At 37.2% G+C, this 576,716-nt stretch overlaps 9 protein-coding genes, 1 long non-coding RNA gene and 1 other non-coding gene across 41 annotated transcripts in view; 6 read left to right on the top strand and 5 right to left on the bottom strand.

Moving 5' to 3' along the window:
• The window catches only part of syne1a (spectrin repeat containing, nuclear envelope 1a), a 182,778-nt gene extending 116,683 nt beyond the window's left edge, over positions 1-66,095 (top strand). For 4 of the 18 annotated variants that reach the window (XM_041252397.1, XM_041252398.1, XM_041252405.1 and 1 more), the window contains 58 exons: positions 188-331; positions 1,724-1,921; positions 2,742-2,882; positions 5,735-5,902; positions 6,373-6,534; positions 9,317-9,511; positions 11,641-11,814; positions 13,361-13,552; positions 13,922-13,966; positions 15,255-15,389; positions 15,836-15,936; positions 16,669-16,825; positions 17,306-17,437; positions 17,528-17,683; positions 17,863-18,072; positions 18,597-18,698; positions 19,048-19,167; positions 19,574-19,774; positions 22,039-22,212; positions 22,544-22,675; positions 23,034-23,230; positions 23,603-23,735; positions 24,152-24,334; positions 24,730-24,879; positions 25,046-25,222; positions 25,563-25,718; positions 26,028-26,183; positions 26,466-26,636; positions 27,338-27,471; positions 28,001-28,205; positions 28,843-29,025; positions 29,363-29,509; positions 29,681-29,835; positions 29,991-30,138; positions 30,573-30,667; positions 30,986-31,220; positions 31,788-31,982; positions 33,610-33,735; positions 34,736-34,891; positions 37,038-37,196; positions 37,731-37,897; positions 42,479-42,641; positions 43,339-43,526; positions 44,197-44,347; positions 44,927-45,109; positions 45,376-45,513; positions 45,956-46,147; positions 47,485-47,830; positions 48,207-48,275; positions 49,729-49,871; positions 50,710-50,836; positions 52,395-52,606; positions 53,804-54,004; positions 54,334-54,462; positions 54,814-55,026; positions 55,186-55,278; positions 57,056-57,114; positions 65,126-66,095. In XM_041252397.1, coding sequence (XP_041108331.1) covers positions 188-331; positions 1,724-1,921; positions 2,742-2,882; positions 5,735-5,902; positions 6,373-6,534; positions 9,317-9,511; positions 11,641-11,814; positions 13,361-13,552; positions 13,922-13,966; positions 15,255-15,389; positions 15,836-15,936; positions 16,669-16,825; positions 17,306-17,437; positions 17,528-17,683; positions 17,863-18,072; positions 18,597-18,698; positions 19,048-19,167; positions 19,574-19,774; positions 22,039-22,212; positions 22,544-22,675; positions 23,034-23,230; positions 23,603-23,735; positions 24,152-24,334; positions 24,730-24,879; positions 25,046-25,222; positions 25,563-25,718; positions 26,028-26,183; positions 26,466-26,636; positions 27,338-27,471; positions 28,001-28,205; positions 28,843-29,025; positions 29,363-29,509; positions 29,681-29,835; positions 29,991-30,138; positions 30,573-30,667; positions 30,986-31,220; positions 31,788-31,982; positions 33,610-33,735; positions 34,736-34,891; positions 37,038-37,196; positions 37,731-37,897; positions 42,479-42,641; positions 43,339-43,526; positions 44,197-44,347; positions 44,927-45,109; positions 45,376-45,513; positions 45,956-46,147; positions 47,485-47,830; positions 48,207-48,275; positions 49,729-49,871; positions 50,710-50,836; positions 52,395-52,606; positions 53,804-54,004; positions 54,334-54,462; positions 54,814-55,026; positions 55,186-55,278; positions 57,056-57,114; positions 65,126-65,369 — 9,318 coding nt within the window. In that variant the 3' untranslated portion in view covers positions 65,370-66,095. Of the gene's footprint in view, positions 1-187; positions 332-1,723; positions 1,922-2,741; positions 2,883-5,734; positions 5,903-6,372; positions 6,535-9,316; positions 9,512-11,640; positions 11,815-13,360; positions 13,553-13,921; positions 13,967-15,254; positions 15,390-15,835; positions 15,937-16,668; positions 16,826-17,305; positions 17,438-17,527; positions 17,684-17,862; positions 18,073-18,596; positions 18,699-19,047; positions 19,168-19,573; positions 19,775-22,038; positions 22,213-22,543; positions 22,676-23,033; positions 23,231-23,602; positions 23,736-24,151; positions 24,335-24,729; positions 24,880-25,045; positions 25,223-25,562; positions 25,719-26,027; positions 26,184-26,465; positions 26,637-27,337; positions 27,472-28,000; positions 28,206-28,842; positions 29,026-29,362; positions 29,510-29,680; positions 29,836-29,990; positions 30,139-30,572; positions 30,668-30,985; positions 31,221-31,787; positions 31,983-33,609; positions 33,736-34,735; positions 34,892-37,037; positions 37,197-37,730; positions 37,898-40,271; positions 40,441-42,478; positions 42,642-43,338; positions 43,527-44,196; positions 44,348-44,926; positions 45,110-45,375; positions 45,514-45,955; positions 46,148-47,484; positions 47,831-48,206; positions 48,276-49,728; positions 49,872-50,709; positions 50,837-52,394; positions 52,607-53,803; positions 54,005-54,333; positions 54,463-54,813; positions 55,027-55,185; positions 55,279-57,055; positions 57,115-65,125 lie in introns of those variants that run through there. The other 14 variants (XM_041252411.1, XM_041252395.1, XM_041252413.1 and 11 more) reach the window with 11 other exon arrangements.
• Positions 66,096-66,196: 101 nt separating this feature from the next.
• esr1 (estrogen receptor 1) lies at positions 66,197-99,496 on the bottom strand. 2 transcript variants are annotated; one of them, XM_041252414.1, is made up of 10 exons: positions 99,229-99,496; positions 98,375-99,030; positions 95,924-96,123; positions 91,812-91,928; positions 88,391-88,717; positions 76,214-76,352; positions 74,177-74,310; positions 73,206-73,238; positions 70,500-70,683; positions 66,197-70,231 (listed from the first exon to the last, which is right to left on the bottom strand). In XM_041252414.1, exons 2-10 carry the CDS (start codon positions 98,824-98,826, stop codon positions 70,090-70,092), a joined length of 1,728 nt encoding a protein of 575 aa, XP_041108348.1. In that variant the 5' UTR covers positions 98,827-99,030; positions 99,229-99,496; the 3' UTR covers positions 66,197-70,089. The 2 variants fall into 2 exon arrangements, with proteins under 2 accessions (XP_041108348.1, XP_041108349.1); XM_041252415.1 differs by lacking the exon at positions 99,229-99,496 and having other exon boundaries at positions 98,375-99,048.
• An 8,709-nt stretch (positions 99,497-108,205) lies between these two features.
• LOC121316519 lies at positions 108,206-110,780 on the bottom strand. The gene is made up of 3 exons (XR_005950407.1): positions 110,608-110,780; positions 109,283-109,310; positions 108,206-108,613 (listed from the first exon to the last, which is right to left on the bottom strand). It is a non-coding gene; the product is annotated as an uncharacterized LOC121316519 (long non-coding RNA).
• Positions 110,781-112,077: 1,297 nt separating this feature from the next.
• Positions 112,078-117,048, bottom strand: armt1 (acidic residue methyltransferase 1). Of its 3 annotated transcripts, none has more exons than XM_041252391.1 (5): positions 116,983-117,048; positions 116,061-116,166; positions 114,570-114,811; positions 113,928-114,093; positions 112,078-113,654 (listed from the first exon to the last, which is right to left on the bottom strand). In XM_041252391.1, the coding sequence occupies exons 1-5, from the start codon at positions 117,039-117,041 to the stop codon at positions 112,878-112,880; spliced, it is 1,350 nt and encodes a 449-aa protein (XP_041108325.1). In that variant the 5' UTR covers positions 117,042-117,048; the 3' UTR covers positions 112,078-112,877. The 3 variants fall into 3 exon arrangements, with proteins under 3 accessions (XP_041108325.1, XP_041108327.1, XP_041108326.1); XM_041252393.1 differs by lacking the exon at positions 116,983-117,048 and adding an exon at positions 115,176-115,290 and having other exon boundaries at positions 116,061-116,147; XM_041252392.1 differs by lacking the exons at positions 116,061-116,166; positions 116,983-117,048 and adding an exon at positions 115,169-115,666.
• A 71-nt stretch (positions 117,049-117,119) lies between these two features.
• Positions 117,120-130,219, top strand: LOC121316961 (required for meiotic nuclear division protein 1 homolog). 2 transcript variants are annotated; one of them, XM_041252389.1, is made up of 12 exons: positions 117,120-117,237; positions 118,031-118,529; positions 119,089-119,197; positions 119,553-119,628; positions 119,767-119,806; positions 120,413-120,513; positions 120,985-121,091; positions 122,680-122,744; positions 123,518-123,594; positions 127,748-127,868; positions 128,149-128,265; positions 129,610-130,219. In XM_041252389.1, exons 2-12 carry the CDS (start codon positions 118,038-118,040, stop codon positions 129,640-129,642), a joined length of 1,338 nt encoding a protein of 445 aa, XP_041108323.1. In that variant the 5' UTR covers positions 117,120-117,237; positions 118,031-118,037; the 3' UTR covers positions 129,643-130,219. The 2 variants fall into 2 exon arrangements, with proteins under 2 accessions (XP_041108323.1, XP_041108324.1); XM_041252390.1 differs by lacking the exons at positions 128,149-128,265; positions 129,610-130,219 and having other exon boundaries at positions 123,518-123,614; positions 127,748-127,836.
• Positions 130,220-133,011: 2,792 nt separating this feature from the next.
• On the top strand, positions 133,012-139,096 carry zbtb2b (zinc finger and BTB domain containing 2b). Its single transcript, XM_041252388.1, has 3 exons — positions 133,012-133,459; positions 134,975-135,154; positions 135,560-139,096. Exons 2-3 carry the CDS (start codon positions 134,982-134,984, stop codon positions 136,872-136,874), a joined length of 1,488 nt encoding a protein of 495 aa, XP_041108322.1. The 5' UTR covers positions 133,012-133,459; positions 134,975-134,981; the 3' UTR covers positions 136,875-139,096.
• A 2,006-nt stretch (positions 139,097-141,102) lies between these two features.
• akap12b (A kinase (PRKA) anchor protein 12b) lies at positions 141,103-194,891 on the bottom strand. 4 transcript variants are annotated; one of them, XM_041252386.1, is made up of 5 exons: positions 194,422-194,891; positions 168,308-168,425; positions 146,371-152,118; positions 145,569-146,190; positions 141,103-144,112 (listed from the first exon to the last, which is right to left on the bottom strand). In XM_041252386.1, the coding sequence occupies exons 1-4, from the start codon at positions 194,518-194,520 to the stop codon at positions 145,580-145,582; spliced, it is 6,576 nt and encodes a 2,191-aa protein (XP_041108320.1). In that variant the 5' UTR covers positions 194,521-194,891; the 3' UTR covers positions 141,103-144,112; positions 145,569-145,579. The 4 variants fall into 4 exon arrangements, with proteins under 4 accessions (XP_041108320.1, XP_041108319.1, XP_041108318.1 ...); XM_041252385.1 differs by having other exon boundaries at positions 145,569-146,227; positions 146,318-152,118; positions 194,422-194,890; XM_041252384.1 differs by having other exon boundaries at positions 145,569-152,118; positions 194,422-194,889.
• A 4,000-nt stretch (positions 194,892-198,891) lies between these two features.
• Positions 198,892-297,372, bottom strand: mthfd1l (methylenetetrahydrofolate dehydrogenase (NADP+ dependent) 1 like). 2 transcript variants are annotated; one of them, XM_041252382.1, is made up of 28 exons: positions 296,932-297,372; positions 294,221-294,305; positions 293,873-293,923; positions 293,724-293,777; positions 292,502-292,626; positions 289,204-289,295; positions 288,146-288,282; positions 286,683-286,785; positions 284,668-284,750; positions 283,701-283,798; positions 282,897-283,070; positions 277,126-277,262; positions 276,784-276,830; positions 276,091-276,198; positions 275,065-275,139; positions 272,866-272,968; positions 272,266-272,342; positions 269,562-269,702; positions 262,980-263,048; positions 256,454-256,565; positions 244,592-244,731; positions 244,012-244,053; positions 241,989-242,089; positions 240,978-241,155; positions 228,414-228,521; positions 228,028-228,180; positions 208,827-208,944; positions 198,892-199,210 (listed from the first exon to the last, which is right to left on the bottom strand). In XM_041252382.1, the coding sequence occupies exons 1-27, from the start codon at positions 297,336-297,338 to the stop codon at positions 208,855-208,857; spliced, it is 3,090 nt and encodes a 1,029-aa protein (XP_041108316.1). In that variant the 5' UTR covers positions 297,339-297,372; the 3' UTR covers positions 198,892-199,210; positions 208,827-208,854. The 2 variants fall into 2 exon arrangements, with proteins under 2 accessions (XP_041108316.1, XP_041108315.1); XM_041252381.1 differs by lacking the exon at positions 198,892-199,210 and adding an exon at positions 205,325-205,675.
• An 8,510-nt stretch (positions 297,373-305,882) lies between these two features.
• Positions 305,883-313,942, top strand: LOC121316957 (syntaxin-11-like). Of its 2 annotated transcripts, none has more exons than XM_041252380.1 (2): positions 305,883-306,036; positions 311,822-313,942. In XM_041252380.1, exon 2 carries the CDS (start codon positions 311,828-311,830, stop codon positions 312,695-312,697), a length of 870 nt encoding a protein of 289 aa, XP_041108314.1. In that variant the 5' UTR covers positions 305,883-306,036; positions 311,822-311,827; the 3' UTR covers positions 312,698-313,942. The 2 variants fall into 2 exon arrangements, with proteins under 2 accessions (XP_041108314.1, XP_041108313.1); XM_041252379.1 differs by lacking the exon at positions 305,883-306,036 and adding an exon at positions 310,399-310,534.
• Positions 313,943-322,519: 8,577 nt separating this feature from the next.
• trnal-uaa lies at positions 322,520-322,602 on the top strand. The gene has a single exon. It is a non-coding gene; the product is annotated as a tRNA-Leu (tRNA).
• Positions 322,603-330,839: 8,237 nt separating this feature from the next.
• On the top strand, positions 330,840-555,357 carry LOC121316956 (utrophin-like). Of its 5 annotated transcripts, XM_041252374.1 has the most exons (80): positions 330,840-331,177; positions 332,065-332,163; positions 369,735-369,796; positions 371,705-371,797; positions 372,357-372,434; positions 374,229-374,321; positions 375,145-375,317; positions 376,367-376,482; positions 376,730-376,893; positions 378,689-378,892; positions 381,212-381,393; positions 382,464-382,614; positions 384,066-384,185; positions 384,346-384,447; positions 385,388-385,495; positions 387,992-388,171; positions 388,353-388,522; positions 388,756-388,879; positions 389,178-389,265; positions 390,439-390,680; positions 391,214-391,394; positions 394,197-394,342; positions 397,234-397,446; positions 398,132-398,245; positions 398,607-398,762; positions 399,929-400,099; positions 400,653-400,832; positions 401,067-401,201; positions 401,522-401,671; positions 402,350-402,511; positions 402,728-402,859; positions 403,244-403,417; positions 403,653-403,808; positions 404,607-404,777; positions 405,588-405,767; positions 406,085-406,213; positions 406,306-406,476; positions 406,687-406,863; positions 407,277-407,414; positions 407,906-408,058; positions 408,454-408,627; positions 409,854-410,027; positions 410,595-410,767; positions 412,405-412,537; positions 412,882-413,057; positions 413,525-413,660; positions 414,059-414,208; positions 414,819-414,980; positions 415,495-415,596; positions 415,999-416,113; positions 416,267-416,475; positions 416,768-416,885; positions 417,686-417,891; positions 419,079-419,233; positions 421,129-421,318; positions 489,259-489,431; positions 489,790-489,946; positions 504,670-504,799; positions 507,019-507,287; positions 510,028-510,174; positions 511,313-511,391; positions 512,407-512,467; positions 517,200-517,261; positions 518,369-518,443; positions 521,581-521,782; positions 522,646-522,731; positions 524,403-524,560; positions 525,683-525,849; positions 527,271-527,382; positions 533,013-533,149; positions 536,963-537,001; positions 537,229-537,294; positions 542,581-542,646; positions 545,237-545,395; positions 547,964-548,210; positions 550,278-550,386; positions 550,806-550,892; positions 553,037-553,065; positions 553,966-554,018; positions 554,773-555,357. In XM_041252374.1, the coding sequence occupies exons 2-79, from the start codon at positions 332,082-332,084 to the stop codon at positions 554,008-554,010; spliced, it is 10,956 nt and encodes a 3,651-aa protein (XP_041108308.1). In that variant the 5' UTR covers positions 330,840-331,177; positions 332,065-332,081; the 3' UTR covers positions 554,011-554,018; positions 554,773-555,357. The 5 variants fall into 5 exon arrangements, with proteins under 5 accessions (XP_041108308.1, XP_041108309.1, XP_041108310.1 ...); XM_041252375.1 differs by lacking the exon at positions 536,963-537,001; XM_041252376.1 differs by lacking the exons at positions 536,963-537,001; positions 537,229-537,294.
• The last annotated feature ends 21,359 nt before the right edge of the window (positions 555,358-576,716 follow it).

The following is a 576,716-nucleotide window of genomic DNA, read 5'->3' as shown; positions in this document are numbered from 1 at the left end:
TCAAAGACAGTAACATTGATTAGGATGTATGATTTATTTTGTCCTGCAAAAGAAATAGACCCTTTTTTGGACTCTTAAGATAATGCATTGTGTTTAATATCATATTCTCTTCACAAGCGGGCAGATTGACCAGAAGGGCTTAGGGAGGGAAGCGTGTTTGAATTCTTCTCTAATGTTCCCACTGCAGGAGGCGTTGGTGCAGTATGACCAATATGAGCAGGAGGTGAAGCATTTGCAGCGGCTGATTGAAGAAGCTCACCGGGTCATCCAGGACAGACCCGTTTCAACCAGTAACATCAAGGAGCTGCAGGCTCAGATCTCACACCATGAGGTAAACACATTCTGATGTAATTATTTTAGGAAAGGGTTTTTTTGTTCCAAAGGCTTTGCCCCTGGTAGCTTGAATCTCATTTTCATTTTCTAATAGAATTTGAACTGCTTTGGTCCATGTTGAACCAGTCCTATGTTAACTCTGTACCAGGATCTTTTTCCGTTTGCATAGTTCTGATACGCAAGTTATACAAGCTTTACTGTAAACATGCCGATTCTATAAGATTGTTCAGACCAAGAACCCACAAAATGAACGAGAGAAATTGTCAGTTGCATCATAAAAACCTCATTAAGATTCATACGTTTGACCATTCAGATGATTTCACTGTTTTACACCTTGGTAGTTTATGTCTGTGCAATGAAGTGTGATTGTTTTTGTTCGTTCAAGCAAAATGCAGTAATAGGAGAAGTCTGCTTTTTAAAATTGTTTTACAAACAGGCTATTTAGTTTCTACGAAATTGCAACCAATTTTAAGGTCAGTTTTATCACCCCACTAGCTTTCAGAATGTGTAAAAGTACGAACTTTGGAATTGTGTTGCATACTCACAATAGTGTATACATGTTAAAGTATAATAAAACAGTGACTGTTTTAGTCACAGAATAAATTTATACAGCTGTACTCCATTTAAAAGCATTTGGATGATATTGCCAGATTGAACAAAAACACTGTGTTCTGTTAGAATAATAATTCCACGGTCCATTCCAGTCTTTATTTAAAGGAATATAATTTTACTTCTTAAAGGAATCATGTGTTATAAAATGTCTAAATGAATTAAACATCGTCACTGTTTTTAACAACCCTTATTCTGGGATACACTGTTTGTGTGGCTCACTGGTATTTAGTCTTCAGGGAGCTATGCAGTGCATTTTTTACAGTTTCTCATCACATGACCTAATTATCATGATATTGGCCATCTGGAGGGGGGCAGGGGGAGGGGTTGGGCCTAACTCCATTTAGAAGCAGGGAGTTAGCTGTGTTGATTTTAGCTTTGACAGAGCAGCTTTTGAGTTTTGATTTTCCGCCCCTTTGTTCAGAAGAATATGTTGTAACAGGAGAGGACAGGGTTTGTTGAAGCTCACTTCCTGTGGATGTGCTGTTTCTTTGCTGTGCGGTTTCTCACCGCCAAAAACATCCTGTCTGCAGCTGAAAATCAGCAGTGCTGATGGTGATGTAGTATTTCTGCCAGCGCCCAAGCTGGGGCCTCACTGGTCTGCTGCTCTGACGGAGGGGCAAGGCTTCTGCTTTCTCGGAAACAGCAAGATGAACTCCTCCTCATAGCACTCTTGATCTGTGGTATACTATTTTAACTAGCTTTTTTCACATTTATTTGTTTCGGTCACTGTCGTTGCTGCTTGGTTGTTCTGAAGACTGACATGGAAATGTTTTCGTAGGCACTGGCCCAGAAGATTAAAGGTTACCAGGAGCAGATTGCCTCACTGAACTCCAAGTGCAAGATGCTGACAATGAAAGCAAAACATGCCACTATGCTGCTGACTGTAACAGAGGTGGAAGGGCTCTCAGAAGGGCTGGACGAGTTTGATGCCGAGCTCCTTCCCACACATTCTCCTGCTCATCCCTCTGTGGTGATGGTAAGCTCCCCAGCTGCTACTGCTGCTAAAAGTACTCGTACAGCATTTCCTCAGCTCTAACTGACTTTGCCCTCTGCTTGCCTGATTTTAGTACATTGCACTGCTGTAACAAGCAACTGCAAAGCAGCTGCCCTTTCATGAGAACTGCCACTGACATGGAGTATTATTTACTTTAAATCACTGCTTGTATGCATAATCAGGTTAGTCTTTTCAGAGAGCTGATGTGATTGCATACTCTTTCTGAATACATGCTGAATGGAAATACAGTAATACATGTTTTCAGTTACTTTTAGAAGGATCCATGTATTTCAAAACACAAGTGACATGCAAGGCAATCTCACTGCTTCCATATAGTAAATGCAGCACAGTGCATTATAACAATCCCAGCATGTATAGCCTATCAGATATGATATAGAGGCAACTGTAGTTCGTAAAAGCATCACCAAATAGGTTTTGCTATCAAACTTGATTTTATTCACAAGAATCTGTACTTTAAAGGTGTAACAATCCATGAAGAAAAACATTTTCCTGAAATTAGAATTTATTCATAAACCAAAAATGTAGTGGCATAATGCAAATAACTAAAAAATAATATGTTGCATAGTGTTGCTGCCTGAATACAGTGTTGTCAGGAGTTAATAACACTTTAGTCCTGTTCACAAATGAATTGGTATTAGTCTATTATTCCACCTTTTAAACAGCTCATTATTGCTCGATTATCTTAATGATTATGCTATACGTCTCCCTCTTTTGATTTTGTCTGCTCTTTTCCAACCTGCAATCTTCTTGCCTGTGGGGGCGACTTGCTTCTTTGTGTCAGATGACCGCTGGTCGCTGTCACACTCTTCTCTCACCTGTCACTGAGGAGTCTGGGGAGGAGGGGACCAACAGTGAGATTTCCTCCCCACCTACCTGTCGTTCCCCCTCACCTGTGCCTAACACTGACGCTTCTGTTAACCAGGTACCACCTACTGGACTTTTATGTCATCCTGCCTGCAGGCTTTTGCATGGGACAGGCCGGCAGTGTTGAAGCTCAAGCCTTAAGACCATTGCATCACTAATCCCTGCCCAGATTATAAATTAATAGGCAAGAGCAGCTGTTAAAGAGCTTTTGCCAGAAAGTTTTGTCAAGGCCAGTCAGTGCCCCTCTACATGGCAGCACAACAAGAATAGGCATCTTTTAACAGTGCCCCTTCTAGAAGCCTATATTGATATGAGAAGGAATGTTTATTATGTCAACTGACTGAAAGAGGAATATACAAATCTCTATTTATTTTAAGCAATGCCAGTGGGATTTGTTTTGATGTAAGGTTGGCATTACCAGAATTGATAAAATTATAAAACACAAAAATCATATAAATTTATAAAAAAAAAATAAAAAAAAAAAAGTTTTACTAAACAATGCATGAGTTCAGTTTGTTGACATTTAGGCATGTTGACAGGAAATGTACTTTACATGTACTCTACCTAACTATGAAAGGACCCTTCACTTATTTACAACTCTCAATATTTCAAATTATTTTCTGAGTTTAAAAAAACTCCTTATCATTTTCATTTAAAAAAAATGCCTAATTGTATGATTATTTAATAAAGGCTTGAACACTTGACTTTGGAAAGCATGTCTCATGCACAACTCTGCTGATGGTAACACGCTGTAACAATTAAAAAGTGTAAGCGTGTACTACACGAGTCACTGGAAAACCTTTTGCATTTAGAGTACCCTCTTACAACAATGCCTTTCAGCAGTCCTAATATATCCAGCTAACACAGCATTCATCACACTAAAGGGGCTTCATTGATGTATGCAGCACTTTCTTTGAACAAGGCACAATATTTATTGTGAGGTTCCAATGCCCCCCCCCCCCCCCCCCAACAGGTATATCAAAATGTTTAGACCAACAACACTGTACAGCTATGGCCAAAAGTTCAGCAGCAGCCTATAGAATTAACACATTTTGCTCTGTTGCTCCATTTTATTACGTTAATATATTGAATTGCATACCCCGCTTTGCAGTTTTCTATATACTTAACGAAAAATTGTGATATCATGTTGTAGTTTCTTTCATTACATGATGTAAATAAAATATCTAAATTCTGTTCATATAGCTTTTTTTTCTCAATCTTAAAATTGTAGGTGATGCAAAACCTTTGGCCATAGCTGTACACAACATTACTATGCTTGTTAGAAATCTACATTTACCTACATTTTAAAATGACATTAACTATGACTTACTAGAGGTGTGTATCTCAGCCTTGACATCTGTTATACCAAGTTTGTATATCTGAATTTGAACAAAAAACAAACAATGGATATCGATTCAGCAGAATATTTCTCCTTCAACTAGTAGTACTACTTGTGACATTCAAGTTATGTGCAGGAAGGGAAGCTTGAGAGATTTCAAATATTTTTCAAAGATTAAATCAGCTTCCCTTGAGATCTTTTGGGTTGTTATAGTCTTTTGGGTTGTTATAGTCACTTAAAGGGTACAAAATGATATTTTTATTTTATTGTGTTACATGTAACCATGTGTTGCTACAAATGTTTACGTAAGGTGTGGGTATTATTATTTATTATTATTATTATTATTATTATTATTATTATTATTATTATTATTATTATTTGTTTTTGTTTACATTTTGAACACTTTCTTAAACTTTTAAATTGTATTACCTGCCTCAAGGTGGCTTCCCATGTACCCGCATGGACCTTTCAGAACTACATTTCCCATCATCCTCCTGCTCCATGGTAAATCCATCTCAGTTACATATCTGAGGAGGAGGATGATGGGAAATGTAGTGCTGAGAGGTCCATGCAGGTACATGGGAGGCCATCTTGAGGCAGGGAATACAATTTAAAAGTTTAAAAAAGTGTTCAAAATGCAAACAAAAACAATAATAATAATAATAATTAAAACGATACACACACCTTACGTAAACAGTTAGGAACACATGGGAACATGTAACACAATAAAATAAAAAGGTCCTTATGTGCCCTTTAAGGTCTTTCGTGCTAACCAGTGTATGTCTGAACTGTTGGATGGTTTACACATTCCTGACCTTTTTGTAGCTGGTAATGTTTTTTGGCATGGAATTTCACAGCAGGAATGCACGTGATCATCTACTAGAAGTCTTTCTTATATAAGGACGTTTGGAGAATCTAGTTATTTCATTCTACTGATAAGAAAGTTAACCATAGTGACTGTACTGTATGTTATTTGAAAATCATTACAAACCTTATGCAGCTAGCTAATTTAACCCTTTTCTAATGTTGACTGGTTTAGTTTCCTGAATACTTGAAAAATAGTCTGACCAATGTTATATGACTTGGTCATTCCAGAAAAAAACAGTTAATATACCATATCTGTGACAAATTTTACAGCTGTGTTCTGTAATTGATTTGACTTCCTCAGCACGCAATGACACATTTCATACCTGCCATTGTAGTTCTGTTTTTATTCTGAGATGGTAAGACACTAGACATGCCTCAGTATGTCCAAATACCATATATTAAATCGAAATAATAAAAGTATGCAAGTATTTCAAGTTCAGCTACTAGACAGTAAGGGCATAGCCAACAACTGTACTGCAATTTCAGAGTTTAAAAAATTCCTGTGGTTCAGTCATGGTCAGCGTATGAAAAAAGTTGAACTGGATTCCCTTGCCTCAAATTTCTCTTCTCTTCTGTTCTCTTCTCTGAGAAACCTTAACTGTTCCAATTATTCTTGCTGTAATAAGAAAAAGATTTGGATTATTTGATTAAATGTCTCCATTCCAGTTCCTTTGAAAGTGCTATACTGTGCTTCATGCTTATAGGACATTGCTTATTACCAAGCCTTATCTGCCGAACAGTTGCAGACAGCAGCTGCTGAGATTCAGCCCAGCACATCACCAGCTCAGGAACTCTGTGAGTCTGGACTGGAGTCCGCTGCTGTCGCCAAACTTGACGACCTACAGCGCTCTTGGGAGACGCTGAAGAATGTGGTGAGTCTCACAAAGCAACATGGAGCATGCAGGAAAACTTTGTAACAACACACAGCCGGTGGTGCATTCCTTTTGTTCATAAGTTACTGAGTACTTTGTTAATATCTTTGAAGAATTAGCATGGCATCCTAGCTACAAGACAACTCAACAGTACAGTGTGTCTTTAGTTGTTGTATTGAAATCACCAGTCGGTATGCTATTGTAGAAATCTGTTTGAAGTCTAAAGCATATGTGCCTTTTGTTTTCAAACCTAGTAACTATTATATTTACGAATTCACTGTTATTTTAATATTTTAACTCTTTTTACAGAGGATCAAAACTGATTTTAAAATATTACTTTAATTTTATATATAATATATATATATATATATATAACAGGAGAAATTCAAAAGTTAGTTTTTGTTATTTTTTTATTTTTGTTATTTTTATTCTGACTGATCACAAACAGGGTGTTCAATCGTTTTTTTCAGATCAGTGAAAAACAGAGAACTTTGTATGAAGCCCTCGAACGCCAGCAGAAGTTTCAGGACTCACTTCAGTCGATATCCGCAAAGATGGAGTCTATCGAAACCAAACTGAATGGAGCTTTGGAAGCCAACAGGACTCCTGAGAGCCAGATGGCAGCACACCAGGTGAGATGTTGTTTTTTTTTTCCTAAGATTTGTTGTTATTTTACTGACATATTGAAACAGTGGAATCCCATATATATTTCTCTGTTAAGGTTAGAATTAGGTTACAAGAAGAATGATCCATTTGTACTATAATGCGTTTGCACTGGCACAAGCACTCTGTTATAAGGCAGAACGCACATAGCATGATTTCTTAAGCGTTAAGTGTCAGAGATATAAAGGAGGATTGCTGTGTAGATACTGTATATAAAATCAGCATCTGGGAAACTGCTGAGAAATTTAATTGCTGTATCACTACAGTTGTTTTTCTTGTTGGTTGTGGTCTGTAATTTCCTGAATTTTTTTTTTCCTAATAGTTGAAACCTTTTGAGTACATAAAAAAAAAAAACACACACACACACACACACACACATATATATATATATATATATATATATATATATGTGTGTGTGTGTGTGTGTGTGTGTGTGTGTGTGTGTGTGTGTGTGTGTGTAATGAAGAAGAAAAGTAATTGATAAACTGAAAACTCAATATTTAAATAATTAGCTGCAAAGTTCCATCTTCCGATGATCGAGTATCCTGTTGGATCCTGATTCTCCTAGGATATAGAGCTGTTTGCTGTTTTTGAATTCTCTCTTTTAACATTAAGGATTGATTGTGCTTCTACCAGACTAGATCACTTGCGCATTTTTGGGTAAAAAAAAGAAATCTTGGAACCACATGACAGCTGTGTTACATCTTGACACAACATTTAACCAGTCAGAGAGCTGAAGGGGTGGGTTTTCTGCATTAAGCACTTTGAGAGGTTAAAACGTTGAAATGACTGCTAAAAAAGATAACTGGTTATTTTCAAATAAAAAATAGTGACAGTGAATGCAGGGTTTTCAAAATAAGTCCACCGCCTAATACTATATTTGCGCCGGCTACTTTATTAAAAATATATTAAGATTATTCTCGGGTATTATCATTTGGCCAATTTTTTGTTGTATTATTGTACTGTAAGGTTATATATACTACAAAAGCTATACATAAATATACAAGCTATACATATGCCCCCCCCCAAAAAAAAAAAAAGCGAATTCCTTTTGATATCATAAAAAAATATGTATTCAGGTGCTTGTGAGAGCTATTAGGGATTCAGTATAGAGGCTGTATGCCTTTAAGAAGAAGGGCGTGATGGGATAGCAGCTGAACACTATTCACATTATTCAAGTTCTTTGTCGTGTTACATATTTAAGGTAAGGCAAGTTTATTTTTCTGTTAAAAGTGCTCCCGGCTATAGTGTTCTGCTGCCCGGCTGTACAGAATTCCTGGGGAGAACCCTGATATATATATGTTAGGACCCCAACCCGAAATATGTCCTCATCTAGATCGGGTCAACCCCATTGGGTTAGGGTTAATTAAAATTTTTAGAACCCCAAAATCTTTTTTCTTGTTCACGGTGGGGTTGTCTTGCGAGTGACCCCATCGCGATGCAGAAAATTCACTGAACCCGAACCCGATCTGAAGAAGATCATCCGAAGACACAACCTAAATCAAGCAGTGAACAGCAACATCCCAGTGCGAGTCGGTCTTCCAGTTAAAGCTACAACACCACATTAGCTGTGCAGTACACAACATAGTGCCATCATTTTTGCTGTATTTAGAATAAAATAACACATTAAATAGCAACCTAATATTCTACATGTGTTTAATTCTAGCATGTAATAACATTAATACAATAATCAGAATGGTGCAACAATTGTATATTGTTGGAATGTATTATCTATTTTGGCCAGGTTACAATATTTCAGTTCAATCAATCAATCAATCAATCAATTGAGTATTAGTGGAGAAACTCCAACCTCCCCGAGTGACACACCTGTCAAGGGAACAGCCAGCATCTCTGAGCTTGAAGAGCACAGCTGACATGTAGGGGTGCAACACCTGATGCAGACACACTATGTATCGAAACGCATTTAGTTTGTTTTTGGTTTTCTTTCATATAATAAAACGTTTTTTAAAACAAAATATAAGAGGTATCTGATGCATAATATTAGCGGTTAAGTCTCATGGCTGGTCGCACACATACGCCATTGCTGTTAACTTTTTTTTTTAAACTCTGCAGAGACATTAATATCTATATCTGTCTGTTTATCTATCTATCCATCTATCTATCAAGGGTTTCTGTGACGTCATAAATTACAAGCCCGAAGGTCGAGTAATTTTATAAACTGTCACAGAAACCTGAGATGGAATTGTTTTCCTGTAACTCACTGAAGAGGCCCATCTGTTATTTTTTATAATACATGGATACCCTTGTGATGCTAATATTAAAGAAGACGAGATTCAGCAGTACAGTTTAGTTTTTTTAAACGTAGTGTTTCACTACTGTGCAAGGTCGTTTCTCCAGTCTCTCTGAGATATGACTGTACCAACTTTACATCTTTTTTTTTTTTTAACGTATTCTCATTTTGTTGATTATTAATGAACATTTCTGTACTGTGGGTGTTGTTGATTGAAAACGAGACATTTTGTGTTTAAATTGAAAGTGATGGTCTCGAGGAGTCGAATGGGTCAACGCTGAAGTATATTTTCCTTATCACTTTTTGATGTCACTGCTGTGGTATTATGCCTTTTTTTCTGAATGGCTCAGGATGCAAATATAGCCTTTATCCATATATACACACATATATACACTGTAGCTGTTTTTCATTTTGCCTTAAGTTTTCCAAGCACGCAACCAGTGTGCCTGATTATCCTTTGTTGTATTCTGTATAAACCTGCTGTTCTTGGCCCTGCTCAGGCCCTGATGGACGAGATCCTGATGCTGCAGGATGAGATCAATGAGCTGCAGACTTCCTTTGCAGAGGAGCTGGTGTCTGACACCCTGGACACTGACACTGCCGACCAGCTGGCCATGCAGTCCACGCTGATAGTCCTGGCAGAGAGGATGGCCACCATCAGAATGAAGGCCTCTGGGAAACGACAGCTTCTTGAGGTGAAAACAGAAGGCTTTTCTAGCTGCTTGCTGCATCCTCCTTCCATTGCATTTCCTAATTTCAAGCTTTTATTCACTTTCAATTCTGTTTTTTTTCTTTCAGTTATTTTAAGGTCTTCCCCCTGCACTGGCTAAAGCCCCTTACAGTGTAAGAACTCTAGGTCAGGATACTGTCCCAGTGGTTTAAACTTACCAGGTAGAATGTGAATCAGGATACTTTCTAGAACCAGTGCGCGCATTTTACTTAATATGGAAGAGAAAAAAGAACGGTTAAGGACATACCTAAACAATGTGACAACAACACATGTATTGGCACATCTACAAATCAATGCAGGATTTATAAACCATGGTTCAATAGGTAGAGGATTCCTTTTCAGGAGCTAGTACTGTGACAGGGGAAATCGCTAAGGGTTTGCAATTCTAATCTAGTGACACCCTAACTTGAAATAGTTATTAAAATGATGCACATCACATGTTTGATAGTAAGTAATAGCAGGGACAACCTGTGTAGCGTGTACCTGTACTGTAGGAGACGTGACCACAGGCGTTTCCTGGGGATAGATACAAAAATGTATAGCCACACAAATCCATTCCATGACACGTTTGTTTTTTTTAAGCTACTGCACAGTTCTTTCCCTGTTAAAAAGGGTGCTGCAGCATGGCCACTTCAGCAAAGTTCTGAGCTTTCTGCTGGTCTTCTCTTTGAGCATTGTAAGTTATGTTCTACAGTGGGCTTTTTCTATCTGCAATTGCAACTTGTAGTAGGGAGAGCTAAGCCCATTACTGAAAAATAGTGACATTGCATCCACTAATAACTAGGTGAGATATATATATATATATATATATATATATATATATATATATATATATATATATATATATATATATATATATATATATGATGTAGTGCATCACTAGCAGTAATAACTCAAGACAAGCCAAGCTGTCTTGAGCAATCATATTAAAGACCTCCTTGAACATGAAGTGTTCAGCATGCAATTGCAGATTTCATCGTGTTTTATTATACCACATGTTTAGTTGTCTAGTGCTTGCGTCTGACATTTAGAATATATGGGCAATGTAGTATTTGTAACAATGCATTATAAACGTAATACACTACAGTATAAATGTCTAGAAAGACTGTTAATGCAAAGATCAGTCCAAGACAGCTTGTGAAAAAAAATTTGATTCATTATTAACTAGACAGGTAATAGAAGGAATTACAAATCTCTGCTTCCCCACACAATAATATTGATTCCAAAGCTTTAATGTCACAATTTCCTTGTGACATACTAGTATAGTAAGTAGCTACCCTTGAAAAAGATATGTTGTTGTATTCAAGAGAGTTGTTCATTTGATTAATTTACATACAAATTATGCTAAGCCTGTAGCCTGTAGTTTTATTTGCCCATATGTTTTTGAATAAGTCTGGTTTATCACTCTCCATATGAAATGTATGCACGTAATGTGGTAAAGGGAGTTACATATATAAATACAGGACACTTCAAGTGTACAAGGTCTTATGAGTGAATACAATCTGAGATGGAATTGAAACACTGAAGTGCTGCTTTCCTGTATTCAGTGCTGCTATAAATGCAGTGACCTCGCAATGTGTTGACTCAGCAGCTGTGGGGAAGAGTTAAGGAAATGAGTCAAAACATCCTGGAAGTCACTGCAGCAGAACAGAGCAGTCTACTATTGATTAAGAATCTGTTTTTAGTGTGTGTATGTATTGGTTTGTACAGACATCTGCAGTGTTGTATACTGGATAATAAACAGAAAACACTATATTCAGGAAGTTGCTAGATCCCATATTTCATATAAAGTATCAGTTACTGTAACAGGAGTGTAATTAATTGGCATTTTTGTGTCTGTTCATCAGTTTTATATCTGGCAGGGAGAGAGAGGTTAAATAGAATCTGTTTCATACTTATATCAATGTAAAAACTTTAGCTTTCTTCAGTTTTGCCTCTTCAACTAGCTACCATTTGGACAGTGCATATATACCTGCTTGTAGCCCCCTTTTCCTCAATGACAGCAGCATGTTCTCAACTTGCCCACCTGACATGTGCACCTGCAGTGTGGTAAGGTGTGTTAGGCCAACCTGACTGTATGTACTGTCCCTGCAGGAGAAGCTGAATGACCAGCTGGAAGAGCAGCGTCAGGAGCAGGCCCTGCAGAGGTACCACAGCGAGGCTGACGAGCTCGACCACTGGCTCCTCAGCACCAAGGCCACCCTGAAGACAGCGCTGCAGCCCGCCGAGGAGCACATGCACATGGAGGAGCAGCTCAACGACTGCCAGGTACTGCAGCTCGGCCAAGGAGCCCTCATACTTCACAATGTGGAGGTGTGATGCAGAAACAATGGATAGAGCTCTGCTGCGTGCTGGATTCTAAATAAGAAAAGGGTCTATTTTAATGGTCTAAACAGCCTTGAATACTGATACTCTTTTTATATGAATCTGCCCCGGGGGGGATGTATTATTAAAGGTTAAGAGTACATACCAGTTTTGTAAGCCATTTACTGTAAAGTCAGTCAAAATGTACTTTACTGATTAATATCAAATTCTAATGTATTCTCTCTCTTTATAAAGTTATATCTACTAACCCAGATCAACTAAAGGTAAACTGTTCATTCGTCTTTGTAGATAAAGTATTAACATTGTTTTGAAACTAAATAAATACAAGGTACTATTAAATATAATTTATTGGCTTTCAAAAAACTTGACCTATTGCTTCAATCATAGATATTAATGTACAATGTATAAGAGACACACAAATATTTAGTCTTGTGTCTTTATCAGTGTAAAAATCTTTAACAGCTGTAGTTTTTAAGCAAAAGGTATCTGAGTAAGATAATCCAATTGCAATTTTAGTAAATAAAGGTTATTTAATAACTTATTTCATAAAGTTTAAAAAAAAAGTGTTTTGTTCCTCAGGAAAGGTTTCCCTTATTTTCTCCCTTTTCCCTGATTTTGCACTGGTGTCTGACACATTTCTTTCACAGAGCCAAGCTTTGTGCACGACAAAATAGTTGCCAAGGGAAATTGAACTGCTTTCTGAGCAAATCAGCTGCATGACACAAGAGGGAAGATCACTAGAATTGTGTGCTATATCTGTTCGTTCTGTGCATCATCACATAAACAAACTTATTAGCTGTTCTAAACAAGCCATACAGTAGCTTGGCTCTTAAGCTCCTGTGTGTTAAGAAGATTATACAAATGTCTTTGGATTTCTGAGGGCTATTCAGCAGCAGTGGGTCGCTGGGAGTTACAGCATTAGCTGATCAATAGTCAGTGGGTTGTGAGTTGAAGGAGGAGGGGAAAGGGAAGCCTCATTGCATATACAAGAAGTCAGGCTTAGAAGCAGTAAAGCAGCAGCAATACTAGCGGGCCTGTGAGTGATCTATTCAGAGGCATTGTCTGAGGACGTCATGGTCCGGCCCTGAAAGAAAGAAGCATTGGGGTCAGGAATCCTCTGAGCAGCAGTTGGCACTGAAGTACAACAGGGCCTGCTAAACTGGTTTAAACTTTGTAATCTATTTTTCTTTCTTTTTTTAATACAAGTCCTGTTTGCTGTTCCAATTTAGAAAATCATTTTAAATGTTTCTTTTTCTCAGTGTGGAAAACTTAGCAGTGGACGCTACCAGAGCGTTAATGGTGTAGGAGAAAGTGTACACAGCCCTATGATGGGAAGACCTCGGTGCTTTGTGAATTTGGCTGGGGGCGAGGTAGGCCCCAGGCTCCCTTGCCGTTGAAGCTGCCTCAAGCAGTGTGTGTAACAGCCAGAGGCAGGAGCAGCAGCAGCAGCAGCATGTTTGAGTTTGCTTCTCTGTTCCTGCTGCTACAGAACATGCTGCTGGAGATTGAGCTGAAGGTGGTGTCCCTTTCGGAGCTCTCAGTGCACAGTGAGACCCTGCTGATGGAGGGGAAGGTGCACACCCGGGAGGAGGCTGAGCAGCTCACACACAAGCTGCGCACACTCAAGGGCAGCCTGTTGGAACTCCAGAGAATGTTGCAGAATAAGCAGATCAACATCCAAGTAAGCTTGCCCCCCATTCTTCATTCACTGCCCTCTGTGCCAGCTACTAAATAGTGTATGAGGTTTTGAGTTTATGAGTAAGGTTACAGTGTGGTACAAATTATAAGTAAAGTAAATGTTTCAGCTAGTACCTTCATCAAGTAAAATCAATGAAGCAAAAATAGTTACAATATTTAGTTCAATAATGAAGGCTAAATTAGAGTTACATGTAAACCAGTGAGTAAATATCAACATCCTGTGTTTCTTAATGTATTTTAAACACCATAGATACTGTATATTTGCTTTTATATTGCTGGACTTGAGGCCATTCATTCATGTTCTGTCTGAGTGAGATAGATCCTTGTTGACAGTTCCCTATTTGTTCTCCAGGCGACACTTGCATGGGAAGAGCTGAAAGCACCTCAGAGACAGCATGTAATAGTCTTGGTTTATGCTTTGTTTGATAGACCTCTTTTTGTTGTGTTTCACTGTCTTCCTAGGGTTGCCGTGCAAATCAATGTTTGTGATTGAACACAAAGACCACCTAGAGGTGATCACACTGAGACAGAGTACCTCTGGTAGACTGATGGAATAGCCATTACATCTGAATGCTGTCTACTGTACAGCATGTCAGTACTGTCTGCTGTGTAAAAAATAAAAAGCAATTTGGCCACTGGGTGTGACTGTGTTCTATGTAAAAAAAAAAAAAAAAAAAAAGCATTTAAAACGTGATTATCGACACTATTAAACAAGAAATCACTGTTTATCATATATTCAATTACCATTTCATATGAGAAAAATGTTTTAAAACAACAGCTGCAAATATTCTGAACTTTAACATATAATAGTTATGTCTTCTAGGTCAAGTTTTCTGTGTAGCATTTTGACATACGATTCAAAGCGAATCTGTTTCAGACCATTTTAATGGCAGCTATCAATCACAGCTGTCTTCTGCTGTAATTAGATTATAAACTTTTTTTTCCACTTTGAATCTAGGTACTTTGTTTAAGAATTTAATTGAACCGCTACCACAGTATGTTTATACATCTTCAAATTATACATTAAGTCAAATTTACTGCACCCAAAATGACAATTGTTTAATGAATCTGAATTAAATTGAAATGAAAAAAACAAACAAAAACTGCACAGTGCTGTTTGGCTGCAATTTACAATACCAGTGACTTCAAATAGCAGTTTATTATACAGATACTAACTAGGATTATAGTACCAGCCTCTACAGTGATTGTGTTCTGGGTGTGCTTTTTTTAGCTTTGTAATCAAACAGTGTTATGTTGATTTTTATTTCTACTATTAAATGTGATATCCCTGTAATTCTGCCAATCAGATAAGGAAAAGTGGAACGATCTACAGCAGGATTATTCACAAAACGTTAAGGACTGCTTTAGGAATGTATTTTTTAGAAGTTTGATGAACATTCTCTTGGGGCAAACGGTGCTTTTAAAAAATAGAGTAATTGCAAACTTGATTTTTCTTAATTAAAATAGGCATAAAAAACGGTCCGTAACAAAACATTCCTAAGAACAACAAAGTAAAACACTTGTGTGCAGTCACATACATTTTGACCATGATTCTCTTTTCTCCAAAAATCAGTTTTTATTCCACTTACCTGAGCACTTGCGCAAATTGAGAGGCATACTGCATGTTTTTGCCTCTCTGTGTCAGGTGAACAAAGCTCTTTCCTAACACCACTTTGCTATCCCAGCAGGGCACTCTGCAGGAGAAGGAGGACGGCGAGCCGGGCTCTGCCATCTGTCCCAGCCCCAGCATCCAGGAGTGGCTGGCCCAGGCTAGGACAACAAGGTCTCAACAGCATCAGGACAGCTTGCAGAGACGGAGGGTATGGGGGATTCAACCATATACAGAGCGAGCTGCAGATCAATAAGTGAATGAGTACAGCTGCATATCAGTGCTTTAGAAATACTGTAGGTACCAGTTTATGGAGAAGGTACTACCATTTGCAAATACTGGGTCCTTCAGAGGGCAGGTGTCTGTGTTCTTTTTTGTCCATTTGTAAGGTCTTGGTGAAAAAGTCAGTAGATAATTAGAGAGCTCATTAAAAAGCTCAATCACAAGACGTACAGTATAGCCCTGTTGACTATCTGCGTCACACATCAAAATTATCTGATTTAATTTTGCTTAAAGACACCTGAAAGAACTAGAGATGCAACTGCTATTTAAAATTACGCCAGCAGTATGAAGGCTGACCTGTGGGACACCCTGCAGTTAGGGGTTTCATTCAGTGCATGTTTTCACCTGCACCTTTGTGCTGATTCTTTGCTGTAGGAGCTGGAGGAGCAGCTAGCGGAGCAGAAAAAGCTTCTGCAGTCAGTAGCAAGCCGTGGAGAAGAGCTTCTAACCCAACAGACTGCTACGAAGAGTTTGAGGTAAGCACAGCCACCCTGCATCAAATGACTATAGTTATATAGGTCTACCTTAATGGAAGACAACAGCAGTACTGTTTATGTCAGTGACATGCACGTTTAAGTGGAGCATTAAAGCAGTGTGGTAGCTGTAGGATACAGGATGGAATTCAGTTCGCAGTATTTCTCATTATTTCACTGGTATAGGACACAAGAACTCTCACAGACAATAGCAACTTATTTGATGGCATAATTGGATTTGAATATATCACATGAAGTTTAAGAGGAAGGACTGCCCCCTATACAATTTACATCATCCAATTGTGGCCTCGCAAAATAGAGTGACTGACCCTTCTCTTACGTGTGATTTATTCGCATCCCTTCGCCTTCCCCAACTACACCCTTGTGTACTCTTTTTATGGGGGGTGGGGGTCTTCTGCCAAGTGGTACATTTCTGTACATAGCATAAGTATCAATATTGTAAATTTCTGTGTTATGGGGAGTTTGTCCTGATCTGCTGAATTGTAGTTAATGCTTAACATCAAACTTACTTAACAACCCATCCCCACTACCCCCTTTAATTACCCCCAGTGAGTCTAAAAACCAAGAACAGAGGATGTAGCTGGAAATTAATTGACTGACTCAAAGGGTAGGATATACACATAGTGGTGACTGTATGGACAAGGTTACCTAACCCTGTTGTTGAATTACATGAATTTTTTCATGTTATTATGTTATCTTATTTTCTCTCCTCAGTGAAAATCCTGCTTCAGTCCCGCGGGAGTTAGATTTGGAAGGACAGAAGCTAGCAGCACAGGAGCAGATGAGACAAAAATGGGAAAGTCTAAACAAAGAGTTCATCACCAAGCAGCAGCTTCTACAGAACACACTCCAACAAGATCACAGTCAACCGGTACTTTAACATTGTTTTAAAATGCGTTTTCAAGGAATGACACTTACATGACAAACTGTTTTCTTAATACTGAAGTTTTAAAATGAAATAAACTGAACTGGTAGATATTTTTTTATTTATTTTTTGTCCTAACATTATTGTGTTAATATTTATGAACATAAAGGGGTTCATATGCAAAAACAGTGCATGTTACTAGCAGTGGATTTTAGCCAGACTACAGCTGTGTTGTTACCGCTAATGCTGTTCTACACTGTAAATGTAATTAGAGATTTCTACTATATATCAGCAAGCAGCATTTTAAGTTAAACGGTTGCAAAATATAATTGCATTGTAGTTATACCAGTTTACTCCTCTGTTGCTGCATTTTAACTGCATTGGAGTAAGAAGTGGCTATAGGCTTTAATTTTTTATAAATAGACAGCGACTTTGTTTAGAAATACTATTTATAAAACATGTGTGTTTTAAACACTGTTTGAACAGGTCTATAGCAGAGCCATCAGAGTCTCTTCCACAGCACCTCTGTTCAAAGGAGAACTTCCACTGCAGGATAAGTCATCCGTTAGGACTTTATTTAGCAGTTTCAAGCAGGCCTTTGAAGACGTCTCCTCTCAGGTACAGTGACGTTTATTGATTTATTTATTTACTGTAGAATTTTTGGAGCAGATGTCTGTGATGTGTTTGTGTGTATTGATCTGCCCCCAGGCTGGAGGTATGGAGAAGCAAGGCCTTGACTTGGAGCAGAGACTGTATAGCGCTGTCTGTGCCTCGTCCAGCTGGCTGGATGGGGTTGAAAACAGCCTGTTTGCTGGCCCCGCGCTCCTTGCTGAAGATGCAGAAACCCAACTCTGTAACCAAGAAGTAAGTGAAACATGTATTTATGTATGTGTCAATGTAGATATTTGATTATTAATGCTTTTTTGTGGCTAATTTAGCCAAGACAGCTGATAGGTGCTTGTCAATGATAAAAAAAAAAAAAAAAAAAAAAACAGGTAGTCTGTCCTGAGCACTGTGTTTGGTGTTTTTTCTTCTTGCGGCAGGTTCTTGGTGAGGATATTAGAGAAGTGACAGAAGATGTGGACAAGAACAGGGACCTATTTCTGCAAGCGGCTCAGCAGTGCAGGGAGAACCAGGATGTGATTGATGAGACCCTGTGCTGTCTGCAGGAGCGGCTTGGTGCCCTTGACTCAGTGGTGAACCAGCGCTGTGAGCACATGAAGACCAGGCTCCAGGAACTCACACAGTTTCAGGCAAGGCAGTGTTACCACTACCTTATCACGAAACATGGGGCCCCCACCAATCTTTAGAGAATGTTTTATGAGTGTTTTATAAAGATAATGAGAATAAGCGAATGAACCATCTCTAAAACTGTTTTTAATGAACTACGAGCTTGAAAAAATAAAAATGTGATTTGAAAAAAAAGGTTCCTTAACAAAACATTTCTTACAACGGTCCTTAAAGTTTTGTGAATAGGGCCCATATGTTCCTTTGATTGTCCACTGTATATAATATTATACAGTTGTCAGGCATCATAGAAAAAAAGATACACTGTATTTTGGGGTTATAGTATGTTTTGGTTAAAGTATGTTTTCTCTGTACACTGTAAAAAACATATACACATGTTTTTACTCTTACTATTAATCAGCTGACTTTTGCCATATTCACTCAATTATTTAGTTAATGTAATTATTCTGTTATAATGTGCTGAAGAAACTTGCAGTAATAATACCTTGAGCTTGTGCAACTGAATTGCAATTTTTTTATCCTGATGCAGGCTGAACTGAAGATGCTGTTTACTGCCCTGGCTGACAGTAAATACCTAATTCTCCACAAACTGGCTGAGGCAATGGAGCGACCTGCTGCAAAGCAAATGGAGGTAAAAAAAAAAGTGATATTCATTCCTGTTCCACATCTACTTGCAGTAAGAATGGTATTGTTTATAAGGTTTTTTGTATTAAATGTAGTGATATCTGTTGTTTTGTGCTCAGGCATGTGTGCATATTTAGCTATATAGCTAACTCAGAGCAAAAGATAACCTAGCATTAAATGCCATTTGCAGTTTTTTTTCCCCACCAATATACATTTTACTTTGCCAGGCTTTTGATCTGCAATTCAAGTCATGTTCACCAACCAGATGATGATGATGATGATGATGATTATTATTATTTGTGAATCAGGCCCTACTTATGAATTGAATGGTTAAAACAGTCAAAATTGTTTTACAGGCAATTCTAGAGTCAGAAGAGAGCCTGAAAGAATTTGAACAAAAAATCAACGAGTTGAAAACCCACGGACAAGAGCTGCAACCAGACCAGCCTGCCATTCAAGAACTCCTGAAACTTCAGGTCGCTAACATGTTCTAGCAAGGAGACATGCTTCTCCTATTGTTTTGTGGTTACAATGTAAACCAGGGATGTGCAAAAAAGTGCAATAAAATGTCCTCCTTTAACAATTATTTATCTCCACTTCTGGTGGATTTTTACCACATCATTTTAATAGATTTAAAGTGAAATATATTTTATCATTTCTGTGTATCATTTCTGTTACATTGATAGGTCTATTAAACATTCATATAGTGATTGTAATTGAGTTGTGGTTTCTTTCTTTGCATTGTACAGTACACAGTGCCACCCAAAGGGAAGTTACATTGTGAAATGTAAACTGTTAAAACTCAGCAGGTTAGAGACCACCAGCAAAATATATGAATAGCTTTTGATTGTAATCATTATGTGTGTGTTGTGTTGGGTACAGGACACCTATGAGGAGCTGGTGTTGACAGTTGGCTCACGCCGCAGTGGGCTGAACCAAAGCTTGGCTCTGAAAGGCCAGTATGAGCGAGCCCTGCAGGACCTGGCCGACCTGGTAGACACCGCACAGGACAAGACAGCTGCCGACCAAAAAACAATAGCAAGCTCCAAAGAGGAAGTGCAGAACCTTCTGGACAAGCACAAGGTAGTTCGTCCACAAAGTTAAACAGCCAATTGCAAATGCCGAGGAAATGTAAGAAAAGAGGTCAAGTAAAGAAACATTTTGGGCCAGATTTATCTGTACTCCAGTTTGCAGTTTGCAAAGGAAAGTCGAGCAGCATGCATGCCAATGTTTGGAAACTGTTTAGCGGGACGCTCGTCTCCGGGGGGGGGGGGGGGGGGGGGGGGGGGGGCATACGCATCATACACATAGGAGGAGTCATACGCAAAAATCATTTGTTATATAATAGACATATCCCTCACAACTTGACACGACAGTAAAAATAGACATAATGAAGCTTTCTTACCTTTGTATAAGTTAGTGATCAGCAGATGTGTCAGCCGCACGAAGAGCACAGCATGTGGTTTTCACTAAATGTATTGTGCAAAATAAATGATTTTTTTTTTCTATGGGTAAATATTGGGACTTTCTTCCCATGTATCGGGATGCGGACATTTGCTAGGAAGTGGGGACTGTTCCGACAATATACGGACTGTTGGCATGTATGGAACAGTATTGCAAAACTATAACAATCAGCTGAGAAGGTTCATTTAAAGAGCAAGTAGCGAGATTCTGAAACATATAGCGTAATATGTCCTCATATGTTACTACAAATGTTTAAATTACGTACCTGCAATTTTTCTTTTCGTTGTCAAAATCCTGACAAGATTTTACACTTAGAAATTTAAACTCTCTCTCAAAGTTATTTTCAAGATGGCTGCTTAGTAGACTTGGGTTTGAGATCAGAGGTGTGTCCTCTCTCTGATCACTGACAAGAGGCAATTTTTTTTTCCTACCCTTAATCCTGAAGCTTCTTTGGGGCGTGTCTCTTCAGGAATACTGGCAGTGATCAGAGAGAGGAGACATATCTGATCTCAAACCCGTGCTCTATGCAGACATCTTGAAAATACCTTTGAGAGAGAGAGTTTAAATGTATAAGTGTAAAAACTCAGGATGTTAACAACAAACAGAAAAGTTGCAGGTATGTTATTTAAATAGTTGTAGCAACACATGGGGATGTAAAACGCTATGCTTTTCAGAACCCTGCTTCTTAATCTTTAAGGAGGTTCAATTGTATCACTAAGGCGTCTTTACCAGTTTTGTAACGGTGACAGTTTTAGTTTTCATTTACAAATGGTGCAAAATTCATTATGGTGTAAAGACCTTGATACAGTCAATCAATCAATTAATCTTTATTTTAAAATGAGCATCAAAAGAAACTTATCACTATTATAACAAATTTATTTTCAGAAAAAAAGGTATATAAATCATGGACATTGACAAAATGTTTTTTTGGTTTCTTTTTAATCACTCAATCATTCATCTTTGACTATGACTGAAGCATATGCACTTAATCACCTAATTAGTGAGACAGCTGATTGGACACTGGATATGGAGTGATTTAATCTGTTGAATTGCAAGCTTAAATAAAAGCGATAAAGAAAATCACAGAAAATAAAACAATATGCCATGTCTGTCGAGAGCAGCACCTTCGTGCAATCAGCATGTTGGAGGCTGGACTAGGGCAGCGTACTGTGGCTCGCCGTCTTGGTTGCTCACAGCCTTCAATTTCAAACCTGGCAAGACGGTATAACCAGAAACATGCTGTCAATGACAGGCCACGAACTGGGAGACCAAGAGTCACAGCACCTGTCCAAGATCGACAGATCATTTTGCAGCATCTTCGTGATATTAATTGTTAATCAGCATGATAAAAAGTCATTGAACCTGCTCTAAAACAGAGTGTCATTTTTCAATCACATCTAGTGAATTTTATCGAAATATAAGTGATACGTCTTTTGATGCTCCCATATAAGTGATAAGTTTATTTTGATGCTCAGTATATATAGCCTTTCATAGTGGACCACCATCACAAAGCTCTTTACAAGATAGTGAGGAGCAATGCATAATATATTAAATACAATGAAATGCAGGGCATAGTAGATTAAATACAAACAGTAAAAAACAATGCAAATACATTAAATCCAGGCCCTTTGTCCTACACCAATGAAGACATTAGCCAAAACAATGGCTAGACAAAATAAAGGGAAGCTAACTGTAGATGACTTGGTGTGCAGACAGTATGTAAAAAAAAAAAAAAAAAAAAAAGAAACGGATAGTACTTTGTGTTTTTAGATGTATTTATGTAACATTTAATGGGTTTCATGTACTGTAGATATGCTACACTTACCATACTTACACAAACATATAGGTAAATATAACATTTCTTCACTTGTGATTTTCCTTAGGAATTTTTCCAGGGGTTGGAATCCCACATGATCCTGACCGAAACATTCTTCCGAAAAATCTGCAGTTTTGCATTACCAAGAGAGTGTCAGTCTCACGATGAGATAATGGCACAGGCAGCAACAGTGCTGAAGCAGGCCCACAAAAGAGGTGTGGAGCTGGAGTACATTCTCGAGGTAAGTGTTTCCATGGTTAACTGTGTTACTAGACCTTGAATCCAACAAGAACGAACAAAAAATGTATGGTACAGCACCTGTGTAATAAAAAATAAATAAGATTAAAAAAAAATTAATAAATGAAGCATATGAAACTGAAACTCAGTAACTGGTCACAATAACTACAGTATTGAAATGGTGGCTAAGAAAAGGTAGATAGGTAGGTTATCTATATGCCTTATAAATAAATACTTTCAAGCTGTTGTTAAGAGGAGTGTCAACTAAGTAAGCCTAACAACCAGGAAACTTAATCATGCAGTTTCAAAATAACCCTTTGCTGCTTGTTTTGTAGACATGGACCAATCTGGAAGAAGACTATCAATCCCTGTACAGACAACTGGAGGCAGTAGAGAGCAGCATCCCCAGTGTGGGGCTGGTGGAAGAGACTGAGGAAAGGCTCACAGAAAGAATTGCACTTTATCAGGTATGTCTGTGTCGATTAACCAGTGAATCCTAGCCATGACCTGAAGAGATCCATCCAGTATACCCAACCAGAAAATACCTTGTGTTAGGTTTTCACTGAGCCCTAATCAAAACCTCCTGGCTAACTGGCTGTTCATGTCACTGATGTTGCTGTTGTACCCAGCTCTCCAAAATAGTTACATAACCAGCATAACTACTGCATGAAAGACACTTTCAATCACTGTTGATAAAGTTGGGGGCAAAAATCCCAATACATTTTTGTAATTAGTTTGCATTAAGGCGTTTTAAAATTGCTTTGTGCATATAACCTAACCTACTGTGGTGTTATTGATGAACCCTATTATTGGTTCTGTTAACAGCGACTGAAGGCGAGCTTGACAGAACGCCAGCACCAGCTGTACCAGGTGCTGGATGACGGGAAGAGGCTCCTGATATCTGTCTGCTGTTCAGATCTGGAAAACCAGCTCACTCAACTGGGAGAGCACTGGCTCAACACCACCACCAGAGTCAACAAGGAGCTCCAAAGGCTGGACACCATACTGGAACACTGGACAAGGTCTGAGTCCATATTATTTTAGTAAGCAATTGCTGATGCTGTGTGGAAAATTACAGTAACTGCACTACTGTTTGTTAAAATTATTTCAGTCTTTTTATTTTTTTTTTTATAAATTCCAGTGATAGACTATCTGAATATTCTGCATCCCAGTCCTCACTGTACTTACATACTTTTACCCAGACTGTTACAGCATATTGTTTGATTGTTTATATACTGCTGATGTCCAACAGAGATAAACCCTGCTAGGAGGTGGTCCTTACCAGCTGTGTAATTATATTTGAAGGAAGAACATAACGCAAAATATTTCTGTGTCCCTGCCATGATATTTTTTTAGATATCTATGGGTTCAAGTTTGTTGTCTGTGCTGCACAGGTACCAAAATGAATCTGCTGAGCTGGGTCAGTGGCTCCAAACTGCACTTGATCGCCTGGAGTTCTGGTCCACACAGTCAGTGACTGTTCTACAAGAGCTGGAGACCGTCAGTGACCATCTCAATGCATTCCTGGTGAGTGGGTTTCAACGTAGTGCGTACAATTGGGTCTTATTTAACCCAGCTCATTAAATCAGAGCTCAGAGTGTCGTGCCAGGGTTGGTTCGCATCAACATATCACCCCCTTGTGTTTAGAGGGAGCAATTGGTGCAGTGCTCAACCTATGAGACTGCTATTATTAGAGATTATAATTTGGCATGTTGTGTTATTGAAGTTATCCAAGATTGATTTGTGGCTCACTAGCAATTAAGCATTACATGACTATGATGCTTTTCATGCAGCATGAGAGTTTTTGAGTTATTCTGAGGGTATATGGAGGCTGTCCGTTTTTACAGCCATGACGTGTATCTATGTATGTATGTCGTTCACTTTCATTGTTTTATTATATTTTCTAGTGGTACTTTAGTCATGTCCCATTCTTTCTCTTGCAGGAATTCTCTAAAGAAGTGGATGCCAAGTCCTCTCTGAAGTCTTCCGTGGTGAGCATAGGGAACCAGCTGCTGCATCTGAAGAAGGTGGACACGGCAGGGCTGCGCTCAGGACTGGCTCAGACTGACAATCAGTGGGTTGAACTGCTCACACGCATCCCGGTGGTGCAGGAGAAACTACACCAGGTACAGATATACACTACAGACACTGAGCCATACTCTGTACTAACACCTCCAATCACAAATGCTGTAAGGCTGTTTGATGCATTTCACCAATATGGGTAGAATGTGATTGCACTGTAATAGATTCATGCATATATAGTGCATTCAACCAAATAAGCAAAAGCCTGTCCTTAGTCTTGCTACTCATAAGACAGAATACTTTAGATAAACTAGTTTGTGACCCAGTTCAAAACAATACCATCCATTTGTATCAATAACAATACCATTTATATTAGGTAGCCATTCACAACTAGAGTGGGAATCCATTAAGTGTCCTAGTGTAATCGAAGAGCACAGGCAAAGGTGTACAGTCTGTGCCCTATTGTTTAAATGGTGTTCTATTTTAATTGTTTTGGCAGCTCCAAATGGAGAAGCTGCCTTCTCGCCACGCTATCACAGAACTGATGAGTTGGATCACACTGATGGAAAATATCATTGAAGAAGATGAAGAGAGGATCAAAGGTGTAGTTGGATCACAGGGCATACAAGAATACCTGCAAAAATATAAGGTACCTGCATATAGAAAATTCTCTTGTGATCTGTATGACAAAAAAAATAGTGCATTGACTGTCTGTGGAAACCACTGGCTTCTTTAAATGAAGTCGGCATAGGACATCACAGTGAATTTGATTGTTTGTTCCATAACTGTATATTAAATAGCATTCTCTTTTCTAGGGTTTTAAGATTGATGTGAACTGTAAACAGCTGACTGTGGATTTTGTGAACCAGTCAGTCCTTCAGATCAGCAGCCAGGATGTGGAAAGCAAGCGCAGTGATAAGACAGATTTTGCAGAAAGGCTTGGCGCAATGAACAGGCGATGGCAGATCTTACAGAGCCTCATAACTGAGAAGGTAGTCTAAAGCATGTATTCACAACCGGGACACTAGTTGAGTTTTAATCTAGAACATACCTGGAGAAACGGGTTATTATTGTTAAAGTTCTGATGCCACCTTTGAATGTAAACGTTAAACTCTAGTTTCTACTTTCACCTGAAGAAGAAACTTATGAGATCTTAAAAGCTTGTGATTAATTATTGTTTAGCTAGTGCAATAAAAGGTTTCACCTTCCTTCTGTTTATATACACGTTAAAAGTAATAAACTTGGGCAAGAGAATAGATCTTTAACACTGTTTCATGTTGTTTATTCTCGCTAATGCATATCTGTCCCTTTTGTCCTCTTGGAACTGATCAGATCCAGCTGCTAGATGGCTTACTAGGCTCTTGGCTGGATTACGAGAGCAGTGTGCAGAGCTTAAAGACCTGGTTTAGTGCCCAGCAAGAAAGGCTGAAGAAGCAATATAGGATTGAAGATCGGGCTTCTGTTCAGAATGCCTTGAAAGATTGCCAGGTATGGGACTCTGCATTCCTACTACATCTGCAGTGCCACTTATAATAGTAAAATCAGCTCATTTTGAAAGATTGATCGAAACTTAGAAATGCATATTGTCATACTGTACCCTAAGGACCATATGCACATTAGTGGATTTATGCCACAGTGGTGAGATTTGTGTTATATAAGCTGATTCACTACTTTCTGTTTGATCAAACATGTCTTATCATCTCAGTATTACAAATGTTATAACATCAATATTCAATTTGCAAAGTGACCCTAGGTAGTTCGATAGGTACTTACTGCTGGTTTATCCCTTTCTGACAGGAACTGGAGGACGTGATTAATGTGAAGGAAAGGGACATTGAGAAAGTGGAGGAGCGTGGATGCTCTCTGATACAGAATAAGAAAGATGAAGCATGTGCCGTGGTCATGGAGACACTCCAGGGACTCAACCACAGCTGGGCTAACCTGGACCACCTGGTATTATTATTATTATTATTATTAGTAGTAGTAGTAGTAGTATCCTAGACATTTGCAATTTTAAATGTATCATTTTGCTTATTTAACACAGTTGGGATTAAAAATGTGATATACTAATTATTTTATTTAGTGCTTCTAATGGGTATAATAATTCAATGTTTTAGCAAAACCATGTGAGGCTGCATGTTCAGTCCTGGTTTCTGATTACAATACAGACCTCCATCTACACTTGAAAGTTTGACATGAAGCCAACAGTTCATCTCTTTTAAACAACATTTTTAGATTGGGCAGCTGAAGACTAGTCTGAAGTCAGTGCTGGATCAGTGGAACGTGTACAAGAAGGCCTCAGAGGAGATCAATGGGTACCTGATGGAAGGGAGGTACTCCCTGTCTCGCTTCCGCCTGCTGACTGGCTCTCTAGAGGCAGTCAAAGTGCAGGTGGACAACCTTCAGGTACAAGCATGGCAACATCCACCAAATACAGCTTCATCAATAATAAAACACCAACTTGCAAAACGTATTGGGAAATACTGGAGGCTTTCTTTGTCAACTGATTATATCAAGACTGACATCTATATATATATATATATATATATATATTATATATATTATATATATATATATATATAGATATATCTATTATCTATTATCTATTATCTATAAATCTAGTATTATAGACTTATCTATTTATTTAACATTATGTAATGAAAGAAACAAAAAAATGATATCGCAAAAGTCTACCGGAAGCCATAATAGTAGTACAGGATTTCATGTTAGATTTTGTAATGTCATATTTTTCCATGTTTGTCATTTTTCTGTTAAGTGTATGGAAAACTACACTGGTATGTAATTCAATGTTAAAGTAACACTATTAGTTAATTCTATAGGGTGATGCTAATCTGTATAATAGCACCTTGGAAATGAACATTCATTGCAACAGTAGTTTAACGGCACTAAAACTGTGACTACAATTCCGATAAACATTGTATGTAAATGGTAGTACTAAAATACCATATTGTAATTAATTTCAATGCATTTCAAAGGCAGTTCTGTTTCATATGGGTTCATCGAGTCCTAACATATCATGTAGATGGACTGACATTTATCTGATCTGATATTGAAAAACGATGTGTCTGTTGTCTCGGATACTGCAGAATCTTCAGGATGAACTGGAAAAGCAGGAAAGCAGCCTAAGGAAGTTTGGCGCAGTGACCCACCAGCTGCTGAAGGACTGTCACCCGTCTGTTTCAGACACTCTCAACAGTGCATTGAAGGATGTGAACATGAGGTGAGCACAAAGCTGTCACAACTGTTTTCTAGTCAAGTACAAACAAGCATGTCTAGCAATTCAGAAGCTAGGAGCAAGGCATCAGTTGGGTATTTGTTTAAAATAAACCTCTGAATAGCTGAAAAAGATCAAATGAAAAAGAAACAAACTGTAATAGGTATTGGCAAAATGACTTGCTTGTAGTTTTAATGCCAAGGAATGTCCTGGAGATATAATGTAATACCCATTTAAACTTCATGGGTGTGTGCTCCTATGTAAGGCTCTTTACTGGTAACTTATATTTAAATTTGAAAGAGGTGCAAATAAATATAACATTTTCATTGAATTTACTATCCTTCTGAGGTGCTGCATGCAGTTATTCTAATGTAAATTTTACACAGTGAATATTTTAATGGCCCAGTTTAAAAGTCAATGATTTACAATTTACAATCATTCATACACACAAACGACATGAATAATAAGAAATTATAAAGTGTAAGGCCATTTGTTTTTTTGGCAGCTGCTCATGCCTGTGGTTGTTTTTCCTTAGATGGAACTGTCTGCTTGAGGAGATAGTGGAGCAACTTCACTCTAGCAAGGCCCTGCTTCATCTCTGGCAGAGATACAAGGAGTATTACAGCCAGTGCTCCTCTGCGGTGCTGCGTCAAGAGGAACACACAAACGAGCTGCTGAAAACAGCCACCAGCAAGGACATCGCAGACAACGAGGTCTCCGCCTGGATTCAGGACTGCAGTGTGAGTTTCCAGTAATGCTAGATATATACTTTTTGCTTATATAAATCGTATAAATTTTCGTAGAATAAGGTTAAAAATTACTTTTTAGAAAAAGGGATTCATAATTTATTTGCTTTTTGTGAAGAGACCCTTCTTCTCTCCGCATGGCTGCAGTACATGGACCATATGGAATAAGTGTGATAATGTGGAGATAGTGTGCAGCCTTTCTGGAGCCCATGTTTAAGATAGTATTATCAAGAACGATTCTCTCTAATTTTGTTAAAAATTAAATAAATTAAAAAGTAAATAAGGACAACCTTGCAATGTCTCTTTCTCTGACTCCCTCCAGAATTCTTTCAATACTCAGATACCTCAGTTGCCATTTAATGGGTAATCTTTCCTGCCCCAGTGTTATTTTTTGCATAACATTTTAATATAAGATATCCACTTCTTTCAATTGAACCAGTGCTTTTCACGGTAGATAAAAATGGGTAAACTATTTAAACATTAAATAAATGACTAATAATAATAATAATAATAATAATAATAATAATAATAATAATAATAATAATAATAATAATAATAATAATGATAATGGTGATGATGATGATGATGTGGTGCAGTGTTTTACCCTGTGCTGCAATGTGATTGGCTGCAGGACTTGCTGAGGGCCCAGAAGGCAGTGCAGGACTCCCTGTTTGTGCTTCATGAGCTTGGGGAGCAGCTCCACCAGCAGGTCGACTCCTCAGCAGTGGCAGCCATTCAGTCAGACCGCATCTCCATGAGCCAGCGCCTGAAAGTGCTGGAGCAGGCTCTCACCAGACAGCAGGGAATACTACAGGTATGAGCTCTACCCCCGAAGAGAAGAGCGTGAACTCTAGACAAGGCGGTATAGCAAAACATTCACGGTAGAATTGTGTAGTATCAGGGTGTTTTACAGTAAATGGTGTATTGCAGTAAAATATGTTCCTTATTTGTATTGTGCTGTACAGATGCACTGGTAAATACCTACCATTCTACTAAAATAAAGATTGGGAATATTCTTTTATTGATGTGTCCGGTGTTCACTATATCTAGTAAAATATCTCTATGTAAATCAAGTCAGTTTAAAAAGGTTACTGTAGATATGTTTATATCTATCTAAAGTGAACTAATCTGTGCTTCTGTGTGTTGGGCAGGCTGGAGTTCAGGACTATGAGACCTTCAGCAGGCAGCTGGAATACCTGGAGGGGTGGATTGTGGAGGCAGAGGATGTTCTGAAAGGGCAGGACCCCAACCGCTCATCTGATCTCTCCATCATTCAGAACAGGATGGAGGAACTGAAGGTATAAACGTTTAAAAACCTGGCCGTTTGCATTTGCCCCATGGAGGCATCTGCCACTGGGTACTGTAAAACCTTGTGTCAGTAACATAGTATGGCCGTGCTCCTTACAGCTAAAAGAAAACAGTATACAAAGATATGTACAAATATTATTGTTAAATTGGATTTCTTTCAGAGGCAGATGCTGATGTTTAGCAGCATGGCCCCTGACCTGGAGCATTTGAACGAACTTGGATACAGGTTACCTCTGAACGACAAGGAGATCAAAGGCATGCAAACCCTCAACAGGAACTGGTCTGCGATCTCTTCCCAGACCACTGAGCGATTCAGGTAAGGAAGCCCAGAAGGAAACATTCCTGAGTGTCCTTCTGTTAGGGTTATTAACTGGAAAGATGAAAGATTCCCAGAACATGACGAGAGAAAGGTTTAGTTTTTTTCTGCTTCTTGTCACATGTCTTTAAAGCTATACCTCTCCCTGCCCACAGCAAGCTCCAAGCATTCCTGCTACAGCACCAGACATTCCTGGAGAAGTGTGAGACGTGGATGGAGTTCCTGGTGCAGACGGAAGAGAAACTTGCAGTGGAGATTTCGGGCAACTACCAGAGCCTGCTGGAGCAGCAGAGAGCACATGAGGTGAAGAGGAGATTAGCGAACCCAACATGTCTAAGCCCTTTCATCCCTGTGGAAAATGCAGTCCCATGCCAATGCAACACATAAACCCTGCCAACTTTCCTTCCACAACTCACAGGCTGTAGGTCCCCAGGCTCGAATGTCAACTCACGCCCTACTGCCTTTACAGAGTGAGCCACTAGGGGCCCAGCTAGTGAGCTATATGAGAAGACAGCTAGTGCCTAACCAAGCTTCCTATTCACTTCCCAATTTTCCTAATAAACAGTGTTAACAATTAACCTATTAAACATAAAATAAATTGGTTGAGAATAGAACAGCTGGGAGTTAACCTCATTTGCACAATTTCTATATTTAACAGATCCAGTCCCCAGGTGGCACTGGAGCACAGCATAAAGAAAATATTCTACTGTTCTCTTATCTATATTCTATTCCTGCAGTTGTTCCAGGCCGAGATGTTTAGTCGGCAACAGATCCTGCACTCTATCATCACTGACGGACAGCACCTCCTGGAACAGGGGCAAGTGGATGACAGGTAAAATACTTCTTATACTATCAGAAAATCATATAAAGTGTTATAAAGCATAGTCAAATCATAGCAAGTGCATTATATAACCACATAAAAACCATGATATGTGCCAAAAACAACCAAGCAGTCACTAAGGGGAGATTTTGAGTCATTATAAATTGACTGATGAACTGCCACATTTGTGGTACTGTTTTAGTTCCATTAGGTGTGAAAAGATGTTTACTAACTCAAAAGGGGAACACTTGAATAAATAGCCCCGAATGTTTTAAATGATATACAGATGTCTTGATAGATGAGAGCTTTCGTTTTGTCTGTTTTGTTCAGGGACGAGTTTAACCTGAAGCTGGCCCTGCTGAGTAACCAGTGGCAAGGTGTGATCCGCCGGGCACAGCAGAGGAGGGGGATCATCGACAGCCTGATCCGCCAGTGGCAGCGCTACAGGGAGATGGCAGAGAAGCTGCGCAAGTGGCTGGTTGAGGTGTCACATCAGGGAGGGGGTGAGCGGGACGGAGTGCCAGTACCACTGCAGCAGGCCAGGGCAATGCTGGACGAGGTTCAGGTAAACGGCAGTACCCCATTGCTGGCTTCTGTTTAACCTTCTTGCACTTTATGTTTCATTTATAACCTGTGTGGATGTGACATGGGAAAGCATATCAGTGTTGCATAGGTTTTAGAGCTAACTGTTCAACCTACTATATATTATTGTAATATATGCACATACACATACTGTATGTCTCTTTTTTTTTCATTTGCTTATATTTGTGCATTACAGTTTTAAAAGTTTTAATTTCTTACATAGTCATATATTTAATATTTTATGTTCACCTGACTCCAGAAAAATCTATAATAAATTAGTAATAAGTTTATATGCAGAACCCAATGCTAATATGGTCCCCTGCTAAGCAGAAGCAACAATAGCAAATAATATACCCATAAATTAATATTAATCAGTGTGGATGATATAAAGTTTAAGATGGACTTGTACAAATACAGATATTAATAGTGGAGGAGCATTAAGCTATAATTATTACTTTTTTTTCTTTTGTTTATTCCTATTTGATAAAAATGTAAAACCTACCTGCATTTCCAGAAACTGACAGGGTCCTAACGTTGTGGTGTTTTGTAGCTGAAAGAGAAGGTCCTCCAGCGGCAGCAGGGCAGCTACGTCCTGACGGTGGAGGCTGGGAAGCTGCTGCTGGTGTCAGCAGACAGTGAAGCGGAGGCAGCGCTGCAGGCCGAGCTCACTGAGATCCAGGAGCGCTGGAAAGCAGCCCACATCCACCTGGACGAGCACAAGAGAGAGCTGGCAGCCTTACTCAGGGTAGGTTATCTAAACCCTGAAAAATGTTTTTACCAAAGTCTTTTTAAAAGTCATTTTTAAAAACTAAACCCATTTTTTTTGTAACATTATTTTATGTGACGTCTTCAATAAAAAAATAAAGTCAGCCACTATTTCAGTGTTATTATGGAGGCTGTTTTTAAGGTAACCCAGTGTGGTGTTGTGCACATTGTAAACTTTTTATATTACATACTGTGGATCTTTTCCATCACATGTTATTTTGCAGGTCTTTTTGTTTATATATATATATATATATATATATATATATATATATATATATATATATATATATATATATATGTGATTATGATTGAAGAGATAAATTTGCAGTCCACATGAAAAAGTGTCAAATTAGCATTGATAGGCTCTTAGAGTCAAAAGGACTTGATCTACTAAATAATCAGAGACCAGACATTCATTGTTAATTCCCCTGGCACAACTGTAGGTGATGCTTTTGGAGATGTGGCTTTAATTAGAGCACACATTATAAACCAAAAAGGGCTGGATTACTAACACCTGGATTATTAACCAGTGTAAATCCTTTTCTCCTGCATTCACATCCAAACAGTCTGTACCTGCCTGGTTATTATCAATGTACCCCTACCCCCACCCCCCCATTATAGCAGTTTGGTTAACTGCAGAATAACTATCTACCTTTACCGTGGTACCAAAGCCATACCCCTCACACACAAGCCTCATTGAAGTACTTTTCTGACTATTCCCATACCTGCATGCTGAGTTTCCATGGTGAATAGTTTTCTTTCCCACAAAGATTTAGGAGCGGTGGCCTATGAACCCTGTGCTGCTCATTTCATTGAGCTTGTGTCAGCGCTGTGCAGCATTCAGTGCCAACTTCTTGTAGTATCAGGCATCAGGCTGAATGCTAATTTCTGTCTTTATATGCTAATCCCTTTTGGAATATATGCTAAATATGTGAGTGTATGTTACCACTCCTTATAAAGCCATTTTTACACATAATGTGTCATTCAGTTTCAAGATATAGCACTTTTGTGTACTTTAAGTACAGGTAAAAAACAAAAAAAATAACATGAAGGACAATAGGCAGATTTCCATTGAAGTGAGGTCCTAAACCAGACAATTGATGTATATCATACATGGTGGATAACATACAGTAGTAGGTCAGTAGGGTTGAACTTGATGAATCTTTTTTTAACTATTCCAAGCAGCTTCTAAAGAATACAGTTTAATAAGTACTAATACTCCTTTATGCCTTTACATTTAAAGCTATCACTTGGCTATATGGTACAGTGATAATATGTTTTGGCTTCTTCATTTGCTTGTTACAAGTAATGTGCCCTGAAAGCAAACTCTGAAGAGCTGTGTATTGTGCTGCTGGCTTCCTGCTAAAGTATTTATTGCTGAGTCCTACATATTCTCTCCGAGCAACCTTTTGAAGCAGCAGCAAGACAGCTTTAGATATATATCTTGCTGCCGCACTGCCTCATGAATACTAGATACAGAATCTGGGTGGACTCAGTGAGAAATATTGAGGTAAGCCTTTGCTTCTAGTGTTGGGACTGAAAGTGCACATTTTAAGCTGGGATGCGGTGGAAGTCATGCTAACAGTGGCTGTTTGCTGTGTTGTTAGGACTGGGAGAGATGTGAGAATGGGATCGGAGACTCGCAGGAGAAGCTGAGAGCCTTCAAGAGGAAGCTTTCCCAGCCCCTGCCAGACCACCACGATGAGCTGCACACTGAACAGATCCGCTGCAAGGTAAAGCTAAGTGTCATTCATTGCAGTTTTCTTTCTTTCTTTATTTATTTTTTTTCTAATGAATTAACAGCAGATTTTATGGTTAAAAACATGTCCCCTTAAAGCCCTCAAGATATTGTTATTTTTTGTTCTAATAACTTAAACATAGTGGCACTGGGTTGTTAAATATAGTAGTCATGCTATTATTTTCCAAAGAATTTCAGCGTTTATTATCTGTAACACAATGAGTTTGTGTAAATAGTGATTAAGCATGACACTTATGAGAGTAGTTTTGGTGTTGTCTAGGCACTCACAGTACAAAGTCCCCCAGGGTATGCTTATAAGAAAGAATATTTTTGCCTATGTGTCTGAAAAATTGTGTTTCAGTGTCTAGTGACCTAGATTGAGTCCAGTAGATGTAATGCCAATGGCTAGAAAACCAAACAAGATGGATATAATGCTTCTTGTATCTTTGCCAGTCCACTGAGTCACCAAGCTTTTTCCCATTCCTCAGCAGTATAAAAAAAAAAAAAAAACATTTTACAGAGGTAGCCTTAGGCAATGTTGCATAATCATGTTGTGCTTGTTCTCAGTTTGTGACTGTCAAGTATAATAAAATAATTGTGTTTAACACAGCATGCTGGGTCAAAAAATGAAGTTGAGGCTGTATTTATTTATATGCTAGTATATGTATAGTGAGTAATCGAGTCATATAGGATTGTTTTTATACTGCAAGGGGAAAATTTGGAAAACCGTAAAATTAGCTACTTTAGATATGTTAGAAAAGTAAAAGTACTTATTTTAGGTCTGGTATTTCAATTGCATGTATGATTATATGTATTTTTATTTTAATAGCAAGTTAACATATACAAGAAACAATTTACCACCTGCAGACTTTGCCAAATTGTATTTTACACTTGACAGAGTTGTTTTAAAAAAGGCAGCAGTAAAAATACCAGATGGAAGTATGTTTAGCATATTTATAACTTGCTGTTGTTTGTTTCTTGTTTTGTGTATGTAGGAGTTAGAGAACACCTATGACGGCTGGACGGAGGACCTCGCTCACCTCTCCCTGCTGAAGGAGTCCCTGTCAAGCAATATCAGTGCTGATGACCTGTCAGTGCTACAGGAGCGCATTGAGCTGCTGCACAGACAGTGGGAGGAGCTCTGCCATCAGGTAACATCAGGGCTTGCGAAGCATGCCATTGAAAGATGTTTTCTAGCGCAATTTCAGCCAGCAGCACAATGTAAAATGGCAAGGTAAACTCACTAGCCTAGACAAAATGTATTAATTAAATCCAAAATGGCTGTATTCCATCCCCCATGTGTTTTGACTTGAGGTTGGGTATGTCTTACCTGCAAATACTTGCAAAAACTTATGCTAAAGCAACCCAAACACAAAAAAGCATTTGAACCAGAGATATTTACAAAATTTGAACTCAAATGTCCATAGCACCCAGCAGTTGGCATAAGCTTTGCAAACCATTAGAAAAAAATCTGTTGGCATTTGTATAAACCACAAGACATGTCTTCAGTATATTCTGTAACAATATGAAAATTCTAGTCAACAGAACTTTGCAGTTTTCTATAGAATGGTGCAGTCTATAGAATTTTAAAGTTTATATATTTTTAAAGATTTGTATAGCTTTTTCTGGTCTTATGTATATAAAACCTACAATATTCTGAAAAATTAACGGGTTTGGTAATTTAACCAGTTATAAACAAACTGATCAACTGTAAGATATAAATAGTGGTGGAAAATAAATCTTTATGCAAATAAATGTAAGCTTGTAAGAGCAACACTATTTTGGTTATACATGATGTGAGTGACTCCGGTAAACCACAGGAAGCCTGCAGATACTTTGTTACTGTGAAAGGATCAGAGCAGGTACAAGCATCCCTAGGTACAACATCCTCTCTTCACACACAATAAGTCAAAAAAACAAAAACCTGCAGTACCCGTTCCGGCCTGAGTCCAGGCAGCACTAGGGATCCCACTTCTGGACACCACGTGTGACAGGGATGGCAGAGTGGTGACGTCGGGCCAGAAGCAGGAACAAAAACAAAGGAAAAATACTGCGGTGCGAAGGCGCTGTGGTGCCGTTTATTTTCAAACCATAAATAAAATAAAAGGTTGAAACAAAAACATACTGCTCACAAACAAAAACACACTGCCCACAGAGCAAAATAAAAGTTTTAACTAAAAAAACACAAACACAAAATGAATAGGTCAGGCTGGGTGAATTGCTGTCACTGGCCCTATTCCTTTAGTTTCACTTTCGGTTTCCCCCTTATTTGCTCTGGTTCGCTCCACTGAAGCAGCAGGCTTTTATGCAGGTGACCATCTCCCAATTCACAGTAAATTAAACAATTATTTAATAGGGAGATGGCCACCTTCTGCACAAGGTTTTTTAATTGTGGATGGGGCTTCCCATCCACACTAACAAACAAAAACACCCATGGTTCTTCACTGTCATATTTAATAAAATAATAACAAAAAGCATCGCTTTCACTGTCATGTGCATAATAAATAATAATAATAATAATAATAATAATAATAATAATAATAATAATAATAATAATAATAAAACAAATATACTTTATAGGAGCAGGGCTTTACACTGTCCCATTCTTCTGAACAGGGCTCCTGGCCCTGTTACAGGCTTCATATTTATAGGGGAACAAAACAAACATAAATGATCATGATTTTCATTTATATGTTGTGCCACTGTTTGCTTGTCATCTCTGCATTTGTTATGCTTTTTCATCCTAGTCACTACCATAAATCTTAATGCTGAACTAACATTATCTATACTCAGTAGAATACATTCTTATACAAACAGCAGCTGTTAAGTTTAATAAAATGGTTCAGCTTCTGGAACATGCTGCCAGCTGTGATTAGGTAATGTGCTAACTCTAACATGCACTTCCAAATCTTGGGGGTTGTGTTGATCCATGTTGTGTTTTATTCTTGTTTTTATTAAAAAGTATATAAATAAAAACAATTTAAACTGGCCTTTAGTACTGTATAAATAAGTTCAATATTATATATATATATACACACTAAACATAGTAGTGAGTCATGCATGCATTTTTATTGAACATGAAATACTAAGGTAAATGTACTCGCAGACGTAAAAGTAGCAATCATTTAATACATTTGGATTCACAAAGTACTTGACATGCGTCAACACACTGGGTGGAGTGAAATTACCCATGGGTAATGTGTTTATGTGGAACTGTACATTTTGTACTGAGTTGTGAGTACTGGTGCATGGAGCTGACTGTATCTGATCCTGTCTTGTGTGCTTTGTCTGCTCCAGCTCTCCTTACGCAGGCAACAAGTGAGTGAGAAGCTGAACGAGTGGGGGGTGTTCAATGAGAAGAACAAGGAACTGTGCGAGTGGCTGACTCAGATGGAGAGCAAGGTTTCTCAAAATGGAGACATCAGCATTGAGGAGATGATCGAAAAACTCAGGAAGGTAACCAAAGCGTGCCCTGTCACACTCCTTTCCCTGTCATTTCCCACTGCATTGCTTTAGGATTTACGCTGCAAGTATATATCCCTTAAGTTTAGTATAATGGATTTAGTCATATTAACCAATTTTGACAAGTTCTGTGATAGCATGAGATGTCTGTTTTCATAATTTCACTGCATTTGAATCTCCCGCTATTACATTTAAAAGAAAGATTTTTGTGTTTTGTATTTGTATTTTACAAAATCTGAAAAAAAGCAATTGTTTTCTCTGCTCCCGTTTATAAACACAACATCAAATGTTTAGAAGAGGGTGGATTTGATGACGTTACCAAAAAGGGCAGAACTCCAAAACTACTGGAGCCATTTAACAGATTTAACTGAAAATAAAAGTATCTTTAAGTGGTTATGAACAATACAGATATAATATATATATTTTTTTATTTCTGTACAGTATATTTATTTAGAGTGTCCTGCCTGTAAAAAAAAATGGAACTTAATAACAAGCTTTGCCCCTAAGCATTTCTTGCTTGTCCTGCAGGACTATCAAGAGGAGATCTCTGTGGCCCAGGAAAACAAGATCCAGCTGCAGCAGATGGGTGAGAGGCTTGCTACGGCCAGCCATGAGAGCAAAGCAGCTGAGATTGAGTACAAACTCAGCAAGGTCAATGACCGCTGGCAGCATCTTCTGGACCTCATTGGAGCCAGGTGAGAATGCAGGCTCTCTAGGAATATAACCAATGTATGCCAGCTTGTCTCTAAAACATACATTTTTGGATTCTGGTTCGGCCGCTAAGCACATTAATCAGGGCAGGAGGTTGTAGGGAGAGTGCAAATATTATCATAATCTATGGAAAGAGAGTAGAGACCTCTCTCCTCTATGGGCTCAACCAAAGCTCCAGAGTGATATTTGGGTGTTCTTGGTTGTTTTATTCCTTAAAATAATTAGTGATAAAAAACTTTATAAACAAAGAAAGACCAAAGCGCATGTCTTGTAATAGCTATAATTACAGCCCACACATAATGGACTTTTAATGAATTGTATTAGCTCAGTAAACACTGTAGTTATTGCTTAGGTAGGTTCCTTACATAAAGGAAACAGTGCTGCAATCCTGGGTTGTTGAGGTGTAGTACAATACAAAGTATCTTTAATACCTTGCCACATCATAGGATTCCTCAGTGCATTACCAATTTGGGATTTTTTTAATTCACTGACAGATCCTAAATTCTATACAAAATTTACACTGATGAAGGCTCTAGCTGAAATATTTGTCTATGACACAAAGCAGCTTGGTAAGGCAACCTCCTGGTAGAGGAAGGACTGGAGCAGCTGCAGGCACCTCCAGCTGAAACTGGTTTAGCAGTGTTCCCCCTGTCTGACCTACCCATTCAGAGGAAACCCATCAAACCAATATAATTAGGATTTAGACACCTGACATATTCTCGTCATTATTATTTCAGCTGCAGAGCATGGCCATACTGGCATGCCACTGGCAGAAAATACCTCCCACTTTCTCCTGTTTGTTTTTGGAGGACTTCAGGTGGCAAAATAGGTGAAGACAGGAATTAAACATGCGATTCCCAAGGCACTGGAGATTTTATTGGATGGCTTAACAGTAGAACCTATCATAGACGACCCTGTAAGATATGATACTCTCTATTAACCAATAGACCTCTGAACAGAACAGATTGATCAATGCACATTTTATTGTGTGTCTAAAACAGTAAATTCAGCTCTTAGCAGGACAAGAATAGATTCAGTTCCATATAAAAACCAAGCACTAAAAAGATGAGAGGGGTATTGCTGCAGACCCAGAGGCAGTTGAAAAGAGTTTAGGAATGCAATTTCACGTAAAAACAAAAAAGTGAGGGATTCATAGAATTACTGTACTTAATTAAAAAGCTGATCAACCTTTAAAAGTAGTTTGTGTTTTTTTCATTTTTTTTTTAACATACTCACTTTCTGTGAAAGAATAAGTAAATAAACTATTGGATTACCTTGGCGTGGAGTGAGAAAGTAATGTAAGAACTGTTTTTGGATTGCTGTTTTGTAAATGGCCTAGTGCTTACAGTGCCTTTGTTTTTGATTGCAGTCATTTTTACTGATTTATCTTTTTGTAGTATATGAGTCGTACTGTACTTTGGTGTTTTAGACACACTGCTGTACCTGAATTTGTTAATTTAGAGTGTCCAAACGTTAATAAAGGAACTACAATGAAGTACACCAACTCCCTCTGAGATATGATATTCTCTCATAACCGATGGACCCACGGAACCAATTAAATTGCATATGGCAGGTTCTACTGTATATGAATGTGTTAATCCCATGTACAGTACTGCATCCTTTCAGTGGCCTGGCATGTGCAACTCATACTGTACGTGCTTGGGATTTTACCTTTTTTTATTTTATTTTTAAATTTTACTGACCAAAAAGTGTTGTCAAAATGTTTTATTTGTCTTTTTATATTATGACTTTTAAATTTTTAATATTTTGGAATTATTCAGACTTCCCATTAAAAATATATAGTAGCATAGACAACTTTATCATTAAAAGAACTTTGTGTAAACCTTGCTTTTTCCCTGACAGAGGGAGCACTTTGTCAACACCACAGTGCTAATAATCAATGAGGCCTGCTATTACAGCACTGTTTTTCTCCTGTTGCTGTGAGTGGAAAGTGAGCTAACTAAGACAGCTGCACTCTTGGCTGTTGCGTTTACTATCACTGCCCTCCCTTTCCAGATTAAGAAACTGAAGGCATTCCTACAGCCAGAGGACAGGAATTTTGCTGAGATAAAATTCAGAAAGGACAGCATTTTATACTTCGTAGTAGTTATTCAGGAGTCCCTAGACATTTTGTTTGCCATCTTTTTGTTTTTGGAACATATATCTTACTCCTTTTATTGGGAGCTTTATCTCTCCGCCCACTTTTCACTCTGACATTCCAGGAAGGCCAGCTCGCCAGCACATGCTGATGAATGTAAGTTTTATTTAGAAACATGAACACTTGTCACTCGCAGGCTGTCTCCAATAACATTTGTTTAGAGTGCAGTTGACAAGTCAGTGTGGAAGTTGTCCCTGACTGCCTTGCCTTGTGGAAATAATTCGCTCAACTGCCTGCGGGTCCAAAAGTTTGCAGAGATTTCAGTTCTCTTAAGCTGAGCTCCATGGTGGTGCATTTAAGAACAGAAACAATGGCAGGTTGCCGTGATGCAGACTCAGATCTTCCAGACTGCGACTGCGATGTGTCCAGGCAGGCTATGCTTTTTATACCCTCTTTCTTTTTTTTATTGACAGTGGGTGTTTTGAGTCAGCCTACACTAAGGCTGTGTTTTCTATTGCTAGTGGGATGCAGTACATTATGGCATGCCTCACGGGTTCATTTTAAAGTGGATGCAGTATCTATTATGTTGTTGCAAAAAGAGTAAACTGCCCTACTGTTGGAACATCTTGTTTTTCTTTTACTTAAGAACATGCAGCCATAGAGTAGATATAGCAGTTAGTGTTGTGCTGTTTTGTGTTGAAATGTATTTACGGGACTGACTCAAAAAAACAACACCAAAAAATAATGAATAGCATGGTTTAATTTAAAGTAACATGTTAACCAGAGCAACGATGTCAGTGAAAGTAAGGACAGTCTGCTTGTTTGATGTTGTGGATATAGTATGAGAACAATGGCTTACTTGTTTCCATTCTTTTTAGCCTTTGACAGTAACATAAGCACTATGTGCCTTGCAGCAGACTTTCTAAATTAGCACACATCAAGCAGTACTTGCACGTTTGAATTAATTAGAAGTCCAAGAGACACTGTACTGTGCGTGTGCTTACATTCCTGAAACTGTACATTCTGTAGATAAAAAATAATTTGCAAACATTGTCATGTACATTTATTTTCTGATCATTTGCTGATCAGAAGCTTGTCATCCAGTCATTAAAAAAACAAAATCCCATTCACAGGGATACTGTTCATGGATGGGAGGGAGGTCTTGGTGAATGTGTCTGTACTGGTATTCAAAAGCCCCATTTATTAGCTCTCAATAGGCTATGCTAACACACACACACACACACACACACACACACACACACACACACACACACACACATATATATATATATATATATATATATATATATATATATATATATATATATATATATATATATATATATAGTGTGATTAACTAAAAAAACAGGTAAAGGGAACCAAACGTTTTTAGTCTGTGATGGGGGTTTTAAACAATTAAACAGCTATAACTTGGGAAATACTAAAAATTTAAAAACATGAATAAATTGCAGTTTAATTAGTAAGCAGTATTTTAAGTGCAACTCTTTTATATTTTGAAGTGTCCTTCACTTGGTGCTCTCAGTACAGAAAGCTTGAGATCAAGTTCAGCCAGTAACAGATATCATGACAGGCTTTAACCATTGCTCCTGGCTATTGATTGTATAATTGATACCATATGCACTTAGCCTTAAACAGTACTTCTCTTCATCTGTTTTTTGTTGCTACTGTTGTACAATAGTAGTGACTTCATGGAATACTGTACATCCGATAGGGATTAAATAAAATGAACTACAGAGCAGATTACAGTTATTCTAATCACAGTGACATAAGATAAGACAATTCGAATGACACTTGTCGGATTTTTTTTAAGATTCAGTGTGCTGCTGTTTTTAAACCATGATTTCAGGCACAGTATTTAAAGTATGTTTGTTCATTGAGTTATCAGACTTGTTTACAAGAGTACCCCCTTTTTGTTCTGAATTGATATAATACATGCCAATTGCTATCTATGGTTTGTATGGTTTGTACTTGATTTTTACTGCATATTATAAGTGTTAATACTATTAGCTGCTTGTTTTTTCTTATGCAACCATAATTAATATGGGCAGCTGTTGACAAAAACACATCATATTATGGCAGGTTGGACTACTTTAGGGTCTGTTGAATGAGAAAATGTCAGTGGTTTCTTAATGCTTCTGCAGGAAATGAATGTGGTCATATTGCCATGAACAGTGCCCATTTATAGCCAATAAAAACATTTTACAACAACAACTTGATCAGTTTGTATAGCTGCTCACACCTACATTACATTTACAAAAAATGTTATGTGACATTGTCATTGCATCTATACTGGGCTTTATAAATTGCATGTACACTGGTTAAATCCACATTGCTTTTCTAAACTATCCTTGCTAAATTACGGGTAGTTATTATTGAGTTCTTGTCATGCTACTGTGAAGGTCGTACGCTAGCATATAAACATCTCCCCTTCTTACCCTCATTGCAGGGTGAAGAAGCTGAGGGAGACCCTGGTTGCTGTACAGCAGCTGGATAAGAATATGAGCAATCTGAAATCGTGGCTGGCTCACATTGAAACAGAGCTTTCCAAACCCATTGTCTATGAGACGAGCGATGCTAACGAGATACAGAGGAAACTCAAAGAACAGCAGGTAAGAAACTCACAAAACAAACAGATACAAATCTAATACAGTCCAGAACCTACATCCTGACCATTACACTTGACAACGTGTTGCATGTATTATTCCACAATGTAAAATAAAATTACATTGAAATACAGACGGCCCTAAAGATGGTAACTTCTGTCAATTTGTCTTTATTTTATAACAGTGTACCTACTTAATTCATCATTAATTAGTAATTTAGTAGACATTTTTATCCAAAGCAACTTACAGAGACCCAGGGTTGAACTATGCATCAACAACTGCTGCTGCAGAGTCACTTACAATAGGACCTCGTTTTACATCTCTACTTGTACCTGAGTCATTACCTCATATAATGAACATCCAGCACATCAGTTAAGATTGTGAAAAGTATTTCTCTTGTTACAATGTCTTACATAACATGTTAGTTTCCTTCTTTGCTAATGTATAATGAAAAAAAAAAACACAGAAACAAAAAACAGTACCACATGAGAAAAGCAGAAAGAGTTGCATAGTCTCTTTCTGTAACTTTTTTATTAAAAAGCACTGAAACTATTTATTTTTTGCATTAGGTATTTTGATACTCAAGTTATTCTAAGTTAAATATCGATATTTGCATAACACACAACAAGAATAGTTCATATAAAATTCAGATGCTGAGGCGCTGATATAGACCAGTGAATGAGATTATTTTTCTTTTCTTCAGGATCTCCAGAGAGATATAGAGAAGCACAGCACTGGTGTGGCCTCAGTGCTGAACCTGTGTGAGGTTCTCCTGCATGACTGTGACGCCTGTGCCACCGACACTGAGTGTGACTCCATCCAGCAAGCTACCCGCAGCCTAGACAGGAGGTGGAGAAACATCTGCGCCATGTCCATGGAGAGAAGACTCAAGTAAATCAAAGTGCTTTAAGTTATCCCTCTCTAAACAGAATTGTCCAAACATACCATTGCACAAATTCATGAAGGCTGAGACAAATACCAACTGTGTACACCAGATCAGAACCCTGCAGGTTATAGAAATCAGAGTTAAAATTTAAATTTAAGAAAATTGCACAGCTTGGAAAACAATAGGGAAACCAGTTCAGCTACAGACGCTACATGGTGAGACTTGCTGATGGCAGACGCATTGAAAACATGAGTTTTTGGTGTTTTGCAAAGTTTTTGTTCAGTGGCAAGGGTAGTCTCTGATTAACCTTCAAGTAATTTACTAAGTTACTAACTTATTTGATCAAGAAGTGAATGGTTTAGTGGAAGTCCTCAGTTTAGTTTATGTTACAACAGGACTCTTGTTTGCTGTAGACCCATTGAATCTCTGTATTTGCAGATGCTGCCGCAGTTCAGACTAACAGCTGGGATCAAGTTTAACAAACATCAGCAGTTGCTCAGTGCTGTTATGCTTTGGGCACATAGCAGATAATGCATTACAATAACTGGGCCAGTCACCTAAAGCATTTCCTGCAGGGGGCAGTGGTGGGTTGCCTTAAAAAAAACAGTGATGCAATTCCAAATGCATTGCTTTGAGATTTCATTTTGTTTTGTTATTTTTTTTTTTTTAAATTAGGATTGAAGAGACGTGGAGGCTTTGGCAGAAGTTCTTGGATGACTTTTCTCGCTTTGAAGACTGGCTGAAAATGTCAGAGAGAACAGCTGCCATCCCCAACTCCGCTGGAGTGCTGTACACTGTAGCCAAGGAGGAGCTGAAGAAGTTTGAGGTACATCAGGAAACCTAATGCCACCAGATTGGGTTACCAAAACCAGTTGGTGCTGGTCTACACCACATACCTCAGACAGATGCAACGTCATTCTAGTACATTAGGAGAACTGGTTGCTAGAGAATAGTTTTCACTGAACCTTTTCTGTGTGTTAGATTTTAACAGTATTTAGAAAATTACTCTATATGATTTTCAATAAACTTCAGCCCTTTTCAGCTTTAGGGCAGTGACTTTTGTCAAAATTAAAAGAACACAGTGGGAGGCAGATTCCCTTGAATAGAAAAGCAGTTGCAAAAAAGTAGTTACATGGTTACATGGCATTAGGAATCAGCTGTGGCCTCATGAGAGCTTTGAAATGCAGACCCTTTGATGGGACTGTTACTGACCCCACATTACAAACTCCATTTCTCCATTTCTGACCTTGGCTGCTGGGGTGTCAGGCAAGGTTTATATAATACCCGTGGTGCCTCATCATGTTAAAAGTAGTAGTGATTGATAATGACTACAAAGACCAACCCCTCTCCTTAGCGTATTGCAATGGATTAAAGCAGTCTGACTGGTTCTTTTTTGCTGTTGCAGGCATTCCAGCGGCAGGTCCACGAGAGCTTGACCCAGCTGGAGCTGATCAACAAGCAGTACCGTCGCCTGGCCCGGGAGAACCGCACCGACTCCTCCTGCAGGCTGAAGCAGATGGTCCATGACGGCAATCAGAGATGGGACAATTTGCAGAAGAGAGTGGCCTCCATTCTGCGTAGACTAAAGGTACTCCAGACTAGCCTTACCCCTATGATGAAATACAATACTGCTGTTGTGCAAAGCCTTAGAATACTTCATACTGAATAACTCATTTTGTAAACTGTAGTATATATGGATATACTTACAGTACACAGTGGTAATGTCGTTAGAACAGCTGTATGGAATCAGCTTTCCTTAGCTTGGACAAATTGGTTCAAATTTTGAAACTATGAAGAAAATTCAACAGACTAGGTTTGTATGACATAATAAAATATGCCTGCTCTTTGTTACAGCACTTTATTTGCCAGCGGGAGGAGTTTGAGACAGCCAGGGACAGCATACTGGTCTGGCTTACAGAGATGGACCTTCAGCTAACAAACATTGAGCATTTCTCTGAGTGCGACGTTCAGGCAAAGATAAAGCAGCTCAGGGTAAGAGATCTTTCTGCTCAGCAGCAGCATCACACTCAAGCTAACTGCATGGTAGTAACACTGGATTGATTTAGATAGTAGTAGCAGGATATGTTGAAACATACAAAAGCCATGCTTTTGCTCAAATATACAGTATTTGCTATTTATATTATACTATAACATTATACATTAAGATGCTATGCAGCATGACATACAATAGTTTGTATGGTTTAAACTGTAGCAGCTGGCTTACTATTTCCAGTGTTGATTCTGTTTCTTCAGAAGGATTTATCCACCCACCAATTTTACTGTTACTTTTTTTTACATTATAAAATCTATTTTTGCAGTTACCCTGTATTTTAATTTAAGTGTGTATGGTTTTCACTTCCTGGAGAAAGCGTGACTGGCATTTTGAGTATTGAATGGGCCACGTTCTTTGTGTGTTCCTGTACTCCCCGAACAGGCATTCCAGCAGGAGATCTCTCTGAACACTGGGAAGATTGAGCAGATTTTCCAGCAGGGTGAGCTGCTGATCGAGAAGAGCGAGCCCCTGGACGCGGCCGTCATCGAGGAAGAGCTGGAAGAGCTGCAGCGGTACTGCCAGGAGGTGTTCGGCCGGGTCGAGCGCTACTACAAGAAACTCATCCGCCTGCCGGTATGCCTACCACTCACAGCAAAGAACAAGCACAAGAAATAGCAAACTGTAATGCAAATCAGTGGCAAACAATGTTTGGTCAGGAAATATCCTGTTGAAGAGCTCTGTTTTTATACCTCTTAGAAAACCAAGCTTACTGCCTTGATTTTTATATTCAAACTGAGTAGGCTCCCTTGCACTTTTTAGGTAGTTGAAATAGGATTTTACTTTTAAGCTGGTTATATTTATGGGATTGATATTTGTAGGTATTTGTAATATTTGGTCCTATTGACAAATGGGATACATCTCTTGACGTTAATCAAGTTGAAGAGCGAATCTAGACAACGCGAAATACCGAATTCCTTTGAATTTAAGAATAGACTGCGTCTTAAATTAGAGTACAGTATAGTGATGTGTATATTAAAATCACCAACAAAAGACGTGACTATAAGGCTTCCAAGTGGCGCATCTGGTAAAGGCTCTCCGCGTGGAGTGTAAGGGTCGGCCAGGGCTAATCAGCTAGTCCTCGGCTCATCAGCGACCCCTGTAGACTGGCCGGGCACCTGCGGGCTTGCCTTTAAACTAGCCAGAACTGTCCTCCGACACTGTAGCTCTGGGTTGGCTGCATAGCGGGCCTGCAGAGTTAAAAGAAGCAGTCAGCTGACAGCATACGCTTCGGAGGTCAGCTTATGTTCGTCTTCGGCTGTCCCGAGTCAGCGCAGGGGTGGTAGCGGTGATCTGGACGTTTCAAATTGGGAGAAAATTAATTGCTGACTACTAAATAAAAAAAAAAATCTTTATCCGAGTACACAAACAGCAGCGTGGCTTACTGCTGAGCAAAGACAACAAAGTCTGCACGATTTCAAATCATCCATGTTGTACAAGCAGCCATTTACAAAGAAGCATCATTAGCTTCCTCAGGAATACCAAGAGAAGCTTTTACAATTTCATCGTTTCTAACAAACAGTACCAGCTTGGACATCGGAAATGCTGATCAGACCCCTGTATTTTTCCGACATGCCAAGTAATAGGTACTGATTGTTGTGTTTGCTGCAATGCGGTCAACGTTGTTGTGGTTGCTGGGTTACATGTTACCTGATGTCATGGTTACTTTTGCTGGGTTGCATGATGCCGTAAGTGAGTGAGTGGTATGTGTACGACAGAGACATCATCTTAAGTATTATACAGTACTCAGCACAATAAACAAGCTCCGTGGTTGATCTACAACAACACTGTTTCATGTCAGTTTTGTACAATATATCAGCGTAACTGAGGTAGTATCTTTGTAAATGTGTATTTATTTGATGTTTTATTTTTGAATAGCTGTTGACCACACTTGCTTATCTCCGTTAACCTAGCTGACTGACGACGAGCATGATGTGTCAGACCAGGAGCTAGACTTGGAGGATGTGGTGGAGCTGTCCAGCCTGAACTGGAATGACAAGTCAGTGGACAGCGTGCTCTCCCCACACCCCTCCTCCAGCCGCTCCACCTCCATGGCCCCACCTGTGCGGGCTGAGCGCTCGGGAAGGGACACCCCAGCCAGCGTGGACTCCATCCCCCTGGAGTGGGACCATGACTATGACCTGAGCCGCGGCCTGGAGACCATGAGCGGCGTGCAGCGGGCCCTCGCCTCCGACGATGACGAGGACGCCCAGGAAGATGACAAGGAGTTCTACCTGAGAGGAGCCTCAGCCGTCACAGGTCAGTCTGCGTTACTAAGTTCACAGTTGGTGCAGTTAATTTGCAACCTGGGGCCATCTACTTTAGAGATTTTCCTGTTTTCTGCAAATACCTATTGTTTCCACCCTGTCTGTTTTACTGTATGCAGAAGTAAGCTTTGAATAATTCCGACTTGCTCATTTATAGCCATCTGGCCCTGCACTGAGGCGGTTGTGAAGCATCAACAAACTCTGCTGCACTATTTTGCAAACCAGCAAGTAACATTCCACACTACCAGTATACTGTTCATACAGGTTGTAAATGTGTTTTTGCAGAACTGACTTGCCCTCTGTTAGAGCAAAATATCGGAGGTGTTCCTTTTAGCTGTCCAAATGTTGCTTGTATTTCTTTTTTCCAGATGTAGTGATCCCTGAGAGCCCAGAGGCCTATGTTAAACTGACAGAAAATACTTTGAGATCAACCTCTGGTAGGCACTCCTAGCCAAAGCATGCCCCAAATAAGGGAATTTAGCATCCATCGGTACCAGCCTGAGCTAACGTTCACTTGCTCACGATAACTCACCTTCACGACCTCACTTACTGCATTCTTACAAAAAAAAAAACTAACCAGCACACTCTCTGTTTAACCATAATAACACCATCAAGCACTTACAGACATGCATACTGTTCCCTGTATGTTCCCTGTATGTTCCCTGGTTTGCATCTCATATCTGAGTTCTACACACCATAACAGTCAACAGTCATGTGCTCGTGTGTGTTTGTAATAGTTAAGCTTTTACTGTATTATCACCTTGCATCCATCACTGGTTAGGGATTGTCTTATTTTATAGTTTGTGAACTAATCCACTACCACTGCGATAGACAGCTGTGTTAAATTGTCTATCTCTGTTGGTCTTTCTTTTAAAAACCTAAAGGGTAAGTTTGATCCTTTGTTCAGTAACACCTCACGGGAAATACAATATGCAAATTCAAAAGAAGATATTTGAATTGATTGTGTTTTTTCCTATGTTTATATAGGGGGGAGTTGTTCAGATAAGTAAAGTGTAATTTAAACTAATTAGTGAGGTCCCTTTATAAAGATATATTATTTAGAAAGTTACAGAGAAGCACCATTTCTGCATTGTTTTATGATGAAAATCAAAGCATCAGATTTTTTAGCAGTAATAAGAAAATGATGGTGCTGCGGTTCTCAAAAAGATTTGTCAGAACTATCCCAGATTCTAGACTGCAACTTTTGGTGTATACATTTTACATACTATTAATCAAAGCAAAATGCCACTATAGACAATATTTACAACATGTGCCTTTATTGTGCCTGTCTTTTAGTCTTTAGTACCCTTATAGATAGATTATCATGTTCTTAAACACCTTAAGTTGTCAGACTATTAGTGCTTTAGATTAGAAGACTGTATTTAAACCCAAAGAATAAGTGTGTGGGATGTGAACTTAGTAACGCCCATTATAGCCAGTGGGCATTTACTATGCAGTGATAAAATGGATATATACAGTGATGAAAATGGATATATACAGTTTATACAAGGACTGAAAACAGAGTTTGATAGCAGCTATTTTGCAACCAGGACTGGCTATCTGTCTTTCTATATCAAGCTCAATAGGGTGTGCTTTCCTCTATGGGTTTAACTTAAATTTGCACAGCAACGAGTAAGATTGCACTGTAGATTTTGTTAAGTATGTTAGAGTGACTCAGCTGTAAGCACTTCCTGTGTATTCTGAAGCCCATAAAACATTAAGCAACTTTCAGTCAATGTTTTCTGGCAACTGCTATTGTTCTATTATTCTTTACATGGCAAACTTTGTTCTGAAATGTCTAACTGTAACAAGTTGCTGAAACAGTTAATAAAAGGAAAAGGAAAAAAGTAGATATCGTTTCTAATTCTGATAATTCTTACTTCTTCACAGGCGGGCCGGATTCCCTAGAAACTCATATCTGGCAGCTTGACAAAGCCCTGGACACCAGCCGCTTCCATTTGCAGCAGACTGAAAACGTCATCCGCAGCAGGACGCCTACAGGGCCAGAGCTGAATTCTGCCTACAGTGGATATGTGAGTAACACTGGTGGATGACCTGTAGACTGCCAGCCCCCCCTTACATGAAGCTGCACAACTGCTAGTGCTTGTTTTTTGAGCTACTGAGTGTTGCTGCTGTGTGTAGCCTAGTAGATTTATTTGGGACCCATGCAAGTGATACGCTGCAGGTTTAAATTCTGTTCACTCTTCAAGGGTCTAAACATAGGGCCCAAAGTTGCACAGTTTAACAGTGACATCGGGTGGGTAAAAAATGACTGTCTAAGACATCTCAATCTCCTGCAGTACAATGGACACATGTACACTATGAGACTGAATTATCAATGGGCGTAACTTGCATAAACAATCCCTGTACTCCATGATATATCATACTTATCTGCATGGCATATCCAAAAATCGCCATGGTGATTCTAGCCATTGCCCAGTGAGTTTCTTCCAAGTTCACTTTGTAATGCAATTTAGTGAGCTTTGTAAACTTTGATAATGCAACTGGGAAAAGAAGATTTGAAGATTAAAGATTAATGGACTAATTGCCAATGGTGACCCAGATACATTGTCTGTATTTGCTGATATGGCCTGGAATTAACCTAATTGGCTGTCTTGCTGAGCATTACTCTCTATGGAAAGGGGCAGAGCTACTGACTCAGAATGACAATGTGGTTTCCTTTCTATTCACCCTGGACAGATTTTCCTCTAGGCAACCAGCCAAACTTTACTAGATTTTAATAGGCAAAGGCAACCCCAGCCACGAACCGAACCCTCACCCAAAACCACTCACATTACCAAATACTGAGCCAGTGGGTTGTGAAATGCAAACATGCGGTACGTAGTGTAAGTTGCTGCTTTCCTCTTCCAGATGAGGCTGTTGTCCGAGTGCCGTGGTAGCATTGATACATTGAAGCGTGTTGGATACGAACTGAAAGAGGAGGAAGACAAACTGTCTGGACTCATTGACCTAAACAGCACTGAAACGCAGAGTTCAGGTGAGGTGCACAGCTCTGTGATGGAACACTGCTGTACCACAAATAGTATACAATTTAATAGGGTTTAAGCAAGTCTTACCACAATGTATATATATATATTATATCTATATTATATATATATATATATATATATATATATATATATATATATATATATAAATCGTCGTAATAAACGATAGCAGCCTTTTTGCTGTGGGCGGAAAACGGACCAAAAATGTATTTTGCAAATGTCATCACAATTCTCTAATTTGTTAGACTTTACACAATCATCTTTTATAGAAAATAATATAGAAGTGTGGTATATATATATATATATATATATATATATATATATATATATATATATATATATATATATATATATATATATATATATATATTATATATATATATATATATATATATATATGATTGAAGAGATAAATTTGCAGTCCACATGAAAAAGCATCAAATTAGCATTGATAGGCTCTTAGAGTCAAAATGACTTGATCTACTAAATAATCAGAGACCAGACATTCATTGTTAAGTCCCCTGGCACAATGTAGGTGATGCTTGTGGAGATGTAGCTTTAATTAGAGCACACATTATAAGCCAAATATGTGTGTGTGTGTGTGTGTGTCAGCATAGCCTATTGAGAGCTAATAAATGGGGCTTTTGAATACCAGTACAGACACATTCACCAAGCCCTCCCTTCCATCCATGAACAGTATCCCTGTGAATGGGATTTTTTTTTTTTTTTAATGTTTTTAATTACCCCGCTCGCTTTAATGTAATATTGACTTGTGCACAGATGGCCATATGCTACCATTACGGCAAAGGTCTTAAAGCCAAGGTCTGCACACCCTACTTAATAATAAGTATAGTGATGTGTATATTAAAATCACCAACAAAAGACGTGACTATAAGGCTTCCAAGTGGCGCATCTGGTAAAGGCTCTCCGCGTGGAGTGCAAGGGTCGGCCAGGGCTAATCAGCTAGTCCTCGGCTCATCAGCGACCCCTGTAGACTGGCCGGGCACCTGCGGGCTTGCCTTTAAACTAGCCAGAACTGTCCTCCGACACTGTAGCTCTGGGTTGGCTGCATAGCGGGCCTGCAGAGTAAAAAGAAGCAGTCAGCTGACAGCATACGCTTCGGAGGTCAGCTTATGTTCGTCTTCGGCTGTCCCGAGTCAGCGCAGGGGTGGTAGCGGTGATCTGAGCCTCAATACAACTGGACGTTTCAAATTGGGAGAAAATTAATTGCTGACTACTAAATAAAAAAAAAATCTTTATCCGAGTACACAAACAGCAGCGTGGCTTACTGCAGAGCAAAGACAACAAAGTCTGCACGATTTCAAATCATCCATGTTGTACAAGCAGCCATTTACAAAGAAGCGTCATTAGCTTCCTCAGGAATACCAAGAGAAGCTTTTACAATTTCATCGTTTCTAACAAACAGTACCAGCTTGGACATCGGAAATGCTGATCAGACCCCTGATAATAATAATAATAATAATAATAATAATAATAATAATAAATAATAATAATAATAATAATAATAATGTCGGTTTTGTTGAACAGGTGTGATTGAACGTTGGGAGCTGATCCAGGCCCAGGCCCTCAACAAGGAGCTGCGAATGAAGCAGAACCTCCAGCAGTGGCAGCAGTTCAACTCTGACCTGGACAACATCTGGGTCTGGCTGGGGGAGACAGAGGCAGAGCTGGAGCAGCTGCGACACCTGGACCTCAGCACCGACATCCACACCATCGAGCTCCGGATCAAGAAGCTCAAGGTACAGTACCTGCCTATATGCCTGCCTGCCTAGCTACTGCCACAGGCACCAAGACAGCACAAGGAGGGTGATAGCCTTCACAGGCATACAAGATGTTTTGCATCTTATTGACAAGAGTGATGATAAATCACAATAAATCAATTTCATTGCAAGATTGGTTGTATATCAGTTACTGCATAATAATGTAGACTTAGCATTCCTCTTAACATGTCAGTGTCAATGAAAATCTTCAGGATCAATAATTGTTTAAACCCCCATTTTAATTAAAGGCAAAGTGAATTTAGCATAAATACGATTAATGGATATTCAGTGTTTGCTATGCATGTGCAACATGTAGCTAAGAAACAGTTCTCGTTATTTCTTTATTGCTTTAGACCGCTATAAAAAGTTACTGGAATTAGAGGAGCCATGGTGACCTTCAAGTAACCCTGAACAGGATCCTTAAATAGATAGCTGTCATCTTAATACAAGCTATTCATTCCTTTTAGCTGTCTTTCAGCAAGCATCGGATACCTTTTTTACACTCTCACTGTGTACTCACTTGAGTTGGCTGCACTGCAAAAAAAGAATTGCCTCGCACTATATCAGTGAAAGAACCAATGTTTAATCATTGGAATCTTTCATTAGTTTTACTCAGGCTAAAAATCCCAGTTATAAAAAAGTCAGACATGGTCGGCACCTTATAAACTATTACCCATAGAGATTATTATTAAACATCAGCATTATTTGCTGTGGAAGTACTTATATTTTCAGTGGGGGGAAAATGGACCAAACATGTATTACCAGTATAAAACATTTCCAGTAGTGTTAAGAGATTAAACTATATGAATGTTCGGTAGAAAAGATAGAAGTATGGTAAACATGGCATTGTCATAGACATGCCATGGCAACCGTGACAGTGTTTTTTCAGGGACACTCCCAGCTATTACATGTACTCTGCTTTTGCTTGTGCATCTTTCCTAAGTGTTACCTTGAAGGCATACCTCCTTTCTTACCATGAACACTAAATTAAACACCCAATTCTTGACCCAGGTATTTGAATTTATTTTGAGCAGTTAAATAGGGAATACTAATTAATCTCCCACTTTAGGTAGCTTAATATACCAGCCTTAATGCCTGTCCCATTATTACAAGTAGCTGGGTTTGACTGTGTTATACAGGAACTCCACAATATAGCGCATGTTGTTTTGTTTTTAGGAGCTTCAAAAAGCCGTTGACAAACGCAAAGCCATCGTCCTGTCAATCAACCTGTGTAGCGCAGAGTTTGTGCAGTCAGAGACTGCTGAGGCGCAGGAGCTGCGAGCGAGACTGGGTCAGATGAACAAGCGCTGGGACCATGTGGGCAGCCTGATCGAAGACTGGCGCCACTCACTGCAGGATGCACTTATGCAGTGCCATGTAAGTCACAGTGTTTGCTGTTTATGTGGTGCCATGTAAGCCACATGGGTATAACAGCAATGGTGGCCTACAACATATTTATTTAATCCTATCTCATCCCCAGACAAATGTCCTTCCGACCCACCTCTTTAAAAGCAAGCTCCCATTAGTGCTTCCGGATTCTTTAACTCTGTTGGGCTGAACGGGGTATATAACATAAAGAAAGAAACCAACAAAAACAAAAAAAAACCAGTGCAACAGATGTTCAGACATGCTACAGTAAATCTTCTTTGGGATACGAGACAATGTATTCCTTAGCAACCTCGCATAGTCTCTTTGTTCTTCTATAGGATTTCCATGAGATGAGTCATGGTCTGCTGCTGTGGCTGGAAAACATTGACAGAAGAAGGAATGAAATTGTTCCTATTGACCCCAACCTTGACTCAGACACCCTCCATGACCACCACAAAACTCTGATGGTAAGCGCAGACAGGCTGATCAGGCTGGACACTGATGTCATCAATTATATAGGATTGTGTTGTAGGATGCAATAATACTGTTTACAGTTACATAGATGAATTAATTAAAGATCTTAAAGTTCAGAATTAAGCCTCTTGCTGATGGTTGGTCAGAAAGCGAGTAAGGGAGTGAAATCCTCTTCAACATTGGCTGTGCATTTCTGTGAATTTTCAGTGAAGGATGAAGGACAGCATGTTATTACAGTCAGCATATTGTTATAGACTTGGGGGGGGGGGGTTACTGGTTGGTAATCCTTTTGTCCATATTAAATGATTCTGTTGATAGTGAAGTGTTCTTCCCTTGACCTCCAGCAAATCAGGCGGGAGTTATTGGAGTCCCAGTTGAAGGTGGCCTCTCTGCAGGACATGTCCAGCCAGCTGCTGGTGAACACGCAGGGCACAGACTGCCTCGAGGCCAAGGAGAAGGTGCATGTCATTGGAAACCGTCTAAAGCTCCTTCTGAAGGAGGTCACACGAGACCTTAGAGAGCTGGAAAGGATGCTCGCCATCACAAGCAGCCAGCTGGTGAGTCAACACAAAGCTCACATGTTTAGAGAAGGTGCTAAAGATTAGGGGTTTGTGCAGTTATTTCTATGGTTGCAAGATTTTCAAATTAAGAAATAACTGTTTACTTCTCACTGCTTCCTGTACATATCTAATCTTAATCTCTATTGTGCAATCCAGGACCTGTCATCCTGGTCTTCAGCTGACGAACTGGACACCTCTGGGTCCCTGAGCCCCATCTCTGGCAGAAGCACTCCAAGTCGCCGCCGATCGGTAACGTATAATCCTGCGTTTCTAACGTGTCTCAATGTGTAGGGGGTGTTCAATTTTGAGATGTATCAGACAAGCAGGCCCTGAATGCCAGAGCAAACCCAGCGTGAACCAACCACACAAGGTCGCCCACAGTGCTTCTCCCACCCTACCTACACCCCCCCTCCCCCATCTCCCTCCTTGCATGGAATCTTACGCAGGACAAATATATCGGGCCGGAGATTATTTTTTTTATTATCCCTTTTTCAAGTTCTGTTGATTAATTTGATTCAGTTTTCCTTATTTCCTAAATATATTGTTTTAGTTACCTGTTTAAACATCTGCAATTTATGTCTAATTAAACTACAGTATATTTTTTTAATTAATTTTGCTACATTAACTAGTTTCTTTTAGAATCTTGTAGCGAAATTCACAACAAATACTGGCTTTTCAAGTTGATAAACGTACGCAACTGACACAAAACTGACACAAATACTTGCTGACAATTTTGCTAATTAGAAAATCTAGGACAAAACTAGAATCAATTCATACCACTAACTAAATACTACATTCTTATCATATATCAAAAAACAGTTTTACTGTTAATTCAATGCTAACCTTACTACAGGAACATTTTGGTATCTGTAAAATATTAAATGAAGTAGCAATCGGCCAGACAGATATCAAATAACTGTTTCATTGCTAATTACACATTCTGTTAATTCAGAGTTAAAATAAATACAAATCCTGTCAATATTAAAGTAGCATTTAAATAATCAAGTTGCTGTACTACTCTAGTGACATAAATCATTGCAGAAGGTTAAAAGATAGCATTTGTATGTACTTTGGATAATGAGGATTACATACAAAATAAAAAAGAGCAAATTCTAGAAATTACAATTACTGCAATAAACAGAGATTTTCTTTAATTATGTTTCCTTTGGAAAGCAGTCAGTATGAAAACATGTGGAATTACTGAACTAACCCAAGTGATTTATAATAGACACATACAATGCTTACATTGTTATAATAACATATTATTTTTCTGCTTTTTTTATATATATAGAAACATTTAACTGATAAATAAGCTTTAACCTCTTACATCATATAAAGAGGAACAGTTATTCCTGCTGGTAAATGCATGAAAATAGGATGAATTCTTACTGTAACAAAGGCTTACTTTATAACAATTTAAATCCAACACAAACAAAAAAAAAACACACACTCATTAAAACAAAAACATTTTTCTTTATAACAACAATAATACACAATCCAGATGGCATTGTTTACTTGATAACTAGAGGATCTAGAACTAAAGCTCTCTGTGGGCTTTCTGTCTGCCTTTTGACAAAAATGGTTCACTATTTAATAAGAATGTGGTCAAAAAAACACAGAAGGCCCTGTTTATTAACACTGTAAGTACAAGGGCAAATTCTCCAGTGGTATAAAACTAGCAAACAAAAAAAAAACAACCGGCATATACAAAAACCATGCTGAATGCAGGTCCATCAGTTTATATATTTTAAATCTTCTATCCTCGCAGTTGAGAAGCTTAACTATAGTGGTTAATTTGGTAACAAGTACTCTCTAATGGGTTGTGTAATATTGCTATACGAACCAATTATTTATTTATTTATTTGCTTAAATAATTATGAAAAGCCAGTATCCTTGTTCTCATGGTTTATCTTTCACCTTCATTTGATTCTTTTGCTGCACTTTTTTGATTTCTTTCATCAGTAGCTTGTCTTTATTTGCCTGGACTGAACATTCTCTTTCTTTACCCCTTGTTCATTGCAAACAGCCACGGGGCAAATGTAGTCTCTCACAGCCTGGACCCTCTGTCAACAGTCCACACAGCAGGTACCTTATTCTCCTGGTTTCTAGAACTCTGGGAAGATAATGGAATTCAGCTTGCCAAGGTCAAAGTGTCTGTGATGTCATTCACAGTTATCTATCTACCTGGACAATCTAAGTTTGATAAAGATTGATACAAATTTGGCTTGATAATTTAATTTTTTAACTTTTCTGTCTTACAATATAAAATCGCTGTTCATGTTTTTAAACTTGAACTACTGTAAACATCACAGATTGTGTGTAACAACCACAGAAGCTTGTGGCAATGGATTCCATCGTCTTCTATCATTCTAGACGCTACCTAGAGGCTAGGTAATAGATGGGTTTCTTTCTACTAAATAGAGTCTTTCTCTCTTCAAATAGGCTTTCTCTGCTTCCATTGTCCTTGGCTGCTTTGTATTGCTGTCTTTCAAAATGCTGCTTCAAAAACTTGTATCTGTCAATCTAAATTTCGAAAAAAATAATCAACTTTCCTTCAGTGCTGTATTAATCCACTAGAGGGCACCCATAGTGTCCTAATGCTACCTTTCATTAACTACTCCCCCCCCCCCCCCCCCCCCGTAGCAATGCCAGCTGCGTCTGCAATGAACAATGTAACAGCAGAAACCATGCACGTGTTGCTTCCCTTCTTCTGTCACTAACAATGCTTCATCTTCTTTTTAAAGCTGCAAAGTTGGGCCACACCACTAAGTTACTACCATTTTAAAAACAAGCGCTGTGGTGTACTTTGGTGCTAAATTCCAACCGTTCCCTAAAATTAATAAAGCAACAAGGAAAGAATTGAATCCCAAACATGCATTGTAGGTTGGATTGAAGTGTGTCAGGTTGTAAAATAAGCAGCCAGCAAGGATACAGGCTAAAATGCAATAAGGTATCCATTCTGCAGGGGAAACCAAACCCAAGACTCCCCCACCCCAAATAACCCCAAAAAACACTGAATGTGCACTGACAAGTCCTGTATTAATATTGTGACGCAGAAACAGAATTACTACAATGTAATAGTATATATTGTCTTAAAAATGTGAAACCTAAAGATCCTTTTCATGCATACGCAACCCAAAAACAGGAATGAGAAGCTGGCTTTCTTTTATTTCTAAATTGGGAACGCACTCAAGACTTACTCTAAACTCATAAGGCTTTGATAAGTCTTAAGCACATGATGCTGCCAAGTAGGTACAGTACTGTGAAAATACATACGTTTTTATCTAGTAAGCGTCAACTTACAATAAGTTTTGCCAAAGTTGATTGGTATTTATAAATTACAGCATTGGAAAGTCAAACAAGTTCTAAAGAAATGTGTGGGTAAAAAAATATGATTAATTTGCACTTAGAACTACCACGTAGCCTTCCAAGACCTGACCACTGTTGACCTCCGTATCTCCTCCAGTAATAAATAACCAATGTGGTAGCCCTACTAAAACCGTCTTTAAGAAATATGATTCTGCTTTTCTTTTAACTTTTGCCTATTTTTTACTGGCAGCCCTCCCAGACCAATAAAACACAGTGTAAAGCAATAAAATAATGATTTTAAGGCTAATGCACTTGCATGCAGAGTACAACCAGGATTCAGTAGGCTTGCCAGACTATAATCTGTTTTAAATTCAGGCCATTTCAATGAATGTTTCCATTATGTGCAGTAAAAACACCTTGAATTTTATAGGGACACTAAGAACAGTTTTTGAGAACAGCAAACATGCAGTTAAATGCATTCAGCAATAAACATTATATTTAAATGATCCATTTAAAAACCTGTTTTTAGCACCAAATCTGTTAACACCAAGTTATCCCAAGATTTGTTGCTGATGACACTGAAACCATTAACAAAACCTTCAATTCCAAGGGCGCTTCTAACTTTTACAGCAAACATGCTTTGGGTCTGCACTAAACAAATATGTAATACACAGTTGTGCTTGAATGTTCTGTATGGTTAAGCCTCTATCAGCTGTTTGCAGCTTGCATTTCCCCACGCAATCTTTAACGCTGGCACCACGGCACATACTTCAAGGCCTGTCAACACTCTTATTAATATGTATGTTCTCAATGAAGTACAATATTGCATTCTTTATTCTGACAAGCATGGAATAAAGATTAGCTTTTACTTAATAGAAACATCTGTCAAATATACAAGCCAGATAGTTTGTGGTTTTATAAGTGGCATTTATCATGGATTTTTGATCTAAGGCATTACTATTTTGTTGTTTTTATTAATTTTTTTATACAATCGTGTGATCAGAGTGGGTTGTGTTTGATCTTGCACTGGAACAGCAAACATTGTTGGAACACAGTGCCTAGGCAAAAGATTGAAAAAAAACTTCAAATATGATGGAGCATTTATTGGAAACTATTCCTATTATCTTCTAATGTAAAGCATATACAGCAAAGGGAAGATGAGGGGTTCCCGCAGGGATTATTAGAGAGATTACGAATTTGTTTTCCATTACTAGCATAATCAGTTTTGCATTAAATTAGAACTGAATCTGAACTGGTAACAAAGTGTACCAGTAGTTGCTTTTAGATTAGGAGACTACATGGATCAGCCTGCTACCAGGGTAGTCTCTATCTAGACAGCTGTACATTGAGATCTGCTTTGTCACACTGACATTCTGTCTGCGTGTTAAGTAAATCCTAATTGGCTAGGAAATAAGAACTAAATAAAGTGATATCTCCATAGAGACCAAAGTTAGCTACTGGGTCCCATGCTCCTGAAGAGACACCACCTATGGTGTAAGCCTGTGCTAATTCAGAATGCAACACAAACAGATAAGGAGAGATATGGACATTGATATACAGGGAGTTTCAGAGTCTGGAATCACAGGTTTATGTTTTTTTAAGAAAAGGAAAATGGGATTCAAAGAGCCCACCATGATCCTGTGTTTGTGAATAACAAGATGTTTCCTTATTTGGTTTCAGGTAATGAAAGCGAAAATATACAGCGCACTTTAAACTATAATGCTTTATTGATAAACAATGTCGAAACAGAAATAAATGCTGTTTAAGCAGCTTTTCTTTATTCCCGGTCTGTGATCATTTAAACAGGGGGTCTTTACAGGGAAGGGCCAAACAAAAATATCACCAACAACACCAACAGGATCTTTGCGAGTCGTCATGTATTTGATAAGGAAACCAGGCGCAGGTAGCGTCACATCGGAATTCTTTCCGAGCTCACTCGGCAGGTTCTGGAACAATCCCGAAGTAGCTCCCATTTCCATAGCTACCAGTCAGGCACTGTCATTAAACCAAAAATGGTTAGTTTCCTCTCCTGACCTCCCTCAATCACACATTACCCTTATATACAACAAACCCCACCCATTTGATCAGTCCTGCACCTATCCCTAGGGAACAGGTGTAGTTAATAAGACAATGGCTCATCAACGCAGTGTTTTGAAGCACATGTGCAGTTTTTACCTCTCCCAAGATGGCCTCCCCAACCAGACAGTAGACTTAAGGTGCATGCTATCTTGGAGAGGGTGGAAGTTAGCGCAAACCGCGCCTCCCCTGGTCGAAAGGCCATACTTCACCTCCTGAACAAGGGAGAATACTTTACTGTGCCACATATCTACCCTTTCAGAGTGGAGCAGTAGCTATACTCAGAACTTACCACAGCCCCGCTTCTCAAGAAGAAATCAGCATTGGCATGAAGTTTACCAGCCCTATTACGAATCTCGAAAGAGAACGGCTGCAGAACCAAGTACCACCCGGTAACTGTTGAATTCAAGTCTTTTACTGTGTAAGGGTAAAGGTTCTACCTGACAGGTAATAACAGAGTGTGTCCACAGCCCACTTTACTGCCACTCTTTCTTGATCACGGCAAACCGTATTTCCCTGGGCAGTAATTTCCAGCTGATAAAAAAGACCAGATATTCCACTCCATCTACCTCCTGCAATAAGATGGCCCCTACCTCAGAGGCATCCATCTGTAACACAAAAGGTTTAGTGAAGTCTGGACTTACTAGTGCCGGAGTCTGGCTCAAGCACTGTTTAATGGCGTCAAAAGCCTTCTGGTAGTCATCAGTCCAATTTACCTAAATCGAATTGTGTTTTTTTAAATCAGTGCGAGGAGCCGCCACTGTACAAAAAGCTGGTATAAACCGACTGTAATATCTGCCGAGTCCAAACACTGATTTCACCTGCATTTTGTTTTCGGTGCTTCTACCAGTGATTCAATTTTGTCACTAATTGGTTTCACCTTACCGAGCCCCAGTACAACCCCAAGTAGTTGGTTTCCTCCTTTCCGAATGCACATTTGTTTAAGTTGGCTGTGAGCCCAGCTTCCATTATGGACAAGAGTACTGCTCTCAACCTACCCACGTTTTCTTTACATGAGCTGCTATAGATGACATACGCCGCCGCATATTGCTGGTGAGGTTGGAGTATCTTGTCTATAAGACTTTGAAACGTGGCTGGTGCTCCATGCAACCCAAATGGCATCCTGCAAAATTTGAAGAGACCATCAGGTGTTGAAAAGGCGCTTTTTCTCCCGTGAAGCCTGTGTCAGTGGGATTTGCCAATAGCACTTGGTTTCCTATGCGAATATTTATTTTAGTGGTAGGTTAGTTCTTGACATCTCCGTGAATGCACAAGATGGACACTGAGCCGGTTGGCTGACAAGTCCTATCACCCAAGAGCGTGGTTTCAATTAAAGTCTGCCTAGACCCAGAGTGCACTAAAGCGTGGGTGCTCTTTTGACCGACCTGTACATGAATGAGGTAAGGGTTCTCTCGACACACACCCATAGGGTTACTTGCCTGCTTGCTCTTCCAGGACTCGGCCAAGTCGTACTCCATCCTGGGAGAATTAGCTCGTATGTGGCCTGGTTCATGGCACCTGTAACACACTATGGGAGGGAGCGGCACCGGGGGAACACTTCTGTCCCGCAGACTTTTCATCGGCAGCCAGGGGTTCTTTTCTGTTACCCACCGCTGAGCCACACCAGCATGGTGAAGCCTTTCAAGGACCCTTACCCCTACCAGTTCCCGACACAAGGTTCGCTCCGCTCGCCGCTCCAATTCATATGTCATTTTAATCAACGTGGGTTGAATGGCAAACATCCTTGCTATGGCTGTTTCGGGGTTGGCTGATGGGTAAAGATCTGCGTTAGCTGTTCCTGTCGATTTGAATTCTCGCTCTTCCAGCTCCCAGGAGTGTATTTTCATCCATCAGGGCACCTGACACCACATGTGGGTGATGGAGACAACGTACACAAACTGGAAGTTCAAACAAAAATAAATGCTGTTTAAGCAGCTTTCCTTTATTCCTGGTCTGTGATCATTTAAACAGGGGGTCTTTAGAGGGAAGGGCCAAACAAAAATATGACCAACATAAAGGTCACTTGTGTCTATATCTTCTGTACAGACACTTTTGATATTTTTCTAGGATCTTTGCGAGCCGTCCTGCCTTTGATAAGGAAACCAGGAAACCAGGTAGCCTTGTATCTGAATTCTCTCTGAGCTCACTCGACAGGTTCCGGAACAGTCCCGAAGTAGCTCCCGTTTCCATAGCTACCAGTCAGGCACTGTCGTTAAACCAAAAAAGGTTAATTTCCACGTTATATATTACTATTTTTATAGACTCTGGGCTCCAGGCTCCTCTCTCCTGACCTTCACAGTATGACTAACTCCCTCAACCACACATTCCCCTTATATACAACAAAACTCCACCCACTGAATCAGTCCTTCACCTATCCCTATGGAACAGGTGTAGTTAATAAGACAATGCCTCATCAACACGGTGTTTGAATTACATGTGCGGTTTTTACCTTTCTCAAGATGGCCGCCCCAACCGGACGGTAGACTTAAGGTCCGTGCCGTCTTGGAGAGGGTGGGAGTTGGTGCACACCACGCCAACCTGGTCGAGAAACCACACTTCACCCCTGAACAAGGGACAGTACCTTACCCTGCCACACCAAGCCTGTCTATGGCAAGGGTGTAATCATTCCGGATCATCCAACCAGGGACTTAAAAAGATCACAGACTGCATTGTGACATTCACTTACAGTACACTGTAAAGCAGTACAATTATAAAATGTACATTTTGGACCTGGCTGAAAAAAAAAGGACAGGAATGGCTCACCAGCAGTTTGACATCCATGATTTCTATGGGTCAATGTATAAATATTAAAGAACTGTGGCTGGAAGGGATAAAAAATAACAAACTGAAGTCCTGGCATAAACAAAGAGTAGTTGCAATAAAGTGCAAAACATTCCTTCATTCTGAGCACCTCCTGTAAGAACACTGCCTATCTGATGTGAAGGAAGGCTGCCTCTTTAATGTGTAATTAAAACACTTTGCGTTCTTCTTGTTCCTGGCTATACCTCATTAACTCCCAGAAGAGTGGTGCTGTTGAACTTTTGCACAGAACACTTTGATGCTGTTAAATGTGCCATGCCCTTTCAATACTGACTGAATTATCTTTTCTTTTTTTTTTTTAATTTGTGGGGTAAACCACATCACTAAGCATACCAACAAAATGTTTGCTTTGATAAATATATTTAGGTGGGTTACCCAGGTCCTCTGGAATAGGTCACATTTGACAGCACTTTCAAATAATTACATCATTGGGAACCAGAATTCTGCACAGTATTTTATGGAATCCCTATCAGAGGTTCCCAGTCCTGGTCCTGGGGACCCCCTGTGTCTGCTGGTTTTCATTCCAACAGAGTTCTCAGTTATTTAACTAGACTCTTAATTGAACTGATAATTTGCTTAATTAGGCCTTTTTGATTGTTTTCAATTTTTAAACAGTTGCAAAGTTCGAGTTACTTTTTAAAATGGTATAGCTAATTGAACTATGCAACAGTTAAGAACTGAAAACAGTTAACAAGATTTAATTCAGCAAATTGTCAATTCAATTAAGAGTTTTGTTAAGTAATTGAGAGCTCAGGTGGAATAAAAACCAGCACACACAGTGGGTCCCCAGGACCAGTTTGGGAACCACTGCCCTATATTAACTAAAACCGGTCACTGAAGTGGCTTCTGGACTAGCAATGACATTTTATAGACTAATGGAGATGAACAACCTTAAACCTAATCTATACAGTTTAGCTGGGAACAAATAGCCTTTTGGTTCTACTATGCAGTTTTGTAATACAATAGTGTGAACTAGTTCCAGTGACATTTTAATTACAAATGGTGCATCAGTGTATAACAGTGCTCAGTGAGGGACCTGGCTGGAAGGTTAAAACAGGACAGGAATGGCTCACCAGCAGTTTGATGTCCCTGATTTCTATGGGTAGTGTTCATAACCAGTTCAGCTTAATTTTCAGTTGACTTTCAAGGTCAATATATACATATTAAAGAACTGTGGCTGGAAGGGATAAACTGAAGTTCTGACAAACAAAGTTCAGTGCAAGATCACACAACACTGCATTTATAAATACGACTCTAATAGTTTGTATCAACTTAGACACTTAAACACCACAGTGAAATATCATTCATGGTTTAATATAGATTAGACATATTTTATCATTGGGATGTAGTTCTTTGACCAAGAAACATTTTGTGTGTTCAAAATTCAGTCTTGAAAATTCCCTATAGCATGTAGAGTATGTATTGAAAATGTACTCTAGTTTGAAAGTGTAAAAACCAGGTATTCTTGAAGCCTCATCCGTCAACAGAATTTTGAGATGCACTCGTGTCTTTTATTTAAAAAATAATGCTAGATCAGAACACTTTAAGTGACACGATATTACACTGTAATTACACATGAAATTGTAAATTACAGTGTAACTATGTCATGTGTTACTCCCAGATACTAAGGGTTCAGGCCCTTGTCCAGGTGCAGGTTGGTCACTGTAAGTTCAATCCAAGCCTATGCCTCATGTTTTGTATAGCATAGACTAAGATCTGAACTTAGACTTAATTCCTCAGGATTTGAGACTAAACATGTTTAGCAGGTCAGGGATAGACACCAGACATTGCTTTTACCAGTTAATAACCTTAACAACAAGCGTTGTTTGCTCAGAAATGCTTCTAAATATGGATGCACTCTCTTGTTTTGACTTTTTTTTTTTTTAAATAGGTCTCACAGAAGAGGTGGATCAGGTTCTTCCCATTCTGAGGTGCAGCGCACTCGGCGTTCCCAGTCCTTCTTCCTTCGGGTGCTCAGAGCAGCTCTGCCGCTCCAGCTGCTGCTTCTCTTACTGATTGGCTTAGCCTGCCTGGTGCCAATGACAGAGGAGGACTACAGCTGCACCCTGTCCAATAACTTTGCCAGGTCCTTTCACCCAATGTTGAGATACACCAACGGCCCCCCTCCAATATGAAATGCTGATTAAAAATTGACGTTTTTTTTTTTTTTATTAACAAGAACCACTAAGTTGGTGTCAATTTCAGTGGAGTGTATCTAAGTATGATGACATACTATTCATCATTACTTGATCTGCATAGTACAGTAAATGTGGCGCACTACACTGGCACAGAACAGGACAGTGGTAAATCAAAGAAAGTAGTCCTGTGACTGGCAGGGGGGAAATGAAATACCTGTTACCAAAAAATGATTGGTCTATTTACAGTTTAATAATACTGACGGTCTTTCAGTGCAAAGTACCACACTGGATTTACACTAGCTATTTTTGGTTACATTTTTATTTCTTTTTTTCAGCCAGTGCGTCAAGTACATTATTGTTACAACAGTATCCTAACAAGAAACAGTAAACTGTATTTGCAAATAAAAATTGGATTGTGTGTAATATAACATTTTAAATAGCTTATATAGCAATTTTTTTACATTATTTTTTTTTTGGCATGTCACTATAATCCTTGCTTTTAAACCAATCGTTGATAGTCGAATGCACAATGTGTAAATGTGACAGCAATTTCTATTGATGCTGATAACTGGATGTAAGAAATGAAATCACTGGTTGTGTAATGAAATGATTATTTGATGTAAAGCAAACAAATGTAAACAAGTTATTTATGTTTGTACAGTTTGCTATGGCTAACTTTTTTTAACTGTTTATTTGCCTTTAATATATTCATTCTAAAATCTACAAAATTGGTTGTGTTGATTTCTATCATGGAATATTTCTTCTCACATTCTTACCAAATTCAAGAGCCCAATGAGACACAGTATGCAAAGGGTGGGGCAAGTATTGTGGACTGAATATGGGGCTGTTTTGGCCGGGGCAACGTCCTGGGCAGGGGGACGGAGTGTAACTAGGTGCGAACTGGCAACCATGTGCACCACGATGCATTAACTCGTCTGCATTCTTGTTTATAGAGCTTTTAACCTCCTCTCATCTCACCGACAGGAGACGGGAAAGAATCTGTAATGGCACTGTATCACACAACACTGCCCACTACAGGAGCGTTGACCCCCCCTCAGAAGGGTGATGCCGCTGGAATGGATAAAAGAACTTCAGGACAATACTGTATTTAAGCAGTAGTTTAACCAGTTGTGATAACGAAGGGAGAATGTAAGAAACACAGATTGCCTTCAAGATATATATAAAGGTCAGTGTAAAAAGAACACACATCTTTTACTTTTGGCTGCAGTGACACTGGAAGAGAGCAGAGAGAGAGATCCAATACATTACTAATTTTGCATCTCCCATTTGCCCATTGAAGCAAGCATGAACACACTTGTTTATTGTGTTTTCAGAGACCTTGAGCTAAATCTCAACTAGCGTAGTTAGTCTAGCTAAGCCCGTATCTATCCCAGCAGAGGGAGCCATGTCTTTGGAACAATTTGCATTCATCTGCGTCATCTTTTTGTAAAACCATAGAAATGTAATTTTCTTTTTCAGTACACAAAGAAGGATTTCTCATGGTAAATACTATAATGGATGATGTGTTACCCCTGTGTAGTTATACACTGTAAATCTTAAATGTTGTGCAGGCAATACATACAATAGGCTCTTCCATTTTAAGCCACTTCCATTTGGAGTTAATTTCAACTTCACCAATTGGAAATAACAAGGCTGAAAATTATTTTGCAACTTTTATTTTTTCCACTTTAGTTCATCAATTTAAAACACGTTAAAATCTACATGCTATACCTGTTCTTTAAAATTGAGGTCGTTTTCTTTTACAAAGATGCCAAGAACACAGTTTTCCCCAGCAAATTTAGCACAAAGCAAAAAACTGCTGTTTCACACCAAAGTGCACTAGCAATAAAAAAGAATATCACAATATCTTTCATACTTTTTAAAGAGGTTGTGCACAACAATAGATAGTGCATTGTATAAGGTAAGAAAGCAGTGTAATACAACTAGGTAGTTAGGTAGTATTAATACTCAGTAGTGAGCACAAGACTTGCATTTTGTACAACACTTAAGCTAATTAAGGCATGATTCCATGTATTGATCGGCTTTATCGTTATTATCTGCTTACAGCTGTGACAGCAGCTTCTAATTGTTGACGAAGCAAAAGCAAGGTCTTAGGACACATTTTGTTTTAGGTTTTAACCTTCATGAGTCACCAGTGGCATCATACAGTTCTAGAAAACACAGGCTTTATTTGTCCACAACATATTCAGGGATTTGATTACAGTTCCTACTGTATAAAAAAGACAGATAGAAAGTTACAGGTTTTAATCATTTTCTGATGATCTACTAACATCCTGTTGTAAACTACACCAGCAGCTGGCTTACTCATAATCAGCCACTCTTTAACTAGCATACCAGTTCTGACCAACTTCCTTTCCACTGTTGCCCACTTATGGTATTCTATATCTGTTGCTTAGAGTCTTCTGGTTAACACCAAAGGGCTCCACAGCACTTTTCAATGCTTTATTTCCTCACCCTATACATTTCAATATTATGTTCTACTCCAGAACAAGCAAAGCAACCTGATTAGAAATGGATTACTCTGAAAACCGTGCAATATTGATCATACTATACCTCTACCTATATGCACAGATTTCTTAGGCAGAACATTTGCCTCACTGAGCTATGATCCTTATACAAGAATGTGTATTGTAATCACTAGTTGAGAAAAACTGTAATAGCCAGAAAAAAATGTTAATTAATTCCAAGTTGTTACATATAATTTTTTGCTAAAGGACACGCTGACAACACTAAGCCTTTTTGTCAAAAAAAAGTTGAAAATGTAGCAATAATGCAAATTCATACGAAGAACGGGGAGGTTAAATACAGTAGGGCAGCTTTCCATTTTTTAAAACATAATAAAGAAAAGATTATTGAAAAATACATAAGTGGCTCATGGTACAACATCATTGTGAATAACACAATATAAATGTGGTTATTTGTCTTGACATTTTAGATGCACTTAATTAGGTATTCTTTTGTTTCCTCTACATTATTTCACATAATAAATCTATTTGTTAGCTAGTTAAATTCCTACACCTTTTTCTAATGCCAATTTTAATATTAATATTTCATATTTCACGAAAAAGAATAAAGGCACTTTTCAAGAGCCCAGGTCTGTCTGTAATTGGAGCCTGATTGATTATGGGTTATTAATCTCACCAATGTAAACTATGTCTGAATAGTGTACAGAAATCTAGGTAGTCTAAGACTTAAAAACTTTTTCATTGGTTAGCAAATTAGCAAAAAAATATATATTTAGCTGTCTATTTACAGGTGACCAATACAATTTAACAGTAAGGTGCATAACATTATTGGGTATACAATTCTTATCAGAAGCAAATCAAAAGGCCCATGAAATATTTAATATTGAATGTGGTCAAAACCAGAAGGGGGGTGATATGCGTTTTGACAGGAGCCGACCTTAGAGCCTTTTTGTTATAAACTGTAATGGTAGTTTATAATCATTTCTTGTATATATTACCTTAATTTGGTAGCAATTCGCCATTGGAATTTACTGAAGTCATTACCATGGTTTAATATGTATGCTCTTTAAAGTGTCACCTTTTTAATGGTCCCATCATTTAAAACAGAAAGATCAGTTGCAATTCTATTCATTATTAAGTGAGTAATGCAATTTCAGGGGCATCCCTACAACATTTATATATTTTAAAAATTATTTGGTTTTGTTTGTCTTAAATGCTGGTCATTTTCCAAGAGTACTCATCCAATCAAAGCTTTACAGTAGAGGTGCACAGCTCCAGTCCTTCCACAACAGGTGTCAGTGGTTATCGATTAAATAATCAAGGGTTTAATACAGAGTGAAATAATTAAGGGTATGGATGTAGCAAAAATCTAGGCTAGAATGCCGTCCTAGATGGGCAGCACTGCTTTCCAGCATGTTATTGTCATAGAGATTATGAGATAACTATCCAGTGTCATAAATGTGGGAGAAGTGGAAAAACTAGCAATACCCCAATAATTTTATTTTCTTTTGTTTATATCGGTGGGCCTGTCTATCCATGATAATGTTATCCCTGCAAATTACAAATGAACATTTCACATTGAAATGTAGACTCTATCATCAATTTATTTATGACTGTAATTCCAATGTTCTCATAGTTATGTCCTAAAGTTGTTAATATGTTACTAAAATGTAGAGATTCCCTTTGAATGTATTGATAAATGGAAAACAGCCAGTCACCAAGTAAACTCTATGGTGCCCAAGGTAAACTGCTCCTGGTGCAAAAGTGGCTATAGAGCCTAAATCCCTTTCTGGTTTGCATCATATTCTATGCACTAATAATGCACTTTACTAAAAGTGTGAACTAGCAGTTGCAATGACCACATTGGTTGTCATACTTGGGTCTGATTTTCTTAATGAGCAAGTATTCCATTTCCTAAACGCAGCACTGCTAGCCTAAAATTCCAGTTAATTGAAATTAAATATAGGATCCAGACTTCCATTAAAGAAGCTGATCTTTGCAAAACCCTCATTGATTCAAAGGCATTGGTTGTGAATCTGAAACACTAACACAAAAGGACCATGAGCCATTTTTTGTCGAGAGACAATTTTGCCAGTTTAAGTGCCAAAGTGTGCTTATTCCAGTGATGATAAGGCTAAAGAAATGCGGGCCCCTGCTGTGAGAGTAGGTAGCATGCTGTTGAGGTTCAAGCCTGCAATTCTCATAGATATGTGTGCAAATTCATCCCGTGGTCACTTGTCAACTTGTTGCTTTTCTGGCTCACTGTTCCCTGGGCAATGAAGTCGGTGCGCATCCAGCATCTCCAGCAGCAAATCATAGGGAGGGACTATGTTCTTGCACTTCATGGTGTACAGGTGCTCCATGCCTTTGATGCTGTTACAAAAAGTCAACATTAAAAAACAACTTAATTTTAATAAATAAAACCAAGCCTGGGCTTAGATACAATACATTAATTTAAGTGTCTTGAACTTCCTAGCCCTCATAAAACACTGTATGACAGGCTCTTGAAACAAAGTGGCTAAAAATTGCAGCAACTAATGCAAAACAACTCAAAACAGCTGCTCCTATTTGTAACTCAGTATGTACCGCATGGGATTGGTGATGTCTCATAGAGGAAGTGCTGTTAGTTTCGTATGCTCACCTCATGTGGCGGACGTGTGAGAGAAGAAGGAGGAGCTGGGCTTGTCTTCTGGACTGTTGTTGTGGAGGTAGGCCTGATTTGGCGATGACATGGATAAGAGCATCTGTGATTTTATCCAGTAATTGCTGAATGGTCTGGCTGTCATTCAGAGTCTCCATGGAGCTGGAGATAAAGGGAAAGGCACCTGGAAATTTGAAACAGGAAAGAAAATTTATTTTCTAGCACTTGTTACACTGTGGAAGTTCAAAAGAAAGCTTTCAAGACTGACTTGTAAGACTTGTTTGTAAAAACCTCTTCTCTGCATCACAAACTAACACAAGGAAACAAGCTATGCCTAGTTGACTCACTATTTACAATTCATTATATTATCAAGCAACAAACTGTAAAACTGCAACATGAGATTTTAAATCACTAAATCAATGTAGGTAAAAAATATAAAGTGCTCACTAGTCTCAGTGTGGTACTTTCTCAATCAAAGATTGATACAGTAGACATTAGACATATAAAATCCTCAAATCTATTTTGTAACCAATTCCAACAGATCTTCTAGAATAGAACACCAGCGAAGAAGTGTCATAAAATTTAATAATTAGTCAGGTAACAGGCAGTAATGCAAAAAATAGCCACATTTGGGGGACAGCTCAAGGACCAGTGCTCTGAAGTAAAAAGACATAGTAAAAGTGTGTCCCCATTGGTGTTGAAAGGGTTAATCTGCAAAGCAGGGTGAGCTTACACTCAGTGGCATGCGGGACAGAATGTGGGGGGCATCCCTTGGTTAGGGAGGGGGAGTTATAATGGGCATTGTTGGTTATTGGTGTGGCTAGGCTGTGGTCAGCTGTAGGAGACACAGGGGTCGGTGTACTAAAGTGTTGTGCCTGTCGCAATACTCGCAAACTAATTGCAAACGAGTCGGAAGCCTATTGAGAAATTTACTAAACAAGCACAATGCTATTAGCTACTTTTTAGGGAATGCTTTGCAGCAACAGTTTTTATTAGCCCCTATCCATGGCCACTGTGATTCCAAGAAGGAGACATCACCTTCAGCAAGAACAGGCGATTTGTGGGATGAGAAGAGAAAGGGTATTTCTTACCCGCATTACCCTCCTCGATTTAAATGAAGACCAAATGAACCAGAAGTACAGGCTCATCAGGCACAAAATTTTTGAGCTGCTGTCTGATTTCAAAGAGGACCTGGAGCCTGTCACCAGAGAAGCCATGCTATCCCTGCAGTGGTCAAACTATTGTCCACCCTGCACTACCTTGCCTCTGGGTCCTTTTAGGGGACCGTGGCAGCTGTTGTTGGCATTTCCCAGTCCTCTTCCACTCATGTGCTGCCAGTTGTGCATTTTTTAGACAAACACCCAAATACCTGTTTTTCCTAAAAGCCAGGTGTACTTACAAACCTTTTAAACAAATTTATATTCCCCAATGTGTTGGGAGAAATAGATTGCACACATGTGCCGCTAACCCCTCCAGCTCATTCTGAGCATCTGTATAAAAATAGGAAACACGTCTATTCTATTAAGTGCAAGGTGGTTTGTAATTGTGCACAATTTAGAACTGTACCACTGACTAACTTATATAAAAACTGACAGTATACATTTGGCTTATAGGCTACTCGCGATAATACGAATTAGTGGTATAATGCAAAATGTGTTGCTGGTCCCTTGAAATTCGTATTAACGAGAATTGACTGTCCTCCTGCAAGTTTCAAAACTTGTCAGTCTGACATCATGATCTATTTTGTGTTAATTGTAGGATGAAAATAATAATTATTTTATTTTGTGTTACCAGTAGCCTACTGCAAGCTAAAGTAAAAACAAAGTGCGCTAGGTATTAATTTTATTGTACTACTGCACTGTATACAGTGTGGGCCTACTGTACAGATTTGTATTTTTTACATAATGCCATGTGTAGCCTTAGCCTACCCAAAACACATTAATGTAACTTCAGGACAATTTATTTATTTATACATTTAAAATACATTGATCACTGTAGATGTATGTGTGTGATTATGAAATGTTTTTTGATAGAAATACATTTTTTATTTGGGGGTTGAAGGTGGGGGTCCCCACTATAGACTCTGACAACATGTATACTTTATGAACTGTCGCAATGAAAATGCTAATTGTGGTATGTTTTTGTTGCAACTGGCCCATCTTAGTACATCTACGCCACAGTTTTTCTGTATTGGAGCGTTAAAAGCTAAATAGTTCATTGCAATTTTGAAAATAGAAATGTGGTCCCAATTTTTATTCACAGACAACCCTGTTGCTTCAATATGGATAACCATGCCATTGTACAGTAAACCGTTGTGTAAAATAATTTCCCAGTCATTTATTATTTCTATAATAGGAACACGAGGCTCAGAAGCCGATCGCTTTTTTGCATTTTGTTTAAGATTATTTGTTAAATTACTAGAAATTGTGTATTTTTCTTTTTGTTTTATTAAAAAAATGGTTAACTAAATGCCTGTCCTTAATCGGTTATCTGTGATATAATAAGCTAGGCTGCCAATACTTTTGTCTGTGGCTGTAAGTTATATATAAAGCTGCCAATATTTATGCTTTGGTTTACATTTTGAACAATTTCTGGTGCCATGTCAAGAGCTGCCATTTGATTAATGATTATTATCGTATTATTAATATTATTAATAATGCATTATTTCATTATTGTACTTTTTCTCAATTTTAAAGTATGACTCACTTGACTGATGCCCACTTGAATCGATCTTCAAAACTGCAAAACATTAAATGATAACTGTTACGTTTACTCAGTTGTGAAGCTGGAAATTCATCATCTACCAAAACCAAATGATCTCAATACTCTGCACTAAAAACAGCTAGACTGATTACATTTGAGTCACAGAGTAAAAGAGTTCTCTGCGGGCAGACAGACAGTAATTTTGTTTTGCTAAAACATCTCATAAGCATGGTGGCCTTGGTGCTGCAGACAGACTGTCGCCATGGTATGCAAAGACGATTTAGAAGTTATAAAGGTAACAAAATATATTGAATCCTAGAGCCACTAATATGCTACACAATGGTTGTTTTCTTTGAACAGTTTTCTATATATTTCAGGCATCTCTCAAGTGTAGGCAATGTGTTAAATTCTGACTTTTAGTTAATTGTCTATGTATTGTATTTTTTTTATTTTTTTTTATTGCCAGCTTGGCATGATTCCTGGTAAATTGTCCACTAAGACAAGAACTGTTATAAAAAATATCTGAAGTTCTTGGTCAAACAACAGTTACAATAATGGTTCTCTCTCTCTCTCTCTCTCTCTCTCTCTCTCTCTCTCTCTCTCTCTCTCTCTCGCTCTCTCGCTCTCTCTCTGTATTTTTGTACTGTAAGTTTTATCTGTAATATACTACTATATATAACTTTCTATTCTATTCCTGCATAACTGCTTGATGAGCAATCAGGATAAAATAAAACATTGTTCTAGTACAGGCTATGATATTTCTTTTCCCTAGGTTCAATAGCATGTTATAGCATATCGAATAAAAATTAAATTTAACTGCACAAACTGTTCTCATTTTTGAAACCTGAGATTTTAATTTTTTTTTTTTTTTTTTTTAATTTGATCACAAAGAAGAACATGATTTTCTCATTACTGTCTAACATCTGACAAATTGTATGTCTTTGGTAATATGCCTTAGCACTTAATAACCTCACCAGAGTTTAACAGGATGATAGCCTTGAGGCACATGTATTCTTCATTTTTGAGTTTCAGAGTAAAAAAACGAGACGTGGTGGCGATGAGCATGTCGAACATCTCCATCATTCCTTCCACACAGCTTCCTTCATTTCTTTAGAAAAGAGGGGAGAAATTATTATCATCTACTCAAACTAACATCCTTTAAAATTCCCAGGATATGTGTTAATCAGCAACAGTGGTTTTTACAAAGTAAATAAGCAAACAACACCACATTGTGTGTCACCACTTCTTCCGTACACTAGGCAGGTGAATAAATCAGCTTATATAATTGATGTAATTGTTGATTGCCCAACTAATCAATGACCCAGTTTCCTCTATTCCTATCACATTCTCACATCGCTGCAATGAAGTGGATCAGAGAGACCATTTTCCATAATTTATTTACCAAGCATCATCATAATAAGATGTGTGCTTTTGAAGGTACAAATGTTATCATTTGGACAGCCAATCAGTTCACTACATGTCATGAAAATAGACAGACCAATTTCCAAAAATATCGCATCATTATCACAACCAACATAAGTAGGTCACCATGATCTACTATAGATTCTAATACTCGCAAGAACTAAATCCATCAAGGACAGTTAATGGATGTCCATATCAAGTATAATTACAATTGGATGACTGATTCACTATACATCATATATATATATATATATATATATATAATCCCCCAAAGGACAGTACTAAAATGCATTAAGGAAAAATGAGAAAAATGAGAATCAGACAATGAATGAATATCTAAATACATACAAAAAAAAAAGCAAAAATCCCAAATGCATGGTAGCCACAGTACAGTATAAATAAAAGAACCTCATCAGCTGTTCTTCTCAAAAGTCATGGACATGGATCAGAATCTAGTGTTTACTGAGGAGATGAGAGGCACAGAGAGTGCAGTACAGACTGTACCTGCACAACGTATATATTATTCAGAGATATGATTCATTCAATCATATCCTCCTCCAAGGTTTTTTTTTTAAAACACTCCTGGGAGCAAACCTAACCTTTTAGTTTGCAGAGAAAGAAACTAGTTTAATTAAATAATACAGAGCGGCTGACATTGCCAGTTTGAAAAAAAGGTGTTCTACTGTATTTCTTATACTCCATACATCTAATCTATTTCATTGGTCTAATTATACCTTAGTTAGAAAACATTAAAAACAAATACAGTGCTGTAAACCTTAAACATTAAAAATGGAACATACTATACTATATAAAGTAATTACTTTGTATTAAAGAGCTAAGACATTCACAGTTCCCAGTATTTATTATGTAGTTTGTTCTCCCCTTCCTATGAATGCACTCTCTACCATCAGCTACTATTTGTTCAGTAGCCAGATCTTCTCGCTCCACATCATTCTAAATAATATTTGTAACAGAGCTTTACATAAGAAAAAAATATGCAAATTAGATTTAGATTCGATATGTTGAGGCAACTGCAGTGCACCAAATCATTGTAGGTTAAAGGGTTAAATGTTTTATAATTTTGTTGGAGAAAGTAAACACACACCTCCCTTATGTTGGCATAATTCAAGGAACAACAAACAAACTCTTTAAGCTGAGCAAAGTGTAACAGTGTTGTCAGGAACAGATTTGTCTGGCAAAAAAGCTATCTGGGAATGGCAAATAGGACAAATGCAATTACTGTAACTATTCAGTAAATAGAGAATATTTAGTGTGAACAGCATGTTAGAGACAGCTTGATCATTACAAAGGTTTGGATGCTGTATATTCAAGAAGGGGGTTATATATCCCATTATACAATGGTATTATATTGTCTTGGGGAGGTAAAAAGTAAAATTGCTTCCCCAACCCCATTCATACCAACAGGGCTAGCATGCTAAATTGAATGCTACTTCTCGTCAGATCTTGGTAGCAATCCCTGAATGTTTTATCTGCTTTGTTTTCATGCACTGTCTGTTTGCTAGGTCTGTTTTTTTTTATTTATTATAGATGTTTAGTCAAATTATTTTAACTGTGTAACATTTACCAACCTGTCAAAGGCCAGGTCTGGGGCGAAAATTAACTTCCCAGGGGATTCCACAGAGCGCCAGACAAGACCGATCATTAGGATTTCTAACCAAGAGCATTCCAGCAGCTGTACCTGGTCATGGAGCGACAAATCCACAAACCCTGAAAAACACAACAGCAAAACATTAAGAAAGACACGGAGCACAGGAAAATATGCACAGAAGAAAAAATAAATGAGTTGAAGTCATTGGGCCCTCAGCTTAATTTGGTTAAACAGTCATTGACTAAAGGATTGATGTATAGTACACTCATTTCACATAAGAAGAGAACACAAAAACATAATAAGAAAATGTACAAATAAGAGGAGGCCAATCAGCCCATTCGGCCAATCAATCCTTGTCTGGTTCCTAGTAGTTGATTGAGCAGGTACAATGACTCATAAATCAGGTCAGGCCTTCTTATACAGCATTGCAAATGTATCAATTTTCAATCAATTTTACTTTTATATTGTGCTTTTCCTGTAAAACATCTCAAAGCGCTGACCTTGCAGACTCTAAGCAGGAAAATGGAGATTCAAGTTAATAATGTTAAGTTAAAATAGTATGTGCTTGTTATTGTTTTGGTTTTGGAATTAATTTGGTCTCCATTGTAGCAAAATGTAAAAAAGTTCATAATAGCTCATGGATGGAGTCCAGCTATGGAATGCTAAAACAGAAAGCTTACCTTTCTGTCAACAGACTTTCATGAAAGTAGTAGTTCAACTTTCCACAAAACTAAACAGGAAAGGACCTGTACATGAAGCAGGTTTTGTTTTTTGGGTTTGGGTAAAATCCCTGTGGGTACCCAGCCAAGAGCCACAACTTGCCACAAGCAAGATTTCTTTTTGAAAAGCACAAACAGATTTTAATAAAATAGAAAATGGCCAAGATCAAACATACTTCATGAGGCTTCAGGAGACAACTGGGATACCAACAGTGATCAATCATTGCATACGTATTTGTCATGATCACAAATAGGTCTCTTATAAATTTAAAACATATTTCATACATTGTAATAAAATTACCCCTGGGAAGTACATTTTTTATTTTCACAAATAAGTGATGGCTCTGTCTACAGTGTACATTTAATCAACCATTTCCAGGAAAACTGCAAAGCATGAAGAATTAAAGCAAACAATAATTACCAGGCTAACTGATGACCCAGAAACACAGCATTTTCAGTTATACTATTTAGCATTTATTCTACTAAAATATTGGTACACAGCTTCTAATAAGCATTGGCATAAAAACAATATTGGGTATGCCTCTGCTCCAGCGCAAACATAAAATAACAGATGTTTCATAAAGAGAAAAAAACAACCAAGGTGCTTGAAGCCCTTATACAGCAATGGCCTCCTTGCTTGACGGCATAGGCATAATGCATGGAATGTACAACCTAGCTGGATATGCTATATGCTCAAAGCAGGAAATTCACATGGGCTAAATTCTCAATGCTATCCAAATCATCGTTACCACTTTTTTTTTTTTTTTTTTCCAGAGAAGAGACTTGCACCCAATAAAGTTACCAAACCAGAGATAAACAACTAAGACTTTTAACTCAGGAACTTGTTTTAGAATTAGTTTTATAATTGTATTGGTGTTTATTTCCTTTCATATACAAATTATGCTAATGACGATTTGAAGTAAATAACTTTAAGAATTGAGACAATTGTCTAAACGAGAAAAAAAGTGTGTTAAAGATTCAAAATAAACAACTCTACAATTTACTTTAAGAGATCTTATTTTTTCCTAGCCTAGGTTGTTCATTTCTAATTTTGTAACTGTAACTGTTTTTTACTTTTTTTAAAAGGTAGTAATGAAAATAATGTAAAAGCATTATATAATAACTGTATCAATATATAAAAACTGAAGAGTGCCAAGTTTTCTCAAAATTGGAAATAAGTGTTTCAAGGCCGCCACACAATGTCCTTGTCTTTAAATCACAGTGCAATAAGCCTACGGTTTACAACTCTACAAGGCTGTCTGTCGCCATAGGAAACTTAAAAGTCTTCTTTGTTTCAGGCAGGTCTTCCTTTTCCAGCATCAGTTAAATGGCAAGACTGAGTAGTCGTATGAATACAATCTCTTTGAAGTACATTCTGCTGTTTAACATTAGTTTTAATGCTATGTAGCTGGGCATTTCATTAGGTGTTCCTTACAGCATGTATAACTTTTAAATGTTTGTAACAGGACGTGCTTGAATTATTTTCATTCTGGACTCGTCGTGCCATGCAGCAACTATGGGCTTCCAGAACTTAAGCTGTGTTTTATCTACAAATGATATGGTAGATCAGAATTTATGAAGCCTGTGGTATCTAAATTATTTTCTCATCCTGCTGGAATTAAAATTCCTTGGCAATTATTATAGCTGCTAGAACTCGAACTCCCTCCTATGAAGCAGTATGCCAAAAATGTAACATGTGTTGATTAGTGGATTCTTTGATCAATGTTTTGGGATTGTATCTGTTAAAATGTCCCATTATCTCATGGAGATATTTCCATAGAAAAAAACTCATCAAATCCCAAACCATTGACTTTCTATTACAAAGTCTGATTTCACAGATGAAGCAAAACATTTAAGAATCAATGAATCAATGAACATTTAAGAATTATTTCCAGTTTAGTTTTCCTCAAGGAGGGGTGGATCCACACCCTACAGACATCAATAACTTTCCTCCTTTCACCAAAAATGTTAACTCATAATTACCAACAAGCTCAATTTACCATAAACTGTCTTCTGCTCCCTAATTCTAAGAAATAAATGATCCAGTTCTCTTCCTAGTAACCAATACACTGTAAGGGAGAGAGAGGTATTTCCTCTGAGTATAGATTAACCCCAATGTGCCAGTTTTCATGGTTCACTTAAAAAATGTCATATAGAAGAAATAATATAGATTTAATTCATTGGCTCTCATTTCATTTTCAGTGATCTGACTGGCCAAATTAGTAAGTGTAATAATTAGAATTACAACGCATGCTAAAGTGAAATTAGAACGTGTACTAAATATTTGAAACATGTACTAAATAATGTGTTTTTGACCCAGGTGGCCCTCCATAGTATTTTGAAGTATAACACGATAAGACAGAGAGAAGACTTGACTGTACGTACACCACATTACAGTACCATGAAAAAGTATTTGCACTCTGTCTGATTTTATGCATTTTTTGCATATTGTTGACATTGAATGTTATCAGATCTTCAACCAAAATCTAATATTATTTTGATACTTATTTCATTTATTTATTAAAAACCAAGTTATGCAACACCCAATGCCCCCGTGTGAAAAAGTAATCTCCCCCTTAGACTCAATAACTGGTTATGCCACACTTAGCAACAATAAGTGCAATAAACACTTCCTGTAGTTATTGATTAGTCTCTCACAGCACCTTGAAGGAATTTTGGCCCATTCCTTCATGCAGAACTGCTTCAGCTCAGTGACATTTGCAGGTTTGAGCATAAACTTCTCGTTTCAGGTCTTGCCACAATATCTCAATGGAGTTTAGGTCTGGACTTTGACTAGGCCATTCCAAAACTTTAAATTTCTTGTTCTTCAACCATTCTGATGTAGACTTGCTTGTGTGTTTCGGATCATTGTCTTGCTGTATGACCTAGCTGCACTTCAGCTTCAACTCACGGATGGATGGCCTGACATTCTCCTGTAAAATTCTCTGATACAGAGCAGAATTCATGGTTCCTTCAATAATGGCACGAGCATTCACGTTCTTCTTAGTGAGTAGTGGTTTCCATCTTGCTACACTGCCATGAATCCCATTTTTGCCCAGTGTCTTTCTCATGGTGGAGTTATGAACACTGACCTTCGCCAAGGCAAGAAAGGCCTGCAGATCCCTGGATGTTGTTCTAGGGTTCTTTGTTACTTCCTGGATGATTTTATGCCTTGCGCTTAGAGATTTTGGCAGGATGGCCACTCCTGGGAAGATTCACTACTGCCCCAAACTTTTTCCATTTGGACAATACGGCTCCAACTGTGGTTTGGTGGAGCCCCAGAACCTTAGAAATGGCTTTGACCCTTTCCAGACTGATAGCATCAACAATTTTTTTCTGGTGCTTCTAGAACCTGTGTGCTGACAACTTCACTCTGATGGTAAGGGCCAAAGTTAATTAGATTTATATTGGGCAGGGCTGGCTCAAATCATGCCTGATTGTTATCCAAAATATTGCAAAAGTTAACCCTAATTATCTCTTTATTTGGGTTGAGTTAACTAGGTGGGCAATAACTTTTTCAAACTTGAACACCTTGCACACCAAACAAATGAAAGAAGCACTAAACTTTGGTGTAATTTTTTTTTTCTCAGACTCCTTCTATATACTACTACAACTCACAAAAAGATCTGACCAAATTCAATGTGAAAAAAGAAAATCAGACAGGGCAAATACTTTTTCATGGTACTGTATTTATTTATGTATTTATTTATTTGTTTGTTTGCTTGATTACAGTGGTGGCCAGATGTATTGCATCACTCTATTATTTTTACGATTACCAGTACTGCTTTGTCATCATATAGTTTGTTTTTCTATACACTTTTTACTGTGTTATTATTGATTTGCTATATTGAATTCTATAATATTTGTATACAAATAGGATTTTCTCTTCATTATACAATATTATTGAAAGTCAGGAAATATACAGTACATTATGTTTATTTGTAAAAAATGAAATGCATTTATTTATTTATTTATTACAGTGGTGGCTACATTTATTGCAGTACCCAAATATAGTTTGCTTTACAGCTATATCACCATCTATAGTTTGTTTTTCTATAGACTTTTTTGTTTTTTTACTGTTGATTTGCTATTCACATTATATTGAATGGCATAACATTTGCATATAAATATGATTCTCTTCATAATACAAAATTATTGAATATTTAATAAAAACAAGTGCATTTTTGACTTGTGCAAAATAGATTATATCATTGGAAACAGCTGCTTAAGGCCTTTCTGTGGATACATTGGGTTTTAATTTATGGTTGCCAAACACAAAGGGGTCATATTCATGCCCATATATGGTCATTCTATTTAGACAGGAAAGGGTTAAGGTGAGTGTGGTGAAGTAAGTTAAACAGTTGTCAATTACACCGTGAAATTCATTGAAAGGTCAAGCAACCATCTATCTCTTTGTGTTGGCCACCATTAAGGCTGCCACCAGCACGCTAGATAAGCTACGTACTGTTTTTATGCATTTAATTTAATGCGTAAAGAATATGCATAGCAATTTTGCTGCACAGCTTGGGTTCGCATGTCATCAAGCTTTTTTGTACTTTGTTGGTTCCTCGCATTTCAATGCTCAGTTGTGAATATACTGAATGCGGTAGCTAGAGAATGGAAATGCCAGGACAGTTAATTGTAGCCTGCCTTAGAATTGTCAGAAGCACCAATAAGTGGTGCGTATGTTCCCCATAGAATTCAATGTCCACTGCTCCTTGTGCACATGTGCAGGGCTATCTTTTTCTAGTCACTACACATGCTCTGCTAATTTTGTCAAAGCAGGTTCACGACGATTCAGCAGTTCTTGCAGTAATGCACAGCTCCTGTGGTAAAGCATGGAAGTTGAAGTGTTCTATTCCACACACAAAGGAAAAAAAATATTTTCAAACGCTGACACGCTATCATGATAAACAAGCAAGGAAATCTAAACTCCACACACCAGCCTCTGTGCATCCATTTGGCCGGAAGTTCTATCCTGTCAGGTGCACTGTGGCCATTGTAGTTTCTTAACAATTGCTTGTATACCAGTGCTGACACTAGTCCTGTATACAAAAATTTGGCAATTCAGTGATTTTCCAACAGATGGCAATGATGAGTTTGCTGCAATGTGGAAATGCAGGAGCGTTAACCAACCAATAAGGATGTAATTAAGCAATAACGATCAAGGCACAGGGCATTTCCTGGGGATTATTAACCATTAATTCGAGATGGACGCCTTTCTCCTGGACATTATTGCTATTATAAGCCATCTATAGGTAAAATACTTTTAATTGTGTGTTTCACAAGCTCTCGCTAATCTTTATTATACAGTAAGTGTGAGGTAGGCTAAATGTTTTGTGATGTAAATGTTTTGTGCTGTGTAGGGCATTTCTAGAGAATTATATCCTTAGACTCTACGATTACTACTACTGCAATAAACTGATGTAAAGAGGTTTACTTGTGCTGTAAAGGAGACTACTGTCTTCTTGCCAATCACGCTACAATAGTTCATGGATTTTTCTAAATGTTTATTACTAGTGAACTAAACTGAGGCGTTACACATTTAAAAGCAGGCATCCTTATACCATTCAATCATAGCTCTATGTTCTGTCCGCAATGAGCCACTAATATTATAGACAGAATAGAAAAGCACTTGCGATGGTGTCATTGTGACAATGACCTATCCCTTTAAAACTATCCTATCAATTTAAACCTTTTTAACATGAATGGCGCATGAAGAAACAACATCTCTTCATATGAACTAAGCACAAAGGAGGGTGGTAATGGAGGCTTTGGACCACACTAACAGCAGTTGCTCGGAAAACCAACTAAACGCTCAAAAATAAACTAAAATTAAATAACAAATGTTTCCACTAGAAGTCTTTTTCAATATCTTGTCTTCAATGGTATTTTGACTTTCACTCACTTGATCCTGTTTACTAGCAATGAAATTTCCCTGTGATCCTACTTTTTAAGTCTTAACTACCTGACCTGGAGAAAAACTACTGAGTCTATAGTGTCTCCATGATCTTGTTCTGTTTTCTCTGTACCAGGAGTTTCATTTGTAGAGTAGCAGCATACCATTAGAGATTGAGGTGCTATAACATTTTCAACACCAAACAATGCAAGTTTTAGTTCCTGCAATTTTAATGACATCTACTTCTTCACAAAAATTCTTGATGAGCTAATGAGTAGCACTCAAGTAACACTACTTGTATTACCAATCCAAGAGTTAGCAAACTCCCTGACCTGCAATTAAAATGTGCATGTTACATCTGGTGCTATCAAAGTGTACAGTTTAATTTTATTACGGTTCTAAAAATAACTCTAAACATGTCAACAAATTTTAATAAAACACAAAAGGTCAGAATTACAAACTTTTTATTTAGCTCCCCTTATGAAAGTTTACTATGATAAACAGTGTGGTAAAAGCATATACAACCGTAGTAAAGCATAATAAAAGCTCAATGAAAGCGCGGTAAAGCACAGGCAAGCATGGGAAATCACTGTAAATTATGGAAAAGCATGGTAAAAACAATGGTTATTCATCTAAAATCACAATAATTGCATAATACAAGCACGAGAAATTCATGGATGAATGCAAACTCACTGTACAACTATACCATAGTAACCTTTTTTTCACGTAACTCATTCTATAGGGTGTGCTGAAGACCACATCACATTGTGTACATCTTTACAAATGTATTGACTGCAAATATTACATAAAATATACCAATTCTCCTTTTGTAACATACTTGCCAATTTGTATTACTTCAATATATTAAACCTGTACTGTAACATTGAAACTGAAATATTATAGTTATGAAGCCATAGTATGCAGTATACTGTTTAAAAAATACATTCCCTCTTCTGCCCTGTGGCAGCAAAAGTGGTCATGTCACTGGGTTTTCACAACACACAAGAACTAAACAGGCCTAAAAAGGACATGTTTATGCTGAGCTGCATGTACTAGTGTATTGTCTGGCTAAATTCAATTTAAACCCACAAGCATTTACCAACAATAAAGAAAACAAATATATACGAAAAAGGACCATGGTTTTTCATTCATTAAAGAAATGGCAGGGAAGGCAAAATTATGACCATTAGCTGTCAAATCCAATAGCATTTTGTATTTTTCATACGCGTCCTTTGAGCCAAAGCCAGTTTTGTAAAAACATGCCTCTAAAAGCTTAGCTTTAGATTAAAGAAGAGGACATAGGAATTAATTGCAGCAATTTCTTTCAACATGTCCTTGAAGGATACTATGTAGGAGCAGTGGGTCAGGAGGAACAAATGAATACTGATATTCTTTTCAAACTCGTTGTGAAAGGATGCAAACAGGGTCAAAAGTACCATGCACTCCAGAGCCATTCCGCCACCCCAATATATCCAGACTGTTGCGGCTTGCTGACTTAGTGATACATTTTGGTACTGACACAGAACAAGCCATGGCATCACAATGACATCATAACAAATGGTTGAATAGGCCCCTGTGGCAGTGTGCACCGCTCCTGTGTGTATTTTGTGTTATATGTTGCGTGTGGTGTGTTAATGTTGATGTATAGATATTGCTGAACAGGATATAAATGGGTCCGTGTAGCACAAGTGATTTGAAATATATAGTTGTATTTAGGCATGGGGATTGCACAAATTAGTTCACATGCTGGGATTCAAGTGTATAACTAATTAGCAATTGAATCCCAGCACAACAGTGTATATAGATGACGATTCACTCACTCAGGGTTGTGTGTTCAGGGCGAAAGAACAGGAGAGAGTGAGGAGACTTAAAATAAAAAGGTAAAGAAAATAATAATACTTACAGCCATTGCTATGTCTTGCTGGAGGACCAGCACAATACTTGTTTGTTTAGTGTTCGTCCCTTTTGGTTAAGTGTCTGTTAGTTTTGTTTGTCTATTTATTTTGGCCCAAAGTGCTATGTTCTGTTTTGTTCAGCATTTTTATTTTCTGTGTGTTATTAAACAGAACATATAATGGCTGAATACCAACAATGGTAGGTCAGAATGTTGCTGCTTCACAGAGAAAGGTTACAGAAAAGAAACACTTGGAAATATGTATCAAACAAAAGATTCCCATAACAAGCTGTATATGCGGCAAACACCTAGAGTCCCGCATCAGAAACCCTGCTTTAGCTAACTAAAGTCTATATGTTTCATTGGTCACAGGTTACTTTTTATGCAAAGAATGATCATTCAGGTTTATATTTAACACTCAATCAAACCTATCTGACAGGCTGTCCAAAACAAGCTACATAAGAATTCAGGAATCCACTTCACATTCTACCATAGGCTCCAACAGAGCACTAACAGCTGATTCCAATTAGTTTCCAGCTTCATCTGTAACACACATCACATGACAGGCATCATTATGATTGATTGTCCACTTGATTGTACCTGTACTACACTGCTCTCTTGTAATTTCTACATTGTGAATAAATGATTTTCACTGCTTCTTGAGCATGCACTTCTCTAAAGATATCAACAAGTGAGCATAGATCACAAGAACATAAAAAACACTCAGCAGGAAGATGCCACGCCAACACTTCAGATACAAAAAATAAATAAACCACAGGCTAGATTCCAACCTGCTGGATGGCACTGGCATAATGCAGATAATGTACAACCTAACTGCAATATAGGCTCAAAGGGGGAAATTCACATTTACTCATTAGCACAACTATTGTCATTAGCGCAATTAAGGTACAAACACTATTTACGTTTCTATAACAAGTAATAAACAGTTAAGACTCACAAGTCTTAAATAAAAGGCCTTGTTTATTTCTGATTTGCAGCTTTATTGGGTGGGTTTTTGCTATCTGAAAAAAGAAAAAAAAAAACATGCTGATAATGATTTGGTGTAAATAGAATCTGGCCCTATATGTAAAATAATAATAATAATAATAATGTTCCTTGATCAGCTGGCATTAATGCAGATCATAATCACAATGATCAGAGGAAATTGTGTGTTATTTTATTCCACACTATTTTTGGTTTTCACTGTGTGCTTTTCCTTTTAGCCTCATTGGTGGCTATGAGATCATTGCTTTGAAATATAAAGTATGTCTGACTAGAATAAATAAATGTCTGAAATATTCTGTGTCCCCAGAACCCTCTATGTATCTACTTAGTGGTTTAAAAGTACTGGCCATTAGTTTAACTTTTTTTCCCAATCAGATTTAGATAGCAATAGTTCAGCCTATCCACACGTACATAAATACTTAAAAAGTACACAGCCTGAAATCCTTCTCCAGTGTCCTGCTCCCTCTGTTCTCATTAACTGCTCTAATGATTAATTATAGCCTAGACTCTGACCTTAATTCAAAATACATAATCACTCACATCAACAGTACTTACTATTGTTAGTCTCTGAACATTTTAGTTCGGGTTATTTTATTTTTTTTTCCATTTACCTCTAAATCTGTCCTTGGATGTGCCACTAAGGGCAGTTTTCAAAAACTAAGAGGAATTTGAGTGCATTCCTTAATTTTGATCAGTTGCATTGCAAATGCATGCACAACATGTGATATATTTAATTTGACAATTTAAGCAAAGAAGTTACCAAACTTTACACACTATGTCACACTTACATTTCTATACACATTTTGGGGGTATGTGGAGGTAAAGGACAATACCTAACCTTAGTATAGGGTTTCAGACTCGACTGGTGTAGATATGCATCAACCCCCAGGGAGCACGCTGTCAAGTTAAAAATTGTGAGTTTACTAAATGGGTGTTTATGTTATGTTACTGGTTTACGGTTTCTGTCACTTTAGGCTGGGTACAGTAGAGTTAGTAAGATGGAGAATACGACTGATATGGAATCCTGTCAGTCACAAAACGGGGGACTACAGATAAATACTGGTGGAGGGACTGGTGGAGGGACTGGGGAAGGCCAGAGCGACGACAGCAGGTTCAACTAGCTCAGGTGCGCCAAGATAGAACATTAGAGAGAACTCAGCCTTTGTGAGGATAGTGGATAATACCTCAGATTAATCCCTGCATGGAATTTAGGGTGTAAAGCTATTGTCAGTGTGTGCTTAGAGGACAACCACACTGTGATTAACCTCCCCAGTCAAGACCACAATTTGTCCTCTAGAGATACTCTTATTATCAATAGTCACAATGAGTATGAGATTATGAAGGTGTTTCATTTGTCCAAACCTAATGATTTTTGGGGATAAATGTGTGTCATGCAACTGGCAGAATTATGATTAAAACACACCTACGAGCCCTAAAACACTCCTCACAAGTCAGTGTAACCACTTAATAAGAGTGACCATCAGTTTTTTTCTATAAATGTGAAATTAATTGAACATGCAAAAAAAGTCCCCATATTGTTCCTTGTACAACATTCCCAATATGCTAATCAAATTTGTCACTGTTTTGGTGGAGAAATATGGTGGTAATTTACGACAGTTTTCTATCCTTCTCAGTTTGGAAAAATAAACTAAAACACATAAATAATAAGAACACTGAGTTGCCTATTTTGTCAGTTCACAAAACATTAGTGCCAACAATTTTCTTTCCCTGAAAGGTTTATGAACCATAAAATGAGAACACAATGCTAAGTCAATTTTAGGGTTGATAGGTAAGCATGGCTAATGTAGCATTTTCAAAATGTCTAAACAAGGCAGCTATTGCAATACAAAAGTAAATCATTAGCAGCAGCCATTAGCATGTCTCTACATTTACTATAACCCCCACCCCTACAGTGCACTGATGTAAAGATAATATATCACTGAAATTACTGAAGTTTTCCAAGTTATTCCTAGTGCATTCACATTGGTGTGATAGAGCCCAAAGAACAGATGGGCTTTTACTTTGTAATAGTACAGCAGCTCCATATTTCAATCTTGACAAGGATCAACTGTGCCTATTAACCTAACCTATATAAGGCTTATGTTTCATGTTTTACCTGTTTAATATATTATTATGTGTGACAGTGATATAAAAAAGAGGTTCACATTAATTAATTAATGTGTTGAAAATCGTTGTTTGTTTGTTTTTATAATCATGTTGTTAAATTAATAAACAGATTTTTTTGAAGAAAATCTAATGTCAATACAAATATGTCAGTTCAAATGGGGTTAATGTGTTTTTTGGTGGATACAATTTAGATAATGGCAGTGGTCTTGGGTAGCTGAGTCTTCAGTAACATGATGGGTATTAAGGAAAGCAACCTATAGCAAGTATTTCAACCATAAACCTGTGCTTAGCAAAATTAAAAGCCAGCCAGTAGTCTCTAGATGAGTCGAATTCAACGATTTCAAGTCAAACCAGCAAAAACAAAGTAGGTTCATCATAATGTAAAATGTTACCAAGAAAGTTTTTAAAATAAATGTACTGCATCAATGACATGTAAAAAAAAAAGTGACAAATTTGAAATAAAAAAATAAACTAATACAAATGATAAGATGCTAACAATCCACCTTCACTTACCTGGTATCTTTTTTGCCCATGCTATCATGTGTACCAGTTCCTTGTCAGCCAAACTGGTAAGTATATGTATCATAGAAGCCTCAGTGTATGGTGTGTTGTGGTTCTGTCTTGAGTACTGTGTTGGAGGTTCTGCTTCTAACAAATGGAAGAGGACCTGATCCACCGATAGACCCAGTGCGCTGTTCTTCTTCCCATTGTTGACAGGTGTGGGCTCGAGGGTCAGAGTTAGCCTTCTGTTATGGCCATTGACATGCCTCTTCTCATCCTGCTCACTTGCTTTGCGCTTCACTTTCAGCATATGTCGCCCCCTATGGTCTTTACGCACTCCTGTAGAAAACACACAGACCTATTAGTGATTTTAGCAGTAGTAATAGCAGCAGTAACAGTCATAGTACAATATTATACACACTTCATAACTGTGTTTACTAATCCAGCTATATTAAGCATTGTTGTTGCAGCTTCTCCTCAAACTGAGACTGACTAATGTTCTTAATTCATGTTTATTATTATTATTATTATTATTATTATTACTACTGAATTAATGAACGATGCAAAATTATTTTTAACCTTCCTGGGAAATGTCTGTTTCTCTGACTTTTGGCTTGATTACAACTCTACGCTCCCTATGCCTTCAGTGAGTATGTTGGTTTACAGGAGTGAAGGGACATTCAAATTGAGGAGAAAATGGGGACACATTCCTAGATGTGAAATTCATAAAAACTTGAAAAGTCCCAATTTCAATAAAATTGTAAGCACACTGATAAAAAACAGATAAATGGCATTTACTTTCCATAAGTCATAGTCTAAATCAGCTGGGAAATAAAACTAAATAACAACACATCTTCAATAATCTGTTAAAAACAAGACTGCCAAGTTTCTCTCAGTAAGATGGTATTGTTCTAGTGCCTTAAATCATGAAGCAAAGCAACACTGATTCAGCACTGGTGTCATCCACTCATTGAACCTGAGTACACATTGCTGGCAGCTTCTAACTCAAATGTGGCACTTTATTAAAGGCCTATCTTTATGTAAGTAATTTTCTATTGTGTTATCATGTATTATAACAAATCAAATACACCAATACTGCATATCAGACTGCAATCTCTTCTCTGTGTTTAGTTGACAAAACATTTGAGTTTTACTCTAGTTGGATCTAATTAAGTTAAATATTTCAAGATTTAAAAGCAACAACAACAAATATTTTAAAAGGTTGTGTACAAAAGGACCCAAAAGTCCCTAGCACTATTCATTAAACAATCTGCAAATCCAGTTACTAAAATGTTTATATTAAATTGTATATATATATATATTATATATATATATATATTCTATATATATATATATATATATGGATGTAATGCATTACGTGTTGTTTTTCCAGTTCTTAATATATTGCTCTTGAACTTCTTGTTCTCTAGCTAAATACAGAAATGTTTGCAGGCTGCTTAGCAACCAGAAATCTTGCTATGTTTGCTATGGGTACCGGAGACACTGAGAGAGACACACAGAAAAGACGAACTGGAGACCAAATCAATTACAGAGGATAAGCAAAATGTGGTTTCAAAAGAAAATCTATAATTAGATATTGATGGATGTGTACTTCTTTATGTTATCATAGGTGACTTTTTACTTATTTATGATTTTATAAACTAAGCGACATAACAAAGTGATAAGACTAGAACATGTGGCTAGAATACATGGTTCAGTGCTGTAGCCATCTGATTAACTGCTTTGCTTTAATTCAAGTTAAATGAGTTAAAGGAGATGCCTGTGGTATATAGTTCCCTTCTCCTTTCAAATACTTCCTGATCCCCAAGAAATCAAATAATGTGATAATCTTTTAACTCTGTTGGCTTCAATTGCTTTATACTATACTACAGACCTGTGGGATTAGCAAAGTTTGCATTGTCCACTACATTATGTACATTTTTTATAAATCAGAAAGTACTCAAAAGGTATCAGGTGGATTCTGATATAGAGAAAAATGATTACAAGTCAATACTGTAGCATCAGGACTGATGGTGAAAAAACTAAATAGAGGCTCCTGAATGACCAATCGGTTTTTATTCACTGCAAGAGGGTGTCCCAGTAAATCACAAGACCAGACTGGATTCATTTCAAACCCTGTTTATGGTCTCTTTGCCACTGTTTTTTTTTTTTTTATAGAACCTTGAGCTCAGTCTATTGATTTGCAGCCTTTCTATTGTTTCCTATCGTGACCAGTATTAATGAAGGTACCACAGGCTGTTCGCATAAACCGGATGCAGGCCTTTCTTGACTAAACTAAACTAAATTAGTCCAAAACAACAATATAAATTTGAAATAATTTCAGACATTTTAAAGTTGTTATAAAACGAGTGCCGGTTGCATTATTGTTTGAACTACTGAAGCACTGAAGGCATAATTACCAATTTTGGAGACAACAGTGCAGCAGTCTTCTCTTCTTCCTCTGGTCTAACTAAAGAGCTAAATAAGACTTTTTTATACCTAACCTGTGCTTATATGTTTCTTCAACAATTCGTTCTTTTTGTAACAGATCCCGTACCTTTTCTCTCTTGGTGCTTCTAATTTCAGAATATAAAAATACTCACAATCCATGCATTTGACATGCACACATCCTGCTAATAAAATATATTACTGCAAGAGATTACAAGACACAGACATTGGTACAGAAGAGTACAAGTCACCTACAACCAGCGTCATAACCAGAGCTGGCATTCTACCAAGGTCAAACTTAGGTTTCAAGCTATAGCTGGCAGTATTTATATGACTGCTTGGTATTGACTATTCAACCTGCAAATCTATGTTACACAGCAAACCAACAAAGAAAATGTGGGAGTCTTTTGTACTTTACCAGAATTTTTACATGACCATCAGCATTGATGATGCAAAAAAAACAACCAAGGACACGACCCCTGCGTCCTCATAGCTAGTTACGGCCATGCCTACAACTTCCATATATCATACCCAAATGAGGAATGTGTCCTTTTTCAGTAACTTTGAGTAAGTTTGCCTTTTCATTGAGTTAAATAAAATACACATGCAAATCACAGCAACGTCTAAAAAAGAAAATAACACAAAACAACAGAATAACAAAGCCTCATGTTATAACAAGCAAAACACAAAATGCATGTGTAAGTATATAAGGTAATTATCCATTATCTACTTGATATTATACGTACGGTTTTATGCCACAGTGAAGCTATAATTTAAAAATAAATTAAAAATACATGTTATTCCTTGCAGAATCCACAAGTTATAAACAGTCTACAGTTTGTCTGCTCTATTGTAAAAAAAAAAAAAGTTTATTCTTCTCATTACAGTAACGATATGATTGATTTACCTCAATTATAGCCCTGACACAAGACAGCGGTGCATGAAGCAGAGAGAAATAGCTGGGTGCAAATGATAAGTTACATACCGCCTTTCATCATCCCGACTTCATAGCACTTGCGCAGCCGACACGCCTGGCAGCTCTTTCTCCGGTTCTTGTCGATGGTGCACTGGTTTGTAGCTGGGCACATGTAGTCATTGTGTCCTACAAAGGAAAGAAGGCTTAAAGAAGCGTTCAAAATCTATAGCAAATGCCCATCACCAGCATTTCGATGAATCCTGTTGAGGATAGAGGTATTAAAGAATATATTGTTTTGTACCATCTTTACCTTGAGTTGTCTTTCATTATTAATCCCACTTAGCCCTTTTGATCTTGTGACATGCTTTACAAGTAGCATGCTGTTCTAAGTTTCTCATGCTATTATCTATCATGAGAATGGATTTCAATGATATATCTATAGTAGGAACACTTTTCATTAAAAACACTGAAATTCTGTCGATGGCCTTCGTAATTTGTCTAATATGAAAAAACTCTAAGAAATTTAGTTGGAGCTTAATTGTTTTCAGCTCTAAATAGTTGCAGATTTTAAGTTAGCTATAACATTTTATAAGCAAGTTGAACTCTGCAACATTTTAGTTGAGAAAAATTAAAAAGGTCAAATTAAGCAAATAATTAGTTTAATTAAGGGTCTAGTTAAGTAATTGAGAAGACACATAGTGACATAGGAAGAGAAAATGCAGACAGTGTCTTTCTCGTGGGAGTGAGCAAGACTCAAAACAGCATACAGCACTAAGAAGCAGCAGTTCACCATCTCTTAATAAAGTGTTTAAAAATATATATATATATATATATATATATATATATATATATATATATATATATATATATATATATATATATATATATATTTCTTGTGACATTGTAAAAAATCTGCAAATCTACTGCTAAAAAGTAGAACAATATGAATAAGACCAAAAAAATATTTTCAAAATTCTGTCTACTCGTGATATTCTCTAAATGAGGGAAAATGAGTGTATTTCTGATGAAATGGTGGAACATTTCTTGAATTATATGAATGATAAGCAGGCATTGTTGGAAATTACATTATGTTCCAGGCTCCTAGCAGGCAGCCTAAATGTGTAGATTCTTCAAACATAACACCCTCTTCTAATTGTGGCTCCTGAGCTTGATCAAAATTGCCTTATTATATGATTCAGCAGACTCCCCTCAATGTTACAGGCACAGCATGTCTGGTACAATAACCACTCCTCCCTTCCCAAGTCAAGGTCAGTTTAACAGCACATCGCTGAAATTACAACCAAGGGCTCCACAGCTCAGTCTCCTTCAACTTCCTTTTATTATGACTCCTAAGAAACAAGGCAGGAAAAAGGGTTGTTGGCCATCACTTCAAACCTGCTTTACAGTGGGGGATCTTTAAATGTAACTGCAACAGTTGCAGCAGAGTACTTGACTTGAGTACAACTTTGTATAAGATAATGGAGTCTGTGGTGTCTGTGTATGATTCTTCCTTTCTCTGACAGAGCACTAGTGCTCAGACATGCTGCAAAAACTGCACATTGGTCATTTAGTGAGTCCTTGTGTATGTATACATTGGTGTTGTGGGGGATTTAGTGTATTAAATGCTAATACTTGAGGTAATTAAGTCTGCAGTATCCCTTGTAAATATGTCTGGGAATCTGTGATGAGTGCTGAGTGCATGTTAAAGATTTGCTGCAGACATAAAAGGAAGGGTTGAAACCCTGATCAATACAAAGCGATATGAGCACTGACAATAAAGTGTTTGTCTAGTGTCAGAAAACACTTTTAATTTCGAAAACTTGAACCAAACTGTCTGTTTTCGATGTATTAATAATAATAATAATAATAATAATAATAATAATAATAATAATATAATTTAGAAAGTGCGTTTCATCACAAGTCATCACAAACCGCTGTACATAAGAACACAAAATAAAAATAAACAATCAGAAAATTATCAAAACATTTGATCTAAAAAAATAATAATAATAATTACTAAAAGCCCAGTCTTGTTTAACTGCCTGTGTGAGCACATTTTATTTAGTTAATATCTGTGTTTCTTTCCATTTTATAATAAAATACATAAAATTGAGCACCAAGAGTTTAAACACACATTTCCTTATTTGCATTAGGCTTAGTTGGTCTTTTCTTTCATCCATTTATTTTTTACAACAGTGAACCTAGTCTGCTCATAGCTAACTGCACCATGGCAACTATAGCAAGCCAAATGATCATTTAGAGATACAGTATCTCAAATTAATGTATAGAATAGATCTCTTTAAATATTTGAATATATCTCTAAATCATTTCCAGATATCTCAGAATGATTTCCAGATATCTTTAAATTAAGCTTTAAATAACACATGCATTTTCAGATATCTTTAAAACATTTTATTTTAAATAGATACTTGTTTTAGATATTTCAAGATATCTTCAAAAGGGTTTAGTTACAGATACCTCATACATATTTAAAGATATCTGCAAATGATTTATAGATATTTCTTCAAGATATCTTAAAAAGCAATTTGAGATACATCTAAATGATCTGAATCTGCTATGATACCAAACTCGGAAACAAGCAAACACATACATTTGGAAAAGGTCTACAATACTCAGGTTTCTGTGCATTGCAGGAAATTGATCTCATAAATGTCAGCCTTTTTATTATGTGTTAGTGTTTTTCCTTTTTGTTTTTAATGACTAAAAGAAGGAAATCCAATTTTCATTTTTTGTAACAATTGTAAGTCTCAATTATTTAATCAAACTCTTAACTGAACTAATAATGTGCTTAATTAGACATTTTTAATTATACAATTAACTTGAAATCTCCAACTGTTTGAAAGTTGAAAAGTTGGATTGGGAAACTCTGCTATGGAGGGGTGTGTGTGTGTGTGTGTGTGTGTGTGTGTGTGTGTGTGTGTGTGTGTGTGTGTGTGTTTGTGTGTGTGTGTGTGTGTGTGAGAGAGAGAGAGAGAGAGAGAGAGAGAGAGAGAGAGAGAGAGAGAGAGAGAGAGAGAGAGAGAGAGAGAGAGAGAAATTGGGAAAACTGGCTGTAAGCATGAATTACAGCTTTGGAAACTGTTAAGTGTTTTGTTACAGGAAAATGGTCAGGAGTAGGAAACCTTGCTATGGAAGAGTATGTGTGTGTGACAGAGAGAGAGAGAGAGAGAGAGAGAGAGAGAGAGAGAGAGAGAGAGAACAAACCATTATTGTAACTGTTATTCTGTACTATTTAAATTGGAAAAACTGTCTGTAAGCGTGATTTACAACTTTGGAATCTGTGAAGTGTCTTGTTACAGGAAAATGGCAGTCCTGTTGCTAGCTAGGGACAGCTAACTACTGTGTAGTAAGTGCTTCAGGTGAAGTTAGGTGTTTTTTGTTTATTTGTTTTGTGTCTTTGAAGAACAATAATAAAAAAATCCTGTTGTTTGAACTGTAAACAAAGTCTCCAGATTAATAATTGTCTATTATCACCCTGCATCTACCACGCTACCACATCACATGTACTGGTATGTAAAATTTGTGGACTGGTTTGCACTTTACTGGGTTGTAATTCTGGTACACATGCTTATGTAAGTGGTTACAATGAACAACACTTCTTACATGTTATACTATACAGTCTGTGTGTATCAAACACATTTGAAAAAGGTCTGCAACATACAGGTTGAGGAATCAAAGCCATTATAATGCTGAACATACAAAAAATGTCATAATATATGTAAGCAATCTTCACTTTTCAACAGCCTCAGGCCTGCCCTTAGTTAAAGTCCTTCATTGCCTACAGTACATTGTTTGGCAGACAGTTGGTTATCCCTCTATAAAGACTGTTGCTATGAAAGTACGTTAAATTGGAACAGATAGTTAAAGAATGTTTGATTAGTGGTTACCCTGTATATTTGCAGTTTTCAGTATTTTTAGCATGGTTAACCTCATTTGTTTTTACAACGTTTTACCTTTTGCAATTACGTTAATTTTATGTGACCATGCTTAATCGCATTGTTCACTGATTTCACTATACTTTAATACATTTTCCATGAGTTTCTACCATGGTATATATCGATAAGGCTAGCTGTAATCTACTCTGTAACTACAATTAAAGAGCAATATACTATATGGACAGGCAAGACATTATGCAGCTCCTGTAATAAACACACTTTTACCTTGGATGCTTCTCTTAAAGAAGGCCTTGCAGCCTTCACAGGACCAGACTCCATAATGGTAGCCGGAGGCATAGTCACTGCACACAGCACAGAACCTCATCTCCTTGCTCAATTTGGACGGACCGCTGGATGGACTGCCTTTCTGCTCCATGTCTGAGAGCTGTTCTCTGACAACCTGATATCTGCCTCCCATATTTGGCCTGCAACATCACAAAAATGTCACACTTTATAAGTACCTTTAACAGTTTTACTGAGAGAGAGAGAGAGAGAGAGAGAGAGAGAGAGAGAGAGAGAGAGAGAGAGAGAGAGAGAGAGAGAGATCAGCATGGGTACCCGAAAAAATGCAGAAAACATGACAATGCAGTTGTAAGCACAGGCCTCTGGTCAGCATAATAAATACAAAGTAAATCGTCAACAAAATATAACAGGGCTCTACAGTGGGACTTATGTGGTCGCATATGAGACTAAAAATTTGTTTGTGCAAAAGTACATTTTAATTTAGGCACATGTGTGCGAGAGAAATTCCTAAAGCTTGACGTAAAAAAACAAATGTGTCTTTTTTTTTAGCTGACAGTATAAAACATTTAAAAAACTCTGTGAATGTAGTTTATTGGTGTCCACCGCCCTCTGTTAATCACACATTATAAACTACAAATCCTATACCTGCCAATTTCACAGATTTATTAGTGCGATGTCACTCGTTTCCAGACAGTTTGAAAACTTATCAAATCAAGATGAGGAAAATAACAAATTATTTTCATGTGATTGGAGAAGTTTGAAAAGAAAACCTCAATGAACAAAATTCAGATATGTCAGCGTCTTTAAATGTAGTGAGCAATGAAGACATTTATTTATTTATTTATGTATTATTATTATTTATTATTATTATTATTATTATTATTATAGGGAGAAATGTATGTGTAATATTACAGACACATGATATATATATATATATATATATATATATATATATATATATATATATATATATAATATAATATAATAACAACGACACAACACACATTTTTTTAAAAAAATTACCCGTAAACCGATCCTGTGCTGACCTATTAATATATATATATATATATATATATATATATATATATATATATATATATATAATATATATATATATATATATATCGGCCAGGCCAAATGCTGTTTTTTCATGCAGTTTTAAACAGTATCTCAAACACATTTTTTGCATCTTAGCAACAACAGTATTAAATTCCACCGTTCCCTTTGTGTTATATGTATTCAGTGGTTTGCAATATTATTTGTGTTGGTTTTTTTTATAAGACATAATTCAAATTTGTATTTTTCTAAACAACTAGGCATTTAGTTAGTGGAATATACAATTCAATTCAATATTTCCTGAGTGGCTTGCAGGTTTCCAAGTATATGGAGTAGATTTAGGTAGAGTACTGTTTTCTCTTTTTTAAAAAGGACACAAGTCAACAGTTGAAGTACAGAAAGGTAGCAGATACAGAGATGTTAAGAACAGAAGTCTACACCAGTTGTATTGGTAACTGGAGACAGCAGACTTGAGCAATGGATACATATTCTGGACTGGTAAAAACTATCTGGCATCCAAAAATAAATAAATCAACACACATTTTTTGTTTGGTAAAAGCTGCTGATGACAATCTAGGGTAAAGAGCTTAAACATATGCCTTCCTTTTATATTCTGTTTCATAATTGCACATTGGTTTTAAATTGAAACTAAAGCAGACCACTCTTGATAAAAATAGTGATGAATAATTATTTGCAAAATCTATTTATCCCCACTCCTACACAGATTCACCAAATGTAATTTAGTTTATTACCAGTGAGGATTGAAAGGTGTAGTACAGGTGAGAAAAAAAAGCTGAATCGAGTGGGATAATATCAGAATATCTTTGAACCAGAGTTTTATATCCTAAACATGCTCGATGCTTTAAGATTCATGCCCCATACATTTCCTTTCGTTTATTAATGTATCTGTCTTCTTGTCAGTCTATTTATCTTGATCAGCTGGTAATTGTAAAAACTATTTAAGTATATAAACTATTTAACTACATTTCATTCCCAAAAGGAAGAAATCCTACTTTTTTTTATTTGGTTTTATTTAGCAGACTTTCGGTTTATCTTACAATAGCCACATGGTACTAACAACAATCAATTTGTTTTTTGTTTTTTTTAAATCATATAATGCAGTACTAAGAATAGATGAGGAAAATAATGAAAGCGGTTGACTCAAGCTGTCTTCCTCCCACTTTCAATGGAGTGCTTTGTATCACATCCTGAAAAAAGTAATGGCAATTAATATGTCTGTCTGTTATCACAACTGTTGTTTTTTTTTTGTTTCTTTTTTTTTTTCCTTGGCATAAAAACTCATATTAATGTGCAAGACACTAAGCACAAAACAAATAGCCCAACAGCAATTAAAGCAAATCTAAATCTAGACCTTACCTGAAAATAGGTTCAGGGGTGGCTTCCCTCAGCCGGTAGTTGCCCTGGTCATTCTCCAGGTAGTAGGGTACCTGTCGGCTGTGATGGTGGTGATGCTGAATGAAAGGGGAAAGCTGTGGGTTCGATGGCAGGAACACAAGGGGGCTCGTTGGTACGTTGCCCTGGGAATGCAAGTTTCCTTCGGGGGCTGAGCTGTGGGATTCCAGGGGAGCAGAGTGATACACCAGGTTGGAGGGGCTGTAGAGAGGGGCAGCAGCAGCCGTAGCAAACTCATACGTGTTATCCAGATAGGTGACAGCAGCACCCGTCCTGTTCTCTTCCAAGTACATCTCGCTCAGGGCTCTGTCAGGGGGCAGCTTGTTGGGTGAGCTGCTGAATGCTTCCAACTCTCTCACTTCAATCTTGAGTTGCAGCGGTACTCCTGGGGTGTTGCTGTATGGTGGCCTGGCCATGATTAGAACAAACAGATAAGTGCCATGGGTTGTTTTTTTTTTGGTTTGTTTTTTTTTCTTTCCTCCCCGTTTCCACCTAGTGGCTCAGGAAAATATGATCCTTCCCCCACAAAAAAACTGAAAGCTGTGTACACAGCCAGAGTAGACAAAGATCATTTATTTTGCACACTTGTGGCTAACAATGTTCTTCTGAGCCAGGTTTCTCTGTGAAAGGAGGAAATGAGAAAGCAGAGGGTGAGTCTTAAAAAAAAAAAATTTTTTTTACTTGAAATACTCCTCATCTGAGAAGCTATATCTGAAAACAAATTTGTGCACCAGGTCTGTTGTGACTATTATATAAGTTATTAAACAGCTGTTCTAATTTCACTCTTGTTGAGACTGAACTAAATTGATTCTACTTACATCATCCCATTTGAAATATCAGTCAGTTTTTCAAATCCATGCCTAGCAGTCCCTAACACAAACAATGGATACTTTTGAATGGTGTATTTTGTTATGTCCACTTTCTGGTATGCATTGGCTGTGTTAAAAGTTTTTTTTTTTTTTTTTTTTTTTTTGAAATACTACAGCCCAGAACTACTGCCTCTCTTAAAAGTAATAAAAGCAACAAACTGTTAATAAACGAAACTGCATAACACATTGCAAAATAAGAGAGATTTCTAACTCCCGTTCAAACTGAATCAGCTGTACTGTGAATTGAATCCACAAAATCCTGGCTTTAATATCTTTTATAATAAAGACTGTTTTGGCTCATTATCAGAAATGAACACAAAATAAAAGCTGCTGTAATGGTCCGGGCACAGAATCATTTTCTGTCACTTGGATTGGTGTCAGCTCTAAGAGACCTTGATAAAGAGACACTCCCATCTGTTAATCAGTAGTTCTTTCATAACAATGGCATCCAATATACAAAATAAGTGCTGTTTTCATTCTCCCAACAAGCTATGCTGCTGGTTCACAGTTTAAGAAAAAGCATTATGCCAAAACTTGAGTGTTTAAAAATGCATTACAAAATAAAAGCTGTCATTTTCCACAAAACACCCACTAACTGCCAACTTATGGATGGTGTAATTGATGTTATTTCTCCTTGCGGTTACTCAAACTGTCAAAACCCTTGCATGGAATTGTTGTTTTTCCTTTTTATGACATGTTTTCATAGCACCCTAACATCCTTGGCGTCAAGCTCCAAGCATGCTTCACAACTAATCCCAATCATCCACATGTGCATCGCTGCTGAGAGACCCCAAGTAGCCCCAGTTAGAAACCAAACACTACTGAATCCAGCTCACAGGACAGCATTTCTTTAAGGAGCTTGTACAGCCACCATTGTGTGCCAGTAGAAGCCTGAGCAGTCAATGGCTATGGATTTTCATTAGTGTTATTATCAGAAGCTCTGGACATCAAACTACTGATGCATCTTCAGGGTCAAAACTCAACCAATGCTGAAGCAAGGTGTCAGTCTGATGTTGGAGGTGCACTCTTTTGGTTGTTAAAAGGTCTGCATATGGAAATCAAAGATAGAGTGTTAATACAGCCATTAGATCTGTAAATACCACTAAAAGGTCAAATAATCTGGCACTGCTAAATCTTGAATGCACTTTGCATATCCTTTACAAAATGTATTATCATCCATGTTCAGAATTATATAGTAATTAAAATAGAAACTGGACTGTGCTACAACTGTTTACGTAAGATGTGTTTATTGCTTTAATGTATTTATTTATTTATTTATTTACATTTTGACTACTTTTTTTAAACCGTTCAGAACTATATTTCCCATCATCCTCTTGCTCACATATGTAACTGAGAACCATGATTTGACAATACATAGTACACATGAAGTAAACAGCAAGAGAACAGAGTAACAAAAAAACCCCAAAAAACACCATTGTTTTCACTTTATTAAAATGGATTCTGTGTTTATCGGTTGTCTGGGCTTTGCTAGTTCTTCCACAGTTAGTTTTGAGTTGCAGCATGTTCCAGCGCAAAGCCCTTGTATCAAAGAAGGGCCCACGTTGGCAATAATAGTACAGGTAAATAAAAGAACATCTGGTAAGGTTTGATTATGTATATACAGACAGTCCCAGAAAAAGGTCATTGTAACACTAATATGCTGCAAATAAATGAGGTCAATGCAAGCCCTGGCAACTAACATAAGCACACATTTCGATGAGATTTTCTGACTCTGCAACGTTTCATGACATGATCCACTCCATTCAAAGGTTATTCATACAAAAACCTTTGCACCCTGAAACCTCCATTCAACTTGTAGCAGGATTTGATTGTCAAAGTTTAACTCGTCATTAGCAGGGTTTGCTCAGAAACCAAAAAGTTGTGTAACTGAAAATAATAATTCGCTTTTCTATGTCAGACTATTTTTTTTCTATGTGCTGGGTAACTCAGCCAATATTAAACTTGCACACCACTGATTTCTCAGAAGAATTTAAACCATAGCCTGCTAAATGGGAAGTCTTTTCTTTGTAAAAAAAAAAAAAAAAAAAAAAAAAAAAGGTCCATCTCCCTTTTCTCCATCATTTCTAGCCCCTCGTTTAAAGTTCCATGCACCTTATAATGCTGGTGGAACTGATTTGTGGTCACTTTAGACCTTCATGTATTTTTCCCCTTTGCTTTCATGTTTCTTATTAAAAGTTCTCTGGACCCATAAACAAACATTTTTTGTTAATATGCATAGGAATGAATTACGCATTAAGGAACAAAGAATGAATACATGAAGGAATGGATAAAATGAAGCCAGCTGTCAGTTTAAAAAAAAAACAAAAAAAAACACCTTGATGCTGACCAAATGAAATGGAAAATTAATATAATCTTGTTTCACTTGTCCTGGTAAATACATTTTTATTTGTGTTTGATCTCATTATTCAAATTCATGATCAGATGCTGCCTTTGAAGCTTTTTGCATTTCTCACTCTATGGGGAAGGAGACAGTTGATTTTGCGAAAGGTGTTGAATTGGCAGTATGGCACTGCAGTTCTGTATTTATCGATAAAGCATGGGTTGCACAAGTAGTGGCAATATGCAATTCCCACCAACCTTGAGATTTCAGTTTCTGCAGAGCCAGCCTGACATCAGCTAATAAACCGCTGGTAGCATCATTTCTTGGGCTGCATAATTATTAACACCAAAGCATAAGACAGTTCTAAAAAAAAAAAAAAAAAAAAACGTAGAAAGGACTCTAAACATTGCAAAAAACTGTACGAATATTTAAAGTAGCATTTTTTATTTGCTTTAAAATTGGCTTCCAAAATACACTCGTCTCGACAATTATACACTCCTACCTACCCCTGACCTTGAAATTTCTGTAGTGAGATCAAATAATTTCACTGCTTCCCATCCAGAAGGGCTTCAGGAAATGAAGGAAGGAGGATGTATTATTTCAAGGAAACCAAAGCAGTAAGAAACCTATTAATGTAACATCCGGAAAAGCCACACAACAATCAATTTCAATATTAAGAAAAGGAAATTGATTAAAAATATATTTGAAATAGGTGTGTCTTTATTTGTTCAGTTCAGAGTTCCATAATATTTCTTGCTTTACAGTTCATATTTGTAAGTTTAACTTAATATATAGTTTATGGGCACATTATTATGTTTGAATTAATGTCACAACTTGTATGAAACTGTAGGGCCCTACACACAAACCTTAACAAAATAATTCCTCAAAGTTTTGTGGATAAGGCCCTGCAATACATTTGTAAATTGTCCTTTTTTCATACATTAAACATTAACATTGCATTACATAAATGATGAGACAAATGATTTTTATTGTTTTTCAAAGAAATCACCCAGTACTAAATATACACAGTGCCTATAGAAAGTCTACACCCCCTTGAACTTTTTTTCACATTTTGTTGTGTCAGTGCCTCAGAGTTTCATGCACTTAAATGAGGATTTTTTCCACTTATCTACACACCATACTACACACTGTTAAGAGGAAAAAAGTTCTATATAAGAACATAAGAACATAAGAACATAAGAAAGTTTACAAACGAGAGGAGGCCATTTGGCCCATCTTGCTCGTTTGGTTGTTAGTAGCTTATTGATCCCAAAATCTCATCAAGCAGCTTCTTGAAGGATCCCAGGGTGTCAGCTTCAACAACATTACTGGGGAGTTGATTCCAGACCCTCACAATTCTCTGTGTAAAAAAGTGCCTCCTATTTTCTGTTCTGAATGCCCCTTTGTCTAATCTCCATTTGTGACCCCTGGTCCTTGTTTCTTTTTTCAGGCTGAAAATGTCCCTTGGGTCAACACTGTCAATACCTTTTAGAATTTTGAATGCTTGAATTAGGTCGCCACGTAGTCTTCTTTGTTCAAGACTGAACAGATTCGATTCTTTTAGCCTGTCTGCATATGACATGCCTTTTAAGCCCAGAATAATTCTGGTCGCTCTTCTTTGCACTCTTTCTAGAGCAGCAATATCTTTTTTATAGCGAGGTGACCAGAACTGCACACAATATTCAAGATGAGGTCTTACTAGTGCATTGTACAGTTTTAACATTACTTCCTTTGATTTAAATTCAACACTTATAAAAAGTACAAAACTGAAAGATCATTGGATAAGTCTCCACCCCCCTGAGCTAATACTTGATGGAAGCACCTTTGGCAGCAAGTACAGCTGTAAGTCTGTCGGGATAGGTCTCGACCAACTTTGCACACCTAGATTTGACAATATTTGACCATTTTTCTTTATAAAACTGTTCAAGCTCTGTCAAGTTCCTTGGGGAGCATTGATGGACAGCAATCTTCAAGTCATGCCACAAATTTTCAATTGGATTTAGGCCGGGGCTCTGATTGGGCCACTCAAGGACATTTACCTTTTTGTTCCTTAGCCATTGTTCCATTTTAGTTTCATCAGACCACAAAACTTTTTGCCACATGGCTACAGAATCTCATGGCTACAGTATTTTTTTTTGCATAATTCAAACAGGATTCAAGGTGGGCTTTCTTGAGTAATGGCTTCCTTCTTGCCACCCTACCATACAGGCCAGATTTGTGGAGTGCTTGGGATATTGTTATCACAGGCACACTTTCACCAGTATTGGCCTGTGACAGGAAACAGCATTGAGGTGACCCAGACCAGAAGAAAGCACAACAAAAACAGAAGGTACGATGCAGTGGCGCGTGCGCCATTTTATTAAAGAACAAAAAAATAAATAAAATATTTGAACAAAAATAAATACTTGCTCGCAGAGCAGAAATAAAACAATTAAACAAAATAAATCACGACCACAAATAAACTAAGGTCCGGCTGGGCAGTAGCCTTCACGGATCCTTATTTTCTTTTTAACTATCTCGCCTCTCGCTCTCACGTTCTCCACTTCTGAACACCAATAATAAACAAATACAAAATAACACAGGGGCAGAGGGGGAGACCCTGTTCTAAAATAAACACTGTACAGGGCTGCTGTCCGTGCTCCAAGGGATATTCAAGGCCTTTGATACTGTTTTATACCCATCCCCTGATCTGTGCCTTTCATCAACTTTGTCCTGGAGTTCTTTTGAAAGTGCCTTGGTGCTCATGGTTGAGTCTTTGCTTTGAAATGCACTACCCAGCAGAGGGAACCTACAGAAACTGCTGAATTTTCCAGAAATCAAGTGAATCACTACAATTTAACACAGGTGGAGGCCACTTAACTTGGTGTGTGATTTTGAAGGCGATTGGTTACACCTGAGCTAATTTAGGATTGCTATTACAATGGACACTTATCGAACTAAGCTATTTCAGTTTTTATTTTTTTATTGATTTTCTACAATTTCTAGAATATTTGTTTCACTTGGAAGTTGTGGGGTAGAATGTGTAAATAAATGATTTTTTTTTTTTTTTTTTTTTTTTTTTTTTTTTATTTTTTAATTCCAGGCTATAAGGCAACAAAGGTGAAATTTTTGAAAGGGGGTGTAGACTTTCGATAGGCACTGTATATACACATATACACAGTCGGCTCCGGGACGCTGATAATCGGGATTGCTGCTTACATGGAATACAACTCTGGGAGACAGTTGTTCCCAGTGCAATTTACATCATTTAATTGGGACACAGTATTTTCAGATGATGAACAGAGATCGCTTTTCAGAGCAAGACAGGTTTGAGTACTACATTGCAGTATACGTGATTACACTGTGACTTGCGTAAATTGCCAATTTGAACTCCTGAAGGAGCTGCAGTCTCCTGTGGTTTCTCAGGCTGCTGCTACAAAGAAAGTTGGCATATAGACATTGCACTTGCCTCGCCTTGTGATAAGATGTGATTTCATTATTTATCGTTTCATGTAGAAATAAAAAACAGCGATTCATTTTGTTTAGGATTCACGGGGTGTCTGCTGGGGCGGAAGGATATGGCAGAGGAAACAGAAATGAGCTGTTAGTAAGACAGGCCGTGCGAGTGATGCTCGGCCAAGGATAGAAGTTTGATCCCGTAGCTTGGCTTAGGTGGGCTTAGAGGGGCCCCGCTTAAATTAGGATAGAGAAATCTCAACCGATGAGCTCTCCTTTTGCCGAGGATTGAGCTTGGGCGAAGGTAGCGTTCCTGAGTATCTGAAAACATATCAAAGTTGTTCTGCTCAGCATAGGCACATCTCCGGGCAATAGGAATAGCTCGATCATAGCGCTGAAAGGAGAATAGTAAAGGATTCCTTGACTGGTGTGGTGCTGCCCTTGCATGAAGTGAGGTGAGGCCTCCGAAGCCAGGAAAATGCTCCTGCAGAGAATTTACAACAGAGAGATGGGTTAGTCTGGGACTGGGCATTGAGAGTGTAAAGCGGGCCACGTCCCTAGCGAAGGAAGGAAAGCACCACACATGATGAGGTAGAAAAGCACATGAGCTGCGAAAGTATAGTGTGGCCAGGGGTCTCCTCAATCAGAGAGAACCCCCCTAGAGCGAGGACGAGGTATCGTGGTGACATGAGGTTGCGGGAGTGAATCTGCACTTACCCCCCCAAAAGATGGACCCCCAGCTCCCCGCAGAGACCCTCACCGTGAGACAAACAATAGAGTTGCGTCAGTACATAACATAAAAGAAACAGCTTGAAAAGATGGGAAAGGAAGAGACATATGAGACAAAACTGGAGAGGTTAAAATAGTGTTAGTGTGGTATGGTTATATGATTACCTGCCGCTCAGTGGAGAGGAAAGAAACCCTTCCTAGAAGGGGAAAACCTCTGGTAGCCCCGATTCCGGGCATGCTACCTAGTCTTTGATGGCTATTGCTATGTCGGTAGGGGATGAACGGATGTATGAATTGACTGCAGAGGACCAGCACCCCACTTTTTTGATTAGATGGAGATAGATGTTGATTTTTCCTGTGGAAGTAGCTGCTCGATCCGAAATGATTGGGGAGAAAGCTGGTTCTGGAGACAAGAGTGGTGAGACCATCCTATGTGTTACTTAATACTGGATCGATCAGTGGTTTGCTACTATCATGTTTGCTTGGAATGGAAAAGGTAAACTCACATTCAAAGATTTGGTTTTCATAATTCCAGTCATTCTCCTAATAGTGGAATTCCTTAACTCATAATCAAGACAGATTTCCAGTCTCTTACCACATCTTTCACCATGTATTAATGTTTGTAGTATCTGAAAGGATGAGTTGACATACAACTAAATTGGTGAGGAAGTCAAGTGGAAATGGCTGCCACGATCTGAGTATTGGAAGCAAGCCGGAGTGCTGGAAGCTCTGAAGGAGGGTAGATGCAGATTTAAACGGTAAACTAAAGCAACTTTTGCCTGCTACAACAGTGGGCAGATCTGAAAAGGATAGACTACCATCGGCAGTGTGCAATGGCATGCTGTACAGCGTAGGGTCTTTGAGTGTTAAAGCAGTTTAGATGGAGCCGAAGATAGGGCTGGCTTCGGCGGGCTCAGATGAAGAATGCAAAGATCTGAGGCTGCTGTGAAACCTATTTATTTGATCAGGAGCAGTCTATGAGTGTGAGATTGAGGTTTAAATAGAGGTTAATAATGATGATAGCTTTAATTAATGATGTAACTGCTGCCCAGCTACTGGCCCATGAATTCTGCCTTAAGGCTAACATATAAAAAAAAAATTGGCTTGTATTTTAAATGATGTATTTAACATTTAATCATAATGTGATGTGGTTTCAATGTTTTTCTTTTCATTTAGAAACAAAAACGTGTGACTAAGGTCATCTCAAATGCATCTCATTATTCAAGGTCATCTCTTATTCACGATAAAGTGGTGCTGACTATATATATATAACCAGCTAGAAAGATGTACTGGCAGCCTGTTGGACACAGTAGATAAAACCAGGTAAGGGAGTTGTTTATTATTGTTTACTAGTTGCATGTTTTATGTAAAATGTTTTCTTTTCCTTCGCAGTGATCTTTAAAAAAATAAGCGCTTGTTCACTATATATCAAGGTTTGTGATAGGGTTTGATATTAATTAGTGTGTAATGCATTCATTATTTGATCGTTTGATTTATAAATCAATGTTTAATTCACTTAATTGAATTGTATGTTTATTCATACACAAGTTAAACTTCATTATTAACACAAACAACAATGTTGAAGTTAAAGATCTGCACTACAACTAATTTACAAATGTAAGGTTGGTGGGATAAGGACTTGTTTAGATCAAGTTCCCTGTTTAGGACATACTTGGGTTCCAATCATATAAGTGTGCAAGACTGGATATTTGTAAACTCACAACCATATCAACTACCAGGAGGAGTCACTTTTGGCAATTATGTGATTATAGCCAACCCAGGATGACAAAATACCTTTTGGCACTTAATATCACCCTTCTTTTAATAATATAAAATACTGTTTTTATACTACAGTACAAGCATTACAGTGACCACCTTCCAGATTTCTCATACTACTTTGCTGAAAAAAAAAAAAAATATATATATATATATATATATATATATATATATATATATATATATATATATATATATATACACACACACAGCTCTGGAAAAAATTAAGAGACCACTGCAAAATTATCAGTTTCTCTGGTTTTACTATTTATAGGTATGTGTTTGGGTAAAATGAACATTTTTGTTTTATTCCATAAACTACTGACAACATTTCTCCCAAATTCCAAATAAAAATATTGTCATTTAGAGCATTTATTTGCAGAAAATGACAACTGGTCAAAATAACAAAAAAGATGCAGTGTTGTCAGACCTCGAATAATGCAAAGAAAATAAGCTCATATTCATTTTTAAACAACACAATACTAATGTTTTAACTTACGAAGAGTTCAGAAATCAGTATTTGGTGGAATAACCCTGATTTTCAAGCACAGCTTTCATGCATCTTGGCATGCTCTCCACCAATCTTTCACATTGATGTTGGGTGACTTTATGCCACTCCTGGCGCAAAAATTCAAGCAGCTCGGCTTTGTTTGATGGCTTGTGACCATCCATCTTCCTCTTGATCACATTCCAGAGGTTTTCAATGGGTATACATAGGGTTTGAGTCTGCCATCCATAACACAACACAATAACATCTTATTGTCCAGATTGTTAAATAAAAAACAGTATAAAATGCTTTAATTAAACAACCTAACTATAAAAAGAATATGTTGTTAAAAGAATTAGACAGCAATTGAAACCAAAGCATGAGCCTCTGGTGCCCTCAGGTGGCTGCACTGTGAAATGTGTCAGCAGCAGAAGCTGCTGTCAGAGTTCGCCTGGCATGGTTGTATCTGGCTGTGAAGTCCTGGTTGACTTGCTCCCGGGAGTTATCCAGGCAAGACAGGCCACGGCATGGGAGTGGTGGCCCTGGATCAGCTTCTCCAGCGAAACCTGGAGAGTAAGTGATTGTTTGAAATGATCATAACACTATTGAGGATTTGCAAGAGAAAAATAATATGTAAACTCAACAGTGCAACTTTGCAAAAAGAATTTCTATATATATATATATATATATATATATAATGATATATATATATATATATATATATATATATATATACTATGTATTTCTAAGACTTCTACGTATGTACAGAACTCTAGAGACACACCTATGTTCATTTTGTGTTTGAACCTAAGGACCGTTCGAGTTTTATTGTACGTTTGTTGTTCTAAGGAAAGCTTTTGAATACACAGCATATGTTATCACAGCAAACATGATTCAATGTCAAGCAGTGGACTTTAATGTTGCTGAACCTGTAATAAAAATGTATCTTCTATTTCAATTTTAGATTTGGATCAGATTTTAGGAGATCGTCACTAATTTTGATCTACACAATATTACCATATAAGGTGAGGTAGTCCAAGATTAGTCATAATCAGTCTGTGAAACCAGACAGTTTTTTGTTATAGCTGATTTCTCAATTAAATTCACTACTTATTAAGAAAGATGACACAGAGCTGTAGAGCAGTAGGTTCCTTTAAAAAATTTCTCCTGGTGGGGAGCGGTTTAGGGGTGCATATTTAATTTGCAAAAACCCATCCTGTAAACAGCACACTTACCTTTTGATAATCAGGTTTACTTGCATTTCTAGAAAAACAAAAAACAAACAAAAAAACATGTATATTAAAAACTTATTAAGGAACTGCATATGCAGAATTATGGAACTTGATAACATCTGTAAAAATCATATTTTCTATAGTGCAAAGCATACAAACTTTTGAAGTGTACACTTTTTTTCTGGGTGTCGTGGTACAGTGTTAAACAGAAGGACCCAGTGCAACCCAAGAATAATTTTTACCACCAGACAGAGAAGTGTCATGCCACACACATCCTATGGAGTGCAAACTAATGTTATGATGCTAGGTCAATACAAATTTGCAACTACTGTAGTGGACCCTATTTATTTATTAAATCTGTGAACATCTTTTTTCAGTAGGGCACTTTACAATGAGTTTTAATTTTTTTTTCCTAAATGCAAATAACTGCCTGTCGTAACAGCCAATATTAGTTCTTATTAAGCTGATCTTGAAGCTAAAAACACATAACTGTAACTTCAATATCCATTTTATTACACAGTATAAAGCTTACAGTTCGCAAAAGGGAAGAGACGAAGATAACAAAAAGTTTGACTGGTGCTTGGCTAATCCTAAAGCAATTCCCTGTTAATGTTTGGATTTTCAAACAGATCTTTCAAAGACAGGTACAGTCCATTATCATAGGTATAGGTTGATCAAATTAACCCCTTAACGTCAACCATACTGTATACTGCTTGGTGCTGTGGGTTACATCAATGCTAGTGTCTAAAGTCCCTGTTTCTCAGCAATAAAGCATTGATAGGGACAAGCCTACTTTACTTTTTTGAACAGCCCTTGTTGCTAATACTTTTAGTAAGTGCACTAGATAAGCTTAAATAAAAGGTAGTATGAACTGGGTCACATTGTAAACCGTAAAGGAAAAGTTCATTTGATATGCAAATACGTTCAAAGATCATTAATGAATTGCATTATCATTATTTATTAATATTATTAACACGTCAGTACATTGTATTTGGAATAGGTTTTAAGTATCACTATAATGAACTGTTTTTTTTGCTGCTGGGTGTTTTGCCATTAAGGTCAAGGTGGTTAAAAAAAAAGGTTTTATCAGAAGGTATGTATTATTTTTTTAATTAATTATTCGTATACAGCTGTGAACATCGTAAATGTATGTTTTTTAGTTTGCAGAAAAAACATAGCGTTTCTGTTGCCCACGTTGTTAATGAAGGCTGAGAAGAAAACAATACAATTACAAAAACAATTATATGGGTAAACTTTACTTTATGAAATCATGACTAAATTAGTAAATTAAACTACGACCAGTGTTTAAGAAAACTCATCTCATTTACAGCTCTGTTGCTTGATGACGTCGGGGAGATGTCATGCTCGAAATGCATCGTTTCTGCCAACATCGATCCGTTTTGATGCTGAATCTTGCCGATGGTTACTCATTGTTGTATGTTTAACTAGCTTCATCACTGTTGTTAAGATCTGATATTCTCAGAAAAGCCCAAGTTTTCTACTGTAGAATCTACTAGTGTGCCAGCAGCGCTGCCGGGTTAGAGCCAGTTCCTAAGCAACACGTAAACAGGAATATTGAATAGGTTATTTAGGGTGGAGCCAAAGAGCTTTGATCCTTTTCACTGTGCTTTAAAAATGGTATTGCTTTTTCACCACATTGCACAATGAATGCATGATACCCCGTTTATGAGTACTACAGATTATCTGGGTCAGATATCCGAAAGCACTTCACTGGTTGCTGCCCAGTGTGTGCTGACAGCATGTAACAAATCCTATACAACTTGTTACATCCTGCAGACTTGAGGTTACTACTTCATATCGACATCCATCCTGAGGGATCCACTGTAATTTGTAGATACAAATGTGATCAAAGGATTTAATATTGATCAAAGAGCTTAAGCTGGTTTTTTTTTTTTTTTACTGTGACATTATAAAGCCACATGATTCCTGTCAACACTGCTGAATAATAATAATAATAATAATAATAATAATAATAATAATAATAATTTTAATCTTTACACCTTTTTATAAACCTGCTGGGTAGCTGGAAATCAGTTAAAAAAAAAAAAAAAAAAACACTTGCAACTTTTTCTGGATTTTTTAGCAGGGGACAAACTTGTTCCACAGGTAAAAAGATGAGAATTGTTTTAATTAATTTGTTAAATCAAAATTATTATATCAAGAAATTCATTTTCTCAGGATTGGACCTACTCCTTATTCATCGTTTCAATTGACATGTAGAGTATGGACCTTAACATAGATGTCTGATTTATACATGACAAAATGACATCAAACTTTTATTTTTGCATCCACTCCTACCAAAAGAGGGTGACAGTTCTTATAAGCCCTGTAAATGGTAGTCATTTATTTAATATTTCCAGGCTTAGAGAGAGTATCCCATGATGTCTTCATTTAATTCATTTCAGGACTGGGTTCCAAAGATACATAACCATGTTATGAATGTGAGTGTAGCTTGTCAAAGTGTGTTTTTAACAGTTAGGTGTATGTAAAATATAAAGACTGTAATACATTCGACCTTAAGTGTGGTTCTTTAAATGCTCCATTGTTTCCTTTACATATCACCAACAGCAGTAAAATTGAAGTGCCTTTATTTTGCTTGTGAAAATTAAAACATACATTTCGCTATTTCCTCCTAGTAAAATGGCAAAGTTGCACCAAAAATAAATGTGTTAAATTTGTACTACAATTAAAATAACCCACATGTAACCCTTCACAGATGACTTCAAACTAAATAGAAGTTGATAGAAACATGACAGATTAAACACCAAGGGGCAGCATTTTAATAACCTGTAAACATTTAATAATGCATGCACCTGTGCGTTTACATGCAACTGATAAAACCAATACATGCTCATCCAGATACAGAACTTGTTTTAGGACGAATGCAGCTGTACAGATTATCACCTGTGTTTACGCAGGTGAATTGTCTTTAATGAGAAAAACTGTATACTTAGAACAAGTTAAGAATGTCTTCCAGTACAATATTGGAGTTAACAGTTTATTTTAATAAATCAACTGTAGCAGCAACTATCCCCTGGTTATCAGAAGGAATAACCCTAGGAATCTTAAGATCTGCCAGTAAATTAAGACATATGTAAAAGCTTTAAGTGTTAGTTACTAGGGCTGTAAGGTTTAAAAAATATATACCTTGGTTTTCCATTGCATTATTTTAGTCTGTCAATTATGAACTGAACATTTAATTTAAATTTAAACTTTAGAATCTATCACTGACTAGTCACCGCTTACTTAACTATTCCTTGGGTTTGCAGCATGCAGCTTCCCCCCTATAAGCAAGAACATTTTAATCTGAGATCCATGTTTCAGAGGTAACAGTTAATTAATGCAGAGGCCAAATGAAGTTTAGGAAGCTTTGGCGAGTAATGAGTGGACCCTTAAACATAACAATTGACCTTTTAATGCTCAATCAAAAAATAATTGATCAGAATAAAGGAGCTACAGAAAACTGAGAATTATTTCTGAAACTTACAGCCAAATCACGTTATTACCACTTTGTAATACCAATGACAAATTGCCAATACCTCTTAGTAAACAATAAGCAACTCTCAATTAAAATAAACTATTCCTTGTAAGGACTGCTGAACTGGATTACTGAATATTTTCCACTGGTCATCCAGTCAGGATCTGTAGCAGCCAGCTTTTCACCCTGCCCAGGCCTGAGACCCACTTGAACATCTGCTTTCAATGTTCTCAAACTGCAAAGCGGTGCTGGTTGAAACCCTCGCAAAGCTTTATCAAAAGAGACTGTATAATCCCACCTTCTGTCACCTGTCAATTTTCTATAGTTCAGATCACCCTTGAAAAATATTAAATCAGACTTCTGGAGCTTGGCATATAGATCAGGAGCATCTTTAGACATGTCACAAAACTCATGAGGAAGAGTCCAGAAAGGATGATCGTGGTACACCCAGGTACCTTGCTTCATGTAGCCTTGCCACTGAAAGCCACACTTGGACATCCATTTATGATTGGCTGACTGGACCTGTCTCATCGTCCACTCAAAATCCTTTCTCGTAGTGTCGGAGACAAACCAAGGTATGCACTTCCCATGGAAGTGGACTTCCGAAGCAAGTTTGGAAGACAGCAGAAAGTCGGCCAGGACCAGGTCTGTGACGAGTTCGAAGCCAGCATTGTCGAGGACGATGTCCACTCTTGCTACGGGTTTCACAGGACCGCCTGCCGCCCTGCTGTTCATTAGTACTGACCAAACCAATCTTGAATCATCTACCAAGATCATATGTTTCAGAGTCTCTAGGGAATCTATTGGACTGGACCTTTGGGAGTTGTCCTGCCCAGCAGAAATGGAAAGGTCACACTTGTTTCCCCACAAGGACACCTGACAATAATAATTACAAAGCAGGAAAAGTGAGTCTGAAGTTTCTGAATGAAAAGGACACAGATGTTCTACTGTTCTATTAAAACACAGACATACATAAATACCTTCCTTTTTGCTAGACAAAATGTAAGCATCACAATTATTAAATACTACTTTATAAATTAATATCTTATTTTTCGATGCAATTCATTTGATCCCTATCCAATATGGTTATAAGTTATTTTTAAATAGTGCTCTGCATTAAAGACACAACAGGGAACTTAATGCACATACCTGCACCAGTTTCAGAAATTGCTCCAACAGCTGCTCCTCGGACAGATCTTCCATGTTTTTATGCAGACCTTGTAGATAAGTGCAAATCGCCATTATGGCCTGTTGAGACTCAAAAAAGCTTTGAGTTTTCCCTTCCTCAAACACATCAAAGTCACAAATCGGCGGACTGAAATCAGAAAAAATAACATCAGTCTTTAAAAATAATCCTAATTTATTCCCGCAAAAGTAACTGAGATTTAGCAGATTCTCTTTAGGAAACATGTTTTGAAAAGATCAATAGCCAGCATGTGTACAGTTACTACTCAAATACATTTAAATTTTTATGACAATACATGTTTTTACCATCAGTCCATAATTAAAATAAACAACAATATGTTCAGTAAAGAAAGTTCTTGATCCAAGAACCAACAACCGTTTAACTTATTATCACATGAACTTCTCATACAACATACAAGCTTTTGGCAGAGGACTTGGGGATATCATTTGCCACTTTTCAATGTAATACTGCTTTTGTTTTTCGAACCTCTTCAACTCAAATAGAAAAATGCTTGACTGGATTCAGAACTGGAAACAGTTGAGGCAAAGCACATTCGACAAATTATACTGCAGTCGACTCGTAAAACATCTGTGAAGTATACTTACTTAAGTTTCACAGATTCCTCAATTCTTCTGTACATGTAGCACTCCACGTACAGCCAAGGTGACTTGAACCAGCTGGGGGCCTCGTCCACATCCAGTAATGCCTGCTGCCTCTCTACATACTGGTTCCACTGCTCCATGTCCGGGAGCCCATCACTCAGAAGAAGTACTGGCTTGTCTGTCTGTAGCTCGTTTCGTAACTTGGAAAGGAGGGAAATTGCTCTCTTTTCAGCCTCCACACCCTCCTACAAAAAGCAACTGCAGTGAGTTGGCAAATATTAAAACACACAAAGAACTCCTATAGAATCGTTTTTTTTTGGCATACACACATATTTAACTTTAAAGGGGATTACATTCAGACTCTAGTCAACTGCAGCAAGTTACTGGAAGTATCAAAATATCAAAAACAAGACTTTGCATTCTTCTACTGATTATTTTATGTTGCAAATACATTCTCAGACTTCATGAAAAAAATACAAATTAACAAAGATAAATAATAAAAAATGACCATTATACATTATATTGCATACATCCAAATGAAGTTTTGAAAAACTGAGAAAATTACAAGTCTACAGTATCTTTACAACAAGTTTAAAGTTAACCTGTTACTTTGTTTTTACGGAGTGGGTGTGATCAAAACATAGTTTCCCTTGCAACCATGGAGGTTGCTGATTGATAGGTAAATTGAAAATTGTTGCAGATGCTGCTGTTTTCAGAGGTCCAGCTTAAAAAATATAAGAATAACAATTACAATAAGAAGCAGATGTAACACATATGATATATGGATTAGGTATTTACATGGATAAGAATATATCTAAAGAGAGATGTAAGTATCATGTTATTCTGTAAAAATCTGAAACGTTAACAGATCTCTGCTGTAGTGTAAGACCACTATAATAAACCTTGCTGATTTTGTTCATTTTGGATTCTAAGACGACTGTTTTTGTGATCCCTGTTTAAAGGCAACACTGCCTGTCAAAGGGCAGTATACAATACTGTCTCTTAAGCATCAAAGGAAACTTACCATTATTATAACACATTTATTTTTGAAAAAAATAATGTATATAAATGATGGACATTGACAAACTGTTTTTGGTTTCTTTTTAATCACTTGATCATTCATCCTTGACCATGACATGCTTGAGTGACTATAACTGAAGCATATGCTCTTAATCACCTAATTAGTGAGACAGTTGATTGGACACTGGCTATGGAGTGATTTCAGACACCAGACACACTCGGGCAACGACAGGCCACGAACTGAGAGACCAAATCACAACACCTGCCCAAGATCGACAGATCATTTTGCAGCATCTTTGTGGATTTCAGTTGTTAATCAGCACAATAAAGTCACTGCACCTGCTCTAAAACAGAATTTGTCATTTTTCAGTAGTGAATTTTATACAAATAAAAGTGATAAGTTTCTTTTGGTGCTCAAATATAAGTGATATGTTTCTTTTGATGCTCAGTATATATTAAAAAAAGATTCCTTACCTCTCCATGCTCTTCAAAGAACTTGTTTTTATTTCGATGGATTGTATCAATAACCTTTGTCAGAATCGTTGGCAGTCTGTCTCTGATGGTTAAATATGCAAAGGTTCTATAATAAATAATAATAAACAAATTATTAATTTTCTGGTGTCTTGATTATCTTCTGAGAAAAAAAGTAGACGGTTTTGGTTAAAACTCTGTTTTAAAGCAACTGACTGTTGAAAGTTTAATAGCATCCAAACTGTTTTCTTAGCACTTGCTACAAACTTAAAGAGCTTCGGGTAATAGATTCCTTCCGACGCTGATGCTGGTGCTCTGATATGGGCTGGTACGGTAGTAATACCATGACTTTGCTGGTGTCTTTATGGTAAGGGAAAGGCCAATATTAGTACTAAATCAGGGTCCTTGAACCAATCGGTGGTTTATTTTGTTTGTAACTGGATTGAGATTACTTCATGCCTACATCAAACCTAAATCTGAACCCGTATACGAGCCAGGGCAAGCCTCAATGTATACGCTGTACGTTATCTTGAATGATAAACGACAAATTATATAAACTGTACTGACTACCACGACTCTTGTCTTGGCCTGTGGGTCAAATCACGTTACAAATATTATTTGTTACTGATACGATTACTAACATTACTGGTCTGCAAGAGTTACTAGTTTTCTTTGCTTTTTTTCTGTATAGTTTATGACAGTTAAACTGTACAATGCAACAAAGGAATACGTAGCAAAATCGTGACTAGCAATACAACCACCACTAGGAATTATACATAAAAACACAATATCCAGCCGTTGAGTTACTGACCCCTCCAGCCACCTGACTGAACGAAATATGCATGGATTGAGCATCGCTTTAGAAATTAGATACCGTACAAGCCATTTAGCAAACATATACAATCCAAGCATTTAGTAAACAGACCCTTTATATTTAGCAGAAAGAGAGTCGGGAACCGCTTGCTGCACAACCTGAGAAGCCATCTTTACAACCAGGAAGTGAAAAACTAAATATTTCAATAAAACTTTATTGATAATAATATAAGCGCAGAATACGGAAAAAGCAAGTACAGGAGTAACAGACTGCTAGTGAACTGGGAATGCAAACTGCGAAACATCATTCATGGGGCTTTGACAGATGTGGTCAGCAAATAACTTACTTTATCAAGGACAAAAACAGGTACCGATGCCATTACTCAGTTCTATAATATTAACTGGGCTATGCAGAGTCCTTTACTGTAGTTCTTTATATTGTATTACACTGATCATTCTCATCGCAGCAGTTATAACATGCGAAGATTAACGTGGTTAACGTAAACTAATAGTGATTAACGTAAACTAATAGTGACTAAAGCAAATCATAATGTATCTTTTAAAATACATGTACCGTATATAGAGAAACTCCAAAATAATGTGTAAGAAATAATGTCAAGGTCAAAATAGATCCAACCTCTGTATGATGTATTATAAACTTAGACAGCTTGTGTTGTGTAAATTAACTACTGGATCTTTCCAGGCAGTTGCATCATATACCAAATGACACTGTGTATATGGTAATAACCATGCTTATTTAATGCAATGTACACAGATCACTTGACCTGGAAAATGTACCCCCACATTTCAGTGAGTGACCTTGACCTGTCTGCTCTGGAGCAACACTCTTCAGTAATAATTAATACAAACTATTTGGCTAGCGCCAAAGCAAACCCATCAAAGAGAATTCTTTTATTATAATTTTTCTTTCAACTTTAGTTAATATGTAGAACGCATTGAATAATGTAGGTATGGTAACTTTTTATTAAAGTGTACTTTTTCAGCTCATCACAGTTCAGTGCATGTTAAACGATCATGTGTATTTATATTCAAGTAACCTAAATACTTCTACAATTTCAGTAAGAATGGACTTTGTGCAAGTTTACATAGTTGCAGTTGACAGTATTCATTTATAATATTTTACGTCCCCACCACTGCAGGTAAACGATGGCTGTTCGAATACCAGTCCTCCGAACGTGTTTTCAACACTTCCCTGTTAAAACAGCCTTCATTAGACTATTCACTGAGGGTCCAGCCAGGAGCAAGCAGACTTTTTGTAGACAGCAGAAGGCTCAACAATGGAACCTCACCCAGCCTTCCTTGTGTCCTGCAGTACATTTAACACAGAGAAACACATCACAGTTACACAAAGTGAAGAGGTATTTTTCACAACCCAGCATCAAGCAACGGTATTTCAACGCATTCACTGGCACTCTCCAGAAAGATACTCATGGGGGCTTTTCAGCTAGTTTGTCGGATAAATGGCAAACATGCATCCATTCCACAAGGCACCAAGGATTACTGGAGCGGTTTTACTCAACACCCACAGGGACCAGGCTGGTTACGAAACAGGCAGGGCTGCCAGGGAAGAGACTACCAAAGGGACCAAGGACCAAGCAGCCATCCAGAGCCAACCAACCCCCTCTAGAAATAACAGAGGTACATGACTGCAGTATAAAGAGTCTTGCAAGGGTGGAGCCAAGCTCTCCAGAATTCACCGCATAATTCAGTGCAATAAGTAGCAGCCTTTAACCAGCTGACAACTCCCTGTGTAAACATATGTTTTTGCTGACAAATAACTTAAAACACAATCATCCTGCAACCAAATGCATGATCACAACTACTTACCTGCATTTGTGCACAAAAGTACTGTTGTATGTTTTATTATTTGTTTTTGACCTACTGCTTGTCTCCATGTATTGGAAGGCTAGACTTTGATCTGATAAATTACCAAATAAAAAAAAAGCAATCAATGGTAGTATATGTTGTAATACAATACTAAAAGAAACCGTTAAAACTCTTTGACAGATGTTTCCACTAGAAAGAATTTAAGTTTATTTTAACGTTAATACAAAATGAACTGTGCCTATTACTGACCAGACCCATTATTTACTTGTACAATACTAAGTACTCACTTTTTTCAAATCAATTATTATTTCAACAAAATAATGATCTGTACCATTGGATTATTACTTTTCTTGACTGAATATTTGTACAGGACATGATGCAGTGCATAGCTTACGCAACAGCAGATCAGTATCACCTGGCAACATTGTGCCATGATCTGGTGGCCAGTGGATTTTATCAAATTACAGACCTGCCCAGAGGTAAGTTTAGTGTAGTAATAGCTTTCATAATGGTCAAGTTTACAATGCTCTTCTGTCATTAGCAGGCTGCCAGTGCTAGAAGACAATATTTAAAGAGAGAACAGTACCATGCTGCAGAAATCCGCACATCTAGTCAACATAATGAAGGAGAAACACTTTCTGTTTAAATGCAAGTGTATGGATAAAAACCTCTATGTCACAACAGTCAGCACAATTGCTGAAGTTGAGTGTCTCCACAGACCTTATGTGCTGATGGTTTTTCACTTACTGGTACCTATTTCAGATGCAGTAATGTGTTGTCATTTCTTAAAGGAAATGTGTTGAGTTATGTTAAGTTTGTGTGTGTTAATTCCAGATGCTGCAAATGTTCTTGTTGTCTGTACTGAAATGGCTTCAAAACCAAACGATCATGGAATAATCTTCTTTTTCAGGTAGGTTGAATCTTTTTATTAAAAAGGTTTATCAAAGAGGTTACCACTCCACCAAGTGATTAACCACCCAGGTACAACCACTTTCTTTGTAACATATTCACAAAACTTTGTTAATAATGTTTTTCTTTACTGACACAGGGAGGGGTCTGTTGTGTTCTGGAATGTGGAAGATAAAACAGTATGTATAACAGAGATTTATTTTGTGGCTGTTTTAAAACAGTGATTGATGGAATGTAATTAACAGTGACAGAATTATGCAGTACTGTAGAGGTAATTATGTAGTTTGTTTGTTGTTTGTGGCCCAAACGATCCAACCCAATAGCAAGACATCAAATTAAATTAATGAAATGCAGTGCAATGACACAAAGATTATTTGAAAGTTAGGTCCCTGAGGTATGTATTTTCTGATTCAGCCTGTTGTCATAATACTGTTTTGATTTTTCACTTTTACTGGAAGGCGCGAGAAAGATGTAAATGATTGAATGTACTATATATTGTGCTAAGTGTGCAGCCTATTATATGGCAAGTGTTTTGTTCTTTCCTTTTTTTAATAAACAAATGTAATTAAGAAAAAGTCAGTTACGTTCTTCATCCAAATCAGTCATTGCTCTGTTGTGCTGTCTAGGGGAGCCTTTTGGACAGTCCTGTGTGGACTGTATATCATAGGTTATATAGATTTGAAAAGTCAAAGGCAGAGAGAATCCCTTGTCAACTTTTGCCAGAGCAGTGTGTCCCTGAAATGTGACTTCCTGTTTTTAGTTCTTTTTTTTTTTTTTTTTTTTAGACAAAACATGTGATGCGAATCTTGGAAAAGCATGAGATCCAGCCCTATGAAGTTGCTCTTGTTCACTGGGAGAATGAAGAAATAAACTACAGAGTAGGAGAGTAAGTTATTGTGACTTCCCATTCTCCTCTGATAACGTTTCCACTTCAGCAAGAAAACAAATTAAACACAGAGCAGGTAAATGGAAGTGTACATACAGGCAACATTTAGAACCCTCTACTGTTCAAATCTGTGGTAGACCTATGTTGTCATATTGCAGTATATTACATATTGCAATATTGTAATGTTTTGCTCCTAATCATTCTGTAAGAGTCTCTACAGGAATAGATTCCTTGTTTAAAATGGCTATTCTAAATAACTTACATTCAGACTTGCACTTTTGAAAAGTGTGCAGAGGGGACCTCTTGAGGAAATTCTAGGAACAGTCCGTGCACTTGTATTTGTGCACCTCCCATTTACTTTACCATGCACGTGCTCCGAAATATATTAAATGAGAAATAAAGTCGCCTTGATGGACAATATTATGATGACAGCAGGTATATCTCAAAAACTAAGGTGGTATTTCATTCCAGAGGAAACTCAAAGTTGCATCGCGGAGATATTCTACTGAACTCGGAGCTAGAACCTGACCAGGCAGTGCTGGAGAAGTTTGCCTTCTCAAATGCACTCTCACTGTCAGGTGTGTTTATCTCTTCTGAGTATTAAAACACCAGAGCTGGGGTCAGTTATAATAATAATTAAAATGGCAATTACAGCAGAATTATTTGCTGAAATTAGTGTTTCAATGCTATTTTGTTCACTTACAAATATAGTTACAATTATGCTAAAAGTTATTATAATTACAAATATACTAAAAAGTAACATAAACAACTGCCCACATTAACATGATTATTGTATTTATCCTAAATAGATAGGATAGACAGGTAGACAGGTGTTTCTCAGTTTGATGCATTGTAAGTGTTACCTCATAAGCTGTGATTGAGAGATGAATAAAACTGCAGTATACCTTTTTCATCTTTTGCATCAACTGCAATTGGCAGTGAAATTGAGGCTGAACAACACTGTAGATACTGGATTGCCTCAGCAGATTACCTGGTTGCATGTTTGGTTGTAAAAAAAATGTAGGTTATTATTTGACCACCTCCTTTTGCTCATATGGTTGTATTTGAATTGCAAGGGAAATGCACAAAGCTTACAGCTGTAGGCTGTGTATAAGCGTGTTTACACACATGGATGTGCACTGGTACTACTCAGAATTAGACATAACACTGGGAGACTAAACCATTATGTTCTCAAGGAATCTGATGATAGTCAGTACTGTGGTAACCATGGAGATGATAAGTCTTTGTATTACAGCAATGCAGTAACAGCAGCCCTGGAGGAAACAGAACATTTGAAATTAGTCAGTTTGGCCACTGCTCAGGGCTTGGAAAAGTGTCACACAACTGTGCATGGTATTTGATAAAGATATGTTTATTCATTATGTTTTAAAACTTTATCATACAGTACAATATTCAGTTACTTCAGTAAGAAATTATTTATTTTAATGTATTTTAATTAAGGTTTTAGATCACTACCAGCTATTAAAAAGTAAACATTGAGATAATGAGCATCATGTTATATTTTAATTTTCTCAGCATCAGCAGATCTCCATACAGCTGACCTACAAACTCATACCTGCTCTATCACAGAACTTTCTCTCCACCATTTTAACGGATAATAAAAAATAACCTTGAATGTTGGTATGATAGCAAATTTTAGGGCACAGTATTAAGATCTGCCCCACACATAGATACCATTCTCATTTGTATAGTTCTGTATGTGTGGGCAGAGAAAGAGAGTTAAACTGTCCTTACATAGGTAAACGGTCAGTCAAAATATACATATCAAACAGCAAAACCCACTTCAGATACTGTATGGAGTTTATTTGAAGCTTGGAAATGGCTCACTACTAACATCTTGTTATTTCATTAGTCCTAACATATTGTAATCAGTACATCTCTAACATATCTGTAGGTAGTATCTGCCAGAACTTGTTCCCTGGCTTTACAGTAATCCACAGGAATGACAAGCGTGACTTCTCAAGCTTAGTATAGTTGAGATTAGGAAAAATGCTTTTCTTCCCGTAATAGTCATACATCCCCATGAACTCTACATAGTTATTTATCCTCGTGCTTAAGCTTTCCTATTCAAGTTGGTTCTGTTTTGTTTTGCAGTAAAAATCCCAACTTTTAACTGCTGTTTACTATTTCTGGTCTGTTTTCTAGTGAAGTTAGCAATCTGGGAGGTGTCGCTTGATAACTTTGTGGAGTCTATTCAGTCAATTCCTGAGGTAAGACCAGGGACACACAACAAAGCTACTGCCTGCAGGAGAGGTCTTTCTTCATCAAAAACAACTGCTTAAACAACCTGCAATTAATACAGAATGTATTCAGGGCTTCTTTACCTATGTCTTTGTGAGGAATTTTTATTAAGTACTGAGAAAGAAGTACATACTGTGCTGTGCTGAAAGCTGCCACAGAAGGTGGGGATAATTGTTTTGTTTTTTTTGGTTTGGAAAAGAAAATCACCATGGGAACCAAAATTGGTTGCTAGGCTCCAGTGCTCTCCAACTGCTCCAAGGCTAGGAGCACCTCCAGCAGTACAACCAGCTGATGATTGTATGATCCCAGTATAGGCTGCTACATAGTGATTTACACTTATCAACAGCTAATCTTGTTTGTGAGAGTACATTTTATTTTTTTATTTAAATGGAATTTGTGGTGTGCCATAATTTTTTTTTTTTTTTTTTTTTTTGCATACACAATGTCAACTGCTTTTCATACATTTAAAGATAAACATGGTTTAGCTTTGCTAAAGTGAGTACAAGTATTCATGCACTGCATATACTGTATGCGAGTAAAGGTCTGGAGATCAAGGCCTACAGTAAACAAACCCTAACTTTTTTTAATAGATTGGATCGTATCTTATTTAGCTGCTTTAGAACAGGCTCAAAGTGATGTAATGTCATGCAGGTTTTAAGGGAGAGAGTGTTATTATTTATTATTGGTGTAATTTGCTAATTTTATGTGTGATGGTTTAATTTTCTTTCCTTTTTCTTTTAAGATGCTGAAATCAGGAAAAAGAGTAAAGCTGACCCGGGCAGAAGTTATGCAAAAGATTGGTGAACTCTTTGCACTAAGGTCAAATTAAAATGATCAATGTAATTTCTTATTATGTATGCTGCCCTCAAAACAATGTCTCTTTCTCTCTGTCTCCCGCTTTCATACACGCACGCACGCACGCACGCACCCACGCTGTTTATCCGTGCACCGGGGGGGGGATATAGGTGAAGAAATCCACTGATAAATGAGATGCCATTGCATGTGTCTAAAATGCATGAATAAAATACAGAAACTGGTAATGTAAACCAAATTAGCGTTTACTGGAGATGTATGCAATACAATACATTGCAAAGACAGAAGAATGTTTTCAAATTTACTTGACAGTGATACCTAGCAAAATCTTTTCAAAATGCGTTACACCTCCAACCCCATTTCCCTAGCTTTTTCTGTTATACCAAATAAATAAATATAAATATAAAAAATATTTTATGTACTGCAAAAATAATACTACAAAGCTACAAGTTCATAAGACATTTTATGACGGGAATAAGCTATTCAGCCCATCAGAGCTCACAATTCTCCTGTAAACTAAGTCATGTGGCTATCAGCTAGAAATATCACAAGGTATTATCACTAATTTATTCCACACATTAATATTAAATAATGGTAGCTAAATGTTGCTAGTTTTCTATATAAAATTATAAAATTGTTATATTATAAAATTGTTTTTTTGTTTATTTTTTTTACTTTGAAACTAAATAAACAAGCCTGCTGTGTAATTTAAACTTGTCTTACGTTTCAACAAATACCTACCAACAGAAGTGTTTTGCATTTTTTTTGTAACAGCTTTTTTAAACAATTCACTGCTGCAAGTGTTTCTTTTGAACCTTGGCAAAGTCCATCATAGTCTTGTGTTTCAGTGAGGCAAAATATGTTTGCCAGGCTTAAGTAACTGCCTCAGGAGAACTTATTTTACAGAATCCTTTTGCTGTCTTGCCATCGACTCCACAGGTTAGACTGACGCATGCATCTTTATGTGTATGTGTTCTGTTTGTGTGTGGACTGCGGCAATAATGTGCTGAATTTCAGAGATAAAACTTGTTGGGGAGCCAGGGATGAACAGGGTGTGGATATATGAGTTTCTTTAATTATTAAAATAGAGTTTTCAGTTTATCAATTTGATATATATATATATATATATATATATATATAAGTATATATTAATATATATATATATATATAATATATATATAATCATAATATATATAAGTAAATATGGACTGGAGAGGATTTCCCACTGTGAGTCAAGGTCTGCAGTCCATATTTCTTTCATGAATTAGTCAAGAAAGTAAGTGAGGCAAGGTTGTGTACAAAATATGATTTTTATATATTTTGTTTAAATATAGCTGTTACAGAACAAATAAATAACTTTCTCACTGCAGCATAGAATTCTCGGAAGAGTCAGTTGAGTTTGTGAACGTCATATAGTTAGTTGCATAGTTCAGTGGTTCCCAACCTTTTTCAATGTAGGGACCACCTTGTTGTTTGGATTTTTCCCACGGATCGCTTCCCACGCAATTTTTCATAACAGCATTTTGAAACTAATGTGTATGTGTATCTGTGTAAGTACATGCAGAATGTAAAGTATTTATATAATGTACCTAACTTGATGAGATTCCTGGGCTTGAATCTTCACTACGGTCAGCAAGAAATGTTGTCATTTTACGTTTTGAAAGTTGCTGATGGCAAAGTGCCTGTTTCTTTTGTTTAAATTTTTTTTTTCTTCTTTTTTTTTTTTTTTTTTTTTAACATTCTGAATGCTTTGTAGATACATGGCGTCTCAATTTTGCCGGTTTAAGAGTTTTGTTTGACAAAACCTTCTGACAAATAATGTACTGGGGCTTGGGTCCAGTAAAAGTAAATATGTGGTGGTCCCCGTAATCGTTATCTCATGTAGCAAATTAATCTGTCCATTTCTAACACAATTTATTGCACTCAGTGATCGCCAACTTCGCTCGATGTACATGTAAAAAACACCAGAATACAAAGGAAGTGGGTGGGAAGCAATTTGAAAAATTAAACAAGAATGTTACATACCACTTCTGGTTGGCTGCGATGTGTAAATTAAACGGGATTGGTGGCACACAGTCGACAGGATTTAAAGCAATTTGGTTAAAAATGACGGCATCAAGAACAGACTGTACACATTATTTTCAGAAATAGTGTTAAAAGAATTTCCTTTAGCATTTAGTCATGTGGGATATTAAACCTGGCTGAATAAACCTATATAATAGCATAAAGCTGAAATTGATCATTCACACTATGGTATAGTTCACAATACAAATATAGCCTCTTTTTGTTTCACATTAACTTCTGTTACTATATGTAGCTAACCTCTCCAAAAACGTATTGAATTAATTGTATATTCCTAAACCCCTGGCAAGACTGTGGCACATAGATTGACAATAACAAGTACTAAAACTGTGGTTTTAATGTTTTTTATTTATTTATTTGTATTTAGTTATTCAAACTGAGTTAGGAATATTCAATGCAGCGCGCTACTTTTATGCAGAGCGAAAAGGCTGGGACAGCCAAATTACATTTTTTTCTGAAGTTCAATGAGCACAAGCAACAAAGTGAGCACAGATTAGAATGCAGTGCATTCAATGCATGCTAGATGTAGATTTTTTTTTTTTTTTTTTTTTTTTTTTTTTAAATAATGCTGGCAAAAAAAAAGAAATGCTTCAGTTAATGGCTGCTTTGTAGGCGATGCTTGGTATTGCCCGTTATAAACACATCCATAATAAAAGAAAACAGATAAAGGGGAAAATGCAGACTATATACTATCTTGTCATTTTTATATCACGTGGTTAAAGCTATTTGTTGTGTTGCTTAGTAATTTTAGTAGCACAATGTGTGATTGTGTAGAAATTTTTGCAAGAATTGTGTAACTGAATTTTGGGAGTTGTTTGCGGACCACAGGTTGGGAGCCACTGGTCTAATTGGATTTGTTTGAATTTTAGGCAGTCAGAAAACACTGAAAGCAAAGTTTTATAATGATTTTAGTGTTTTGCAGCATTTTTGTTTTGTAGTATATTTTGTGATTAATTTTCTGTAACATCAAAAAATCACAGTCCAGCGAGATGTGGGTACAATATAACGGGTCATTTTTGTAAAACTATATTATCTGACTGAAGAGTCAGGAACGTAACCCCAATTTATAACATTGTTCCTATGGGAAAATGTGTTTTGACGTTTTGACGCTTCGACTTACAACAAGACTTTCAGGAACCAATTGTGTCCTAAGTGCGAGGACTGCCTTTAGCTAGGTAGACTGATGTCTGTTATTTAACTTTGCTAAAGTTTGATACTGGTATGTATGCTGTAGTAGTAATTGTAGTAGAATCTGGGCAGTAGTAAAAGCTGTAGAACATTTGCAATTCAAAGGAGAATTTCATTTGTTTATTATTTTATACAAAATATTTACCAAGAAAGGCCCCAGGAGCCCTGTTTGCCAGGGTTTCCTGGAAACCACATACAAAAGAGATACAAAGTTAAAGTAACAACGTAAAATAATGTGGATAGAAAAGCCGGATATAAACAAAACATCAACTGGTGTATGTTAGTACAAATAAAACACTAAGGACCGTATTTTGAAAGATTTTACTGAAGTCGTTTGCTCGCTCGCTGACTGCCGAGTTTCTTTTTTCTAGGGGCTCTCGAGTGGCACATCCGGTAAAGGCGCTCCGCATGGAGTGCAGGATGTGTCCTATAGCCTGGAGGTCTGATTCGAGTCCAGGCTATTCCACTGTTGACCGTACATGGGAGTTCCCAGGGGGCGGCGCAAAATTGGGAGGAGGGCTTAGGTCGGCCAGGGTGTCCTCGGCTCACCGCACACTAGCGACCCCTGTAGACTGGCAAGGTGCCTGCGGGCTTGCCTGTAAGCTGCCCAAAGCTGCGTTGTCCTCCTCCGCTGTAGCTCTGGGTTGGCTGCATGGCGGGCCTGCAGAGTGAAAAGAAGCGGTCGGCTGATGGCACTCGTTTCGGGGGACAGCGTGTGTTCGTCTTCGCCTCTCCTCTGTGCAGGGGGTGGTAGCGGTGAGCTGAGCCTAAATACAATTGGTCATTTCAAATTGGAAGAAAAATTGAAAAAAAAGGTTATTTCTTCAGTGTAGGTGTGATGATGTGATGTTTTTGTCCTCCTGTGTTGATGGGACTTGCTGTTTTGCAGGCACTGTATAAACCTGAGCTCCGACCTGCTGATTACCCCTGACTTCTACTGGGACCGAGAAAACTTGGAACAGCTCTATGACAAAACCTGTCAATTCCTGAGCATCAACCGCAGAGTTAAGGTAAACATAAGGAAGGTGCTCCCAAGTGGACACTACAATCTGGAAATTACTGTCTAGGTCACTTAAATGGCCAATGCAGTGGGGTGTGCAATTCTGGTCCTGTATTTCTAAAGTACTTAATTGAACCAGTTTAACAGTACATAATCATGTGAGACAGATTTATCAGGACTTTGTGTGAAATGTGAAATTGCTTGTTTCCGTTGTTTTCATTTGAAGCTCACCAGTAGATTGTGGGGGCTGTAGTGTTGTGTCTAGTTACACTGTTGTATTCACTCCTCAGGTGATGAATGAAAAGCTCCAGCACTGCACGGAGCTGACTGACCTGATGCGGAACCACCTGAGTGAGAAGCATGGCCTGCGGCTGGAGTGGATGATTGTAATACTGATTACTATTGAGGTGAGCCCTACAACTTGCCTGCATGCCATGTTTTCACATTACAGGTGTACATGCATAGTACGAGTCTGAGAAATTAAATGGACAATTGGAATTATCTTCCGTGTCTGTGTTATAAGCAGGAACAGTTGTGTATGTATATATAGTAAATATGGACTGGAGAGGAGGGCTATTGTGAAAAATTATCGAAAAAAGGGCAGCAGATTATACGAGAGAGGGTACACAGGTTGTAGATTTGTTGTTTTTCTTGATTTTATAGCTATTGAATGTTTGAAATACATTTGTTAATCAGGTTCTTAGAAAAGAAAAAGACCAATAAATGGAATAACATGGTTAAATAATACTTTCAATCTTCAATCTTTATTTTTTTTATATTGCGCCTTTCATAGTGGACCACCATCACAAAGCACTTTAAGATACGAGACTAGGGTGTGTGAACTATGCATCAGCTGCAGAGTCACTTATAACAACGTCTCACTTTGTGTGTGATGTTTGCCTACTAGACTAACAATGATTGGTATGTATAGGGTTTGTTGTATCTTAATACAAAATAAACTTGATTATACTGCGTTTGTATTTTTACAGGTATTAGCAATAAAAAGTATGTCTCTGCACGCGTACGTGACTTTTTTATTATCCCATGATATCACGATATGGAAATTATTATCGATATCGGAGGGAGCATGGCTGGATACAGTGATGTTAATAAAACAAATCTTTCTTTGTCAGACACTCTAGCGTGAAAGCTAAGAATTGTTTACATCTTTATTCCCCATCTGATTTTTGGTCCATGCTGTGTAAATAAAAATATGAAAGTAATTGTGATTGTGTTTAAAATATGCTATTGTCCAGCAGATACAGCAAAAATAAAGCAATGCATTCAGTGTAAACTCTACAGGGGCATTTTACACGTCATAAATTATCTCAACCAATTGGATTAGATGTGTCATTATCCCACTAGTACTGATGCTCATTGAGCCTAAAATATTGGCGCTCACTTTAAAAGCAGCTTAATTTCAGGCAATCCAGTAGTTCATGCAGTCCATATATACAGCAATAATAATTAACACTGTGGGTATTTCCTGCTGGATAAAAGAAACTGACCATTCTCTAGTCTTTAAGCACCAGGCTCTGGACATAACTTTTAAATCTTTGAACAGGTAAAAAATACAAAGTGTATCCCTATTCAACTTAAAGTCCTTTGGTATTCTAAAAACACTGTTGTGCTGTTTATAGATGGTGTCTGGATTCTTGAGCTCAGTCTTTCATAACATATGACAAACAGTAAAAAGCATCGGAACATGCAGGAAAAGGCCTTATACTAACATTGAGTGTTTCTTGTTCTAGGTGATGTTTGAACTTGCGAGAGTACTCTTCTGAGTAGAAGTGAAGTGTACATGTTAATGAAAGACTGGACAAAGAAGTGGAATAAGTAACTTCTGTGCTTTCAGAGGTCAACATAGTTTTACTCAGAGTGCTTTGGAATTGTGATGTTATGTCTTTAACGTATTGATTAAAATGAAAAAACTTAAAAGTAAATAATGTTTGGGGTAATATGCAGTATTTTTTTGCTAAAATTGACTAACAGCTAGAATAATCTAAAATGTACTCTAAAATTATTACCCCCACTGAGTATGCATTACTCAGTGGGGATAATAATTTGTGACTGGCATAACATAGTGTTACTCATCTGTACAGCTTCCCAGTTTACATTTTTAACATCATCTTGGGAACAGGTTGTCAGGTTTTAGTGAGCATGTGCATGGGCACCTACAATGTGTTATTATATCCTAAACACTATATTCTATGTATGTTACACATACTATACAAGTTCAGTTTCTGTACTTTTATCAGGTCTGTCATGCAAGCAATGCTCTGTTTTACTATTATAGAATTAAAACCATCAAATAGAATTTTTATAAATTGTGTTATTCACAGAAAAGAATGGACACCAGGAGGCCGTGCATTTTATTTAAATATATATATATATATATATATATATATAATATATATATAATATACACACAACACAACACACACACACACAATTATATATATTATATATATATATATATTATATATATATCTATATATATATATATATATATTTGTACACGGAACCGTTTCATAAGTATCTGGGGACTGAACCAAGCGTATAATACTATGACTACCATGTTTACCATGTGACTTTAAGACAAGGACACATTTTTTTTTTTAAAACACTTAAACTCAAAATCAGTTATTGTAAGGTGACATTGGTTTTATGTTGGGAAATATTTTTAAGAAAAATAAAAACTGAAATATCTTGCTTGCATAAGTATTCAACCCCTACACATTAATATTTGGTAGAGCCACCTTTCACTGCAATAACAGTTTTAAGTCTTTTGGGGTAAGTATGTACCAGCTTTGCACACAGTGTCAGAGTGATTTTAGCCCATTCTTCTTGGCAGATTTGCTCCAGGTTCTTCAGGTTGGTTGGACGACACTTGCGGACCGCAATTTTCAAATTGTGCCACAGATTCTCAGTGGGATTGAGATCAGGACTTTGACTGGGCCACTGTAGGACATTCACCTCTTTGATCTTGAGCCACTCCAGTGTTGCTTTGGCCTTGTGCTTGGGATCATTGTCCTGCTGAAAGGTGAATTTCCTCCCAAGCTTCAGTTTTTTAGCGGACTGAAGCAGATTCTCCTGCAGTATTTTCTTGTATTTTGCTCCATCCATTCTTCCTTCAATTGTAACAGGATGCCCAGTCCCTGCTGATGAAAAGCATCCCCATAGCATGATGCTGCCACCACCATACTTCACTGTAGGGATGGTGTGTCTTGAGGCAAGGGCAGTATTAGGTTTGCGCCACACATAGCGCTTTGAGTTTTGCCCAAAAAGCTCTATCTTGGTCTCAACTGACCACAAAACCTTTTCCCACATCGCAGCTGGGTCACTCTCATGCTTTCTGGCAAACTCCAGACGCGCCTTCAGATGGTACTTTTTGAGTAACGGCTTCTTTCTTGCCACCCTCCCATACAGGCCAATGTTATGCAGAGCTCTTGATATGGTTGACTGGTGCACCATTACTCCACTCCCAGCCACTGAACTCTGTAGCTCCTTCAAAGTGATTGTTGGCCTCTCTGTGGCTTCTCTCACAAGTCTTCTTCTTGTTTGAGCGCTGAGTTTTGAGGGATGGCCTTTTCTTGGCAGGGGTCTGAATACTTTTGCAAGCCACTGTATATATATTTTTTTTTTTTTTTTTTGTTATCTTTTAATAGATTTTAATCAATGTTGTTATGGAATTGTAAGTGTAGTTGTGTCTTTCTTGACATAGTATATATACATACAGAAACACAAGTCTTCTCATTATTATTATTCATTTATTTATTAGCAAACGCCCTTATCCAGGGTGACTTAGGGTTGTTACAAAGTATCACATTACAAATTACCTTGCAAGTTATCAATTTAAAGAATATCACATTACTGATAAAAACTGTAGTAAAGTACAATAGTCAAATTCCAATAAGAGCAAAATAAAGAATACAGTAGATAATTACATTTAAGAGCGAGTTCAACTAAGAGCAGTTAACTTACAGTAAAAAAATATTTGCTTATATGAGTAACGTCCAGTAAGAGCAAGTGGCATGTACGACAAATGGCTGAGAATTATTTAAAATAAGAGTAATTGCAAAGAGTGTGAATATGGATACCTATAGGAGTCAAATCAGATACAAGATACAGGGACTAGTTATAATTAGGAGCAGTAGTAGAATGAGGCCAGGTATGGAGCAGCTCAGTGCAAGTACAAGCTGATGCAAGTACTATTCTCATGCTGGTATATACTCCTGATATTTTGGTGATGACAACATAATTCAGGATAGATCGACAATGATAAAGTTGCAGATTTTAAGTTAGCTATAACATTGTATAAGTAACTTGAACTCTGCAGCTTTTTAGGAGCTGAGAACATTTAAAAAGGTCTAATTCAGCCAATTATTACTTCAATTAAGGGACAGTTGGAATGAAAACCAGAGGACAGATGGGGTCCCCAGGACCTTAAAACTTTAACCTTGGTATACCATGAATATAAACGTTGTCTTTTGTATCCATTTTAAGATATTAAAGAGATCCACCATTTGAAGCTGTTTTGTGTCCAATCTCTGATTAACAATAACCGTTTTAATTTAAGGTTTTATTATATTTCAAATGTAAATAAATAAACAGACACATTTTTGTTTAAAATAATAGGCTAGCTAGGTTTATATTAAAAAAAATAGACAATTACATAAATATTGCACAATAAAATACTCAGTAAAAAAAGAAGTCAGTAAAATTACTTTTAACAATACACATTATTACATGGCTATGCCTTTGGTTTTCTAGAGACGATTGTGGAGGGTAACGGTGAAGCTAAAAGACAGTACATTATAACAGAACTTACAGAACGGTAGGCTGAACAGACTGAATCAAAATACAAGACCCGGTGGTGTTGACAGTGTATTTGTATAAAAATACTTCAGACACCTGAGTAAACCTGAAACGAAGAAAGCGCAATTCATACATAAATTGGGTAACAAAAAGGTTCACAAGGAAATTACTTGGGATTGTTCCAGAATGTAGACTTTATACTATTATCTATTATATTGTTTTGTAACACATCTAAGTTGAGTTCGTATTTATTTATTTATTTATTTTGAAAAAATAAAGTTTTTTTGTTTTTTTCTGTTTGCTTTTTTAACTGACTAGTTTAGGACGATAAAATAAAATGTACTTGGCACGGAAGAAACACCACAAATCGTTTTATGTTTTACAAACCAAATAGGCATCTTGCGAAATTTGCACCTAACACAGTTTTAAAATCGGGGCATACAGTGTTACATTGCAGATTAAATTATATTTAGTCTGAGTATAAAACACCCGCGCAGTCGTAGCATATGAAACAAAAGTATTACAAACGGAAAACAAATGAGTATTGAGTCGAGGGTAGTGGGATTTAACAAATGTGTGTGTGTGTGTGTGTTTTTTTTTTCTTCTTCTTCTTCAATGCTTTGGAGACGGTCATGTGATTGTAACGTAACCCGACCGGAAAACACCGACCATAGCCGCCAATGCTACGTTTAGAGGAACAGAGCAGCTGTAAACTCAACGGACAAGTCCCCGGTAACAAACAACAACAAAGCACAAAATTAGAGCAGCTACACAAAGCACAAGGTAGGTAACCATACATGTTTTCTCTTTTGGACGCATGAGTGTGTAAACCGAGTAGATTTTAAAAGCTTTAGACATTTCAAATACTTTTAAAGTTAAAATCTTGCTCGGTGACCACCTCCTCCTGCTTTTCCGAGTGTGTCCATTTCGTGAAGCTTCGTTAATGTTTCGCGTCACCCTGCCGCTGGACCTCTGCTAGAGCAGGCGGATCAGCAACGCAAACTGTAAAATCACAATCTCTAAGAGTTCGGGGAATAAGGTTAGCTTCGGTATATTACCACGTTGTACACGGTGCAAAGTTTTACGAAGGGTTTATTAAGGTGAAGCAAGCATGTTTAATTTTAGGGAGTTTATTTTGGTTTTGATGAAAGCGCACTGCGGAAGTGGTTTTGCTCTCTCCGGGCCACGTGTCTCTTGATGGGCGGTACTATCTCAACTGTCTGTATTCAGTCTTTTCTGCGATCTGCGAATGTGACTGCTCATTTAAAACAAATAAATGCATTGAAGTGCAACGCTTGTTCCCTACTGTATTTCTCCAAGACGCGTACTTTATGTGACTGTACACATCACAAAACAGATGACTAGCCCAAAGCTTTAATGTAAATGGAGAAAGGAATTGAGTGTTTTTGTACTTTTACATAACATCTCTCTTTAAGAAATGACTTGATCTTGTTGATATGCAGCTTTCATAATGCAGAACAAATGTTTCTGAAAATTAATTGAAAACATTACACTAATGACAGGAATTTCCCATACTATAACATTACATTTTTACTTTATTCCTGTTCTAGAGATTGTAAGCTTGCTTGGTTGCACACAGCAGTGTTTGCCTCTTACTGAAGAAGCTGACGTTTTGTGGTTGTTTTTCCTGTTGGCTGCATTTTTTGTTTGTTTACACAGCTTCAAGGGGCCTCTTAAAAAAAAAAAAAAAAAAAAGTAAAACCCACATCCATTCCTAGTGTACCACAATGTGACCCTTATGTTCTGCTTTTTATTAAACATTAATGTAAACCAATACTAACTTAGACTGTTGTCTTTAAAATGTGTTTCCTTTAATTGGTGTTGTCAAATTGTTCAAATTTCAGTCCCTATTCCTAAAACACTGACACCAAAACTACCTTCCTAAATAATGTAATAAAATTAAGTTACCAAACTATACCAGTTTTAGTGTTGCATTATGTTTATCATTTAATGCTGATGATTAACTGTTTTAATTGTTTTCATATTATTCAATTTATACAATTGCTATAGAACTCACAATTGGAAAAAAAAAAGACTGTACATTTCTGATAAAATAGAAACATAAGGAAAATAAGCCTAGTTTAAATCTGTACCTTGAACATCAAGTATCTGAAATAATTACATTAGGCAGGGTTTAATTGAATACTTCATTTCCTTGGCCTTCAGTATTGAAAGAGTTTTACATTCATGAACTGTATTGCAGGTGGTGTTTGTTTCAAACAGTAAGAGATCCCTCAGTGAAACATTTTAATTGCATATAACTTGTGCATTTTATAGGTAAAGTATGGAGCTGGCCAACCATGGTCTCATCCTCCTACAGCAGCTGAATGCTCAGAGGGAGTTTGGTTTCCTGTGTGATTGCACTGTGGCTATTGGTGATGTCTTCTTCAAGGCTCACAAATCTGTTCTTGCAGCCTTCTCCAACTACTTCAGAATGCTCTTCATTCACCAGGACAGGTAATTGGCTTTTAAATTAGAACTACCCTCCATTCTTTTTTGTGATGAAAATGATTTTGGTTCCACGCTTGTTTTTGTTTTAGTATGTTCAGATAGATATACCTATGATTGCTGGCATTAATGATTTTAGATTTGAGCTATAACACAGGAGGTGATGGGATCGATAAGAAGCAGTAACTTCATCTATAACAGTGTATTTGAAATATCTTCATATCCCAATTTAAGTAATTAAAAACAAGAACCAAACTTATTTTAACACAAGAAAAGGGAGCACAGTGCTTTTTTGCTTGATGTGCACTGCTTTTAAATAAAACTCCTTAAAAACACTAATAACATTGTTCATATTAAAGAAACACAGTACTGTAACTGTATATGACAGATTTGTTTTCATTTCTGTTTTTGCAGTGACTGTGTCCGACTAAAGCCAGCAGACATACAGCCTGATATCTTTAGCTACCTCCTGAATCTGATGTACACAGGAAAGCTGGCTCCTCAGCTCATTGACCCAGTCCGGCTGGAGCAGGGTGTGAAATTTCTGCATGCCTATCCATTATTACAAGAGGCCAGCCTGGCTGGACAAGGTGTATTTCCACACCCTGAACAGCTTTTTCCGTTGGCCACTTCTCTTTATGGCATTCAGATTTCAGATAAACAGGCCGGCCTTCCCAGCAGACTAAGTGCGCCTAAAGCACTTTCCACAGCCTGTGACCAGGAACAGCTTTTGGAGGGTAACCAGGGTAACCAGCTTGCCTCTGAATCCAGACAAGTCCTGGCCATTCAGGAAGCAGATGCTTCTAGTGCTAATCCTTCCACAGAAGAGGTGCAGGGCTTGGATACACCTGTTGTCGACGAAAATCCTGCCGCAAACACCATTCTCCACGTCAAGCCCAGTATTATGAAGAGAAACTCTTCTTTCCGCAAACATTATTCATGTCATCTTTGCAGCAGACGTTTCAACCAGCGGAGCTCCCTGCGGGAACACCTTCTGCTTCACTCTCAGTTGCTGTTTCCATCAGCAACCAGCCTAGCTGAGGCAAGCGTGTCCCCAATGCTGAGCAGCAGCGCTCCAGAACCATCTGGCGAGCCAGACGACACCCCCAAGGGAGGAGGTGACATCATTAGCGACGGGGAGCATCAGCCGCCCACTGATTCCCCAAGAATGGAGGGTCTGCAGCCCCAGGCAGAGACGCCACCTCCTTCGGACATTGCTGACATCGACAACCTGGAGAGCGTGGACCTGGAGCGAGAGGTCAAGAGGCGGAAATATGAATGCTCCACATGTGGCCGCAAGTTTATTCAGAAGAGTCACTGGCGGGAGCACATGTACATTCACACTGGCAAACCTTACAAGTGCAGTGCCTGCGGCAAAAGCTTCTGCCGGGCGAACCAAGCTGCCAGACATATGTGCCTTAACCAGAGCGCTGAATCATATACAGTGGTGGATAAGGAGAGCATGGAACTCTGTTCCAATGAAGAAGGCAGCCAAATGGATGCTATATTCCTCCCGTCCAGCAGGCCATACAAGTGTAACGTATGTGACATGACGTTCGTCAGCCCCAACGAGGTTATCAAGCATCTGTGCTTCGCCCAAAACGCTCAGGTTTTCTCAATGTTGGATAACCAGCCGACACTGCAAAACGAAGAGCCTCCTAAAGAAGAGGGTTCAGATTCTGGACATTTAATTACTTCTATCAAAACTGAGGACATTTTTGTAGAGTAATAATGAGGTATTTTTATATTTGTATATAAATGTATATGGTCTTTTATATATTAATTGTGGTGTTTGCATACAGTAATCTCAGTAGTTAGCAACACACATTGTGTGTTTGTGTCGGTATAGTTCATGGGTGCTTATCAGTGTTTTTCTATGGGAAAAAAATGTAGGCTTCATTAAGGCTGTGTCACCTGTAACGTTGTTAATCTGGTTAGTTCAAGGCTCAGTGAGGAAGAGGTAGGATAGAAAAGCATTCACAATGCAGGCTGATTGGGCACACAAGGCAAGAGTCATAAAGATAGCATAGTGCACGCTACCTCGACATATAGCTACCCATACACCATACGTTAATTCCTTTCCAGAGCACCAGTTTCAGGAAAGTAACACTAGCAATGCAAGCACAGTTTCAGGCTATGGTTTGAGGGCTGTTTAGGCCTAAAATGTCATACTGCAGCAGATCCTCTCTGTGGAGTAAGAAAAAGGAACTACTCTTCTCAGTTAAAAGGTTGTTTTGAAAGTTGTCTTTCACTCTGATGTTACTGCTATGGGATATGCAGGCTGCCATCACAAGTTGTATGTTTAGGAAAGTAAAGCTACAGCTCCCATAGTGCCTTGAGCTCCACATCCTGGTCCTTGTGTAAAATCAGGGCCAGCCGTAAATGTTTTAATGAAGCCTCCATCCTTCTGAAAAACATGTGTTGATAAAATCATGATTAATGTAACGTGCCAATAATAATGTAAAGGAGAAAAGTTTTTTTTCCGTGCCACTTTCTCTTGTCCGATAAGTGCCACCACAGTGTAATCCATGGAAAACACTGGGTGTTTAATGGTGATAGGACTGTGATCAAAACAAAACCCTCCTTTCCTTGACCCTAAATATAAGAAATGTGGTTTTAAGTTTTGAGCACACAAATATGTTTATACTGTAAGACCCCATACTTTTAGCCAATCTATTTCTCTTGAACATGTTTTAAAATACCTTCTTTTTTAATTTAGTAAACCTTTATGACTTCATATAATGTTCTATATAGTAAAATATTTTATATTGCAGAAACTTATATAGTTTCTTTTAGGAACAAATTGTCTGCTCTGTCTGTGTTGATGTTAGTATTTACACTTTTATTGTTTTTGTTTCTTTTTTTTTCAAATTTTTGTTTTATCAAATAGTGGCTTTGGGGCCGTTGTGGTGGGATTATAAATCAACATTTTAACTATAAGAAGTAATGCAATAAGGCTGAATTTGAAGTTTGCTTTTATTTTCCCTGATGTGGAATTCCATGGCATCTCAACATTGGTTTAATTTTCAGCAGGTGTCTGCAGTGCAAGTACAAAAACCTTAGAAAGAGCAGACGTAAGGGCAAATGTTTCCAGACAGAAGGGTGTAGAGTATATGTATGAAGTTGCAACTAAAAAGCATTAAATATGCATGGGCTATTTAACGTACACTGAAACCCGATGTATTGCATTCGATCTTCGTGATTTATAGTCATGGAATGATGGTCAAATGCAACAGATTAAGTACTTGAAGACGTTAGGGTATTTTTATATTTTGATACATTGGTAAAACTTTGTTTTTGGCTACACATATTGAAACAGCATTCAATATAGCAAAAATATAAAGATATTGGTATGTACTGAAAGTACATACAAATATAGGTGATGACAAGGGGAAATTATTTTTGAGTATTTGTGATTATGTATGGAAATATATTAAAAGTTATTAAAATGTTACATTTAAGAAAAAAACATATCGTTTCAATTGGTTAAGAGCCTGCAATAACAAAGATAAGTTTAAAGTAATTCCCAGAAATAAAGCTACTGAATGTCTATAACTTGGCAGGGGCGTGTAAGCATTATACTTTGTGCTATATTGCCAGGTGTGTGAAAGTTTCTGTTGTCGCGGTAGATTTTAGTTTTCTTTTTTACAGTAATCTGTAGTTTTAACCCAAGATAACAGATACTTTTATTTTTTTACAGTTGATGTCATATTTATGTATTCTGCTACATTAACTGTAGTATTTGAATAAGGAGCAAATTGACTGCTGTTTCAAGCAGGTTTGGAATGAAACCAGAACACCATGCGAAACAAAATGAGTATTGTGATCTCTGTAAAGTTCTCAGGAATTTAAGCGTTATACTTCCAACGTCTTCTGAAATGAGGGTTGTGATGAGCCCAGTGTGAATTTTCACTGACTTTACTCAAATAAAAGTTTTATTGTAAAAAAAAAGGAACTGCTTTTATTTAACCTTCCTTGACTCTAACCTCTGAAGTTAAAAGATAATTTGCCCCACACACTGAAAATAGCAGAATGTCAATTCAAATTCTGACCTTCCAGCACAAATGGTTTGAGGTTAGTTTGTGATAATGTTGTTAGGCAAGCTTGGGGAGGGTGTGAGGTGTCTGCTTTTTATCAAACAGTTCCTCTAGCCATATGGCTTAAACCTCTTAATAGCATACACCCATTCTAACAAGTTTTTCTGTTCTTTTTTAATATTATGTATGAAAGAGTCATGCAGCAAATCCAGTGGTGATGGCAAAGTTCCATAAATGTCACAATAGGACTGTTGAACTGCAGGCCTTTTCTTAAACAAGCACACAAATAATCAAACTTAAAAGTGTTTATTATCTTTGTTGATTATTATTGGTTTGCAAAGTTCAACCAGTTGTAGCCGTTTCTTTATCCACACATTCTTTCACAGATTGAATCAGAAAGGCAGTCAATTATTCCATCCTTCAGGCACATGGAAAAACTGCTTGCTTTTGATTAAATCCAACAGGAACAAAACATCTCTGATTGGCAAAGGTTTATCCTTATTTAAAGTTAATGGCATTTAGAGGAACAACATAAGCAGCAGCTTTTAAACAACAGATCTCAAGTCAAAAGGATTTATCTGTCTCCCCAGTTCAGCCCCTTTCAAACAAACACACTTCTGTGTCATTTTCTTTGTTCCCCTGCCCCACCCAAACACCAATTAAAAATCCCACTAGGGATAATAGTTAAATTTTCCAATTAACACATATTTAGCATTAACCATATAATTAATGACATCCTCCCTTGTGTTAATTGTGTGGAACTAAAACAAACTATTAATTTTGTATAGCCTTTAAAACACATGTATGTAGATTACGTTTTCCAAAATGCTGGAGGTTTGATTGAAGTAGTTTACTTTCCCTGCTGATTTACTGTTCTTGCAGGTAACACAAGTAGGAAAATTGAGTACAAATATCAAATGTGTGATAATTGTCATATGTTAAGGTGCTTTAACCTGATTTTAGCATGTCTTAAGTTTAGTTGAGGTATTTATTTTAGAAATAAGAGCCAGCATCATCTAGTGAAAAGATCATTTGGTATTGCTGGTAATATACAGCTGTGCTTTAGATAGTGCTGGCGCTTATTAATATCAAGACCCTTTTGCTGTTCTAGTCTATGTTATATCTGTGATGGCCAATTAGAACTGAAGAGCAGCTGCTGAGTTCACAATCAAAGCATTTTAACACACAATATGAAATCCTTCTATAACAACATGGTTTTACAAGAGGAAAGCTAAGTTAAAAAAGACAACCTCCTGTTCTACATGCTGTTGATTTCCATTACATGAGAGTAGATGTTAAAACTTCATGCTGATTTGAACTCGGCTCTCGCCAAGGTAAGCACCAACTAAGACTTAGCTTTACTGTAAATTAATGTGATCCATCTGCATCTCCATCCATTTGCATTTCTTTCCATCTGATGATGTAGATATCCTTCTGCCTGCTGTTGATGGCTGAAGTGTAATGCTGGCTCCAGGGATCAGCTTATTTTGCCTCCCCAGCGCATCAGCACACACAACGGCTGCGATGCTGGCTCCGGGGATCAACAACAGTGCAGTCTCTCCAGCGGATCAGCATGACAACCATCTGGATTAAGCTAAGTAGGGTACATCTCTGGGGTCTTCAAGTGGGCACCTCACACCTGAATAACATTTTAACCTGAGGTAACACCCTACACAAAATGTATTTTGCAGCCGAGGAAAACAGCAAGGATTGCTGAACGGATCCTGTGGAGTGCACTGATCTGCAATCCAGAGAATGAAAGTTTAGAACAATGCTCAGGCTGTTTTTTTTTTGTTTTTTGTTTTTTTTTAAATAAATAAAAATAACACAAACATGGTCTGATCAACAAGCACCAAGCATTTTCAGTAGCATTTGTCTAACAAGATTGGAAATAATTTTCAGACTGTAAGGAGAGAAGTGTTAGATTAACATGAACAACATGTTTATTGAATGTTTTGTAAAAATAGATAAACATAAAAATGAACTATTACTCTATGACATGTATTTGCATTCACTACAGCAAAACATTGCAGATTTTACGTTTATTCATGTTCCAAAAGATGTTTAATAAACTTATGTCTACACTATGCTGCTATAGGAATATGGTACTACCAAATTGTCTTTTATCTTCTTTAGAACCAGATAAGCTTTAATTCTGTTGACTCTACCTTCTCTGTCATGTATCATTGTATAGTACAGCAATGTAAAGTAAATGGAACCAACATAGTTGAACGGTGACAGCCTCACATGCGTTTCTGGATTGGTGATATAAAAGACGTGGGTTGGCGACAGAACACAGAACCAAACATTTAATTATGAGACGTCTTTGACAAGTAAAGCAGTCATTACACCACCAGGGGGAGATAACAAACTACAGACTTTTCAGTGCTTCTTTCATGGTTCATCTCTTTAAATAGTTTAATCCCACTCTGAAAAAAAAAGTGTCACACTTGTTTCAAAACAAAGGCCCAATCTGTTTACGAGAGTTCTATAAGTTTTGCAGTGATATGAAATAGTCACTAATTTGAACCTCTGTGTTTGTCTATAACAGAAATGCAGTACTCATTGCAAGGGTTTCTGATTTATTTTTTAGAAAAGGCAACAGTAGAATGGGCTTCAAGCGTCTGAAGCAATTTTCAAAATATAGTAATACAAAAATAATATTCTAACCATGGTTTCCCATGGAAGTATAGTCAGAGGAAAAACCTGGCAATGGCCACTGGTATAGCATCTAGTTGTTTGAGGCTTTCTGGTTTCCAGATGGTTATGCTGCTTTAGGACTTTGATGTTGGTTGAGGATCTGGTTAAGCTGGTTCAAGAAATGCTTTAAAATAATCTATCTTCTTGCATGGGGTATTTTATATCCCTGCTGCGTGCACAGTAGCTGCCCAGTACATATGTAGTCATTTACTTCTTGAATTTCCAGCATTGTACAGCAACTCTGTTGCTCTGCTATGTGTTAAATATATGTTAAAGGGAGGCTTATCCGCACACTGAGTGAACCGAGGATTGGAAAAGGATATCAGATTTTAACAGCTAAAATAATTTGATGTTACCTGACCTGTGGTTTAAGGGATTGCTAGCACTGTGGGTGAGCCACCTTTTATTTATTTATTTAGCAGTAGTGTATTTCTTTAGGTTATTATTACACTGATTAAGTGTTGTTATATCATGTTTTTCAATGCACCACAAATTAGTTAGCACAGCAGGCAAGTTTTGTAAAGCTAGTTTAATTTAAACAAAATTTAGACAAGAATTTGTTTTCTATTATCAATAGCTCAGAACCTACAAGATAGAATCAAATCCATGCTACGGTTATTATAAGTTTATTTCTATTTTTGGAAGATATGTGTTATGTATTATTACAACTTGATTTAAGGCACATACTGTAGGTATACAATTTGTATAGCTGATACCAAGTTCACATTCAGGTTATGATATAAAAAGCACAAGGGAACTAATGCAAGCAGCCTAAATCTCTAGAGTTGTTAGTGGTTGTTCAAATGTCTCCTGTAAGCCAACGTTAGAGAATGGAGCTGCCATCTTTAAACAGTGCATCCCAGTTATAAATAACTTAATGTAAATACTGAAGATGGGTTTTGAAGTGTCACAGAGGTCCTGCAAATTAAACAGCTCTGCTTCCCATCCTTTATTCAGCTACGTTTCCATTGCACAGTGTTCTTGTTGAGCACCATGCTCATTGGGCCCAGTTAAAGGAAAATGTTCCACCTGCATGAAGCACAGACCTGTTTTTAAGTAGAATCCTGCACTCCTGGGCTGGTAACCTAAGACATTGACCCTGTGTATTGATGCTGTATTTTACTGTATGCAATAGATTTTGGTCCAATTCACTGTGTAATTGTTTCAGTAAGGCAGGGTCATTTTCATCTATGAAAGGGTTAATATATCTCTACATACTTGTTTTTCATGCCGCATATTGAATCTGTATGTGGAATAGCAGGCGTCATCATAGCAATTCAAAAGCAATGGTTGAACACTTACAGTTTAATATTTCAGACAGGCCCATTTTTAGAATTACGTGAGCATAGAACACTTTTTAAATCATTTTTATTCTTTGCAGAGGAGGTACATTAGTTAAAATGTAGAATATGCGGGGATCACCATGTCATTTAAAAAGCCAGCTCACAGTGCCAGGGAGTAACCAACTGTTGACAAAAAAACAACTTTTAATTAGAAAAATTACCGATGGACTCACAGAATTAGTGTAAAGTTTCATCTACGCAAAATAAAAATTAATTTGTTGTCCCCAGGCTGTCAAAACTGAAAAGTGGATTCACAAAATCAGATGACCACTTGATGGCAACTGTGTGTTTGTATGAAAAAAAAACAATTAGTTGTCTGTTACCAAACATAGAAGCTTTACAGTTACTCGAAACTGGCCTTTAACAGGGCACTAGTACCATGTTCATGTAATACAATAAAGCCTGAAATAACAGCATACACCAAAGACAGGGATAAAGAGCATCCCTGTATCTTTATGCTTGCACAAAATTAATATAAATACAAAAAGGACTCATTTTAGATACATACAATATACAAGGAAATACACACTGAGTACTTTCTAAAACAAAGGACCGTACAAGTCTGCCACAGTCCCTTCCAGGTTATACTAATGGAGGAGCAGAAGGTCAGCAAACAGACATCACATTAATTACAAGCTCATCAGACTAAAAGCATTGAAACTTGTTAGGTCACAGCTGTGAAGAATGGTGGATAAAGCTCCCGGTTGTGTCCCAGGGTTGTCTTTCTGACAGAAATGATGCTGCAGGTAAGTAGGTAGTTAAGTAGGTACGTCACATCCCTCGTGCACTCGCACGTTATGAGAGCTCTTCCTGTGTGCATTCAGGAGTTTTCTTTTCCTGCTTTCAGATTGTGGATTCCACAGATAGTATCTGCTTACTTCATAGACCTGTATAGAGAAGATTACAGAACTGTTAGAATGTTAGTTTCTGTGACACATGTACGCGCATAGTTTACCTTTATAATAATGTGATGTACTACGTTATTGTTTTTTTTTTTTTTTTACTGATTACCCCAATGGTTCTCTGTGTTCTATTTTCCAGGGACAGTGTACAACTAAAATTGTATTGTTACTGTCTGCTACATTTCAAGGGTTAATCTTTATTTCCGTGTTATTATTTACATGGTATTAAAAGAGCATTCTGTGTAAAGGGCTGTATGTTTCCCAAACTAATGAGTTTTTGGTCTGGGTGTCGGTGTTTCTGTATATGTATATGCATGTACATATCTGCTGATTAAACACTCAGCTGGGTACTCCCTTTTCCCAACAAAGACTGTATCTCAACTCTAAGACTTTCAGGGAAAGTAGACCTTATATATGTGATTTTGCATAACCATCATAAAAAAAATAAATGTGGCAATTTTTCATATGCATACCCTTAAAATAATTCGTTAAAAAAAAAAAAAAAAAAACAATAACAAATGTTTAGTGAATGTTAGTTTTACACAGCAGAATTAGGCTAATAGACAAATCATTTGTTTGGGGAGGTAATTCCTGTTTTTCAAGTTATTTTTTGTTAAGTTAATAAAGTAAACCTTGTAAAATGGTATCTTTTTTAATACTGTGTAGTTATGACAACAGGCAACAGTAGCAGTTTACACAATGCACCTTGCTGGGGATTTTTTGCTATACAGTTGGAAAAGCAAGACTTTTTGTCTTACTTGATTAAACACTTAACACATGTAAAAGCCAATCATGTCTTTCTACTGAGTAGGCAAGGTCATTTATTGTATTATTTATTTGAAAAAAAAGGACCATGGTAACTTGTGTTTAAAACCTTTTTTACATTTAATCTGTTCCCACTTCTATGTGAATCACCTCTTTGCATCCAATAGCTTGATAGAAGATATCAGAAAGCTACTGGCCACTGCTGGACAAAAGCCAGCTCTTTTTAATATATTTTCAAAAGTTCTGTGTTATATTTTGGTTATTTACTGAATAAAAATAAAGTATAAATACATCTACTGCTGCTTTACATTTCAACTTCCTGGATTTTCTGGCTTACTTTGCAAGAGTAAACAGAAGCCGTGGCTCTGTTCTGACATGATTCCATGGCTTTGAATCTGATTTCAGATAATTCTGGCAGGAAACATTCTCTTCTTTGGGCTATATAAATCTAATAGCTCTGATAACAAGTACAGTGTGTCTATAACTTGTCAACCCATTCTTGAACCTCTTCCAACCTCTTGTATTTGCTAATTTTAATAAAAGGGTCTATAAATCACCCTTGGGGGAAGGATCATTAACGTACAGTAAATGGCATGGCTGTTTAAATCAACAAAAGACCCCAATATTTTTTATAATTTTACTACAATAATTAAAATCTAAAGAAAAAATAACATACCAGCTTGTGCCTCAAGATGTTGCAGTTTGTTCTGAAAGGCCCTGGCTGTGCAACTCTTCACTCACTGCTTCTTGGCTTTCTTCTTCTTTTCCCACTATCTGATCTTCTTTTTTGATCTCTGGTGTCTCACTTTCTATTTTGTCATCTACTGGTGTCTTGCTTTCAAGATCTTCTAAAACAGATTCTTTGCTCTGATCAGGCACTTCTGTGCCAGGTGTGTGTCTTTGTACATCATCTTCAGCCACTGTCGGGTCTTGTTCTTCTTCCTTGACCTCTGTCACTGTTTGGCATTCCACTTCCTCTGTTGCTTGTTCTTCCACAACTAATGTCTGGCTTTCTGTAACTTCCTTGACATCTTTTGCCACTGATTCCTGGCAAAGTGTGTTTTCTATCAATACTTCCTGGCTTAGCACATCTTCCTTCACTTCTTTTTGGCTCTGCAGAACTACCACTGGTATCTCGCTTTGCAGAACTGATTCCACTGGTGCTTTTTCTACAACAACTGTTTCAACTGTGACATCTTCCACTATTCCTGTTACACTTGTAGCATCTACTGGCACTACTGTTTCTCCTACCACTACTTGGCTCTTTACTTCTGCAACTGGTTCCAAGCTTAAGGTATCTTCTTTAACTAATATTTCACTTGGTACATCTTCTACCACTGTTGTCTTGCTTTGTACCTCTTCCACTGCTGTTTCTTGACTGTGTACACCTTCTTTAACTAATATTTCACTTGTTACATCTTTTACCACTGTTGTCTTGCTTTGTACCTCTTCCACTGCTGTTTCTTGACTGTGTACACCTTCTTTAACTAATATTTCACTCTGTACATCTTCTACCACTGTTGTCTTGCTTTGTACCTCTTCCACTGCTGTTTCTTGACTGTGTACACCTTCTTTAACTAATATTTCACTCGGTACATCTTCTACCACTGTTGTCTTGCTTTGTACCTCTTCCACTGCTGTTTCTTGACTGTGTACATCTTCTTTAACTAATTTTTCACTTGGTACATCTTCTACCAGTGTTGTCTTGCTTTGTACCTCTTCCACTGCTGTTTCTTGACTGTGTACACCTTCTTTAACTAATATTTCACTTGTTACATCTTCTACCACTGTTGTCTTGCTTTGTACCTCTTCCACTGCTGTTTCTTGACTGTGTACATCTTCTTTAACTAATATTTCACTTGGTACATCTTCTACCACTGTTGTTTCTTGACTGTGTATATCTTCTTTAACTGGTTCTTGGTGCTCTCTCTCTTTTGCCACTAGTGTTTCCCTTGGTGTCTCTGTCACCACTTGTGTCTCGCATTCTTTATCTTCAACCATTGGTTCTTGACTCTGTACTTCTACAACAGGCTCCTGACTCACTTCCTCTTTTACCACTGGTGTTTCGCTTGATACATCATCTGCCACTATTAGCTCACTTGGTACCTCCTCTTCCATGGTTTCCTGTTTATTTGCATCCTCCTCCTCCTCAGTTTTTGTTAGTAGAATTTCTACAGCTGTAGTTTCACTTAAGAGATCTTCTACCACTGGTAGTTGGTGCTGAACCTCCACTTCCTGACTCTCAGCACCTTCTCCCACTGCCTGAATCTTTACTTCAATAACTGTCTGGACCATTACTTCTTCTACAACTTCCTGTGTTTCTTCCTCATTCAGTTGGCTCTCAACTTCAGCCACCACTTCTTGGCTCTTCACGTCCTCCACTTCTTGACTTTTGATCACTTCGTCTGTCTCTTGGCTGTTTATACCGTCTTCATTATCTTTGACTTTGTCTTCCTGGCTCTTATGTTTCTTTTCCACCTCCTGCCTCTTTATTTCCTGAACTTCTTTAGTCACTAATTTGCTTTCAATTTCCTCTACCACTTCTTGGATCTTTACTTCTTTAACTGGAAGGCTTTCTACCTCCTTGCCTGTCTGGCTCAGAGCTTCTTCAGTAACTGCCTGGCACTCTTCTTCAAACACAGTTGGGACTTGTACTTCTTCCAGCCCTGCACTGTTCTCAGTCTTGTCCTGGACTTCATCCTCTGTGTGTGCCTCTAACAATGCTGGACAATGTGTGACCATGCAAGTTGCTTCTACATGCTCAGTTGTTTCTTCTTCCTTTGTTTCCATCTGCTCAGGTAATACTGTTTCTGTTACGTCTGTTGAAGAAATAGGTTCAGCATTTTTTTCCACCAAAGCATCATGGTCTTCTGTGACCTTTTCAGCTTCCTCTATTACTGTGGGTTGTGTCTCAGTGTTTTCCACACATGTTGTGGAAATTATTTCCTCTTCAAGCTGTGGTTCAGATGTCTGAATCTCAGGGTCAGATAATGCAATTTCTGGAACTGCTAGCTGTATTTCAGGAGCATCCGGTACTCCTGGGACAGCAATCTCAATGGATTCACTTGCCTTCTCTGAAACATTTTCAAAAATATTCTGGATAATTTCCTGAACAATCACTGAGCTCTGTTTTTCAATGGCTTCTGTCTGAATGGCATCTTCTTTCTCTACTGCTTGAGTTTTAGTATCCAATGTTTCAAAATGTTCTTGAATCACATTTTCATCAGTCACTCCACTGGTAGCAGCTTCAATTGCAGCTTCAATGATTGCAGCTGCAGTCTCAGCTACTGTGTGTTCAACCATAGTTGTGCTTTCAAGCTCATCTTTAAACTTTACTGACAGAGCCTTTCCTAAGTCTGTGGTCACCTTTATCATATCCGGCTTTACAGTTTCTGATGATGGCTCAATAATGCTGACAGTTTCTTTAACAAGATGCTCTTCAACTACAGCTGCTGTTACAGCAACTTGAGCTTCCTGGGCTTCTAAAAACTCACTTGCAGGAGCTTCAGTCATTGAGGTTACTTCCTGTGGCACAGAATGGATGACTTCTTCAGCTGGAGCCTGGTGGACATCAACAACCTCTTGAACACTTGCAAGTTCATGTAATTGTTCTTCAATGGCTGGCTTTTCAGTTACTTCTACATGGTGGGTGCAAATAAGCTCCTCGACTGTGTGTTCAGCTGGAGCTTCTGCTTCCAGAAATGATGTATTTGCTAGAATCGGTTGTTCAAGTTCAGCTTGCACTCCATTAAGCTCCACTTGTTGTACTAAATTAAGTTCTGTTATCTCCTCAGATGGTTCAGTTTCTGGTTCTGGGATCTCTGCTTGTTTTTGTCCTCCAATAGCTTCTTTCAGAACAACACTGGTTGCTTCAGGTTCTGATTCAGCTTTGTCTTGCACTGATTCAATATCTTTCTTTATCTCTGTTTCCACAATTTGTGAGGCTTCATCCACTACTTTTTCTACAAGGGGCGCCTCTGATGTCTCAAAGATCTGTTCTACTGCTTTGGTTATTTGAGATTCTGGCTCTCCTTTCATCTCAGCCACTTCAACTTTTGTTTCAATCTCCTTAACTGCCTCTGCTACCTCAGTCTTGACTTGCTCTGCTACCTCCTGTTTAATAGAAATTTCAGTTGCTTGTAGTGGCAATGATTCAGGCTTCTCTTCAGCAATTACTTCTGTGGAGATTGCCTCTATGACAGTAATTACCTCCACTGTGGTTTTTGGAAGACTTTTCTCAACTGCTTCCAATTCTTGTGTGGACAGGCCTGTGCAATATGCAACTGCTTCTGCTTCTTTCTGTTCCACATCAACTTTCACATCTGTTTTTGCAGCCGACTCCACCAGCTGCACTGCTGTTGCTACAGCAGCCTCTTCTGTTGTTGTAGCTGCCTCAGTGACAGAAAAGGCAACTGGAGTCAACTTCACCCTTTCAACAACTTCCAGCAATATATCCTCTTTTTTTTTAACTTCATGTTCTTCGGTAACCAGTACAGGTGTGGTATTTCCTGATGTTGCCGCAGACTCATTTAGCTGGGAAACTGCTGACACCATTTCAGTTGTCTCCTCAGCAAAGGATTCTTCGTGCACCTGTTCGAATACTGTCACTGCCTCTGAGGTCAGCTCTACTATATCTTCAGCAATAGTGTCATCCTGAATGACCTGAGCTGACACTTCCGCAGCTGAGACAGTGTCTTCCACCAGCACTTCAGCTATGTCACTGAGCTGCTCGTGTGTGCTTATACTTTCAATTCTCTGTGCAACTATTTTTTCAGTAACTATTGCTGCTATCCAGGATGCTGATCTTTCTTCAACTGTTTCAATTTTCTCAGCAACAGGTTTTCCTTCCTCAGATACTGCTTGTGCCTCTTGGATGATCGCATCAGCTGCTGGTTTAGCCTCTTCAGTTATAATCTGAGCTTCTGATAATTGCTTTACTTCTGCTGTAGTCTCCTCTTTCAGCACAACCTCAACTTGTTCTGGCTCTGCAGTATCATATTCTGACAAGGGAACAACAGCTGGAGTATCGGAGTCCTCTTCACCAGTGTCTTTTTCCACAGCCTCTTTTCTGGCTTCCTCTAGTGGGGTATGCTCTTGCTTGGCATCAGACTTCTTCTTTTTGCGGCCTGGGATTAGTTTCTTTAAAGAAAATGAGGATTCCTCTTTTCCAGCTTCGCCATCTGAAGGAACTTGTTCAGTAGCAGGAGTTGCAACTGATTCTTCTGGTTTGTCTTCCATCTTGGACTTTCTTCTCGGGGTAACTAGCCTCTTAAATGATTCCCAAGTAGACACCCCTTCTCCATCAGAGGGACTTCCAGCTTGCTCTGGCGATGAACATGCTTGCTCATGGCCTGCTTCTTGAGAGCTTGTTATTGGAGATTCTGCTTTTGCATCCTTACTTTTTTCAGATTCCTCAACTGATTTCTCCACTTCCGGTGTTAACTTTGGAGATTCATCATCTGAGTCTGATGTCTTCCTTGTCCGCTTTTTGGACGACCCTACACAAATCAGAGCTTCCCAGGACACAGACGAGTCAACTTTCTTTTTGGGCTCTTCAGTGCTCTGTTCAAAATTCAGTTCCTCCTCATTGGCTTTTGGCACTTCCTGTTTCTCAGCCGATGTTGAACTCTCTGTTGAAGACATAGTTGCGCTTTTAGGCTTTTCAGTTGACTCGTCTTCTTTGTCACTCTCAGAAAGTCTTTTGACTCGCTTCTTTGGCGTGACCATCTTTTTGAATGAAGCCCAGGGTGTAATGCCATCCTTTTTCCTCTCTCCATCAGAAGTAGCCCCATCCCCTTCTGTTTCGAGACCAGTGGTCTCTAGCTGGGATACTTCTGCAACAACATTCTCAGCAGATTCTTTAGGTGAAGAGGGTAAGCTCTCTACTTTTTGTCCTTCTGCAGATTCAGTGGAAGATTGCAGCTGCTCAGTCCCATTTTCACATGATTCAGTAAGCTTTGATTCTTCCTCTTTCTTGCCTCTGTGTTTCTTTCCAGACAGTTTTTTCAAGCCAGTCCCATTAAACAGCTTTTTAAGGGGGCTTCCTTGTAACTTGGCTTTTTCCTGCGAAGACAACAGTTCAGCCTCAGTTGTGACACTTTGTGGCAGTTTGGTTGTGGACGAGTCCTCTTGAATTGTTTGTTCTACAGCATCTTGCACTGTTTCTGTTGTGGGTTTGTATTCATCTGCAGGTTCATCCTGCTGAACCTCCTCTTTCATTACTTTGTCTTGCTCTGCTTCACTTTTCACCTCTGGAACCTCTGCTTCTGTTTTATTTTCTGGAACACAGCTTTGCAGGTCTGCCAACTTTTCCTCCACAATCTCAGGAACAGCATCCACACCCTCTGTGTTCTGCTCTGCTGCTCCTTCTGGTTCTTTCTCTGTGGGTTCTGATACTTCATTTGTTGCTTCAGTGACTTCTTGTGTTGCAGGCTGTTCTGGCTTAGGTACTGTGACTGCCTCTTCTATTTCTTTCTCAACCTCTGTTGGAGCCGTCTCCTCTTTTACCTCTGGTTCCTTTGTTTCTCCCTCAGCCACAGCTTCAGTCTTTTCAACAGCTGGCTGTTCTTCTTCTTTAGGCTTTTTAAAACTGGTCTTTTTTCTCAAGCTGGAAAACAACCCTTGAGAGAAAAACCTCTTAAGAGGGGATTGTGTCTCCTGTAGTGTAGGGCTGGTTGGAGACTCTGTTGGTTTCTCTGGTTCTTTAACTGTTTCTACTGCCCCTGCTGCCTCTACTGCTGCTTCTGGCTTTTCACTGGTTTCCACATTGATCTTTTCTGAAGGAACCTCAACAGCAACAGTCTTAGTTGTAGTTTCAGCCACATATTTCTCTTCGGTTGCACCTCCTTCCTCAGATGGTTTGGTTTCCTCTGTCACAGCCTCTGCCTTTGATTCCTCAATGACTTCTGAGCTGCTCGCTTCACCGTCCTCATTTTTTACAGTCAGCAGTTGGACAGGCTCAGTCTTTTCATTCTTATCTTTCTTTAATGTAAATTTAAAGCCTACAAATTTGAAGACCTTTTTAAATCCCACTTCGTTTGTCTCAGGCTCACTGGGCTTCTCCTTCTCTGTCTTTTCCTCAGTTGGAGACTCGTTATTCTCAGCCGGTGATTCCTTTTCTTTTTCCTTCTCCCCGTTCACCTGAGACATGACTTCTTCACGTACTGTTTCCATCTTCTCAGACGCTTCCTCTTTCTGGGACACAGCAGCTGTGTCGCTTTGCCCAACTGCAAATAAAAAATAATAGACATTTTCATAAAGATGTTGAAATCTTTGTACTTTAGTTAAAAATTTGCAATTTGTTCAAGTCTCTTTGGTTTTCTGTGGTAATTCTAATTAGTGCGATGAATCCTGCTATATAAGCAATAAAGCTACAATTGTATGTTGTCACTTTATATATTTCAGATAATAAGATTCTTCATGGATCAATTTTTTTGTGAATTAACATTTGTGTTAAATCTGTTGTATGTTTCTTTATAACATACTAGAACAGTGGTTCTCAATCTGTGTTCCGCTTGCTCCTTTCAGGTGGTCCGTGGAAAGGTTACATAATTACGGAAAGGATGCAGCAGGATAGTTTATAGATCCCATTGCAAATTAAAAATTGAAAGTTTAAAAAAAAAAAAGTTACAGGTGCAGGAAGACAATGCATACAAGGAGAATATCTCCAAGTAAAAGAAAATGTCTAAACTCTCTGTCATATATAGTTTTCAACGTTTCCAAAGACAAATTTCACTATCCTTGCATTACTATCGCTGACCTGGATTAGCTAAAAGAAAAATACATAATTGGCATTTTTAAAAGCTTGGTCACTAACACTCTTGCTGTCATTATGGTTTATGTCGGCACTGTTTACAGAGCGATTTAGACGAGCAGCACGGAGGCTAACATAACAAAACTGAGTACCCTTGACCAGCCGAATTACGCACTGAAGCATAGATTTATCGTAGCAGACCGTTAGATTTTCAAGACAAACTTTTTTAAGTCGATTACCATTTCTTAACGATTCACCAAATCAATAAAAACACCAGATGCCCAAGCATTTCTGTTTTCTTTGATCTTTGAATTTATTCTGCCGCGCACTGTACTACTTTGCATGGTAAAAAAATCCTCAACAACCAATCAGCGTGCAGCTTCCAAACAGTCTGTTTTATGAATAAAGATTATAGCTAGAGACTGTGCTGATACCTCATGGGTGTACTGAAACTTCACAGATAATTAATTCACATAAATCAATTTCTGCTGTAATTATCTATAAACTCTGTTTACTGCTAGGTGTTGTTTTGTTCTGGCCCATTGTAGACTGAATAACAGCTATATTAGTTGTCAGCCAAAACGAAAATACACAGATCTTAGTATCTGCATTGCAGTCCTCTGTGAGAATTCAATTGGACCATAAGTCTCAATATTTACAATCATTTTCACTTTGACTAGTCAAGGCATGCACCCTGTCAGAATTAATCATGAGCTGTGTGAGATTCTATCTATAGTGACAGATATTCTCCTAGCTGGGGATCTGTACTATTAAAGCAAAACAAAATACTTTAAAAAAATAAAAAGATTGCACATTGCACCATTGAATATTGAGTTTTCTTTTCTTTGGAAAATTCTGCAAACTAAATGAAGTAATGTTAAGGCAGATATAAGACTAGTAATAACTGGGCTATATGTTTTGAATTGGAACAAACCAAACAAACCTAAATATTAGTACTAACTTTTTAGTGTATTTATTTTAATCCTCATCCAGCACTAATATAATCTGATAATGTGTACTGAGCATGAGAATCCTCTGAGGGACACTGAGAAGTCAATGCCCATGCTCTTTCACTGAAGGGGGAGGTAAATTACTGGAATTTTTAGCAGATGTGGAAAGGATGTCAATAATGTCAAGGGTTAGGAAACGTGCCTCACGGTCTGCTCTTGCAGATTTCCTGTACAGTATTTGACCTGAAAGGGAAAAACTGCTATTGAGGGCACACAACAGTCACGATTACTAAATAGTTTCACTACTATTATTATTAGGCTTCCCATCCAAAGACTGGGAAGCCTATTGTTATTGTTAAAGTTTTTTGGTTTTTTTTTCTTCCCAAAAACTTAAACTGCTGCTGCTTCGAAGCTGTGTGACTGATTAGGTTCTGACTTGGAAGTTAACAAGCTGTTTATATTGGCTGTCAGATGCTGAAAAAATTTTGCAGCTTGCGTCCTTGCAATTGGCGCCGTGACGCATTTTTCAATAAAACCTTTCGAAATCTTCTTCTTGGGAACCGGTGAAGTGATTGATCTGAAACTTGGCATATATCATCAGCATCCAAACCCGCATCGAGTTTGCGAAGCAGAAGTTGCTGTGATGAATTTTCATGTCAAAATGGCTGCCACAAATCTTATCGAAACTCAACCCTAACAACAAATTGCTACTGTTTGATAACCGTTTGTCCAAGAAACTCCAAACTTGGTAGTTATCGTCCCAGTAACAATGGAATACAAATATGTGAAAATGGTGATGTTTTATAAAACAAGATGGTCACCACTTATATATTTATATTTGAAATTCAAACCTGATTCAGTTGTCAAACGATTTAATTGACTAACTCCAAACCCCACAAGCATCTTTCCTAATACTGTATCAATATAACTGACTTTTAAAAAATTGTATTGACCGGAAACGAAAATGGCCGTTTGATGCATTTTTTTTAGAAACCTTTTGAAATCTTCTTCCTGGGAACCAGTGAAGCCATTGATCTGACACTTAGCATATAGCATCAGCATCCAAACCTGCATTAATTTTGCGAAGCAGAAGTTTCTGTGATAAATTTTAATGTCGAAATGGCTGCCACAAACTTTAAAGAAACGCGCCCTTAACAGCAAGCTGCTGCTATTGAACACCATTTCACCAACAAACTCCAAACTTGGTAGTTATTGTCCCAGTAACAATGGAATACAAATATGTCAAAATGGTTATGTTTTATAAAACAAGATGGCCACCATATGTACGTTTATGTTTGAAATTTAAAACTGCTTCAGTTGAGAAACGGTTTACTTGACTAACTCGAAACTTCACAAGCATCATCCTTGACACGGTAGCAATACAACTGACTTTTAAGAAACTCGCGTTAAACAAGATGGCTGCCTGATGCATTTTTGAAAAAAAAAAAACTTTCAAAATATTCTTCTGTGGAACTGTTGAAGTTGCTGATTTTAAACTTGGCACATTGAGAACTAAACACACTTAGACGGGTACTGATACTGGGGCTTGTGAGCCATAAAACTGCCTGGCAGGTCTAGTTATTATTAGTAGTAGTATTCGTAGTAGTATTCTCCACATGTTTGATATTAAATTCCAATCAGTAGCATTTGGGAGAAACTACAACACATAGATATTGGCAGATAGCATCCAGGAAATTGTTTTTGTCTAAGATTACAATAACTATATGAATAGACAGCTTTGCAATGTCTGGCTTAGGCGCACTTTTGTTCAATGAGAAGCACTTGTACATAACTGAAATAACTTCCTCAGCATCTCATCTTCAGATGCAAATACTCCAGGATGTTATGTTTCCTCTTAATAGTGTACTGGAGTTGAAGTGAACGCGAGATATCATGAAATATGCTCTAATTAAATTAAAATAGCTTTTTTCGCAGGCAATACTACATTTACCTGTAGCAAGTTTGCTAAAACATATAGCAGTTTAGTTTCTAAGACCTTAACTACATTTAAAAGTGTAGCTGAAACTAAATCAAACCCATAAAATTTAACTTTGTGTTGAAAGACTACTCCAGCTAGTAAAACAGTAAAACATCCTATGGTGATTTCAAATTATAAAGATGTTCTTAGTCATGCAGAGAATTATTCAGCATTTTAGTAATACATAATTAATCCTTATTTCCTCTCTTTTTTTCATCCCCAGTTGACCACTGGGAACTGAAGCTAAGTAAGTAAAATAAATTATGTGTGCTGACATTGGCAGTGGTATCGTTGGAATGCACAGCTGTTGGTAAACTGAGAAGGGTGTTACAAGGTTTCAACACAGGCACCCCTTTATTTTATAACATCCTTAATCAAAACACAGACCTCCACCTCACTTCACAACATATGACAACCGCTCCCCTTTCAGAATGTCAACCTGTCTCACTTATTTCTTGTAACAAGAGTAACATCCATCACCCTGTTATAAAAAAAAAAAAAAAGCCATTAATAACCAGATGGGAGATATGAACGACTCAAGCAAATGGACAAATACCCTCTCCACACAACGGAAGTAATGCAGGATCAACACACACTAAAATCATGTCATTTTCATTTACTTTATAGTTTAGTTACTATTCCTATAAAAGTAAATCAATTCCATTACCACAGGTATAGGTTCTATATTTACACATGTCTAAGCCTGTGGTTATAACTTTTAAATGCTGATTCATGATATTCATTTAAAAGATATGATTCTGTACATCTAATGAATACAGGTACTTAATGTAGTTAAGATGTTTGAATACCCTAGACTTATTAATATTATTAATTTATATTCTGACATGTGAAAGATTTATTTTACATATTAAGGTTTCAATGATATGCTTTCTGCTCTCAGACAAAAATCTCCAGGCTTTCAACCAGAAGCAAATTGATTACAGTGGCAACCAGAAAACTTTCTTTTTTATCATCAGCTTTTTCTTTCTCATCCAGAAATAAATATGTTGGTTTTTTTGGTAGATGGAGGTTTATAAATGTCTCAAGTTGCAGTGGTTGAGTCTGAGGCCCACCTCCAAATCTTTGAGGAAAAAAGAAATGTGGACATGTGGAGCTGATTGAGAGCTCTCCGGGATCTAAAGTCTTGACTTGACCACTTTCCAAAAAAATCCCCACACACTGAACTCATCAAATATCCCCAACACACCCAAATCCAAATCCTGAATTAGTGTTAAAAAAAAATAGAGGAACCGCGAGAATTTCATCTCAATAGAGGGACGGGGGGGCAGTGATAATGCTATTAAATTCAATAACAGGTAATAAAACAAGCTTGCTTATCACTCTTTTAAATGCTACAATGAGGGGAACTCCAGTCAAGCTCAGGGCAGGCCAGTATTCAATGGAGTTCAAGTAGAAATGTGACACCACAGTGGTTGGGACAAATTTATACAGCACCTACTAGAAAGGCTTAGTATTCCCTTGAAACCACAGGGCCTTTAATAGCTATTCTATTGGAGTCCATTGACTATGTGGCCAGGATGTTCATATCCTTATATGAACATCCTGGCCACATAGTCAATGGACTCCAATAGAATAGCTATTAAAGTAACAGGAAGAATGCATTCATACAAATGCTATCCTAACATAATTCACTGGATATAATTAAACCTTTTCAAGAATATGGATAGTGTTTAAAGTTCATACTTAATAATGTTGTCATTTGGTGTTAGATACTGTATTTTCAAAGCAATGTTTGTACATGGCACAGGTCCTGACCTCGCACCATGTACTGTAATTCCTGCATCTGGTGGTCTGCTACTGCTTACATAAAGATGACCAGTTCATTTGAGCAATACAACAACAAAGATGCTGTTCTTTTAATAGATATTTTGTAGGTTCCTAGCGAAAGAATGGGTGAGTTGTAAATGCCCACCATCCACCTTAATACAAACAGTCTGAGCAGCTGAAATAAGTAATGTTAGCTCATGTAAGTTACACAGGGGTCTTAACAGCAACAGCTGTAGCTTTGGCATTCTTCACCCCCTGCTAAGGTTCTGTTTAGGTGATAGACGTGTACATGTTCCACTGACACAGCCAAGATAATACATGAACACCAGGGAATTGACTCTGTCACATACTTGTCATTGTTCAGGGAGGTTTTGTAGTGTTAAGACCGTTGGTCTTGTCATTGTTAAGTAAATTAATGGAAAAGGAGGAAAAGAGGGTAGTGTAGCCATCCTGAAAAATGAACATTACATTTTCTGAAGTTTTCTAAAAAGCTTAAATGAAATATTTTGAATTTACAAAAGACGCCTTATAATTATTTAGGATTTCATTTCATGAAAATGAAGGAATAAATGTAAATACCAGTTATCATGCAGATGTCCCAACTGAAGGATAATCAATAAAGAGAATATGCTGGGTTATATATGAACATGCCAATATAATCTAGCACAGTCAACACTAGACCTTTCTAGTTAAAATTCTAGTCTTTATTAACCCTGATTGTGAGTAAACATATTACAGGGGTGTGTGTAACTCACTGCTCTCCTCCATGGCACTAAATTTGAGATTGGTATTTTAAAAGGATTTACCCCACTCGATATTATCAATAAATACATTTTTCATTAAACTTTCAACATTGCAAATTAAAAATAAATAAATAAATACTAGCAAACATGTAAGTAAAGCAAACCTGTTCTTTTCTGTTTAACACTAAAAGCATAGTAGTCCCAGTACACATTTCATAGCAACTGTAATAAACCTTGTTGGGTATTGTATTTCAAATCCTCAATGCATTATCCAGGGATATAATGCATGTGTGTTGAATGATGCAGGGTTAAACTACTAGATCAGTTGTTAATGCTTCTCCGAGTTAGTTTTTGTCCTTAAACATACAAATATATTGCCTATCTCAGACAAATAAACTCACAGCATGTAGCTAGCTATTAAGCTTATCACCCTCCTCACCCCTGTGCTTTGCAGCTATAAATCGTCTCTATTACACAATGTTGCTTTTAGAGTCACTTAGGGAAGAGAAGTTTCTCTCTTTTACACATCACACAAACTTCTCAAGGGTCCTTGCTTATACAATCTGGTAAAAACAACCATGTGGTACCCACATAAAATACAACACACTGTGCTTGGAACAGCTGTAATGTCACAACTGGGCTTTGCACACTTCTTTTCAATTTCTTTTAAATAAATATGTATTGCATGTGAAAGTATATCAACTCAGGTAGCACAATGTTATGGTGTTACATGTTTTTAAGGTTTCTAATTTTAGAAATTCAGATGGCTAATAAGATTTCATTGTACTGAATTATAAATTCTTCTTTTTTAATAGTAGGACCTTAAAGCAATTACATCATACAAATGTTTTAAACTGTAAGCTAATGGATAACAAAAAAAGAAAGTCGGTATCATGTTTGCATATAAACCTGTGTTTTTATATATATATATATACACACACACACACTGTTGGAAATACAGTAGCTATATAACAGCATAATGATAAAATCCTCAGAAAGACAAGGCTTACAACAAGCATAGAACACCTTAACCACACCCTAAATTAGATGCACATAGATATCCGATATTATTAATATAGAAGCATTTAGAATTGGTACAGTACCATAAAAGTACCTCAAAAGGGAAAAAACGGAATATAAAACTCTTAGATAGAAGACTAAATCAATGCTGAAGTGTTCAAAATGATTTATTTCAGTTCCTTACCTGTGAGAGTTATTGTCCCCAGCATTTTCAAAGTTTGTTTTCAAATTCCTTTTTAAAAATGAGTGTATTTATCTTTCTGTTCAGTTAGTGTTGAATATTTCTCCTTGTGTTCCTTATTTCATTTGGTCCTTTTAAGTTCTGAGTTTACCAAGCAAGCTTCTCTAAGTAATGCTCAACCTCTTCCCCTTCTAGTTAACAAGAACACACTGCCTCAAAAGTACTTTGCAGTTTGAAGAGAAAAGCAGACTTTATGTGCATTTCAACAGACGTGCTACTTGACAGACATCCCTTTGTGGTACCCCCTACAGCTGTTCTCAGTATGAAATAAGAGCAAGCTTCCTCAGTCCTCTCCCTCCCTCTTAAAGCTTCTATGGGGCTGGTCCACTGTAGGATGACAAAGCTTGTCATGTGATAAATTTAGGGAATGTCATCCCACCCCTTATGTAATCCCATTGTTTCAGCCCAGACCCCTTACTGTTAGGTAGGTACTTGGGTTAAAATGTTTGATAAAAGTTTTTTAAAGTTACCCTAACTCAAATAAAACACAGTTTTATCACTCTGATATCAAGGCGGTAGTTATTTCTGCTCTTACATTCCCACAGCTAATATCTTTGCTGGTTTGGATGCTCAGAATGACAAAATGATCAATGCAAGGCTAGGGAAAATATATGGAATAAAACAGTTCCAGAGTTTCAGTCACACACACTCACACATGAGTCCTTCATCTGCTTTTTTTTTTTTAAATTTAGTCGTTGCCAATTATTTCTTACTATTTTCTCCAAATTTGAAATGCCCGATTATTATTTAGGCTCAGCTCACCGCTCCCACCCCTACGCTGACTCGGGAGCGGCGAAGATGAACACACGTTTCTTTGCACACTGCAAATTCACCATGCAGCCACCCAGGAGCTACAGCGTTGGAGGACAACGCAGCTCCCTGGCAGCTAGCGCCAACTCCTAGGAACTACCGTCCACAGCCGGCTGTGGAATAGCCCAGACTCAAAATCTGCTTGTTTTTAAGAATTAATTTTTTATTAATTAATTAATTTAAGCCAAGTGGGGCTTAAAAACAAATAACTCACTGGACTCCATGGTATTTTATCTGATGAAGGACTCTTACGTCCAAAACGTCCTGATTTCTTGTGTATTTATGTTGTACTTTGCGCACATTTACTAGCAAAAGCTTAACAATTAGCAATAAATGAATGGGTGGAAAAATAAGACCATCTACACCAGCTATGCATATGTAAAGCTAATTATTTTTTCCAGACAGGGCCTGATCCATCTGATGCCACTTAGCACCTTCGTTTGTGATTATACCCCAAAGTGTTAGTTTCATTTAGCACCTTCTATTATTTGAAATTGGATCAACAAGTGAAGAATGAAAATGCTTAAGCAAACAAAAAAGGCCTCAACATTGTTAGATAAATATAGTAACCATGGCCACAGATTTAAATAATGACACAACATTTTACAGACTTAATTTGTAATACTGTTCATAACAGTCGAGTCAGGGTTACGTTCAAGTCCCTTAAAGACTAGATTTGAGCTCTAAGGCTCCATTATGTTTTTAAAACTAACTTTCCACTAGCAGCACAGTTTCTCTTGTTAATCACTTCCTCTTTACAGCTCTTTGTATTCATTCACAAGGGACTGTTATGATTCCCAATATCATCCCATGGAGAACTATGGCGTAGGGGAACACAGGCCTCACCCTCAGCATTATCATTATTTTTTTTTTAATTATAACTAGGGGTCTGGATTAACAGTAAAAGACTGCAGTTTGTGAAGGAATTTGCGGTAATTCTTTAAATGTGTCATCTCAGATATGCTAAAAATCTCAACCAGAGGCAGGGGGAGCAACATTTAGAATACTTGAACAAGTCAAGGAATAGTTGGGGTTCTTTTTTTTTTTTTTTTTTTTTTTTTTATATATTGAAAAAATTGCTTTTTTAAACAAAATACATATATTTGAAAGTACTATAGTGGATTAAGTATTTTTAAATGAAAAAAAAAAAACAACCAAAATAACTTAAAACTAGCAACTATTTTATGAATATGTAACAAAATCTGTATGATTTAAGAAATGTATACTTGCAGCAATGCATTACAGAAAACAAACGTTCCTTTAAGTGGTAGCTAAAAACTCTTAACAAAGGCCTTCATAAATAGGAGTTTCAAAACAAGGGGTTGTATCTCCTCCTTCCCCACCTTTCCTATCAGGGGGTATTGTCGCATACCCCTCCCCCCCCACAAAAAAAAATAAAAATGGTAAGCAGCTCTTCAGTAAATCCCTTTAGTTTATCACCTAGCAGTCTGCCACATTTTGGATTTTTACTTTAAAATTCAATAGAACCACATGGGTTAAATGAAATCTGTAACACTTATCTGTAACAGATATACTCTGTCATCATTAATTAAGAATTGAATTGGATTATAGATTAAGTAAATATAGCTGATGATATGTTTATCTATAGGCGTGTTTAATGCATAAATGAATGTTCCGGTGCATACGACTACTGATAATGTGTATTGTTCATATATTGGGTATTGTTGCTAACGGCAGTATTCCGTTTTTATATTGATGGCTGTACGCTACACATGATTAATGGACTATATAAATGACAAGTTGTCTTTTGAAGCTTGGGATAAATAACCTGTTAATATCACATTTTGTCTCACCAAATAATATTATACTCTTCTTAAGGGTTATTTAATTGTTTCATGAAATTTAAATAATATACATAAGAGAAGTGCTTGTCTATTTGCAAAATCTGTAATTGCTTAAATTAGAGAACTGGTTCAAGTTCAATTAATTCGTCAACATTGAAATTGTTGATTGATGTTTTAGATTTAGAGTTTATATATATAAAATGATTATTCAACGTTTTATTGATTAAATACATTATCTAATTGACACAGACATAAGATATTAAAGTAACTGTTAACATAATTGGTGTAAATGTAAAGCAGACTTTCAATTCACAATTAAAGTATGTAGAAACAGCACTCCAAATACTCTATTTTACCTAAACATAAACCTCATAACATTAAAACAGCTAAGAGTCTTGTTATGTTTCAATTTCACTACCTAACCAAAGGTGCTGAAATGTTAATTACCCCTACTCTTACAGTATGCAGTCTGGACTTTGTTTTAGGAAAATAATGTATCATATGAAAAATATCTTGGCAGAATAAAGCTATGCCAATTACCAAAGTTGAAAAGAAGAAACTCCATCCAAGACAGTGATGCTACACACAGGCTGAGTAGCGCAGCAGGAGAGGCTGCCTCAGTGCAGTCATTCAGAATTGCGTCAGGATTAAATCAATACATAAGGAACTAAACCCACTAACTTTCATTCCAAAGGCTTCCATCTACCTCAAACACATTTGGTCTGTTGGGGGACTTATAAGAACGATTCCTGTAACAAACTCCAAGTCAGCTGGAACTAAAATTGTATTATCAGATAATCTTTGCCTTCTCCATCAAATTAGAAGTTAATTATTAGCGCATGCGTATGACTACACGTACTAAAGGTCCTGTTTCCTCAAGACTGTAGTTCTGCTGAGATGTGTATCAAGCGTGGTGGCTGGATCCAAAGACCGAAGATGAAATTATAAGCATTAGCATATCACATGTCGTTTCATAATTTCTAATTCAGATGTTTTACACAGCAGTTTTTAGTGTAATTGAATATAGCCAAAAGTATAAATCTAAGCAGGTTATGATGGAGTTGTATAATGCACTGGTTAGACCACATTTAGAGTAGTGTCCAATTCTGGTGACCACAGTACCAAAGGGACACTGTGGCCCTGGAGGAAGTCCAACGAAGATTAACCAGAGGCTAGACTGAAATAGTTGACTATTTAGAACAAAGAAGAATTAGAGGTGACATGAGTCTTTAAAATCTTAAAAGGAGTTGACACAGTTAACCCTAAGCAATACTTGAAGTGCAGTTCATAAACTAGGACCACAGGACAGTTTGAAATGAAATTAACATAGACTTAGGAAAGAGGGAAGGAGACACTTCTTCAAAATGGGTTACTGTGGCAAAGTGGTTAGTAGTGTTCAAACAACAACAACATTGTTCACGGTCCAAACAGTTCCTTTAATTGTTGTCACGGTTTGGCACAGTCAAATAACAATGCTGGCAACTACATAGCAATGTGTAACTGCATAGTTAAGCAAAGCAGGGTTTCAGTCCTGAAATAATAATACAATAATACAAGCAAGGCTCCTTGTCTTTTCTCGTGGTGCTCCAGTGCTGGTGGTGAATACACAATTATTAGTGACTAGAGCAGTATTTGTAATCCGGGTTTAATGCTGGCTGGAACGGCGACAGCTCCCGGTTATTAGCCGTCTACTAAATACAAATAAACAGTGATTAACAAAATGATTACAAACACTCACAGTTTAATTTTTACTCCTTCCTGGTCCTTTCGTAAAAACCATAGCAAAGGAACAGATTGCATCGTCACATCCCCTAAAGTACCCTTAGTCACATCCCCTCCGATAGCTAGTTCAATCGTGTCTCCTCCAATGCGTGACTGACACATCATTTACCGTTTAGGGCCATGACCTCTGGTATTGTGACTCCTCCCCCTTCCTGGATGTCTGGCTTCCGACTGACCCTGGAATGAACTGCCGAACCACCCAGTACGAAGCACACTGGATCTCTGGGAGGGAGATTATTGACTAGGATTCATTCGCTCTCTGTCACAGTTACCTAGTCATGTTATTGAGGCAGAATCACTTGGATCATTTGATACGCAACTGGACAAAGTTTTCAGATATTCTGATACTAGTAACCAGACAAGCTTAGATAGGCTGAATGGCCTCCTGTGGTAATGCTATACATGTGCATTAAAACATTTTGCAATGAAAATATAGGAGGATGCTAATATTATACTACATACAAAATAGATGTATGCCATTTCTAATATGAATTCAGAGTAAAATAGATATAGGAATAGGGAATTCCTTGTAAATTAAACTTGCTCTAAAAAGCTGTGTCACAACTTTACACCTCACAGGTTTAACAACCCTCAGTAGCTCCCAACCTACCGTAATGCTAACACAAACACAAATACAACAGTTATTTGTTGAAGAAGTTATTGCGCTTTTATTTACCATCTTCACTACAAAGCTAATTACTGGATACATTGAGGGATTGAACAGTAAAAGAAAACCCATTAGTGACAAGTGGGGAATCAAGCAAACTCTGAGGTTTCTATGGTGTGCTTTACTCACAGCAACTCTAAAAACAAACAGTACCCAAGAACCAGGAAGACCCATCATTTCAAACACTCGAGAAACTTAACAATACTAGCTGACACTGTTTATGATGAAGATTTTATCAACCACTCTGAATTTTTGTGCTTCAGTACTAGTTTTGCCCATACTAAAGTGGCTGTAAAAGCAAGGAAACTTGATGGGTGGGACATGTCTGTCTGCATCACATCCAATAGCCAATACCATGTGTTAAGCAATAAATGAAACAGTATGACTCTTACCGTGAAATTGGAAAAGGATGTTCTTTGGCTAATGGTTGCATTGTAGCAGAGCCCTATATAACCAAGCTCGCTCATAAAATCCTTTCATTTGATTTTATGACTTGTCCCTGATCTCATACCTTACCTCAACTGATTAGTGATACTATAAACTGTTTTTATATGTTTGCTGTGTAGAGATGAACAGTAGAGATGCCTTTACAGTATAAAAGATCCAAGTGTGAATAAAATACAATTTACTACATTTTATTTACTTCAGTACAATTTGAATTTAACACAATAGGGTAATCAAGGATTATGACCCATATTCATAAAACTTACCGTCTCCTTTATTGTGTCAGTAATCATGTTTAACATGACAAAGCTTCACTCATCGTGACGTTAGAATAGCATGCCCTTAGAGACCAATTTTCTCATTTCTGATTCATAAATCTGTTTTGAGTCATTAATTGACCCTTACTGACTTCATAATTAACACGGGCCTCAGACCAGGCAAAGAATGAGATGTGTCTTAATGGCATAATTTCCTAGCATAATTTCTGCATTTAGGAACATGTATTTAAACCAATAGTAATAACCCTTAAAACATCTATGTTTAATTATTCAATAATTGCAAATTTGAAGTATTTTGTTATTTGCAACGCATACACTGAATTGCATTGTTAACTCGTCTGAACAGGACAGGCTGCTTACTGGTTAGAAAACATAAAACACGTTTGTAGCCTGTTCATTGCTCTAAGAAAATGGCAGGCTTCGGTGTGCTTGTGTGGACTGTGCATCAAGAGGAGGGAGAGATCTTTGAACATGATCCTCCCAGAAGAGTGAGAAGACCCTGCAGATTTGTGCTGCGACTTGCTCTGTATTACTCTGATGATGTGATTCGTAGCAGGTATTCCATTTAACAGGAGCACAATTATTCACCTTTTTGGAGAATTAACATGTACTGAAGAGTCAAACTGCTAGAAACAAGGCTGTCCTCATATTAATGTGTTAATTCATTAATTACTAACTCAGTTCATGATTTGGATTCTGATGTTGGCGAGTTTTATTTTTCGATGGTCAATTTCATTTTTTGTTCCTACAGTATATTCGTCACTGCAGTACACATAAAGTTAGTAGGATTGTTCATAGCATTCCATCTACCAATAGAGGCAGCTCAAGTCATTTTAGAGTCAATTATATTTTATTATAACCCCCAACACTATACAGCTATGCCAAAATGTTTTGCATCACCCTAGAATGAACTGATTTTGTTTCATAAAGTCGAATGAAACCTGCTGAATAATGTTACATTAACATATTGAATTATATACCACTCTTTTTGTAGTTTTCCATATACTTAATGAAAAACTGACAAATTGAACAATGTGACATTTTTTAATCTAAAGCCCCTTTCACACTGGCATGACCTACCCGGGTCAGAACCCGGTGTCATGTGGGTCGTTTTAGCAATTTCACACTGCTTTTGATAAAGCCGGGTTGACTTGGCTAACAGACACAAGTTAACAATAAGTGTATCAATACCCCGGGAGCAGCTTGTTACAGACAGCACTATCCAAGTTCTCTGGACTGAACCTTCGTTACAAATGTTGATTAGAGCAAATGTTGATTAGAGCAAATGTTGATTAGAGCAAATGTTTCTTCATCCCTAGTGCAATCTGGCTCACAGTGTATCTCAAGCAACACAAATGTGGCTAAACAGAATGAACAGAAATGTTCCTTGCGGAAGTGAATCCTTCATGCAGGCGCGGCTGTTTGTTATTGCGTCGGCTCACGAACGGCCGTCAAGAATTTTGTCAAGCTCAACCCGGGTCAAAGTGTGTAGACCCACATCCTGAGGTGGGTCGCCAGACCCAGGTAGGAGTATAATTACTGTACTAATATTATGGCTGCCTGTAGACTTCTGTGATATCATTTTGTAGTTTCTTTAATTACACAATGTTAAATAAAAGTTTCATATCAATTATGTTCATATCGATTTTTTTAATTGTCTCAATGCTAAACTTCCAGGTGATGCAAAACTTTTGGCAATAGCTGTATAATGAAATTATATTATAGCTGGGTATCATCAGCATAGCAATGGAAGTTCACTCCGTGTCTGCGCATAATGACACCTAACATTAGCATATATAATAAAAAACAGCAGGGGACCTAGAATGGAGCCCTGTGGAACACCACAGACAACTTCCGATAACACAGATTTTACCTCCCCAATTGAGACAAACTGAAATCAGAAAGATAAGATTTGAACCAGGATAGGACAAGGCCAGACAGTCCTGCTGTGCTTTCAAGATGATTCAGTAGGATGGAATGGTCTACAGTATCAAAGACAGCACTTAGATCTTGAAGAACTAATACTGATGGAACGCCAGAGTCAGCGCTTATCAGCAGATTGTTCACAGCTCTGACAAGGGCAGGCTCGGTGCTATGTGCAGCATGAAAAGCAGACTGAAACTTCTCGAATGTGCCATTAAGAGTTAGAAATTTTTGTAACTGAATTGCAACAACTCTCCTTAGAACCTTATCTAAGAATGATAGGTTGGAGATTGGCCTATAGTTATTGAGGATTTTAGGGTCCAAATTGTATTTCTTAAGCACAGGCTTTACCACAGAGAGACCTTAAGAGCTGCAGAAACTGTACCAGAGGAAAGTGAACCATTTATACATTTTTAAAATGTGGGTATTAATAACACCAAGAATATCTTTTAATAGTTTTATAGGAATAGGATCAAGAGAGCATGTAGTAGCTCTCATATGTTGAATTAGCTCTGTCAGTTCCTGTAAGGTAATCAAAGAAAAAGCTCCTATAGCAGCCTTACTAGGTGTAGTTTGTAAACTTGTGCCAGAGTCCTTCTTAACAGAAGGTGTCTGTGGAATTTCATTTCTGATGTCTAGTATTTCATTTTTAAAGAAATGTAAGAAGTCACTGCAGCTATTAGGGGAATAATTAATTAATTATCTAGAGTAGCAAAAATAAATCTAGGATTATTTTTATTTGTTTCAATTAACTTAGAATAATATGAACTAGCCAACACCAGAGCCCTCCTATATTTAAGCAGGTGGCCCTTCTATATACCTATACTGTATATAACTTTAAGCACATGTCAAACTGAATGTACGTCATAAACACAAATTAGTAAAGATAATTCTATTAGATTTACAAATGATATTAACAAAAAGGTGCAGTGTCCCAAACAGCTTCTACATATTCAACATGTTGAACATATCAGTTGTTTCTTGTAAACTGATGGTCTCTCACAATGTCTGCTTTCAAATACAGTAAAATTAACAGGTTGAGGTCAAACTAGAATGTGAGAGAAAGATGGCAAGGAATTTTTTTTTTCTGATGCACAATTGAACCTGAATGTGGGGCACTCTAGGGTTAAATTTAGCCCCCAGAGAAGTTATTTTACACTGATATCTGGAGGATAGTGTGGGGGTGGGTCGGTTGTGGGAGGGGGTGGGAGTGCTGACAATCCTGTTTCTCACCATCTCCAGGGGCCTGCTCCTCCTTCTGTCCATTTATCTGTTCTGTCTTTCCATTGAGTTCCACCTGGTCTTCCGGTTTCTCATGCAGACTGGAAATCTGGCCGTTTTTCTGTAAAAGCTACACACAAAGAGGGTCCATTTTTAATACTGGGTTAGAATATTTCTGTTACCTCTTCTCACTTCAGTGGAGGCACACTCATAAATCAAGTACCATTTCCCAGATTTTGAGACTTTTGATTCATGTTCTAAAACTCTCTGCTATAAGTTAGTTTTTTTGGGCAGTTATGTTTGATTGACTAACCATTTAGTAATACAGAAAAGAGCAGAACATAATTAATATTATGCTTGGTTTTACTAATTTCAGTAGTGGGATGATAATGGTTTAAGAATACAGTGCTAGGTTATATATATAGTAGACCTTGTGGGGTTTCAGTTTTTATGTGGTTGTTTTATTTCTAAAAAAAAAAACAAGCAGAGCTTAGCGCCTCATCGTGCTTCAGCTGTTCTTATTTCTACACATGATCCGCAGGCACATATTCTCACTAGGTTTGCACTGGAGGCTAACTGCTAATTAATCACAGAATCCTCAGCTAGGTGCCAGCTCCCAAACAAAACTAACGAATGTGATAAAAAAGGATCCAAAAGACGAGTCTATCCAAAATCCTAGAGCTGGTTCTGAGCCACTATAAACAACCTTTAATCTAGCAGGCCTGGAATTATGCATACCATATTTTATTACTGCATACTGCATTGCAGAAAGACATGAAACATACCAGTTGTGTGTTATTTTCTTTAATTGGTACTAGAAAGCAAGAGAGATGTGCAAAGGTTGAACAGTGTTTACTCTCCTATTAATCCATAAGGGATTTTTCCTTTAGATAGATAACAAAAGCCCCTTTCACACTGGTACTTCTACCCAGGTCCGGACCCAGGTTCTGACTACCTGGGTCACAATACGTCGTAGTGTGAAATCACGTACCTGGGTCGTACCCGGGTTAAGTCGGGTCCCAGCGACCCACCTCAGGATGTGGGTTGACACGCTCTGACCCGGGTTGAGCGAGACAAAATGCATGACAGTTGACAAAATAACAAACAGCTAAGCCTGCACAAAGGTTTCAGTTCTGCAAGGAACATTTTTGTTTATTCTGTTTAGTCATATTTTTGTTGTGTGAGACACACCATGAGCCAGACTGGAAGCTTGGATGGAAACGTTTGTAACAAGCTGCTTCTGGGGCATTGATACGCATATTGTTGACTTGGGTCTGTCACCCAGGTCAGCCATGCTTTATCAAAAGCAGGGTGAAATCCTGTAGCCAACCTGCATGACACTGGGTCCTGACCCAGGTAGGTTCTGACCCAGGTAGAGCTCGCCAGTGTGAAAGGGGCTAAATATACAATTAGATTGCTGAGAAAGTCAAGTGTAGGGGGAAGGGGGAGAAAACTCTGCACACCTCTAGTAATCCATTTCCTAAAACAAGACATAACTGGAGCACACACATTATCAATATATAGCATCTGGAAGCATTTTGCTTTCTTTCTGATCCATGCATTGGTCCTCTATGTTTCTTGGGACAGTGAGCAAAACTTAAAACGAGGCCAGCAGAATAACTAGAGAGTTTTACATGAGCAAATATCAGAAACATGGAACATAATTTAGATCTTTTATTGAACATCATGTAATCAAAGAAACTACGAAATGATACCGCAGAAGTCCACCGGAAGATATAATAGTAGTACAGTATTGTATATGTGTTTCATAGATTTCGAAATGTCAATTTGTCAGTTTTTTTTCAATCTGTTGAGTATACTACTACTAATTGTATAAAGCAGTATGTAATTCAATAAGTTCACGTAACATTATTCAGTAGGTTTCATTCAACTGTATGATGCGAAATTTATTAATTCTATAGGGTGATGCAAAACTTTTGGCCACAGCTGTAGGTGTTTTGGGACAAATCCTAAAAAATGTATTAATCGCTAAATCAATATAGAACAATAAAGGCAGTGTCAGTTGGTCAAGCTTTATCACCTCCTCACCTCAGTCTAATTAGAATTAAGAGTAAAATCACGACATGTAATTTTAAAGTAACTGGTGGAACAAGAGTTGAAATAAACAAAAAAAAAGACTAAATGTCATCATTTCTTATTGAACTGTCAACAAAATACAAATCAGCGCAATTTTAAATTAAGGGCAATTATTCACTAAAATGTGATACAAATTCATTCAGAGCAAAAACAATTAACTAGGCCAAATGCCACAAAGTGACATTATTGATTACGAAGTCAAAATAATAAAACACATTCTGAAAAGGATGCTTTCTATAATTCAAGCTTCAAGCATATTATTTTGTGGGAGCGACTATCCTAGTTAATCAGCTTGGGCACCTTAATGAGTTATGCATCAATATTAACGCTTCATTTTACATACATTGAATATGACATAACTAGGAGAAAATATGTTAGATCATATGTTACTAAATATGAATCTTAACATGTTTTAAAGGAGATTTCCTTGGATTTAAAAAAAAATGCTAAAAAAGCTAGCGACTAAAGTTACTGCATTGTGAAATGCATTAATGCTGACAATAAACTTGGGAGTTTCATATTGCAGTGTTTTCACATTTCATGAAAATAATTTTAGCTGAAATTATGTGAAAATTATGTGAAAAATGCAGTGAAATTGCATGAAAGACAAGCAGAGTTTAATTTACTGATGTCTATACAGATAACACAGCTGGATTCCTGATGCATGGGGTGCTGTGTTCTCACAGCAGTTAAAGAGATTATTTAACAAAACATAAGAGGTTATATGAGAACGTGCTGAGGGCATTGGAGGGCTGTTGGAGCATTTGTGAGCTGTTTCCCACCAAAGGTATACTTGTTATTGTTTAATCATGTACATCAAACTGCTTCGCTGTAGCTGCCACAAACAATGCCCTGCTTCCTCAAAGGAGGGAGAAACTGGAACAAGCCGATACAAGAATGAAAAGCATAACTACTGTAAATATATCAGTGCAAAGACTTTGATAAGGTTTGTTGCATGTGTAAAACACCCTCACATTATAGAAAAAAAATGATATAATGTGTTTGTCCTAGACTTGTGTATAGGACAGTCATTCCAAATGCTGCTTAATCCTTTCACAGAGACCCACACCAAAGACTAAGTAAATTACAATCAGCAGGAATCCAGGGAAGAACATGTAATTGGATACAGATCTGGTTAAAAAACAGAAAGCTGAGAGTAATTGTGAGAGGTGTCAAATCAGATTGGGGAGTACTTAGTGGGGTACTACAAGGGTCTGTTCTTGGACCCCTACTGTTCCTCATGTATATAAATGTTTTGGACCAAAATCCAGATTGCAAGATTGCAAATTTGAAGGTGATACTAAAAGTGGGGGAGTAGTGGACTCTGAATCCGCAGCCCAGCTAATTCAAAGGAATTTTGACCTTCTCTGTAACTGGGCAAACTTGTAGCAAATTAATTGTAATGTTAATAAATGTAAAGTATTGCCTATTGGGAGTAAAAACCCATGTTATAAGTATAAAATGAACGGGATGGAAATAGGGCATGAAAACTTTGAAAAGGATCTTGGGGTTATAATGGAGTCATCATTAAAAGTATCTCACCAATGTGGTGAAGCAACGAAAAAGGCAATTAGAATATTAGGCTATATAGCAAAAAAAGCACGGAATACAAGTCTAGATCGGTTATGTTAAGATAATACAATGCCCTAGTTAGACCCTACCTAGAATGCTGTGTGCAGTTTTGGACACCTCAGTACAAAAAATACATCATTGCACTAGAGAAGGTACAGAGAAGGGCAGCTAGGCTGATCCCAGGACTTAATGACATGAACTATGAGAACAGGTTAAAATAATTAAATCTCTTCAGCCTAGAAAAAAAGAAGAGAAAGAGCAGACTTGATTGTCTTTAAAATCATAAATGGTATACATAAAGTTAACCCAAGACACGACTTCACATTTAGCACCGAGAGAAGAACAAGAGGGCAGAAGAGGAAGTTGAGTAAAGGTATGTTTACAACAGTGAGTTTTAAATGCACAGAATAGCCTACCAGGTGAAGTAGTTTAGTAGGATCTAAAACACTGGGAAGATTTAAAAAAAGACTAGATTCTGTGCTTTCAAATTAGTTCCCCCCCCCCCCAGTAGGGGAAAATGGTGTGCAAACAATGGACAAGCCTCTTTCTCAAACTTTTCTTATGTTCTTAAGTTTTTCAAAACCTTCAACATTGAGCACTGTCTTCTTTGTAATTACCTAGAACTTTGCTTTCTTCTCCTGTTTTTAAGGGAATGGCAACGCCAGCGAAAGCAGCAGCACAATGGTTGCTTGAGCTATTGTCCCAACAGGCTGAATAGACAGGATAACAGCTAAGCAGTGTGGGTTTAATTAAGCAAATGGGTAGATCTAATTTCTTAATCTGACCTCGAAAACAGCCTGAAAGCCTGCCCTTTAAAACCTTTTCTTTAGCCTGCACAAAGGGGAGGGGGCACAAGAGCTAGGATTAGGGTTCAAAATCTCTGGGTTTGGTCTGGTGCTTCTAATCTGCAAGTGGATAAGTCATTTACTTTAAATAGAGTTTTTATAAAAGGGCCTCTTCCTCACTAACACTGTTAGTATGTTTGAAATCGGGGTTTAAAAGGTCACTGTGGTAAGTAGGGAAACATCAATGAATCCCTAATTCTTGGCTCTATGTTGAAAACCATTGTTCTGAACACAGTAGGCTTGGAGTGTACTGACTGACCATTAAATAAGCAGATCTTAAAAAGTCCCCATCTTACAAAACATTCTAAGGCTTGATGCTAAAATAAAGTCTTGTCCTGTATATGCATACTTCTGGTTGTGTTATGGTTTTATACATATAGAAATTGGATCCAAAGATCATCATGAATAGACATATGTCATATATAACCTACAATATGCTCATTCGACAGAGGGCAGGCACAGTGTAACATCTATGTCTATGAATTCAAGCCATACCCACTGCTCTCTCTGCCAAATAAGAAAGCCACAATGGGGAACAATCAATTGATTAGATGTTTTGTTCTCAACAGTACATTCTTCTTTCAGGTAGAATTATCCAGTTGAATTACACTACACACTCAATCCATTGTTAGGAAAACAATTGTCTGTCAGTTGCTGATTTGCACAATAACTTCTTCAGTGTAGCTAAAGCGCATCTAATACAGTTAATGAGCTGGGGTGAGAACATGAAAAATGTGTCCTCTAAACCCCCCTACATGACCACCATCCTCATCCCATGACTTTCATTCCCAACATTCCTCATACTGAGCCCATACCCATTCCCAGAATTCCTCATACCAGAACAAAATCCCCAAGCTTGCATCTAATTGTCTCAGCCTTTTTTGACTCTTACATTGGCTTGTTATTTTAAAATAGTTCAGATTGAATTCCTCATACTGTACAGTAGTTGCATCGTGTCAAGTTGGGCAAAATGAAGACATACAGTACATCTCCACTGTATTTTAGATAATGAAAGAACCAACTTTTACCTTGTTCAGTTTCTAAAAGTATGTGCAGTGAAGCAAAATTTGAATGGGTTTAATGTGCTTCACTAAAATCCTGGGGTTTAATGAATTGATCCAAAAAATGGTACGTCATCATTAACACCACTTTTTAGATTATCTAAAGAGAGTCCTATGAGTTCCAAGTTTATGTCTCTGTCTTAATAAACGGTGGACTGCATTTACAAATATTTCAATAGAATTAGATGATCCAGTGTAATTTAGGATTGCACTGCACATTTCATGTAACAGTTGGTGAAGATCTACTCACAAATGCCTAGGACGTGAGTTCCAGTATTTAGGAGGCAAGTAACAAAACTCTCTACATGCTGATTTTAACCTGGAACAGATGACGTGGTACAGTTTGCAAAAAGACATTAAGAATCAATTTAGGATGAAACTGGAAGCCAGTACAAAGCCACAGGACTGGGGTGATATGTTCATTAGCTCTTATACAAGTAAGCAGACAGGCAACATCAGGAATTGAGGGACTGGTGATCCCTGCAAATGAGGGAAAGGCAGTTGTCTAGTCTAGGCTAAATAAAAGTCACGAGTCAAGAGTTAGGCATCCTATTGAGAAATATATACCTGCCAATTATCTATTTATAATGACGGCTTGGTAAGTGTAAGAATAAAAGCAGCAAAGGGCACATCTTGGTTAGAAAAATCACATCAATATTCCTGACAGAGGACAATTCTGTCTGGGTAAAAGTCAGATTGCTGAAATGAAAACGTATTGAACTGCAACACAGTAGACTCTAATTTTATGAATATCCCTCTCTGACTAAAACCATTGTCCAGGACATATAAAGCAAGGCATTTAGGTAATGACGTGAGGAAAACATGTAAATGATGTAGTGATCACATAAATATACAGCTGTACATACAGAATTTTAGGGTAGAGGATGTTGTATTTTCTTTCCATTCTAAAGAAAGCTTCACTTTAACTGATCGTGTTCATGTTTTCCTATTAAACGCATAACAAACGTTCATTAGCAATGATTCATTAGTGTGCTTGAATCTTGACAGGGGTGGCCTTGCAGTTAAGCACTGACTTTTGATATTGTTTAATGTCCTGCAACGCACCTGCAATACTACTTGCTACTAAACTCCAGCTTTCAACTGGAGATTCTGAAAAATAAACACAAATAATACAATTTGTATTTCGAGGATCTCTGAATGTCCCTTCCATGACAGTCACAACTCTGTGACATCAACAGATTATTGTTCACAATCCAGTCTTTATCAAGTACACTATCTCAATCTCTAACTTCGACTTCTACTGGCTGTTTCTAACAGCTCACTGCTTGTTCAATCGTGGGGCGGCCCTTTTATTAAACAGTTTTCAAGAGGGCTTTGAAAGGGGAAATCATTTCCCATAATGTTACTTGTGAACCTCAATGCTCTTAATGCCAGAAGCTTCATGCCGCTGATACAACCATGTAACCCAAAGGCTTTTATCTTTATGGCATTCAGCAGATACCCCAAAGCATCCACCTTCTTGACTGGGCTGGGGTTTTACAGTTAGGTGTAATGTGAGGCCTGCCTTTTGAAATTGCACGCCATTTCTGCCACCAGGCTGCAGTTGTTTAAACAGCAAATGTATACATGTTTAAAACAGCTGTTGTTTACACTGTGTATAGTTTACACTTTAGTGTGGCTATAGGGACTGCCTGCTTCTCAGTTGCTGTGTTCCTCAGTCACACTCAAGTCACACGATGGTGCACACTGAGGCACACGTTACTTTATGCTGGAATTCCCATGAAGTCCATTCGGACAGTGCTAAATTATTTATTCATAATGCGTCACATAACATTAGCTGTAGCATAACAAAGCTTCTAGCAAAACAGATCTCCTCTTTCCCTGTTTTTTTCTTTTTGAAGACACAAGGAAACACCAGATTGGCCCCTTCTAAAAACGTGTAGAAATCCGAAAATTTAACATAGTATAGCAAGTTTTTATAGTATAGTTATTATGTGTTTTGGTTTACATTATCATTTTTAATACTGCAGTGTCAAAGAAATATATTCAGTTTTACATTAAAATATATCTGTTGACTACATACAGCATAGCTTTTTGTGCACTCTGCTTTACAAGAAAGCACACCTTCAAGTTTGTTTGCAATTCGCAAATGTAGTTTTTGTTACTGTATGCAGCAGAATGTATTTCCTGATGGTGCTTTTTTAATGCATGTAATTCTATCACCCGGTATTAATTATATTAAATGCACACAGATCCAACAGATGTTGCACAGTCACAGTGAAAGTATTTAGAGGAGAAATGTGTTGCATCAATCAGACGGCTCTTTTACGTACAATAGTTTAATCACTTCAGTAAAAGAAACTAAAGACCGTGAAGAGGTAGGGGGGTGGGGTATGAAAGCCTTTATCATTGTAAATCTACTTGCAGTTCATTGTTTCACTGTCGGTAATTCACCTGCACCCAAACAGTATGGCCTGTGCTATTCTAATGCTGCAGTACCAGGGTGTTGCAGCACTGTCTCGGCAGCTAATTGATTAACACACTGCTGCAAAATGAGAGGCTGTCTTCCAGCTGTCATCCTATCTCGCTGGTTTCACAAATTAACTTGCTTTGGCACCTGACGGTAGACTGCACTAAACTACCCTCTAAACTACCCTGTCATTTTTCCCCCTAGAAAAATGACATCCAGACATATACAGTATATTACAGTGCATTTGAGACCCGTATATTCTATTAAATACTGAGCAGGTATGGTAACAGACACCTCTGTGTGTCTCAAACCTGCACTGTAGGCATCTCCCCTAAGTGAGTGAGTAGAAGTTCAGTTTCCATGTGGATACCAGACTGCAAACTGGTTGGACAAGACGAATGCCTCCTCTCACATGGCTTTATTGCCCTGTTTAATACCTTGTTCCATCTAGGGGCATCCCAAGTTCCAATGTCTTTTGATGGGAGTGGAGAAGATAAGTACTCAAGCCTTGCCTTCACATGTCATTGCGTAGTCCTGGTATGGCTGTAACAATACTGAGGCTCTGACCAAGTTAAGGATTAACCTAAATTATGAGTGGTACCCAGACAAGCTTTAACATTTCTGGACACTGGGCTACACCAACATTATATAACAACAGATACATGCATTAGTCCAAATCCAAATTAACTGCAGAGCTAAGGCAAGCAATCTTTTTTTCAGCACATCTCTGTATATATCAATTATGCCTAGCTAAGTCAACCTGGCATGAAGTATCTGCTCATGGGGAGCCAGTGCTGTCAACAGGCTTGAAACAAAATGGGCTCAGTACTACAGGAATTAATGAGCAACAGGCAAACTCACTTTAAAGTCATGTGTGCGAAATCTGCATTTTTTTTGTCTTTCATCCAGCACTGGGGTGGTCACTATGCAAAAACAAGATCCAATCTAAGTGGAAGTTATTAGTGTAAATATGCACACGTCCTTTAGTCACTAATGGTCTGTCTCAGGTTTGCAGCTGTCTGTGTCCCCAGGATGCGCATCTGTGCATCTGACACGGGCAGCCCCACCATGTATTATTTTGTATTATTTTGTAATTTTTTAATCATGCTGGTAATAATGCAGTTGTGTGATGTGCAAGTTTCAGAATGTTGGTGGCCTCTTACTTTGTGTTGAGTACATTAGTGGAGAACTAGAAAACATGGACCCAGGGAGTACGTCTTGGATTGGAGCGGACTGAAGGACTGAACAATACTGAGGAGCTGACAGCGGAGCACACACAGTTTGCAATATTAGCAAGTTGGAATTTTGGTTTTGTGGATTCTATTGCTATGCTGTTTTGTTCTTCGTTCTTTTAGACAGATCAAATGTTCTGGCTTTTAATGTTTTTTTTTTTCTTGTTATTGTTAAAAATGTGTTAAAACTTTAATGAATTAAGAAAATAAAAAGACTTGTTTACCACAACATTAAGACTTTGTACTTTATTCGGACCCCCAAAATGTTCTCTGGGACCCTCCGTTTTTTTAGTTAGACTCTCAGTGGGAAAAAGTTTTGGAAAGCCCTCATTATATTTACATGTCTTACTGTACAGCTTTTAAAAAATGGATTCAGTGGATTAGATGGTGTTTTTTTCTTTGGTTGTTTATGATCTCATATATTACTGTGGCAAATGTCACAAATAAAATCTGTTTATATTTTCACAAATACAATAACATTTCAAGATTAAAAGTACATTTACATATTTAAGTTTTTTGTTTCACCTTTGGTCCTCTCCATGAGGGAATATATAGTACTTAAATTAGTACTGCATAGCTTAGCCCTTCTCAGTGAAAGGACCTGCTGGGTTTCATTCTGAGGGAAAACAATTAAAAACCTATGCACTGATATGTTTACAGTAAACTGTTCACTGCAATAATTGTCCACTTTACCATTCATTTGCATATGTACTCATGTTTTACTACACATTTGCTATAATTTCATTCAATTGGCATTGCATAACAGATTTTCTGTGTTAACTTAAATGGATACTTTATCCAACCTACATTTTAATAACATATTTGTAAATGTATTATACACTTTGTACAAAACATTAGGAACACCTTCCTAATATTGAGTTTCACCCCCTTTTGCCCTCAGAACAGCCTCAATTCGTCGGGCATGGACTCTACAAGGTGTGGAAAGCGTTCCACAGGGATGCTGGCCCATGTTGACTCCAATGCTTCCCATGTGTCAAGTTGGCTAGTAATGGATCTCTACTCCGAATAGCTCATTCCATCTCATCCCACAGATGCTCAATTGAATTGAGATCTGGTGACTGGGCAGGCCACTGCAGTAAGCTGAATTCACTGTCATGTTCGTGGAACCATTCCTGGACAATCCTAGCCTTGTGGCACGGGGCATTATCCTGCTGAAAAAATCTATTAGCAGATGGATACACTGCTGCCATGAAGGGATGCACCTGATTGGCAATGATGTTCAGATATCCTGTGGCATTCAAACGTTGCTCCACTTTTATCAAGGGGCCCAACGTGTACCATGAAAGCACACCCCCACACCATCACACCACCACCAACAGCCTGCAATGTTGACACGCGGCATGATGGATGCATGTAATCATGTGGTTTTCTCCATACCCTAGTCAACCTATCAGCGTGAAACAGCAGGAAACGAGCTTCATCAGACCAGGCAATGTTTTTCCAATCCTCCAGTGTCCAGTGTTTTCGTTCCTTAGCCCACTGCAACCGCAGTTTCTTGTGTTTTGCTGAAAAAAGTGGAACTCTGTTAGGTCGTCAGCTGCCGTACCCATTTCGTGTCAAGGTACGACGAGTTGTGCATTCTTTTATGGGTCTTTCGGCACCAATATTGTACTGGACTGTCAGTTGACTAACTGTAGCCCGTCTGTTGCTCTGCACAATTTGTATCAGCCTCCTTTGGCCTCTTTAATCATTGAGCCGTTTTTGACCACTGGCCTGCCGTTGGCTGGATGTCCTTTGGGTGGTGGACCATCCTTGATACACACGGGAAACTGCTGAGCATGAAAAACCCAGCAGCGTTGCAGTTCTTGACACACTCAAACCGGCGCGCCTGGCACTTACTACCATACCCGTTCAAAGGCTCTTAAATCTTTTGTCTTGCTCATTTACTCTCTGAATGGCACACATACACAACCCGTGTCTCAACTGTGTCAAGGCTTAAAAATCCTTCTTTAACCTATCTCTCCTTCATCTACACTGATTGAAGTGGATTTAACAGGTTACATCAATAAGGGATCATAGCTTTCACATCGATTCACCTCGTCAGTCGATTTTATTGAAGAGCAGGTGTTCCTAATGTTTTGTACGCTTAGTGTATATGTCTTTAATCATTATTTATTACTGCTTCAGTACTCATGGGTATTCGCCATGCTTGATAAAGTCACTTGCATATTAACCCTTTTGGACAGTCTGAACAAGCCTAAGCAAGATGGAATGTCCACTGGTTTCATTGCAGTCCAAATCCTGTTTACGTGTACTGTTGTTGTATGTTGATATCTTATCATTATCAAAATGTACAGAGAAAAAAAATACTTATACAGTTTCTAGTTTTCAAAAATAACAATAACATATTTTTGAGGGTGCTAGAATTCCCACTACAGTAGTCCCTCACTAATACAGACACCATTAGGCTGTACATTCAGATATGCTGGACGCAACATATGTCCCCCGGAAATATCTAGTTAAGTGTGACACTAGGTCACTGTGAATTGCATGATCCAAAGAGACACTAAAGACAGGCCTAAAATATATACATAAGAACAGATTAAGTTCATGATTAAAAGAGGGCATATAAACTCATACTCTAAGGAATTTAAACTAACTGCAATCGATTGGTTGGAAAAGGGAGAAAGGCTTTCAGAAATACTGATGGACCACAGTGGTTCCAAATGCAAGAATACAATAATACAACTTTTGAATTTTAAGTCTTTATTTGCTTTTGAAAAGAAAGTCTGACTCATACCAACAGAAAATAAAAGTAGCACATAGGTTGATTTATACATTTAAAATAAACTGAGTACTCTAAATGTGTATGTGTGCTTTTTAAAAACAAAAAACATTAAACCAAACAGCTCGCTATTTCAGACAACCTGTCTGTCTCCTGACATGTCAGGTTTAGCGAGAGACTACTGTATAAAAACTATTACAACAAAAAAGTAGCATTTCCATTATGCTTGTAGAAAAATTAGCATTTGATTCTTGGACTGATTTAAAAAAAATGAGTAAGTGTACTGTGCTTCAATGTAGTATTACTAATATTGATGTTGTTCCCATGGTCTCCAGTCACCTGATTTCACAGGACCTAAACATGAAGCACAAACACAATCTCGTATTTCCAGCAAGAAGTCCAAACAGGTTTTTACATGATTGTACCACCCACAACCTGCTGATATGAAACCTAAACAGCTCCTCATGGCTTTCTAAAAACTGCCAACACAAAACTCTTATGTCCTTAGGGATTACAAGGGTATTTAAAAAAAGAGTACAAAAGCTGCTTTCATATCACAGAGAATAAGTCTTCTATGGGAAAACTTACTTCAAAAACGTCCTTTAAAACAAAAAAGCAAAGAAAAAAGTGAAGGCAATTCTTTATTATATATAATATGAACAGCTGAATGGCAAACTGTCGTCACAGAATCTTCTTTAGAGGAAGAGTAGAATTATCAGATTTAAAGTGGAAGCAAAAAGAAAAATAGCAGAAAAAGAGACTTCTCTATTGTGCTAGAATGCATCGAAGCCACTTAAAGTGAGATTAATCTCTTCTTTCTTTCAGTGATCATTCATAGGAGACTCAATTTACAATTCCAGAATATAATAAAGGTGGTAACAGATAAAATACATAAGATGGATCCACATGGGTAGATTTTCAATAGCTCACATAGTGTACAGCTGGAGTAAATCTGACCTTATAAGAATTATCTTACATTGATGTTTTGTTGAGTTTAGTGAAGAAGCTCACATGTACCTTTCCTGACTTCAGCCAGTGAAATTTGGACTATGATCAAAGGCTTTAGCGAATCCTCTCAAAAATGCATTCCACCACAGGAAAACAACACCTTCACTTAAAGTTGCAAGAGAACATACAGGTGTTTCACCAGTAAGAATAAACACAATCCTCAAGAAAAAATTGTCAGTATAAAAAGCACTTACTTTCCCTGACACAGTCCCTGCTCCAATTGGCTAAGTCTACACTGCAGGATAAGAGGAACACCCCCCCCAAGAATAAAGTCTCTTTCCCACTCCTCCCATGTCCAAGGCCTTGGCTCTGCAAACATGCTTTCAGCTAACATTCTGCAGGACACCCCCACCCCCCCACCCAACCCCGCTCAGCTCTGGAGCCCGACTGCTTCCAAACACCCCCCTGGTAGATAAAGGAAGTCCTCGGCAATGCTTGATTGCAATTCTGCAGGAAAATAAGCCCCTCTCCCTCCCCTTCATTTGAGCTTTCTCACTGATGATATTGAACCTTCAACAACAAGACTCTGAGAAAGAATGTTTGCCTTAGCTCATAAGAAGCCTGTGAGTCAACGGTAATGTTATTCTGATATACTCGAGAAAGGGTTTGCTAGCTGGCGATGAGTCAACACCAAACTTCTCTTTGTAAGTGCTGTGCAAGTACTGTGAAAAAGCTGGAGGCCCAAATGAGAGTTTATTTAAAAAACACCCAAGAATAGAAAAACATCTACATCACACTATTGTCAAGACAAGTCTGCAAAGCGTTTTACCTAATGACATCTGCATTTTTTAATCCCCATTTCAGGCATTTGATGCTATATGTAAAGCTGGCCATCTAGTAGAAAAATCGAATTTATTTGATAAAATTGGGTTTTCATATATACTATAACCTGAATTGTATTAATACATGTGTCTACAATACTATTTTCTTTCAATTCCAGTCATATCCAATATAGAATAGTGAATAATAGTATGACATTTTACTAAAACCTAACAAATATGGAAATTGATTGTATAAGGGGAACATTTTTCTCAATTAAAAGTTAAACAATTACTTTACTAACATTTACTTTTTTATATAATAGTTATACCAAATACATACCATACTAATACTAAAACAAATGCATCTGACAACCCACTTAACAATTAACAGGTTGCATAGTAACACAGCAGTTCTCTTTACTTTAAAACTAGTTTACAATATTTCAGCTGTGAATTAAAAAAAAAAAAAAACATTTGGTGATATGTCATACACTAGTTATTAATTGTCAATTAACAAAATAGTGTCTTAGCAAAGCAAAACAATTTTAACACCAAGTGGTGAGTTAAATTTTGCTATCAGGGTCTCAGGGACCCACCTTCCAACAGCTGCAGTAGAAAGTGCCTCCAGGAAAGCGAGGATCCATTCTATTGCTTCCTTTCTGCTGGGATTTGAGCTCTTGGGTCAAAGGAGCTTAGGCAGCAAGTACAGAGATACAAATTCACAGCGAGGGCAACTCAAGCTTTATGCACATCTGCTGTATATAGTGTAGTCTTCAGTTGATGCACAAGAATACACAATTCCCTTTTAGGCAGATTTAGCTAAAGTCATCATTTTTCGTAGGCTGTGTGTGGAATGAGAAACATTTTCCAAAGACTAAAATGACGCAAATGCTACTGCACAGCAAATCCAATTGAGCAGAACTGGCCTTGAAACAAATTATCTTGAAAAATAGACTAGAAACATGCCTCTTTCAACCACACAACTGCTTGGTTATGGGAGCCTTTAAAGTTACAAAACTATTGTATACAATAACCAGATCATCATTCTTCTAACCTGCCTAAATAATCATAATGCCTCATAATCATTTGAGTTTAGAAAATAAGTGCATTACGAGCACTGCACAGTTTCTCCACAGGTCAGACTACAGCAGATTCTCTGTTTCCGGTCAAGTCACTGCCCTGTTCCTCTTGATAGAGTAAGTAAGAGGAGAGTCCTCAGGGATGCGGTGCTGCAGTGACTGCATTCTCCTGCCAGAATGCTGAAGAAGTGTCTGTCTGCCCTGCTGGCAATGCAGCTTTCTGCTGACTCAGGAAAGCTAACTTAATTGCTTTTGCATAGCTGGACTGCAGAAGTGCCGTGCATCATAACAGATATCTGTCTACCTGGCTGAAAATATAGAAATATTCCCTGCCGCAATGCTGGTATTAGTTTACCACAGAAAAATCAGCTCTCAGGTTTTAAAAGATGAAGGAAGGGGTGCGTGCCCCAAAAAGTTTGAGAACCACTAATCTAGTATACCGTGTGATCCTCTTTGCCTCCAGCGCTGACCACACTGCAATGTTACTTTGTTGGCAGGAACCAAAGATATTAGAGCCTGATTAAATATTTTTGTCCTGGACTAAAACCAGATGTGTTTAATATACTGTCCCTGCAATGCCATAGATACAGTAAACCGTTTCATTTAGGTATCCGAAATATCCAGCAAAAGACTGCTGAATGATAATCTACAGACCAGGAGCATAACGCTAAATGATTCAACTAGTAGATCAGACTCATAATCTAGAGTTATTCAAATGCATTTACTAAAAAAAAAAAAAAAAGTCATCCTGTCTTTTAACAGGTACAGTGTTTGATTGATTCAGAAAAGCATGGTCCTGCTTAAAAACATCATTGTAACACATTCAAATATGCATAACCCATATTTTCTAAAGGCAATAGAGCTAACTAACAGTGTTTACCACTTAAACATATTTTAATGAGGCATACTATATAATACTATTAGTATTATTTATTTATTCTAATACATAATAATAATAACTTGAAGCATTTTAGAAGACATAATCCAGTAGATTTATTTTTTCTTGTTAATACAATCATCATGACCCAGACTCACTTTAACCAAAGTTAACCAAAAACCACCATCTTAGTATGGCCTAGTTTTTTAGATTCACTCACAACTTCCCTCATAGCCCTTACTAATCAATATCGCACTTTGCGTTACAGCTGTGACATGAGGGTTTTTTGTAATGTGCGTTAGATTACAAATGTACAGTCGATTTATTGAATGATACGCAGAAGTTTTGTATTTCATATTCTCACAGTTTTATCAGTTTTATATAGCAATTTATGTGTATATATAGTAGATGTGTTTAACAGAAGAACATGTAAAAATGTTAAAACTGGTATTAACAGGCTTAATGTTTAGGTGAGGGAATGAAGACAAGTACAGCATCCCACATCGCAGAAGAATTTTATGGTAATTATGTAAATCTATAAGCCTGCTATTTAGTAAGATTTATGTGTAAGGGTGGATGGATTTCTGGTCAATACAGTTAACCCAGCAGCCCTTCTAGGAAGAGTCTGTCTTGTAGATCCACTACACACTGTGCAGTTTGCATAGAAAGGGGCTTTACTAATGTTGACTATGCAAAAATGGCCTGGAAACTACAATGCCCTATGAGAATGTACATGTAACTGGTAGCAGTATCATTCAAAGAACAGGAAAAAATTGGGGTCAAAATGGTTTAATCTCCTTATACTTCCAGCAACCTCAAGAACAGCATTGCCAATCAGAAATAGATTCAACTGAAAGGTAATCCATAGATCTTATGAAGTTGCAATAGAAAATGTTTTAAATCGAACTTCTGTTGTTTTTCATAATACATACTTTCTTTTCTGGCAACATAACTTACAATGTCTTTAAACATGTGTTAGGGCAACCTCTTTTTGTTTGTTTTCAGCACTTTTAAAAATTGCCATGTGACAAGTATAAAGATACACTTTCTGCAGCTCAAACCCAACCATCACCCAACCATTCATGTGTATATTCTGCTCTGTTATCACAAAAAACAGCACCCAGCATGGGGAGGTTTTGTACACATAGCCACATGGTTTCCTTAGACAGCTGTGCAAAACACGAGAGGCATGGGGGAGAAGGAAGCTTCCGTGTTGACAAATGTATTGCTTGTTTCCAGAACAGCTCAGTGTGCATGGTCCTTTTGTCAGGATCTGAAGAAAGGTTAAGTCCAGGCAAGCAGCTTTATAGCAAAGATAAAACCTTACTAGAAAACCATCAGCCCACATGCATTTTACACAGTTCCAGCAAAAAAAAACTTCCACTGCAACAATGCGTCTTTAAATCTGCCTCTTTTAGGTTCCTATAGATCTCCGAGCTGGAACGCAATGAATTCAATGCACAACTCTGTCTTTTTAAACATACTCTCATTTTCCTTTGATTTGGCAATGTGCCTTTTTAATTTCTTCTTTGGCACAGTAAACTTTGGCCATTAATGGTGCTTGAGCATATCGCTTTACACAGCTGTTTGTTAGTATAGGGGGGTATTTATTTCAGCTAGATCTGCACATGCATGAACTGACAACAGCTTTTACCCAACAAACAACAGATTGCATCATGACTGGTTTAGTTACGCTGTATTTCCCACCTGTCCCAGTCCAGAGGCATGACAATATGAAGAGTGACAAGTAAGAGTTGTAAACCTGCTTGACCTCACTGATGAAGCCCATTGAAGTGGAAAAGAATATCAATTAAAATGGTTTGAAACGTCTAATTATCACTGAGAGAATGAAACAGCTACAAGGGCTCTTGTTGCAGATGCTGTTGACAGTGTTTCTCCACTGGTTTTATACAGTGTTAGTGGCCGTTCAAGATGTGTCTCTGTTAATTAAGTCAAGTCTTACACTGCAGACTGCAGACTGCAAAGACTGACTTACTGAATTAATAAATTACTGCACTGCAAAGAGACCAAAACTCTAGACTGTGCCCTGACTCCAGACTATGACAAAATATAACAGAAATTTGGGAGAAAAAAACGGTATTAACAGGCTTCATTAACCAGCCCCTGTGGTCTCTTACTGCCAATAAATGACTATGTAGAATCATCCAAATCTACATTCTTATTCTTTGTGACAAGAGCTGTTGCTGTCCTGTTTCAATAGAGGTTATTGTATTCACCCTGATATTCTACTAAAGTGAAGTCTGAAACATGACATTAGCCAGAAGTTCTTTTTTTAATGACTTGCTGTTAATGTAATTTCACATCATGATTATAACTTAATTAACAGCAGTCTTCACAACATAACAACAGTAGTTGTATTAGCCAACTATAAGTAACCATGTGTTAGAAGAGCCCACCCCGTCAGCTGGACAATGTGGTCAACCCCATATATTAAGGTAGGTAATTTATTCATACACGTCAGTTTAATGGTGCTGGAGACATGCCCATCATGTGAAGGAGTGAGGAGTCCAGCAGGTTAATGGCAATCCAGTCCCACACACATTTGCTTATTTGTTGGCAGGAATGCCACAATCTTCTATCACTGCAGTGTGGTCCTCAGCCAAGGAGGCACCCTTTGACCTTGCAGAGTTTTGGTTGGAATTATGTTACAATTTAAGATATCCCTGTAAAGCCTTCATAAGCAACCAATTAAAGATAATCCCTAATTGCAAATTTCTCTATGGAGAATTTCCGTTTCTTTCCCTTTAATGCAAATGCTGTACTGGTAATAAAGATTTATTGGTACTAGTTCAATTTCACCCTTTCTCCAGCCTGGTTACAGGAGTTCAGAATAGCTTCTACTCTGAATATGACCAGTAGTAACTCACTGCTGTAAATTAACTGCTTTACTTTATTGCACAGAAATATCTAATTAAAACAGCCAATGGCTTTTCTAATCTTTGTTTGGCTCTGATGATTTGAGAGACAGCTATTCCGTTTCCCAAGGGTGCATAGGGTTTCTTTTGGCTGCAGTTATTGAGTGTGTCCACTTAAAATGAAGGGCAAACAAGAAATGGAAAATGAATGCAGCTCCTTTTCCAAACAAACAGACCCTTTGTTTTCAACTAGAAGACTGGCAGCCATTCAAGAGGCACTGCTATGTGAAACGCATTTCTAGTCCTGCAACCCACACCCACGAGGCATGGTTCAAGAACCACTAATCTTCAATTTTACTGATAGAAAAAGCCTGCCTAACCTCCACCTGATCGGAAATAACTACCTGTGATCTGAACCTTGATGGGAACTTTCAATATTCAAAGCACCTTCACACTTTGCACCCCAGTCCTAAAAGCCCATATGCTAATGTTGAAAATATCAGGTCTTTACGTTTCCGGTAAAACGTTTTTAGTGTGAAAATATTATTGGGTAAAAAATAAAAATAAAAAAACCTTTTACAACAGTGCACTGTTTGAATATGCCATTTTTAACCCCGTACTTGCTGTGAATACAAAGGCATGACGACAGGCAGGCTTCAAGGATAGAGCAAGCTTGTATCAGAGTTACCTTTACAGAATGTAATCAAGCTGCTCAGAAAGGTCTGATAGCTGAAAAGTGTCATGCACAGAACACTGAAGTATGAAAGACACAAAACAGGCACTAAAGAATTTGTATTTTAGAATTTAAATAAACATGTTTATGGAGAAATTTTAGAGGACATGTGGAAGGGTTGAAGCCCTGCACATGTAAATCATGTTTTTGTATTTTTGGTTCTTTTTAATATTGTAAATACAGTTTGTTAAAATGTCAGTTTGGATTAAATATGGCAGGGTTGGGGCCAGAGTCTCCTTCCTGCTAACATGGTAAGTGTGGAATGTGGCCATTCTCAAACTAGTTAATTAATTATACCCTAGTAGGAGGTCGGATAGTTTAGAAGGGCTGACAGCAGCCACTGATGACCTTGGATGCTGCTAATACTGACGAGAGTGAAAGGAACAAAGAACAGTAAAAGGAGGTGGTGAATGCCTATAGATTGATTAATAGATTTTAATACATAAAAAAAACCTAGAATTAAGAGTACTGTTTCTGTTTGATTCTTCTAATTGTAATGCACCTAGCTCCGGAATTAAAGTCTGGCTGAATTGCTTCCTTTTTATTAAATAGACACGTTTCATATGTAAATAACGGTATATCTTTTTTTTTTTTTGGTCATTTATTAAGTTTAGCAAATGAAGCCGATTGGACGTGTTTTTCCTGCTTTAACAACTTCGTTTTGAAAATATTTTATGCAAAGTATATTAAAGTGACATACTCACGAAATCTAAATGCTGTATTCATGTTTTATGCTGTGCATTTTTAAACATAAGCTGGCAGTGTGTAACAGTTAAGTTAATTAAAATAAACTATGATAGGCTACTGTTTTCTTTTTTTCTGCTGGCTAGTGGAGAAAATGCATTTAACAGTCGATATATCTGCTCTAAGTTCATACAAAGCAAGCCTTTTCAATAATTCCCATGAGACTTTATTTCTTCCATGTAAAATGCTTGACCTTGAAGAGCAAACCCCTGGCCAATAGACAAAACCCACAACTGAAAACATTGTAATATACTATAATGGCATCCCTTTTTTTTCGGTAACATAGGCAGTGTGTTGCAAAAATATGTTATAAATTAATAATTGGTAGAAGCTTAACCAGACAGCAACTGAAGAGAATTTTGGGGGAAAACAGAGCAGGGCTTATAGTATAACCAGGCCCAAAAGACTTATATTCTGACAAATACAAAAACTTATGAATTAATACATGATCTAGACTGGTATTATTGGAAGGAGGGCAAGCCAAGAAAAAGACTTGTCATGGTTTTCTTCCAGTTAATTAATCTAGTCAAAGTCAAAACAAGCAGCAGGAATGTATTTTTCTTTTGAACAGTTCTTCTAAAATAAACGCTGCAAATGTGAAACTTGTGTGAGTGGAATTCACATAAACAGTAATACTGAAATTATACAAGAACCACAAACTGGTCACAAGACAAAGAGCCTACATTAGTCAAGTAAAAAAAAAAATACATACTTCTATTAAAGCTCTATGTTTACACGGTTTAATGGCGAAAATAAATATAACTCTTAAGCCAGGGTCACACTGCCCAATAGCGACGCGATTTTTCAGTCGCATAGTGTGTTATGCTGTGCGATGCAATTTTACAGGGTCGGCCGATCGATTTCAATCGGCTTGCAAAGTTTAAACATGTTTAATATTTTGCGATGCGATTCCCTCGCATCGGGAAATGTGTCATACCCACTCGCTAGTCTCAATTTCAGCAAACAATGAGTTCACCGCGTTCATCGCTTGATTGGAGTCAGACATGCATGCATTCTCTCTATTAACACACACACACACACACAAGGTATTTCATTGGTTTGTATATGATGTATACTATGATGTTAACTATTACACAAAATAGTTACAGAATCGTACTTAAAAACGGGTGCTATAAGCATGAATTATTTATTATTAAATAGTGTTTCAATTAAATTATATGAAATAACATTTTTATTTACAATGAAGAGAAAACATAATACATGTTTTCATTATAAGCATTTGTTCGACACGGTATGTTCCCTACATTGTAAATAAAAACGCGATTAGGTATAATTTAATTAAAACACTATTAATATTAAAAGAATCATGGTTGTAGCAGCATTTGTAAGTGCTGTGTAAATATTTCGTCTAATAGTCAAAAAGAACAATGCTTATGGGGCTGTCAGGGTTTGTTTTCAAAAGAAGTGGGCACAGACATTATATACAAACCAATTGAATACCTTGTGTATGTATGTATGGATGGATATTAATAGAGAGAATATGCATGTCTCCAGTCATGTGGTTTTCACCATCATGCTACCATCTAGAAAAAAAAAAACTATATAGTACTGTCTTAGCTTTATGTTTCTGCCTATTGTCATTGATTTGCCCAATTGCTGTGTACTTTATGCGTCCGGGGCAGGTCAAACGTAAAAAAAAAAAAAAAAAATCACAAACTGTGTGTCCCTTCCTGCGATTTTAACCGGAAGTGTGTGATGCCCGCTCTCTGGGGTGTGTTTTTTACGCCACCTCTGACAGAGAGATGAGACGATCGCATGGGGCATCGGCCCAAAAGACTTAAATTCTGACAAACTCAAAAATCTATGAATTAATACATGATCTAGATTGGTATTATTGGAAGCGGGGCAAAACAAGAACAAAAAAACTTGTCATGGTTTTCCCCCAGTTAATTAATCTAGGCAAAGTCAAAACAAGCAGCAGGAATGTATTTTTCTTTTGAACAGTTCTTCTAAAATAAACGCTGCAAATGTAGAACTCGTGTGAGTGGAATGCACATAAACAGTAATACTGAAATTATATAAGAACCACAAATTGGTCACAAGACAAAGAGCCTACATTAGTCAAGTAAAAAAAAATGGACACATACTTCTATTCAGCTCTATGTTTACATGGTTTAATGGCGAATATAAATATAACTTAGTTTAAATATCAGTAGGACCATTTTGTCTGGTGCATCTCAATGGTTTCAAATGAGGACTGAAAGACAAGAAACTTTGACAATATATTTTTTAAAATGTATATCTATTACTGAACACAGACAGGCAAATGTACCCAGTCTGGCACATGTTTTGTGTGTAAGTTTTCAGTATGCATTCTAAAAGAAAATCAATTGAATTCCTCCATATAATGGTATCACAAGAATCTGTTCCTCTCAATAAACTATCACAACTGGATAAGCGTTTTTGTATAAATATGTCAAAAGTCTCTGTAATATGGTTACCTTTTACTGCTGTAGAAGTTGGCATACCACTTACATTAAATCAAAAAATAAAATTTCACAGACCATAAAACATGTAACACCATGGGTGAGAAGTATACTGAGGATCAGGTGCAGAAAGTAAGACTTTGATGCAGAAACTAAATTTAAACTTCATATTGTTATAATACCAGTGTAAGGCAACACATTTGAAACACAAAATGGTATTAACATGGTACCATAATACCATAATGTATAATGTGTTGCCATGCTATGTACTTTTATTGAAGGTCACTCAGGAAGGGGACAGCAATGTAAACAGGTTTATCCCCATCTTACCCCTAAATAGTATGGGAAAATTATACCACAAAATACAACACAACACACCACCAGAGAAGATTGCCTTTAAAACCAGCATGATTTATATCTAAATGTATCTTCTTTATATGGAAAGGAAATGCCTCAGTCTGGAATACTTAAATGAATACATTACATACAGTAAGTGCACATGGAACATTCTGATGTTCAGTGAATGTGGCTAAGTACAATTCACCCCCACCCCCTGAAAAACCACCTCAACCTCATCACAAACACACACCCCTCCCATGTAAACCAATTAACAAATACAGTAGTACTTCAACAGGCAGAGCACCAAAGCAGCATACATAATGGCTTCCACTGCATGTCTAAGGGTTGTATTCTAATAAACACAAAAGCCTGGAGAGAAAACTTAAACACACTGTGTTGTGGGATACAGATTATGTGCTGCATTTGTTAAGTCAAACACACTGACATAAAACACAGAGCATGAACACTGTAATGTCTAGCTAGCAGCAACTGATATATATTCAGTCTGACTCTGCTTTGTCCGCAATGTCTGTCTATCCCAAAACAAAAAGCACTCTGCTTTCAAGACAGAAAGTATACCATGGTAAAGACAAAGCATAGTAAAGAATTTCATGGGGGCCGAGTAAAGCACAGGCAAGCACCAGGAGGTATGGTAATGTAAATACATGACTGACCACAGGAAATGCAAAGGCATTGCGAACAGTTGGCAACATTTGGATTTTAAAGAACTTATCAATAAAACACAATACAAGGAGCTTCCAGGTTCACAAAGTTCACCACACGAATTCAAAAGTTTTTATAACCAAAAAAGAAAAAAAAAAAAGTCAACTTAAACTCTGGATGTAATTTTGTCAGTGTTTGACAAACACTTTAAGACCCAGAATGTCTGAAGACACAGGTTATACTGCTACAGCTCTTGCTGGATCTTATAAACTTGTTATCACTCTTTAGACTATAGACTGACAGGTGAAGGTTTACCAGATGGGTAAACCTTTCCATTAACTTTTTACATTGGAAATAAGTACTGCAGAACCACAATTGCTCCATTATGGCATATACTTTTACTATCCCAGTTGAAATGTACAGATCCGTACAAGGTGGGGCGGGGTAACACAGGTGTATCAAGATCCTTTGACTGGAACAAAAAGGAACAGTAACGTGAATAACCTTCATGTCTGTACATCCAGTGCATTAAAAGTACATAGGGACACTATTGTAACCAAACTGTGAGCTACAGTATAGTGGGCAAGATTTGAAGGACTGGAGTTTTCAGATACATTCAGTACTTAGATAGAATGTTCTTATCTGTGGGATCTGTCAGGGGGAGGGGCTGAATTCTTAAAGGTACACAATAAACCTTTTCAGTCCTGAGCAGTGGTGGGGTTGCATTACCCCAACTCCACAGTCAGCTGCCAGCCTTCCAGTGGAAGCAGCAGACTATTTCTTTAGGTTTTAAAGTCAAACATGCCTGAGGAAGTACGTGCACTTCCTCATAACTACCAGCCCCTGGGAATAGGGTTTATTGCAAACTGCAGAACAAGGGCAATACTTCAGACTGCACCGTTAATACAGTCTGGCATATCTAACTAGGTTGTGGTACTGTAAACATCACATTTATTTCACAAGTGTCTTATTAACCCTTAAAATGTGGCATAGCATGGTAAAATCACATGAAAAGTTGGAAAGCAAATATGTATATTTAACATTGAAGCACAGAAAGGCATATGGTAAACCACAAAGGCATATGGTAAAGCATGGTATACAAAACAAGCACAGTACTAATGCAGCACAGTAAACTGACAAATGTACGTGGTAAAAGTTTGTAGGAAATTGTTACTGTATTTTCACTACTGTACACTTAACATCTGCCTAAGTTGACAAATGATGTATTTATTTATTTAACAGATGCCTTTATTAAAGGAGAGAAATAATTTTCTTGTTTTTTTTGTTTTGTTTATTATGGCCATTATTTTAGCCAAAATAAGGCAAAGATTTATGACATCAAATACAATGCATGCTAAAACATGTTTCAAGTAATAAAAGGATGTTGCCTTTATTAGACTTGTCCTGTTGGTTTTACATGTTTGGAATTATAAAATTACAAACATGTACAAACAGGACCAGTACAGCTCGATAGGGCTGGTAAAATAAATTAATTAAATAAATAAATAAATAAACCACAAACAAATGTTCTGCCTGGTTTTCTAATGGTAGGCTCCAAAGTTGTATAAGCCCTGCTGGGAAAATATAAGGCAAAAGATAATGTAATCAGCCCTTATGTTGGCTGGAAAGGATTTCATCTGGCTGCTATTTATTTTAAGTTGCTTCCCAAGGATTTTTTAAAACGTGTTTTTAATGTTGTACACTCGCATTGTGCACAGTCCCGATTTCCTAGCAAATGTCCCGATGCATACATAGGAAGAAAGTCCCGATATTTACCCATAGAAAACAATTAATTTATTCTCCACAGTAGAGATAGTGAAAACCACACGCTGTTATATTCGTGCGGCTGACACATTTGTTGATCACTAACTTCTACAAAGGTAAGAACGCTTCATTATGTCTATTTTCACTGTTATGATGGTCGTGTGGTGTTGAGTTGGGGGGGGTATATGATAATACCATGGCGTTTTTTTTGTGTATGGCCCCTCCTATGTGTATGATCTCACAACTGATGCTTGATCTTCTACAGCAGGAATAAATATAGTACAATATAGGGAAGGAAGTTGCTAAGAAAATACATTCATATATTACATGTGCTACAATTTCAAATTGTAACACAAATCCAATATATTTAGGGTTTTTCTTAAATTTTTAGTCCTTCTTTATATTTTCTACTGTAATACTGTATCAATTCGAATGCTGAGCAATTGAAACACCTAATTTTCCCCCTAGCACTACTAAACAAATTATATATATATATATATACATTACACGTCTATTGATGAACGTCCACAGAACATGTATCTACAAATACAATAATAATAATAGTAAAATAACAGTCTTTTTTTAAAACGATATTAGTGCTGTAGACCTATATAAAAAGTGCACAAGTTATTTATAAACTAACTGACGCTGAAGCAGTGTTTCAGAAGGTGGGGACATTCCTTGTCTCTGCCTAATTTTTCTGTGGGAATTACTATACTATTACTTCCCCAGAGATGGCCCTTCTGCGCCAATCTACGTGATTACCTAGGCTGCAGATTTTATAGCTAAGAAAACACGCGTTAATTAATTAACTGATAAATTAGACAGATAGAGCGAGTCAACTATTTTACCTTGGCATCAGCATCCTCTCCTTGAATCTCGTCATTCACCGCTTCAATCTGCTCTTTTTGACTCTCTTCAGACCGCTCTGCAGATGTTGCCGTTCCCATAGCTCAAACACCGTATTTTTCCTCCCGTTGGAAAAAAACAAAACAAAACAAAACAAAAACAAACCCAACAATAACAAACACTATCTGCAAACTCCTTCTGGGTAGTCAGACTCTCAAGTAATGGAATCGGGATCCCTGAAAACTCTTTTAGAAAATCGCCTCCCCTTCTCTATCACATGAACAGAGATCAGTCACGCCTTGCAGCATCAGATAATGAAAAAATGTCCATGAAAGGTTGCTGGTGACTAGTGGCCCCCTTCTGTGCACCCAACAAGCAACTGCATTGATGCAATTTTAAATGTTATAGGATCTGAGGAACCTAGACTGTAATCAAATTAGAACGTCTATCTAAATGTACTTAATCAGGTGAGGTACAGTGATGGAACCCTCCTTTTCAGTTTGTTCCAGATGCTGACGCAGCAGTTTCAGAATAACATAAGGGCAAGTTCCAGTGTGACCGGGTGTAGAGCAAATCACTATGTAACACAATTTTTGTTCCTGGGTAGTTAGTGTTATTTCCTAATTGCTTATGCCTCAGAAGTATAGAAAATGGCTATTTTTCCCCACAAACTTTGCTTTTGTAACCGGGACAGTGATATTTCAAAATATCACTATTTCCAATGGAAAAACGGGCAAATGTGTCTTTTCGTTCACATAAAGTCAGAAAAAAACAACATATGAATCCAAAGTAACATGTATTTATACTAAAGTAATACAAAGATGACTACAAAAGATTTAGAAGTGAGTAATTTTTCGAGATTTACAATTATACTGTAAATAACCAGGAACAAAACATTTTTTTTTTTTTTTTTTGTTACAGTGTTATTTATTATCAAAAAAGTTAAATCAAATTTTTAAAAACTACTTACTGTGGATATATCAGTATGAGTCAGAACATTTCCGATCCATTAATTTTACTTGAGCATTGCGTTATACTGAAAAATATATTTTTTTACAGTACAACAAAATGCCTTAATGCAAACCTTGAGGGCCCTAGACACTGCAGTGGAACACTCGAATCAGCAATGAGGATGCCCTGTCACAATGATTCAGAAAACAAAAAAAACAGACAAACAAACAAAATAACAAATACAGTTACAGTTCACATGGGTTTAATTACCCATCAGATATGCATTGTATTACAATTCAAAGCTGAAATAGTTTTTAAACGTTTCAGTGCTGCGCGTTACATATTGTATAGAGGTTTTGATGCTTTCGTTGCTTCTAAGAACACGTATTCCAAGTACGCTATTACGTATTGGCTACTGCTGAAACGCAGGAAGGGCGCGCAGCATCACAGTCGCTGGCGGTTTTTTTCAAGGCAATATTTATTTATTTATTTTTACTCTTCCCTTGAATTTACACACCCAGCAGCAGGTAACAAGCGATGTATTAAACAACAGGAAACCGTTTTACAAGTACTCAGTAAACCCCCATCGAGATTTAGTGACAATGTAATACCTGAACAGGAGCCCAAAGCAAACCCCAGTTTTATCTGGTAGTTTTTCATATGGCATGCTAAGAAACATTCGTTGGAATTCATGTTTATTCCTGCTGGTAAATCTTTTTTTAGCATTGTGCAATTTCTTTCTTTTTTCTTTTTATTTATTTATTTATTTATTACTGTATTTCATGTATTATGCTTTTTAGTTTTTACTGTAGTAATTTGTAAATCACTTTGTGATGGTGGTCCACTATGAAAGGGGCTTATAAAATAAAGATTGATTGATTTTGGTCAGAGTACACTCATATAACACAGGGTACAGGGATATGTGCAAATGTAAAATATTGAAATGTTTCTCTATGGTCAATATGTACAGTGAACTTGAAATTACCACAATTTTGCAATGTGTACACTGCATTTACAGTGCTTCACTATAGTTTGCCTTGGCTTTCCTCTGATTGACTGTTACTTGTTTATGTGATATATCTTACAATTTTAAAAAGGGTTACAAAAAAGCCATAGCTACTCTTTTTGCAATATATTTTTTTTCTGTTACAATTGCTGGTATTGTAGCATCACAAATAGTGTTGTAGTTCTGAAGGGGAAAGTAAGAAATGTGTCTGCTTACAGAACACGTAATGCAGGTTTCTTTACTTTGCAATATATTTAAATAGGTAAAGCATAAATATAAGAGACTAACAATACAGCACAAGTGCTAGGAAGGTTTTGTAACACACTTGCAACACACTATTTTGTAACTGAGACCTGTTGTGTATTCTATTTGTACACCATGACACTTTTAATGGTTTGATGGATTATGTTTAAAAATGTTGGGTAGAAATGGCTAAAAAATGCAGATGGCGTTATAAGGGTTAGAGCACTTTTAAAGCACCATAGTAAAAAAAAAAAAAAGGTCACTAATATATTGGAGGTTATATGTAACATACCTCCGTAACTTGCTGTTTAAAATCAAATTAAATTAGTACACCCCCAACCCAAGGCAACCTAGTATTGGTTATTGTAAAAAGCATTGTCTTGTTACAGCCATTCTTTGATGAGTTTTTATTTTTTTCCCCAATTAGTTTGTGTGCATTAATTGAAAGGTACAGCACGTCTATATGCTATACCATTTTATCATTAGGTATTTAGAGAGATGTGTGGCGTAACAATGTATTTTAAGCTTTTACCTATTGCACTAGTTGGACCGGGGAATTGGCTACAGACATACTCATTAGAATCAAGCTTTTCTGCCTTACCGTAGAGTTCGAACCTTATGGGATATTAGTGTATATCCTAAGGAATCCGAAGCAGAACCATTAGCAGACAACAGCACCTCCAGAACTGGCCAAGGTGACATCTCCTTTACCAGAAGAGAGACCCCGCACCCTGCGTATTAACAGCATTAACATTAGATTTCGATTTCAGGCACATGCTTTGTTTCTCACATGTTAATATTTTAGCAGAGCATTTTTTTGTTTTCACTGCCAAAAGCTGACATTTATGGTTTAATGCTCTATTAGCAATGCCTGTTCTGTGGTATGTTGTAAAATGAAAACATGCCTATTTTCCATGTGGTTTTACTTAAGAGTGTTAAATGGCAATGCGGACCAGGACTAGAATTGTTTTATCCTGCCATTACAACTCTCTGAATATTGTTTACCAAGAAGTGATAATCTAGATCCCTAAGCCATAGCAATTTTAAATTGTTCTGGAACAAATATGCAGAATCTAGTGTGAGTTGTTACATAAAGGATCTGTGCTGAACAGTTGTGTAGAAATGCCCGAGAGGAGTGACAAGAAATACCCATGCTGTTCCAACGGTGGGCTTCATTCTTCCCTCTTTCCTAAATGAAGCAGTTCACAATGGCACCTACTCTGCTTCACTTTGAATCTGCAAATTAATACAATAAGACTGCCATTATAAGTTTAAACAGATCTATAGTCAGACTTCCAACATGGTTATAGTTTTCAGAAGTTTGAAGAAGGTTTGACACCAAGTCTGCTGTTGGCTCTTCTGGTCTTCCAAATTGAAAAATGTATTGACAAGCTATCCTCTTACTAGTACAATAAACATACATCATAACACTGGAACTAAAACTAAAAGTTTATTGCCAGAAAATATAAAATAATTAAGATTTCTACAAAGAAAAAGGTGAATTAACGTTTGGATAGGTTAAGTTTAGATGTCAAACTACGTTTAGGGAGATAACGTTATCAAGTAATTCTAGTAATTTAACATCACGTCATAAGTATAATACTGTCAGTATACCTAGTCACTTGAGGCCTGGGTATTTGTGTTGTTTGCTGCTCTGTGATTGAATGTAGATGTTCTAAAATACTTGAACTTTTAACCATTTCTCATCTACTGTACATAGCAAACTTTTTTTAGGTTATCATTGTTTCTGTTAAAAAATGTTTTAGGAACATTATGGGTTGCTCCCAGATAGAATCAAGTCATTGATAATATTAGTCTTATAGAGGTAAACAGCGTCTGATGGAGACTGGGCTTTGCACAACTTCATTTAGCTGATATTACCCTATATAGCTTTACCATATTTCATTTTTGGTGATGTTTCTAGATTTCATTTGTGGTGATGTTTCTATATTTTATTTTTGGTGATGATTTTGTACTTTATTTTTGGGGATGTTACTCTAAGTTAATACGTTGTGGGTTTTTTTGGCATCTATTATTATGTATTTTAATACAGTTTGGGTTGTGTCTGCTTAACCTGTGCAAAATGATTTCTTCTAATCAGAGATACACACAGTGTATTAAGTCATTACAAATCACATAAAACTTAACAGTGACTCATTGATCTCTCATACATGATTTTAAATTATTTTATTTCAGGATACCACTTATGTCAGGTTTATTTGCAGTTTTGCATTTACAGTACACCTTTAACATATGTATACATTTGTATTACTGTCTCACGGAACAGGAGCAAGGGCTGCATGGAGTAAATAGGAATTATGTGCTTGTGATTTTAGAAATAGGACAGGATTTCACCTTGGCTCGCAGAGTGCCGCCCTCACCTAGGTGAGACTGAACCTATCAGCCTTCAAGGCTGGGAAGCAAGCGTTTCTTCCCCCCAAGAAGAAATGAAGAGAAGAATAGTGGATGAATGGAAGAGGTCTAGAAGTCTCCCCGGCTTACAAGGATCGCTTACACTGAGGGAGGTCGGTGAGGCCAGGCTTCTGAGGCTAGGTAGTGATCTTCACTTCCCTTACAGGGAGACAGGAATGCTGAAAAAAAAGAACAAAAATAAACACGTAAAGGGGTCTCCAGAGAGGGAGACTAACACAGATGAAAGCAGATACTTCCCCTTGGCTTTTGGAGAGCTGCCCTCATGGAGGTGAGACCAAACTAACCGGCCTCCAAGGCTGGGAAGCACCCAATAGAGTGAAAGAGAATGGGAAAACAAAGTGAGAATGGATTTGGTCGTGGGTCCCCTCTGGCTCACGGAGAACCTTCATGGCAGAGGATGAGGTCAGCACAGCTGGGGCTGTAAGGTTGGGAAGTGAGCTTCGCTTGCCCCCAGAGGGAGACCATTGCAGAGCTGGCACAGCGTAGTGGAGGAGGAGGGGAGGATGGAGGAAAACAAAAAAGCAAGACAAAGAATAAGAGTACAACCCAGGGTTTCAATAGGGAGATTAATTGATATTTTGGCAGGACATAATAGGGGAGGAGCCCTAGCTTTCTACCCCCTGAACCCCACAAAAGGTTACAATAATTTTATTACCACACACTTTACTGGTCTTTGGAAATGCTTTGAATCTGTAGTGAATAGAACATGTGACAAACTCCTTTCTCTTAGACTGGATTCCAGCCAGCACTGGAACTGGACTGTTCCAGCTAGATAAAAATTAAAACATGTAATTCATCCTAAGAAGTCAGGTTTCACCATTCTCTGAATCTCAACTGGGAATATTCCAGGGACAAAGCCCACTGTGGTGTTCATTGCAGTCACAACTGTAGCTGCATTGATATACTGGAGTTCAACTTGAATTAAATCTGATTTAATTTGTTTATAAAGGTGACATGAATACATAACTAATTATGGTTTTATACATGGTTTATAGATAATGCTTTATGCTATAATGGACTTAACTGTAACAGCAACATTTAATAGTGTGCAGCTTTTTTTGTAACTGATTTATTGGTGTTTTATATATGTTAAATAGTTATTCTCGTTTTGATTTTATTGAAAATGGTTAAACTGACATCATTTATTTAGGACTTGAGAGATCATAGGTTGAATTGTGCGAAAAACTCTGGAAGACTACATTTAACTGACCTTATTGCTGGCAGCTACACAACTGCAAAATGCAGTGGCAAAATCAAAGTCTTCTGGAGTACCAGTATTATGCTCCTTGTAACATAACTACATTGCAGAGTTAAATATAATAATACAAAATGCTATTGTAGCAAACCTCCCTCAGCATTAGTGTTGAAGAGATGAAACGAGGATCACCACTGCCTTTCTGAAGACATCAACTGCTCATCAAACTGGAGAGGCTAAACAGGAACAAATCCTCTCCCATATTGAGATCGGGCCCATTCTAAAGACAACTTTGTGCTATAATTAAACTGACTTCCTCCAGAGACAGGAGGCCTAATTGTTTAGTGTGCAACTCAAACAACCCAGCCAGTGTATGACTGACCACTTTGATTTCTCCCCTACGCATTGTTGAAGCCCAGAAGTGCTGAGTGAACTGAACCCAGCCTTTGTCCTGCTGGACAAGAGGATAACTAAGTGTCCAGATTGCGGGGTGGGGGGCCCGGGCCCAGTTATTCACTCCCAACTAATTAGACAGAATGAGCCAAGAATGTAGCAGCTCTAAAGAGTTATTCGGGTTGTGCCACTTTCTGTGGATCATTGGGGCAGTGGCTGCATCATGAGCGTTATGTTCAAGGTCTATAGGAGACAAATCTTTTAATTAGCAAAGGGGATCTGAAGGAAACAAGACTGAAGGTTGAGTTCAAAGCATGTCAAGAAAGAGAAAACATTTTCTTTCTTTTTTTCCCCTCAGTGAATCCAAACAGAGATGCTTTTGAATCACTCATGCAACTCATTAAATCAATGCGGTTAATTTTTCAAACCCCATGAAAGCTGTTATTGCAGTTGTACAGTGGTAAGAAGAATGGGACTACTGTGCTTTATGGATTTGCTTTTTTAATGATTAAAGGCACCGCATTGGCATTGGAAAGATTCAGATAATGGGGTATTCTGAGCAAACACTTGTAAAGTAGACCACTAAAGTAGTCACACAAAAGTATGAAGTACATTTTTAACAGGTCTTGCACTGTAATTCTTTGCTTTAAATTGGGTTGCAGCTTCTGTGCCATTTGTAAGAAAAAGAACACGTCTGTCATCCTCTTAATTTAATGCGCATTGGGGGTCTTGTCCATTTTGCATAGCATAAACATAAAGTGTTCATATACACATTTTCATTCATTCATTTACTCCAGTTGTTAGTTATAATGTTGTTTTATTGTTGGTTTCTGGTTGGATCCTAGGCTACTAGGAAAATCAGTTTTCCGATGTGTCTTTATGAGGGTTGAAATAAGTAGTAACAACTATTACTGGAATGCGAAATGTATGCCAAGGAACAGAAGTTTTAAAAGAAACAACCTCCACCCTTCTGAAAGTTTTTTTTGCTGGTAATTTTGAAGTTTTCCCATCTTTTCCCATGGTTGTACTAAGGATTTACCACAGTTTAGCACGGTGTGTCATGTTTATGTAATATGCATTACCATACCACTTTGGACTTTACCATGATTCCACTTTTATGATTTAAGCAACATTTTGAACCTTTTAGCTCAGATATAGGTATGCACTGGGAACTCCCCTAGAGAAGAGGTCCAGCTCCCACTTTATCACCTCGGGCTGGTGTACTGCCCGCAGTGAGAGGAGGTTCATGTACGCCCAGAGCAAAATGTTGCGGGCCACGCGATGGAGACTGGGAGACCTGAGGCCGTCCTGGTGGTTTATATAAACCACCACTGTTGTGTTGTCTCCCTCAAACCTCCTGCAAAAAAATCTGCAAGGCCAGGTAAACTGCCTGCAGCTCCAAAATATTGATGTGTAAACCCTGCCAAGGGGGGTTACACACCCCTATGCCCCCCCTGCCATTCTTCACAGTGCCCCAGCCCAGGCTGGACGCGTCTGTGGTGACGATCTTCCATCTGGTGATACTGCCCAGCGCTACACCAAGGTGTAGATGGGCAGGCTGTTTCCACCAAGAGAGTGCCTTTAGATAGTGACGAGACACAATCAGTAGGCGGGCTGAAAAACCATGCTGTTAAAGGGTGCATGTGCAGGCGACCCAAAGGTAGGGTCTACAAGCTGCTGCCATCAAGCCCAGAAGTCTCTGGAACATCACTACTGTGAGCACTCTGTTGAGCTCTAAACAGGTGGCGATTCTCTGCCATCCAACAAAGTGGACAGCATGGACCTGGAGTCCAAGCACACGCCTAGATAGGAGGTTGCCTGTATAGCTTCCACGCACTTCGAAAAGGCGCGGGGACCTAGAGAGAGGCCAAACGGCAAGACCCAGAACTTGTACGTTGTTCCCTGAAAGGCAGATCGCAGATACATACTGTGTGCTGGCTTTAAAGGGATGTAGAAATAGGTGAACCAGTAGGCTCTCCTCTCAGGTCAGTTCTTGAAAGGAACAATTGCGCTGAGGTCTGTGCTGTCCTTTTCTACCCTTGGGGCAGGCGTGACTGTGTCAAAGAGGCTCGGCTGAGCAGCTTTGATGTATTTACTCAGGTTTTGAGTCTGTAGAAGGTATATGCTCCAGACAGGACTTCAACCCCCTTAGCCAGTATATACCACATAGAAAATGTAACATGCACACAATTATTACAGATGCAGATGATTGTTCCAGAGGCACATCTGTTCTACATCTAATATTTGAATTTTTGCTTATCAGCATTTACCCAATAACAATTTCACATAGTTTCTGTCAAACTTTTTTTCATATAATATTGAGGTATATGTTGATAAAAATATGTGTAAGGAAGAAACAGAAAAGCATACTTCTACATAGAAATTGTTAATATTTTTAGGTGATGAAGCTATTCAATTCCTTGTTTTATTAGTAGGGAACTTCAAATTGAATGTATTTATTATTTTCTGGGCATTTATAATCATATATATAAAGCAACAAACCCATTTTTATCGAAGGTATTCAACAGCTGAAAAATCTAATTTGAGAAGCAGTTTGCATTTTGTGACTGATTAACTATTTAAAATGATTCCATCTTTTGTAATCAAGCTGGCTAGGTGAAGTGGTGTTCACAATCCTTTGCTCACTGCCAGCTATATGTGATTCCAGAAGTCTGGATTGTATGGCTGGGCAGATAGCCTGTAGTTTTGGATTATGTTAAATAGCCCCAACTGCAATGATTTAAACCCCCTTTATTATTATTTTTTTTTATTCATAAACATCACACCATATGAAAAAAAAAAAAACATTACAACAAATGTTTGAATTGAGCCCGGCAACCTATTTTATATATTTTAATGTTTTCACATTCTGTCCAAATTTTGGCCTGTATAGATTATTAAACGATCTGGCAGAATGATTACATTTTAGAATATTAATTTAAGAGAACGACAGGATAGAATGCCTGAGTCCTCCGACACCTGTCAAGTGATGGAATCCACTGACCTCTGAAAGTCAGATGCAGCTGCCAAGTAGGTGGAGGAGAGGAGGAGGAAAACAACTTAATGAAGGAAGGATGGAGGTAAGTTCTGGCTTTTAAATGACTGAAGTAAACCAATGAGGTAAGAGGGAAGGAGGGAGGGATGAGTCGTTTTGGCTCTAAAATAGCAGCCTTTAATTCTTAATTTAAAAAAAATAATAATAATGTAACAAAATATCTGCAACTATATATCTTGCAAAAGATTCTTGTTGGAAGACAATGACAATTACAATTTTCATTCTCCAGCTGTATCAGGAATTGCTGTTTTTCTCTAGCGCATAATTATTACATGTAAATAATGAGGAACACTTTTAAAAGGCACAGAAAAAAATGTTGCTATGTTGCGGTCGAAAGGCCAGTATCAAATCACCATTGTGGAAGTGCTGTGCCTTCCACAAAACAGGCAAACATCTATCTTAAAGGTGCCTTTAATTTACCAACCGAAGAGTTAAACGAATACATGGGTCAGGTACAAAACACTCATTTAGTGTTCTTGCCTTTCAAAAACATTAGCAAGCCCGCTAGTGCTGGAAGCTGATTGGCTAATGGTACTGAATCGTTTTCTGATCACTAAAGATGCGACAAGACAATTTCTGTTCAGATGAAAATATCAATTCGACTGACTAAAAGAACTGCATGCACTTTAAGCAATGTTAAAGCACATTTGAAGCATTTCATAAAACCAATAGTAATACGAGAAGAACTATTTGTAGATAGTACCTCACTAGTCAGCTCTAGTATTACATATACAGTGATTAGGTGTAAACATCCCTTATCTAAAAGGTTTTGTCTTCGTAGTCTGTTGTAATAATAATAGCTTTTAGCGATTGCCATCAATGTGCAAGAAACATTGTAACACTCAATGTAACCAGTCCAAGGATTAGTAATAAATGAAAAAGAAAGACAAACTTTAGATACATAAACCCTATAATGACTTTTAAATACATGTTTTAATTATCAGCTACAAGCAAACATAATGCTACTGTTAAGTATAAACAGGGTTTTCAAATTATTATGATTAACCATACAGGTCCATCGAAAATATTAAGACTTAATTATAAAAAATTACAATTGTAAAGTAAACCATGAATCACAGTGTAACAAATTATTATTTTTTTTTTTGTTCCTGGGTAGTAAGTGTTATTTTGTAATTGCTTATGCCTCAAAAGTATAGAAAATGGCTATTATTCCCCACAAACTTTGCTTTTGTGACCAGGACAGTGATATTTCAAAATATCACTATTTCCAATGGGAAAACGGGCAAATGTGTGTCTTTTCGTTCACATAAAGTCAGAAAAAAACAACACATGAATCCAAATTAACATGTATTCATACTAAAGTAATACAAAAATGACTACAAAAGATTTAGAAGTGAGTAGTTTTTCGAGATTTACGATTATACTGTATTTACTGTATAATCGTAAATCTCGAAAAACTACTCACTTCTAAATCTTTTGTAGTCATTTTTGTATTACTTTAGTATAAATACATGTTCATTTGGATTCATGTGTTGTTTTTTTCTGACTTTATGTGAACGAAAAGACACACATTTGCCCGTTTTCCCATTGGAAATAGTGATATTTTGAAATATCACTGTCCTGGTCACAAAAGCAAAGTTTGTGGGGAATAATAGCCATTTTCTATACTTTTGAGGCATAAGCAATTACAAAATAACACTTACTACCCAGGAACAAAAATTGTGTTACACAGTGTAATAAGCCCTTCCAACAATACATATTCTTGCACTGTCAGTACGTGAAAATTGTAACTCATTTTTTTGCTTTAATTTTGGCACTTTTGGTAGGTTTTTGTGCAGCATTTGAAAAGTTTATCTACACTGCAAATGAAGTACAAACATTCAGTAATATCTATGCAGACTCCAGTAGTTGTAGTTCAGATGGAAGCACAATCTAGTTTTGCTTTCTCCATATCCTCCAGAAGCATTCTTTTAATCCATTTCTTTGCCTAAGCAAAGTAAGCATACATTTTTGTGGAATCTGGAAAAGCAGAAAGAAAAAAAAAACATTAAAAAAGATGAAAAAAAAACTAGCAGTACATCAAGATTTGGAATTGATACCTGGTAAAATTGCTATATACAGGTATAAAAAAAATGAGATTACTAAACTATTAACCTATTTTGTATATCTAAATTATGGAATGAATTCCATTCCAATTTGATCAGCTTCTATTTGAGCATCTGTTTTCCCCTAGCATGATGGTTTCCTAAGTGATGAACTGGGATATCATACTGGAGTACCGGTACTCAATGAACCTCTTATAGCACTCGCTGGGCCATAAAACAAGGACGCTAATCTTAAAAAACTTTAAATTAAAAAAAAAAAAAAAATGCCGGAGGTTTAAGAGCTCTAACATTCTGGCAAATGCTTTGTGAATATGGCCCTTTGTCTAAGCTTTTTACTGTACAATTGCTTATTTTTAGTGGTTAGGTTTTTAGATCTATATTGAAAAAGAATGCCCTTTAGCTTTTGCTTTGACTTCCTCTGATTAGGTTTTCTATATGAACACATTTTACTTTGTATCAATTCTAGCATTCTGGATTTAATCCCCAGTTTAGGTCAAATGGCTTCGACAAGCAGCTCTGGGCCGAAGGTTCCCTAACTGGATTGGATCTTAATGTTCACCAATGTGCTTAACTGTGTTTGACTGTAACACTGAAGAGGAATACAAGGTACCGTAAAAGACTGCAATACCCAGGGATGTAAACAAAACTCCTTTTGCATAGCAGTGTCAACCATTCCAGGTTCTAAGACGTGCTTTATTAGCCCCAATGTATAGGCAACAAGCTCCAGGGTGTCTTATAGTAAAACTAGTAATAGATCAAACTGCTATGCAATCAGAGTCTTATTTCCATTCCTGCGATCATATTTTAAATAAGGTTACATAAGTAATTATCAAAAGAATCCTGATATGGCCTGTGTTTTCCACTATGGAAAACTTGCAGGCAAATTTCCCACATAGCAAATTTATGAAGGCAGTAATTTTCCCACATGCCTACTGTGCCTCTTTTGGCTTGTAATGTGTACAGACCTGTAAAAATATGTTTATATTCTTGTTTTGTTAAATGCAATTATGGAATATAAAAAAACAAAACTGAAAAAAAAACAAAAAAAAAAAAAAACAACATTAGGTAAAAGACAGCACACATATGAAGTGTTTATGTAGACTTGGATGGAACTGCTACATTTTTAACACATACTAAATGAACAGCCAGAGCTTTCAATTATTGGTGTGGCAACATCCTTTAGTGCTAATAATATCACTGTAAAGGGTTTATAGGTTTGGACAATAGTAAAACAAAATGACCAACATCTGTCACCTTTGACTGCAATGCCACCGTTCAGAATACTGGTTGAGAGGCGGTGCACTAGATCAGGGTTTCCCAATCCTGGTCCTGGGGGATCCTTGTGTCTGCTAGTTTTCATTCCAGCTCAGTTCTCAATTACGTCATTAAACCCTTAACTGAACTTTAGCTTAATTATACCTTTAATTGTTTTCAGCTTTTAAACAGTTGGAGATTTATACAATTTTATAAGGAACTTGAAATCAGCAACATTTTAGGAGCTGGAAACAACTAAAAAGGTCTAATTAAGCACATTATTAGTTAAACTAAGGGTTTGGTTAAGTAATTGAGAACTCTGCTGGAATGAAAACCAGCTCACAGGGGTCCCCCCAGGACCAGGATTGGGAGACCCTGAACTAGATCATCAAGTGAATTAGGATGGCAACTTAAAAGATGTCTTATTTCATTTGAAGCATGCTGAGCTTTTCCTTTTGCCACATGCATCTTTCAATTACAAATGTGTGGTACTAGGGAAAGATACAGCATTCCATTCCTAATGATCCACAATCTAAACCTGAAGGTTACGTTTTCTTAATTTACTAAAAAGATGAATCAACTACCACAGGAACCTATGAGCTTCACAACTGTTTTTTTTTTTAACATTTATAAATACTGTACATCAGCATAAATGTCTTCATTTAATTTATGTAATCATGTTATTAATTGAACAGAAGAACACTGCAAAGACAATACAAGACAAAGGCAAATGATGAAACTGTATTATAATCAATTTACAGCCTGTAAATATAAAACAATATTTTTCACTTTCAGTTATTTATCCCAAATAGGTACCATACAGTCCCACAGGCCGAGACCACCACACTGTTAAGGGTCTCTCACACTGACGCGTTAGCTAATTTAATTGTATGTTTGTGTATATGAAATAAAGTGCCATTAAAAAAATACAAAACATTTCAGCAACTTGACAGAGGAGCAAGGTGCTGAACAGACAGAAGAAAATGAAACTGTGTCGTCTCCATCGACATGCACACCACAACGGTGCAAAATAAAACATGATGATGATCCCCTTGGGGAATACCTGATGGCAGAATAAAAACACCAGTTTGTGGGAAGCAGATAAGCTCTTTTTGCTCAGCCAGCTTGCCGCTGAAACGCTCCCACGGCAGAAGAAAGCATTATTAAAACTAGCTATACAGCAGCTCATTTCTGAAGCCCAGTTTTCTCCAGCAGCTACTGTGCAATCCCTCCCACTCCCAATTTTCCCCTCGAACCCACCATCACACAATTGTTATACACAGAAATCAGATTATGAAATGAGTTACCACAATCTGTGAAAATGAAATGTCAAACTGTATAACTGCACGGTTTTGTAAAAATGTGTCTAATTAATAACTTACTTTATATTTAATCGTTTTTCGTTTTTTTTTTTTGTTCAAATTACAAAAAAGTTTTGTGCGATTACCTTAAACAGCCAATTTCTACCGAGGGCTGATGGCCTCTCTCCATTTTATTTATTTATTTATTTACTTTTTTAAATAGAGCTTTGGTCCCACCGTATCAAGTACCTCCTCAAACTGATCACTGTTTATTCTGAACTACTGGAAGAATCTTGCATGTTTCAGTTCTTGAACTAAATGGTGGTACTCCCCAAACCTTTTTTGGTTAAATTTCATGTACCCACTTTCTACTTTTTAGTTTTCGTTTTCTATTTAAGAACATCAGCAATAAAACCTCTTCCTCGTCGATCCCCCCCCACCCCCACCCCCCAATAAATAAATAAATAAATAAATAATAATCTGGGCTCAGTACTGTAGCTAGCACATTACCTTAATTGTCTTGGTTAAGATTGGCAACTCAGAATAAGCCAGTGATTTGCTCAGTCTCAGGATCCAGGTCAATGTCATAGAAACAGGGTCTTGTGGGAAGGCCTGGCATTGTACTCATCTGTAGGAAAAAGAATGCAAGTTTATTTACAAAAACTTGTGTGATACTGTTAAAATCCCACCATCCCTTTCACACAGTGAACAATAACACTCTGTGTGTTGCTTAATGAAAGCAGCTGCCGCTTCGGTAAGATGCTGCAAGAAAAATAGATATTAAAATAACAATTATAATTATACACTTCTGCACGGAAATATGCAAGATGAAAAAGCAATCAAATTAGGTCTGCAATTTATTCTGCTTGTCCCCAGCCCAAGAAAACCAATGGTTTGTCTGCACTTCTATGTTAGACAAAAATAGAAGTATTTATACGAGACCAAGTATGCATTAGTGGCTGGTTAAAAAGTATGCCTTAGCTGTGAAAATGACTTCTTCACATCTGTATAAACAGGTATTAGATCTTTCTGAAAAAAAGAAAGCCCTTGATGCATTTAAAAGATGATTTTGTGTCTCATGAGGGAGTGTGATGTAATATTTATCTAAAATGACAACCCCCTTAATTAATTACCAATACAATTTATAGAAAATGATTTTTAGGGTATGTGGTATTTATATTCTGCATTTTCAAGGCAAAAGTTATTGGGCAATAGATGTTTAAAAAAAACACAAAAAAAAAAAAAAGTTTAACTTACTCTGCAGATAAGAGTCAACAGGGAGCTGCTACATTTAGCTGTAGAAGTTCAGCATTGAAAACATCTGGTATCAATCTCTTAAAAACAACTGTATGCCTCACACCATTTATCTGTTTTTGAAAAATTTTCCATTTACTGAGATCCAAAAGGATGATGAGTATCAGTTTTACTTTGGAAAATATACTTCCAGGAAAACATTACGTCCTTTAAGAATTAAACACCACAGAAAGAACTGGGACAAGCATGGAGTTCTCCTTAGTGCATCCCACAATCTTTCTACACATTCTGGGTGGTGGTTTGAAATCTGTAATGCTTTATTTTAGTTTCATTACACTGCTTTTAACCCAATGAGTGACCAAAGCACATTGTACATTTACATAATCCCATTCCTTAGGACTAATGGCTGGTTTTACTGACCCTGGTGAGACTAATTACGGACTACCCAATGTTACCTTGAAACCAGCCTTAGAGTTACTGGCAAGATTCATAACAGGTCTAGAAATTATTTGCAAGAGCACTCATTTATTACAGCAAACAATACCTAAATTTATGGTTTTCCTTGCCATCTTTTGTTTCTGTATCCATGTGCTAGAAACTGTGCTACAGATGAATGCCAACTTCAAGGATACAGAAAAACAATTCATTTTTGGCAGGGGTGGGACACAGGAAGAACCTAATGCCAAAAAAGTCTACAAATACTAATTAACAACTCATATTTGTGTGGGCTTTGTTTATAAAGTTCCAAAATGTTCACAAGATTGCAGCTGTTTCTTCATTATAGTTGAACATGCTATCCCAGTTTTTGAAATCTGTAATACTTCTTTACAGCTTACATGTAAACAGGCCGGGTTTACTTTGCTTTTGCTCCAGCTCAAACTTTAGTATGTATTAGTAAAAACAAAATCTTAAATTACACATATCCAATCACGAAGCAAGTGCACAGGCAAAGACAACTTTTCTGAGAGCAATAAAACAATTTTATAGTGCTGGGACAAATACCTGAACAACTTTTTTTTTTTTACATGTATTTCGATACAAAATTCAGATGTTCGTATTCGCTAGAAATTACAAAAATGCCTTGCACTTATTTAATGCATCACCAAAAGCTGCGCTACAGTTTTAAACATGGCAAATGAAAAAGAGCTCCATGTGATAATGCAAGATTAATATATAAAACACAGGAACAACACAGCAGCTCTTGAACCTGTATTTAAAAGTTTTAGACAGCAAAAAGTAAACAAACCAGATTATGCATGGGCTAGCATAGTGCTTTCCATGGAAAGCTATCTGGGTCAAAAAAGCATTGTGCTGCTTTAGCACGAATGAGAATTTCATAACAGAAAAAAGACAAGCATGTCATTCTAAAATGCCTCACTTGAACAGTGCCCAACTTGCTGTAAATGCTGTGTAGTGATTTTTATATAGATTGCATATATTATATATTTTTTGTAGCGCCTTGTTATGTGGAATGTAATAAACAAGACCCAAAACTACGAGTCTTTTCCCCCTTAATTTTACAACGCCATTTCGAAGCTTGTTTTATTTGAAGTGCTTAAAGTAAAATTTCAGGTTTTGTTTGGTTTCGTTCAGCTACAATAAGGCACATGTAAACCTCATATTATTACTTTATGAAAATGTGTCTATGGCCACTGTTTACTGTGAAGAAACGGCAAGGCAAGGAATAATAATTTAAAAAAAGGTCACGCTAGCATTTAAAAACGTGCATTTGTAAAAAGCATACCATCTCAAAATCTGCATTTTCAACCATAATATTTGCATATTGCATCACCATAGTTATATTATTTTCCAATGGAACTATTTCAGAATAACAAAGTTAACATGCAAAACAGTACACAGTATAAATAATGGTGGTATAAACAGACAAAGACAAGCTTACCATGAAACATTTTCTTTTGAAAATCCCCCGTTCATGACATAAAAATCAGTGTTGTACTAGAACTTGTACCACTGTCTCTGTGGGTAGCTCTCAGCATGATAACTATTTACAGTTTTGCTCTTTAAAAGTTCTTTAAATTTTCCTTTTAGCATCAAAATAAAAAAAATTACTCGTGCTCTTTCCAAATCAAAGTCTTAATAAAGCCTCAGGAGCTTCCATTAAAATTGTCATGTTTTAGATGATCCTCACCTCAATAGAGTGTTTGCTGGTCTGCACTCTGTTCTGACACTCAGCTAAAACCCTGTTCTGCTGGTACACTGGACACAGGTATCGGAATTGCAAATGCTGCAAGTTTTGCGAAAGCAGGAAAGATGTTGGAATAGTTCAATAAAAACCCTGCAGGCCTCACCCATGGCCTTAAAACCTTTATTTTTGAGCATGTGCTTTACTTGTCCAAATTCTTGGCTAAGTGTCAGCGGCTAAGATGCTCTGATACAGATTACTGAGTTGCTCTAATACCAGGGACGTGAGCAGTGCTACATGGCATACTGAGATCTCTGCTGTTTTTTTATTAATATTTTTATAAAAGACGATGTAGGGAGCAGTCAAACTATTTTTACATGTTGCATTGCATAAAACTACTTTGTAATATAAACACAATTATTGGATAGGGATGAAAAGGGGATTGGTTGTCTTTTACATATCTGTTTTAGAAACACATTGCTGTTATTGGTTTGCATTTTATTAAAATGTCCTACGTATACAACACAGAATTCTGCATAAATGTGACCAATGAAATGCAGTGTAAACTTTAGGTACTGTTTATTTCGTGAGCAAACAAAACAACGTTTAACTTGAACTGTTATTTGGCATCCATTGTTTTGTAATTACTTCACTGGGGTAAAGTAAGGCCTACACAACGTATTCTTTACTCCTGGGATATTTTTCTACTTTGATGTGTTACTGTAACATCGTGCCATAAAACACAGGCGCACACACACAGGCCACGCCCCCCTGACCCTGCTGCTATGCAGTCTCTGCCTACATTCTGAGCAATATAATGGCTTTTATTACTTTCTGAAAACGAACACAAATATCCAAACAAATATTTAAATTATGAGTGAATATCCGAACATGAAAAACCTGTGTTCATCCCAGCACTACAATTTTAACAGTATATGACTAGCAAGAAAAAACGTAGCTGCTTGCAGGAAGGATATTATTGTTCTGAGTAGTTTACAAAAACAACAAACTGATGTAAATGATAACCTTCCTTTTGGGTTTATATAACTGGAGACCTAGAAACATGTTGTCAACAGAATAACATATTTACCTTTTTAAAAACACTTTGAATATATTTCTAGAGGTTAATATAAATATGTCAAATCAGGTTATCTGACAATTGAGAGTTAAAAAAGAAATGTACTGGAATGTTATGTGCTGGTTGTAAACAACAGACATCTACTGTACAGCCAGACATTCCCACAGTATGACAGTTCCTTCACTTTCCCAACACATAAATCTCACAGACTGATGACTCCCATGATGGCGCAACTGCAGCTCGGTCACAGCTTCACAGTTTATGTAACATGCCACTCCGCTGGCCAACAACGGATTTTCCCATCGAGGCCAGCCAAGAAATGCTCAAGCTCTCGGGCTCTGCAAGAAACACTGATGTCAAAATAATGTCAGAAAAACAGTAACAGGCTATGCAGGACTGTTATATTCTGTATTTCTCTCCTCATATAGTTTGACAGTATGAAAAAGTACAACATGTTTTATAATAGAAAGACATAATTATGAGAAATATTTGCCTTGATATGTTCATTTCAGCTCTTGCACAAAGCATTTTTTTTTTTTTTTACATTGTGTCGGCCTCATATTTGTGGAGCCTGGGTGGGCTATATAAAGAAATGTACCATGTGGATAACCTTACAGTGTTTGATAATGAATGTCACAGGGCTTCATTTTGTGGAATACTGTTCATGTTTTCAAAGGATCACCTCATTCTAACTTGATGAGACAACCCAATGTCACTGTACATCATGCTCTGTTTGAGATACACAAATCGAACAAAGAAATTATCTTTTTTTTTTTTTTTTTAGTTTTCCATGATCTTCCCATTTACACTGAATGAACCTTTTATTAAAAATATTAAATCTGGCAACATAATCCTCTGAAAAACTATACATGACACTGCCTCTATTCATTAAATATACCACTTTCTTTAGGGTCACTCATACAGCTTCTGTAGGTCATGTGTGAGAGACGGTGCTATAGTTACAAATCAATACATTTACCTCTCAGATCTTGTTCCATTTAAAATATTAGCAAAATGATCTTGCCCTTTCAGTTGGATTATTGCACAATATTACCCACTGGGGTATTTTGTATTATCTGAGCTGTTGCATAAATTCAAAGCAAAACAATGCTTGTATTACACAGAAGTTAAAAAAATTAGCATTGTGGTAACATCTGGGGAGTGATGTTGTACTAATAAAGCATATTTTCATACAGTGAAATCCACTGCCTAGTAAATCAGTGGTAACAGTCCAAGGCAGAATCCATACAAACTACGAAACCAAGAACAAATGATCCTGTATTTCCCACGGTTAAAGAGGCTGTAAATCAAGGAAAATGTCATACGTCTGCTCATTTTGATAAATTTGCAATAACATAACATTAGACATCACCCCCACACTAGCTAGAAATAAAGGTAGTCTGAGTGAAGTAATAATTTTAATTATGTAGCATTCACAAAAAAAGCAGTTTCTGCTGCAACTGTATTTGAAGGCTTTTCCCACAGCTACACAATTAAAATTTTAGCTGGCACTATATCAGCAAGTCTTGGCTAAAAAAAAAAAGAAAAAGACTCAAGATTAAGTTTGACACATATCATTATTGATAACACTATGTAACATAAGTTTTGTTCCTGGGTAGTAAGTGTTATTTCCTAATTGCTTATGCCTCAAAAGTATAGAAAATGGCTATTATTCCCCACAAACTTTGCTTTTGTGACCAGGACAGTGATATTTCAAAATATCACTATTTCCAATGGGAAAACGGGCAAATGTGTGTCTTTTTGTTCACATAAAGTCAGAAAAAAACAACACATGAATCCAAATTAACATGTATTTATATTAAAGTAATACAAAAATGTAAATACAGTATAATCGTAAATCTTGAAAAACTACTCACTTCTAAATCTTTTGTAGTCATTTTTGTATTACTTTAGTATAAATACATGTTAATTTGGATTCATGTGTTGTTTTTTTCTGACTATGTGAACGAAAAGACACACATTTGCCCGTTTTCCCATTGGAAATAGTGATATTTTGAAATATCACTGTCCTGGTCACAAAAGCAAAGTTTATGGGGAATAATAGCCATTTTCTATATTTTTGAGGCATAAGCAATTAGGAAATAACACTTACTACCCAGGAACAAAAAAAAAAAAAAAAAAAAAAACGGTGAATCACCACATCATTCATTCTGAATCCTTGTCTGTACCTGAATTCACCACAGGAGGTCAAAAGTTGGTAATACTTTCATGTACTTTGCCTGGCTGTCATACCTTTATACATGGTCTTTATTGAAAACAGCTCTCTCAGTGAGCACTGAAATTTAGTTAGCCTTTGCAGTCCAAACCACTGCAGCCTCCTACTAATAGATCATTCACTGTGAGCCTTATTAATCAGAAACACATAGCTACTTTATAAATCAGGCTAATGTGCGAAATGTAATTTAGTGTCATTTATTTGAATAAAATTAATCTAGGTTAACAATCTGACATTTGAAAATACACGAAAGGCGCAAACTATCCCATAAAAATCGCACACAAAGGATGTAACGAAGTAACACATTACATCTATGCATTACATATGGTTCAGTACTTGCTAAACATTATAAAGGCAATTATTACTGTGATTAGCATAAACCCTCAAGCTAATGCCCCAGAGTAAGAGAAAACAAAAAACATTCTCACTGCTAAGAAACATCATGTTCTCATTAATATTTTAGGAAGCACAGGAGTGCAGTTTCTTTTTTCCCCCCTAATGCGGCAGTGACTTTTGAATATGTGCTAAATCATTTCCAACTGTGGTTCAAAACACAATTGGTAACATGAAAAGCAAGGGGATTCTGTGAGGTGTTAATGTAGCCACATAAATGCCTTTCATATTAACACTTAGAACAAGAATCTGAAGCACTACCCTTTCCAATGCCATTAGAACAAGAAGGAATACAAATTTACCAGCATAGCTATTTCTATTTAAAAGAACAGATTACATTTGTGAAACTGTGACCATATAATATGTTTATATCATGTTAATCTAAGCTATTTTCCCCTTGGTACATCCTTGGGGACAGGGTGTATACCTAATTTATCCTGGTGGTGAAATTGTACATCAATCAATCAGTGTCCTTAGAGAGGAACTGTACCTCTATGACATGAATTAAAAACAGTAGAGTACACTGCTTGTACACTCCTTAGTCAAGTAAAATGTACTTGAAAAAGTGTAATGTAAATTTCTTATAACCAACTCCAATTTTTCCCATGTCCACTTTAATACAGGACACAGGAAATATGACCTGGTAACTGGAGCAATATTTGTGCACCTACTGAAGAGTATTCTGAGAAGGTGGGCCCACACAATAAACCATAAGCCCCAGGATTAGATGCTTCTTCAATATCAATTGGGCCATTAATTGAAAATGTAACATTATTAGTAACACAATAAGTCATAGCAATGGTAAGCCCGAGATTTAGTGTCTATCGTAATAACGAAAGGTTTATCTGGCAAGTAGGAGACATGATTCTCTAATGTATGCTCTTTAGTTCCAACTTTCTCACCTTATGTCTGTCAAGTGACATCCACATGCTTTTACACTTATTATTATGCACAGATGTGCCTCAGAAATGTGGATGTACTTTAAATCAGGAAACGAGAGGTATGTGTTTACAATGTAAGGTTCCATTTTAGTCTGGCTTATGAGCCTCTAATGCTGTTAAATAGATTTTTGCACTCAGGACTTCATGTTGTTTTTAAACTTCTATATTACGTTAGATGAAAACCGTATGCTTTTAATGTTACTGTTAAAGTAATTGTGTGCAAAGTGTTATGTACAAAGTTAGGTAATACAACATTTAAATACAGTGAATGAATGACAGAAAAAATACCGGTATATAAATGGTCGATGGAACTTCGCACACTAGCATGATTATGAAGTTTTCCACATGATTGGTCCTAAAGCTTATCTAAAAGGAATTTGGTTAAAAGTTTGACATACACTTATAAAAGTTTACCATAACAGAGGCAAGAATGATAAAACACATACAGGTTTGGTAAAGCATGTTAAAAAAAAAAAAAAAAAAAAGGTATATAAAACAAAAAGAAAAAAAAGAAAAAACCATGGTATATACCAATCCATGGTCTATAAGCATAGGAATCTTGGGAATCTTGTCCTTCAAGGTTATTAGATTTATACTACATCAATTCAACTAACAAACAATGTATACCTTTCTTCAAATCTTACATCTGGTATTTGATCACAAATATTAAAAGAGATTTAATTAAATTACACAAATCATATTACAGAAGGCACAAAAACACTGCTGACATGTCCTCAAATCACAATTTACTATGGTTAAACTTATACTTTTAATGAACAGATTGTGCTTGTTGTTAATTATCTGCTAACAGAAATCACCATATAAAATCAAATCCAAATAAACTGACACACACTGTGCTTTATTTACTCACCTAAAATGCATTGTATGTGGCAAATGGGAAAACAATTGGTATTATTAAAACAGCTAACCTTAAATGCAGACCTTTCTGAATGCATATTTTATTAAACAACTGAATTTAATTGTATCTGTAAAAATACTGTGACAGGCAATGAAAATGACTACAGCATTATACTTGAAAATATTAACTAAAGCATCATATAAAAAACTCAGCTGATATGGAAATGACCCCATATATAAAAAGAGCAGGGTTAAAACAGGATCAAAATAATGCCATCCAGCAAATTAGAATCAACTGACCAGTCAAATGTTGTTCTGAAGAGAAATACAACCAATTATTCTAATTTAATTTAAAAAAATTAAAGCCACATGAGCTACAAATCACGAGTACCAGAATAGTAAATAACCCACCCAGTCAACTGCATTAAGTATTTCATTGTAGCGGCAGAATTTCAATAGAGCTACTATACAATGTCTCTGTTCCCACATGTCCTTTTCCATAAAACCCATTCTTTCTAAAACTGTAAAGTTTTGTCAAAAAGTGTGTGTATTGATATTTGTATTGACACAGTGTTATCAGGAGAAGAGTTTAAAAAGCAAGGACCAATAAAAAAAAAAAACCTGTGCTGTCAATTGTCTTTGTATTGTAACATTACTGGTACGTTTACCTGTGCTATGTAAATTAGATAAGAGAAGTTTGAGAACGAGAAAAGGCCATTTGGCCCAGCAAGTCTATCTTTTCAGAATAGTTTATACCCCTGTGGGAGGAATTCTTCTCCATCTTCAGGACTAAGCCACGTTTCTGTAATTCCAACAATACCGTACTTTTCAGTTGACGTGGGCTTCTAGTTCTAACTGTTTATTTCTGATGCTTCTGGCATTAAGACACAGGCTTTTCATTTTTGATTTTATGTGATTTACACCTTTAGCCCTAACTAGAACCTGACTTTGGTTCACGCCAACTCCCCTGCTTATTTTAAATCCTTTCTGGTCTTCCTGAGGGTTCTTTCTATGCTCCATGCCAGAATATCTGCTCCCCTATCATCAAGGTGGAAATCATTTTTCTTATAAAGCTTGCTTGCTCCTTCCTCCCCAAAGGTTCTCCAGTTATCTGCAAACCCCAAAACCCTTCTATCTGCATTTATTATCCAACCATATTTTAAACCAATTATTCTGCTAAGCCTCTCCTTCACCACTCACAGAACTGCAAGCACCCCAGAGAAGATTACTTGACTCCTTTCCTCTTTAAGCCTGGCAGCGAGTGCAGTGAACCTCTTTCAGTAACCTCTGACCTCCTCTCACTTATGTTATTTGTCCTACACGGACAATCACTGTTGGTTCTGTACCAGCCCCGTTTGTGATCTGATCTATGGTGTCGGCACCAAGGAGACGGATAACACTCCAGTTTACTGGGTCCCTTTTGCAAAACTTCCTGTCTACATGCCTTTTAATTGAATCCCCCACTATGATTGTCTGCCTCTGACTGCCCCCACTCTGTTGATCCAGCACAACCCACTATACTACTGGCCTGTTCTGTACCTGCTGCGACTCTCCACTTCTCCTCCTGATCACTAGCAGACCCAAGTGATCCCAAGAGCAAGAAACCTGTTTGCAGGTTCTGGACTCTCCTGCGTGCTGCTGAACTCTGTTCTACCCTATTCTCCCTTATCCTTTTCCCTCTAACTACTGTTCACTCCCTGTCTTGTCCACCCACCACCCTCTGTGCATCTAGTGGGGTCACATGCAACTCCACCTGGGAGTCTACAAACCTCTCTAACTCTCTGATTGCCCACTGCTGGTCTAGCTGCTCTGTCAGACTAGCTATCACATCTTTGCGCTTGCTTTCTGCTCTGCAGCTAGTGCAGAACCTACCAAGCTGTTCCTCTGTACAAAGACCTGCTAACTCCTGTCAGCCACCAGATCTGCACCAAATGCACTCCTTTATCCACGATCACTACCTTTACTATGTTTTCTGCTAGTGGAGTCATGCCAACTTTTGCAATTTTAGCTGATTTTAGATATTAATTGAGATGTTATTGCTAGTTCCTTAAGCGCTTTTTGATTTCAATAAACACACTGATTAATCTGGTAAATTGGATATTCTTCATTATTTGGTATTTTATTTGTTGCACAGAAAAAAGTACTTGGTGTAATTTAGACCAAACTTTTATTGACGAATGTATAGATTGTGTGTGTTTGTAGCGTTACAGTCATATAAAATTAATATTAACATGCTGGGTTGAGCTAACAAACCATGCAGGCCCAACAACGAACAAACAAACAACACAGCAACACGGCTGGTGCTAAAATGATCCCTTTCAGGTTTTAACTTTCGGCATAAGCATGTTCCTGGTCCTTTTACAAACTGTACCCAACAATAACGAGAAGACAAAATTACTTTACAGAATTATTACAAAAAACCTTCTGTCCCCAAAAGATCACACGAAATACAGCCCTTCTAACTCTAGTGCACCTTCAAGTAAAAAGCTACAAATGGGAATGTTTACCTCAAGGCTGTTAAAGCTATTGCAGCTGAAAGGATATTTATAGGTTTTACCGTGTTCTTTTCTTTCATGAATAGCACCCACTCTAAATTGCACAGGTTTGCACACACACACGCACAGTCCAATATCTTCACTATCAGACAGCAGAGATACTACCCCTAATCTGGGATTTAAGATTCAATTTAATTGTTACTTTGATAAATAAATAAATACAAAAATATGCATGTCCTCATTTTATTTATTAGTGAAATAATTCAATATTGCGTTTCAACCCTAAAATGATTTGTAAAACTCTGTATCCAGCAGGATATGCTGGTAATGTAGTGTTTAGGGTGTGGTAAAACCTTACACCACGTCCCTTAACTGTAAACACCAAGTTATCTAGAGTCATGAGCAGACTGCTGACTGAAGAGAAGCTTCTCAGTTGCAACCAGTCATAGCAGTCACAAACACAGCTATCATGACTTTGATCTATGTCAAGGGCACCTCTCTCGCACATAAAACTGCATCTGTTATACACTTGCTTCAAATGGTAATAGAAGGGTATCTCTTGATACGATTGTGTCCGATAATGAGAGGTTGTAGGCGGTCCCCAGCAAACAGCAGAAATGGTGGGCTATCTTTAAACAGCCACGATTACCCTTCATGAAGGGACCTATCTAAGCAATCACTAGGCACTGATGGTTCATGAAACAAGAGACGTATGAAGACACTTATGGTAGCCAAGTCAGATTCATTACATCCACTATTGTCTTTAAATACAGAAGGGTGTAAATGCCACCTCCATAAAGAAAGATATAATAATTACAGTACAGGAGTGTGTACTACATTAGTTTGAATGTTACATATGAAAAGAAGAAAACAGAGACAGTGGACAGGACACTACTTTTTCTGTACAAGGTTCTCAACAGCAACTAAAAAAGAAAACCTAGACTTCTTGGGGCATGTTAAAGTCAGTTTAGAGCAATACACACCATAATAACCAAGCTTGAAGAACTGGTTGTTAAAATACATGAAGTTATTTCACAGTGTTTCTAGAAAGTTCAAGGCTTGAGAGCTCCGATTGGGCATGTAATGAAAGCAGATGGGGGGGGGGGGGGGGGGGGGGGGCAGTTTCACAGTACTCACAAATACAGAAAGTTGTCCAGTTGTTAAAGAAACAGGTTTGTAACCGCCAGGTACCCAGTTCAAATCCCAGCTCAGCCACTAAGCAAGTCACTTAACCCTGAACTTAACCTCCTTGTGCGTCATCTTTGAGTGACTGTAGCTGATGCTTAGTTCACACACCCTAGTCGCGTATGTTGTAAAGTGCTTTGTGATGGTGGTCCACTATGAAAGGCACTATATAAAAAAAACAAAAGATAAAAAAAGTAAAAACATACACTTTCCTAATACTGAGGTTGTACATCAACTTGCCCAAGGTATCACCAGGCTCCTAGTCTTCAGAAATGTGTTTCAATCTTTTTTGGCCACACTCCTGTATATACAATACTTAGAAGAATAGCTATTTTAAGATACTTCTGAAATGAATAACACACTAACTTAGGGCTTTATATTTACCTTACTAATTTTCTTACTGTTGTATTTTTAAAAGTGCCTTTCACTACAGTAAAATATTTAAATGTTGAAAACTTTTAAAACATTTTTTTTTTATTCAATTTAAAAAAAAGTTCATACCGTTTTATAAACTGTATATACTCTAAAATGTGTTAAGCCCTAAAAGGCCTTGCTTTTTATTCACTGATGCAGTAGAACTGTTAGATGTGGTATACAGTTAATGTCTAAACTTGAACTTGCCCCAATAAAATTAATTTAAAACATTCCATTTTGGAACAAACAACTCTCTCACAGGGAAGCATTTGCACACTGGTGTCAAGAACATTAGCGCTGACCTCTTCCACCTAAAGGTGTTTATCTCATTTTAACAAATAAAACTGTTGCTGCAGAAACGCAATTATTTCCTGTAATTTTAAAGAGACAATGAACATTCAGAGTTCCGCTCTTGTAAAAGCAGACCAGCAGTGATGCCACAGTAGAGTAGTAGCCTTTTAGAAGCACTAAGCAGGGCTGGACCTACCCTCCTCTCAAGAGGTTCCATCACAGGAAGTTAGAATTATTTTGACCCTTGACCTTATTCATTTCCAGTATCCTAAATCTGGACAGGCCCTGGGCTGCTTTTTCTTTTTTTGAGCATTCACATATGAGAAAAGGCGGACGTGAGTCAGCCTTGGGTCGCTTTAAATCGCAAGTGTGAACGGGGTCTAACCACTCACGGAAATGTGGCTAGGATGCAGACAACTAATCAAAAGAGAAAACATATTTGATTACATATTCATTGAGTTAGACTGCAGAAAACAAATTGTTTCTTTTGGACGTTTTCCTAATGGGTTTTGTTTATTTTTCCAAACAACAAAAAACGTCAGTCCCCGTGCATTCAGCCAATAGCAAAGATTACACATTTTCTCAAACAATAGAGAACATCCGACAAAAAAGGCAGATCATACCAGTTCATAAAACTAGTCACACTCAACCCAACTGAAGAGAAAAAGCCAACATGTAGTGTGCCAGAGGTCCCTGTGAATAAAATGCTGGAGGAATGAAGCAGCTAAATAAACACTTGCTGCACAAAGTACACGGTTTACTCAGAGTGCTATTACTCACGAGACAGTGTTTACAGTTTGACTGGACCACTGTGGTTAGTAAGTCTTGGAAGATACGTCTCTCTAGTGCTGAAGTGACTCCTGAAAAATGTCACTTGCATCAAGGAAGGTGTTGAGATTTTGGCCCCGTTAACTTTCACGACAGTCTCAAGTCAAACAGCATAAAGCTGCATTGTACATATCCGGTATCCCTAGCATCAGAACTTTTCATTTTTTGTTGTTACAACATGTATCAGAAACATGATCCTCACCTTTAAACTCAATTGTTTCACATTCTGTATTTGGTAGCATTAGTTTTTTGCAGATTTGACCACAACTCTACAGTTTTTAAGCTGCATTAGGATAGCAGGCATGAACCTTATATAGACTTGCGTAAAACGTCGCTGGTGAAACTAGACTGATTAACTGATTGCACTTGTTAGCTTTGGTATTGTTATAGAAAGAAAAGCATAGGAACGAATGACAGACAGACCCTTTGAAATTGCAGAACAGCAATAAATAAGAGAATTAATATATTTCTGAAATTTTTAGCCTACAAATACATATTTATATATCTCCATTTCCCTGTCGAAGTTGTTCTACATCATCTATCCTATATTTCTCTCACAGACTAATCCTGTTGCATAAATAACACCATTTTTTAGTTATCAAACTATTTACTACTGTTTTATTATTATTATTATTATTATTATTATTATTATTATTATTATTCTCTAGTCCCTAACCATTACCACTTAATTGATAGAAGCGTCCTAATCTAAATACAGAAATGCAGCAAATGCAGTATATAAAATACACTTTTCTCAACAACACGCACATAATAAACATAAACTACTGCTCTAACATAAATCGCCAACATAATAATATTAACAATAATAATCACAATAACAGGCATTGAAATATTACAGTGAGGGTCTTGCCCTCACACGGTGCACCAACGATCTTAACATTTCTGGATGAGAAGAGCATTTTTTTTTTGTGAATAATCGTCATTGTAATGTAAAGTAGCTATGTATATCGCTGCGTGCAAAATAAACAATGGTAGCCGAATATGCCAATTCGTCAGCATTATACATCATCACTGAGATCCACAATCCTGCAGTTTTTATATTTATCGCTTAGTTAAGTATAATTATGAGTGCACTGCAGCTCGTATATTATGTGAACTAAACAACCTGAATGTTAACCCACTAGACTTATTTTTTATTTAATATTACCATTTGCATGGTAGGGAATACCATGGAAGGTAGCCAAATAAAAGTCTTCTTGTCAACTACTTAACGGAAACAAAGTCAACTAGAAAGTAAAAAGATAAGGCATTGTAACGTCAATCACAGCCTTTCACTTGCTACACCAGGAGGATAACAGATTTAAGATTCTTGTGGAAATCAAGGGAAATAGAGTATTGTAGATACTGTAGAAAAAGGTTAAGGTTGCATTCTGGCAACACTTTTGAGACCCAAATTAAATCGCTGGCAACCAGCTGTACTGTTCAGAGAACTATATTTTATGGTTTCTGCAGCTCAAAGGCTTCAAGTCATAGCTGAGAACATATTTAAATCATAGCTTTCAGTAATAAACCTGGACTCGTCAGAGTTAGGATCTCGGACAAAAAACTCTTGAGCTGTGGAAACAATGCACTTTTGTGTATTGTCTTGACAGGGACAATGCTGTTGATTTTTTGACACACTGTGACTGACTGTACTGTGCTGCAAAAATAAAATCCAGTCAATCCAGAGTAATACTTTTTCTGTAATGTATTATAATAAAAAAAATAAAATAAAGAATAGATACAGTCTAATGAAGTATAGGTACATTTCTTAATAAATAGTGTCCCCAAGCCAAGTCTTGCTCAATTCATGTTTTGAATTACTGTATTAACCCCAGAAAGCATTGAAACTCCAGTAAGATCCCGATTTATTACTAAGCTGATTCAATCAGAAGTTTAATTTCAAGTAAGTTAAGGTCTAAAAAGGGAGTTTATTTATTTATTTTTTAAATTTAGTCGTCACCAATGATTTTACCCCAGTTCTCTCCCCAATTTGTAATCACAATTGTATTTTATTAATCCCGGTTCACCGCTACAAACCCCCAGTGACTCAGGGAACGGCGGCTGACACACGCGTCCTCTGAAACGTGTCCTTGCCTAGCCGCCTTTTTTCGCACTGTAGATCCACAGCGAAGCCATCAGACCTATAGTGCTGGAGGACAACACAGATTTGAATGGCTTCACAGCAGACCCGCAGGCGCTCTATCAGCCACAGGAGTCACTGGAGTGCGGTGAACTGTGGATTACCCTGCCAAGCTAAGACCTCAGAACCCAGGCGGCGCTCGGCCAATTGTGTGCCGCCCCCCTGGGAACTCCTGGTCATGGTCGGCAATGACCAGGATTCGAACCCGCAATTTCCAAGCTTCTGCACTCCACACAGTAGCCCCTAAAAAAAAATGAGTTTAATCTACACCAATAGTTTAGTAGTACCTGCCGACCAAGTACCTACAATTACAAAAGAAAGACAAGGCAAGTAAGACAGAGTCTTTACAGTATATCCAGTAAAAAATACATATACAGTCGCCACTGCTTAGAATGGGTGTGTTTGTGTTAACATGATTCACCTACAGTTAGCGATGGACGGTATAAACTCCCACATAATAACCTGACATTCAAAATGATCCCCAATCACCAGTACAGTAAACAAAACAAACATGCGTTGTGACGGTCGAGCAGTTCCTACAGAACAGTATCCTAATCCCAGACACTGGAAACTAGCCACGCTAGCCCTGTGCACACATACACAGAAAAAAAAACAAAAAAACAAACAAAATAGATATATCCCAGCTTACTGAAAGTGGGTGGTGAAGAGAACCCCAAATGACAACTCACTTTGTTTATAGTTAGTTAAACATAGGTCATCATAACACCTTGTTTATTTAAATTTTTATTAAAATCACCAAAACACAAAACAGTCTAGCTCCACAGAGTTCCTAACTAAACAAAACAAAATATCAAGTTGCAGCATCGACCAGATGAAACAAAACAATTAACAGCTGCAAAGGTTGTCTTGTTTGAGTTAAAGTGCTGCTCCTCTTTCTTTTTATTTGTTCAGACAGGTAACCTTTTCTGTTTGTTCTTGGCTTTTGGTTTGAATTCAGCGGTCTCCACTGTGCTATCCAACAGATGACGGCCAACTATGCCAACACCCTGTGTTTTTAAAACAAGGGTGCAATGTAAGCAATAAGCCCTTAAAAGAGTAGGCAGCCCTTAGGTCTGCCACAGCGTATATGGGGTTAAAAATCTTTATTAAGACACACATTACACTAATAAATGTTTTTATTAAAACCTATGAATGGAAAAAAAAGTGCAAAAAAGTAATGCAAGTGCAGAAATGTACAGTATAGGAAAGCTACATTACTGCAAATTGTTTTCAGCAAAGAAACAACTTGGATAGTCTTTTTTTGCAAGTATAGATGGCAAACTTAACTGTTTTCTAAAAAAAATAAATAAATAAAAAATTTCGGCGATATTTTTGGCCCGGGGTCAGGGCGACACAGGTCTGGGACAGAAACCACGCCAGTGTTAATTAAAAAGCACTGTTTGTATTAAACACTGATATCCTCTGCTAACGCCCCGTTAGTTTAGCTTGGAAGCCTTTTGAAGAAAAATATAAGAAATAGGGTGCCAGCAATATTAAGGCCTAAAATGGCAGGTTGAGCAGCCATTCTGACATTCAGCCATTCTGACTTGTGATCCAAACTGACACAACACATCTGGCTTATGCATTGTTCATACGAATTGAAAATAAGGCAGACCTCATGACAGAGGCTGTGATTAACTCCTCATTACACTTTTTTCCCCCCTTGAAATACAGTTGCTTAGAATTTGAAATTCTGTTTGACCTACATATATATTATTTAGCAGTGTAGCCCACAATAAGACAGTAACATTGATTTATAAAACCTCATTATCCAGTATTTTATTCGTCACTATCTGTACTGGGTTTACTTCAGATTTATTTTTGTAAAAACTGAAAGAAACAAAAACAAAAAGCAACGCATCACATAAAGGAATTGGCCATTTTTGAAAAACTGAATTTGGTATCCCAAGAATGGAACAATTAGTAGCCCTAAAGATGGCTACAATTGAAGGCAGTGCAGATGCCAGTGTTTTATGCAGTAGTATAAAGCAATTTTATGCAGGCCACCAGTTAAGCATGCAGTCTGTACCTATGATAACAACTGACAGCGCTGCACAGGATCAGAGGATGATTCACAATCAGAGGCAGAGCCACAATAAATGTCTTGTTTAAATTTAAAGTAAATTGTAAAATTGCTGAGATACTTGTGTTGGAATATTGTTTCAAAATTGTATAACGCAACAAAAACATATTAAAAGGGTTAACGCATGGCTGAAGGTTTCTCACTGATAATTGACCCTTTCTCAGTCAAACGGCAAGTTTCTCAGTATCAAAAAAGCTTAGAGGGAACGCTGCTTCCCAGCCCACAACACTTGACAGCGTCATAGGGAGTTCACAGGAGTAAGCCAGGAGTTTGTGGAGCTGTTGCCGAGCTTATTCAAATATAAGGAAATTGGTGTCTGATGTGATTACACCAGAACAGTGTTCCTTTCAGGAAATCTTGCAACTTCTGTGTCACGCAGAACTGCGACTTCATTGCTTTAACTTTACTCATGTTCTTTTTTAAAATTCCATTAATTTAGTAATTCCAACTGGTTTTAGCCAGTAAACCAATTAAATTGACTCGGGTTTGCCAAATGGTAAGATTACTGTCAACATGTTGGAAGGGTACTGACTGGTAAAGCTGGGACTATACAAAACAAATTCCACATAAATCGGAACAAAACAGACTCGGCCAAACTGGCAATAAGTCCTGGTTGAACATTTGCCTCCTGGAGAACATCAGGGGTGGGGGAACCAAACCTATTCCTCCAGGCCAACAGGAAACACAATACTTATGCAGGGTTCCACTGAAATCATATATATATATCACTATACTGCAGATCTCTCCTTCAAGCCAAACTCACGTAGTTACATAGCCAAGCAAATCAAAAGGACCACAGTCCATGACCACTAAAGAGCCATTACAACCAATTACATGGACACTACAAAACAAATGATAAAACAATTAGGGATGGATGAGAAAAAAAGCCAATTACCATTTTTGCCTTCTTACATTAGCCAATTACCATTTTGACCACTTACCATTCCAGGTTTCCTTACACTAATGTCCTTAGCATAAATATTACAGCCTCCCGCAAACTCAATTTTCAGGCTTAATGACTTCTTAAAAACTAAGTAATGAACATGTGTGAACACGAAAATTAAAAGTGAATTTATTTTATTTACTACACCCACTTAACTTTGTCAGGACTATGGCACAGGATAGTCCCTGGATTCCTCTCCCTGTCTTCTATAAACAGGAAACCATTCATTTACCTTGATACATGTACAAAATTAGCATCTTTAATGAAAGACAGCTCACTTCTTGTAGAAATGTTTGTCCAATTTTACAATGACATTCATTTGAATCTACTACCAAGGACCGTTATGGCCTAAAAAGGTCAATCCTGCCCCAATTCTACCAGCCCACTGAACACATGTATTACTTTTCCTTGTTTATTTTCACTTACCGTCCCCACTAGTGGATAAATAAATCCTGCCCCAATGCTGGCTCGCACATCCCGAATGGGCAGAATAAAGCCAGTAGGAACTCCTTTCTTGTCAGGTAGGTGGGACAGGGACAGGTGAGTCTTTGCCATGCAGATGGGTAGTGTTCCAAAGCCCTTCAATGGGAAAGTAGAACAAATAGCGTTATTATTTATAAACCTGGAACACAGCATTCTACAAGGGGTAAAAAGGATAATGATGCTTTCAGTTGTATAGAAGGTCGAGGCAAAGCATAAGAGATACTTGTATTTTTTTTATTTCAGATTGTAAACTTGTTTAGGTTAATAAGCAGACAGGACAGTAGATAAGACAATATGCAATGAGGGTCCTGGAAGTTGTAATGTCTTACCTGCTTGGTGTAATTGTCTATTTTAGTTTGTGCTTCGGGAGACAGTTCAATATCCTCAGCCCCATAGACCTTCTGTGCGACTGCCCTGATCTTTTCCACAATGGGTAGCTAAACAGTAGAACAGAAACTGTTTTACAAAGGATGCGCCATTTCAGAGAATAGCAAGCTGTAACTCAAGAACAACAACTAAACCCTGGATAGAATTGCATATCAGCAACATGCACATTGTTCAAACATCCAAAATAAAGACTGCACACAAGAGTTATTAACCTTAGTCAGATTAAGAGTTAATATTTAATGTTATTTATTTGTTTATTTTCCCCCCCAAAAAAACAACATCTCCACAACTGTTTTATCTCTGCACCTCGAGACTATAACGCTAAAAAGTTGTTTGGATCTATCTTCAAACATCCTGTAAACAAATGGGTTAATTGTGTTAAAAATCAGATTCATCAACTTCATTCAAAAGTAATTATTTTCCGTAAGCTGTAGACAGTAGTCTGATACTAAATTAACTCTGTATAGAGGTTACTTTTAAAAACTGTTATGAAGGAAGAAATAAACTATGACAGGGAAACATTAACCAGAACAGAGACATTGGATTGTACCTACCCAGGTGGTATAATATTTCTTAAAAGAAAATAATACAATTAAAAATTACTGTAGACCATCCTTTAATGTAATTGTTTCTGTCTTGTAGCCTCCATGAAACTTGATATTTAAGCTTGACTGAACTACTGTAAAAGGTAATTTTCAGCACTTTCTCTGAGCTGCATCCAACTACTGATGTACAGGTGTTTTAGTTTGTTGCATTTCAGACACAAAATCATTGCCAACTATTACTGCTGCTTTGTGGAATTCTGATTTATCTTGACGTTTTTTTTCAGTTTTGTAACTGCTCAACCCCAGACTTGTGCATAACTGGTCAAGTTTCTCTGCATTTTTTTGTTTTTCTACCAAAGTGCACGCAATATGTACAACAGGCTCCATCAAACTGTGCAAGGACAAAATATGTTTATTTATTTTGCTTATTTTGTTTATTTCTATTATATACATGTATTTTTTTTAAAAACAGTGTACAACATTATATATCTATTTTATACTGTAGCGTGCACGGGGGAAGGCAGCAGCAGGGCTGGTAGATGACCTTGGAAAGGAGCTGGCTCTTTTGTACAGCAGTATCAGCGCTATGCTTTAGTGCGAGAGGTGCCGGGTTCGCGCCCGCCCTCCGTCTGTGTGTGGATTGCCTCGCCCTGTGTGATGCGCCTGCCTGCGGGAACAAAGGTTTGCTACTAAATTGATAACCATCCACTCTTTAAATATATCCCAGGGAAAGTTTGTCTGAAATGCTTCAAAACTGTATTTTTTTTTATCATCCCAACAGTTACCAGTTAGACCACAAAGTAGACTCAGAAATAATTTTATAAAATTACACAACAGGATTTTTCTAATCCGCCAATACCTTAGCAACTACGGTGGTTTATTTTTGTAGCTTTACTAGATTGCTGTATTTAAATATCACATATTAAGAAAGCAGTATCACTTATTTGCTAATTTACAAAAAAAACGCGTAAACACCTTAAATATAAAAAAGATTAGTCTGTACCTTGCCAGACGCTCTCATGGCAGCCATTTCTGGGTTTCTTTGAAACCAACAGAAGATCAGCTTTCTACAGCTAGCCAATCAGAAGTGAATATAGGAAAAATAAATAAATAAAAACTATTTGCCCAACGGGCAAAGTATAACCACAAATCTTGTTGCCCCAATTGTACACCCCTGAAACTGTATGCCCTGTTTTAACTGTGATGTCAGGCCTCAGTGAAGCTGCACCACCCCACCCCCCACCCCTGTGTATTGTAATGTATTACTAATTGTGATTCTTTACTCCTACTGGAAGTGTGATACAGAACAAGGAAGAAACATTAGCATGAGCGGCAAACCTAAGCTGTGTAAATACGAAATGGATCACATCAGTATGTGAAGCAATCGGACCACAAATACAGTAAGCAACAGTACCCTGGGTATCTATTTTGTTAGTAGGAATGACATTATTTTGAACAGTAAAGCACAGTGGCTTTTAAGAAATATGTTTTTTTGGTGATGGTGCATTTGTTACCCCATTCAAACTGCTTGCTAGTGTAGCCAGGCAACCAGAGGGAAACATTTAGAATGGCAGTGCTTTCTGACATTCGCATCAGACAGCATAACGATATGAAGCTGACAGCATTAATGTACTAAGCCTGCCGTGTACCTGTGTATTTATGTGTTTGTCTTTTAAATATAACAGGTGGAACTAAATAAAATAGAGCTGGCTTATTGGACTCGAACTACCTAGTCTGGGTTCATTGATTGAAACAAAACACACAGAGCAAACTGCACAATGTAAACACGGTATCATCTTCAAACAATTACCATCACCCCACGTGTAACTATTTCACAGAAGCGCTGCAGTTGTGTCAATAAAGACGGCACAGCGAGTCCGCCCATTTACAAAACAACTGGGTTTATTATATATTTATTTACTATAGCCCTAAGAAACAGTAGGCTTTCGGGCTACGCTGGAAGATCATTGGTTTTAGGTGGTCTGCAGCGTGTGAGTTTACCGTTAAGCACAGAAGGGGGGGTTATACTTGCATACTAAATATCTCAGTGTCCCTAAATTAATAACCATCCACTCTTTAAATATATGCAACTGGTTTCTATCAGCCTGCCATCTCAGAAGTGCAGCGGTACCCCAAAATTAATCCATTTTCTAGGAAAGATAAATGACAGAGGCTTAGGTATTTATTGCCTACTTAGCCTCAATTAAGCCAATTTTTTTGTAATTTATCAGCATGTCTGAATAGCTAACTGTTCTCTTGAAAAACAGTCCAAACACATACATTGTCAGTATGTCATAAAAAAAATTATGTGCATATTTTTTTCAGGTACTACATCTGAAAACACATGACAGACATAACATTAACTTAATAAAGCTTTGTAGACACTGTCCTATAGTACAAGCTAAAGTCCTTGGCTAATGGGATCAGTTAATTCAAATCACAACTTGCAAATTCAATAACTGGAAACAGCTGATGTTTTTAAATATCTACAGAATCAAGGCTCTATCGATGGGATTGTTAAGATGAAATTATACCTTTTTTGTTCTTCATTCTGGAATATAAACATTTCAATAGAACAGTGGTTCACAACCTTTTCTAAAAAATAAGGATCACCATGGTACTTAAGAGATTTTCCCATGAACCACTACCAAATGGGGTCAGAAACACACACACACACATATATATATATATATATATATATATATATATATATATATATATATATATATATATATATATATATATATATATATATATATATATACTATATATGCTATATATATATACCTTTTTGTACGATATGACGGTCCCCCCGCCCCAGGGGCGGGTTTGTTATTTTAAATGGCAGCATCTGGTTTAATTTTAGCAGTGATTGAATAATTCCGATGTAAAAAATATTTCATAATCTTTGGAATAGATAGATAAATTGCAGCTAGGGTGTTGTCAGGAGTAGAGGTGTTAATACAGTTTGGAGTATAAACTTTTTGTGTTAAATTTAGTGTTCAATTTTACCTGAACAAACATACAGAGGACAAACATTGGCGTTAGCATCTGTGTTTATATAATAAACACTAATAATAATAACAAGCCAATTTATTTAATAGCTAATACTACTTCACTGTCTTTTCCCCTTACAATTAAATGCTGCACACATACAGCCTTATACACAAATACACGGTGCACTATTTAATAAAAAGTTATGGAAGGCTTCTTATGATGGTTTTTCTGTTCAGTTATAAACATTTCCAATATGTTAAAGTTTAAACAGAAATTGAAGGACACTAACTAGACAGGAGACACTTGAGTTTTTCTGAGGCTGTCTTACAGTTGTACATATTTACAGTGTGTGTGTGGGCTATTTTTTTCAATTTTTCAGGAATCGCATGGAAATTGCCCAGGACCACACACTGAAAGCCTCTGGTCTAAAACAGTAGAAATACTGACATTTAAACTAGCAAGAATATACCATGAATTTGCTTTAAAGTAAACAGATGGCCAGTGCTCTGAAATTGTTCTGTGTATATGACAACATGCCAATAGATCACCTGCCTCACTGTGCCAGATGTTTTTGAGTGAAGTTACTGCAAGTTCACAGAGCAAACATGCTTTCGCATTTTGGCTGCCTCCTTCAATAGTGGAGCCTTCAATCTTGTGAAAAAAACACACCCCGTCTTTCCACGTTTATACCTAGTCATCTATTAGGTCAGTGTTATTTTCACAGTGCACAAGTTTATATAAAACATACCTTATATAGCGTTATAGTCATTTAAACAGATTACACACACTACATGTTGAAAGCTCTCCACTATGCTCCCATAAGGCTCCCAAGTATGATTAATAGTAATGAAGAAAGTTTCCAAGTATGCTTTTATGGAGTTGCCAAAGTTTTAACCTTGGGGATCTTCAATAAGTGTGAATTACATGAGCAGAATATGTGTAATTGTACTCCACACCCACCAAGAACAGGTTGATTTTTACTTTCTCTTCATTTTAAACCATTTTGAAAAGTTGAGTGTATTGCTCCTAGGCAGGTTTTATTTACAATAAGAAAAATAATATATATATTTTAATGAGTTTGGAATCATACTATATCTAATTCATAATGACTTATGGTAATGGAAAACTTCAGATTAAAAATCATGTGTTAAAACAATTACATTTGTATGTTTTTAAAGTCTTACTTAGTTAAAATTATTGTAAAACAATCCTTTCCTATGTTGAGTATCAGCCAAAAAATAATTCAACGGGAAAGCCAGAAAAATCACAAAAGAATGTAATAAGAACATCAGATAATAAACCACAAGCAGCTTTCGATAGTTTGAATTTAAAGTGTTTTTCAGTCCATGAGAGAATAAAAATAGTTTTTGTACAAGTTCACAGTTGTTTGTGCTCTGCTTCAGTCCAAAGATCATTCATAAGAAAAAAACAAGTAGGCTATTTTATCCCCTCACAATGACCCCTTTACTTAGATAGGACATATTTAAATGCCAGACATTCATGCCTTAGATTTTTTTTTTCTCTCATCTTAATTTGACTTTGTTACAGATGTTACAAACATACCGGATTGACTCTAATAATAGCTAATTATTGTGTGCTAATCCTAACCCTGAGCCCAAAATCATGGCTGTGCACTGTTAATAAATGTCCAGAAAGTAACCTCGTACAAACTATCACTTTGGCATCCCAGCATTTTCACATACTCCAGTCTATCAACAAATTCAAATACCTCTGACTCCCCCAAAAACAACAATTAATTATCTTCAAAATTGGCAGTCATTCTTAATAGATACCATTTGAAGTATGACTGTGTTTAGTCTACCCTTCAAAAATATGTTTCTGCATAAGTGACTGCCAAGACTGGTAAAACATTAATTCACTGCAATACCAGTCCTTCGTAAGAACTAAGCAACAATGAAAAAAAAAGGGAAAAGCAACTGATGGGGCTAGGTGCAGAGTTAGGGGGGACAAAGGGGCATTTGCACCAGGAATATTTATTTTGGTGGGGCATAGCCACCCCAAAGTAAAGCGTTGTGTATGGGGTATGCTGCTGTTATGATAGTAAAAGCAGCATGCTGGCTCTGAGCACGCCTATCCCATAATATCCTGTGAATGGACTTAACTTGCATAGCGTGATCATGTGATTCTGCCATATGAAAAACGATGCAATTGAATCGACATGTGTGAGGAGCATTTAGCAATTGTTTTTTGTTTAAGACTAAAGTTAAGGCTAAGGCTGAAGTTTACCTAATCAAGTTTTTTTTTTTTTTTTTTTTTTTTTTTCTTTTTTGTTTTACTGTGAAATGTGTTACAGATAAGTGGGTAACTCGTAAATCTAGTGATTCAACTGAACCTGATTCTTGCAGTAGTAGTATTGCCAGCAGTAGGTCTAGCGCTGTGTAGGAAACGACAGACCATTCAATACCAAATGAAAATGCTGCTACCATCTCAGATGCAACTCCATCCAAAATTAGAAAAAAAAAAAGATTCTACCACAGAGAAAAGACACCTCTGAGAAGAATAGATTAGGACATGTAAAACAAAGCACTATGTAAAACATGTTCTACTTGCACAGGGCTGGCAAAATCGCGAGCCCAAAATTCAGGGACAACCAAACAAATCTGTCGGACAACATGTTTTTTTTGGCTGTTTGCCCGATGGACAATCCGATTTTTACGATAACGTTCTGTGCTTTAGTCAAACAGCGGTATCCCAGTCGAGATTCCGCTCACAGATCATACCGGTAAAACACGTTTAGAGGGATAAATGTTTTTCATTGGAAATGCTTGAGTGATTTCCGGGGTGACGTACACTTACACGTTGCTTGTGACCAAATCCCGCGCTGATTGCCCAGTGTTACACCCCTGACAACTCAAGCAATCACATCTAATCAGCGCGCTGGTATGTCATGTGACTGTGTCTGCTCACTGAAACGAAGGGTAAAACGGACACTACGACAGCCAAAGTATATACTTTTATATTGAAGGTTATGATTTTTTTAAACAAAGTTACAGACTGGAATTACAAGCTACTGTACTCTGCTCACCATGACTCACATTTTGTTATCTTGTTGTTACCTTTATTACATCGTTAACGTTATTTCCCAACCCAGGAAAAAAAAAAAAAAAAAAAAATTGAATACGGCAGTTATTGTTACAGTTACTGTGTTCTTCAATTAATATGATATGGCCAGAATACTTGATGCAGCATGCCACAGATAGGTACTGTACTTGTAATTCTACTTTTATTCACAATCTCATTGCTATTATTATTATTATTATTATTATTATTATTATTATTATTAATATTATTAATAGTTTAGCTAATGCCTTTTTCCAAGGTGACTTCCTTAACTTACTCCAGTAGCTTATATTGTTTGTTTTGGATTGTCATTTTACTATAACAAAAGGCTTTGGACCCAAACAGGGTTGTTATAGTCTATTAAGTATTTGACTTATGTGTTTAATAGACGAAACTTGCACTTTTTAATATATAATGTGTGAACTTTTGTTATTTTTCACCACCTATAGTGTTCAACATTTAACAGAAGGTGTAAACAAGTTTGGATCAGAATCCAATATCATCCCTTACAAAATAGTAACATACTGCAAGTATACTTGTGCCAAAATTGTCTGGTTTTAGTATACTATTGGTACCATTATAATATCCTATTTTAGCACAAGTATATTTGCAGTATCCAACTTTATATATTATTTTTGTAAATAATGCAATGTAGTTCTCAAATACTGGACATTTATTAGATTGTATCTTACTTCTCTTTTGCATACCTGCATTGTCTCTTGGTAGATATGCACCTCCAGATTCCGACAAATACTTTTAGAAAACCAGGAGCTACTTCTGCTTTGGATCAAAAAGCTATAATGCTCTGCGGCTGCCCGACTATGTGGATAACTATCAAAAAACTAGTAGAAACTAACTAAAACACAAGTCTGGTAAAAACAAATGGAAATCTGGAAAAAATATGGAATTTTCATGTTGAAAAAGTATATAAGAACATAAGAAAGTTTACAAACAAGAGGAGGCCATTCAGAATCTCATCAAGCAGCTTCTTGAAGGATCCCAGGGTGTCAGCTTCAACAACATTACTGGGGAGTTGGTTCCAGACCCTCACAAGTCTGTGTGTAAAAAAGTGCCTTTCTGAATGCCCCTTTGTCTAATCTCCACTTGTGACCCCTGGTCCTTGTTTCTTTTTTCAGTTCGAAAAATTCCTTTGGGTTGACATTGACGCGTGTTTGTCTGTATACTCCATTTTGTTTGTTTCTTTATTTTGGCTGCCAATGCCGTGTCCTATGTTTTGTTTGTCTTTACAACCTTTTTATTTTCTGTCTGTTCATTTATTAAATGCTGAGCAAAAACAATCGCTCAGCTTCACCAAACTCCACCTCTGTTTATTTGTTGGTTCCTGGTTCTGGTCTGACGTCACCGACTACAGCCGTCTTTGTGACAAGTACATTACACCTTTCTCTATTAAATGTCATTTGCCATGTGACTGCCAAGTTCTGAATCTTGTCCAGATCATTTTGAATGACCTTTGCTGCTGCAACAGTGTTTGCCACTCCTCCTATTTTTGAGTCGTCTGCAAATTTAACAAGTTTGCTTACTACACTAGAACCTAAATCATTAATGTAGGTTAGGAATACTGATACTGATCCCTGTGTTACTCCACTAGTTACCTCACTCCATTTTGAGGTTTCTCCTCTAATCAGTACTTTGTTTTCTACATGTTAACCACTCCCTAATCCATGTACATGCATTTTCTTGGCGTGAGATACCCTGAGATATGTAGCTATATTGAGTGCAGTGTACTTTGTACAAATCAAAGTCCATAGGTCAATTATGGGCAACCTGACATTTTTTTTTTTGGACAACCAAACAATGGACTCCCAGAAGGGCAAGTACCATTACCAAACTTTTGCGAGCCCTGTTGCAAGCAGCAGAATATGTTTACATTTTTAATGAAGATAGCATAAACCTTGATCACGGCAGGTCTTGATAACTGGAAAAAGGCAATTGACCTGACAAAACCAAATCATATGCATCATGGCCCACTATGTTTTGAGAGCAGTTGTTGCTGATGTGAAGTAGGCCAAAAAGTTTTCTGTGGAGGTCGATGAAACGGTGGATATTTCACAACATGAGCAATTGAGTTTGTCTAAGATATGTGAACGATGCCCTTGAGAGCTGTGAAGATTTTGCAGGATTTTATGATGTCAAATGTACAAATTCAGAGACCCTTCTCTCAGTACTTAACGATGCGTTACTAAGGTTAGGTCTCTTGGCGTGACTGCCGCGGACGGTGCTCCGATGGAGCTGCCAACATGTCAGGATGTGTATCTGGATTGCAGAGCCATGTTAAAGAAACCCAGGGTCAGGCTCTGTTTGTACATTGTAACGTGCACACGCTTGATCTAGCGTTTCATGATGCACTTAAATGTGTGCTTCTCTGTCGAGATGTTTTGAACATGGTGAAGGACTTAATAGTGATGATAAAGGAATCACCCGAGACTGGCACGGTTTGAATCGTTTCAAAAGTTAACAGCTGGGCAGACCAAGGTTTCTCACGGATTGCACCCATTGTGCCCCACAAGATACACAATGCGGATTAAAAGTGTGAAATCCATTTTGACTTTTCAAAGAAATTGTCAACAGACAATGGGGCAAAAGGCAGTGGATTTTTTAAATACATGCAGACATTTTCTTGTTTTTTCACATTGCAATTGCTGGTTGAAGTAAATGGGCCTAATGGAGGAAACAAATTCATCTACAAAAAATCCAAAACTACCACTAACTGGTAGTTATATGATGTGTCTGAACCCCATTCGTCTTCAACAGCCAAGGATTTCTACAGGCAGTTATATTTTGAGATCATCGACACCTGCCTCACGTTTGAGAAAACGGTTTTCTGGAAGGCTTTCAGAAAATGAAAAAGCTGAAAGATATTGTGATACTGACTGTTAACTCTGTAAAGGGCAATGAAACAAATCGCCAGCACACTTGCTCGAGAAGATGTTGATTCAAAATCGGTTATCTTTGCATTTAAAAGATGCTGGGTGACATTTGCAATGATAGGAAAATCTCTGTAAAATCAATGGCTGACATAAGAAACTTATTGATACCTGAACCCAACCTGCAAGGGGTTCTGTGTGAAGTTGTAACCCTGCTCAAGACGTTTTACACATTGCCTGTTACTACGTGCACTGCAGAACGGTCACTCAGTGGCTTGCGACGTCTTAAGAGCTATTTAAGATCTACAACAGCGCCTAAACCACCTGGCTGTTCTTCACACACATTCAATCTGAACAGATGAACTTGATATAAAGAGACGTGTTAACAAATCCATCTCCTCCAATTTACAAAGAAAGACTACTTTTGCCCTCTTTTAAGGTAAGAAATATTTTATTGGTTTCATGTCTTAAAAAGTCAAAAGGGAAAGTAACTACTGTAAACTTGCTAAGATTTGTTTAATTTATGAAGTGTGTTTGGTCCTTTTTGTGTAAATGTAACATCGCTTATAAAAGATAATTACAGTAATAGGAACATATCCCACCCAATTAAATACTTTACTTCTGTGCGTTATTTAATTTCAACTGGTAGATGGCAGGAATCACCTATTTGGTGGAATGGGAGCCTTTATTTTAAAGCTGTGCTATAGACTATTGCAAGTGAACCACAATTAGTTGTAATTCACATGGTTGCATACTGTGACGACTTGTCCCATTTTGTCAATATTTTGTCTGGGTTATTTGTGTTTCTTTTTCAAGAACAGTATTCAATGCATTTATTGTCAATTTGTATTGTGTACCTTACCGTGCCTCCTAAGTGTTTTTAGATAAGGTAATCCAGAATAGCAGAGTGAAATTAAATTTAGTCATCTGCTGGATATTTAAGTTTGTTACTTCATCTTTTTCCACACTCTTAATAATGTAAAATGCAGTTGAGCTGTTTGGCACCAACATTATACAAGCTAGTCTTTGCATCTCCCTCTGAAAATACCCTAAATACTTTCATCCTTTGAAAACATCAACCCCTCTGGCTGCACAGTATTTGTTCATCTTATGCTAGATGCCTTTTCATGTTATTTTTAGGCCTCTTATGAGTACCCAAGCTAGATTAAACACCTAAACTTCCCAGACCGCTGAACTCATTCTATGAATAACCACTTACTAAAATGCTGCTGCTTGCAGCATGACCTATGCAGGAGATTGGTGTTTTTGTTTTTCTTTCTGAAATGTCAAGCTTTAACTTACCCTAAATATCAAGCAGATTTTATCCTCTTTCATGTGTCCATTTTGACAGATATCACAGTCCATGTTATGAGAGCAAACAGGTCACTGAGCTCAAATCGAACTGGGAGGAAAACACTTCAAATATAACAACTTCTGACAGTCCTTCAACAAGTGTTCACGGCTCTCATATCCAACAGCTGTACTTAATTATGGAGCTTAAATACCTGTTATTCTTTCAAACCAGTAGCTAACAAACCTCTATGTTGATGAACATTCCTTTTACAGAACATTTTGTTAAGCATCTATAAACTGTTTCAAAAGCCAAGGTGAACACATCTTCAACTCCACACTAGACTAAGATGGGGATAAGAATGGGCATTTTGGATAAAGGAGGGGCTTGCCAGAATCACATATCTTGTTTCTGGTAGATGCAGCAGATAATCACTACAAAGAAGAAAGGTTTTATACGTCATCACATGAACCTTGTGAAGTTCACAGAATCTGACTTGTAGCCAGTGTGACGGAACTAAAATTGTTGTGCTGAGTGTGCCTTGTGCCAACCAAAACCCTAGCAGCCAATATACTCATTTGGTTAGCCAAGTGAAAAGTAATTAATGTACCATACAGTATCTGGTTTAAATCAAACTTTTCTCCAATTATTTCTAACTCTTGTTTCTTGGAAACTAAACACATTTTCATCAAAACAGGAAATAGCCCTAAATCTGATCAGGTTGTTCAAGACAGACCTAGATTATAGTATGCAGCACAAAGATCTTATCCAAGTGCCTGAACTAGCCGTGATAACTGTCATCGACCCCAAGAACACTGCTCTACAGAAACGCTCAAGATCCACTCAACAGAAACAAATAAAAAAATAAAAGAAAACATGTACTGGTAACTAAAATGTGTTGTTTATTAACTACTTCTGACGCACACTATTCTGCCAACAAATCATCCAGCACCTGTGAGTTAACTCCATGTCAGCTCTACACAGCAAAGTGCACAGTATCATGATTTAGTAATGCACCCCATTATAAAAACAAAATGTGTTTTGCCAGAGGAACTATGATAATGGAGTGTTCTATATTCTGTATTCTGGGCAGACCAACACTGTTTAAAATGTTCTATGGATAAACACTGTAAGGTGTTTTAATAAATTGCCTTTTTCAGATTCCTAGTAGTGGGCATTAACTAATGGAGACTTCCAAGAATTTAACTTAGTGCAAATTACATTACTGATTCCAGTTTGTTTATGTTGTACTCTAGGCATATCTTTGGAGAAACAAAACACCTTAAACATGTGCTTGAAAAAGTGCAAAACTAATAGATTTTTTAAAACTAAAACAGCTTCTATAACCTTTTATAGAAAGCTTATTTTTGGACATCCCAGTGTTTCTTTGTTTAATGGTCCTTTGCAACAAGTCTATATGGAACAACCATAATATCTAATGTGTGTTTTCAATAACCTTTACATAAATAAGGGGATTACATTTTTTAGGCAACACTAAAATGACTTTCCAGAGACATAGTAGATATTTTGAAAAGTATGGGATGTTTGGATGTTAACACAAGGTTTTGACACTTTTGCTAATGCGCTAGTGTGTTTAATGAAGTTTGGTTGACTAGTGCCATAGAAAAGGAAAGTGTGGCAGTTCATAAAGCTGTGCTCTATTTTTCACTATAAACCAGAAACTGCAAATTGGAGGACCAATCTCACCTGTAGGTCATAGAGAAATTTAAAACTATTCTGCTGGTTGGCTGCTTCTCTAACTGCCTTAGCCAGTTCCACAGAGCCCTTGCCTCCTTTTGCCCAATGGTAGCATGGCACAGCATCAAAAGCTCCAGAATCTTTGGCTATCTGGCATACCAGGTCAGTTTCTGCTTTAGTGTCAGTCCTTTGGGTAAAAACAAAACAAAAACATGCAGAAATATTATTACATCATTGTTTGAAATACAATACCATGATTTCCATTACATGAGAGTAGGTGTTAAAACTTCATGCCGATATTGGACTCGCCAAGATAAGCACCAACTACGATATAGCTTCTTTTTCTATGAACTAATTTGTGCATTTCCTTCCATCTGATGATGTAGATATCCTTCTGCCTGGTGTTGATGGCTGAAATGTAATGCTGGCTCCAGGAATCAGCCTATTTTGCCTCCCTGGCACATCAGCACACACAACGGCTGCAATGCTGGCTCCCGGGATCAACCACAGTGCAGTCTCCCTAGCGCATCAGCATGACAACCGTCTTGACTGAGCTGAGTAGGGTACTTCTCTGGGATCTTCAAGTGGTTCAATTACCAGCTCTTTACATACAAGATGAATAAAAAAAGACAGTAATTTTGCTCCATCCCATTAAACAAACACACTTTAGTGGGAACAAGTCTGTGGTCGAGGCACATGACAAATATCTACAGCAGCTGCTTCTTGTGCAATAAAGGGTTTAATGATATATGGATGACTGTAATATTGTAGCTCTTCCTGTGCAAATTCTTTATTTTTCAGCAAGGTAAACTATTAGCTTTGTCTTCCTAAAGAAAGCAGGTTAGTCAACAAATAACAGCATCGATAGACAGTGTCTTAGTGACAACATTTCTAAACACCCATGAAAAATACAATGTAAGCAGCTAAAACGAAACAGCTGCCTTGGTTACTGCCTTTGAAAGAAACATTTTAAACAAACAGTAATATAATTCATACTCTATAGTGACGATAAAAACTTACTTGAATACATTCAATGCAACAACCACCGGCACCCCAAAATGACGAGCAATCTGGATTTGTTTTTGGAGATTGCAGCAGCCATCTGCTACCAACTTCAGATTCTACAAAACCAAAAAATACAGAACTGAATTTATTACTCCCAATCAAGTTTGTAGTTTTAGTCTTTTTTTAATTTTTTTTTTTAGAACAGTATTCTAAAGTTACTGTAGACAAATATTGGATACTTTGTACTACAGGTTACAGGGTTCTTCCTGTTCTTTACAGAAACCTCCTTTTATAACTCAACCCTGGCTTGGATTTTAAGCATATCCCCAAGCATTTTACTGGATTTAAACTGGGGTGCTACCCTGGTCACAGTACCTTTGGTTTAGGATATGGTCTATTGTATATGATATTATTGGTCAGCAGTGCACAAAGCGTTTAGCTCCCAGGTGCTTATTAAATAAAACTAATGTAAAGTGCATGCTTGAAATGATTGAATCTGGTATTTATAATTGCTGTAAACAATGTTTATGCTGAGGCTTATCTAAAACCAATAGATATTGTTGACAATATGTTCCACAAATCTCTAACCTAATGTTTCATAGAACCCAAGTAACCTAAATCTTGGACTACCTAATGTTAACTTTGGCCAGAGGTGTCCAATCACGGTCCTGGATGGATATTTAAATTGTTTCATTTAAATAATTTAAAACAGGGTTGGAACAACTTTAACTTCCCTGTGCCATCCTTTTTCAATCAGGGAACATTGTCTCCACCTACAGAAGGAGCCAGTCACTACATCTGCATTTCCCTGACACTATAAAAACAGTAAGCAATGTATGCAGAAAAAAGGAAAGACTTTACTATTTTTTAAAAAACATAGCTATAGTGGGTTTTTCCAATTTCAATTAAGATAAAGAAACTACTGTACATGACTAAATGAGTTTTGGATAATTTCCATTTTCCAGGACCTCCTTAAAATGTTACAGGTTCTCACCATGGTTAGATAACAAACACATTAAAAAGGGTACTTCAGCAATACATGAAAAATAAAACAAACTATCCCAACTTGCTGTTCAGAATGTATTTGGTCATTGTATAATAATCCTTATGCGCCCAAACAGCTGCATATGCCACACTGCTATGTCCAAAATCATTCTTTTCGAGCATGTCTTCTAAGCCAAATAAGTTGATTTCCACATGTACTGTCAGACGTACCGACGGATGCCCAATGAAGCATCGTGTAAGATGTATGACCTCGGTGTAGAAACACTCTTCTCTGTGTGCCAAACATGGTGTATGTGCTGTGTTAGTGGTCGCGGTATATATTACCAATACATAATAAACAGGGATTAAAGTGGGGCAGTATGAGCTGGCATGCATACCAGTAAAATAAATTAATAAAAATAATTGAAAACGATACTATTGAGGCAAGACTTCCTACTCGTGCCTCTTTTTCCACAAAAAAGCCTTTGTGTATTTGCTCGTGTATGCCTACCTTGTTAAAATGCATTTTACAATGATCTTTGGCGTGAAATATTTGATTGCAATATAATTTAACATTTCATTTCTATGGACCTGTTTATGACGCATAATCTAAAAGCTTTTCACTTGACTGAGTCAACTGATATGTATTCTTCCTAAGGACAAAGACTTGGGTCTTGATTCATACTACTCTTACAATGTAGCTGCACAACTTTATCTAAGGGCCGTAATGCCATGTCACCTTGGATTCTAATTTTTATTACATCTTTTCAAAACACTCAAATCAAAAAGATGACTTGAGATAGTTGGCTTTGTTTCTTATATCACCTTTGCCTCACATCAGAAACTAAGCTAAGGGTTGGCTCTGGATGGGATAAACCAAAAGGAACACAAGGAGCCGTAGGCAGTTCTGTAAGTTACTGTACTTAGTCACCTCCCTAGACATGCCCGGCAATGGCATATTCCGTGAACCCAGTGTAAATATCTTCCAAAAATTTGATTTCAAAATAAACAACTGCTCACCACCTAATCCATCATTTATTTTCCTTTGACTTACTTCATCTGTGTATTCTTTAGGTAAAGGTGCACCTGCAGAAACCTGTAAATAGACATTATAATACATTTTTAGGAACACTATTTTGACATAATTGATTAGTTAATACATTTTTTTAATGACTGAAGATTATGTTCTACCAAACAATGAACAGTATTAGTGGGATTAAAAAATAAACAAACAAACAAAAAAAAACAGGATTTCACAGAATACACCATGCTTAACTTACAGTCTCATTATCTCGTTGTTTTTAACTGTACATGTCTCATCATTAAAATCAGATGTCTCATTAAAACAAAAAGAAGGCAACCCTGAACCGGAAATGCCCTTACTAAGCAATTAGGTAGAGTTGTGTTACGTTATACCACACCTGTAAATTATTTTAAGTATTGTTTATTGTTCAGAGCAAACATCCTTTTATAGCTGACTATTGCTACAGAGAATAGGCATCCATGGAATGTCGCTTCATGGGTTTAAATATTTTGATTACTGGTAGATCCTATTCTACTGTATTTTTAGTAGCCATACAGGTCCATAGATATCCAGTTTTTGTTCAAATACTGCTTTAGAATAAAGCACTTACATTTGGGCCTCCACCGTGCATCTTTAAAGCTCTCACTGTGGCCACCAAAACCACCACGTTTGGACAGAGGCCAGATACCCGGCACTTGATGTTGAAAAATTTTTCCATTCCAATGTCTGCACCAAAGCCAGCTTCAGTCACTGAAAAGAGATGCTATACAATTCAAGTTCACACTTTACACATCAGAGCACTAAACTGAGCTAGCCTGGTTTTCATGTATATGGACAGTAGAAGTAGCAACACATACCCTTCGTTTCAGAAGTATTTCAAAATAACCCTAGGTGGTTTCCCGTTTCATCCAAAATACGACTTTGATTTACAGCCTTTATTAATGTTATTTAATTAATGTATAGTATTGGCAACACTTTGTGATATTTATTGAGAAGCTATTTGCACGTTGCTGGATTATGATTTATAAGGCGGGAGAGTTACACAATAAAATGGAAGCCAAGGTTCAGTTTTCAAAGCGCCTTGACATTACTCTTCTGTGTTTTTGTGTTCAAGGTCTTGCACATTAAGCAATCAGGAAACATTCAGTCTGATATAGGTATCCACGCCGTATCATTTACAATGACTCTTCGGAAAACCCCAGTTGATTTAGAAAAGCACATCAATTGCTGCGGAAGGAAGCAGGATATAGTAATAAAATAAAATGAAAATAAGCATAAACAAAGACAACCGTACTGCATTGTTAAAGGGCACGAATTGCATCAAGTTGGCTGTATTTACTTCATTATGTGAGACAAACCAAGTTCTAAAGAGCATCTACCAACAGACCAGAAACATCAATAGTATGTACTGAAGTAACACCACATGATACAATGGTTCACTGGAGTTGAGCAGACCTCCTCTGCTGAACACATCCATCATTGGCAAAATTGTTGAAATCAAGAAAGTGAACACTACAGTCCCCAGTTGTGAGATCAGCATTTACAATCTGATTTCTTACAATAACATTAACTGTTCAGCTGAATTCCTTCATTGTTCTCAGGTCAAGAACAGTCCAACACATTAGAATTACACTTGCTACAAAGAATCAGTATACTAATACAAAAACATAATACTTGGCACCATGTACTGTAAATGCCAGGTCATATTCAGTGCGACTGTACATTTTTAAAAACGTGGTACTATATAAAACACAAAACAATCAATACAATGTATCAAATACAAATACAAGCAGTAATGCTGGCCTCTGCTAAAGATAAAGGAAGGCATCAACTCAAAATAGAAAAGAGGGATTTCTTAGCATCGTCTTCACATCCAACCTACTGTGTGAAGACAAACAGTTCCAGGCAGGTGTGTATCCACGTTTATCTAATTCAAAAGTTTTCTTTTTCTTCTACCTAGTTTGGGGATCCTGTAGTGTAGATTAATTTTCTGGAAAAATAATCACCGATTTCAGATCAGAAAGTGGGGTTACATGTCCAGACTTTCAATCCTTTTACAGTTTTGTATTTTGTTCAATGCCAATTCATTGAATCAAGTTAAAATATGTACCGGTTATGAAACAATAGCTGCTTCTTTATGTTAAGATTCTTCAGTGCTGAGTCAGTTTCCCCAGTGGTCCATAATAAACCACTCACTAATGGAACTACAACATGTTTTATTTCAGCAAACATCAACCCAAAATGCATGACTGCCAAGGCTGAGCTGACTTTCTACTTTGTGCAGATCTTTTTTTTAACCCCCACCAGCAATACAGTTGAGACTTGCTATCAGATGTACATTATGACGCATTTATTTTAGGTGCAGGTAGGTAACATGTTTCCAGGTTTCCATGTTTGAATGGTATTACTGGCATATTGGTTAATCCGACCCTGCGCTGAGGGCCACCTAGATACTTAGTCGTCCACAACAACCAGGGTACTCCAGGTATGAGGCTAGTTAAACTGTGTATGCCTTTATTGCCTTGTACCATACGACTGAAATCACATGCGAATGATAATTAAATCTCACTGTTGTTATTGATAATTTAGTTGTTCATTTACATTCAAACATCTGTATTGATCTACAGTAATGTTGCAGGACGTACAGAAGAGCTTACCTCATTGCTGTGTAGAACTCCTGCTTTATGCTTTTCTTGTTCACAGTGTGTAGTATTTAAATTTCCCACCTAGACTGCATATACTGTAGTCACTTGACATAACCACTGCACAGCACTATGTGCATGGTGAATGTTACAAGCAGGCACACAGCAGAGCTGTACAGTTTAATGTAATTTTTTTCGTATGAAATACAAACAATAATAAATCATAAAATAATTTATTTTTATTTCTTAAGAATATTCTTAAAAATTAACCAGTGATTATTATTTTTCTTTTCATTCCTTTCTTGAAAAACAGAATGGAGATTTAGAAAAGATAAAACTTTAAAACAAGCAATGTATAGCATGGCAAGAAACTAGAAAACCGGTAAACAATGTAATTGTTTATAACTTCATATAGTTGATAAAAAATAAACAAATAAATAAATAAACAAACTACCAGGTGTGTATATTACTGGCATAAACTCAACTTATCCACTAATCAAATGAATAAATAAATAAATAAACAAATAAAGTTTTTAAAAGTCAGTTGGATTAGGAAGAACAGTACATTTTTCATACGTTAGCTTTGTTATGTATTTATAGTTCCATTTCTTGAGTATCTCGGTCCTTAAGTATGAAGTTAAAATTAACACAAAGGTAAGCTTTCACCTCTTAGGTTTTCAGTAGAACAGTATTGTTTTTGTCAAGTCACCTTGATGTGTATAACAGACTGTACCGAACCCCTTTTTCTTTAAGGATCCTCCTTCCTGGCTTGAGTTTCCTGCGTTTCACCTGAAGCTCAGCCGAACAGGTCAGGGGAAGTGGAAATGCTGTGTCCTTTGTAGCCGTCACCTGGGTTGGCCCTTGCTAAATTCAGTATTTGTTGTTTGTGAGGAAAACGCAGCAGCTTGAGAACAAGTGCGGTTTAACATCCATCTCTAGGAGTGCTCTATTTACTCTTTCAATTTCCACAGTATTTTTATTCTCTACCTTTTCCCTTTCCACATAATTCACAAATAAAGAACAGTTATCCCCTCAGCTTCCTCAGGAACACCAACAATCCTTAAAATCATTCCTTCTATTTCTGTTTTCCTGGTCCTGCAGTTTCATATTTGTTTTCTGTAGCTGTGTTTTTTAAATTATTATTTTTTAATTTAGTTGTCGCCAATGGTTTTTACCTCGGTTTTCTCCCCAATTTGGAATGCCCAATTATTATTTAATCCTGGTTCACCGCAGGGGGGGGGGGGGATCTGAAGACACAGATCTGATGGCTCCGCTGCAGACCTGCAGGCTCCCTATGAGCCACCGGGGTCGCTGGTACGCGGTGAACAGAGGATTGCCCTGCCAACCTAAGCCCTCCCTACCCAGGAGGCAAACAGACAAGCAAGAGAGATACAGTAACATTCTCTTGTACTCAAACCAAGAGAATGTTACTGTTGGAGTTAGCAACCTGCTTTTTCTTATCCACTCCTGCCTTAAGAATTGATTCTGCTCACGCTATACTGTTGTTATTCTTTTTCATTATATTGTATTGTACAGCCAAAGCTTTACTTCTCTCTTCACCAGATACTACAACTAATAAAAATGGAAAAACTATTAATTTTAGAAAGCTCCCACAGTAAGAAACTAGCAGGAAATTGGTGTTTTTTTCTGGTGTTTTATTTTTTTAAGAGGCCTCTATGTAATGTACATTTACTGTTCCTGTTTCCACTAATATCCAGTATATTACAATTAAACATTTACTTAGCTAACATTTCACCTTCATCATTTCATCATCAGAATGCAATTCAACAGCTCATCACTGTGTAAACCATCAGGGATTAGCTGTGGTTTTGGAAAAAGCTATATAAAATTGACACAGCAGCCAATCGCTCAGGCTCCTGTGCGACACTAGCAGCCCCAGCCAGCCATTGTATAGTTTATCAAGCTGATGTAGTTCATCCTTAGAGAAATGAATGTCACGTTACTATACTTCTTTTTTTTTTAAAAAGGCTTTGGGTCATGTCTGCAAATTATATTTGCACTTACAATATCAGACCACATTAACAATATCTGACAGCAGATTATTTAACCAATTTCATATTTGTACATTCATTAAATTGTTTTCTACATGATATAATTTGCGAGAATGAAGTGTAAACAAAATATGTACTTTACAATGCAATCATCTGGAAACGTTTTTCCATTTTGTACACTATGGAGAAAATGATGCCTTTTGCCCCCCTGCTCTCACATCCCTTTAGGTAGTTTTATATCTAAAACACCCAACAAAACCAAATGTATACACAGTTCACTGCAGTTTTAGCTGGAGCTTGTGAGAAAGGCTAATCACATGGTTGATCTCTGTCATTTATTATTGCATTTACTTACTAGAGAAAAAGTTAGTTTTCTGTGTTTGTGCAAGTTACACTTTAATTGAAACACACAATAATAATACAATACCAGGCAACACCACTAAAGAGTTATCCCTTTGAAGCCAATTTAATTTTTTTCTGTTTTGTTTAGCAGTATAATGAAGTGTACAGAGAATTGTTGTTTTTATTTAACTGAATCTTATGCAGTTAAATTAGAAGTACAAAACCAACCACGAAATGAGGCTTATTGTAACTGTGGGTTATGTAACTTAAAAACCAAGGCCTTGTAATATTTAAACTTAACAATGTTGTTAAAATAGACAACAGAAGAAAATGTAAATTTATGCAACAGATAACAGTAAAAAGTTGTAGTTAGGGTTACTAATTATCTTTAGAATGGTTTCTTGAACAAACTTTTTTTGGCCTGACTTTCAGAAATCAAACCTTTTCATATGCTTAATTGAAAATCCAAAGTTGTCAACCCAAGTAAAAACTTGAATAAAAGGTGTTTTTTTTTTTCTTTTTTATACCAATGTAAAACTGTTTTAAATTCAGCTCAATTTAAAATCACAGCATTGCTTAAATCAGTAGCAGCCAAGCCTGGCTCTCCAGTGTCAAATTCATATGCTTTCACCCACGTGTCTACCATAAACCACAAAGATGGTCTCAACTTCAGAAAAGGGTAAGAAACATTTAATTAAATAAATATACAATGTTTTAAAAAAAATGCACTGGCTTCAAAACATGCCATTGGCTACAGAAATTAGAGTTTCCTAAGAAAAAGCATTGTTAAAAGCAACTGAAAGCTTAAATGTATTCGCCCCATGAAACTAGGTTAAGCATGTACCGTTAGAAAATATAGGAAATGGAGACAATATTTACTAAATGCCACTGACCTGCAGTCTATAAAATGCATTGTCAGTTAATGGATTTATGTGTACTGTAAATCCTGAAAACTGAATTTCAAGAACTTAATAAATTTTGTTGTAAATATTACATTTTCTTTCACTTTATGTATATTACAGATATAACATACGCACTATGCAAAGCAAGGAGAAAACACAATAGTGTTTATCCGAAGCAGGGTTTTCATGGGTTATTGTTTAAAAAAAAACCTACAACAACATGGATAATCCCATAATGCATGTGTGTAACACCAGTATTTAGGATGGTTAGAAAAATAAATTAAAAGGCATAGAGACTTACTTAGCACAGATATCAATATCCCTTGGAAAAATTCAGCAATGCACCCAGCTATACTATACCAATAATGGCCAAATGTTTTTTTATTGTTATGAATAGCACTGTAAATTTACAGCTATGGCCAAACGTTTTGCATCACTCTATAAAATGAACTAATTTTGCTTTATAAAGTCAAATGAAACCTGCTGAATAATGTTACATTAACACATTGAATTACATACCGCTTTAGTTTTCCATATAGTTCCATACAAAAAACTGAATATGAAATACTGTACTACTATTATGGCTTCCAGTAGACTTTTGCAATATCATTTTGCATTTTCTTTGATTACATGATGTTAAATAAAATATCTAAATTCTGTTCATTTACTTTTTTAAAAAATGATGTCTCAATCCTAAAATTCTAGGTGATGCTAAACTTTTCGCCACAGCTGTACATTTAACAGAGTAGCCCTTTACACTCCAAGCAATTTTCGCCTATTGTTGCCAAATTGCCTTTCCCCTGTAAAAAACACATTTCTGAATGTCCTAGAAGCATGTTATTTATAGCAAAATTTAAAGCACGCATTTTTATTTCATATTATGTTGCAATCTAGAATAAAAAGTACTTCCAAGGCTGTCACAGATAAGAAAATGTGAAGGAAAAAAAAGCATTTACAAAAACTGGCCCAATAGCACCAAAAATGACCAGAACACCAGAATGCGAACATTAACTTCGGATTTTTATTGGCAAAAGTGTTTTTTTTATGTGCGCACAGCTCTAAAATCCTTATTTGGCCGGGTATCGCATCGCATTTGGTCTTGAATTGAACCCTGACTCTTCCTCTTTGGAACAAACAATGAATCATCGCTGACAGACGTTCTTGGTCAAAGCTACAAAGCAAAAGGTAAGTGGCCCGCCAGTGGGCAAAATTCCATATACTGGAGTTTAAAGGGTTTTAAGGGCCATATTTTGAAGCCAGTATAAAAGGGAAAGGGACATTTTCAAAAGAGGAACAAAACAACATATAAAACATAAGAAACAACTTTGTTTTAGGAAGGGGCAGATGTATTATTTTACCTGTGGCATGTAGTGTCTTTATGTGATTAACCTGAACTTATACCCTCAAAGTACAACTGACATTTCTGATTTAAGGATTTAAATTTTTTTATTTTTTTGCTCTTAAACTTTACCAGCCTTCATTTTATTATTCATCTTGTAGTTACTGTCCTACACTGTGGACATTAAAGATCACATGGCTCTCAAGAAGTAGAGGTTTGTCAATCCTTTAATGCAGACAGCTTTGGTAACCAGTCTATCAGGAACATGTTGGAGCAGTTGGTTTTCTACAAGCATCTCAACATTCCAGTTATAAGGAATAATGTTACAGGGGTTAATTATTGGGAGCATACTTAAACAATGGGGTATACATTTACAAATACCAATAAACTTCAATAAGAAAGTCTAAATTAAATGAAAACATTCCAGTATGCAGTCTTTCACTAGGGCAGTGGGAGAACAGAAGAATTCACAGCAATACATCGGAGAGCAGAGCGTAGGTGGATCATAGGAAAACATAACATTTCCTGGTTTAACTTATATAAACCTAATCATAACTGTTTTCAGATCTGGAGGTAGATTCATGCTAATAAAGCCCATGTTTCATCTGATCTGTAAAAGCATATGCTCTTATAGATCAGATGAAACATGGGATTAATTAGCATGAATCAAAGAGTTCAAGAAAGACAGACTCAGGAATGTATCTATCAGCCTTCAGCGCTAGTACAATGCTGATTTATCCCAAGAGAATAGGATGATGAGAGAAATAGTGGAGACCAGACCACCTTCTGGCTGGGTCACTGGGTAACTGAAGCAATATGCTTATTCAATCTGAAGTCAAGTATAAGTAAAGGCAGACATTGGTATTGAATTACTACTATTTCTGGGAACTCAAGGGCAGTAATGCTGTATATCTTAACTGTGCAGGTAATGGCCCAGAACGTATGTCTGTAATACAGTAAAAAATAAACCCTTTCAGGCTAAAATCTCATTTATGTATAGTGGGGGAGAGATTAAAAATGAACATGTAAATAAACCAAGCATTATTAAAAGATCACATTTGTGCAATAGTTAAATAGTAAATCTTAAAACAAGATTGTACTGCACATAAGACTGCAAGTTCTGCAACTTCAGTTTAAAAGGAGAAGGCAAATTAAGTAGAATTGTCCTCCTCCCCACACTTATACATCATTGCTTTGTGTTCTAAGGAGACTGTGCTGTTGTAGCTGAAAGTGCTTCCAATAAGTCTGTTCTGCATCAACAACTGAACTGCAAAGCATCTATGACAGCTAACCATCCCTCTCCTACTAGAGAATTACACAAATAATATATTAGGAATGGGATATCTTGAGATGTGTGTGACTCCCGAGTTTTGAACCAGGTGTGGATCTCTCCATTCAATATATCAGCATGTTCTTGGCCAGCAAAGCATCAGATTGTTAAGGGTTCAGCCAAAAGCAATACAATATAAAAGACAAAGCAACAGAGTACATTATGTGTTTCCCGATCTGAAAAAATGTGAAATTATTTGTTGAATTATAAAGAAATGCAAGTCACATGTAGTATGAGCACTTAATTGTAATTACTGCAAATGCAAATCGGATAAGATATTTTTTTTCTTTTTAATAAAATTAATGTGATTAAAAGTTACTTGGCAGTTCAAAACGGTTACCAGATGGTGCTGGTTCTTAACTATTTACTCAGGTGTTGAACTGTAAACCATTCATAACTTACTGTATAAAACCAGTTAGATGCCTATGCTTTCTTGACATTCCTCACAATTGAATTTTGACAGTGAAAGCTTTTTGTTGGGCCGCTGCCCGTGACCAGGGCACCCTGGTTGGGTTTGACAAGTTCCAGATGACAATCTTTATACAGAAATATAGTAAACATTAATAAAACTGCTGTCACTTTACTATATTCAACAGCAAAGTCTGGATTTTACCATGATGCACACATACGTTTCCAAAAGAAAAAATAAATAAATAAAAAGATGTTTAGTGTAAAAAAATAAATAAAAAAAACACAAGGCTGGGCCACAATGTTTAGTCTAATTTAGTTTTATATAAACACATGCATGGATTAAATTAATACATGTTAAGATGTAATAAAGGACCAATAATATACTGTAAAAGCTATTGGGTTTCACCGACTGATGCTCAAGGTAATACATGCAGTTATGTTCCTGTACTGCTCATTAAGTGGGATATGAAATAAATTGTCAAGAGCTTCGAATATGTGTGTTCTATGTGGATCTTTGTTTGCAAAAAATGATTGTGTAATACAAACCTTTCTACTTGTAGCAAATAAAAATACCAGGCACTTAATATACAAAGAAAATAGTGACATTAAAGGATTACGTTGTAAAAGCGGTTTACCTTGCTATACATAGACAGCATGTTTATGGAAATTGTACATTTGCAAAGCTTACTAAAGAGACTAATGTATTTCAGGCCCTAGGATGCAAGATTATTTTTACCCCAACTCCTTATTTGCTACAATTTTTTGTGGGCTTGTTTGAAACAATCACTAATGGAAATGAGCTACAAACCAAGACGTTAACAGGTTGCCATCGGGCAAGCATGTATCTCCTCTACACTGGATCCTACTCACTGATCTACTGGTTAAAACTTCTTCTCTATAGCCAACACTACACAGTCAGGCAGGCAATTAAGCACATTGAAACTGGAAAAATCATCAAGTGTTAGATCATTTTAAAAGATCACAATGTTGTCCGGAGATCTGTAGCACCCGCCATTAGAATGTGTGATGTAAGTCTCTAGACATCCTGCAATAAGATGCGGAGCTTCAAAAACGAGACTCAACCCGAGAGTTTAGATGCCACTCTCAGATTAACAACAAAACACCAATAACAGTTCTGCAAAGTCATAAAGCCTGCCTAATGGAACAAGACATATGTGACCATGCTAAATGGTTCAATTACTGGAGCAGTTGGAGCCTCTGGAGTACAAAAATAAAGTTGCTATTGCACCCTTACTGGGACTATTTCTACATTTCCACCACACCAAAACATTTTAATATATTATTTTGAATATTTTTTTGAAAGGCAAGACAAGCATTTTCCCAAATCAAATGCAAGTTAGGTACATTATATTACATACAATTTCAAATAAGTGGTGGAAAAATGTTCACTTCTCTTAGCCAGTTTATATTCCAGTAATAATGCTTGCTGGGGTCTTTTTCATTGCCCCTTTCTGAAATGCAGTGAAATTGTAAATGTGGGATGCAAAACTGTTTTTTTTTCCCTGCACATTTAAAAGTACATAAATACAACAAACGTGTATTTTTATTGAAAACATATTATAAAATAAGTAATCTATAAATGGTGGTTTATTTAACATTACACTATTCAGTGAGACTGGAGATCTTTTTCCCTAGAGTTATGGATCCCACTGTGAAAACGTTTCCTTACCAAGACTGACCTTGAAACAAAATTCCTGCACTTAAGGACAAAAATACAGCCCTCAAAAGAGACAGAATTTACAACTTTGAGTTAAAACCCTGTGATAAACGACCGAAACACTGGGTTCAAGGGAACTCTTAGGACTTAAATGTAATCAATAAGAAATGAGCAAATAAACAAAATTGACAGTACATATAACTTGGACAACTTGAGGCTGTATACCTGCATATTAGCAGACACCAAGTCAACCTCTTTTTAAGATTCTCCACACATTAACCTTTAAAAAAATAAATAAAAAATAAACAAGAAAATGTGGAATGTAAAAAAACACTTGTTTAAAAGCAATATGCCTGTTTTTCTATTCAAACTTCAGGTGTTAAGGCACAGCATTTACATCCACTGAAAATCAATAAGGAATTGAAGCAATCAAGTCTACAGTATCCTCATTGGATTGTTCTTCTCTTTTGCAGCCTCTCATCAGTGTGGACATTTATTGTCACACCCTAAACATTTTGACCAATCTTTACTTGGACTTTCACGCTCAAATTATTTTAATCTCTCTGCACATTCCATGTATTAATGTAGAAACTCCTACTATCACTCAACGATGCAACTCATCACCTGCTCACTTAGCAGAAATGTGAACTACTACAATTCAAGACCCTGAAATTTATAATGGCATGCATGAAGCATAGATTACATGCATTATTAAAAAATAAAAATAAAAACAGTGCATTCTTTATTACCTCTAGTGAGCAGCTTGATGTGGTTCCACAACTAAGGCAAAGTGAATCATGCAGTGAAAGTTATTTTCCACTTTCAGTATGTGGAAATCTTAACATAGCAAACAATAATACATGGACACACAGCTAATGGGTTTAAATAAATTATAAATCTAAAGTAATACTGATTCTAATCATCAAGGGTTAGGTAGTGCACATTCAAGACCAATATGACTAAAAATATTAAAACATTAGGCTGACCTATCCATGCCAGGACTGACTTACACAATGTTCATTAAAATTGTACGTTCTAAGTTTACTACATCAGGCACAGAATGTTGGGCACTTCTTCTAATAGATCTTCAAACCAGTGAAACAAGTCATAAACTGCAGGACTGCTTTTAAAAATTAAGCTCATGAAACCTTCATAATGTAAATTACACCACAAACAACTTTAACCTCTTCAAGAAATAAGGCTCACAAACAGTATACACACCTTCCATAACTTGATAATGTGTTGTAACACAAAAAAAATAATCCTAAAAGTAAAAATTCACTAGAGCTATTTTACAAAATCGGTATTTAGTATTACTACATTGTAATTTCTTTTCCAATCTCTGTGCATTTTTCATGTTTTTAAGGACAGATGAATGAGACTGACACGACATATTCAGTATCTTTAATTGTGTTCAACTATATGTCTTATAGACCAGCAACATAAAGCAAATACAACCTCTCATGCTACAAAAGAGCTCAAATTCAGGCCGTTTCATGCAAATGTATGTGTGGGGGAAAAAAAGCGAACTTAGTTAAGACACCCCTATGGGGAAATACTGCAAATAACAAACTTAGTTAACACACCCCTATGGGGTAACTTAGTTAACACACCCCTATGGGGTAATACCGCACACAACAAACTTAAACATTCTACAAAGCTTACAAAACAAGGAGGCGATTTTATATTTTGAAAGTTATAGTGGTGGGATGCAAACTTTTCTCTTGGCCGCAACAGGATGCTTGACCTTTCACTGCAAAAAAACACAATACAGCAGCATCCAGGAAACAGATGTAGTTAACAACAATAGGCTTACCTACAAAGCCTCCTTCTCCAACTAACTTCAGAGCGATCTTGTCTGCCAAAACAGAAGAGTTGCCGTGTGCGATGTTAGCAAATGGGCCTGCGTGCACAAAAACCGGACTGCCCTACAGTGGGTGAAATAAGACGGGAAGAAAAAAGGTGCATCAGCAAATATTACACATATTAAAACATACAAACAAAACAGACAGTGAAAACACATTCAACAGACAGCTACCCAAACTTAGCCTTTTGTTTCAAAACATGTGAATTTGGCTGTGGCAATAGGAAATGTTACTTTTATGGCAAAAATGACAGCTCTATGTTTCCACTACTCAAGGACATTGTTAAATAATTGTAATTTTTTTAAAAATTAGTCGTCGCCAATTATTATTTTTTATTATTTTCTCCACAATTCAGTTGTGTCCAATTATTTTTAGGCTCAGCTCACCAATACCACCCCTGCGCTGACTTGGCAGCGGTGAAGACGAACATACGCTGTCCTCCGAAGCGTGTGCCGTCAGCCGACCGCTTCTTTACTCACTGCAGACTAACCATGCAGCCACCTCAGAGCTACAGCATCAGAGGGCAACACAGCCCTGGGCAGCTTACAGGCAAGCCTGCAGGCGCCTGGCCAGACCACAAGGGTCGCTGGTGCGCGGTGAGCCGAGGCCGACCTAGCCCTCCCTCCCCCCGGGCGGCACTCAGCCAATTGAGTGCCACCCCCTAGGAACTCCCAGTCACGGTCGGCAATGACATAGCTTGGATTTGAACTTGCGATCTCCATGATAACATACAATCTACATTTTTGACAGTTTTGTATGCTCCCACTTATGCACAGTATAACCACAAAATAACTAAAGTACTATTATAAATCTCTATGCTTCAACAGTGAAGTGGGAAGCTTTGGTCACTGTACGTAGCTAAGGAAATTGTTTTCAATTATGTTTTCTGAAACCACCAGACAATATCTTGAATTTATCAGCCTTCAATTTTAACCTTTCTTGATTAACATCAATCTTTGATGGAAATACCTTTAAAACACACACAGAAAAAAAACTACCATCTGCAGGTGTCAAACAAAGAATACATCCGCATTTTTTCAACTTTGGAAAAATGATTTCCAGGACTACGTGTACAAAAATCTGGAATAAATTAGAGCACTAACTACTTTGTCAGTGGAAAAATAAAATATGATGCTATGAAAGCACAGATGCCCAGAAGAGTTATGGAAACAATAACAGGAACTCCTTATTCCTTTTCCCTTCCTCACTGTAGAGCCCGGGTGAGATGCTAAGCCCTTTTACCTGATTGATAACGCATTAAAACGGCACACAATGAGGTCAGTGGTGATGCCAGACCTCAGATGCCAGTTATTACCAGACCATACGGATTATTTTACGTTTTATGTTATATTTGATTTATTTATTTTTTTAAATCAGTAATTACCTGTTCAATAAAAAAATATATATTATTATAATACACACAGGATTATATATATATATATATATATATAATATATATATGTATATATATATATATATATATATATATATATATATATACATACACACACACACACACACACACACACACACACACATACAGCTCTGGAAAATATTAAGAGACCACTGCAAATTTTTCTTAAATCAGCATCTCTACATGTATGGCAGCCATTCCATTCCAGTGTCTGTTGAATTCCAACACAGGCACACCTCATTCTACTGAATGAGGTACTGATTAGGGGATCACCTGAACCAAATCTTATTTAACGAGGAAAAGTATAAAAACCACTCCTGTGGTCATCACTATCCTCTTGCAATAGGACCAGCTGGAGGGCAAAACAGTGCTAGTAGTACCTCAAAAGTAATTGGAATCAAAAAATAACTATTGACCATGCCCAAAGAGTTGAAAAGGAAAGTTCTGAGTGAGGAAAAGAAGGGTTCAATTCTGGCTTTACTGGCAGAGGGATACAGTGAGCGTCGGGTTGCTTCCATCCTTAAAATTTCAAAGACGGCGGTTCATAAGAACAAGGTCAAGCAGCACACATTGGGGACAACAAAGCTACAGACCGGCAGCGGGCGAAAACGACTCTCCACTGACCGGGATGACCGCCAACTCATTCGAATGTCACTCAGCAACCGTAGGATGACATCAAGTGACCTACAAAAAGAATGGCAAACGGCAGCTGGGGTGAAGTGCACGGCGAGAACGGTTCGAAACAGGTTCCTAGGGGCAGGGCTGAAGTCGTGCAAAGCTAGAAAAAAGCCCTTCATCAATGAGAAGCAAAGAAGAGCCAGGCTGAGGTTTGCAAAAGACCATAAGGATTGGACCATAGAGAACTGGAGTAAGGTCATCTTCTGTGATGAGTCCAATTTTCAGCTTTGCCCAACACCTGGTCGTCTAATGGTTAGACGGAGACCTGGAGAGGCCTACAAGCCACAGTGCCTCACACCCACTGTGAAATGTGGTGGAGGATCGGTGATGATCTGGGGGTGCTTCAGCAAGGCTGGAATCGGGCAGATTTGTCATTTGTCAAGGACGCACGAATCAAGCCAAGTACAAGGTTGTCCTGGAAGAAAACTTGCTTCCTTCTGCTCTGACAATGTTCCCCAACTCTGAGGATTGTTTTTTCCAGCAGGACAATGCTTCATGCCACACAGCCAGGTCAATCAAGGTGTGGATGGAGGACCACCCTGTCATGGCCAGTCCAATCTCCAGACCTGAACCCCACTGAAAACCTCTGGAATGTGATCAAGAGGAAGATGGATGGTCACAAGCCATCAAACAAAGCCGAGCTGCTTGAATTTTTGCGCTAGGAGTGGCATAAAGTCACCCAACATCAGTGTGAAAGACTGGTGGAGAGCATGCCAAGACGCATGAAAGCTGTGATTGAAAATCAGGGTTATTCCACCAAATATTGATTTCTGAACTCTTCCTAAGTTAAAACTGGTTCTAGATGAAATTTTCCAGAGATAGCGGTAGCAGCAAGAGTAGTGGAAATGCATAGTCGACATTCTGGCCACGAGTGTGCCAGTGCATCTACTCCCAGAGGTTCCCAGTCTCCTTTTATGGAGAACTACAAAGGACAGTGCGCCTATTCCTGACAGGCAAAGCGGTCTACCTCTGCTGTCCCGAATATCTCCAAAATGAGCCGATTGTCCTGGTAGTTAAGGGCCCCGATGCCTCTGAGTCTCAACAGGGCCATATAGCCACAATGGACTTTGCAAGTACGCATGGAGCTAGATAGCGTCCGAACAACAGAACACAGAACTGTTATATTGTTCCTTAAAACTCAGGTACTTCCTGTACACTAGTTTTATGGGGATGTGAAAATAGGCATCTCCCATGGTGAACCAGACACCTGGACTGCTGAGCTGCTGCAGCCGTTGCAAAGTCAGCATCTTGCACCAGATCGGTCTGAGATCCCTTCTTGGCACCAGAAAGTGCCTGGAATAGAACCTCCCATTCTTGTTGGATGGGTTTACTATGTAAACGGCCCGCTTTCACAGCAGAGCTGTTACCTCCTGAGTCACCTTGTGAGTCAAGAAGGGAGGAGGGACATGTTGGAACTGTAGCGTGTAACCAGTTTGAACAATACTGAGCACCCAGGGTTGGCGATGAACACAAAGGACAGCACGGATCCTCTCCTACCCATAGATTAAGGTTCTGTGGTGATGGGAGAACATCATATGATGATCTGATGAGGAAACTGATCCTGCTCTGTTCTACTGTCCTTAGATCTCGCCAGCCGATCTTGCGCTGTTCCATACACCCGTCCATTCTACCTGCTTGGCCTGGGAAACTATCTTTACACACCTCATCCTCTCCTCCTGCTTTTGCACCTCATTGACTGCCAACTTCCTCAGTTGAGCTCAGGCTGCTTTGTGCCATGTAGGAGGAGCTGAACTGAGACCAAGGCCTCCTCTTCCATGCTGTACTATGATATCACTGATCCAAAGGGCAGCATTTGCATCTTCCACAACGTAATTTGCTGCCCACTTTCTTCCAGTTTAACACAGGTCCTGCCTCCCTCACACATTCGTCGTGTGACTCTACCAATTCATCTCCAAATCGAACCCTGGCGCACTTAAACTCCTCTGTTAGAGCCGAGATTGGCAGCTGCAGTATCCCTTTACCATACAGTCCCAGCTGAGACAGCGTGGAACTCCTAACCATTTCCTGACTTATGAACTGATTAACACTTCCAGCTTCTCTACTGTTGTCAAGAAAACCTCTTACACAGTGAGTGGCCACAGAAGTCTTGGTAGTAGCAACTGAAAGTTGTCTGACTTCTCCCACATTAATTGTGTCCTTTCGGCCCCCATAATACCATCTCCCAAGACTTTTCACAGGTTTCTTAGTCACTGTAGGTATTGCATCACCGTTAATGTATAAGCTCTTATCCACTACTTTACCTTTAATTATAGAGATGCTCCTTAATGCTGTAATCCAGAATAGTTAAAATGAAACTATACATTGTTGTATTTGTTTTTGTAACTATCAAAATCAGACTGTTACTGTATGTTTTTACTTTTGATTAAATAAATGTAACATGTTTATCGTTTTTAACATGTTGTTTTCACTTGGATAAACCGGCTGCAAAGAGGAAGACTGGCACTCACTCAGGCTCCTGCATGTCATGCCCTGGGCTACATCTGTGATAATAGTGCCTGCTCTTTCCCTTGCATCACAGGGAACAGGCAGCCTGTACCACCAGTACGGAACAAAGATAGGAAATGTTTGGAATACAAATGTTTGATAACTGGAATGCAAAAAATATATATTCAAAAGGGAGAAACACAAAAAGAAGATATAAAATACAACATGACAGTTTGCCTTCAGTGGTACAAAGACTGCCATCAATGAATTTCGGATCAATGACAAAAACAGATGGCTCTGTTTACACTGTTGATAGACAGAAGGGTTAGCAGGAAGTAGCCTCAGGAAGCCCTTTGTCTTAACTCTTATGTCAACTGTCCAAGCTGCCGGTGGCCGAGTTATTCCTTTCCAGGCCAGATTCAATGTACCGGCATAGACAGCACTTACAAAATGTATTTTGTATAGACTTGAATTACAAATAGAACCCTAATTCTGGAATACTGTGTGTGGTTCACAACAGCAAACACTGCTCCTTATCAATCATGCAAAGCACAAACTGAAATGTGAACGGTGGGGAAATATTAAATATATATGTAGAGCCTTGCGACTGTTAAGTAGGGGAAGCTGTAGCGCAGTGAGGTGGTGCAGTCCTTGTAGATTTTAACCCCTCAACCTGCACCAGGCCAATATAATCCTCACCTTGGGATCCCCTGGTAAGATCAGCAATTTATAACAGCCAATACCATAATTCATACTTAGTTATTTAAACTTGGAGACAGACAATTATTCTCAAGCCTAAAAATCTAAAATTGATTTAAAATATCATTACAATAAACTCTAGCAAATCTTTTACCTCTATCATGTGCGGTTAGTGTAAATGTTTTCACAACGTATGTTCTACCTGCAACAATCGTTGATGGTGGATGGAAGTAATGACCGAAATAAAACACTGCAAATCTGATTTACATGAAACAAGTACCAGCAGGACCACTTCAATTCCCTAGCTTGAAACACAGCTGATCAAAAACAGAATAGCGTGAGATGGTCGTATAATCTACTGAGTCGACTGCAATGAAATAACAACACCACAGGAGAACCATATTAAATACGTCAGCGCAGCACTCAGCAGCTGAAGCGGAATACACTATTTCTTTTGGGATTCACCCAACAACTTTTTTATGTTTTTATTTATTTTGTAACAAATGTAGTTCTCTCAAAGTTCCTTTACAAGCAGCTCAGTATATTAAAACTTTAAAACACTGGGGGGTTGATGGTACCGGATTAACAGCATTTCATTTGTGACCTGCATTTCATTTGTGACCACTAGGGAAAGCACTCTACTTGTTTCGTACTGCATGTTATATTATGGGGCTTGTGTTTCCAGCTCAGCCTCCCTTATATTAAAGTTCATTCTGAAAGGGCCACGTACAGTTAAGATGATGGGCCACATAACTCTCACCACATATGTGACAACACATTAGCACATATTCTAATGTCAATTTCATTCCCCTGGGTTTTTGGTCAGCTATAAAAAGGTGTGTACTTGATACCTTAGTTTACTCATTTGCAGTTGTATAATTTAGTGATGTCAACACGCATAGTTAATTAACTGTGTGATAAGAGATCTTTTTGTGTGTTATTGTGTTTTCCCATGGCTTGTTCTGTGTCAGTACCAAAATTCAGCATTCTGCGTCAGCTAGATCAGCACCAGCATGTGGACCCTTATAAAAGCATAGCAAAGTGTTATAAAGCACAGTGAAAGCATGGGCAAGCATTGGAAAATGGGGGTATGGAAAACCATATTGAAAACAAGGCAAAGTATGGTAAATGCACAGTATATATGGGAAAAGCAAGAAGAAATTGCAAAACCCATGCAAGTTTACTGTGGTAAATACCCGAAGTGACTTAATGCCAGTCCTGTCCTGTACAATGAAACTCACCTCTAGAGTCTGCATCAGTGTAGGTTTAATGGCATCTTTCATGAGAACAGCTAAAGCTCCAGTCACACCCTGCAAGAGAGAACAGGCAAAGTAAATCTAAGCAAGGAATGGCAGTGTTCAATACCAACTCCACTTTGGCCAGGTCAGTATTTTCTGCAAATCACTGAAATTTGTCAAATCCATCAGAGACATTTGATGAAAAACAAACTCTTTCAAGTGAAAATTTAAAAGCTCAGCTACACCTAAATGACTTCATTTATGTTGTCTCTTCTGTCACTTGGAGGTACAATAGTTACATAAACAATATATTCACCAGCAAGAAATACAAAAAGAAAAAAAAAAAACATTACATGGACAAATAGGAATTTATCGACGAAATACCGCTGCTCCTCAAATAAATGCAGCGTGCACCCAACACATCAACTAAATACCGCTGCTCCTCAAATAAATGCAGCGTGCACCCAACACATCAACTAAATACCGCTGCTCCTCAAATAAATGCAGCGTGCAGCCAACACATCAACTAAATACCGCTGCTCCTCAAATAAATGCAGCGTGCAGCCAACACATCAACTAAATACCGCTGCTCCTCAAATAAATGCAGCGTGCACCCAACACATCAACTAAATACCGCTGCTCCTCAAATAAATGCAGCGTGCAGCCAACACATCAACTAAATACCGCTGCTCCTACAATAAATGCAGCGTACACCCAACACATCAACTAAATACCGCTGCTCCTCAAATAAATGCAGCGTGCACCCAACACATCAACTAAATACCGCTGCTCCTCAAATAAATGCAGCGTGCACCCAACACATCAACTAAATACCGCTGCTCCTACAATAAATGCAGCGTGCACCCAACACATCAACTAAATACCGCTGCTCCTACAATAAATGCAGTGTGCACCCAACACATCAACTAAATACCGCTGCTCCTACAATAAATGCAGTGTGCACCCAACACATCAACTAAATACCGCTGCTCCTCAAATAAATGCAGCGTACACCCAACACATCAACTAAATACCGCTGCTCCTCAAATAAATGTAGCGCACACCGAATACATAAAAAATCATTGTAAAAGCATAAAATTTACAGGGATATCAAAAACCTGTAAGCAGGAAAAAAATTATTGCTTATAGATAGATGATAAATTGTTGACATAATGTTTTTCAATTCCCAGACCTGCTAAATTCCCACAAGAATGATTTAAATGTCAAAATCCAAAACAGCTTATAATTTCTGTTCCAAAGTTAGTTGCTGTTAATCTTTTATGCAGGCAGCAACACTGTGTAAATGTTTCTTAAACTCAAAGCTCACTGGGGGCAAGGAATGGATTAAAATACAACATAGATGGAGTTTTTACTTAACAATTTAATAATCTATACAGTATATGAATTAGTGATATTGTTTCTTTACCTTGAACAGTCGCCTTGACTCACTACAACAGGCACTCTATTCCAAATAAGCAGAACAGGTCCTCCACGAGATGAAACTTGATTCAAGGTTGAACAATATTTTTCCTACTAGTGATGGAATTCATCATCCATTCATGATCATGTAACAAGAACATTCAGTCTTTACAACAGTAACCATTTTCCACTGATTGAATACACTTTGCATTGTTGTCCATTTTGGACTTGCTCAACTGGAAAATGAGCCAGTGGTTTCATGGCATAGATCAATATTATAATTGTTTTACACTTATTTAACTTTTTCAACCTTGTTCGACTTTTTTTTCTTTTGCATTCTCAAGTACATGGTGGTCAAAAGGCATTTCTTCAATTTTTAGGAAAACCAATAGCTCTGTGGCTGAATCAGATGCATTTCCCAGTAATTAGATCAGTTTACATAGCTATAAACTACACTCTAAACACATGACCAACTAGATCAGAATAACGTGACCATATGTAACAAAAGCAGCATGTCACGTTAAATTAATGTTGTAATGTTTTCAGTTAGTAAAATTAGAAAAAGTATTAATAAGCTATCTTTCTCCATGTCTCCACCATAGGCAGCATGTATAAGAGGCTTGGGAAGGCTAAGCCTCCCCAAAATAAATTGCCCAAACCATCACAAGAAATTATTCTGACCAACACAAAAAATATTTGTGAAGGAAGATGATCGATTTTTTCCCCAGCAAGCCCGCAAAGCAGGTCTAACAAACATATTTCTTGTTTTCCTACTGTGCAATCGCCAGACCGCTAGGGCAGCTGGGATATCGTAATCAACATTATAGTACAGATACAGAATTTAGTTTCATTTCAATGTAATTGAAGGAAACAATGTTTTACTGGTGTAACATCCATTCTTCCCGTTGATCTGAGCCCCCCATACCGCTGCAGGAGGCAGCCGACAAAAACTCGGAATCCTTTTCGCTCATTCTCTTGCCTGGAACATCATCTTCACAATTTCCACATTTATTTGAATTGCTATCTATACAAGCGGCTTGATCCAAATCTGATTTTACAGGACTTGCGGAAACCCTTCTAGCATACTGTCTGTTTTCACGCACCATTTTGTGAAAATTTGATAACGGTGACACTACAGTCACAACATACTTCCTTCCACCTCTCAGAAAACTGTTTGTGGTGCCAGATTCTGAATGTTTCTTAAGTTTTTTCTTTAGATTTTTCCAGTCCTTCGCTCCATTTTCAGTGAAAGCGGGGTCTTTTGAACTTCAAAAAAAGCGTCTGCAAGGAAAGCAGAAAACCACACCTGCCTGCTGTACTCTGAATATGAAAACGCATTTTAATATTCTGATGAAAATGAATGGTGGATACACAGGTAAACAAGGCTATGACAGTCCTGTTGCAGTATCACCAAGGTCCAAAAGACAGGATTTAGTTGCATTTCAGTGTCATTCGAGGAGACAATGCTTGGCTGGCTTAATGTCCATTCTTCCCGCTGATCCGAGCCCCGTATAGATATTCGAAAGGTTTATGGTAAGAGTGCAGCTTTTTTTTGTTTTTTTTTCAAATATACCTTATGAAATACATTGAATGCCCCCTGATTATAAGTACGACAGTAGGTGTGTGTTTAGTAGCTAAATGGTTAGTATTAATAATTGGTTTAAACTGGTGTGAAGTGATGAAAATGTTGTTAGCAGATTTAAAGGTTTTAAAAAACAGTAGAGACTGTAATCCTTACTGTTTTTCTAATTTGCTTAAATAGGCATAACATGTTTTAAAGTACAAGCTAGTGCTATGTTAAACTTCATTAGTTTTACGTTGAAAAAAAAACAATGCCAAATACATAAGTAGCACCCCTGAGTGGTTTCGAGGTCTGTTTTGTGTTATAAATGAATATATATACAGTACAAGTTCTCAAAAAGACTCAGGAGAATGAATCCGGTTTACAGCTTTTATTTGTGTCCATCAGTCCGACTATTTTGAAACTTAGTATTCAAACTCACTAGTAACAGAGTAATAAAAACATAACAGTCTTAATTATATATATACACTGAGTGTACAAAACATAAGGAACACCTGCTCTTTCCACGAAATAAACCGACGAGGTGAATCCAGGTGAAAGCTATGATCCCTTATCAATGTAACCTGTTAAATCTAATTCAATCAGTGTTGATGAAGGGGAGACAAGTTAAAGAAGATTTTTAAGACTTGACTCAACTGAGACACGGGTTGTGTATGTGTGCTATTCAGAGGGTAAATGGGCAATACAAAAGATTTAAGTGCCTTTGAACGGGCTATGGTAGTAGGTGCCAGGTGCGCCGGTTTGAGTGTGTCAAGAACTGCAACGCTGCTGGGTTTTTCACGCTGAACAGTTTCCCATGTGTATCAAGGATGGTCCACCTCCCAAAGGACATCCAGCAGGCCAGTGGTCAAAAATGGCTCATTGATGAAAGAGGCCAAAAGGAGGCTGGTGTGTGTGTGTGTGTGTGTGTCTTATATAGTGTCATATAAATAATGTGTGTGTATTTTGCTGTGCATCGTTGGGGTAAATAAATGCAGGGCAAAGTGTGGAACATCCTCCCCAAAAGACTCACGCGCCACCTATGGTCTTCACCCTCCATTGTTCTAAAGACTCGCCCGAGCTAGGTTTTAAATTAAAACAAAAGTGTGGTAGATGAGATGCAAAACCTACACATTGCTGGTTAAACACATTGTCGTTAGAGGTTAACTACCCAAAAGTAATGTAGACATCGTATCCCAGATATATTACAAACCATCATATCCTATAAAAACAAGAGTTTTAAAATAACTAATTTTAGTTAATAGAAAGCAATTACATTTTTTGCTGTACACCAACTCTCAAATCATGAAAATGTTAGATTATTATCATAACCATGTGACCCTGAAACAGTAATGTAACCATTACCAAATGGGTGTTTACCTGTAAAGATCCAAACCTGAATAGAATACCAAAGCTGCCGCAAGTTGCCGTGACGCAGCCATGCTCGCCCCCGAGAGCACAAGAGGACTGCGGACGCAGATACCAGCGTCATTTTTCCTTCAAACATGCTGCAATAATGGACGCAGCAACCTTATATTTCTATTTCAGGGAACCATGGTTATAATATAATAACCCAACATTTCCTTTCAAGTACAAAATGTAACCATTACTGAATGGGTGTATGTACCATAGGCAGTCCTGACTGTGTTTGTTATGCATTTTGATAGCCTCTGTTTAGACAGGGCTTGCCCATGGGACTTAACCCTATAACAGACAAAAAATAGTTTGGACCGCCTCCAACATTGAATCCTGTCCATATAATACGCTAGTGCCAGCACACTGCTCATGAAGCTGTCACTCCCTGTCACACTGGAAAGGAGGTGGGTGGAAAGCCTCCAATTCCACAAACTGTTTGATGTGGAATGCCGATGTGGAACGTCCTTGGTCAGGAACACTAGTTTCGGAAAGTGAGCAGACCGCAGTTTTTCTGTGTCATGCAGGCTGCATAATGACCCCATTGACCGGGAGACAGATGGAGCTGTAGCAGGCAGGCAGAGCAGTGCACTCATGCAGCAGCTTATCAAGCACTGTGGGAAACAGCTGCCAAGAGTTTCTCCATTTGTTCGGAGGCAGCCTCTCTTAGAACGGTAACTCTTCTTCTTTGTCTTTTTATGAGAATGAGGGGTAGGCAAAGGAAGATGAAGAAGACCATAAGGACAGCTTCTTATATTGACTTGCCTCAGGCAGTTTTCCTATTCTTCCTTGGCACACAGCCATCTGCAGAGGACACAGCCGCATCTTTAGCAGGCAATGGGGGAGAGCCCTGCCCAAGCAGAATTGACATCTCTTCAGAGCTGAGAGACTTGCACAAAACTTGCAGAAGCTGCAGTCAGTGACTGCCTGTCTTGCATGCTCTGGCCCGGAGTAGGAAGAGCACCTGTTGTGGTTATCCTCCTAAGAGACTGACCTTGAAAATGTCACAGGAAACCGGCAAGATGCAACAGCAACGCAGTGAAAACATGTTGCCTCAGTCTACCCAAGCACTGCTGCACAGTAATGTACCAGTATAGTACTGCCTCAGGCTGTTCAGTAGCAACACCAATGTACAGAATGTAACAGGGCAATAGTGCACAATACTAAAAAAAATAAATAAATAAAAAAAATCTAAAAAAACACAACTGCCACCGCTGTGCAGAATGTAACAGGGTGGATGCAGTATACAGTGCTGTAAAACTGCACAGTAAACTGAAAGAGTAAAAAGTGCAGTGACTTGCACCGGGTCAGTACAGTACCCGCGGCCTCAGTACGGTACATGTGTGACGACTTGCACCGGGTCGGTGCAGTACTCTCAGCCTCAGTACTGAACATGTGTGATGACTTGCACCGGGTCGGTACGGTACTTGTGTAATAACCTCGTGTTACCACAAGCAGCGGTATACAGGGACTGTATAGCTTCTGGCAAATCCACAGTTGGAACGCAAATGGAGGAAAGCCTGCTGTTAGCCTAAACAGCCTTCGCAATTTTGCTGCAAGCAGCCACCAAGACGGCAGTGATATCCTGTGGCAGACTGAAACAATCTACCTGTGCTCGTCTTCTGTGCAAGACAGAAAAACACAAGAGAAAATAGTCTCACAAAAACAGTAATAAAACAATTACAGTTCAAGTAACAATAATAATGTTCCAAAAACAAACATTTGTATTTCTTTTTATTTTAACTCCAGCCAGAGCTATTAGCACCCTGTAGGAGAGCACAAGTCAGCCGACTTAAGCTGCTTGATCCCTGGAAGGGCTGGCAGAAGCTGCTGGCTCCATGTGGTGCACAGCACCGCTAATGGAAGTAACAAGCAACAGGATGTATGCAAAAAATTACATACAACTAGTAAACAAAAAATACAACGTTTAAAAAATAATTATCGCGTTAGTAGTGAAATACATGCAGATAAAAGTAACCGATACTTATCTGTAAGCTCTCCCATCAGGATCTGAAAGGTAAATGATGCTGGTACCTGCACCGCAGTCCTTTTGTGCTCTCGGGGGCGAGCATGGCTGCGTCATGGGTGCTTGCGGCAGCTTTGGTATTCTATTCGGGTTCAGGATCTTTACAGGTAAACACCCATTCAGTAATGGTTACATTTCGTACTTGATATTGAACTCGTGAACATACCAAGTCTTCTGCTGTCACTGGATGTCCTTTTTTGTCATTGGCAACAACCATCTTGCCCAGCCTATCTTTCATGTCAGCCAGCCCATCTGTCAGCGCTAGGATTGCCATGATCTCACTGGCAACTGCAATGTCGAATTGTGTCTGAAAAACAAAAAAACACTGCTATAAAAAAAAAAAAAAAAAAAACACCACCATAGCTATAAAAAAAAAAAAATCATAGCTACAATGAAACCGTCATGTGCCATTACAAATAAGTAACTAAATGCTGAACTGAGAAGAACTATCATTAAAACACTATAAGAAACATATATCCTGATATAGAAGTACTGTATTGAAGGAGTGTTTCACAACAAATGCCAACATTCAATTAGCAACATTTTTATTTTTATGAAATTAGGGCTGCAATGAAGGGTACATTTTGACCTTCGAAGGTTCGGAACACATTGCCGAAGGAAGGTTCGAACCCTCGATGGTACTCATTTGCATAATTTACTGGTGACGTCACTATAGCTACTTGATTATATTTGATTGAAAATCCCATTATTTTACAAGTAGTTTGTACAAATGGAATAAAACATTCACATGTAATTTAAACAAAAATACACATTGTTTATTTACTGAGCCTGCTTGCGATATATACAGTAAGCTTGCATTGCAGCAGCACCAACTGCAGCAAACAAAGCATTAACAGTCACCGTTCCAAGCAGGTTATCAGTCACATTTTACTACTAATAAAAATATTAATAATAACGGCAATAATAATATGAACTTAGACTTGTCAAGTGACCCCAGAGATTGGTTATGCCTCCATGATACAAGTCACTTGCGCAGTTTGCATTCAACTATATATTTTTTTTTTTGGTCGTCTGGGCAGTTAACAAAAAAATCCCAAACAGCAGAGGGGTTTCAAGACATTTCTTTCAATACAGTTTACGCTATACAACGCTTTGCTGTTGAGACGGCGAATGAAGAAATTAAAGGTTTGCTTCTGGATAACACAAGCTGAAATTCGAAATTAAAATTATTAGTGTTAGAGTATATTTTGTATGTTTCAAACATATTCTACCATAGCACTTCTCTTACACTGTCTTTTGTACACTAGGTTTTACATGCGAGTGACATTTAAAATGTGTGATTTATAGTGTTCACACATTGTCAAACAGTTTCTGTTAAGAGGAAGAAAAAAATCGATAGTGTGAAGGTTTAAAACAATCTTCGAATCCCTTCAGACACAGCTCTATACGAGATAATGTCACGGTTCGAACATTTGTTTTTACTTGCAGGAAATTACTTCCTATACAGGTGTGGTGTTTATTTGTATTACCTCTATCTGACTTCACTGGACAGAGATTATCGAAAACTGACACTGGGAAATGTATTGCTGTTTCATAGTTCTTAATGCACACACAGCATCAGGGCCAGTGCCAGGTTTTTGTGGGCTCCAAGCAATAGACCTCCAGTGGGCCCCCCACCCCCCTCCTCCATTTTCACCCCCAAATTAAAAATATTTTTCGATCAAAAAGGTTTTGATAAATCAGTAGTCCCTCGCTAAAACGGATATGTCTGGAGCCATGAGTTGTCCAATTTAAAATAATAATGATGCACTTTCTTTCCCTTTAGCCTACCAGTAATCATCCTGCTGCATTTTACACTTTACTGTACAGTGTGAAAATAGTAAAACATTTTTTAAATAAAGCTAAATGATTTTAGCACATCTTTTTTACTGTAGCCTACTTAGTACACAATTGACAGAACACACACTTCACAGATGTAATCATTTTTAAATTTACATACAAAATTTGACAGTGTGCTTTTGCAGGTTTTTTTTAGATTTTCTTTTTTTGGAGTCTTTTCCTTCCGTTTTCTGACATCCAGATTTGTGTTTCTTTTTATTTGGAGGTTCCGGAGGTTCCAGAGGTTTCATTTTTGATGGTTTAAAATTGCATAATTGTAATAGGCGTTATTATAATAGACGTTATGATAATGAGGCTCAAGAAAACGCTTGTCAAATGAAAGTCAAATGACTGTTGGAAAGTAAATGTGCCAATTATAGAATGTATTTCATTGGTGTATGTGTGTAACTGTATGCCGACATTAGCCAATAGCTTTTGGCTTTACAAAGACCTAGAGTGGATGGAAGCCAATAGGGAGTGAAAAGAGGTAGGTCTAAGGGAACAGGATGCAAGCAGGAAAAGAGAAAAGAAAAACTGGGGGGTCTGAAAAGTTTCACTGCACTGCACACATATAGTTTAGTTTGGTAAAAACTAACCGTTTCTAGCCCTAAAGACTGCTTTTGCAGGATAGCTGGCACAGAAATAGTACATTTACCATTTCATTTCTATGTGTGTGTGTGGGCCCCAATCTGGCATCGGGGCCCTGGGGCGCTTGCCTTGAATTTATCTATTGAGCAAAACAATTCTTGGGTGAGAAGTTCTTTTACCTAAATCTGGTCAAAGCAACCTTTTAGGTTCACAGCACCAATGAAAACACAGACATCTGAAAAATCTGCATTGTCATGTGGTAACATTAATGTATCAATGAAAAGTGCTTTTGAACAGACTGATAAATATGCTGTATTGTATTTTGCATAATTTAATAAGGCACATAAACTACAATATAAACTATTAAACACAATTCAACAGTATGTGAAACACAAATTCAGGAGGGTAAAAATGAAACCTTTAACAAAGGACAAAAACAGTACCTGTCGGATGAATCCTTTCTCTGTGTTTGCTTGACCAACTGTTATTTTCCTTAAGAATCTGTCATTTGTATCTAAAACTAAAGAAAAAAGAAAGCACAATAGGCATAAGAATACAATAAGGTTACAATATACTGCATAAACAGTTAATCAGCAGATTCCAATCCATTGGGAGGGGTCTTTCAATTCTGGTTACCAATCTCTGCATGTGGAACCTCTCAAAAGCACACTTCAGGACCACAGTGGAAGCAGAAGATAAAGTGCCATTATCAAAACACTTTACAAGCAGTTTAAACAATTCCTGAAATGACTCAGGGTTTTATCTCCACTATTATTACACAGATGGATGCCTTAATTTGTGAAAAATGTATCCAACTGAACTTATGATGTAACACTCCTTATACCTCCAACAAACATTTGGTCTCCATTTCTGCGCCACACCAACATGTGTTACCATATTTTGTATTTGGGAGAATGATCCACAAAGCAGCTTTTTAGCCACCTTATATATTCTGCCAAGTCGCAGTGTTTCGATTGATTGGTCCCTGATTTCAGTGGCAACACACTGATGATATTCAATAGCTCTAGATTTAATCCCTGTACCTCTTTGCCATGTAACTGTTGCTGGGTCAATGTCGAGGCGTACAAATGAGGCAATCTCCTCTTCCGTCAGTGTGCTTGGGTCGCTCTTGTTTATTCCCAATCTCTTAAAAAAATAAAAATAATAAGCCAGTTAATACTCTTTTTCAATATTAAGTTATAAAACTACACATTTTCTAGCACAACATGCAGTGCAGTATTGCAGGTATAAGCTATTGTAAACATCAGAAGGTTTACCATACTGAAGATGGCTAATATGGATTTTTCAAATGCGCCAGTAATTCCAGTACTAAATTCACCATGTTTCATTTAAAAAAATTGAAAATTGTAAAAGGAATTCAAGTAATAAGAACATAAATTCAAAGCACTGTGTAGCACAAAACAAATATCGTCTACTAAAAACCATACTGTGGGTTTTTACTGCCTAGCTATAAAAATAACCAAGACGTGGTACAAACATTGTTTTAATGGACGACATGTCAAGTGAACAAGGTTCTGGCAAGTTTAAATTCCTAACACTTCAAAACATACCAGCCTTTATTTTCTCTTTAAACAATTACTTTATCACACTTGCCAAACACCGTAACAAACGTTTACATGTTTATAAGGCCGAAATGATTAAATCAGCTCCCACCCGTGACGGTGTGCAGAATTCACAAATCAACTCCATACATTAGCCTGTAGAGTACATACCACTAAATCAAATTAAAAAAGCTATGCAGGGTAAGAGACATTACAGAAATAAAGTTAATGTTAAATAGTGTAAATTGTTTATCTTGGCACATGTTCATATCCCCACAAATCACCACTAACTGCGCAGCATGACCGCCATCTGGCACCAGATTAGAAAAAAGTAAACTCTACTCAGGCAAGTCAGTCAGTCTCAACGTCCACAATGCAAATAAGCACCGTCTTCTCTTAGTGTTTTCATTCCTGGCCATGTGCTTGGCACCTTAGCAGGATAGGGAATCATCAACCCATTCACAAGAATGTCATTTGTTTTAGAGCAACACCCTTCCTGCATAGGGCAGCTGAAATACTATTACATTCTGACCATGTACAGTCCTGGGAAAGGATTTCAAAGTGATCAGAACTGCTGGACAGGTATACCAAAAGTAATTTGTCATTTTTGGGAAAAGTGGTCTCTTCACATATCTAGGCAGTGTCTGCCCTGTTAGGATGGAAGGAATAAAGGCTTGAAGGAAGGAAGCACTATGGCAGATGACTGAGTGCCCCCACCCCCCAATAGTTTTAAAGTTTCCACCAGGGTTTTGTGTAGCTAAAGATAAACTATCAAACTTGACACTGAATGTGTGTGTGTGTGTGTATATATATATATATATATATATATATATATATATATATATATATATATATATATATATATATATATATTTGTTACAGTAGCAAAAGCTATTAGATATTATTAATGGCTTCACCACACTTCACCACACATTCTTATTAATATCTTAGATCAGCGGTAATAACTGACTTTTCAACTCTTAATATGAATTCTAAAATAATTCTGTTTAAGTCTATCACCAGCTATCTTTACATCATGGACATTCATCTTACAGAATGGGCATGCTGCATTCACAGCAGGTTATGAAGTTTACTGAAAATCCATTAGAATATAGACAAAAATATTTTATTTATTTTAATTTCAGATTTTATACATTGGTAGCATTTTCCCCATCACTCAACAGAACTTTTCAGGCGACAAAAGTTGAATATAAAAAAATAATTCTTAACTAACTCACGAGGTCCCCTAGTTGTGATCTACAGTATTTCTAGAATTAATTCCAAACATACATAAATAACATACCCTAAGCAGTTGCCTTGGTGTTTATTGTAAACACAGTAGCTTTGTAAAGAAGCCGATACTTGGTTAAAAGCTATTTAATGCATATGTTGATCTTGCCTGTTCTGACCTACGAGATTGATAAAAACGTGAAAATGAAAAAGTGTAAAAGAGGGCCATGTTATAGCAGGGTTGAGTTTAATGGCAGTGTTAGTAAGATCTTAAAAAAAGACCTGAAAGCAACTTGTCAAGTGACCTGAGCGTATCTATTCAACAGTGGGACACCGGAGAAAATCTCAGTGTTTGCAGCACCTGCGGCGTCACAGGAGCTTTTGATTCTGGCCCATTCTTTCAGCAAAATCTTTAACAACATTTAAATGATAATAAAGTTAAGGACTTACATGTAACCTAGCCAACTGAATTGAAGCAAATTTTCTCACTCCATTAACTGAAGGTACAAGGCGATTATACAAAGCCTGTAGAAACAAGAAGAGAAGGTACAGCAACTGTCTTATGCAGGCATAAAACTGATAAACAGTGATACATTGGCAATATATGGGGAAGTTACTTTTTCATATACAAGTTAGTTAACACTATTTGTATTACACATTATACAAATATATTATGTGCTGTGTTTATTTTGCTCATGAGGTGTCTGTTTTGTATATGAACACTTATATGAACATAAGTTAGATGCTGTAAAAAAAAAAAAAAAAAAAATAGTGCACTTTATTATTTAAAACTATGTGTACATGTGTTTTTGTAATGCTCGAGTACCGAATGCCTTCGAATTTAAGACACGCTTTTGTAACCATTTCTTGCTTCTCAGAAATAGCCTGCGTCTTAAATTCGAGTCCAGTATAGTGATGAGTGTATTAAAAAAATCGGCAATAAAGGCGTCTGCCCAAATGCAGCAACATGACACGGCTGAGAAAAAACAAACCAAGCTTCCTGAGGAATTCCAAGAGAAACATTTACAATTTCAGCATTTCTAACAAACAGTAACGGCTTGGAGAGATCAGAAATGCTGATCAGATCCTGTACTTTTCGACACGCCAAGCAATGTTCAGTGCTGTTGCGGTTGCTGGGTTACATGTTGCCTGATGCCGTGGAGTGTTGTGTCATGCTTGCTGTTGTGTGTGATGCTGTAAGTGAGTGGTGGTGTGTGTATGACAGAGACGCCACCTTCAGTATTACACAGTGTGCAGCACGATAAACAAGCTCTGTGGTTAATATACAACAACACTGTTTCGTGTCAGTTTTGTACAACACGACAGCATAATTGAGGTTGTATCTTTGTAAATGCGTATTTATTTGACGTTTTACTTTTTCCTCAAATTGAGGGTGGTAAATTTGGGCTGCACCTTAAATTCAAGGGTGCCTTAAATTTGAAGGAATACATTATATATCTGTATAGCAGGCCCAACCTTGTCCGACTGGGTAGATTCATGAAGGATCCTAGCATCAATTGCAGCAGCGAGAAGGTTATTTGCAGCAGTAATGGCATGAATGTCTCCGGTCAAGTGAAGGTTGAACTAAAAAAAAAATAAAATAAGAAAACCATTTGCTTAATAAGAAAAATCCATTAAAAATATAAATCCAAAAAAGAATACATCTGGTATGCACCTTCCTTTGTAACTGCACAGGATCAAGACAAAGCATAAAAGTGTGTGCACATAACTTCTTACAGAACGCCCACGTAAACAACTTCTTGTGGGCACTACCCATTGCAGAGACCATTTGCAGTAAATATAGGCTTTTAAATGAAATTGGATTCACTCAGGTCTTAAGACTAAAGCGTGTATCTGTTCTTACGACTTACAGTCAGCATTTATTTTTAAATATAACATTTAAATCGTAAGTTTGAAAGGGAAAAGCAAAACACTCACTGGACTTTTTTCAGCACAGTAATGCCATTTTAAAACAGAGCACTGTCTCACACAGAACAAGAACAAAAACGGGCTGTACATTACATGACATATTTCAATTCCCTGCAGCCTTTCCCCGCAATAACTTCCTCATGAAAAATATTATGTTAAACGGTGTCAGGAGTGAGCTTGTTTTGGAATTGCAGAGTCCAGCTGACTCAGGTCTTATGATTGTCATCAGGACTTGCTTACCTCCTCCATTGGAATGACTTGAGCATAACCACCTCCCGCAGCACCGCCTGGAGCAAGAAAAGCAAGTTCAACATTCGGATCAAAGGGGTGCGCAAAAGGATTCAGTGAAGGAACATCCATATACACAAGGTCTGCAGACAGTGGTCCACTACCAGAATCATGCACTGCCTAAAAAGCCTAGGAAATACAATCAACCAATACATCCTTGAGTCTCCGGAAATCTATAAACCAAATCGTTAATTAACAGGATCACCCTCCCCGCCCACATTAGTCTGATTACTTGAGGTTGTATGATGCTTGTGTCTGCCCATTTTGGGGCCTCCTTCTTCGCACAATCATTACCTTTAACTCCAAAGGTGGGTCCTTGTGAAGGCTGTCTCAGGCAAGCAAAGGAATTGACCTGAAGATGGGCAGTAAGGGCTTGAACCAGTCCTATAGTCACTGTGCTTTTGCCTTCCCCGAGTGGTGTTGGTGTTATACTTTAAAAATAAAACAAGGAATAAATTAAATGATTACACTGTCTACATTGTAGATTTGTAGTTGGTTCAGAAAAAAAAACTGACAGAGAAAGGATGAAGAATGTATTGTACATACAATTAAATGATACAGCCTACAGGGAAAACAATCCCAAGGCTTACACTTCATTCACATGACTGTTGCTCTAACAATGTTATCTGTTAACTGAAACAAATTCACATTTCAACAGGTATCATGGGACTCAAATATGTCAAACTCTTGATGCTAATTATTGTATGCACATGTTATAAGATTGCTGTAAGATTCCAAAGCATTCTATATTTACATTTTGCAACCTATAACAGTTCATTTATGTAGTTGGGGGTCGCAGAATAAAACTTCCCCTCTCAGCTCTACAATTAAGTATTAATGTTCAAACACAACAACCATTACTCGCCGATTAGTTGCGGTAATCACCGCTGATGAAAATAAAACTAGGGGTACACCTTCCTGGCCGATGCTCGACGGTTATCTACCCATATCGTCCGATAGCAATTGTAAACCAATAATAATAGATAGTGCAGGTAAGCTATTGAAAACTACTAGAACAAGACATAGGGGTTATATTTAAAATGGTTTATAATTATAAATATTAAAAAATGAACAGGCATGTGTCTACTTGTTACATTTACTTCAGAAAATGAATACAAAAAATAACGTAGTATTATATTGTGTGCTTGACAGCAATTTATACATTTGTTTTACAACAGTTACACAAACATAACATTTTGCATTTGTACTAGTAAAAACACTAACATAGAAAAAAATATACAATGTGACAATAACTTTTATAGCCACTTGCTGTCAAACATTGTAACTTCTACCTTACTGTACAGTAGAAAAGAAAAATGTAACCTACACAATGTCAACTACAACAACGTTTGTTACATTTTTATTTTAAGCACACACTACTCAAAAATGCACCACAACTTAAATTGTTTACTTAATCCAAAAAAAGTCAAACTCGAATTTGTAACTTAAAAGCCGAATACACCACAACTAATGCAGATTAAGTAAGATAAACAAAAATGACAAAAGGCCATTTTGAGGTACACTGTGTAATAATAATAATAATAATAATAATAATAATAATAATAATAATGTAACGGCCCGGCAGTTTCTGCGCTAACGAAATTGACTTGTTTTGCTGTTTAAACGGGGAGAGGGTGTTGAGCAGCACGGGGCAGGCGATCACTCCAGAGTCTTAAATATTCAAAGATCTTTTTTTTTTTTTTTTTTTAAGCATCAGAATAATATTCTACTCACATTCATCGTTGGATTTAATGCAGCATCAAGTAGGTTCTGCTGCACACAACTCGCTATCCTATTGTTGTCTTCAGATATTAATAAATAAACAAATACATAAATGCAAAACACCGCTCCTTTAAGACGTATTTAATGCGGGTTGATCGCATGTTACACAACACTGCAAAGAAAAGGAATGTGATGTGAATGTCAAAATGAAAATGAATATCGGTGTACAGCATCGGCTAAAATAGCAAAAAATGCCGATCGCCGATTGTGTTTTTTTCCTTGTATCGGTGCCATGCGGATAGTCTAGCGATTATCGGTGCACCCTTGGTAAAAATATTACTAACAGAAAAAAAAAAAAAAAGATTTAGTGCATATTCTATACAGTATCTCTTCAGGCTGCTTAAAATTCAAGTTGCTAACAGTAATGCTTTGGAATACATCTACTACAGGCTAATGACAGCTGTACTCCGAACCTCAGACAGTATGCCACATAGAATTATTCTTATTTCATATATGGATAGTGATCCCATAATTTACTTAACTTCATCTTCAAAACCAAATGCCATAAAGGTACTAGTAGCAACGAGAATAAAAAGGGGAGAATAAATTACCTATTTTTTGCTCGCCTCATTATATAAAGTCCATTTATCTCTTTAAACAGCCCCTCTGATTGAGCCTCAAAGGTTATTCCTCTGCTTTTGATTTTAACAGAATAATCAAAACAGATAATTAAAAGTAATTAATCTTATATTACAGTGGATTTTAATGTTCCTTTAATTCTTATAAGACTGAAAATAATTTGATTTCCCCTTCACTATTAAGATATCAAGTAAAAGATACAGTACGGAGTTTGGTGTGTTCAGAGGACATACATCCTGTCATCTTCAATGTAAAACAACAACTCACAGCCTCAGCAGGCAGCTTAGACATTGTAATGACATTTCCGACTAGAAACCTGGCATGGACCACAGGGCTATTTTATACAAAACACAAACGTTCAGCCAAAAAGGGGAACGCTGGCATTGTGACCCTCTATATTTTTCCTGTTTACCTTTTTAAATTGTCCATTCAAGGTTCTGTTCAGGAGATGCAACATAGACAGATTGAAACTTGAAACCCTATTGGCCAATGCAGTCACATGACCAAAAACAGTTGATGATATTGTTCACAAAAGCAGTCAATTACCACTCTAGCGAGAAAAAAGTGACATAAGTGAAAATAAATTGGGTTGTGTAGATTTTTTTATTTAAAGTGGAATTGCAACATAATTTAACAAATATATTGACTCCATTCTTGGGCTTATTCAACTGATCTCACCAGTAGCGGATCTAAATACCACCACTGTTTAAATCATTACAACACGGCAGTAAATTAAAAATTAGAACTATCAGTATAATGAAAAAGTTGTTAATCAGGACATCTATCAACAGTACAGAATAGTATACGATAATAATGACGAATAATGTTTTACGTAATTTTGACAAGGGATGATTTAGCTATACATTTTAATAGAAATGCTATACTAACCTGTATGTTATGTATAATACCCCCAAATCCACAGACGACTGAGGGAAATCCACTGTGACGCGAAGCCGGTGACGCGTTGCTAAGCAACCAGATGAGCGGGAGGCTCGCTCTACACTAAACTGATCGGAAGGTCTGGATTGGCTAGAGGGCGTGCCGGGCTCAAAAAGCGTCTGCACCACAGCTTGGAGCTGCTTTAAGGCCATTACTATACAGACGGTTGCTGAGTGAGAGCATGTCTGTTTACATCTAGAAGGAAAGCATCTGCTATACAGGAGTGTAGCAGAGCAGAGCTCTGCCCTTTATAAATTGGCAGGGATGGGGTTAAATTCCCCTACCTGCCTGGGTTTATTGTGTTCAGGTGGCTGGGGTTGATTAGAGTAATTAACGATCAATCAGCACCCAGCCACCTGACATAAAAAGAGGCCTCAGCTTCCCATAAGGGAGAGGAGGGAGCTGAGCAAGCAAGCAGACAGACAGACAGACAGACAGACAGACAGACAGACAGACAGACAGACAGACAGACAGACAGACAGTTGTGATTGATGTTTTTGGATTTGTGGTTTTTTATTTTCTGATCCAGTGAAGGCATCGCCCAGCCTGGAAAACTTTATTTTTGTAAGTTTTCCTTTGTATTTTGTTATTTGTGTTTAAATATCTTTGTTTTTGCCCTTGTGCCCTTTTATTTTGTGTTTATTTATAATAAAAGTACTATTTATTTTTTTTTTAACTGCAGTCTGTCTCTGGGCCTCTATCCACTCGCCAGCCTGTCACAAGGAGCTCCTACTACAGAACCCTTGAACTGCAACACGATGCCTGTGAAGGACAGGACTTCGGAAGCAACAGAACAGAAGTAGGTCAACTTAGGGGGATGTGGATTCCAAAACAGTATAGAGAGGATTTATCGTAGAGTATAAAGGTTCCTGGAGCGGGACAATCCTTTTAGAGGGACTAGCGCTCGCCATTTTGTGTAGTAAACTTTTTTAGCTTTGTTTTGGTTTCTTTATTAAATGTGACATATCAACACCAATGTTGTGTCTGTCTCAGTATTTTCCAGTGACTACCCACACATGTAACACATCCCCTGTTACACTCACCCTTCTAGTTTTTCTTATTTTACAATAAATAGTCTGGAGGACAAAATCCACGATACACCATTCTCAAGGGAACCAAAACAGTGGCAAAATATCTGCTCTAAAAATGAATTGTTCTCAAAGATATAGGCTGCAATGCTGAACTGCACCTGTGGTTGATGGGTGGATGCTCCAAGTTCATTCTTCAGAAGACATGTTTATAACTGCAGAAGACTCTCTAAAACCTCTTTCACACTGGCACTCCTATTCAGGTCCCGACCCGAGTACTGGCTACAATCACACAAGTTGAAACCACATACCTGGGTCGTATCCAGGTTGGCCCGGATTGCAGCGACCCACCTCAGGGTGTGGGTTGAAACGCTTTGACCGGGATGACAAAATTTATGGTCATTTGTAAGCCAATGAAATAACAAACAGCAAGGCGTATTTCTGTTTATTCTGCTGCTTCTGTGGTATTGATACGCGCATTGTGTATTTGCACCTGTGATCCAGGTCAACCCAGCATTTATCAAAAGCAGTGTGAAATCGTGTAGCTGACCCACATGACACCTGGTCCTGACGTAGGAGAGAGCGCCAGTGTGAAAGGGGCTTAGGATGAAACACCTGGGATCGGAACTTTGGAGGGATGGATTATGAGCTTTCATTCATGCTTTGTAGCTACTTTTGGGTCAATGGGATCAGTGCTTCTTATTAACTCCCTTTGACTGACACACACTTTTTTCAGAAAATATTTATTACTTACTCCTAGCAATTGCTTTTCCTTATCTGTTTTAGCTTTGTATTGCTGCGGAATATGCTACATAAAAATGTAATGTACTGTACTGCCTATTTTCTCTATTGGGAGTTAAACAAATGTAATGAATTTGTACATATACAGTACCTCTAATACAGATTTAAAAACTGGATATTTCCTACTTGTCACTCACTTAGTTCAAGAGGACTTAAATACTATCAACAATAACTGTGAAACACCCAATAGTTCTGAATTTAGAAATACTAAAATAAACATACTGCATGAAGTTAAAACACTGATAAGCTGTTTTTAGGAAAATAATTTGGAAAACAGACGAGTTGTGTACATTCATAGTACTGCTTTGCTTCTTCTATGCTTGTTATAAAAAAATAAATTTAACTTCTTACAAATATTTGTCAATTTATTGCGTACTTGCATACAGAACATGACAATGACAAAACTTCTAACAACTTCTAAAATTGACATCGCAGATAACTGGAATCCAACATTAAAAAAAAAAAAAAAAAACTTTCTAACCTTTTTTTTTAGGTTGAAAGAATGTCACCTTCACTCATTAGTTATTAAAACATAATTTCATTTTTGGAATGAAAGTCAAATACTGGGTATTGCATCTGTTTGTATTGCTGGGAATTCAAGAATTTGAAAACAAGTTAAATCTCCTGAATGCTTTACTAACACCATCTCAGTTTAGTGCTATTATTACCGTGAAACCTTATATGTTATAAAACCACCACCACTGAAACAAAATAAAAGTGGGTTAACTTGTTTTATAGCTTTTCATAGAGACCCACTTTACTCTTTGTATTAAAGTCAAAACAGGTTTGAATTTGGGAATGTATAGCAATACTTCCAGCATCAGCATGACACTGTTCCTTAGTTCCACCTAAAAACTGACATTTTTACTTATTGGCAAAATAAAACAATGGAAGAAAAACATGAAAAGATAGATAGCAAAGGGAATATATTCTTACCCAGCAACCAGGACATATTTCCCATCTGGCTGTTCTTTTAACCTTTCCAGGAGAGATAATCTTACTTTGGCTTTTGCTTTTCCATAGACTTCAATTTCATCTGCAAGCAATCCAATCTCCTTGGCAAGCAGGTCGACAGGCTTTGGAACCTGGCCTCGGGAAATCTCAATGTCGCTAATAAAAACAGGGAAAGCAGGAGATTAAAATCTGTCTATGTGGTTCCTCCCTAAATGAAGCACTTGAGTCACAAACAGTGCAAGGTACTGTGTCCAACAGCCAACTTCTGAGTTGAAAGGAATACTGTCCACAAACAAGCTGGGCGCACCAGTATATTCGCAAATCTCTTATAAATGTACAGCTTCAATCTAACCAACTTCGAAATGGCGTGACACTCGTTCTACATTATAATGATTTGTGATATTTACACCTACAGCGATTCTAATAGACGAAACAATAATAGTCTGCATTACTACACTGATGAATGCAATAGCCTTGTGTCTAGCTATGCAAAAAAGTGGAATATATGAAATAATGTAATTTTCAGAAATCCACTTCTCAAATATCATATACAAACACACACACACACACACACATTCCATTGTCTATCTATCTATCTTGCAGGATGCAAATAACTCAATTTGTGTGAAAGTACCATGAAGAAGTTTACCGTGACTACAATGAATTATGATGCAATTAAAGAAGCAATTCCCATGATGAGGTATATTGCTGATACAAGGGCGAATCATGAAAAGAATATTAGCTACCTGCTGTGAATTTAAACAGAAATTCTTCTTGGATCCTTACCTGGGCACAGGTGAGAGAGGCTGGAGTTTCAGGCTTCTGAGATTCCATTGCTTATACTGCTGTCGCTCAACCCACCTTCTGCTGCTTTCAACAACATTCTGTGAAGAAACGTAGAGTCAGAGCTACAAAAACCCACAGTTAAAGTATACACCAATGTTTCACTTGAAGTTTTTTTTTTTTTTTTAATATATAGTTTTTGAACTATTTAAATGAAAAGAAATGACAAGTAATTCAGTGTTAAAAATGTAATGAAATGGACAATGAACAATGCTGAATTGACATTCAGATTTGGGAGAATTGCACAATTCACTCTTAAAAAATAATATAATCAAAATCCAACTATACCAACTCTTTAAAGAGTAGCTTGGTACAGGTCTGAAATGTTTTTTTTTTTTTTTTTTTTTTACTAATGTATTATTCTTGTTTAGATGTACTTCTCTGTTTCAGTCACAACATCCAATTGACTTTTAAAAAAGACACCTGTGGCCTCTACAGAGCTCTAAAGCATTTCTTCTGTCTAATCAAGAGTGTAACCATTAACCAATCCATTGCAACACGTGGATTACTTCACTTGTTGTCTGTGTTTTTTTTCTTACAGTATTGCAGGGGTGAGAGTAATGGTTACACTTGTGTACCTGCTGTACTTAAGAGAGAAGAACCCTTATGTGGCTACAGGGATGTTCCAAGTATTAAAAAGTCGCCACAGTGTGATGACAGATACTGAAGATGACATTCAAAGTGAATCTAAACAAGAAGAACATTCTTAAGGTATCTTCCTACCCAGAATAACTTGCTCTTTAAATTGTGATGTCACCTGAATAGCAATCCAGTCAGAGAAGGGTAGCGATGGTAAAGTGTCCCACCCACGATTACAAAAAAACAGAAGGAGTGCCTGGAAACCTGTAGTCTGAGAAGACGACAATGCACATCCACATAGAAACATATTAGGCAATGGAAGCATACCAACCTCCATCCTCAGAGCTGCTGCCAGGGTTCCAACACCCATATCTGCCTTGCTCCTCACATCTCTGCGCTGACTATTCGGTCCCTCTGAAATGAAACAATCTAGATTAAAAGATCACTTAGCTTTCAAACAGAGGCTATTTTTCTATTAGTCTCCACATTTATTATGTTCTGATATTAGATGACAGGGAACTGTTGTTGCAATCTTAACATACTGTAGTTTGCTAAAAGGATGGCCGATTTCCAAATCAACGTTTTGCAAGCAAGTCTGATAAAATCTCATTATATACTTGCTTTCCCTGATATAAAAACAAATATCAGGTTTCTGTTAACTTTTTTCTCCTACTTAAATTAAAATGTGCTTCATGTAACATCACTTCAAGCTTTTAATCAGTTTGAGGATCCTCCCAGTAAAAGAAGCCAAGCTAGACCTACTCATAAAAGAGTAGCTCAGCCGGGAAGTGGTTGGACAGAATTTGACGAATGTAAAGAGCACGTCATGCAAAATCTGTCAAGAACCCTAGTACCAAACAGGTGGGCCACTATATCCTTCTTAATAGCCTTACATTTTTTATTCAGTCAAAATTAATACTGTCAATGTGGAAGATGACACGCACATCACGAATGAGTCCTTTTTATATAAACTTGAAGTACTTGAAATATTATCCCTGCTGGGGATGAAATCTCCTGTGAAAAGGGATATGGTGGAGACGGTCATATGTACGTCTGTATATACATATGTCACTTCACAAACATGGAATTAACATTATGTAGCATATGCGATTGACAACATCAGATTCTGGGAATACATGGGGGTGTCTGTTTGGCTGTATTTACATCAGTCCCCTTGAATATATCATCTCCAAAATCTAATCAGCACACCTTTACATGAAGGGTCATAGGTCAATACAATGTGAAAGAAATTTATACATGTCGAAGCAATCGCGGTGTCTAGAAAACACTCCAAGACGGTTTCCACAGCCATGTGGGATTGGAGGCCAAAATTAAGTTGACACAAAAAAAATACATCTAAGAGATAAAGTGACAATTAATACGTAAAGCCTCAGATAAAGCGCTCGTCTGCAGTCCTTTAGCGTCCTGAAATCTTTATACTTATTTGTTTATTTAGCAGACTTATTTATCCAAGGTGACTTACAGAGACTAGGATGTGTGAGCTATGCATGAGCTAGGAATTGAACCCGGGACCTCCTGGTTACAAGCCCCTTTCTTTAACCACCAGACCACACAGCCTGCTGGTGCTTTCCTCTGAAACTGTTGCTCCTGTGTTTTGTAAAACTCTAAAGTCTTGATGAACGGATAGACAAATTCCTCCACAATAGTATCACCACTAAAGGTATGCTCCCCCCAGCAGGGATAATCAAACAAAAACTTGGTCAATTATTCAGAAAGACAATTATGAAAACTTTGAACACAAGCTTAAAATGGCTTTAAAACAGGTCCACCTGGTAATTTTCAGTCATTGTAATTTAGAAAGCAGTACGTGAGCAACTATACAAAGTGTAAGCAAGTAGCTTATACAAAAGCTTTTAAAAGACATTTGTGAGAATTTAAGTGCAAACACAAAAATGTTTTTCTTGAATCAATTTAATTTAAATTTGTCTAAATCAAAAGCAAACTTGTTATTCACTGTAACCTTGATGGAAGTCTTGGCAACATTATATATTTGGCTAAAGGTTACAATTATTTTCTTTCAGAACCCCCTTGGCCATTCTTTTGTGAAATGGTCCCTTTTTAAAAAAAATATTTATGTTGGCTGTATAGTCCAGCATTACTGAGTTGTGCAACAGTTGAAGCGCTGATAAATGAGAAAAGGTTAACTTCACGCAAAGAAAATTGGAAAGATAAGAAAAGAACTAAAACTTTAATATGTTCTGCCAAGCACAAACAAAGCTGGACTTGACATTTAACTGCCAGTGCATTAACTTGCTGTCTCACCGTAACCCTGCTTCATTAGCCCCCCTTCATAATTATTAATGATAACTCAAACCTATGGATTACCTGACACAACAGCAGCAGCACAGTTGATGACAGTTGTTCCTGGGCTCAAGCAGTTGGGTGGAATCTCTCCTGGTTTTCCATTGGTGAGAACTACAATATCAGCCTGGTAAACGTTAAATGCAACAGCAAAAAAATCAAGATAAAACATGCAGTCACAATAATATGATGTGTTGGTTTCAATTTGAAACTTACTTGTGTGTGTTTGTGTGTGAATTACAAATAAATAAACTGCTGGTTAAATCCTTGATCAATCTTTAAAAGAGTAGTGGGGTTTTGCATAAAAAAAAATTGCCTTAAAGTAATTAGTAATTTGTCATACTAATCTTTAAAGATTTATCATGGATTTAACTAGCAAGTAAGACCGTGTATGCAACTGTATTCTTTTTTTTAAGACAGGAAATTATTCCATTATTGCTATGACTACAAAACAAATACATTGTTAAACTCATGCGATAATACAGTACTTTGGATTACAGTACTTGAGCAAAGTGACATAAGACTTGCTGAAAATGCGTACAGTTTACAGAGATGGCAGTTCACTGCTATACAATGTTCTCCTTCCTACATCAATCTGTTTCAAAGTTTACAAACGTTTTCTTGCTCTTTCCTACTTGTGTTTGTACAAGATCCACGCCAGACAGCAGTTTTGTAGCACACAAACAGAAGTGTCATATACATCTATTCTCAAGGAGTCCACTCAACATATTCCAGCCTTGAAAGCTTTTCTTGCGTTATGTTATGTTCATCCTTATTTAGCTCAGGTTCATAAAAGCCAGAAGACGGGCATTCCTTTTAGTTTAGACTTGTGTTAAGACAGACCTTTCGCAAGCAAAGAATTTAAATGGAATTGGTTCAATGTGACAAACTTCTGTATTTGTGTCAGCATAACACATGAAGATCTTGAAATCTCTGTCTGCAAGAGAGTCGAGAGATTTCGAAATGTCACATTTTTCAATTTTTGTCAGTTGTTTAGAAGTATATGTAAAACTACAAAGTGACATGTAATTCAACATATTGACGTAACATTATTCAGCAGGTTTCATTTGACTGTGAAGCAAAATTAGTTTAGTGTCATGTAGTGTCATATAGTCATGTGTTGAACTTTGCTGCCATCTTGTGGTATAGTGAGGACTGAGCATTAAACGGACATGGCTACTCACAGGCATACCCAAGCTATATTAACCACTAACCAGATGTAGTTTAGGCATGGAATGAATTGAATGATGCAGGGTAATAACAGGAGAGGCCTTTATAATATGAAATACAATATGAATGCCACAGCCACCTAGGGTCTCAAGAGGATACTGCCAAAAAAATATGTATCTCCTGTAAAGTGACCCGTCAAAAGGGGTTTGGAAGACTTTGATGAAATGTTTGTCAACCTTAATTGTTTGTTTATTATTACTGACGATCTTATGATTTTAAAGTAATGAATAATTAATCAAATAAGGAGACAAAAATACCTGTTTTTGCAGGTTGTTGGAGTTCCAAACACAGCTCACAGCCACCCCACCTTTCCTTTGAATGAGGCACTGCAGAGCAACTTCAATCGGTCCATTCTCCCCAACGATTAGAACCGTCTTTCCTTCTAAGGATTTATCTGCAAGAAAGTCACAGCTCGAGTTATTTTATTTATTTTAATAACATGCATCTCTCTTTATCCTAAAGTACCTGTAGCACTTTGATGAGGTGTATTACACAATTTATTTTAAAAAACATTTAGCCAATTAATCACATGCCGTGTGTACAGTACACTATAAAAACATGAATACGTTTCTATAGCAGAAATTTAGGGGGAAAAAAAAAAAAATTAAACATATAATCCACGGCAAGCAAGTTCATCAATACATTTGACAAAGAGTCTAACCCATACTGGTCTACAACATATCATATGATAAGCAGAATTTATTTTAATTTGTATGTAGTGCCTTAATTATTATGGAGTTGGCACAGTGCTAAATGCTGTGTCTATGTTGCCAGCAAACAGTCCCAAGATACTCATGAGACTTCTTTGGTAAAATATGATCCATTTTGTTGGGTTTAATGCTTCAAAATATTGTGAAACAATGAGGGAAGTGATGCAGAAAAGTGCAGTCTATGTCCGAACTGAATTAGTGAAACACTGAATTGTGAAATAGCAAAGTACAGAATATTGTCTTCACTGTGATTTCTGTTTTTCAACAGCTGTATGAAATGGAAGCACATCATAATTCTAGATACACATTATAATCACAGTACTACACCTATAAACTGTAAAATAAGAATGCTAAACAGTGTTTTTTTTAGTAATAAAAAGAGGTCCCTCACAACCCCCATACAAATCAAACAATGGAAAGAGAAGTCTCATCTTTTTATAGTCAGCATCAGTATGTTACTGTATTATCATGGTCCACTCTTGTCAAGGCCCTGGGACATAATTTGGATTGTATTCAAAACTGGGTATGGGGCTCCGACAACAATGAGGGTTAAAGCTAATGAACAAATGTCTACGATGACTCAAAATTGAAAACTCAGGACTTACCAAGTAGCTCAATTACTGCTCTGGCTAAAGGAGGAACAAAGCCCTCACTGACATCCCCTTGGACAAGCCTCCCCACATTTATATCAGACACGCTGCAAAAAGAAAGGTTTGTGAAGGTTAAGCAACTGATTAACTCCTATGGTATTTTTGAACAAACTGTCACTAAACTATTTACTCCAGTTTCAGAAGCGTAATTTATAATATAATAATAATAACATGATTCAAAAAGCTGGGTGGCACACAATGATACAGGATGCATTTAATGAGACTGATAGATAAAATGATACACGTCACAAAAGTGCAATTATAAATTTCAATCACCAGGTGTCATGCTGTATGTAAAAAAAAAAAAAAAAGTGTGTGTGTATATATATATATATATATATATATATATATATATATATATATATATATATATATATAAATAAAAGCATAACAAAAAAGCATTTAGCCATAACCTACGAAAGCAGCGCTGATGTACAGGTAAGTAATCTGGGCTGAGCTGTGTGGCGGATGATGCTGGGACGCCAGAATCACTGTTGAGCCCTCTTGAGGTGTCGTGGGCTAGTCAACGAAACACAGAGGATGGAAGGTGCCCACTTGAAGACCCCAGAGATGTACCCTACTTAGCTCAATCCAGACTGTTGTCATGCTAATGCGCTGGGGAGACCGCAATGGGTTGATCCCAGAGCCAGCATCGCAGCCATTGTGTGTGCTGATATGCTGGGGAGGCAAAAAGAGCTGATCCCTGGAGTCAACATTACACTTCAGCAATAAACAACAGACAGAAGGACAGCTATATCATCAGATGGAAAACGATGGAGATGCAGATGGATCACCATAGTTTACTGCAAAGCTACATCTTAGTTGGTGCTTATCTTGGCAAGAGCCAAGTTCAAATCAGCATGAAGTTCAACATCTACTCATGTAATGGAAATCATGAAGATCTGGATACATGCAGTGACTGCTGTGAATAGTGCAGCTGGCAACAAGGGAAAAACCTTGTGATAGCATGGACAGACAGCTGACAGGAGGAAAGAGACCCCATTGGGGCTGGCAAGGGTTAGCTACCCTGGTCGGCAGTATCCAGCTCTATGTTCTCAAAGGTAATCAGGATGCTGGAGACACCCGCCCAAGGCTTCTAAGAAATTAAAGAGAAAAATACCCCTAGAGTCTGCAAGAGTGGAGGCGGAAGATAACTCAACGTTGGATAACACGGTTAACGACTTAGGAATGGAAACGGATATGAGAATGGAGAGTACTTCACAAAAGACTAGTTCAAGATCTGCAGTTAGCAAAGACATGGAACTCCAGGTTTGTGTCTGCGGCTGGAGCAAGGCGACAATGGTCAGGCGTTTGAAGATTCATCAAGGGAGAATGAAATGCTTTTGGGAGAAGGGACAAGGGCCTCGCATTGATCAGTACTTCTTACGAAGTCAGTCAAGTCAGTTGAATGAAATCCAGTGACAGGAAGCAAACCACAGTTCGTAGGATATCAGCACCCCTGTCACAGACGTGAGGAGGACTTGCGGGGATACAGCTAGTGATGAACCTAATGATCCTTGCGAACCCGGTCAGACGAACCAGCATAAGAGAGAAAAGAACCTCATCGGGCACAAGCCTGGAGTTAAATGACAAAGAGCTTGTGAGAAACCTGCGTGGGACACAATAAACACGGATCTCTGTTTTACTTTGGAAAGGTTAATATGAACAGTTGAAAAGAAGCTGGATAAATTTGGGGACATCATCTACGCATATGGAAGCGAGAGGTTTGGAATTGAAAAAAGGAAGGAAAAAGTACAAACTATTCCTGGAAAGTCTAGATGTCAGCAGGAGATTAAACGCTTAGTTAGAGAAAGGAGGCAGTTGAAGAAGCAACGGAAAAAAGCAGAACAAAGTCAGAAGGAGGGACTCAATCTGTTACAAAGGGTCATAAAAGATAAGCTTGCAACATATTTTAACAGAGATATTTGCAGGAAATATGTACAGATTCAAAAAGGCAAGAGTCTATGTCAATTCCTTCAGATATTCCACCTATAAATCCACCTGAAAACCAAATGGAGGACTGTGCACCTCAGTGGAAAGTAGAGCAAGCTGTGAAAAAAGCAAGGGATTAATCTTCTCCAGGGCCTAATGGAATTCTATACAGAGTATACAAGAGTGCTTCTCTGGAGTTCTACGAATCCTGTGGAAATTGAGTAAAGTGGCATGGGAAAAACAGGTTGTACCTAGACCATGGCGCCGAGCAGGTGGAGTCTTTATACCAAAAGAAAAGGATTCTACCAGCATCGGTCAGTTTCGTCCTATTTCCCTATTAAACGTAGAAGGCAAGATTTTCTTCAGCATTATTGCTCAGAGATTGTCAACCTACCAAATTTCAGCAATCAACACCAGACAGAAGGATATCTACATCATCAGATGGAAAACAACACAAATGAATGGAGATGCAGATGGATCACATTAGTTTACTGTAAAGCTACGTCTTAGTTGGTGCTTATCTTGGCGAGAGCTGAGTTCGAATCAGCTCGAAGTTCAACATCTACTCTCATGTAACGGAAATCTGGATTTCATATGTACAACACAGAACGCCTAGGAATCCCATCACAGTCTGTAATAGATGTGGGCTAGTCACCACCTCTAAGATCCTGGTAAGAATTTGGGTTCGATTTTTATGACTGCAGACTGCTGAAGGGATGGTTTTGATTCATTCATCAGTTACTTTTGCAGTAGGAAAGAGTGAACAATTCTAATCTAATCTGTAATGTTGTATTTGAAATGAATGCATTCCCCCCGAGTTAAAGTGAAAATCTTGACTGTGAGCACAATGAAAGTGGGTCAGTATTAACATTTATAAAGTTAATAAGAGTTATGAAAACAGATTTTAAAAGTCTTGGTTAGCACTCCTTTAAATAACAGTGGTTACTGTATATGAACTCTACAATAGCTGCCAGTAGCAATTCTAACACTAAGAAAAAATGAACCCCTTTAATGCTGATAACAAACTTTGCTACAATAAAATATATATGACAAATAACACTATTGTAATAACCTCTTACAAAAAACATACAGTATGTGCAAAACACCATTAAATATTCCGGGAAGCCTTCAATCAGAGGCCATAACTGTAAAATTAGGTCACCAAAACAATGCTGACTAAATTTTTTAACAAGTATTTAAGATGAGGCCCATATTAGTGAATCCTAAACCAATTTGAGCAAAATGTTAGCTTAAAGAGACAAATAAACAAGATGTTTACCCCACCCAAGTCAGAAACTACAGCTAGAAGCCTAAAGCTCACCCATCTACATCCTTCTCCATTTTGACAGTGTTCAGTATTTTGCTTGTTTGTGCAGCTGAGGGAAGATGCAGAACAAGTCCATGGACTTTAGAATCTTCATTTAATTTCAGGATCTCCTCCACAACCTGGAGAATTAAAATAACTAAATTAGCAATGTAACATTTTCCTTCATAGCTATAGATGTTCCTGTAAACGTTTTTAAATCTATAAATACAACAATTAATGAAAGCACAAACACATTTTGTACTCGCTCTGCACAGCGGCATGGACCCTTTAAGAAAAACCACTGTGAATAACTCCTGTTAAAACATGTTTAAGCCTTTTTACAAGTTAAGAGTGGCACCATCTGCTGTTATCTCGTGCATCAGCTTGAAAAGTCGGTGAAAGGTCAGTGCTCATAGAGAGCAGCTGTTGTGAGTGGATGAACTCACTGCACCACAAGAACAAGTAAAGCAACCCTGCCTTGACTCCAGGCAAACATGGAATGCCATCTAAGGCATTTTAGAACTGACTGCAACACACACTTACAACGTACACTCAAGGGCGTGTGACAGATTCGGTAGCACTCACAAAGCACATCAAGCACATAAAGCTCTTTCTGAACCACAGGCAAGTATGACCAGAATCGGAGACAAATATCGGGGGAACGGACAGAAACCCAGAACATGAAGTCAAATTGTTTAAATGCCCAGGACATCCATAAAAGACCAACATGCATGGCACATTTCAGAGCGGTCCGTTGTTTCCCTGCAACAACCCGATAAATTATCTTCTTATGCTTCAGGTAATAGGACCAGTCATGCCTTATACAGCATTGCAGTTAGAATTTTTACGTATTAAATAAGAAATTTAGGGCATATTTTCAAAGCATTCCGTCGAGTCTTTATTTAATGCCAGTATTTTTAAAGGTGAAAAAGCAAATATATAAAAAATAAATAAATACATAAACTGTTATTTAACCGAAGGTCATTTAACAGTTTTTATGGGTAGAAAATATATATATGACAGTGTAACACAGGAACTGAAGGGAGTTCTGTTGTAGCAGTTTCAGTCAAAGTGAAAAATAAAGTCTGGAAAACAAAAGTATAAACAGCAAAACAAAAAGGTCTTTCAAGAATGTAATGATTATGAAAGGGAGGGACATGCATCAAAATAAGTTACAGTAGTTAATACTTGGTATTTGCCGTTCCAGTTCGTTAATAAAAAAAAAAAAAAAACATACCTCATCTTCACTGCATTCCCTGGGCAGGCAGATATGGATGACATTTAATCCAATCTGTAAAAAATTGTGTTTTTTTTGTCAAATCAGCACACTGTAAATGGGGGTTCATAAGTAACAATAAAATGCTAAAATGGAATATGAAGACTAACCTCAGCAGCAATCTTCTTGTTCATTTCCAACACTTGATCATCCTTGCCTAGCTAAAGAGCAAATCAGGTTTGAATAAAAAATATCAAACAGTGCCAGTTCAGTTCATACCACCTCTTCTAATGTACTGCTGGGAGTCCAAGAACTAGCTAAATCATGTTCCTTCAAAACTTTAGTCATATTGGAGAGAACCTTAAATCCAAATGTTACTGAGGGCATCAGAACCTGGAGATGTTATGGAGGAACATTTCCACCCATCTGTCCTTGCAAATGTCACTCTTACATTTGCAATGTAAATAGTGGGATTTAACATTTTACATCCGTTTATTGCCAGACAGCTGATTCCTTACCTGTATAATAGCAAGAACTGGGTTGAAAGCAGGTCGGCTTTTCTGTAATGCAGCAATCTCTTTCTTTGACTTCTGGATAGATTCCCTACAAGCAAAACAAACAACAAAAAGGTAGTCAGAACTTATTTTAGAAAATCCGTTAGTTAATGCCTGTTTACTACAGAATGCATAGTTGAGCCTTGTGTGCACTCAATTTATTCACTCTGTGGGCCACAAAGGCATTCTCCAGTTACTTTACTAAATAACACTGTTAGCTATTAATATGATATGGCATAATATGACTGTAATAATGCAATTTCTGAGTCAAAAAGGGCATACTGTGTTTAATTTCTTAAGCAGCACTGTAAATCTGATCATAACATGGTTTCCTAGCTTTGCCTTAACGGTAGCATGAAATGTTGCACCAGGAGAGGTACTGAACAATTACACAAAGCAAATGAAATATCTACTGGCTGCAGCTGTGACGTCAGCTCCCTAGCAACAAGCCTCCTATGTTGTTGTTGGGAATGGATTATTTCAATGCAGCGGGTTTGTGTATTTGAGAAAGGAGAGGAAGAGTCATGAAATTAACTGGAGACTGAAGTTGATGAGAAGCAATTACCCTCCACAGTACGAATTAAAACGGTGTGCTGCTTTTTATATGAAAAATGAGAAAAAGCAGGTTGCGTAGAGGATTTATACTGGACCCCGACGCACAGAATTGTACAGTATTTGTTATTATCGAGTGGGTAGTGTACATATTTTTTTTACATTTGATGGAAAGACATTTTTTCTGTTAACGGATATATCCATCTACTACTGTATCAGAATCATGTTGCAGCCTGGCGCTACTGTATTTAGGCTCTGGTTCACGCTGGAATCAACAGTCTTCTTGTTTTGCCTGCCTGTTCCACTGCAGCCTGTACCAATATAGGCTATATCACTTTTCAACAACTCAAGGTACTGTACAAACAAAACACCCTTGTGCTTAACTGCTGTTGCTTGCCTCTTTGAAGTGCAACCTTTTTTTGTGAGAAACTAATGCACTAAAGTATTCTACTATAAAGATGAACTTTGTTTTTGTTTTTTCTAACCAGCAGCTACTGTTGGTATGTTACTACTGCACCTCACTTAAACACCCTGTTTCACCAACCCATGTGTTCACCCTAAAGGCTAGTACAGTACTAGTATGCAGACTTGACATAAGCAAATAGAGACAGCCAAGTTTGAAATAACACTTATTCTGGAACCACAGACAGCCCTGGCAAAATATGAGTGGGGTTACTACTTTGTGGTAGGCAGCGACACACTTACACATTAAGAACACAGGAAAGTTTACAAACGAGAGCGGGCCATTCGGCCCATCTTGCTCGTTTGGTTGTTAGTAGCTTATTGATCCCATAATCTCATCAAGCTGCTTCTTGAAGGATCCCATGGTGTCAGCTTCAACAGCATTACTGGGGAGTTGGTTCCAAACTCCCACATTGTGTGGATGATATCAGCAATCCTGGTTTCTGGGATTTCAGCCCATTCCTGGCACAGAGCCTATATGAGGGAGTCCCTGGAAGTGGGTTAACTGGGACGCTCTCTCAGGGATCGGTCGAGGATAGCCCACATGTGCTCATTGGGGTTCATGTAAATAACTGGATATAAAATAGGAGTGGTTTTAGTTTTATTACAACAGATTCTATATTAAATTACCCAATCAGATTGTAATTGATTGATACTCAATAATCATGCATTGTAATTAACAAGATGTTTTATTCTATTTTTAATTTTAGTATTTATTTATTTATTTATTTAAAATTCTAATCTAATTAGTGACTTATCAATGAAACATAGTTTGTCGGTAGTATCAGGGTGAAGCATTTAAAAATGGTCCCCTTTCGTAAATTTTTGTATCCCTATCCAAGTGCTTAAAAACTAAAGGCATAGGCCAATTTTGGCAAGGTCTCACCTAAACTGTAAACGCAGAATTGATCCTCAGGTAAAATACTTTACAATTGTAATTAAGGAATAAATCCTCTAAACTAATGTCATGGCTCAAACTGCTATGCAATGGGAGTCTTTTTCCCTCAACTGTTCAGTCACACGTCTGATGAATGCGACCAAAGGACAATAACAACAATTGTACCGTGCATACCAGACACAAACAGAGCTGCTATGAATACTGGGAACTGTACCAGAGCCCCTGACTGTACCTCAAATGATTTTTATTTTTTTTTTGCATGTTTTAAACCACGCAAAAAAAATATATACTGAAAAATATACTTTCCATACTCTACCACACAGACATTTTATGTTAAGAATCAAATGAAAACGCCCCCGCTCTTCCACCTCAACGTGCTTAAACCGATACAGACAATAAAAGAAAAAAGGCAGTGTAACGCAGGCGCAACTCTGTTGCATCAGCGCATGCTTCCAGTATACACGTGGCGACTTGGGCGACTGCCAAACTTACTCAAAAGATACTACAACGATTTGCCAGCGCGTAGTCGTTCAAGTTCAACGGTTTTTAAACAAACTAGAAAACATGTACCTTATCTAGAAAGAAAAACAACGTTCCCAACATCCAGGGAGTGCAGTTTTACTGGTAAAATCTGCATTCATTTACCCAGCTAATGTGATAAATAAATACATGTTGACCAGGTTTGCAACTAGCCCGTTATAAAAGCAGCCCAATACATAAAATGTAATCCCTTTTGTCTTTAAATGATTTCTAATTTGTATACCTGATAAAATCTTGTGCCCCGAGTCGACTTCCTGTTCTGTTTGGGTGTTTGCCAACCTGGATGCTGCTGCTACTTCCATCCCTAGTAGTAATGATCCAATTGCTACCGGTCGGCACCGGCTCTCTGTCACACCTCAGAATCCTCACTCCAAATCTGGACCTGCTAACGGAACGGGCCGAGAAACTCCGGCAGACACCACGAATTACACACAACCTCAACATGGTTAGTAAACTAACAAGGATGGTGAAGAGACGCAAACCAGTGTGTTGTGGGAGAGATACTGCACAGGTATGCGCACGCGCGAGGGAGTAATTAATTTGACAATGCATACTTGGCAACATTGGAAACTGTTCAGTGGGACGCTCGTCCCCTGGGGGTGGTGTTATACACAAAAAGCACTCTATCATATATAATAGACGTATCCCCTCAACACAACACGACCAGCATGACAGTAAACACGGACACAATTAAGCGTTCTTACCTTTGTATACCGGTAAGTTAGTGATCAGCAGATGTGTCAGCCGCACGAAGAGCACAGCGCGTGTGGTTTTCACTAAAGTGAGAGAGAGAGAGAGAGAGAGAGAGAGAGAGAGAGAGAGAGAGAGATGAGTGTGTGTAAATAAATAAAGGGACTTTCTTCCTATGCATCGGGACGCGGGACATTTGCTAGAAAACAGCAGCCCACCGTACTTTATTCACTTTAACACACAGTACTAGGCATATCATATTTTCTAAACAAAGTTGTTAAAGCAGGTGAAAGCGAGACAAAAATCAAGCACACCCTTAATAAATGGCCAACAAAATAATTAGATGCTGTTTACATAGGAAATGTATCTATAAAAGAAGGAATTCAGACAAACTAGCTCTGGAGCAAGGCACATATCCCTCAGTTGTATCTTGAAGCAAAAGTGGCTGAGGAAAACCTCCTCCCAAAAATAATTTAAAAACAAACAAACAGAAACAGTAATTGAACATACAATATCATGCAATGGGCACGGTTGCTGGAGAGTTTTACATGTTGTGCGGGTATTGCCATTATCAGTGACCCATTTGTTATTGATGATCTTCAATTGTCACATGACATGCACCCCATCCCATTTACTGCAGTTCTTAACAGAAGTTAACCTTGGATCATTCTGTTTTCTGTGTTTCTATGGAGATCAGGAAGTTCCATTTAGGTCATTGTGATGATGCTGGTTAAAACCAGTGGAACTCAAAATAATTAAAGGCTCAGATATAGACATAGTCTTTTCCATTGTGAATGTCTTCACAGCATCGTGTGTGTATTAGAAAGAGAAACCCACCTATCTCTACATCTTTCATAAATTAGCTAAGCTTGTTCAGCTGATTATTAATTAATTAATTAATTAATTACTGTTTTTACTTATTTGTTCTAAGACTGTGTTAATTCCAGACGTGTGGATTCAAATCCTCGACATGAAGTGTATGATCGATACTAGATATATATATATATATATATATAATATATATATATATATATATATATATATATATATATGAGTATATATAGGCCGATCAGTCGTTTTCACTGATTATCATTATTATTATTATTATTATAATAATAATAATAATAATATATTATTATAATAATATTATAATATTATTATTATTATTATTATTATTCTAGAGCGCCTTTACGCCACAAGTTCAAGTAGAAATTAAATGTAACCTAGGGATCGAATGATTAATTTATTAACATCACTTACACAATAACATATATTGGAGTTCAGCACTGTAATTAAGATTAGTTTAGAATGTGTGGAATGTGTGCTATGTGTAATGCAATTTGTACAAGCCCTTTTTTTTAGCTTTTTAACAGTTTTTACTGGCCAATCCTTTTTCAGTGCACTTGCAAATGTATTTTAGGCATACAGTAGCAATACATTAATTTATGTTGTTCTTTAGTGCCATCTAGTGGCTGATGATTATTTTTGTAAAACTCTTCTGTACCCACTTTTACAACCAAGCTGGACTTCTGTAAACATACTTAAGCAGGAGTGCAAATTTGGTTCTATGGCACTAGATTCTAGCGCCAGGGTACCTCATATAGTGCCAGCAACATTAAATTAGACTTGTGTAATTCATTTTTTTTTCATTATTTAGCAAACCATAGATAGATAGTTTCTTATTGGTTCTGGACTATTCACGTGACCCACTCACAGTCATTATCACACACAGGAGAGAAGGTTTGTGTCGCGTGGGAAGTTTTACAGCAGAAACTTATGGAAAGCCATCCGGGTCAAAAAACGTGTTGTTTAGTACATGTTTCAGATTTTTACTACACGTTGTCATTTGACTTTAGTATGTGTTGTAATTCTAATACTATCATACTAATTTGGCCAATCAGATAGTTGAAAATGAAATGAGAACCAATCAATTTAAAGAAAATACTATGTGTAATAAATGAGTCAATTAAAAGTTGTTTTAATTCCCCTCCAATTCATGGTGATATATGGACTTGGGATTGGGTAATTGTCCAGCGGCCCACCCCACAAAATATTTGAGGTACCCAAACTGGCAGTACAACATTTGTCAGCATAGTTTAAAATGAAGCTCTGGGTCTCAGGATAAAGAATACGGATGATGCCACCTCCGAAAACGTGTGTGAGCTGAGAAATCTACAATGTAATAGCTCTACCCCCTGCTCCCTGCCTGCACACACTTAAATAACTTTTTTTTTTAGCCCATAAATCACATTTGCATGTACTGCTTCCTTAAAGGCAAAATATCATGTATATTTACATATAGATAAGTGTTCCAATGCCTGATTAGTTTACAGTTCATTGTTTGTGATCTGACGATGAAAGACATCACTTCTGGGATAATTTTAATATGCATAATCAGTGCTGTAATGTTCCAGTGAAATTATTGTACAACTTCTTAACTTCATAAAACTGAACAGTATATGCTTCACAACTGCATTACATGCCATTACATGTATGTGAAGAAATAACTGATACTTATTAATTTGTGTAGAGACAAGCCACCAATACCACAAATCTTCAAATGTCTGTCAGATGATAATTCAGAATCCTTTTTAAAATCACAGAACATGTTGACACATTAATAAGATGTCCAATAGAAGACATAATCTATATTATTTGAACAGGTGACTCAAAAAGAAAGCAGGTAGACCAGGGTGGAACCAAAATAACAAACTGTTGCAGCAGCCTTTTCACTATCACCTAGCTTGGTGGTGTCTCCCAATGTTGCTATGGCCTGAAATGCGTTTGCATCCTTCATTATGATCCTGAATGTCTTATTCTTTCCATGTCCAAATAAGGCACTGACAGGTAATATTGTGCTGTGCTCTGGTTAGACTACCATAGTGTGGATGGGGGTGAACCTTGTGAGCTTTGCATGTTTCCCTTGTCTCCCTGTCATGAAGTAAATCTCTTTGGCCTTGATGGAGAGGCTATGATGTAGAAGCAGCATTAAGACGTCTGTGTGTGAGCTGCACACAGCAATGATGTCTGCTCCAGCCTCTGCTGCTTTGATGGTATGCAGAATAATCCTTGTGTCTGCTCTTCTTGTTTAGAATCTAATTCTGTACATTGTGACACAGCTATCTCCTCATGCCCACCACTGACAAAAATGACTAGTTTACAGTCAGATAGTGTGCGCTATTCTCTGTCATGTAATCTGTGTAGAAAGCTGCAAGGTCTGACTTGTTCTCATTCACAGTGAGGAACTGTTTCCAGTTCGGTGGTACTCTGACTCCCCCCCGCACTTCATAAACACGGCTGGATTTTCCTTCACTGCATATCTCTCTCCTCTGTGAGTTGAAGCTGTCCTAAATGTATCTGTCAAATACAATTTGCACCTGGGAAATAGTCTCTATTTTTGGTGGACTTCATCACATGTGACAGAAAGTTCTTAGTCATATCCTGGAATGTAACCATAGAGCTGTACTTGGACGAGGTAAGACCTGAATTACTTTTATAAAGCTTCCAAATACTTCTAGAAACAAACTTTCCTCCTGCAAATTCTTCCTAGCTGCAGCGTGAAGTGTTTTAGTGTACATGTTCTCGTTATTAGATTCACAGCCAATGGCACTTTCAACCATTGACCACGTTGACCATTGTTTTGGGTGGCATACTTCTGCACAAATGAAATAATTACTTTTCCAGTCTAATGCAGATTTGCTTGTATCAGATCTAGTAAGATATGCAATCTCATCTAATCTCATCAGTTCCTTCCTTTGTGCAATATGGATTTACACACGTTATGGCAAACTTGTTATGTTTTGTTGTGTACATTTTCATTGACCTCCGAGATGAGCATCAACCTACAGATTCAGAGCATTAGAAATGGCTTTAATTTGGTGGTAACCCCACTGTAACTAATATGTAATTTTAAATGTATTATTAATAGCATTTTAATTAAATTATACCAAATCACGTTTTTATTTACAATGAAGAGAAAATATAATACATGGTTTCATTATAACCATTTAGGCGACACAGCATATTTTCCCTTCATTGTAAATAAATAAAGTGATTTGGTATAATTGAATTAAAACGCTATTAATAATAAATGAATCATAGTTGTAGCAGCAGTTTTTAAGTATTCTGTAAGTATTTCGTCTAATAGTTTGAAACAATGCATATGGGGCTGTCAGTGCTTGTTTTGAAAAGATATTGGCACGGACATTGTTTATAAACCAATTGAATATATATGTGTGTGTAAATATATATATATATATATATATATATATATATATATATATATATATATATATATATATATATATATATATGGGAAAACTAAAACTGATAAACAATATTATTGATGTCAAATATATGTTCATTGGTATAGCTCAGAATAGAACAATTTGAATGAACAGGGTCGCAACACTCCAGGCTACAGTGATTGACAACTGAGCACTGGACAATGCATTCATTTTAGATTCCAAAACACAGCCTTGTAATGATGTTATTTATTACCTGTCTTTCCTATACCTATGTGCTTGTGGCAGATTTTAACATTCCTTTTGAATCTATTATCTCTGAGATTCACCCATCCCCATGCAAACAGAGGTCCCTTCTCTCCTTACATTCCAGAGCTCAAATAACACACCCAGACTCTCAGTTCAACTTGAAACAGAAAATAACAAAATAAATTATGTTATTTTGAAAGTGGTTGGCTACTCTTGTAAGCTACATGCCTATATAATGACCAGCCCCTACTTAGGTAGTACTGTAAAATGACCAGCCCTACATAAAAAAATGCGGAATTAATTTACATTTATTTAGAATGCATAGATTTTTATGTAGTTTGATTGGTCCAAATCATTTGTACATTTCTTGTTGTTTTTTTCATTGCCCTGAACTACATCAAGACAAATACTGCATTGAAGAGGCTGTGAAAATGAAAGGAGGTGCTGTGAAAATGTGGTTGGAAAGCTGGCATTATTGTGCTGCAAACTGTGAACAGCTCAGGAGTTTCTTAAGCACTTAAATATAATAATATTCGTATGAACGGCACATATGAAGCACATTGTTTAGTAGAGTAAATCAGTTTATAGACAGATACAAAATTGTTCTTTGTGTCTATCAGTAACTATCCAATTAAATATACCGTAGTCTTTGCTAGGATTTATTTATTTATTGATTGATTGATTTTACGCCTGACAAAGCAGTATTCCCCAGGTCACAGTCTTATTAAGGGTTGCAGTCTTTCCTGGTTCATGTTGGTGCACCTCAGTATTACAGTGTATTACTTATTTGTTTTTTAATGTTCTCCTCAGAACAAAACAGTTACCTTATTGTTTGTAAACAAGTTACAGGATTTTTTAATGAGGAAGAGGGATAGTATTTTTGTTTACAGACCTGTACTGCCCCTGTTTTACAGTCGCTTCCATACAGCATACTGTATGTTTCAAGTTCTCATCTGTTTTCATACATTATTGTTGGCGTCAGTAGGTGCATGCTGACCTTTGCCTCGCCATGTTTTAATAATCTTCAGGTTTGAGCAATGCCAGTGGCTGTCTAACTGATCGGATGAACAGGAGCAACGACACTGCTGTTCTTAAGAACAATTTATTACTCTTACTCCCAGATGTCTCCTCCTGCAAAATATTTATTTACAGTCACTTTTATCATTCAATGGAACAGGAAAGCATTTTTATTGTACATGTTATGTATATAGAGTTCTTTTTTTTACATCTTTTAAATTTTTTTCATACGGTTCATCACATGCAAACTGTATAATTATCATACAAAGAGGTACTGGATCAGGGACACAAATTAACCTCTGACTGTGTGTGGCAAAGTGGTGAGTGGATAGAAAACAGACAGACAATGAATTTCAGGTTCAAGGGTATTTATTGATATAATTAGCAATGTCCAGAGCCTTAAGGCAAACATCTGTAAATAATAAATGATGGAAGTGATACAGTGACGTGTATCGCTTTGTTTTGTAAATACCTCAGGTTTGATCCGAAACCAAAAATCCAGTCTTTCTTTCACCCAAACAAAACACAGACACAATTAAGTGGTCATGGTGAAAAGTGAAGTGCTAGTGAAAAGTACTCAGTGAAAAGTGACGTGCTAGTGTCTGGGTTTGATGCTGGCCTGAGGCTGCAGCTCCAGATCGTGTTAGTAATCTTTATTAGAAAACAAACAGACAGTTTTAACAAGACAACTGACAAACACAACACTCACTTTTCTTTTAAATACCAGGTCTCCTTTTAGGTCATTCTTAACCATTTACAAAGGAACAGATTACTTATTTATACTCTCCCTCATGACCCCTTGATGAATTAGCACGCATCCGCTTCTGCAATCCGCGGATGCCACGCTTTTTCCTGTCCGGGTCATTGAGTTTGGGTAGTGTAGCTCCGCCCCTTTTCTAGCTGGCCAACTTCCACCTACCCACGGTAATAAATTGTCATGACCTTTAGTCCGTGGTACTCTGTTCCCTTTACATAGCACCCTGACAGGTCGGGAGGGAGATCTAACGCCAAGCGTCATTCGATCTCTGTCACACTGTGCAACACACTCATCAGTGATAAAGTACACAAACATACTGTAACAGTATTGAGTTGTGTGATGTATAAGGACATAAGCTTGACAAAAACACTTTTGTTCAGGGGTTAATAATCAACACTGTTTAGGATGATGCAATGTGGTGCGAGGGAAATCTCTAGCAAACATTGGGCCAGGAGGATATAAAGTGATTAATACATTCGCCTAGGAAGAGGGATGTCACCATTTTGTGTCCAGCCTCTTAACATCTTGTGTTAAAAGGGTACTTTGGACGATATTATATTTGACAGTTGCTCAATGTAAGGTATCCTTTACTCCAAATGACTTTTTCCATTGCAGATTTGTCTGATGATAAGATGGTTTGCTGAACAAGTCTGGTAGTGTGACGTCAGCTCTCTGTTCAAAACAGATTCTTACAAATGCATTCATACTGCTTTCCTATACCAGTGCTTATATATGTACATATTCTCTTCTAGGTGCCTCGTAGTTGTGTTTTGCAGTTTCGGTTTAAGTAACCGTAGATGTTTTCCAAATTTAGAGGATATTTTTCTTGATTTAAAATCTATGTACAATAACTATTTGGACCCCTTATTCTCAAGATAATAACAACAACTTCATAAACACATAGGTGAAGGTCTGGATGGCTGTCTGGACTGGATTGATTATGGGCTATGACGTCTTTCACCTCTAGGGTGGTTGTTTACAGAATTCAGCTGTGGCAGGGTAGCGTCACGGCAGGAAGGAGATCCAGAGGCAGGAAGCTGCAGTTTAAAGTGCTGTGACCCTTCACAGTGCTGGGTCATTTGACCTTTTTTCCAATTTCACAATTCATTAAAACTGTGCTTAGAATGCAGTCGAGCCTGATAGACTTGCAAGCCTCAGCTTTATGATTCTGGTGTGTTTAAAGTTCAGCATGGGCAGAGCTATAGGAATTTATAAAGAGTGACTGCACACTACTTGGTGTTAAATTTTGAATACTGGCTTTTGTTCCTGCATGCAACTCCTTTCGATAAAAATGAGGGTTAGCAGATAAAGGTCGTAATAGCAGTACAATTATGGTCCTGAAATAACAGGCTAAAACAAACACATCAGAATATGTAAGCAAACCTTAGTGTCTAGTTTTGTAATATAATTTAACACTCTAAAAAAACAGCCATTAAACAAAGTAAAACTTAAAAGTCAAGGTTTCCGGAATAAGGCTGTGTTACACATTTAATAAGAAACAATTTAAGAATCTTTAAAAGTCTTTAAAATAAAAATGTAAAAGTTTTGAAGATTTCTTTCCATTTTAAAATGGAAATGATGTGTCAATCATTGCCAGGTCAGACCTAGAAGGGGTAATAGTCAGGGCTTTCAAAATACTGTATTCCTCTAATCATAACATCATCCTTACAATTGTCACTGAGTTAAGGTTTTCCAGAATTTATTTTTGTCTGAAGCCAATTCATTCTTACCACACTATAAATGACTCACTACCTGAGCAACAGTGGAACACTCACTTGCATGTAGGATTATAGGTGGTTTCCCAATACTTAGTGCAATTGGATGTACAGTGTGGTAGCACAATACATGAAATGATAAGTGCTAATGAGAAATAAGATTCTTTAATGGACCACTTTTCCACACCAATCTTCTGTGATCATGTACATGTAAAAAATGTTTATTTGATTATGTTATGCTTGTGGTACAGTTGACATGCATGTTCATGGTCTTGTGCACAGAGACTGCATGTTGCACAGTCAGTGACAGAGGCCTGCCCACAGCTTTACAAAGGAAACCTTAGACCGATGCTTTCATTTCCTTTCACACAAACAATTTTTTCCCCTGCCTGCAAATGACCTGCAGTACCAGACAGTATGTAGTGCTGAGATCTAATTTTCTATTCCTTTTATAGTATTGCTCTTTACATTAGAAACGGGAAAAACTCAAACACTTCGAACTGATAATGATGCAATGTCTTACTCAAGTGAAGTTTCCTGATTTGAAGTTTCACAACCATGGTTGGTGAACCAACTGGAAGGAGGTTATAACCAAAATCTTCTGGGAGATTGGATCCATATTTAGCCTCGCTGGGGATTTACAACTGCTATTAAAGGTAATATATATATATATTTATATATGCATGTAGGAGAGTTCTTCAGTTTTAAATTCAAGACCATAAAAAAATGAAATACAAAAGCTCTTGTCGTAATAGCTATAGCTACAGGACACATACTGTATACTGAAATGGTCTAACTCTAGTGTAACAGCATCAACTTTGTCTTGGGTTTTACCCACTTGGAGCACTTATCTCATCATACACAATATATTGTAACCTCAATAGTTATAGATTAAACACTTTTGGTTTTACATTTAAACCATTCTATAGAACCTCCTGGTGCTTGCTCTGTGATAGGTTAAACATGTCTAAGATCCCAGAGAAAGCATTTTGGGGACCATAAAGATTCTGTAAAGAACACAGGGGAGGAGCGGCTTTATTAAGCTTCTCCACAACTCATTTTGAGTTGTCACTTTTTTATTCTTTAGCCATGAAATGTAGAAGTGAGTTGTGTTTTACAAATATGTTTTTTTGGGGGCTTTGAAATGAATGAGGCAAAGCCGTTTAAAATGTAAGAGACTTAATGCACTTCTTGCTCTCATTTTATAAAACAAAAACCCACTTTGGTGGTGTTAATATTGTGCTGCCTGGTGATGGACAGCAAGGGTGTGCACGGCACACTGCACAATTCAAGTTCAAACAAGATATCTTATTTCAATGACGCACTTCACAGTATGCTGTTATTAAGTTGAAAGTTGAGAGAGAAATCACAAAATGCTTGGTTATTAAAAGTGAATTGTGTGGTTTGTGAATTGATTTAAAGTTCAATAAACCCTTAAGAGTCTGTTAGAAATCTGATAGACCTATATTCAACGATTCTTGAATGACTGCCCAAGAATTATCCAAACTTTACTGGGTGCACACATTTTGTTTTACGATTCAGTTATCTTGGATGATCAGGGTTGCACAGACTCTGCTTTTAATGCATAAGGAGACGTGCCATTTGTTTGATAGCCCAGAGCTCTGGATAGTCATGATTTAGATAACTGAGTGGAAGTATAGAGTTTTGACTGCCGACCTTTTGTTATGACGTATTTTACATTGAATAGGCCATGTTGACAAAGCATTTACTCTAGTCTACCCTAGAAACAAATATATCTTCTTGGTTTTCTAATTGCATCTAGGACTTGTTTTACTTAATGTATTGAGTAAGCCATCAATCTCAGGTCTTTTGAAACGGTGGCTTTAAATCCACATTAATGCTTTTGACTGCTGTCAGTATGAGTGGATTTTCATTGGGTATTACTCATTGCTCATGATTTTGAGTCAGAAGCACAAGCAGCATATTGCAACACATTTTATTAGACAATGGAAAATTTGCCATGCATCTGCTTTCTTGCAGTTACAGTAATAATATTACTGTGTACTATTTTACTAAGTAATAATATTACTGTGTACTATTTTACTACTTATTACATGCCTTTTCTTGCAGCTTTTAGAAAAAAATAGCATATCTCAATATTTAAAACCACATTTGGATTTTTCAGCGATTTCTGCAAATGTCTTTCTAATAGGAAAAGATATCCATGATGATAATTATGGAAAAATAACACAGAAACAAAAAACAGTCATATTACATAACAGGAAGTAACAGTTTAGTACAGTTAGTTACAACAAAGGGCTGGGTTCAAATCCAAGTTGACCACTACTGTAATTCACTATCTGATCCTGGACAAAGCACTCGATGTCCATCTGCCTCGGCCTCATGTAGTTGAGAACTGGGCTGAAGCAGGCTACCACTTACTAGATACTGAATTTAAGCTGTTTGTGCATTTTACCATTAGGCTCGTTGGCAGCATGACAGCTTTTCCCTCATAGTTCTGCAAGCCCACTTCAATCCTGACATGAACCCCCCTGCTCCTCCATCCTGGGCATCTCTCAAGCATACATCACGATTGTGGGTGTCTGGGATGTTTGGGTTGAGGACTAATATCCACTGGGAGCACAGATCCTGGCAATACATTTCAAAACAACATATATTGAACATGACGTAGGAATTCAACACAGGTGAACTATCAATAATGTATTTACTACTACATGTAAGTTTCGCAAGATGATGCATGTCTCAGGCCTGGAACCTCTCTATTCCCTCCCTGTTAGTTGGATTCTGTTTTATTTGTTCTGATTTCAAAACAACCTTTTACACAGTGTGAATCAGACAAAGGATTTCCATCTTAGTAGTGTTAAATTACATGCCTTAGAAACACCACCAGTACTGAATATGTTTCGCAATAAAAAAAACCTGCCAATTAAAGGGTATGTGCTAGTTAAGAGTTAAGGTGCAGAGCAACTATAACACTTAAGTGCAAAATGTTCCCTATTTTGTCTATAAGGTGAAAAGGTTATCCCAGCTTAGATATCACTTTTTCTTATTCAGTAATTAGTTAGTAAGGTACAATGGGGTTGCCACAGAGTCTAAATGTAGGGAAGCTGAGATTCAAAATCAGGATCCTATGATGCAGTGTCACAAAACAAACTCCTTTGTCCCACACGTAAATACCAGTAACATTTAGAATTTAGGTAACATGTAATCAATCCAATATTTTAGTTACAGATAGGAATTTCTGATGATTGTACACTTGTGAGAACAGAATCAGTTCTACATTCTTCAGAGTCCGATCTCAATCTGTGAGTAAAAAACTGTCCAATAAAATGTCAAGATCAATGTATGCCCATATACACTTCTAACTTGCTCTGCCAGCTTTGCGACATTTTAAAAGGCTAACATCACTACAAGGTACCAAGGGTCAGACAAGTTTGCAGTTTTGCACTTTGGAGAAAATAAGACTTGAAAACTGTGGCCCAGAGTCACTCTATACGTCCTTGTTAATGGTCACCATAAACCCTTATAGTTGGTTTCACAGACCCTGATTAGCACTAATGCTGGTGTAATGAATGTAACCTTGGGTAAAGTACTGCATGATTAGAACTGAACAGGGATGGGAAACAAATCATTAGTTTTAAAACAGCAAACATATTGGTGAATCAAATAAGGAACTGAATGTGAATTACGATCTCCGTACACCATGCCATACAAGAAATATAAGAAAATGTTAAAACAGTACCAATAATGGAAACATGATTCAGATCAGCCACAGCAAATGTGGCAACTATACCCACAACAGAATCAGAATATATATGAATATATATATATATATATATATATTATATATATATAATATATATATATATATATATATATATATATATATATATATATATATATGATGAGACACAAAAAATCAAACACATGCAAAGCAATGTAAACGTTTTGACCAGATTGAGAGGAATAAGCTGTCAAAAAAAGGATAAACTGGACAAGTTATTCTTGCTCTTGTTGTAAGAATTCTCTTTAAATTATTAAAGTGGGCCCTCCCTGGTATTTTAGATTTCAAAGACAAAAATACAAATCTTAGTGCAAAAAGTTTTTTGTAACATTACCAGTTTTTTAATCCCACCAAAAAAATATGAAATGCATAACGAACCAAAAACTTATCCTGTAAACTCGGATATCATAATACTGTAAATGATAACTAATTAGAATACAGTGTTTCATAATCTTATAGTAGAGCAAGTGCCTTTGTGGTATTGTAGGTCACAGCTGATAAGAAGATAAAAAAAAAAAAACGATGTTCACGCCCATGGATGAATAAACTTGTACATTTCTGGATCAGAAATATTTTTCACTACCCAATTCTCAGTGAGAAAGACGGAAGAAAGTGAACACAGCATTAAATGAGCCAATCAATTTAATGTTGTAGCAATCAAGATAGCAGTTAAGGTTCTTATTGGTAATAATAGCTGTCAGTTTCAGTATCTCCAATACTGCCATCATAATATTTTGAACTAATATTGCCTCAGACAGTTTCTATCTGCTCAGCTTAACGTGCAGAACTCAGGTCTCACAGCTCCGATTAAAATACATAACTCCAACCAGAGCTGTTAACAGCATATCGCTGCAGAGCGAAGCCTCGCATATGGTAGTGCAGCGTACGCAACTAATAATTTACGTTGCACTCCTGCAGCCGGTGTGCAAGTGTGTGCTTCATTCACCCTCAACACCCCTACCACGTGACCATCAACATTGAGGCAAATAAAAAGTCAAGTAAGTAATTTCGTCAACTGCAGAACAACTCTAAAGTCAGCTAAGTACTGTAATATTTTAATATTTCAGCCCGTGTCCTACAATAGAACAACAACAAACTTTATTATTTAACCCATTAATGCCTCATGGCATCGGGCTGTAGCTTGTAATGGTGACGTCTATTACGAGTTGCGCACGCAGCACTACCCTGTGAGAGCTACGCTGTGCGAGTCGTTCTGTGCAATACCCCTCTCGCTAGGAAGGAGAGTCCCTGCCCATACGCCAGTTACTAGTGCTTATGAGCTTTAAGTGGTAGGTTTGAGAGCAATTGAGGATCAACTGAGGAGTTTGTCTTCGGCACAGATTGTTGTAAATATGTTCTGCTGATCATTGTACAGTCCATGAAATAAGGTATTTTTTTTTTTAATTTAAAGTTCGTAATAAGATTTATGATTTAATTAGGTAACACTGTTCAATCGTTAGCAGCTGCAGTCGTTTCTCGCATGATCTCAAAAAGTGTTTTAATGTGTTTTTATTTTATAGTTAAAATAGGAGAAAAAAAAATCACATACTTTTTGTCACGTGTAGTGACTAGTTGCAGAATATTATTCAGAAGAACATTAAATAGCAAATAAATTAAAGGTAGATTATCCTGATAATTCCACCCAGTTGTGGAGGTTATTGTATTTGTGGGGTAAATACTTATTCGTACTGAAACTGAGCTTAAAGTTAAGGGGACTTTGAAATCTTCTTAAAATGTGGGCACTGGGAAATCCGCACCGCCTGCATCCCATAATTTGCATACTGAAGATCGCTATGATTGTATAGAAATGTATACTCATCACATTTCTAAGGGGGCGTTAATCTGCTGTATACTTTATTCTCTGTCGTTGCCTGTATATACTTTATGATTTAATGTGAAACTGCACTGCAGTTTATTTCTTGTAAATGAAAAGTTCAGGTTTTTGTTTTTGTTTTTCTACCAGAACAGCTAAACATTAATTTTTGGTGGCTTCAGTTCCAGTTGGACAGAAACCCACAGCACAAAACACAGCTTTGATTAAAAAATGACTTCCTCGTTTTGGCATTTGTGGCATTAAGGAAATAAACCTGGTTATTTTGTGTTTAGTATTATTAAGATTATGCAGAGAATAGATAGTATTTTATGACTGGCCGTTTAAAGTGTTCTCCATCATGTTTTGTCATGGTTATATTTTCAGAAAATGAACCATGCATTTAATTGTCTCTTTGAAACCAACCCAACCTTTTGTTGTGCGGAATGTGTTTAAGGCCAGACCCTATGGAGAGTGCACTGGTGTGTGTTTTGTTTACAAATAATTGCTGAAAACGAACAAGCATAGTGAACAACATCTGAGCATAGTATTTTTAAGATATAGCTCTGCCAGTAAATGATAACTGTGTGCATTTAGATTTTACTGTTGGTTTCAAGTGTAAGGAATGCAATCATCTTTAAAAGGCATGCAAACATTAAAATGCCTCCCTGAAGGCCACAGGTATGACCGTAGAAAGGGTGTGCACTTCTTTTTTTTTTTTTTTTTTTTTTTTTTTTTTACAGTAAGTTTACAGTAAGATCCATTTATAACCCTAAATCCCAGATTAGCACATGAACAATTTGAGAAAGCTGTGTTATTTTGGGGGGTACAATGTAACGTCTATCTCTACCGTCTTCTATTGCAGGGGAAAATGAAAGACCGATTAAGTGAACTGTTGGATTTCTCCAAGAACCACTCTCAGGAGAAAAGTCCTGATGAAGTGGACGATAATGTGGAGTTGGTGCAAGAGGCCATTGTCTTTGATGAGGACCACATCATGGAAGAAGTGTACAAAGAGGTGCAGGCAGTGCGCCGGGAGAACGAGATGCTCAGAGTGGACATCAAAAGGCTGGGTAAGCAGAACACCCGTTTCCTGACTTCTATGCGGCGCATTAGTAGTATCAAGCGAGACTCCAGCGCCATTGCCCGAGACATCAAGACCAGGGGAGAAGGCATCTACAAGAGGCTGCAGAAGATGGAAGCCTTCAGTAAGGCTGTGGAGGACAAGTACGGCGTCAACTCTGCTCTGTCACGCATAGTGCGGGCCCAGCACCTGTCCCTGATGCATGGCTTCCGTGATGCTATGTTTGAATACAACGAGGCCGAGATGCGCCAACGGGAGAACTGCAAGACCCGCATCCAGAGGCAGCTGGAGATCATGGGCAATGATTTTTCGGGGGAACAAATCGAGGACATGATCGAGAATGGCAAGTGGGACGTCTTCTCTGAAAACCTGCTGACAGATGGCAAGGCGGCCCGCTCAGCCCTTAACGAAATTGAGAACCGGCACAAAGAGCTGCTGGAGCTGGAGAGCCGCATCAGGGATGTTCACGACTTGTTCCTGCAGATGGCCTTGTTGGTGGAGGAGCAAGGGGGCATGCTGGACAACATTGAGACCAACGTATTGGAAACCAAGAATTACATGGGAGAGGCCAGGATTCAGATCAAGAAAGCTGTGGAGTACAAGAGAAATAACCCCTGCAGGAAACTCTTCTGCTGCTGTTTCCCTTGTTGCCAGTGAGTGAATGTGCTGTGGGTTCTTTTTTTTTCTGTATGAGGGAGCCCCCTTATCCAGTGGTGACTTTTATTAAACTGGTGAATGACAAATAATCTGTATTGCTCTGTAGTCCCTACACCCCAAAGACAGTTAAGCCTTGCAAAGTCCTACAAAAAGGGAAACCTGTGTCAAAAGTGTGTAAATTGTTTGGTGGTTCTATGCAGTGATACTGACAAGTGAGCAACAGGACGTCTGTAAATGTGTTAATAATATGAATACATGTTGACAGACTGCAAACAACATCTGAATGATAATACAGTAAAGTGCATTTAGTTGTTTTGGATTTATTTCTACACTAAAAGATACAAATGAACCTGTTAAAGCTCTTATTTTGGCTGTAGTTACTGCAGGCTACTAGTACTACCCATTTGTTGTGGTTTCTAACAACAGGAATAGCAGCAAATGTAGGTGCTCGGTGTTGTGACGTCCAGATGGATTTCTAACTACAGGAAGTCTCTACATCATGAAACACATTTAAAAGTGTGCTGTTTTTTATACTGTGTTTTCTTAAACCTTAAAGCTAATTACTTTTCAGACTAATAAAATCAGCATGAAGTTGGCAAGACAGTAAAAAGTAGTAGATATTTGAAGATGCACTTACCTTTCAGAGAACAGTAAAATAAGGAAATCCATATCCAGGTGAAAGCATGGCACAGTGATAGAAAAAAAAGTTCAAAGGACACATTTCTCTGTGACTGTTTCACTTGTTTAATACATTTTAATATTCATTTTGTAAATATACAATCACGTTAAATAGAACATTTACAAGGTTTTGTTAATCCCAGACCCTGAAAAAAAAACATGCACATCTGAATGTAATTTAATAAAATGAGTTTCTAATGTATTTACCCATTCATTTTGTATTTGTTAAAATTAAGGGAATTATGAGTTAATTCCCAGCTCCTCCCACAGATACACCTTGATGTGTAATATTGGACAATATTGATTCTTCAAATTATGGTGAGCAAATTAAACCTACACATAGAATTCAGACAGCATCCATGTGGAATCATTTTAACAATATGTTCCTGTCATCTGATGCAGTGTCAGAAGAGACTGCTGACAGCCAGTGTCTCTGATAGACAGTATGACATTGTGCATATGAAGCACCTATGCTGGTACGATGGATCATGTTAGAGTGTCCCATAAAACCTGAACGGTTGGGACTGTAGCTATAATCTAAGTAATATATATATATATATATATATATATATATATATATATATATATATATATATATATACACACACACACACACACACACACACACACATTTTAAACAGAAACAGTTTGTATTGCTCGTATGTGTGACAGAAGATAATAGAGAACTCTAGCAGTGTATGTGTGAGAGAGTTTGTTGCAGTTGAATTGGGTTTAATACGTACAGTTTAGTACATACAGTACCATTTAATACATATAGTTTTCATGTTCCACAGGTAGATATTTTACACAAATAAGGTAGGTCCGGAACAGTAAATGACAGTCACGGTGGTATTTGTGAAGTCGGGCAGGAAAAACATTTGCCGTTCACTTTTATTCTTCTATATTTTTGTTGGCACTGTTATTGTACAGTTGAAATGTGTAACGTATTCAGTTTTAATTACATTTAGCGGAAATATACATTCGTAAAATTCCCTTACAGACAGTGAGTTGGAAAATGTGATATTTACCTTAAGCTGAATTTATAGCATTTGTTAAATTCCTCAGATTTTCAGGTTTCCTTTACTGGGTATTTGAGGGTGTATTTGCCTTGCCTTTTACATTGATTAGATCGACCTGCACATCGCCAGGATAAATGACAGCTACAGCCGTTTACAGCATTGTGAATCAACCAGGATTACCTTGACTACATGGTTGTCCTTGGGTTACCCCTATATATACATGACTGATGCATTCCAGGGGGGTTCCCTCCAGTGGGGTCTTGATCAAGCCACTCCCTCAGGTGTAGTTAATATTAGTAAGTAGCGTCTGCAGCACTTGTATTAGACTTGATGAAGTTAAATGCCCATGGGGATGCCAAGCTGGTAAATGGGTTGTGTTACATTTGCCTCCTAAAGCTGTAACAGGAAGTTTGTCACCAGAAACATTTTTGAGATGGAACAGGAGTTACATATCAAGAAAAACTGTTCACAGGAATACGAGACTCCATTAGTACTGTACTGTGCTCTTATACTCACTGCACACAGGTGTGAGGAGGGCAGTACAAGAGCACTAGATAGAAACAGCCACTTTGTTTCTGCTATATTGTTACTGCTCTCTTGGTAAGAATGGTCAGACCACAGGCATTCTCAAGTTTTCTTTAAAGAGTAAAGACAACCCTAGCCCTGGGGCTAAAACATTGTTTAAAAAAAAAAAACAAGAGGACGCTTCTTATGTAAATTCTGGACTTTCCAATCTGAAATAGGCCACTTGTCTTTCCATACTAGTGGAAACCAAGATGTTTCATATTATGATGTCATCATCACATAAGGAAATACACTTTTTTAAAACTCTGCAGTAGGGGGACTTGATACCAAATGCAACACAGTGCAAATTAGATTTAATTATTCACATGGACCCAACATTTGATGTTGATTATAAGGACCTACCAAATTTTTTCTTTTTATTCTTTTTTTTTTTTTTACTGAAAAAATTGTGGTTACTGATAATGCCTACTAATGGTAACCCTTAGTGGACGGTTTGGATAGCTGGATCCTTTTCTGAATCATCATAGAAACTCTCACATTTACAGGAAATGTGCTGCGCATTAACCTCCAGAATTACCACAAAGTATACGAAGCTGCAGTTCACAGAATGCGTTTTTACGGTAAAAAGATGCAGTGGGCTTGCAGTCCCTTAACTGGTAATTACTAGAGCTCCCTAACATTGCAGTAACCTACATAAAGTCCAGCCCAGCATTTTCAGGACCCCTCCACTTCGGAGAAGTTCCAGTTTGCCAACTGAATTCTGAATTACTGAGCACTTTTGTTTTTAAAAAGTCCCTGTTAAACATGTAACTGTTTGCTATGCTTCAACAGTACAGTACACATGGGAAGCTGTATATTGTTCCAGCTTACAGGTTGTCTCCAGGAGCGATCCCCCAGTTGACAAAGGACAATACAGTTGACTTCTACTAGGGTAAAACCAAGTAAAATAATACTTGATAACAATAAGCAGAGAGAATACTGCAAAAGTCAGTGGGTTTTATTCAAATGATCATAACCAGTGCTGAATCTAAATGTGGCCACTGTTCATATGGGACATAACTATTTTGTTATCTGAGTCTCCTTACTGTAAAGTAGGCTCTCCCTAATTCCAACCATTTGGGGCAGAATGGCTTGTTCATAGTCCTAATTGTAATTTGTACCATACTAAAAATGTCTAGTCTTTGTTCTATGTTTTTGATAATCTTTCGTTGTATAATTTATACATTTCAGTAATAAAGCCTTGAGAGAAAAAAAAAAGTTGTAAATGTTTTTTTGTGTAACATTGTGCTTTTAAAAATGTAAGAGTTGCCTGTGATGACCTGTACTATACTATGCATGTGATGGCCATCGTCTGCAGTAATTCAGTTTATATCATTATTATAGCATGATTATGATTGCTAAGTGGGCCTCCATTCCAAAAGCAAAAAGGAATAAATACAGCCCACACTATCTAATACACTTTTAAAGTGTGACCTAAAGAAAATGTTTTCCTAGTAGCCATAGTGATTAGGCTACATCCCTATGGTAACTGTCAGTATCCTACAGAAGTGAGTTAAATATTGTACAAAAAAGTATAATAATAATAATAATAAACTCAATACCAATATGTATAAAACACAATATGGCAATAAGTAACCACAAATTGTGCACCCGTGAGTGTATTCAAATTAGTTAGCTGCTTGAAAGAAAAAACAAACACTGAGAGGATGGCTATTGTAATAACCATTGTTGTTTAACAATGTGTCCTGGTTTTGAGCTTTTAAAATCTGGTCACCCAAAGCATATGAAGCATTACAAACTGTAAGTACTGTTTAATACTTTTATTTTAATACTCTGCATTCTGATATGATTTTTAATTCCATGTACAGTTGTCATTGTATTGCATTTATAGCAGTGTTGTGTTCATGAAGAATACAGAATGGGTAAGCTTTTAATTACTCGCTTCTACACCTTGCAAGAGGAGGTGCAACGTTTTTGGAGGGTCAGCAATTGCCAAATGCAAGGCTAAATCCTTACATTGTGTTATTATGTGTTTGCACCCGCTTAGTATTCCAGATCCCTTCCCATTTCCATGCTCTTTTCTTCATTTGCAGCTGCAAATCACTTTGCCTGTATCCTTACAGGGTGGCACAGTGGCGTGATGGTTAGCGCTGCTGCCTCACAGCACCAGGGTCCTGGGTTCAATTTTGTCCTAGGGGTCTGTCTGTGTGCAGTTTGCATGTTCTCCCTGTGTCTGCGTGGGTTTTCTCAAGGTACTCTGGTTTCCTCCCACAGTCCAAAGACATGCTGTTCAGGTTGATTGATCATTATCTGTGTGTGTGAGGTGTCCTGCAATGGGCTTGCATTCCATCCAGGGTGTAGTCCTGCCTTGCACCCTGTGTCTGCCGGGTTAGGCTCCAGCTCACCACAACCCTGTAAAGGATTAAGCAGTTAATGATAATGGATGGATGTATCAATACATCAGCACCATAGACTCATGAACTGGTCACACCAAACCCAAAGACTATCAGATTCCATTGCAGTTGGTGATGTTAAGACCTTTACTGAGCCACAAACACATGTAAATGTGCCTTCGTTCACTAATAAGTCTGGGGACAGTACATGACTCTTTTATTCCAATTAAGAAAGAGTTGTTGTTCTGTTGCTCAGTGTAAAGCTACACCTCACAGCTCTTCTTAACAAACAGCATAGCTTCTCTGCCAAGCTGTGAAATATGCATTTTGACAGTTTTGCCAATTAACATGCTCCAGACGTAAAATATATAAGTTAAAATAGACAGAGAATGTGTTTATTTCTCAATTTATGCCACAACTCCCTCCTTCCAGAGAAGTGGTAAGGGGTAAATACTTTCTGTTTTTTGTCTCGACAGTAAAACCCAATTTGCCACATCTGGTCAAATATGTGTTTCTCTGTACACATTTTGGTTTGTTGACCAGCGTCAGAAGAATCAATAAATTCCCACTGATAAAACATATGATTGGTTAAAGTTTATGTTTGAAATTGCAAAATGGTTAAAAGTGACACTGTTGCACAACAGATTAAGAAATAAAGCTGACAAAAAGAGAAATAGTTACAGCTGAATCTATGAAAATCACAGTATATGTGCTCCCATTTCGAATATAATAAAAACTTTCAAGTTTCATGCCATTTGCACAGCTCTTAAACTCTTGGTCTCGTCATAATAACCCAAAAGCCTATGGTATCCCAGATCCCATGATACTCAAAGGCAAATTAAATATAAAAAGTATAGTGTGAGCTGCAGGAGGCAAGATGTCTGGTGTCAGAGATAAGGGCCTGAAAAGGTCCCAGTTAATAAGTGGTGGTTGACAGGTTTGCTACAGAATGATGTAAATGTGCTCAGGGGCATCTGTTCTGGTGGCACTCCTCCTCCAGGCCAGTCTCAGGTATTGAAAAGCAATACAGATTATGAAACACACTAATAGCTGTGACTATCCTTATATTATTTTCTATTGAGGTAGTGTTGTCTTGACAAAACAAACTCCATATAGAGTAGCTGAAAACGTGGAAAAACCATGATAAGTATATAAGCATAAACATAGTAGAAAAAAGTATAAACAGAGGGTAGCTGCAACAGGGCTTCTTCTTGATGTGTTGTTAATACAGAAGGTGAAATGTGTGCTGATTGGCTGAAAGAAGAACTTGAGAACTCTGATAATATATATATATATCTATATATATATATAGATATATATATTATATATATTACCACTGATATATATATATACACTGAGTGTACAAAACATAAGGAACACCTGCTCTTTCCATGAAATAGACTGACGAGGTGAACCCAGACGAAAGCTATGATCCCTTACTGACGTAACCTGTTAAATACACTTCAATCAGTGTAGATGAAGGGGAGACAGATTAAAGAAGGATTTTTAAGCCTTGACACAATTGAGACATGGATTGTGTATGTGTGCCATTCAGAGGGTAAATGGACAAGACAAAATATTTAAGTGCCTTTGAACGGGGTATGGTAGTAGGTGCCAGGCGCGTCGGTTTGAGTGTGTCAAGAACTGCAACACTGCTGGGTTTTTCACGCCCAGCAGTTTCCTGTGTGTATCAAGGATTGTCCACCACCCAAAGGACATCCAGCCAACGGCAGGCCAGTGGTCAAAAACGGCTCAATGATGAAAGAGGCCAAAGGAGGCTGACACGAATTGTGCAGAGCAACAGACCGGCTACAGTTAGTCAACTGACAGTCCAGTACAACATTGGTGCCGACAGACCCATAAAAGAATGCACAACTCATTGTACCTTGACACGAATGGGGTATGGCAGCCAATGACCTAACAGAGTTCCACTTCTTTCAACAAAACACAAGAAACTGAGGTTCCAGTGGGCTAAGGACAAAAACACTGGACACTGGAGGATTGGAAAAACATTGCCTGGTCTGATGAAGCTCGGTTCCTGCTGTTTCACGCTGATAGGTGGACTAGGGTATGGAAAAAACCACATGAGTACATGCATCCATCATGCCGCATGTCAACTTTGCAGGCTGGAGGTGGTGGTGTGATGGTGTGGGGTGTGTTTTCATGATACACATTGGGCCCCTTGATAAAAGTGGAGCAACGTTTGAATGCCACAGGATATCTGAACATCATTGCCAATCAGGTGCATCCCTTCATGGCAGCAGTGTATCCATCTGCTAATAGCTTTTTTCAGCAGGATAATGCCCCATGCCACAAGGCTAGGATTGTCCAGGAATGGTTCCACGAACATGACAGTGAATTCAGCTTACTGCAGTGGCCTGCCCAGTCACCAGATCTCAATTCAATTGAGCATCTGTGGGATGAGATGGAACGAGCTATTCGGAGTAGAGATCCACTACCAGCCAACTTGACACTTGGGAAGCACTGGAGTCAACATGGGCCGGCATCCCTGTGGAACGCTTTCGACACCTTGTAGAGTCCATGCCCTGACAAATTGAGGGCAAAAGGGGGTGCAACTCAATATTAGGAAGGTGTCCTAATGTTTTGTATGTTCAGTGTATAATGTGATAATAAACATTTACAAATATGTTATTAAAATGTAGGTTGGATAAAGTATACATTTAAGTTAACATAGAAAATCTGTTATGCGTTGCCAATTGGATGAAATTATAGCAAATGTGTAGTAAAACATGAGTACATGTGCAAATGAATGGTAAAGTGGATAATTATTGCAGTGAACAGTTTACTGTAAAGATCTCAGTGCATAGGTTTTTAATTGTTTTCCCTCAGAATGAAACCCAGCAGGTCCTATCACTGAGAAGGGCTAAGCTAAGCAGTACTTTAAGTACAAATGTACTTTTAATCTTGAAATGTTAATGTATTTGTGAAAATATAAACAGATTTTATTTGTGTTAACATTTGCCACAGTAATGTGTGAGATCATAAACAACCAAAGAAAAAAACACTGTGTATATATACAAATAGTGATCCAGGTAACTAAACTTTGTTTCTTTGTTGCTATGCCTCACATATCCTATTTGATTACCCATCTTTCCAGTAATAATTGGCAGGATAGTTTTCTTTTTTAGTTTCAACAATATTCATACTAGAAAGTGATTTTTTTCACATAAAGACCTGCTTATTAAAACACACATATACTGTATTCAGCATAACATTTATAATGAATAAAACACATTTTAAACGTTTATATAGTGCCCTCTAGTGACGGTCAGATTTATTGCAGGCAATAATCCCAGTACCATCCTCATGACCCAAAATGAAGTACCTGATTACAACGTAAAAGAGGGTACATAAAATAATTCTGCATAGTTTAAACTAACCAGTGGTTCGAAACGCAAGATTTGGACTACAACTGAAATTCTGAATTTGAAGTCTTTAGATGCTTTTGGAAAGAAAGTCATACCAACAGAAAACAAAAGAAGCACGTCGGCTATGTGTTTTACTTGCAGCCATGCGTACACTGTAGTAGAATGTTCATTGTACATTTAAAAATCTGTAAAGCGTGTGAAGTAGATGCTGTTCTGTATAATAAGAATAACAAAGGAACCACAGCAAGAGACTCTGGCTTAAATTAGGTGACGTGTCCGCGTTTAGATAGTGACACGGGAATACAACTTGAGTTCCGTCCCATCATGTCCAATCAAAAATGTTCCTGTGCCATCCCATCCCGTAAAAAAAAAAGTTCAATGTAATTTGTGTTTTTCATTCTCATCCTGTTCCTAGCTGAATTTTTTTAAATGTCCATATTGCAAGACTAACAAGAACCACACAAGCCTAGAACAACGTTTTATTATGCATAATGACAGAAAAAAACTCGAGGGCTTTTGAATTTCACCCCAACTTGAACTCCCAATAAGTTTATCTAATCCAATTATTTGCTGAGCCTGGCATATTTAAAATTAGTTTTGGTCTTTAGTTTTTTTTTTTTTTTTTTTAATTGTCTTGAAGCAAGCACTCAATGCTGAATTGAATGGGTGGGCTAGTGACATCACTAAATGGGGTGTGTCAATTAAAATAAGTGTCGTTGATACGAGGGTTATACTGTCTGTCTTTCAAATATGTGGCACCCAGAAGTCTTGATTGGTTCAATTTTACAACATCTCATTTGATTGATTTAATATAGGTTTGCGCGAAGTCAAGTGACTTCCGCATAGCAACCAGTAGCCGCTGAAAACAAACCGTTGTCAAAATGTGACACACGACCGGTAGACATGGCTAATTATGTTGACAACCTACGTGACCAAAAACATAATAGATACAGACTAAAAATAGATGTTGTAGGTTTAAAACAATGCCCTTACAATATTAAAGTCACACAGTAAGCTAATCATATGTAATGTTGGGTTCAATTTACTGAAGCAACGTGGGCAAAGTACACTGCCTCGCACAAGGGTACAGTAGCAGTGTCCCACCGGGGATTATTAGGGTTCATTTGTTGTTCAGTTTTTAATTTGTAATGGTGTTTATCGTGTGCCCTGTCTGGGGGTGTTTCTGACTACATGATAACCCTAGTGTGTCGGGTTTCGGCACGCACCCTGATAGAATTGGTTAACGTTGGTTTGGGCAGGGTGTACCGTAATGTTTTTATTTGGGTGTGCACCTGTTAAACTAGGAACCTGGGTGACTGGTTTCACGGACCGTGATTACCACTAATCTTGGGCTAACTAATGTTAATGTAGGTAAACTAGTACGTAGTACAAAAATGCATTGAGTAAATGAATGCATAATGCTCTTATTACTAAAATTAATATTCGCACTACTAACGTGTTATAATATTGTGCTTATTATTTTGTAAGTATACGCTATAATTGTGTGTTACTGCTATTTATACTGCACCTATGCGGTATGTACATGCCCACCAAATTGCCCGGATGTCTGGACAAACCTGTTACAGAATGTAAAGTTCTTGCAGCTCGTCCGACAAACCAGTTTGGTGCTGCTCTCCCCGCAGCTTTCAGTCTTGCTCCCACCCGCTCCCGCTGCTTACAATTCCGCTCCCATCTGTTCCTGTGAGATTTAAAACTCTTTGTTCCCAGTCCCACCCGTCACCGTGTTAAATTTTTCCATCCATTCGCAGGCACTTCTGCAAAGGTATACTCTTGAGTGCCTCGGTTGAAATTATATCAACCAGGATGGCCGAGTGGTTAAGGCGTTGGACTTAAGATCCAATGGACGAATGTCCGCGTGGGTTCGAACCCCACTTCTGGTAGAATATGGTTTTTTAATTTTTTTTTTAAAAACAATAATAATCATAGTTTTCTACAGCGTTTGGTTGAATAAATACTCGATTTTCAAATGCAGAAATAACGTGTTTTTTAAGAGAAATACAACTAGCCTGTCATTTCCTGAACACGTTCCACCTTGCACTGGCAAGGCACGCTGGGTGATGTAGTTCTAAAGTAGACGCCCGAGGCGGAGGCGCTGTTCTGTAATGGAAAACTTTAAAATTTGTATGAATATAAAACTTCCCGTTTCACCGCGCCCATCACTTGAGAGACTAGTACTGTAGGAAAACAAGAGTTGTAAACAATTTAAATGCGTTTTAACGTTTGCATATTATTTTACAAGCCGTTTTTTACTACGTCCATAGTTTATTTAATTACTTGTATATTTTATTTTTATGAAAATACAATTATGGTATCAAATTAAAGCTTTTTGTGTGTACCGTAAATATAAGGCCAAGATGCTAGGATATATTGTGAAAAGTGTTGAATTTAAATCAAGGGAAGTAATGTTAAAACTGTAAAATATATTAGTAAGACCTCATCTAGAATATTGTGTTCAGTTCTGGTCACCTCGCTACAAAACGGATATTGCTGCTCTAGAAAGAGTGCAAAGAAGAGCGACCAGAAATATTCCAGGTTTAAAAGGCATGTCATATGCACACAGGCTAAAAGAATTGAATCTATTGAGTCTTGAACAAATAAGAGTACATGGTGCCCTGATGCAAGCATTCAAAATTCTAAAAGGTATTGACAATGTCTACCCAAGGGACGTTTTTGAACTGAAAAAAGAAACAAGGACCAGGGGTCTCAAATGGAAATTAGATAAAGGGGCATTCAGAACAGAAAATAGAAGGCGCTTTTTTACATAGAGAATTGTGAGGGTCTGGAACCAACTCCCCAGTAATGTTGTTGAAGCTGACACCCTGGGATCCTTGAAGAAGCTGCTTGATGAGATTCTGGGATCAAGAAGCTACTAACAACCAAACGAGCAAGATGGGCCGAATTGCCTCCTCTTGTTTTAAACTTTCTTATGTTCTTACCAGTTAGGCATGAATTATGCAGATTAAACCAGTTCTAGTTTTATGATTTCAACGTTCACAATGTAGTGTGTGACACAAAGACAGTTAAATACTTAAATGAAATGCATATTGTAAATTAGTAATATTTAACGCATCATAGTAAATACTGTACTTTATAGAACATTGATTCTATCCATATTATACTTTCAATTTCGATACATTACATTATTATTTTCTAACTAGTATATCTATATTTGTCATTTTTCATCATCAAAATATTTTACTGTACAACCTTCCAAGAATTATTAGACATATTATTCCACAATAAATGCAAGTATTGCGTATTGTGCAAAACTGGGGGGGGGTTGTACTGTGGTCTGCTGTGTACTGATTGTTAGATTCACTGAACCCTTTGTTAATACTGAAGTTATAATCCATGAGAAATAATTCATCACTTCTATTTCCATTACCTGTGGGGACAGCAAAGAAAATACAAGACAAACAAGATGTAACTTTGAAGAACTGAAGAGGCAGACACTAATGGAGAGTGTGTGCTTTAAAAAGGTGGGAACAGGGATTGCTGCAGAGTTTAGACAAAGAGAAATGCAGTACAATGCAGAAAAAACTAAGACAATAAACAAAGCAGATCCTGTTGAACTCTGAGCATGAAGGAAACAATTAGAAAGTACACATTTTTGTTTTTCAGGATTAACTTGTAGAACGACCAAATTACATGCATAGATGAGGGTGTTGCCAGCACCAGCATCTTACGACAGTGCGAGGAAGACTGCTGGCATCAATTTTGTCAGGTTTCATTTGCGCTCTGTATTGCCACATGTAATGTTGTAGAAGCTGCATAGTTCTTAAACCTGAAATGTGTTGCCATTCTGTAAAGACTACTATCAGGGCTCACAGTAATTATATATATATATATATATATATATATATATATATATATATATATATATATAACAACAGCTACATTTGGGTTAGGATTATGCCCTATCAAATTCCTTTAATTAATGCCCTTCCCCATTTTGTAGGTCCCAGCTTAAAAGTTGATTTTTGTGCTTCAATAGTTCTTCATGTTGTATGCTGTCTTGAAGAGTTAGCTGTATGTGATGGGTTGACAAATTTTCTGGACGCCCACAGGCATTAGCTGAGCAACATAGTGAGGATTAGGTTGCAAAATCATGGAATAGGTCAAATTAAGGACTTCCTTATACGTCAACTGGTTAAGTATGCCTTAAACTTAAAAGAACCCACTTAACGTGATAGATAATATGCATGTGGGTGTTGAAAACAAATGTAAACCCAATTCCAATATGATGCACTTAAAGTGTTGTACTAGCATTTACAATAAAAAAATGTTGTCCACATGTATTCTACACTAACACCAAAGTACGACCTAAATTACGAGCAGAACCAGAAAATCACAAGCAAATGGAAAAACAATGAATATAAAACTAACACCAGCGTATGGATGGATGGAAGCACAATACATTACCTCTGTATAATATTTCATGCTTTTTGATATACCATATCCTATTTATAATACTGTTACCAGCTTTTAAAAGTCTGTTTGGTGGATTACATTACAAAAAAATACCCCAACTTTGGCTTTTATCTGTCTTTCCCATTTGTCTGTTGTTCTCAAATGTTTTTATGGCTGTGTGAATGTTTTAAATGGTGTGTAAGAGTACCTGTTATTCCTTTGAGCCATATGTGTTTTGGGGTCAGCACACAATGAGAATCTGTGATTAAAAAAATCAAGCTGTGAACCAACTGTTTGCCAAGAGGGTGAAGAAAGCCATCTTTTGGACAGTGAAACGTTGCCTTTGTAAATCCCAGCTGGGTGAATTTATTGACTCCTTGATAAAGTCACTTCAGTAGTAACTAAAGGAATCTGATTCTAGGGTGGAGTGGCTTCAAGTTATTTTCCTGTCATGTCTTTTTGAGGTGGAATCAAATTCAATTCTGGTGGTTCCAACTACTTCAATGAGTCTGAAGATTGCTTCCTGTCTATTTTCTGTAACCAAAAACATTTCTGTAATGATACTACACTGGATGGACCTCTCAAGCTGTTCACAAAGCATTAACTTATGAGTTATTTAAGTACTGCTTTTAAAGTCTAATGTTCATGAAACTGTTCTAACAATAGCAATCTAGAACAAAGAATCTGTTTAATTGATTAAAACAGGTACCAATTTGTGAATTGAGCCTATTGACAGTTTTATTTTCCTTTCACAAAAAAGTAAACATTGCACACAAGGTAAGTTGTGACTCAAATCACTTATCTAAGGTTTTATTGTTTACACCGAATTCAACTTTTACTTGGAAAATGTAAATTAAAAAAAAAAAAGAAAAAAAAAAAGGTTTTTATTCTGAATGTTAAATTGTGTCCAGCCGTTTTTGTGACAGGGTATCATGCTGGAAATGAAAAAATATGTTTTCTGTAGACTTTTTGTATAGAGGTACAGTGGTTTGCAGAAGTATTCACCCTTACCAATAATGTCACATTTTGTTGAATTACAAATAATGTATGCAGTTTTTCAAGTAAACTTTTTTTATTCAAAGCTGTAGTGGTCAGCAAAACTTGCAAAGAAAATGTACAAAATTAAATTTACTGGTTGCATAAGTATTCAGCTCCTTAAGTCAATACTTGGTAGAATCACTTTTTGCTGCAATTACTGCTTTGAGTCTTTTTGGATAAGTCTCTACTAGCTTTGCATAATAGGATAGTGAAATTTTTGCTCATTCTTAAGGGAAAATTACTCCAGTTCTGATAAGTATGTTGGGGATCGTTGATGGACTGCAATCTTCAAGTCTCGCCATAAATTTTCTATTGGATTCAAGTCAGGACTTTGACTGGGCCACTCAAGAGCATTAATTCTCTTTTTGTTCAACCACTCCAGTGTGGCTTTGGCTTTGTGCTTTGGGTCATTGTCCTGCTGAAATGTGAATTTCCTCCCCAGTTTCAGAGTCTTGGCTGACTCAAATATGTTTCCCTCAAAGATTCTCCCATACTTTGCACCATCCATTCTCCCTGCCTTCCTGACAAGCTTCCCAGTCCCTGCTGAACAGAAGCATCCCCATAACATGATGCTGCTACCACCATGCTTGACAGCTGGGATGGTATTGACTGGGTGATGTGCAGTGTTGGGCTTGCGACAGACCTAACGCTTGGAATTTACACTGAAAACTCACTTCCACATGTCTGCAGTATCATCTACATGCTTTTTCTCAAACTCTAAACGTGCTTTAAGGTGAGGCTTTTTGAGTAATGGCTCCTTTCTTGCCACCCGTCAAGTGGCTACAGGCTAGCTTTGTGTAGGGACCGGCTTATTTTTGATGTGTGAACACTGACTCCCATCTCAGACACATAACTTTGCAGATCACTCAAGGTCAGTGTTATGCTTCAGAGTGACCGAACCAGTTTCCTGCTTGCCTGGCGGGCGACCTGATCTGGGTAGTATGATACAACTTCCACTTCTTAATGATGGACTTCACTATGCTGAGGGATAATCAGCACCTTTGAAATTTCCTTGTACCCTTCTCTTGCTCTGTGCCTCTCTACCACTTTATCCCTGACTTGTTTCAAAAGCTCCTTGGTCTTCATGGTTGCTTTGTCGGATCACTATGTGAGTTGCAGCTTAAAAGTCTTTATATACATGAGGGCAATTATCTACAAGTTGAACCACTTTGAGTACACACAGGCTGAAACCATTTCACTAATTTTGTGACCTTTCAAACAAGTAATTTGCACCTGAGCTGATTTAGGGCTGCAGTAGAAAATGGGTTGAATACTTATGCAACTGAGATTAATCTGTTTTTCTGTGTAAATCTTACTTATTTATATTCTATATGCATTTTTTAACTTTATCAATGTGGAGTAGTTTGTGTAGATTGTACATGTAAAGTCTAATTTGAAAGCGTTGTGGAGTACGCTCAGGTGTCAACAAAATGTGAAAACTTTGCAGGGGTATGACTACTTCTGCAAACCACTGTATGTAGGGCAGTAAAGGACCAGCATTCCAGCTCTTTGACAAGTGCTCTATTTTCAGCTTTCCTGCATTGTCACCCTACACCTAATTCAGCATACAGCATAGCACTAATTTGTGAAAGTAAATTGTTTGCATTGCAGAAAACCAACACACAAAAGCCAGCGCCAGCACAAAGGATAAAGACATTACCCCACTTGCACATCAACATAACTCTGAAGTTAATAGGACTAAACATGTTGTACCTTTCAACCCAGAAATCCTGTTTTGGTGTGCTATGAAACTGTTAGGAAATAAATATTACAGATACATACTGTGGCAGAGTAGGGGGAGGAAGATTGACAATGCAAAGGCCCTAAACACAAAGAAAGGGGTGCCACAGGTGAGGGTAAGTGTTTAATTGTGTTTCGTTAAGTGTAATTGAGTAAATGATGGTTGATTAAAAAGTGTGGACTGTGGCCAGCTGATAATGGAATGATTGATTTTCAATTACCCCTGGTCATTCCCTATAAAGAGGGCAAAACACAGGAACAGGATAGTTTGAACAAAACACATCACACAGAACTCTTCAAAGTAATCAAAATAGAACAACACCCAAGCACATCTGTTACAGTCTCTATGTCTGTCTCCCTTTCCCTCTCCTTCTCAATTGACACCAAACATTCATTCTTTGTTCTTTTTCAGGGTGTGATCAGGGGTAATGACAACCAATCATTCAATTACCACCTGGCCACTTTTCAATCAAACATCATTCACTCATATCACTTAATTAAACAAAATTACCATCTCCTGTAGCTGTGCATAGCACACCCATTTCTTTGTGTGTAGAGCCTCTGGCCTGCCCACACCCTTCTCCTACTCTGCCACAATAAATGCATACATACATAATTCTGCATAAGACCTTGGTAACTAGTTGGTACAAAGAATATTGACTGGAAGTTTAAGGCATGGTATATATCATCGTTAAATTACTCATGAAATGATGAGCGTTTATTTTTTTACCGGTAACACCAGTAAGATAAAAGGTCTAAAACAAAAGCACCACCACATACATATACAATTGTCACCATCAGAAACGCTCTTCTATCTATTTTTTTACATGCCTTATTTAATGAACATTGATTGTGCCATACACCAATACAACACTCAGTTGATATTCAGTAGAGTGGATGACGGGCTTTCACAAAGTTTCCCTCAAAGTAAGGGTTCAGTTACAATTTCTCACCACAAGGTGGTATCAAGTCACAAGGGAAACACAGTCAAACAATCCGTTATTAACATAATTTAAACAGCAGCTACAAAGTGCAATTATAATGGTGCAAGCAAAGGATGACATTTATGGGGGGAAAAATAATGTTATGAAACTAGAAAGGCACAGATACGTTGCTTGTAAAATAAATGCACTTTCTGGGATCTTTATTTCTTCTTTTGAATCCTACACAGATGTTTTTGTTTTGTTTAGAAAATAAATAGATGTGCCGGTTGTAAAACCACTAGCAATTTAGCCCACATAGTTTTGTTTTTGTCCCTTTTTAAAACCGTACAGCGATGACACAGTCAAATCAATTTTGCATAAGGCAAAGAAAGTGAAAAACACACAAACCATCTGCAAGTTAGTGACAAAAATATACTACCATCACTATGTAAGATTTTAATACTTAATTATGTGTTTCTAATTTTAGTAAATAAGGGCTTACAGCAATGCCACAGTGTTTGTAATTAAATAGATTTAGAGGGCCTTTCATTTTAAGAATGTTTTTTTAACTGTACTTGGTTCTACAAACCACTGGCTTTTGGAAGTGTATCATTGTAGAAGAACAAAACATCACCCAACAGGAGGTCAGGTTTAAATATAGTTTAGTTTAACTGCAAAAAAAACAAAAAAAAAACAAAACAAACCCAGAAAAACCCTTTCATGTTGACATTTGTTGATTTTCACTAATCTGTATCCATTAAATGTTTGTTACCTCTGTATGTATGACAAGTACCCCAAAGTGCTGTATATAAATGAAAGAAATGCATTTCTGGTTCTTCTTCTAAGCAAAGTGTACTCCCCTTGTCAACATTATCAATATAGTTTTTTGCTGATTATATATTTAATTTTTACGCAGTAGTGTCCTTGGAATAATTTGTGAAGTTGCAATTGATAGAATGACAGAACTTCAGAGCCATTTAGTTTTTTTTTTACAATATAAAAAAAAAAAAAAAACCTGACGTGTGTAGAATTTGACATTTCTAAGCCCACTGAACTCCCTGAAAAAAAAACAAAAGCCTGTAATTAAAAAAAAAAAAAAAAAACAAGCTGTTAATTCCAACACAGTAAATAAAGTTCATCATTTTAAAAAGTATTACTTCCTGCTTTCAGTATTGCCACTAGAGAGAAGCGGTGACTGAATGGCTTGATATATGACAATGCAATGAAAATAAACACAAAAAATGAAAGAGTGAAAACGCAAAAACTATGTTTATACAACACTGTTCTTACAACACTGCGTTTGCTGTACTGTACTGGGAAAAACTGGCGAAGCCTAGGCTACTGGTTAGGATGTTGTAAAATCTAAAATGTGGGTCACTCACCAACACAGCATGTTTTTGTTATGCACCTTAAGTCACTATTATCTCTTTGTAGGCCCTATCAAAACTATACCTTCATGTCAGTTCGTTTTCAAAATTGCCTGAAACCTTTCCTGTAATCAAACATTCATCGCTTCATGCTTTTTAATGGTAAGATATAGAACAATCCACAACCATTGTGAATAGCCTGTACAATACTTATCCCCCCACACAAAAACAAAACAAAACAAAACAAAAAAAAAAAACCCAGGTGAATCAGATAAGGTAACATAGACCTCTTGGCACACCATGGCATACTGGCATACACATCATGGGTTTAATTCTTATTTCCATTATTTGGTGGCACCATATAAAATCTCATGAAATTCAACCGCTGTAGCATCAATCCATATACGTTTTAAATGTTGTATGCATGAAATGTATGGGTAACATCTTTGTAAATCCACCATGTGTCTCTCAAATGTCAACTGGCAGAACACAGTAGCCCTCATATGTATCTATTTTTTTGGCCTGGTAGCTCATGCCGAGGTTTCCTTGGGATTTCCTTGGGATTTGCTTGGCGCCCCGGGGATCGCTGGATTGACAGGGCGCGAAGTCACGTGACACTGACCGCGCCATGTTCCCAGTGCTGCGTTGTAGTTACACAGCCGCCAGCACTTGGGAAAGCAGCAACAGGAACAAGAAGTTTAGGGCGAGCAAGTTTTTAAAACACTGCGAAAACTAGCACAGAATATCCTAGCAGTATAAATGCGTGACAAGAAAACACCAACATATTTTTGCAATTAAAGAAGACTACTTTACTGTTTTTAATACAGTGAAAACACCAGCCGTATTTTTGCATTGTATGTGTGAAATTCTGCTCTTTCTAATTACATAGTTTCTCGTGAAGGGTATGCGTTTTTAAGTTTTTAAAGTAAACAGTATAATTTTCTGGGACTAGGAAACTACACATTGGAAGAAAACAGGTGAGGTTTATTTATTTTTTTATATACTCTGTGTGTGTGTGTGTGTGTGTGTGTATATATATATATATATATATATATATATATATATATATATATATATATATATATATATATATATATATAATTGTTATTTTTACCGATCACGAAATCGAATGTTTTTCAAAAAAGACAGACACATTAATTGGGCTTCTTTTTTTATTTTCTTTTTATTTTTTTAAAGCATTTTTCTCGTTTAAATAAACTAGTTGAATACTGAAAATGAAGGTATGACTTGTAAAGCTTTTAAGAGTACGTCTAATTCCACTTTGGGTGAACAGGTTCTAGGACTTAGTACACAGTCAACTAGCAGTGACACTGCATCCAATGTGTAGGTTTTTATTGATCTTTATTGTTGATGACCCAGCAATAAATAGGCTGCGCAGATGAATTTTGTGTTAAACATATTAACAACAGCAGCTCACCAACAAAGATGAACGACAAGGTATCAGGGAGCTGTATGTTATAATTGTTGTTGCAAGTCAGAAAATTACAATACAGACTTGCAAAATGTGTCTCGATTACCTGAGCAATAACTTAGGTTATATTAGATTATATTGAAAGTATTCTTTTCAACCTCAAAGTGCCAGCCAGGAAAGCCAAACTATGCAATGTTTTTAAAATGCATTTGTAAGATGAAAGTGCTCATTTTGTTTTACATGAATGTACAATATATTGCAAAACAATCAATATTGACTGGAAAATGAAACCAGAAATGAACTTGTAAAAACTGTATTCCTGTTTCATTGTTTTTTTTTTCTCCCCTGAGGTGAAAAAACGTATGTAACAGGAGGGGATATTAATCAAAGAAAGATTGCTTGGATAAGTAAACAAGGATTACAATTTTACAGAGGCCAAGGATTTTAGAATGGCTAAGGTTGGGACTCAAGATGCAAGTCTTGATGAGGCAGCCAACAATGAATTCAGCAACATCATCAAGTCCAGATCAGGTGGGTCACATATTGAACAGGTTCCATCATTCACTGCAAAGTATTTAGAAATTATTAACTTTACTCCAGTTTTAGTGCAGTCATAGTTTTGGAATGTATGTTGAAGGGCACTGCAGGAACAGATTGTGCAGAATGTTTTAAAGTTTCAAAGGACCCAAAAAGCACATAGACAGGAAACAGCAAGGGGAAATAGCAAAATATAAATAAATAAATGATTGGGGAAACAGGGACCACTATTAAAGAATAGTTTGTGTGCTGGAAAAACTGACAGACTTTGGAGTGGATTCTTATTTAAAAGTACATTGTCAGACATCCCACGGCAATAGGAATATAATGGAGGTTGGCTTCTGTGTGTATGTGTGTGTGTTTATATTGGAATTTGATTGTGACTCTAATATAAAGTAGAATAGAAGCAAGAAGGAAGGGTTGATTGTGTTTAAAAACTGGCAGCTAAATACTTGGGCCTATTTATTTGTCCAGATGGGCAGATCAAACCCCTCCATTATTTCAGTGAAACTAGGCTGGTCAGAATTTTATTGTGCATATCCTGTGTAAAATGTGTTTGGCAGTGACACCCAGGTCCTATTGGGCTAAGCCTTTAAATGTTACAAACGGCTTAATCGTTGTACTCCATAAAAAAGATAACAACAATAAGCAAGGCTTGGAGAGTTGTAGAAATATGTGGTTCATTTCATTTTTGTTCTTGGTAATATGTGGTTCATTTCATTTTTGTGCTTGGTAATTTACACAATTTACAGGAATTAAAAAAAAAAAAAAAAAAAATGCTCCAACTACAGTACTGTATGTTTAAGTGTAGTGCAACAGTACCATATCATTTTAGTGTGATTGTCAGCTGTGTTTTTTTTTTTTTTTTTTTTTCCCCCCCCCCCTCCCATGGATGTTGCATGTGGATTCGAAACCTTATTGTCATTTAAACATTTTGGGGTTGTCTAAACAAGAAATATATTTCTTGTTATGTCTGTATTACTTATTGGTAGAATAATAAAATTAAACATAAGCAGCATACAGCAACTGAAGCCTCTATTAAATATTGATAATGCTGTGGGCCTTGCATTGTCTTTTTCAAGTTTTAACAATGCATGTAATGTATTCCACAGACTCAAACCTTTTTTTTTTTTTTTTTAATTTAAGTCAGGCAAACCTGTTAATATTTTTTTGTATGATCCAGAGTTGTACAAACAAGTCTGCCATAATATAATCTACCCATTCATATTAGATTATATTGAAATATTTCATCAAGGTAAGTTCAGTTCATCAGTGTTGAAACTCAACCAAAAGTTGCAGTTATCCTGTTAAACCTTTGAAATAGCTGTGACTAATTTAAAGTGACCAAATTGATTTAAGCAGCAGGAGGTTGTTTGCTAACCTGTCTCTGACAATGCTTGTCATTTTGTAAAGAAAGTAATGTAGTCATAGCTACTCTACTTGGCTAGATAGGGGCTGGGACACATTTGGTTTCTCTACTTCAACAGGCTTTATTAGGACCTGGCAGCAAATTGTTGCTGGGATTCCACCAAATCTAATTTGTGGTGTTCTCTACCCACCCACCCCCCCCCCAAAAAAAAATTCAGGAGGTTATTCAAGTACATGTCCTTCTAGCTGAAGTGACTGCATTCTTCGTGGGCGTTTCCCACTTTTGTGAATAATACATAAACTAGGCTACATGTGATGATGTTTTGAGTGCATGCAAAATTGCTGTATAACTCTCAGTGAACTTTTGTTCATCATGTAGGGCACAAAAATAGTTCAAGCAACTATTAATCTGTAGCTTAACTAGGCTGTCATACACTCGCATATTAAATGTTTACAGAATATGATTTAACCAGATACTAACTTAATGTTAATGTAGGAATGAAAATATTACAGAATTCATGTTTTTATGCAGGTCTAAAATGCCCTCTAATCATCCATTAAGATTAAGAACAGCATATACTGCAAGATTATAATTAGGGCTTCTGATTTTCGGTTTTAATCGATACAACACCCCCACCAATACAAAAAAAAAATTGAAATGGTATATAGCCAATACTGCAATGGTTACTCAGTTCATGTTGACTTCACCGCTTTCCCATAAAAAAAAAAAAAACTACCTTTCCCAGTGCAGCTGGGCAATGTTCCTCCTTCCTGACATGAAAATAATTGAATTTTAGTAAGTCAATATAATCAGTAAAATTTGTGGATTATAACGAAATTCCTAAATATATTTACAAGGTATAGTGATACAAGATACAGCTGTACCGTTGGTCTATTCATTTTTTAACACTGTTTATTTGCACATCTTTTGGCAAACTGAGTTAATTAATAACAATAATTAATAACCACTGTCTTTCGTTGCGTGTGATGTCAGTAACATGGCTCAGCTCTGCAGTGGAAAAACAACCTACACCTTCCTAACCACACCTTGACAGAGTTCTCCCCAGGTCTTCAGCCGGGGGTGCCACTGCCCGGCTGAAAAAAACCTGATCTGCCCGTCTTGCAGATGCTACTGCACCTTTAACAATAAGGATTGATTGCGCTTCTAGCAGACTAGGTCAGTTGCACATTTTTTGAGTGAAAAAAAAATCTTGGAACCACATGACAGCTGTGTTACGTCTTGACACAACATTTAACCAGTCAGAGAGTTGAAGGGGCGGGTTTTCTGTGTTAAGACTTTGAGAGGCTAAAAATTATTTTCAAAGCAAAAATAGTGACAATGAATGCAGGGGATCAAAGTAAGCCAGCGATCGGCGCAATCCACAGCATAATACTGTATTTGTGCTGGCTACTTTTATTAAAAAAAAAAATATTAAGATTATTTTCAGGTATCATTCTGTCAATTTTTTGCCTTATTATTCTGTAAGGTGATATATAGTACATAATAGTTGTACATATGCACCAAAAAAAAAAGCATATTCCTTTTGTTGTAATATCATAACAATGTGTACCCAGGTGCTTGAGAGACATTGGGGGTTCATTTAAATGAAGGAATAAGCTCAATAATTAAGCTAAAAAGGAAGTGAAAAGGTTACCTTTTTTTTTTTTGTGAACGCCAATAAACCTACATTCTCTTTCTCCAGTCAAATTGTAGCGTGTCTAAATAAGCACAGTAATTTACCATAATAAAAAACAGAAATGAAAAAGAAAATGTAGAACATAAAGCACAACCAGATACAGTCGATGAAAGACAGCACATTATTCAAGTTCCTTGTAGTCTTATATATTTAAGGTAAGGCAAGTTTATTTATTTTTTATAAGTGCTCCCGTCTATAATGTTCTGCTGCTCGGCTGTACAGCTTTCCTGGGGAGAACCCTGCGTGAAAGCTCGGTACGACCCTGGCGCGGCTTGCATGTACAGTGGAGAAGCAGCATTGGAGACTGCTTGTGAGATTTAAAACGAGATTACGTTTAGGAATGGAGGCTTGTTTGCGGGATTTAAAGCTGTATTACAGTTAAGATACAGAGGATTTAAAACAGAATTGCAATTTGCGATGAAATGTAAAAAAATGCCTACACACAAAAACCCCAGAAGAATGTGCCTGTGACCATAAGAATTTCATTTGAAAAAAAGACGGTACAGCGTACAAGCACTGTCGAGTTACTATACATAGTTTGAAAAAAAAAAAGGCCAAGCATTTTGGAAATTAACCGAAAACAATAATTTTATACACTAATAAAAAGTGAAAGCCCTGGAAAAAAAAAAAAAAATTACTTAAAACTCAAAAATAGCTACAAATAAGCACCGAAAAAATGAAATGAACAAAAACCACAATACAGAAGCCCTAATTATACTGTGTATGGAAATAGGTAGTTTAAAACGGGCTTTTTGTAAATAAAAAGTGGAGAATTTAAAATAAGGTAATGGTTGGTAGACTAGTTAAATTAGCACACTCTCATTTTGAGCTCTTCATCCTTGTTTGTTTTTACAGCAGACATGTTTCCTGGGGGCTGCGTACTTTGTGATGCATTCCATATGATCGATTCGTGTGACGACTGGAGCCGATGATGGGTTCAGGGTCTGTTTCACAGGCAGAAATATTTTAAACCTACTGTAATGTGTTGCAAACATTAAGTTAGAGAGACCTTGTAAAGAGGCAGGCTTTGTTATCGGGTGTTCTGCTGGCTGGAAACCATTGTAAATAACCCCCCCCAGCAACTAGCAGAAGACAACAATGACAACTCTTTCTTTCAGTGAAAGCACTTTCATTTTAATTGATTGGATTTATTTATTTAGGAATTTGAACTCTGAGGTTATTTTTATTTGTGGCGTACTCTCTCCACGTTTTGCTATCCACAAATACAGACTTGAGCGACTGTATGTTTCCATATGGTTCCTTCCTTAGGCATACATTCCTGATTTCCTTCATTTAAGATCACTAGATACATTGGCGTGCCACATTTTGACACATTTGCTTTCAGTGCTGTTCAGCTGCCACATGTTTTGCACAGGGGCTAACAATTATAATCGCTTCGTACTTTAGACTTTGTCAGGTTGGTTTGTTATAGTGACAGTTGACGGGAGCCTAAAGTGCTTTAAGGGTAAATACACAAATGTCTAATACGGTATAAGACCTAGTTTTTCAGTTAAGTTGTTGGTGGCAGTGGGTTGCCAAGAGTCTATCCCCAGCAGTAAATGATTTTAAACTAACAGAAGAGCCAAAAGACTACTCATTCCATACCTCTACACCAATTAACATTTTCATTCAGAATATACCTTTTAAAATCTACACAGGCATGTGAATTGAATAGTTTTGTCATTTGTGTGTCAGCGACTAGGTTTATGTCAAACTACTGTAGCTGGAAGCACTCTTGCCTGTCTCTGTCAGTTGTACAGTAACTAGATTAACCAGATGGGTAGATCGTAAAGTTAAAATGGCCTCGCCAAGGGAAATGTTGAGGTGTGAGAAACAAAACAAAAATTACAGAAATCCCTGAGCTCCTAACAACTACCAGATATTTGTATTTACATGGGGAGATAAGGCCATGTGCGTGCACTATCATTTAATCGCATCAATAACCCCAGGAGTATGCTTTTATCTTCTGGTTCAGGCATGAAAAACCTTCTTTTTTTTTTTTTGTGCTTCTTAACTAAGAATCTTGGTATGCTTGAAAGAAGTTTCCCATATTTTGCAATATTATACTCCTTATTACCACTCGTAGTTTGCATATAATGGTAAAATTTGCTAAATGAATCACACAGTGGCTTCTGTTGGGTAGTGACAATTATTGGCTTGTTGGGGACAATTCTAAGTAAAAACAAAACAAAAAAAAAAAGGAATGTGAGGCTTGGCACAATGTGAGCATAAATTTCAAAAATGGTGGTATTTGTGAGACTTCTAATGCTTTAGAGAGGTACTATAAGTTAATTTATAATCCAGGTGTGGCAATAGAACAGTCAACAAGCAATGTGATTGGTCGAGCAAGGTTCCAGCTGTCCGTATATTGGATGGATACAGTGTTTAATTTTAATGATATTGAATATTGTTAAATATTCATTATATAACAGTTCATTTTGAAACTACAAAGAAGTGCAAACTATATACAGTCAGTTTCCTTCAATGTCTACCATTTATTTATAGGCTGTTTGTCAGGAATACAAGCCTGTCCTGCCCTGCCCTGGATTCAAGGCGCTGTATTTTTTTGTTGGTTTGCATTGAATACACAGAGGGGTGTTCTTACAAAGCATTTTCAAAACTGCAGAAAAAGAAGAGCATGCCCACTAATTGTCTGTCAGAAATAATGTAAATAGAAAGGCAGTGCGTTCGTTGCATTTTCATTGATAAACTTAAATAATGTTATTAACTCTGCATGTTACAACAGTGTAATTATTGAATCATTAATATCGATGTACAAATGAGGAATGGAATCGATTGAATTTTAGATTTAACCATAGCAGTCCTAATCTGTACACAGGATAAGAGGTACTGTACTTTTGGCAAATACAGCTCTGCGATTGGTTGATTTCTGATACAAGCTATTTATCCACAGAGCAGGTGAAGAGCAGACAGATCCCATGCAGTGTCTCTCTTTGTATAGCTTAATGTGCTCTGGCTGTTTACTCTTGCTGCAGAGACAAAGTAAACATAAAAGAAAGGCATTTTCAAAAGCCGAGGCCTAGAGACAGGAATGCTAGCAATGTAGGAACTTTACAGAACTTGGCTCTGATTAGTCCAGATAAGAACTCATTTCTTCATATTTTGTGGTACATTTTTGTATAGGACTCACTTTGCTGTTCTTGCTTTTCAAGTTTCCAGTTTAAAACCACATTAATATCTCACAGTATATATTTTCAGTTGCATTTTTATTGTTTTTATAAAAAAGTGAGCTAGGCAATTCAACAGTATACATTTAACAGTGTACACTTAGTTGAAGGAAGGACCAACATAACAGTCCAACCTAAGCAGTTTTTTGACACGTGCCTATGGATTTGAAGCATTCAATGGATAATACCATAGTTTGTTTTTACTTAGTTGGGTTAGTTTAATTAGTAGTATGTGCAAGCATTATTTACTGTATTTTCCCTAAAATGCATGTGGTGATGGGGAAGAAGCATTTTGAGTACCATTTATCCAGGGCACCCGCTACTGTATTTCTGCTGTTAGAAACCTTCCGTCGACCTGTACTATTTCTAATACTGTATGCGTTGAAGGAAAGAGGCCTTTTGTGTAATCCCTGGCAGTTTTTTCTGTGTGTTTGGCACTTTAAAATATTTGCAAAAAATGTTACACGCCATGTTGTTCACAGCGTGGTCAAAGAAAGTCTAGTCTTTTTTTGTGGGAGTTCAAAGTAAGAATTAAAAATCCTCTTGCCTAAAAACAAAGTAAAAGCAGTTAGTAAATCTGTGAAGGAGGCACAGGTACTGTATAGGCCCTGGAGTTCTTCAGTGTGTTTGGTACAGTAGAAAGGTGTGTACAGTAAGCACATTCTGCATGTTGTGAAGCAGGTACAGGTTTAGCAAGCAGGTTTCTCGTGTATATGTGTATATATGTGTACAACATAAATAAAGGAAAATACAAAAAGGTACTGTAGGAATTTACAAGTAAAGTTTGAAATAAGTGGGTTTTGAGAAGCCAGTGAAAAACAGTAAAAGCCTGAATAGTCATGATACCCGATAACTGGTTCCTGAAATGCGTTTAAAAAAAATCAATAAATAAGGAAAATTGCAAATCGTGTCGTCAAGAGATTTGTACTTCGGTGCAAATATAGATTTTCTGAGTGCAGCCGACTTCTTGAGTCATACAGTGTTGACCGTGACACAGTTCAGTTTGTATTAACAATGTACACTATCTTTTTTTTCTTTATTTTCTAATTTATATTTATTTCAGTTTTATACTTCACTATTGAGTTACCTTGGTAATGGCATTATCAGATCTTTCAACACTTGTTTAAAATTACATATTAGTTACAGTGGAGTAACCTCTGACTTAAATCGATTTTCTATGCTCTAAAACTGCCAGTCTCACATGTTCTGGGTCAATTCATCATTCATTAGACTTTACCTAATGCCAAGTCCATATACCGCAACGTGTTAGACAGGAATGGCAGATGTAAGGTGACTTTTAATTGGATAATTTTTTACACATGCTATTTTCTTTAAATTAATTGGTTCTCATTTCATTTTCAGTGATCTGATTGGCCAAATTAGTAAGTGTAATAATTAGAATTACAACATGTACTAAAGTCAAACTACAACGTGTACTAAATATTTGAAATGCATACTAAATAACGCTTTTTTGAAGTGGATGACCTTCCATAGATACATGCATTAGTATAGAGTGGACTCCTCGTGGACATTGCAGGAATGGTCCGTGATAGTAGCATGAAGCTTGCGTGAAGGACGCGTTGAGATTGAGTGTCGTCGGGCACTGAGGGGGGCGCTGTGTAGCACTGCCACTGCGCGCTAACTGCTTGTACAGCATTGCTCTTTACAGTGTCACTTCAGCTGTGATTTTTTTTCCTATTCTCTTTCCTCTTTTTAAAACCATTGCATACTCGCACATATATGCTCCAGTTCAAAATCACTAAAGACAACCTAATTTCCTTAATATTACGGAAAGAAATGCATCTTTAAAGGCTAAGAGTTTAGCATAATAATGTGTGTTACAAAATAAGTAAGCTTCGTTATTTTCACAGATAAAGTGAAATGCGTATTAAAAAAAAAACGAAAATATTTCACCTAGAACACATCACACCATTAACCCATTAACCACCTATACATAACACAATAAAATCCCAGTTGTTTGTCTAAATAAAATCAATGTAGTTAAAATGTGCAAGCTTACAGTAATACTAATACAACTGTATTTTGAAAAAAACTACTAAATGCTGAAGCAGTTTTGTCTGATAAAAATGTACATTTTATAAACATTAGCCTATTACCTGTCAAAAATGGTGCAGAGAACATTTACAGGGACAAATGCTATGCTGTGGTTTTGCACAGAATGTTTGAGAAATATGATTGTCCTGGTTGTGAAATACATTTTGCACAAAAATATGAACCAATGAACTAAATGCTTTTTAATATGACTTAAAATATAGACACTGTGATTGTTTGAAGTTTCTGATAGAGCCACACCTACAATACATGTGGGGATGTCTTTTGTGACTAGAAGAAATTAGCCTAAACTTTCTCAAGATCGTTGACTACACGATAACTAATAGTGATTAACAAAAGGCATTTTGCAAACCCTTTCATGAGAGGTTTGTCTAGGGGTGACATCGTAAATATGTTTACCACGACCACACCTCTCCAAGGAAAAGAATAATGCTGATGAACTAGAAAAAAACCAGTAGCATTTCAACAGAGTGTATTTAAAATAGAACAAAAGTTACCTTTGCAGGGTGGCAATACCTACATAGAGTACTTAATTGTACTGAAACTTGGTTCTTTTAAGGACAGCTACGCTTTTTGCCCGTCCACTTTTTTTGCTCGCGCATTGTCCCAGCCCTAGACTCGCGCATTGTCCCAGCCCTAGACTACGCAATACGTAATTCGGTACTGTAACCCCCAATTTGTGAGGTTTGTTGAAATCTGTAAGGATGCAGTGTTGCCCCTTATTGTCCTGATGTTTCACAGATTGAACACATTTTAAGCAACATTTTAACCCAGTCTATGTACAGTAACTCGTGACCCACATAATGTGTCACAAATTACCATTTTGAGAGACCTGGTCACAAAAATGTTGTCCACTTGAGCTGAAATTGTTTAAAACTTAAACTAGAAATTCTACCAAAAGAGGAATTTTGAAAATGGAATTAATATTTTGGTTTATCGCTGTCATATTTTGTAAACTGTGGATCTGTAAGCCCCACCCTGGGTGTGGCACCTCTGCCTGCCCTAAGGGGATAGTCTAGCACAGAAAAAAAAAATCTCTGTTGCCCCATTTACCTTAATCTAAACAGAAAGTATGAACTGAACACGTATATTATGTCTACGAGGCAAATGCTAAGATGGCTGTTTTTGGATTAGCATTTAAAAGAATGTTCTACTGATCTGATGATTTGGTGGAACAAACCAGCTTCAGAATGGCCTTGCTCCCTGGTTTGTCTGGGAGGAGCATGTCTGTCCTATATTTCTTGCAGCTGTAGCTAGGCTATTTGGCGGCCTTACTTTCCATTGCTGTGTGACGATGGATGAACTAGGCAAGCCGCCAGTGGTTGGGTATAATGGTGCCAGTGGTATGTACAAAATGTGATTACTACTGTCAACACCGGAGTGAATAAAGGGAGCACATACCCCAGACAGATGGTTACTAAGTAAATGAACTATTGAATCAAGGAATAGGAATGAGGCCATCTTCATGGAGGTGGTTTGTGGTCCAAGTGTGGGCTGTGGCATTCTGGGGCATTTCAATCAACTGCTTTATTAGATTTACTGCAGACCAAGTCAGTATAATAATAAGTCTGACTCGGATATTCCTAACGGCCAGCTGTGGGTTTTAATGAAACGATTTGGAGCATATTTAATGAAGTACTTCTAGGATGTCAGTAGGTCCTCCTCTTCCAATTTCTACAAAGCAGCTTCCTATTGTTATCTTGGTTTTTGGGCAACAGCCAATATCTCTTGCTACTGGGGGACGGGGGACGGGGGATGGGGACAACTGTTTTATGCCTTGAGAGCTCTACAATGTCTGCATGCAGTACATTTTTAAAACCCATTTTTAAACTGAAATTCGAAGTGTTATGTTCAGTTGTGAAGTTGCATCTGGAAAACAAACCAACCAAAAAAAAAAAAAACATTTTGTAAGCCGTCAAATTATTTTACTTGATTTTGATCAGAAATAACCCCACATTCTCAGCTCAGAAGTTTAACTTATTTTGACTTGCTGTACTGTACTTTTCCAACAAAATGTAAGTGAAATATACAATGGCACTCAAGCGCTCCCCACGTTGACAGTTATATGTTAAATGTGAATTCATCACATTTATCTTTATTATAATAAATGCTATTAAAAAGGCTCCCTGCTTTGAAAGGACTCCATGAAACAAAAAATATTAGAATGTGTTAGTTAAATCTGTTTCATACTGATACAGTATCCTGACTTGTCATCCCCACAGCTGATCATAGAATTACTTAAAAAATACTGCACCGAGAAGGCTTGGCTGTTCCTCCCTCTGCCAACAACAACCTGTTGGGAATGGGAATGTTCGTCTGCACCGGATGGGTGTTTGGTATTTACAGGACTGTATTGGATCCAGGGAATAATGTGCAGGCAAACTGTACTTTCAGTCTTCCCTTTCCTTCAAAAAAAAAAAAAAAAAAAAAGGAAGCATACAATGGCTAAACATTAAAAGTCATTTCCACCCTTAGGTCTCACTGGTAATTTTGTTTGATTTTTTTCTACTATACAGTACAGTGTAGAACTTCTAAGTTGTTGGATATTTGTCAGAATTTGCGTCCTTCGTGAGTAGTTCTATGAACACTCTTGTTGACATAACTACTGTATAGCAAGTGAATAAAACAAAAACTGTCACTATGTAGGTTTGTATGTGTCTGTATGTTTTGTCTTATGTATATTACCTTTAAGGCTTCAGGGGCTGATTGTCTCTTCCCAAATATGCCCAAGTTAAGACGAATGTGCATAACATGTACAGTATGACTTCAATTTTCTACACCCTGATTACATAGGAAGATCTGTGACACTGCCAGCTATATAAACTGTTGTGCTTTTGATTTGTCCTTTCATGCGTATATTTACATCTTTTTTTTTTTTTTTTTTACAGGACTGTAATAGTTTGCTACAGAGAAGTGAATCATTATAATAGGAAGTGTACTGCAGAGGTAGTATAAATACACATTTACATTAATATTATAATAGGGACGGTGCAGATCATTTGAGATTCTTGCTGGACTGATCATCTCCTGTACGCTTAAAGTATTTTGTGGGGTGTTTATACCTGTAAGCACTTTTTATACAGTTTGCTATATTGATTTCACCTGGTGGCAGGACTAATTAAGTGCAGCCGATTTAATGTAGTCAGGTGAAACAGGATTACAAGTCTGTAACATTTTTGTGTTGTCGCACCGCGACAGGAAATTGGTGGTTTTGGCTACCACTGTACTAAACAAAAGAAACATAATCTTGGTTAACAAAAAAAAACAAAACAACACCAACTGCAGTATGTTAAGGAGACCTACTGCAGTGCCATCTACAGGTGTGTGTAGGGGCCCTCAATGAATGTGTCTGTAACGCACTGGTTTTACTGATGTTTGTGGTTTCTTGAGGCCAGTTGTCCTGTTGATTTAGTCTTTTCTTGACATGTTTTAATTAATCTATAAAATCAGTTTGCCACCTTAATATTGTCACTTCTGTATTCAGAAACATGTTTACGCTGGTTGAGGTTGCACATTTCCGTGATGATTTTTAATGTGGTTTTTGTGGCATGAAGACTCGGTTATCTGAACGTTTAGTAAATTACTCCCATCATACACTGCATCCTGCAGCCTTTCACATCCGCTTCCTTGTCATTTTTTTTGTTTGTTTTTTTTTTTTTTGGCCTGTTGTAAACATCATTTAAAATGAACTTTAACAAATGGTTGCCATGGAAAAAATACCGACTTTCAGAGTTGAAGAAAGTGCATCCTCCTCCTCCTGTTTTGGGTAAGTGTACAGTAGGTGAACTCTTGTAGAAGGGAGTTGGTCAGTGTTTTGAGTGATCTCAAGTGCTGTGTAGTCTGTGGGCCTTCCTATATCTACTGTAGATACATTATTTGATAAGTAAATTATGTATTTGAACAGAACAGTTGTGGTTTCCAATGACTGAAATACCATTTAGCCTGCAGTACACAGAGATTTATCACACATATATAATTTAACTGTTCAGTAATTCTGTCTAAGATTACAAATTCCACTCATTTTATTTAATGTATGTAGGTCAATACAGTGCATGTTCAAACTTCCCAAACAATGAGACACATCTGCTTTGAGATTATTTGAGACCGATGGGATGAAGCAGACAACTCCTGATGCCTAACACGGGTTATTTCGATTCTACTTTAGGCTTGTTTTGGAAGTTTTATTTTGTAGTGCACTGTTACACTCTAAGCAAACAGTATGCCCAAATATCATGAAAACAAGTATACAGTAATAACTACAGTAACTATTGTCGTCTTTCTGGTTAAATTTGGGGAGGTTGCTAGAAAGTTGATTTTATTACTACTTTAGTAGATTAATGCAAATTTATAATTTATAAAATAGGGCCCTTACTGTACTGTAATAGTACAGGTGGAGCTGAGGCTTTTGACTGCATAAATATGGCCTTGGAGCAGGTTATCTTTTTAAAAGAATGGCTTGTCTGTAAAAGAGAACTTGTAGAATCTTGCTGTTTGTATCTAGGACTGCAGGATGAGCCCAGCAGACAAGCTGTACATCGGAGGTTTTCTGTCTGGCCTGCGTTGCTCCAAGCTGTTGCTTTACGGTCTCTGAGTTATAGCTGGATATTTTGTGTCAAGTGAGTTTGGATAATGAGGCTTTCTTGCTCTCATAGGAAGAGTTTCTCTTGCATTTATTAAACATGTGCTTGACTGAAATGTAATTGTACCGTTGTTTAGACCAGTTACATTACTTAAAAATAAAGCTGGGCTTTTACAGTGCTATAGACGCAATCATTTTATATTGAGTAACCATTCTTTTGATTTAACAACCCGCCCCCCCCCCCCCCCCCCCCCCCCCCCCCCCCCCCCCCCCAACACCCCCCCCAAAAAAAAAAAAAAAAAACTTACAAAAAAATAACCAAAAGAGTATTCTGTCGTTAATAGCAAACGTTTTCTCGTGGCTTAAGGGAAAGTTATGGCTTTATGCTGTTGCAGTGTCATAGTGTGTGTGTGTTTTTTTTTTTTTTTTTTTTTTTTTACTGTAACCAGATACAGTTTTCTAAACAATGAGATACGGTTGGATGGTTAAGTACATTTCAGGTTTTGATCTACAGTACCATGTATGACACAAATTAGATTAAATATTGTACAATATTTACATTAGGTTTATAATATTGTTTACAGTATCAAAGCTTTGAAATGCTTTAAGAGGATATTGTATACACCAGGCCAAATTGCCTCATTTATTTTCATGATTGTTTACTGTAATAGGTTACTGTACCCACCCACTGTACAGCTGAAATGCTGACGGGTTTGCAGATTAAGTTGTCTCGCTTGTCAAACCTAACAATAGTCATGGTGTGTTTATACTCTGCTATGTCTGCTGATTTTTTTTTTCTTCATTGCAGTTCATTTCTTTGACAGCGCAGTTAGTCCTTTAAAAGCGTTGTTTTTGTTGTGACATTCTGAATAACAATATAGAACATCACGTAGCAGGGGTAGATAGTTATATTCTAGAAAAATAAAAATATCTTCATTTTAAAGTTGTTCCTTACTACAGTCTTCATTTGTGTGATTTATAAAACGTTAATGCGTTGTGTGTACGGTGTCTCATTGTACAGCATAAGAAACGTCACTTTGCAAAGTTTGAGTTTCAGCGCGGTTTATACAGCAAGAAGCTAAATGTTTGTTTTGAGTGCTTCACCAGGATTATGATGAGATTGTGTAGGATAGATTTCTCTTGACTTTTTAAATTTGTAAAATGTTGAATGTTTTGCAACTTTCCTTGTAGAGTACAGTACTATAAATATTAGACAACAGCTGCTCTGGTCATTACCGTATAGGCAAGTATGCAACATTCTGTCTGACCATACAGGCTGTTTGGTGTGGGTCTATCAGCTTATGAATCTGCATTTCTGTTTCCAAGAATGTAGACTGTCTTTGGTAAAGCACCATTGAAGGTTTGTGTTCTTTTTATAAATCGCTGTCTGTCGGCAGTAAAGAGTGCATGTTAACTTAAAAATTGTTCTTTAATTTGGAGGTCTGCTCCATTCTTATTTCCTACAGCATGGCAACTTCTCCTTACTTAGCCCATGTTTGCATGAGTAACTGTTAATTTTTTTTAGGATGTAGGTCTATTTTCTTTCACAGATTTGACACATATAAAATGAATGTAAGTTATGGGTGATGGAGAGCAATGCTTTGTGCTACAGAGTAATTGTATTTTCGGGTCATGTCTGAAATTACTTTTCAATAGTGTAGCCAGACTTTGAACAATAATCAAAACTTGAAATGATTATGCTGCAGGATCAGTTTCTGTTTTACAGCAGTTATAAAATTGCCTGTGAAATGTATCTTTGTGTGGAGCAGCAGCAGTCTGGCTCCTGGGTGTGAAAGTTTTTATTTTTTTTTAATTATTTTTATTTAGCAAGCAGACCGCCCATGTCGAGTACTGTACAACCTTTGTAAAACATTTTTTTAATAAACTAAATGGTGACATAGGGTTGGTTTATAAAATGCATCCATGATCTAATTTAACCATGATGACCTGTGTACAGATCTAAAAAAAATTGTGTATACAGTATGTTCCTTTTTTTTTTTTTTAAATGTTTCCTTATACTGCAAGACATTTGAAACTAGTTAACCCAAGGTAGTTTTTCTGTAAAGCTACTTAGTGCTGAAATAGTAAAACATTTTAAATTGAGACTTGTAATGCAGGCAAAAGGCTCTTCAGTTTGTTCTGTTGTTTCTAAGACAAAGTCAAGCAGACCAGCTCTTTAAACAACCATTGTAAAGCATGACCTTGATTGACCCATGGATTTCACTTGTTTAGGAAGTGACATGTAACTGATTTTGGTTCAGCTGAATAACTCCAGGTCAAATCCATTTTTTTGTTTTTTTTAATTATTCATTTTGAATGTAGAGCAGTGAAGAGAAGGGAGGATCCTTGTTTGACTCCTTCCTTAACTCTAAACAAAGTCCAAATTAAAATATGTATGGTTCCGGTTACCCGTCCTACCCTATTTTTTCCACCCGACCTTAAATATTTTTTTGCTGATAATGGGCTACGTTTTTCAATATCACTCTGAAAAATTGATCACTGTGCGTGGCCTCATTTTTGCTCATGTGATTTTCCAGAATTCTCGCGCAAACAAGATCTTCAGTTTCAGGTGAATTGTTGATGTCAGAGTATCGCCAAGTACCGGTAGTTGTTTTCCAAAATAGTTGTTTGAAAAGTGCGACCACATACCAGAAAAAAAATATTTGGAGTTGAAAACAAAAGTAGGCTGCATAGAATTACACGCTTTTTTTTTGCGACCGAAATGGCATATGATTATATTGAATGGCTTGATTGTTAAGCTAAAAAGAGATACGAGGCCAAATTATGCTTGATTGGGATTGAAAAATGTCTGTAACAAGCTGCCAGCAACTGTGTTGAGTGATGATCCTGAGTGTTGGCCAGACCATCAGTGGGGCAACATCGTACACTGTCTGGTCGAGGGCACATTTAAGAATGCTGAAAAGTTTTAATTACAGTATTAAATAATTAAGTTAGAAATTAAGGTTTACACAGACTTCACTTTTCTAAAACTAAATTAGCCAAAGTCTTTCAAAGTTGAACTTGACTGCATCCAATCGCATGAAAAGAAAAAGCTGCACGTGGATACACAAGATGATTAAATACAAGGGTAAAGGGACTAGGTGGTGCCTACTTACTGCATTCCTGACTAGGGTTTACCACCACGGCATTCCTTACCAGGGCCGTGTCAAACCCATTGATCTTGTTCTCATCAACCTCTTTGCTACTTTGGGTGGAAACAATGATGGAACTTAATCTGGATGCTCTGGATTGTTATTTTTGCCTGGAAAACCAAAAGCAATCGTTGTCATAATGATAAGACTCTAGCCTAAATTTAACACAATTTAAGCATGATATGGGCACCAACCATATTATAATGGTTATATTGTGGTAAATACTTCATAGTAAATTTATTTAGAAATTAACATGTTGTTAAAATCTGTAATTAAATTTAATATAAAAACTATTAATTTAGCTTGGTGTTGGTTGTCACAGAGTTGAGGTGCTAGCTCCGCAGCCCCCTCCACTATTTAAAAAATAAATAAAGAAATAAATAAATAAAATGTTGAAGTGACTTGACTCGCCTCCCCCACCCCCGCTGCTGGCTGTATGCTTGCCTAATGTCAAATGAGCTACCTACTGGCAAACTTTCAAATGAACAGTACTGCTTCACATGTACAATGTTTACCTAAATATTCTCCTAAACCAACCTTAATCACAAAGAAATACTCACTTTATAGTTTTAAAAATAACTGTAAAAATAATCATAAAACTATATAGCAGAGATGAAGTGGGTGCTGCAAATATATGTATATTCTGAGGCCCCCCCCTGCCGTCACCCCCCCCCCACCCCTCCCCCCCCACCACCCCCCCCCCCCCCCCCCCCCCCCCCCCCCCCCCCTAATATGAACGTAAATCAAAAGGCGTTGCATTGACACTTGCCTGGGAGCTAGGTAGCTTTCTAATGTGTCCATTTCATGTTGTGTTGTTCTTTCCCATTAATTTAACAGAATGTTCTTATAATTAGGATGTAGCGGCTTAAGACTTAAAGGCAAACCGTTAAAGGAAAATGAACACTGAAACATTCAAGCCATACTTATAACGGTATGAAAACCATGTGCGCGGTATTAGAAAAAGATCTTATTCTTATGCTGGCGTTGGTTTCAGGATGCAGTGAATCGACACATACCTGAAAGGCAGGCACAGGCATTGAAATTTGCAAAGGATTTAAAACATTTTGTGTGACCCTGAGACAGGCAAGCATATTCATTACTTTCACAAAATAATTTGTTTTGTAAATGTATTATCTAAGTTAATGTTATTAAATTACATACTTCCTTTTGTTCATATTGCATCGTCTGGCTTTTACAGTGTATGTAAGACATACATAATTACAGGAAAGCATGTCATAAACAAATAGAAAATTCATAAGTTATGGGCCCTCTTTTAAGAGACCAGGTATGTTAAGAGGCCACTATTAGACTGTCCCTTGAGTGGTCTCTTAATACAGGTTTGACTGTACTATTCCACAAAAAAGTTAGGTAGGTAATTTATTTCAAAGTTCCCTAATAATCCAATTAATATAAATATTTTAACGTCCATTTAACTACCTTTGTACATGTCCAACTACTAAAACGTACAGAAATATCTGAAAGTGAAAGTAACTTTAATTTCTTTCGGGTACTGTATTACTGTGATAACAACTACGTGTTTTCTTTATATTGTCATCTCAAGTACACAGCCAGATAAAAAAATAAACTAGATCAGCTATGTGTTATCATTTAACACGGTAAAACACATAATCAGAACGATTAAACAAACATCCATTTTTAAAATATAAATTGCTCTGCTATTATCGGTTTCAGTTTTGTACTCATAAAAAGCCATTACAGTAGCAGTGTATCCTACCACCAAGTCATAAAGTGCAATAGTCTGCCTTTGTGTTATGTAGGTATTTACTTCAATTAAGGCCACTGTCACAGTTTGCAAAAGCTCCCTTTTATTTTGAAAACTAAATGTTGACAGGTATGTGAACCCACATTCGCAGTCAGCTATGCTCGCTGGATGAGTTTCCACTGCGGGTATTTTTTGTTTTGGTTTTCCTGCACCGAATCAAGCTAATGTACGGAACAACCACCCCTAAGTCACGTGAGTTGGACCTAAATGATGTCGTAAACGTCAATGTTAGTAACCGGACAACCAAGAAGCAGCCGGTGGGTGGGAAAGGAATTAAAGTACAAAGTTTGTATGTGTCTGTTATTTTTATAAATATGTATGTGTGTGTGTGTGTGTGTATATATATATATATATATATATATATATATATTTATTTATAATTAAGGATACACTAAGCGCATGTCGATTAAAAAATTCTTAAGAAATTTAACTCCACGTGTGAACAGTTTTGAATAAAAATAAACCAGTAGAATATTACTTTTTTCAGTAGATGAGAAAGTAAAGTAAATGTTATTTTTTCAATAATTTACAATAATAAATTTTGTAACTAGAAATATAATATAGTTTTGTACCGTAATCTGGCAGAGACCACCTGATATATATATACACACACACACACACACACACACACACACACACACACACACACATATACACACACACACAGCTCTGGAAAAAATTAAGAGACTACTGCAAAATTATCAGTTTCTCTGGTTTTACTATTTATAGGTATGTGTTTGGGTAAAATGAACATTTTTGTTTTATTCTATAAACTACTGACAACATTTCTCCCAAATTCCAAATAAAAATATTGTTATTTAGAGCATTTATTTGCAGAAAATGACAACTGGTCAGAATAACAAAAAACATGCAGTGTTGTCAGACCTCGAATAATGCAAAGAAAATAAGTTCATATTCATTTTTAAACAACACAATACTAATGTTTTAACTTAGGAAGAGTTCAGAAATCAATATTTGGTGGAATAACCCTGATTTTCAAGGACAGCTTTCATGCGTCTTGGCATGCTCTCCACCAGTCTTTCACATTGATGTTGGGTGACTTTATGCCACTCCTGGCACAAAAATTCAAGCAGCTTGGCTTTGTTTGATGGCTTGTGACCATCCATCTTCCTCTTGATCACATTCCAGAGGTTTTCAATGGGGTTCAGGTCTGGAGATTGGGCTGGCCATGGCAGGGTCTTGATCTGGTGGTCCTCCATCCACACCTTGATTGACCTGGCTGTGTGGCATGGAGCATTGTCCTGCTGGAAAAAACAATCCTCAGAGTTGGGGAACATTGTCAGAGCAGAAGGAAGCAAGTTTTCTTCCAGGACAACCTTGTACTTGGCTTGATTCATGCGTCCTTCACAAAGACAAATTTGCCCGATTCCAGTCTTGCTGAAGCACCCCCAGATCATCACCGATCCTCCACCACATTTCACAGTGGGTCCGAGACACTGTGGCTTGTAGGCCTCTCCAGGTCTCAGTCTAACCATTAGACGACTAGGTGTTGGGCCAAGCTGAAAATTGGACTCATCAGAGAAGATGACCTTACTCCAGTCCTCTATGGTCCAATCCTTATGGTCTTTTGCAAACCTCAGCCTGGCTCTTCTTTGCTTCTCATTGATGAAGGGCTTTTTTCTAGCTTTGCACGACTTCAGCCCTGCCCCTAGGAGCCTGTTTCGAACCGTTCTCGCAGTGCACTTCACCCCACCTGCCGTTTGCCATTCTTTTTGTAGGTCACTTGATGTCATCCTACGGTTGCTGAGTGACATTCGAATGAGGTGGCGGTCATCCCGGTCAGTGGAGAGTCGTTTTCGCCCGCTGCCGGTCTGTAGTTTTGTTGTCCCCAATGTGTGCTGCTTGACCTTGTTCTTATGAACCGCCGTCTTTGAAATTAAGGATGGAAGCAACCCGATGCTTACTGTATCCCTCTGCCAGTAAAGCCAGAATTGAACCCTTCTTTTCCTCACTCAAAACTTTCCTTTTCAACTCTTTGGGCATGATCAATAGTTACTTTTTGATTCCAATTACTTTTGCGGTACTACTAGCACTGTTTTGCCATCCAGCTGGTCCTATTGCAAGAGGATAGTGATGACCACAGGAGTGGTTTTTATACTTTTCCTCGTTAAATAAGATTTGGTTCAGGTGATCCCTTAATCAGTACCTCATTCAGTAGAATGAGGTGTGCCTGTGTTGGAATTCAACAAACACTGGAATGGAATGGCTGCCATACATGTAGAGATGCTGATTTAAGAAAAATTTGCAGTGGTCTCAATTTTTTCCAGAGCCATATATAATCGATCGATCGATCAATCGATTGATCGAATCTGTCTATCTATCCACACATACATGCATACATACACGTTGTCCAGGCTTGCTCTAAACAAGATTATTAATTTGTAGTGTATGAAACATTTTTGTTCTGTTATTGTTCTCACTATTATTGTTCAATAAACGTTGTTATTCAGTCTTTTTTAATGTATCTTTTACAGTACATTCACAAATATATGTCCTACTGCTCATTAGCTTAGATTAGTTATCATACAGTGAAAACGATTGTGCTATGTACAGAGTACTGGGGTGAGAATTGACCTGACAGGGTGAGGATTAGCCTAGGACAGAACTCAACCAGGGTGAGAATTATCCTGTAACACGGGCACTGCTGCTGGCAATGCAGAGCCACTGAATACCCAGTGCCAAGAGGCTCATGAAAGTGTGTGCTGGCAATGTGATGTAAATACACTCCCTTTACAGTAATTACAAATACGTAACATGTGGGTATGTTATTTAATTGTAATTAAACCTTATGCATATGTATGTGCTTGTGTATGTATCAATCAATCAATAATACATAATACCCCTAACTGATATTATTGAAAACCACAAGCCAAAGTTTATTAATGAAGATGCACCCTCAAAATGAGACTGAGCCAGTTGTGAGGTGGAGATAGAGGCGATGGTGGGAGAATATAGCAGTTTGACAGTGTAAACTATCACTTGTCACTTTTACCAGTGCAAACTGCTTATTCGGGAAATAAAAAAGAAAATGACCTACCTACCTACCCTATTTTTTTTTCTAGCGTAACCAGAACCACACATTTTTTTATTTATTTTTTATTTGGCCCAAGCAACAAACCACACACAATTAGTGCCAGGTTACATTTAAAATCGGGCCAGGCCACACCAGATTGAAAGCTGCTTAAGTATCTTAGGGAGTGCTCTGCTGCATATTTTGTTAGTTTGCTCTGTGTTAAAACAAACATGTTGGGTGGGTGGGGTGTGTGTGTGTGTGTGTGTGAGTGAGAGAGCATTATTGTGGGCTGTAAAGAGGATATCTTAGACACAGCACTGTTTTAAAGAAACATTTCTTTATTTGTTTATTGGAAAAATGTTAAATGTCATGTTTTGAGTGTTTTTTTGTTTCATCAAATATTATATTTACTAATTTAGGGAAAAGTGCATAGTTTTTTTATTTATGATTTTTTTTTGTTAGCATTAGTAATGTAGTGTGTGTGGGGAGGGAGTTAACTTATGTGCTGTGTAAATGACACTTAAGAATAGATTTCAAACAGAGTGCAATCACACTTTCTTTTAACTGCAACTTTTTTTCGAAGTAAAACCTTGAAAATCAGAAGCCCTAATTTATAGATTTGAAACCTGTTAGGACTGTACAGTACAATAGACAATATTTTTTAAACTGTCATTGACTTGTTCTGAGTGGTCACAACCTTTATAAAAAAAATAAAAAATAAATAAATGAATGAAAAATTGTATGGGGGAGAGAAATGGAAAGTAAATATGACGTTGAATAACATAAGAGTATTTATAAGTTTGAACTGGAGGGGATATGTACAAACCGGAGCCATTTCGCAGCAAAAGAATAAACTAGCTGATCGTGGGAATTGTGTATTTAAAATGCTGTATTTGTAATTGAGAACTTTTGATGGAACGAGTATACAAAAAGGTATAACACATGTATACCTTTTCTTTATGTTCTGGAATAATCTTTGGCTCACGACCAAATCCTTCAGCACACATCGTGCGTGCCCACGCGCACATTCTACAGACATGCTGTATAATTTTTTTTTCTGTGCAGCTTCTCATATGGTACTGTAGAATCAGTTGGAAGTGCATATTGCACTGTATGAGACTTCTAACTCCATGTGCAGGGTTTTCAAAATAAGCTGGCGACCGGCGCGATCCACCGTCTAAAACAATATTTGCGCAGGCTACTTTTATTTGAAAATATTACTATTTTCGGATACTGTACCAAAAAAAAAAAAATTTATTTTGTTATGTTAGGTCATGTATAGAGGCTGTACTCCTTTAAAAGGAAGGCATGGTGGGATATCAGCATTTAACGTCAGAAGACGAATTGGAGAGGGAGATATGAGGAGGAAGAAGAGAATTTGGAGAGGCACCGTGTAAAAAACCGTGTAAAAAAAAATCTCTGTCCGGCTCCATTACGTGGTACTAATAGGCACTGTAACACTTGTTCAAGTTTATCCGTATTATCAAAAGCCATTTTATTGAGGTTAAAGTTTAATATTTGATATGTTATGCACACACAAAACACAAGTGCATTATTTTTACTTTAAGTATGTTTAAAAATGTTGACAAACACAACGTGCAATGTGTGGGGGGGGGGGGGGGGGGGGGGGGGGGGGGGGGGGGTGACATGCACCCTTAAATTAAGAAACACCTTTGTTATTTACGTTTTTATTGTGTTATACTGAAAATGAAAAACTGCTTTTAAAATATGCGGTTCGTGTTGTGCTTGTTTTTGTCTTGCATGTTGGAGCTACAGATCATCAACTTGCAGGTTTTGCACGTCATGTGGTATCAATTACACACACACACAAAAAAATCGTAAAATCCTCAAAATGCAGTGCTTATTTAAATTATTTTATAAAATGCGTATTGTTGAGTTCTCAATAAATATGTTATTTATATCCAAAATAACTTTAACTAACTATATACATCCATGCTGCAGTACATGTTAAAAACTTTTCATTAATACTGTTATCCAGTATTTTACTAGAATCACCAAAGTTTTGTTTTATTATTATTATTATTATTATTATTATTATTATTTATTGTTAATTGGGGTTTTAAGAATAAATATAGGTTTTATTAAAATGAAATTGATCTTATGACTATTAAAATGATTTAGGTGGTTTCAAACAAAACAATTTAGTATTTTATTATTATTTATTATTATTGTATTGGGTCTTTGTAATACTGGCATGATGTGGGAATCTGTTTAACTCTGGATATTCTACATTGGTGTCCAGCATTGTTAGGTGGGCCGGGTCCACCAAAAAAAGATGGAGAAATTGAATAGTAGAATTTTTGAAGTCTATTGTCTTTGTTAAATTCACAAATTGTTGTAAGTATTGCATTTGATTTATTATTATGAAGACAAGATACCTTTATGTGCAGTATAGGTTTATTTTGTTCAGAAGCAGCTTCAGCCACTTGCTCTGTCTATAGTGTAAATCTTGTTTCATTTTTTTTCATTCTGTTCATATTCAAATAGCCTAAGGCAGAGCTGGCCAAACCGCGGCAGTTTCAAGTGCAACTCCCAGTGAAATGCGTGGTGACGCATGCTTTGCGGCTCGAATGAACTGAAGAAAGAATAATAAACAAAATAGAAAATAAAAGAAAAAAAACCTAAAAATAAATGCAAGTTCTCTCCCCTTCACATTTCAGCCTGCACGTTCAATGTAAGGACATTTGGTCACTTGATGACTTTTGACCCCCCGCGCTGGCGCATGTGTGTTTCAATCACCTCGAATGAAAGCTGGATGTGTGGGGTGAAAGTAAATTGGATCATTTTGAATTAAGTGCTCGTTTGTTTCATGAAGAAAATGGCATTGAGTAAACCCTCCACGAGAATTAAACAAAAGTATGAGCCTTTAAACCAGAATGGGGGAAAAAAAAGAGTGCTTTAACTGAAAACGGTGGTAAACATCATCAGTGTCTCATCTGCAGTACCACAAAAACACATTCAACGCTTCACCATCTGAAATGAAAACATTCAGAAATTACTACTGTGGGTGGAGTTATTATTATTATTAGTGTTATTAGTATTATTAGTAGTAGTAGTCCTATTTAAAGCCCATTAAATGGGACCGTCCAATGTACAGGACAAAAAAATTCTCATTAGCATCCTCAATTTGAGGATGCTAAAAGAAATGGGTAGTAGTAGTATTTATTTATTTTTAATTTTTTTTTTTATTGACCTCAAACGTCATTATGAAACAAATGACAACACATTTTCTTCTGAATATCCTCCTGGGTGAACTTGAGGAGAAACAAACTAGCCTCTTTTAAAAGCACGACTCGGCAGTCAGCAGATGCTTCTTTCTGTGTTCACTAAAAAGCTGATGTAACTACTCAAGCGAGTTTTGTTATGGCATGGAATATCGCCTGTGCCAAATGTCGTGCGGCAAAGTGCCCTCCCCTTGTGTATGTCTATTTATGTATGATTATTGTTTTCATTTGTATTAGTATTATTGTGTTTGTGCGGGCAGTCGAGCACCATCCATACTTTATTTACTGATTACGACTGGCGAAAAAGCCAGCCTTATGTGTAGTTGGTGGGGATGGGGTTAAAACCATGTGACTGGAGCCTTAATAGGGTAATTTATTAATAGGTAATTAAAACTCCAGTCACGAATATAGACCCACTCTCGGCTCAGAAGGCGGAGAGTGTCAGAGGAGAGATGTGAGTTAGAAGAGAGAAACAATTACTATATACGATATACTTGTTTGTGTTATTGTTTATTTGTTTGGCCAACGTGCCTTTTTTGTTTTGCAGAAGTGTTTTTGTTTGTTTAAAACCGTATCTCTATTATTTTAATAAAACACTTGAGTGCAGCCATAGTGCTTCAGTTTCAGCCCATACCTTGTTTTTGCTACTGCTTCTTGAACCAGACGTCACCACCCACATACCACTCAAAGCCATCTGTGACACCAACTTATTCAGATTAATGAATCTTTTTTAGAAAATTGGAGTGAGCGCTAGACTAGATAATGCATGTTTAAATGTTGTATTGTAGATCTAAAGTTCATCTTATATTTACATACCTAATTTCTCGTCATGAGCGGGTACTGTAATACTTTTCAAAATATAGTTCATCTACAAAGCTCTTAAGTAATTAATAAACACAGAGCAGTCATGAAAACCAAGCATTCAGATTTTGAAAGGAGGAGCTTGCAAGGGCGTCTAGATGATATGGTCTGAGTTCAGAGGCTGAGGATGACATTCTTGTACAACTGTTCATTATAGGTACTGTGCAGTACTTGAAAAGCAAGTTTGTCTCCTACTGTGTAGTTTATATTTATTTAGAAAATGCCCTGCTTTACTGTAGAAAACCTTCTGTCAATGGTTTAAAGTCAACATCTACGGTGCAGGTACAGCTGTAGTGCTTGGATCAACGTTTCTGAAATGCGGCCACAGCAGCCCCCCCAGTAATTCCTCTCTTAACCACCCAGCTGCTTATCCTGCGTTTTCCACGTGCGCGTGCAAGTCCAAATTTGTCACTCCAGTGAATAGCATGCAGGCGCTTATATGTGCATCTGCAAAGTTTAAAACATCTTTTTAATGCGCTTCAATGATAAAATTGAAAAACTGTATTGTAAAAGTGTATGCAGTTTTCTTTTTTTACTGGCAGATGGCACCAGTCCCTAAGAAATGTGCTTGACAGACCGGGTCATCTGTACACACACAGCTGAGAGTGAAAAATGGATGCCTGTGTATCTACAGGGGGAAAAAAAAAAAATCACATTTTTGGTTTCGTTGTGCAATGCCACCTTTTTCGAATTTATTTTTTGAAGAGTCTATTTAAGTTAAATTTGAGTTTTCACTTGCGTGTACAGCTTAAAAACAAAAAAAAAAAAACCACACAAAAAAAACCTTAAGTAAACTTTGCAGTGCAACCACCAGTAAGAGAGAACCACTGGCTTAGAGTATATGATTGTTGTACATTGTTCTAGTAAAATAATCACAAAAGAGTTTTTACAAACACAGATCATCAAATACAGTCGGCAACTTCTGTTTAACAATAAGCTATACGGCATTTATGATGAGACAGCTCATCATAAGCACAGGAAAGGTTAAGGAATGCAGGATCTTGGATTTGGATCTCATTTGATAATGACACAGTCAGATCATCCTACGTACCGTATGGGCTCTGTACTGACCAAGTTGTCTCATCTTTTGATGCTAAAATCTGAATGTGCTCAAAAAACAGTATGCACTGTATAAACTGTTGGTGTAGAGCATGTACTTTATGGCATACTAATAACCTTGTACAGTACTGCATTAAGAAAATATCTAAATAAGGAAAAATGAGTGGCTCATAATGTGCAGTAGCGGTTTGGCTAATGTACAGTCTCCTGGGACAGCAGAGCTCAGTACCAGGACTTATGTTCCAACAGTTCTGTGCTCAGTCAGTCTACAAGAAATCGTCCCACGCTGGACAGCCCACTTGGATTATGTTGCTTGCTGAAAAGTCTCTTCACAGTACAGCAGGTTTCTTTGGTGCTGCTGGTGAATGAAAGACTGATTGGGAAGAATTAGAATACACATTGTAAACCGAAGCATTCCAAATAAATTAAGAATGGCAAAACGGTTTCTTCGACTCAGAGGTAAGCTTTTATTTTTGTAGTTTCTCGAGTAGACAGCTGTTCAGCATTAAACAGCTGGTCTTCTCATCAATAAAGTGAGTCAGTGTCTTGATTTCCTTGTCTTTAGTGGGTCTGGTTCATTTTTTAAAATGTATTCTATCTTGATTTACTGCTGCTGAAAGCATGGGTGTGGCGCGGCAAAAGCCTTGCTTGTGTAACAGTGTGTGTGTCTGGGAATTATAGGTTGGCAGGGATGGGGTTAATGTTGCCCCTGTCAACAATCACAGGTGTGGCCCAATTAGGTAGTTGAGTGCTAATTGGGGAGTGGCCATCTGTATAAAGGGGAGCAGAAATCCTTTGTTTGGAGGAGGGAGTTTGGTGAGTTTTGACCTGTGTTTCGGATGTGTTTTTGTAATTATAATGAAGGCGAATGCCCAGCCTATATTACTTGTTCTTTTCTCGTTTAAATCTTCATTTTGGCCCTTGTGCCCTTTTGATTTGCCCCTTTGTTTTTGGTGGTTTGATTTTGTGTCTATTAAACGTGTGCAACAGTACTTCACTGCAGTTTCTTGACTCAGTCTCTTATTCCTGCCGGTTGATTTATTATGGAGCTGCGTTCTGAGTTACAGACTAACTTATACGGTACCATCTCAGGGTTGTCGCCAGGTGCGTACTAACTTAGTACCAATTGCAATGAAAAAAGATGGGGAAAAAAGTTGTGTACTAGCTGTATTGTATTATTATTTTTATTGTTACTAATAATAAAAAAAAAAAAAAAAAAACGCTGCTTGCTATTGTTACAGAATCTATGAAATGCACAGATTCCAGTACATTATTATACTAACGCTACTGTTCAGGGATCTCTCATTTAAAAAAAAAAATCCCCTTCTGTTGACAAATTGCACAGATATCGAGGACATTTATTTGTTTTTTTTAAACAAACGATTTGTGTAAAAGTGTACTGGTAAGTTAAAACTATACATCGTTTATTTACATGTATGCGTTTCTCTGAATTGAATATTTTAAAATAAACTTCCTTTTAAATCCTTGTGTTATACGTGTTCACAGGGATTTAAGGGCTCAATAAATGTCAGTCACCGTCTGGAGTGTTCTGTTTATTATGGAGGTTTGTTTTTTACTGGCATCAGTAACTCCCAGAGCCAGTATGGAGGCTTTGTGATCCAGTGGTTAAAGAAAAGGGCATGTACCCAGAGGTCCCCGATTCAAATCCTGGCTCACTCACTGACTCACTGTGTGGCCTTGAGCAAATCACCTTGAGCAGCACCACCTTGTGCTCCTTCTTTCGGGTGAGACGTTGTAAGTGACTCTGCAGCTAATGCATAGTTCACACACCCTAGTCTCTGTAAGTCGCCTTGGATAAAGGCGTCTGCTAAATAATAATAATAATAATAATAATAATAATAATAATAACTCCATCCACAGTAGTATTTTCTGAATGTTTTCATTTCAGATGGTGAAGCATTGAATGTGTTTTTGTGGTACTGCAGTTTTGTTTTGGCGTAATTATTTACATACCACTGTTTTCTCAAAATACTTCGAAACGTGGCTTTGCTTCGTCCCTTTGCTTAGAGATGCAATTTTATTAAATATGTAACAAACTTCAGAAGTAACGCTTGTCATTACTTTTATTACCTGTGATCTTTCTCTTGCAATAATTAGAAAAGCTACTTGGAGGCAAACTTTTTTTGTTCCTTTTTAGTTTCTTACTGTAAATGTACAGTATGCCCTCTATTAGATTGGAATGCAAGAAAGTGATTCCATGTAGAAATCTTTCCAAAACTTCATTGATCCGTGATTTATATTATTTTACAATCCTATACAGTACTACTGGGCTGCTCAGCTGCTAGTAGTGAGGTTCTTGTGGTGTTGAAGTTTGTGGACATAAATTATACAATGTGTGCACATACTTTAGTACTAACTTAGTAGTTACTGTAAGCAAGTGTTCTTTTTCAAAGAACGCCTATTAAAGCTAAAATACAGAACCGATTAGAGCGTGCAGAAGTCTAAGAACATAGTGTTACAGAATCGGAATCCAGTTTACTGTAGTGTCTCAAGTAAAGAGAGCCTGGTGTCAGAATCCACACATTCTTTTATTGCTTTTGCCTGATAAGGGAGGTTTGGAGCTTTCAGCAGGTAGGCCTGACCTCCAGTGCAATGAACTTCTTCTGGTTTTTCTACTGATTTTATATTCTTTAAAACACATTAGTCATTTTTACAATATTTGTTGCAGTTTCACAAATGTTCAGTTTGTATCCCACAGATCGTCCTGCTTCCAGTAGCGGTGACAGTCTTTAAAAGAATAATACCTGCACAGACTTAAATCTCCTGCTTGACAGATGGCTCACTGACCTGAGTTGCTTGACCTATTTGTGCTTCTGTCCTTTTTAACTGGGTGGATATGGGAACCCCACTACAAATTAGATGCATTTTTGATGTACAGTGGATTGTTCCAATAAAATATTTGTGAAACACAATACAATTTATTCTGCAACCTGCAATATAATTAAATGACAACAAACTTGATGTGTGTCAACCATTCTACAGTACTTACTGTAATACGTTCCTGTTATCAATAATTTACTTTAGGCATTATCATCCTGCTGATGCCGCTAGCTGCTAATGTCATAAACCATTTTGAATAGCAACTTCGTAGTACTGATGTTATAAAAAGCTCTTTGGTGAAAGCCTAGGCCCCCTGTGAGATATGGCTTGTTGGCTACACAACTGAATTTTTTGCTTATCTTTGTGCATGCAACACATTCACTTTTATTTTTTCAACATCATAAAACAAGAATGCAAACCCTACATTTTAAGGATGTGTGTATTTGTTGTTTCCTAAGTAGGATTTGTTTTAAACTTCAAGTAAACTGTTTATCTAAGTTTATTGAGCTGATTTTCTAAGTGTAAACTCACATAGGCAAGGCAAGCTTGGGCAAGTGTCCCCAAAGCACTGAGAATTTTTCTGAAACTAGGAATTCTGCAGATTCTTTGCGTCCCACATGGGCAGAATTCAAACCCCCACCTCCTCTTCCAATTATTTACTTGATGACATCTTGGTGCAGCAATTACGCTGATAACATTTTTATTATCAAACTTTTTACAGATCATTCAAATGCTAGGAGATGGGGAGTAAGTCAAACTGAGCATCTAAATTCTTAGTAACCCACCTTTACACAGAGATACAGGAATAGAAATCCGGCGTTCGTCTACTGCATACTACCTGTAAGCGAAGACTATGTCATTACAATCCTTTTTAAAGACTGCATTCAGAATATTTGTTGCCAGATCTAAAGAAGGGTATTGTTCAAATTCAGCTGTTTTTTTATTTTATTTTTTGGGGCAAATGTGGGGGATTAAGACTTGTAATACACTGTACACTATGTGAAATACTGTAGACTGTGTTACTGTGCAAGAAAAAAAACCTGTTAGCTGGCACAGCTCATTGGCTGTGCAGTGCACTATATGAAGGGACTTCTGGGATTTTCCTTCCTGGCATAATCGCATCTTCCTGTTAATTTTCCACATTACAGCCTCACTTTTCCTTTTAGTGTTTGTTTTCACTGACATTAGTTTGATTTGCTGAGCCCTTTCTTTCTCCGGTGGGCTTGAATTGTGAATTTGCTTTTGCTTTTCTACTGCATTGACCAAAGAAATATTGTTGTGTGCAATAACCTTGCAATATATTAAGATGCTGTACTGTATACTGTATCACACTCATTGATAAAAGATCATTCACTTTTTAAAATTTACAGCAGGCAATAGTTTTTTTTTTTTGCGAAATGTAGAGACACAGGTCTGAACATTGATTCAGCTTTACACTAAGATCCTATTCTGCTGCTGTGCAACAGCAGCTGTCAGTAATGTTCAAATAAAATGTCTGATTTGTACTAAGTGAGCTAATATTTGCTTTTTGTTAACATCTTGATCTACAGTAAAAACACAGAGTACAGGAACATTGTTTAATCAATAACTTGTGTGCAGTGAGCTCTCTACCCCGAAGGCAAGACTGTATTTTTAAAAACAGTTATACTGTAAACACTACAGGTTATATCCAGTGGATCAACTAGATTGCATATCTAAATGCCACCAATGTTTTAAAAACTAATGGTACAAGGAAATAAATATGGAAAAAAAAACATTTTTAGATCTTTAAATCAATTGAATAGACCACTAGCCTACAGTATGGTATATCTTTACAGTTTTTTTTTATCGTTGTTGCTATTATTGATTCAAATATAAGGTAAAGCACTTCACGTTTACCTGTACGGCTGTAATTGAAATCCTTTTTTTATTGCTTTGATCAGCATGTACTCTAAGCAAAGCCACATTTTAAAATGTAATGTTTAAACAAGGAAATCTGTGCAGAATGCCTTAAAGGAAGATTTAGCTTTACACAACTTTACAACAGAATCACCTGTCACACAGTAATAGAAGATACTGTACAAATGCTTTTATTGTTTGTCACTGCCAACTTTCTCTTTTCTCTGGCATTGTACCCCTAGAACACAAATAATTTATTTCTGCTATCATGTAAATCAATGAGAATCACACAATTATTACACCATGTAACAAATTGTTATTACTTTTTGGTTCCTGGGTAGTGTTATTTCCTAATTGCTTATGCCTCAAAAGTATAGAAAATGGCTATTATTCCCCACAAACTTTGCTTTTGTGACCAGGACAGTGATATTTCAAAATATCACTATTTCCAATGGGAAAACGGGCAAATGTGTGTCTTTTTGTTCACATAAAGTCAGAAAAAAACAACATATGAATCCAAATTAACATGTATTTATACTAAAGTAATACAAAAATGACTACAAAAGATTTAGAAGCGAGTAGGGTTAGGGTTAGACACACATTTGCCCGTTTTCCTATTGGAAATAGTGATATTTTGAAATACCACTGTCCTGGTCACAAAAGCAAACTTTGTGGGGAGTAATAGCCATTTTCTATACTTTTGAGGCATAAGCAATTAGGAAATAACACTTACTAACCAGGAACAAAAATTGTGTTACATAGTGTTACCAAATTGTGAAAAAAAAAAAAGATAAAAATTCTGACGGTTATTTTGGTTCACAAGTAGTTTTGTCATTAGAAGAGAAATGCATGATCACTAACAAGCAGCAAGGCCCAATCAAGTTACAGGTTTATATTAAACAGCTTGCACACTGCACACTGGTACAGCCATATAACAAGGTTTTACAAATGTTCAAATAACAAATACTGCAGTAGCAACTGTCCTAAACAATGTAATTGAAGATTAAAACAAAGGTGCAAGGCTGTAATTTGGAATAATACCAAAAAGGTGCTGAAGTGATGTTTACTAACCTGCTAGTGCAAAATGATGCTCCAGATTAGGCCCAAGGTCAGTTTATGATTTCCGTCTACGATGTCAGTACCTCCTGTGTTTCCTCTCCGCCTCGTTTGCAGTAATATAATTGGAACTCTGTTGACACCTCAACACTCCCTAATGACCTTGTTGTCAACCTACTATCTAATGTTGCTTATTTGCTTTTACAGTTTTTCAGTTTCTTTACAGTTCATAATATCTGCCAGATATATGATCTGAAGATCATTTCTGCTGTTCTACCCTGATTTCACTGGCGGGAGCTCATTACTATGAAAACAAAAAAGGGTCTTGGTTCTACAAGTTTAAAAGAATTGGCACTGCGAGATCAATAGGGGAGGTGCAGATTCTGCCAGTTTTGAAACTGAAAGCCTTTAATATGTAGCCGAAGTTCTGCTGTATGTATAGTAAATGCTTAGTTGCTAACATAGCAAGTGCACATTAAAATCTACTGGCCATATTAAAATTGAAGATTGAACCTACGATGCAGACCACACATCTGAAAGACGCCCCACTTGTATCCCTATTGGACAGAACCAGACGGCTCAAATGACAGAGGGGACAGTGGGTTGATTTCTGGGAGGTAGAAGTCTACGTCTGGTCTCCCGAACCTCTCCAAGATAAGGCGCACCACCTTGAGCTGCTGTGGACCCCTTGAGAGGAGGTCTGCCGCTCTGGTTGATGCAAGCCATCACAGTTGTGTTGTCTGTATGGACAAGCACGTCTCCCACAGACCCCTTGCAAAAAATTCTAGGTAACCTGCCAGCAGCTTTAAAAAACATTGATGACCCTGCCAAGAGAGGTTCCACACACCTTGCACACCCTGGCCATTCCACACTGTGCCCCTGTAACAATTAGTGGTAGGGGTATCAAGATGGGCCAGTCGCAGCACAAAATACCGCAATTTGCATTTTCTTTGTGACACTTACTAAACATTTTGTTGTATGTACTAAGAGACAATATGTTAATAAAGAGAGTCGCAGTATACTAATTTAAATACTTGTTGCGTTTTCTTAGAGATCTCTAGCATTATATATTGCGAGAGTCGTGCAACACTTCAAATAGCAGGAGTTGAGTTGTGGTCTGCTGCAGCAGAAGTTGCCCGAAGAATAACATCTATACATGCAAAGGTGCAAGAATCAAAATAACATTGTTTTTGTTGAATGTAAACATCATCTGTACAATGCATTATGTTCTGTCTTCATTTTACCTATTTTAATACTGTTTATATATATATATATATATATATATATATATATATATATATATATATATATATATATATATATATATATATATATATCCCACCTTCACCCCCAAAAACTTTTCATAATCATATAGTAGCCACTGGCTAAACCGGACATGTTTGTCCGAGATAAGGAGGTGTCAGGTTTAAAATCAATAAAATAGAAATCGCACACACATACATTTACAATGCTCAATACATTTTAAATGTAAATCATTGTGCTGAAATAACCCTAATGTGTTTTGGGTAGGCTACACATTACATTATGTAAAAATATAAATATGTACAGAAGGCCTATGCAGTATACAGTACAGTAGCAAGATCAAATGAATACCTGGCACACATTTGTTTTACTAAAACTACTCACTTCTAAATCTTTTGTAGTCATTTTTGTATTACTCTAGTATAAATACATGTTAATTTGGATTCACGTGTTGTTTTTTTCTGACTTTATGTGAACGAAGACACACATTTGCCCGTTTTCCCATTGGAAATAGTGATATTTTGAAATATCACTGTCCTGGTCACAAAAGCAAAGTTTGTGGGGAATAATAGCCATTTTCTATACTTTTGAGGCATAAGCAATTAGGAAATAACACGTACTACCCAGGAACAAAAATTGTGTTACATAGTGTTATCGTGGGGTGTGCTCCTCCTTACCTTTTTACAGTATGTCTATTTAAAATCAGCTTTTAAACTGTATAAAAGGAGCTGGAATGACCTCTGGGGATCTATCGTTTACTTAATGGCATTGCAAGTGCAAACCTAAATGAACCTACTGATGTGTTCTAAAAGGGATGTTAACAGGGGGCTTTATACTGAATTTCAGTGCTGTTATTTTTTTAGTTTACTGCACTGTAGGGAGCTGCAGTATTCAGGGCAGACTTCATTTACATAATTGGACTCGTGGAAACTTTATTCACAAGACATCTGATTTTTGTAATGCATCCAAGAACACATTGTGTGAGTGTTTTATACTTGTTATAGTCCTGCCAGGATTCCACGGTCGCGCAAAAAAGCATGGAATTTTATCTGTTTTATACATTCGTTAACACTGTTTTTCATTAGTCACTGCTGCAGAATTTTGCAGAAAACACTCTTCTCATTGCAGATTTTAGGAAATTTTACCGTGGATTTCCGTGGGGACTAAATGCAGTACTGTGGAAATGGTAACATTCTGTTACTGTAGTTATTTTTTAATTTTAACAAAGTTGTCAAAATGGTTTTTACAGTAATAGCAGGCTAAGTTCAATTCCACCATCATCCACATTTACTGTACGTCGGGACAAACCACTTGATTGCTTCATGTACTTATGATTTACTTCATTGTAACACACTGTTCAAGAGCATTAGTTCCATGGTAAATGCATGTGTTCATTGCATGTAGAGTACAAATGGAAGCATTATGAATAGAGGCCTGTGTTGTGCATTATTGACCACCTGTGTAGGGCTACTGATTTTCCATTCTGGAGAATAGCAAATTCAGTTTTTTAATAATGACCTATTCAGTTTTTCCCACTCTATTAGTTAATTGATAATTTAAACATGACGTTATATTTATGTTCGAATGTTGACTGACTCATTGCTCTACACAGGTTCACTGCTGTGTAGAATCACCCGATTGTTATTGAAATAGTCCCCCTTTAAATTAAACACATAATGAATCCTCCCAATTGTTTTTGTTAATTCTGCCTTGTTGTTTTAAAAATTTAACAAGAGGTTTGTTTCCAGACAGAATGTCTTTATGAAACCAAGTGGTGTGTACTGCCTGCATCCTTTCCACAGTAAAGTGATCCATTTCCTTTAAGGAATTGTGAACAGGCTGGCTGGTGGTTACATCAGGCCAGGAAATGCAGGACATGGAGTGGCGAGTGAATTGCGCTGTTGCGCAGATTTAATAAACAGTTTTCACAAAACAGAAAGCTTGGCCTAAGTAAATAGACAAACACAAAACGGTCACGAAACAAAACAAGTATCGTGCTGGTGTAAACTTGCTTTCTAATAATATTGACTTTCTTGTCTGACGTCTCTGTTTCTGCCTCTGAACACACAACCCCGTATCATCCGTGATCATCCTATTTATACACATGTGGCTGGAGCCTTAATTAATCATTTAATTACTTTTTCAATTCACGGCTCCAGCCACATTCCAATTTGTTTTTGCAGGGAGGATTTTAACTTCCTCCCTGTCACTCCTTATTCCACGCACACACACACACACACACACATCCCTGTGCTCACATACTAATATACCTTTTTAATCTGCACGTGAAGTGATTGTGCAATCCCTGTGCCTAAATACAAATATAATTTTAAAGCACCCATGCTACATAACCCACACTCTATGCACCAATACATACAAACCACATACAACATGAAACACATAAACTACGCACAGGGACGGGGCATCCTGCCACAGAATGCATAGCTAGAAAAAGAGCTTGGTGCTTGTTTCTTCATCGTCAGATAATATCATTTAATTAAGAAACGGTCATGGTTTAACGTTGAAATTATAGCTTTCTTAAATGCAGGTAGAGTGGAAAGAGATGAACTAAACAATTTGATACACATTAATTTAGCTTACTTACTTTGGGAAAGCCCTGCCTTAGATCTAATTTTTTCAGCATTGAAGAATCCAGTGCTGTTTTTTTGTTGCTGTCTTTTTTGTTTTCTTTTTTCTACGTGTTTACGACTGGCAGTGTGATCTTTAATGGTATTGACTCGTAAGTGATTAATCGAATGGCAGCAAAATTTTCATTATTATATCCCACCATCCTCATATAGATGATCTTTTGCTGAAACATTGCAATTTTTTTCCTTCGTTGGTGCAGCCGCCATGCTGAGTATCAGCAGAGACACGTGAATGAAGTCACATGACGAATTAACTCAACTTGGCTGGGTGTAGTGCAGAAAAAAAAAAAAAAACTGAAAACAGGAGTTGCGAGGAGAAAAAGACAACACTTAAAAATTCTGTTCACAAAATGCCTAATTCCGTGATCGTGGAAAATCAGTAGCCCTAACTCAAGTAGTCTAAGGAACACCTTACTTTCCTTAGTTCCACTTTCCCTAGCCAAATATACAGTTGGTGGGAAATACCTGTATAACACATTCATGCACACTTAATGAAGGAGATTTTCTGGTAGTAAATAAATAAATACTTGAACAATATTTACCTGTGGAAAACTGTGACTGTGGATTTCACTCGAGCAGCGTCATTTATCGTTGATTCACTTATCTGAAACACAGTGCTGTATTAACAACTTGATAAAATTCTGCAATTCTGTTAGTTTAATTTTGTTGTTGAAAAGGGCTATCACATTTTTTTTACCCCACTGTTTTTCTTCTCTTTGTTTATAAAAACATCTGGCATTCCTTTTTAAGAAGTTTAAAAAAAAAAAACTGCCAGTGGTTTTAGTATTGAGTTACAGGAGACTCCGGATTTTTTTTTAGCTCACATTTCTCTCTCAAGTCGATAGGTACTGTGTATTTTTTTTCTTTATTAAAATATTACTTTCAGTACTGTGAATTTCTGTTTGGTAGATTACCACAGTTTTGGCACTTCTCCATGACGAAGTGAGGGACTCTAAAATGAAGACACTACTCATATTAGTTAATTTAATTCTCACACAGCTCATAGTTTTATTTTACATATGCTGTCATCACCTTGAAATTACATACTGTAATCTGTATTCATTCTGCTAACTTTGCATTGAATTTGCAGCTCAAATGTGCAACCTAAATACTGTAAACCTGAAGTATTTTTAAATTGTTGTATTGCATATTTCCCAAAAGTTCACATGAGCTGAGGTGCACTGTAAAATGTCAGACTGTTATCATATATTACATTGTCATTCTGCGCTATAGTATTTAATAGGCCTTAGACCTTAGTCACAACATTGTTAATTTTCCTAGTCTTGAAGATTCATTATTATTTGTATGTAAAATGGAATTAACGTTCCTTTACAATAGCAGGCATTCCTATATGTACTGTATGGCTTTGCTTGTTCGGCACTCTGCTGTGCTGGGGCCAGTACCTCATTTGATTGCTGCATTCCTCAACAGCAGAAACACAAACCCAAAGCTGGGATTTGTAACCTTTGACCTAGAGGTTCACATGCCAGTGGTCTGACTTACTGGTTGTGGATGGAGCCAACTTTAATGAGATTGTAGGCCCTGTGTGTGTGTGAATTCCTGTTACTGTAAAACAAATGTACTCAAAGGCAATCATTCATATATATATATATATATATATATATATATATATATATATATATATATATATATATATATATATGAGTATAACTGCCATTCTCCAAAGAGTGAATAAATCTTCGATATAGAAGCTTATCACTGGGAATTAGCAGTTGTGGTGTAAAAGTTCAGGGGAAAAATAAGGCCAAGCGGAAAAAGATTTCCGATTTTCTAAGATAAATAGTCTAATTTATTTATTTATTTATTTATTTATTTACAGATGAACACGATGCAGTACAGAGGAAAACCTTTACAAAATGGATTAATGCCCGCTTCACAAAGGTAAAAATGTACTTGCTTCAACACTGTAAAGTGCATCCAAACATGTTAAAGCCCTAGATACTGTAGCAACACAGCTTCGCTGGGGTTTGGGTATTAATGACAACCTCTCAACCTACAATAACTAATATATACAGTAAAAAGCATAGGTAAGACATTTGGCTTTGTAGATTTTTCTCTCATTAATTTTTTGCATGTGCCACATTATTTGTATGTTTGATGTGTGAACTGCATTACAGTGTTCATCTGTGAAATGGTCAAATAACAAAACTATTCTTAAAATTGCAATGGGTCTTTTAATTTGCATCATTTATATTGCAATATTATGTTAGGTGGTACAGATTATTCTGTGGGTTACAGTAAACACTGCATTCCACTGCATTTACATTTTTTAGGTTCATTTTGAATAAAACAATGGTTCCCTATGCTTTGCAGTCAGACCTCAATATGCCAAAGGGTCTGTGTGTATTTTTAACTTCACTGTGTTTAATGCCACAAAAGTCTGGAGTCAATATTTTTCCCACAAGAATGTTCCCATGGTACAGTAATAACATTATGCAGTAGGTTAATGTAAAATCACATAAATGACAAGTGAAATAGAGGGAGCACTGTATTAGTCTTGAACTCAATCCATGCAGCTGTTATTGGTGGCACAGCCTCTTTTTATTGTGTTTATTTATTTTTAAAAGCCTGTTCATGAGAAGCACTTAGTGTAGTTTAAGAATAAACTGGAGATTTTTTAAATAGTGCTTTCTGAAAAATCACTAGGAGCAGATGACAGGAAAATGTGTGTTGCCAAAATAATCTTCATTAATTCTCATGTGAAAGTGTTTGCTTCATTTGGCAGGCTTTTTGTATTTTTATTATGTGTATTTATGAGAAAAAAACGTGAACAATAAATATGTTTTTTCAGTGTTGTACGTTTTCAGGTTCCAAAATGAAGAAACAATGAACTAGACACATTACAGTCAATTCTCATTGAAATAAATTCATATTGCTGTTAAAAAAAAATAAAAAATAAAAATTAAAAAAAAAATCCTGTTTGTGCAAATTATTTTGGAGCCCCCAGGGATTAAAATAAATAAATAAATAAATAAATTAAAACGAACTGCCCTGTTTCGAACAGCTGGGAAATGTTGTACCTTGCATCCAGATTAGCGCCTCCATGCTGTTTTGGGACTGCTGGTCTGGTGATGCATTTTGAGTTGCCATAGTGTTCAAGCATCAATGTCATTTCCATGAAGCAACGCAAAATAAAATATGCACTCTCCTTGCAGACAATTGTGGAGGTGTTGAAAGCAGTGGATAAATGCACCACCATATAAGAAAAAGGAAGATGTTGCTACAGATTTCAACATTCTTGTAACCATTTTAAAAAAACGGGGCACAATATTACAGGCTTCTGAACAGCAAACTGGCTGCAACTTGTCATGCGTTTCAGATTTACCCTGATACTGATGATTTTTGTGGTTTTAAAAATGCCTCTGATCGGAATGGGACATGCAGATTGCAAGTTCAGTTTTGCAATGTACACTTTATAAAAGTTGAAATTTGATTTCAGTATTACTGTAACTTCAATACAAACTAACTCTGTGCATTTGGCTTAGACTCCTAAGAATTAATAATAAGATAGGCCTACATTTTTTTTGCTGGTCCCTTGAAATTTTGTATTAATGAGAGTTGACTGCACTCTACTAATTGGGACACAGGACTAACAGACCATGAAAAACATTTTATAATGTTGAAATGTATTGTAAATTACAGGGTACACAGCTGAGTGACATGTGCATCTTCTTGTTTAAGTAGGACTGGAATGCAGAGTTATCTAGGATTACTTTAGAATACTAGATTGCATTGTTTTACAGTTTACAATAAATGCATTTTATAATTTACTGATTCTGTGTGCTGAAGGCTGGGAAGCCCCCAATCAAGGACATGTTTGCAGACCTCAGGGATGGGCGAAAGCTTTTGGACCTTCTTGAAGGCCTCACAGGGAGCGTCTTGGTAAGGATTATTTTTTATACTGTCTTTGCTGCTAATTTCCATTAATGTCTAAAGCCACTGCATGTCATATTTTAAGTACCAGACGCCTTTTGGGTTTAACAGCTTTGTAATGGTGAAAGAGGCTTCATTTAGATATTTTTAAAGTGCTTTTTTTAACATATTGAAATCTAAAAAAAAAACAGGGAACTTTTAGCCAATTAAGTCTTGCATAGTCCAGTGCTGAGTATAGTGGTGACAGACTAATGAACTCATAGTTTACAGTGAAACTTGACTATGAAAACCATGTCTAAGCCCAATGGGGAATGATATTTTGCCTAAGGTCCCTGAAATAATAGCAACTTTTCTGTCAGTCTTCATGGTAGCTCAAGCTTTACCATTTTCTGTGTGTATGTGTGTTGACTACTGAAGAACATTGATTAGTTTAAGATGGTGGTCTCCCCAATTGCAGAAATAGCTTTTTAACCAAATGTAAGTCTTTTCAGGTAGAGATCATAGTAAATGTAATACATACATTATAGATTTTTTTTCATTATTCATCCCTGGTATTTGTTTGTTTCAGACCAAAGAACGTGGATCCACGCGGGTGCATGCCCTAAATAATGTCAACAAAGTTCTTCAAGTTCTGTATCAGAATAATGTAAGTCTTTGTTCTCATTTTTAGCTGCCTTTTTTCATACATTGCAGTATTTTCTTTTAATTGCACCTAAATATCCGTTCAAGGGTTTAAGATGTTTTAGCCTCTCTAGATCATATTCAGTTAGTGTATTTATAACACCTCTACCAAAAAGACTTCATCTTAGTGTGTGAGGCAAGGCGTGATTTAAGGTTTTCCAGAACACCTGGTCAGTAATGCTTTCTAAACTGCCAAGTAAGCTACTGTGTTTAAGCAGTGTTTGACCTTGGACAGTGTGTGTCATACACATACAGTATGCATCACAGGACCTCACAAGAAAATGTTGCTTTCCATTTGTTTCGAAGTAAAAAATATAAATAAATAATAATAAAAAATAATAATAAAATAAATAAACAAATAAATAAGTAACATGTATAACACCAGGGCATGAAGTTAAGGTCATGAAGGGCAAGGCAATGTTGCCTTCGTTGGGCATGAAGCTTCTGGGATACCAAGGCAGTTCTAGGTGGTAAAAAGGCAAAACATAAATCCACCCCAAGAGCACCAAGGTGATTTTCATACTTGAAAAAGAAATAGAAAGCACCTGTTATGCTGATGAAATTTTAATTCAAACAAACACAAATCAATGTTTTCTGAATGATTCACACGCTTAGGGGTAGAAGTACTAACGTGTACTTAGAAGCCTTGAAAACAAATGTCTATGACATTTCTGGTTTCTCCAACGTGTTGGGAGCAATCAGCTGCACACATGTGCCACTAACCCCTCCAGCTCATTCTGAACATCTGTTTAGGACCATGATCTATATTGTGCCAGTTGTCTACACTACTAAGTAGGCCAAGTAAATAATACAAAAAAAACAGTTTAAATCATTTAGTTTCAATTAAAAATAATCTTTTATTCGCATTGTACACCAATGTGTACAATGCAGCAGTGTGTGTTCAGTTTGTGTTACCGGTAGGCTAAAGTAAAACGAATGTGGGCCAGGTATTCATTTGATCTTGTTACTGTACTGTATACTGCATAGGCCTTCTGTACATATTTATATTTTTACATAATGTAATGTGTAGCCTACCCAAAACACATTAGGGTTATTTCAGCACAATGATTTACATTTAAAATGTATTGAGCATTATAAATGTATGTGTGTGCGATTTCTATTTTATTGATTTTAAACCTGACACCTCCTTATCTCGGACAAACATGTCCGGTTTAGCCAGTGGCTACTATATGATTATGAAAAGTTTTTGGGGGTGAAGGTGGGATATATATATATATATATATATATATATATATATATATATATATATATATATATATATATATATATATATAAACAGTATTAAAATAGGTAAAATGAAGACAGAACATAATGCATTGTACAGATGATGTTTACATTCAACAAAAACAATGTTATTTTGATTCTTGCACCTTTGCATGTATAGATGTTATTCTTCGGGCAACTTCTGCTGCAGCAGAACACAACTCAACTCCTGCTATTTGAACAGTGTTGCACGACTCTCGCAATATATAATACTAGAGATCTCTAAGAAAACGCAACAAGTATTTAAATTAGTATACTGCGACTCTCTTTATTAACATATTGTCTCTTAGTACATACAACAAAATGTTTAGTAAGTGTCACAAAGAAAATGCAAATTGCGGTATTTTGTGCTGCGACTGGCCCATCTTGATACCCCTACCACTAATTGTTACAGGGGCACAGTGTGGAATGGCCGGGGTGTGCAAGGTGTGTGGAACCTCTCTTGGCAGGGTCATCAATGTTTTTTTGCATGTAGGTGGAGTTGGTAAACATAGGAGGTACTGACATCGTAGATGGAAATCATAAACTGACCTTGGGCCTAATCTGGAGCATCATTTTGCACTGGCAGGTTAGTAAACATCACTTCAGCACCTTTTTGGTATTATTCCAAATTACAGCCTTGCACCTTTGTTTTAATCTGCAATTACATTGTTTAGGACAGTTGCTACTGCAGTATTTGTTATTTGAACATTTGTAAAACCTTGTTATATGGCTGTACCAGTGTGCAGTGTGCAAGCTGTTTAATATAAACCTGTAACTTGATTGGGCCTTGCTGCTTGTTAGTGATCATGCATTTCTCTTCTAATGACAAAACTACTTGTAAACCAAAATAACCATCAGAATTTTTATCTTTTTTTTTTTTCACAATTTGGTAACACTATGTAACACAATTTTTGTTCCTGGTTAGTAAGTGTTATTTCTTAATTGCTTATGCCTCAAAAGTATAGAAAATGGCTATTATTCCCCACAAACTTTGCTTTTGTGACCAGGACAGTGATATTTCAAAATATCACTATTTCCAATGGGAAAACGGGCAAATGTGTGTCTAACCCTAACCCTAACCCTACTCACTTCTAAATCTTTTGTAGTCATTTTTGTATTATTTAGTATAAATACATGTTAATTTGGATTCATATGTTGTTTTTTTCTGACTTTATGTGAATGAAAAGACACATTTGCCCGTTTTTAGGAAATAACACTTACTACCCAGGAACAAAAAAAAAAAAAAAATTGTTACACGTTGTAATCAAAGATATGGATCCTTATTGCAATTATAAATGATCAGCCCTAAAAAGGCAGTGTTAACATTGTCTGCAGTAGTATCTTTACTTTTTTTGTGTTAAGTTGCCGAAGTCTTTCCTTGCTATGACATTTTTCTTTCTTGTATTCAGGTGAAAGACATCATGAAGGATATCATGTCACATTTACATCAGACAAACAGTGAGAAAATTCTCTTGAGTTGGGTCCGGCAGTCAACACGCCCATACAACCAGGTCAACGTACTGAACTTCACAACCAGCTGGACTGATGGGCTAGCTTTCAATGCTATTATCCACAAATTCAAGTAGGTTGCAAAACCTTTTTTTTTTTTTTTTTAGTAGAAATACATTTTCAATGGGTTGAAGATGTGGACAGGATTTCTCGATTTTTGCTTTTGTTAAACCCTGATAAGTTCCTTGCATTGTTTGCATTGAAAAGCTTTATGCTAAGATTAGGTTACTGAGTAGGTAAAATGAATAAAAAAAGGCTTTGCAAGGCTGACACCAGTAAACACTCAATAAAGAACTGACTTTCCAGATTCACACCTGCATGTTATTTTTGAAATAATGCAAACCCCATCAAATAATTGTACCTCTGTACAATGCATTACATAACACAAAGAGGCAACTGCCATTGAAGTTCCCTACTGCCTTACAGTGTTAAGTGTACCTGCAGACAACACTTTTTGGGGAAATCAGTTGTTTGGTCTTAATCCTTTGGGATAATGTTCATATATTTTTAGGCCATTTTAAGGCTAAATGTATGATCCAAATAATAAACATGAAGGTGCCAGCATTACATTTTGCAAAACTTGCATGTTTTTCCTGATCTAAGATTGAATAAAATAATTGGATATTGGAGTTTCACATTATGCATTCATTTTTTCTTTAAACCTTGTGTAAAATGTCACTCCAGGACAGGAGTTGCCCATCCCTGACAATTTTTTTTGTTTTCCCCGTTAAATATCTGCTCATGCAATCCAGTAGTTAATATTTTCATTTGGAACTTAATGTGGTGAAATAACTCACGTGGCAAGTATTTTATGTTCTAGGTTGACAGCATCATTTTGTATGAAAATGTGGACTGTATTTTGCAAAAATAATTCAAAATTAACATTAACAAATCGGACAGATCAGATATGTTTTAGTCTTTTTCAATAAACATACATTCTTGTTTAAGTATGTATGTTTAAGCAGGAAGCGCTAACTTGTGGCAAGGATTATCTGAATTCCTTCATTGTATGTTTAAGCTCAGGAACATGAGCTGCAGTTCACAAGCAGATGTCCCATTCAATAACAATATTCAGATCATAAGTGGTCATTTTATTGAGTGCTGCTTCTGTTTTTCTTCCAGGCCTGGTCTTTTCAGCTGGGAAAAGGTTGTGAAGATGTCCCCAGTGGAGAGACTGGAGCACGCTTTCAACCTGGCCAAACAGCACTTGGCGATTGAAAGACTTTTGGACCCTGAAGGTAACTGGTTTAAGGCATCTGTCATTTTATAACATCAAAGTTGCCTGTGTCACCAGAAGCATTTGTATGCAAATAATGTATAATTCTTTTTAAAACTGTACCACAGGATTGAAATATATTCCACTGGTCTGACTGAATTTGTGAAATGGAATATGATTTGAATGGGGAAAATGCAATGGATTTTGGTGTGGAATACTCCTTTTAAAATGATCTTAAGTACCCCTCTCTCACACCTCTCCTTCTTTAGATGTTGCTGTTCCACTGCCAGACAAAAAGTCAATCATCATATACGTGACATCCTTCTTTGAGGTCCTCCCTAAAGAAGTCACTATAGATGACATTCGTGAGGTAGAAACTCTACCCAGAAGATACAACTTGGACTGTGAGGAGAGCCAGTTCAACAGTCAGCAGGTGAGCTGCGATGCTATTGTAAATAAAATCGTATTAATTGGTACCAGGAATTTGTCCCCTTTTGCCTTGTGATAACAATCTGTTGATTTTAGCTTTTTCACTTTAATTAGTACAGTAGATAACAAAAAATACTGTTAGTTCATGATATCTACAGTATTCAGTTAATGTGTTGAAGATATATAAATGGTCTAATTGTAGCTACATAATTGGACAGAAATTCAGATAGCCAGTCATAAAGTACCCAGAAGCAAAAGACATTTTTTAAATCTAATTGTCTGCATATTGCAAACTAACAAAAGAAGCAAATAACCAAACAATATTCAATAGAAGAAAAAGAAAATATACCCGTGATCATGTTAGTGTCAATGAGGTAAGAAATTTGATTTTGATGTAAGATATTTTTTAATTCACACACTTCATAGATATATACTCCTTTTACACTCCTGATCTGGATTTGTTTGGATACAGTAAGTGTGACCACAATATCTGCAAAACCAACCACTAATGCTGGCTACATGTGTCTGATTTCATGTCATTTTGGAGTTTCACTATATGGTTGGTTGACTTCCCTCGTAGCATTTATCTGCAAGCCTGGTACGACTATTTGTTCAGATTGGATTGGGCATTGAAAAACCACCCCCTATTGCCTTTGCAGATTAGGGAGCTTGATGTCTTGGAACTTGGAATGCATTCTAAAAAATAATACCTGGCTATACACAACGATGTATATCGCTCAGGTTTGTCACAGGGTTCAGTCCCAAAATAATAATAGAATAGACACACATTTGTAAACACACACGATCCAACAGTGAGTTCTCCAGCTGCAAGTGGCGATTCAGTACAGTTTATTTGTGACAACACCGGGGTGGGTGCTGGCTTTTAGCGACAGCTCCCAGATGAGTTTAGCCATATACAAATGACAAATAACATAGGTTACAAGACTGGCAAATAACACACACAAAACTCACGATTTTCTACATAGTACTCTTGTAGGTCGATGTGTAACCTTAACGCAAGGAACAGATTTCTTGGCCACCTCACCTGTTATACCTTCAGTCACGCCCCCTTTGGTAGCAAGTGCAATCACTTCTACTCCAATCCATGACTGACGCATCACCTACCGCATTAGGGTGATGGTGATGGGGGAAAAAAAGGGAAATGTTTTATGCAGCTTTCCTTTAGCTGGAACTACAGAAAGCCAACAAAATATTGAATTAACAAAGCTCATTGACATTACGTGGGCAGTTCTTAATGTCAGTAAATGCCATGAACTATTATAAAGTCTAGTTTTCATCGTGACCTTTTCTTCAAAATAAATACTGTACAGTTTTAAAGAAACATTACTGACCAGCTCAGTCAACACAGCTCTCTATTCATGATTACAGACATTGCATCATTTTTCTGTCAAAGGGTTATATTTATGTTCTGATGGCCTTTACTTAAACTGTTGTGATCTGTGAAACAAGACAGATTAGAGTGTTCATATATTATTAGCTTGAGTTTAACTATAAGAATAAAACAACTAAGTTATTTAATTTAATTACCCAATTTCTCAAATGTTCATTTTAATATGTTTAATATAGTAAGTGACCTCTTCTGATGTGCAAGAGAGGAGACTGGAATTGTCCAGATATAGGATTGTCTGCAAAGATGCAGAGGGCACGGTTGCAAATATAATCTCTGTACTGCTGAGATGAGGTGCAGTGAAGATGCTGACTTATTTATTTATTTATTTTTTTAAGTCAAAAAAGTTGAATTTTGTTTTTGCCAACCAGATGTTTTTGTGCCCTGACAGAGTACAGCCTCTGAGATGGAGACGAGCCTCTCTTGCATGGAGACCTCCAGGACAGTGACTGAGATGGAGGTGGACCTGGACAGCTACCAGGCCACACTGGAGGAGGTGCTGACCTGGCTGCTCTCTGCTGAAGACACTTTCCTGATGCAGGGTGTCATCTCAAATGATGTGGAGGATGTCAAGGATCAGTTCCACACCCACGAGGTACATCTAGCTGACCAGATACCCCTTTTAAAGTAAAGTTAGTGATTACAGGTATCCTATGCTATAACATGCACTCCACCTTTCTGTCCTTACTAGCAGAATGAGGAGGGCTCCATACTAGTTAAGTTTATTTATTCCTTTAATGGAGATTTCAAATTTGCTGAAGGAACCAGCAATTTTTTTTGTATTACTACCATAATATCTCAATGTGCACAGTTTTACAGACCATGGGAGGATTTCTCTGTAGATATGAGGTTATGTTTCAGTATTCTATATAGTATACTGTGTTGTTTTTGCTAGGGGATGTAACAAAAGATACATATTATACAAGAAATGTAACCTAAAGCGGGGCAGTTTTACACATGATACAGGGTGTGTTTTATATTCGGGAAAGTATGGTACTAAAATATTTTACTACATAGTTATGAAGGGTGCAAAACCTGCTCACTGTTTGTTTAAACACGCATTCAGTGGAATGTGTAAACACTCACTTGCACACAATCTGATCTGCTTTTCATTACTATGCAAAGATAGTGAATTTAGAGACCTTAGTTGTGGCCAAATGATTTGTTTGGCCTTTCCTCCTTAATGAGTAAACACAAAATGTGTCTGCCTAATTTCAAATATTAGTAATGCTTTAGGAGTTGATATTTTTATTATATAATTGCCCTTCTGGTTTTGTTAGATACATGCTTGCATGGTTAGGTGCTGGCAACAATGCTACTTCACATGCACCATAGGTTCTTTGAGAAATTATCTCTCTTAATAGCATCTCACAAACCCACTTATTGCCATGTTTTGTGCATCCTGTCAAATGCTGCATGGCTAGGCTTTACAAAGTAACCACATAGATAGAATAAATAATAAATAGAATTAATTTCCAATGCAACTAGCAACCAATACTCAACCCGTCCTGATAAACTGACATTTTGACCAGCCTATCAAATGCTGCGTGTGCGGTCTTAATGGGATACAGTTTAGTTACAAAACGCCAACGTCACCAAATTTTTTTTTTAACAGTCAGTCTTTTCACAAAAAAAACCTCACCAGTTGCAATGTCTAATTGATAGCTCTCATCAGTTGACAATTCATGCATTTTTTAAGTAATGACACTGTTTCGTTCCAGGTAATGATACAAAACGTATTTGTCCTGTAGTAAACTATATGCATTTGTTTAAATATAAAGAACGACTAAATGTACAGTATTCAAACACTGCTCTTTAATTCACTTTTAGTTTTCTTTCTTTTTCTCGCACTCGTAATGTGCTGGCACAGGCAAATGTGAAACCTGGTTTGTATTGCTACCAGTTTATATCGCAAACTATGCCTGCATGGCAATCATGATATAAAGCGGGTTCATCTGTACACTCAGTTAAGTATTGTTAGTGCAGCAAATCCCAGGCACCTGGCTGTTTTGCAGTATATCTAGAGAACCACTTGTCCCACATGTGGTGAACCTAGTTAGGGACGTTTTTTTTTTTTTTTTTAAGCACATGTTATTGAAAGTTTCAGAATACAGAGGTATTTAGTAGCTGTCTATCCACCAGTTTTCTAGATTCAAGCAGATTGTGTTTTTTTTATTTTTAAATAATGTTGGTCACTGCATATACATAGAAAGGTTTTATTTTGTCTTTGCCAGTCCTGTAGCAAATATTTCCTTCTCCAACTGAATTCTTTGACCCTCCCCCCTTCTTTTATTAGCTAAACATAATTTATTACGTCATTGCTAAAGGCGCACCTCTGTTTTATGGGTCAAGCTTTTTATGAGGATTATGAGCTATTTAATTTAGACTTAAGTTACTCTTAGGGCCTCATGCATTCGTTTAGCCCTGAGGGAATAGGCTTACTAGATCCCAGGAATTTTAGGAATTAAATGCAAAGATTTAGATTAAATCTGGTTATGGGCTGCATATGAAGACTGGGGGCTAGTCATCATACTCGCTATACACTTTTTTTTTTAAACAGTTTTTTTTGTAAATGTGGGTGAGATATTATTATTATTATTATTATTATTATTATTATTATTATTATTATTATTCTCAATTAAATGTTTCTCTACCACATGTTTTAACCTCTCACCATATCAATGATACAGACCTTGTTCACATACAGTATACATTTTGCAAGTAATAACAATGTATTCCAATATATCCTGTTTCCTGTACATTATGTCCACTTGGCATGCCTTGATTTTGTACAAAAAAAATCCCAACACATATTTATGGTCTGTCTTCTGTTTTATAGGCATTTTGATATGTGTTCTTTGACCTTAATGCCATACCAGGCAGGTGCTCATGGTGACCCTTGTTCCCCTGCTAGGCTTTTATGATGGAGCTGACTGCGCACCAGAGCAGTGTAGGCAATGTGTTGCAGGCTGGGAACCAGCTGATTGCGCAGGGCAACCTGACAGATGAGGAGGAGAATGAGATCCGGGTGCAGATGAATCTCCTCAACTCTCGCTGGGAGGGCCTGCGTGTGGATAGCATGGACAGGCAAGCCAGGTGGGTCAGAAGCTACTCCATACAAGCTGAGGATGGCAAGCCAGAGATATGTTTGTTAAAAAAAAAAAAAAAAAAAAATATATATATATATATATATATATATATATATATATATATATATATATATATATATATATATATATATATATAACAAAAACGTAAATGTCCTTGATTGGCCCAGTCAGAGCCCTGACCTAAATCCAATCGAAAATTCGTGGCATGACTTGAAGATTGCTGTCCATCAACGCTCCCCAAGGAATTGGACAGAGCTCGAACAGTTTTGTAAAGAAGAATGGTCAAATATTGTCAAATCTAGGTGTGCAAAGTTGGTAGAGACCTATCCCAACAGACTCACAGCTGTAATTGCTGCCAGAGGTGCTTCCACCAAGTATTAACTTAGGGGGGTGGAGACTTATCCAATTATGATCTTTCAGTTTTGTGTTTTTTATATATAATTTTTTCTCAAACTTTTTTCCCGTTAACAGTGTGGAGTGTGATGTGTAGGTTAAGATTTAAATGCATGAAACTCTGAGACACTGGCACAACAATATGAACAAAGTTCAAAGGGGTGTAGACTTTCTGTAGCAGAGAGAGACAGAGACTACTATAAGTACCATGTAGTATTATTATTATTATCATTATTATTTATTATTATTATTATTGCTACTGATAATATTACTGCCTACAGCTATGGCCAAAAGTTTTGCATTAGGATTGTGACAATTAAAAAAAAAAAAAAAACACATAATTTTGATCATTATTTAACATCATGTAATAAAATAAACTACAAAATGAAATCACCGAAGTTTACCGGAAGCCATAATAGTAGTACAGTATTTCATGTTAGATTTCAAAATGTCACAGTTTTTCATTAAGTATATGGAAAACTACGAAGCAGTATGTAATTCAATGTTAACGTAACATTATTCTGCAGGGTTCATTTGACTTTGAAGAAAAATATGTTAATTCTATAGGGTGATGCAAACCTTTTGGCCATAGCTGTACCACTACCACTACGACTACTACTACAAATAATAATAGTAATATAACTTATTTTCCTGCTTACCTAGACTACATGAAGTCCTGATGGCGTTGCAACAGCAGCAATTACAGCAGCTTTCTGACTGGCTGACCGAGACGGAAGCACGGATTCGCAAGATCGAGTTGGAGCCCTTTGCTGATCATGTGGAAGCCTATAAAAAACAGATGGAGCAACATAAGGTACATTCTCTCAGATACAGTAAGATATATTGAATTGATAGTTGCCAGCATTATGAACTACTATTTAATTGACATTTAAAGACCTTTCTGTAAAATGCAACAGGTTGATTGCCACATGGTAGCATCATGAATACATATGCACTTTTCGAAAAGCTGCAGCTTTTTTGCATGAGTTTTTTTTTTTTTGTGTGTGCAATAAATTGCAAGGTCACATTTGGTTTCAGACAACTCTGTTGGACACTGTTGCGTCCTGCATTGAGGAAAATGTGCATACGACTTCAGTGGTGCTGTTTTCAGCAGCTTTAGATGACAGTCCCTTCTGGGAAATCAAAATCAAGAAAATGCAGTAGCTTTCAGTTCTCAGTTCCTAGTTTTAAATTGGGACATTAATATAGAGATCTGTATTAGATATAGTGTTGATATAAAAGGCCAAACTGAAACAGAGTACAAGTGGCATTCAGATGAATGACTTCTAAAAACAAAATCTGAAGAAGTTCAAAGTAAGTGACCCCATGGGTGTATCTCATCGCCCCATGCACTACAGAGATAACACGGACATAACAAAGGAAATAGCTGCTTCTGCATCCAGCGCTCAAAGAATATCATGGACATTTACAGAGCTTTTATTTGATGGTTATAGTAATAAAATAATGACTTGTATCGCATTATTGAGGAGTTTGGTGATTAAAACAAGTGATCAGGAGAGGATTTATCAGTATGCACGTCTATAAAGAGGTATATGAAAAATACAGTGGGGCTTGGCTGGAGATACAATATCTAGTGTCCTTTTGTGAGTCAATGCCTTTTAAACCTGTTTTACTCTGAAGAAAAAATATTTTAAACAGCGCTTGTGAAAATAAATTTGACTGGACGTGCCTGACAAGCGCTGAAAATGGACTGCAAAGGGTTAAGCTGGTTTTCATTCAGGCCAGTCACAGTACTGTACAAGGAGATTCCGGGTGCATACTTCTCAGCATCCGTCATGTTTTGCCACCTTCAGCCAATCACATTAATCACATTAGACAGTAGTCAGTCACATTAGCCTGTGCTGTGTCATTGTCCAAAATTTTGTGTTTTTTTTTTTTTTTTTTAAAGTTTTACCAGTAGTATTTCTACCTATTTAGGCTGAACTGCCTGTATCTTATTTATTTATTTGTTATGCTGGACGTATGTTAAAATCTATTTATATGTGAACTGTACTGGCCATTATTGTACTCAAAATCTAAAGCACTCTGAATTTTGAAGGTGATGAGCACAAAGTAGCCCTTAACACCTTATGCATGGTTTAGCCAGGTACAGTAACAACTCCTAATTACTGTTGGTTTTAAATCTTATAGCCATAAAGTTAGGACATGTTGGCAGTGTGTTTGTGATGTGTTGATTAGCTGCCCAGTTCCTATACAGCAAGGTAGAGCACTGAAAGGTCTCCCACAGCTCATTAATGATTGCAGGTTCTGCAGAATGACCTAGAGATGGAACAGGTGAAAGTAAACTCCTTGACTCACATGGTGGTGGTTGTGGATGAGAATAGCGGAGAGGGAGCCACTGCTGCACTGGAGGAGCAACTGCAGGTAAATTCATTTTTGTTGTTCCCTGGATTTAATACTGATATGTTAATCTGATTTCAGGGGTGGTTACTTTTTGTATGCCACATTTTAATTCTGTAGTCTATCAAGTATGCTGAACATACTTTTTAAAATAAAAATTTATGATTTATAACTTTAAATGTAGATGTTGGGTGAGCGCTGGGCAGCGGTTTGTCGTTGGACTGAAGAGAGGTGGCACAAACTGCAAGACATCATCTTAGTGTGGCAGCAAATGATAGAGGATCAGGTAAGTTAATATATTTTTTTTTATATAGAGCAAAACAACCATTGGGATATAGTGGCGGTATCTAAATTTCTGCTCAAACTGTGATGATTCAGTCAGTGGACATACCGTATCCGTTTCTCACCTGTATTGTGGCTGTGTAGTGCTGTAAAAGTATTGCTGTATTTTCAAAATGTACAAAAGAAATAAAAATAAATTGTGCTCTTTTATTAAAAAAAAAAGTTCATATTTACCTAGTTTAGCTGAAATATCCAAATTTGTGTTGTCAATGTTGTCTATTAGTAATAATAATAATAATAATATTTTTTATATAGTGCCTTTCATAGTGGATCACTATCACAAAGCAATTTACAAGATACGTGACTAGTGTGTGAACTATGCATCAGCTGCAGAGTCACTTACAAGAACGTCTCAACCAAAAGATGGACTTACTCGGGGTCACACAGTGAGTCAGTGGCTGAGCCGGGATTTGAACCGGGGACCTCTTAGTTATAAGCCTGTTTCTTTAAGCACAGGACCACACAGCCTCCTCAGTATGTCAAACAACAGGGGAAAAAAAAAACATTTCAAAGGTGTCTTAGAGACTGCAGTCAACAAGTATAATTTGCACATTTTGTCTGCTTGGCTCTCACTTAAAGAAACAGGTGTATAGTCTCTGCGGCTAGAACTATTATTATTGAGATATCTATGGAGTACAAATGTGGCAGTCTGGCTCTGAAGGGTATAACATTATGTAGACATCTCTAGTAGGCCCTGTCGCTCATGGTTTTTTATTCCTGTAGGGATATACAGTAGAACAGGCTGTGGGAATAATGCCACCTTTATAATGGAATCTGGGTGCTTCATAAAGAAAGGTGCCCATGGTTTTTATGGGCTCACTTGCTGTGGGGGGGGGGTCTCCCACAAACCATCATCACACCATGCCACATCTTTTGTTTTCCAGTGCCTGTTCAAAGCGTGGCTTACAGAGAAGGAAGAAGCTTTAAGTAAAGTCCAGACCTGCAACTTCAAAGACCCCAATGATATTAATGTTAATGTTCGAAGATTGGCAGTAAGTGTTTTTTTATTTTTTTATTTTTTTTATGTCATTGGTTTATATTCTACTAGTTGTAAATGCTACAGATTCATACAGTACAACAGCAATTAGAAGGAACAGTAAGGTTTTCAGGGCTCTACGTTTAGATTTTTAACTACTGGCCCCTTGGGCCACTGAGCTAGTGTTTTTACTGGCCCGGATGCAATTATATCTGGCCCAACATATTTATATATTTTTTCATGATGGTTTTTTATTTTCAGTATGTTTCTAACTGTGTATGGAACCAAAGAGAGCCCACATCTCAAAAGAAAGTGGCTAAACGAAGAATTTCAATATATGTTACTTCAGCCACTAAACGTGTATATAGCAAGTGCTAAAAGAAGTACAATAATCCAAACTTGGGTCACATTGAAATTAGAAATTTAATTTAACGTTATGATGAATATAAAGACACACTAAATGTTAAGCACAACAGTGCAGTAACTATAAGAAAATGCAAGATACTTGGAGTTGGAAAGGTATTTTTTTTTTTAACTCTGGACTGCAGTTCAATGTAAAACATCTACTGTTGACTTTCTGTGAATGGGAACAGTAACATTTGCACTGACCATTAAAAGTACAACCAGGTATCCTTGTTTTGAATTATTTACAGGTTACTGAATAAACAAAGTAACTGGATTTCGATTCATCTGATGTCAGTACTTGATGGGTAGTTGTAATTAGTAATGTTACACTGTTGTAATGTTTCAAATGTTACACCAAGCCAGGTTACAATATTTACACCAAGATTATGTTATTAAGGTATTATTTGTTAGAATTAAACAGATGTAGAATATTTAGGTTGCTATATGATAGTTTTTATTTTATTCTGAGTACACTACAGCAAAAAATTATTATTTGGTGGTTTGCGCAATATTATGCTACTGTTGCTTTAATTGGAAGAGCTACGCGCTGTGATTGTTGCTGCTCATTGAGTTCGGTGTATTAATTCAGTAAACAAAAGGAAAAACTTGTGCCTAAGGAAATAGGGTACAGAGCGTAGAAATTGTCTTGGCCATTGTTTGTACACTTTGTGAACCCGGCTAAACTTTACTGGCTTACACTGTTATGCTGTCTGCTTGTGCACACGCATTTGCCTTTTACTCTTGGTAGCGTAAGGGGCCAGAGTTCGGGTAATCAAATACATACAAATGTTGCACCATGTGTATTCAACTAGGAAACTCCCATCCCTAATCCTAATAATAAACACTATTAAATCAATATTCATAATACAAAATAACAACAATCCTACTTCGAGTGTTGTCGCTTGTGTAGCCTCTCCCAAGTCCGCGCCAGTCTTGCTGAGTGATACCAGCGAGTCCTGGAAAGATTGTGAATGGCATTTTTGACCTGAACACTTCGGATCCCAAATGAAATTGTTTGACAGTTCGGTTGCGTACTGGGTATCCATCGGGACATCTTACTGTGAGACTGGATATGATGTAAACGAAATGTTTAATTCACAACAAATAAAGCTGCTGTTTTCTGCAAGTCAGGGAAACTGATGCCAAACAAGGCAAAAAGTTACTTTTTTTCCTCTGTCGTAATGAAGCCTCCACTCCTAAATGTTCGTCTTCATTTTTTTTTAAAAATAATTATATTCTTTATGATTTATTGATATAAGCACTTTCCGTTTGGCTTATTGGTTGCTTAGTTGCTGCCAGAACGAGTACCACCAACACAGCACTTCGGTACGCAGTCTCAGATTCTGACTGTATAGCAAATATGACGCGCAGCGGCAAAGTTAGGGTCAGTTTGCAGTTATGATTTCTAAGTTAATTTGCAGCTTTTTGACACACTGGCCCGTTTTCCTAAATTCATGAAACGGAAGCCATGTGCACCACACACACACACACACACACACACACACACACACATTATATGTATATATAAAATACACTAGTTAAATGTAACTGGCCCAGTTGATGCTGTGGTGATGCAGGGCCACCGGGTCATGGTTGAAGTCGAACCCTGGTTTTACAATTTTTTTCTCTATCTGGGAGAGATACTGCTTTTGTTGGGAAGGATGAGGACTGGAAACCCCAAAACATTTGACTTTGGTTTGTCACGTTGGATGTTAATTTCTTTCCAAGTTGCTAAGCTATATTTTGCATAACGCGTACATTTTTTGTACACGTTATGCAAAAAGTTTCCTTTTTTATGAAGATATGATTTTTCAAATGCTTTCTTTCTTTGGACTGCTTTGGTTTTAAAAACAAAGTGCATATTTGGACTTCCAACAAGAAACTTTATATTTTTGCAAACAATTCAATGTCATCTGTGGGGTGTGGATGAAAATAAGCAAATATACAATGCTTATGAGTTACCAAGTTTTACTGTTGTTAGTTTTTCCACCATCTGAGCTGGAAATCCAAACAGTGTTCAATTAATCAACATTCAAGTAAGAAAAGCAATGTTGGATTTTTGGCTAGTGGATTGAAGTATGGATTTTTGACCATGTGCTCTTGACAGACTTTGAAGGAAGACATGGCGGTGAAGCGCAGGATGTTGGACCAGCTCAGTGATGCAGGACAGGATGTTGCACAGTTACTAAACAGCAAAAAAGCCGCAGACAAAATTGACAGCGACATCGAGGAACTGACACAGAGATGGGACAACCTGGTTCAAAAGCTGGAAGATTGTTCCAATCAAGTATGTCATTTTACATCCTGTAATTTTCTATTTTTTTTTTTTCAGTTACTTAGCCAATCCTTTTTAGATGAATGTTTTTAATTCAGCTAGCAATCTGGAGCAGCCTTGACATAAATTGCAGGTTTGTTGTTTTTTTTTATTTTATTTTATTTTTTTTTTTACACCCTTTTTTTTCTTTAAGGTGACAGATTCAGTGACAGAATCAGGGATGTCTCCGGTACAGGAAAAGACTGTTACAGACTCGGTCACAATGACAGAGGAAATAAACACAAAGCAATCGAAGCAAAAGCTGCCACCTCCTCCACCTCCCAAGAAACGGCAGATGCACGTCGATATGGAAGTCAAAAAATTGTAAGACACAGGCTTCTTTACTGGAAAATGTATAAACATGATGTTCTGTTTATAAGAAGTGTCTTAGGTACAGGAAATAACATTCTGTTTAACACCCTTCTAAAAATTAGTAAAATTTGTTAAGTATTTTAGAATGCTAAGTGCTATTAAGTTTTGTTTTGTTTTAAGCCCCCGGGCCCACCCCCCCCAAAAATAAATAAAAAAAAAAAAAAAAAAAAACTATCTTTAACCAGGATTGAAAGTGAGTTTGCCGAGATTCTGAATTGGATTTTGAGAACAAAAGCTTCCATTCAAGCCTTGGAGTTCAAAGACTATAAGAAGATAAGAGCGACATCTGGCATAAAAGAAAAGATTAAGGTAATGAACTCATTTGAACAGAAAAAAAACCTACATATATCGATTCAAATATTTTATTGTAAATCTGGAGCACGGCTTATGAAGCAGATTTAACTATTTAACATCTGAAATAAATAAAAAATGATTTGATGATGCTTTTGTAGTATTTTTAAAGTTCACATGTAGTTAACAATTTTTTCTATGTTTTTATGCACCTCTAAAACTCAGATTATTGTTGCTAGGTATTTCATGTTAAAGTGATTTTAATAATGTACAGTATTATATGTATAGCTTGTTAAGTCTATGGTCATATACATAGTCTGTAGATGCTGAACTGACAGACAAACAGGAGAAGATTGAGGAGGTAACCAGGTCTGGGCAAAAACTGTTGGAACAAATGGAAAAAGGTAATATCTGCTTCCTGTGAAATTTTGTACCTGTGGGCCCTGTTCTGTAGCATATTAAAAGTTAAGGGCAGAATTAAATAATTGTTGTACTCCATAAAAATGTCAATTTCTACTATAAACTACTAAAAACATACTGAAATTGTGATCTATTAAAGCTAAAAAAATATATATAAATAAATAAATAAATAAAAGGACAAAAAAAACTAAAAATAGAAGATGGTATAACGAACAAGAGAAAGAAAATCCCATTTTAGTTCAGATGACTTGGTCATGGTCAAAGCAGTGCAGGTTCAGTACTCCATAAATGATTAATTAAAACATTTGGTTGACTTGAATGAGGGAAAAGTATATGCAGTTCAGGTTTGTTAATTATTTGAATTTTTGAATGGTTACTAAAAGTTCACTTTTTATAGTTATGAAAATCTAAAAATATAGTTTATTTAAGCTGCTTTATACATTAGGGTTTTTTGTCAATGGTAGGTATTTCCAGGGCTAAAACACCACTTTTGACAACAGTAGTTGCTACCAAATGGGTTCTGATGGGGACGTGACTTTATAAAATAATTGCAATTGCTTAATCAATGATTGCTTAAGTGACTTACAAGTGCAGTAGCAAGAGTGGAAACTATAAATATCATGGCATTTCTAGATTTTTAAACAGTTTTTATTCCAGTTTGCCATATATATTGTGGAAAGATTCAGTAGCACTTTTGCATTGATAAAGTAAGACTTCATGCCACAAAATGGCATTGCTAATTAAAAGGCCTTTAAATGCATTTTCTTTGAGCTATCAGTTTTTGACCACTTTTCTGCTCCACATTCAACCTCTACGTTCAAATGAAAAAAGCTTTAAATCAAATGCAAATGTTAAACCGCTCTCTCAGCAAAAATATATTCTCGTGCAACATTAAGAAGGTCTGCACCTCATGTTGAGATGCACCGTTGTGTACATGGAGCAGCATTGTGTTAAACATATTGTAAGTATTATTCGGTACATTAAGAGCAAAGTAAATGCAGCATGTTGTAAAACAAACTATTAAAAGTGAATTGTGGCATTATCCCTTATACCCAGAATACACATCAGTGTTACTTTAAAAGATCTTTGATTTACAATTATTGTTATTTTTAAAACAGAAAAGCCACAGTTTAACCACGTTGCTTTTGTTTGTACAGAAGGCCTGCCTACAGAGGAAGTACAAAGCACCCTAGAGAAAATCTCCACAGAATGGAAGAACAGTGGCAGACAGCTGGAAGAGCTGAAAAAGAAGGTCCAGTACCAAGATGAAATCAATGCTTTTTCCAAGGAGCTGCAGGAACTGGAGCAAGTTATAAAGGGGAAGGAGGCTTGGCTGCAGGAAGTGCCCACTCAGGCTTCTGAGGAGCAGCCTGTACACACACTGAAGGCATCCTGTGAGGTCAGTTTACAACAGATTATATATTTACAGATAATAAATAGCCACATTCAAGTTAAATAAGCATGCTTGTTTTTTACAAGCAGTCTTCTCCATGATTGTGTGATGTGTACTACTTTCGAAAGTAAAATGAACATATATTGGGTTCAGGTTCTAACTATTTAATTAACATTAAATGTACAATCCTCGTTTTGGATGAATGAAGTGCTTACAATAATGATTTCAGCACCCCAGTTTAAGACATGGTGTTTGTTTTGCATGTTGTTGCTGGTAAACATTAGGACAAGAACCACGTTGGATCAGGTTGACACTGTCCTTTTCTATTGGTGTAGCCTGTTCTGTGGAACCCTGTTTTTAATTAGTTGTTTTAATTTCTGGTGCTTGAAGGAATTAGTTGTATTTGGGAATCCAAGTATTAATATCTCACTATTATTGCAATCACTAAACATCAAATTTCCTTTTTTTTTTTTTTTTTAAAAAGTGGGACATATTTACACTGATGGCCGCACTTTTGCCTTCTCTTTTTGCGGTGACAGGCTGAGCTAACCCAGCTGACAGATCTGAATCCTCGGGTAGAGAAGTTGGCATCTGTGGCTGCAGCACTTAGCAGGGAGCGTTCATCACCAAGCTTTGTCCAGGCTGACCTCAACGCCCTCACTGCACGCTTCAGGGCAGTGCTGCACGAACTCCAGAGCAAGCAGCAGCAACTGCACACAGGTAACTGATCGTCAGTAAGGCTACGATTTTGTCACAGAGGTCACGGAAATCGTGAATTTGAATAAAGTCTGTGAAATCTTGGAAATGGATGTAAAAAACACATCTGATTAGGCGCTTCCTTCATTTCCTTTAAAAAAAAAAAAAAAAAAAAGAAGAATGTCATGCATACAAATACAAATCTGTAAATTGTTTGGTTTCATATGCACGTAGCATGTACGTGTAGCTATGTAGGTCAGCGAATGAGAGAGAAGCAAGCATGTAAATGGATGACAGCTAAAATACCAAAAAAATGTGAGTGAGGTGTTTTCTGTAAAGACAGAACAACAACTGCATCTGAGAACAGAAGTTTACCAACTTTCTTTACAACATGCTGTTTCAGAGTCATTGGAAAACTGTAAAGCCTGGTTCATACGCCAGGTGCATATAGCTATAAAAGCTGTGCGGCTTCACTATTTGCTGTACAAAGGATGCATTGTGTCACAGCCCTTTTGACTGCGCAAAATGCTTGCAGCTGTTCATACTTGTGATAGACGGCATTCGTGTGGATACATTTACATTTAAGTAGATTCCGACTTGTCACACAGGGACGGAGACCCTTGACTCCGACCAGAAATTATGTGCTGTACGTTTTGTACTCTAAAGTAACAGTTACACTTGTCAGTAGTCAAAAGCAATATTCTTTTATATTACTATTTAAGCTCATGTGTATGAACTTAAATTCCAGTAAATTCCTTTTTAGCCTTAATCATCAGAAATGTACACATATCTGATGCTTCAGGTTAGTTCAGGTAACTTGTTCATTATGTGGAAGGACATATTTCCACACTGTATAACATTGTTTTTGTTTGTTTGTAGTGAAATACAACTTTTTGTTTTTTAAAGACCATTAGTCTAACTTTAGAAGGAAAGTGTTTGTATGTCTCTAGCAGACTTTAACAACACTACAGTGTTGGTGGCATTCCAAAGAAAACCATCTTGATTTGGCTTAATTTTTTGGGCTGGATTGTCATACAAGTGTTATTCGTTAGGCTTTAACATTTTTGAGCTCTAGCAAAGCTTTTATTAATGTCAGTCTAAACGCTCAACTCTGAGTCGATCTACAGGTATATATTATCAATGAATAATTAACTACATGTGTTAACATGGCAGAGAGCTTGTTTTAGACTGTTGATAAGCTAATAACATAAAGAACAACCGTTGGATCAGTTATTACAATACATGTAAATCTGCTAGAAATGTTTCATTCATAAAGGAATTGAATGTAATGACAGTGGAGGAAGGTTCTCCTAAGGATCCTTCACCCCAAACAAAGGATTTTTCCTCCTTTTATATACATGTGGCCATTCCCCAATTACCACTCAATTACCTAATTAGAGAATGGCCACATTCCTCCTGTGGTTGTTGGCAGGGATGGATTTAACACCATCCCTGCCAAACTTTTTCACAACTAACACTATTTACAATCTCTACACTGCGGACGTCTGCCCTTCCACAGCGTCTATTGCGGAAACTCGAAAGGACAGCAGATGGCAGCCTTTGCATAGACGCAATTACGCTGTGTATCTACATGTGAAATATGCAGCAATGCAGCTACATAAGGAAAGCATTATGTGCCAGTCAGAAAGACAAGATGATAATCGTTATTATAAAAGTCCTTTTTACATAAAAAAAAACCAAATAAAAACAAATAAAATATATCTTTATTAATATGGACAAATGGGTAGAAAAAAAGCACAAATCCTTCATAACCTTGTTCAATTGCTATTGGTATTGCCATTAAAACCGGTTTAAGAAGCATTTAACTGATCATCTGGGTGACAGATGAAGGAAACCAAAGGGTTTCTGTGAGATGAATAATTTACCTGGTCTGCTCCACACAAGATTGACTGTTTGCGTCCACTCTAACAATTTAGTATCCATTTGTTTTGTCCCAGTATGTCAGCTATGCCACACAAAATTAGATTAGTATAAAAGAAGCTTGACTTTATGGTTGTATTGTATCAACGCACTGTTTGTATCACACAAACAGTGCATTTCCTGCCATGATATTTTTTGTGTTTTTAATGTTAATTCCAATGTTTATCACAGCCTTAATTACGCTAATCAAAATGTTAATCCCAGTACAATGAAAGCTGTCACACTTTTAAATTGTATCCAAGGTTTTATTTCTAAAGCACTTATAAACTACAGTAACAAGTTTAACACATAAAAGGAAAAGCGAATCAAGGAAAAAGTTGCCAGCTTAACCTGCGCTCCAACAAGCAGATATTTAACATTGTACTACCAACTAATACATCAGTCATTTAATTTTATTAGCTGATCACTTTATCAACCCTGACAGTTCACATCAAATAGCTTGACAGGCTCTCTGAGAAGTCGCCACTGTCACAGCTGTGTGATCAAACATTGGGGTGTCAGTAAAGTGGTTTACAGATACAGCAGCTGAATGAGAGTCTTTGCTACAGCATGTCTAAATGGTTCACCAGGTTTACACTCTCACAGAGCTGATAAGATGATGGCTATTTAAAATATATATATATATATATATATATATATATATATATATATATATGTATGCATTTATATATAGAGTATGCGTCTTTTTGTTTTCTCATCTGTGTGGTAAACATATGCAAGCCTTGAAGACGATTATTTCAAAAGATATTTAGACAAGATCGATGTACTGCGATGTGTCTCCCCCATGTCTGTTCAGCCATCAGCTAAACTTGTATTGCACTCATAATATGTTTGAAAGCCCTTTAGAGAGACTTTGCCCTGATTTCTGTTTTTTTTTTTTTTAAGTCCTTGTCAGCCTCCCTTCTCAGGAACATCAGGATGCTATAAAGAACGTATCAGCTGTGCTGGACGAAGCAGAGAGCAAGCTTTGCTCAATTCAGAGTGAGGTGGTGGATCCAGAAACGGCTGAGAAAGCAATAAAGAGTGCAATGGTAGGTGTCCATTAACAACTTTGGTATTTTATTCTACTCTGGTATTTCCAACGAAGACTGCTTATTCAAATGGTAGACCTATTTCCAGTGATGCAGTCTTATCTGAAAGTGTAGGACCTAATCCTTTTAAATTGATTGAACAGGCTATTCCGACACTTGCACATTTGTTAATCTACAGTGTATATAATTTCTCATTTGTTCAGACATTAACCCTTGACATGCTAAGCTCAGCTTGGCCCCGTGCAACCCTCATGTGTAGCCATTGTTCCTCAGAATTGCTATTTGGTGAAGTTTTTGCATAAACTATACTGGATACTGTTAGGGGGAAAACAGGATCTCAGTGTTTTTTTTTTTTCCTCTGGTTACAGAGCTTACAAAATAGACAAACAATACTGGAGCACAAACAAGCAAAATGTTAGGTTATTATCATAACCCTGGTTCCCTGAAATAGAAATGTAATCATTACCAAATGGGTATTTACCTACTGAACACCCAAATCCTGAAAATCCCAGAGGGCACAAAAGCACTGCGCTCGCAGATCTCAGCGTCATTTTACCTTCAAGTCCGCTGCAATCATGGACACAGCTACCTTGAAGGTTAATGGTTACATTTCTATTTCTGGAACCAGGGTTATGATAATAACCTAATGTTCCCTTTCAAGTACGAAATGTAATCATTACCGAATGGGTTAGTGTACCAAAGCCGTTTGCAAGGGCAAGATTGCAGACGACTGGAATGCTAGAAGGCAAAACCGAAGGCTGCCCTGTGCGTTACCATTCGTAACCCCAGTAACAGGTATCTAGGGTGAAAAAATTGAGAGTGTTTCACCTGTCTTTGTTGTAAGGGACGACTGAGAAGTCACCCTTAACACTAGTTCCAAAACCAAGGTTTTGAGGATCCATGACATTGTCTGTAGAACCTAGTAAAGGTATGGGAAGTAGCCCACTCCACTGCATTGCAAATGTTCTTGGCAGGTGCACCCTGGAATAAAGCCAACAAAGTTGCCATGCCCCTGGTGGAATGGGCAGTGAGCTTTTCTGGAAGGGACAAATTGGACAGCTGCTGCTTAGACAGGGGTTGACCATGGGACTTCGCCCCATAGCAGATAAAAAAAAAATTGTTCAGACTGCCAAAATAGTGGAAAATGAGCCAGGCCCAGATTTTCCGCATCATGCACCTTATATAGGGAGCTGTTGCCGAATGATCCCAGGAAGACTGGATTTCAGAGAGAAAAACTGGATTAACTGGGGGGGGAAGGTATGAGAGAGTCGGTAGGCTCATCATCGAAAATCGATTGCCTTGTTTCCCCTGCTGTAGGCCAGTGCACTTGTAAGAGTGTAATGGCCCTCTTGGGGTTAGTGGCACCAAACATTCCCTCAGTAATTCAGCGAGAACAGTTTCTTAGAGGGAAACAGCTGCCCAAATCTCTTCCACCTGCTCAGAGTTTGCAGATCGCCTGGAATGGCGCTGCTTCTTCCTCTTCCTTGGGGGAGGGGAAGGGAGAGACAGAGCTCGGAGGATGATGATGAAGACCATGAGGATTGAAAACCAATCTTTCCTGCATGGCATACTTTCCCTGGTGCGTCATCCGCTCTCCCGTGGTGCAAAGCCATAGGCTGAGGATGCAGCCACCTCTCTGAGAGGGGGATGTGGAAGAGCGCTGAGCAGGAGTAAAGGAAGCATTGTGCTCCTTAGAGCTGCAGGATAACCTTTTGTCGAGAGTAAGCTTGGAGAAAGGGGCACAAAGAACACCTGCCGTGCTTGTTCTCACTAGGCAGACTGGCCTTCATGTCTCACAGGGATAGTACCCGGGCATGATGTAAGGAGCAAGCAAAGCAGTGTAGAGTATATAGTTGTACAGTTGCTGCTTCAATTTGCTTATAGTTATCGACTGGGCGGGTCAAGACCCGAGCAGGACTGGTTTGGTACTGGATCGGTGACCTCGGCACTGGATGGTAGCAGTGGATCGGTACAAGGACAGTACTGGTAATGGTGCGGTAACCTCTATCCCGGTTCGGTACTGGATCATGAGCGGAGTGCACCGGTGACCTTGGTGCCGGTTCTGTACGGGTCCACCGGTTCGCAGTCACTGCAGGTGGTAACATACAGGGATGCCCACCTGTAAAAACCACTGGCAAAACCACTTGGTCAGTATACACAAGAGACTGACAAGAGAAATGGTTCTGAAATCGGTAAAAGCTACATACCATAGTTGAAAGGGAACAATAGTTACATTCATTTTTTTGACATACCGCATTGGATTCCTTATATAGTATTGAGTTGTATTCTCTACTACACGAATTCTTTGTATTTTACGATCACTGTTAAGGCACTTTTATTGACAATGAGGGTCATTGAACATTTTATCTGATGTATGTTTGTTTTGGATTTTTACAGTGCATGCTTGATATAGGGTTTCAGCATAATTTGCCAGCAGCATGCCACAGCTTGTTGCTCTCAGCACAGACAATGGTTTATATTTTAGAACAGATTAGATGTGAACTCCAGGCATTAAGCAATGTGCTTTAGGCTCCTCTGGCTCCTTATCAAACACTATTTTTTTTAATAACTACATTTCCATACTGTATTACTTTACAATGTACAGTGCTACTTGAGAATCTGTTTATGCTTGAGACAGTGTTTTGCTATAAAACATGCGTTCCTTGTCAACAACAAGCATAGAAACTCCTTTGACAGAGAATACAGAGGGACAGGAAATTAGCATGTCAAATATTTTTAGGTACTGAAAACAAATGATTGTCCAAAATGTTTCAGGTTAGTTGTTCTACAGTAAATCTACAGAAACTCAGATACCATGACAATTAGTGATGGTATTGGATATAAACAGATAAAAGCAGAATGGCAATGCTTGTTTAATTTTTCCTTTTTAGATGCTTCATGAAGAATTGGTACAACAGCAACCAACGATAGAGAAATTGGCAGCAGTTGCAAAAAGACTGCAGGACCAGGATCAAGGGAATATAACCAAAGGCTGCCTTGCAGGTTTTGAGGATGTTCAAGCACGCTGGAATAAATTGACTTCCAGGGCGAAGGATGAGGTTTGCACGCTGCAAGACGTTATGGCAAATTTAGGAGAGTTTGAGGTACACCCAATATTGTACTGCTCAGATTAAAAAGCAATGCATTACAACACAGGCTGAATAAGATAGGAAGCAGCTTATTAAGTCTGAAAGTTATAAATATAATACAATTGGTAGTATGTATATTTGTATTGTAGAAATGGATACATAAAACAAAAGGTACAGAAGCTGTTAAGTCCATGGCAGATGTTTCACTTGCTTATTTTTTTAGAATTGAATGTTCATAACATGCTTGCAGAGATTTATGATATGTATATATCAATCAGTCAATCAGTCTTTTTTTATATAGCACCTTTCATAGTGGAACACCATCACAAAGTGCTTTACAAGATGCAATAAATACAAGAAAATCCATAATCTTCAAATACAGAAATGCATAATACATGATATACAGTGGAAAGTGCATAATGCATGAAATAGTACAATACAGTGGAAAGTGCAGAATACATCAAATAGTACAATATGTGAAATATGTATTTTTTTTTTTAGCTCTGCATTTAGTAATCGAGGTTTAATCAGTTTCCCAGATTTACTGTAGCCTGCAAGTTTTTTTTCCCCCTTGTTACATTAACCAGCAAGTTTTACCTATTTAAATAAAAGGGGAACTGTAATGAGCCATATCACTTGTTTAAATGTAAAACACATTTTTGAATCAGAGCTGTCACCTGTTTGGTTATTGCCCACATAGGATAAATCTGGAGAAGTTCAGAAGTGGATGGATGGAGCAGAGAGCTTTGTGACCAAAGAGAATGTTGCTTTGGAAGATGCTGAGAAACTTCGGGAGGACTTGGAACAATGCGCGGTTAGTGTGACATTCCTCCTGGTTTGTAAGAGTAGAATTATATACATGTCCATGCTAAAGTTGCTAAACTGAATTGTTTTAGAAGTTATTAAATGGGTTGGGGGAATTGTGATTTGTGACACAATATTCATTTTGCTATCAAGTTGCTATTTAATTCTTAATATGCTGTGATCCTGCTGCAGTGACACGGATCCCTGTGTTGGAAGATCTTTCTTTGTAGGAAATCTCTCAATAATTTTTACCTCCTGAATTTTATTTATAATGAAACCATTAAAAAAAGGTTTATTTTGTATGGTGTTTCGGTTTTGTGTGAATAGATTCATTCATTTGAAATAAGTTTGCACCGAATATATCATTTCAGATGTTTGTGAATGAAATGGAAAGTGTGGAAATAGCTTTGAAAAGCATGAAAGACTGTGAAGCAGCACTGAAACAGCAGGCATTCCCAGGTCTGGGAGGCTGGGGACAGACAAGACTAGCAAACTACCAGGCGAAATGGGAGAAACTAGCTAAACAGGTGGGCATGATGGAGGTTCGTCATTATGTGCTAAACCACAAACAAACCTGCAAGTCCTACACACAACTGCTCAGACAAGAAAAACATCCAAATGTCAGTTCTTTTAATTTTCTTACATACAGGGCACCCGTACAAGTCAACACAGCTGTGTGTTGCAGAGTGGCCTGGTAACATTTTTAACTGAAACATAGCTACAGGTAGCTAATTATAATTTTAGTCAGTGATATTAGTGATGGACGTGCTTCAAAGTTTGTTATTATTCAGAAGAAACAGAAAAAGCAATAATATTTCTTCAATGATCTTTATTGTGTTTTATATATACCGTATTCCTTCGAATTTAAGACACCCTCAAATTTAAGGCGCAACCCAAATTGACCACCTTCGATTCTCAATTACACTGTTGTATCATGCAAAACTGACATGAAACAGAGGTTGTAGATTAACCATGGAGCTTGTTTATTGTGCTGTGCACTGTATAATACTTAAGATGGCATCTCTGTTGTACACACACCACCACTCACTTACAGCATCACACATCCTGGCAATAGCAAGCATGACACAACACTACATGACATCAGGCAACATGTAACCCAGCAACCACAACAGCACTGAACATTGCTTGGCATGTCGAAATACGGGCATCTGATCAACATTTCAGATCTGTCCAAGCTGGTACTGTTTGTTAGAAATGCTGAAATTGTAAAGGTTTCTCTTGGAATTCCTCAGGAAGCTTGGTTTGTTTTTTCTCAGCAGTGTCACGTTACTGCTTGTGTATTCGGGCAGATGCCTTTGTTGTCTTTTGTACACGGCTAGTCACGTCTTGTTGCCGATTTTTAATACACGCATCACTATAATGTACTCGAATTTAAGACGCAGGCTATTTTCGAGGAGCAAAAAATGATTAAAGCGTGTCTTAAATTCGAAGGAATACGTTAAGTTTAGAAACATGCTTCATGGCGATTTTTGACAATATGTCCTCTATGTGTGACATCATTGTTTGCCAGCACTGTTGACTGATCGCAATTTACTGTAGCACATAAATGTCAAAATGAAATGGCAGGTGGATTTTTGCAGATACTTTGCTTCACAGAGCATGTCTATTAAAACAGCATTTTATGTTTAATGTACTAGAGAAGGGAATGTTTTTCTTTTTTTTTTATTGCCAGATTTTAAGCCACCATGATCGGATATCTGAAAACCAGGAGAAGGCAGAGAATTTAAGGAAAGACTTGGCGGAGATGCAAGAATGGATGAGCCAGGTGGATGAGGAGTACTTGATGAGGGACTTTGAATACAAGACTCCAGAGGAGCTAGAGGGAGCTTTGGAAGAAATGAATGTAAGCCTAAATAATGATCACTAAAGGCCCCTGGTTATGGAGACACAGGGGTTAACAGCAGTCTAAGTCTAGTGAGTCCTGGAACACACACCAATACAAAGCCTCTGTGTCATGAAAGCTGTACAGCTGCAGAGATAACATTCTTAAATTAGATGTGAAAAATCCCTAAGGCATGTAATGTGATATTGGTAAAACCTTTTTACCCTGTTTTTAAATAAAAAGTACATTTAATAATAAAAAAAAACAAGTGATAAACCAAGTATACATTGCTTCAGCCACAGATGTGGAATGTTAATTACACTGTTAACATACCCTCAGCTGTTCATTGGACAGGTGTGTGTGTGTGAAATCAGTCTGTTTATACTGCATTGAAGCTCATTAAGGATCTGTTTTTTATTTTTGTATTTTATTGGATGGTAGAAGTCTACAGTATGTTGAATCACACTGGACACATTGTCTCCCATGTTAAGATGCTAACTAATGCATTACCTTAGAAAAACTTGTGGACACCCTGTGTTATCATTGTTTCTGGTCTGCCCCCCCCCCCTTACAGAGAGCGAAAGAGGATGTGTTACAGAAGGAGGTGAAAGTGAAGATTATGAAGGATAGTATCAGCATGCTGGTGGGAAAGTCGCCCTCTGGTGGCCAGGATTTGATGTTGAAACTTGCCGTTATGTTAAAGAATTATCAGAAACTTTGTGATCGATTTCGGAGCAAATGTCACACTCTGGAGGTAGGCGTAAATGTATAAAAAATGTATGCATCTTTAATCGCGTGACTTCCAGCGTTTACTCCTTTTTACCCCATTTTTAAGAAATGTATTTCCACATAGCAAAGCCGTACCAATAACAGGCAGATCCTTGTTATCGCCTTACCTTAAAATGATTGTTTTTCCCATTATTATAATAAGTTAAGTAACCCAAGTGGAAGTCATGCGCAGTCCAGTTTGATTCTTAATCTTTTTCAGGAGGTTTGGTCTTGCTGGATTGAGTTGGTGCAGTATTTGGATATGGAGACAAACTGGTTAAACAATCTGGAGGAGCAGGTCCAGAGTACAGAGAACCTGCTAGACAACACTGAGGCTGTTAACGAAGCACTAGAGGTAAAAATGAAACAGACAGATGCTTTCTAATCTAACTCATTACATTTTATTTTAGATGTTCCTTGTTATGTATAGAATATATCTATTTTAGTCACCAGTGGTTTGTTTTTATTGATGTCATGGTGTTTCTCTTTAAATTATCCCTGATAAACATGTTGCTGCCTTTTTAAAGTTTCCAAAGTTTTTAATAGTGAGGGTCAATGGGGTGGCTATTCATTACTGCAGTGGAGGTTGATTTGTATTTGGTATTACTTAGCAGGGGAGCTTGACTATGAATTTGTAAGTCTCTACAACCATTTCTCCTGCTTTCTTTCTCCCAGTCTCTGGAGTCTGTTCTGCGCCATCCTGCAGACAACCGGACACAGATCCGGGAGCTTGGACAGACACTGATAGACGGAGGAATTCTGGATGAAATCATCGGTGAAAAGCTGGAGGTCTTTAATACACGCTATGAAGAGCTCAGTCACCAGGTACGGGTTGGGGGTAGTTTTGTACTACTGTGTTTTTGTTTGTTTTTTCTGGTATATGAATTTAGAGTGATCAATATTTATTTATTTTCCCCCAATTTGGAATGTCCAGTTATGTTTTTTTTCTCCTCACCGCAGTGAGTCCCCACACAGCACAGATGTTCAGAGGGCATGTGAGTGTCCTCCAATCTCACAAGCTTAGAGCCAGAGTCGCTTTTGCGCCGAGCAATCCAGAGCAGAGGTGGGCAGGGAACAGAGATCAGCCCTTCTTTTTAACCACTCTCAATGTGCTCGGTGTCTGGCCAGTAGGGTTCGCTGTTGCACGATGAGGAGAAGCAATCCCTGCCAGTTTCCCGTCCCAACCTGGGAACTTCCGAGCCAATGTGACGCCCCCCCCTTGGGGTCCCCAGCAAAGTTTGACCTCTTTGCACAGCCTGGACGCACACTGGTACCGTCCAAGCTGTGTGACTCATCCTGATCTCCCAGCGGCAGTGCTTTAACTGGATGAGCCACTCGGGGGACCCCTAAGTTCTGCTATAGTTTTGACTGGAACTTTTAACTCTGCACACCTGTTGTTGCAGAACAGTACCAAACAGTGGTAGTGAAAGAGTTAATCTGCATGTTTTCATGGCTATCCTTTTCAACCAACTAATCTGGTCTGTGTAAATTCCCCTGTTTTAGGCTGTGAGGAGGCAGATCTCTTTGGAACAGCACTTACAGTGTCTTCGGGAGAATGACCAGCTTCTGCAGGACCTTCAAGAGGCACTGACACAGTTGGACCAGCAGCTGACCTCATATTTGACTGACAGGCTTGATGCCTTCCAACTTCCACAGGAGGCACAGGTGCTTGTCCATACTGCGTTAGAATCTAATAAACTAGGTTTATTTCAATAAACAATACATCTGGAATTATTAGTAAAAAATATAAATTGTTACTCAATTGGGAATTCAACATTTTAGTAGAAAACAATACATACAGCTGTTCTAGTAATAAACAAGTAAATATTGAATAATAAATAAAAAAGCCATGGCATTTTTTTCTGTTCTGTTTGATACTAGACCATTCAAGCTGAGATTGCTGCCTATGAAGTTAGCTTGGAGGAGCTGCGACGAAGGAATGTAGGCAACTTCCCCCCTGTCACCCCAGAGGGCAAATCTTCTCGCGGGGGTACTTTACTGGACATACTCCAGGTGAGAGATGGACAAAGGTGTCCTTTTGATTTAATGATGTTATATAGGTACTGTATGACTGAGCAGGTTCCATAGACTCTGCATGAGAACTGAAGGGCACATTGAACAATTTGTCATTCCATTCAAACGTTTGTTGGGTAATCCAGTAACATCAGTAAGAATTTGAATAATGTGAAATACCCATTCCTGTTTACATCCATTATTCATTAGAATATCGGTGCTGTATGAAATGTGTAGAATTGACTTCAAAAGCTGCTTTAACACAATGTTTGCATTTATTTATTCAGTATTATGGTACTTTATTTCACAAAGCAAGAATGCAAATTCATCACTGCTAATTCTTTATCTATGTGCCTAACATTCAACCACATGTTATGTCAACAGAGAAAGCATCGGGAGATATCCACGAAATACCAGCTTTTCCAGAAACCTGCCAACTTTGAACAGCGGATGCTGGATTGCAAGCGTGTACTGGATGGTGCCAAGGCTGAACTGCAGGTGTTGGATGTGAGAAGCGTTGACCCAGATGAGATAAAAGCTCAGTTCGATGGATGCATGGTAAAAGAGTTATCGGATCATACAAGCCATATAGTATTTGAATTTTTTGTTTACTTTTGAATAGTTCCAAGGTTTGGTAGTCATCAGGCAGTTAAACCGGTTCACTTGCACATCCTTTGAAAATATCTCAAAGTAACTGCATGTTAGATGTAGGAACCATTTATTTACCACTCTGTGCTATTCATTTTATTTTGTTGTGCTGCTAATATTCTCCCCCCCCCCCCCCCCATATCAGAAACTCTACAAGACCTTGAGTGAGGTGAAATTGGAGGTGGAGACCGTAATTAAAACAGGAAGGCAGATTGTACAGAAACAACAGACTGACAATCCCAAGGGAATGGATGAGCAGCTAACTGCTTTAAAACTCCTTTACAACGACCTTGGAGCTCAGGTAAACAGTGTTAAATTTGCTCAATGGAGATTAAAAATAGGGCTTGTGGGAGTCCTGAACACCACATTGTTATATGGCTTTGTGAAAAGTGCCAAAGCAACAAATAAAATAAGAAAAAAATAATTGAAACCTTATTGCCAGTAGGAGGCCCAGACCAAATTTCATCATAATTGAATACATTCCTGTTAAGATACAAACAAGGGGCCTCTATTTGTTCTGTTCTGTAGATATAGGGAAATTGTTACATATGTCTCGTAGACGATTCTGTTTATAGTTTTTTGATGGAGAGAGTATTATTTGGTTAAAATACAGACTTTACAGACATATTTTGAAGCATAATTGTTTTTTTTTTGCCAGTTCTGCTCAATGCTCCTTATTGTCCTCAAGCACAAACTTGTTATAGGCTACAAAAACTAAATTATGGGTATACATAATTGTTTTTTTTTTTATTTATTTTTTATTACTTTTCTTGCAAGTAGGGCACCAGCTGTGCCTTTTGTAATGGGGTGATTTGTAATAAAAACTGCATTGTAAAAACACTGCTGCCCAAGGTGGATATTTGTAATTCACTTAAGTTTTTTGTTTTTCTTTAGAACATTTTTGTAGCTTATAAAGCACCACTGAACTACAAAGAAAGAAGTGTGAAAATTTGCTGGCCTACCAAAAAATTGTGTAGGTTGTTGGCCATGAAATATCTTTGTTATGCCTGGAATTTGCACAAATATCCTAGTGTTAACAAGGATGCCCTCCCCAAAGTACTTTGTTTATTAAATATAAATCTGCTTACTGTCTTTATAGGTAACAGAAGGCAAGCAGGACCTGGAGAAAGCCCTGCAACTCTCTCAAAAACTGCAGAAGGAGACGACAGCCCTGCAAGAGTGGCTCGCTGCAACAGAGACCGCACTAAACCAGAAGAACGCTTCAGAAAACATGCCAGCTGATGCTGATGCGGAGATTGCCTGGGCAAATGTAGGCTTGTCTTCAAAATGATATAAAATACAAAATATAATAAACGGAAGGAATTAACATACAGTAAAATACAGAATTATTGTACATGGGGTATTACAGTTCATATTTGTGTATAGGTTAGATTATCACACAATTGATTACTTGCATGTATTCAATGTTTTTGTTGTCCTTTGAAATAGAAAATAAAAAAATGTTTTTTTGGGGGGCTGAGAAAAAAAAAAAAAAAAAAAAAAACGGGCAATCTGTGAATGTGGCTCTGAGGGAGTGACAGCTGCAACACTGAAGCTTCTGTCCTCAAAGCGAACAGCCTGCCATTCAAGCTGTGTAAGTAAACAGAGACAAGACTGGCACGTTTTCCAAGAGCTTGATTGTCTCCTGTATGAAGTTTGGTGTAGTTTTAATGCAGTAGTTACACAGCTAAGAAGGGATGCATAGTGTAAAACTGAACATGGCTGATGGCGGCTACTCATAGAGCACTAAGGAATCAAACATATCCGATGGAGCTTGTGAAGGGGTCGGGGCAATTAAAGAAATGTTTTTGGCTAATGCAAATTCCCTGACCATTTTATTTACGTAACATTCTAAGGATGTTAGCTAGCCTTACTTCACTGCCTCCTGTTGTTTTCTGTCTTTCATTCAATCTGTATCAGGGTCTGAAGTGTACGGATTTTAAGATGTTTTAACTTACTGTTAACGTTAGTTTAACCAGATGTGGTTTGTTTACTCTGTATACAGAAAGATTTAAATGGAATGATTTTGGTGAAAATCGTGATGAACTGCAGTTTACTAATGAGTTTTTGTTGGGTGCAGGGTGTGCTAAAGGAACTGGAAAGGAGAAAGGCTGGCCTGAGCAGCATCACAGAGAGCAGTGCTGCCCTGCAAGGCCTGGTGGAGGGCAGTGAGACTGGGCTGGAGGAGAGGCTCTGTGGGCTCAATGCAGGCTGTGGACGAGTGTGCACCTGGACTGAGGACTGGCTTAGCACCGTGCTGGTGGGTAAAAGGGCTGTAGTATATAGTATTTCTTTATGGCTTTATTTTCAGCAGTTTTTATTCTATATTGACGACCTATGATTTTTAAAAAGAATGGCAGGATTGTCTTTATATGAGAGGATCTAGATTGATGAATCTGGAATCTCTTATTACTGATACAGCACTTGCAGCCACTGTGCTAAGCGTTCCCTCCCTTGATTTCAAACCAACGTCCTGCAAGATGATAGAATCCTTTTGATTTTAACAGGATATTTTTTTATTTTATTTTAAACCTACTTTGATGGATTACTAATATCTGCTGTTGGATTCTACTGTAGAAACACCAGAATGAGATGGAGATCTTCGATGAGAATTTGGCTCACATCAGCACTTGGCTCTACCAAACAGAAATTTGCTTAGATGAAACAGAGAAACAGTCCTCAAGCCAGAAGGAGGAGGTCATCAAGGTAGTGGAACGTTCATTCTTCCTGATCACGTCATCTTGTGTAAATTTAATAAACACAAGCCACAGACTGATGCCTTGTTGCCATTTCTTCAGAACCTGCTCTCTGAACTGGATGATGTTAGTTTACGGGTGGACAGTGTGCGGGATCAAGCAATTATTCTGATGACCAGCAGGGGGTCAGCTAGCCGTGAAGTTGTGGAACCCAAACTGGCAGAACTAAACCGCAACTTTGAGAAGGTTTCCCAGCATATTAAGGCTGCTAAGGTAAATATAGTGTTGAAAGCTGCCAAAGATTGCTCTGCAGTGATGTGACTTAGAAGTGTGCAGTAAGTTAGAGAACATGTGACCTATATATGACTTTTACATCCTTATTGCTACCCTAACATGTAAAGAATAGTTGAAATATATTGAATTGAATTTTCAGTATTTGTATTTATTATGATGTTTTTGTTTTTTTTTATTGTTTTTTTAAAGATGTCTGTGGGTACAGAGCCCTTGACCGATGAAGTGGGTGTCAGGCAGGAGGGGCAGAAGATGGAGAAGGTCCCCTCTGGTGACTTGCACCTGTTTGACAAGGACCTGCAGAACCTGCTCAAGAACCTGGACAGGCAGCTGGATTCCCCCGAGCAGCAACCTCAAGATGATGAAAAAGTAAACACCATATTGTTTTAAAGAATGTTCCCAAAACCTACAGTATATTCACATATTTATTTTCATGTATTTTATGTTGATAGGCTCTTATACAAACAGATCAGTTCTCACAGCTACCACAAGCATGAACACTAGGCACAAGCATATTTGAGAAATACTATTTGTTATTAAAGAATAGAGTACATATCTTGATCATGTGACTGTGCACATTTACAATAAAGGCAACATTGAACTGAAATCTCATACCTGGTGGAGACACTCAGTTGAAGCTAGTATCTTTTAAATCCCAGTGCAAATCAACACTGGTTTATTTTAGGAAAATGATCATATCCCCTAATGAATATAGCCGTGTTGTGAACTGAACAAACAGAAATGAAGTAAAAGAATATTCAAGTGCCTTCACTCATTTACAGATGGATGAAGAAAAGGCTCTGATAGAAGAGATGCTGCAGAAGGGAGAGCAGTTGTTACAGCAAACCTCAGGCGACGGCAAGAGAGAAGAGATACGCAAGAATCTGTTAGTACTGCAGACCAAGTACAGTACTCTGAGGGTAAGCACCCAATCTGTTGCTTCTAAAGTATGTTAATTTGGAGAAGTAGAGAGAGTTGGAAACCTATAGCTGTATTTAAAATGTATACAGGCAATACAGCAGATGAACATATAGACACACAGACGTCCACGATCAGCATGTAGTGTGTGTGATTCAGTCTACCCTGCTGGTTATGCTTTTGTGCACTTTTATCTTGAGTGTTCGTCATCTGTAAACTTTAGTATTACAGTTCAAGTCAAGGTGACCTACTTATGCACAAGTTACGGTTAATGAAGGCTATATCTTGAACGGCAGATCTTATGAATTTAACTTTGTTACATTATTTGCTGTGGTGTGAATATCTGTCATGGAACACAGCTGATTGGCAGAGCTGTTCAGTGCTGTATTTTATTGTCAGGTTTAGAGAAAGCCATACTCGGTCTTTTGTTATGTGGTTCTGTTTATCTTTTTGTGTGTATCTGTATGTTATTAATGTAAAGTGTTGTTTGTAGGAGTTGAAGTTAATCCAGAAGAAGCAGAACGTTGAAGTAACCCCAGGATTTTCTCAGTTTAAACGAGAAAAGGACAGTCTGCTAAACTGGATGGATGAGACGGAGAAACGGTTGTCAGGACTGCATGGAGTTGAAGATGATCAGAAGTTACAGGTAACAACTATCAAAAGGATTCAAGTAATTCCTTTACTGTGTTAAACATTCCCTTGGTACTGACAGGCCTGATCTCACACATAACCCAAGGTAACACTTAACTCGGAAGCTCTGATGATGCAGCCAATTTTTATTAAGCGAATGGCTGTGATAAAGGCTGACAGCTGATCAACATGTAGTGGTTACTTCTGTTAGTACGGAATGGTAATGTAAAGCTTTGATGTATTTTTGATGAGCTTCCACAGGCAACTGTTTGGTTGCAAAAGGTAACAACTTTCCAGCTAGCTGATTTTGCAGTTTTTTTAAATCTGCCTATTATACGAAAAAAAAAGTCTAATTGAACTATAGAAATTAAGGGATGTGATTGGGTCCAGCTGAGCTTTTCGTTTTTTCAGGAGTTGCTGCAGGAGCTAGGGTTAAGAAAAGAAGAATTTGGAGCCCTCCAGAAGAAGGGACAGAACTTATCCCAGTATGAAAGTGTAGAACTGAACAGCGAGCAAGTTGATAGGCGTTGGCAGGAGATTGAGAGCCAATCCTTATTGTTTCAACAAACACACTTCAAAACCTCTGTAAGTGCTTCCACAGTAGGGTTTAAATTAAATGCTCAAGATCAACGTGAGTATGATAATCTTGACTGTTTGAAATATGTGTGTGGTTGTGCTTGCAATAATAACTTTGTTAATGTTTAAGCGTTACTTACCAGGGATCATTCTAATCTGAACTGGATAAATGAGTAATAATGTTTCAAGAACACAAGTACATTCTGAACCAAATGTTTACAGAAAATGGTACTTTTAGCATCGAAATAACCACATATGGACCATGTTAATTTTTTAAGGTGGTATGAAAACAGGTGTTTACCAGATTTAACCCTTTCAGGACCGGCTTTGTGTTAACACGATCATACTGAAGTGGGCTTCTAGCACCGCGATAAAGAAGCTGCCTGTTTTGGTGGCTTACAGGGCAACCGTACTGTACAGTACAGGCTTGAAACACATATCAATGGATAGGGGAGGGACTGACGTTCACTTCTGTGTCCCCGTCCCCCCCACCCCCACCCGTGTGATGTCACTGAGAGGGGCATTTAGTGTCTAAAAGGCGGAGATAGATACAACAGTCAGGCAGAAGCAGAAACAAATCATCAGAGGAACTGGTTCAGAGCTGATAAAAAAAAAAAAAGGGGAAACACTGCAAATCTGATGTATTTGACTTATAATTATATTACAACATTTATTCTGTGTTTGCATTTACTTCTTTTTTGCAACGTTTATAAATATCAAGGAATGAGTGGATATAAGCAATATCCTATTTAATGAACTAAATGAATCAGGTTCCTTTTTTTTTCCCTTGCTAAAATTTTATTTATAAATATTTATTTCCAGATTAATAAATTGAGAGTGGTTTTCATTATCGCTTGAAAACCCTGAGAATAAACATGTATTATGTCATTGCAATCACTCAGGTGACACAATGTCTTGTAATTTGCCCAAACAGCAATATTTTCAACAAAACTTTCAGGAAGTATTGTAGAATAACACACTTTTATACATGTATATCTAAGCTGAATACATAATTTAAAAAAAAAAAAGTTTGTATGGTTTCTGAAGTGCTTTTATAATGTTCCCCAGTGTTCTAAAAAAAAAAAAAATTGACTTTTAGTGAATTTTTAAAGGAAGAGAGTCAACTACCTGGTCCTGGAGAAGCCTCCCACTAAAAAATGCTTGGCCCTGAAAGGGTTAAAATGAACCCTTGCAGCATCTGTTTAGTATTATTACTCTGTCTTCTATCCTAACAGCAAGTACCTGTGCATTACAAGGCTGTGGATGAACCATCCCTCTTGCCTTCTGACTACCTTCTTGAAGTTAACAAAGTCCTACTAGCAATGGCAGACATTGAGCTGTTGCTGAATTCACCAGAGCTCAGCAGTGGGATATATGAGGACTTCTCCAGTCAAGAGGATGCATTAAAGGTAAACATTTAATCCTTTCCAAATACGAGATGAAATATGAGGCATCAATGATGTAGGTTTTTAAAATTAAATTATTATTATTTTATTTTTTTATATATATAAATGAGGTACATTCTGTTTTAGAAATTCAGCCCGATTGTATTGATGAATATTTTTTTTTTTATAAAACTCGCTGACATTTCATTGAGCTCACTACATTTATCAGTCAATTACTTAGTGAGGTTGTAGAGGTTTTTATAGACACCCCTATATTTTAATTTTGTTATTTTCTGACATTGTGGATTTGTCAAGTGCATTTAGTGAATAAAATAGAGCGATTCACTAAAATTGATTTCAGACCCTTTGGGTGCCGCTTGCACCAATCAAAAAGAATGGCGATTGGGGTGTCATTAGAGATTGCTTGCCAGTGGGCCTCTGATTTGAAGTTGATCCAGTTAGATGCAGTCAGTGAGAGATAGAGCTGTTACTTTTATTTTGAAATAGTCGACAGTATAAATTCACAGGGCACTGAATTGTCAAAACCGTTTGGTTATCTTGTCGGTTGAAAACATGTTTTTTGTGTTGCAGTATATAAAGGACATGCTTGAAAAACTTGGAGAGCAAGTAGCTGTCATTCATGAGAAGCAGCCCGATGTGATCCTGGAAGCGTCGAGGGTTGAGGTTGTGCAAATTGGGGACGGGCTGACCCAGCTGAATTCAGAATGGGATAGAGTTAATAGAACGTACAATGACCGTAAGGGGTGAGTTCACACAGTGTGGGGTTTTAAAATGGCTTTATAGTGCAATGTTAAGCTCTTACATTACCTTTTCAATTTAAGTCATTACTTGTTTCCTGCTGCACAGAAAGACCAGGCTTGTGCTAGTGAAATATATTACATGCAGTAATTTTTTAATCTTTTTTATTGAGAAAACAAGTTTCCAAAGGAACTGTCGGTCCATGATTGTGGAGTGATTTTATATGATAACCAAAACCTCAGTGCATTGGCGAGACATAGTTAAGTGATTTGAAAGGGTTAAAGCACAATTTTTGTGTACCTTACGTTTTGGGGCCAGATTTTTCAACAGATTTTTAAAGCAGTGCATTTACCTGTGTGGATTTTTGTGCATAGTTTTGAAACATTTGAAAGTCCAATTTTAATACGAAAAAATATTGGTGCAAAAGATTGATAAGTCTGACCCATATTTTTCTTGTAATAACATGCTTACTGTAATAATGTTTTGAAGGTAACTGTGTTAATTAGCTAGAGCTGACTCTTGACTTTGCAAAAGTAGGTAATGTAACAAATAGCTTTAATAATCTGAACACCAGATAAAAGGGTTCCTGCTGTACACAATAGGCCTTTTATAGATCCCATATCTGCTGTTAACATATTACTAAGATTAATGGATGTACAAAAAGCTTTCCAAGGAAAGTAGCGGCTAGTAGGCTGTGTGGTCCACTGGTTAAAGAAAAGGGCTTGTAACCAGGAGGACCCTGGTTCAAATCCCGGCTCACTCACTGACTCACTGTGTGATCGTGATCAAGTCACTTAACCTCCTTGTGCTCCGTCTTTCGGGTGAGACGTTGTAAGTGACTCTGCAGCTGATGCATAGTTCACACACCTTAGTCTCTGTAAGTCGCCTTAAATAAAGGTGTCTGCTAAATTAAGCTGGTTTGTTCACAACTTTTGTTTGTGTCATCTTTAATGTATAGATATGTTTGGATTATTAACAAAAGGCTTTTTTTTTTTTTTTTTTTTTTTTTTTTTTTTTTTTTTTTTTACATTTTATGTTTAAACTGTCCTGCTTGATAAATTGGACCTGTGTTTTTATCAGTTATAGTGAAAAAATGACCTGAGTTTACCTTATTAAAATTATAATCCAGTCATTCTGGGCTGTCCATTGCTTACCTTATATCTTATTTACTAAGTGAGCCATGACTGACTTACACTAATAAAAATTGATGTATGCAGTTGGCATGTGTATGAATGAACAAGCAATAGTTACATAGACATTCATAATTCTGTATAACCTTTAGACTGAACTAGTTATTGTTAAACTTAAAAAAGAAGATACATGCACAATACACATTCAATGTATGCAATTAATTATGGAGCAAATAACAACTGTACAATCGTGACTGCTACTGAAAGACCTTGGCTTTTTACATCTTCTGTCTGGCACCTGGGCTTTGTTAATATTTCAATAAATCACTCCTTCCAGTTTGAAAATGACAGTGCACAGACTACCAACAAAAGGTATATCACTAGTTCCTTTTCGTTATTTGAAAAGGTGAGGGAAACCTTTACCAAACTTGGACATGCGACTTGCTCCTGTATGTAAAACATAAATTTTATTTTAAATGTTGGAAAAATCTTGACACCATCTCTTGTTCTAGATGCTTTGACAAGGCTGTGGAGGAGTGGCGGCAGTTCCATTGTGATTTGAATGACCTCACACAGTGGGTGGCTGAAGCTGAGCAGTTGCTTGCTGGTGGTAGTGGTCCTGATGGTGTCCTGGACCTTGACAAGGTAAAGATGCAACAGCAGGTCTTAATTTTCATTGGTTTGCTACTGCTATTTCAGCCACTGATGCATAGAACACGATAGTGTACTGTGTAACTCAGTATGACGTGCAACGCACCAGCTTTTTGTTGAAACCGATTTGAAGAAGGAGTTTTAAATTTTGCATTTGGTTTAAAAACAAGAAGCCTAAATTAGGTTTCAAAGGGGAAAAGCACAACTTGCAGTCTGGGAGTATTCCTACACTGCTGTAGTTTCATAAAAAAATACGTTGAAGCAGTTTTAAATGGTGGACTAAATCTTTAACTGAAAGTGGCAATGGAAGCCTAATTGTAAAGTGTGTTCTCCTGTAGGAGCTTGAGGAGGGCCTGACTAGCCACCAGTCCATCTATTCAACTTTAAACAAGACAGGAGAGAGAATCATTAGGCAGCTTTCTGTCCCAGACAGCAGCCTCTTGCAGGAGAAACTGAGCAGACTTAATAAGAGGTGGAAAGAAATCTCCAGGGAGGTCAGAGAGCGGCAGAACAAGTAAGTACCAAATCCAGGCCAGTTATTGAGTTAAAATATATTGGCCAGTGCTTTTGCCATTGTATTCCAATGAGCCATGAGGGTTAATCACAATGCCGGTCGCAAAAGCTAATCAGAAGGAAGCTTGCTGAATTCTGTGCTTGTTGTGGAAGATAGTTTGACAGGTGAGAACTTAAAAGGGTGTGCTTCATTATACTAGATAGTTCCTTTTTATTTGCTGTCTCTACTATTGCTCAGTTTTGGCTGGTGCGTTTATAATCCTGTGCGTTTTCTTTTTCCACAGTAAGCAAGGAAGCTTAGCAGGTACAGGTAAACCTGTAAATTGATTCCCCACTGCTTGCCTGTGCTAATTGCAACCTGCATACGTAATCAGCAACAATATATCTGCAGAAAAATGTTGCCTGTTTTTGATTTTCTTTCTGATTCTTTCTGATATACAGTATATATGTTTTTGTGTATACGACTAGACTTAAAGAGAAAGACCACCAGCTGACAGATTTCCTGAAGAAGACGGATGAACTGGGTCTCTGGTTAGAAGAGGCAGCGTGCACTGTAGGAAATTTACCAGTGACTGCTACAGACAGAAACTTGAAAGAATTAAAGGCAAGATGTATTGCAGTCTTTAAATTCAAATAACATTGATTTATCCAAAACCTCTGTTAACTAAACAAATCCCTTGGTAAACTCATGTGAAATGCTCATTTACCATGTCAAGAAGACATTCTCTCATTTTATATTAAATGAACAGGATTAGAAATCTCATATGCATAATTTTACAGCAATATTAAAATGATCTGAAGATAAAAAAAACAAAAAAAAACTATTCTCAATTTGGTCTTTGGGTAATCATTGGTTATAAAATTAATGGGTTTTAGTTTTGATGGTGCTAAAATTAAGTTGGCATTGTGAGTCTTGTTGGAACTGTGTAAACTGAGCATTTTTAAAATTTACAATTTAGACTTCTTCATAAATGACTCATTCCCTTTTTTTTCTCGCTATAGGCACTGGCAGAAGAGATGGATTCTGAGAATGAAAAACTTAACTGGCTCAATAAAAATGGACCTCAGATACTATCAAGCAGAGGCATGAGCCTGCAAGAAAGAGATAAGCATGTTACCAGGCTGAGAGCTGTAAATATGAGCTGGAGCAAGGTACTTTTAAACTTGTCAAGGCTTTTAGGCACTTGAGCATACTTGGTTAAAATCGGATCATATCAAATGCCATCTTTTAGCACCGTTGTGTGCCAAAAATATCTAGATTGGTTATGGAATATGGACAGCCGTTGATGGTTGTATGTTTGAAAAATGACAAACACAACAGGTTACAAATTCAAAGTAGATTGGAAACGCTTCTGATTTAACGTTTGACGTAATTACAGATGCACCAATTCCATATTCCACTGAAAGTATTTTTTACAGTACTACCTTTTTCCAGCTTCTCAACAATTTCAAGTCTTTTGTGAATTGTTAAAACCACGTGTTTACGTTCACTCGTCGACATGATTGAAGTCACAGAGTCACTGACCTAATAGTAGAACCTGCCAGTTCGTAAAAGAATGCGTACTGTGCAGTACACCTGTATTTTTCTTCCTTTTTTGCAAGTATGGTTAAGCTGCAACCTGGATAGTCTGCTCACGGATAATTGAGAGTTGACTGTATGTGTGAAAAGTGTAACACTTGTCTTGTGTGTGTGTGTGTGTCTGTGTCTGTGTCTCTCTATCTCTGTCTATCTATATAATACATTTTAAATACATTTTAATAGGTATCCAGGGAGCTTTTCGACAAAGCTGGGGAGGTTGAGGTTAACCTCCAAAACCAAAGACAGTTCTCTGACAAAATTAACCAGCTCTCTGACTGGGTGAGCCTGAAGAGGCAGAAACTCAGCACAAAAGGACCCTGTCAGATGTCTGCTTCAGAGCTTCAGGTATCTTGCTCCATCATACAAGTTATTGAGATGTAATTCCAAGGCCCTTTTTAAACACATTCAAAACTTATTTTTCCCTGTAGAAAATGCCAGAAGAAAAAACTTACGCTATCTGTTTTGAGCTACAAAAACGCTTTAGAAAATGTTCTTTAGGATCTAATTACAGTCTTATGTAACATTTGCTTTGTCTAACATATGTTTGTCAGATGAAATGGGTAGGCTTTTACCTAATAACTGTCCTTATGTCATGTTTAGCTGTGTTTACAAGAGTCCTTAATTTCAGTGTCTAGCTGTGCAAAGCAACTCTGAAAAGCAAGTTGAAATATAATTGGACCAGAATTGTGAAAATCAAATCAACAGTCTTAAGTGATTTTTATTTTTTATTTTTTTTGCCAAAGTACTGTATGTATGGTTGATAGTATGTATGGTTGAAATTACAGTCAGTATGATTGTGTATGCTAGTTTATCAACGTTGTCTCTCTAAAACTAGCCAAAATGATTATGGGTTTTCCAGATGTTGGAGACCACAATGAAGGAACGTAAAACTGAGATGGAAGATCTTCTTGCCACATCTATTGATCTTCAGAAAAGGCAGCAGTTACTTCCTCAAGAAAAGGTACTTGTACATGTTTTACATGTGAAGAATATACACAAATAACATATTTTACATAGTGATGGGACAAATATCTGAATATTCAAAGTAATATTTTTTGACATGTATTCGGATACAAAAATGAGATGCTCATGTTACTACAAATTACAAAAATAACTTGCACTTATTTAAAAAAAAAAAAAAAAAGGCAAATGAAAAAGTGGAAGCCTAGTTGCGTTACTTTAAATAAAGTAATATGATATAGCTGTACGTTTCTGTATTTTTTATATATCAGTAGTCTGTTGCACGTGGACGTTTGCATCATGTACAAATAGTGATGTCAGCCCAGCATACCAAACTGTTACCTATGCTCATGGTTGATAAAGTCATTTATTAATTCATGATATCTCCTCTGCATCTATATAGAGTAAAATAGATCAGCTGGCTGGTGATTGGAAGGCACTTGACTTTATATTGAAGGAGGTTGTTAAGCAGCCCACTGTCAGCTGTACTCAGCAGGTCACACAGCAAAGGGTTACAGGTATGGCATTTTTCATCAGCTAATACATGTTCATCTTGTCACTGGGCTCCCACTGCGTGTTGTAACATTTTGGGGGGAACATTTTGGAGAGGAAATTGTTGAATATTAATTTGCTGGTTGCTTTATTCTCTCTCCTGCCTTTCTGCACTGTAGTCCCCTCCGTGGTCCAGATGGCCAGCCTGGTGACCTCAGATGCTACCCATCAGACTATGCAGAGTCCAGATCTGGTAGCCCCCACAGATCTGAATGAGAGAGCCACAGAGCTTGCTGATTGGCTGGTTCTGATAGACCAGATGCTGAAGTCAAACATAGTGACTGTAGGGGATGTAGATGAGATCAAAGCCACTGTCGAGCGCCTAAAGGTATATTCTTTTAATTTTATGGCAGTTCTTAATGGGGATATGAATAGAACCTGTGTGTTCCCAGTTCCCACTTATTGAACATTCTGCAGGGTAATAAAAAGGAAGGTTTTGTTTTAACGCTCTCACAATGTTGAATGATACTGATTTTTGTAATTTAAGTTTAAAAAAAACAAACACATTTTTAAAAATGATATTTTTAGTGCTAGTAATTTATTGTAATTTGTATTTATTTATTTGATTTGTTTATCAAAGTAACCTACAGTAGATGGTTTCAAATCCTTTTTCTTTCTAGAGGACAAAGGCTGATCTGGAGCAGAGGCACCCTCAGCTGGAGGATATCTTTACCTTGGCTCAGAATATCAAGAACAAGACCTCTAATGTAGATGTACGGACATTCATTACAGAGAAATGTAAGAAGAATAACACATCACTCTACATTTTATTACAATCTGCTTGGGTCCGTGTGGCAGTACTCCACAGAATCACTGCAATCCTTGTTCAGTTAACAACTGAAAATATGTGTGGGTGTATACTGCCTGTCCCTGTAAATGCTCCAGATTTTGTTTTATGGAGCAAAAACACATTCTTTATAAACTGTTTATTACAAGTAAAGGTTTCATACTGTGTGATTTTAGTGTAGTTGTAATTAGTGCGTCCTGATACCTGGATTTCTACCAGTTTAGAAGTATTTTCCTAAAATGTACCCTGTCCTAATTTTCATATAGATTCTTTTGAATGGAAAAGTGTAGAGTGGGACACCCACTGTAATGGTGGGGCAGAGTATCTTTCAACATAAAGCAAATGTAATTTGATAGCTCTGGACACCACATATATATATATATATATATATATATATATATATATATATATATATATATATATATATACATCACACACACACACACACAGTGAAATGTTGTCAGTAGTTTATAGAATAAAACAAAAATGTTCATTTTACCCAAACACATACCTATAAATAGTAAAACCAGAGAAACTGATAATTTTGCAGTGGTCTCTTAATTTTTTCCAGAGCTGTGTATATATGTATATGTGTGTGTGTGTGTGTGTGTATATATATATATATATATATATATATATATATATATATATATATATATATATATATATATATAATATATATAATTATATTTTAACTTGGACTGTTCTGACAAGAGCATGTTCGCAGAAAGCATGTTCTTTTTTCCTTCAGTGGAACGGGTGCGCAACCAGTGGGACAGCACTCAGCACGGTGTGGAGACAAGGCTGCAGCAACTAGAGGACATGGTGACTGACAGTAACCAATGGGAGGAGCAGAGGAGAGAGGTAGAGGTGCTCATTGGTCAGAACGAGGTGCGCCAGCACAAACTGCAACAGCTGTCCAAGGAACCCCTGACCAAACAGCTGGCAGATTATAAGGTTAGCACTAAATAAAGGGCAAGATGGGAGTGCCACCTTGAATTACATGTCATTATTTTACATTATATACATCTGAAAGTATATTCAGGTAAGTCTTGTGTGAAATATACAGTCACAGACAAAGTATTAGCACCCTACACTGCTTATACCGTAATTGAAAGTAACAAATTAAGGACAAGCATTTTGTGAAATTAACCGCTTTTTTTAATAAAACAAAAAGCAAAATGCACACAAAATAACAAATATTCTTTATAAAATAATAAAAAAAAAAAAAAATAATAGTCCAAATAAATGTCCAAAGTGTTGGCACCCCGACTTTACTATTTTGTGTATTCTCCTTTTGATTTTATTTTGGCTTTCAGATGTTTAAGATAATTGATAAACATGTATGTTATATCTTTTTGGTGAAATCTGGGCCGATTCTGTTTTACATATTAGTGCTTGGCTGCATCTTTTTTCAGATTAGTCCAAATGATTTCTATTGGATTGAGACCTGGTGATTGCGAAGGCCATTCCAGATCTTTTATCTTCATTTTCTTCTAGAATTCCAAAGTTGATTTAGCCATATGCTTTGGGTCGGTGTCGTGCTGGAAGATAAACTGTCTGCCAGTCAGCCATTAAGTATGGGGTGCCAGTTTTTTTCTCTGTGATTCGCAGTGCATTTATAATGTTTACTATCATTTACCTGTATACAAGTTGTTGGGTTGGGGTGGCTAATGTGGATTTTCTTTTACCCTTTTCACAATATATACATTAAATATAGAATATTTGTGGTTGCTGAAATGAAGATATTTTTATGGTGAAGTAGTTGCACCATAAGTGCTGCTAGTTGCACTTCATAACAGCCTTTCCAACGTTTATTAATGTAATCACATTGTTTTTCTGAAATATTTTCTTAAGACAAAAAGGCAACACCATTCATCTTTGTGGTTCTAGCTGTGGTCTTGTTAAAACAGTATCACACATGAGCAGCAGAGGGTGCATGTGCAACACAAATGACGAGGGACAGATTGAAGTTGATAGAAATTTGGCTACAGTCACTAGAAAAAAAAGTAAAAAAATGTATATTCCTTTACATCAAAAGTAGCCAAAAGCCAACTGTTGTGACACCAGCCCACTTTTACTTCATAAAAACTGAAAGATATAATCTGGGGAATGGCTAATCTTTTGTGTTGTTTTTTTCATAGATGTTTTTGCAAGACTTGAACAAGGGACAGATTGCAGTGGCAGCCTTCAATGACCTCTCTGGCAAGCTGCTCCGTGACTATCCAAATGATGACACCAGGAATGTGAAGGAGGCCACTGACAGGAACAATACGGCATGGAACACAATAAATAACAGGTTTGTGAACCCAACCGCAGATTCCCTATAAAAACCTTGATTAAAGTGGGTATTAAGCACAGCATTTGTTTTATATAGACATGCTAATATTGCCATTTTCAGGGCTTACATTATTCCCCATTCAGTCAAAACACCACCAGAATCAGTGACTTCAATACAGTAGTAGAATTCCAACAAGTATTTGAGGGAACTTGTAGGGTTTTGAAATATGACTGGAGGCTCTCGCAGTTAAACATTAAAAACTGGCGCTTTTCTTCACTTGGTAGGGTTCATTGTATTATGGATCTGGGGCTTCTGGATTAGCACGAGCTCTGGCCTCAGACATTTGTTTCACATGCAGAAAATGTAAGGTCATTGTGACCTACCTTTTAACACACTAACAATCGATTGGCTAGTCCACCGACTGTTTATATTTGAGACCCGCACACTATTGAGTGTAAAATATAATTTCCTTTTTCGATTACTGTATTTGTTTTTTTTTTTTTTTTTTTTTTTTTTAAAGTCTGCAAACACACAAAAATAGCCTGCAAGTGAATGGTAATAATGTATTAAGATCCGGTGGTGTCTTGAAATTATAAATGTAACTCGTTAAAAAGATATTATGGTTGAATGATGTATCATTAGTAAAATGCAATGCCATGTAATGTACAATATCCTGGTGCCTGGGTTGCCTTGAATTTTGTAGCAGTACAGAAGTATACAAGGAAAGAAAAACAAATAACTAAAATATCTGTCACTGTACAAATAACTAAAATATCTGTCACTGTATCTAATTTTCTCTAGAAACAAGTATATCATTTATTTTATAAACCATTTTTTTTCTTCTCATCAGTTTCCAAACTGCGTGTATGTCTAATACCCTTCCTAAAAGATATTAAAATCATACCTTGAACTTCAAAAGGTACAACTTAGACTTTTATTTCTTATAATAAGGCATTTTTATAAGCAGCTTAATGTCAGAACAGTGCGTATATAACCTGTAAAGTAAGTGAAAGCAATGTGAATTCATGGAAAGCACTGTTGTAAAGCAGGTATTTTAAAAACAATGTTCATAACTAGTTTCATGAGTAACATTTAAATGTTCAAAAGGAGAGAACTTACACTGATATCAGTTCTGTGTATGCATTTATCACATCGAAATTGAAGCAAGCTTATTATGCAGGAGACAGGGATTAGCAGCCTATAGCCAGTGAATGAAAATAGCTGCCAAAGGATGCTGCCTCTAGGGCAGTATATATCAAACAATAATTAATATTCAAACGAAAGCCCAGTTCAAACTTGGCAGCTTTGTAATGCAATGCATCCACGTTTAGAATGCACAGATGAACCAGCTCCAAATACAGCTTATTAGCATGCTTATTGATGGAGACAGGTTGAAAACATTAGTCAATTTTACCATTTGAAGTTGGCAGTGAGGATGATACTGGATGCCTTGAATGTAGGTGTTGTGTGAATTCCAGTACAGCTCCCTATGGCCAGTGGGAATGAAATCTATTGAGGATAGTCATTAGCTGTGTCAGATCCACTGCAGTAAATAGGAACCCACCTAAGACAAAGTGGCATAATTGTTCAAATACAGCGCACTTTAAATTGAACCAGAAAATCCACAGGAAAGGAAATGGGAATTCAAACCATTTATGAATGTCCTGAAGAATCTGGAATCTAGCACGTTATCCAGAGGATTTTAGTAAATGGATAATGGAGTCCATTCTTTCTAATAAACACTACCACCGAGCCTTCCTGGGTCCAAGATAGAACCTGTTCATGTTGCATTTACCTATCTTACTCTGTAGGTTGCCTTAATGGTTTTTAAGTTACTACCACTAACTTGTTGCTGAGGGCTTTTCTTCTATGTTTTTTATTTATTTTTTTTTTTTTCTCCCCTCCTACCTCAGGGCCAGTGATAGACAGAGCTCCCTGGATTCTGACATCAAGATGCTGCAGACCTCTCTGAAGGAAATGGAGGGCTTTCTTAAGTGGCTGCAAGAGGCAGAGACCACAGGGAATGTGCTGGCTGATGCCTCACAGAGGGATAGTCTTTCACAAGACAGTGTCCGTGTCAAAGAGCTGAGAAATCAAGTGGAGGTAAGGAAAAGTTCCTGTCACACACAGAGCTGGGTTTCTTTTCTTGTCTGTGTGCATTTAAGCCCCATCTGCCTCAGCTGGTGAATTCTACAGTCTACTGTACTTGTTAGTAAAGATGTTTTAAAGTGTTCTCCAGAAATACATTTTTTATTCACCTCCCAGAATAACAAGTGCAAGTTTCTTGTAACATACTGTCAGTTTTCATTAGTACTGCTAGTATTTTGTTCCTCTTTGAATAATGAATGTATTTTCTTAGTGTTTTTTTTTTTTAGTGTTATTAGTATAACATTGGTTTGTACATTGGTTGTCTTAAAGCATAAAAATATCTAAATTCTCATTTCATAGCTATTTTCTGAATCTTTTGCATATATTAAGTAGGGCTAATCTGTAAATTTGATTAAGCCAGATAGCTGAGTTTCTTTTTTTGGAAACACGATACTTACTGCAAACCTTAAGGTCTAAAGTTGATAAGGATAGATCAGTTATAATGCAATTTCTTGTTTTAATGTAAAATCTGATGATAGGGGTTTATCAATAAGTAATTATATATAAGTAATTATATATGTATATATATATATATATATATATATATATATATATATATATATATATATATATATATATATATATATGTGTGTGTGTGTGTGTGTGTGTGTATATATATATATATATATATATATATATATATCGTATATTTGGCAATAGAAGACTTGTGTATCAAAATAGAATTTCTTTACTCAAAAACAGTTTTGGAATTACTATTGAACTTTCCTTTGTAATTCATTTGGCTCATCACTAGTTTTATTGGTTTTTTTTTTTTTTTTTTTTTTGCTGTTTTTCCTGCCTCTCAACCCTATTGCACTGACAGAAAATGCGATTTTTGAGATTCCTGCTTAGTTGTATTGATATACAGAACCAAGTCCCAAATAGCTTTGCGGCCTATTAAAATAAGTATTTATTCACATACTGCTTAGGAATCTCAAAGTGCTTTACAAAGCGATTGATAAAACAAGATGCAGTTGCACACTCGATTTTTGTTCACCGTCATTGGCCATATCGCTGTGAGCAGGTAAAGTATTGGTACAAATGTGTTTTTTGAGCTGGGCAGAGCGCAAGAACTGCACCTGGAAGTGTGTAGTGGCTGAAGCAGTCTCCTCCTTTAGGATTGTGTTTGCTTTTTCTTGGGACCAGCATTCTACACTATTCCTAATAAACTTCTCTCAGGGCTTGGGGATTGAACCCACAACCTTCTAGTGTGAAGGGCCTGAGGAAATATGCAGAAACGCAAGAGACCATTATACTGCCAACAGTCATATACTGTGCTGGTAAGAACATTAAACCACTAGCATCTAATGATAGTAGACAGAAGGATAGTTAAGTGGCCCTCACTCTAGGAGGTATAACCCGATTGAACCTGGGTGTCCTGAGTTGATCTGTTAAATGCTATATAAGGCTGTGTGGTCTGTGGTTAAAGATAAGGGCTTGTAAGCAGTTCAATCCCAGCTGCCTCACTATGTGACCCTGAGTAAGTCACTTAACCTCCTTGTGCTCCGTGTTTTGGGTTAGATGATATTGTAAGTGACTCTGCAGCTGATGCATAGTTCACACACCCTAGTCTGTGGAAGATGCCTTGGACAAAGTGTCTGCTAAATAAACAAATATAATATTGGACGATTATTGTGTGTCAAGGTTCTAAAGATTTCTTGTTGATGTATAGGATAATGGCAACTTGATTGGCCAAGCTAGTCTGTGAGGTTTATAATAATGTTTTTGATACTGCTTTTTCACGACCGCATGTAACTAATCAGTCAGCAAAACAGTTGACTTTCTGATTGGCAGTGGCAGTAATACAGTAGCATTAAGCTGCATACCCAACTTTATCAACACACATTTTATAAATGCTTTATTTAATAGATATTGTGTACTAAATGAAGAGCAGATAGATTTGGTTTCAGCCAGAAGCTTGACACAATATTGTTGTTAGCTATTAACTACAAATAAGACTTAGTGTTCACTCGATTGTTTGTGTCATTGTACTTTTCAACAGTGAGCGAGTACATATTGAATGTGGAACAGTTTCATTTGTGTAAACATTGAATTCCCTTCTCGGGGCCTTTTAATCCTGTGTCACACCTACTGATTTTACTGTCATCTCATAAAGTAGAGTAAATTTATCAGCTCCTGAAGGTTACAACATGTTGTGCTGTGTTATTGAAGGAATTCTGCAATTGTTTTAGTTTTTCATAGTTTGCTGCCGATTTTGTTAGGCAGCCAATTTATAAATACTTTTTGGAGTCATTTGAAAGTCTGTTTTTATCACTCCTGTAAACCGAAGAACAATCAGTTAATTGGAATGTTCTGCTGCACGAAATTATTGAGGTCATAATGTTTATTTTAATTGAAGGTGTATTGAATTGCACAACAGATGCTTTTTGGACTTCTGATATTGGATCCTTTTTGGATTACTCACATTTAATATATATTTGTAAATGTTTCATATATATATAATATATAGAATAAATCAAAGCAACATTAAAATGTTACAATTTTCCTGTAAATTTATGTAGTAATTTTTTTTTAAAATGAAGATCTTCAGACTTGTCTCTTAAACAGCTTTTTTTAGTTATGTATGGGTCTTCCACTCAACGTATTTAATTTGGTAGTGATGCTGCATGTATATGTAAATTATCTATTTTTTCCCCCTCTCTGTGGACAGCTAGTGCAGTCAGAGCTGAAAACCCCTCTTGCCAAGATTTATAGCACACACACTCACTCTGCTACTGTGTCAGAGCTGTATTTAGTTCGAGAGACGTTGAGATGCACACACACACGCATCATCCTTTCCAGCAAGAGGAGATGAGATTAAATGCCATCCTATCTTTTAGTGTAAATCCCAGGTGCCAGGGATGAATTCCGGTGATACGCTGAAGTCAGTTTCCCATGGGACCACTCCTTTGTTGCTGCAGCCTTCATGTTTCAATTAATAGCCTTCCCCCGCTGTTGAGCTCACTCTTGTGTTGTGGTAGTAGCAGCAGCAGCAGCTTATCTTTCATCAGCTCAACTTCTTGCCTCCTTCACTGCTCCGGCAGCACCTACATGTTCAGAGTTTGGGACATCACTGAATTTTCTTAAAATACGGTGACCTCTGCTGACCCTACTTACAAGACATTAAGCTTGGCAGGTGTTTCACTCTGAGGCTTTTTCAGTAAGGTTAGATGCAAGCATGTTCAGAGAACAGACCAATCCTCATCTTGTGACCACAAGGAAATTAGTGCGGCTTTTCATTTTATAATGCAAATTCCACGAAGCTTCCTGAAGTGTGGCAAACTTAAAATGATGGCTGTGGTGAGGACATCCCTGCAGAAAGTTGTTGTCTTCTTGCATCGCTTGCAGAGGATGGCTATCTCTTCCCCGCGCTATCAGAAGCTTTGTAAGGTGAGTGTGCAGCTGGAAACTTTTTTTTTGTAATTCTGTAATTTTTTTTTTTTTTTATAGTGGAATCCATAATCGATGCTTAGTTTGAACACTTTTTTTTTTCTTTGTGGTTAGCATGTCTTTTGATCCGTTTAAGTATTTATAAATGTTTCAGAACACATTTTAACTTAAGTGTAACAGCTGTGATGACACATTCCAGTTTAATTAAATCTGGACTTGCATCCATGGCCTAATCATACTAAACATTTTATGCTTGTTATGATTTGGAGTGACTAAATGAAAATCTGAAGTGTGTGTGTGTGTGCATACAAAATGAATGATTGTTCTCCATCTGGAACTTTTTCCACCAGTTGTTTTAAATATATGAAGATGAAGCGGGGCGGGGATAGGGGATCGAGCAAGTGCTATTCATGCTTCAGGTCTGCAGTCATTCTTTATTCATTTAGCATTGCTAGGCAGCCTTACATCTCTTCTGTGATGGATCATTTCAGACTAACATAGATGAATGCTGTTTTCTGATAGCTTTCCTTAAACTTGACAGTGTAAGAATTGGTTTTGCTTGCAGCCATGTGGCACTGTCATTTGAAATGTGTTCCATAAATAGTTATTGTTTCGACCTGTATGTGTCTAACTTTGAGAGGGGAAATACCTATCTATATGCTACAGTGTTTGTAAGCCACAGTGTTTGTACAACAGTACTACAGTTTTCAATTGAAATATGCAATTACTTTCACTTATAATTGTTTCTGTAAGCAGATGCCTTAATATGCTGTCTTGATTTGACCACCCACCTACATGAACAGATTATTTTAAAAAACAAAAAAAATTCCCACACTTAGTAAATGTTTACAATTTCTGTGAATGTCTGGTGTAGTAGTAATAATAATAATGATAAATAATGCCACACATCTGCATAATATAACTCTCTGCCGTCTGCACTTAAGAATGAATGGGATTGCCATGCATAAAACTACGTCTATACGTTAATGGTTAAATCATTGCCTTACAAATAACTTTCAGTTCAGCAGGGAATTTCCAGAACTGCTTTCGCTGTCATAGGTTAAGCAAACCTGTGCTTTGTCAATCCTCTCATAATGCTCAATAATATTACAATATTATGCTGCTGTTGATTGTGTTGTATGCAAATCAGAACTTGTAGGGGAATCCAATCAATATGAACAATAGAAAATTAACACTCTAGGTCATGGTTGTTTAAGGAGCTGATTTAATATCTTTAGTCCCACATATTTAAAGAGCCACTAATTGGTATTTGTATTTCACAGAGCCCCGAGCACTATATTTCTGTTTAACTGTAGCCCTAAGAGATGAAGGGTAAGAGCATCTCTAGGGATCCATTCTGATGTTCCCCATCATTAAAGAAAGCAGAGTGACAATAAGACTGTTTTGAATCCCATTTCATGCCCAATACTTTTACTGAGAATGAAGTAGGCAAAAGCACAACCTGATGTATTTGCATGAGACAGTATAGATCAGGAATAAAAAAATAAAATCTCATAATCATATAAATAAACACTGTATGCTTTGCTTGATGACGCTCGTAGAGACGAAGTTGGCCGTACTCAGAAATCTCTTCTTTAAGAATAGTATACATCGGATTCCTCCTTACATTTTGTTTAAAAAACGTTTTATTAATATTGAAACAAAACAAAACAAAAAAACGTGTTTCAACAGTGTGCCTTCATCAGATGTTGCAGCGATTGCCAATTAAAAAAACTGCTTCATCGTACATGACACCAATCAATCCAGTAGTTAAACCATTAATTAGATAATATCCATATGCATTATTTAACGTTGTAGAAGACAATGCTCACCTATCATAGCATTAATTAATTAAAGGTTTTAAAATCAATTGTTAATGCATACATAGTGTAATTATACAATAAATAAACTCAAAAACTAATATATTAAAACACTTCTAGAATAGACTTATATATACAGATCATATTACACTGTTAAGTTAAACAGTTATTTAATACTAAAAATTGGAAGACATTGAAACTTGATTCTCAACCATGGCCACCTGAAGGTTCATGCTGCCAGAATGATGCTTTCAGAATGATGATGCATAAGCAAAACATCTCCCAGGATGAAGGGCAATTTAATTTCTCTGTTTCTTTGCACAACCTAGCTCATAGTATTCAAGAGGTCACAGTTTTCTGCATTGAAAGGGAACAAGCTCTTAAAGAATTTGTTCTAAAAGCATGCTTGTCTCCATACGCTGTTATTCTTTATTGGGTATTTAGTATGCAGGCAGTGCTGCAGTTGCGTTTGTTAAACAGAAATATGTTTGGCATGTTTGATTTGACTGCTGACGTACAACATCAGTGAGTGATTGTTACCAAAAAAAAAAAAAATAAAAAAAAAAAACCAAAACTCAGCAGCCTAATCAACAAGTGATTTTTTTCTAATGAATTCTCACCTGGAAAATCAGTTGCCTACATTTTTTTTAATTTTTATTAATGAATGGTTGACATAACCAGCTAGTTCAAAATCATTCAACGCTACCCTTGCAGTGGGTACAAATGTTAACCTTTTCACTGTTGGAAGCTGTAAAAAAAATTAAGTTGTAATAGTATGTATAACTAGATTACAGACTACTATGTTTTTGTAAGTGTCTCACTTCCCTTCAATCAACAACAATCTTCTTAAATGTTAAATATCACAGTTAAATATAAGTGATGTGGCATCAAATGGAATGTAAATAAAAATAGTTGGTTTATAAAAAAAAAAAAAAAAGGCTTGACATCTGTGATGAGGAGTTGTGCATTTTCTTTCTCTCCAGTCTCCAGTACAAATGCAATCATAATGACACGTAAAGGACAAATGAACATGTAACTGGGAATGGTACAACTTAAGGCAGTTGTCTGGAAAGGCTTGGAAAATTAAAGCCAGCTGGTGTGTATAATACATAATAATAAAAAAAAATATATACAGTACTGTGCAAAAGTTTTAGGCAGGTGTGAATAAATGCTATAAAGTAAGAATGCTTTCAAAAATAGATATGTTAATAGATTATATTTATCAATTAACAAAATGCAAAGCGAGTGAACAGAAGAAAAATCTACATCAAATCAATATTTGGTGTGACCACCCTTTGCCTTCAAAACAGCATCAATTCTTCTAGGTACACTTGCACACAGTTTTTGAAGGAACTCGGTGGATAGGTTGGCCCAAACATCTTGAAGAACTAACCACAGATCTTCTGTGGATTTAGGCAGCCTCAGTTGCTTCATGTAATCCCAGATAGACTCTGATGTTGAGATCAGGGCTCTGTGGGGGCCATACCATCACTTCCAGGACTCCTTGTTCTTTACGCTGAAGATAGTTCTTAATGACTTTCGCTGTATGTTTGGGGTCGTTGTCATGCTGCAGAGTAAATTTGGGGCCAATCGGATGCCTCCCTGATGGTATTGCATGAGGGATAAGTATCTGCCTGTACTTCTCAGCATTGAGGAGACCACTAATACTGACCAAATCCCCAACTCCATTTGCAGAAATGCAGCCCCAAACTTTCAAGGAACCTCCACCATGCTTCACTGTTGCCTGCAGACACTCATTCTTGTACCGCTGTCCAGCCCTTCGGTGAACAAACGGCCTTCTGCTACAGCCATATATTTCAAATTTTGACTCATCAGTCCAGAGCACCTGCTGCCATTTTTCTGCACCCCAGTTCCTGTGTTTTCGTGCATAGTTGAGCCACTTGGCCTTGTTTCCACGTCGGAGATATGGCTTTTTGGCCGTCTTCCATGAAGGCCACTTCTGACCAGACTTCTCCGGACAGTAGATGGGTGTACCAGGGTCCCACTGTTTTCTGCCAATTCTGAGCTGATGGCATTGCTGGACATCTTCCGATTGCAAAGGGAAGTAAACATGACGTGTCTTTCATCTGCTGCAGTAAGTTTCCTTGGCCGACCACTGCGTCTGCGGTCCTCAACGTTGACCGTTTCTTTGTACTTCTTCAAAAGAGCTTGGACAGCACATCTGGAAACCGCTGTCTGCCTTGAAATTTCTGCTTGGGAGAGACCTTGCTGATGCAGTATAACTACCTTGTGTCTTGTTGCTGTGCTCAGTCTTGCCATGGTGTATGACTTTTGACAGTAAACTGTCTTCAGCAACCTCACCTTGTTAGCTGAGTTTGGCTGTTCCTCACCCAGTTTTATTCCTCCTACACAGCTGTTTCTGTTTCAGTTAATTATTGTGTTTCAGCCTACATATTGAATTGATGATCATTAGCACCTGTTTGGTATAATTGTTTAATCATACACCTGACTATATGCCTACAAAATCCCTGACTTTGTGCAAGTGTACCTAGAAGAATTAATGCCATTTTGAAGGCAAAGGGTGGTCACACCAAATATGGATTTGATGTAGATTTTTCTTCTGTTCACTCAGTTTGCATTTTAATTAATAAATATAATCTATTAACATGTCTACTTTCATTACTTTCTTACTTTACAGTATTTTTTCACACCTGCCTAAAACTTTTGCACAGTACTGTATGCGAATATCTCTCTCTCTCTCTCTCTCTCTCTCTCTCTCTCTCTCTCTCTCTCTCTCTCTCTCTCTCTCTCTATATATATATATATATATATATATATATATAATATATATATATATATATATATATATATACCGTGCCTTGCAAAAGTATTCAGACCCCTGACCAATTCTCTCATATTACTGAATTACAAAATGGTACATTGAAATTTCGTTCTGTTCGATATTTTATTTTAAAACACTTAAACTCAAAATCAATAATTGTAAGGTGACATTGGTTTTATGTTGGGAAATATTTTTAAGAAAAATAAAAAACTGAAATATCTTGCTTGCATAAGTATTCAACCCCCACAAATTAATATTTGGTAGAGCCACCTTTCGCTGCAATAACAGCTTTAAGTCTTTTGGGGTAAGTATGTACCAGCTTTGCACACAGTGTCAGAGTGATTTTGGCCCATTCTTCTTGGCAGGTTTGCTCCAGGTTGTTCAGGTTGGTTGGACGACACTTGCGGACCGCAATTTTCAAATAGTGCCACAGATTCTCAATGGGATTGAGATCAGGACTTTGACTGGGCCACTGTAGGGCATTCACCTTTTTGTTCTTGAGCCACTCCAGTGTTGCTTTGGCCTTATGCTTGGGATCATTATCCTGCTGAAAGGTGAATTTCCTCCCAAGCTTCAGTTTTTTAGCGGACTGAAGCAGATTCTCTTGCAGTATTTTCCTGTATTTTGCTCCATCCATTCTTCCTTCCATTGTAACAAGATGCCCAGTCCCTGCTGATGAGAAGCATCCCCACAGCATGTTGCTGCCACCACCATACTTCACTGTAGGGATGGTGTGTCTTGAGGCATGGGCAGTGTTAGGTTTGCACTACACATAGCGCTTTGAGTTTTGGCCAAAAAGCTCTATCTTGGTCTCATCTGACCACAAAACCTTTTCCCACATCGCAGCTGGGTCACTCTCATGCTTTCCTGGCAAACTCCAGAAGTGCTTTCAGATGGTACTATTTGACTAACGGCTTCTTTCTTGCCACCCTCCCATACAGGCCAGTGTTATGCAGAGCTCTTGATATGGTTGACTGGTGCACCATTACTCCACTCCCAGCCACTGAACTCTGTAGCTCCTTCAAAGTGATTGTTGGCCTCTGTGGCTTCTCTCACAAGTCTCCTTCTTGTTTGAGCGCTGAGTTTTGAGGGACGGCCTTTTCTTGGCAGTGCCTGGGTGGTGTGATGCAGCTTCCACTTCCTCATTATTGATCCAACTGTGCTCACTGGGATATCCAAACACTTGGATATTATTTTGTACCCTTTCCCTAATCTATGCATTTGTATTACTTTATCTCTAACTTTTGTAGAATGCTCTTTGGTCTTCATTTTCCTTCAGATTCACAGCCTTACCAATGATCCTTCAACAGTGGGGTTTTTATCCAGAAAATGTGACAGCAACTTTAATGGTTCACAGGTGGAGGCCAATGGTAAGGTAATTGTGTCCTCGTTAGGGCAATTTCTTTCATCGGTGCAAACTGGGAGCTTCCACAGCACAGGGGTTGAATACTTATGCAAGCAAGATATTTCAGTTTTTTATTTTTCTTAAAAATATTTCCCAACATAAAACCAATGTCACCTTACAATAATTGATTCTGAGTTTCAGTGTTTAAAAATAAAATATCAAACAGAATGAAATTTCAATGTACCATTTGTAATTCAGTAATATGAGAGAATTGGTCAGGGGTCTGAATACTTTTGCAAGGCACTGTATGTGTGTGTGTGTGTGTGTGTGTGTGTGTGTGTGTGTGTATATATATATATATATATATATATATATATATATATATATATATATATATATATATATATGTGTGTGTGTGTGTGTGTGTATATGTATATATATATATATATATATATATATATATATATATATATATATGTGTGTGTGTATATATATATATATATATATATATATATATTTTTATTAATTTTTTTGTTAATTTTTTTTTATTGAAATCCTCCTATCTTAATTTGGGACTGGTGTTGATTGATTTGACAGATTGATGATGATACAGATTAGATACAGCTGAAGCAACCAGTGTGCAGCAAAACAGATAGCTCTCTATATGTTTGTTAAGACAGACTACTGTTATAGGTTATTCTGTCGTGGCACCTCTTTAAGCCAGAGTGGTGATGGTAACGCCTAGCCTTTTCAGGGCAGTATAAGTAAGAATTAATTGAGGGGAGTCCAATGAATGCTTGAAAGAACTGGTTGGGTTGTTTAATCAGTTACGTTATGTTGCTATGTGACGGGGTACACCCCGCCTCTATGTTTATTTTTGTATTATTTTTATTATTTAAATGTATTTTATGTTAAAAACTAAGAGGTATTATTTCTTACCTAGTCAGATTAACTCCACACTCCCGAGTGAACTCCCAGTCTCCATGTAGCTTGGGTCAGGGGAACAAACAGATTTCTTTCCCAGGGATCCTTCAAATAGTCCTTGTTAGCGCCAGAATATTGTCCCATCTCTATAAAAATCCACCCCTGTTTAGTAACATTGTCCAGTTTTCTTCTGCTTAGCTTGGGTACGGACTTGTATTTAGACAAACCACAGGACTTACCAGAACGAGGTATAAGAGGTGAAGGAGTCCCACCACCTTGTGTCAGTGCGCTGGACATGTCGACACACACAAAACACAAATCTCTACCACAATACGGTGAGAGCAATGACCCACACTGAGAACAGACAGAGGCCATGTGTGCAGTAAAGATGAAAAACAAAAGTGATAAAAAAGCTAATAAAGAGAAAACCAGAGTACACTTTTTTATTTTTTATTAGTTCAATTTCTACTAATTGTGGCAGTCAAAATGTATGTTGTAGTTTATGTTTCAGATTAAATTATACCAACTAAAAGGAAATAGGATGATATGTGCATGGCCCATAGGCTGTGCTTCTTTACTTAATGTTGCTTACAAAAGGCCCTTTAAGTATCCTACACACCAGACTAAGGAATAGGCAGTACAGTAAATGTTTAGTTGTGAGAATTTGTCAAATAGATATAACTCAGAAACAGCAGCCACAGAAAAAAATAAGTAAAGCAAATGCTCAGTTGGTACCCAGTGTTTTTATGCTATTGCTATTTAAATACAGCACATTGCGTATTTAAATACCAATGAGATTTTTCTCATGTTAAGTGAGTTGGTGAAGCATTAATCAGAGATGAGGTTTAATCAGATAGGGGATTAAGAAGATATTCAGGACATACAGCCTTTTACAGGCATGTTAACTTGGGGTTTCACTGCTGGACTTGAAATATTGCCGGAGGAGACATTCTTATTCTGACACTTCTATTAGCCACAATATTACACACCACCATGAGGCTAATCAAAGAAGATTTTTTTGCATTCTTACTGGAGAAGACTGTAACACTTGTGTCATTTTTCACTTGTGTGTTTGGAATGCAAATTAACCTAGTCCAGTGAAGTATGAGGAACTGATCAGAAAGATAAGTAATAAAATTATGGAGTCATGCCACAGCAAAAGGTAACTAAAGCAGGTGAAGATTAGCATGAGACCAGAGGGATCATGTCGGTGTTATAATAAGGGATCAATGCTGCGGGAGGCTGTGGCAAAGTGCCCGCCCCTGTGTGTATTTTGTGCTGTGTGTTAATGTTGGTGTATAGTCATTGGTACACAGGATATAAACACTCGTGTTTCACAGACCCGTTTAAATCCTATGTACCAATGACTATACACCAACATTAACACACAACACAAAATACACACAGGGGCGGGCACTTTGCCACAGAGGCAAATGTGCAATTCTTACGATATTATTTAAATATTAGTCTTGTGATATTTTTCCATGACCTAAAAAAGCTCAGTCTATACCATACATTTTCTAAGAAATGTGTTTCCATAATTCAGGAACTCTTAAGTGCTCAGCTTCTTGGCTGATTTCAGACTTACAGAAATACAAAAAGAAATATTACCACAGAGTCTGTTATTTTGTTTAAACATTTCTATTTCCTCTACACTGCTGTCACATATAAACCTTGTATTTTCAAGGTTTGCATGTGATGTTGGTCTGTTTTCTGACACAGACCCAACCCATATTTTTTACTTGGATATAAATAGCTGATATTAAAATTCATCCTTGATTAACAGTGTCCTTTCAACAAAACATTCTAGCGACACATTCATAAACACATTCCACTGTGCAACGCAAGATTGCTTTCTTCTAAATAATAACTCAGTTACTTATTTTTATTATTACTACTACATTTGATGGAAAGCTTTAGATGGCATTGTGCAGCAACCTCTTTCAGTTTATAGCAGGATGACATTTTATCTTAGACACATCCCTTATTCTCTTCATTCCTTTAGTGAGTTCATCTCCCAGGATTCTGGTACAGTGCCTGCTGCTTTCTCCTCAATATTCTACAAGTATCCTTGCTTGTCACGTCTTATTTAAAAAAGCGTTTCCTCTAGTTCCTTTAACGGGTTACTTTTATTATTTTTTTTGTTTGTTTTTGCCAGACCCCCCTATCTAAAGCTTAGTTTTAGTTTTTCAGTTTTCTTATTTTTTTCAATTTGACCTGTCGTTATCCCAGGGGTAAGTCATTCCGTTCTTGGAGTGCCATTCCTGTCCAGGTTTAAAAAGTATAATTAAAAGTTGAAGTGCTTCTGGACCTGCTTGGGGTAATTTGAATCAATTTTAATAATTAAGGACATGGTAGGACTTGGATTTAAAGTCCCCTGCTCTGTGTGCTTTAAGTGTAGCTGGTAGGCAATGAAAATTGATGTAGAAGGGGTGAAAAATATAATCTCCAAATACAAACATTTTAATCAGTTTATTTATAAATCCAGCAGAGTAAGGTGGTTGTTTATGTCAAGGCTGTATGTTTGACAGAGACATTGACAAGTATGTTCAATACATTCCTCATTTCGATTCTTCTAACCTTCTAACTGACATCCAACTGTGTCAAGCCGTTGCAAGGTCTTGTATCATTGTGACTTTCAAACTCTTGTTGAACGTAGACAGTTACTACATTTCATCGCCTCTTATTGGATTAAAAAATACTGATCATCCCCAAGGCCTTTAAAAGCAAATGTTGTGGATGCATATGAAAGAAACTCGCTTTAGAACTAACTCAGCAGTTTCTATTTTAGACTTTTACGCAGACTCTCTCTGGCTTTGAAAATGGCAGTTGAGGTCAGTGACTGCGCTCATGTTATTGTCTTTATTTGATTTTTGCTTTCTTTTAGTCAGGTGTGGTTTTAATTTCAAGATCGCAATTTCATTAAGGCAGTACATTAATCCATTGCAACTCCATTCCCATGGTGAGGAGGACATTAAGTGTAGGTATAGTGAAGATATGAGGTACAGCCTCCTCTGGTTGGAGAATTTCCATAAAGTCATCACTTTCTAAACTATGTTTTGATATTCATGTTAGTAAAAAAAAAATAAGTCTGTTTGAAAAAATTTAATTTTAATGAAATATCCTGCCTCCTAGATATTTCAATATTGTCAGTGTTCAAGTCTGTAAAATGTTTTGTATAGTCATGGGGTTGCAAGTACAATACTGGCAAAGCTTTAATCTAATTCCATACAGGGGAAGCCTAAGGTAAAGCTTTCCATCTTGGTAATAAACTACCGGTACCACTGAAATATGGAATATATTTAATACACACAGACAGAGTGAATAGAGGAAGGTAGAGGAAAATAATTAGTTAAAAGCTTTAGACAGAAAAAGCTGTAGAAAATTGGCAGATGCAATCAAGTCATTAGTGGCAAAAAACTCTCCCCAGTCTATAACATATGATGGATGTTTTGCGTGCATTCAGAGAAAGACAGATGTGTTAAAAGAAACTGGATGCTTGAATATGTATATCGGTTACTACTCTGTCCTGATTTCAGCCACCTAGTGAGCACTGGTTAATTTAACACATTTTTCCAGTCAAATCTCAGGAGCTGAAATCTAATATGAAAAAAAACAAACAAAAAAACAGTAAAAGCAAAGCTGAAGCTTGAAACTTTCAGTTTACCGAGTGCCTCAGGCTTTGCCAGCCCAGCATTCATATATTTGAATGTATTAACATATCTCAAGTCAATAGAGGGGGAATTAAATAAGTGAAATAAATACATAAGAAATATTTACAACAGCTGTTTAAGATTGTACATAGTTACTTAGACACCTGGTGGTCCCTGCTGGAAACATTGGTTTGTTGAGATGAAATGTTGAAAACTGGTGCTAAATCACCACTGGAAAAGCGATTTAAAAATAAAATAAAAACTAACTTAACAAGTGCTCTGTCTTGTCTGTTCCGTACCAAATTAGGGATCGTTATTGCTCTGTTACCTGTTTGACAATGTGGGCGGTAATCCTTACACCAGTGGTGGCCAACACACCAAACACTGCGATCCACTGTGGGGGATCTGAATGGGCTCCGTGATCCACCAGTAAGCTGTGACCAACAATTATTAGCGGGATTTGATATAACAGTGTTCAATACCTAAGATAGCAATAATAAAACAAAACAACCGCTACAGAAAAATATAATAAACGCGCAATCAGAGCATTTTTAATATTAAGGTAGTTATAAAAAAAATCTGAGTCTTGAAACCTGATGTAAGCAGGGCTGTACACTAAATTTTTTTTAGGCACATGTACGCCAAAGTTAAAATGTATGAACGCCCTGAAAAATTTTAAAGGCACAAAAAAAAATATTTACAATTTTGCCCAAATTTATTGTTGAACATGTACAAATCCTTTTTTTTTCCTTCCTTTCTTACATAACACTTGTGCTCAACAAAATTATAATGGACAATTTTTTTTTTTCCCCCAACTCAAATGATTTTTAACTGCCTAGTAACATCTTCCTCAGAATGTGCTGCTTCCCTGTTTGTTAGTGGGACGTTTCTGGATGTATGCCTCTCCGCACGTTGCGTGTCGTTTTTGCCTTGTTAATATACTTTCACGTTTCAACTCCTGGCTCCCTGTTAAAAATGCAGGCTTGCCTGCCTTCAGTTCATCTGCATCCTGACAAAATGTGCAAAACGTGGATTTAAAAAAAAAAAAAAAAAAAAAAGTAACATTGTCAAACTTAAACCAGGGAATTTTTTAGCCTCTGTTGGTTGAACTTGTATGTTCTTTTGCTACTTACAAATGTTACTAACAGCCCTTCTCAAAGTTCCCTGTTTGCTTTCATCTTCTGACATACCTTCATTGCTAATTTTTTGTAAAGACGCTGACATATCTGAATTTTGTTCATCATGGTTTTCTTTTGTTTTGAAACCTCTCCAATCACATGAAAATAATTTATTTCCTCATCTTGGTTTGCCAAGTTTTCAAACTGTCTGGAAACCATCGCACTGATAAAGCAGTGACATTGGTGGGGTATGGGATTTGTAGTTTTTAATGTGTGATTAAACTACATTCCCAGAGTACATTTCGATTGAGTGATGAGAGTTTAGATCTGACTGAGTTGTTTTGTTTTATACTTTCATCTGAAAGTGTCACGTTTTATTTTTTATAGTTAACCTTTAGGAATGTCTAGCTGCACACGTGCGCCTAAATTAAGATGTACTTTAGCAGAAGCGTTTTTTTAGTCCCATATTGAGAAACTGTCTGAATATTTTCATCTGTGCTACTGGCCGACATAGAAGGCTCTCCCCATTAGCAGTAACAAAAATTGTTGTATGCTTGTATGGTAGTACTTGTTCTTATTTGTCCCGAGAACCACCAAAAATCTTTTGCGATCCATGTATAGGCCACCACTGCCTTACACTATCAGTGCACTAGAGTGGACATTTTGAAAACAGCTTTGAAACAGACATTAAAGTTAGAAATTGTACAATTTGTTAGGATGTTAACAGTGAAAAGAGACATTCCAGGTATGCTATTTAAACATCTGTAGCAACACGTGGAGACGTGTAACGTTATATTTTTCGGAACCGTATTACTTATGCTTTTATGCTGGGTTTTCATCTGATTGCAAGATTTCTATTAACTAAGGTCTGACGTGAAGTCTATTTAAGGCAACCCTTTAGGAACAAATGTGCAAGCCAGTAGTTGGCAAGTGCTGCACATATCACTTGAAAATATTCCACTTGAAGTGGATCCACACTTCATTTTTGGTCTCTAAATTTTGCTGAAGCATAAGCCCTGATTTGTGTCTATTGTAATTTTGAGTTGGCCTTTGTTGTGAACTTTTGAAGTCTGTTAAGACACTAATAATGTTTGCTGGTTTGTACGTGCTTTGTATAAATCTTTTAAGTGCTCTGTTCAGTCGATGGACACGTCTTGCATCGCATGATATTGCTGAATTTAAATTAACCTTTTTGATGCAAACTACTTTTACAATGAAAATTAAATCGAATACCTTATGAGGACAATCAAAACGTGTTCATGTTGGCAGCCAGACATTTTCATCTGAATATTGAAAAACTAATATTTCTCAGGAAGACCAGCCTTAATTTTTCTTTTTTTTCTTTATTTCCTGAATCAAAGTGTAAAAACCCTCCACTTGAATGTCAACAGTGTGCATATGTGAGGTTCTTTTGGGGAAGCTGTGGTGTTTTCTTCCTTGTTATGCATACTGAAGCCTCATAATAACACCCAATATAGTGTTGGATATTAGCATTATATAGAATGCTGTGCCTTCTGGTTTAAAGGTTTAAAGGTTTTCTGTTTTGACTATTCAAATTAATTTGCATATGCAATCCCTCATGCTGTCAATAAGGAGTCCTTGAAAAATGTAAAAGTACTAAATCTTCTCCTTTTTACATCACTCATAATATGTGGGTTAAAGTGATCACAAGACCCAAAAAGGCATTTTATGGCAAAATAAGGAAATTATTCTACAAGCTTTTGATAGCAGTTTTATCACTGCATGAGCACCCAAGTAGTTGGGGTTGGGAATTGTTATGGATGGTTTCAATGAAGTGTATTGCCTTGTGTGTCCAAGTGGGTTTTTTCAATTCTTTTTTAGTCTTCGTTAAATTTTATATATATATATAAACACACACATATATATGTATATATATATAATATTTAATAATATAATAAATATATATTTTCATAGTAAAATGTTTCTATAGTCAAATTTTCATAGACAAACAGAACGTGTGAAACACTCAGATTTACAATAAAATGAGTTTTCTTAAAATGCTGTTTCAATAAACGCTCATGTGTATGGGGATGTAAATTAAATTGACCGTTTAGTACAGGGCTTCTCAAACTCGGTCCTGGGGACCCCCTGTGTCTGCTGGTTTTTATTCTAACCGAGCTCTCAATTACTTAACTAGACCCTTAATTGAACAGATAATTTGCTTAATTCTACCTTTTTACTTGTGTTCAGCTCTTTGGCAGTTGCATATTTCAAGTTAGCTATAACATTTGATAAGTAACTTGAACTGCAAGTGTTTAAGAGCTGAAAACATGTAAAAATGTCTAATTAAGCAAATTATTAGTTCAATTAAGGGTATAGTTAAGTAATAGAGAGCTCGGTTGGAATGAAAACCAACAGACAGAGGGGGTCCCCAGGACCGAGTTTGAGAATCCCTGGTTTAGTAGGTACCTTTGAAAGAAAACAGTTGAAAAAAGTTGATCACATGGAAAGGTGATATAAATGCATTTATCTAAAATAATTTACTATATATAAATGAGGTGGGGCCGAAGTATGAAGATGAATACAGGTATTAGTCCTGGGTCCGTCTACACTGGTGTATCATATTGCACCCCATTATAACACTGTCACGAATGTCTAATATTGCACAGCTATGGCCAAAAGTTATCAAGAATCACCTAGAATTAAGATTGAGACAGTCAATAAAAAAATAAATAAATAAAAACAGCAATATGACTGTAATTTAGATATTTTATTTAACATCATGTAATCAAAGAAAGTGGTTGCAAAATGATATTGCAAGTGTCTACCGGAAGCCATAATAGTAGTACAGTATTTCATGTTAGATTTCGAAATGTCACATTTTTCAATTCGTCAGTTTTTCATTAAGTATATGGAGAACACAAAGTGGTATTTAATTCAGTATGTTACCTAAGTCTGCACCAATAGCCGATTGATTATCTTCCCTATAACAACCGATATACCGATAGGAATAGATAGGCAGGTAAGCTATTGAAAACTACTAGAACAAGGCATAGGGCCTGTATATAAACTCTTTAAAATGTAATCTTCAGTGCTGAACTGCACTAGGGTGACTTACTGTCATTCTTTTTTCTTTTCAGATTTCTGAATCTCTGTTCATGGCAATGCGTTAAATGAACAGATACCTTTTGTTGTTTTTGATAAATGAAGAGGTATTGTTTACTTGCTGCATTTCCTTCATGAGAGTACAAAGAATAACATAGTATTATGTTGTGTGCTTGCAACAATTTATACATTTGTTTTACAGCATAATCACACAAAAATAAAATTTTGCATTTGTACTGTACTAGTAAACAGTTCTGTAGAAAAAAAACATATACTGTTACATTACTTTTATAGCCACTTGCTGTCCAACATTACATATTATAACTTCTACCTATACTGTATAGTAGAAATTAAAAATGTAGCCCAGAACAACTTTGCTTAAATTCTTATTTTAGGCACACTCTGCTTAAAAATGCAGCACAACTGAAATTGTTCACGTAACCAGAAAAAAAGTGATGTCATAAAATAATAATATAAAATTTCAGGTTACAAAATTCTGTCAAACTTGAATTTGATACTTAACAAAAGACGTATAGTAATCTATTTCTGCTTCAAAATGCCACTGAATACTCCCACAGCCAATGCAGGTTAAGCAAGATAAACAAAAATTACAAAAGCCCATTTTGAAGTACATTGTGTATTATTATTATTATTATTATTATTATTATTATTATTATTATTATTATTATTATTATTATTATTATTATTAAGTTAAACCATCAATGTTACTTAGGATTCAACACCAAAAAAAGCATCAGAATAATATTCTCACAGTTGATGGTTGGATTTAATGCAGCATCAAGTCTGTTCTGCTGCACACAACTCAGCTTGTCTTCAGATATAAAAAAAAAAAAAAAAAAAAAAATCAAAACACCACTCTTTTGAGACATATTTACTGCAGGTTGATCGCACGTTACAAAATGATCATCTCTGTTTTCTTGCATCATTAGCGAGCGAGCCAAACCAAGTATTCAGTTCTGTGCTAGAAGAAATTCAAACAGCATTATCGGCTAAAATAACAAAAACTGCCAATAGCCGATATTGATTTATTTTTTTCCTTATATTGGTGCCATGCCGATTAGGCTACAGATTATCTTTGCACCCCTAATATTGACGTAACATTATTCAGCAGGTTTCATTGGATTTCATGAAACAAAAAGTGTTGATTTCTATTGGGTGATGCAAAACTTTAGACCGTAGCAGAATATGTATTTTAAGTAATGAGGCAACTGGGAGCAAGGTCTTTCTCGCTAGAAGCTTTGATTGGTAACTCTGCCGCTTGCATTAGGCTTCCTGTTTTGTGGCATCGTTCAGAGTAGTTGTAGTGTTCATATCCAAGAAGCCTACCAGAAACATAATTTAGCTATTGCTCATTGTGCAACAGTACTGATTACCGGTACAGGACTGACTGGTCAATATACCTTTAGTCTTACCTCAGTACTGGGATTCAGATCCATAGACGATGTTACATTTCTCCAATAACTGCAGAATGTAGAGTCATTTAGGTAAACTAGCAATCCTGATCAGTTTTGTTTATTGTTAAAGATGTTGAGGCTGTGACTAGTCTTCAGTGCAAGCCATGCAGGGCTAAAGCTGCATATTTCTATGCAAACAATGTGTGTTGTTTTTACTATTAACAACTCATCTGGATTGTTACTGCTTTTTCTGAACTAAGCAAAAACAAGTCTGCTTTTACCACTACAGGTCAATGCATAACATATGCAAACGCTACTCTTTTTAAATCATGCAAATCAGTGTTTTCTTCCGGAAGGCACTCAGTAACCCAGCTGCACAGTTTTTCACTCAGTTGGCAATCAGGCATCATTAGGGCTAGACAGCAACAGTCCCGAAAGTAAAAACTCAGTGTGTGCGCTGTGGTGATCTGTGACTGATTTGTGGGATGCCACCAAGTCCATGCTGTTGATAATTTTATCTTGTCTATTTTTATATCTAAATTGCATTTTATAGAGATGTAAGCATGGGAAATGAAATTCTGAGTGCAGACTGCAGCAAAGCATTAAGAAATAATTTGTCAGCTGAAGACATCTTGCCTATTTTGACGCTTCCTCAAGAGAGAGAACAGGCTGTGTACAGATAATGAGACTGTCTGGCTGCACACATTGTTGTCAGTGTGTCCTGCTGAAAACCTGTCACTCTATGGATTTAATTGCTTTTCCTCTGACCAAAGTGAGTTTGCAGGAATAAATGGCAGTCCACTTTGGGCAAGCTCTTCAATATAATTTTATAGGACCATGTTGTCTTTCACATGCATTGCAATGAAAGAAAATGAATACTTGTCCCAGAGGGTTCTGTTGCATACAGTATGGTGCTATTGAACAGGAAACTGACTGGTATTTCCTTCCTAACCTGTTCTTGGACTCAAAACAAGGTGTGTAATGAAATAATTTAGCCAGACAACAAATTAAATTTGTGTAACTGTTAACTTAGTGCAACATCTAGACCAGCGATCCCAAACTTTTCAAGCTTGCGCCACCTTATTCAGCACCAAAATATTGTGACACGCTGACTGACCGGTATAATTCTATTTAACAATAAAAATAAGTAAAATGTTAAATACTGTGAAAGTAAGAACACATTCTAGTCTATTTTAATTAATTGTTAATTTAATTATTATTAATTACATGTACTCATGTTACTTACCTAATGTGCTGGATGTGCCTGCTTGTTGGAACACCGTTTGTGAAATCTCGGTTCACTTGTGGAGATATCGAGTCTGAAGTTGTTCTTAAGGTTCATCAAGCGAGATCTGTATTTTGTTTTTGTTGCTGCTGCTGCTGAAAATCCAGATTCACAAAGATAAGTGGATGAAAATGGAAACAGCACTTTCATTGCCTTGGCACTTAGCAGTGAGTATTGTCTCTCCACGATTTGATTTTTGTTAAAGTATTCTTCAGTCTGTTCATACACAAGTTTAATCACAAGATTTATCTGCAACGTCTTTGTGTTATATCTAAATGGCTCTTTAATTTGTGTCTCAAAAGTCTCTGTAGGCTATATTGGAATGTTTGTTTTTCAAACCGCTTGTTAATGACACCACCCGCTAACGTTAATTGGCAACAAAAAATACATTCCGTTGAATATTTCTTATTTTGTTGTTGGCATATCCATGAAAACTTATTTTATGTGGCTGTGTAATTGCATTATGAGCACAAAAAGTACAAGTTGATTTTTAAAATGAGGTTAGGGTAGAGAGGCTTGTTTTTATAGCTCACCTTAATTATACATATAAAATGAAAACAGGTTTTAATTAGTTAATTGCAAACTAATCACTTATTACATAGTCAGAATTATAATTAAGCACTAAATATTGCTAAGACAATTGGCTGTCTTCATCTCTATAAGCCCATAAAAGGTGTATGATTGATGTTTGTTAAAAAAACAAAACTAATAAAATCAAACAAGAGTAAAGGGGTTCTCCCTGAAAGTAATGATTTGTAATCATTTTTTCAAACTAGTCATTTACACTGTGCTGACATGATTGCCACATTCAGAAAAATGTGCTTCCCTCATGCTTTTGTTTCAGTTTAAGGTAATATGATAGTCATGTAGGTGTGCTTTGTGGCAATTTAAAAACAGTTTTCACACCAGATGTTTATTTGAATATTAAATTAAGTGTGTGTGTGTTTTTTTTTTAAATAACTGATTAATAACAGGGATAGTGCCTTATTTACTTTACTATTTGTACATCAGTGTCCTTACTGGTTCTTTTTTTTTATATAGAATGTCTAATTTAATTATAGTCCTCAAGTCTGAACTAAAACTGTCATTATAAGATTCCAGGACTGTGTGTTATGCATTGATTTGGTAATTGCCCGCACAGCAGTGTAACAAACCGCATCCGGTTTCTTGGGAGAACATACATATTGCAAGCCTTCATGACGGAGGTCTTCTGAATGACACATTTCACAGGTTTAGACACCAGGTTCAGGAGTGACACCAGCAGACTGTCGACGGAGGTTTCCAGATAGCTCCTCAATCCAGACTTCATTTAGAAACACCTGTCCTGCTCTCCTTGGTTGGCCTCGTTATTCTGATAAATAAACTAAGAAAAAAATAAATAAAAGGGGCAAAAAGGGAACACAAACAAAAATACGTACATTGATGTTTTAGTAAATGTCAGAAACTGTTGACTGTATTAAACTGTCACTATTGTCGATCAACAGGTGGATTTGAGTTTGTGGTACATTAAAGGTCCAGTAACAGTGTATTTTGGCATTCTCTTGCATTTCCATTATATTGTGATGTCCAACCAAAATGGATAGGTTGTGGGGCAGATGCTAATGTTAGAATAAATTTAAGCCCATCGAAAAAATACAGCTTTTTAATTTACGTAGATCACATTATGGATCACAATTTAACATCGATCTGTGCCGTGAAATGATCTAATGCGTTCGGAAACAAAGTTGCATCTAAGGTGAAAACAGAACCATTTACTTGACAATTTTAGAAAGAGAACGCACTCCCAATGTACATTACGTTTTGAAACTACAAACTTGTACAAAAACTTAGCAAAAAGGCAAGACAGACGTTGTCACACCTACTACCTTCCCCAGTACTGTAAGCCTAATTACACACAGCACTGTAATTAAACTAACTTCATGCTTTTAGAATACTTGCACAAGTCCCAATGCATACATCTTTTTTTCTTAAGGGTAAGCACATATTAGAATTGAAGGTAGCAAACGCTGTCTGTATGCGCAGCAAATACACAAACATGTAGTACAGTCAGGCCTTACTTCACAAGTTTATCATTATTATTAATACATTACACCGTGTAACAATTTTTTTTTGTTTTTTTTTGTTCCTGGGTAGTAAGTGTTATTTCCTAATTGCTTATGCCTCAAAAGTGTAGAAAATGGCTATTATTCCCCACAAACTTTGCTTTTGTTACCAGGACAGTGATATTTCAAAATATCACTATTTCCAATGGGAAAACGGGCAGATGTGTGTCTTTTCGTTCACATAGTCAGAAAAAAACAACATATGAATCCAAATTAACATGTATTTATACTAAAGTAATACAAAAATGACTACAAAAGATTTAGAAGTGAGTAGTTTTTCAAGATTTACGATTATACTGTATACTGTAATTGTGTTACATAGTGTAATCAGTGATCAGTTGAATAACCCGAAACACCTGTCTGTTAAATGCATTGGAGATGATGGGAGTATGTAAACCTGAACTGTCTCAGCCTGTCCCGGTGTTATGCCAAGTAGCGTCTTCAGACGAAAAGTGTTTCACCGGTGACAGAGCCGACTGGTCACCCCAGCAATAATGATGTATGTGTAAGTAAGTAGGAATATTTGAACATGATGGCAGTAGCTTAGCTAGTCAGTTTTAAAAATATATATATTTTAGTTTTTACCACTGACTCCTGCTCATATAAGCCATTTTCTCTATAGAACGGTATAATAGATAGAGCAAACGCAATTTACTATTGCTCACGCCATGTTTGAAAAGGGTTCTTCAGTGTGGTGCCAGTTACCGTGGTGTTAAACATCACGTGAGCGGTGCTTCGCACGTAATGCAGATTCCTTGCTTTTATTTTTATTTTTTGCCGCCGTAGACAGCTGCCTAGTTTGTCTAGGCCTTCCTCCTGGTCTGGATTTATATGGATGCGGTAGGCTCTATAACAGGTTAACTGTGTGCTTACCACAACCTAAAACATTCAGTCTTCACTCCTTTTTGCTGCAGAGTTGTTTTCTCTTCCGAGTGATTTATTCAATGTGTTTGTATAACAATGTTTTAAATAGTTGATATAAAATTAAAGTCCATGTGAAGACCAGCTTAGACTGAATTTGCTCCAACTGGTTGATACACCTTAACGCCCTATATCATTAATATATAAAAAAAAATGTAATCCGTCACAAATGTATAACTGTATCCAATAAGTTACATTTTTAAATATGTAGCAGCCGATGGGTTAAGCAAATACATTAGTCTCCGCGTATAGGAACACCTAAGAGAACACCTTTGTGGTGAAACAGGTTTTTCCCATTGTAAATGCTCCGCCTAAAGGAACAGAAACTTCACTTAAAAGAACACCTTTTTGACACCGCTAGCAATTCATTCACAACTGATACTGTTTTGTAACCCGATCGCGAGTGTCTTGAAGCACACATTGGTTTATTCATCCTCTCCAGAGCCACCATCATAGGATTGCCTTGTTTTGTATTCCACAAGTGCACCTCATCTCTACAAAAAGCCATGTAAAGAACCGGTGAAACGCACCACTGTTTCTCTTGTTACCAATAGTTTAAATTGTTCGAGCTCCTGGAAAAAACCTCAATTAGACACAACGTGCCGAGCAATTTGGTGTGTTCTGTTCTGGTGACTGCATTTTTTTAACATGTGTAGGTGTGCTGTGTTAATTTAGTTTGACATTTATTTATATTATTAACATTAGTTTGTCTGTTACTTTATTATTATAGTTTATTAACATACACTTGCCAATTTTGCTTTTCTCTAACTTATTCTATTCATTTTATATGTTGATGCACATGCATCTCGACAAGTAATACATATTTATTTATTTATTGATTCATATTGTATCTGGTGGTCAGCTCCATCTTGGAGAGCAGTTTGCTTGCTTCCTGAGGGGTGTTCTGTTCAGGGTTCTCCCCAGGCCTTTTCAGCGAGGCAGGCCGCCCGGCTAAGTGACCATCGTCACCCAACTGAAAAACCCAGAGCCACCAGTCTTGCAGGTGCTACTGTGCCTATAACAGTAAAGATTGATTGTGCTGCTAGCAGACAAGATCAGTTGCGCGTGCTGGGTGAAAAAAATCTTGGAACCACATGACAGCTGTGTTAAGTCCTGACACTACATTTAACCAATCAGAGTTGAAGAGGTGGGTTTTCCATTTTAAGCACTTCGAGAGGCTGAAACGTTAAAATGACTGCAAAAAAAAAAATGACAAAGTCAACAAAGAGCAACTTGTCGAAAGCGCATTGGAAGAACTGCAAGAGGGGCCAGTGTGTAAAAAGAAGAAGAAAAAAACATCGTGATTGTGGGTACGATGTTATGTGGGGGGAAAAAATGGAAATAGCTTTTTTTACAGCAAGGAATTGGGTGGTATGATGTAAAAGCTGTGCCAGAAACAAACAAAAAAATCATGGGGTAAATGGAGCAGTGTATCCTGTGTACGGGTTAAGGTGGATTATTAATCATTATTAAATTTCTTCTTTTTCAAATTCTTTATCTTATATATTTAAGGCAAGGCAGTTTGATTTTTTCCGTTAAGTGCTCCCGTCTATAATGCTCTGCCACCCAGCAATACATAATTCCTGGGGATGACTCTGTCTTAGCTGGAGACTACTGTATTCCTGTCCTGTTTTTCAACTGCAAAGACTGTGTCATGGTTTCCTTTTGCAAACCTGGACTATAAACTATGCAGCAAATCTCTGCAAAACAATTACGTTATATACAAGTGGGAATAAACCAGGAAATTATAAATATAAAAAAAATAAAAAAATAAATAAAAACCTATACTTATTGAAAATGTAATTACTCTGTTTGGTTCCATGGGGGGAGCCACTTGACACACAGCACTCAAGCTATTAATTCTTATTATAAATAGTACTTGCATTTTCGTCACAGAAATTAGTTCGAAATCATACGTGTGGTTATTTATATTACAAATTATTTCTGTTTTCACGGTAATTGCATTTTTGCCTAGTTGTTGTTTAAGCAGTAATGAGTCTGAGGTTTCATCTTCCCTTTTAAGGTTCACAGTGAGCTTCTTAGGGACTGAACCACTATTCTGAAGGTCCCTGCTGAATATTGGAACAGAAATGCATAATGATATTGATTATAATTGATAACATGCATACATCATTATAACGGTCCTGTGCTAATTATAGAAGTACCATCTACTGTTGCCTGGAAAAGAATGTTAAGCTTGTTATGCCTTGCTGGCTTTGATGTGATAATAACTGAATCATATTATCCCTGTCAAAATCCAATGAGGTAAAATTGTGAAAAATAGAGTTCAGGGGTGTCACTACTAACGCACTGAAGCTTATCCTACTTTTTAATGACATAACTTTATTATTGCGTGTCAAACCAATAAAGACAGCAGTGATTGAGATGCTATGCACTCCTTCTTCTGTAGATTCTCTGGTTTTACTGTGTTGCGTATTTTCCCCGCAGTTAGTCACTAATCGCAGTTTTATTCAGCACAATTTACATGTGATATGTACAGAAAAGATGGAATAGCTGTTTGCTGCCTAACTCTGGATACTTTTAGACACCCTGGACAGACATTTAATTGTGAAGCAGCTATTTGAAAACTTATTGGTTACAATTTCGCAACATTATTGTCTTCTGACGTTCTGTCCCAGCACCCTCCTGGAAGTATTTCATTTTGTAAAAGAGATACAAATAAAATAACATAAATGAGTGGGGAAGCTTATGAAGGCAAAGCTCCTATTTCAGTGTAGGATTGAATGTTCAGAGTCTTGACATTTCCATCAAGAGATTCTACCAATCATATCATATTATATTTGCTTTTACTCATTAAGTTCCAAAAGCAGTTCTGGTTACACGAGCTTTGCAAAAGTCTACTCAACTTTTTTCATGCTGATTTTGCTAAAAGGGACCTATGGAGGTTGTGTGTTAATTGTATATTGGAGAAATGTACAGCAATTAAGTACTGTATTTTTGTTGTCGCTGTTTATCAACTCCCTCTCTGCAAAGTGTGACCTTAAGTAGGTTATATTGTCTGTTAATATAATCCAAATCTAACATGGTGCATTCAATTGGATCTGTACAGAGTCTTGGGGAAGAGGGGTAAACTGAGGATTAAAAAATAATTAAATGGTGAATGACTCTAAGCTTTTGCAATTTAATATATGTAAATTAAAAGCACTGACTGCCTCTAGCAGTCACCTTTTGTGTAGTGGGTAAATCATGACTGCATACTAATGTAGAATTTTATATGAAAAGGAAATGTGTATCTGGACTTTTAAATTGGGGGGGAAAGACTGGAAACGGGCCTATCATTGTTTAGCAGTGTGAAGTTTATTAGCATGTGGGTTTCTTTTTATCCCATTACCTTGGTAAATGATCAATGTTTTTTAATCCATTAATTTCAGAGACTTTCTTCTAAGTATGTTTAAAAATATCAGATTCGTTTTTTGCCAAATGCCCAATATGTTACAACCATACTGTGCTACATTGTGCACAATGTTTGCACAAATACTTTAGCTGCCGACCTGTGAATCTTGCTAGATACCTTTTTTTTATAGCGTGAGCTCTTTTCATTTTATGGAAGGGACACCTTATCATATTTTTAAAAAATCTTTGCAAGCCTTTTTATTGTGCATTTTTCGTGTATGAAAACAACGACTGCAGACATTTTTGCTACGAATATCAAATTCCACTAACAATACTTACTTATATTGCATATATTGCAACAGGTCGCCTACATTTCTGGAGCAAAATCGGTTTTATGGGTGTGAGTCGTCAAATATTTTGTTCGTAATTATTTATGGATTTACAGTACAATAGTTATCACGTTGTCACATAAACTGTATCTCCAGATTAGATGTTGGGAGCATGTGGGCAAATGTTTTGTGATTTAATTCATAAAGGGGAGAACTGTATAGTTTTTACACTACACACAATTTATTTAGGTGTTGCCTTCAGGAATGTAATACAGTAATCTAGTGCTGCAGCTCCAATCCGTGCTGAAATCCATGTAGTTTAACAGAATATAGAGGCCACACTCCATAAAGATGAGTGAGCAGAAAGAACAATAGAAAGGTCAAAAGGTTCTGTCTTCAACTGGTACAACTACTTGCTTGTTGATTGCTTTGCTTTCTTCCAGAGTTCTACTGGATATAATTCACATTTCCACTTCCCTCTGGGTCAAGCTAGCATGTCATCCCTGTCATTTCCTGCTGGGAACAGGAGCTTGTTCATTGATGCGTAATGACCTGTCTGTTTTCCCAGCCAGACCTTGAAAGAAGTGCAGCAGCTGGAATTAATACTAGCTAATGAATTGTGTGTTTACAGGTAGCAATCATTCTTTTTGGTCTTTTTCTTGCATGTTATTCATACTGATGTAGTCGATCCAGTTAGAAAGTGGTTCCTCTGTGCCTGGTTTTGGGGGGCCCCGTGTTATAAGAGTCTGTGTTTTGCACAGTTTATATCACATAGAATTGGTATTCATTTTCTACAAGTTTAAATCTCTTTTGATATGTTTTTGCACAGTTTGTATCACATAGAATTGGTATTCATTTTCTACAAGTTTAAATCTCTTTTGATAAGTTTCTTAATGGTTTGATATTTTCATTCAACCCTGTTAAAGTTTGGAAAGATTTGCAACACGGAATTAAGTATGGTGATTCTTGGATCTGGGATCGGAACAGTTTAGTAACCAAGTCATTGCACATTCACTTTTCAAGTTAAGGTTTTCAGGCACTGGATGTCAGTGTTTAAAAGGATTCCCTTTCAAGTATGAAATTTAAGCATTACTGCATAGGTATTTACCTTTTAAAGACCTGAAATCTGAGTAAGATATATAAAAGCTGCTTGCAAAGCTTGTGACACAGTCATGGCCCACCCCCGAGGACATAAAAGATCTCTGCGCCATTTTTCTTTTCAAGACTGACCTGACAGGGGAGCCTGGTGTCAAAGAAGTACTTATAGTTTATGCAATATTTTATTTATGCTGTAATATATTTTTTGCAAATTAGTTACGCGTATATTGTGCAGTACAGCCTGTTTGTTACATCCAGAAGCGGCCTTGTGCCCCGTGTGAAGCCAGCAGCTTGAGTTGCTCCTTCCCAGAGATCAAGCAACATAAGTCAGCTGAGAAACATCTGTCCCGCAGCTCCTAAACAGCGCTCTTCCTCATCACCCTCTGTTAGAGAGGTGTCTGCATCATCACCCCATGGCGATGTGCCAAGGGAAACCGGACTATGCACCCGGAAAAGTAACCCATGCAGGAAGTGGTCTTCCTCTGCCTCTCCTCCTTTTCTCCCAAGGAAGCAAAAAAGAGTCGCTGTTCTGTTCTGGACTTGGAGCAGATGGAAACCCTTTGGGCAGCTGTTTCCCACCAAGGAACGGTGCTTGCCGATTCGTTCGGTTCTGCCTGCTGCCTGTTTTGAGTTCTTTCAGCTCAACACAGCACTCACACTAGAGATGCTCCAGAGACCTCTGGGCTTGATGACAGCAGCTTCACAGACCCTTCCATTGGGTCTGCTGCGCATGCGCTCACTGCAGGCCTGGCTCAGTAGCAGGGTTTTCCAGCCTGTGTTGAACCGTGACCGCCTATTGACAATGTCTCATCACTGTCTAAAGGTGCTCTCTTGGTGGAAATAGCCTGCTTCAGTGTAGCGCTGGGCAGTGTTGCCACGGACGCATTCAACCTATGCTGGGGCACTGTGTGGAATGGCAGGGTAGCACAAGGTGTGTGAAACCACCTTTAGCAGGGTTGCCACATGAATGTTTTGGAGCTACAGGCAGTATACCTGGCCTTGTAGAATTTTTTGCATGAGGTTCGAGGGAGACGTGCATACAACACAACAATGATGGCTTTAATCAACCACCAGGGCAACCTCAGGTCAGATGCCTTGGCACACCAGTGGATGAGGCAAGGGTTAGATGCCTTTGCACTGCTCACCCTGCTCCCGCTGTGGCTGGAGAAAATCAGGCAGGACTGGCCAAGGTGCTCCTTGTAATCCTTTATTATGCCCAGGAGAAAAATAAGCTTCAACTGTGATGCAGCTCTTGAGCGACCAGCCATGAAGACTGCCCAAGCATCACGACCTGCTTAGGCAGAGGTGAACTTTATGGCATCAGACCCATTGAGCCTGCAGCTCTGGCCCCTGAACGGATGCATTTCAGCCATCAGGGGCTTCCTAATAGGGTCACTGACACCCTACAAAATGCCAAAGCAGCGTCCACACGTTCCCAGTACCAGTACAATTAGGGTGTCTTTCATACGTGATGCCTGCCTCATGGGTTTGATCCCACAACATGTCCCATGGCAGTTATACTGCAATTTTTGCAGGACCTTTTTGACCAGGGGAAATCCCCTTCCACATTAAAGGTTATCTTGCAGCTATGTTGACTCGCTTCCGGACAGGACAATTGCTGAAAGGGCTCGACGACTTCAGCTGCTTATGAAGGACATTGTTCCTCGCTGGAGGCTAAAGGTGGTTCTTCGTGCACTCTTGAAGCCTCCATTTGAGCCATGCATTCAGCTGAGCTGTAATATTTACGTTTAAACCAGGTGAGTGAGAGGCAGGTATTCTCCATTGCAAAAGCCTGCTTAATTGTTACAGCCAGGACAAAGGTTACACTCCGTTCCAATCCTGGCTTTTTGCCGAAGATGATTTCTGTATTCCATGTCAACCAGTCTGGAATTGGAGACTTTCCATCCACCTTTCCAGTCTGACAGGGAGCGGCAGCCCTTGCGCACTACGCTGAGGACGAAAAGATGGAGGCAGTCAGGACAATTTTTTGTCTGCTATGGGGTTAAGTCCCATGTCAAGCCCTGTGTAAGCAGTGGCTGTCCAAATGGATAGAAGACGTGGTCAGGACTGCCTATGAGCATACTGTCCATTCGTCCAGGGGCATGGCAACCTCGTGGGCTTTATTCCAGGGTGCATCTGTCAAGGACATTTGCATGCAGCGGAGTGGGCTACTCACCATACCTTTACTATGTTTATTAGACTTAATGTTGTGAATCATCAAAACCCTGGCTTTGGAACTAAAGTATTAAGGGTACGCTTACCCATGCGGTAATGGTTACATTTTGTACTTGAAAGGGAAAATTAGGTTATTATTATAACCCTGGTTCACTGAATTAAATGTAACCATTAACCTTCTAGGTCACTTTGCTCATGATTGCAGCAGGCTTGAAGGAAAAATTCTGCTGAGGTCTGTGTGTGCAGTCTTTGTATGTCCTCGGGGGCAGGCCATGACTGTGTCACAGGCTTTGCAAGCAGCTTTGATGTGTCTTATTTAGGTTTCGGTCTTTAGGAGGTAAATACCCATGCGGTAATGGGTACATTTTTGTATCAGGAAACCAGGATTATGATAATAACCTAACGTTTTTTTTTTCTTACCGCACTCAAAAAATGGAGCCGAGAAAACCGATTTGATATTTAAGGGTTTTGGTATCCTATGGAAATTTTACCTTGTGCAGGAAATCATATGCTGCAAGCTGGCGAGATTAGTATACATAATTTAAAAGCAGCCTCTTGCTTTTCCCATTATCTTCACTCACTGTGACTCATTGAGACATTTATTAATTAATCAACCAGGGTATACATATATAGCACATTATGCTAGCTTTAGAAACTTAAATGAGTTTCATTATCTTTCTTTCAATACATTTCCCAATATTTATTTATTTATGTATGTATGTGTGTATTATAATGATTGCTTTTTGGATGTTGCCAACACCCAGTCTGTATTAGATGCTTTGCAGCATCGTCTCAACTTAGTAAAAGTGGAATTTGCTGTATGCAACAGCAAAAGTGGGATAGCAAAGTGAGGTATATTGTTACAACAAAAACATTATTTTTGAAGATCTATAGTGGAAGATGTAATGAATATTAGGATTTTGGTCTTCAGAGATTAAAATCCCTGTAACATGTAACCTCTAAGCCACCAGTATTATTTAGGGCATCCATGTCACGAACCCCCGAACAGTTTAAATTATGATAAGGTTATAAGCTTTTTCAACTTGAGTCAAGATTCATGCAGAACTAATGACGCTGTGATCTGATGGTGATATAGAGCTTTTGCTTTTCTGCCTTTAATATTGAAAAGCTTTGCAAACTGCTTTGTGCGCCAGGTACCCTTCAGGTTTAAATGATTAATGCATGCTATGAACATCTTCAAAATTAGATGTATACAGGCAGGATGTAGAGGTCACCAGCTTCTTTCCCTGCCAAGTACAGACTGTAAATTGCTCCAGGGATCGGAGGAATACAAACAGAATAAAAATAAAAAAAACTAAGAGGAAAGAGAAAAAACAGACATTATACCCTCCTGTCAATCTGTTTCAACAGAACAAATATTGTACATAATTAACATTGTAAACAAACATGTAATGCATTTGGATTTAATGAAAATGAATATAAAATGCTTATTTTAAGTTTCAGACAGAGACTGTTTTTCAGTCATTGCACTTTAAAGCAAGTTACTCACTCATAGTAAATGTATAATGTAGGCAATATTCCCATTGTGGAAAATTTTGTATAGCTAAATACAATGCCACTTGTAAGAAATTTTTACTAAGGTTTTTTAAATATAAGTTTTATATTTTGGTGTTAGGAACATTTAACAAAATACAAAATAAATGTACACCTCATTTTTATATGGGGTTGTTTAAAATAATTGGTGGTTTTAGAGAAAAATATATATGACAAATGCTGGTCTCCATTGTTTTTTGTTTAAATTTGATGGGCCAAATCAACATAACTCAATTTCTGCTAAGCTGGTACAACCCCACTGCATTAAAGTTATAAATAAATAACATTAAATGTCAGTTATTTTATGTACTGTCTAGAGAATTAGCGAGTGCAAGCATTTTAAACTTCAAGTCAAATGAAGAATTCTTTTGATTTAGTTATGTATTTGGATGGGGTAATAAAGTGTGCTTTCTGCAGGTGATGCATGCCAAGATGGTTTTCAGCTTATATGAATCAGCTACTCTGTTGTTTTTTTGTTTAGCATATTTATAATTTGATCTCAGAAGTATTGTGGCGATGCACATAATTATTATTTTTTTCTTTGAAATTGATCATGGTGGAATATAAATACACTGGATGTCCTTGCCAGTTATGAAAGTATGGTCACAGTATGTAGTAATTTATTCAGCGTTTTCTAGTTGTGTTGACTGTTTATACCAGCTTGTTAATTGGGATTGACTGATATGTGGTCACTTAAAGCTAATATTATTCAAGCCACATAGACACAGCAAGAGCCCAAAACAATCGATCACAAAACATTCCACAATAAAAAAAGGCCTACAATTTGCTGAAGCAGCTGAGATCAATGTACAGTAGCAACAAAAATGACAGGCTTGCCAATTAAGACTCCAAACATTACACCTCCATTATAACTGAAGCCTTCATTATCTGTTATAGGCATCATTGCATTGTCTTATTCCATTAACTCCTCCAAATTATCTGAGCGCAGTGTATTTTGTTTTATGTGTTTCCAAATAGCATTAATGTCTCCATGATGTCTAGAGACTTCACCATCCAGCATATGTCAGAAGGAAACGGTAGTCAGACAGCTACTCGGTTCCCAAGATGTAACCGTTATGCAGATTCTTTATACTGTAATTTAGACTTTATTAGATTTGTTGTTTTGAGGTTTATTACAAGAAGTAAACTGACAATTGTTTTGTGCTTTTTAGTACGTGAGCAGACAATAGGTATAGACATCTAACTCTTTACAAGAGTTTAACTAGATTCTGTATCATTTTCTTTTTTATTAACTTCATTATTTTCATAACAATCAGGCAGTAGATGCGTCTCCTAATATAAATCATTTAAGTAACTAAATGGTACTACATTCATTCAACTTTGTATTACACTACAGGTATCATCATACAAGTCAGGCGGTGTATGCATTGTTTACTACAGGTTAACAAGGGTTGAATACTGCATTTTTATTGCTATAGGGTTGCTAGTTAGTATGCTGTTTTAAAAGATCTTTTGTTTGTTGTGCTGTGTAAAGAATAGCTTTTACATTTTTGTGGGGTGTCACATGACCCAAATCCCAGGAAGCAGTTTACTACATTGTTTGAAAGATGTAATACTGTGTATGCACACATGTTGTATTTTTCATTGTACCATCCTACAATGTAGTACACTACAAAGTACAATTAATGTGTATGCACACTTTCAGTTTGATCTTAGAATTTTGATTGTTTTAAAGTTGTTGATGACCTTTCAGTTTTACTTGAATGAAATGTGACACCATTAGACTGCCTCTCAATTTAGGGCAGCGTCCAAATCAGAGTTGATTGCACAAGATATGGACTGTTGCATGCTCAGATTTTTATTTGATGGTGCTTATAATTTGAAAGAATGAACAGTGACGTTTACAGAACTATGTGCAAATGAAGAAATTGGCTTGTGCTGAAGGTCAAACATATGAAGCATTAAAGGACAGAACAGAGATCTGAAGAAACAACAGAAAGTGCCACAAAAACTAACTTTCTGGTGGATAAGTTGGCTTTGATTTAGCAAGACCATCATGCCAAGCATTTTCAAGATGTCCAGGGCAGTAAAGGCCAACATGGTATGTCTGAAATGGCTGGGATTTTGGCTGCTATTATTTTTAACAAAATGTTAAGTATTTAGACAGCATAGCAATGTGGGAGTTTAGTGCCTGTTCTTATCATCTTGAGTTTGAGCCGACAGCCCACCAGGCAACAGCAAGGTTAAACCTATTGGCAGTCCATCCACCTACTGTATGTATTTCAGAGTCTGGTAATGGAACAATTCTATGTCATAGTTGAGGAGTTTTGTAACATACACCAGAGAGTTCGAAGCGGAAAAGCAAGCTTAAAGTTTAAAGAAACAAGAGGAAAACAAGGAAGTCATCCCCAGTGGGCAGACTTGAAGTCTAAACCTTCAGTCATGACCTGTGTTGTAACAGACTGAGATCTGTAGGGCATGTTTACTGTGATGTTACTGAAATGTTTGCAAGCCTTTTGTTTCACGTATCCAAAAAAAAAACCCAAAAGAAAACTCAAGCATTTTTGGCACATATGTAAATGCTTCCAATATATAAATGCTTCCAATATATAAATGCTTCCAATATATAAATGCTTCCGATGGTTGATGAAATTCATCCGACCGCTAGAGGGCGTAAATAGCCTACTCTTACCGGCTCTGTATCTAATAAATTCAAAAGGAGTGCGACTGGAAAACAGGTCTGACGTCCTGGGGCAATGGTACACCTGTTACTCAACCTGGCCTTCTCGATTCTAATGATGGTCCTGGCAAAGACTTGACAGCATCTGTAAATCAAGCCATTATTGAAACACAGAGAGAAGCAAATCTGGAACTAAACGAGGTCTGTACACAACAGCATGACTGGTGAGATTCGCGCTAAAATCGGGCACTATGCAGCTGGAAACGGGAACTCAAATGCAACTAGAAAGTTCTTCCAAGAACTAATAATCAAACTAAATTAAAGTACAGTAAGAAATGATAAAAAAAAAAAAAAACTGTGCTTAACTGTTTTAACTTTGGTAAATTATTTATAGTAGTATTTCTGTTGATTTACTATGATATCAGAATTTGCATTCAGTTCTGTTTTGGAGTTAATATTACATTAGTAGGCCTATACACAGCATACAGCACTTTAAATGTCTCTGAAGTTGTTTGTGTTGTTCTTGCGTTAGAAACAGTTTTGGTTGATTTGATTTTCATATTCATTTTCCTGTCAGTAAATTATATTTTGTGTGCAGTTTTGTGTGTCTTTTTCTTTCTTTCAAACCCTGTGATAACCTATCGTGTTTATATTAGCCTATGTGTAAATACACTGTATAAATGCACTAAAATGTTTTAATTTTTTTATTTTTTAAGGCACATACAGTAATATATGTAGTACAGTATTATGAAGTAGTTTACAACTTTTAGGGTAACAGGTCGCCAACATTTCTGGAGCGAAATTGGTCTTCTGTGTGTAATACGCCAAATATTTTGGCCGCAAATATGTCTGGATTTACAGTGTTTGACGATGTGATCTTCCAGGACTCGGTGTGACTGAACAAGTAGAGATTGGGTTTAGAGGTTAAGTAAGACTCACAATAGTGGAAGAAAGTGTCGTAGGGCAGTTGACTTGTCTTGTTCAGATGAGTCAACAGATGACTGTTGTAAATGTAGGATGTACAGTAATTATTATGTACGCACACTGCTTTACAACATGAAGCGTGCTATAATGGCAAATCCCCAGTGGCAAGTGTCGGCTGACTGTATCATCTACTTTTATCTCCATGTCGCTAAAATCAATGTATTGCTGTTTACCAGGCTTCTTACTCAATTCATCATGTTTCAACTTTACTATGTGATTGCAGTGTCCTCCTTGTATATTGCAGGATAACACCTTTTTCCTTCTTCTCCTGGTCAGTTGATTGGTTTGGAAATGTTTTGCATGACCTTGTAGTGCCCACTTTCATACATTCATTCATCATTCATTCATTTGGATGCCTGTCTCACACTATTTTTAGCAATGGAATAGATTGCTCCCTTTTATGGCGGTAATTAAAATATGTGCAACCTATTTGTCATTGTTATATAATTTGTACAGGTCATAGACCTTTGCTGGAAGATGAGATCTGTTTGATATATTATCAACCAGAAAGATTAGCTTGTGTTTGTCAAGGTGACCTGTAATATTTTATATAGTAGGTATGATTTTTCTGTATATGTCCCCGTTCTTAAAATCAGCTTGGAGAAAGATGAGCAACAGAAATAATTCATCTCTAAAAAAAATGGATATGTTCTCTGTAACTTATATTGTACTTTTTTCTGTAATCATCTTTTAAGCCTTGGAGAGGAGGAGGTGCAGGTACTGTAATCCCTTACTCAAACAGTAAGTTTGGTTGCTATGTAAGACCTGTAGTCATGCTCCCCAATGACTTTAAAGTTGTGTTTTGGTACATGCAAATATTCATCATGTTGCTTATCTTCTGGAATGCATATGCTGTGGACCACAGTGACTGGAATGCACTTCTTAAATTAGTTATTTTAGCAGCTGTTTTATCCAAAGCGACTTACAAAGACTATGGGGGTGAACTATGCATCACAATTGCTGCTGCAGTCACTTACAATAGGACCTTTGTTTTGCATCTCATCCGAAGGACCTTTGTTTTGATATCGCAGTGTTCCATTATCATCCACACCTGACCCTTCAGATAATTATTTTTACAGTATAAAAATATGACTGGTGCATGCTATTCAGATGAGATTGGTCTGTCTTCAAATGTTTACTTGTAGATGTTTATAACTTAGAGTTTTTATCTTCTGTCTCCTCTAAAATAGGGTCGTTTTGTGTACTTATATTTCTTTAGATAAACACATTTGCAGGCTGGATCATTTGCTTAGTTGGTCTGAAGCTGGTGCTCTTAACAGCAGTCTTGTTAGTCATAATTCCATTCCAACTTCTATTCCAGAATTCCATTCTGTCTTGACAAATGCAAGAAAACGTGGCTCTCTGCTAGGTGTAGACAGGAGTGCAATTTTTTGCCAGTTTTCATCAGTTGCAGGATCCTGTCTGAGATCTGTCAAAGTCAGTCACTTGTTACTGCATGAATTCCATCTAGGCTATCCAGCATGTTTCCAGTGGCAATCTGTGGTAAAAGCATACAAGGTGGACAATGCCTCTCAAGCTCGCTGTGCTTTGGCTACTTGGTTGAAGAGCATGCATGCTAATTTCAGCACAGTTTGTTTAATTGTCATTCATCTTTTCACTGCCATCAAATAAGGTTTAGGGATATGTCATTTGAGCTGATTGGGAAAGCCGCAAAGCAATACAAAAAATATACTATACTTTATTATGATCCAAAATCACTGACATTTTTTGTTATTTATGTTTGTGTTAAAATGTGACTTTTTTTTTTTTTTTTTACTGATTGGCCTTAAATGTGTGCACAGTTGGCGACCATAAGTCAAATGCAGTTTAATGTGGCTTAGTTCTTTCTCAATTGCTAAAAAAAAGCAGGTCGCTTTCCTGCTTTACTGTTGATCAGAGGTGGGTTTTGACATGCTTCAGGAAAATACTGATCTCCAGAGAGTCGGCCATAGGGTTTTCGGCAGTTCGGGGCTTTCAAGAACAATTTGTAAAATTTCTAATGCTCCCCTTTTTTGCTTCTTGCATTCTTCTTCTTCCCGTTTCTTGTGTTTACTTTACTGCCCCCGAAAGAGACATTATTTGCTGTATTTAAGCAAAATCAAACTGGCTGACCTGGAGTTTATTTGTCGCCGTGCAAAAGTGAATGAGAGTAAGTTCCAGGTCAGCAAGTTTGATTGGTCAGTGAGTGAAGTTCTTCCAGTTTGCCAGCAATTCCGTATCTGTTTAATAAATAAATCTAATCGTTTCGGTCCCCCCATGACTTTGGGCCTTAGGCAGCTGCCTAGTTTGCCTGTGTGTTAATCCTGCCCTGCAAAAGTGTTCTTTTAAGCAAAGTTCCTATTCCTTTAGGCAAGCCTTTACAATGGGAAAATTCTGTTTCCTCACAAGGTTGTTCCCTAAGCCAAAGTGTTCTCTTAGGAGGTGTTCCTGTATTGTGTGGGTTTTTTTGCATATCATGAAGATGCTCATAAATTGCAATTGGTACAGCCCTTTCTTTTGGAAATAGTGTTTCACTGTTTGGGTAAAGTATTTTTAATTTTTTTTTTTTTTTCATTGTGTGGATTTTTGTTTCTATGTAAGCTTGTAACTAATTATGACTTACAATGACCAGTAGTTAATTTGGAAATTGGTAGGCTTTTTTTAAGAGTAGAGGAATAAAACATGCTCTATTGCAGTTTATTATAACAAAGCTGCCTCAAACAGTGTGAACATCAAACCATGGGCTGTAAATGCAACACACATTGGTTGCGATTTGCCATGCTAGGCTAATACCCTGCAAGTTTATGATAGTGTGTGTTTGCTGTGGTGTGAAATCCTTTAAGGTAATTCCATGGGAATTAGTTTCAACAGTATAGAATAATCATGCTGCATGGTTGACTTTTTATCCTGCTGTTTCATTTTGTTGAATGTTGCTGCTTTTCGGTTTAATTTATCTCGAGGCATTGTTTAATTTATTGTTATGTGAATAAAGCTCAGGGTGTGACTCTGTTCGGTTTGCTCTTTGCTTTTCTACCCCATGTCCTGTATCTTATTTTTCACTGTCTTTTTTGCAAGGCGAGTAATTAAGTAGTGCTGCTATTCCTCAACCTTGTGCTACACTGTTTTCTAGTATTACACATTTAGCTTTTTCTTCTGCTCTGGTCTGTAATTAACATAAACACCTTCTATAACATTGTGTAAGTCTGGTTTAAAGAATAGTCTGTGCAAATGATAACTTGGACAGCTAAAGAAAAAAAAATACATTAACCCTTGCGGTCCTGTGTCGGACTAGGTCCGACATTAAAATTTTCCCTTTCCTGTCCAGCATCATCAAAAAGATGTCAAGCACAGGTCTGTAGTCGTTTTTTTTTTCACTGGAAAAAGCAGAGAAAACCTTTCAATGACCGAGTGATACCGATAGGAGCAGAGAGAAGCCGAAAAAAAAGGGGGCGGATCTGAGCAATACACAGTCCCTGCACCACAGAGATAACACGGACACAAACAAACAAGATAGCTGCTTCCACATCCAGCGCTCAAAGAATATCACAGACATTTGCAGAGGTTTTTGACATGTTACAGTAATAATAAAATAATTACTTGGATCGCATTATTGAGGAGTTTAGTGATAAAACGAGTGATCAGGAGATGATTTATCAGTATGCACAACTATGAAGAGGTATATGATAAATAACAGCGAACAAGGGGCGGGGTGGGGCTGGAGATGCAGTACTGAGTCTCCTGTTCATGTGTAGTGCCTTTTAAACCTATTTTATTCTTGGGTGGGAAAAAAAAAAAAAAAAAACTTTTAAACAGTGCATGTGAAAATAAGTTGGACCTGACATGCCTGACAGGCACTGAATAAATGGACTGCTAAGGGTTAAATGGATGGCAGCACAAACCCAACCCTTTTTAATATTTCCATTACCATTGCAATGTCAAAAAACTGGCAGCTGTTTTGAATGTGTCGGTTGCTTCTCAGAATTCAGTTGGCCAAATACATTATTTGGGAATTGAGTCGAGCTGAGCTGCTAATGTTTATGAGAATGCTATTTCTTAGCCAGCTTCCAGCATTGGCCAACATTTCATTTGCTGTCCAAAGATACACCTGTTTCCAAACTGTTTCTCCTCATCATTAGGAAATAGAATGATGTCAGGGTAAGCGAAGGTGCTTTTCAGCTCGGCTTTCCATCATCAGCACCTGAAGTTATTTTAAGCCTGTGAAAGAAGGGAAGGACTTGGCAACTTTTTAACATGTGTATATATTGACGGTATTTCGTTGGGGATCCTCCAGTAAGTTGACAAGGCTGCTTGAACAAGTTCTCCTGTTTAGTATTGTGACTTCAGCATATCTTTGTCATACCCCCACACTAATCTGTTTCAGCAACTCTTGTGTCAGTGGAGGATATGGCTGGTTCCAAAAGCTCCAAAGTTGAGAAATACAAAGATGCTTCTCTATTCTTTTTATAGACTGATTCAATGCTTGAAGGCAAACGACGCCAGCTCCTTAATGAAAACATAGCAGATTTTTTTTTTTTTTTTTATCTGATCAATTTGTTCTCAGTCAGAAATTAAGAAAAGGAACCTTGTTGACTAGCAACAAAATGTATTGATTTTGAAGACATCTTTTATGAAGACATCTTTTAGATTGATGTGAATAAACAACTCCTCTCCCTCTCCCCTTTTACTCTACCTGGGCACACAGAATCTTTGTTACCATACACAAGTTCTCCTTTAATGAATTAAAGAAACGTTATAGACTATTTAGATAAAGTATTTTTTAAACTGTCCTGTTAATTCCAGGGTTCAAAGTCTCACAAAAAAAAGTTGCTGCCCAAAACAACTTGCGTTATGGATGTGACAGAAATGGACAAGCATTGCCTGGTCACTTAACGTGTTCTCAAACGTCTGTGATTTTTGGGACCTGCACCAAAACATTTCATGTAATTTTGTAAGGAAGATTTGGCTGCTCCTCAAATTCATATTAATTAATACATCAGGTGTTTAATATTTTAATAGTACAATCTGAAGTCCAGCGTTATGGGTGTGACGGTGTCTGAATTGTAATAATAATTTTAAAAAAAGTTAATTAGTCTTTTTAAAAAATAACTTTTTACTGGAGATTTGTCCAAAAACTATATATAATTGTATGATTTAATATCACAAAATATAAATGCAATTATGATTATACTTGATTTCAGTTGTATTATGTATACACTACATTTTGCATATGGGACACAGACAAGGTGATAGTTTCAATGAAGAAAAACTGTCTGGTAATTGTCAGCAGGACTGACAAGATTATTATTAATTATTATTATTATTATTATTATTATTATTATTATTATTATTATTATGAATATAATTAAAATACACCTCCAATGAGGTTTTCTTAATGCTGAATGTAGAAGGCTCTTATTTGTAAGAATGCAGTATTCTCTGAAAGCTTTGAACTGCTGATAAATTACCACGTAACTTGTCAACAGTGAAAGACAGAAAAACGAACGGGAAAGGTTTTTTTTTTTTTTTTTTTTTTTTTTACAATGTGGCCAATCAGATTACAGACACGCCCCTTTCCACTTGTTGGCTTTGAACATCATCAGTGCAGACAAAAACAAAGTGGACACAACTTCAATTATTAAATACAAACATTTAAATTGTTATAACAACACAATCCAAAATGAAAAGTGAAATGCAAGTGTTTTGAATGTGTGCTTTGAATAAAAAAAGCCTGTCTACAGAAGAAAGATACGTAGTTTCCGTCTTCTGCGTTGTGCAGAAGGTCATTTAAACAGGGTTTCATTCCTCCCCGCACCAACTTAAGTGTCCCGAATGTTTCACTCTTGCTATCTGGTCACTCTAGACTCAATTAATACTCTGATGTCTGTGGGAGGTGAACGTAACAAAAATTAAATAATGAATGACAATTCATTAAACGTTAAATTTAAGCAAGTATTGAATTTTAGCATCAAATAATAAATACTAGCATAAAATATATTAGGATATATTAGGATAAATTAATGTATCAAATGTTAAATTAACATCACATGTTAAATTAACATCAAATAATACATTCACGATTGAATACTAAAGTATTGAATGTTAAACACTACCATCGAATGCTAAATGCAACAGCTGAATGTTAAAAACGAGCATCAAACATGAGCTTTATTCATTCAGTGCGCCTTTTATCCATTTGATGTGAACTTTGTCATTCGATGTGCTTTTTATCCGTTTGATGCAAACTGCCAATCAATCCCATCAGCCCCGCCCATTCCCACCCTTTCCACATCGGGGAGATCAGTTTTCCTCCATGTTACCTGTTAACCTGTTCAGCCAATGAGAGACTTTGATTTTCAAACTGAGAAATGGTAGAGGTCTTGTGCCGTCTGCAGAAATTAAAAAGGGTCTTGTTGTTTTGTTTGTAAGTAGTTGTATATTAAATAACATTATTAATCCTTACGTCTTTTTTACAACGGTTTTTATTTTATTCGGTTCACATGGCTGAAGCTGCTAGGTCCGACGTAGCGACCCAGCTACAGAATTACGCTCGACAAAAACTATTCTGGCGAGAAATATGCTAGAAATTAATAACGGTGATAATACCGTTTTGTACATCTTAGAGTGGCTTCAAAGAGTTTTGATTAATTCAGAGGCAAGCGGAATTTATGCAAATGGCCCGTTGGTAGAAGTTTTATCTAAAGTCATTTCTGAGTTACATTGCGAGTTTGCCGGTATTGTAACCAATTCAGTACCCCCTCAGAAACCTGTATCTCCTGGCGCATTGCGCATGAGTAAAATGAGATCGTCCCTCAAGCACGTCTAATTTTTCTTCTGCTCATGTCTGGTGTAAAATACGGGCGATGGGCATGTGCAGCAGTTGTTGGGTGCATTTTGCGATCTTTTACTTTTTTGACAGGACGTCATTAAAAACGTCCTTGACATACATGGCTAAAACAATCTAAATAATTAATGCTTATTGTGTTAACTATGCGACCTACCTGTTTACAAACGATTGTGCCGATTTCAAAGTAGCCTATTTTTTATATATTTGTATTGATTTCGAAACCTGAAAGTTGAAAGTAAATGATCACGAATGTTGTTGCTCTGTGGCTTGTGTCATTATGTCTAGAATAAACACGAGTCGTGTAAATAATATTAAAAATGCATAATGTATTACATATAACATTATTGTTTACATATATTTGTTTATATATTTATTTTATGTACAGTACACACATACGATGGTATCACAGAGGCATAGAGCAAAAATGTGACTTATTTACAAATCTGTAACTAAAACATTTATCATACCATTGATACCTAAAATGTATGGAAGTTGGACTTTTTTAGCAGTAATTTTAAATGGTTGTAAAGGCACATACTGAACAAAAACATTACAGCCTTCACAAATATATACATCCTTTAGTAAAAATAGAGGAAGATATGCTTTTGATAAATGCAACAGTAGGGCAACTGTAATTTTAATCTTATTAGTACACAGTTTAAAGGTTTGCACTGTGCCGGCTTTCAAATCCAGCTGAAGTGAATGATGAACAATGTTATGATCCAGCTAACTGCTGTATTCTGGTAGCAATGACGCCATATTGCAGTAGTGTATCTACAGTGTCAAATTTCACTTTGTTAGTCTTATTATACTGCGCTATAGTTAGTAATTTGTATTGTGGTCAGTGTAATAAATGTATTGGTATCGCATGGCTTGCAGAGTGCTGAATGCACTCTAGTGCATACATACCACTAAGGGTAGAGTGACCCTCTTGGTGCTCTACCAACTAGCTTTATTCAGCACCAATGTGCAAATTAAATTCTGTGTTTTATGCTTTATAGTTTTGTTAACTGCTGCTTGCAGAATATTTAAAATACCCAAGATACTCCTAAATACCTACCTTCCATGTTTAACCCAAAGGCTTTGTTACAGATGTTGTTTTCACCCAGCTCTGATGTAATGGTAGAACAAGAGCTGTAATGAGGGCTCTGGGGGAGATTCAATCAGTCGTGAGGACCAAAGTGAGTTCCATAGAGCCTGCTGAACAGGACACACGTTTTGCTAGCAGCATTATGCCATGGAAACTCTAGATGCGAAATAATTCAGAGCTTCCACCTTGGGTGATTATCGACAGAATAGAGATTATAAATAGCACTGTTTATTTTCTTGTATGTTTTACGTTAATCTTAGAAAGAGAAATACAGTATTACAATTATGCAATTTAGCAACACAATATTTTAGAAATACAGCAAATAAGTACACCCAGTTAGTATGCCCTGCTGGGGGATGCATATTCCTAATGACCGGGATATATATGTGTTTTTGTCAGTCATCAGTGTTTTGTATCGACATGGATATTGTTGCTGTAGTAGTCCAGCTGGACAGTTTTCCACATTCAGAAACAACCTCTGAATGTAAACAGACTTTGCTGAAAACAGGCTTCAGTTAGAATAGACCTGTATGGAATACAAATAAAAACTGATCTGATGGATAACTACGTGTGACAGTAAGTCATTTGCCAACATTTCCATGACCGGTACATACAGTAAAAACAAAAACAACCAGAGACTTTTTCTCTTTGCATCCCAAAGCAGAGTAACAGTGCTTGAAGGCATTATCCCGACCCAATCTAACTGTCTTTCCGAGTGGAAGGGAATGTGATGGAAACACAGGAAGGCGTGCCCATGGGATTGTCATGTTCACTCCCATTTTGAAAATAGCATGTTATCAGCAGCAGAGCAGGAAGTGGGGCTGTGTTGATAACTGGATGGCATTACAAATAGGATGTGACCCCTTTGGAGGTAGGGGAGGGAGAGGCTGAGAATTTGCTCGGAATGTATAAATTGATTAAACAGAGATAATGTGTTTTTAAGATTTAATCGAATGTGGAATGTAATCAGCATTTGTCACACGGTCCTCTATATTCTCTGGCTGTTCTGTGTTGGAAAGTAGTAGTGTTTTGATAGTTGTTGGTTCTCTGTTTTTGGTAATAATGTATGTAAAAATACATTGTTAGCTTTCTTGTGATTATTTAGGTCACAGTATTTTTTTCAGAGCTAGGCTGTTGCAGCTTCACAACGAGACATACTGTAGTGTAAATGTAGCTTTAGGACTGTACAGTGTAACAATTGCTGTGCAAATTGTACATATCAGGATTATTCTGAGAACTTCAGAACTGGGTTCTGTGTCTGCATTTAGCTGGAAAAACGGTAGAAAGACACTACTGCACTGTTAATGCTTGTGTTGATTTAATTCAGGAAACGTGTCACTGAGGCTTTCTTCTCTGTGTTCGATTTAGATGAAGGAACACATTTGCTTTACAGTAGTAATCATCTGATTTCGTGTCAGCATCTCAATTCCCTTAGAAATGTGGATCAAATAATGTCTGTCAAAATTAAATGCTCAGGAATGCCATCGGATATATTGGGTTCAAAAATTAGGTTTGGCTTGTGAGAAATGTAGCTGTAATACACAGTGGGTCTGTAAAAGTGAAGACATCTCGAAGTTACACATTTTTTCTAATGATAAAGAAAATATACTCTTCTGCAGTAATAATGTTATGTTAGAGTACTGGTATTTAAATACAGAAGACCTTACTGTCTTACTTGATTACTGCATTTTGACACTTTCACTTACGTTCTATAGTGCGGGTATTTAAATGAGCATGTCTATTTTAATAAGCACTGATATAGCACTCAATGTCAGCTTACTCATTTGAAGTAATAAACATGATTTATAGGCATTGACATTTCAACAGTGAAACAAAACATAAAATGGGCTAGGTGGTGCACCTTCAGTGCCTTTTGTCTGGGTTTGATTCTGTCTAATGTTACAAGTAAAGTGAGTTTTGTCTCAAAGTGGTAGGTAGTCTGTATCACAAAACCACCACCCACACAATTTAGCTGACATTTTCAGTCTCTATGGTCCCAGGACTGCATGGCAGGATGTTTGTCAAGATTACACTGCACTCATAAAGCTGTGAGGTGAAGCAAGGGAACTGTCCCTGTACATTTTTTTACAAGTAAATCTATACAATAACATCCACTACGGATGGGGAGTTATAGACCGTTAAATACATCCGCGTTGATGATGCCATGATCTGTGCATCTCTGTCATTTCAGCTTAAAATCAACTGTTTGGGGTGGACATTCCTGTTGGGAAAATTGACTTTTCTGTTTAATGTTTTCTTTTGCTTTGTACAGTCGCTGTTAGACAGAAAACTGAGGACAGGGGTTAAATTACAAGATGGAGCCCTTTGTTGTGAATATAGTACCCAGCTCTTTATTATAATACCATACATTTTAGCTGATCTCGTAGTGTTTGTTGCCACTGTATCCTAAATGGATGCAAATGGCACACTGCGTTGTATACTCAGAATACACACATTTTGTTTAAATTTAATATGCAGTAATACAATTTTATTAATACAAAAAGTGTTCCATGATCCCATACTGTATATTGTTCCTCACACTGTGTTCCTTTTGTGGTACTGTACTAGATGGGATACAGCGTTGCCTCTTTGAAAGATGATTTTCAGGTCACCTATCAAAACGGCACCGTTTTAGAATAGGTTTTTATCTAGCTGCCTTTACAGTAGCTGACTGATTTTTCCTCTCTGTCAGTTCAACCTATTGTCGAAATGAACTACAGGACCTTTTTTCTGCTGTTTTGCAATAGTTAGTTATTTGGCTAATCTTTACTGTTTTGCAGGACTCATTGTAGCCTAATAAACCATCGGTAGTATTTATATTGCTGCACCATACAAAACCTAAACTATTTTTTATGCAACTTTGAATGGATAATTGGGGGTTCTTTTGAACTAGACTTGATTTATAGTAGGTGCACAATTCAGGCTGGAATGTAATCTGTTTGTTCAACGTCCACATAGGCGCTATCCAGACAGTCTGTATTTCATGAAAGTGTTGTAAATTGCTACAGTCGTGAAAAATACTGTAGAATGAGGCTCACATTGTTTTCCATTTTCTACAGTAGCATTACTTGAGTCCTTTTTTTTTTTTTTTAGTCTTTTAGTCATTGACTGCAGAATCCTGTAATACATTTGAAAGAATGTATGCACTGTACTGTCAAACCTGTTCAACATAACTCTTGTTAATGTGACAGGGTCCTCATAATATCAGTTGGGCAATTTTCATACTCCAATTAATATCACTCCCATTTATTAGTCATACAGTGGATTTCCACCCCACTTAATATAACTTTGCAAAAAGTGGCTTTATTGAAATGGCCCACCATGCAGTAGTATTGTTGCTTTATTCTGAACACTGCAGTGTTTGTTTACAGCTTTCTTGTTCATTTGATTATGCACATACAGTATAGTACACTGCATATTAAAAATACATTGTATTAAATGTAATCAATGCAAAGTCTTTACTGTATTTCGAGTTCCACAGGCATACTTTTTGTATCAAAATGTCTGTTTTAATGTGTATTGGTGAACCCTTGACAGCCACTTTTAAAGTGGTTTGTGACAGAGTAGACGTGGTGACATAAGGCCAGATGTAGGAAGAGAAACACTGACAGGTACTGTTTTATTTAAATGAAAATAAATAAAATATTTAAACACAACAACTGCTCACAGAGCGAAAATAAATATTTAAACAAAAACAAAATCAATAACACCAAAACAAATGCCTCGGTCAGGCTGGACAATCGCCTTCACTGATCCGATGGTTTTGTATTTTAGTTTTCGTTCTGTTCTCCTCTCTTGCTCCCGTTAGTGACCGAGGGATTAACTAGCTATCAATTATCTGATAATCCCTCGGTCACTTTCTACACAGGTTAAAGGCAAGGTAAAGTGAACGTGGCTCTTAACAGGTCTAGAGGCCAACTCAGTATTTACAAAGTCTTTGCTCTTGCTGTCATTCAACTAATTAAAGTTGTTGGGAGTGCCAGTGGTAACTTAATTAAGATCCGTTAATGATCTGCTATGACAAGCAAGCAACCGAGTAAGCATGCAGATCCCACATCAGAATCTCAATTCTAGTGCATCATTTCCTAAGTAATAGGGGGAATTGTTTTCTGATTGTTCCCTTTTTTATTGACTAACAGAGGTGAAGCACAATGTTTCAGTTCCATCTGCAAAGCCAGGAGTCTCACAGTTTTTAAACTGATTCGATAGTCTTACTTGTACTTTGCATTTTTTCTGCATTTTGTTTTGATTCATATTTGGGGGAGGGGCAACACATTGTTTAGCTTTGCACTGCACTGTTGGCTATAAAATGTATTTTGATAAGCAGTTGGCTATCCTTATCCTATTTATTCAATCGTTGCCATCTTCACAGTGGAACACAAAGGCAGGCTATTTATTGGTGAATGATTATGTTTAATTCTCCATTCATGCAAACCAGAAGCAGGTACAGCAGACATTCTGCCAAAAGCAAAATTATTTCGTCTGATTTTTCTATATGGCAGCATTATATGTTAAATTTATCACAAAAATTAGCCTGGGAACTATGAATTCATTCCTGGTTGATATGCTTTAGAGGTACATAAGGATGCATAATGTAGAAATGCATATTCAAAATAAGTTTACAATTTCCATCTTCATCTTATGTCCTTTCAGCAAAATAAACAATGTTGATTCACAAACTTTGCAGGTGTAGCATACTGTACAAAACTGTGTTCAGTGATGCACTTGTGCAGCCTTCATTAGCCGCATGTACAGTAATCTAGATGAGAAAATAAAACTCAATCTAATTTGTAAACGGGCAAGCAAAAAAGACTTGCAGTGTAAATGGTTTATATTAAGAAGGCATAGAATCAAAAATTGTTTTCTTATTAAAACTTACTATAATATTAAATGTTTTAAAATCCAGTTCCCTGTCAAGTGCGAAATGTAACCATTAACGTATGGATATTTACCTCTTAGACCCGAAACCTGAATAAGATATATCAAAGCTGCTCGCAGAGCCTGTGACACAGTCATAGCCTGCCCCCGACGGCATAGAAGTACTGCGCTCACCTTCCTTTTAAGACTGACAGACAGGAGAGTCTGGTTCAGATAAGTACTTGTTGCCTTTAAAATTTTTTCTTGTAATTATTGTGGCCGTTCTTTTACCGACCCGGTGCTAAAGTCACCACACCAGTACCGAACCGACCTGGTACCAACCTGGTTTCTACCTGGTCCTGCACGATCCACTACCGACCGGTGCTCACATCTATAAGCAGATTGAGGCAACGTCTCTAAACTGCATTGCTTGCTTCTTGCATCATGCCTGGGTTTTATTCCAATGAGACATGCAAAACCAGTCTGCCTATTGAGGTCAAGCATGGCAGATACTCTTCCTGCCTGGTGCCAGAGAATGCCAAGGAGGCACTGGTGATCTGGTGAGTTTTGTGCACCTGTCTCCTAAGAGCACGCTTGAGAAAGCCTCTCCTACAGCTCTACAGAACGCTCTGCATCCCTTACTCCTGCACATCGCTCTTTCTTATCACCCTCTGTTACAGTGGTGGTTGCGTTCTCACCTCATGGCTCTGTGCCAAGGGAGACCAGACGATACACAGGGAAAGTAGCCCAAGTAGGAAACAGTCTTCCTCATCTTCCTCTGCTCCAAGGAATGGTCATCGCTGAATGTTCGGCGTCACCTGTCCCCTTGGGGCCACAGGAGGATATACTGTCCATCGCTGGCTCTGAGGAGGAGGACGAACAGTTTCTGTTGGATGATGTGGAATCTGACAGTACTTCCCCAGCAGTTAAACTCTCTGTCGGCAGAGCTTCTACCACTGATCAAGAGGCGCACTGCAATTTTGCAAGAGCCCTGCCTACAGAAGGCGAAGCAACGCAGTTGATTTTTGATGACAAGCCTACTGCCTCTCCACAGTGGATGAGATGCTGCAGTGGTCATAATCGGCCTGCAGCTGCTCGCTGCAGAGGCTTTAATAGGTTCCGCCGCCCTTGGCCTCAGGCCAAGCCACAGGCAGAGCAGCAGCCCTATGAGTTTTCTGCCACAGGCCCAGGGCCCCTTTTCAGGGAGCCATCTGGAGTATTGGTGTCAGTGCACCACGGACATCTGAGTGCTTACTACCATTCAAACCGGCTACTCACTGCAGTTCAAACACGGTCCCCCTCCCTTTTGGAGCGTGACTACAACATCAGTCACGGACACACAAGTTGCTGATGTGGCGTCTTGTAGGGTAGCAGCTCTTCTGTAAAAACGGGCTGTACAGCGCCCAGGGAAGTACCTGCGGTTCGCCTTTCAGGGGACAGTGTACAAGTTCCTTGTCTTGCAATTTGGCCTTTCCCTAGCTCCCTGTACCTTCTCGAAGTTCATGGACGCTATCCTGGCCCTGTTGAGACTCAGAAATCAGAGTGCTCAATTATCTGGACGACTGGCTCATTTGTGCCCAGTCTCCAGTACAGGCAGATGCCCACTAGTCACCGCCAACCTTCAACATTTGGGTCTTATGGTGAATCATGTACAGAGCCAGCTCATGCCTTCTCAGACAGTCTGCTATCTAGGAGTGTGCTTGGACTCCAGGTTTATGCTGTCCACTCTGTCGGACGACAGAGTGCGGAGAATAGCCATCTGTTTAGAGCTGTTTCAGCTCAACGAGCACTCACGGTAGTGACGGTAGTGACATTCCAGAGACTTCTGGGCTTGACGGCAGCAGCTTCCCAGACCCTCACTTGGGTCTCCTGCGCATGCGCTCACTGCAGGCCTGGTTCAACAGCAGGGTCACTGTCTAAAGGCGCTCTCAGGGTGGAAACAGCCACCCGTCAATGCCTCGGCGTAGCACTGGGCAATGTCACCAGAAGGGAAGTCATCACCAAGGATGCGTCCAGTCTGGGCTGGGACACTGTATGGAACGGCAGGGGGTGCAAGGTGTGTAGAACACCCCTTGGCAGGGTCTCCATGTCAGTGTTTTGGAGCTGCAGACAGTTTACCTGGCCTTGCACATTTTTTTTGCAGGAGATTTAAGGGAGACGTGCTTGTCCATTTAGATAACACAACAGCGTCGGCTTACATCAACCACCAGGGCAGCCTTATGTCCCCCAGTCTCCATATGCATGGCCTGTAAGCTTTTGCTCTAGGCACATGATAACCTCTTCTCAGATTGGAGGCTTCACCTCAGGGTGGTGAGCCTCATTTGGGAGAGGTTTGAGAGAGCAGAGATTAATCTCTTTGCCTCCCAGAAATAAACCCACTGTCCCCTCTGGCTCTCCATAATATGAGGCAGGGACCCGCTGGCAGTAGATGTCTTGGCACACTAGTGGCCGAGGCAACTGTTATATGCCTTTCCACCACTCGCCCTCATCCCTGTGTCTGGGGAAAATCAGACGTGACCGGGCCAAGGTGCTCCTAGTAGGCCTTTATCGGCCCAGGAGACTCAACCGTGACGCAGCTCCTGAGCATCCAGCTGTGGAGACTGCCCATGCACAGCGGCCTGCTCAGTCAGGCACAGGGGGCTTTGTGACATACCAACCCATCGAGCCTGCAGCTCTAGGTCTGGCCCCTGAACGGCTGCATTTGAGCCATATGGGTCTGTCCAATAGGGTTATTGACACCCTACAAAATGCCAGAGCAGCATCCATATGTTCCCAGTATGGGTACAAGTGGGGCGTCTCAGATTTGCCTGCCTCATGAGTTTGACATCATGACCTATTGCATTGAGGCTCTACTGCAATTTTTGCAGGACCTTTTCTGACAAGGGGACATCCCCCTCCACGTTAAAGGTCTATCTGGCAGCTATTTTGGGTTGCCATGTCAAAATTGACTTGGGTCTCTCCAGGAGCACACTTCCTAGCGCAACAATTATTGAAAGGGGCTTGGTAGCTTTGGCTGCCTATGACGGACATTGTTCCTTGCTGGAGGTTAAACGTGGTGCTTAATGCACTCATGAAGCCTCCATTTGAGCCCATGCATTCAGCTGAGCTCAAATATTTATCGCCCAAAGCGACTTTCTTGCCTGCTATCACCTCCGCAAAGCAAGTGAGGGACATGCAGGCAACCATAATAAGGCTCTTCAGTGGAAACCTGGGAGGGAGCAACACATACAAAATATTTTAAATGATTTGAAATATACTAATCATTTCTGATCTAATTTACACTATTAATATGTTCAAAGGAAGACCTTTAAGTAAGGAAATGAGGAATGAGGAAATTTTTGTTATCTAGGATAGTCATATTGAGGATTTATTGTATAGAATATATTTTTTGACTATCTCTGCTGTGCCCCCTATAAAGGTTGAGAATTGATGCTATGCAATGAGTTCTTACAGTGACATACAGATTAAAATTGTGGCATACAAAAATCGAATACCTCCTGCAAAGTGGTTAAACATTTTATAGTGCTTGCAAGAGCCTTGGTAAATACTGTTTCCATTGCCATGTTTTCTTGTTTTACACATCTGGAAGGGATGTGGATTACAGAAGGTGTTTATTAGGCATTAATGACTCATGAAAAGATGATAGATTATTTAGCTACATGTTATGTGGATTAAATCTTTATTCCAGAGAGGCTGCCTAAATGATATTCGTTATCGCATGTGAATTCATAGCAGCTGTCATGAATCACTGAAGCTAGGTCTGAATTGTGCTTCATTGGAGTTTCCTCCTGACTGACTCAATACTTTAATATCTCGTTCAAATTGCACACTTGAATTTGCAATGTGCCTGTTATTAACAGTGTAATATTGAGACTATTTAAGAGAGTAAATTGCGTTCTCTTCACACATTATATTAGTCACCCGTTTGGGGACTCTCTCCTGTGATGGAAGTGTGATATTCTCAAACTCGTTTCACTCTCAGTTCTTCCTCGATGACTGATTCTTTTAATGTTATTTCATGAAGGTAGATGTAGGGCCTGATTTTCCACTGTGGGCAAATTGCCCATGTAATACATTTACTATGGTGAGGGATATTTTCCAGCGATTTGCCTGTAGGGGAAAATATTAGCCGTAGACTCTTGCTGCACATCCCAAAAAATAAGGGACATTGAGAAATGTCTGATAAAGTGTTGTAAATCCCACAAATCCTGTATTGAAATAATGCCTGCACCACAGCCTAATACCGCCAGCTACTTTATTAAAAATATATTAAGATTGTTTTCGCGTATTAGCAGTCAGTCCATTTTTTGTCGCATTATCATACTGTAAGGAGATATACAGTACATAATAGCTATACATATATGCATTTCCTTTGCTGTGATATTGTAAAAATTTGTACCCAGGTGCTTGTCTAAGATGGGGGTTCATGTACAGAGGATGTATGCCTTTAAGAAGACAGGGATGATGGGATATGAGCTGAGCCCTTTGTCAGCTGATCGGCAAAATGCTTCAGTGCAGAGGTGCTGTAATACCAGCAGAATACAGTAACGCCAGTTTAACACAACAGTTGTGATGGTGACTAAATGTGTGCGAGTACTGTTGTGTAAAAACAAAACTGTTTAAAATGAACAGTTGCATTCAATAAATTTAGAACAAGAATAGTGAAAATAAAAAAATGAGTGCTACAAAAATGAGTCGGATACAAAAATCAGATGTTCGTATTCACTACAAATGACAAAAATACCTTGCACTTATTTACAATTCATGCAACGGTTTAAAAAAAAAGAAATGGCAAATGAAAAAGAGCTTACTTGACTGCACTAAAATAAACTGCCATGCACTAAAATAGCTCTCAGATTGTGCTAATGAAAATATTTAAAATAAGTGACAATGTGATTGCTGTGTATCCAACATAGCAGAACTAACTCACTGCAATTTGTAAACTTGTTTTTTTTTTTTTTTTTTTTTTTTTTTTTACTGAAAAATAAACGGTAACATGTAATCATTAAAGCTGTCTGTGCTGTCAGATCAGGACTTGGACATAATACTGACCATTGGAGCTGCAGCATGCTGTTTCCCATATTATAGCACACAATTAAAGATGCGGTCTTATATTGCAAGGACCTTGATGCCCCAAAAGTCAATTGTTCTTCTTGTTGATTGTTGATCTTGCCTTGCTGTGAGCAGTGCTGAAATAAAGCTCTTGCATTGCACTAACGGAGTACTTTGTCAGACACTACAAGCAGACCACATGCTTAAACCATCCAAAATTGCTCCAGAATGCACCATTTTAATCCTTTTTTCAAACCCCCTTCCCACACCTCCATCAGCACTACATGCCACAATGAGATCAGTGCACTCTGCTACCAGCGCCACATACCTTAAAACTAATTGAAAACCCTGCTGTACCCTAGCGCATTTAATAGGCAGCATTTTATAACACATAATGGGTGCATCCGTAAAAATCCCTTGTTTATTTGTATCCTGATAGAGTGACTAGTGAATTTAAAATGTCTAAAGTAACATATACTTAATAATTTGTACAGGAAGGCTTGGCTATTATCAAACAACTAAACTGAAAGATTTCCTGCACTCTGATTTACTGCACTTTGGGGGTCTTAAATCCCTGGTGTCTGCCCATTACCATCCTAACAGTCCTTAATGCCTGTGTGTCTGTAACATATTGCTTTTTTAAACGTGTTTTAGGGCTGGAATGATTTTTTTTTTTTACTATCGATGCATCGTTTTTTCTTAATGTAAAAGAAACGTGTAAATAAGTACATCTGTTTTCATCAAATCTAATCACAAGTAAACGTTTCTCCAGTTGAACTTAAAACTACACATTTGAAATTATTTATGTCTAGTCACGCTGTTGGCGAGGTTCCCCACAAAAAAGTTAATAAACATAAAAAATAGTACTGTCTTACCTTAAGATGTCTTGACAGCAACCTAATTAGAGGGGAAAAAAAAAATTATGACCTGGGAACACAAGAACAACTATTTACAAGTCCGGTTTCAAAGAAGAATGGAGTTTGTTCACAAGCAACCCTGCTATGCTGAACACACGCCTGCTTGGGACCGATGTTGCAGGGATACTTAACATGCTCTTTTCCAAGGCTGCTAGGTTGACAAAGTGTGTCTGGTTGTTTTTCCACCAAATGAATAACTGACCATTTTAATTCAAGAAGGTATTCCAACATATAATAAACTGTGTTCCACCTTGTTTGTACGTCCTGTATTAACTTGAGTGGTGCTTTTTCTGTGCTCAGCATTTGTTTGTTTCCTATTTAAAGCATTTGTTGCTGTAAATACTCTTTTTAAAATATGCAACTAGTCTCATTGCTGCTGCCAGTAACGTGTGGACTTGTCGTACATCCTCCAAGCTTTTCTGAATGCAGAGATTTATATTGTGCCCTGCACAGCTCACACTTGCCACGCTACCAAAAAGTAAAACGGCATGCTCGCTTGCAGAAAGCAACGACATTGCTCGGAACACGTTGGCAGTGTTGTCATGAACACAAGCTATTACTTTTGCAGCCACTTCAAACTGTTTATCTGATTGATTGCTTCTGCTACATTCACAGCTGTGTGTCTCTCGTGTAATTTTCATGTCGCTAATACTTTTGACTCGAGTTCCCAGTTTTGCTTAATGTAATGGCAGGTGACTGTTACGCTTCTTGTGCCATGCTTGTCCATACGTCGGTAGTGATGGACATTGAATTACATTCCTGACTTAAATCCTGTCAAAGCTTTTCCTTTGCACGTTCGTGATCCAGAGGATTCTAGGGTTTACTCTGAAAATGTACGTGCTACATAATGGGAGGGGATATTTTTTATTTTATTATTATTTAAAGGAAAGGCAAGGAATAAGAGTGTAGATTTTTTTTTTTTTTTTCCCCAACCTTCGATGTTTATTCCATGGAATTAATGCATTGTCCCAGCCCTACAATACTTTTTTTTTATTTTTTAAAAATCCAAATTGTCAAGTTTTGCTTTTGTTTTCACTTAGAATTTTTTAAATAGAACAGACGTCAAACCTTATGTTTCTGGAAATACTGGCGTAAATGCTGTTAATGTTGGATGTAAATTTGATCAGCCTTGTCAAAAACTCTCAATATGCTATCTGAAAGTGTTGATAGATTTTGTTCTTGCTGTTGCTATAGAAATATTTTGACCTTTAGCTATATTTCAACATTTATAACTTGTACTTAAAAATAAATTTGTTCTCTTGTATTCATTGTGTAAATGTTGGCGTACCAAAAAATGCCCAGCACCTTATTGTCTTACATCAATGAATCCGTTCAATGCCTGTATAATATGAAGTTTTAATCCGTAATATGGAGCCTAAATCAATGAATTCTTAAAACTTAAAATCCATTAAACCCCCTTGTTAGATGAACAAGAAAACCCTGGCAATGCCATTAGCTTTCTTTGGCAGAAACTACCATTGCTGGAAAGGTTGAGCATCTACGCACTTTTCTGTTGAATGGAAAAACAATGTTGTAAAATTTTCTGATTACTCAGTAGGTTTATGATAAGAAATTACTATAATATTAAAATCATTTCCCAAGGTAGGACTTCAGTGACTTTAAAAAAAAAAAAAAAAAAAAAAAATAAAAACTTAACTCTTAACCTTCATGTTTCTAATTCTTCAAGCAGTCAGAATATTTGTGTAATTCTTACCGTTATAATTTTGAAAACACCACAGGTGCTGTGGATGTGAATTTATCTGAAGCTTTTCAAAGGGAGACCTTTGGATAGATATTTTCTGAAGGCCCTTCAGAAATACTGGGAGAAATACTGGGGGGAAAAAAAAAAAAGAAATTCAATTCAAGATTTGACTAGACTCAGTGTCTTTTGTGTTCAATGTTAGTTTGAAGAATAGATTTTGTAATTAGTTAGAATCTGTGCAGTGTTGTAACTAATCGATTTTAGATGATGCATCAAATAGTCCAACTTACAACAGTCCAGCAGGTTTTATAAAGGGCACATTCACTGATGTGCATATACAGTTGTAGTCAAAAGTTTACATACCCCAATAGAAATTTATAATTTCTAGAAATTTCTCGAAAGCAAAAAAAATTAGAAAAAATCTTTTGTAGCAAAAGTTTTGCTTTTGTGGATTAGAAAAAAAAAACTTACAAGAAATAGATGTCTACAATTATTTCAGCATTTTTTTGGCAAAACTCCAGAAATGCTAATTGAAAAGTATTCATACACTTTGATGCTTTGATAGTATTGTCTACAAGGTGCTAAAAAATTCTGTATAATAATGCAGAACCTAATTCTAGAAAAGTCTAGAAAATGCTGGATTGTAGGTGAACATTCTTAAAGAGTATAAAAGGGTCAGGCACAGGATGATTGCTGTCATTACCAGGAAGTCAATATGGTAAAAAATAAAGCACTATCTGAAGACCTTAGGCAGAACATTATTTATTGTCATAAATGGAGGAGGATACAAGAAGGTTTTCAAGCATTTGAGTATCCCAATTTCAAGTATTGTTCTATTCTTCAGAAGTACAAGACTTGTGGTGCTGTCACAATGCTCCCTCGGTCTGGAAGAAAGACGGTTCCTTCACCAAGAACAAGTAGAAGAATTGTGAGGAGGGTTAATAACAATCTGAGATTGACTGCCAAAGATATTCAAAGTGGGACTGGGGTTTCCATTTCAACCATAGGTCAGAGTATTGCATGGTGACACCCAAGGAAAAAGCCACTCTTGGGAAAACATCACCAGGACAATCGCTTAAAGTTTGCAAAACAACATTTGAATGATGGATATGAGTTCTTGTCAAAGGTTTTGTGGAGTGATGAAACAAAAATCGAGCTGTTTGGTAGTGCTGAAAGTCTGGTGAGGGCACAAAGAAAAGAACACCATACCTACTGTCAAGTATGGAGGTGACAATATCCTTCTATGGGGCTGTTTTTCCTCTAATGTTTTAGGAAATTTGGTTCCAATGCATGGTAAAATTGATTCCATATCATACATACCAAAAGTTATTGGCCAATCATTTGAAACCCTCCACTACAAAACTTGGTTTAAAGCACAACTGGACGTTCCAACACGGCAATGATCCAAAGCACACATCAAAATCTACTTCATAATGGTTAAAAAAGAATAAAATCAAGGTTGTGGAATGGCCTAGTCAAAGTTCTGATCTAAAGCCGATTGAGAATCCTTAGTGTGAGTTGAAGGCGGCACAAGAGAAGTCCTCGGAATTTGAATGAGCTGGAAAAGTTTTGCGTTGAAAAATGGGGAAAAATCACTAAAGAATCATGCCAAAAGCTCATTGACAAATATCCTAATCGTTTAGAATAGGTTATTATTGCTAAAGGTGCCTCAATTAGCTATTAATTTCATTTTCCTTGTAAGGGAATGAATACTTTTGAATTGGCATTTTTGGAGTTTTGCAAAAAAAATTGCTAAAATAAATAATTGTAGACATCTGTTTCTTGTAACTTTTTCCTCATCCAGAAAACCAAAGCTTTTGCTACAAAACTTTTTTTTTTTCTGTAATTGTTTTCAATAAATTTCTAGAAATTATAAATTTCCATTGGGGTATATAAACATTTGACTACAACTGTATATCAAATGCACTTGGACATGTACAGGACATGTACAGTGCCTATAGTAGGTATTCACCCCCCTTGGACGTTTTCTCAGTTTATTGTGTTACAACTTGAAATCTTGATGCATTTAAATTGGATTTTTTTTCCCCTTTTGATTTACACAACTTACTCAACACTTTCAAGAGGCAAGAGAATTTTTATTGTGAAACAACAGTTAATGAAAAAAAAAAAACTGACATGTCATGGTTAGATAAGTATTCACCCCCCTGAGTCAATACTTGGTAGAACCACTTTTTGGCAGCTGTGAGTCTTTTGGGGTAAATCTCTACTAGGTTTGCTTATCTGGATAGTGCAATATTCACCCATTCTTATTGGCAAAATTGTTCAAGCTCTGTGAAGTTGGATGGGGATCATTGGTGGACAGCAATCTTCAAGTCTTGCCACAGATTCTCATTCGGATTCAAGTCCTGGCTTTGACTGAGCCACTCTAGAACATTCACTTTCTTGTTTTTAAGCCACTCCAGTGTCGCTTTGGCTGTGTGCTTGGGGTCATTGCCCTGCTGAAAGTTGAACCCTTAGGTCTTTTGCAGACTGAAGCAGGTTTTCCTCAAAGATTTGCCTGTATTTAGCTCCATCCATTTTGCCCTCAGACAAACTTCCCAGTCTCTGCCGATGAAAAGCATTCGAATAGCATGATGTTGCCACCACCATGCTTCACAGTAGGGATGGTGTTACCTGGGTGATGTGCTGTGTTGGGTTTGCGACAGACATAACGCTTTGCACTTAGGCCAAATAGTTCAATTTTTGTTTCATCGGACCACAGAATCTTTTGCCACATCTTTTCAGAGTCTCCCACATGCCTTTTTGCAAATTCCAAGCGGGATTTTACATGGGCTTTTTTCAGAAATGGCTTCCTTCTTGCCACTCTTCCATACAGGCCAGATTTAGTTGAGTACCTCAGCTATTGTTGACACATGGACAGTTTCTCCCATCTCAGTCATGGAACGCTGTAGGTCTTTCAGAGTTGTCATTGGCCTCTTGGTGGCTTCTCTGACCAATGCCCTTCTTACCCGGCTGCTCAGTTTGGGAGGACGGCTTGCTCTAAGCAGATTCTGGGTGGTGCCGTATACCTTCCACTTCTTAATGATCTACTTGACTGTGCTTCAGGGGATATTCAGTGCCTTTGAAATGTTTTTATACCCCTCCCCTGATCTGTGCCTTTCCACAACTTTATCCCGGAATTGTTTTGAAAGCTCCTTGGTCTTCATGGTAGTATCTTTGCTTTGAACGCACTGCCCAACTGTGAGACCTTACAGAGACAGCTGTATTTAATCTGAAATCATGTGAACCACTTCTATTGCGCACAGATGGACTCCATTTAACTTATTGTGTGAATTTTGAAGGCAATTGGTTGCACCTGAGCTTATTTAGGAGTGTCATAGCAAAGGGGGTGAACACTTATCTAATGAAGACTTGTCTGCTTTTTAATTGATTTGTTTTTTCACCCCCTCATTTTTTCACACATTGAAAGTGTTGAGTAGGTTGTGTAAATCAAAGGAAAAAAAACATCCCATTTAAATGTATCAAGATTTCAGGTTGTAACACAACAAACTGTGAAAAAATCCAAGGAGGGTGAACGCTATTTAACAATGTGCAAGATGATCTGACATGCAGTTTGGAATGCAATGAGATTACATGTGGAGAATAGCTACAGGATGGTGAATGGAAATGTCAGTAAAACCTGTCCAATCTGGAATTGCTTGGGACCAAAAAATTGTGCTAGATTAGACAGTGTGTTGAATTGTTATTTCTGTTCAAAGTATAATAAACACAACAACACTTCAGCAAAGTTTAAACACAACAATACCATGACAAAATCTGTACCTGATATTAGCAGAAGTCTGTTTAAACCATTTCCACGGAAAGACGTTCACTTGTACCTGCATGTAGGATTCAAGCATTTTCTGCTGGCGTTCAGGTTTTGTCCATGCTGCTTTTAAGTAGCCTTGCAAATCTGAATTCTTCGTTTCTCTTTTGGTTGGTTTTGGGTAAACGTTCAGCTTTTTTGATGAGCACAATTTTTCTTTCAAGAAATAACTCATTGCATTGTTGTTTAGACATTTTATTTGCTGTTCAGCAACTGCACAGTTCAGAGTGCTACTAAATTTGACTTGAGTATATGTGCAACGCATTGTATTTGTTTTTGTTTTAGTTTTTATACTAGTTTTAAATCACATGACCTGGCGTCGGACTGCACAGTCATATTTACATTGATTTTAGACTGAAAAGACATAGAAATCATGCTGGATTCCAGAATAGACAGGTTCTGGAATTGTAGACCCTATCACACCATTCATTTGAATCAGTTTGGTCAAGACACAAAAATTGTGCTGCATTATACAGAATGGTGGAGTAAATCTGGATGTCTTCCTTACTGACATAAAACCCTAGTCATGACCAAAGGCATTTTTATTGGAGGATCAAAGTAGATCTTATTATTTTTACTGCATATTTTCCTACTACAAATTCAAAAAATACTTCAGCAAACATTGAAGGTACACCATGAGGGTGAGTTCAAAGAATGTTAGAATTAATTATTTACTTCATCCAATAGACAATTGTTGTAGCATTACTTTCAGTAAGGACAATCATTGGCTTTAAAATCATTATACTTTTATTTTTTTTTAATAGTTTTTTAAACAAACAGCAAAAATATGGAAGACAATAATGTATGGTTTCTGACTGACAAACTGCACAGTTAAAATGTGTGTTTACTGAATTCTGCTATGAATCTCCCCCCCCCCCCCCCCCCCCCCCCAGTAAAAATAACATATAAATGTCTACTCCATTCTTGCTGGGACCCTAAACCTAATTTAAACTTTGCCCTACAGTGGTGAAATAACTAATGTATTCATTTTGTATGGAGAGAATATATGTACTCCATGCACAGAAGGTTGCCAAGCATGGGCTGTACATTCAGTCAAATACAAAGTTTTCTTGTGAGTTGAAAAAAGCATACTAGATGTTAGTGTTAATGAGCAGGTTAAAACACAAAGCATTACTTTCCCTAGGTTCCTGCTTTGTTGTACATCATCTTGCAATACATTGTTCAGCATAACTGCAATTGTTCTGATATTTTATTAACATATCTATGGTCAAAAATCAGTTTTCACCAGTTATTTTTGTTTCACGTTGATTGTGCTTCGGGTCTTCCCGTCAAAAATGTCTTCTGAATTCACATTGGTGGCTTCAGTCCAGCCTGTTCAATCAGAAACATTTAATTGGTTGCTGACTCCTCTACCAAAGTAAAGCATATTGATTGGTTCATCTGTCCTACCTGCTCGCTCTGGTACAGGTTCAGAGGGGTGGAGCAGGTTTATGAATATGCATGGCAAGCCCTGTATAATCATAACATCCGCTTTACAGACCCCCACCCAGTTGCAAGGGGCTTTCCTCCAACCAAATGAATATTTGTTTGTACTCAAAATGTGCATATGACTAGGCAGTGCAATCTGCTATCTGTCTAAACATGTATGTTGCTTAGCATATAGAGTGTTCACTTATGGTTGTGTTACTGGTTCTTATTCCACCCTAACCCACAAAAATACCAGATTTATTTATTGTCATTAGATGGGACTTGTCATGCATATTCATAAACCTGTTCCCACCCCTCTGAACCTGTGCCAGAATGAGCAGGTCAGACCACTGGACCAATCAAAACACTGAACTTTATGGGAGTAGTCTAGAACCAATCAAATGTTTCTGAACAGGCTGGATTGAAGCCTCCGATGTTGTGAATTCAGAAGACATTTTGACGGGAAGACCCGATGCATAACCAATGTGAAATGAAGATAACTGGTCTAAACTGATTTGTGACCATGGATATGTTAATAAAAATATCAAAACAATTGTGATTTATGTTAAAATAATACATACAACAAACCAGAAACCGTATGAAAGTGATGCGTTGTTTTAAACCCAATCGCCTGTTCAGTAACTCTTTTAATGAGTCTGTTTTACTGGCAGATTTCAACAGGTATTTCTTTTAAATACTCTAATAAATCATAAAAAAACCCTTAAACTATGTTTCTGGAGACGCAGGATTCGTGTTACAAAAAGCAGTGTCATAGATATAGATACAGCCGCTAGATGTAAAAAAAATTTTGCTTTTGAAAAAGGCTGCTTGTTATCTTTACACACTGGCTCTCAGGTTTCCATGGTTAAGCTTTTGGAAGGGTTCTGTAAGCTGTCAATTTCCTTGCTTTTCCTCCTCTGTGAACTGATGCTTAGGATCATTGTTGCATACATAAGTTGTGTTTCTAGCTCATGTTCCCAAAGAAGTAGATTAAATTGTATTCCTCTCCTGGGCTTGCGGGTAGATTGCTAAGTATTTGAGAACAATAGATAATAATCCCCTTTGTGGAAGCAGACCAACATTAAAACATTTGGTTCTTGTCCAGTGCTGCATCCAATCATTCAGTGGATTAGGTGGCTCACAGACATCCTTCTTGTGTGCTGTGTATTACTTCTTAACCTGAAATTTAGCAAAGTAATGCAGGTTTTGCATCTTGCATCAAGGTCTGTTTGACCTTCCTAACATTTTGGTAGGATTTGCATCTCCAGGCAGGTACTGTTTCAGTAGCTTTTATACTTTCCAAATGTATTCTTTGTGTTCCACCAACTTCAAGTATAGTTCTTATGTTTCAGGTAATATCTTGATGTGTTGTGTCGTGACTTGTTTTCAGAAAAAATTGAGTAAAGACATATCATCCAAAAGTTTTTTTTTTTCTTTATGTATACTAAATAGGTAAAGATTTGTTTGTAATTAAATGTTTTATATGAACAATCTAAACAAAATGTATCACCAAAAAGCGGTTTATTCTTATATATATATATATATAAAATAGTCTTTTTACTCAAATAAAACAATTATTCTACTATTTTTACGCAAATTTAAGTTGCCTTTGAATTCAAGTCGCACCCTCAAATTTGAAGACAAAAATAAAATTAAACTTAATGAAAAAAAACACAGTTAACAACCTTTTAATATCTTTATTATCTAATAACTGTGTTATTGTACATTAAAGCATCAGAGTAAGTCACCTACTATATTACATATGGAGAAATATGTACTGTATTTACATTATTGAATGGCAGTCCTTGCAGATGCCCCAAATTCACGTTCTGCTGAAGTGGGTGTGACCTACTGCCTTGGTGCTGCTACCCAAACCACAGCTTCCCTAGTAGTAACTATTTGGTCTCTCATTCTCACGTTACAGTAGTACTGTGGTATTAATAAACAGGCTTATGTCAGATTATTTTAACCAAAAAAAAGAATCTTTTATAATGTAAATAAATCGTGAGAACATGGGCTTGTTTGGTATCTTAGTTCTTGAAAAATACATCATTAGGTGAAAGCACATATTCAAATTCCCTCACTTTGAACAGGTTCACAAGTTGCACTTGTGCCATTGCACTTTTTTTTTTTTTTTTGAGGGACTGAAGTTCTGCCAAAAGTGGGGCCTCAGGAAGTGGGTGTGTGCTTGGTTAAAGAGCTGTGGGAGAGGAGGGGAGAGGGTGGATCCTGATTTAAAATAATAAACAGCTGCTGGAAATACAGATTACTGCACACAGCTTATACCTTTTCAGAATAGTAAAAAGTAGACTGAAGAGATTTCCAAGCGCCGTGGATGCTGAGGAGACCTGGTATGAGGGCCTATATGCTGAATGGCGCCATGAGCCCAGAAGAGACAATCCTTTTGAAAACCAGCCATCACTGTAGACCCATCCAGCATCTTGCCTACTCTTCAGTGATTGCCTAACATCATCCAGCTCTTTTTTATTTCCTTTAAAGACTACTAAATGCACCTGGACACAAGTTTTGGTTTTTTTTTTTTTTTCACCCACAGCTCTTTAATGAGTGTATTTGAGAACAAAAGCTAGAGTTTGGGTGCAGGAGAAAAGATTTTGTGATTGCTGGAGTCTGCAGGTCATTAGAGAATTGAACAAACAGGGGAATCAAGGCCCAGTTGAAAGGACCGTCATGGAGCCTGGTTAATAGCACACTGGCACTACCCAGGGATTTTCCTTAAACTTCATAGATAGTACAATCCATGTAAAGTGTGGTACAGAGAAAAGATGAAGTTACTATGCACCCGAGCAAAACGAGAATACTACTGCTGTGCTAGTGGGAGATGCATGCCCTGGACATTGCAACGGTGGGGAAATTCTTTCAAGCAGGGAACATGTGGCATTGAATGGGGGACCTTTAACTGAAAGATGTAGCTTATAAAGGAATACTGTACCTGATGATGATTGGCCTGAACTTCAGCTTGCAGGAGTTGCTAAGAAAATTTGAGCAGGTATAGTAAAAAGAGAACTGCAGTCGCTATGAGGTGTGCTTGTAGCATTTGGTTGAACGTGTGAAAAACACCACAACCCATTTGCTGTTGCGTAGTTTCTGCAGCTGATACACATTTGTTTTTTAGGCTGTTAACCCAATTTAAGATTGTTATATTTACAAGTAACTGATAAACATTGCAATCTTGAGTAAACAAGGACGAATATGAATTATCTCTGTCTACGATGTACGTTATATATTAATGTTTTTATGTCTTCATCTCAGGCTTTTAAGTTGTGAAATTGTAAGTCTCAAGGTGTTAAGGCAAAAATAAAAGTACTCCAGTGATATACTAAAATATGAAATGTTATGGCTGGTGCTATCGAATATTTCATATAACAACGCTTCAATAACTCTTTTAAAAACACATTTGGCACTTGGATTTGGCCTTGGCTTTTCAGAAATTGTCAAGTTACTAATTAAAATAATGACTTTCTAGTACCAGCTGGTAACAACGGGGCATCATAGTTTATGATGGGTTCTGTCAGTAAGATCAGTTTTATAGCTGTAGCACCTTTTGCAGTGCTTTGTTCTTACTGCTTAGTCCCCACTGAGACTTTTTAATTCTCTGTAATAACAGAGCTCTGGAGGTCAAATTGCTCCATCAGTTAAAGTAATAAAATTGCTTCCTGCCCCCCTCCCCAATCTTACTGATGTGTAATAACAAAATATGTGCCAATATCCGTACTTGCATTGACACTTGCGTAGTACCATCAGCAGTAGGTGGATAGGAATCGCGATTATATATAAAACCTACGTCACACTTCGGAACAATATTACACACAACATCGGAACACAAATTAACATGAGAAACCCCATTGACACTTGCATATAAAAAGGACAGTATTATTAATAATGTAATAAAAACCAATAATAATAAGGAGTTGTATTGAACTGTCTAATCAGAGAGATGGATTCAGTTACTAGGTGGAACAGGAATGATTAGCTGATTCACTTTTGACAGTGTTTATGTCAAGGGATCTAAGAGTTGGAGGGTGTACTCGGAGGAGTAACTGAGTAGCTAGATTTTAGTAATATGTTTAAAGTAAATTAGTCTTATATATCTCATAAATAAATATTTGATCTAATAATGTCGTCAATAAAAATACATTTTTAAATGCATTTTTTAAATGCATGCCTATTTTCTGAAACCAGACTTCCTGTGTAGTTTTTAAGAACAAGATGAGTGAGTGAGTGACTGGCACTCTTCAGTCGTAGCTTTGTCTCTGTCCGTTGAAAACATAAAATGAAAGATCTTTGAGGTTCATGTTGGACTTCTACTGGACATTGTTGGGCACTCCTAGATCTGCCTGAGCAACTCCGGAATGAAAGATCTTTGTGATTAATTTCAGACTTTGCACAATTCACGAGTCGCCCAGTTTAGGGGTTTGCACTTTTTTTTTTTTTTTAATATGTATGGATAGATAGATTGATCTATCTATCACTAAGTTGGGTAAATATAACTTATTTTATAGAACAAAAAGGTGAATGAATTAGAACACAATTTTAAGTCCTTTTATATTCGGAACCTACATCTAACATAAAAAAGCTGTACTTGATGTTAATTTCACCTGCTGTGGAACTATGATGTAGCCAGAACACCGAAATCGGAGAAAATTGTTACACCTCATAATTTTCGTTTAATTCTCTGAAAAGATCACTATTTTCGGGTAATGCATCCTCACAGTAGCTAGCTGGAACCCATGTCATACCACACAGCCACTGTTGTAAATTGCTTGTTAATTGCAGCCACATGTTTGTTGAAATGTAGTTTTCCCAGATAAGCATGAGCCGTCGTGTTTGTTTTTAAAACAAAGCCTTCAAAGCTTCAATTTTTTTTTTTTTTAACTCCTCATTTTGTGCAAGAAGGGTAGTATTTTGAATTTTGTTTTCTCTTTTTTTCTTCGTTAAAGGCTATTTCACAACAAGTCTGTTACTGTCATTTTTAACACCCATAACATGATCAAATCAAAATTATTTGAATTTCAAAATGCATCACCTCTGTACAGCAATTGTGGGCTTAGTTTACAATACAGAATGAGAAATTTCGCATTTGTTCAGCAATAGTCAATGGTTGTTCCATGTCTTTACATGTTGTCCATGCTTGTTTGTAGGATGGAGAGTGTCTCAAATTTGTTGCGTTCCCTGGATAACTCTTTGCTGATTGAACAATTGCATCAAGAAGGCTACTGTATATTAATGATATAACACATTACATTGTTGTCATCTTTATTACATGTGCTAGGTGCATGGCCAGCGCAAATACCTTTTCAATGAAAGCTGTAAGGCTTATAATTTAATTATTTATTTTGTTAATTTAGTTATCACCAATGATTTTTTACCCCGGTTTTCTCCCCAGTTTGCGATGCCCAATTATTATTTTTATCCCGGTTCACCGCTGCAACTCCCGCGCCGACTCGGGGAAACGGTGAAGCCAAGCCGTCTTTTTTTGCGCTGTGGGTCTACTACGAAGTTACCAGACCCATAGTGCCGGAGGACAACACAGATCTGAGTGGCTTTGACAGCAGACCCGCAGGTCCCTATTGGCCACAGCTGTCGCTGGAGCGCGGTGAACCGAGGATTACCCTGCCGTCCTGAACCCCCACGCCCCCAGCAGCATTTTACCAATTGCACGTCGCCCCCTGGGAACTCACGGCCATGCTCAGCGATGGCATAACCTGGAACGATCTCCAGGCTGTAGGGTGCATCCTGCACTCCACGCGGAGCTCCTTTACTGGATGTGCCACTCGGGAGCCCCGTAAGGCTTATAACTTGTGAACACTTTGTTGGATTGATCAGAAATCCATCATGTACATCATAATGGCAGGGGAATGAAACACTTATTTATTTATTTTTATCAAGTTATTCAGCAAATCATGTCCAAAACTGTGGCTGCTATTCAAAGATTTTTGAGTGTTATCATTCGCGAGCACACGCTGATTTGGTGAAAACACCCTTGTAGTTCTCATTGCACTATGGGTGAAAAAAATGCAAAGACTTTTGTGCAAGTGTCGTGCATTGAATAGAGATATTCAGTGAAACTTTGAAGTTTGTAAAAAAATGCTTTCTTACATAGTTCAAAATAAATGTACTTTTTTTTTTTCAGCGCAAATAACAAAAAGCTTCTGAGGAATTTAAGTGTTTACTAATGTGTTTTTGTTTTCTTTTTTTTCTCCAGGACATTCAGGCAGAGATTGATGCTCACAATGACATCTTTAAGAGCATCGATGGCAACAGACACAAGATGGTGAAGGCTCTGGGAAGCTCTGATGAGGCTGCTTTTCTGCAGCATCGATTGGATGACATGAACCAGCGCTGGAGCGAGCTGAAGGCAAAATCTGCTAACATCAGGTCAGCAAAACACTTATTTTCGTCATGGAAGATACTAGTATATTTTAGATTTAGTTACCAGGCAATGCTAATTAAGACATGGACTACAAGCATAAATAATTAAATATTAGGACATTAAAATATAAAAATAAGGATAAATAAGAGGCTAAATGCTTCTTTTAATGTACTGTGTATCTTCATACATATAAAGTTTTCTTTTAAAAATGTTTTGGAATTCCCCTGGCTGCACTGCATAATAAAGAATGTACTGAGAAAAGTCTCTCTAGGAACACGGTACATGATTTAAAAAGTTAATAAAAGTATTTATATACACAGATTTTCACAATTCTGATTTGAGTTTCATTTGTTTGTTATTAAGGGCTCATTTGGAGGCTAGTGCAGAGAGATGGAGCAGGCTACTGGCTTCTCTGGAAGATCTCTGCAGGTGGTTAAATCTCAAAGACGAGGGGCTGAAGAAACAGATGCCGATAGGAGGAGATGTCCCAACTTTGCAACAGCAGCACAGCCATTGCACTGTAAGTTTAGAGTCTATTGCTGCTCGATTCTCACCATTTTAGAGTTTTGGTTTTGTTTATTTTACAATTCACATAGTTTCATTAATACAGTTTAAATCGTTCATCAACTAACAGTGTTCTTTAAAGAACCACCACGCATTCACTTGCGAGCCAAGTCCTTTGATTGGTATGAGATCAAATCACAGAATAGATATGAGTGCTGTGAAGCAGGTCTGAGTATTTCAACCTTTAACAGCTAGATATATAAGACAGGCTTTTAGTTCATCTTGCCAGCTATGACTCCCAGTTCCACAAGCGTCACTACTGCAAAGCAAAGATGTTTTGAAATGTAGATTTCAAATAAGATAGTGGCTATAACAGCTTACCCTCAGTGTACATTAGGATGAACTTGCATATTACTCTGTCAGTAATACTGGTGATTTAAAGTAAACAAAGTCCATTCTTTTAAATCGCTGGTTGAGTGGTAAAGTTTTGAAGTCCACAACACAGGCTTGAATTATTAACTTCCTGTGCGAGGTAGTGTCCAAAGCCCTCTTGAGAATTTGGGTTGAGTTATACCTGTGAAGGCAGTAATACAGTTCATAAAGAAGGTTTTGGTAGTATTTACTTGTCAGATAAAAACTGTAATGTTGGTTAATTTAAAATATTTAGAAATGATTTTGTGCCATGGTTTGTAACACGTATTGTGTAAACTTTGATACAAAGCAATACACACAGTAGTAAGCAATATAAGCACATCCATTTTCATTGTTTGGAGCAGTTAGCTGGTATGCAGAGTACCAATACCAGATTGTGAGGGAACACGGCATTAAATTGTTTAGGAAACAAGGTAAGAACAAATGAGAGTTTTTTCTACAGGGTGTAATGTATCATTGAAATAAGGATTAATTGCATTTTCAATACAAACATTGTAAGACTTTGCATTCAACACTAAATTATCCCAGAGCTCAGTACAGTTGGTCAATAAGAGTTTCAAATGAGTTCAGTAAACACTGTTAGACAGTGCTCAGAAATCCCAGTGTAATGAAAAGAAGGAAAGCCAGGCTCACAAGGAGTTGTTGTCAGTTTCTTACGAATTGCTTAAAAGGTTCCCTTTATTGTTGTAGTGAGCTTTCTTGCAGAGCCGATTTCCCTGTCCTTGCACTCTCTATTTTCTTCCTTATATTTTATGTCTCTTTGATGCAATCTAAGGAAAGACTGAGAATTTCTTTCTTCATTCCGTTCCAGTTGGGTTTAGTTTTCAAATAAAAAAAATGTCAAGGGATTGCAGCGTAAATATCAAAACCCTTTCATATACTCTTTTTTTTGTTTTTTTTTTTTTAAAGCTGTAATCTAACTGGACACAATAATGAAAAAATTTCGCCAGGGCTAAACCTTTTTAAGCTTTAGTGGAATGAATTGTGTCCACTTGCAGTTAGAGCAAATACAAGGTGAAAGAAATAATACAAAAAAATAAACAGAGGGAGCGACAATAGAGACAGTAGAAGAGAAGGAAATAAAAACCTACAGCTCCAACTCCCTTGTGCTGATTTCATTATCAGGAAGGCCACAGATGTGAACTCTTTGTCATGAAACCTGTAGCTGGTCATTAATCTTCTACAAATTACAACTACTCAATCGAACAAAAAGCAAACAACAGAAGCTTAACAAAATTCAAAGGCAGGCTATCATTCCTTATGACTTTTTATGCAGCCGAAATTACTTTAGATAGCAATTGTTTCCTAAACTGCAGTTGTAGCTTATCACAGCAAAGATCATAAGTTTAGCCTGACCCATGTCTATTTTTGTCCTGCATTCTGAACTACTTATTCCAGTTAGGTTAAAGCTTGTTTCCACATACCCACTTTCACAATGGTCTGTTTGGGGGCACTTTCAAATCTGCCTCTTCAGAATAACTAATCATGTAAAATAAAATGGGTAGCTTTTTTATTTCTTTCATCCTTCTTCAGAAGAGACTGATGAGAGTACATGAAATGAATAGCAGAATTGTACTTTTATAGATTTTACTAGAAGGCATTATTCTAGGATAAAAAAAAAAATCATCTTATTTTATAAGTTCTCAATTGTATAAAAGTAAATATATGAATAGAGTGGTATGGCCAGACTAAGGAAAACTTATTTAAACAATTGAAAATAAATCTAGCAACATTTATATACTGTGTTATATGACACGACCCACTCGATATATCGGGGATGTGTCGGGGTCCAATATAAATCTGATATATATATCGAGGGCTGCGATATAGCGAGAGACCCAAAGAAAAACAAATAGGCTAATAACAAATACTGTACAACCACTCCCTCGTTTTATCGGGTGCGTCAAGGTTCAGTATAAATCCTCTACGCAACCTGTTTTTTTAAATTTTCCTTGTAAAAAGGCAGCAAGTACTTTTCATTTGTACTGCGTAGGGTAATTGCTTCTCATCAACTTAAGTCTCCAATTAATTTCATACCTCTCCTTTCTCAAATGCACAAACCTACTGCATTGAAAGAATCCATTCCCAAAATAGGAGGCTTGTTGCTAGGGAGCTGGCATCACTGCCTTGTGGCTTTTGCTAGTACATTGCTGCTATATGGGAACACCTCGTTGTGCAGTACGTGTGTATATTATAACAGTACGCTATTAATGCATTGTTTTTAATTGTTTTGTATATTTTTGTTTGTTGTGTGCAGTACAAAATAAAACAAACCGTAATTCTAAGTGAAATTGTCTATGTACAGTATATTGTAGCTAAGGTCTATGCAGTTAGACTGTAAAAATGGGGAGCCAACTCCAGGACCGCGATATATCCGAATCCGCAGTAAAGCGAGGGGCGATATAACGAGGGGTGGGTGTATTTCGCTTGGTATAAGACCAAGGTGTCATTGTTCCATTTGTAGGATGTATCCAGTGAGGTTTCACCCAATTCAAAGTGAAAATAAAGTCTGAAGACTAATCTAAAAAATCAGAAAGGTAATTTTTTTTAAAAATAAAACCGAGGTACAAAAATTATATTTAAAACCATCGTTATTGACAACGTACATTTAAGATAGAATTACCAATGTACTGAAAGTAGTCCTTGAAATGTACCCCATCAAGCTCTTGGTTTGATCCAAGTGTATACACTGAGATTTCCCTACTGTTGCTGTCACTGCAATTCTGATTTTTGTATTGCAGTCCCATAAAAAAAGTTTATTTTCAGTTACCAGTGTTTTGATGTTTTGTTGGTTGTATAACCCACACAACACACCCTATTGAGGTCAAATAAAAGGCTAAGATGATAGCCTTTATGTATATTCTGTTTTAACACTGGTCACCGAAATTACAGTGGTAATAAATGTTGTGGATTGTAAAAGAGCTTAGCTACTGATTTGAAAATGATTTTAAACTACTTGACCAGCTCAGTGGCAGTGAGCCAGATCTTGGGGCAGGATAGCTGCGCATTCGGTCAAGCTTCACTTTAACCACAACAAAAATGCCGTATGAGTGGAGTATAGGCTGGACTGTTAATGGTATTCAGGGATTTGAAGCATCAGATCTTACTTTATATCAACTGTAAGGGCTCTGCAGGTTGAATAATCTGAATGCTTTGAATAAAAAATAAAAAGTTTATTCTTTTGTAGGATAATACACAGATGTATTGGGAATGATTTTGGTTCCATTCGTTAACAGTAACACAACCAGGATTAATGAGCATCTTAATTGAATCGGATGCTTAATTAAAGTTTAGATGCATTCAAACTTAATTCATGGTTAATTGGGTAATTAAGTGGGCAATTAAGAAACTACAATACTGGTAAGAATAATAAATGTCACTGAACACAGGTGGCGTATCTTCTGAAAAGGTACAAGGTAGTTCACAATTACTGCAGATTAACCCACTGACCAAAAACTGCATTTGCAAGAGTTTAGCAGTCAACTTTGCATATACTTGCTGTATTGATTTTATACACAGTTTTAAACATCTCTGTGAGGGGATCTTGTATGCAATTGACATTTCACTGCAACAGCTCCTTCTGTGGAAGTTCCTCTGATAAACTCCAATGGTACCTTTCCCTTTGACATATGATTGAACAAGGCTGACATACTATACTGTGGTCATGTGACACTTTGGTTATGAATGGTGGACTCAATGTTCTCTAGGTCACATTTACTGTTTTGGGGCAGTAAATTTTTACAAATTGGCTGTCACCGCAATGTATATCGATACCTACAGTACATACCACAATCCTACGATACCTAATATCGGGGTGAAATAAAAATATCAAAGTATTTTTTTGTTTTTTTGAGCTTTTGAAACAAAACTCTGTAATTGTGTGCTTTAAAAACAATGTAAACTAAGCTTAGCGGAAGTGACCAACTACCCAGCACGTTCTGGGAAAATGAATTACTGCAGCAGTCATGGTGAATGCTGAAGAGAGAATTGATGTGGAACTATTTTGGATTTCAGCCAGATGACAACAGCAATATGGTTGAACGCAGACAGTCAAAATGTCGAAAGTGTTTTAAAGAAGTAAAAGAAACAAAGGAGGACGTGCCACCAATTTATTGAAACATCTTCCAGATCGCCACCCCGATCTTTGCCGAAGTTCACTTTTACTGTAGTTTCTTCCATTCTTTAGTAAGCGAGTCCCAGTACAAATTACTTTACTTTACTTTACAATAACAAAGATAACACATAACAGGAATGCGCTAGAAGATGATCAAAAGGGAGTTAATTGATGCTTGTTTATTTCGTCATTACATTTGCATTTGCTAGTTTTGAATTGCATTCATGAACGTTTGAATTACCAGAATGAATACAGACTTCATTGTCAGCATATCAGTTTCCCCAACAGGATTAATGTGACGCTTCACCTGCAGAGGAAAGCACAGGACCGAAAGCTTCAGAGTCACACTTTAAAAGTCTGCCAATGCAGATGGCTGCAAGTTCAGCATGAAAGCAATACAAAGTACTTACAGTTTATTATAGTAGCCAGAGTGGTTGTCTTTTGTCCAATTTACTTTCTTTGCAAGCTTTTTAACAACCAAACAAGCATGATGTCTATGTTCTTAAGATGCAGTGAGGCATTGTTTTGACTGAGACATTTAGCTTGAATACTATTGAATTGCATATGTTAGTAGCGTTTCTAGTAATGCCGTTTTTTTTTTTTTAATCCGGTAAAGTGATTTTATGAAAATATTTGTCAGTGGCAATGAAATTTGAATACACTGGAACTTGTTTTCAGCAGTGTGTATATATATCAAACATTTCACCATGTTGCCATTTAACATATAATGGACATAAGATCCAAAGTATCGTGATAGTATCAAATATCAGAGCCTCAAATCTCATAGTATCAAAGCCTCAAATCTCACTCTTTATTGGTGGCCGTGACATTAGTAAAAACAATAACAAGGTGTATGTTGCTAAGCAGCATTTATATTTTAATATGGTAATGGGGAGCACTTGTCATAACTGAGACTCTAATGACCTTTGGTCCTTAGAACCCATGGGAGTTCCTGGTCTTTGTTTGCACTGTTTTGAATAGTGGTTGAAAAACATTTAATGCAAACAGCTGGGTATTTTTAGAGGCCTATCTCTGATTTTATCTACACTTTCTTCCTTGTTATCAGTCAAATAAATTAGGGTGTAAGAAGGATATTTAACCCTGTGTGTTTGGTCAAGGACCCTAACTTGATCTGCTTGTATGTGGCTGGGTTTGTTTCTAGGAGCATGGAAGCTACCTTTTGTTCAGTCAGAGTCCCAGTTTGTCTAAATAAGTCATCAACTGGTAACGGTATAATAATTCACCTGTTTGGTTGAAAAAAAAAAAAAAGCTAAACTTGTTTTAACCAAACTAACTCTACCATCAAACATCTACCCAGCATGCAAATCCTGCTGTGTTAAATTAAATACAAGCGTAACGTAACGTAACTGTATCTCATTAAGACTGCCCAAGCAGCATGTGACAGGCTGCACACAACGTGACAATAAGAGGATTTGTGAGGTGATATTAAGAGAGGTCATTTCTCAAAGAACCTGTGGTGCATGGTGAGTGGTTTTTGAAAAATCGTGAATAAGCGGGGTATGATAAGCGAGGTGATATAAAACGGGTTAGTCTGTCATACTTGTCTCGAGTGGATAAACTCAATTAGAGAGTTCTGGAAAACAAAGATGACCGTGTAACAGTTTCATTGAACATCTGTACTGTGTGCTGTCAATTGTAGAAAAAAAAAGAAAGGAAGCTCTGCGGGTATGTAAAAAAATAAAAATAAAATGATTAAAGCTCCAGAGGGTTGTTTGTGTGTCAATTTCTTGTACAGTGCACTATTACATTAAAATGTATGTGCAAAACAAAGTTTTATTTATATATTTTTAAATTAGTTTGTCAGCTTGTATGTGAGTTTGTATTTGCAAGTGGTAGTTCTACTTTTTGTCCAATCAGTTTAATGCAGTCAGTGTTATATAGTTACACCATTTTTTCTCCTTAAACTATATTTTTCTAAACTTTTATAAATGTATGGAAACACATAGTGCTTTTTATGCTCTTCATGTAATTTGATCAATTTGCTTTTCTTAATACAAGTGTAGAAATGTGGTGGAGGGAAGAGAAAATCCACACTACACCCCTGTATATGCACTCAGGATGCCATGGAATGCAGAACACACACACACACACACAAAAAAAAAAGGCAATGATAGTTTGGGTTGAATTTGCTAAATTCGAGGACTGGTCAAAAAACTGTCCTAATCTAATTTATAAGTCGCGTCCCCATTGGAGTGTATTATAATAGCAATAGCTCTTATTTTCATTGAGTGTACAGTTACCGAAGAAGTAATATACAGGGATGCCCACCTGTATAGCTTCTGGTCTAACCAAACACAGCCCTAAGACTGCAGGAAGCCCGCTGGCCAAGCCGTGTCAGCCTTTGCAGTGGCAGTGCAAGCAGAGACCAGAGAGGCAACGAACCACTGCAGGAAGGACTGCAAACAGTCAGACCTGAAGCACAGCTGAGCCCAGCGACTGTTAGTGAATCAGCAAAGAGAACCTCGTTCGTTGTACAATGTACCGGCGGAAACAGGAACAGGTCTGGGACCTACAGTTACCACAGGGTGATTATAAGGATACCCATCTGTAATGTTCTTAGCTAACCAACAGCTCTAAAACTGAGGAAGCCTTCTGCTATAGCCTACAGTCTACAGCCCACTGAACACTAAAAACACAGTACAGTTGTAACATTGTACTGCTGCCAACTCCCTACTGGACCATTTTAAGCAAAAGCTGTAGCAATGTTTTTGGAGAAGAACAGAAAAAGCTTAATATTTATTTGATATGGTTGATCGTGACATGTTTAACCCTGTTTAGTACTGTAATAATGTAAACAGCAGTGTTGAACTTGCACAACATATGGATATCCTTTTAAAGCTTATGGCTGAAATTGTCTGTAGGGTCGTATAAAAGACTAACATTAATTACAAAAAAGAAACACATCCCCTACAGCCACTAGAAACTTGACGGCTATATTCCCTAAATAACTCATGTACATTTGAATATATTTAATTACATTTTTAATATATGAATATATATAGCTCTGAGCGGTCCATGCAGGTACATGGGAAGCCATCTTGAGGCAGGGAATGCAATTTAAAAGTTTAAGTGGTCAAAATGTAAAAAAATAAATAAAATAATACAATACACACACCTTACTTAAACAGTTGTAACACATGGGAACATGTAACACAATAGAATAAAACGGTAATTGTGTACCCTTTAAATAAAAATCTTTTATAAAGCAACATTGTGAGAGTGTTAAATTAGGCAGCCTGTCTCTTTTCCAGTATGTTAGAGAAAAAAATCAAGTCACGATATAGTCTCTTATTAAGTACTGTCACTAGAAAACAAAATAAATCAAACATCACAACAAAGCTTAACATCGAATGTAGCTGATGCCTGTATTATCATTATATAGCATTATAATTCCAGAATGAATCACAATATTGCATGTTTTTACTGTAGAGTGAGTCTTGTGAATAACCATATTTATCTGGAAAGATCACATCTACACTGACCATTGGCTGGATTTATTTAAATTTTATATGTACATGTATTTATTTGTTTTACATTTGACCAATTAACACCACTGATTAGTTATAAAGAAAAATAAATGCTTTCATAAAAGAAAACAGAATATTAAAGAACAAATGGGACTGGAGGAAATACTATCCATATAATATTGAAAAATGTATTGTGTACATAATGAAACCAAAATTACCATTCTTGTTAAACAACTCTTCCCTCTCCGCTTTATCGGATGGCCCTCCATTCTCATGCGCTGTGTTTTAACAGTAAGAATGTCACGTGAAGGCAATATGAGAGTAGCGTGAAGACGGACTGAAAGCTGCGGGGAAGCAGTGTGGTGGTGGTGTGACCTTGCATGAATCACGTTACAATCACGCTGCGTGTACTGTATTTACCCAATTCTGCATTGTAAATGACAGTACTTACACATTTTCTCTTCATTTCTGCACTTCTGCACAAGTTTATTCAGTTTATGCTGAACCAACATTGCTTATTATCCAGAAATTATTTACCTTTATAAAAACATAAAAACTAATCTGATTGGAGATCTAACATGTGGGATCGTTACATGTGTGGCTGCCTCTGTCGGCTAGAATTTCTAATGCTGACTGTTTTCATAGTAATTAAGAAATCCTTAGGTACAGTGAAATGAACATTGGCAGCTTCCCAAGCCTTTACACACTACCAAGGACAAGCTGTTGTGGCAGGAGCAGTTGAAACCTGTTATTTTTAAACCTCCTCCCTTGTTAAGGCAGAACACTATTTTAGCTGCTTACTGTACTTTATTCTAGTACTGGCTTGATTTACAATGGCGGCATGCATATTGTTGTACTTGCAAATTATGTCCTAAACTCCAATAGGGGAAAGCAGTTTAAAAGCCAGGCATTTACTTAATCTTTAGTGATGCCATATTTGAAAACAACTATAGGTGTGAGCCCATTGATGTTGTTTTTAAATCAATAAATTCCACACATGTAGCTGCATAGTCCTATTGCTTCATCCTTGCCATAGTGTTTTACATTTTCCATTTGGCCTCTCGACTTGATGACCTCTGTAATACTCCTACAGTTTCACAACCTATTTCAGTGAGATTAAAGCAATTAATTTAGAAATGCACAGCATATGTCCAGCAGATTGTAACTCAGTTTAATAGCAGGATATGTTTAAAGAGTTGTTATAAATTATCCTGTTTTGACACAGAATCTTAGCAACTACTTGTGCAAAGTACAACTATTTTTATCTTTGTGAGAAAGCTCAGTCTTATAGTCCCTGGATAAAGGTGTCTGCTAAGAAATAAATAAATAATATATTGCCAAGCCTCTTTGAAGGTTCAAAAGTGCTTTCATTTATCAGATCCCTCGGATTGAAGCACAGCACTGCTGGGTGGCCCAACCACTTCCAGAAGCTAGCGTTGACCTCTGTGGTAAAATCCCAAACTCTGGAACAGGAAGCTGATAGTTTAGGTGAGGGTAGGGCTGCAACTCCCCCTGCCAGAGACACAACCTTTCCTGTTACTCAGTGGTTTCTTGGGATCGTCCCAATACACGAAAACAAAGAAAATGTATTTGGGTGGGTTACACAGCTGTGCTAGCCGGACTTTAGAGTTCTCCAGTTGGTCTTGTTATCTCCAGAGGGATAATGAGGGGGGCATAAATAAAGTAAAATCATTATTGCACAATATTAGCCTTTTAAGAGGTAGTGTGACCATTGCAATTACTGCTGTAGCCAGTGCATTAAAGATATGTGCTAGCTTATTGATTTTTATTATTCCGTGCCAGTGGGTTATGTTGCTGATGTACTGTAGCAGCAAACACACTGATTATGTGTTTTTAGATTTAAACCCACCAAAGGCACCTTTTGAAAAAAAGTGGTCAGTTGTGTTTCTCACAGATGTAGTTTATTCAGCCTCTGTGAAAAGCATAGTGTAAAATAAGCACTCCTTGAAATGGGACCTGTCAGAAAAATTAAATACTGTGGGGACAAGCTTGACAGAGTTTATACCACAACTAGCAGCAAGTACTGCCAGAAAATTAGCATTTGCTTTTTGGTAAGTTACAAAAAATGAATTGGTTGCTTTTTTAAAAAAAAAAAATTTTTAAAGTTGTTTATTCAGTTTATTCTCATTTGTATATTCTAGCATGCTTGCCCATCCCCAATGTTATGGATACAGAAAAAAATGACATTGCCTGTCATCAAGTTAAAATCACTTCAACCAAAATCATGCATCCCTTTATTAAGGGTCTTTCAACACCTTTTATGATTTTTGAAGGACAAACAAATAAAAAACAACTGCATAATGATAGTAATAAATCTGAATTTCAAATAAGTTGACAAAATGTGTGAATCGGACAAAGTGTATCATAGATTATATGGATTGGCCAGAGTCTCTCTTCAAAGGAACAAAACCCCCCTCAAGAGCAACAAAGAGGACAGTGTAAAACCAAAGGCAACTGAAGCTTGTAATTGCAGTGATTAAACATTTCTAATCTTTTATAATTGTAAAGAAAAGTGTGTAAATTCTGATATGAGGCCATGGTCATTCGCTGTAAATATTGGTAGAATCTTGCAGCTGGTGTGTGTTCGTGGTGTTTGTTTTGTTTTTCCGGAAGCCTTTTTCTGTCAGTTCAGTTGGGTTAGGCAGCAGAAGCCCTCGATCACACAGGTATAATCAGTGGCTGTGTGGCGCTGCTGTAGAGCAGCTGGCTTGTTATGGCTTTTTTTTATTATATATATATCTATATCTATATATAGATATATAGATATATATATATATATATATATATAGATATATATATCTATAGATAGATAGATAGATAGATAGATAGATAGATAGATAGATATATAGATAGATATATATATATATATATAGATAGATAGACAGATATATAGATATATATAGATAGATAGACAGAGTACCAGTCAAAAGTTTGAGTTGCTGGAAACTAGGTTTTTATGATTATCTATGCTTTTAACTGTATAAACTTGTCTATAAACACTTAATATTTCATTATATGATACATGTACTTATATAAGCTGATAATCATAAGTGAATGGCATTCAAAAATTTAATTTAAATGAAAATGTAAATCTTGTCAATTTCAATGAAATGGTCACCCAAAGCAAGGGGATTTCAGTCTGAAGCCCAAGTCAGTTAAAAGTCTGAAATGTGTATAACATGGTGTTAGAACACTGGCCAGAGTATAACAGTTTCTTTGTTAGATGTTCTCTGGGTTAACTAGCATGTTTCCTAATTAACCTTTTGTCACCAATTATTGTTAACAAGTGAGGGTCCATGATTACTATAAATATAGGTAGCATAGGCACAAGTTTGTCATTCCTGAATGTAAGGGAGCAGAAAATGGCAAAATACGCTCAGTTAAGCAAAGAAAAAAGACAGTCTATAATTACTTTAAGAAATGAAGATCAATCTTTAAGACAAATTGCAAGAACTTTGCAAGTATCTGTAACTGCTGTGGCCAAGACTATCAAACGATTTGAAGAAACTGGCAATCATGAGGACTGAACAAGGTCAGGCAGGCCTAGGGTGACCTCAGAATCGGAGAACACATTCAGTAGAGTCACAAGTCTGCGAAACCCGCGATTAACTGCCTAAATGCTACTAGAAGTACGGATGTTTCAATATCAACTGAGTCAAAATTTGAAATATTTGGGTCCAACCACTGAGTATTTGTAAGACACAGAGAGGGTGAGTGCATGAGTTCTGCATGTGTGGTTCCCACTGTCAAGAATGGAGAAGGCAGTGTCATGGTCTGGGGTTGCTTTGCTGGTGACAGAGCTGGTGATCTTTACCAAGTCCATGGCAAGCTCAACCAGCATGGCTGTCATAGCATACTTCAGGATTACGGCTAGTTGGGCAGTCCTTCATTCTTCAGCAAGATAATGACCCGAAACACACCTCAAAGTTGTGCAAGAACTATCTGGCGAAGAAGGAAATTGAAGGACAACTCAATCCAATGACCTCTCCTGCCCAGTCTCCAGACCTCAATCCCATAGAACTTGTGTGGGACAAACTGGACAGAAGAGTCAAGCAAAGCTACCCACAAGTGCCCTACATCTCTGGAATTGCTGCAGAAGAGCTGGGAAGACATGTCGGGTGATTTCCTGCTGAAACTTGTTAACCGAATGCCTCGTGTTTGTGAGGCTGTTATTAAGGCAAAGGGTGGCTATTTTTAGGAACCCAAGATTTAGAAACAATTTTCAATTTTCTTGAACATTGCTTTGATACTCCCTATGTTTTGTTTTGTATATTGTAACATGTGTTTTCATTTTCAGCTATTCACAGAAACGTATACAACGTAAAACATAGTTTCCAGCAAGTGTACTCAAACTTTTGACTGGTTCTCTCTCTCTCTCTCTCTCTCTCTCTCTCTCTCTCTCTCTCTCTCTCTCTCTCTCTCTCTCTCTATATATATATATATATATATATATATATATATATATATATATATATATATATATATATATATATATATATATATGTGTGTGTGTGTGTGTGTGTGTGTGTGTATATATATATATATATATATATATATATATATATATATATATATATATATATATATATATATATATATATATATATCACACATATATGCATGCATACTGTGGCATACCTATTACTACAGCCTTTAAGGGCATTACATACAGATGTTTGCAAATGTTTCCTTCCATGTGTAGCTTTCTACCTGCTCCCTAATTGGACACTATGCTTCTCCAAAGTACTTTAGTTAAGTAGTGGCAGATGGCAATGATCAGCCATGAATCACTTTCCTTAAAAATAGAATTAAACCCACCACTGTCAGCTTCATATCTCGGATACTATTTTAGGTACAGTACTGACTTACATATGTATATGAAGGGTTAATATGTGTTGGTGACATTATATATCAGGCTATAAGAGATATTTTCAGGTTTTTGTTAAATATATTGGATAAATTCCTCCTGGTAAAACATGGTGGTGGTCTTGATCTCCCCTCTGACCAGAATTGGTTGCCATATTTGTGACTCAACTAACCCCACCCCACCCCAAACATATTTTTTTGGAATTCATCATCATTATCATCATCAATAATAATAATAATAATAGTGACTTGCCTGTTTCCTATGAATAGTACTTGGAAATCAGATTTTTTTTTTTTTTTTTTTTTTTTTTGAGACATTTGAGACAAGCGTCTCTATGTAGGCATTAAATCCAAGAGTTTTTAATTCAATTTGCAGTAGGTCATGTGGTTGTTTGTCACCTTGTTTATTGAGTTGCAGAAGTGGCACGACTCTTACAATCTAATTATTTTGATTGTTTTGGGCAAAATGTGATATAACACTATGCAGGTCTAGCAACATTACCTGCATTGATGTTTTTTTTAAATCTCCCATTCCCCTCCCACCAACACCTGTTGCAATTAAATGCTGCACGGAGCACTTATACAGGAGGTGGTAATGACGGCTTTGTTAAACGACGGTCACATTAACGTACAGCTTGGATTGACTTTCCTGACTTTAACTCATTCATTGAAGTGCTCACTTGAACTGTACTAATCGATTGATACAATATATAGGGGTTTGAGGTAATCCAGGGTAGACTGTTCACACAGGTTATTAAGAGTTTAGAAAAAAAAAAAAATAGCACTATTGAGTGCTTGAAAGTTTTATAGATGATATTATTAGATATGAGTTTAGGTCAATTTTTCCTGACATCATTTTAAAGTGACATTGACACTTGATTCTCTATTCCTTTGTAAGCAGGGATTTTGTTTTAAATTAGTTAAAACTGAAAGGTTGCCAAGATCCTGCAGACCTATTTTAAGGGCTGTAATACAGCTGTAATACTTTTTGTAGTCCTCTCACTAAAATGGATATGCATTGTCCTGCAGAAACAAATCTGCCAGAGAGAGCAAGTCAAAAACATTCCCAATCTACTTTACCACAGAGCTACCCTTAGGATGCCGTACTGTAGTTGCTCTTAACTTTCAATACCACCTCCACTGGATGATTAAAAAAATATATATATATAAGAAATACAAAGGTCAGCACAACCTGGTAATTTTAACAGGGTATTTTCGCAATAAACTAGAAAGCGTTAAGAGCCGGCTCCTGATTTAATATTCCACAGTGCACTGCATCGGCACATCCTGCAGCACCAAGAAATAACACAAACTCGTATGCAGGCAGCATTCCATCTCCATTCTGGCATGACTCCCATTTCAGTGGCTGATTCATCTAAGAGAGAAGTCATTTTTATCCACTATAGAGAACAAACAGGCTATTATCAAGGGGCATGCTATCCACATTACATTGGCAACTGCAAAATGCGGCATTATCCTCCCAAGATGATGGAGGTAATGTGCTTGACGTATATTCTGGTTTCTGCACTAAATTTGTCAGTTTCTGGAATTCTCTGGTTGCTTCGTAGACTTAGCTATATTAAGAATATTTAAACTAATTTGGAAAGGCTAAGTTGTATACAAAGTCTTGGCACTAATTCGAGCATGCCAGTTAATGGAATTTCAATCACTGTCCATGTTTGCATCCGGTGTAACTGGAATTAAAAACTATTGCTCTCTGCCATGGCAGTTATTTTCAGAGGGGTTTTGCAGCTTGCCACCTTGTCATTGTTTTACAATGCATTCATTTAGACGTTTAAACATGTTCTTCTTTTACAGGCGCTGCGTTACGAGCTGAAGGATAAAGAGCAGGCTGTCTGTAATGCCTTGGACCAGGCCAGAATGTTCCTGGCAGATCAGCCCATTGAGGGTCCCGAAGAGCCCCGGCGAAACCTGCAACCCAAAGCAGGTCAGATAGAATGGCTCTGATTCTCTCAGCTCAGTGTGGAAAAGACTGTTATGGTCATGTAAACTGGTGGCAGGAGCAAAATTGAAACACATCTATTTCCTGCTCAAACTGTAACACTAATGGTAAAAGATCATTTATATCTCATCTGTCACCAGTTTTGAAGGTGCAAGTTGGTCTGCATTAACCAATTAAAAGAATAGTACAATACCAAGCCAAGCAAGATACCTGTGTTTTGTAATTTTACATATTTAAGTCAATCAAAAAATATATTTTTATAATTTAAAGCATAAAGCAATTTTCCTCATCATTTTAAACAAAGGTGTTAAATGGCTCGCCATTTCCCGGGCAAAATGCTTTTTAAAAAAAAAATTATAATAATAACTAAATATACATAAGCATTTGTTACCTGTTAAATCATGTTTGTGTTGCTTCAATTTATCATAATTCTGAATTCCATTCAGAAGCAAAGGCTTATAGTAAGAGAAAGAGGGTGGGTAGAAGGATTAAGACGGCTTAAGTCTCCACTAAATTGTGGTGTTTTGTTTCAAACCCTCTCTTAAAATTGATATACTAACTCTTCCATGTTATGAGATGAAAGCAATACAGATGTTTTGTTAGAAATAACAAACAAACGGTAGAATAATTCTGGAGATTGGCTGTGGTGATGAATATAAATGTTGTCCTGTAATCTGATCCGAAGTCGGGGTAAGCAGTGGGCAGATGCCAGCTGCCTGAGTCACTTCAGGGGGGAAACAGAAATTGGCTCCCTTATCAAAAAGGATGAGATTTAATTCAAATTTCAGATGGAATGTACAAACCAGCATCTACTGAATGTTGAGACTGTGAAAAAAGTATATTCTAGAAACGTGTGAGGATAGCCCAGTGTTTACTGGGATCTGCAATTTGTAGTTAATTTAATTTTCTTAAATGTGAATGAATACTACCACCACAGTAGCAGTAACATGTGGCTTTTTAAAAAAAAAAATGCTAGAAGTCACATTTTCATATGAATGTAATTTACAATAGTAGTAGTCTGGAGAAATTCTCTGCCGTTCTGGTTTAATGGTCTGAGGCTGTTGATGATGTTGACACTGTCATTGCTTCCCTTACTCTGCCTCTGCGCCTGTTGACCCCTGGAGAAGTCAACATGTTTGTTATAATTGAGGGACATTAAATCAACTTAACACCCACTATGCTGCTTACTGTGAAGGCTACAAAGGAAGGGCAAGACACGCAGACTTCATTAGATAAGACAGAATTAGCTATGGGCATAATTTAGCAAGGTCATACACGTCACAATAATTTCCTGTGACGGCCAGTGTGGGTACAGTTGTTTTAAAGGGAGGAGGTGAAAGTACATTGAAAGCTTTTCTAGCTGGACATACACAAGCTTAATGGTTTTGTCCTTGCTTTACCTTTTAACTCTGATTGGGTCATTAAATACAAATCAACTAGACTAGTCACTTGCAATGCTAAGCATTATGTTCGATACATCAATATCTCCATGGTGTTCACTCTGGGAACCCTCTCTATTAAAAGTAGAAATGTAGGTATCATGTTTCATATTTGTCTTTATAATTACTCATATACTATATGTCGGGGACCTTGCACAGAACCTGAATGGCTTTATACTCCAAAGTACTTTCACGTGTGTCTTATATGTAACTTTTCATTAATGACACATTAAATAATAAACACAGTTGTATGTAAATATTTGACACATCATGGAATTGCCACTGTTCACCCATAATGGATGTAAGGGTTGTTATATTCCAGACAGACCACTCAGACCCAACCAGAGTAGACAACAGTGCATACTGAACACATCTGCACTGATACATTACAGGCCAAATCTTCCCCAGTTTCTGTCATTTATGTCTACTTTGATGGAGAATTAGTTGTACTTTTTGTTGTTACCTTGGTTATAGTTAACATGTTTGGTTAAACAGGTTTCATTGCCCTGGGTTCTTTGATCATACATTGAGCACTGAAGTCTGTAGCCACCCCTGTCTAGGTGCTTACTGACTTGATTCGCTAGTGCCCTTTTACTTCTGATTTGTAAAACGAACATTTCAACAGGGCCAGTGGGCACTGAAGACAAGTCAATTGAAAAGCTGGTGATGTTGTTGTTTACACTGGAACACAGAACTTTTGTGACCAACTGTGGGAGCGCTGCACATGAATTTGTGAAGTAGTAACACTGTCACCTTTCTCTGCAGAGCTCACTCCAGAAGAGAAAGCCCAGCGACTCGCCAGAGCCATCCGCAAGCAGTCTGCAGAAGTGAAGGAGAAGTGGGAGAGGCTGAACGCCCATGCCGGCAGCTGGCAGCAGCAGGTGGAAAAGGCGCTAGGCAAGCTGCAGGACCTGCAGGGAGCTATGGACAAGCTGAATGTCCAACTGACTGAGACCGAGAGTGTCCGTGCTGGCTGGCAGCCAGTAGGAGACCTCCTCATTGACTCCTTGCAAGATCACATTGACAAAACCACAGTAAGTACTGGTAACCAAGCAGTTCAGAATATTGGAAATTGTGCATTCTGTAGGAAAACCTATGGAAAAGGAATCTTTTAAGGAAATGCTTTTACAGACCCTGATTTAACATTAAACTTGGACTATCAACAGTGATTGATTTCTCTTGTTTACACGTCTTTATTAATAACATGATTTTTATAACATAACTATTATTTTTATAACATGAGTAATATTTATAGTGTGTACCTTAACCATGTGTGCTGTTTTATATTGCAACATTAATAATTAACCATTTACAAAAACAGAGTTTCAACCATTGTAAAATGCACATGCTCTTCTCATAAACTGAAGGGGCAGTTATTTAATACAAAATATAAACATGCCCTTATTTCTGACACAAAATTTGACCATGACAATAGAATATGTACCCTTTCTCCCAATGTTGGATCTTTAGACTTGCGTAAGGGACAACTTGAGTTCATGTTCCTTCTCTGTTAACTTCAGTGTATGAATGGGCTGAGAATGAAATGAAAGTATGAAAAGGGTTTTCTCTGGCAGGAAAATTTGCTTTCACAGTTGGTGTTGGCTTGGATTGGGGTCAATCCAGCATCAAACAGACTACAAATGCACCTTTGGTGTGAAATATAGTGGAACTGTATTGTAATGCTTTTGGCAACAAATGCTAATGTTTCTTGGCTATAATTTTTCCCTGAAAATATTCAAGCAGTATGTAACGGAGCAAGGTCCCTCACATTGTAAAACCAGCAATGTACTTGTTTAGACTTTCCATTTAGCTGTGCTTTTAATTTAAACACTGTGTTTTTTAAACAAATATGTAATTGCATCAAAAAAAATTATAATGATAACATAAAATTGTTACTTTCCTGTTGTGTGTGATCCACTGTCCTGCAGGAGGGGACAGGTTCCTGAAAATAATTGTTACCACTTTTGAGGCACTATCACAGTGGAAATGCACATTTTCAGCGTGAAGTGTGGGTCTAGCTGTGTTAAAATGAAATTTTTACAACCTTTGTGTTTGCTTCTGTATACAGAACACCCTACAAGTTCACATGAGCCATGGCATTAATATGCATATGAGTAACAGAACTTGCACCTTTACAGTATAACTTTGTTTATTTTTAGTTAAATGTCCTTATGAAAATGGTTGAAAGAACTGCAGTGAGTGAATCAATTACAGTATACAGCACTGTACAAACTCGGTACAACTCGTGTATTTCGATTGAAATAAGAATTAATAAAATAACTACAGTGTTATTTTTACGAACGCAATTCATCCACAAACTGCACAAACTGTTGACTATACTTTTAGGTATTGGGTTTTACTGTCCAATTTGACAGCTTAAATAGCAAAAGTTGACAAATGTACATTATACAGAATTCACTCGGTGAACAAAAACAATAATAAACAACTTAGTTTCACGCAGATATCAAACATTGTCGATTTGTTTTGAAAGTTCTGCTGACAAGCTCATTATCCTGAATAACATGAGCTGTAAAGCCAATTGAACGAGAACTCATTTTTTGCTTCTCACTCAGTATGAACTGACACTGTAACCAGCTGCACTTGGTAGTTGTGAATTAACGAATGAGCGATTAATTTCCAGTCAGAGGTCTGTCACGTGAAACGACGGTGTCGAGTTATCCATTAGTCCTTTTTAATAGTTTTTATCCCTTCGGTACCAGTAATAATTGTCGAATTACAAGCATGGTGTCGAATTCACAAATTAAGAGGCAGGATGCACATATTTTATATGGAGAAAATTCAGGACCAAGACTGTCTGTCAAATTAAGCGAAGGTGTCGAATTAGCCGAGGTTGACTGTATATGTATTTGCTGTAAAACCTTGTTTTATTGTTAACTTACCTGAGTTGTATCGGGTAGTGCTGTCCTCCATTTTGTGGGAGGAAGTGAAAAGTCACCATCTTAGGTTAAGGAGTCTTTTGATACTTGCCTTAGTGCTGACTTCTTGTAGTCAGGGCAGCACCATATATTATGTAAAGTGGAAGTATGTATTGATTGGTTGTATTTTGCTTGTTTAAAGCACGATTTTTTTGATGCACCTGTATGTTTGTATTATAATATGTATGTATTAGGATTTATTGAATCTTTTGTAGTCATTTTATTTATTATAAATATGTGGTAGTTTTTATTGGGACCTGCTCACTTGGCCTGCCAGGGGGAGGGGTATGCCTTTTCAGGTATATATGCTAGCAGCTTCGGTCAGTCTGGGTGGTGACCCACAGAGGATACGGGATAGCCTGAAGCCCTGCTAAGCCTAATTTTTGCTTATATGAACCTGTTACAGGTTTTATTTGTTGTTTATCTACTTTTAGATGTACTTAGTATAGTGCATATAGTTCCTTGTGCATAGTTAGCATTCTCAGTAAAAAAAAATCTTAGGTTTGCATCAACTCCTTCTATTCTTGCCTACTTCCCTGTATATCATCTAATGCTGCTGGCAGCTACTTCCACACAGTACTTAAAGAAAGTTTTGAAGTTGCCCCTCTTTCATATAATAAATGTGTTGATTTATTTGAAACATTATACTCTAGTTTAAGAATTGTGTTAACACATCTAAAATATTTTATAAACATTAACAAAGATTTCCTTGCATGTCTTTGTGTGATTTTTCTCCAGTGGTATATATTTACTGAACTGTAAATGTGGGTTCTCTGTGACCTCAGTGTTGACCTATGGCATGAAGAACAAGTTTAAATGTTTTCTTTTTTCTAACTAGGCATTCAGAGAAGAAATTGCCCCAATGAAACAAGAAGTCAAAATAGTAAATGATTTGTCCAGTCAGCTGTCACCTCTTGATGTTACTCTGTCGTCAAACACCTCTCATCAGCTTGATGACCTGAATATGCGCTGGAAACTCCTACAAGTAAGACTGAAAATGAGACCTGGAAATCGACAGCCTGAAGCTGTTTGTTTAAAATTCATCTTGCACAGTGTGGCCAATTAAAGATCACAGCAGCATACTGGGATTGATATTTGCCTCTTAATTTACTTGTCACGTATTATTTTCTTGTAGTTGTATAATTAATAAATCAGGATGGCACTTTATCTCTACCCAGGCACGAAAGTACAGTACTGCCCTGCATTTTTCAAGTTATAATTTTCCCCTATAATTCAAATTTACCTATTCAACATTAAAACAATGAAACACCGATTTTAATGGAGTGCTCACCAAAATGATTAACTTGTTCTCTATAATTCTGTTGAAGATTTGGCTCTGGTTGTATTTTATACCTCAATTTGGAACATCAGGAGATCAGAAACAACACAATATATGAAAAATGGTTTTGTGGCTTGCATTTCAAACCCAGTCCAGTTGTCCAAATTCAGTCAGATCTATTGCAAAATTACCAAGATGCTGCACTATATCGTTTATTTTAAATTATTGCATATCTTGAACTAAAGTAAAAAACTAAATCATTTTTAGCACAGTAAAAAGGGAGGGGTTGGTACTGCTGATAAGACTAATGAGAGTACATTGATTTTTACAGAGTTGTTAAGTATTCATTTAGAAAGTTCTGCCAGAAGATGCAGTAAACATGAATTACTATTTATTGGATCATCTAGATCTGTGTCTGGGAGGGCAGATTTCTTATTATATTCCCACCCACTGTTGGGGAAACTAAAGTTTCCTGTGGACAATCAATATAACCTTAGCAGAGGATATCATCATACAAGCCTTAGGATTTTCTGTGCCTTTTCTAACTTCCTCAGTGTTGTGTATTGATTAATATTTAAGGGCAAGGAAGATGGAGAGGCTCTTACAGATACATGCATATCTATTTATTTGCACTGTGTCATGCTTTCCATTCTTGTGGACTATAGCTGGGAATCAGTTTTATATCTGCTATAACGGCATACTTGCAATCAGTCTTGAGTGTGCAACAGAATCAATATTACAAGGCAGCAGTTTCTTCTTATCAGATATGCAGTTCGATTCTCTCCACGTCCTTTAGATCTTTCCTAAAGGAAATGAACATTAGTGTTCTCTCTGTGATCTGTAGGTTGCAGTCGAGGATCGCCTCAAGCAGTTACAGGAAGCCCACCGGGATTTCGGACCATCATCGCAGCATTTCCTCTCCAGTAAGAAGTACATTCTTTGCCGTTTTGAAAGCGGATTTTATACATGAACATAAACAAAAGACTGGTGTTTTATAGGACTCAGGGGTTTCCAGGCTCTCTAAATAAAATCAGACCGTACAGGATATCTGTAAGCACACATGCATCATTAGGGTTGCAGTAACAAGTCTTTTTTTATTTTATGTGTGGTTTCTGATTTAATGCTGAAATAATCAGAAAAGAAGTGATGTTCATCTTTTACGTTTGACATGGAATTAGGATACTTAAAGCTTTGGGCCATATGGCTGCAATTGATGACTCATGAGTCCTCTAAGAGGAGGTTTTTGATTGAGTGCCTAAGCCTGATCTCTCGTATAACTTCACTGCCACAGAGGTCATTTACCTGAACTTGTTTCAGCTATTGAATATTTATTTCATGCAGTGATTTCTTAGACATGGTTTATTTATTTATTTATTTAATGGTTATTACTGCTGAACACATTTTAATCACTGCATACAGTAGAAAAGGCCATTTGCCAGATATTTTACTGTGCGTTTTGATCATCCATTATTTTCATGATTCATGTATAACATTTATTTTAATCTTTATTACAATATGCAGCCGAAGTTTCTAATTCTTGTCATATGGTGGTTATTACTGTGTCGTGTGAAATTATATAGATCTACACTTGTCCAGCTTGAATTTAACAGACTATGATTAAAAAGTGGAAAAGTATGAAAAATTTAACATTTTACAATAGCTGCTGTGGTAAAATATATAAGCCCTTCCTTTTCCATTCAGCGTTAACACATTTATACCTCAATGGCCCACACTAAAAGATACGACGATTGTTTGGTCTTGCTTTAAAAAAAAAAAAAAAAAAAGAAAATCCAGTCATTTTGTTAGTAAGTGGTTCTTATTTTTGGCATTATGCATTTACATATTGACTGCTTGAAACTGATTGCTTATTGCACACCACAGCTTGCATACTGCATTTGTTTTGTACATTTAAATCGTTTTGTCTTTTTTTTATTTCAGCGTCAGTTCAGCTCCCATGGCAGAGAGATGTATCTCATAACAAAGTTCCCTATTACATCAAGTAAGTTTGTCTTTCTGCTGCATTTTAAGTTGTCATTTCAGCTCTTCAGCATAACTTGTTTTAATAAAAAAAAAAAAAAAAAACACCCACTTCAAATTATGCAGACAGAAGATTAAAAACCTCCTGGAAGAAGCTAAAGCTAAAATTATAGAAAAGCAAATGCTTTATATTAAACTGTCAACTTAGTATATTTAATTTAATAGGCATGTCGTGTCCAACATTAGCTTACAAGACTAATAGTAACAAATGTAATTGTTAGGCATAGGGCAAGATAAAAGCCACAGAAGAACTGTTCTATAACATAAGCCCTTTATTGTGTTATAAAATTAAAATATTATAGATGAATCATAGCTGACACATCATTGGGTTTTAATGCAGCCCTTGCTTTTTCCTAATGCTCAACATTGAACTTGCAATGCTTTTAAAGGGCCCCTTTCCCTGAAATATATTTCTGTGTAATGAATTTGATATGAACAAGAAAGTTGATGCCTTATTGGCATTATCTGAGAACAGTAGACAAGGAACTCCCCAGCGTTAACACCTTTATCTTGTACCAAATGTGAAATGCTACAGTAAGTGGCTGAAAAGAAAAAAATAATTAATGAGACACTTGTCTGTTGCCCTCACAAACCACATAAGAGAATAAAAAGCAGAAAGAACTGTCCATATACATTAATCATTTCCTGGCTTCAGGCTTGAGCAGATAAGAATTCCGCACATACATGCCTGCTTCCAGTATCATATCTTTAGCATTATTTTTATTTTCCTCTCCCTGGGTGTCATCTTACAGTTTTGTCTTTACGGGCCCACCAGTGTCACTGTTCTTCATCCATTATTATGTCTGGTGGGCGTTTCCTGCTGGTGCTTATAGACAGTTAGCAGGCATGCTTTTAACACCAAAGTACTTTCTGAAACTGTTTGCCTTGCTTCTTCACTGTGATGTTTGAGTTGCACGTTGCCATACTGTTGGTGAAGTTTGCTTACACGCTGACAGACCCATTTGCTGTTCTCAGCTAAATCAAGGCAGACAGTAGAATGAAAATATCAGGCAGGACAGTTGTGTAGCAATTTTTTTTTGCTGCACAGCTAAAGTGAATAAAAAGTTTATTTTAAGATAATTATGATAACAAAACAAACCAAAAAAGAATACTACTGAGTAGTTGAACATTTATGGATGAAATCAGTTTAGCCACTAAGTGTAGAATATTACCCCTAATCACCTTTAAGAGAAGGCACTTTAAAAGCATTTGGATGTTGCAAAGGGAACTGTTGTCTAGTTGCATTTGTAATTAGCTTGGATTGATAAGTTGTAATTCTGGGAGGTTGATATGCAGTGTACCTTTAGAAGACAGTGGATCCTCAGATTGTTCCAACTGTAATGAGATAGACAGAAGGCAGTCTCCAAAACTGTGTGTGTGTTGACCTGCAGTACAGCTTGTTTACACGGTAGGAAACATTGGTAAGTGTACACTTGTTTAAAGTGTGTTAACAAAAAGAGTATTGCTTCAGAATGTAGCATTTCTGACTCTACTTCCAAATGATGTGTAAGTATTATGACCCCAAAAACAGTGCAAAGATTACAATAATGTGTAAAAACTGTAAAATTGGTACATGTGAGAATAAACAAGGGTAAACCTGGTAACTGTTAAAGGCTGCAATTACACTGTTGTATTCTACATGGTGCTCTGTAAGAGAGCGATTTTGCATACGTGGGTCGTCACTGAATAATAATAAGGCAGACACAGCATTGGTTGTTGTCACGCCGCACAGGCGCACAGATTTAATAAACAACACAGTTGCTGTCACTAGGGCACCAGCAATGTTAGCCCTAGTAAGAGTTTGGAAAGTCAAATTATTATTCAGCCTGGCTCACCGCTGCAACCTCCGAAATAACTCGGGAGAGACAATGACGGAGCACTCGCTTCCTCCGAAACAAGTGCCATCAGCTGTCCGCTTTTTTTCACTCTGCAAGCCGGTCGTGCAGCCATATCCTAAAACTTAGTGTCAGAGGACCACACAGTTCTGAATTGCGTACAGGTGGGCCTGCAGGTGCCCGGCCATCCACAGGGGTCGCTGGTGTGCTTTGAGCAAAGGACTCCCCAGCCGCTTGGCCAATTGTGTGCCCTAGTGAGAGTTAATAACGAAAACTAAACAAAGCTAAAAATAAAGGTTTGCCACACAAGGCAAGTGCTTGCCTCAATAAGATATGTCCCACTCCAGTAATCTACTCTACGAAATGCTCTCTATACTTGTTTGGGATCAAATCACCTAAACTGAACTTGTGAAGTCCCGGCATCCTCCGGACGAGTCCAGCCTCTTCCGACAGCATCGGTTGGGCAATGCCTTCACGAGCAACGTCTCGGAGTGGAAGGGTTTCGTGTAGTAATCCTTTCATCTGGAGCAGACGCTGTCCTCAGTGTACACAAAGCAAGCTTTTGCTCAGCGCCTGTCTGTGTAGAAATGACTATGCAGTAGTGCCGAATGCCGGCACTGCTGCATTAAACAGGCGTAGGCATCCTGGGCACTCCCCCCCCCCCCTTTCCCCAGCCAATCAGGACATTCCGACCAGCTCAGCTCCGGGCAAGCCTTCCTGTTTACTAAACAGGAGTCTAGCTGAACCAGCGACAGGGTCCTCCCTGTCACACACCCCATGTTTTCTGTTAATATAACTAGTGTAATGTACTGAAGAATTTTAAACCTAAATTAAGCAGCTTCATTTAAGGAATTGCTTTTCCTCTAGCTTAGTAACGTGTTGTAATTTAAACCATGCAATTTGCCAAGAGATTCTAAATGAAGATAAGAAATGTATTGAAACGTTAGATCTTATGCTTGTACTGCTATGCAGACATACTTGCCAATTTTCATACTTGTAACACCATCGTTGCAATCATTTTATTTCAACACACTGCTACTCAGGCTTGTCAGAAAGTACTGTGGACTGTATGGTTAAAGTCTGGCCCATTTTTATTGAATTATATATTTATTTAAGTACGTTCTGCTTTTTAGATTGTGATTAGCTTATATCGCCTAATCCTACTGATGTTAAAAATCATATTACTTCATTGCAGACAAACCCTGTGGTTTTGATTTGGCATTGCCAATGCAGCTTGTTCTGTATGGAAGGCATTTTAGTTTTAACAAAAAGTAATTAATTGTAACATGAAAACAGTCATAATTACTAGTCTCTTTTTAATGCGTTGTTAGTAAATCTAGGCAGTGATTTGTTAGCCAGTGTGAATTAGGTATTAAAGAGACCGAACACTGACAAGACTGTGCCTTAAGCAGACTGTTTTTCTTTAGAAAAATTGTGTGACCTGAAGTATGATTAACCACCTCAACTTCAGATGTAAAAATGAAACCCCTTCCCAGGTACCAGATTTTGAAAATATTATTTTTTTCCAAACCTGTAATTGCTATAAAATGTTAATATATGATGAGTAAAACACAAATAAATGACCTAAACTGTATTTTTTCATTACTACATGTGTACTACTTACCCATTTTCAACAGAGACAAAAACAAGTGGTGGTTTGTTTATTTATTTATTTATTTTTTAAAATGAAAACAAAAATGCTGCTATTAACAATAATAATCAGTAAACATTATCAAATAAAAATCAAACAACATCAGAACATGTGCCATTATCGACTTGCTCTGTACCATTTATTGAAATGTTCAATACAGCAGAACCTTTTTTTTCTTATGTCTTTTGTTTTTATTTTCGTAGCAGACCCTGCCCCTTTTTTGCGGTCTTTGCTTCCCTTGTGTTGGAGGGATAGTCACAAATACTTTGCTAAGGCATTATGATGGGTCTGGCTGCCGCAGATGCCTGCTTTATTGCCTTGTACACAGTGCTGTTTTTTGATAGTATTTAGTCACAGCACTGCCATTTCAAACCAAAAAGCTTCCCATTTGCAGATGGTTTACCTGAAAAGTAGCTGCATGCTCTTTTGTTTGTACAGTTTGTACTGTTCTTGGCTCCACATCCTCTTCATCATCATCGCCGAGTGATAATTCAGCATCACTGTCGCTGGTATTGAAATCCTCCGAACCAGCTTCACTCCCGTTGCTCATTATAGAAAGAACACGTACGTTGCCATGTTTAGCTTTTGCTAAAAACTGTATAATAAAACATAAATATGTACACTTGTAAAAGTTGAATGGCTTCCCGCAATGTATCTCAGACTGGAATCGCTACATGACACGCAGTTGGATACAAATGTCACCTGACACTCCCCTGACTTTCATTGCACATTCCACAGTACTAGCACTGCCTTAGAGAATGAAACCTGAGACGCTAGACTGAGAAACCGCTCATAGAATAGAATGGGAAACTTGACATATGCAGGTACAGCATGGCACTGCAAGTGGGTTTTTATTTGACGTATGTGCTTATGTCATGGTGTTGAAGTGGTTAAAAAAAACATGTTTTAAATGTTTTTGTTGATGTAATCATCTGTGTAGTTACTGCTTATAAAAAGACAAGTACTGTAAACAATAATAATGATATATTGATCATTTGAATTAGCTTACAATGCCAGTTTTTTGAGTGTTAATTAACATCTAGCCACATGTTTGTGTTTCAAGGCTAACATTGTCACACGTCAGGCTCTTTTTCTGTTTCCTAACACCAGGGGACTGAAATGACTTTTAATGTTATATGTGCAAACTATGCCATTCATTGCCAATGAAATGGTTGATTTTTGTATTGCCTATTTTGTTTTTGTTCCAGCCATCAGACTCAGACTACCTGTTGGGACCATCCAAAGATGACAGACCTGTTCCAGTCTCTTGGTATGTAGTTACCTTATTCTTACCAGTGCTGTGGGTCACCTTCAGCTACAAATATGTTTCTGTGAATGTTCAGATACAGAAATCTCCCACTGCATGTATTGCAACTTACTGGGGAAGAACATACTAATATACAGTATTATAACTACGGCTAGTTTCTCTTAACCAAGCAGTAAAGACAATATAATTCCATGCTTTAATTTGTTGTGGTATAGTATAGGGATTTCAAACTTTCACTTTGATTTTATTGTATTTGACTTCCCGCTAACCCTTATGTAACATTGACTTTGCAAACCATTCATTTGGTTTAAAAACCTTTTCAAATGTTGCAATATGACCCTTAGTTTGATGAGAAACACTCGCCGGCTGACACTTTCAGAAAGAGACATATTCAGCTTGAAACAAGAAAAGCCAGGTTGGCTTTTGGGGGTTAACAGTGAAGAGGGCTGAGGTGTTGGCCTTTCAGGGTGGCCCGAGCAAGTTATTATTACCAATGCTTTTTTTCATGTGGGTGAACCTTTTCTGCCAGATGGTCAGTGTAATGCAGAAACAGCAAGAAAAATTAGAGAAGTGCATTTTCTTCATGCTGAAACCACATTGGTGGTGGGAAGGTCATAGTACAGCTTTGATACAAAATGAGGTATGAAGAAAAAATCTGCTTATTGAAAGGCAGCTAGAATGAATTAGCTGTAGAGAAACAAAAACGTTTGAGGCTTTAAAGCTCTTTTTGGTATACTTTATCACTGTTTTATTGTTGTTGTTTGTTCAGGTATGTTTGATCTTGAGGAATCCTTTACTGCACATCACATCTTTATTGTGCTTTTAAAGCAAAGTGCCATAGTCTTTAAAATTTTGACAAGAAAATGTTTGTATGAATTTCTTGTACTACAGAGGCAGGCACTTATCAAGCATTAACAAAAAAGTAATTCCTCTGCAAAGCAGCTTACTGTAGGTTAATATAAAATACTAACATACTCCAAAAAAAAAAAAAAAAAAAACTGAAAGGGGATGGTAAGATTAACAATTCTTAGTGAAATACTGTTTTGTAAGCAATTAACTCTTTTGCAATAAAAAATGCATCGTTTTCCATCCTTTTTCTTTTTATTGCAGCCGATTTGAACAATGTGCGTTTCTCTGCCTACCGAACGGCAATGAAGATCCGAAGGCTTCAGAAAGCTCTTTGCTGTAAGTAACAATAAATAACCTTCCTTTTGTCTTCAGGTACTGGGCAGCATTCTGTTTGTTCAATCTTGAATCATGACATTGCCTGGATTGCAGCAGTATGGCACTGTAGGAGTAGATTGCAATGCCATAAATATAGACGATGGACAATCTGGTATCTTTTCCGACTCATTGAAGTGAAGAAATAAACACTTTTACATAGAGTAATTTAGGTATTATAATGTTATATGAAACCTGCCTAACAATATGCTATATTCAAGATGATTTAAATGGCTTGTACTTAAATATACAACTAGAATGGAAGTTTAACTTTTTTTTTCAGTTGGAGCTTATACACAGTATTACTTCAGATTTAAAATGCATGTTAGTAGACTGTTAAAAGTGATTTAGAATTGTATTCCTCTTATTCCTCTGTATTCTCACTATTCACATAATCCTGAAGATAAACAGAATTACATTTTTAAAAAAGGGAGCCATTCATTTTTTTAAATGTTACCAATGAGAAATGTGGAAGGTACCCAAAAGCAAACATTACACTAATTAGATATTTTGAACAGCAGGTCATTATGAAACAGGTGTTAATGTCAAGGACAGGTCTTTACCGTGATGTGGTGCAATGTTTATAAACACTGAATCCTCAAGTTTCCCCCGGGTTCCTTGAAACAGGTGGTCCTGTATCTAATTGCAAGTTTTACTGGGAGAAAGTGTGGCTGGGGGTCCTGCCAGACACCCTTCCATCTACTCTGCTCTTGTGGTGTTATATGTCCTCTGTGGCTGGCAGCTTTTTATTTTTTCTTTTGTCAGCCTCAATTCTCTTCAGGAAAAAAATAGTGAAACCACCTCATTCATAATAATTGAAGACTTTTCTGTGTTACTGGGTGTGCTGCAGTGAGTGAAAGTTTTCTGTGTGAACAATATGCATAACATTCATGTTTGACTATAATGAGTAATCCGCCCTTAGAACATCAGTTTAATATACTGTGCCATATACTGTGCAGGATATAAAACTATTGATGAATAGATGTATTACATGATATTAATACTTTTAATAGCCGTTATTTGCATATCATGAGATTATATGTTCATGTGATGCATATAATATCTCCTGACAACTATTTTGACAGTAGTTAATTAAACCCAATGGTAAGCAGAAGTTAATTTTAGTTTTTCTTAATATTTTATCAGCATAACATCTTTGCACTGTGACCTTTTCCTCCAGCATGTAACAGGAAAAGTAAAAGGCAAGCTAGGATCTCATGTAGTGCCTAATTAGGGTAAACTACTGCTGTTACTTTATAATATAGGCGCTTTCCTTGGGCATGACTTACTGTAAGTAACTCTGGAACAAGATCACTCACTCAAAATAAATCTCAAAGTGAATGGAGTTTGACAATGATAAAAATAATCACTTCCAGATCTTTATACATATATAAACTGTCAGCATCTGAAAATCTGGCCAACAATTGATGTGCAGAATCTTTCTAGGATTTTTAAGCACATGCATCTTCCTCACATATTCCCAAGACCACTGTGGGTAGTTTATTAAGGGATCGGCCACTATACTGTTTTTGCATAGATTTATTTTCTTTCATGGATCAGAATATTAAGAAATTTAGAAAAGCATAATTATTTTGGGTGAACACAATGCACTAACCTAGTTAGCAGAGATATTTATCTTGTTATTGTTTTAGGGTTGTCTTGTTATAATTGGCTTTTGATTCTATAAATGTTGTATGACCTTTCACCACCAAGCTTACAGTATTGATCGAGTATATCTTCGCTCCAGCTGTCTGGATATATTTAATATAAGAACTCCTTATTCAGTCTGAAAGAAGATATTAAAGTGTCACATTGTTAGTGGGTGTGAAAATGTTAGTGTTTAGTTGAGTGACACCTAATAAGCTCCCCATTATGCAGTAGGCAAATAAAAAGTGACATTTGTGACACACACTTCCCTGTATAATATCCTGTACATCTTAGCAACCATATTGCCACTTTTGGACTTATTCTGTTTCCAGAAACAGTTTAGCACTCTATATTATTTACCAAGTGAAAGGTGTGAAATAATAATCATTTAAAAACATAAATCTTTACATTTTTATAAGCTTAATATATGTATTCTTCTTGTACACATTTAATATGTAATTTTGAAGTTGTTGCGTTTTTGAAAACCATGAAGTCATACCTTGGTAGTAGTGACTGCTATTTATCTTAAAATACAAAGCCCTCTGCCTAGGTCAGTGACTCTCTCTTATTAATGTGTTGTCTTAACTAGAGATGCGAACAAGGCTTTGGTCTCATTTTTATATTTTAATTAACAGTAATTTTGGCATACACAATAATGAAAACCATGGGGATTGTTCAAGATAGCAGTCTTGTACGGTTCTTTTTTTAATTACTATCGTGGTTTAAGTAATTAATAAACAAATTGATAACCTAAAATGATAAGAACTCTTAAGTGGAATGTATTAATATTTGTCTTAATAGTAATGGCTGATGACCTGTTTGCCATGGAATAGACCAATCTTACTTCACAGCCACATGATTGCTAATTTTATGGTACAGTTTATACCTTATATCTTTGACAATGCTATAGTATATTATGAGGTTTTGGTATAACCATGTTTGATACCTTTTTTTTTAATACAATAAATATTCAGCCTATATTTGCTTGAATGAATGTTAAAACTATTCACATTCTATGAAATAAAATGTGAGGTTTGACATTTGAACGTTTTTAAATCCTCCAGTGACTCAGGTTGCTCACTGCAGATAATAAACACTGCATGCTTCAGCTTAGCTGAGGTCCCAGGGTCCTTATTACTTCATCAGTTGCTGGAGTGGCGTGATCTGTGGGGTCACATGTAAAATTAATGAAGATACCTTTTGCATTTTTCTGTGACTGTGATACAGACAAGCTTGTTGGGGACTTTTATTAATTGAATCTAGCTTCACTGCTTCTGTGGAGGAGCAGCAAGTGGTGGAGGTTGAGGTTAACTCACAGGGGGGACGTGTAAAAGCTGTTTTAAGCCCCAGCTTGGCTCTTATTTACCTATGCTTGAAAATCACTACACGTTCCTTTTCTACTGATTAGAACTGCAACTTTGTAGTAACAGCTGCTGTTTTGTTTTTGATTCCAGTGGACTTGCTGGACCTTGCTGTGGCGCAGAATATTTTTGATCAGCACAAAATTACCCAAAATGACCAACTTCTGAATGTCCCAGATGTAATTAACTGTTTGACAACTATTTATGATGGACTGGAGCAGAAACATAAGGACCTAGTAAATGTGCCCCTTTGCGTAGACATGTGTCTAAACTGGCTGCTGAACGTCTATGATACGTAAGTATCCCATATACATGTGTTTTATTCTATTTAAAATAGAATTACATATGATATTTATAGAAAAGTAGGGGGTAGATTAAAGTGTTTCATAACCCTCTGCAACCTTTACAGAAACGTATTACTTTGTCTTTGCTCATATAGCACAGTGATATATAATCACTAATATTATATACATATATATATTATATATCATTATATATATATATATATATATATATATATATATATATTATATATATAGATAGATAGATAAAACATAATTATGATTTTTTTTGTGATATTTAATTGGATTTTTATTTTTACACTGTGTCATTTATTGACTGGACCAATACCAGTGCTCTCATTGAAAGGAATGCTGTGTTGTGGGTCCAGAAAACTGAGGAGGCATGAACTGGTCTTTCTGTTGGTGGAGTTCAAATTGAGAAATGTGTTCCCTGTGTGATTCATGACCCCTGATGTGTGAACAGAAATATCAAAACAGTTGAGATTAGATTTATAATATGTTTCTACAACAAAGGTTACAACAAAGACAAAGTGTGTTCTTGTAAACTCTGCAGAGAGTTCTGTAACCCCAACATCATTAGTCTGAGATCACTGTTTATGGTCATGAAAAAATGTATATTGTAGGCATTACATTTTGAAAAGTTCCTACTGCCATCTCACAACATTTCTCTTCTACTCAAGAAAATCTGTCAGACAATGCTGTTGAAGATCCTTGGGTATTGCTGTATGCAAGGGTCTATTTGAGTGTGAATGTGAATAACCCAAGTGCTTGTAAAAAATGCAAGACTCACCTTCAGGAAACTTGGTTTGTAATATATGTAACCAAATATATTAATTTGTACTTTTATTGTTTTCAGTGGTCGGAGTGGGAAGATTAGGGTGCTGTCTATGAAGATTGGACTGCTGTCTCTTTCCAAGGGACTTTTGGAAGAAAAATATAAATGCAAGTATTAAAGCTTTATTAAATCATTCATATCAGGTTTATATATGTTGTGGTTTTATGTTGCATGGTAGGATTCAAGAGTAAGAGGTTTATTCTCAAACATTAGGTAACATTAGAGATTTTGAAACCTCCCTAAAGTTCCTAAATGTGATTAGAATGTTTGAGTCCATTAGAGCTTTAATAATTGGGCTCAGACAATAACACTCCTCTTTATTCCACAACAGCATAATTTCTCAACAGCTGCGGTATGTTCCTTTACAGAGAAGGGTTAGCAGTTACTTAATATAGAGGTTGCATAGTTTAGTCCGCATAACTTGATTGCCTTGGATAATATGACCGACGAGTTGCTAGTTCACTGCAGTAGTCTCCGGCTAAGGGAGCACCTATTGGGAAGCAAGTGAAGTGAAGTGTTCTTATAGCCAAAGTCATCTCTAAGATGGAGTTATCCACCAGACACAATATAAATAAATAAATTTGTGTTGTCATGACGCTCATGCATCAACATATGAAATGAACAGAATAAGTAAAAGAGAAGCAACAGGCGTACATTAATAAATTATAATAATAACATAAGTCATACTAAATTAGCACAGCACCCCTGCACATGTAAACAAAAAAAATGCAGTAGCAATATACAAGACATGCACATCATTTAACAGAATGGTGAAGCAACTCACCAAATTGTTCGGTGACTTATTCAGGTTTTTTTCAAGAGCTCGAACAATTTCCAACTTTTTAAAACAAGAGAAATAGCGGCACATTTTGCTGTTTGTTTACATGTAATTTTGTAGTGCCAAGTTGCATTTGTGGTAATCAGAATACAAAACAAGTCAGTGATGGGACAGCTGTTCTAGAAAGATTTAATAAACCCATGAGTGCCTCAAGACACACTCTCGATGACAAGCTGCTTTTGAAAAGACTGAATAAACCATTTTCATTTAAGTGTGATGATGGTGAGTTACCAGATACAAAACAGTACTGTCTCCATTGTGAAAGAATCGCTATCAGTGCTAAGAAGATATTCTTTTACGCGAAGTTCTTGCTCCTTTAGCCAGAGAATTTACAATAGGAAAAATCTGTTTCACCAAAAGGATGTTACATTAGGCGAAGGGATGTTTGTAAAGGTAATCCATCATAATGATTCATTTTGATACAGATGATCATTTGTATTATGAAACAAAACTGAAGAACACATATTACTGAATCGTTTGTCTAATATCTAGACTGCTTTAGTTTTATTCACATTTTCCACAAAAAAGTATCGTAACCATTGTTAGTATTACGTTTTGTAATTAAAACAGCATTTCATTCTTCCGTACTTGCAAGTCTGTATTCCTTCATTGTAGAGTTGGCTGTCAATTGTACCTTGGCACTTCTTGATGCTTAATTAAATGGTTCACTAGCCACTGTCAGTTGGAGAGATAGCAGCACACTCAGTGTGGGAGTGTTGTTCCCTTCAAGAAAGTGCGATGTAAGGACTTAATCGTCTCATCTTTATTCAGTGTGTCTGCCACACCTTCTTAGAAATAAGCTTCAGAATAGGAAATGGATTCTTAAGGCTTCTTGAAAATTTAAAATTGTCTTCATTTAAAACAGACACTTAAACACAGTAGAAAGGTAAATTGAGAACCAATAGGCTGCCTAGGTTGATTTTTCTGTTTTTGTTCACAGATATTTTTAAACAAGTCGCTGGCCCTACAGAGATGTGTGATCAGAGGAACTTGGGACTGCTGCTTCATGATGCCATCCAGATCCCTCGGCAGCTTGGAGAAGTGGCTGCCTTTGGAGGCAGCAACATTGAACCCAGTGTCCGCAGTTGCTTCCTGCATGTAGGTATACCCAAACCCCATGCTCAATGTCTTCAATATGAACTGTGAAACTGGGCGTTGTAGCATATACGTCTTTAATAAACATAGCTGTCTACCTGCTATTTTTTCAACCAAAGGTGACAGCAGCCAACAGATATATAAAGCTTGTACCAAGTGTATTAATAATCTGGAAGTTGTCCCCGAGTGGCTCACCTGGTAAAAGGGCAGCCATGTGGTGTGCAGGTTGAGTCATACAGTGCAGGTTTGCATCCTGGCTATGCAGATTCACCGGTCTTCGCTGGGGTTTCAGAAGGGAGCATCGCATTGGCCACAGCAAAACTTGCTGGCCAGGTGCCCAGTGTGCTCACTAATGGACACCTGCAGGGCTGGCCTTTGCCCTCCAGAAGTTGGTAGCTTGCTGACATCTGCTCTTGAGTGGGTGTAATGGGTGTAAATTAGGCTTGGCTTAGTCATGGGATCAGAGGAGAGCCACTGAACCTTCAGATCTCCTGAGCTGTGTGGTCAATTACTATTGCGGCAAGGAGAAAAAAATATGTAATTGGACATTTCCAATTTGGGAGAGAAATCGGGGGCAAAATAAACTTTTTAATGATACACTGCTATCCACAGAAGTATAAATGATTATGATATTGCATTGTTCTTCTTGAAGTGTTAATGCTGTGAATACCCAGGATAACCAAATTAGAATTGGTAATACCCGAAGCTCTGTTCATTAGTGGACTATTTTAGTAACAAGGAAATGTCAATTATGCCAAAATTCAGAACTTCAATAGTAAAAAAATAAATAAAATAACATCCTTATTCAATTAGCTCCAGAATGTCACCTGTTCTTAAATTAAGACATATTCAATGTTAAGGCAGATGTAATTAGCAAGCCCACTTCAATTACATATGTTTCTAAATTAGTATAAAGATGCTATGGTACTGTGGGTGCATTGTTCATGTAGCTGCTTAAATTGGCTCCAGTTAACTTGAGTTAGGTGTCCTTAATACTCTTAGTGTAGCGTAGGCTGAGATAAGAAACCACAGATCCATCAATCTCACTGTTTCCTCCTCCTCCATGGCTCTTCTGAGTGATTCACATCCCAGCAGTGTCTTTATTATATTTGTTTTGCTTTCTAGACCCAGAACAAGGCAGAGATTGAGCACAAGCAGTTTGTGGACTGGATGCGCTTGGAGCCGCAGTCTATGGTCTGGCTTCCTGTCTTGCATCGCGTTGCTGCAGCGGAAACAGCAAAGCACCAGGCCAAGTGTAACATCTGTAAAGAATGTCCGATTGTCGGATTCAGGTGAGACGAGGCTAGGGAACATAGGAACCCTCCTCCAGTCATGAAATGGGGCTGTGCACTTGAGCCAAAACACAGCATCATTTAGGTGTTTTTGCTGAGTTTAGCTATTTCAACAGTGAATACATGTAAACCCATGTATGAAACCTCTTAAAGGCAATCATGTTGTTATCAACATACTGTATTATTAAGGAGAGTGGAATCACACCAGCAATGCAAGTCTGAACAGTCTAAAACGTGACAAATGCTTCATGGAAATGGCTAATATTTTACTAGCTGATGGCTGAAACTGTTAAGGTTCCCTTATTAACTTTAACAGAATTCTGCATCATTACAGGAACAATAGCATCTCAAAACATTAACTAATAATATGGTGATGAATTTAGCAACACCAGCCTAAGTCGTGTTTTGTCATCTGACATTACCATGTGAACGTATTTGGTATTGATCTAAGTTTCAAATTTATAAAAGTGTAGGTCAGGCATTCAACACTCAATATAATTTATGTTTTATTAATTTTGATTGGAGGGGGGGTGGAAGAAATATTATGGATTTGCAATTTTAATGAATCCCTTGAGAACACTTAAGTTCCGCTCCTATCAATTTTGTTTTGTCAAACCAGCTTTGCTTGCCTTTTGTTTGGTTTATTCCTTGTGGTAGTATACCGGTATACAGGGCTGTAGTGCTAAAATGTAGGTTTAACAGCACTGATAGTCCAACAGCACGTCTCACTGGACAAGACCTTTCTTTTGGTATGTTGATTTAAATAGAAAGGTACACAATTCCTCTTCATTGCGTGTTTTTCCAGACAGCCATGGTAAATAATGTTGTAAAATTTTATTTATTCTACTTTTCAGTTTCTTTAACAACATTAATTGTTAATAAACATGTTGGTAATGCATTACAGCTGACGTTTGACAAAGCAGAAACCTTTATAGAAATGTCAGTGATATATTGCAGCAAAGGGGCGGAAAGCTGTGACCTGTTTTATTCTCTTTCTTTCATTAGAGTAATCTGTCCTGAGGAGCTGTATGTATTTATGTGTGTGGTGTTGTGTTACTTTATAAAATGTGGTACACAACAAAAAACATCAGATTTCAGTAATTTCAAATGTGCACATTTATTTCAAAATCATAAAAAAAACTATATAAATGTGTGTGTTTTTTTTTCGTTAATTAACTTGTATACCACTGCTTTGGTGGTTCATAAATAAAAGGCTGAAATAAAGGAGAAAAAAATCAAATAAACGATTTACATTTCTTATTCTGATTTTTTTGCTTTATATTTAGTTTTTTCCTTCTCTGACAAAGGTGAATTAATCGCAGCAAAACAATTCTGTTTTTTTTTTTTAATTATTATTTGTATTTGTTTTACTTCAAATCAAAGGAAAATGTATCACATGTTGTATTTAAATTTCTTTCCAGGTACCGCAGTCTGAAGCACTTCAACTATGATGTCTGCCAAAGCTGTTTCTTTTCTGGACGTACCGCCAAGGGCCACAAATTAAACAATCCAATGGTGGAATACTGTACTCCTGTGAGTCCCACTTCAATACTAATCATCTTTTATTCAATATAATAATCATTCCTTTGGTTCACATTATTTTTTTAATTAAGTTTCATTCAGTATAAGCCTTAAAGTTCAAATATAATAAATATTCTATACAGTACATGTGAGTAGAAGTCTGGAAAAAGGACAAGGAAAGATTGAGCTTTGTATTGTAATATCCTTTTTTCTCAGCATGGAGCACTGGTTGATATATTTAATTTGATCCACAGTTGAGCTGTAGCTGTTCGTTTCTGAAAATCCGGGGCTGGCTTGGGCTACTAATGTGCTTAATTAGACCTTTTTAATAGTCCAGCAGATAAGCACATTGATTGTGCACTTTTACCTAGAAATGTGAATCTTTGCATACTTACACAACTTGAGGTGCTGAACATTTTCTGCTATAATGCCAACTGATGTCCAATTAAGGCGCAAGATGGCTCAACATGTTGATATGATTGTGGGATTATCATTAAGCAGTGGCTTGTCAACTCTTAAATTGGCAAACAAAGGAGTGACAAAATGAGTGAAGATCGCTACATAATATTATCTGTTTAATGTAGATTTTTGGCCTGTGGTTTTCTAGGTTATAGTTCTTGGTACTTATAAAGAACTATGAATCTGGTTTCATACTTGTGGATTAAAATGATATATAATATTATCATTTCAAAAGTTTCTGCATTGAGCGTTTTGCCAAAACATCAAAATGCCACAAAATGGAAAACATGCAAAAGTCCATTATTCCAATAAAAAGGCTCTTAAAGAAAATGTGAATATTCTGTTTGTATCATTTACATTTCAGATTGCTTTGGTTTTGGTTGAGGGATTAAATGCAATGGGGTGTTGCATGTGATATATAGGGTTTTTTTTCAAGGTGAGTTTTCAAATGCATACACTACTTGATTGTGAAAATGTGAAGTGTTTTGGTATTTGAGCTAAATGTTTTGATTGTTTCAGTAGTATCTAAAAATGTGCTTTAGCAATTGTATAAAACTGTAAATACCATTATTGTCTCGGACAGTTTCCTATACTTAAAATCTAAACTGCATCCTGATTGTTTATTTATTGAAGAAATAGCAAATTAGAGTGTACAGTGTTTTGATACAATGTAAATTGTTGAGCAGCTACCATAGCAATGATAGAGAGAGAGCTTAATAGACAGAATGACAGCATAGCGATATTCTTATGTCTTTCAGGTTGTAGTTGAAGCTAGGTGATGTGTTTGATAGTTTTACATGACAGGCATTACAATGGAGCCTACATGTTTGCCTGATGTTGGCATGCACAAACACAGTGGTTTAAATGTGGTTGATACACTAGACTGGTCAATGTGCATTTTCTGCCAAGGATCTACAAATAAGAGACTAATATGTCCAGCTGAGTCAAATCGTAAAGTTATTGGTTCAGGTTACAACACTGTTGCAGATGACTTCATCGATTTTCATAAGGTCGGAGAGTTACCAGACCTAAAACTTGATTAGCTGGACGAGGGTGATGGGCTTAGCACAACGCTGGCAAATCAAAAAACAAAATGGCACAAGGCATATAGAGACAACTATAAAAACCAAAAAATCTACTGAGTTAAATGAATTAACAAGTTTTGCTGAAAAAAACAAACATGCTTCTTCTGTGATGAAAACCTGAAGAACTACATCAAGCAAGTACCCTTAACTTTGACATCAGGGTCAGATCAGCTGTTTTTGTAAAAGAGAGACTTGAGTCAGTCAATAAGGCATTGCCTCATAACAAGCTGGCAATATTCATGGATCAGCAAAAGAAGTCAGTACACCCAGATGCTAAGCTGAGGCTCAGATTTCCAAAGAATGACTGTCAGTTGTTCTCCAGGCTTTATATAGGGTGTCAGAATCGACTGACAAAAGTACAGGACAGTAAAAACTGCAATGCTGACTTAGGATCAATTCGTATTTTTAATTCCAACTCCAATTAATCAATTCGAATTCAGTTTGAATTCCAGTCCATGAAATAATACTCAAATTGTGTAGTTAAGTATAATAACTCCCATTCATATGATGTGTACAGCTTTACTATTTTTAATGTTCTTTACATAGTTTTAAAAATTCCGTAGATCTGATATTTTCCAATTTAGTACAGAAACTTTTTAAATATTTTATATATATGTGTGTGTGTGTGTATATATATATATATATATATATATATATATATATATATATATATATATATATATATATATATGTATATGTGTGTGTGTATGTATGTGTGTGTGTGTGTATATATATATATATACACACACACACACACACACTGAGTGTACAAAACATTCGGAACACCAGCTCTTTCCATGAAATAGACTGATGAGGTGAATCCAGGTGAAAGCTATGATCCCTTATTGATGTAACTTGTTAAATCCACTGCAGTCAGTGTAGATGAAGGGGAGACAGGTTAAAGAAGGATTTTTAAACCTTGACACAATTGAGACATGGATTGTGTATGTGTGCCAATGGGCAAGACAAAAGATTTAAGTGCCTTTGAACGGGTATGGTAGTAGGTGCCAGGCACGCCGGTTTGAGTGTGTCAAGAACTGCAACTCTGCTGGGTTTTTCACGCTCAACAGTTTCCCGTGTGTATCAAAGATTGTCCACCACCCAAAGGACATTCAGCCAACGGCAGGCCAGTGGTCAAAAACAGTGATGAAAGAGGCCAAGAGGCTGACACGAATTGTGCAGAGCAACAGACGGGCTACAGTTAGTCAACTGACAGTCCAGTACAACATTGGTGCCGAAAGACCCATAAAAGAATGCACAACTCGTCGTACCTTGACACGAATGGGGTATGGTTCCACTTTTTTCAGCAAAACACAAGAAACTGCGTTTGCAGTGGGCTAAGGAAAGAAACCACTGGACACTGGAGGATTGGAAAAACATTGCCTGGTCTGATGAATCTTGGTTCCTGTTGTTTCACACTGATAGGTGGACTAGGGTATGGAGAAAACCACATGAGAACATGCATCCAACATGCCTCGGGTCAACACTGCAGGCTGGTGGTGGTGGTGTGATGGTGTGGGGTGTGTTTCCATGGCACACATTGGGCCCCTTGATAAAAGTGGAGCCACGTTTGAATGCCACAGGATATCTGAACATCTTTACCAATCAGGTGCATCCCTTCATGGCAGCAGTGTATCCATCTGCTAATGGATTTTTTCAGCAGGATAATGCCTCATGTCAGAAGGCTAGGATTCTCCAGGAATGGTTCCATGAACATGACAGCGAATTCAGCTTACTGCAGTGGCCTGCAGTAAGCAGATATATAATTTTAATCCATAAATATGAAAGCAAATTTATAGTTCAAATGCCAAGAACCATAACCTAGAAAACCACAGGCCAAAATGTAAATGAAAAAGGTACCGTAATATTATGTAGAGGTTTTCACTCGTTTTGTCACTTTTTTGCATGCCAGTTCAAGAGATTTTAATGTACTCAAGAAGGAAAACATTTGTCCACTGGACTTTGTTTCTTAACAGACCATTCATTCACTTCCACATAGCAATACTTATCTAAAGCAATTTTTTTTTTTTTCATTGATTGGGACAATTCTAGAAATGGCAATAGTGTGTGATGTGAACCTTGACTTCTTTCCAAACACTCCACAGTTTAATTTAAAATCAGCAGTAGCTTTGTACAGGAGATTGAGCTCTGGTATTTGAAATTCCATTTCAATGTCTTTGTGGAGAGAGCCTGAAAAATATTATATCTGTGCATCTGTGCCAACCTTTCTAGTCACACCATGGAAGAACAAATATATAGCTTGCCACTAGTATCTTAAAAACACCCACCCTTTTTATTTTGAAGCTCCGTCATTGCATCAGTTCCATCTTGGTAGTGTTTGCCATTTAGTTTTAAATATAGAACTGTGATTCTAATTAATGATTATTTACCTTTTTCAACACAGGTTTGACTGATTCACAACTCTAGGAAACTTATTCCCCATAAATAATTACACCCCAACTGTCAAAGACCCAGCAGTCTTAATAGACTGGTTTGTTAATTAGATTGGTCCATGACTTCTGTGCCTTTTATCCACCCATTATTGTAAATTAACAGGGAGGGGTTACTGTACAATGTCTCATCTACATCAAAAACATAAGATCACAATGTACATGCACATCCCATCCTCATTATGAGACCCTGGTGCAGATGCTTCAATAGCTGATATATTTAGAGATTTTTTGATCCCCTAAAATAATCAATTTTCAGTTAGTCAGAGCTTCCAGCTCATGTTGCATCCCAGTAGAATTATTATGAGTGATATAAAAGGCTTCCTTTCCTGTCCGGCTGTAGAGTTTCAGTTTATATATGAACTGAATTACCTTTCCTTCTTAATTTAAGGTTCATCTGTTAAGTTTCGGAATAGGTTGTGTGGGCAATTTCTGGAAATGGCTGTCTCGTTCGTTTGTTTACAGTTTGTTTTCAGTTTGTTTTCAGTTTGTTTTCATTCATCTGTTTTTGAATCCATTGAAATTGTGTTTTGAAAGGTGTTCTGTCAAGGCAGACGGTAGCAGCTACTTTTGCACTACTTGTTTTTTTTTGTGAATGTGTACGCTTAGTTGTCTGGTTTAAGTTCATTTATTTGTTATTTTTTTGTTTTAAAAAGTTTTCACTTCCCTAATGGATTGTTGAATGTTGCATTATGGAAACTGTTTGCTAATTAAATACATTTTCTTAATTAGAACAAATGTTACCTCGAAGCAGATTACTTTAGTTGTTTTTAGCTGCATGCCAGGGACTGGAGTTAACTGCTAGAGCGTTGTTCTTTACATAAAAACAGTTTCTTGGCTACATTACTTGCTGATTTAAATAGCTGTCGTATTGTCTCTTGAAACACGTACCCAAAGTATGTTGCCTCTAAATTGTTGCAATACCTGTAATTTCCAGACTACAGTGCATACATAGGTATTAGCATAGCAATCTTTTATTAATGTTTGTACAGTTTCGATTTTTGAAGTCTTAAAATGGCTGTTTAATTAAAGTTTTTTTAAAGGCTTTACTCTATATTAATAATTTCCAGTATGCAAGTATGGTATCAGTATAGTTTTGTCTTGATTTTCATTTAAACCTAAAGACAATCACTTAGTTGTCACATTCCTTCACTCACCTAATTACAGTACTGATTCAGATCTAGGTTGGTTATCAATGTTCCTTATTTTATCAGATAGTAATTTATGTGGTGTTGCTGGATTCATTGAAGCTAGTGATTAAGCATCAATTAACAACTGCAATTGTTTTGACCAGAAAACTAGTTTAAATCATGAACTGTGTTAAATGCATGCTAAAGCTTGTCATTGTAAGGTACAAGAAAATATCGCATGTTGTGTACACAAGATTAAATTTTAAAGACTTTTAATGTGTGTACTGACTGAGTAATAAATGCTGCTAAAAATTATTGAATTTATGGAATCTGCTAAGTGCACTGCTGCGTTTTCATGGGCTTTTAAAACTGTTTAAATCCAAATGAAACAACATCACAAAAAATGTGTAGTATTGCCTTGCAGCCTTCATACGGTTATGTGGATGGTTCTTAATAAATATAAGTAATTTCATGTTTTCCTAATTTAATAATGATGAAAACTTTTGTTTATGATCCAGACAACCTCCGGGGAAGATGTGCGAGATTTTACAAAGGTACTGAAAAACAAGTTTCGATCCAAGAAGTACTTCTCGAAACACCCTCGACTAGGATACCTGCCCGTACAGACAGTGCTGGAGGGTGATAATATGGAAACGTAAGTGTTGAAGGCATTGCCTTTGTCAGTTTTCATTTAGTTTTCTTTTTTGTTTTTTCTGAACTGTAAGTAGTGTATCTTGTCAGAATTCTAGACTTGATTGAGGTATTATGGCATCTAAATATGGATTTATGGCATCCATTTAAGTTAAACATAAATTGCCATATTGAATTTTAAGTGCCATTGGACTGTGTTGTAAATCTGTAGCATTCTGTCAAGTAGCCTTTTTAAAAAGAATAATGTTTCTTCTACAGTACTGGTACATTGAGACAATCTTGTATCTAAAACGTTTATAAACAAATTGTTTATTACTTCTGCACATACAAGGATGCATGACTACACTTTTTAATTCTTTTCCAGTCTAGCCGGTAATGTCTGCAGTTACCTGATGTACGACATTATCTGTTTCCATTTTTCTTGCAGTACATGTTTGATATTCCCCTACATTTAATCCTTTAATATTGTTGTTTGTGCTGTTACTATAGAAATAGTGTGAACAAAGTTCTTATTGCTTGTGCGAATACTTTTCCTCCTAAGAAAAAAGGTTCTTTAGAATTGTTCTATGGCTGTACATTTTTATCGGATCATATCAAGTATTGTTTTTAATTTTATTTTTCGTCTAATGGAGAATTATTTCTAAAATGTTTGCTCGCCACAAAAAAAATATGATTGATTTATATTTTTTTTTGTGGCTCCTGTTTTTAGAGATACTGCTTCTATAGCTCATTCTTAATTGAACAAACCAGTGGACTGAGTAAATCTTACCTAGCTTCACAGTATATGATACTGCTGAAATAAATGAAAATAAAGCTGCCAAAATTATTTCAAATCATTTTAAAAAACAGGTTCTCTCTCTCTCTCTCCCTTTCTCTCTCTCTCTCTCTCATTATGATTATGAAAGATCTACATAATCTGTTCATTATGTTCCTTTGTTCACAGCTGCTGGATATGGACCCTGTTAATGATTAGTCTTAAAATGAATATATTATTTTTGTTACTTCAGATGTTTTAACAATTTGTGTGGTCAGGAAAGCTTAAGACTGCTTGAGTGTTTTTTGTTTTTTTTTCCTATACATGCTGCTGAAAAAAACAAAGCCATTCAAATGTTTTGAGTAATCAGTTCTTGGCTGGCCATGTACAGAAGTGTGTATTAGAAAAATCCCTGGGGACCCTTCTCGGTTAGTCAACTTTTTCATAAGAGTACAGATAGTAATTTCACACCACAGACAGCTATGGAAAACAATTTGAATTGATGTATTATGTGCATTATCTCATATACATATTTACTGTGGCCTGTGCTCTGTTGAATAAGGTGACAAATGGCTGGTCCTGAAGAATACATCTTAACAATTTACAGTAGCACAAATCATCTTCAAATTAATAAACTCATTTTAAATTGTGCATTGGGAAATCATGTTGCCTTTTATCTTTAGTGAACTTTATGCCAAGTACAAGATGCCTTATTTTTAGTAATTATATATACACACACACACACACACACACACACACACACACAGTCAATTCTCATTAATACGAATTTTTAGGGACCAGCAAAATGCCAAATGCATACTTTCAGTTTTTATTGCAGTTACAGTACACTGAAATCCTATTTTTTATTACAAAACAAGAAAAGTACTGTACATTTAAAAGTACTGTGTGTTTTATTGAAAGTACAGCTGGAAGCAAACTTTTAAAAAGCATACATTCCAAATGAACTGCACTTGAAACCTGCTTGTCCCGTTCTGATCAACAAGAGGGTATTGAGCAAATCAGAAACAATCATGGAGTTTCCATGCAGGTCAGTTTACACATGAAATGGCGATGCACATGCACATTTGGGAGAATTACTTCTGTAAATCAAGTTTGTGGCCGAAAAAAATGAACAAAGAGAGGGATAGGGTAAATCTCATTTACACGTGTAAATGACGAAACACACAGGAAAATCCACGCCCAGTTTCATATGGAAAGCGGCATTTCACGTGTAAATGTTAATGAGCGTGTTTATCCTTAACTATAAATATTGCAAGGAAGCAGGTCAGTTACTGTGGATTCTAAGACCACAAAGTAAGTGGCTGATGGGTGATTTTATGGTTGGCAGTGGTGTAGTTCACCTTAATGATAATGCAGGCGGCTTTTTTTTTTTTTTTTTTTTTTATTGTTTTTTGCTGTGTCTGGACTGCCATGTTGTATATCTCTTCTGGGTTTACAGTTCTGTATAAAACCACTTAACATGAACTGTGTTATGCCCTTGTTATAGTATTAAAGCAGCTGTTTGAAAATACCCTTGCTGTAAAAACTATGCTAAAGTTTAAACACAAAGAGCAAGTGAGCTGCTTAAATGTCTAACTAATTCCCATCCTTTTTTAAATCCCAGCTATGTTCGAAGACAACACGTGTCTGCCATCAACGTTAATAAATATGCAGTAGTTGATGAACTGGATGTAATGAGCCAGCTCGATCGCCCAAAACAGCACAACAAAATCCAAAAAGTTGTTGATGCCCTCTCAGAAAAAAATTGCAAATGAACATATTGATTGTGTTTTATTTGTTTGCATCATTAATATTTAACACAACATTAAATCCAACACAACTTAAAAGAAAGGACAGAATCTCTGACAGCACGAGCCTCCTCGGATCACTCCTGACCAATTGAAACTGGCTACTGATGTAACCTTTACAGTTGCCAAGTCCACTTATAATAAGCGGGATTGGGCTTGTTTTTTTTAGTCGGGGGTTGTAATTTGCATAACCGCCCCAGACTCTGTCATGGGTTGCGCTTGTTCTGAAAGGCAGTGCCACTTTTTTCTCGTGAGACTGTAACACTGGTAACCTTTCCCGTCTGTCTCACAGGCAGCCATGATTCCCGGACGCCTCATTTTGTTGTTGACAAGAGTTTGTGCAGGATACAACAGGCAGTGGCAATTTTGGGATCAAACTAATGCACTTCAGTCCTTTTCATCAGTATCCGCCACCTCCCTTTAAGTGTCCGCCACCTGTATTTGCCCAAACGAGGTGTGCTTGTTTGAGAAAGTGTTTGTGGGGGTGTTGAAAGTCTTTCTTTTTCTTGTATGGTGGTGCGTTATCCTCAGATTTCAAAACCTCCACTTTTGTCTGCAAGGATAGTGCACGTTTGTTTGTGTGAGCACTATGGCAACTCGAAATGCATCATAAGTAGTTCCCAAATGACTCTAAAGTAGAGTACAGTGGCGCTGATGTGGATTCAGGTTATTATTAATTAGCCATTCTAAAATAATTTTTTAGAAAATTGGTACCGTCAGGAAATTTGTCTAAACAGTTTGTTTCAACGAGAAATCACTGTGTGTGTGTATGTATGTTTGTGTACTTGTAAAATTTGTTATACTGTATATTCAGAAAAAAAGAATACCTGCTTGGAATAATCCCAGTAATTCTCAACAATAGTTTGTTTTCAGCTAAAACTACTTATTTAATCACTTCCCAATAAATACAAAAAAAGCCATTTCTCATTTTGTATGTATGATAAAAAAAAAAAAAAAAAAAAAAAAACTATGTAACAAAACAAATGTGTCCTTGCCTAAAGGATAAAAACACATAATCTGTCTTAAACAGTGCTGAGCAGTGTTTTCATAGCTGAAGGCAAAAATGATTCCTTAAACCAACCTTTTGTGCTCCTGTAAAATGTACTTCTAGCTTTGCAGCTTATGCTGTTTGTTCTCTTATGGGTCTTGCTGGTATACAGTACAGCCAGGCAAATAAGAACATTTCGACTTTGCCTGCTTCTCTTTTTTTGACTTAAAGATATTGTTTTGTGGTTTCCTATCATTTCTCTTGCAGTCCTGTCACGCTCATCAGTATGTGTCCGGAGCAGTATGAGTGAGTATATGCACATTCCTCTGTTCCGCATACCGGTCATGCATCCTACACTTCCCTTGTTTTTTTAACTGTGCTTTATAGCTTTTTCAATCCTTAATAGATTAGCTGTAGAAATAACACTCCCTCATAAATCATTTTCTCATTATTGTTCCACATTTTGGTTTGTGTTTATTTTCATTGTTTTGTTGAACAGAATCATTTAAATGTATTACATTGTTTGCCTGCAGACTCTTGCAGTCTCCTCAACTCTCTCATGATGACACTCATTCCAGGATAGAGCATTATGCGAGCAGGTATTCACTTTGCTCTTTTTATGCCATTTTTTTATGATTTCTTGATTAGACACTGTTTCAAACATGATTTTATTTATTTTATTAGGTTGTGATAGTGTGGTCTTATTAACTGTTAGTCCTGTTAACTGTTTGATACCTGTCAAGGTCTGTGGTGACCAAAAGCCATTCCAGTCTAGTACGTAGCTGTTCTCCACCTGATTCTTAGGACAGATGCCCACATTATGAAAACATTTCTGTCTAAGTGATATACGGCCTGTACCAAACTGTCTTTGATTGACCAAGGATGTGCAGAATGGTGCATCTGGTGAAGGCTTGTGGCACACTGGAAAATAAATGTTCCTGCTCTTAAAAAAGCAGGGTAATTGAGTGTGTATCTATATATAGTTTGATGTATCTATATATAGTTTGATCCCTATATATATACTATATATATTATAACTCCCTATATATATCTATATATATCATATATATATATATATATAAACGATCTCACACTCACGGAGTCGTTGCCCCTTTAAGACCAGACCCAGGACACAGAAATGGAATTGCTTTAGCGCTGACGCGCCGCTTTAATAAACACCAATCAAATCATTGAACACAAAACCAAACAAAACAGAAAACAAACACCTAGCTCTTACTCTTGGAGCTTAACTAACATTAACGGGAACCAACCGCTTGGACTGTTAAGACCTTCAGGACCAACAAAAAATACGTTAACGCCCGCGCCGCTTTTACCTGACACCAACACCAAATACAAACTCACACGGGCTTCACTCCGTACTTCACCTTCGATACGACTGCTCACTCACACAGTCGGGCTCTTCTCTCAGCAGCCTGGAACAGACTGGCTGCCTCTCTAAATACCCTGCACCTGGCTCTAATTTACAACTACCATCAGGTGCAAGGGATTACTAAACAATTAAACAATTACCCAATTAAACCCCATAATACCCAAATGTGCATTCAAACAAGGGTTCACGCAGGGAAGGATTTTAACCCCCTCCCTGGGTACTTTATACTATATATATATATATATATATATATATATATATATATATATATATATATATATATATATATATATATATATATATATAGATAGATAGATAGATAGACATACACCACATATATACATGGAATTAGCCCCTACTTGCAGAATTGTCCATGGATAGCATGGTTCCTACTACTGCTGTTAAGTGGCACTAGAGCAGCGCATAAACACTATCTGTAACATAGTGAGAAGTGTGGCAGGATTCAGTCCACGCATCAATCAGCATGACTCAGTGTATTACAATGTATTATTAATGCAAATAAGTACAATTATAAAATGGCTTGGATAAATTTAACTGCATGATTGGCTGAACAAGATCACATCACCTCTAAAGAGGGATCCATTTCCATGGATTTATTTTCTTTTAAAATCTCGATCTCTTTTGCCACGGCGGTAGTTTCTGTAAAGCCCCGGCCTGCATAATCGAAAATCAGGGTGGAGATCAGTTGCATTGGATTTTAACAACGAAGGGACAACCTCTGACCAAAAAAAACAAACCCTTGGTTCAAATTTTCATATATATATTACAGTAATTGCAGACATCGGTGTGTATTATAATGCAGTGAGCAATTTTGTTCAGGCTGGCTGATGTGACATTTTCTATGACTGCCTCATTAACCGTTTGGGAGGTTCTGGAGAAGTAAAACCGGTGTGAAGAAGTGACGTAGGCAGTGCGTTTGAGTCAACTTTACTTACCGAAGTGTGTAAAACATGTAAATAAGCTGTTACATTTGTAGTTTTTCAACCGCACTTAAATAAAAAAATAAAAATAAAATACTCAGCAGTAATATGTTTTTCCATTAAATTTGTAGTTTATATATAGGACCTGTTTTGCACTGGCAGAAGGATACATTACATAAAGCTTAATTTAAAGTTTAAAATGCTTTTTGTTTTCCTTTTTTTCTATAATAAACAGTCATTTAATATTTTTAAACGCAATAACACGCTCCAGGGTGTGCGATAAGTTATCTTATTGCACTTGTGGGTGGTTGAAAATATGCAACATATGGCCTTGTGCTTCACAACACACCCCGATGTGTGTAAGATAGACCTATGTCTTAGCACACAATCTGTTGTGGGTTATTGCTTACTTTACTAACTGCAACTTACTTTTTCCTATTTATTAATACTCATTAACACTATTTTTCATTGAAAAGTCATTGCTGCAGTATTGGACAAGTTCTTTGCTGAAAATAAATGTTTCTCTTTGCAGAGTTTAGGAAATTGTACTGCATATTTCTGTAGGAACTAGCTACCTTAAAGTGTGTGTCTAATATTAAACTACTGTACCAGTGCCACAGTGGGATTACTACAGCCATGGTTGTTGCTCTCACACACACAACTGTCAACAACCCAATTTATTTTTTCAGGTTCTACTCGGGTCATGTTGCTGGGGAGAAACACAAAACCACTGTCCTAATTAAAAGTTTTAATCTGTTACTCTCAATACCCTTAGTCATTTTTAATGTTAAACGCAAGCTTTCAGACTCTTGACTGACCTCCTTGGTTAAAGTTATCAATCTTCGGAATGTGAAAAAGGCATAGTTGTACTGCTTCACTGTTAACACAATAGCGGTCAGTCTATGAATGTACTTTTTCCCACCCTCCCGAACCACTGATTTGTCAACATTCAGACTGGACCTGCCCCTGGGATCGGTAGCCAACAGCTGTTGGTTAGACTTATCAAGTCTTCCATTCCTTGTAATTGCAATGCTGTAATAATGCAGGTGACTTTGAGACTGGATAAATTAGGACAGTCAGACAAAAAACGAAAGTGCTACTCATCAGGCTTGAAATTGCACATTGTTGAATTTGCCGAAATACATGGTAATCGTAATGCTGAAAACAATAAGTGACTACAGACGAAACAAAGACCAACTTAAAATGGCAAAAGGAAAACAAACTGATAGAAGAAAGTGTTTGTGGCCTGATGTAGAAAACATTTTGTTTGAATGAAGTACTTTGAATGACTAATACATACTGTAACTTGTTATACATGTCAGAGCAGTGGTACACCTGTAAAGTATTTATATGGCTATGGTTCTGGTTAACAAAACAAAATGAATGTATTTGTATATGTAAAACACAAGTATTGTGTTTAAGAAGCAAACATGATTTTGTTTTTTGTTTTAAAAACAAAGTTATGGCAGGATGTACCGATGTTGAACCATGAAAAAAATGGCGGGAAAAAAATTCAATAATGCATTCTGTACTGTGAAACATGAACCAGTAGCTTGAAGGCCACTAAACGTGAAAGAGAAGGATATATACTCTTATTCATCCAAGTGAAGGGGGGGAGCTGTTTCACTGCAAAATTATTTTAACCAAGGACCATGTCAAGGATACAGATCTATTTCACATATCCATTTTCCAAACATCCAGCGGAGATGCCATTCCCTTTAAAGTATTCCTCAGGGGAAGCTCTGCTATTTCTCACGAAATTTCTGTTTTGAAGTTTTAAAAATACAATTTGAAATTATCTAGACAAGATTCAGAACTGGGCAGACACATGGCAAATGACATTTAATAGAGAAAAGTGTAAGGTACTGGGCAGACACATGGCAAATGACATTTAATAGAGAAAAGTGTAAGGTACTGCAGGAAATAAAAATGTACATTATAAATATCATATGGGAGATACTGAAATTGGAGAAGGAATCTATGAAAAAGACCTAGGAGTTTTTGTTGACTCAGAGGTGTCTTCATCTAGACAATGTGGGGAAGCTATAAAAAAGGCTAACAAGATGCTCGGATACATTGTGAGAAGTGTTGAATTTAAATCAAGGGAAGTAATGTTAAAACTGTACAATGCACTAGTAAGACCTCATCTTGAATATTGTGTTCAGTTCTGGTCACCTCGCTATAAAAAAGATATTGCTGCTCTAGAAAGAGTGCAAAGAAGAGCGACCAGAATTATTCCGGGCTTAAAAGGCATGTCATATGCAGACAAGCTAAAAAAATTGAATCTGTTCAGTCTTGAACAAAGACGACTACGTGGCGACCTAATTCAAGCATTCAAAATTCTAAAAGGTATTGACAATGTCGACCGAAGGGACTTTTTCAGCCTGAAAAAAGAAACAAGGACCAGGGGTCACAAATGGAGATTAGACAAAGGGGCATTCAGAACAGAAAATAGGAGGCACTTTTTTACACAGAGAATTGTGAGGGTCTGGAATCAACTCCCCAGTAATGTTGTTGAAGCTGACACCCTGGGATCCTTCAAGAAGCTGCTTGATGAGATTTTGGGATCAATAAGCTACTAACAACCAAACGAGCAAGATGGGCCGAATGGCCTCCTCTCGTTTGTAAACTTTCTTATGTAATCAAGGATGTTTATTTACATCAGTTCGCCATAACAATAGGGTTAGTTTGTCTGAAACATTTAGTTAAGTGAATGTGTTTGTACAGCTGGAAATTTAATGTAATTGTTCTGCGCCGTATGCAACACTAAAGTGTTTTGTTTACTGGTTGTTAGATGGTGCACTGTTTCATTTTTTTAGGTTTTTTTTTTTTTTGTTAAATTGATGCAAGCAGCACTGTTTAATACTTTTCTTTTTAAATTTGAATTAATACAACAAATCTATAAGAGCCAATGCAGCTGGAACTGTTGTCCTAAGTGTGGTTTTGGAAAGAAATTTCAGTAAAGCAAAGAAGATATGTTCTTGAACTTGTTTGAGTACTTGATAAGCTAAAATAAAATACCGGTAGGTTAATAGAAGGGGATGTGTGGGATGTCTAACTTGATTTTATGCTCTGTTAATTGTTGCTTTTAAATGAAAAACAAAAATTGAAAAACTGAATAGTTTCTAGCAGTTTAACTAAAACAATGAAAAACAACACTGTTATTAATGGAATTAAATGTTGCAAAAGAGATATTTAGAAACTAAACCTGTGTATGTATCTTTATTTATCGACGTTGAGAATGTAGGAAAAAATTAAATGTAAAAACAAACAATATATTTCAAACACAAAAAAGGTGTTTTCCTAAAATTGAAGTTCTCAAAACTGGGGGAGTGACTTTTACGCCAGTGCAACCTATAACACGATTTTTACAGTAATGCATTAAATCCAATTCTCAGTTTATCTGAATAAAATAAATTGAAAAGCATTATCTCAGTGAAATTCAGGCCCTGGAGTTGCTAGTGTTGGCAGAGTCTCTTTAAATAGCAGGTTTTTATTTATTTATTTATTTAATATATAAGTTAGTTTAAGCTTAATGGATCTTCTCTGTTTAGGTTGGCACAGATTGAGAGGTCAAATGGATCCCTGCCTACAGACAGCAGCTCCACGACAGGAAGTATGTAAGTAGTTTTCGGCTGTCGGATACCGTTGCTGGAAGAGAGATGGCTATAGAAGAATGCCAAGCCTGATGAGATTTGAGTGGACTGCTTCCAAATGATTAAACTCTTGGTGTTTAAATGTGGGGGGGACCTTAAGGAGGTGGGTAGAATCAAAACATCAATATCATGAACTTACACTGTAATTTAATTAATGAGTGTATTAGCTTTTGAGTTTAGATTTAAATACTTTTAGCCACGACTGACAGATTATATTAAAGTCAGATTCTTACTCATGCAAAAAATTAAAAAAAAAAAAAAAAAAAAAAAAAAAAAAAAAAAAATGCAAATGCAAGTAAGATAGGGCTTGGTACTTGCCAGTGGGCTCTGGTGGGGGAGGGGGAGAGTGAAGGAGCTTGTCAGTTGCACTCATTATTGTTATTAGGCAGGATTATACGCGTCTTTGACGGAATGTGTCAAATTGCTCAAAGCGAAAAAGTCTGTTTCCCTGGTTTTGAATAATCTGAATTTTAGCATACTTGTCCAGCTAACATCGTCCGTTGTATTTTGACTTAAATATTCCTCACCCAAAAGCTCTGCTGTTCACATCAGACCGTCCCAAAATTTTCAGTCACATGTTTTTTTATTACTGCATCTTTTAATTTATTTTCGAATATATTTTGCATTATTGGTTCATGCCAATCAAACAGGATAAGAAAAAACAAACATATTTCTATTTTTAATTACATAAAACTCTCTGCATCTAAAATCAGGTAAAGTTTTATGGAGATTTATCTTAATATAGATTGACCTGTTGTTACAAAATAATGCCTGCCAAGGAATGTATTATAAGTTCTAAGGATTGCTTCAAAGATCAGCGCCTCCATTGAATGGAGTTGGGGAGTGGTGGAGGAGGCTGAGGAGGATGTGTCTTGCTTAAAGAATAATAATTAAAAAAAAAAAAAAGAATCTTGTATATGGCAAAAAACTATATTGGCATGTTTCTTATAACTTTTAAATTATTGGTAACCTGTAGTTTTCTAATAGCTTGTTCTTATTTTTACAAATACGTTAATATAAAACAAATGCCCACCACATATTGAAGTATAAAGAGCACACCAGCTCCTAATGAATGAAAGAGTTTACAGCGCCCTCTGGAGGTTTACAAACCGTTCATTTTCCCACATACTTCTCTAGCAGACATTTCAAAGATTTCTCTCTTCTGATTTGTTTACCAGCATGACATCTTCAATATTTAGATGATATTTAGTCCTTTAAAATTATATAAGCAGGATAAGTATTGTAAGAAAAATTATACATTATCAAAAACAGCTTTCTAGAGAATATTTTTTTTCTTCTCGTAAGCCATATTAAATTGATTTGTTGTAAACATATTCTTCTTTGTGACTAGAGCCCACTGAGGCCACAGTACTTGTCAAATAATTTATGAGCTTTTTGTAACCAACGTTGCTGATATGTGCTTATGCCTTGATTGTAACAAATACAAAAAAAATACACTGGAAAGGAAGGATTTTTTTTTTCAGATTTTGCTTTAATATGCCTTCATTTGGGATTTAAAGTGCCCGTGGATAGCAGCGTTACAGCCTATGTATTTCACGCCATTTTAAAATAAGTTTGTTTGAAAAGTTTGAAAGTGAATAGCTGTAAAAATAGTAGTAATATTGATTTCTTTGTAATCAAGGATGTTTATTTACATCAGCTCACAATAACAGTAGGGTTAGTTTGTCTGAAAAATTTAATTAAGTACTAGTAGGTATCCCTTGAAGTACTTCCACAGGTCCGTCGGTATTTTTTAAATAAGTTGTTTTTTTAGCTGAACCTTTACTGGGTTAATCAAGGACATCCATACTTTTTGCAGAGGTTCTAAAGTTGAGTCTTTGTATTTTGGATAATTTCCATCCCCTTCAGTTTGGATAGATTTTAATTGGGTCTTTAAAATCCTCTGTGAATACAACTGATTTCATTAAATTATCATCAAGGTATTTAATATGTATCACAGATTAAATAAATCTATCTCTATTTATTGACCATGAATAAGTCTGAAAACAGTCTTGTTAAAGTTCAGCAATTGAAATAGTGAAATTATTTAAAATATAATGACCTGTTGATAGAACTTGTGTAGCAGATAACATGTCAGAAATAATTTGTGTTACATATTTATGTGTAAATGTGCTGTCGTGTGTGCATAAGTATGTTTTTTAATCACAGACATCGATTTGTAACATATGAATAGGGGTAATTTCAGTTCAAGTGGACCTAATTCTAGGGAGTTTCCTCCATAGTGGTTGTTCATGGAGGATATATGCAGCAAAAAAATAAAATGCAAAATTGATGTAATTGACGTAAGAGGTTGAGCAACCCCCCTTGTCCACATGCACTGGAAGCTGGAAGACTTGAAGTCCTATGTGTGAAAGGCGATGTTCTTAAAACATTCATAGCATTCTAGCATGTACATGCATTATGAATGCTGTTGTGATTATTGTAATACTTTTGAGTGGATTGTCTACCACTGATTTAATTATCCTTGCAGCTTTCGCTGCTCCCAAGCTCCTATACCTCAGTGCCACTCTAAAATGTCTCCTGTTGCTTGTAGGGAGGACGAGCACATGTTGATCCTGCAGTACTGTCAGACACTGAAAGGAGAGCTGCCCCTCAGCCAGCCCCAGAGCCCAGCACAGATCCTGCAGGCCGTAGAGGAGGAAGAACGGGGAGAGCTGGAGCGGGTCATTGCCAAACTCGAGGAGGAGCAGAGGTACAGTACAGCAAACCTACTAGCTTACTTAAAAGGTAGTTGATGAAGCAATAGTTTGTAGCTTCTGGATATAATTGTACATTTTTCCACCTGACCACAAAAGAGGGAGAAAAAGCTGCTCACTCAGGTGGAAGATGGTTCTTTCAGACCATTAAAAGTACAGTACATCGCAAAGGCTTCTTATTACAAGAGAGCACTTACTAATATGCAGCTGATGGCCAGTTTTCAGAAATATATATTGTAGCGCTCAGCATTTATTTATTTTGGGCAATTCCTTTAAAATTTAAACATCTTTCAGTGTTTTGACATCTCTTTGATATTGCCATGTGTTGACTATTGTAAAACAAGTGGTGGAACTTCACAATAGATTTAGAATACTGCTATTCATAAGGAAACAATGCTGTGGATCAATGCTTCGGCTGAGATTACTTGCAGTCTCTCCCACAGTATCTCGTTACCGTTTTGGTCACTGCTTGCATCACCATTAGAAAGGCTGTTAGGGCTCCAACAAGCAGGCTTCCCTCATTTACATACTTGTACTGACTGTGGTTTTGCGAGAAGCTTATACAGGTGGGCATCCCTGTATACTGCTTCCTGTGGTAAATGCGAACCGAGTAGACCCGTACCGTACCGGTACCAAGGTCACCAACCTCTATTCCCTAGTCTGTACCTCATTTGGGAGAGAGTCTGGAGAGCGGAGATAGATCTCTTTGCCTCTCAAGAATCGACCCACTGTCCCCTCTGGTTCTCCATAACTGGAGGCGAGGACCCACTGAGAATAGATGCCTTGGCCACAGGTGTGGTCATTCTCCATTGTGAAAGCTTGCTTCATTTTTGCAGGCCAAGACAAAGGTTATGCATCGTACCAATTCTGCTTTTTTGCCGAAGACTGTCTCGCATTTCATGTCTGTCTGAAGAACTGGAGGCTTTCCATCCACCTCCTTTCTAATCTGATAGAGAGTGGCAGCTCCATAAGCTTTGTCCTGTGTGGGCATTAGCATATTATGTTGACAGGACGAAAAGTTGGAGGCAGTCCGAACAGTTTTTTGTCGACTATGGGCTGTCCAAATGGATAACAGTGCCTATGATCAAGCCAACTTGCCCCCTCACTGCCCATTCCACCAGGGGCATGGCAACTTTGTGGGCTTTATTCCATATTCCACCTTTACTAGGTTCTACAGACTGAATGTCGTGAATCCACAAAAACCCTGATTTTAGAATTAGAGTATTATGTGCGGTATCCAGGTTGACCCTTACAACATAGACATAGAGGTGTGTTTCTCCCCTAGCTACTTCTTACTGGGGTTCCTAATGGTAATGCACAAGGTAGCCTTCAGCTTAGCCTTGCAGCATTCCAGTCGTTCTGTAACATTGCCCTGGTGACGGCTTGGGTACACTCTCCCATTAGGTAATGATTACATTTTGTACTTCAAAGGGAATGAATGTCAGGTTATTACAATAACCCTGGTTCCCTGAAATAGAAATGTAACCATTAAACTTCAAGGTCGCTGCATCCATGATTGCAACAGGCTTGAAGGAAAAATGATGCAGAGATCTGTGAGCACAGTACTTTTATGCCCTTGGGGACGAGTATGACTGCATCACAGGCTCAGCCGAGCAGCTTTGGTATATAATATTCAGGTTTCAGGGTCCTTAGGAGGTAAACACCCATTAGGTAGTGGTTACATTTCTGTTTCAGGGAACCAGGGTTAAGATAACAACATACCGCGTCTTGACTTTTCTAAGCAATTGTTTATTGTACATTCACATTCCATGTGAGAATGAAATTAAATAAAAAAATAAAGCTAAAAATACAAATTAAGTAATGTTCAGTTCTACCATTGATATAAGTCAGCATTGTTTGCAAATATGTAAGTAGCAAATTAATCATGTAACTTTCCTTTCCTCTGTGTATTAAGATAAACACATCTTTAGTCTCACCTAGTACTTTAAAAATAGCAACAGACTTGGTCAGTCTCCCTTATATGCACACATGTGAAAATAATAAAAAAAGTAGATATTCTTTTAATGTTTTTTTTAGCACACTGCATCTTCTGGAGTTCTGTTCTTCTTCTCTTTCAATATGTATTACCTACCGTAGCTGTTATTTCTTTAGGTGATTTATAGTTTCCTGCCAGAGCGGGGGTGTGGGTTAAAACCAAACTAGAACTGGAAAACAAACTGTTGTACAACTGTGCTCATCCAAATAATATCTGAAATAATAAGAGCTTACTCATTTCCTTACTGCTGGAAACTCCCACATAAGGTAAATTAAGAAAAATGTAATATACTGTGCTGTAAATTGTCTACTTTTTGTTTGTGTGTGTGTGTGCATGAGCGAGCGAGCGAGCGAGAGAGATAAGAAACGTGATTTGTTTTTTTCTCGTTCTCTTATTATCTTTTATCTTTTGCCATTTGCCTGTGATATTAGTTTGAGCTCATCTGTGCCCATATCTTTACGACTCATCGGTTTCATGTACTGGCCACTTGGGTAGTGCACTGCTTTTATCTTATCAGCCCTGAAATAATGCTTAAGTGGCATTCCCTGCTTTGTGTTCTGTGTTGCAGGCATCTTCAGATAGAGTACGAGCACCTGAAGGAGCAGCACTGTCTGAAAGGCGCCTCTTCCCTGCCCTCGTCCCCAGACTCGATGGCCTCTGGACAGCAGGGCAGCCCAGCGGAGGCAGAACTCCTGGCCGAGGCCAAACTCCTGCGGCAGCACAAGGGCAGGCTTGAGGCCAGGATGCAGATTCTGGAAGACCATAACAAGCAACTGGAGTCCCAGCTTCACAGGCTGAGGCAAATGCTGGAGCAGGTAGTTTCAACACACCCACAAACAGGCCTACAGCACATGCATTCCCAAGTTATTGAGTCTCTGAGTATGGGGATATAAGGAGGTGCTTCTACATCTGACTTTTTATATATGCCTACACATGTCACTTTTACATCTATAGAAACGCTTATCCAGTTCTGAGGAAACTTGGTGAGGACATTTTTTAGCAGACATTTTAAAGTTATTTAGTTATTGAGTAGTTATCTAGGTGGTAATGGTACTACTTTACAGAAGTAGATCAAATATCTCCACCTTCGCAGTCTCCAAATCTGTCCTATTTAACCTTTTGACTAGCACATACAAATATTTATGTTCCTGCTGGACCACTGTATAAATGGTCCTTTTGTCCTGTAATATTAATCTTTGTTAAAGCCTTTTACAAGTGCACAACATTAAATTGTTAAATACCAAAAATATTTAGGTTCCACACTTTTACAGCCTTTGTTTGTGTCCATGACAAGACCGCTAGTCATTGCTACATATTGTCAAATTATGAATTAGTTCCTTGTTATCAAAGTTTCCTCAATAAACTTGAAAAGTGATTAAAATAAACTTGTTGCAGAAAGGAACAACAAAGTAAAACTACAACTCCGACCTTACAAAGACACAAGTATAGGAGTTATTTATTATGTTTGGTATTCCTTGTTTCATGGAGCCACACTAATGACTTTCTGATTCAATTTTAGCCCACACAGGTATTATGGTAATGACAGTTTTTTAAGGTTCATTACTGCAGCATTTTACTTTCCTGCAACATGCATAATTTTTACCTTCAAGGTCCCATTAAATATGCACTTTACAGCATGTAAATGGCACCCTCAAGCTTGTCAACAATCTGTTTGTTGACTGACTATTTTAAGCATGGCTTGAAGTCCAATCAGAAGGATGGTGTTTATAAAAACAATTTAACTACACTTGCAAATGCAGCATACAAATTCACAAATGAAGAGGAAAGTGATTATTTCCTCATATGATATACGTTTGGAGTTGTTTTGGACGACACATGTTGCAATTAATCTTAACTGTATGGCCGACTTATGGGGTCAATTTCTTGCAGGAAACTAGTCATGTTGTTATTTGCTATAATGAATTTTCCAGTCGTATAAGTGAATGCTTACTACTCAATATTGTTGAAACTGACACCTTAATAAGTGACAGAGAAATAAAGAGTAAAACCTCAGGCAAGCATAACCCTACTTAATTTATGTGCCTTATCCTATCCCCTTAACAGGAAGTCAGAGTCCAAGATCCTGCTAACATACTGTTAAACTAAAATCAGCAGTGAAGATAGTCTCAGGTGCTGGTTATGGCTTGCGGTCAATAGGTAGCAATTCAATAACATATTGTCCCCTGATTTTAAATATTCCGTTGCTTCAAGCTGAGGTAAAATTTCAGAGGGAGTTCTGCTATATTTACATCTCAGCCTATGTTAACAAGTGATATAGTCGTGCTAATATAATTGGCGGTTTGTGGTTTATGTGATGGATGCTGCCTCACGTGTGTGGAAATGTTATTTTCTCATTAGTTGTCATCGTGGTGCTGAACGGACTATTAAAATCTAAAGAGTTTGGGTAGAGGCATTTGGCTTGCCTTTACGTCTACTTGTAGAGTAGCTTCGTCCTTATGTGAAGGACTTTGTTGGTAAAATAGCAAATCTAAGGATCAGTTAACCAGCTCTATACTTTGCAAAGGAAAATGGTATGTATTTTCTGCAGTAAAGGTCACAAAAATATTACCTCTTTGAATGAGATTCTATATTCTGCTCCATAGACCACCTTTAACGGATTCAGGGTCACGAGAATTAAGCCGTTATCCTACTAAAAGACAAACACAGACATTAAGGTTGGCTGTGCTGACATGAATATTTTTGTATTCATTCTGCAGCTGTATATTTCAACACATTTAAGCCACTGTTCAGTATTATGGTTTCTGACGAACAGTCTTGTATTGTATGCCTACATTGTTGTAATTTACATAATGGAGCACATAGTTGCTGTTTTCATAATTCAACGGTGTTGCCTTTATTTTTTTTTTATTTTTTTTTTCCAGCCTGAAACAGATTTCCAAATAAATGGAGTTTCGTCGTGTACTCCCCTTGAGCATTCATTCACGAGCAACTCTGTGAATCAGGATGTTGGCTCACACATGGATCATGCAGGTCAGACCAAGCTTCTTGAGTATTCATACAGTACATATACATGTCATAGTTCATACAGTGCATATCATAGTTCATACAGTACATATACATGTCATAGTGTAATGGTGCGTGCATTCTATTTCTTGGGTTAGCTTTTCTGAATGATCACTAATGTCCCTTATACTGTAGGTTGTATGTAATTTAAATCTTTGTAAAAAACATAAATGGTTTAATATTTTCTTAGATTACTTGATTCTTCATGTATACTAATAATTTATTATTATGATTATGATTATTATTATTATTATTATTATTAGTATAGTTGTTATTTCCCAGTAATCGGCTGCATTGAAATGTTTTGGAGGTGCATTGTGCATTCATCACGTATTTTCTCAAAGTCTTTTGTGTTGAATTCGCTCTCTTTGTTGTCATGGTTACAGATGACTTGTTAGTCCTTTCACACAACACTGGCACAGACTTGGCAGATGTCATGGAGCAAATCAATAACACCTTTCCTGCATGTATGAGTAAGTTCAGTCCTTTTTGTTATTAAATGGGACAACATTTTTTTTCTTTTTTTTTATTCAGTATCAGCAGTCCCACCTTGCACCACGTAGAGCTTGTCTACAGAAAGTTCTAAACATTTTCTCAATTCAAAGAAAAAAATGTGTTGGCTTTTGTGCTTCACTTGAAGAACTGGTGTTTTTATACAGTTTTTTAATGGATTTATTTATTCTTCATGCTCAGTCTATTGTATTGAACAACCCATCTCCAAGGTTTGTCCACAGGTGTGGAAAGACTGCATAGCTGGTGTTTTGAGCATTGTACAGCTATGGCCAGCAGTTTTGCATCACCCTTTAGAATTAAATAATTTTGCTTCATAATGAAATTTGCTGAGTAATGCTACATGAACATATTCATTTGCATACCGCTTTGTAGCTTTCCATGTACTTAATGAAATAAAACGTGTTATGCTGTGTTTCATTACAAGTGAAAAGTTGCAGCTAACAATGACTTATACAGCACTTGCAGTACAACTGTAAAAGCTCACTCACAAAATTGAACAGCCACTTCAGTATTTGCAAATGACAATAAATCTTCAGTCACAAAATTTAACAGTAAGTACAGTACTTGCATCATGGCCCACAGTCTTCTTTCCCATTGCTAACAATAGTAACAGGAAAGAAGATCACTGATTTGGCTACAGAGGATGACAAGGCATACCAATCTCCCACTAGCAAAAAACAATGTGAGAGTGACGTTTCAGTTCATTTTTCAGCATTATTTTGCAACGAAATTATATATAAATAATAAAAAATTGTAGTCACAGAAAACGTTGCGACAGCTATAAAAACTTTTGTGTTAAAAGTTACAGTTTTTGCAACAAATTCACGGCCTGCGATTTTCTTACAGCCTTGAGGATAATGTCTCAGTCCTTAAATTCTAGGTGATGCCTAACTTTTAGCCATAGATGTACAGTTCTATCCTGGTTTTTGTTTATTTGTTTTTTTGCTTTTAGTAACCCACTTGCAACCGCACCGGGTTAGTATAAAAGACCAGCATTCAGACGATACAACGTACCAAATTATATGGATCAGTGTGTTGGAGCTACTAAATACACATACCCTGGTCATCTCGAAATGCAGTATTGAGAGGTCATCTGTGTTCAGGTCACCTGTACATTGTAAATACAAGTTTTTAGATACATTGTAGAAGTAGCTTGCTAATTATGCTTCTTTTTGTAAGGAGACATATGTTTTAATCTTTCTAAATTCAGAATTGTTGCGGCATAAATGATTGCTGTAATGAATTAACCTTTTTTGCATCACTAAGTGTGATTAACGGAGAGCCATTCGTAATAGGAAGCTGTTAAAGAGAAACATTTCTGATGGGGCAAAGTGATCCTCACACACAGAGTCTTTAATACACATTTAAAGCAGCAGAAGGGCAAAGTGAACCAATTATCTAAAAAATATTTTGTCATGGGGTATTTGTTCCATTAGCTACTGTATTGAAGTGCTAAAAGTATCTTTTAAAATGCCTACACTGAATAAATAGCAGATCACCAATGTTTATGTGCAATCCATTTTAGGTTAAGCACTTTTGTACTGTTGTTGTACTTTTTAATTCATCATACGTAAAGCGTTTTTACATATTAATAAATTATGACAGGTACCATACTTTCTAAATCAGCATTTTATTAAGGTACAGGCCTGAAGAGTCAGTGCAGGATTTATTATTGCACACAGCTGTGGTGTGAGCTCTCTGAGACGAGGTCCCAAAGCGGCAGTAATTAATGAGCAATGTGTAGCGATTTATCATTACTGCACTTGGAAGACTTTGAGCTGAACCATGTGTTCCTGCCTAATAAGGTATAACTGCTTTGGTTAAAGCATTAGGGGAAAAAAATTCTTTTTTTTTTTTTTTTTTTAAATAATGCTTGAGAAATCATTGAGAAAATCTTGCACTTTGAAAAAAAAAATGTTTCAGTTAATGTATATGATGCTAACAACACCTTAAATGAATTACCTAAATCGCCAGAATAGATTTTGTAAACAAGGAAAAACACATACTTTTAACTTGTATGTTAAAGACTTTTATGCAGAAATTATTCATCCTAAAGGGCAATCATTAATATTCTTTTTTTCTTTCATGTTTTATTAAAATGAAGCAACAGCAGGCCTTGCTCCAAAAGAGCAGGTAAGTTTTAGATTTTAAAAAATTGAGTAGAAAAGTTAGAAATGTAATTTCTAAAGTAAACCACTTTACTTCTAATGAAAACATTTGTTTTAAACTGGGAGCCATATTTATTATCTGAGTAATTTTGAACAATAATTTGACTGCATCACTAATAATAAGGCTTGTTTAATTGCTTTTCCTTGGCCACCAGCAGTGGTTCTGGAACCATTTTTATTGTGAGGTTGCTGAAAGCCATTGAATAATAATACTTGTAACCCCTGTATAATAAAACAAAGCCAGGATCAACACCGGCTTATCTATTTTAAGTTAAAAAAAAAAAAAAAAAAAAAAAGTAACCACAGTCCATTCTACAGTGTTAACCACATGGTTACCATAAAACGTTTAGAGAAAACTGTAGTGTATACTGTTATAATAAACTTTAAATACTGCAATTTAGAAATGTTTACTGGTAAAAAACAGGTTGAACAGTTGTATTTTATTTACAGTAGTTGTTGTAGACAATGACAGTCATAAGGGTCCAAAGGTTGACTTGCACCCCAGTGTTATTTATGCTGATGAATTTTATCATGTTGGAGTGCACATGTAGTGCATCCGGAATATCTGGATGTTTTTAGTATTGCTCCATAAAGCAGCACCCTCAGTTAGCAGCATTTGTGACGAGCGGATTTTAGCGTCTGGTTAGCAACTGTTATTGGGACATAACTGTTCTACTGTATACAAGCGTCTAATGTGTTCCAACTACTAACCGCCTCTCGTGAGATTGCAGCCGTGCGATTTATTAAATATCTCATGCCTGTTTGTCTTTATTGTTTGTGTTCAAAAGCAATGTAAAAAGACGCAGTGCAGTGCACACACAGCTCATAAGTTTCACGAAACTAACAGAATTTGTCATTTCACCAGCAGGGGCACAGCACCGCAACCCCAGCACCCCCCAGCCACCAGTGATAGTCCAGGTAAATGACATTCTGTAATGAAAATATGAATTCAGAATTCACTGGCTAATGCAAGCTTGTATTTTCATGTTTTCTTTCCTCTTTTTTTCTCTCTCTCTCTCAACATTTCTAGTTTATAGATCTTTTCTATAGCAATGTGTAAATACACATTTCTTGGTAATTTTTTAATGAAAATGCCCCTTGCTTTATTGATGATCTGGCTTTAATAACTTTACAATCACAAAAAAAAGTACAAGTAAATTAGCCCTCAACTTCTATTCAGCAATTTAATTAAATTATGGTCAGCGTCAGATTTATTTCCTCTTAATATATTGCCCTATTAGAGACAGAAAAAGTCCAAGGTAGCTATTAATGTTGAATCTGCAAACTGCGGACGGTTTATCTTTTCTCATTAAAAGATACTGCATTGGATTCCAGAGACTAATGAAAAAAAAAATGTAATTTCCAGTTATGTATTTGACCCATATATATTCCACCTGTGTCCTTGTATCAGTTTTAGCAGGTTGCTGTTAAAAAAATGAAACTTTAAGAAGAAATGTATAACCCTTGTCATTGAAATTTCTCAAAGAATTTTACTAGTTTCTTTTTAGTACTTATACTAACAGCGCCTTACAGAACAGTATTTATTAATTCACCAGGATGCTCTTTCCAATGATAACCACAGGTTGCAGGGTTCTGAAAAAGCTGTGGGGAATTCAGACTTACAGTTGGTGGTAATAATGATGTTTTAGTTTTTTTCCTTCCATCTGTTTAGGTTATGTGAAGTAGTAGCCATTTAGAAGTGGAACACAAGGCACACCCCCCAATGAACGACCCACTTTTATAAAGACCAGATATATTTGCGAGTAATGGAGACTGCAATGAAACTTCTGGCTCACAAGCTACAGACTTAAGTGAACTTAAGTCGAAGGAGTGAACTACTGAAGACCCAAAGACAAGAACCAGGACCAGAGAATTTTATATTTTGTCTTTCTTGTACTATGCAATTGTACATTTATGAACTGTAGATTCCGAGTTGGTTAAGCATTTGTTTGTAATTTGTATAAATATGCAGCAGTTGGGGGAGGGGGCTTTATATATGCCTTTTTGCTATACTGAGTATGGTTTAGATACTGTATATTGGGTATTAAGCTTACATTTATACATTCTTCAGCCCTGTTGAAATGTCTTTCTTTCACTTCAAACATTATTACCTTTTAGACAATTAAAAAGACAGTGTTCTTAAAAACTGCAAAGGTTCTAGGGGGAAAAAACATTTGAAGAGACTGATTGATTTTTATATATATATATATATATATATATATATATATATATATATATATATATATATGTATATGTGTGTGTGTGTATATACATATACAGTAGTCCATCACGTATCCGACTGCGGTGGGACCAGAGTAAGGGCAGATATATAAAAAGGCAGATAAATGAATCCTGTTTGAATTAGCATTATACACAGTTGTAACAATTACTATATTCACACAATTATTGTTTTGAAATTCAGTTTTTATTAGGGCGCTCCCCTAAATCCCTTGTTAAAAAGAAACAGGGTTTTAATGCTTGTGACAGGGTAGCAGTCTGCCGTGTGGGTGTGTGCGTTCACTGCTGAGTGACAGGCAGGAGATCGAGACGGAGGTTGAAGTTGATAAGCCCTGCTGACGAACAGGATTTATTTACATATCAACACACTGAACAGCTAACGTGACACTACCAGCAATGGCAGCGCACAGAGTACATACAACACAGTGTACGAAAACCTTAATGGGATCTACAGTCTCGGAACTAATCTTCTCTGTTCAATAATAAACGAACTATGGCTACTCCCGGCTGTTGGCAGTTTCGGCTTACTCACTCTTCGGTATCCAATCCAGGTTGTGGGTCTCTCTCTCTCTAACATGCACACACACACACGCACATCTGGGAATTTCAGCTTCTAGCCCAGTTGACTTTGGTTTTTCCAGCAGCCCTGAGGTGAATAAATAAAACCTTTTTATACCTGATGCCCCCCCTGGAACACACCTACCTGCTGATTAGATTACATGTCTGGTAATTGCACACAGCAGGCAGGCTCTCCCAGGAGCGTCAGGTACTTCATTCATTAATTACAATACATACACACTATTTACAATATACATTTATACAAAAAAATGATATGTTCAAGGCTCCTGCCTTGCCACAGTGCTGTATACACTTACATTAGGGTTGGGTAATTTACACATAGCAAAAATGCATAGGTTTACAGGAAAAGAAAAAAAAAAAAAACTTCAAATTGTAAGCACAACTCGCTTTCTCTTTCCTGTAGCCATTTTGCATTAGCGCTGTACATGTGGGTAACGTTGCTGAAGAGCTTGATTATGGCGTATAAATGGTTAGGGTGGATATGTGACGGGCAGACACACGATAGATTACTGTGTGTGTGTGTGTGTGTGTGTGTGTGTGTATATATATATATATATAAATATATATATATATATATATATATAAAAATACAAAACAATGGTGTGCTCAATGGTGTGCTGTTGTGTATTTGTATGTTATCTGTTGTGCCAGAATTGCTGTTGTCGGTTCAGCCATTTGTCTCCTCTCTCTCTCTCTCTCTCTCTCTCTCTCTCTCTCTCTCTCTCTCTCTCTCTCTCTCTCTCTATATATATATATATATATATATATATATATATATATATATATATATATATATATATATATATATATATATACACACACACACACACACACACACACAAATTAGTCTTAAAATTCAAAGGTTTAGAGCACAGCAGTTAAGACAGAAGAGCAGTAAGTATTTATTGGCTGGTGAAATACAATTCACAGTAGGTCCAGTGTTTTGTGATTCCAACTATTTTTACAAAACAAACATTAAACTTGAAGCTACAGTGTGCAAAAAAAAAGCACATCATGAAAAACCACATTTATGGTGAAAAACGCTAGAATAAAGTCGCTGCATTTAAAAAAAGTACATAAACACGTGCAATTTTGGGACAACTAAAATAAATGGCTTTATGTCATCTTGTAAGTAAGAAATTGGAATGTCCAGTATGAAAACACAACATGAAATCGTAAATCAATGTAGCATCCAAAGTAACACTATAGTATTAAAATGTTGAATACAAAAAAATACCTGAGTTACAAGCTCTTGCTGTGTCAAAAAGAGCAACTACTTCCAGACAGTTTTTTTCTATTCCTGTGAGCTGTGATATTTCCCATCAGGCATTATATGCGCATGGTTATTAAAAACCAGAAATTAATGGTGAACATCTTACTTTCAGGTAAAAGTTTGGGGGGGGGGGTATTTTATTTTTCTTAAAAACTTATTGAATAAATAAAAAGATGTGAAACAGGCTCTTTCAATTCTGGCTGTGCCTATAAAAATATAATTCCAGTGTAAACCAGAGATTTGAATACCATAGGGACATTAATACAGAATACATGCATTTTTGGCATGAACTTTCAAGGCCTAAGATGATTTTATGTGTTATATGTCGTTTTTAATCAGAAGAAAGCTATGACTGCCTTTCTACCTCAGACACAATCCCATTAGTATTGTGGTTTCTATTTTGTTGACTGGTCTTTCACAAAACACATACAGGCTGTTTGACAGGCGCATGATCAGAAGAAAAACACCCATATAGGTATCCAAGGTTTACTGAGTATAAAATTCACTTTGACTTTTGACATTTTCTTGACAATGTATGCGATGTGTTCTGTGCTATTCTATCATATAATGACAAGTTATTGCTCTCTCCGTCAAGTGTGCCCTTGGGTGATGATACAGTAAACTTTATACAAGGATCTTTGCCATCTTGAGGTATATAGTGTACACTGACCACAATACATCCAATATGGCTACATATGTTTATTCCAAATTGTGTGTGTGTGTGTATATCTTGATACCTGTGTTTGCATTTTGTGATTTACATTTTTTGTAATTTATTTTTTATAAAGGTAACACATTGACTTTGTACAGAATAGTGAAGGTTGAGTAATTCTTGCAGCCCTCGACTAAAAAATCTATTTAATTTCTTATTTATTCTGAGGATGGCTAGAATGCAGTTACAGTGAGCTGTATTATGTCAGTGCTGACATCCATTATCATAAAGGTAATGGTGGCAGTGGAACCCATAATGGCTTACACCTGACACAAATGGAATGTCCATTAGCAGCGAGGTAATATCACAATTAATCAGATGTTAACTGAAGTGGAAAAAAATGTAGTCTGCCATTATAATAATTTAGTATTAAAGCCACTTAGCAGCAACTAAAAGACAGAAATGAGTAATGAAGTATAATTAAAGAACAAGTCAATGTGTTTCATAGGAATCATTTTCAGTTTTCATAATAGAATACTTAAAAAGAATACATTTGCCACATCACAAATAGCAAGTCAAACTTTCACATAACCTGAGAAACTAATGTAATAAGTGGGCCTCAATGGGACTGGCCTACTGTAATGTTCAGTATGAACATCTACTGATACCCAGCATATTGGGATTTGGGGTAGGGTAAGAGCAGGAATAGCAGATATGAAGGTGGATGACTGCAGTTCATAGCTGCACACTTATTAACTAATTAAACAATCCCTGCACTCAAGCAGAGCTATCACAGAGTACAACCTGCTACTCCCAGTCCTGTACCTAAACTAAATCAATCAATACCTGGCCACATTCTGCACATGGATCTGTAGGATTGGGGATCTCCAGGACCAGGGTTGGAGATCCAGCTCTATAGATCACTTTAATATTTAGTCTTAATTCCCACCATGTCCTTACTTCAAGAATTGAACCAATCAAACCTTTTACCACATCCTAAAGCATTATGGCTTTTACACCTGTAATGGAACAGCTCTCCAGGATCGGAAGGAAATGTTTTCTAACCCCAAAAGGGTTTCTAATCCTAATGAAATACTGACTATCTGGCATCACCTTGTTAGCCAACATTGTGTGTATGGTAGAGTATTGACACGGTCATCCTACAGTATGAAGTATCCTACTTTCCCAGCGCTGTCAAGCATGAGACGGTAATGCCCACTAAACTTCTCAAATTCTGCATTACATATGGCTATTTTTAGCAGCCTAAATGCCAGTAATATTATTTAAATATGTATAAAGATTTGAATGATGGCCATTGTTTGGAATAATAGTAGTCTCACATTTCAGTATGAGTTCTTTCATGCTACATATTTTACATACAAAATACATGCAGGAATACATTTTTGTTTTGTTTTACACAGAATTACTCCAAAGTAATCTGGACAGAAGGATATACGGAAAACAAAAAAAAAATAGATATGGTACAATAGACTCTTCCTTATTCCAGACCCTGGTTGTCCAAAATTACCTAATGTTTAACCTGAACCATTACAGTATGTTATAATGAGTGGCCTGTACTGTATAGTACATTGCATGTGATCATCTGTAAATAATAAATACATAAATAAATAAATGGTTTTCTCTGTATTCTAATGGTTGATGGAATATGAAAGGGGATGAAAACCATAAAAGATCAGACAAGGAATTGTTAGTGTGGTACAGATTCTGATAAGTACTAAGAATATATCACAGTATATGAACAGGACCTGGTCCCAAACGGTTTGGATTTGGGAGAGTCTACTCTAGAGGAAAACAATACTACATTGCAATCTAAAACCATGAATGCATTATAGTACAAAGCTAAGCAAAGTAAATAATGTCTGTCACACTTTTTTTTTTCACCTGTATATGACATGTTTCAGAAATAATATAGTGAATGTGCTGCACTGTCAAATGTTTTACGTTCAATGTTTCTCATATTGCTAAGACTTTAAGAGCAAACATCATCAAGGTAACATGACAGTTAAGAAAGGGATAACACGACGGGGCGTGGGTTGTGTTGCATTAACATACGGCTGTGGTGGGGTTGTGGTTTATACCAACAAAGCTGTATGTTAATGCAACACAACCTGCAAGCCCTGGAGTGTGTTACCCCGCTTATAAAACAGACACAATAATACATAGAAAAACAAACTTTTTTTATATTTAAAAAAAAAATTAAAATTAAAAAATGTTATTGTATAGTCTTCTGCTTTGGAGGAAAAATAGTTCATAGACACGGTTAAACTGGAGATTTTCAACATTTCCAATAATAAATACAATAACAGAATAATATTTTATCCCAGCAGGGATCTAATGAATTTAATCAAACTTTTGAAACATAGATATCAAACAAAATCACAGAAAATGTGAACAAAAATACAGATCAAAGAATCATGACAAGTTTTCAGTGTAAAACGTGACACACTGTCAAAATGAAAACATTACAAAATTAGTATCGGGTATGACGTCCCTAAGCATTAACACAATCCTTCCAGCGTTGACGCATAGACCTGATCAGCCTCTGGATAGACTGCTGAGGGATGTTCCGCCACTTTTCCTGTGCAGCTGCAGCCAGGTGGTGAAGCTTGGCTGGTCGCGGTTGTCTCCTGTGGATGGCACTGGCAATTTGGTCCCCCAGATGTTCTATTGGACTTGGGTCAGGAGAAAAAGCTGGCCACAGCAAGACCTGGATATTGTTTTCTTGAAGTCTTGCAATTGTAATCCTAGCACTGTGTGGTCTTGCATTGTCCTGCTGGAAAATTGACACTCCTGGATTGGTTCGCAGGAACAGAAAAACTGTTGCCTCAAGGACTTCGTCAATGCATTGCTGAGCAGTAAGGCTGCCTTCAATCTGCACTTCTTGTGTTAAAGGTGATTCCTCCCCAAATCATCACATTTCTACCGCCCTACCGGTTGACCACGTTGTCTTCTGTCAGGTCTGTCAAAGGCAAAACAGCATTCATCTGTAAATTAATTCACTCCACCACTCACTGCTGCCACCTCAGATGTTCTCTGGACCACAGAAGACGGTGATTTTGTGTCCCAGCTGAAAACATGTTATCCCTGAACGGCCTGTGAGCATGCAAATCATTTTCATGCAGACAGCAAGCTACAGTCTTGCATGGGTTTAGTCTTCCTGGAATTTCTGAAAATGATTACGCAGATGGATCAGTCAAATGTGACGGTCCTGGGCCGGTGCGGTGACCTTCTGCCTTCCAGGACATGGCCTCTCTCACAGAGCTGGTTTCCTTGTTTCCCCGGACTAGCCTGCTGATTGTTGAAGCAGAACATATCATTCTCCAGGCAACTTCTCTCACAGACAGGCCACCTTCAATTATGTCGGTAGCAGTCAGGCGATCTTCATTACTCAAGCGGGCATGGTCATATCTTTTGCTGTTCTTGCGTTCTTTTCAGATAGCTATTTATACAGATTCTTAATCAACTCATTTTGCTAATTTTAACTCAACTCAAATACCAAACACTAAGCACCTGGCATTTTTATGAAATCACATGACTTGGGCTCAGTATTTTGTTATCCCAAGGAACACTACTACTAAAGCAATCAGCAAACCTATCTGCTCACTATTTAAAATGTGAATGACATTATGTACATGCCTAATGAGTTATTGATGTAAAACTTAGACTGTTGCATTTTCATTGTGCATCAATATATTTCAGTGATTTTAGGATTTGTACTTATCTCTGAATTCATCCAGTTTCTGAGTACAGAATTAACAGGGGTAAGAACTGTTTTCATGTCATAATAATAGGTCATTGTTATAAATATTTAAAAATGGTATGGTAATTTAACTTTTTGTCATTACTTTTTTCCAGATTGTTTAAAATAAATGTTGCTATATTTTTTTTTCAGATGCGTGTATACAAATCATTCTCCATAATGACAACCCATAACTGTGAAGATATCTTTATCTCACCATGACAACTTAAGAATCCAAATATAGCTGCCCTGAACCTCGGAAACTGTCTGCTGCTGTCTTCCCCCACAGTAAGAAGCCTTGGTGTACTTCTTGACAGCAACCTCTCCTTTGATGCCTACATCTCATCTGTGATCAAACTTCCTTTTACCATCTTCGAAACATCTCTAAAGTCCGTCCCTACTTTTTCTTCCCGGAATGCGGATACTCTCTCACATCGGTTTTGAGGAATTTTGGCCCATTCCTCCTTACAGAACTGCTTCAACTCGATGACATTTGAGGGCTTCCTTGCATGGACAGTTCGCTTCATGTCCTGCCACAACATTTCGATGGGGTTTAGGTCCGGACTTTAACTAGGCCATTCTATTGTAGATCTGCTTGTATGTTTAGGATCATTGTCTTGCTGCATGACCCACTTTTGGTTCAGCTTCAGCTCATGGATGGATGGCCTGACATTCTCCTCTAGAATCTTCTGATACAATGCAGAATTCATGGTTGTGTCAATGATGGCAATCAGTCCAGGTCTTGAAGGAGCAAAGCAACCCCAAACCATCACACTCCCACCACCCTGCTTGACAGTTGAGATGAGGTTCTTCTGTTCGATGCAATGTTTGGTTTTCACCAAACATAACGTTTGTCATTGAGGCCAAAAGGTTCTACCTTTGACTCATCTGTCCAGAGAACATTGTTCCAGAAGTCTTGTGGATCTTCTATGTGCTCTTTGGCGAACTTCTGACGAGCAGCAATGTTCTTTTTAGAGAGCAGTGGTTTCCTCCTGGCTATCCTTCCATGAACACCATTCTTGTTCAGTCTTTTTCTGATAGTTGAGTCATGAACACTCACATTAGCCAAGGCGAGAGTGGCCTGCAGATCCTTGGATGTTACTCTGGGGTTGTTTGTGTCTTCCTTGATGATTTTCCATTGTTCTTGGAGAGATTTTGGTAGGATGACCGCTCCTGGGTAGAGTGACTGTGGTCTTGAACTTTCTCCATTTGTAGACTATCTGTCTAACAGTGGATTGGTGGAGCCCCAAATCCTTAGAAATGGTTTTGTAACCTTTTCTAGACTGATGAGCATCCATAACTGTTTTTCTGATGTCCTCATAGATTTCTTTTGATCGTGGCATGACGTGTTTCCACACACCTGTATGGTGAAGACCAAACTCACAAAGGTTCTGATCTTTATATAGGGTGGTGCCTCCAAAACTCACCCTTGAAGATCTACCTAATTATTTAAACACCTGATTCTAATTATCCCCTTAAATGAGCTGATAAAACCAGGGGTTCACTTACTTTTTCACATACCCTGAATCTTAATTACTCATTGTTTGTCTAATTCATACATCATTTTATTTCAAAAGACAAGGAATTGGTTAACATATACCCTACTCGATATTTAAGAAAATACTTGATTCAAGAAGGCTATCATGGTAAAACTATGGAATTTTCATAATTACCATTGGGGTTCACAAACTTTTTCTTGGCACTGTATAATCATCAATTTACCCATAGGCTATCTTAGGATAGTTTGCCTTTTTAAGTAAAGCATTCAATATGGGTAATCGTGAACATTAGTCACTAAGCAATGCATGCTATTACAAAAGGGCACTGAACTTTAAATGAATCCATCTATACTTTCTGATGTATTATGACCCCATCAAATTGAAGGGCTTGACCTTGAATGTATCAAATAATTTTGTGACTCACAATTCCATTAGTTTCTGCTCATACATAGATACAGGTCAGCGTATTTTTTTATACAAAATAAATAAACCCACTGTTTTTTTAGTTTAGTGTTTTTTTTTTTTTTTTTTTTTTTTTTACAGTGTTATTTTAGTACCTAATGTTAAAAGGAGAAATGCTGAGGAGAATATTACTATGAAGAAAGCTCTACCACATCTACCTGTAAATGAAGAGGACATTGTAAAAGTATAGAAAGCTTCTGTTCAATATGTTATTTTTGTGTTTGTCCATGTTATCTTAAGCTGTAGTAGACTGGAGTTCTGAACAGCTATTCTGAGGAGCTCATATTTAACGGGTGTCTTGAAAGAATCTGTGTTTTCATTAGATAACATGTGCTTGCTTCCTATTGCCAACAAAACACAATTTTCAGAAAACTGAAATGTTTGTGAGATACCAAGTTTTTGCAGGACACCGCTCATTTCTTACAAAGCAATTTAGTGGACTTTGTACACTGCATTCTTTAATAACTTACTAAAAGGTATAACCTAAGTAGCTAGACTGCTGGGTAAATACTCATAATCCAGATAAATGCATAAAATTAGCTTTTAATAATTTTCAAAGTTGTTCTTCAGCACAAGGTAATTTTAACACTTTTGTTTTTGTGTAGTCACTTTGGGATTTTGCCCACAACAAAGATGATGCTTCTAGGCGTCATTGTATGCAAGCTATTGATAGCAGAACATAAACACGTGATTGTGTAAAGATTATGAGAAAATGTTTTAAAAAAAAATAAATATATGTTTTAGATTTTGCTAAAATTATATTTTTAAATATGGAAATTAGGTGGTTGGGGGGATAATTAAATCAAAACATTATTGGCTGCTGGTTGTGATTTTATTCAGTGTCTATTTATTTAATCCAGGTGATTATCTGCACCATAATATCTCAGAGCTGTAGGAGCGCACAACCTGATCTGGGGCGTGTTGTCTTAACAGGTGCCTCAGCTATTATCAGCCAATTTTTTATGTGCTTTGACGTGAGTTACTCCAAATTAATGTATGCTATTAAGTTGCAGTCTTGATAGTTTGTCATGTTTACAGTTTGTATGAAAGTGAAACATCACAAAATAGCCTAACCAAAATGATATTATTGATTAACAAAAGCCTTTGCATTTGGCACTCCTTTGCACATATTGTATGTTGATAAAGCCTGCAGCTGGCACTCCTTTGCACATACTGTATGCTGTTAAAGCCTGCAGCTGGGGTTAGTTTAGAAATGACAGATTCACATAAGTATGTTAGCAATAACATCAAAGCATCTTGACACTCCTGAAAATGAAATATGATTTGGAAAAATCGCCAAAGACAGAAATAATGACTGTTTAATACTATTATTTTGTATTACTTAAATGAACTGGATGATGAGTAGATACTGCATTTACAACATAAAAGGAAGATGAATACAGTTTAAACACTATCCACAAACAAATTCACAGATGATGTATTGAATAGTAGTCAGTACCAGTGTCCTTATGGGAAACCCAAAATTCAGGAAGAAACATGGCAATGTTAAACCACTGGAAAGATGCATTCATTTATCAGTTAACCTATAGGCAACTACTGAGGTTGTTAAGGAGCCAAGTAGCTTTCAAGCTTTTAATATGAAATGTCAGATGTAAAACAAAGCTCTGACAAATATACTGTTGGGCAATAACACAAAATATTTGGTTTGAAAAAAAAAAAATTGAAATGTAAGATGGATTACACAAACAGTGCATGTGCCTGTCCTGAAATGATATTATAAAATGAGTTTATAATGAGTAGACATGCATTATTACAAAGTTTTACTGCTGTGATTAATTCTGATTTGGGTCTAAACATAGTGGATCAGCAGACACAGTGTTGACGACTACAAGTGATTTAGCAGCTGGTTTTCTGGACTCAAGTTCTGAGAAGTTCGAGATTAATAGGATTACAAACCCACACTGGCAAAGTACAGAACCAGCTAAATAAAACTTTGCAAGATGTTATAGGTTGAAATATAACCAATGGCTTTTAATTTAATCCTACAGTAGTGTGAAAATAAATATCAGGATTCTGGAAGAGGGCTGGCGGAGGAATGGCAGACAGGTGGGCTTGGGTGTTGGATAAGAGGAGGGAGACCCGTGGAAGATAAATTAAGAAGATAAATTAAGAAGCTCCAAGAAAGGACTGTAAAAGTATTATTGCTGAAGAATGTTTTCACTCATTTTTGTTTTTAGTAAACTCAATTACAAAGGTGACTTGCAATGCAATATGATATACTCACTGCTAATACATTTTATTCAAGAGACACCAATTGTTATTTTTAGTTTATTTTACTGTACACAGCACACAGACAGTGAGAATGCCACACACACAATATCACTTAAGAAACAGGTGAAAAAGAAAACACTAGCCTGGATGAGGACTTGACAAAATAAAATAAAAAAAATAGAAAAAATTCTGTATGATCCATATCTCTATTACTTACTGTAATATGTACAATCAAATCTAAAATGAATGCAATAAGGTAAACTTTTAAAATAGTTTCACCTTACAGATAACATATAACCAAAACTTCTCAAAATGTCCTGCAGGTTCAAGTAGAACATTGTTCATCCATGCTTTTCTATGAACAACAATATGTCGTCATTAAATTCAACGAAAAACATTCTGACTTGAAAGACTTTTAGTGGAAAAAAATGTCATCTGTTTGAAAATCCTTGTAGGCATAAATTCTTGAAATTAAGGAGCTCCATCAAGCTGTTTTTTGCAACTCAACTCTCTAGCAACCACAGATATGCATGGTAAGGAACTGTGTTAAAAAATAAAACATAATGTATTTTCCTGCAATCTGCTTCATGTTGAACCTCTGGAGTATTTAAAAAACACATGTTGAGAAATAGAATAAAATGGAATAGCCTGTACAGTTTATGAAAAACACACCTTTCTTGCAACTCCCTGAAGATAAAATTATACAAGTATATGTTTCAATATTGCACTGTAGCAGGTAATAGTCAAGATACTGTAAACTATGCAGTTGTCAAATACAGTGCTGGAAACAAACAGATTATACACGCATAGATACAGTTTCATGAAAATAGCTACTGGCTAAAAACAAATATATGTAGGGCTAAATCAACAATTTTAAAAGCTACACACTGTTTCTACATCTTTCCCTGCTCCCCAGAAACGCTCAGCAATAGAATTCTGCCAGTAAGCAGGAGCTGTGATTGTGGTATGTGACATGTTTTTATTTTTGTAACCCTCAGAAGGCATCTGCACATCTCGCCGCTGATGAAGGGTTAAGGAGGCAAGATATTTATAACAATTCAGGAAGAACTGCAAAACAGTCCACCAGGGAGGCCCAATTGAGAAGAAGAAGCTGGTTTATTTGTTTTCAGCCAATAGCTTATTAAACGTTAACACAGCCATTTTGCTATTGCAATATTGTGCTCAGTTTGAAGTAGAATCAAAGAACAGGGAAATAATGAAAGTCTTGAAGTGCCGCAATAATCTTTGACAGAATCCACTCCATTATGCTTCACTCTAATCCATCATTTTGGTCAATGGTGTATGAAGCACAGTATATAATTGTTGTTATTCGACTTTTTTTAGGTCATCACACAATTGTATATCACCAGCTCAATTTAAATTTCAGGACAAAAAGATAAGTCTATTTCTGGATATAACCAACCCCAAAGACTGTGTATTTGATTACCTTTCATTCAGTTTTATTGGATAAAAGAACATTGCATCTACTTTGAGACATTTATCTACACTAAACTGGATTTCATCTGGGAAATAAATAGACATTTTAATAACATGTACTGACAGGAACTCAAATCAACACAACACCATGTGTCCATGAATCTATCAAATACTCAACAAGCAGCAACAGCAAAACAAAGTCACCTAGAGAATCAAGTTGTAACAATAAGTGTTCTACCAGTATCTTAGTTCTGTTTAGGAATGCATGGTTAAGATCATAAATGGACAACCATTGTCTTAATAATGTTAAAACAGCACATCAGCTTTTGAATTTGCTACGCTAACCATTACTAAGCATCTAGAATCATTTGGGCTGTCAAAAATTAATCGCGATCAATCTTTAGATTTAAAAAAAATAATTATCTCAGATAATCTTGGTTTTAATCCCATATTTAATTGATACTGCATCCACTTCATTTAAATTTGTTTTATTATTATTATTATTATTATTATTATTATTATTATTATTATTATTATTATTAACCCAGAAGAAAAACCCTGTTTTCCTATTTGTTGGTCCCTCTTTATAGTTTATATAATTGCTTAAATAAAATAAAACACTGAGTAACGATTATATCCTCCATAACTGTAAATAATATAGTTTAAAATAAATGTGATTATTGAAATAAAACAAAGCTACAATGTGAACAGGGATGCAGTCGGTAGCTATCCATTATTATATACAATACAATTCATAATAATTTTTATTTTTATATAGTGCTTCATAGTGGACCACCATCACAAAGCACTTTACAAGATACAAGACTATGCATTTCATTGGTCATGGGTTTGCAGCGATCCTGAATTTCTAAAAGAGTACTCTGTCTAAATTGACAGGTTTCATTTATTGTTGTCTGTAGCAGAAGAATTACCAGAATGTATTTTGAGAAGTGAATGCATGTTTTGCACACAGGTGGTGCAGCAGACTAGATGCACTTCTGTGATGCTGGAACTCACTTTGACAATAGATACAAGCAACCCTTTTTCTATCCAATGAACCATCAGAAAGTTAAAAAATAAATAAACTTCCCATTCACAAGTCCTTCAGTTTGAGTGCTTTGCACAAAATGTTGTTCTGTGATAATTTTATATTCAAATGACGAACATGCAATTATATCCCAAAAAATGTACCTGTTAACACAAAAAAAACGTCATGGCAGTCATTTTGACGGTTTTCACTTTTAAAATTGTAAATAGTTTGTGTTTGTGAAAGATACGTGGTTGTCCATTTTTTAATTTTCCTAAATACATGTATTAAATACCCAGATGGTGTGTGAAAGGTAGGATCACAAAGATAAAAAAAGTTGTAATCCCATCTACCTAGAACAGCCACTGGGACAAAAGAATTCCTATACCAACCAACGTAAAATAATCAGCTTGTAAGAATCAAGCAATCTGCTTATAAGAATCATTTTGAGGCAAACTGAGTGTATGTAATACAATACCTTATCAAGTGCAATGACCAATAAAGCTGTTTTTGAAATTTAATTTGATCGCATCTCGCATGATTAGGCACGTACACAGTGTGTGCAGTATAATCCTGGTCTGCAGAGACTCCCAGTAGAAAAAAGCAGGTCGTGCAGTTTGTGTGTGTCGACATGGCAGGAAAAAGAAAGACATACGGCTGCATTATACAGGTATTTTTTGTATTCTCTGTTAGTGCAAATGTGTTTCAATAAAGTGAATACACATTCATTGAATACATACTGATTACAGCACTATTATTGTGTGATATGCATGTAGAGGGAGGGGGATTGTGCAGCAGTGTAGTGAGGATGGGGGAGGATTGCAGAGCTTTGCAACAGAAAAAAAGCAAGCCACAGATGCTTAAATGCAGTGGTAGTCCTGAAAGTAAACTACTGTACTATAATGTCATTTTAATTCAAAAGCCATTACATGTAACACCGCACGGCAGTTAAACTAGGCACCCTCACGAGTCGATTGCTTCTCAAGCATACTGTAGTAAAATAGGATTCTGCACCCTTGAGTAAACATAATCGTGATCATATAACAAGCTGCTTACCAACGAGGACTTGTTTTGATGTATTGTCCTCAGTGACTGAGCACCATTGACATCTGTATACTGTATTTAAACTGCTGATGCGCGGAGGCACGCTTTTGCTAATTCTGATCATATCGGTTTGCTTTTAAGAATCAATCGCTTATAAGAATCAAATCACCCGGGATGGATGTGATTCTTATAAACAGAGTGCACTGTATAACTTACAATATTCTATTTTATTTTTATATACAAGCCTGTTGTTATCTCTGTTGGACCTGGCAGCCATCAATTATTTCGTTTTGTACAAGGAATGCGCCGGGGAAAATATCAGTAGGAGAGATTTCATCTTGAAGATTTCATCTAAAAACGACTTTTTTTTTGTTTATTTAAAAAATAAATATATATATATTTCTATTTTTTATATCTATATCTATATATAAAATGTAACCGTCACAATGACTGCCAGCAGTGGTTTTAGATATGAGTATAACAAGGCGGTTCTAGTGTTAATTGCAGAAGTTAACTGTGATTAATTGACAGCCCTAATAATCACATTATTAAAGAAGTTGATGATTTGAATTATTAAGATGATAAAATGTATAAACAAGTAACAGTCTTTTGATTGGATTTTGTGCTAAGAAGGTACACTCAATGTGTTTTGGTTCTTATTTGATGCTTCTGCTTTGTCATCTGATTCACCTGTATATGTTTTTTTTTTTTTTTTGTGGATTAGTTGCTGTGGTTCATAGTGGAATAAAATACACACGTTCTAGTTTGATGACAACAAATGGGGTTTTGTGTGCAATCATATTCAATGACCTTGAGCTGGTAGTTGTGCAATTTTTATTTATGTATGCTGCTAATTATCTAATAGTATTTGTGGGTTCCTGGCTATGTAACGTTGGATACATTGGAAGAAAACATTTTGCATGAAAACAATTCAAAGAAACTGGTGGACATTGGGCGCCTGTCCATGGATTCCTATCTACAATACAGGCATTGAATTTAGAGTTAGACATTCAATCTTGCAGTCTGGATAGAAGCACAGCCAAGTACTACTTGAGACTGGATATGAAAAATGCTGCTTAGCCTCTCAGCTGCACAGCTGTATGTGATTAGCTGGACAGATGATAACTGCAACTCTCCGGCTTACTGTATTGGCCTTTGATATTAAAAGGGAGCCCAACATACACAGTCTCATACATACAATGAAAGCTCTTAAACATACTATTCTAGATAAAAGCCTGAATCTCAAGCTGTCTCGAACAAAGCTCAAGGAACATTTTAATGGCTATCATGTAAATACTGTAGTCTATGTAAAGCAAAGCGTTGAATCAACAAGCAACCTGCCAAGAATTGTAAAGCAAGCTTATTGTTTGGTGAGTATATCTCCTACAACTGTACATTAATATACAGTAAATATTTAGGCTACATCAAGTATTTGGACATGATTGTAAGAAAAAGTAAAAAAAAAAAAAAAATTAAATACAAAAAAAACATACAGTAGTAGATCACATGATCGCATCGCTTTGTAAAAAGGTCCAAAAGCTGATTCAAATCAAGCTCAGGATCATTGAAAGGTGCAGATAAGAAGAAATCTAAAGTCCCTCAAAGTCCCTCAGCAGGCCAATAACACTAAGCACACATAAAACAAGATGAACATGCTCACGTGGTCTTCCTAGTCTACAGTAATTCCAACAGAAAAAGCCATGTACTGTATGAACGATACGATACTAAGGAGAAACTGTCATCAGCAAGACATGGGCCAAGTTACCCCTAGAAACCCTCAAGAAACTGGTTGGCTCGCTGTTTCATTGTTTGGCCTTGAAGAACAGTAAACAGTAAGGCCTTCTAAATAGCCTTAGAAATCCTTGAGGTGATTTATCAAAATACACTGTTTAAATATGCCCACATATTTTGTCTTCCAGATAATTGTTTGAAAAACATTGCAAATTTCTAGGAGTGATTTGTTAAACTTGTCCCTAAAATTGGAGGACTAGCTTCTGGTTGTTCACCTGCACAGCTGGAGGTGTTCGTTGGATCGACAGTTGGGAGAAGGGCCCTTATTAAGTGAATTCCTGTTTGCTTTCTTTTATTGGGTTGTTTTGGGTGTCAATTGTGTGGACAGCACATTTGCGAAGGGTTTAGGATAGAGGGACATTAATTAAGAAATGATACATATTGGAACCAGGAAGGTAAGTCCAGTCCTGTTACTATACAATATTTAACACATTTTAATATGTAAAGGAACTACAGTAAATAGACTGCAACTGCAGGTTTTCTTCAAAGTTGTGCTGTAGTGTTATACAAGTTGTAAGTGATGGGGTTAATTTGTCATACTGGTCAATAAAATAGTTCAATGTTCTGACAGCAGGCAATGCCATTGTTTCTTGTGATAATTATAAAACAGTTGGTTTGCCATATGGAGGCTGGTTATTGTTACAGCTATAATCACAATAACACTGCGTGTACGGTGTACATTTTAGGACATCCTCCGTCCTCACCCCTCCTCGAGTCAATCATTGCTGAGAAGATTTGTCTTACAATTAAAATCCAAACGAATTAAAATAATGAAATTGCACATCGTAAATTTTAAAATATTTTTTTAAATGCTTACAGTATACATATTAAATTCTAAATAAAGGTAAAAATCAGCAGCTACACCGACTTTTATGTCATCCAATGGAAGCACCGAAAGTTTTTTAGCTATTGTTTAATTGGGTGATTTGGATGACTCTGTCCAACCCCTCACTCCCTCCTCCCCAAAAAAACCCAAAAAACTGATGTCTGACAATTGACTCGAGGAGAGTTAAGAATTGACTCCAAACATTTATATGCACGATTTTAGTGGATGGTAATTGTCCTTCCAAACATAAATGTTATGTGCCTAATCTATCTCATTTATTGGTCTCTTGTAGTGATGCAGTCTTTATATAACCAGTAAAAAACAGGTAATAGGAAAAGGGAAATAACCATTTCTGTGAATCTTGTTTTATTTATAGAAAATAATTGCAATAAAGCACAATTTGACTAGCATTGGGTCCCATAAATAAAACAAGCTTTTTTAAATATAATGATATACCAATAAAATGTATTAAGGCCATATAAAGTTACTTTGTTTTTAATTTATTTTACTAGTGAAAAAAGAAGATATATTTCATAAAAGTTTTGTGATTGCGATGTGCTTGTGAAGATGCAGAGGTCCTCTCTTTAGTGATCTGCATTGAGAAAAATCAGTAATTACGGTAATCAACTTTACTTTACTACGTAATTAGATACTTTACAATGGCTGGTGTGCCAAGGAAAGACACTTTTTCGAAATAAGAAGGGAGATGAAAAATACCTCATTGAGGACAAAAAAGTGGTCCTAAATATAACTGCTGAAGTACTTTAGCTGGTATTGAGAGATGATTGAATATAAGCCAAAAAATAAAAACAGATAGCGATGATCTTCCTGCGACCTTTGACCAGATGTTGTTTGTCTTTGTAACCACAAATCTTAATTTTCTCTTATCCAAATGTGTCTTTGGTATTAAAAAATAAAACTCAAGATTATGAAGCATAACTAGTCATGAGATATTTTATAAAGATGACCTATACAGTACCCAGAAATGTCCAAAAGACATAGAGCTGTATGTACTAATATTACTTATGTGTTCATAAATACTGCAAATTTGTAGCCTCCATCCTTCGTAGAGTGTTTGGGTGCGATGTACTAAAAAGCTCTAAGCCTCCTGAAGTTTTCTCGCATTGTAGAGTTGAGAATTTAATAAGTGGGCACCTTCCTCTCCAAATAAATTTGGATATCAGAGAATGCAGTTTATCCCAATATCTAAGAGGGGGAGAGAGAGGGAGCATGGAACTAAAAATATTGATGCAGAGGAGAAAATGTATTTTAATTATGGAAATACAGGCCTGAAGCGAATTAGGGAGATGTGACCATCTGTCTAAGTCAGTCTGCAGTTGATTAAAAATGTTATTAAAATTGGTCGATACGGTGGAATGTAAAGATGGATAAATGTCTATGCCAAAATATTTGAGATGTTTAACTACCGAAATGTCAGATGGCAGAGATACCCCCCCATTGCAAAGTTCAGAGGCATGAGAGCCAATTTAGACCAATTAATTTTATATCTTGATAATGAACTAAAGATAAGAAAAATATCTAATAGGTGAGGAAGTGAGCAGGGGACATTTTAACAAATAACACACCGTCCACATAAAGTGAAATATGATGTGAAGTAGCATTAACAGTGATGGGATCAGAGAGAGAGCTGACTGACAGATGGCTTCGGCGAGTGGCTCTAATGATCTATTGCGCACAGGAGGGGAAAGCAGACATCCCTGACACGTGCCCCTAGAAATGGCAACTTAAGAAGAGCATTTATTCCCTGTCAGCATCATTGCTGATGGATTTGCATATAAAACTTGAGATGCTCCCACTCCAAGTGATCGAAAGCTTTCTTGGCATCTAGTGAGAAAACAGCACAGAGCGTCACTGTCAGCAGTGGCATGTATAATGTGTAGCAAACCACGGACATTATCAGATGGGTCTTAATGAATCATGTTTGGTCGTGATGAATTAATTTAGTCGAGACGGCATGATAGGACCTTAGCTTATAATTTAGGATCTGAATTGATTAGAGACAAGGCCGATAACTCGCGCAGAGTTTAGGATCATTAACTTTTTTTAGCAATAGAGAAAAGACATCCTTGTTCACATCTCTACGAAAGGAGCCTTTCTCAATAGCAGTTTGCATCATGTTCAGCAAAAGAGGACCAGCTGGATCCAGAAGATTAGAAAAAATTCAGGTAGTATTCCGTCATACCTGGATATTTGACTTTGTTCATACTCTGAAGCACCTCTTTCAGTTCAACCAGAGAGATCGGAGTCCCCAACACTGCAGACTCAGTAGCCGAATGGCCTTGTAACTGATGGTCTTGCAGGAAACTAATACAGTTGTCATTATCATAGCAGATATCACTACCATACAGCTTAGAATAAAAGGAATGGAATGCAGAGTTTATTTCGGAAGCATCTGACAAGATATCTCCCTGTGAGGATTTAATAGATATAATGTCTGTGAAACGCTCATTTCTACGCAATCTCAGAGCAAGCGAGAATCTCTGCTCCCGTTAAATTAAAAGTTTTGTCTCGTTTTGTGCATTCAGAATTCAGCACGTTGTCCTAGCAACAAATGAAGTTATTTTCTGATAAGACTGAGTGCTTTGGCTTCAGAGAAAGCATTTTGTCGAATGTGTTCGAACATCGCCAAATTAGTTTACAGCTCTGAGATTTTACTAAACCATGAGTTATTAAGATTGGAGGCAAATAAAGTAGTATTGTCTTTGATAAGTCCCTTTACTGCATCCCACAAAATATGTGGGTCGTCAACTGCACCAATATTAAAAGTAAGAAACTCTTCTAATTTAGATTGAAACAGCGTGCGGGAAAATTAGTTTTGTAATAGAGTAGTGTTGAAGCGCCATCTAGGGGCACGAGTGAGAATCAGACCACACAAACCTGCAAAATGGTGATCAGACAATGTCATGGGCAAGATCTTTGCATTATGTACTTCAGAAAAGAGAGATTATGTTGAGAAGATAAAATCAATCCTTGGAAATGATTTGTGCCTCGAAGAGAAGAATGAATACTCTCTGATAGATTAAACACATGCCAAGCAGCTATGATACCTGTATCTAACACAAGCTCCTGCAATGCAGCGTTAGCTAAACGCTGTGAGCTTGATTCTTGTGAAGTTTTCTATTTAAGGAATGATTCATAACGGCATTCATATCTGCACCGAGGTCTAAAGAGAAATCGAATAGCTCCAACAACAGTTTAGTCAGCGGAATAAAGAAACCTGCGTCAGATATAGTAGGGGTGTATACTGACACAAAAGTCACTTTATTTTTTAACCAGAAATAACAGTTTTTGAGTATGCCATGCTGACCGTTTCACCACCCCCACCCCCGCCACACCCAGGATTGTGAGCTACGGTGTAATACAATCAATGCTCCTTTGGTTTTATTTTCAGCAGAAGAGGAAGCCGCCATGTAAAAATATTAATTCGATAATATAAGAATATCTTGCTGCTTAAGATGGGACTCCTGAATCATGGCAACAACTTTTTTCTTTCTATGCAAAAGAACTGTGCGGTTAGTGGGTGAATTTAATCCTCGTACATTCCAGGACTGAACAGAAATACTAATCGTGAGAGTCAAAAACAAGTTTAAGATTCAAAGGTAAACAGACATGGTATTGTACAATTTGAGAGAATAGGATAACAATCTTAGCCACAAGTTCCTCCCCCTCCCACCCCAAAAGATAGCCACCAGTGTCCCCAGTAACCCCACCCTCCCTCAATACAGCAAACAAACCATTCCAAGGAAAACAAAAACAAAACCAACACCCCCCACCCAACAATATGTATTCCTGTGGCACTGAAGTCCACTCCCACTCCCCCTCACAGAGTATTCGATATAAACACAAATAACAAAATACCCCAGTCAGTTACAGCAGACTACTGATTAAAGCCAAATTGTACCTTAATGTCAAGTCTTGAAAGGTTTGAATCCAGAGTTGTAAGTCCAAAACAGAACAGAAATACAACAAAATAAATCAGAGCACAGAACAGTCCTCCGAAAAAGAAAAGCATCACCAATGATCCCCGATGTCACCAGTCGACGACGGCCCAACAGAGAGAGACAAATAACGACACAGAGATCAGCCGAGATCGAGATATCGCGCAGCAGATCCATTCCTTCTCATCAAGTTGGAGTACATCTCTCCAGGAACATTAGTGGAAAGGGACTAGTTCTGGGAAGGGCCAACGATTCTAGGAGAGCCCAGAAAGCCCCAGGCCTCATCAATAGACTAGAAGAGCTGAACCAAAGAGTTGTGGTTGATCTTGAGGGTTGCTGGGTAAAGGAGAAATGCCTGTATGCCTCGAGAACGAGCGGAGGCGATAAACTGGGAGAAGGCTTTGCATCGTTGAGCTGTGAGGTTACTTCAGTCTGGGAAGAATTTAAGCTTACTGGGAGCAGAACGAGAAGCATCGCTCCTGGCTGCCTGTAATATGGCTTGACAGTATGAGTATCTCAGGAGGTTAAAAATAAGCTTATAAAAATATATAAAAAATTCTTGCTTTAGATTGGTCTGAATAGATGCGATGTGCACGCGTTATTTCAATATTCCTGTCCTTCAGAGTCGGGAACCAAAGTGGAAGAGATTTGTTGAGAAAGTCCACGGCATCCGATCCTTCATCTCCCTCATTCAAGCCGACCAGATGAAGATTATTCCTTTGGTTTCTATCCTCTAAGTCTGCCATCTTAGACTCAAGCCTGCCAACCGATCGCCAACCCTGGTCTCACAAGTTGTCACAGCTCTCTTGTTATTATCCACTGCTGAGCGAATAGCAG

Source organism: Polyodon spathula, chromosome 6, assembly GCF_017654505.1.
Source record: "Polyodon spathula isolate WHYD16114869_AA chromosome 6, ASM1765450v1, whole genome shotgun sequence".
NCBI lineage: Eukaryota > Metazoa > Chordata > Actinopteri > Acipenseriformes > Polyodontidae > Polyodon > Polyodon spathula.
This window is presented reverse-complemented; position numbering and strand designations above follow the sequence as displayed.

Bases quoted from the DNA above. Each gene is read 5' to 3' on its own strand.
- esr1 (XM_041252414.1), bottom strand. From the start codon at position 98,826: ATGGCCAGGCCACCATACAGCAACACCCCAGGAGTACCGCTGCAACTC. The intron at 91,929-95,923 runs GTAAAAGTGTGT...TTTCCTTTGTAG, and splicing joins CTTTAAGAGAAGCATCCAAG to GACACAATGACTACATGTGC. The intron at 73,239-74,176 runs GTGAGGTTATTA...AATGTTTTGCAG, and splicing joins TATCATCCTGTTAAACTCTG to TTTTGAAGATCGATTCAAGT.
- armt1 (XM_041252391.1), bottom strand. From the start codon at position 117,041: ATGGCTTCTCAGGTTGTGCAGCAAGCGGTTCCCGACTCTCTTTCTGCT. The intron at 114,812-116,060 runs GTAAGGAATCTT...TGCTTTTTGTAG, and splicing joins TCTTTGAAGAGCATGGAGAG to GAGGGTGTGGAGGCTGAAAA. The intron at 113,655-113,927 runs GTATGTGCATTA...TATTATTGTCAG, and splicing joins AATTTCTGAAACTGGTGCAG to GTGTCCTTGTGGGGAAACAA.
- LOC121316961 (XM_041252389.1), top strand. From the start codon at position 118,038: ATGGCTGTTCGAATACCAGTCCTCCGAACGTGTTTTCAACACTTCCCT. The intron at 121,092-122,679 runs GTGTGTTTATCT...TCTGTTTTCTAG, and splicing joins AAATGCACTCTCACTGTCAG to TGAAGTTAGCAATCTGGGAG. The intron at 128,266-129,609 runs GTGAGCCCTACA...TTCTTGTTCTAG, and splicing joins TAATACTGATTACTATTGAG to GTGATGTTTGAACTTGCGAG.
- zbtb2b (XM_041252388.1), top strand. From the start codon at position 134,982: ATGGAGCTGGCCAACCATGGTCTCATCCTCCTACAGCAGCTGAATGCT. The intron at 135,155-135,559 runs GTAATTGGCTTT...CTGTTTTTGCAG, and splicing joins CTCTTCATTCACCAGGACAG to TGACTGTGTCCGACTAAAGC.
- akap12b (XM_041252384.1), bottom strand. From the start codon at position 194,520: ATGGGAACGGCAACATCTGCAGAGCGGTCTGAAGAGAGTCAAAAAGAG. The intron at 168,426-194,421 runs GTAAAATAGTTG...CTTTGTGTGTAG, and splicing joins GAGAGGATGCTGATGCCAAG to CTTTTACAGAAAAACGGCCA. The intron at 152,119-168,307 runs GTGAGAAACAGG...TTTTATTTGCAG, and splicing joins GGAGCAGGCCCCTGGAGATG to TTGGGCAAAGCGACACAGCT.
- mthfd1l (XM_041252382.1), bottom strand. From the start codon at position 297,338: ATGATAGAGTGCTTTTTGTGTATAACACCACCCCCAGGGGACGAGCGT. The intron at 263,049-269,561 runs GTATGTTCACGA...TCTCTCTTGCAG, and splicing joins CAGTGACAGCAGAAGACTTG to GGTGTGACTGGAGCTTTAGC. The intron at 241,156-241,988 runs GTAAGTTTTTAT...TTTTACCCAAAG, and splicing joins GTTGCATTGAATGTATTCAA to GACTGACACTAAAGCAGAAA.
- LOC121316957 (XM_041252380.1), top strand. From the start codon at position 311,828: ATGAAAGACCGATTAAGTGAACTGTTGGATTTCTCCAAGAACCACTCT.
- LOC121316956 (XM_041252374.1), top strand. From the start codon at position 332,082: ATGGCTAAGGTTGGGACTCAAGATGCAAGTCTTGATGAGGCAGCCAAC. The intron at 381,394-382,463 runs GTGGGTCAGAAG...CTGCTTACCTAG, and splicing joins AGCATGGACAGGCAAGCCAG to ACTACATGAAGTCCTGATGG. The intron at 415,597-415,998 runs GTACTTGTACAT...GCATCTATATAG, and splicing joins AGTTACTTCCTCAAGAAAAG to AGTAAAATAGATCAGCTGGC.